This window comes from Dermacentor andersoni, chromosome 6 (genome assembly GCF_023375885.2).
Source record: "Dermacentor andersoni chromosome 6, qqDerAnde1_hic_scaffold, whole genome shotgun sequence".
Taxonomy (NCBI): domain Eukaryota; kingdom Metazoa; phylum Arthropoda; class Arachnida; order Ixodida; family Ixodidae; genus Dermacentor; species Dermacentor andersoni.
The window spans coordinates 6,539,847-7,116,562 of NC_092819.1; the positions used below are offsets into that span (position 1 = coordinate 6,539,847).

At 47.2% G+C, this 576,716-nt stretch overlaps 7 protein-coding genes and 1 long non-coding RNA gene across 23 annotated transcripts; 5 read left to right on the forward strand and 3 right to left on the reverse strand.

Moving 5' to 3' along the window:
• Window positions 1-3,663: 3,663 nt before the first annotated feature.
• On the forward strand, window positions 3,664-99,525 carry LOC126521636 (splicing factor, proline- and glutamine-rich-like). 6 transcript variants are annotated; one of them, XM_055065781.2, is made up of 7 exons: window positions 3,664-4,166; window positions 6,903-7,204; window positions 14,270-14,565; window positions 41,928-41,982; window positions 50,046-50,161; window positions 63,961-64,016; window positions 64,852-65,005. In XM_055065781.2, the coding sequence occupies exons 1-7, from the start codon at window positions 3,786-3,788 to the stop codon at window positions 64,927-64,929; spliced, it is 1,284 nt and encodes a 427-aa protein (XP_054921756.1). In that variant the 5' UTR covers window positions 3,664-3,785; the 3' UTR covers window positions 64,930-65,005. The 6 variants fall into 6 exon arrangements, with proteins under 6 accessions (XP_054921756.1, XP_054921754.1, XP_054921753.1 ...); XM_055065779.2 differs by lacking the exon at window positions 64,852-65,005 and adding an exon at window positions 98,997-99,525 and having other exon boundaries at window positions 3,666-4,166; XM_055065778.2 differs by lacking the exon at window positions 64,852-65,005 and adding an exon at window positions 98,994-99,525 and having other exon boundaries at window positions 3,667-4,166.
• Window positions 99,526-110,901: 11,376 nt separating this feature from the next.
• LOC126521631 (protein DENND6B) lies at window positions 110,902-209,779 on the forward strand. 3 transcript variants are annotated; one of them, XM_055065785.2, is made up of 16 exons: window positions 110,902-111,153; window positions 111,332-111,370; window positions 119,060-119,296; window positions 128,657-128,762; window positions 129,476-129,659; window positions 138,833-138,893; window positions 139,934-140,091; window positions 140,810-140,904; window positions 146,978-147,034; window positions 159,717-159,781; window positions 163,349-163,438; window positions 178,344-178,397; window positions 178,757-178,866; window positions 183,930-184,032; window positions 187,523-187,597; window positions 205,500-207,218. In XM_055065785.2, exons 1-16 carry the CDS (start codon window positions 110,980-110,982, stop codon window positions 205,566-205,568), a joined length of 1,677 nt encoding a protein of 558 aa, XP_054921760.1. In that variant the 5' UTR covers window positions 110,902-110,979; the 3' UTR covers window positions 205,569-207,218. The 3 variants fall into 3 exon arrangements, with proteins under 3 accessions (XP_054921760.1, XP_072144725.1, XP_050026286.1); XM_050170329.3 differs by lacking the exon at window positions 205,500-207,218 and adding an exon at window positions 209,606-209,779 and having other exon boundaries at window positions 110,914-111,153; XM_072288624.1 differs by lacking the exons at window positions 146,978-147,034; window positions 205,500-207,218 and adding an exon at window positions 209,606-209,779 and having other exon boundaries at window positions 110,912-111,153.
• A 192-nt stretch (window positions 209,780-209,971) lies between these two features.
• Window positions 209,972-213,137, reverse strand: nito (RNA-binding protein spenito). Of its 4 annotated transcripts, none has more exons than XM_055065782.1 (2): window positions 213,047-213,137; window positions 209,972-211,996 (listed from the first exon to the last, which is right to left on the reverse strand). In XM_055065782.1, exon 2 carries the CDS (start codon window positions 211,926-211,928, stop codon window positions 210,054-210,056), a length of 1,875 nt encoding a protein of 624 aa, XP_054921757.1. In that variant the 5' UTR covers window positions 211,929-211,996; window positions 213,047-213,137; the 3' UTR covers window positions 209,972-210,053. The 4 variants fall into 4 exon arrangements, with proteins under 4 accessions (XP_054921757.1, XP_050026284.1, XP_050026282.1 ...); XM_050170327.2 differs by lacking the exon at window positions 213,047-213,137 and adding an exon at window positions 212,903-213,040; XM_050170325.2 differs by lacking the exon at window positions 213,047-213,137 and adding an exon at window positions 212,578-213,040.
• A 113-nt stretch (window positions 213,138-213,250) lies between these two features.
• LOC126521517 (protein Wnt-16-like) lies at window positions 213,251-365,799 on the forward strand. Of its 2 annotated transcripts, XM_055065786.1 has the most exons (6): window positions 213,251-213,371; window positions 237,399-237,568; window positions 270,939-271,150; window positions 297,015-297,175; window positions 345,385-345,530; window positions 365,285-365,799. In XM_055065786.1, the coding sequence occupies exons 1-6, from the start codon at window positions 213,291-213,293 to the stop codon at window positions 365,658-365,660; spliced, it is 1,146 nt and encodes a 381-aa protein (XP_054921761.1). In that variant the 5' UTR covers window positions 213,251-213,290; the 3' UTR covers window positions 365,661-365,799. The 2 variants fall into 2 exon arrangements, with proteins under 2 accessions (XP_054921761.1, XP_050026181.1); XM_050170224.2 differs by lacking the exons at window positions 213,251-213,371; window positions 237,399-237,568 and adding an exon at window positions 256,729-256,806.
• LOC129382216 (uncharacterized) lies at window positions 216,921-220,606 on the forward strand. The gene is made up of 3 exons (XR_008610310.1): window positions 216,921-217,238; window positions 218,082-218,193; window positions 218,376-220,606. It is a non-coding gene; the product is annotated as an uncharacterized lncRNA (long non-coding RNA).
• Window positions 365,800-411,308: 45,509 nt separating the features above from the next.
• Sgf29 (SAGA-associated factor 29) lies at window positions 411,309-453,209 on the reverse strand. 3 transcript variants are annotated; one of them, XM_050170360.3, is made up of 5 exons: window positions 453,131-453,209; window positions 452,388-452,557; window positions 450,876-451,104; window positions 423,665-423,846; window positions 411,309-411,841 (listed from the first exon to the last, which is right to left on the reverse strand). In XM_050170360.3, the coding sequence occupies exons 2-5, from the start codon at window positions 452,460-452,462 to the stop codon at window positions 411,431-411,433; spliced, it is 897 nt and encodes a 298-aa protein (XP_050026317.1). In that variant the 5' UTR covers window positions 452,463-452,557; window positions 453,131-453,209; the 3' UTR covers window positions 411,309-411,430. The 3 variants fall into 3 exon arrangements, with proteins under 3 accessions (XP_050026317.1, XP_050026321.1, XP_050026316.1); XM_050170364.3 differs by lacking the exon at window positions 453,131-453,209 and adding an exon at window positions 452,964-453,124 and having other exon boundaries at window positions 423,665-423,813; XM_050170359.3 differs by lacking the exon at window positions 453,131-453,209 and adding an exon at window positions 452,964-453,124.
• Window positions 453,210-453,948: 739 nt separating this feature from the next.
• Window positions 453,949-456,128, forward strand: LOC126521641 (TELO2-interacting protein 2-like). Its single transcript, XM_050170349.3, has one exon. The coding sequence runs from the start codon at window positions 454,251-454,253 to the stop codon at window positions 455,559-455,561; it is 1,311 nt and encodes a 436-aa protein (XP_050026306.1). The 5' UTR covers window positions 453,949-454,250; the 3' UTR covers window positions 455,562-456,128.
• A 24,004-nt stretch (window positions 456,129-480,132) lies between these two features.
• Window positions 480,133-560,922, reverse strand: Alg12 (Alg12 alpha-1,6-mannosyltransferase). 3 transcript variants are annotated; one of them, XM_055065787.2, is made up of 10 exons: window positions 524,437-525,027; window positions 524,234-524,364; window positions 523,959-524,091; window positions 523,621-523,794; window positions 523,335-523,529; window positions 521,214-521,317; window positions 501,124-501,350; window positions 499,601-499,662; window positions 491,582-491,657; window positions 480,133-480,783 (listed from the first exon to the last, which is right to left on the reverse strand). In XM_055065787.2, the coding sequence occupies exons 1-10, from the start codon at window positions 524,453-524,455 to the stop codon at window positions 480,501-480,503; spliced, it is 1,404 nt and encodes a 467-aa protein (XP_054921762.1). In that variant the 5' UTR covers window positions 524,456-525,027; the 3' UTR covers window positions 480,133-480,500. The 3 variants fall into 3 exon arrangements, with proteins under 3 accessions (XP_054921762.1, XP_050026303.1, XP_072144726.1); XM_050170346.3 differs by having other exon boundaries at window positions 499,601-499,770; window positions 524,437-525,022; XM_072288625.1 differs by lacking the exons at window positions 524,234-524,364; window positions 524,437-525,027 and adding an exon at window positions 560,657-560,922 and having other exon boundaries at window positions 499,601-499,770.
• Window positions 560,923-576,716: the final 15,794 nt, after the last annotated feature.

Below are 576,716 nucleotides of genomic sequence, written 5' to 3' on the forward strand. Positions count from 1 at the left end.
CAGGCCGCCATTGGAATATGAACCTGGCAACGTTTAACGCTAGAACGTTATCTAGTGAGGCGAGTCTAGCAGTGCTATTGGAGGAATTAGAGGGCAGTAAGTGGGATATAATAGGGCTCAGTTAAGTTAGGAGGCCAAAAGAAGCATATACACTGCTAAAAAGCGGGCACGTCCTGTGCTACCGGGGCTTAGCGGAGAGACGAGAACTAGGAGTCGGATTCCTGATTAATAAGAATATAGCTGGTAACATACAGGAACTCTATAGCATTAACGAGAGGGTCGCAGGGCTTGTTGTGAAACTTAATAAGAGGTACAAAATGAAGGTTGTACAGGTCTACGCCCCTACATCCAGTCATGATGACCAGCAAGTCGAAAGCTTCTATGAAGACGTGGAATCGGCGATGGGTAAAGTCAAAACAAAATACAGTATACTGATGGGCGATTTCAATGCCAGGGTAGGCAAGAAGCAGGCCGGAGACAAGTCAGTGGGGGAATATGGCATAGGCTCTAGGAATAGCAGAGGAGAGTTATTAGTAGAGTTTGCAGAACAGAATAATATGCGGATAATGAATACCTTTTTCCGCAAGCGGGTTAGCCGAAAGTGGACGTGGAGGAGCCCGAATGGTGAGACTAGAAATGAAATCTACTTCATACTCTGCGCGAACCCTGGCATCATACAAGATGTAGACGTGCTCGGCAAGGTGCGCTGCAGTGACCATGGGATGGTAAGAACTCGAATTAGCCTTGACTTGAGGAGGGAACGGAAGAAACTGGTACATAAGAAGCCAATCAATGAGTTAGCGGTAAGAGGGAAACTAGAGGAATTCCGGATCAAGCTACAGAACAGGTATTCGGCTTTAACCCAGGAAGAGGACCATAGTGTTGAAGCAATGAACGACAATCTTATGGGCATCATTAAGGAGTGCGCAATAGAAGTCGGTGGTAACGCCGTTAAACAGGAAACCAGTAAGCTATCGCAGGAGACGAATGATCTGATCAAGAAACGCCAATGTATGAAAGCCTCTAACCCTACAGCTAGAATAGAACTGCCAGAACTTTCTAAGTTAATCAACAAGCGTAAGACAGCGGACATAAGGAACTATAATATGGATAGAATTGAACAGGCTCTCAGGAACGGAGGAAGCCTAAAAGCAGTGAAGAAGAAACTAGGAATAGGCAAGAATCAGATGTGTGCGTTAAGAGACAAAGCCGGCAATATCGTTACTAATATGGATGAGATAGTTCAAGTGGCTGAAGAGTTTTATAGAGATTTATACAGTACCAGTAACACCCACGACGATAAAGTGAGAGAGAATAGGCTAGAGGAACTTGAAATCCCACAAGTAACACCGGAAGAGGTAAAGAACGCCTTGGGGGCTATGCAAAGGGGGAATTAAGGCAGCTGGGGAGGATCAGGTAACAGCAGATTTGTTGAAGGATATGGTGGGAACACTGTCCTAGAAAGATTGGCCGCCCTATATACACAATGCCTCATGACCTCGAACGTACCGGAATCTTGGAAGAACGCTAACATAATCCTAATCCATAAGAAAGTGGACGCCAAAGACTTGAAAAATTATTGACTGATCAGCTTACTGTCCGTTGCCTACAAAGTATTTACTAAGGTAATCGCAAATAGAATCAGGAATACCTTAGATTTCTGTCAACCAAAGGACCAGGCAGGATTCCGTAAAGGCTACTCAACACTAGACCATATTCACACTATCAATCAGGTGATAGAGAAATGTGCGAAATGTAACCAACCAGTGGCGTAGCAACGGGGGGGGGGGGGGGGGGGGGGGGGGCGAGGGGCCGTGGGCCCCGGGTGCAAGGGGCCAGCGGAGGGGGGCGGGCGGTGTCATATACGTCTGAAGACACCCTTTCCGCCGGCTACACCCGGGGGGGGGGGGGGTGACAGAAGACCTATGGGCCCCGGGTGCCAGACGACCTAGCTACGCCACTGTAACCAACCCTTATATGTAGCCTTCATTGATTACGAAAAAGCATTTGATTCAGTCGAAACCTCAGCAGTCATGAAGGCGCTACGGAATCAGGGTGTAGATGAGCCATATGTAAAGATACTGGAAGATATCTATAGCGGTTCCACAGCCACCGTAATCCTCCACAAAGAAGGCAACAAAATCCCAATAAAGAAAGGCGTCAGACAGGGAGATACGATATCTCCAATGCTATTCACAGCATGTTTACAGGAGGTATTCAGAGACCTGGAGTGGGAAGAATTGGGGATAAAAGTTGATGGAGAATACTTTAGCAACTTGCGATTCGCTGATGATATTGCCTTGCTTAGTAACTCAGGAGACCAATTGCAATGCATGCTCACTGACCTGGAGAATTGAGGACGACGCAGCGAGCTATGGAAAGAAGAATGATAGGTGTAACGTTAAGGGATAAGAAAAGAGCAGATTGGGTGAGGGAACAAACGCGGGTAAATGACATCTTAGTTGAAATCAAGAAAAAGAAATGGGCATGGGCCGGACATATGTAATGAGGAGGTAAGATAACCAATAGTCATTAAGGGTTACGGACTGGATTCCAAGGGAAGGGAAGCGTAGTAGGGGGCGGCAGAAAGTTAGGTGGGCGGATGACATTAAGACGTTTGCAGGGACAACATGGCCACAATTAGTACATGACCGAGGTAGTTGGAGAAGTATGGGAGAGGCACGGGGAGAGGCCTTTGCCCTGCAGTGGGCGTAACTAGGCTGATGATGATGATGACTAGCCTGAATTCGTCTGCTTTTACCCTTACTGCGTCTAGGTTGTCCTGTTTCTTGACCAATTTTACTCGTTCCCTCTTCAAATTGAGGTGAATTCTAGCACTCACTAACCTATGATCACTGCACTTTACGCTACCTCTCACTTCTACATCCTGCTCTATGCTGGGATCATCAGAAAGTATGTAGACAATTACATTTCTTGTTTCACCATTAGGGATTTTCCAGGTCCACTTTCTGTTGCTATGCTTCCTGAAGAAGGTGTTCATTATTCGCAGCTTATTCCTTTCCGCGAATTCTACCAACATCTCTCCTCGAGTGTTCCTATCCACGCCCTTGTTGCCAATTGCGTGTTCACCAGCCTGCTTTTTCCCCAACTTTGCGTTGAAGTCGCCCATGCTCTGGCAATGCTCTGCGTTACAAAACGCATCTTTATTTAATAAACAAGAGGACTGAGAAGAAGCCCTTAATAGCGGCGATCCCCAGGGCTAACCATATATTATAAGGGCTGTCCAAAGGGCCCGCGAACAGGTGGAGGACCGTGGTCTTCCGGCCCCAACGTGGGAGCGGCCCGCGGACCCTAAAAAAGTTTGTTGACTGACTAACTTCCTCATCATCGTGGCTGGATCTTGGAGCGTAGGCTTGTACTACCTTTAATTTGTATGTCTTATTAAGTTTGATTACGACTGCTGCTACCCTCTCATTGTTGCTTTCATTGCTTCGGCCTAATGGCGAAACTAATAATTTTAAAAATACAGTCAAGAATTTAAATTCATGAATGGTGAAAGAATGCAAATGGAGCTAAAGCTTGTCCCCCGTTGCGATCATATTGTCAGCAGTGTATTACGATCGTTTATTTGCTGTGTTTCTTTGCTAGCGCGGAGGGCAAACGCAGAAGGCGCAAAATGTCGCGCGGAGGCCACGTGACCAGCATAGCCGAATCTGGCCGAACCGAGCGCGATTGGTGTCGTTCGCGCCGTGCCGGTTTTGCTTGAGGAAGGCCGCGTCGGCAGGCTTCGCATCGCGCCCTTTGTGCGAACAGTTGAACGCACAATGAACGACAGGATGAACATGGCGCCGGCTCAGTCGGCGATGGCCGATCGTTGGAACGCCAACGCTGCTGCCGCAGAGTCCAGGGGCCTGCCCGCCCGCGACAGTCCACAGCCGCCTAAAGGCCGTTGGGAGCGCCCACGCGGAGCGATGGCCGCGGCGATGGACCCGGTGCTGGAGCAGCTCTCGTACTTGCGCGGCCCCACCAGCGGCCTCGAGACACGCACCGTCGAGCCAAAAAAGTTCACCGGTCGGTGCCGCCTGTTCGTGGGAAACCTGCCCAACAACTTCACTGAGGAACAGTTCCGCAAGCTCTTCGAGAACTATGGCGAAGTCGCTGAGATATTCCTTAACACCGCCAAGGGCTTCGGCTTCGTCAAACTGGTATGTTTAAAAATGGCGTCCAACGGCGTGCTTCGACTTTGTGCCGTCAGAAGGAACGTGTGATTGTGTGCGTTGAGTCGAGCCCGAACTGTACTGCCATGAGGCTGTCTCCACGAAGCGCTGCGGAATGCACAGCTTTCAATGCGCACAACGCTTACTAAGATCGGTATGACCTAACAGTGTGCGGCTGAAGTGACAGTCTTGGCGTGAAACTGACAGGCCACTTGTCGGTTGTGACGGCTACGTTTAAATAGCGCGGTCATATCCTGAAAGGTAGTCGACATTGGAAAAGGACAAGTGCGACGTGATATATGAAAGCGATTTTCATACCTTTGTATGCACAAAACGCTTGCTAAATAAGAAGAAAGTGCTCTAGCAATAATTAATTTCTCTCGTCAACGTAACCTGCGGTGTTGTACTCGGCTAGTTAACTGCGCCTTTCATTACACGCAGTGCATCTCCTAACTATTAACGGCACAGATATGACAATATAGATTACTGCATCAGTGTCTGGTGCTATTTCGTTTATTTGTAAATAGTAAAATGTATCTGGGTGGGCCATAGTGCGCCAAGCCAGCAATACATTTTCGTGCCAAATATATTTCCGAAAGCAAAATTGATGGTCATAATGTACATATGTTCTGGCTAACTATATGTTGGCTAACTATTAATATGTCACATGAATTGGGTTCCTTATGCTCTCTTTTCTGCCTGTGTAATTTCATTGCCAGCTTAAACGATCACTGGTATGACATTTTCACTTCGTCATTTCTCTTGCTTAAAATGTACATTCCAACTCTCTAAACTGAAAACTACCGGAAAAGTGTCAGGATTGTTGTAAATAATTTACTTTAATACTTATTTCTACAAACTGGTTTTGATTTTGGCAACCGGAAAGTATATGCGACAGGATACATTGTCTCACTCTGTTCCTGCAATTGCAGTGTCTGCCACGCAAGCATAACCAGTATAAATGCATGCTGGGCTCTTGTTAAACTTTTTTAAGCAGCATTGCCTTACCTAGGCTCTTTAATGAAATCTACAAGAACTGAAACATGTTTTATTTCTTTGTTTGGTGCCCGTTATACTGTGCATTAATCTTTTGAATGTGTTGATAAATTCGACTCTTATGCCATGAGGTTACAGTGTTGATGGCAAGTCCGGTGCTTTGAGGCCAACTATAGCATAAAATTAAAATTTACCCTAAGCCTCATATTTGCCCATTGTCACCCCTTTCAGTGTGAGAAGTTGCAGTAGAATTTCTACGGCTTTGAAAATGTGTTGATACTCTAACTAGTTTAATTAATTTCATGTCATGATGTATCCCTTCTGCAGGCTTAGTGGTAGTGACCAACTGAAAAAAAAAAAAAAAAAGGACGGACACAAGATGAATTGAGTAATACCCCTGTCACACGGCAAATCTAATGTCATTTCCAACAAATGACATTTGTGCCATTAATGTCATTATCACAGCGCGCTGTCACACGGCGAAAACTAATGTCATTTGAAAATGATGACAATGACGATAGTAAAAAAAAACACACGCCTCAAACCCACTTTTGTCCAATAATTATTTTCCAATATGCTAAATTCCACTAGAATATGTGATCGTTGCTTTCAAATCGTAGCGTTCGATCACTAACTTTTCGACATTGCCAACAAAGTCGAGTCAAGCCAAGCCAAAGCTAAGGCAAGAAGAGAACGAGAGGCGCGTCCGCTACATCTGCTGGAGTAGTACGAGAAGGGCAGTTGCATGTCATCGCCGTTCTGATGTGCATGCGGGATCCTAATATCCTAATTCTTGACGCGTACCACAGGAAAACACGCGCATGCTTTTACGCCAAGTAAATTGAAGCGGCCGCGGCCGATGCTCCGGTGTGAACCAACACAACTGCTGCAGCGAAAGCTAAAGACGGTTGTCTGGTCACTGGACTGAGAGTAATTTTCTGTATTTACGCACGTGATGGACTTCAATGTCGTTAAAGCAATAATTAGGTAATAAAATTTATAGAACAATAGTGATCTTTTGTTAAAACGAAAAAGAAGCATGTACCCTTTGTGAAACACTGGTACTCTCATTGTGTCGAGGATACACATTCGGTTCCAAATGAATGCGAATGAGTTTGGCGAACTCATTCGTTTGTGAATGTCATTTTCGATGAATGTCATTACGTTTTACCGTGTGACAGCAAACAAATGGCATTATCAGCGATTTGTAAATGACATTAGATTTGCCGTGTGACAGGGGTATAACATTGGATGTGAAATGTACTGTGCCAACCTTGCCCACATGTTTTTCTAGCTGTCGCATTGCTGAGGCCATTGGTCAGGTCAAGCTAAGTGTGGCAGTTTTCACCGGATCAGTGATGCTAAGCAGCACTGGGCTTCTATTCTTGGGAGGGAGGCCACCTGGGAATGCTCATCTCTTGTTATGGAATGGTGCCTTGAGCTAGACGATTGCAGTGCTTACTTCAGAAGGTGCCTCTCATTGTCATGGAACTTGCTGCTGATCCTACCTGTGTTCCCATTCTTGTGGAATCAGTCTGTCATGCGCCTTGCTTACGTCCATCTGTTTCTCTTGGTTTTGTTCAGAGCATTGTCATCCCTATGTGCATTCTGGTCCATGCTGCCGTTGAGATGCTATTACCTGCATGATATTCAATGTGAACCAGAGTCTGCACAAGATATACCAGCTCAACTTCATACATTCAACCTTATCTTTTGCACTTCATGCAGGATACGCGGCAGAATGCTGAAGCAGCTAAAGCTGCCTTGGACTTTATGCCAATGCAACAGAAACCACTGCGTGTGCGCTTTGCTACCCATGGGGCTGCCCTCAGAGTGAAGAACTTCAGCCAGTGGGTGACCAACGAGCTTCTGGAGCTTGCCTTCTCAGTCTTTGGAGAGGTAGAAAGAGCTGTGGTCATTGTGGACGATCGTGGTCGCTCAGTGGGCGAGGGCATCGTCGAGTTTTCACGCAAGCAGGCAGCCCAACAGGCACTGAAGCGTTGTTCTGAGGAGTGCTTTATCTTGACAAGGTCAGTGGCCTTCAAAAGAATACTGAATTACTCTCATCGTACTTCACAGATGCACAGTTCTGGGTGCAGTGATAAGAGACATAAGCATTTATTTTGCCCCAGGTCTGGTGCCTTGTGATAATGTGTGATAAGCACGCAATGCTCTGCCACAAACTTCTTGCCACCACACATTGCCACCTCCTGCTATCTGTGCACTCTTGGTGATCGGTTAGCTCACGGGCTTGAAGATTGGGTGGCATGCATGAAAGCATGCGATGGAAATTTCGGAAACTATTCTTGGCTTTTCATTGTTTCATGCGAGTACTGACGCAGGGCTGTAAGTCTTTGATATTGTACTGTGTTTGTTGCTAGATGCTTTATTAACTGGGCTTATTTGCTGCACATTAAAAAAACCTCAACATCCCAAAATGCACCACGGCTGCATCCCTCATAGTCTGTATTGCAAATTTTGCATGTCAAACTCCAGGAATTACTAGCAACTGATGGCAGTGACCATTCTTCCACCAGTTGCGGTTTTTGTTGATTTCTTATTTCTGCCCACTTTGATGCACTACTCAAACTCTGTTACCGAAACACCAAGTACAGTAGACTTCCGGTAATTCGATTTAGGTAATTCTATCTTTAGGTTAATTCGATCCTAACTGAAGGTCCTGGTCGGAACCCATGCCTTTCTATGGGCCCAAACTTACGTTATTTCTAACCGAAAATTGGCCTTCGCCAAAGAATTCGAGCTTGGCCAGTCAGCAGACATGCACCTGACCCCTATGCCACTTCTTTAGCGGCAGTGTACCGTATTTACACGATTGTAATTCCACTCGAATGTTAGTCGACCCCCCCATATCGCGTGACAGGAAAAAAAAAAAAAGGAAAGCATACCTGAGGGTGCATTTGATAGCGTAAATTTATTAGTAGATGACATGGTCACTGGACTACTCGTCTTCACTAGTGCTGCCATCGTCATTGTTGCTACGGTCCCACAGTGCGTCGTCCTCCCGCGGAATTTCACATTTGGCAAACGACCGCACCACGACATCTTGAGGAACAGCAGCCCACGCCGAATGCACCCAACCACACGCAGCCGTCAGAAAAGCTCTTTTGACATGTCCGGTTGGCGTAATTTTGCGGTCTTCTGGCGCCAGTCACTCGTACTCACGGCAGAGCAGGTCCTTAAAAGGCGAAGATCCGGGCTTGTTTCATGACCATGTCGCACCTCAGTGGCAGGGACCGATCACGCATTTCAGCGACGTTCGTCGCAAGCTTGGCCTACAGCTCCAGAAAGCGTCCAGACTTCGGCACGCTGGAAATTCCTCACTTGCCGTCACAGGTGAAAATTTTGCTTCGCTGCAGTCGCCACTCTCACACCACCCGTTCAGAAACATCGAACTTGTGGCCTGCTGCGCAGTGATTTGTTTCTTCGGAGTAAAGGATGGCAGCCCTCTTCAACGCTGCTGTGAACGAGTGCCGAATGATTAGTGGGCCTGGAGCACTCATGACGACTGAGGAAGCATAGAAGTAGCACGTAGCCGGCAGTCAAGAGAAACCCGCGAGCGGTGTCTGCTCTTCCATGAACTACCAATACTCCCTGCAAGTGCCACTGTTCTGAGGGTGCCGCCGCGAATGAACAGCGGCGCTTCCATCAACTATCGACCCCCCCCCATGTGCACTGTAAAACACTAAAAAATGTTAGAAAACCTTTCCGAAAAGCGAACAAACATGCGGGGTAGCGAAAAGCTACGGGTATTGCCATAGAGCAAACATCAAATTGTAACTACATTGTAGCTCCCGTTGATCTCGCTTATTTTGGCAGTGTCATGTTTTGGTTTTGATTGTAAGTCGATCCCACCACTTCAGATTTTCAAATAAAAAAAAATTGATCGACTTACAATTGTGTAAATACGGTATGTGTCGACAGATCGTAGAGACAGTGAATGCGTTGAACAAATATAATCTCTTGTCGAATATACCTATTTTTTGACCTGCCTTGGGAAGATTTTCAAGCAATAACCGTAGCTTGCAATGTATGGTTATGGTATTTACCCGATCCTAATGCGCATCTTTTTTCCTCCATAATTGGGACGAAAGTTGACTGTGCTGTGCAATTGGATATGAAAACAAAACCTCCTAAGCGGCACTTGCATGCTTTACAGCACAACAATAATGTACTGCGTCGTAGCTGACATCACAACAGCAAGAGCGTGGCGAACCTGATTTTAGAAAACCGGCCACTATGTTGCAACACGTCTTTCTAGCCAAAACATCAGGTGTGCATTAGATTTCTACTTTGTTCTGGACGTCTGATGTAATTTCTGCGTTAGTTTTCTACTTTGGACACACAGAAAGTGGGCATAGGTTTGATTCGGGGGTGTGTTCGATTGTGACAAATGCTGCCAATGATTTGATGCTGTGTTATGAAATTTTTTATACATCTTGTTTAATTACACCTGCTGGATAATTAGATAAATTTTGCTGGACCCGTCGGGGTCGAAGTAACAGAAATTGACTGTGTTCTGCTTTTATAGTATAGATTTTCACATTTGACTGCCCCCTCTCCTTTTGAAGGGATTACGGTCACTGACCAAGTCTGATGAATAATCTGACGTTTCGGAACTGCGTACGGGTTCCTTGTTCACTGAGTTGGACAATAAATCGTCGTCACTTATATAGCCAGCACGTGAAGTAATGAATGTGCGTAAACGGCAGGCATAGTCCCTGGTGTCCGGTTCATTGTAGCTGGCGTCGATTGAATGATTAGAGGTTCTAGCAGCCGTCGGGATGACACATTCCTTTCTTTGGCAACAACAGTGGCATTGTCCCAGTCAATCTTGTGATTATGTTCATGCGCATGCTCGGCAATGGCGTTCGTCGTGTGGCTATTATTTCTTACATCACGTTTATGTTCCTTGAGGCGTCTGGAGAACTTCCCTGTTTCACCAATATATGCTCTGTTGCAATCAGCGCATGGTATCTTATACACAACTCCTGGGAATGATTCAACAGGTAACCTGTCTCACATTCATGAGCTGGTTCCGGAGCTTGCTGGTCGGGATGTGGGCAATGTGCAAATCGTATTTCGAAAATACGCGCGACAGTGCCTCGCTGATTCCTTGGACGTAAGGGATGGCTGCACGTGCACGGATTGTTGTTGTTCTCCGAGCTTGGCTCTAATATCCGCTTCTCGGTCCTGCGAATGAAACGACTAGGATAGCCGTTGCGGGTTAGTTCACGGTGGATCGTCCGTAATTCCTTTTTTAGTGCATCGTTGCTTGAGCAGACGCGTACGGCACGTGTTATCAGGGACGACTGCACGTGCACGGATTGTCGTGTTGTTCTCCGAGCTTGGCTATAATATCCGCTTCTCGGTCCTGCGTATGAAACGACTAGGGTAGCCGTTGCGGGTTAGTTCACGGTGGATAATCCGTAATTCCTTTTTTAGTGCATCGTCGGCTGAGCAGGCGTGCACGGCACGTGTTATCTGGGATGACCTTTTATTCTCTGCCTGCACTAAGCATTTGGTTCATTATACATCATTGTATATGCACATATTGCAGGTTCATACGTTATTGTTGCACATTTTTCTTGCTTAGTTCCTTTGTATTCTATTTGGGATTGTTGGGCTTGTGGCATGGAGCGATGGTATACGGCACTCAATACTGCAAAGCATGTATGGCTACGAAAAATTTTGACATTACAGTGTGCATACGCACAGCTTGTTCACAGTGCAGGACAGCTTCATGTTGCCTGACCAGATAATATTCTGACAAGTGTGTTGACTGCTAAGCTTGTAGCTCATACCTCGGTTAAAGGGCCCCTCACAAGGTCTGGCCGTTTTTGAGCTGACAAGCGCAGAGCATATATTGTGTGATAACGATTGTGTCTGCAAAGTATTACATAGCTACAGGCCACGGAAAGATGCGAAATTGCAAACCAAATGCCGTTTTTCCTTCTCCTCCCGGCCGCCGTGCTCCAAGCCGGAGAATGACGTACTTGCGTCCCTGCACCTACGTACTCGAGTCCGCAGTGTGACCTCGCTTGTGGTGACACATGACTTCGAGAACTATTCAAAGCACCATCTGTTATTTGTGTGATCTGTTGCTTGAATTGGCGAAGTGAAGTTTAAAGAAATTATAAAACACACAAACGGAATGTCTGCATGTTTTTTGCTTTACTTCGCACTGAAGCAAGAGAGATGTACTTCCACTTGGTCTGCTTGTTCCCACGGTCGTGTGGTCATGTGCGTAGGTACTAAAACGATGCCATTTTCTCCCGTGTTCCAGCGTGTGATCATGCTCTGCGATCCACTTGTTCTGCCTCGGTATTCGGTTAGCACTGAATTATACCGCTAGTCATGTGTCCTTGTGCACAGCGCACAAGATCATGTGCTGCGCGAAACCATAATGCCGCCAGCGAAAGTGTGCATCGAAAAAAAAGGAAAGGTGAAGGCAGGGCCGATGACGTATGTGTCACGTGATCCTCTACGTCTGGCATGCGAGAACACAGGGAAGGGATTTCGCTTGCAGAAGCTTGACGAAGCGAGTGGAAAGTGTGTCTCGCTATGCAGTGGAGCCTACCTGCTGAAATCATGGGTTCGCTTCATTCAAATACACTAAACTCTCAGTTGTACGAACGTCGGTTTATCAAATATTTCAGAATAACGAACTTTTTAAGAATCCCCGGCAGTTTTCTTATAGATTCTATGCAAAAATGATTCACTTCAATGAATTTTGGAACAGTCAATATTTCAGTTTAACGAACTCGCTCAGAGGACGAAGGCTTGCACTGCACTGCACTGCAGGCGCAACCGATGCCCACCCTCACCAAACCGTCGCACCAGCGGCAATGTAATGTCACTGGCGCTACGGCGCCCCTGGGGCAAAGCGGTGGTGCAGAAAACGAACGGCAATGAGCCATGGCTTCCGAGATCGTCCGCACAAAACGAGCAAGCACATAATCTCGGAGGCCATGAACAAAGTAACATCGCTGGCGCTTACAACGCCGCCAGAGCAAAGCGGTGATCTGTCACACCACAAACCACGTGGTGTCTGTTTTTTTCCGGGCCGGCTAGTCGTGGCATGGTCGTCGTCTCTTTCCAGTCTCGTCTTTTCTGCGTGTGCACACAAACGACCCACGTGATGTGTTTTTCATTGATATGTACAAATTCCATTTCACACATTTCTAACACTATGGATGCCATGTCTTTTGCTCCATGAATTGCACTTCAAACTTATGTTGGTATGTCTTATGTTGGTCTAGTGAATATTCAGTTTAGTGAACTTTCAGTTAAGTGAACTATTTCCTTCGGTCCCTTGAAGTTCACTCAAGTGAGAGTTCACTGTATTTCTCTCGGCTATTAACGAGCCGACATGAAAAATTATTGTGGCAAAATGCTCCCTAGAGGATACATGACAACTTTCAGCGTACAGTCGCCGACTGTTTATTCGGACCTCACGGGGAATGCGGAAATGTCCAAATAAACAGGTGTCCGAAAAAGCAGATTAAGAAAAAAAATAAAATCCTTTATTTCCACGCACTTATTCGGGCTCGGCAGTAGTGTTGAAGAAATCGTGAAAGCGCTGTTGCACGCTGTTCCGTTTACGCGCAATCAGATAAGCCTTGTGGGGTTCTCCTCCGTGCTCTTGGGACAAAGGAACGACAAACACTGTAGTACAAACAATCACAAGGGCATTTATTGCACCTTTCATAGATCAGTGCCTGCTAGCCGAGTTGCTATCCACAAAACATGCCGATGGGCGCGCGACAAATCTAGAAGTACGACTCACCGCGACCGGATAGCGAGCGAATATGTTCGCCCCATGCTAGATCCCAACCCCTGGTTATTCGCGCGAACGGTGGCGCGTTCGAAGGCAGGCCACGCGAGGCGGTCTCGCAGAAGCATGAATCGGCGCACGCACGGCACGTCCGCACTGCTTGCTGTCCTGAACCCAAGAGGAAGTGCCTTGTCTTTCGGCGGCATTAGCAGCGCAACACTCGCGCCATCTCTTGTACTGCGCCTCAACCACTCCAACTGCCGCGGGCGCCAGGACACGCGAGCCGTGCGGGAAAACAACATATCAGGGGACGCGTGAGAGTCGCGCATCCCCACAGCCTGAATCTCGGAGAGGGTTGTACGGTCACTATAGGCGGCTGAAAGTCAAAGCACAGTCACTGCTTGTACTCGCTCCGCATGCGACGGCAACGTAGCACATGGTGCGTAATCTTCCGACTCAGTCATCGTCCGGCGGTGCAGCAGAAACCTGACGAATGATCTCGCCGTCGTTGAGTTCTGCGCATGTCAGTACAGCAGTGTCAGCACATGTGAAACTGTCAAATGAAACGGTGTCCGGAATCGCAATGCAACCACTGCGCAGGTCTTGGCAGAAATTTTCCGCGTCAGTGAGGAGCACATCGGAAGGCAACAAATCTTCAAGTTGAAAGCCAAAGAAAAGCAGCAAGGAAAGGGCTTCAGAAGCAAAAGAGAAAGGCTACAGTAACGTTCACTACAAAAGAGAGAGTAATCCTGGGATGTTTTGATATGTCGAGCATTTTGACATAAATTTTCCTTAGAATGTGATTTTAGGACAATTTTGTGCCTTTTTTCTAATAAACTGCTGGGTGTATGTGAACTAAATTTTGTGAACAATTGAGCTAGTGCCGTGTACAAATGTGTAACTAAAATGATTATCTGCACCCCTTTGGTAGTCTAGTAAACATATAAAAAGCACTTCGTAGTGGCTGCTGCACTGTGTTAAAAAAAAAATCGCTTTAATTATTTTGCGCACCTACATCGCTCTAGTTCCAGTCGTGCGGTGTACCTTTGCCCTTCCTTTTGCAAAATTTGAAAGCCCTGCGACTAATAGTTTCGACAAAATAATACACGTGGGAAAATACAAAAATAACTGACATGCTTTTTTAAACATTTCTGAGTTTTATGGACTGTAGAACTCCCATACCATGTAAAGAATTTAAAAAACACACCCATGTTCAGGACTTCTCCGATTGCGATTCTTCCATATTACCTGTCAAAGTCTCAACCCACCTTAACACTGTCCTTCCTCCCATGGTGGCCAGCACCCCTCGTCCTGTGGTGGTTGAACCGCTGGAGCAGCGTGACGAAGACGATGGCCTGCCAGAGATGAACTTTCAGCCAAACAACAAGCAGTTCCAGAAGGAGCGGGAGGCAGGTCCCCGGCTGGCTGAGGTGGGCTCGTTTGAATACGAGTTTGCTATGCGTTGGAAGAAACTGTACGACGATGAACGGGCACGTCGCGAGCAGCTTGAGCAGGATGTCCTTTCGTGCCGCCGCTCACTTGAGGACCAGATGGAGGCACTTCTCTACGAGCACGAGGCCAACATGTTGCGTGAGAGTGAGTACTGCTTTCAGGTTGCTGCAGCTATGGGGATTTTGAGGGACGGAGGCTGGTGTTTCGCACGATGCAAAACTGATTGGCCTGGCATGCTAACGCACGTGAGCTAACAAGCAGCCATTTCTTTTAGCAAGGCAGGGAGAGGACCAGAAGTGATGGTGCAATAATCATGATGGGAATGCGCATTTAAATAATTCGGTCTATATTTTGATTAGTGTGCTGTTCATGAACACAGTGGGGAAGCACTTGTACACATTGGAGAATGCAAAACTTCGAATGCATACATGTGAATTTTTGTGAACAGGTTACATTTAGGGGCCGAGTTGGAACACTGTGCTTTCATATAGCAGTGGAAATTAATGGGACACCTCTACTTACATGTCCTTGCGCACTTGAGGCAAGACTCTTTTGTTGCTATTTGTTGTGCCCTCCAATCACTATGTGTGAAAAGAGGTTTGGTTGCTAGGCACTGCAATTTGTGATCTTCATTTCATTCTGTTCCCCTTTCCCTACTGCGTACCATCATGGTCCAGTGGGGATAGTGAACATTGAAAGACAGATAGTGCGAAGTTGCTGCAAGAAGCAAAGAATGCTTCACATTAAAAGCAAACGCTCACTGCCATACACTTGTTTGCCATTGTATTAACACTGTCTGCTTTATGTAGTCCGGAAGATTTGGTCATTTCAAGGACAACTCGCAGCACTTTAGGATGTTAAAGGGCCCCTGCATCACTTCTTTTATCCAAGTTGAGAAATGCATTGGAAGGTAAGGGGAGTCATGGGTTCCAAAACCAATTTTGCTAATTTTGGTGTGAATTGGATGATATTGTCACTAGTGTAAAACTATTTACACGATGTATTTACATGACAACCTTGTCGTCTTTTTCTACCATAACACTATTTAACTGTATTGTTCAGTTTTTTTCTGCTGATTGCAGATATCTAATTAGATGTTGTATAAATGCATTACAACAAACATTACCAGGTTTTTAATACGGAAATCCAGTTGATTTTTTATGGGACTTTTCAAAAACTTTTTCAGAGCAATAACAAAGTATACCAGAGAGTAGCTGGGATGTAAATTTTATTGTTCTCAGTGCACTTATAGTGCGAAAAAACAGATGTAAACTTGATTGCAATATTTTTGCTAATTTTCAGTTATAATTAGTGACAATTACAATTTAGCAGACCAATTTAAAAATAAATGGCATCACCAGCTAGATCCATTCGATATGAATATAATGATAGCAAACATTTTGCTCATATTTAGAACATACGAAGATGCTCTCGGTAAGGCAGTGTGCGATGCCTAAAAGAATGAAACTGAGAAAAACGAATCTGACCTTTCAGTTTGCTGCAACTGGCAATATTAATTGCATCATCGTGTAGCCCCGTCCTTCAGCAACATGTTTGATATATATGTGGCCACCGTGCAAAAATACCGTATTTACTCGTATAATGATCGCACTTCTTTGTAAAAAAAAAATTGACGCAAATTCAGGGTGCGATCATTTTTACGCAGATTAAGTTTTCCACGAAAAGAAAAAAAAAATTTTTTTTCCATCTTGGATTTGCTGCGGGATGACAACAGGTCAACAAACAGGCGGCTGCCGCTACTGCCACTGTAACATTGCGGGATACCAAAACAAAAATGGTGGCCGGTGGAGTAAGCCGAACGAGCCCGAACATGATTCTTTTTCTTCTCGTGAGTACGTTACGTGCCATGTCCACTTTGAGGGGACAGAAACAGAGATGGACGCGCTTAGCTGCCAGTGAAATAGTAACACATAGCAGGCATGCTGTGAAAACTGCGGCATTTTTCTTCACTACTATCCTAATACGGCATGTTTCTGCTAAGGTTTGGCAAATATCTTGGCTGTGTTACAAGTGTCGGCGTATGAATAGGGTACACTTCTAACTAACGTATCAGTGTAAACGTTGCTACTATCGTTGCCACTCGCCATTTGTTGCGTGCCCACGACTGCAGACGAGAGGAATCGAAAGGCGCCCTCTGTTATTTTTGACCACAACCATTATAAAGCCTCCAAATAATAAAGCCAAGGCAAGTTTGGGTGTAGCTTTTTTTTTTTTTTTTTTTCATGGAAAGTGATGAAAGGAATGAAATGGGGTATCTGCTTAAGAGGGGGACGTGGCAATGAAAACAGTTTTGTTAATTTATGGGAATAAATTGCTGAAATTCGGCATGCAGGTGTCACTTGTTATGCTGATATCATAACTGAAATTAGTTTTGTGCTATCTATTATAGTTTTCGAGTAACAACAATTGACAGCCTCTAATGGTCATCCCCAAATTCATTAATTACACATCAGTCGGCCAAGATTTTCACATCCGCATGTTCACAAAGGCCCATTCTGTGCAATAAAGCTATAGGTTTATTTTTTAAATGCCAAAATGAGCATGAAAATATTTTTTCAGCTTTCCTTTGCATGTTGTCTTACTAACGACTTTTGAAAAAAAAACACATTATAAATTTTTTTATAAGGTGAAGTTGAAAATGGACAGCTTTATTGCACTCGTCAATGTTTCAGGATCTAAGTGCAAAAGACAGGATGATTTTGTCTTCATTCATTGTAAAATGGCGCTGGGATGACTGAAATCAACTGCACAGAAAATGAAAGCTGAGAAAATGGAGCTCAAAGTTACATTTATTGTAAACATTTAGATCTTTATTTTGAGCACCTAAAACCTGCGTGGGATGTAGTCCTTTGCCTCTGGAGACACACATTCTGATGTAGTCTTTTGTGTTCTTGCAGCAGTTTCGTGCAGCAGTTTCGTGCACCTTAGTTGCCTTTTTTTGGTCATCGTGCATCCATCCATCGTGCAGAGGCAGGTGACAGCGCACTTGCCGTTGCTTGCTGTTGTGCCTTCACCATAGCTCGTGGACGTGGCTTTACCGTCGCTCACGGTCGCGCCTTCACCATCGCTCGCGGTCACTTATGTTGAATTCCAATGGCGGAGTCGGAGCAGCCGACGGACTCCGCGAGCGAGCACTCGACTCTGGCGCAGAGCAACGCCTCCAGATCCGCGAATGGAACACAACCTGCGCCGCCGGAGCAAGGCGGAAGCGGAAGTTCTATCACCGAGTTACCCAGGATACCTTGCGTGTTGTCATTTCCTTCCGCTGTTTGCTCCCAGCACCGCCGCACCGGTCACTTGTCTCTTCAGCACCGTTCACCTGTTGTTTTTTTTAAAGTGCGGAATGGATATCTCGCCAAGCGTGCAGCAGCTTTAGCTTCCTCGCGAGTCGTGACCGGTGGCGCCTCCTAGCAGACAAACGTGGTAAAGGAAATACGTCACGCAAAGTTCCGGTCCACTCCGCCGATTTTGACGGAGCAGCTTTTTCTGCTCCACGGAGTGACTCCCGCTCTGAATCCCCTCCGACTCTCTCATTGGAACACCTTACTCCCGCCCTCACTCTGCCATTGGAACAAACTTGCTCCGAAACGAGCAGAAAAACTTGCGCCGACTCCGCCATTGGAATTCAACATTAGGTGTTCTGTGGTCGCGTCGTCAGCAGCACACGCGGGCGCACTTTCCCAGTCACCGACGTGCGCTGGTCGTGCCTCGTCAACAAGCTCGATGGCATCCACTTCTACGAGTTGTTTTCTCCCTCTTTTCTACGCCTTTCGTGCTCTCCCGTGCACGTGGGCTGTTTAAAATTTCATTTTTTGGGGCTCATCGCAGAAAACGTCTTAAGTTGTCACGATCGTCAGTCATGTTAATAGGAATGCACAGGTCGCTGCTGTGCAAATGCGCGCGAGAGGTTTGTCAGCAGTTTAAATCTACAGCGGCCAATAGGAGCGCACCCTGTGCCCCACGTGACTGCTACACCCAACTGCAATGCCGCATTTGACTTTTTTTTTGCTTGCGTTTGCTGGTTTATTTTTTGGTGGAGAAATGCATCGCTCCGGTTATCTTCAGCTCCAATCTCTCCTCTTTATGATGATACCAAGATGGCGGCGCTGCGTCAACGGATAGCCGGGCAATCTGTGGTGCGATGGGGCCTTCCGAAGCCCGGTTTTTCCGCAATTTTTGATGACAGCACTCTACGAAAGTGCTGTTTTCTCGATTTCTACCACATGTTTTGTTATAGTATTTCACTACGAGGTAAATAAAAATCGTGAATTGTGAAAAGAAAATTTATCAGGAAATCGAAGATTTTGGCGATTCAACCACTACAATTGCCGTGTCCCCCCTTAAGAATCTGTTTGGTGTGTGCAGATCGCTTGGTAGGTCTTGGAAGAGCCGTTTGCGTTGCATTCGACAGCATTCGACGGAGGGTAAGCGCAATCATCATTAGCTAGACTTGGCAATGACACATTGCTGCGGCAAGTTCGGGGTGCGATTATTATGCGGGAAAGAAAAAAAATCTAATTTTGATTACAAAATTCAGGGGTGCGATCATTATGCAAGTAAATACAGTAACACTGAAAAATTTGTTCCAACATCATGCACAGTCGTTAAAAGCAATGCAAGAAAGCCAGCCCCACCTACTTCACATTTCTCTTTTAGATCCTTGTTGAACAGGACGCACACAATTGGCATCTCTGTTAATAAAGTTGCACAGAGCTCATGGCCACAACAAAACATGTCCTTTGCACAAAGTTTATGACCGCAACAAAATATCTGGATCAAATCACAGCAGTGGCAGCCATATTTCGATGGAGGCAAAATGCAAGAAGTTTATATACTTGTGTTGTGCATGCCAGGTGGTCAAAATTAATCCAGAATCATATTGTGGTTCTGGCACGTAAAATCCCAGAATTCAAAGTAACAAGAAATATATTTTGCACATTCAAACAATTGTGCATTCAGCACAGGTCACATATAGACCTATAGTAGCCCAGGACTGCAGGTGGAGTCTGTTGCTGGCTTGTGCCTTTTTGCAAGTTTGCATGTCACAGCATATCTGTTCGTGTGATCCTGCTGAACATGCAAAACCTGTGATGATCGTTTTCAAGTCTTCGGCGCACCATTTGCGCATGCCACAGGTGGAGCACTCCAGCACAAGCTTTACTGATTTTCCCGGGGGAGCAGTAGGGGCCGCAGTATAGGCCGGGCCTGCTCTCCTGGAGCAGTGTCATCGCTCGTGCCACACTTTTCATATGCTTCTCTCTGTGACTTTTCAAAAGCATTTTTTAATGGTCACCTTTGAGTTAGATAAATGTCTTTCTGCAAAAACATGCAAAAATCGGTAGGTGGGAGAAAGGAGCTAGTGAAACAGAAGCAAAGCAGGTCTGTCCTACGTACCTTTAGTTTAGATACAGCATTATTATAATCTCAGGTGCCCTCCTGAAGCAGTACTTGTAAAAAAAAAAAAAATCCAATCGATCATTAGAATGACAGAAGCACCCAGCAACGAGAAAAAGGCACCCTGCGACTTCTACAACACCAGTCAGAACTTTGCCGAGTCTGTACTCCTTGACGGGATCCTTTGAACGCAAGCATCAGTGCTTTCTTGCTGCACCCGAGACGCAGAATGAGTCCAAGGAACTCTTGTATGGCGGATAAATCCACGATTGCAAATTCAATCCTACTGTCCTGGATGTCCTCTTTTGTGCCGACAACCAGCAGCTCGAACTATCACTCCATTGCAGACTGCGACACCAGGCATGTTTCCGTGTTACCAGCGCCCGCTGCGTGCTCGCTACTTTCTTCAGTCAGGAAGAAAACTGTGTCTACATGATCTGTGCCAACAAGCGAGGCGTGGGCAGACGAAATGTTGATGCTAGATCCAGCGGAAACTTGATCTGGCAGAATCTCCAGGCAGACCAGCAACTGGCTACTCCAGGAGTATGACAGGCCTAGCCGCCTTCCGTCGCGCATTCCACGGCCGCTTTTGCTAACACTTGACACGTAGTAGCCTTGAGACTACGATCTCCACCATCCATTCGGGCAGTGAATTGGGCACCTTATCAAATGTTGTCGTGAAGCAAGCGGCTGAACAAACATAGACAGCGGCGTGATGAAACCACCGAGATAGAGGAACAAACATAGCGAAACGCGAAAGCCAGGGGCCTAGCGGGGTGGGGGGGTGCTTATGGGGTTTCAGCCCCCCCCTCCCCAAAATTTGTTCGTGCTGCCATGCTCCGGCGACCAAAACAACCCCCGACACCGGAAATCCTGCTCGGTTTTCTCTAGAATGTCCTTTTGATGCTCGAAAAGACATTTTAGCAGGAACATTGTGAAATCGGTCTTGATTTCATGGCAACGCCCATGCACCGGGAGTCACATCGTAACCGAGGTAAGGCGAGTATATAGTCTGATGTAGCGTGTATGTGCGCGCACATGCTACATCACGTTGGCAAGAACAAGCACGTCTGTAGTTCGAAGTACTGGCGCAGCCAACGTAACCGTACGCGGCCAACGCGGTCTGACGTGCCTGACATCGAGATGGCTCTTGCTCCATCCGCGCCGTGCTGACTGCACCGACCCACAATGCATGGCGCAGAGAGAAAAGGTGCCCGCGCTGCTTCACCGATGGTCGCAGACAGCCGTTCAAAGCGACGCGCGGGTTGGGGATCGTTCTGCACATGCTCCGAAGAGAGCAGCCGGCAGTGCGTGCGTCAAAGTCTACAGGGGACGATCTTTTGGCTAATGCAGCGCAAGCAACGTGTGCCAGTAACATCGGACTATAAACGCACCTTTGCGCCACCGATGCTCGTCGCAGGAACAAGAGCTGCGCTCTAAAATGCACTCTCGAAGTGCCCAACAACCTGCTGCGACTTTTGTCTCCGTTGTACTTTGTAGCTGCACCAGCTGCATGCTGCTGAGTTTTACTGTACGCATGTGTGGCGTCCAAACATTTAGCTCTGCGATGCTTTCCTTTGAGTAATAGCCACGAATATCAAATGCTATGGTTTTTCGTAATGGGAGTGCCAATAAACATCACGGCCACCCTGCTTCAGACATTACATGGTGCCGCTTCTCGGCAGAACAACTTGTAGAGAAAGAGCATAGCTTCCGAGATGTAACAGAAAAAAAAAGAAAGAGAGAGAAGAACATGCGCAGTGCCGCTTCCGCGTTTTTATCTCGAAGGTCTTGAGAGAGAGAGAGAGAGAGAGAGAGAACCAACCTGCAACAGAGGCATTGGCCATGCCTGGCTAGGCGCAATGAGTCTCTCTCCAGTAAGGCACAAGGGGCCGCAGATAGAAAGAGCAAATCTGCGCGGCACACACTAGCACTCTCCGCATCCACGATGGCGTCGAGTTCGAATTATCGGTGACTGTGCGGATTAGAGTGTGAATTAGCGGAATGCGTTACATATTGCTTTCAATACATTGGTGGAAGGTCCGCGGCGTCTACTTCGAATTATCGGGTTGTGAATTAACAAGCTTTGTTATGTATGCACCAAAACCAATTTTAGGGCCCCAATGCATCATAGACACCATACCATCTTTAGATAACAAATATCAATTCAAAGGCCATGTTTTTGCTGGCAGAAAACGAAAATAACGTCATAGGTGTGCCCCTGGCACTTTGGGTGGCCAATCACACCATCAAGCCACTAAGCCAAGCTACCTGAAAAGTCAACATAGCAGCTTGGGCTGGTGCGGAGTGGCAGCTTGCAATGTATGATGCGGGAACGGTCCCACACTTGCGATGCAACAGCGGTGCTCCCAATGCATTGGATCCTATGGGAGCTATGCTGGGACTGGTTGAAAATGACGTAACAGCCAGGAAAATGCAGCTCCCGGGAATGCAACAGCGGGGTTCTACTGCATTCTAAAACAGCCAGAGACTGAGCTTGGCAAGTTTCAGCAACCCTTCTTATCACAACGGCCCAAATACTCCTAGACATTTTGAAATCTGTGGTGTCACAATGACTTACCAATACGACAGTTTCGACACCAAATTCCATAAATTTAAACATTGACCTAAGGTCGACCTTCATTTTCTCTTCTAATAATCAACCTATAGCTCCAAAATTAACAAAAATATTGTTTTGAAGGAATGGTTGATCAGTTTGGACTAATTTATTGTTTCTGTTTAGTGTCCTTGCTCTAAACAGTGATGTGATGATTTACCATTTTTGTAGCTCTTCGGTGCATACATGGTTTCGGGACTAAAATGTCAGCTATGAGGTTGGTTTATTCAAGCAGGTGTTCTCAAATTTTCTACCTTGGGGCAACCCTATCAGCTCCAGAGTGCTGCAAAACCTGTCCCTCCTCTCTTTCCACTAACTTGCCTATACACAGGCTCACTAATAGAGCTCATTAAAGCATACAGAGAGCAGATAATGGAAGGCTCTCACTGTGCACTTAATAGAGTAAGTGCTGAAGTGCTTATCAAAAGGGTGGGATCCGCCAGTCCGTGCGCGAGGCCAAAGTACCACTGCTGATGCAGCTGCGTGTGGCTTCAGTCATTTACGGTTTGACGTGCTATCTATAATTTCTATGGCCATCGCTCTTGAGCAATTCACACTAACACAGTGGAAGCTTGGTAAGTGGAAATGGCATAAACAGAATCGCTGCTTAACGAGATTCTACTCTATAAAAATTTATCTTACCTGCAGATGTTTTACAGGGTCCATTATGAAAGTAATGCGCATTTTCTGGGAAAAATATATTTAATGACCAGATGTGTGCAAATGGTTAAAATTCTTCAAAATACTCTCCCCCTGCATCAGTACACTTGCGGAGATGTCTGCCACACCTGGAAGGCACCCTGAAAGCCCTTGACGGGAATGTCTAAGGAATGCTGTAACACTCTTTTGGATGTTTTCCACAGTCTCCCATTGCTTTCTTTTCAGCACTTTCTGTAGTCGGGGAAACAAAAAAAAGTCACACGGAGCCAAATCGGGCTGTAAGGGGGATGGGGGACCACCGGGGTGTTCCTCCGGGCCAGGCAGTTGGTAATGTTGAAGGACGTGTGGCTAGGGGCATTGTCATCGTGGAGCTTGACCGTGTCTTTGATGTCAGTCCTGACGAGCGTGACCCGGCGTTTTAATCTCTTGAGCACGTTTAGGTAAAAGGCTGAGTTGACAATTTCTCCTTGCAGTACAAACTCGAAATGGACGATTCCTCAGGCATCAAAGACGACAATGAGCATCGCTTTGATGCGAAACTTGCTTATTCGCGCTCTCTTGGGAGGGGGGATGATATTGCGTGCCGCTTACTGCTCTGCCTTTTCGATTCTGGGTCGTACTCAAACATCCAGGATTCGTCTCCGGGCGGGACAGAGTTAAGAAAGTCCGGCTCATTTTGAATCAAATGTATCAATTCTTGACAGCGCGAAACTCGGAAGTTCTTTCTGATCTTCCGTCAACACTTTCGGCACAAGCTTCTTGCAGACCTTGCGCATTTGCAGATCCTCGGTCACTATCCCATGTACTGCAAATGTGGACATGTGTAGGATGGCAGCGATTTGTTGGATGCTCAATCGATGGTCAGAACGCAAAACTTCGCGTACACGATCCACGTTTTCCTCGGTTCTGGTCGTTGTTGGGCGTCCTGAACAGGGTTCGTCAGTGACCTCCTCCCAGCCCTCCTTGAACGCCTTGTGCCACCTCCCAGATTGTGACCTTGAAATGCAGTTGTCCTTGAAGGTCTCTTGAAGCATCTGGAATGTTCCGGTTGCATCCTTTCCAAGCTTCATACAAAACTTGATAGCGTATTGATGTTCAAGCGAATGCTCCATCGCGCCGTGTTATCCGCTCACACTGCTCGGAGTAAACTGGCCACCGACTACGTTGGCAGGGCAGAACCCTCGCCACATTTCCCGATTGGCTTTACCACGCTGCCATTGATAGTTGCGTCATAATAAAATCATGTACATTACTTTCATAGTGGACCCTGTATGATGCACAACTGCTAGGTTTTTGCAAAAATGAAAATGTTGATCCCTGCTCACATGTTACAAATTCACAAGCATGAATTAGAACCGGTCAGTGTGGCCACTGTGGGCCAACAAATCGCACAGTCTTGCACACCACTGCCACATGAGCTTCTCACAGTGGGCGTGTTGTGCACTGTGGGTGTACGTCAAGGGAGCAGGTGCACTCGGCCACACTCTGCCCATTCGCCACGTTGGCGTGATGGGGGTGAAAGAGGAGAGAGAACCAGGCGCCGCCCCTTACGACTTAAGTACACATGCCCACTGGCATCTGTATTCGTATCTCTGTGCAAGAAATTGGAAAGAAATTGCACAGTCTCTGCGGTAATCGCCGAGCTGCCGCCATTTCACGAGGGCTGAACTCCGCCGTAAACATATCGCTTCCATCATTCAAAACTTCATTATACATTTTAGAAATGGGCAGGGTGCTCATGTACTCTCATTTATAAAGAAAACAAAGGGGAGAGGAAGAATAAAATTACCACCCATGCACCCTGTACAGTTGATACACCATCGAAGCTGAAATGTGCGGCCCCGGTGTTTATCACTGGGTCAATTCTGACGGTTAATTAAACTCTTTCTCAATTATTGGTTACGTCTTTGTGTTTCTTAATGAGGTTACGCATACATGTGGCTTGGGTTTATTCTATTGTTTATTTGAAATGCCACACATTGCGCTTCGCATAATCACCATCATGGAGGGATGCAATGAGTGGTTTATTGTGTTAATCCGGCGGATAACCCGCTGGGTTAATCCGCTGGGTTAATCTGCTGGGTTAATCCGGCGGGTCTGTTATGCACTGTAGTTACGAAGTGATACACCAAGGCCAAAGACAGGGACACATTTTTGAACCTATTGCGAAACCTGAAAGAGACTGCATGGACTTAAGCAAAGTATCACTAAACAAAGACAAACGTTGAAATCAGCAGCTTACAGCCACTAAACTACTACTATGCCTACCCAACAAGAAATTTGTCCACCGGCACGTAAGACGAATGCAATGGCTCATACCCCCTCAATAGGGTTTCTGTGGTTGGACCACGCCTAGGCGTATACAGCTTCGCTTTAAAAGAGAAATCATTTCATATATACTTTTATGAAGGTGTCTACCAACCGGAAAAACCAGAATTCTCAAGGATTTTGCATCGTCTGTAAATACTCGGGGAAAACTCAGGGAAATTGTGCTTATATCAAGGAAAATTAGCTGTTATTTTTGTGAAAGGGAACTAAAGTTGCGCTAATGCTGGCTCAAATAACAGAGGAATCGTAATGAATTATCTTTGACGCATTGTTGTTGATTGGAGGAGTTGCCAGTGTACAGTCGATGACCGATTTTCCGGACACCTGATTTTTGGGACATGTCCGATAATTTGGACGGCTTTGCGGCACCACCACGTACCCTAGATTCAATGTATAAGAACTTCTGAAATTTCGGACGCAAGAACTCTTCGTCGTCCGATTTTCTGTACTTTTTGTTGTGACCACAAGTCCGAAACGTTATTAATCAAAACCACCACCTCCGCCATTTCGATTATCTTGCCACCTCGAACCGGTGCTCTCGCATGCAGATTCGTAGCCACCACCGCGGCAATGCTTGCCCGACCTGTTTTGACGTTCACTGTTAAGCTTCTGGCTGTTCGGTGCCGTGTTTTTCATTAAAAGAATTCGCTACTGTCAGCAATGGCACAGACTCTACCTTTGGAATCCTCACGATTGACTTCAAAGCTCGGGAAGCACGGCGCGTTGCTTAAAGGGACACTAAAGGTTAATATTAAGTCAATGTTGACTGTTGAAATACCATCCCTGAAACCTCGAGACGCTTGTTTCATGCGAAGAATAGACTTATTTCAAGAGAAAATGCATTCTGAAGCGTCCGCGTACCTCTAGCGCAGTTCAAATTGCCCGCCTTCCGATCGAGGAGTGGTAACGTCATGGTCTCATAGTGACGTTGCGCCATCGGTGAGTAAAACATTGCCTGCAGACGGCGCTACGGCTTTTCTACGCAAGACGCAAATGCGCGGCCCGAAACTGAGCCAAAACAGAGCCGACACCTGCGTGAAAGTGGAACTATGGTGGCTAGCGGAAGGGAAAGCGCACGACGATAAGCTGGTTCTTTATTTTATGACGCCAACTTTGACGATCGTTTCAATGGACGACCCTGACAATGACACATTGGCTCGCGATGCTGGGCTCGACTTCAGCGATTTAAGCACTGATGAATGTGACCTCATGCTGAGGGCTCGCGCTGCCGGCGTCATTGCATACTACTACGACGGCAATTGTATACCATGGCTGTACATATTCGCACATTTGTAGCTTTTCCTTCGTGAAAACCAAATGCCGCACTCACCGCCCTGTCTTCGACCTGCAGTTCTTGCGCTTTGGACAATGCAGGCAAGACCGACGGAACAGCGCTACGGGAAGGCATTGCTTTGAAAGGTACTCCACACGACTTCAATAAGTCGGCGTTGAGCTCTTAATTCTCTGGACGAAAGTGCAGCGAGCACACTATGCGATTTTCGGCTCTTTGCCAACGTGCTGTGGCAGAGGTACGGCATTTAACCACTTCGAACGGAGAGGTTCACTCGTTGGCACACAGTGATAAGTAACGTTGGATTCGCTGCTGCAACTGCCCTTGGCCAAGTTCCGCGGATCGTTCGCGCATCACACGACATCACATGGACGTGGGATTCTCGCTGCTTATTCCAAATGCAAGTTTCGTGAGCCAGCAGAACCAGCACAGCACGACGTGATAATGAAACAACTGAAATTCCAAAGCGTGCGCGGCGCAGAGTCGAGCGCGCAGAGTAGAGCGGAACCGAAACCTTTCGACCACCCATACTACTGAAGGGTAATGTCAAAATGTTATTTTTTCTTACAATCGAACAGAAGTAGACAAGTAGCATTTTCTGCCGTCTTATAACCTAACATAATTATCTTTTTAATACGAGTAGTTGAGTACTAGTGACATAAATTATGATGAGGAGTGCCTTCGTCATCGGGCTAGTACCGGAATGTCGCTGGGGGGCCTCAAATCGTGTCACGCGCTTACCTCAATTTCTCGGTTACTAAAGTTCTGTTCGCGATTATATTGACGCCTTAGACGTTCTAGAGCATTGCTTTATCACTTTAACTTGACTTCATAGTAACCTTTAGTGTGCCTTTAATGCTGGTTCCCAAAAGTCAGCTTCACCTCAGTACAGATGTTACACAGTGAAGCAAACTGGAAGTACTGTGGTGAAGCTTAACAAGCGGGTCAAGGGGGCAATTGTCAGAGGACACAGTATGCATTCCTTAATAAACGGTTTGTGAAATAGTGAGCACCATCTGGCACACAACAGGCGAAGCTGCAGCGCTCTGCTTGTGAGTGTATGTGGTTAGTAAGCAAGTTTAGTTTCTCGGCTTCTGCGGCGGCAACCGTGTGTGTTCACTGCGGCAAAATAAATTGAAGACGCCGTCACTCCGTTCCAGTTCTTGTACATGACACGGACCTCCATCTTCTCAAAGCGTACCATTCAAACTGATCACGTGTGGCAGTATCTGCTTTCTAAAACTGCCACTATTCGCCAGGCTTATCAAGGCTCGGCACTGAAGGAAGATTACGTTTAAAAAAAGATAAAGATTCCACGCACTGTGAGAATCTATGTAAGCGAAGCTTTCCATGCTGGATGCTTTGTTTGACAATAAGCAGTGATGTTCATGGCTAAAGCTTAATTTCTTCAACGTTTAGGCTAACACGAGAGCGGTGAGATGATGTTAAGCGTTACCTTGCGTGCGCCCCTGCTGTTTGTCTGCCTAGTACGCAGAATACACAGGGAGAGGTGTTTGCTTGAGGCATTGTGCACTATATTTTATAACCTCTGAGAGGGTTGAGCGTTGTCATTGCCTAGGCTAGGCCTACCGGCTCTTGAGTGATCGACGGCTGCTGACAAAGTCAGCGGGCCGAGTGTGATGCTCCACTTAAGATAGTTTACCATATTAATATGGCCCATCTGCAACAAAGCAAAGTTTAACAGAGCTGATTGTCTTATTACAACGGTCCTACTTCGCGTGCGGTAAATACGGAAAAGTCTCAAACGGTGCGTTGTTCTCGCGACTGCATGCACTAACTGCCACTGATGAAGACGGTAAGCCTTGCTCTCTAGCTGTGTGTGTGTCGCCGGTTATGAAGAAGCTTCTGCTAGGAATTGAACGCATAGTCGTTTGTGAACTCCTTAGCACATGCCTGAATATTAAGAGGCTAAATGAAAATACATTTGGATATCTATACACCGTTGGCAGAAAAGAGCAAACCAGCGAATTCTGTCGCACAATGGTCATTGCGCACTGCCCGTTGGCGATACCAACTGCCCTCAGATGGCGTGTGTTTTGATCACTTCAGTGCCTTGTGCTATGCGCTGATTGTCATATGAGGTGCACTTTCAACGTCGCTTTATAATACAGTAAACGACCGATTTTTCGGACCCTCTAGGGAACGTAAAAACGTCCGAAAATTCAGGCAGTCCGAAAAAATGAATGCATGCAAAAAAATGCACCTCTTTTCTTTTTTTCTCGGATCTAGAGGTAAAGGGCGAAGTACCACGCTTCCGAAACCCTGCCAAAGCATCAATGAACGTGCTATAAAAAGAGGCGTTCAATAACTCTGTATGCAGCCGACTGCCGGTTTATTATGTACATGTCCATCGTTGGGCAGCCAGTGTTATTGCTGCAGTGGCTTGAAGAACTTGTTGATTGTTTGGACGGTGTTCCGGTTGCATGCGATCATATTCACCTCGATCTGAGCAAGGGTCATGTCAGCTCTGTACACCGATGAAAGAGTCAACAGTGCTCGCGTCAACTCGGCGCTTGTAGGCGGCGCAGGCATTGGCTCCTCATTTTCAACATCGGAGTCTACTGAATCCCCCACAACCTGACGGACTATTCTCTCGTCAGTCAGTTCTGCGCAGAAGTTGAGCTCGTTGTCAGCGTCAACAAACTGTTCAAAAGTTATTTCCGTGGGTACGGTACTGCTTTCCGCGCTTCGATGCCATCGGCGAGGACGACGAAGACAAAGTGGGGGCCATCGAAGGCAAGCGAAATCCTCAAGTTGCGAACAGTGGAGTTCGCTGACGAGTGTCGAAGCACCTAGGCCTAGCGTCGCAGAGCACACTTGACACAACAGCACAACCACACACCACGCTAGCCAAAATGTGGCCTGCGCAAACAAATGAAATAGCACCACAGAACACCTATATAGCGCCGCTTCGGAAACTCCGCCGGAGGCAGAAGTGCGGCCATTTGCGGCGATGAACATAGCCAGCGTGGCCAGACCAAATAGGTGTGTGACGGCTAGATTCGGCTAGTTGTGGTTCAAAGCGGTGATATGCTTGGGCTGCAAGTCGATTTCCTTCGCAAGGGCGCTGTGCGAGGAGCCAAAAAGTCCGGAAAATTGGACGGCGGGGGGTTCGAGCGTCCGAAACTTCAGATGTCCTTAACATTGATTCTATGGGGCTCGTGGCGGTGCTGCGAAGACGTGCGAAATATCAGGCATGTCCGAAAATTTGGGCGTCCGAAAATTCAGTCGTTGACTGTATTATAATTACATGTCAGCGACAGCTGAGTGACACCTCTGCACTTTCCCAAGCTCTGTTCGTCCTCGTTCATCTTGAGCTTTCCACATTTCCGTCAAAATTCGGCTTCAAAATGAAGCTTGCCGGCTGTAATAACCTTGCGCCGCTGGCATATCACAATTCAGCAGCCGCAAGTAGCGCGATGAGAACCAGATCTGCGAGGAGCGAGCAAGTTGTTTGCTGTGATAGCATCACCGGCTGTCACCTATCCATGCGGCTTTCTTCACCGGATAGCTCTTCTCGGATGGAAACAGAAATAAAGTCGTGCTGCATTTGCCAGTAAAGCAATTTGTGCACAATACTTGTCACAACTAGCCGGTCTTTTCACGAAAATACTGCGATCAAAACCACCATGAACCGGCATCTCAAAGCGCGCTAAGGCTGCATTGGTTGTTTGTCTGCTTCTCGCAGACACAAGTAGAGTCCATGTAGAGTGCGCTTGTGACAGCTGTGTTCGCACATGTGCAACAGTACCTTCACAAACCGTCAGTTATACACCCGTCACCTACAGAGCTTTTTCGGACGTGGTTATGGCAATTTTAAACCTTAAGGGCAGTAAAAAATTAGCATTAATTTTTGTGGATGTTGACATTACAACTGACCAAGAGGATGCTTCAAATGGTCCATGGAGCGAACGCGTGGCAGGAGGAGGACAAGAACAGAAAGAACAGACGTATTGAGAAATGAACGGGAAAGGAAGTGTGCCGCCACTTCTTTTTACGCAGCTTGAGCTCAAAAAACAAAGTGTTGGCTGATACTGAGATGCAGATGTCCCTCATCCAAACCAAAATAAACTCTTTAAAGCAGTGAAATGCAACACTGAGGCATTGTGCTCGGGCTGTGGAGTGTGTCAGGACAGTTGAGGTTGACTTACGAGCTGTTGAGAGAGAATCTCAATTGTGACAATGTTAGGGCCTCATACCACTGAGCTTGCTATCAGTTGATAGAAATAGCTCCTATTCGAAAATATTTGCTTCTGTATGCATCTTCTCTTTATTTGTATGAGAATGACTCGATTTGCAATTTTTTTCGAAGACATTTTATTTGCTGTGCATTTTACTAACCCCTCCCTTCTATTCTCTTTTTGAATAACATAAACACCACTCCTTAGTATTCAAATTGGACTAAGTCGTTTTTTTTTTCGTTTTTTTTTCTTCGTATGCTTACTAGAGAGTGACAGCATCGGGCGATATGGTTTCAGCCTGTCTTGACATAAAAGATAGTTCTGCATCACTCCGGGAATTTCGCAAAGGCACTCGAGGAAAACCTGGAAAACTCGGGGAATTTGGATATGTCAACCTGGTAGACACCCTGACAAGACGTTTTTGTTTGCGTGAGGCAGTAGCATGTGCCACCTTGCCAAATCTGCCTCAGTGGCTGCAGTGTACACACATTTCGCATAAGTGCTTGCGTGGCTGTTGGTGGCTCTTGCGGCCCAGTCTATCGTGGATGTGGCATGCGGTAGCTTTGCTAAATCCAAAATTCATTGCAAGGTTTCTTCTCTAAATTGATTTAATTGTGGAAGTGAACAGCGGAAAAATGGTTTGTGGTCAGGTTTCTTCAGACCGTTTGCAAAAACCTATAAAATGTTGTTCGCAAAACCCTTGAGTTCTACAGAATCCAGTTTGAGAACCCCTGGTTTACAGCATTATCTCTAGTTTTGCAATTTCGTGTATCTGCATGAGCATGTACAGGGATAGCTAAAGCACAGATGAGATTGTGCCTGCAAGAGTAAACATTCATTCTATTGTCTTATGCACAACATTTATTTATTATTTATTTATTTACATAATTAGGAATATAGTGCCAGTCTGAATGCCAGGCTTTAGGTTTTGCAGAAAAACGGATCTTATTTCTATATTGACTGATGCTCATTTAACTGAATGTTCCTCTTACAGCGCCATTGTCTGACTGTGAAAAACTAAAGTTATTTCCAAATAATGTTAATGGCAGTCAGAGGCCCCCAAATAAATATTAATTGCAGCATTAAAATAAAATTTAAACAACGAAAATAATTTCAACTGTATTTGCATCCATTGATATGTCATCATGAGTTAAGATGGTCAACAGTTTGCATCACATCAGGGCCATAGAGCACAACTAGGCAGGATGTCAACATTGCCAGATAGTAGAAAAGGGTGACATCTTCTGGTACTGTGACAAAAAGTGGCATTTTCCTCCCATAATGTTGTGAAAGAAACATGCGAGTTTTAGCCATAAAGCTGTGCTGTTCAGCACCACAAGCGATGCATTTTTTAGTTTTATAAAATATGTTTGTTTAATTAAAATATTCGACGTACGAGTACATTGTGTACCTTTGATTGTGATCTAACTCAACATTATGTGCTGCCAAGGCCCTGCTGTTGATACTTCACATTTGGTACCAGTAATAAGTTAGTGAATTTATTTGATTTCACATGCCTCTAAATTGTCGTGTGTGGTGGCAGACTATTCACATTTTTAGTGAATGTCATTAATTAAGAGTAAAATTGAAATCTCTTTGGCAGGTGCTTTACTAGTTTGCGTAATGCTGATTGACTGTGCTTAGAATTGCAGGAAATTTTCGCACCACCCAAGGTGTGTTGCAGATGCACAACTCCTTCCCTGTGCTGGCAATCTTGGCCACGTTTTATCGGAAGAATGGAAATGGGGGTAGTTCGTCGTTCAGTCATCTAATAACAGCGTGTAAAATGCTGTGCATATCTTTTCTATGTTTGAGCCTCGTTCTATGCATTGGTATTGGGTGGTCATGGTTGTCTTGGTTGTGCTGGGATAAAATGGCATTCTTTTTTGTCTATCATCTATCAACTTGTGAGTACTCGCACCTTTCATTTGGTGGCATGCACTGTAGCCACTACAAACTGACTTGAAAATTTGCGTGGCAGCCTAGTACAACATCACTACCCCTCTAAAAAAATATTTCTTATGCTAGTTTACTTATTTTGTTCCTGTCATTTTCATGCTTCAGGTTGGCAGCCAACAGATATTGAATGCGAGTTGAGCCATTGGTACCAGCCTGCTGCTGTTCCAGAAGTGGGACATCCAAATCGTAATTGCCACTCTGGCTAGGACACCTCATGAGTTAATACTTATTCAAAGGGAACGCAATGGGATACAAGGAAACAATCATTTTTGCATATCCTTCTTTTATATTGAAACTATATTTGCTGCTCTAGCCTTTTCTCTTACTGCATCACGCACTAAACGTACAAGGCCCAATGTTTACGTAATGAAAAGTTTACTGCACTTATACCAACTGCTGGATTAACTAGCCAAGGGTAATTGGTAGGACACTCAGCAACTACTGTACCTTGAATGAAAGCAACTTCCACTGAATATTTTTGGTGGAACATTGCTTATTTCAGGGTGTCTACCAACCGGGAAAACCGGGAAAACCGGGAATTCTCAGGGAATTTGAACAGTCTGGAAAAACTCGGGGAAAACTCAGGGAATTTGTGCTTCTATCAGGGAAAATTAGCTGTAACTTTATTGAAAGGGAACGAAAGTCGTGTTAATGCCGGCTCCAGTAACAGAGGAATCGCAACGAATCGTCATTGACGCCGTGTCATCGGCACGATGTATTGCCAGAGTAGTTAACGACCGATTTTCTAAACGCCCGATTTTTCGGACATGCCCGATAATTTGCACAGTTTTGCGGCACCACCACGTGCTCCATATAGTCAATGTATATTGCCCTGACTGCAGGTCTGAAATTGCATTAATCAAAGCCGCCACCCCCGCTATTTTGATTATCTCGCCGCCTCGAACCGGCACTCTCGCAGGCAGATCCGCTGGCAGCCGTAACCACCACCGCGGCAACGTTAGGCCTAGCTGCTTCTATGTTCGCTATTAAGCTTCTTGCCGCGCGGTGCCGTGTTTTTCATTGAAAGAATTCGCCGATATCACCAATGGCACCGACTCCGCTTTTGTAATCCTCGCGATTGGCTTTGAAGCTCGCAGAGCACAGCGCGTTGCGTAATGTCAGTCCCCGAAAGTTAGCTTCGCCTCAGTACACTGGTGTTAGGCAGTGAAGCATAACAAGCGTGGGAAGGGGGCAATTGTCACGGGACACAGTATGTATTCCTTAATTACACATGCGTGCACCCCGTCTCCTGTCACAGTACAAGCCCTGATATGCCTAATAAGCGTACTGGCAGGCCTTCAGAGCTTTTTCAGACGTGCCTGTGGTAATTTTAGCCCTTAAAGGCAGTTAAAGACATGCATTAATTTTTTTCAGACTGCCCTTTTTTTTTCAAATTTTTTTTGCGGCCCCTCGGAAGTCCGAAAAATGAAATGTTGACTGTACGACTGACCAAGAGGATGCTTCAGATGATCCATGTGGTGAAAGCGGGGTAGAAGGAGGATGAGAACGGAAAGGACCGACGCACTGAGGAATTAACGGGAAAGGAAGGGTGCCGCCGCCTTTTTGAAGGAGCTTGAGCTAAAAAAACTAAGTGTTGGCTGACGCTGAGACACAGGTGTCCCTCATCCAAACCAAAATAAATTGTTTAAGCAGTGAAACCCAACACTGAGATGTTGTGTACGGGCTGAGAATATGTCAGGACAGTTGAGGTTGACTTCCCAGCTGCTGAGAGAGAACCTTAGTTGTGACAAAGTTCAGGACCTTATACAGATGAGCTTGCTATCAGTTGATCGAAATAGCTGATATTAAAAAATATTTACTTATGTATGCATCTCCTTTTCATTCGTATTTGAAAATGTTCGACTCAATTTGGAATGGGCTTTACCATTTCTTTCGCTGTGCATTTTACTAACACCTTCCTTCTGTTTTCTTTTTAAATAAAATAGATATTACTGCTTACTATTCAAACTGGATTAAGTCATTTTTTTGTTTCAGCATGCTTACTAGAGAGTGACTGCATCGGGCAGCGTGGTGTCAGCCTGTCTTGACATAAAACAAAGTTCTGGCTCATTCAGGGAATTTCGCAAAGGTGCTCAGGGAAAACCTGGAAAACTCAGGGAATTTGGAAATGTCAACTTGGTAGACACCCTGTTATTTGTAAAACTTACCGGTGCATGGTTTAGTAAGTCAAGGTCATCAGTACTTGGCAGGCAAAACTGCAAGTGTAGTGCGATCATAGCACTCGTTTTGCAGAAAACTGGCTTTTGATTTGCAACCTCTTCTTCCAATAACCTCTTTATAGATTAGAGCTATAATGTATGGCACTAATGCTGCATCAAATCTCACGTTATTGGTACACCTTTCTTGTGGCCAGTATGTGATGCACCATGTTTTGGTATCGAACACGGATGCTGCACAATAAAATCGTCTCCGTACTTGTTCACTGGTGAATAGGTTAGCTGTATGACGTTTTCTATGTCCTCATACGACCTTTTTGTTCATTACAATGCACATTGCCCTCAGTCCTTTTCAATATTAACTCAAAAGTGATTATGCAAGATATTCATTGCAGATATAAAAAAAGTTGGATGCGTGCAGAACTGTATGGAAGCAGTCTCAGCATACTTTTGTGAAAATTGACACCAATTTGATCCAGATTTTTGTGTTGTCAAAGATGACGAAAAGCACCTATGAAGTGTGTTCTAAACACAGTAAAACCTGCAGCCATAGCGGACATCTTCATCCGATACGTGTCGTCATCAGATACGTGCATTTTACTACCACGTGCACAACCTGATTATTTTTTCGCCTATGAGCTGGTCGGCAACAGAGCGACTTGTCCATTATGATGTAGCTGGCGCTCTTCATCTTCGACAACTTCTGCTGTGTTTGTGACATTGCATGTGCAGCCATTGCAGTGAGTCAAAATGAAATTATCTTGCCCCCTACTGTGGTTGCTATCAATGCAATCATGGATGGCGCAACCATGCATTTCTGAAGGTGCACGACTGACGTGCTCACCGAGTCAGAATGAAGCCAATGTTTGCCATGAATGCTGCAGATGAAACCTTGGTCAATATTGGCTTGACAATGGATGGCAACCTTGCATGTGGCCAACACAGTCAGTGTGGTGTTATGCGGAGGTAAACGCAATAAAGCCTGTAAAGGCACAGATGAGCACGACGAGTTCTTTGTACGATTTCAGCTGATGACTATGGCGATGCGGACTTCGCCACTTTTTCTCTTTTGTGGCACTTGCCGTGCTCCGAGAGTGGCGCGAAATAGCAGATGTGCTACCACATATGACAGAATTAATGAGAGTTTAGTGCCATAAAATAGTACGCCCACCAGAACCAGTGGACGAGTCCAAATTATATGATTTTCCAAATTGCAGAGGGCCAAATTTATGACATTTTACCCTACCGTGAGCTAACATGAAACATACAGCTTGGACATACCAACCTGCTGCACATTGTTTGATCTAATAGTTCTAATGAAAACCACAAGGTGGAGTTGTAACTCACACTGTTACACCTGTATCTCAGCATATAGGCCAAGAAAGATGTTTTTTAAAACTATGAACATGGGAAGAGGGTTACTTCCTCAACATACATGGAGGTGATGCACACTGCATTTAACCAGGGTGTTTGAACAAAAGATTGGTTTCTCACGTTTTTAACTTATGAGATAATTCGGCCATAAAACCTACTACAAAAGGGAACAGTTTCCCTGATCTGTCTGATAAGGATATAATTATTTCTTTGTGTAATCTATAGCTAGAGCTCTGTGCTTCCGAACTTTATTTTTTTCGCAAATATCAGAGTTTATTGAAGCATTTGTGGGCATCTTTGAAGCATTTTTGTGCAGTGTGGGAAAGCTGTCGTTTCCTAAATGTGAATTAATGGTACTAATTGTGCAGAGAGCAAAAAGCATTTTGGCATCTTGCAGCAAGCTTCTGGTTCCTTTCTTTCTGCATTCTATTAGGCTTTCAAAATGACTGCCAAGGCAGTGAACGTGCACTACTCTGAAACATTTCTCATTTCAGTTCTTTTTGTTTGGTCAACACTTTGGTCGTTGACTCACCACAAGGGGTGCTGGTAGGGGAGTTTTGGGTGGCATGCTGTTACGGGAAGCTCACTCTTGTGTTTGTACACGTGTAGACAATCCGCCTTTCTTATGTTCCTGTGCTGCCTTCTGCTGCATGCCGCTGGAAACGTTTTGAAAGTGTACCGGGGCTTTCGCCAGTTTATCTTTGTACCTGTGTCCATGTTGAGTGTGCGTCGGTTGTGCGTTTTGTGGATCACGATTAATTATTAATTGTTTCTCCGGGGCAGCATGTCGCTCCTGGAAGTCTTGTAGCACTCATTAACTACTGGGTGATCAGGCCTGAGTGCGCTGTCATGCTAACAGTGCAGCCGATAAAAGGCACGCCGAGTTTTGCCTAGCGACGTGGCTGCCTTAGAGTTGTCATGCTAACAGTGCAGCCGATAAAAGGCACGCCGAGTTTTGCCTAGCAACGTGGCTGCCTTGGAGTTCAGTGTCGCTGATGTCTGCTCTTGCACCTCGCTTTTTATATTCCTTTTACACAATTATTAGACATTTCACATATTCAAGAAGTCTGAATGCAGCATTCTGTGTCGTACTTGTCGAAGCAGTGCATTTGTTTGCATCAACTTCTACAGCCATAGATGGTTGTTAGCTTCGGATATTGTAGGAATGGTACCTCTCTGAAAGGAAATAATGTCACAACATAGCAAAACATACATATCTGTGCATACGAGTGGCCAAGTCACTTAAACAATGGCAACTGTGACCCAGACACATATATTGTGGGCCGTTATTACTTTTTCGTTTTTATTTGACTTCATAATGCTTACAGTTTATGCGTGCCATAATGTATTATTAGAGAAAACTGTACTCCGCATGAATGCTCACTTAGAGGCCGTGTAGTTCTCTAGCGAAAACGCGGATGCCATCGCTGACACCGTTCATAACTGGGCAAGGTGGTTGTTTATGCTGCTGTATCGAATGCACTGTTTCTTATTTCCCGTTTGACTAAGAGGTAAACAGTTCTTCTCTGGATTAAAAAAAACGGGTAAACTTAACACTTACAGACACACCCATCTACGTAGTGAATGCCACCGGCAGTCTGTGGGAAGGGTGACTTACATGCACATGTTAACGCAACATTGTGTTGCCGCTTGCCGCTTATTGACGCACCGTGCGAAGTGAGCAGTAGTTAATATCTAATCACTATATTGCCACCACTGAACTATAAGAGCAGTTTCCTTCCTCATAACTGCTTATATTCAAGTTTAGGTCCATTGGTAGCGAGTGCACAAACTCGACGAGGCCAGGCCTAACCCAACCTTTGCTAAACAAGATCAGCATTGGCGCAAACTTCATGTGCATGGCTTGAAAGGACTGGAGCTTTGGCATTTCAACTTCAAAGGCATGTTTCTACTCAAGGCGCTGTGGCTTCACATTGTTGATTTGACGGCCAATCGCATGCAATCATGGTCGGCATGCTGATTTTGTCGGCGCTGTCGACAAGAAAGCCTGTCCCACTACAACAACTCTCACCCATCCGTTGCGTCGTTGTTGGCCTATTAGGGTAAAATGGTCTCAGCGGCACACTGTGCAGAATAGTTGGCCTCAGCGTTTTGTCGGTCTCGTATTGACCCAGTGTTACCACGCCTTAAACGAGTACGTGAACTCAGACACGCTGCAGCCACCACCAGCAAGAGAGGGCCGGCCCTGCAAGAAAACTTTGTTAGCAATGTGATGTTTTTAAAGTGTCGCGGAAGTGTAACGCAGGGGCTTATCGATAAATTTGCTAGCCATCAATGCAAGGCCGCAGCTACATGGTTCGTGGTGCAGTCCGGATGAAGCCCTGGCCACTTTCTGTTTTAAAGTGTATGTGCAGTCCATCCTATTGCACTCTTTTGGCACTGCACCGACGGAGAGCTATGTACCAGTGGAGTTCCAATGCGGCACATGGCACAAGTGTTTGCTGCAGTGCACATCCGTGTGCATTTTTTTTTTTCAAAGGACCTTCACTTGATATCAAGCTGTGCGGCCACGCGCATCCCTTCCAAAACATTTTGCGACTAATCCGTTAGGGCAGGGCACATGTGCTATCACGCCATGAGACAGGTGGATTGGGCAACCGATAGCAGTGCATGTGAAGGAGTTTGGTTTCTCTGGCAATGAGCTGCGGCAGCTACTTCGAATGCTTACGAAATTTCTATGTTTGTGTACTGGTAAGAACGGTGGAAGCTTGCATGTGGGCACCAAGCTTAAAAGGTGTGAACTAAGTTTGCAGAGCAGCGCTTGAACTGACAGCGCTCTACGTCACATGCGTGATATCTGCTCTTCACGACGACGCACACCCCGCCGGGCGCTCACAAACTGAAGAGCCAGAGAGCGACAATGCACACGCTTCTCCATCGCCTAAGAAACCCCCGTGTGCCTGCATCATGCTGCTCCGCTTCTTCTTCTCTTTTGCTCATTCCTTTTTGTTAACTTGTCATCTCTCCCTCCTTCGCATTGCCCTCTTCCCTCTCATGAACCGGCACACCTCGTTGAGAAGCGCACTCACTACTGTGCTTGTTTGCAGGATTTTCCTGCGGAAGCCTTATTATAACCGGTAAATTGTATCGTGTACATAGGGTTCTATGAGTGGTTAAACAGGAGTCAGATATAGCCACGTCTACACTCTAGGCGGTCACATTACAAGTTGTCCAAGCAGTACCTGCACTCTCTTAAAAAATGAAATTGTACTTGATACATCTGTGACATAATCAAAGCAATGTGTACTTTGAGCATAAATTTGCCTATCCTTGGTGCACCATTTAAGCAGTATAGCTGTCATAGTGGAAAAGTTGTTAGAATTTGGTGAGCCTTCACTGCCGCTATCGTTAAACCTTTAAGTGCCTTGTGCGAATAAAGCCTTGTCACAAATTCTGCTCAAGCCCTGCCTATCCAGAGATAATTGGCAAATGTGAAACACCTGTGTACTTCTCTCGCTGTCTATCCAAAAGTAGGTTGAACTGAAATTGCATAGCAGCTTTTTTCTTGCAAATGACAAGGGATGAGCAAAAAGAGAACAAGGTGAAAGCAGGAGCCAACGTTTCGACAAGTAGACATATCTTCTTCAAGGCAAGGGAACGTCGTAAAGCTTATCTATTGGCGTTGCTTGCATCCACTCCATGCTCACATGGCTTGCATCTGTTGTTTTCCAGTATATAACAGGCCAGCACGCGAAGCGCATTGCTGTTTTAAATGAAAAACGTCCTGTCAGTACAGTGTATGACAGGACAGTTTTGCTGTCAAATGAAAAAGGTGTTATGAAAATTAATGAAAACAGATTTGAAAGAACACATTATTAGTGTAAATTGACTTAGTTTTTCTTTTGGGTCCCTTTAGTCTCTTGAAGCACTAGCCAGAGGACTTGAGTGTGCTATAAACGCATAGTGTATAGGCTCATGTAAGGCCTGCACTTCCAACTTGGCAGCCCCAATTTCTCTCTTTAAGGTAGGGGGGGGGGAGGCACTAATGGAGAAGCAACCGCATTCGGTGCCCCAATGTTGGCGCGCCATCATTGACGAGTTTTTAAGCGCTGCGTACTTCCATGTGCCGCTACTAGATGGCAAGAACTGTGCGTTGACCTCTGATGCAATGGATACATGCAGGGTGTGCACTAGTTGCTGGTTGCGCTGGCACCATTTCAATCAAATGGCTCTGTTCTGTGTAAAGGCCGCGTCTTGTCAAAATTGTGAAAAAGAAAGTGCTGCCCTTTCACAAGTGTAGACGGTAATTCTTTAGTGTTGCATCTGTTCTTCCACTGGCACCTTTACTAAATGCCTGTGTGTTGTGAGTTAACTTTTTTTTTTTTTATGTGCTTTATAAATAGTTATCCAATTTTCTGGAGTTTGACCAAATGTATTTTTGGTGGTGCGTGAAATATTGGAGATTATCGGCAAAACATTAAATTCAATTAAAGAGTGCTATTTAGTGTAGGCCACTAAAGCTCTTACCTTCTTCTAGCCTGTTGTAATGGATTTGTGATGTACCGAATCTGAATTTACAAATTCAAATGGGACGCTTAAGCAAGAGAAATTATGATTTTGGCGTCATGTGTGATCGTACAGAAGAAAGGTGTCACTGTGTCGCCATCTCTGACTCTGATAACAATGCTTTGCGCATGTTACTTTGAACAAGGGTGAAAAACTTCCAAGAAGCCCATGTGGCTGCATTCACGTGGATGCATAAATTGAAGTTGCTGTCTCTGCAGTACTGACTGTTTGACAGACTGCCATAAGATATGAGGTGGTTCATCTGCCAAGTCCAAATTTGTCAGTGCAATAACATACCAATATAAAGGCATTGTTCTCTGCTTGATGCCCATTTTAGTTTTCTTTAAAGAATGTCCACGAACATCACACAGAGTAGCAAAGGGTGTGGGAATAATTTTAGATGTTTTTACTTTGCACATAATTATGTCTAACTGCAATTAGAATGTTTCTTTTTCTCGGACCAAAAAAATTCAGGCTATAAGCGGTAAATATAGATAGAGCAATATTTTTACTCTCCTTTACTTATAGAAGTTTCATACTCGTACTTCTCCAGTTATTGCACACAAATTTTAAAATATGAGTACATATAGTTTGTGGTATAAAAATTGTATGAAAAATATGTATACTCATTTTATTGGCTATATTTGTTCAATCATTGTATGATCTTACTTTTTGCAGTAACCTAATTATGCAAGTTTATTGTTTATTTGTACAGGATGCCTTGGAAGAAAATATCTGAAGCTTTGTAAAAATCAGTGTCTCCGTTTTCACCAACTTGCTGGACATTGCCGGCATATGCTTTTTGCTGTATTCCAGCCAGGACTGGAGAGGTGGAACCTAATTAACTGTGTCCTAATTAGCTTTGCTGCAGATGTAATGAATACCTGCATAGTGAGTGGGCTGAGTAAAGGTACAGTGTTGTGCAGATGAATGAATGTCACTTGTCTTGTTTCCAGAGCTGCGGAGAATGGAGGAGCAGAGCAGCCTTATGGCCCGGGAGCGAGAGATGAGGTCAGTGCTATTTATGTTGCTGGGCATGCAAGTCTTTGAAGGCCAGTGTCCAAGTTGTTGGCGTCTCGTGTCTTTCGCTTTATAAATGTGTATGGGAAATGCGACTGCTTGGCAGTCGGTGACTAACATATTCTTGGGATGCCGAAGATGTAGACTGGAGCATCAGTGCTGGTGGCACCATATTGTACACTGACATACCCAGAGCACTTGAAATTAATATTAATGCAATGATGCGCTGTATGTTGTTTAGCTGTTGGTGTATTATTAGTGTATATTATGGCTGTACTTAAAGGGACTGCTGTGGTTTGCAGAGGTATGTGGGTGTGTGTGTGTATGCTTTCGTCGGAGTGGATATGGTTGGTGTGTCCTGAGCTCTATAGTGATAGCTGAATGATGTTGTACAATTGGACCTGCTTATAATGATACTGGTTTTAACAATATATCAGGTATAACAATGAGCAGCGGATGGACCATCAAGTTTTGTAATGTGTTCTATGGTAAAATAAACTGCTTACTACAATGCTCCTATGCCGCATTGTTGGTTATAACACCAAAAGGAAAGAGAATGCAAAATCCTTGAAAAAATAGAGTACAAAAAGCGCAGGCAGTTTCACAACACTCGCCTTCGTTGCAGTGCCCTGAAAAAATAAATGCGAGCCACTGGGCCACACTCGTCTTCGTGCTGCGCATGCTGCACGGCAGATGCGCGTTGCCCACCATCGCTGGCTTCACGCGCTTCTCTCATGCCAGAAAGGGGCGATGAAAGGGGCGATGAAGGTGCCATGCAGGGCGCACAGCATAAAAGCGCTGATACCAAATAGCCCGATTTCATTATTATAGCCAATAATGCGGCTTGGGAACATTGTAGTAGCGGTTTATTTAACCACAGGACACACAAGAGTTGAAGGTGCAGCAGCTGCTCATTGTTACATCCGAGTATTAAAGCAAAGCTTTCTTTGCCTCCTCTGTTAACTTTTCCACTGCTGCTGCTGCTGTCGCTGTCTTGCACGTCGCATTGGGTGTGGTTGAGAATGTGGTAACGTACACAGTAGGGACACAGGAGAGGCGTCCGTGAGCCCTATCCAGCGAGAACTTGGGTATCGCTGCAATGCCCCCTGGGCTATCTGGTCAGCACAATGCCCTCTGGACAGCTGTAATTTCGTGTTAGCCCCCCTGCAAGGACATTGGAGAAACTGCAAAGCTTACCTTTGTACTCACATGCAACAGCCCAGAGTGGAGACAGTATGGTAGAAAGGGGACAGAGAATGCGTAAAGCCAACGCCCTATCAAGACAGGCAAATAATAGCCACTCTTCACTTATGGCAGCTTGCATACATGGGAGAATATACATATATATATATATATATATTCACAGCACGCGCACCGCGATGGATGAACCAGGCTAGCTCCAAAATTGAATTTCACTATTCCACTTTCAGTAATCACACATCATTTGCGGCTTCATTCAAAGGCAGACGCGGGCTTTCGGGCTGGTGCTTGTTGTTGCGTTTGGTGCAAGAATATGGCTAGGAGCAGGCACTGCATATGCACATTCCCGAGCAGTATACGCACATCATTTCTCCAGAAGCTGACGCTGAGCACAGGTAGCGCGATGATCTCGTTTGGCTGACACTACGACTTTGTGGCAGCCGAATTCTGAATACTGCATATATGGTGAGGGTAGTTATATGAACTTGTTGATAGGTCATCTTGTAGATTGTTGTAGTGCAGGCAGAACTCGCAGAACTTCCGTGCAGCTTGCCAATCTCGAACCAAAGAGGAAATGCCTTCTCCTTTCCGCGCCCAAGTAATCCCGCCGTGAGGCGGCGTTAACAGGGCAACACTTGCGCTATCTCATACTGTGCTTCAACCACACTGACCGCGGCGGGCCCCAGGCCACGCGGCGAAGCAGGATTACAGGAGATGGGAGCTATGTGGGAAAACAACGTACAGTAAAAGCTCGTTAATTCGGACTTCTAGGGACTGCAAATTATGTCCGAATTAACCGAATGTCTGAATTATCGAGCGGACAACAAAAACAATAAATGCACGACTTTCATCAACAAACCTTTACTGCGCAAAGTAATCGAGGATGCACGTCTGCTTTCGAGCAGAAACCCGCGCGGATACTATTTTACGAAGTCCTTACAGGTGCTTAGAAGCTCGCATGCTGTCTGGAGTGTCCCAACAAAATTCTTCCAACACAGCGAGGGCAGAGGCTGCTCCTCTCGCGGCTCCTCTTCCTCCTCAGAATCTTCGCCATGCAGCACGTCCCTGACAATTTCGTCTTCGGTAAGTGAGCCGGCTGTAACAACGGCGTCATCAATGCCGACGTAATCAGCGAGTGTCACCGCATCCGGCAGAAGTCCTCCAAAATTCTCGCAGTCATCTCCATTGTCATCTAGCGACACTTCGGCCACTGCATCATCGCCAGGCTCACGCACAACGAAGCCACTGTGTCTGAAACAGTTGGTGACGACGTCCGCGGGTGTGTTGTGCTAAACGTAGGCAAGAATGTTGACCGCGCTCAAAAGATTCATGTCGTACTGCTTGCCGACTTCATGGCACAGGAGCATCCGTTCCAGCACGCGCCTCCGGTATTTGGTCTTGACATACTGAATTATGCCTTGGTTCATCGGTTGGAGGGCCGATCTTGTGTTAGGCGGCAAGAAAAGAACTTCTATGTTGTCCAGTCCAGTGACACTTTTATGCACACTACAATTGTCCAGCACCATTAGCACTTTGCGGTTCTTTGTGGAAAACTGTCGGTCTAACTTCTGCATCCAGCCATGAAAAATTTCCGACGTCATCCAGGCCTTTTTATTCGCTCGGTATTCCACCGGAAGAGCAGGCATGTTCTTAAAACACCGTGGCTTTTGTGCCTTTCCAATGACGACAAGCCGCAAGCGCTCTGTTCCTGTCATGTTGGTGGCTAAAAGAATGGTGACGCGTTCCTTGGATCTTTTGCCACCGATGCACGGATCTCCTTTCATGGTCACAGTCTTGTCTGGCAAAGCCTTAAAAAAAAGTGCTGTTTCATCAGCATTAAATATGTCATGTGGATCGTAGGCGGCGATGTGCTCGAGCAGCTGAGCGTTCTTCCAGTTGTTGGCAACGTCTTCGTTGACAGCACCTCTTTCGCTGCACATAGTCTTAAAAACGAGGCCATGTCGCTCTCTGAAGCGCGCACACCACCCTTCCGATGCCTTGAATGCATCGATGTGCATCATCAGTGCAAACCTCTCGGCTTGCGCCATGATGAGGGGTCCACTCAATGGCAGATTTGCATTACGCGAGTCGACCACCCACCGAAGCAAAGCCTCTTCCAACTCTGGGTGTGTTGCTGTTCGCAGACGCTTTCGTGACGCTCGAAACTTCTCGCTTTCGAACGCCTGAAAAATCTGTTCTTCATTTTTCACATACGTGCTCAAAGTACTTCTTTTCACATCGTACTTCTTCATGGCTTCTTGTCGAGAGAGTCCGTCCTTCAGGGCCCGCAAAATTTCCACCTTGGTAGCCAAGTCCTTCGCCTCGTATTTTGGCCGCTTCGCCGGCGTTGCCATCGGTGGAGAATGCAGTGACACGGGCGCACAACAGAAAAGCTCCAATAAAGTTCAATAACTGAGCTGCGCTAAATCCAGCGGTCCTCAGCAAAACAGCGTGCAAGGATGTAGCGCACCAACAGCAACAAAGCGACCAAATGGCCCCGTCGATAACGCTGACACATGCAAAAACAAAGAAAAGCACCCATCCAGCCACAAGTCGAGCCAATTGGATTGGATTGGCCAAGTTTCAGCCACTTGATGTCAATGGCGATGCTGCATTTGGGCAACGAGGCGTTGGTTTGAGTTATCACTTTTGTGCCGCGTTTGCCGTATTTTCGTTTTTGAGCCTCGGTGGCTGCCCGAAATCCTCCGAATTATCCGAGGTGGGCTGGAATCCGTCCGAATTAACGAGAGTTTCGTCCCATAGACTCCTATATATAATTGTAGGGACCAGGCGCGAAGGTCGAATTATCGGATTTTCCGAATTAACGGAAGTTGAATTAACGAGCTTTCACTATATCAGGGGACGCGTGAGAGTTGCGCATCCCCACAACACACACGAGTGCCAGAAACGCGCCCCTATAACGTCCGCCAAAGCCGTCTACAATGGCGTCTGCTATTCGTGGGCGAGGAGGACATCGAGGCACCATGGCTGCCGCCAGGGAACGCCCCTCCTCCCTCACCTCACCCCCCCCCCTGCCTCGTGTGCCACAGGAGACTGCATGCGTTAGCACACGCGAGATTGAACCACGCTCGCCGGCTCACTCTCGCACGCTTTTACTCGTACGGAACCTCACGGTGACGGCTGAAATGCGCCTGGAGTGGCCATATTATTGCGATAGCAATAATATTCTTGCATTTTCAATGCGAAGGACTTGTTCAATATTCCAGCGAATATCGTCGTTCTATGTAAAATACTTGAAATATAATTGAAAACGTTAACCCTAGTGACTAGCCTCAGCATGATGCTGAGGTTGTCTTACGGCTGTCTTATTGTGCGAACTTCGCCTCACTGCATGGCTGGCAAATGATCGTAACTGAAGGTTTACCAAAGGTGCACCCTGCAGATAAGAACTGTGACCTTCAGGACATATAGGATATCTTTAGCTCGGTGCACGGCAGCTTTCAAGTGGCTCCGAAAAAAAAATGAAGAAAGCTGAAGAATGAAGACTGTTCAAAAATCTGACAAGCTGAACTTGTCTTCCGCTTCAGTGCTGCTTCCGAATTCCAAAAATGCATGCAGATGCATCGGAATCTAAAAAAATGCGACATTTCCGAGCATGAGCAGAGCATGACGTCGACATCATCTTGGAAACTAGGAGCACTCATCGCACCAACTGCGCCCCTTCTTCGAACATGCTTTAAAAATGCACATGCGGTGAAAAAAAGAAAACATAAAACCTAGACTGAATAAATAGTTCCTAAATTGCCCAATAAATGACGCTAGCTGTCCTGGAGTGCTTGGGAAGCGTCAAAATACGAAATACAGATTTGCAAACATTGATAGTTGCAAGCATCAACAGTGGGCTATCAATGGGAATAGGTCTGGACAGGAAAGTGCTAGAGCAAAGACCAGTAAAACGAATTTGCTATTACAAAGAAGGAACTTGGGTGTCTCCGATGGTTCATTTGGTGCTTTACTACCAGCTTCCATAGCCACCACTGAACTGTGATGCGCATAGGGAGCCCCTGTCAACACCAAAACGAAGACCGTCTAGGAAGGTTCAGGCCCTGCAGTACCTATAATATCAGTAAACTACAACACCTCCAACCCCTGACTGTGAGCTTATTTGATAAAAAGTGACGACCAACAACATAGTTAAAACCACAAAATTGAGGTGAACACCTGCAGGTGGACTAAATGTTTTTACAACAAGTAGGGGGGGGGGGGGGCAATATGGGAATACAACACTTTGCAGTTGTACCGTACCTTGCATCGTTTTCAAGTATTGCCACAAAGTCTACTGTAGACGACGACGTCAAAGTCAGCTGCAGTTGCATGTTCTGTCGTGAGAAGCGGGCAGACAAAAAATGTTCAAGTTCTTTCACTAAGTATTTTTTATTGCAATAGCAAGTATATGGACACTCCAGGTGCATTTCTGGCATTGGCGTCACCGTGAGGTTCTGTATAAAGTCCAAAGGCAATAAAATCTTCACAGCATGCCGTATGCTGTGTGTTCGAGGGTGAGCCGGCACATGCTGCTAACCCTTGCAAAGAGGGCGGGTGTCATTCTATGGTGGCTGCTGCTTACAGTGTGGCCAAGTGGGTGCCGTATCTTGAAATCGATCTGCAACGTGGCCAAAGTGCACGCTTGTGCAGGCCTCATCTTCAAAGTGACCTTAATGTTTGCAGAGCGCATGTAGTGCCGGTAGCTTCGTGTATGCTATGCTTTCAATGTTCCATTCGGGTTGAAGCGGGAAATGCACGAAGGTCAATTCGCTCGCTGCTGCTACCACGATTCCTCACTTCAGCATTTTGACAGCGAGTTTTCAGTCATCGAGCGAGATGAGTTCATGTTTACTAGTGTGTGCGTGACACTTTGCTTTTAGCTAGTAAGCAAAGGTTATTCGAGTCTGTATGGCTGATAAAACTACTATCCTTACGTATGTAGCTACAGTAAAACTTCAATAATTCAAACTCCATTAATTTGAACTTTTGTTTAATTCAAAGAACTTGAGTGGTCCCTTCACTTTCAATGCAAATTCTACCAGATAATTAGTAGTTTCCAACCCACAGCAATGTGTGACTCCTAGGTTAGGGCGCTACATACAGTCACCAACCAATTTGTCGGACCGTTTGTATACCATATAAATTGTGACGTGGTAGTGATTGTGAAGAAAGCAGCCAAACTGGGAAAGACGAAACTAGCGTTTTATTCGGCTACAAGAACGGCGACAGCGGCGAACACAGTCGGCGATCGGCGAAAATCTGGTCAGCGGATCAAGCGCGTCTTCTTTTATAGATCAGTCGTCAAATGTTCCAGACTAACCGCTGGGACCCGCGTGTCTTCCACAAAGTTCTACACTATTCGCGTCGCGCATACATGCAATCAGATTACACAAATTGCAGTGAAAGACAGCAGATGGAACCATCGATAACATTCCAGAAACTCCTTTTACATGCAGGCGTGTCCTGCGCTCTGCGATAACATTTGTTAGGCGTTGAGAAGTGGTCGCCCGATAAAGATAAAGAAGTACACATGTCAATATTAACATTACCTTTTATGGCTTCGCATAAGAGAGTTTTGACGACATTACAGTGTTAAATACGGTAATACAATCGCAGCATATCTCAGCATGCATCACCACGAGCAAACTTAAGCAAGCCTGCACAGTTTAGTGCTCATAATTATTCGTGGATGGAAGAAAACAGCCTGTGACTTAACATTTTTTTGTTCTGATTACGTATACTTTTTCAAATGTTTCCATTGGTGACATACTGGATGCATAATTTTTATCAACTAGTGTTTTGTGTTTCGCAAGACATAATCGCGCTTCAATCGCGCAACCATAATTGATGTTGCTGCTCATTGATTTGAAACCGCATTTCAGCCTTGCCTTCATGGCCATGTGAACACGGCCTCCAAGACCAGAGAATGGCACTTGCTCAATTTTTGAGAGCGTGCGCCTCCCAATCTTGGAGGCTATAGAGTGGGCAACTGTAAGCCAAGCCAGTGGAAAAAATCCAACTTGGCTGCCTCCAAAAATGTGTAGCATGGCCCGGAAAGAGCGATTTAGTCCGGAAAATTTAACTTTGGGGTCTCATTTCGTCCGAGAAATCAGTCACGAAAATGCTTTAGCTCAACGGGAACCCTGATCGTGCATTTATGAAGTTTGGAATATCCATCAAGTTTGAGTTTTTGGAGTCAGGCACTCGCGCACCCACTTCATCGGCGGTTATCGATTCCGGGAACATTGTCCGCAGCATTGTTGAGTGCAGTGGTGCTGATATTTATATGCTATGTGTTGTGAGCCAGCTGGAGAACGTGGCACATGGGGCAGCGAACTGCCGCGCCAAGCAATTCCCCATCAGTGATTACTTTGAGTAATCTTTCTCCGATATGGAAAATAAAGGTGATTTCTTTTTGAGGGAAATTCTCGCTTGTTTTCTTGTTTTTTCTTAATTTCAGTTAATTCGAAAATGCGCTTAATTCGAAGAACTTTTGTGGTCCGGCGGCCTTCGAATTATTGAGGTTTTACTGTATCGCAATCAGTGCTTCGCGTTTTGGGCGAAGCTGCAACTTTTTGAAGTTATTGTTGAATAAAAGTTTTCTTTTGCTGGGGGGGGGGGGGGGGGACATGCTTTATCTGCTCCACTGAAGTGGCACAGTGTTGGAAGTGACCTGTATAACGAAGGATGTTGGACATCCAAAGTGCTCCGTTGTAAAGGTGTTTGACTGTCATAAGAAATTATGCTATGTGAGGTATAACTTGATTTAACCAGATTTGACTGTATACTCGTAATTGTGACTGCAGAATGCATGCTCAATGTTGCAAAAATTGCATGTGTGTTTGCAGGCGGGAGGAAGAACGCAGGCGTGAAGAAGAGAGGCGTCGCCGTGAAGAGGCACTCTTCCAGCAGCAGCGGCAAGAGGACGAGATGCGCTCCCGACGACGGGAAGAAGAATTTCGAGGTGTGCCCCCACCACCACCACCTCCTGGATTGTTAGCCATGGGTGAGTGGCTCTGGCCACCAACCTAACTTCCACGACAGTAGTGCCTTAGTATCGTCAGAGTTAGCTGTTGTGGAAAATGCAGCTTTGGTCATGTACAGCCTACTCATTGATGTTTGTTACACTAGGCTACAAAAGGATACAAAAGGAGCACCACTATGGAGGGGCGAAAACAGATGCACACATACAAAATAAGGGGGGGGGGCACACAAGTGCTACTGTTAATTGTTCATTGGCAGGAAGGTTCCATATACATGCATATGCATTGTTACGCATACTGACGAATAATGCGCAATCATCGCAATCATTATCAGCGTATTATTATGTCTACTGCAGGACGAAGGCCTTTCCCAGTGATATCCGATTAATTGCCCTTGTCTTGCGCTAGCTGATTCCAACTTCTGCCTGCAAATTCCCTCATTTCATCTTCCCACCTAATTTTCTGCCATCCTTGACTGCACTAGCCTTCCTTTGGCACCCACTCTGTAACTGTAATGATGCACCGGTTATCTGCCCTACGCATTCCATGGCCTTTCCAGCTCCATCTCTTTCTCTTAATGTAAACTAGAGTATCGGCTGCTCCCATTTGCTCTCTGATCCCCACTGCTCTCTTCCGTTCTCTTAAAGGGCCCCTCACCAGGCCCCATAGCTCATTTTTGATTATACGCTGCAAGTTGCTATGTGCCCTCTAAGGAGCATTCAGCCGCAAGAATTTTTCTAATCGGCTCATTAATAGCCAATATAGAAATATTTCAGTGCCAGGAACCCCTGATTTCAGGAGGCCAGCTCCACTGCCAAGCGAGACACTCTCTCCACTCACCCTGTCCAGCCTCCGCAAGCGAAATTCATTTTCTGCGGTCTCCCATACAGGTCCTCAAGGATCTCGTGGTGCACACGTTATGGGCCCCGCCTTTATTTTTTTCCCACCGCTTTTTTGCTTTGCAGCACACTTTCGCTGACGATCTCGTGCGCGAGCTGTTGTGTTTGTCTCGTTTTGCGCAGTACATGTGGACACCTGACTAGCAGTATAAGTTAGTGCTACACAAACGCTGAGGCAGACACAAGCAGATCACAGAGCATAATCACGCGCTGGAACATGGCATGGCATGCAAAATGGCATAGTTTCAGCATCAGCACGCACGACTGCACGACATAGGAACAAGCAGACGAAATGGAAGTACATCTCTTGTTGTGGGGCAAAATAAAACAAATACACGCAGACATTTGGTTTATGTGGTATTATTTCTCTAGACTTTAATTCATCTATCGATGCAACAGATTACACAAATAACAGATGTTGCTTCGAATTAATTTTCCAAGTCGCGAGTCACTGAGAAAAAGGTCACAGCAAAGACATATGTATGTAGGCACACTAGCATGTATACGTCATCCCTCTGGTATGGAGCACGGTGTCCACGAGTAGAAAGGCAAATGGTGTTCGGTTTGAAATTCCAGCTCTGTCTGCGGTGCGTAGCAATGCAATACTTAGCGGACACGATCGTTAGCGCGTTGTATGCGTGGCAGTTGTCAGCTCAAAATGGCCAGACCTGGTGAGAGGCCCTTTGACGTTACGCCTAAAATTTCTTGTTCCGTCGCTCTTCGTATATGCGTTATTCAAGATTAACTCTTCTGTTACCATGAGAAATGCGTTGATTTTCTGTGCTTTTATGTTTAACATTTTATTTCAAAATGTAGTAGTCGCAACGTATACTGGGATACACAAAATAATAGCCTAGTCACTGGTGTTTTGAATGGATGTATAGCAGTAATAGTTGATCAGACAATTCTTGAGAATTCTTATGTGAAACTTCAAAGAAAAGTACCTTGAGGAACATGAATAAAAGTAATAATCTTCTATATTTAGTTGAAGTACTGAGGGTAAAAAAAAAACCTGATATATAAAAAATATGCACTCGGGTTCCTATTTCTCAGTTTTTGTAAGTCCCATCATGCAAAAAAGTTATTGTGAAGATTTCTTGGCATGAATACTAGCCATTGTGATGCCACTGCTATGCAGGAAAGCAGTAGCTTTGTAAATGTGAAAATGGGTAAGTTCCTACTGTACAGAGAGCATTTGTTTTTACTCAGTGCAGTGAGTACTTCGTTCATATTTTACTGCATTCTTTAGGCTTTTGAAGTACTAGTTGTCAGGTAAGGGAGCATGCAGAAGCCTCCTCATAGTTGATTATTGCTATAATCAGCTTTTCTGGTCAAGCAAGTTTAGTGTGCATTCAACTGGCAATGGATGTGCTTTGTTCAGTTCCTGTACAGTGCTGCGCAGTAATATAGTATGTTGCACAATATTGTGCACTAATGACGAAGGGCACTTGGACAGGCAGTGTTCAAAATGTAAAAACTTAGTCAAGCTCCGGTCGAAGGTGGGTCTGTAATTGACTGTGTGCTCTTGTGTGGGTGAAAGCCTTTTACGAGAGGTTGCTCCTAACAATTTGTGCATGCACTGTAGAAGTGCTGATAGATAAAAGCAAACCACGGAGGACAAAATAAAGTTGCACTTGATATTAATAAAACACAATTATAAAAATAATATGCAATTATAAGCACCTACCATTGTTTGAGACATCATTAAGAAGAAGCTTTAGCTTGGGCCCAACTCCAATGCGGCATATTCAAATACATGTAAAATGCAAAAACGTTTTTCTGAAATAACCTCTGGACCGATTTTAATGAAATTTGTTGCATTTGAGAGGAAGTTAAATACTAGTGACTGTTGGAAGCGGAATTTCGATTTAGGGCTTGAATTTTGTTAAAAGAATTTTCAAAAATTCTCAGAAATTTTCAAATTTTCAAATTCATAGCTCTGCATAAAGAACAGATGTCGCGGTTCTGTAAATGGCATCCATTAGATTATTCAAAGCTGATAAGTTCTGCATGTCAATTTATATCTTGCATGAGTTCGTTACATTGTGCACGAGGGTTCTGCAAAAGCTGTATTTCCATATTACAAAACTTTTTGAGATTCATGTCTAACATATCAATTTTGTCTACTTTAGATGTACTACGAGATGCAATTCACAGAATTGGTATCATTTTTTATTGCTGAGATACAGAGTTGCAAGCTTGATAGTTTCGTTCTCTGAAAATTTGCGATTTTTGCCGATTTTTAATAATAAATTGACGACGTAAATAAAAAAATTCGAAACCAACAGTCACTAGATTTTAAGTTTTTCTTTTAAATGCAATAAACCTCGTGAAATTTGGTGCAGTGGTTGCCGAGAAAAATGAATTCTCCTTTTACATGTATTTAGATAGGAGCACCTAAGCTAAAGCTTCCTCTTAAAACAGCCTATACCTTTGGTCAGAAAAATGACAGCTCGAGAGAAGCTTCTGTGTTTTCACTGCTGGTGTCATTTCAAAGTTATTTTGCTGAGTCGACCAGAGTGCAACTTTTTATTTGTTTTATTAAAGAATTCTTAGGAACACCGAAGGCTCCTATGAAATTTAGTGCAACGCATAGAAAAACTAGATTTAATTGATCGATTTCTATAGGCATGGTAATGAAAGAGTTAATTTGTTCTTGAGCTTCGTTAACCTCCCAAGTTTCTGCCTCATACGTTAGCACCAGTTGAATGGAATGATTGTACACTTTCCTTTTCAATAATATAAAATATACAACTAATATACAATCTGTCCATCCTCAGGAAAAAACACTCGGAGTGAACTCGGGGAATTTGTGCTTCAATCAGGGAAAATTAGCTGTAATTTTATTTAAAGGCAGTGAAAGTCGCGGTAATGCTGGCTCTAGTAACATAGAAATCATAACGAATCGTCTTTGACACCATGTTATCGGCTGGAGGAGTTTCCAGTGTACAGGTAACGACCAACTTTCCAGACTCCCAATAATACAGGCGGCTTCACGGCACCACCACGTACTCCATAAAGTTAGTGTACCAGAATGTCAGAAATTTAGGACTCAAGTCGATAGTCAACACATACCTTATATCAGGATGTACTGATTCTTAGGCATAATTATCGATCGTGACCTCTGCTGGAGTTCTCATGTGGCCTATCTAAAGAAGCGCCTGACGGATATTTTTAATGTGTTCAAGTTTCTTGGAGGAAAAGCCCAGGGTACTTCAGTATGTGCAATGATGCAACTATAGAGGTCGCTGTTTCTTGGGTATTTGCGATACAGCTTGCATGTGCTGACCAACGCCTGCAACTAATATCCGTACGCTCAGAAGCATCCAGATCCAGGCACTTAAAGTGTGTCTTGGATTGCTGTGATGCTCATCAACAGCTGAAACAATTGCGATTGCACACGACTACCCAGCCAAGACCTATGTAATCATGGAAGTGCTCAGAGCACACCTAAGACATCTTGCTCGAGCCCCTGCCCATCATCTGGCCTCACTGCCAGAGGATCGACCACATGCCTCCTTTTGTCAGACAATCCTCTCCTATTGTGCATACCTTCCATCAGGTTATACAGCTGCAGCGAGAGTTCTGTTTCGCCCATGGTGCTTGGCTCAAGCAAAAGTTCGACTAATGGTACCAGGAACATGAACAAAAGCACAACTCTTGTCTCCAGCACTCAAGCAGCTTTCACTGCCCTTGCTGTAGGAGACATACCGTAAAAACCGGACTATAGGTCGGACCGGAATATAGGTCGATCCCCCAACTAACGAATCCTCAAAATGAAAAAAAAAAAAATATCCTTTTCAATGGCAAAAGTACCGAAAGACATGACACCCTTACCTTGAAACAAATGCGACTCGGGGGGTTGCACAATGGTGACAGTATTTATTTAAATGCTGCTCGCATGTGCACCCGGCCAAGTTTTTAGCGGTTTCGCGCGATCATCGACACGCGTGCTTGTGAACACCTTATTAATGGCGCTGAGCAGCGAAACAAACGAGATACGCGCATGTGTACACATGCCCTTACTTTCGCAATTTCGCCGCTCCGTGCCGTGATGATAAGGTGCTGACAAACACGCGGGTCGATGGTCGCGCGATACTGTTAAAAGTTCGTCGGGTGTACAGTACACAGAAGGGCACGAAGTGCGCAAGCGCTACTCCGAATCAGAGCAACGCCTTTGATCAGAGTCGGATGACGAGTGCTTCTCGCTGCCCAGTCCATAGGCGCGTGCGATCTCTACCGCTTTCAAACGGATGCATTCGGCAGTCACAGGCAGCGATCTTACACGCAGCTCGCGGACGGACTCCGCAACCTTGCCTTCCAGTTCTGCAGTCCACTGCGATCCGGCACGAAATGACGTTTTCTTTTGGTTGCTGCAAGTTGTAATACGTTGCTTTTGCCTCCGCCACTACCGAATGCTCTTTTCGGATACTTCAAGTTCGCGCTGTGCCGCCAGGTTGCCGTGGGCTTCCGCGTACTCAATCGCCTTTTTCTTGAAGGCGACGGTGAATTGACGTCGGCTTCCGCTCCCGCTCATTTTGAAACAAAATGAAAGTGCAGCCTTTAATTAATATAACTTTGCGACAATGGAAACGCAAAATGCCGGTGTCACAGGTGCCACAGCGTCGCCACGCCGCCATGCTGCTGATGGCGATGGCGAAGGCGGCTGTTTACTTTATCCGCCCATTGTTGCAAGACTTCCGTAGTTTTTCCGCCAATGTCCGGTATATAAGTCGAGGGTCGACTTTTCGCGATGGGTTTTTGAAAAAAAGTTCGACCTATATTCCGGTTTTTACGGTACAACGAACATCACCATCTATCTATATACTGACGCTTCAACCATGGTGAAGGGGCCTGCGGGATCGGTGGTCTTTTTTGCCTATGCTATTCGACTATTTCATTTCACTTTTTCATTTTTATTCCTTAAGGACCCCGTAACGGGGTATTACATCATCGGACTACATCAACTGCTGCAGAACTTGCTGCTATTCGTTGTGCACTTCGCGTAATTTCTGATGAACTGCCCAAGAAATGGAATGTGTTCAGTGACTCCAAGGCTGCTCTTCATTGTTTGGTTTCTGCCTTACGCTGCGGACCCCACAAACAACTAGTTCTAGAAACCGGACTGCTGCGTCACCACCTCATCGAGCAAGGACACAACATCACGTTACAGTGGATCGCAAGCCAATGTGGCATAATGGGCAATGAATATGCCGGTGCAGCAGCGCGACCTGCACGTGAGGAGGGCTTGCAAGACCCCATACCATTCTCAAAAACAGATGCAGCAATGAAAATTCGTGTGCTTGCAAATGAAGGCATAAGATCTTTATAAAACACGCCAAGCTTGAAGCACACGTCTGCACCGACTGGGCCCGTCCCATTTCTTTGACCCCCATCTGGACTCCTTCGACTCGAGACAACAGTACTTTGCCGACTGTGTCTTGGTGTCGCTTTCACAAGATTTTTTGCCTTCCGAGTCGGTATGGACGAGAGCACAGCTTGCAGTCACTGTGGTGGTGAGGAGACTATAGAATATGTACTCTGCCACTGTCCTCAATACAGTGCACACCAGCTGTTGCTAGCGGCCGTGTTGGCACGCCTTGATGACAGGCCACTTTCAGAACAGACAGTCTTGGAATGCTGACATGAACTGTCGTCACACTGAAAGTCGGTCAAGGCTTTGTTGACCTTTGTACGTGGCAGTGGCCTATTAGAAAGACTATAATGATCCCGTCCTTTTTTTTTTTTACTTCTCTTTTTGTCCCCGCTCTTCTTTCCGTCTTTACTTTCCCTTCCCCTAGTGCAGGGTAGCAAACCAGAGGCTTCAACTCTGGTTAACTTCTCTGCCTTTCTCTCATTTGCATCTCTCTCTCTCAGGTGCAAGAACCCTTCGCCATTCGATTTTTTCGGACTTTTTGCCGTGACCGCAGGTCCAAAACGGCATTAATCAAAGCCACCATTGCCACTATTTTGATTACCTCGCTGCCTCAAACTGGCACTCTCGCACGCAGATTCTCTGGCAGCGGTAGCCACCACTGCGCCAACGCTAGGCCTAGCTGCTTCGATGTTCGCAGTGGTGCAGCTGCTGCGCCAATTGCGCTGAACTGCACTGGGAGGTGAACTCTGCTACATCTTGCTACATTTCAGCAATATATGAGAAATCTGTGCCCACCCTGCGCAGAAGGGATTGCTCGGACTTTCAGAAACGGAACTAAGCCCTCAAGCGCCATTTTGTTGCACCCTCTAAAGTGACATGGCATGGGCCAGCAGCTGCATTAGCTTCCGCGGTGGACTGTGTCAGGCCTCTCCTATCGAGCTTGGAATCATACTGCTTGTTTCTTCCACGAGTTGCTGTCTATATTCAATACTTTCCAAAACCCCAATGCGTGCGGGTTGCTTTGGCAACTGGACAACCTCGCTTTTCGCTGGTTTTCGCTTTTCAATGTTACGTAAAAAGTATCAGCGGGCCGCTAAAGTTGGAGGACAGACGGCAAGGATCGCGATCGCTTTGAAACAGTTTGTCGTCTGTTCTTGTTTTTGTTCGCTTTGTCATGCATTGTAGGTGAGTAAAGATGTAATATGCATGAATGGAAACATTTTATGAATATTTTACTTTGAGAATGCTTTATTTGTGTAGCCATATCCACGTTTTAGACGAATCCTCGTACAACACCAGCCAACACGAGCCTCGCAGACACATATACCGTCATTCCCATGACGGCACGATGCCCCTTAAAGGGACACTAAAGGTTACCAGAAAGTGAAGTTAAAGTGATAAACCAATGCTCTAGAACGCGAAGGCGTCAATATAATAGTGAACAGAGCTTTAGTAACCGAGAAATTGAGGTAAATGCACGACATGATTTTAGACCTCCCAGCGACATTCCGGTACTAGCCCGATGACGAAAGCACTCCTCATCATAATTTATGTCACTAGTACTCAACTACTCGTATTAAAAAGATCATTTTATTAGGTTATAAGACGGAAGAAAATGCTACTTGTCTACTTCTATTCGATTCTAAGAAAAAAATAACATTTTGACGTTACCCTTGAGTAGTAAGGGTGATCGAACGGTTTCGTTTTCGCTCGACTTTGCGCCGCGTGCGCTTTGGAGTTTCAGTTGTTTCTTTATCGCGTCTTGCTGCGGTGGTCCTGCTAACTCGCGAAACTTGCATTTGGAACAAGCAGCGAGAATGTCACGTCCATGTGATGTCATGGCATGTGCGAACGGCCCGCGGAACTTGACCAAGGGCAGTTGCAGCGGCAAATCCAATGTTACTTATCACTGTGTGCCAACGAGCGAACCTCTCCGTTCGAAGTGGTTAAGTGCTGTACCTCTGCCACAGCGCGCTGGCAAAGAGCCGAAAAATCACGTAGCGTGCTCGCTGCACTTTCGTCCAGAGGATTACGAGTTCAACGCCGACTTACTGAAGTTGCATGAAGTGCCTTTGAAAGCAGGCCGTCGTCGTAGTAGTACGCGACGCTGGCAGCGTGAGCCCTTAACAGCAGGTCACGTTCATCAGTGCTTAAATCGCTGAACTCGAGCCCAGCATCGCGAGCTAATGTGTCGTTGTTAGGGCCATCCATTGCAACGAGCATCTAAGTTGGCGTCATAAATTAAGAACCAGTTTATCGTCGTGCGCTTTCCCTTCCGCTAGCCACCATAGTTCCGCTTTAGCGCTGCTGTCGGCTCTGTCTTGGCTCTGTTTCTGGCCGCGCGTTTGCGTTTTGTGCAGAAAAGCCGTAGTGCCGTCTGCGGGAGCCGTTTTACTCACTGACGGCGCAACGTCACTATGAGACCATGACGTCAATACTCCTCGATCGCAGGGCGGGTGATTTGAACTGCGCTAGAGGTACGCGGACGCTTCAGAACGCATTTTCTCTTAAAATAAGTCTCTTCTTCGCACGAAACAAGCGTTTCGAGGTTTCTGGGATGGTATTTCAACAGTCCACATTGACTTAATATTAACCTTTAGTGTCCCTTTAAGAAACTCCCATAGATGGTGACGCCAGATTTCCCTCTAGGTGTTATAGTGAGAAACTCTATGGCTCCGACAGTGATGAGCACCGCAGTATTTCAGTAGATGGTTATCCATGAATCACAGCAAAAGTAAGTAAATTTTTCATACTGCTGGGCAGTACCCTTTCTGTATTTCTTTCTTTCTCCCCCTCCCAGAGTGCGTGCTCCATGTTAAAGGATACATTTATAGGAGCGAGATCACACTGAAGGTTTTCAAAAAGCTTTCGAATTCTTGACGTAGCACGTCCAAGTGCTTCCGTACTTCTTTAAGCCACTGGAGTGCTTTTACATCACATCTGCAGACACCACCACTGCGATGAATAGGGGGTCCTCTTTACTGTTTGGATTGAATTTATGAACCAGTGACCACTTAATGCTTTCAGATGCACTGGCCGCTGTAAAAGTGCCATATAATATAGTTTTGAGTCACTTTCATAAGTTCTCTAAAAGACCATTTTACTGCTCTGAAATGGATTTTGGCTTCTCCAAAAGCAGCTCCAAAATGGCATGGGTCAGTAGCATCACTGCGTTCACCATGAAGCTTCTTCCCGTTCTGTGCTGTGCTTTTCATTATTTCATTAAAAGAATTTGCTGCTGTCAGCAATGGCATCGACTCGGCCTTTGTGGTCCTTGTGATTGCCTTCGAAGCTCAGAAAGCATGGCACATTGCATAATGCAAGTTCCCGAAAGTCAGCTTCGTCTCAATACTTCGCCTCATACTTCACCATTTTCGCATATGCGGTGAAGCATATGCAAAAGCGTTGTGAAGCAGAACAAGCATGGGTAAGGGCGTTTGTCACGAAATGCAGTACATATTCCTTAATTGTATACGTGTTCGTTATGCTCTAGCGGTTGTAGACAACCAGGGCAGCACTGTGTCTAAGCAGCAATCTCCTGTATCTCTGTCACAGTGAAAACACCAATATGCCTAATAAGTGTACTTGCAGGCCGTCAGAGCTTCTTCGGATGTGCCTGTGACAATTTGGGCCCTTAAGGCCAGTAAAAGGCATGCATTCAGTTTTTTGAACTGCCCGATTTTTCTGACGTTCTTGCGGCCCCTAGGGAGCCCGAAAAATCGGACATTGATTGTACAACTGACCAAGAATATGCTTCAAATGGTCTTTGGAGCGCACCGCTGTGGAAGGACGACGAGAACAGAAGGAACCTATGCATTGAGAAATGAACGGGAAAGGAAGCATGCCACCACTTCTTTGAAGGAGCTTGAGTTCAAGAAACAGTATTGGCTGACATGTAAATTCAGGGGACCCTCATCCAGACCAAAATAAACTCTTTAGAACAGTGCAACGCAATACTGAGACATTGGGTGCAGGCTGAGAGCATGTCAGGACAGTTGTGGTTCAATTACCAGCTGTTGAGAATCTCGCTTGTGACAAAGTTCAGTTCAGGCCTCATACCAATGAGCTTGCTATCAGTTGATAGAAATAGCTCATATTCAAAAATATTTGCTTCTGTATGCATCTCCTTTTTATTCGTATTTGAGAATGTCAGGCTCGATTTGCAATGGGTTTTACCATTTTTTTTTAAATATATTTTATTCACTGTGCATTTTACCAGCCCCTTCTTTCTATTTTCTTTTTGAATAAAATAAGCACTACTCATTACTATTTAAACTGCATTAAGTCGTTGATTGAAACAAGCCTTTTATTTGTTAAGGAATACATTGTGATCTAGAGGAACCATGGACTCAACCAAGCAGGTTTTGAGTACTTTTCCTGCACCAGAGTGAGGCCTAAGTACGGAAAGTTACTTTCAGATTCGTGAAGCCATGCTGACATATTCATGCTGAAGTATCGATAATGCAGGTTTTTTAAGACACATTTTTTATAAAAGGGATAAGTTCTCTGGCAAGTTGGGCATACTTTGCTGTTAGTAATGGGAGTATGCAAGAAAATTGACAAAAAGTCATTGACTTTTTTATTTTTTATGTGAATTGTTTATTTCAACCTTGGTGAGAACAGTTAAGAAGTACGTTTAGCTTGGGGGCTCCTATTTTGATACATCAGAACGGAGAAATCTGCTTTCTCGGCAACAACTGCACCAAATTTGATGAAATTTGTTGCAGTTAAAAGAAAAATTTTAGATCCTGTGACTGTAGGAAGTGAAATTTCGATTTGAGTTAGCAATATTGTAATAAAATTTGTTTAAAATTGCTAACTTTCAGAAAAGGAAATTATGAAGTTTACTAATCTATCTCTGTAACGATATCACAATTCTGTAAAATATGTCTAATAGTACATCTGAAGTGGACAAAATTGGTGTATTATTGATGACTCTCAAGTACACCACTGATACGTGAGTAGAACTTTTGCAAAACTCCTGTAAACATCGCAAAAAATTCATATAACATATAAATTGATGCATCAAATTTGTCCACTTTAGATTCTCTTACGGATTCAGTCTACAGAACTGTGATATTTGTTTTTGGTGCAGAGCTATGGATTGTTACACTTTATGCTTCTATATCTTTTTAACTTACCAATTTCTGGTAATTCCTGTTTTAGAAAATCGAAGGCTTACATTAAAATTTCACTTACTGCAGTCACTAGATTTTTAGCTCTCTTCCTTAAAGGGACACTAAAGGTTACCAGAAACTCAAGTTAAAGTGGTAGAGCAATGTTCTAGAACGTCTAAGGCGTCAATATAATCGCGAACAGAGCTTTAGTAACCGAGAAATTGAGGTAAATGCATGACACGATTTGAGACCCCCCAGCGACATTCCGGTACTAGCCCGATGACGAAAGCACTCCTCATAATTTGTGTTACTAATACTCAACTACTCGTATTAAAAATATCATTTCATTCGATTAAAAGACGGAAAAAAATGCTACTTGTCTACGTCTATTTGATTCTAAGAAAAAATAACATTTGGACGTTACCCTTCAGTAATATGGGTGTTCGAAAGGTTTCGTTTTCGCTCGACTCTGCGCGCTCGGCTCTGCGCCGCGCACGCTTTGGAGTTTCAGTAGTTTCGTTATCGCGTCGTGCTGTGAGGGTTCTGCTGGCTCGCGAAACTTTCATTTGAAACAAGCAGCGAGAATGCCACGTCCATGTGATGTCGTGGGAAGCCCTCGTTGCGTTCCCGCTCCGGAGAGCCGGTGTCGAGGCTGCCGTCGTAGTACGCAACGACGCCGGCAGTGCGAGCCCTCAGCAGCAGGTCGCGCTCGTCGGTGCTCAAATCGCTGAAGTTGAGCCCACCATCGCGAGCCAATCTGTCGGTGTCAGGGTCCATTGCGACGAGCGTCGAAGTTTGCGTCATAGAATGAAGTACCAGCTTATGGGCGTCTTGCGCTGGAGTTTGAGGTATAGTAGCGGCGCCTGGTGGCGGTGCGGGTAACGACATCTGGGTCGTGCCAGCTTGGGTCGTATTGAGCCCTGGTTGTGGCGAAGCACGTTTCTAGGCCGAGTTTTGTGTCGATTCGCACTTTGTTATGCCCTGTTGCGAGTGCGAAAAGGCTCGTCACTTCTCACAGACCACGCCGACCACGCTGCGAGCTCGCCGCAGCCTATAGTTTAACGAAAACGGACTCTCCGTGCGCCGTGGGACGTAATGTGGGACGTAATTCGTTTCTCCTTCCGGTAGCCACCATACTCGCGCTTTCGCTCTGCTGTCGGCTCTGTCTTGGCTCTGTTTCTGGCCGCGCGTTTGCGTTTTGCGCAGAAAAGCCGTAGCGCCGTCTGCGGACGCCGTTCTACTCACCGATGGCGCAACGTCACTATGAGACTATGATGTCGGTACTCCTCGATCGGAGGGCGGGCGATTTGAACTGCGCTAGAGGTACGCGGACGCTTCAGAACGCATTTTCTCTTAAAATAAGTCCCTCCTTGGCACGAAACAAGCGTTTCGAGGTTTCTGTGATGGTATTTCAACAGTCCACGTTGACTTAATAGTAACCTTTAGTGTCCCTTTAAATGCAACAAATTTCATTCAATTTGGTCTGAGGTTGCCTCATAATAGCATTTCGGCATTTTACATGTATTTGAATAGGCAGCATCGTAGTTGGTCCAGAGCTTAAATGGCAAATTTGGAGGCATTCACAGTTTAGTGCACCATTTTTTTTCTTGCCTTAAACATTGCATCTAATTCAATAAATTCATCAAATTTCATCATTCAATCCAGGCAATATCAAAGCCAAGAGCGAGTGCTGTGACTGCAAACAGGCAGCCCCACTATCGTATTAGACGGAAACATCCTATGACAAGTGCAATGAAGTTTGAAACTATCCCATGGCCTGTCGCGTCAGATAATGATCCTGCATTTTTTCCTTGGTAAGCACCTGCTGCAAGGTGCTGTATCAATCAGTATTTGCCGCAGCATGTCATCATTAAAACTTTTGTCTCACACGTTGTCATAGGACATTTCCGTCTGCCGTAGCTGCGACATGCAGTCAGTATTGTTTGGATTGCGAGTTGAATTTCAATAATGAATACCTACAATTAGGCATGATTTTTAAGGTTTAAAAAATATATAGAGCTGCGTTAAGATGTGACCACCTACAAATTTGCTGTAGAAACAGCTGCCTCTGAGGCTCTAATAAAGAAGTCCATTAACAATTTTTTTTAGTCTGCCTTGCTTTTGAACTTACATTAAAAAAAAATGCCTTGTTCGCAACGCTCATAGCATTTATATACAAAAAATGGTGTAAGAAAAGAAAGCTAATATATATATATAAGAAAGGAGAGTTGGGCATTTAATTTATTCCAATAGTAGTGCCCTTTGGCTACCAAATGGACCAAAGTATGCTTGTGGATTAATGCTGTCTGGTTTGGTGTTTGTTCCCTTAAAGTATTCAAGCCGAGAGAGCGCCCTAAGAAGGAGCGTGCTATTGTCTGATATTGCAGCTGCCTATGAAAGTGGATACCGTGATGGGGCACCACCCGGGGGAAATACAGCTGCGGTGAGTTGATTTTCCTTGCTTGTGCTATGCTGCACAGCTTGAGTGCATGAAATATTTACTCTCCTGCACGTTAACGTTTAATTGCATAGCCTCTGCAGCCAACCATGCTATCCTGCTTGTCATTTTGCATGATAGCTGAGTGGTCAGCTTTCTGTTGAAAAAAAAAAAGAAAAAGCACAACGAAAAGAATGAACATTATTGGACCGAACACTTCTGTAACCTTAGCAAAACCTTGCAAGAAATGCCTTGCAATAGAGTTATTGAATACCCATTTTGTGAAACATATTGAAGTACCAGGCATAATGTGTTAGTAATACACTACTTGCTTTCGAGTTGAATAAAATGCTTGGTCGTTGATTAGCCGTATGTGGCCTGGCACAGTTTAAGTGCCGGGCCAGTTTAAGTGGTGTGCAATACGTAAGACTCGAAGGACCCTTTTTCTAAGGCACCAGCTAAGACATCACTTTGCCCGTCTGTAGCAAATAATTTGAAATGAAACCTTTTAAATTTGTATTTAACTGCCACCTTCAAACGTTCCAAATGCAGTCTGTGATGCTAGTAGCCTTATTGTGGAGAGAAACAGTTGCATACATGTTTCTGTCTCAGTTAAGCATAACAGCAACATTGCTGGCATTTCAGAGAGCGCGAATACTTGCCTGTAAATGGCAGCATAAAATGACTATCTTGTTTGCTGTCATGATCTAGCCGTATATACAGTTTTCCAAAGTTTAGCATAAGGCCACAGTAGCTTTGACACCTATACTAGACCTTTTGCTTTGGGTTGACACATTCACTTTTCTGTGTGTTGCCACTAAAACCGGCTTCACTTTTGCAGACTACTAATGCGGATGGGTATAACTACAGTCTGTATCTTGACGCTTGGTACAAAGCACTAACGACGACTGCAACATGACAGTGGCCATTTTTGACACACATCCTTCCCAGACACTGCTTCCGTAATGAAATAAAGCTTTTTCACTGACATATCATCTCATTGTAAGTGTCTGGTCTTTCTCAGCATGCTGAACTCATTGTGTGCATTTATCTCCTGCAATGTAGCATATACATTGCTTTTATTCTGGCTGTGCATATATATAGAGCAAGATTAGTCTGTATGTTTACAAAACCCAAATGTCATTGGGAAGAAGCAGATGAGCACCTCCAGAAGCATTCCACCACAAAGGTATTCCTCGCAGAGGTGCCAGTGTCACCAAACAATTCAGATTTTACATGAAATAAATAAATCCCTGAAGCCGCTGTTACACCTGTAACATGAAAGTGGACAGTGTGTGCATGCACGTCATGCCTGGCATTATGTTCTGCATGCCTCTTGTGGCGTTTATGTAGATTTCTTTTTTTTTGCAAGTCGACATACTTTTGCTTAGCATGAAAAGCAAAACAGTATTTTTAGTTTGCTTTGAATGTGTGCTTGTCGCTATGCTTTGCTTCATACCTGCTGCATGATCTTGTCCTCTTCATCTTCCTCTTATAAATTGTTTACAAAATAATGTGCCAGGAAATGTTTAAAAATTCAGCTTCCCCACATATGAACAGTCAAATTTTCTTTACCAAGTTATTTGGAGCAGTTTCTTTCCAGTTGCATCAGTGATATTTTCAGTTAAACACTGAAACAATAATTGCTTGCCCAAACCATTATTTTGAAGCAGCAAAATAGGTGTTGTGAACCAACTTAGCTTCCTAAAATCACCACTGTCTGCTACCTTGCTGTGGCAGATGGCCATTCAAGTAATTTTTCATTTCTTGATCCTGGTGCCAAAGCATTGACCAGACATCTAACCAATAATGTCATGGAATGACATGTCGCTGCCACACTTAGTATATTTTTTTTTGTACATTGGTAAGCATTTTACTGTCGGCAATAATATTGCTGGTGCTATGTATTGCATTCTGGCACATTTCGTGCTGCTCAGGCATTCCCTTTAACCTATGCCACCTAAGTGTACTACATAGGGTCGTAAATGGGGGAACTCGTGGATACCGTATATTTTAATCTTTATTACATACCATGAAGGTTCAAGGACATTAAAGGACATGTACAGTGATGTAAGGACATGTAGGGACACACATTTGCTGACTCCCAACTACTGGCTTTTTTGAAATAGGGCAAAATATCTACGCGCATATACCACCCATGCTGCATTGTAGCACGTGTCCACTTTAGTGTCCTTTATTTTGCTTCAATGTTCTTCAGTACATATTGCCAGCAATGTCAACTCATCCTGCTAAACTCTTTGCTGTTCTCCACTCAAATTTTGCACAGAAGTACCATTTTGAATGATCAGTTCAATTTTATGTTTCCGGGCTTTACTTACCAGTCGTGCCCACAACAAATCCTTGATTCCTAAATGGCCATCATCTGCAGCAACACCACTCTTAACATGCTCATTTCACTGCAAGAAAACAATGGCACCATCTGTCATAGCTACAAAGAACGCCACGTTTTCACTATAGCCTTGATGCCCAAAAACATGGCATTACAGTCAAAACTACTTATAACGATTACAGATATAACAATCTATCAAATATAACGACCACGTTTCACTGCATTTGCGATTTTTTGACCCTGCCTATTGAAGCTGCGTCCAGGTATAACAAACATTTTCAAAAACCATGTACTGTTACAACAAGCACTTGAAACCCAGTTGCTGTAAAAGTAGGGCATCCATGAAGTTCCGAAGCACCAAAGCGTGAGCGAACTGGGCGCATTCTTCTGCTCCAATCCAACCATGACAAAGGTTTGACCGCAGAGATTAGCGAGCGCTGCGTGAAGATTTCAGAAGCCGAGAGAAATGTACTATTCCTAGGGGAATCTCCTTCGTCTTCAATCATGCTATGGCAACCATGCTTTTCAAGGCATGCCTCCAGCGTGCTGCGGGAGGAAGCAGTATAGTGTATGGCGGCTGAAGCCTCTGATCTTGGAGGTAACGACGGTGGCGCTAAGTTTTTTTTTTTGTGTGTGTGTGTGTGTGTGTGTGTGTGTGTGTGTGTGTGTGTGTGTGTGTGTGTGTGTGTGTGTGTGTGTGTGTGTGTGTGTGTGTGTGTGTGTGTGTGTGTGTGTGTGTGTGTGTGCGCTCTGTGGCACCGCAGGCTATCTCAGAAGCCACGGCAACGGCACTGTCCTTTTTTGCCCAGCTCTCTGTGCGGCACCGTGTGCTTTACGTTACGTGCACTGTCTGGACAATTTGGACCAATTTGAACTGATGGCTGCTGAAGTGTTGCTGTTGATATTTATGCGGCCCAAGTTGGCACGAACCGTTCATTGCAAAGAGTTGGCACATACGGTTCGTCGACGCTTCGTTTATTTTGTTGCTTATAATGGTTTGCAATGGCGTTCTATCTTTCGAACATCACACATTTTTGGCTAGAGCAACACAAAAGAAAGGTAACTTTGTGGCTCCTGGCACGCGTGTGCGCGATACTTCAGCTGTAACAGCAAGACTTCGCAAAATGCTGGTATGCTGCAGCAGTTCCCGCTTCCAGCTAACTAGAACACTCTGCTGTAATATACAGAATCCACTTGTGTCCCACTGATAGTAACTGTTCACAAGCTCTCAAAGAAAAAGTGTAATTTCCGAAATGGCAGGTCATCGGAACTATCCAGGAACTGTTTCGAAGGGGCAATGGTGCCACATTTCATTCTTTATATTACATTATTTAATGGAAACTTGCAGTTACGTGTGGAAGTGTGGTGGGAACAAGAATGAAGGTACTGAAAATCCTGTTTTTGTACCAAAGTTGTGCTGAATTTTAACTGTCGACGCCACCTACTGTGTCATTAATTCTCATGTATTTTGAAGGGTGAGTCCACATATAATCAACTACTGATACGACTACTTTTTGCAATACTATTTAGTTTGTTATAAATGGGTTTGACTAATGAACATTGTGCAAAATACCTCTGTGCAAAGTCTAAGTGGAGATGAGCTAACGGTTTAGCAGGAAGGATCATGCATACCTGGGTTTTCTATTCATGTGGCACTGTGTACAGCTTGAAATTCTCTCACTAGAGGACCACTGAACTGATTTGATTGAAATTTGTTCATTTTAATCCTTTCAGTGTCGTTTTTTTTTGCAGTTGACACACCCTCACCATCGGTATTTTTTTCTCAGATATTATAAAACGAAAACAAAGGGTTATTTTTGGTTTTGCAGAAATGAAAAAAATGACAGATAATGGCAAATGCTCTCTTGGTGGGGTCCTTGCATTCCTATCTGACAAAAGGGATGTCAAAACGAGCATGGCTTAACAGAAACAAAAATGCACTGGTACGTCAGTGACACAGAAAGGGTGAAGTGAGAAAGCTAAATTCTGTTGACTGCAGGAAGCACAGTCTTAACTAAAAATATCGGGTATACAAACGTTGCCAGGAAATTTTAAATTAAAAAAATATTGAAGCACAAATTTTTACATCTTTGCTACTGTGCACCAGAAAAAGATGTTGCAATTCCTTAAGTGTTCCACTAAAGGGACAATAAAGAAAAATATGTTTGAGTTGTGTTGGTAAATTAACCTTCCACAATACCGAAAAAGCCACTGTTATCGCAAGAAGACTCTTCCTAAGCCGCAAAACAAGACTGGTGCTGATGCTGCCTTGGAAGTTCTCGCACCAGCTTGTCATGGATTTCGAAGGCGTCTGCTCAGGCCTTGTTAAGTTACTTTTGGTAAATATGGACTACATTGTGTGTCAGGAGAGTCAAAGAATTAACCTAGCAAGTTTCAAGAAGCTTTACTGAAGCTCAATGGCCCAATTGTGAAAAAGTACTTGAAATACCCCGGGGTTCCAGCGCAAAATTAAAAAAATTGAACTTTGAAGTTCATCTTCTAAACCTTCCAATGATTAATGTATTACAGTTGCCGACCAATTATTCAGACTATTCGGATAATTCTAACATGCTTGATTGTTCAGACAGCTCCTTGGCACCACCACAGGCCGCATAAATTTAATTTACAAGGACCATTGAATTTTTGGACATTGTACTGTATGTCATACGATAATTGAAACTCCGACTGCATGGCCGTGTGCTAATTTGGCCATCGAGTCAAGCAAAAATGGCAATATTTTCGTTTTCGTATGTCATCGGCTAAACCACTGGCCATGTCGCCGGCGCTTCCTTGAAACTGAAACTAGCGAACGTGATGTCAAAGAACACAGTAGCAATACTGTGAAAGGCAAAACTAGCTTTTATTGGGCGAACCTGTGCCCACAAAGCAGGCCACACTTAAAGCACAACGAGAGCGGCGATCGTCGAAAATCTGACCAGCGGGTCAAGCGCGTTTTATACATCAGTTGTCGAATGTTCCAGAGTAATCGCTGGGACCCGCGTGCCTGCCACAAAGTTCTACATTATTTGCGTCGCACACACATGCAATCGATTACAGAAGGTTCGGTCACAGACAGCGGATGGAAGCATCGATAACATTCCAGAAGCTTCCGACACATGCAGGCGCGTCCTGCGCTGTACGATAACATTTGTTAGGTGGTGAAACATGTCACCTGATAAAGACAAATAAGTACACGTGTCAATACCCCCCTCTTAAAAAGCATCGACCCGATACTGCACACAAACGAAAGTAATAAAGAAGCACTCGTAGCAAAGAAAACAACAAAAATAAGGAAAGTTTGTCAGCGTCCGTAAAAGGGTTTAATATGCACCACGTGGACCACTTCAGATCGTGCGCGGCGCCGCTGTGAATGTGAAATGCCGTCTGGCACGACCTCATAGTCCAGTGCGCCAATACGTCGGATGACCTTGTAGGGTCCGAAATAGCGTCGCAATAGTTTCTCACTCAGTCCTCGTCGGCGTATCGGGGTCCATACCCAAATACGGTCGCCGGGCTGGTACTCGAAGCGTCGTCGGAGGTTGTAGTGTCGGCTGTCGGTACGCTGCTGGTTCTTGATCCGTAGGCGGGCGAGCTGTCGGGCTTCTTCGGCGCGCTGCAGATAGGTAGCGACGTCAAGATTCTCCTCGTCAGTGACGTGCGGCAGCACGGACTGCATGTGTCGTTTGAGTTCTTCAAATGCGTCGGCCTGCGGCGTTTCCCACTTGAACTCAATATCACATTTAGTTAGACGTGTCAACGGCTGAGCGATGCGTGAAAAGTCCTTGACAAAGCGCCTGTAGTAGGCACACATACCAAGGAATCTATGCACTGCCTTCTTGTCGATGGGTTGGGGGAACTGTGCTATGGCAGCTGTCTTTTGCGGGTCTGGACGCACACCAGATTTGCTGATTACGTGGCCTAGGAACAGCAGCTCATCGTAAGCGAAGCGGCATTTTTCCGGTTTCAGAGTAAGCCCCGATGACTTGATGGCCTCTAGTACTGTCGCAAGCCGCCTGAGGTGATAGTCGAAATTTCCGGCGAAGACGACGACGTCATCCAAGTAAACGAGACAGGTCTGCCACTTCAATCCTGCTAAAACCGTGTCCATCATGCGCTGGAACGTTGCAGGCGCCGAGCACAGTCCGAATGGCATAACCTTGAACTCGTAGTGGCCGTCTGGGGTGATGAAGGCAGTCTTTTCGCGATCTCTTTCGTCGACTTCTATTTGGCAATAGCCAGACTTGAGGTCCATCGACGAGAAGTATTTAGCGTTGCAGAGCCGATCCAATGCGTCGTCTATTCGTGGGAGGCGGTATACGTCCTTCTTCGTGATCTTGTTCAGACGACGATAAACGACGCAGAAACGTAGGGTTCCGTCCTTTTTCTTCACCAAGACTACTGGAGATGCCCACCGGCTTTTGGATGGCTGGATGATGTCGTCGCGCAGCATTTCGCCTTATAGCCTCACATTCTCGTTGAGAAACTGGATAAGGGCTCTGGCGGAGTGGTCGAGCACACTCTTCGGTTATTATGCGATGCTTTGCGACTGGCGTTTGTCAAATCCTTGATGACGTCGAAAAGCACTCTCTGTATCGTCGAAGTAAGCTTCTCAGCTGTTGTTGCTTAATCATGGGGAGATTTGGATTTATGTCGAAGTCTGGTTCGGGAACTACGGTGGTCGGGATACATGCGGCAGAATCCAAGAGGACAAACGCATTGCTGGTTTCCAGAATTTCCTCGATGTATGCGATCGTCGTGCCCTTGTTGATGTGCTGGAACTCCTGGCTGAAGTTTGTCAGCAACACTTTCGTGTTTCCTCCGTGCAGTTGGGCGATTCCTCTAGCGACGCAAATTTCACGGTCGAGTAGTAGACGTTGGTCGCCTTCGATGACGCCTTCTACGTCAGTGGGTATTTCTGTGCCGACCGAAATAACAATGCTCGAGCGAGGCGGGATGCTCACTTGATCGTCGAGCACACTCAAGGCGTGGTGACTACGAGAGCTCTCCGGCGGTATCGCTTGATCTTCCGACAGCGTTATCGATTTTGACTTCAGGTCTATGATTACGCCGTGTTGGTTCAGGAAGTCCATGCCAAGAATGACGTCTCGTGAACACTGTTGGAGGATAGAGAAGGTGGCAGGGTAAGTCCGGTCATGAACGGCAATTCTTGCCGTACAGATTTCAGTCGGCGTAATGAGGTGTCCTCCAGCGGTTCGAATTTGAGGGCCTTCCCATGCAGTTTTAACTTTCTTCAACTGGGTGGCGATGTGTCCACTCATTACGAAGTAATCGGCCCCTGTGTCCACTAAGGCGGTAACTGCGTGGCCGCCGAGAAGCACGTCGAGATCGGTGGTTTTTTGTCTGGCGTTGCAGTTAGGTCTCGGCGTTGGATCACGGCTGCGTCGTGTTGAACTGAAGCTGGAACGTCGCGTCGTCAGGCCGTCTTTCGTCATCGTATTCTTTGCTTCCATGTCGTTATGTCGTCGAGGTAGTTTGTTCGGTGTCTTCGTCGGCGGCGGAGGATCTTCGTCAGTTCGACGAACAGCAACCGCACCTCCATCGGTTGCGGCTTTTAGTTTTCCAGATATGGGCTCGCTGACCGGCTCCGGGCTGGGCCAGTGTATGGTCGGCACTGTGGCGACAGGTGGCGGCCAGGTGATGGCGAACGCGACGGTCGTCGAGAGCTCCACTGAGTAGCGGCGAGGTAATCGGTGATATCGCGAGGGCGTTCACCTTGCTGTTGGCGCGGAGCGTTGACGGCGAAGCCTCGCAGTCCCATCTCCCGGTATGGGCATCGTCGGTAGACGTGACCCGCTTCTCCGCAGTGGTAGCAGAGCGGGTGGTGGTCAGGAGCGCCGTCTTCCTCGGGTAGCTGCGCCGACGGGTGGGCATGCTGGCGGCGGCGGTGGTGGTCGACGGAACTGCGGCGTTACGGGGCCCTGGTGCGGTCGTGGAGGGGGACCTTGACGGCAGGCGACGGCGGCGTAGCTCATCGCTTGCGGCTGAGGCTGCGGCGATTCAGGGGCTACTCAGAGTTGTTGTTGGAGCTGCTCACGTACAGTGTCGGCAATCGAAGTCACTTTAGGCTGTGATGATGGGAACAGCTTCTGTAGCTCCTCCCGCACGACCGCTCGGATAGTCTCGCGTAGGTCGTCGGTGGCCAGTGACTGAACTCCGGCGTAGTTTGTCGAGTTCGTGCGGTGGTCGAATTGCCGGTTTCGCATCTCGAGTGTCTTCTCGATGCTGGTGGCCTCGCGAAGAAACTTGCAGTCCTTGCAGCCTGCGGCTACCTCGCTGGTTCTTGGCGATGTTGGTGTTGCGTTCCGCGTGAGGACTTGGGTCACGGCTATGTGGGGGCGTCCGGTACATGAACGCAAAGCACCTCCACCAGATGTCACGTGGTTGTGACGTCAAAGAACACAGTAGCAATACTGTGAAAGGCAAAACTTCTTTTATTGGGCGAACCTGTGCCCACGAAACAGGCTACACTTAAAGCACAACGAGAGCGGCGAACACAGTCAGCGATCGTCGAAAATCTGACTAGCGAGTCAAGCACGTCGGCTTTTACACATCAGTCGTCGAATGTTCCAGAGTAATCGCTGGGACCCGCGTGCCTTCCACAAAGTTCTACATTATTCGCGTCGCGCACACATGGGATCAGATTACAGAAGGTTCGGTCACAGACAGCGGATGGAAGCATCGATAACATTCCAGAAGCTTCCGACATATGCAGGCGCGTCCTGTGCTGTACGATAACATTTGTTAGGCGGTGAAACATGTCACCCGATAAAGACAAATAAGTACACGTGTCGATATTCCTGCTCGAAATCCTATATCAGCTGTTGCAACCCTGGATATTTTTTTTGTTTTTGTTTTTTTTAGAGTTGTAAACCTGATACCTCAGTTCTTTCTTAAATCTTGATCTTCAAGAATTTTAATTTAAAAAATTGTTGGTTTAAGTAGCAAACCTGTTTCCTACAATTATTAGATTTTAACATTTTCTCATTTAAATTGGTGCAGCGGATACCAAGCAAAATAGTTTCTCTGTTCACATGTATTTAGAAAGGAGTCATCGAGAGCTTAAGCTTCCTTTTGAGCACAGACGGTGAATTGACTATGAGCATAGTTGGCATTGTAGTGCTGCTTCTCGCCAATAGACGCACAATGGGAACAGCACCAGTTGGAGCAAGAGTGACTGGAAAATAAAATAAACTCTTTCGGAGTTTTGCCTTAAGCTGATAATGGTGTGAGGTTGTCTATGCAAAGGTTTAAGTATTGTGTGTAGGCATTCGTATTGGTTACATGTGCAGACATATATATACATATTATTTCCCTCTTTGTCAATCAATTTAATGGGATGCAGGTTACGTATATGAATGGGCCACATGCATGATAATGTTGTTACGAATTAGATGGATTTATTTACAAGATGATCGAGGGGGCGTAGAGGCGAGATTGCAGACAGTCAGGCATTGTCTACACCGCGCGCCGTTCTTTCATATTTTCTTCTTTGGCTCTGCCGTGCAGCACAACATCTTCCTCCGGCGTAGACAAAGCTCGTTGAGCTAGTTAGGGCAGCATGCGATTGGTAGTTCTTGATTTGGGAACCCTATGATGGTAGCGCTGTGAAGAAGAAGACGCGCCTCGCGACTCAGACACATCGCTAACGCGCGGCTCGGCTCCGCTCGCGCTGTTGATTACTGTCGCCTTTTTTGGACAGTGCTTCGAGCTGTCTCGCCGTTCCCGGTCGCTGCGCTTTTGCCTTAGGAGCCGCCAATAAACCTCTTCTCAATTGGTGGAGGTGCTGGGACTCAAACCCCGTCGCTTGTAACCCTGGAGCTGCGATCAAGAACGCTATCGCCCGCCATGACCGACAGCTCATCCCAAACGGCGCCGACGCCACAGTCCGTCACTTGCACCGGCGTTGCACGACAACGCGACCCCAAGATCTTCAGCGGTGCAGACGACGAAGACGTAGAAGACTGGTTGGCGTCATATGAACGGGTGAGCGCGCACAACAAGTGGGATGATCCAGCGAAGTTAACCCACGTCATCTTTTATCTGGCTGGTGTTGCCCAACTCTGGTTTCACAACCACGAAAGTGACTTACCCACATGGTCCATCTTCAAGACAACCTTTACGGAAGTGTTCGGCCGACCCGCTGTTCGCAAGCTGCGCGCTGAACAACGCTTGCGCACCCGAGCACAGCAGACGGCAGAAACATTCACGAGCTACATTGAAGACATCGTGGACCTGTGTAAACGAGTCAACGCGGCAATGCCCGAAGCTGAGCGAATTCACCATATACTGAAGGGCATCGATGACGGCGCTTTCCAGATGCTTCTAGCCAGGAATCCGCGCACTGTGTCCGAAGTCGTCAGCCTATGCCAAAGTTATGATGAGTTACGGAAGCAACGCGCTTCGACTCGGCGTGCTCTGGGCAGCGACGACTTGGTGGCAAGCCTTGACAGCATGTACGACCCATGCTCGTTACTTCAGCGGGTCAAGGACTTCGTGCGTGAGGAAGTTGCCCGCCAACTTTCTTTAGTCCCCTTCACTCAGGAGCCCACCTCCCATCTTCCAAACACGCTCCGCACTCTCATTTCCGAAGAGGTCGCCCAAGTTGTCCCTTCTGCACACCATCAGCCGCCTGCTGCCGCGAATCTCAACTCTACGCGAGCAGTGCAGCCTGTCGCCACGCCTCTCACCTATGCGCAGCCAGTCCTGCCTGTGGCCGCGCCTCTTACGTACGCGCAGGCAGTACGCAGGACTCCACAGGCGTCTTTCACGACCCAGTCCCAACCGCTGCCACCGGAAGCCCATGCTACATCTTGGACCGCACCGCGAGCTAATCCTTGGAGGACACCTGACAATCGACCCATCTGTTATTCTTGCTGCACTCCCGGACACGTCTCCCGATATTGCCGCCGTCGCCCTCAAGCGTTCGGCGACGCCTCGCGGCCCTTCCAGTACGGCAGCCAGCCATTTCGCCAATACGCCGCTCCTTCCCCCCAACCGTACGCTCGTGCTGACATCCCAGAATTTCCTTCGCGTCGCTCGCCATCCCCTCGCCGACGCTCGCTCTCCCCAATGCGTCGGCGACCCGCACCAACTGACCAGGAAAACTGAACGTCGCAGTTCAAGAGGCAAGAACTGCGCCCCATTCGAACTCTCAAAGTCCTCGCGCCTCTCCTGCTAATGTGGTCGAAATTTGTGTAGAAGGTGTTCCTGCATTCGCTCTTGTGGATACCGGCGCAGCCGTTTCTGTGATAGCCGCCAAACTGTGCCGTTCGCTGCGCAAGGTAACCACGCCGCTTTCTGGAATGTCGCTTCGTACGGCAAGCGCGCAGCACGTCACTCCGCACGCAGCCTGTACTGTACGTGTGCTTATTCACGGCATTGTTTACATCGTCGAGTGTATTGTTCTTCCCACCTGCTCGCATGACGTCATCCTCGGATGGGACTTCTTATCCAGTCATAAAGCCGTGATCGACTGCGCACGCGCCGAAGTTGAATTTTCTCCTTGTGACGCACCCTTGGACGAAGATTGCGACCGCCCTTCTAAACTTACCGTGCGCGAGGACACAGATATTCCACCTGGCTCCTTCGCCCTCGTACCCGTATCTTGCGATGCCATCGCTGATGCAACGGTCCTCTTCACACCGTCCGGCGTCTTCATAAGCCGTAAATCTTTCCCACTACCCTTCGCGACGCTTGACATGGCTGGCGGCTGCAGCAATATATACTTTTACAATCCCCTCTGTGCGCCTATTACGTTGCTTGTTGGTGAATGCCTTGGCTTCGTGGAACTCCTCGACTCTTCATCTTTGGTTGACGTCCCTGGAGACTCTTTTGATTTCGACCCCGGCCAACCATCTTCGATGTCCGCGCTTGAGGAAACGTCCAGGGATGCGTTCTCGAATGCCATCGCCGATACCCTCACACCTGCCGAACGCGCCGACCTTCTTGATCTCCTGCACAAATTTAGAAGTTCATTCGACGTTTCACAACCTCACCTGGGCCGCACGTCGGAAGTGCAGCACTACATTGACACCGGTTCACATCAGCCGTTACGTCAACGACCGTATCGCGTCTCTGCCGAAGAGCGTCGTGTCATTACCACCCAAGTCGAAGATATGCTGCGCCGTGATGTTATTCAACCTTCGCACAGTCCCTGGGCATCTCCTGTCGTTCTCGTTCGCAAGAAGGACGGGTCTATTCGCTTTTGCGTCGACTACCGTCGGTTAAATAAGGTAACGCGCAAAGACGTCTATCCTTTGCCGCGCATCGATGACGCCCTCGACAGTCTTCAGGGAGCAGAATTCTTCTCGTCCCTTGACTTGCGGTCAGGGTACTGGCAGGTCCCGATGGCTGCGGCCGATCGCCAGAAAACCGCGTTCATTACGCCTGACGGCTTGTATGAATTTAAGGTGATGCCTTTCGGGCTTTGTAACGCCCCTGCCACCTTTGAACGACTCATGGACAACACGCTGCGTGGCCTCAAGTGGTCTATATGTCTGTGTTACCTCGACGATGTCGTAGTTTTCTCGCCTGATTTTCCTACTCACCTGCTCCGCCTCAGACAAGTTTTGACCTGTCTAACGAACGCTGGCCTTCAACTGAACCTCAAGAAGTGCCGCTTCGCCGCGCGAGAGCTCACCATTTTAGGCCACGTTGTGTCCAAGCACGGCGTTCTACCCGATCCTGCAAAGCTTCGAGCAGTCGCTGAGTTTCCGAAGCCTCAGACCATCAAAGAACTTCGAAGCTTCGTGGGCCTATGCTCATATTTCCGGCGCTTTGTTCGAAATTTCGCATCGATCATGGCGCCATTGACTCAGCTTCTACGCGGTGACGCCGCCCTCTCCTGCTGGTCCTCTGCATGTGACTCCGCCTTCGCTACGCTGCGTCGTCTTCTCATCTCCCCACCTATTCTTCGCCATTTCGACCCGTCAGCTGCAACTGAAGTACATACAGATGCCAGCGGGGTCGGTCTCGGCGCCGTACTCGCCCAACGAAAGCCGGGCTACCCCGAATACGTAGTCGCCTATGCGAGTCGCACACTGACGAAGCCTGAGGCCAATTACAGCGTGACCGAAAAAGAGTGCTTGGCCTTAGTATGGGCACTTGGCAAGTTCCGACCATATCTGTACGGGCGCCCATTCGACTTGGTCACAGATCACCACGCGCTTTGTTGGCTCGCCAACTTGAAAGATCCCACTGGCCGCCTAGCCCGTTGGGCACTACGCATCCAGGAGTACGATATTCGCGTCGTATACCGCAGTGGACGCACACACTCCGACGCAGACGCCTTGTCTCGTTCACCTTTACCTCCAGACTCGGCCTGCGCAACAACTTCCGCACATTCCGTGTCATCTCTCGACATGGACTCCTTTGCAACCGCACAACGTCGTGACCCGTGGATCGCTTCTCTTTTCGACTATCTTTCTGGATCGTCGACCATCCCTGTATCCCGAACCCTCCGACGCCAAGCAGTTCATTTTGCCATTCGTGACCAGCTGCTGCACCGACGCAATTACACTCCTGAAGGTCGTCGGTGGCTTCTGGTGGTGCCCCGCAGCTTAAGGTCTCAAATATGTGCCGCTTTCCACAACGATCCGCAGTGTGGCCACGCCGGAGTCTTCAAGACGTACGAACGAATTCGCCACCGCTACTACTGGCGCGGCATGTACAATTTTGTACACAAGTTTGTTGGGTGCTGTCTTGACTGTCAACGCCGCAAATCGCCGCCTTTACGCCCATCTGGTGCCTTGCAGCCGCTCCCGTGCCCTGCCACACCCTTCGATCGCGTCGGCATCGACCTATACGGCCCGCTTCCTATGACGCCGGACGGCAATCGGTGGATTGTAGTTGCTATTGATCATTTGACACGCTACGCCGAAACTGCTGCTTTACCAAGTGCTACAGCGCGGGATGTAGCCTCTTTCGTCCTACATCGCTTCGTGCTTCGACACGGCGCACCTCGGGAACTCCTCAGCGATCGAGGTCGCGCCTTCCTCTCCGAAGTCGTCGAAAGTTTGCTTTCGGAATGCCATATTATTCATCGGACAAGCACGGCATACCATCCACAGACTAACGGGCTCACAGAGCGATTTAACCGCACACTTGGTGACATGCTCTCTATGTACGTGGCATCTGATCATGGTAACTGGGACCGCATCCTTCCATTCGTCACGTTCGCGTACAACACCGCGATCCAGGCCACTACGGGATTTTCACCTTTCTTCCTCCTGTATGGCCGCGAGCCTACGCATACCATCGACACGCTCCTTCCATACCGTCCTGACGCCTCCGAGTGTCTACCTGTTTCCGACGTCGCCCGACAAGCCGAAGAATGCCGCCAGCTAGCGCGCTCCTTTACGGCAGAGCAACAGCAACGCCAAAAAGAAAACCGCACCGACACGCATCCAAACACCACCTACGCTCCAGGCGTTCTTGTGTGGTTGTCGGTCCCTTTCCAGACTCCGGGGCTTTCCTCGAAACTCGTCCCAAAATTCGAAGGGCCTTACCGAGTCTTGGAGCAAACATCTCCGGTGAATTTTCTAATTGAGCCACTGTCACCACCTGAAGACTTGCGCCGGCGTGGACGTGACATTGTCCACGTCTCGCGTCTCAAGCCCTACCACGACCCTCTGCCTCCTGATTTTTAAGGCGCCAGGATGGCTCTTTTTGTCCGGGGGGAGATTGTGAAGAAGAAGACGCGCCTCGCGACTCAGACACATCGCCAACGCGCGGCTCGGCTCCGCTCGCGCTGTTGATTACTGTCGCCTTTTTTGGACAGTGCTTCGAGCTGTCTCGCCGTTCCCGGTCGCTGCGCTTTTGCCTTAGGAGCCGCCAATAAACCTCTTCTCAGCGCTTAAAGGGCCCCTCACCAGGTCTGGCTATTTTGAGCTGACAAGCGCATAGCATACATTGCGTGGTAACAATCATGCCTGCAAAGTATTACATTGGTACGAGCCACGGAAAGATCTGAAATTTTTATCCGAAAGCCGTTTTCTTCTTCATTCGTGGCCGCCGCGCTCCAAGCCGGACGGTGACGTAATCGTGCCGCTGTGCCTACGTAATTGTGCCGCTGCGCCTACGTAATCGTGTCTGCAGGGTGACGTCGCTCGTGGTGACACGTGACTTCGAGAATTATTCAAGACAACATCTGTTATCTGTGCGATCTGCTGCTTGAGAAAGGGGCCAAGGAAATCGATACCAACTTTTTCAAATGGTAAGGTAGGTGGGTTCACTGGTTGCTAAAAGCTTGCAGGAGGTGTCGCTGACTTCATACGACATTGCAAACCTGGGCAACTTGCAATGTACTGTGTTGTGCTCTTCCATAGTTTCGGCCAATAAAAGCCCTGGCGTAATCGATGAAGCGTGCGAGCAAAACCAAGGTGGCCCGATGTGACGTCATCATGCATGGCACGAAGAATAGCAGTACACAGGCATTCGAGAACGACTAGGAGCAAGGAAGCGACCTCGGCAGAGTAATTCTTTTTGTAAAGCAGGCCGTCGCACAGTGTGAACATGTGCGGGCAGCCTCCAATAGGGGTGTGAGTGTAGGATCACGACATTGTTCACATTTAAAGTTGCTGAAGTCTGGAAACTCGGTAATGCTGGCAAGATAAGCGAAGTTGTCATCGTTAGTGGTGGAGTGTGGCAACGGGACACGAGACAAGCAGTCGGCATCGGTATGACGCCAACCGCTCCTCTAGCCGACAGAAAAGGTATATTCTTGAAGGCATAACGCCTAACGTGCCGGCCGCTCAGAAGAATCCCGCAGTCCGACAAGCCAGCAAAAAGAATGGTGATACGTCACTATCTTGAAATGGTGACCGTACAGATATGGCCAAAACTTCTAGATGGTGAAGACTATTCCAATTCTTGGCAGGCATTTCGTGATGGCCAGGCATTCCAATTCAGTGATGGTGCAATTTCGCTCCGCTCTCGTCACTGTCCGACTTGCGTACGCAACAACGTGCTAGCGCCCATGATGAAGTTGAACGAGGACGGCACCAGCGCCCACACCGCTAGCATCAGTGTGTAGCTCAGTCGTGGCCTCGAGATCAAACCGGCGTAAGACAGGCCCATTGGTGGGGTATGCTGGTTCCCTTTTTCAACCTGGAACTCTGTACCCGTCTTGGCCATGCCTGCCGACGCGCCTCAGCAAGGTGCTACCACACCACGGGTGGTCGCCTGCTCCGGAGTACCAAGGCAGCGAGACCGTCATTTTCAACGGCACTGGCAAGCACGACGTCGAGGACTGGCTCATTACGTATGAGTGGGTGAACGCCCACAATAAATAGGATGACGGCAACAAACTCAGCAACGTCAACTTTTACTTGGCGGGCATGGCACAGCTGTAGTTCCACAACCACGAAGCTGATATTGCCAACTGGTCGTCCTTTAAAACGAGCTTCACGGAAGTCTTCGGCTGACCCGCTGTTCGCAAGCTCCGCGCAGAACAGCGCCTAAGCGGTCACACCCAGCGATTCGGCGAGAACATTACGTCCTACATTGAGGACATAATTGCATCGTACATTGAGGACGTCAACCTCTGCTGTCGCATCAACCCTGCTGTGTCCGAATCTGATAAAATCTGACACACCATGAAGGGGATCAATGACGACGCCTTCTAAATGCTCATTGCCTAGAATCCCCAAACTGTCACAGACGTCGTTCACTACTGCCAGAGCTATGACAAGTATCGGAACCAGCGCATTTCTACACGCCTCCTGAGCACTGACACGGCCAACATGTCAGCATTAACTGTCGGCGCTGCTGCTATTGACACCTCAATGTTAATGCAGCTAAATCAGCAGTTTGTCAGAGAAGTGGCACGACAGTTGTCCCTTGTTCCCCATGTTGCGGACTCTGCGCAGGCGCTTGCTCCCATGCTACAACAAGCCATAAAGGAGCAAATTTTTGAGGGACTACCAACTTTCTACCAGCATCCGCCTGTTTCCGCTCCTCTGACCTTAGCTCAAGTCGCATGCTGGCAGCCACCAGCAATGCCGCTCCTCACGGTTCCTGGTTGACCTGCAAATGACTTCTACACTGCACGTGCGCCTGTCCGCCCGAACCCGTCACCTTTTCGCTGTCTTGTACCGTTATCCACTAATCCTTGGCTCACCGGACAACAGGCCTGTTTGCTACTTCTGTTGCCTACCTGGCCATGTCGCTCGTTTCTGTCATCATTGTGACTTCCGTGCTAGCGTGGGCTGAGAAATCACGGCTACTTGCATCCCGAGCCACCGCACCCGATCTTCTCTCAAAGAACGATGGACAACTGCTCACTGCATCGACATGGCTATGGTACATGTCTCTTGCCCTCACCACGTCTCCATTCACTATCCCATATGCTTCGTTGCCCCCCACCCATTTAAACAGAAAACTAGCCATCGCAGTTCCGGAGGCAAGAACCATGCTCATGTCAACTTCAAGGCCTCGATTTCTACCTGTAAACGAAATAACCGTGAATATCGAAGGTATTTCTGTGCAAGCACTCGTTGATACTGGAGCCGCTGTGTCTATTCTTAGTGGAGAACTGTGCCGTAAGTTAAAAAAGATCACGATTCTGCTTTCCGACGTCTCTCTGCATACCGCAACCGCGCACCACATTCAACCTTCAGCGGCATGCACAGTTCACCATGTCATTCAGGACATTTCGTACGTAGTGGAATGTGTCGTTTTGTCACCATGTTTGCACGGCCTTATTTTGGGTTGGGACTTTCTTGCTACTAACCATGCTGTTGTTGACTGTGCTCGTGCTGAACTTGAGTTGTCGCCTACGTGTGACGCCTCATCTGACAAGCCACCTTCTTCTCGAGTGGTCGTCGCCGTGGACACTGACTCACCTCCTTTGTCTTCTGTTCTTGTACCACTTTCTTGCAGCTATGCTCCCTCTTCCACCGCCCTGTTTACACACCCTCCAAAGCCTCCAAGTCTCCAAAACACCCTCCAAGTCTTCCAAAAACTTCCTCCTCCCTTTTGCAGTTCTCGCAGTCAAAAATTCTTGCAGCGCCATTTATGTCACGAATCGGTTTTCTTCCACAGCCACTTTATTCCGTGGCGAATGTATAGGTCAGCTTGACAATATTGATTCCGTCTACTCTACTCAACAGCCTGACGATACGTTGTCTTCTCGACGACAGCCTTACTCCTGTGACCATTGTGAATTCGTCCTCCTCAGAGGCTTCCTTCCGTCAATTGACTCCGAACTTCTGCCTGCCCAGAGTACCCAACTCTTGGAGCTACACCACCACTTTAAGATGTCCTTCGATCATAAGCAATCTTCCTTGGGCCGCACATCCGCCATTGTTCACCACGTTGATACCGGCACTCATGCACCCCTACGCGAGTGTCCACATCAAGTTTCTAGCTTCCATAGCTTCCATAGGATCCAATGTATAAGGAACCCCGCTGTTACGTAGTAGCTGTGAAAACGTTCCCGCATGATACGTCGCAACTTAGCATCCCGCGCAAGCAACGCGCTCCAACCGCCATTTTGGCTTTTGACGAATTTTGGCTGGGCTTGGCTATGGAACTGGCTGCAAGAAGCCGCACGCCAGTTTGAGAGGCTGCCACTAGGTGGCCATTCATGAAAAATGCTCTCACTATCATCACGGTCACCGCATGGTTGTTGGACGGGTCGACTCATGGAGGAAAGAAACCCTTCCTCCGTGGAAACCTATGAGAAGCCCTGACGTCACCCTTTGTGAAGCTAAAGTGAAGCCGGACGTTGGCGTTGCGCATGGCGTTGCTCCGCCTGTCGGGCCAGCTCTCCTCCCTTGTTTACATTTCTCGCGAACCACGCCGCGCTGCGCGCAACCGGGCTGCTTGGACGCGCGCGCTCCGCAGCAATACTAAACAATTGTTAGCACGTTAGCATGATTACGCCAAAGGGGGCAAAATTTCCCCCGGATATTCCTTCGTCCGTTGCCATTGCCGTGGCGCGGTGACAACGAGGAGCACAAGCCGCATGATGCCGGGGAGTTGCCAAATCCTAGCTTTGGAGAAGCCGTCGCGGCTCTGGACCTCCTCTGCAGGTACGCCGCACCTCACAGCGACGCTGACAGCAATGCTGCCTTCCAGGCTATTGAGAAACGTGTGGTGATTTCTAGCAAGCGAAAGAAACGGCAAGCCACCATTCTGGACTTTTTTAAGTCCTTAGCGCACTCTGTGGAAATAAATTGCCTATAGTTGAATTTGCACTTTTTTCATTCATTTTCGGAGTTTTCCTCACTGTTGCGTTTTCCCGGCTGTTACGTTTTTTTTTCCCGGTCCGGTGAAAAACATATGAACAGGGTTCCACTGTATTTTGCTTATATCAGTTTTAATTCAACAAAGAAGGTGTCTGTATTAGCAGCATGAAATGGTAAATCTGCTCACTATCTGATCGCTTGGCATAGGGAGTAAAGCATAAAAGCGCACGCTCGTGCATTGGCAACCTAAGGCAACCACGAAACATCTAAGCGGCAGGCGCTGTCAAATATTTGTGATGCACCGACATCGTTCTCGTGCATTTCAAGTCTAGTAGGCTTCAAGTTACCATATGTCTACGCTAGCCTTCCTGCTTGAGGCCGATGGCGCTGCTCAACACAGCGATCACTGCGGTTGGTGAACCAGCACGATGCATATGTAAGCTGTGCGCTTCGGCATTGCCTTTTTGGCCTGTATACAGCCATAATATATGAGGGATCGCACGAAAAGAATGCGATGCCTATTTTTGAGAAGAAATTTCCGTAATACGTGTGAGTGCGTCGCAGAGAACGGAACGAATACAACCGAAAAAAAAATTTCGGTTATCATCCTCTTTCTCGAAAAAGCAAGAGAAAATGGGCTAACGCCGCAATACGACCTTGAATAGTCACGCCGCACAATGTTTATAAATATATAACCGCTGATGCCGTATGCTTGGACCATGCGGTATAGAGAACAAAAATATCTGTAATCCAGCACCTACCCTTAGGACGCTCACGCAGTTTGTAAACAGTCCCTTTGCTGGACAAGCTTAATTCAGACTGTAAGGTATGCTGCAATTACTTACCAAAACTATTTTATTCAGGGGCGGAAACCTCATCCATCGAACCAAGTAGTCACGCAATGTAACCTGCAGTGAACAGTTTGAACGCTTGTCAAAGTATAACATCGCAGCTCTTATCGTAGCAGAACGGTACCTACGCTAGTATACAATCGTCGCATATGTTTCATGGCTCCTAAACCGCAGCTTAGAAATAGAGGATAATACTTCAATAAGGTTACATTAGTGAATGGAACATTCAGAAATACACAATTGATCTCCGAGGCTGATTGTAGGCTCAAATATGCGCGCACACATCGCGCTGCATGTTCCGTCCACATCAACGCCAGCAGAAATTCCGACCATGACGCCTTAAACCACTTCAGCACGTCTCACAGAACCGTTTACCACGTAGAAGACGCGTGTCATACTAAATAGACCACATGACCGTGAAAACAAGCGCCAGAACCTACCGCCGAGCGTATACCTGCCATGCAAAACACCGCTTTCACCCAAGCCAGTATGGCGCTGCTCATAGGCGGCGCCACTGCGTTCACAATATGACGGCGCCTACAAAAAAACGGTCTATCCGCTGCCCAGAATTGACAACACTCTCGACTGCCTGCAAGGAGCAGAGTTTTCCTCTTTGGACCTTCGATCTGAGAACTGGCAGGTCCCTATGAATCAAGCTGACTGTCCCAAGACTGTGTTTGTAACCCCAGACAATCTATATGAATTTAATGCGATGCCGTTCGGCCTTTGTAATGCGCCTGCCACCTTCGAACTTCTCGTGGACAACATTCTTAGAGGCCTCAAATGGGACACGTGTCTTTGCTACCTGGACGACATTGTTGTCTTTTCGGAGGACTTTGGCTCCCATCTGACCCTGCCTCGCAAGCGTCCTGACTTGCATTTCACATGCTGGACTGCAGCTTAATTTGAAGAAGTGCAACTTTGCTGCCCACCGGCCTACCATCTTAGGCCATGTTGTCAGCAAGGATGGTGTCCTTCCCAACCCTGCAAAGCTTCGCACTGTCGCCGAGTTCCCCAGGCCGTCTATGGTGAAAGAACTTCGTATCTTTATAGGCCTGTGTTTGTACATTTGCCAATTCGTGTGTACCGTATAATGCGGAATATTGGTCGAGGCGGAATATAGGTCGACCCCCTTACATTGAAGCAAAGAAATCAACATAAAAATTATAAGGCACAAAACTTTGTTTTATTTAGTGGTGCCACCAGAGTCGTCACCTGCTCATTCGTCTTAGCTGTCTGAACTCTCGTCCGAAGACAACTGCTTTTCGCTGGCTGCGTCCCACAACATGTCATCATGTCATTCTCGGTGCCGTCCAAGGAGTTGCTAATGCAAGACTTCTTAAATGCCTGCACCACCATATCGTCAGGCAGCGAGCGCCAAGCCTGCGACACCCATGTGGCCACAGTGGCGAGAGGCGGCCTGCTCAGCCGGCCGGTTGGGGTCGTCAGGTTGTCGCCGGCCATCCACTGATTATATTGTTCACGGACACGGTCTTTAAAGGGCTTGTTGAGTACGACGTCCAGTGGCTGAAGTGTGGAGGTCATGCCTCCCGGAATGACGGCGAGTTCCATCCTCCCGTCGCGGAGGGCCTGCTTCACACCTGCGGTCAAGTGCCCACGAAAGGCATCCAAGACGAGCATGCTTGGACACCGCAGGAGTGCGCCGGGTCGCCGATTCCAGATGGTCTTAATCCAATTGAGCATGAGGGCCTCATCCATATAGCCCTTTTCATTCACGCGAATGACAACATCCCGCGGGAAAGCCTCTTTTGGCAGCGTCTTCCTCTTGAATATTATGTACGGGGGCAGCTTTCTGCCGACTGCAGTACACGCGAGCATCACCGTGAAGCGTGAATGCTCGTTCCCCGTAGAAAGAAGCTTGACGACTTTTGCGCCGCATTTGCACACTGTGGTGGGCGACGGCATGTCGAACCACACCGGCATTTCATCAGCGTTGCCGATCTGTCCCAACATGTAGCCATGCTGCTGCTGGAGACGGATAACATAGCGCTGGAATTCGACCAGCTTGTCCTCATATTCTTCTGGCAGCTTCTAGCAGATTGATGTGCACCGTTGAAGTGCAAATCCCTTGCGTCACATGAAGCTACAAACCCAATAAATGGAGCCCTTGAATTGTTCCTTGGGCAGTCCGGATTCTCGGGCGATCTCAATAGCTTTGATGCGGATGAGTTCCTGTCACTTGCAAAGATCTGGCACGATGCTCGCGGACGAAATCTGCCACCTTGTCTTCGAGCTCCGGGTGCAACGCGCGGCGCCCTCGAAAGGACATCTTCCGTGCGTTGCAGGCAGACAGCTTGACTTTCTGTGTTCGCCAGTACCGGACACATTTTTCCGACATGTCAATTGCCGCTGGGCAGACATGTTCCCATGCATTTCAGCATATTCGTGATTCACCGTTATCGACTAAGGCATCAGTATTTAAACCATCAACACAGACACACACTTTGTTTTTGCGCCTGGCGACTGGTGGAGGACTACTTGACCGTCCCGCAACCTCACCTTCATCGGTCGCAACAGCGAGGTGATGGCGAGCAATAATAGCCGGTCGGAGGAGGAGTAAGACTGGTCGGAAGCTGGAGACTCACGCCGGGATGCACATTCACGCGGTTGTCGTCGAAGATGCGAAGCGGTCTGCCACGGCATGCTGTCTTGGCCTTCAGATTGATAATCTGGTATGCCCGAAACTTGCTGCCACGGTCCGCGACAATATGTGGTGATATGTCTACGGATACTGCAGCTAAAGCAAGTAGGTGGCTCGCGGTACACAGGATAGTCGTAAAATGGGGCCTGGGGCTGGCTGTACCGGGGACCAAGGCGTTGGGGTAGTGTGGTCTGACGACCTTCGAAAGCACATGAAGGATGCCGGAACTCCACTGTGTTCATCATGCAAAGGCCGAATTTCACTGTTAGTTTCTAGTTGGCAAATCACCGGCTGTTCAGGACAGCATACGTCAAGTGCACATTGGGGGTACTCCTGTCCTGAGTCTCTTCCTCCACCTTGTGCTTGAAAGTGTGCCAATTATTTAACGTATTGACATACTAACAAGGCGATGTCGTGGGAGGAGGAGACATCCACACTTGCAACCGTGGTCACGTTGTCAAATCTACCCAACTTTGGCAATACCCGATGCGTCTTCAGTGCCTCAAAAGGACGGCAATGACGTCCGAGATCAGACAGAGTCCGCAGGTCTGCCTTTGATATAAGCAAATTGTAGACATCTTCAGCGATGCCCTTCAGAAGATGTGCAACCTTATCTTCATCTGACATGCCCGTGTTCACAATTCTGCACAGTTTCAATACTTCAATGTAAGTTGTGCATGTTTCTCTGGGCAACTGTGCTCTACTCGAAAGCGTGTGCTCAACCTTCTTTCGTATTGAAAATGAGTCTCCGAACAGCTCTTGATTTTGTCAACGAACATTGTCATCGTGCTTTCGTTATTATGGAACCAGGGAAGTGCGGTTCCGGTGAGAAAGAAGACGACGTTAGGAAGTCCCGCCATTGCGTTCCACCCATTGTGACCGCTTACCCTTTGATAATACTTAAGCCAGTCGTCAACATCCTCATCAGCCTTGCTGGAAAAAGTGTGCGGTTGTTTGTGAGTGATCCAGCAGATAATTTGCCTTGGGCGCCCACCATCATCTTGCATGCTTGTGTCATGGCTACTGCCTCCAGCTGCTTGTGGTTCGTTCTTGTCCGTGTCTTCAGGCGATAGTCCGAGCAAGCGCCAACTTTGTTGCAGGATGCTTAGGAGAAGGTTGTCCGGAGCGTTTACCCCGCACCGTCCATCAAAGTTGTTACGGATGGGATGGATTTATTCACAAGATGATCGAGGGGGCATATAGACAAGATTGCGGGCATTCAAGCATTTTCTGCACCGTGTGCAGTTCTTTTATTTCCTCTTCTTCAGCTCTGCCATGCAGCGTAACAATATGGTGGTGTGTGTTAAAAATATCTACAAAAACAGCTTTGAAGAAGCAACGGCATAATGATGGACGAAGAGATGCTTGTGCAATCATCCTTGCATTCTTGCTTTCTTGTCTGCATAGCCATTAAATGCACCATGTCGTCCTCTGCATAATGAGTGAAAAAGCTTTAATGACCTTGAAACAAATGGGGAGAAGTAACTGCAGAGTAGGGTTTTTTTTCCTGTTCCCTGCTTTATGCTCTTGCTTTTGTAGCGCAATTGGGAGGGGGATGAGAAGCTATCTATATTATGCTGGGTACCTGGCTACAGGGGTATAGAAGGCAATGTAGCTGCTGATGAAATGGCTACGTCAGTGAGCTTTAGCAACAAAGATAGAAATATTCCCATCCCTGCCACAGACCTAAAGCCTTTTCTACACCGTAAATTGAGGAATCATTGTCAAGGCGAGTGGGATACACAAGCAATGAATAAGCTTCATGTGATAAAACCAAAACTGGGAAACTGGATAAGTGGGAAAACAGCACGGTACAAGGAAGTACTTCTTTGCCGATTAAGAATAGGCCACACATACGGTACTCACTCTTATCTCTTGACTAGGGGCAATCCTCTGACTTTTAATAAGTGCGGCAATTGTTTGACAGTTCTCCATGTTCTTTCTTATTCAGTGCCTTGCAATAGAAACAGAGAGGAAAAAGTGTTTCCCTTCTGCATATCGCGAGAATATACCCCTTCACCCTGCATTTCTTCTTAGCGATGAACCGCTTTTTAATCTGCAGACAGTCTTAGGTTTTTTAGCCGAAACCGACAACTTGAATATCATTTGGCCATGCATCTTTTAGCACATGACTAACAGCCCTGCATTAAAGGGCTCTCTTGAAACTCTGGTGTCATTATTATGTTTTGTTGCATCATGTCTTAATGAAAGCCCATTGCCATAGCCCACATAACTACCTAGTCAATGTCATTATTTTATCACCTATATATTCTACGCCACTTACAGCAACACGTTTTAGGCCCTTTTACGGCCATGTTACATCTCTCATCTCTCCCTCAAGAGAAAAGTTTATAACAGCTGTGTCTTACCAGCAGTACTCACGTACGGGGCAGAAACCTGGAGGCTTACGAAAAGGGTTCTACTTAAATTGAGGACGACGCAACAAGCTATGGAAAGAAGAATGATAGGTGTAACGTTAAGGGATAAGAAAAGAGCAGATTGGGTGAGGGAACAAACGCGACTTAATGACATCTTAGTTGAAATCAAGAAAAAGAAGTGGGCATGGGCAGGACATGTAATGAGGAGGGAAGATAACCGATGGTCATTTAAGAGTTACGGAATGGATTCCAAGGGAAGGAAAGCGCAGCAGAGGGCGGCAGAAAGTTAGGTGGGTGGATGAGATTAAGAAGTTTGCAGGGACAACATGGCCACAATTAGTACATGACCGGGGTAGTTGGAGAAGTATGGGAGAGGCCTTTGCCCTGCAGTGGGCATAACCAGGCTGATGATGACGATGATACATCTACCATGAGGAATTCATTGTGCACACCATCCACAATACATTGTCAACATTACCACTTGTCATGGCGCTCTTTGGCCAAACCTGGCCCCTGCACCATAAAACACCACACATCATCATCAAGAGAAGCTATCTATAGTTAAAATTGTATGATTTCTAATAAATGTGTGAAATAAAAAAAAGCACACTCACCAGTAAAACTTCTGGGGGCTCTAGTTTATCCAAAAAACTTAGGAACATGTGTTAGTTGTGATCAGCATGCGCTCTCAGTTTTGGAAAGAATTGAGAAGTGAGGCAGCGGGAGGATTGTCACAAAGGCTAGCTCATCATGTAACATTGTACATTGGCCGGGGTACTTGTGAGTTCCGGATTTGACGCAACAATCAACATGTATCATACATTGGAACATTATTAATCGTAACATGTGCGTTTGATGAAAGTGCCTTCGTTCAGTGACTGGTGTTTGTGCATGGCACTATTGCTGCTGCAAAGTTCACACTCTGAAGCTTCAAAGTTCAGCCTTGCTTACGCCCGCTTAAACAACACTGTCATCACAATATCTGCTGCCCACTGCACCACCTTACATGCAATCATGTGTATAAGTTCTCTCATTTTGGGCTGGGAAGAATGTCCATCTTTAGCTAGTTCAAGTGGACCACATCAGTATTTTGGCTATCATGTGGCATCTTTGGCTGGATGCCGCTGTCCTCCGACTCTTAGTCTGGTTGATCCAGCGTTGCTAGAACTCAGTGGCAGAAGAAATTTATGCAAGCTGAAGATATGGCTTTTCAGAGGAAGAAATGCCAGAGGCAGAACCACGTGACTATGACAGAAATCAGATTTCGCATCGTAGCTGTTTCAAAGCCTAGCCGAAGCTCCTGACACTTTCAGTCAAAATGAGGGATGTTCAGATGCAATGAGCGTTCAGTGGGACACCAGAGCCTGAATTACGGTGAACCGTTGTGAACAGCAGCGTTGACACAACGCTGTATTGTAATCATGTGACCAGAATCGTTCTCAGTCCTAATGACTGCTCAGATGACAAGGTTTAGTGTGCCTGAGAGCGCTTTATGCAATAAGAGAGTGATCAAACTGAACCAACCAAATATAGGGTGTACACTCTTTCAAACATAATGCTGCTTGTGAGAGCCGTCTATAGTGCTCCGCAGCGATCAACCAAAGATGCCAATAGGTTATCACCAAAGGCTGCATGCTGCAGTGCATAAACTCGTTGCTAGACGGCACTGCTCAATAAAGGTGCAACTGTGACCATTTTGTTTGTCATGTTAAAGCTGGTAATAGAGTCCCACCTGAAGAACTTATTTTGATGCACTGCAGAAGAGGATTCTGAGAATCTTTTGTTGGAAGTCATCTGAAGAAAACATTGTTAAATTTTAACCCTGAAAATGCAGAACCATGCTTGCAGGAGTGCAGCTTAGGCACTGGTAGTATTTTCTTTGAGCTGTACCACAAATGTGCACAATATAAAGTGAACAGAAATGGAAGGCGGGAATACCTACAGTCTCAAATGGGAATGAAGGTGTATGCTTCATACTGTGTATTACAGCGATGAAGTGCTGCGCCAATTGCGCCAAACTATTGACCTGTGCCAATCTGCGCCAAAACACTAATTTCGAATGAAGTTGCCAAATTTAGCAGGATGTGCATGTCCACTGGCAACCACACAGCCGTAGACATGCATTGGCTAGCACTTAGCCCTGAAATCCTAGCCTAAAGCAATCTGTTTCAGTGTTGGTGTCTTTTCAGTATTTGGTCTGTCTGGTGGCTTGTGCCACCAAACACACCAACACTCCAAGGACTAGGCCACAAGAAAATGGAAACCGTTCTATGCTACACAGTGCATCACAATTTATTATAATAGTGCTGCGCATTTGCGTATATGCAGACCAGCTAAATAGGATTTGAACTGGCGCGGATGGGGCAGTCGGGAAGGAAAGTCACACTGAAATAATAAGGTTGTATATATAGCCTGCTCAGCGTGTAGCTCATCAGTATCGTTATAAATTTTAGCACTTGATTTTGTGCCCTGTTGGTACATCTGCATCGGTTAATGGGTGAACGCCATGCGTGTGTCATTCTAAATCTGTTTCGCACCAGTACCACGTCCGGTTACCAGGTTGATAGTGCAGCACATCAACAAACAACCTGCTTGCTTTCATGAAAATTCTTGGTCACAAATATCCAATGGCAACCACAATCGTCACTCAAATTTGCTCTCGGGCTACATTATATTCTGCCCAGCCACACCACACACAATCAGTCTCTTCCCACCACAGAAAGCAAGCCAAGGATGTAATGTCTCATATTTAGTCAACCTTAGCGGCCAAATTGTGGATATAATTTAACGTTTAGTGAAACTGAAAGCCTCTGAAATTGCGTTCACAGCAACGGTGTTCACGATGCGGACTGGGAAGCCAGTAAACATTTTTATCCCATTATTATTTTTTTTTTAAATTGAGCTTTTTCTCTGCAAGCGATGTGAAATACTGGCAAACATGCAATGACCAACATGTCACTTCACACTTATGCTGCCATATTGTGCTATCTTAACTGAAGGTCGCCAAGAATTAAAAATTATGCGAGGGCACTATGCGAATGGCGTTCACTGTACCTTGATGGTTGTTGTTCATGATGGCGACTGTGAATATTTCTCATTCATTGTGCATGAATACATTTAATTAGCTAAATTTATAAGTTGAACAAATCGATAAGAGGGCCATGACAATGTTGTGGGTGACGTTTACAAATTACTGACATCGGCATTTGAAACAACCTAGGGTTTGCGGAGAAACTGCCATGGTGGCATGGTGGCTTTGGTGTTCCACTGCTGAGCCCAAGGTTGTTGGATCAAAATCCGGCTGTGGCGGCTGCATTTGAATGGGGGTGAAATGCAAATACACACATGTCCTGTGCATTGGGTGCACATTAAAGAACCCCAGGTGGTCAAAATTAACCGAGTCCCCTACTATGGCATGCCTCATAATCATATTGTGGTTTTGGCACGTAAAACCCTGTAGTCTTATTTTAATTTAATTGATTAAGACCTTTCTAATGAAAAAGAAACCCCGTGAAGTAATAATAAAAAGACATGCTGCACACTAAGGATTGCGTCAATCTTTATGCAAACTTCGTCAAGCAGGGGCACCAGGTGCGGGCAGCCACACTTTTTTTCTTATCGCATTAGAGCTGCGTCGGCAGTTTTTGGCTCGCATCTTGGGTCCCTATCAAAAGCGAAGTAACATGATCTTGGTAACAGTTCGCCTTCCGAGCCATTACAAGACCGTGGCCCGGGTTTGCACGTTTTTAGTATACCCAATGCACTGATGACGACATTTATGTCTGAGACCATTTATATTGCTGGTGCGGGGACGCGTTGTCACGTAGATTTTTTTTCTTTAATTGTGTAGGCTTTCTTTGTTTGTTTTTGTCAGAAAAGAAAAAGGATCACAGAAAACCTAGGTTGCTATATAAGCTGTTATCGGTCATTTCTTGACGTAGTCCACAACCTTTGCATTGACACCTTAATGAATAGGTAAGGTAATAAATGTTGGTTCATTAAAATAAATATTAGTTGCTTGTTCACAATTTTTTATTTATTCAGTACCTGCATCGCAAATAAGGCATCACAGCAAGTGGTTTTCATTTGAAATACAATATTTTCTAGAAGGGTATTTTTACAATGAAAAAAAAAAAAGACTAGCTTTAGCACTAGCCTATCAACGTAGAGAGAGCAGTGTTCCTGGAAAGCCCACAGTTACTTTTTTTTCTTAGTTACATTTAGTAGGCATATCCAGTATGTAATTTAATGGTCGTTCTGATAAACTCATATGACCTTCCTTTGTAGCTTCATGCTACAATCAAGTGGTGGACAATTTTTCCTTGTCATGAATTTCGCTCACCTTGTGGGCTTCAGCAGATCTGGTCTGCCATAACCTAATAGTGTTCTGCAAAGTGAAATAGGGGACACCTTTTCTTCATATGCCTGTATTTCACTCATATTGACACATACCAAGCTGCTCCAAAACTTGTATTTACTGCTCCAAAACTGATAATTCATGCTCCAAACCTGCTGTATAGTGCCAAATTTGCTGATGCCAGGGCTGCTCCAGAACTTCCTTGGCTGCTTCTATTCCTGGTAATAAGTGTATGTAAAATATGGCATCTTCTCAGTGCATGTGTGTACATATATGTGGGCTTGTTAAATAAAAAAATAAACCTGCTAGCGCAACATGACAAATACTGAATGTGCAATATGGTCTGCTTGTATCCTTTGTCTTCAGTTTTCGTAGTGTGCCTTCAAAATCAAATTGCGCCACCCTGCTGAATAAGCCAATAAGTTCAATAGCGAAAGCTATGGATGGTTCAGCTTGCCTTGAGCATGGCTTGACTTGAAACGTGGTCATGACTGTAGAAATAAAGCTTCCTTGGAGTTAATGGTACATTCAACTGGTCACACATAACATGCTGAGGGTGTGCTTTACGAATTCATGCACTTGGAACACATTCACCTGGCTCATTCAGAGCACCTGGTCTTCTGCTCAAGAGCGCTTAGAGGCACTGTAGCCTGAACTCCGGTTACGTGGCTCCTGCAAATTCTATTAGTTATGCCTGTGCGCATCTTATGTGTCCGCTGTGTTTGCTAACAACAGAAGAGGTGCTGACCTGTCTCTGCTGGTGGGTTCTGATTGCTCTGGTACGTTCAGCTCGGGCAGGCTTTTCTGGCTCTGATCTCGAGTGAGCTCCACATTGTTGCAATTCAAGTCACAGTACAGTAGGAATCGGTTGAATGTGCCATAAGTCTTTCTTAAGTCTTGGTTCTTTCGTACAGTACTTAATGCATTTATGTTTGCCCACATATATAGCAGTTAAATTTTAAATGTACGATAGAAATGAGTTCATAATGAGCACAGACTTTCTCGTCTTTCCTGTCAGTGGTACTGCACACTCAGCATTACTGTAGCCTTGAGAGACGGTGTTCTTATGCTTTAACAATAAATGGCTATATATAATAACGTAGCAGAAACAGCATTCTGCATACTGTTTGAGTACAGAGTAAACCAGTGTTTGCATTGGTTAATGCGCAGCGCACATTGACCACACCGAATCCTCGTTATTTCATTAACCGCCATTGTTGCCAGAGTGCTGTAGAACTCAGCTGCGATATAAAAAAAATGTAATTAAGATTTTCTACTGCATGGAATGCACAAAAATTTTGCCAGTATGCTGTGGAATGCCCATATATATATGGCTTAACATTGTGGTAGCTGAACATGCAGTGGATAATTCAAGCTAAAAATTTGGTGCCATTGCCTCCTTGAGTTTTCATTCATTTGTGACACCTGCTGTATATAAATTTGCATAACTATTTGTTAATGTACCTTCAGATCAAGCCGAACTTTTAAAGCAGCTCCCTGTGCTTGCATAGTGACGTTTTCACATTTAGGAGCTTATGTGCATCATCTGCTCTATTTGTGATGTCTTCATTTCATTTTTGCATGTGTTTTTTAATTTCCTACATTTTTCTGTTCACTACTGTGAGGTTGTTTCTGTAGCTGACCTTCCTGTGAACTATGACCTTAAGGATACAGCCTACAAATCCAAATATTCTTCCTCCAACAAAATTGTCTCAACATTACTGTAATGCTGCCAGTGTATCAAACTATCTGAAAGGCCTGCTCTTGATTTAGAAATTATGTGAAAAGTATTCACTTTGTGACAGCAGCCCGACCAGCTTTCCGAACCCCATTAATATATATATATATATATATATATATATATATATATATATATATACTTAGTGCATATTGTTTCTGGTACAGTGGAGAGCCGCCAGTAATTATTTCGTTCCTGAAATTTCATTCGACAATTGTAATTATCTAATTCGAGAAGTACTGTGCTAATTGTCAGTGTCAAAGAGTCATTTGTAGGCACCCCCAAATTACATCTGGATGCTGTGTTTTGTGCGACGTACTAATTGCATGCAATTTTTTTCCGACTGGCAAACAAACCTCACGAAATATGAAAAATACCACGCAACTACGCTTCCACCTGCATCATAAAGCAGTGCCCTCAAATAAGCTGTTTGAAAGCAACTGTCTTGCATATCGCAAACCTGAAAAGACAGTGCACCACCTTGATGATGGTGCGGAAGCAGCATCAGCAGCTGGTTTCGTGGCTTTGCAGCTATCCCTTCCTCTCTAGGTCACACTTATCATCCATCTCTCAAGGCCGACTGATCACATTGATAGGCGAAGCGCCACTCTGACCACACACAAAACACGAAAAGCAATGTAATAGGCATAGCATATTTAAAATCCCGGCTTTGCTTGCACCGCATCGACAGCGTGCAGCTATTTTTCATGCCAAAAACCTGCTTCAGACCAAACCAAATTGAAATGACTTTTAGTTTTCATGAGTGTGTACGTGCTGCAAAAAAAAGGTCCATGGCATAACATAAAAGCAGAATAAACAGACCGGAAAGCGACCCGCGTGTTTAGAAAAGACAAAGCCGATGCATTCAAGAAAGTAAATAACCACTCCTAATGTAGCTGAATTCCCAATCGGGATGCCTGCACAAAAAAATAAACAAAAGATACATCAGATTTTAGTAGGCCATTATTATCTATGAATGTGTAAGCGCCGTTTAACACCAGCTGCTGCCTAGAGGACATGTTTGAATAGGTCTCCTTCTGCAGCTGGGCAGTACTGAGTCCACCTTATCACATCTTCAGTGGCTTTCTTGATGACCGACGCTCTAATTTTACGGCAGACATCCGTTATCCTTGTCTCGAGCTAATCTTACGTCTGTCTCGATCATGTAAGCACGGTCTTTCACATAACCCCAAACGGACATGCACGGCCGATTTACAGGCCCGTGCCTTCCCATCTATTGCGCATGAAAAGTCACATCCAGACAGATTCATGCTCGGCGTGCTGCTGTGTGCTGGTGGTCCATCTTGCTGATACCACAAAAGTGGAAGACGTGATATAGCGGGACTTCGCTGAGAAACTCTTCCACCACTCCAGGATTTCGTCCACGTAACGCTGTATAGTCAGTGTGTGATCAAAGAAGATGATTATAGCACCGGCGTAAATTCCGCACCCTACATTGAACCTGGTGCCGATTGCGCAGTCACTCTAGTGGTGTGCATTATGCAAATTTACCTGGGCGTTTCTGTGAAAATTGGCTTCTTCATGTGCACATGATGTTGCTCAAGAAGTCCGGTGACTCATCAGCTTTTGTGGGGATGCAGTTTAAGAAATATAGACAAAGAGGCGCACGATTCGCTACGCCAGTAGTGACATCGTTGCTCTCCGTCGCAACCGAGCGGGTGCACAGCAATTTCTTTCTGGCTCCAAAATGGGTAGGCCACGCGTCATATTTACTCCTGAGGAGCAGGCAGCTTTCAATCAACAACCCCGCGAGTAGAACTGGGAACGAGCTCGTCTATGCCGTCCCGATGCTGCGGCCCGGACATAAGAACAGGTGTGTGCAGCCGATTGCAAGCAGCAGCCGCGTGCCAAGGATCTTGCAGCCTACCAAGCTGTCGTATAAAGTACCGTCGGGATTAACCCTGTCATAAACACCAGGGCCGCAGGTTTCAGCTTCGCTGGTTAACCATCTGTACAGAGTGTTTGAGCAATGATTTTTCTCTGTATTTCCTTCATTTCGTTCTGGCTAATTCAGAAGGAGCCCGTTCGAGGGCGCTGCTTTATGATGCGGGTGGGAGCACAGTCATGTGGTATTCACCATGTTTCTCAGGGCTTAATTATGTCAGAAAAATTTAGTACGCAATTAGTGCGTCGCTGAAAATACTGCAGTTAGATGTCCTTTGGCTGTGCCTCATTGACGCCTTGATAATTATGATAGTATGTCTCGAGTTACATAATTACAATTACCTAATTAAATATCAGTAATGAAAAAATTACTGGCAGCTACTCCACTGTACTGGAAACAATATGCACTAGGTTTTCTTCGAGTAACGCATTGCTTTCTTTAAATCTTGGTTGCATGATAGTTAATTGGGACACCCTGTATGTTTTTATGGCATCTGCATGCAAGTGACGATGTTTCCATCCCTAAGCCATACCTTTAGTTATACATACATTTAGAAATAATTAATTGGCTACCTTCTTCTCTTTAAAAATATAGTAAACTTTGTCCTGTGTATATTGTGTATGTGCATGTTGTTTGCAGTGGAAATTTAAAACAATGTTGGAGTGTGTGGAAATTTAAAACAATGTTGGAGTGAAAAAAGACGGATGAGGCATGCGCTGCTGGTACTTCTAATGCGCTTGTTCTCCTATTGTCAGAATTTTCAGAAATAAAGCAATGTATGAATTAAAATCCGTGCAGGTCCATGCCAAGAATGAGGCAGTAAGCTATAAGCTACAATAAAATTTTAAGTGAAAAGGTCGAGGCAAGTCAAAATAAACCTCAAATGATGTGGGTGAGAAAACTCTGCCCCCCCCCGTACTTGGCGCGCAGTGTCACACAGTGTCAAGAGACATTATCTTTATGTGTGTGCATTAGAAATAGAAATGCTCAGAATGGTTGCTTCACCAGTGCATTTGAGCTGCTGTCCTCTGAAAATGGTTCATAAGGCAAGTGCACACTTCACTGCTTTATGGGGAACCCTTACTCCAGTATCACTTAGTTTGTGAGCCTGTGATGACCTTCTCATTGGCGTGCGCACGCACACACACGCACGCACGCACGCGCACACACACACACACACACACACACACAAAAGCCACTGTGCTGAAAAGCACACAGGCTCACCTGATGAACTGGTGTACTAGCTCGCCACATCCCTTGAAATGTATTTTATTTTGTGTTTATGGCAGCCTTTGACTGCACATAATCATCTGCAGTGCTAACTAGTATCTGTCCTTTATTGCAGCGACACAGTAAGTGCTGTATAGGGCAGCAAAAAGCAACCTAAATAATGCCTCTTGGCTATTGTGGGCTTTCATTTTCTCTCTTTCTGCTTATCTTGTTTCACTTTCATGCTGTTCCTTTCTGCCAAGGTAATCAACAATGTAACTCACTGTCACACATTTATTGTCCACTTGTCTTGTTTGTCTAGCAGCGGCAGTCCCGGTTTGACCAAGGCATAGCCGGGCAAGGGAGCCCTGGTCAGCAGCCACCGCAGCCATCAATGGGGGCAGGTGCTATGAATGGCACCAGAAGTGCACCTGGAGGCCTCAGAGACATGATGATGCGCAGAGATGTTCTGGACCGTGGAGATTATGACATGGAAGCCAAGCGTGCACGCCGATACTAATTAACGAGGGTTTTAGTTTTGGTGTGGCAAACATTCTGCCGCTCTGCCCTGTCTGCTGCTGGCTCTGACAGTCATGTGCTCTCTCTTTCACAAGCTGGTTTACATGACTGTCTGGGCAGTTGTGGAGAAATGCCAATGCACCAAACAGACACCTCCGGTGCATGTCCCTCGAAGCATCCGCACATTTAATCGTGTAAGCATGACAAAGTCATTGTGTTGTCCAATGTCCATGTCTCAAATAAATAGACCTAGTGTCACATTACTTGCCATGCTTCATTTCACTTTGTAACCTCGTAATGTTGGTATGTAATAAAGAGGGTAGTATGGCATAGTAGTATGGTCTTTTAATTGCATTATATCTACTACTACATTATCAGATGCTGCAATATTGCAGACGACACAACAAAACTAGTTGCCTTGACAACTTGTCTATTTGGGTCTTGATCAGTTCTTTAGGGACATGCATTTTGGTTCATGTCAGAGAGGATGTAGTGGGGAAAAGAATGTTGCAGTTTCACCCGAAAGACTAATCAAGTGTCACTGCGATAGCAAATTATTAGACGGCTATATGAAGCAAGGGTAGTAGTTTTATCAGCAGGGCCTCGACTGGTGTTGCAGAAGTCGCGGGGGTGCTTTTTTCATTCCGAGGTGCTTTTTTTGTCGCGGCAACAGATTGAACTTTTTACAAGTACTACTACGGAAGGGCACATATAACAGGCAAACGGAGGACTCGGGACAGCACCTCAGATTATATAAAGCAGGCGGGGCAGCATCTCCAGGGCACCCAAGGGGCAGTGGGGTGATCGAAGCTGAAAGCAGGGTGGTCTGTGGGTTGGGGCCGCCGAGGCCGGAGCATGCCAGGGGGTGTTCGCATACAAATATATGCTAGCTCCAGCTCGTGGACCAGTCCATATGGTTCTAGCTGTGTGTCCTGGAGGAGCCGCCAATAATACAAAATAACGACGCATTGTTACAACATAGTAAAAGGAAATCCTTAATGAAATATTGTCGCGCCCAGCCACTAACTTAGTTACAATGCCAATTTCAGCACTGTATACTGTGCCCCTCGACTTATGCACAAAACCAGTTGGAACCTTGCTGTTTTATCAGCTGTATAAACTTGTGAACATTTGCTTGCTAACTAAATTGCCAAGTATGGTATTATGCGCGCACAAGCAAACATGAACACATCTCGCACAATGACCTCGGACTCTCTCTCTCAAAACGCTGGTGTGAGAAAGAGCAGCGAGCAAATTGCCCTTCGTGCTGCCTCTTGCTTCAACGTGAACTAAGCGGGGAGAGGATAGGGCATACGAAGCGATCAGTATACTCTGCTTGCCTACTCTCTTGTACCTGCCGCAGGTCGCTTTCAAGATAAAGCCTGCATGGCCACGCTAAGCCGCATCATAAGCCCCCGCCACTGCAATAGAACTCTGAAAACTATATTAAGATTTCATGTGGCCCCCGCATATGTGCCTCATTGCAGGAGCCATATACGGTAACACTAAATGTGGTAGAACACTGGTATCTGGCGATCTGGCTGCGCGTTCTGAAGACCTGGCAATAGGCCACTTCGTGAATTGGACACGGGCTCTATTGATGGCTGTTCTCTGGCAGATATTCGAAACCATTGTGGAACTAGAAAATCCACTGACAATTACGATACTCCCTAATGTGAAATTTGAGCGCAGTGCTATACGTGTTCTCATTACGCGATATATTGAGAAAAAGAAGTTGGAGAAACATGTAGGAGAGTCGATGATCATCGAAAATCTGATCTGCGGGTCGTCGACAGTTCCAGTGTAATAGCTGGTGCCGCGTGGCTTCCAGATAGTACTACAGAATTCGCGTCGCGCATGCAATCGGATTACAAAACAATCGCAAACCATGACGATCGAAACAAGGAAACCAAAGGGCTCATTCACACCAACGACTGACAGTGGTCGCGCGACCAAGTTGGTCGCAAATGGTCGCAAACGGTCGCCTTTCTTGAAAAGCGACCATTTTGGGCCAGTCGCTCTCTGCGCGATTTTTCAGTCGCGCGACCGTGGTCGCAAAACTGATAAACCAATCAGCGGCGCACCGGAAGTGATCTTTCGTGTGTCTACATCCGGCCTCCTCCGGCGTCGCGTTCAAATTCCACGTAGATTCCGAGAGCTCTCGCTGAGAACGATAATCTCCGGGATTGCGACTTGCGGGTCGCGCTCAGCCGGGCTTGCCGCTGCCGGTGTGAACATCAGTCGCCTTCGGTCGCTTTTTTGGTCGCGAGTCGCGAATGGTCGCGCGACCTCCTCAAGTCGCCGGTGTGAATGAGCGAGAGCTGACGCGAGTAGACGATAGTACGGAACGAGCGGTCCGGCTGTTACCAGATGTGAGTACGACGTCCGGGCGGGCCCGTGACACCAGTTTCTCGAGCGCACGTCCTCGTAAGTGACGAGACCGTGTGACCAGACGTTCGTTTGAGCGATCGCCAGTCGTTTGTGCGCAGGCGCGATTAAGTGCGGGCGCGAGAGAGAAAATCTCTGGGCTTTTGCTCCTTGAATTTATGACTCTGCCTAGCATAGAGTTACTGCCTAGGCACTACGGAGGAGGTGCTTAGGCAGTACGGAGCAACGTTACTAGACTAGCTAGTCTAGTAACGTTGGTACGGAGGAGGTGCCTGCGCTTGTCCCCTAGACATGCCGGCATTGCGGAGTGCGGTCGAGTTCGTTTACGCTCAGCCGCTGTCTGCCCGTGGCGCGCGGTGAGGTAGTGGGCGCGGACGCCCCGTTTGGTGATCGCTGTGTCTGAAGGGGCAATGTTCTGTCTGGTGTTGTATAAGTCGCGGGTCGCCTTTTTCGTCGCGACGATAGATTGGATTTTTTACAAGCACTGCTCCAGGAGGGCACATGTAACCGGCAAACGGAGGACTCGGGAGAGCACCTGAGGTCATAATAAAGCAGGCGGCGCAGTATCTCCAGGGCACCCAAGGAGTTGCGGGGGGGATCAAAGCTGGAAGCAGGGCGGCCCGTACTTGGGTTGGGGCCGCGGAGGCCGAAGCGTGCCAGGGGGTGTTCGCATAAAAAATTGGCTGTCCGCTATCGCGGACAGCCGATCTTATACATCCCTGGCACGCGCAGGCCTCGGCTAGCCCTAAACAGACCAGTCCGGTTTCTAGGTTTGGTGTACCCGTTGCCACTTTGTTGGCGTCCTGGAGGCGCCGCCAATAATGCTAAATAATGACACGTTGTTACAGTTATGGAAAACATGATTGAATAAATACAATTACGTCCAGCCGCCAACGTGTCACGCTAAGTTCAGCACTACCGCGCCCCGTGACTTCTGCAACACCAGTCAGAACTTTGCCTCTGAAGGTACGTCGGACAGACTTCCTCACGCCTGCGGCGCTGGTGCTGGGTCAGTCATATCGTCACCGGCGGTCTTTCAGCCACTTGCGTTCTACCGCGGTTGCTAAGGCGTTCTGCCTTCTAGATATTCAATATGTGCGGCCCGGGCTCTACTACGGTCGCTACCACAGAAACATCTTTGATGTTATTTACAAGGCACGTCGCCGTATGGCGCGAGAAAGCTATGATCTGCCACGACTGACTTAGCACGAGCACCGCAGGTGCGAGTCGGTCTGTCCGACACAGCGGTCGCCAAATTGGGCGTCAGTGCCCATCTGCTTCACCGATTTTACCGCGCCGGCAGCCAGCGTCCGAGCATAAACAAACTCGACCCCACTCCGTAGTGCCAAAAAAGTTTCATGATAGACCACAGAACACCTTCTAGACGCCAGCGCTCGTTTCTACCCTGGCGGAACGATTTTACCTCCCACGGGTGTACGCGTAATGACCTGTATATAGTGTATGAAGTCCCTTTTGTTATTCTCACCGACGCCTGGCTCGGAGTCTTCGCTACCGACTAGAGAGCTGGCAACGCTCTGTCACGAAACGGGTGACGAGCGTTACGGGACCACGCCAAAGTCGCAACAGTGGATGCTAGCTACGGGATTGACCGGCATCGGCTACCTCGGCGCGGTGAGTGCCTGAAGTTTATCTCAAACACCAGACGTTCTATGACACAGGTTATAGTAGCTTAGGGAAGGATTTGGCGTTGCATTGTGTTAACCTTGTGTGTTTCAAGCCTAGTGAGAGTGTTTCGAAAACCAGGGGATGCTGAGGGGGGTAAACAGGGTAGTGTGTGAAATACTTGCGGATGTCTTACTAGTAGCGTTATAGTAGCATACGGCAGGTATATTCAAAAAGGGTAAACAGCAGGAGGACAGTGTGAACGATGGAGAAGTACAAGGTCAAAGAACTTCTCCAAATTTGTGAGGAGTTGGGCATTGAGTTGGGCTCAACAAAAAGAAAGAATGCGATCCTTCAGGTCCTCAGGACTGGGGACGTAACAGCTGAAGAAGCCAAAGAGGCCTGGGCGGATATCAATGAACGTCGGGAGCGGCAGGCAGAAAAGGAACGTCGCGAGGAGGAAATGGGGGAAAAGAAAGAGAGGGAACGTCGCGAGCACGAGCTTAACATGAAAGAGTTGGAGACCCGAAATAGCTCGCCGGCGCCTAGTCTCACTAGAATTCTAACGGTCCAAGAATACGCGACCAACTTCCACCCTTTGTCGTCGGAGAGGTTATGGCCAAATACCCCGTGAAATTTGAGCACGTGTGCGAACGGAACGGCATTGAGCGATCCCCCTGGGCACAAAATCTGTTAGCCTTACTTCCTGGGGAGGCATCGGACATAACTTGCTTATCGAAAGGGCCGTGTCTGCTGTGCCCGGGGCACAGCAGACACGGCGGCCTATCGAAAGAGGCGTTTGAGAGCTATAGTGATGTGAAAGAAGCGCTACTGCGGAAGTACAAATTGTCGCCCGAAGCTTTCCGGCAGAGGTTCTGTTATGCAAGAAAGGGCAGGGAGCCGAATGTTGACTTCGTGTTTCGTCAAAAAGCCGACCTGGTGGAATGGCTGAAGGGCGAAGAGGTTTACGACGACCGCGACAAAATCGTCGAATGCATCGCGTTGGAGCAGTTCTACCATTGCATTGATGAGGATGTCAGGCTCTGGTTGCAAGATAGGCTAAAGGAGGTTAAGCTAAACAAGGCAGCAGAGTTAGCGGAAGAGTATTACACCCGCCTCAGCTTGCACAGCAAGGCAGTGCGCGTAGAAAAAGCAGATAGGAGAAATGGGTTTTCTGGAAAGCCCGACGAACCGAAGCAAATCATGCGTCGCGAGTTTCGGAAAGACGAGTCCCCTACTAAAGAAACTGTAAGGGAAGGGCAGAATGCATCTCGGAATGCTAACGATGGTCCCAAGCCGCGAAACGATACGACGCGTTTTTTTGAAAAACGCAAGCCGTTAACCTGCTACAATTGCAAAAAGCAAGGGCACATCGCTGCGAACTGCCCAAAGAAGGTTGCTTTTGCAACAGTACAGGAAACTACCAAAAACATACGACTATAGGAGCCATATATGCAGGAAATTAAGGTAAACGGCAAGAAGTGCAGAGCACTTCGGGACTCTGCAGCAACTATGGACGTTGTCCACCCGTCTTTCGTCTCCTCGAGTGACTTTATGGCGGAATGCACTTGGATACGGCAAGTGGCCGAGGAGGAGAGTGTCTGTTTACTGATCGCAACGGTTATCATTGAAAGGGAGTTTGGGAAACTTAACACAGAAGCCGCTGTGTCTGCCTCCCTCCCTGAGCACTTTCCCTACCTCTTCTCAAATAGCTCGGAGCAGCTGCTGAAGGATCAGGGCAAATCATTCTTTGCCAACGCGGTGTACATGGCCCTCACGCGATTTAAAGTGCGCCAGCTGTCGAAGGAACTTGACTTTGCGTCAGTGAGCAAACACCGGTGCAGCACACGCACCGATCAAGGTAACTTGAGTGGCGAGCAGGCATGGGAGAGGCAGAGCTCGGAGGCTGGCCTGGGCGAGCGTGTCCTGGAACTGACTGGGAGTGACACGTGCAGTGCTAGCCGCGATATGGACACGACGCCGCAGTTAGGCGACGCGGGCTCCAAACTTTCGCTCCGGTTTCCGCCAGCTGGCAGGAGCTGGCTGCAGTTGAAAGGGAAACTCTGATTCGCGAGCAACAGGAAGACTGTTTAATAGCCGATCTGATTAAGAGCGTCAAACTGGGAGTGAAAAAAAAGAGGGTTTGATTTTACGAGGAATCTGGCTTTTTGTACTGCCGTTACACAGATGAGCAGGGTCGCAAATATGAGCAGCTTCTGATTCCTCGAAAATATCGCCGGCAGTTACTGGAACTCGCACACGAAAATGCGTGGGCAGGGCATCTTGGCTCAAAAAAAGACCAAGGCTAGAATGGCTCAGGAGTTTTATTGGCCGTATTGTTGGAAGGACGTCGAACAATTCGTGCGCTCTTGCGACACCTGCCAGAGAGTCGGCAATCTACTGACAAGTGGAAGGCACCGATGAAATTGGTGCCAGTCATATCCGAACCTTTTCGGCGACTAGTAATCGATATTGTAGGCCCTCTGCCAGAATCAACGAACGGTTGTAGGTATGTTCTGACCGCCCTGTGTGTCGCGACCAAGTTCCCCGAGGCAGTACCTCTTAAGGAGCTAAATTCCTCCCAGGTCGTGGACGCTCTGCTCTTAATGTTCGCACGCGTCGGGTTCCCTTCCAAGATTCAGTGCGACAATGGCAGCGTCTTCACCAGGTGCCTAACTTCTACTTTTTTTGGAAAGATGCGGCATTAAAGTAGTGCACAGTTCCATCCATCACCCGCAATCTAACCCAGTAGAGCGTATGCACTCTGTGCTGAAGCGAATATTGAGAGCCCTGTGCTTTGAGTGTCACTGTGACTGGGAGGCCTGCATTCCCGCCGCTATGTTCGCCTTGAGATCTGCTCCCCATGAGAGCACAGGCTTTAGCCACGTGGAGGCAGCTCGTCTTCCCGGCGCCTTATCTGATGGCGGGGATGCTGTTGTGCCCGTACAACCAGCCCGGATTCTGAATCTACAAGATGCAGAAATTATTCTGCGAACGCCCTTTGGACAAACCGAAAGGCACAGCGCCCTAACGCTCCCTTGACAAGGCAAGATGCTGCGCCGCCAGGCAGCGGCGTCCTGTGGAGGAGTATCGGCGAGCGACATGTCAAAACGTGCAACAAAGTGCTAGACAGACCGGCGCCGTATTTTCTTTCCCCTGAAGGTCACCGCGCGCGAAATACTTGAAACGGGTGGTCAACGCGGTCGCTGGTTGGTCTTCTCGGACGACCGTCGAGTGATGGCTTTGTATTGGGCCGTTTGAGTGACAATCGTTTCTCGGGGCTTTAGCCCCAACGCCGCCGCCTGGAAAACCGGATCCACCGAACCACCGTGAGCGGAGTGCCGCTCTCGAGTGGAGTGAGATGTGTCACGCGTTGGAGTCTCGCCGGACGTCGCCGTGCGGGAACAGTCGCGTTTGCTGTTACCTCTCGGCCCCAGTGCCGATCCGATCTTGTCCTGTATAAGTGTATAAAGTCCCTTTTGATATTCTCACCGACGCCTGACTCGGAGTCATACCGACTAGAGAGCTGGCAACGTTCTGTCACGAAACGGGTGACGAGTGCTACGGGACCACGCCAAAGTCGCAACAATGCATGTCCGCGCACAATGTAGCAACTACTGTTGCGTGGACGTTATCGGAGCTGTTCAAAGACAATTTCGTTTTAACAAGGGACTCCGCGACGCCTTCGGCAACTGCGATAGGCCGTCCAATATTTTTCTTCTTCTAAATTCTTGGACGTTTCAATATTATTCTAAAGTTGCGTCGCACTGTATACAGTCAGCAAGCGACTTCGCGCTGCTTGTTTTTCGTAATCCAGTGCGTTAATTCATAACACAAACATATGACCATATGCATTGCCTTTATTTAATGTGCTTCTTACCACTTCCTTTCCATTCCAGTGAACTTGCCAGTGTCTAGCATCAACAAGTTCATTGACCAAACCGTCGTGACATTAGCCGGGCACGGAACGCGGGCGAACGTCTCGGTGCGCGTTTTCTGCTACTCACCGAACATCACAGTCCCGGCGCCGTAGCAGAAATATTCCTCGCGTCTGTGCTTGCTGCATACCCGAGTTGTAGCCGATGGCTGTTTGCCGGTTCTAAGTTTCGCGAGCCAAGCTTCACGCAGCTTCTTGTCCTGCGGCTACGTGTGAATAAGGCTGACACCGGGTTCTGTTGCGTACGTCCGGCACGTACTGCGGCACCGAGTAGTAGCCTACAATGCTGCACGCCTCCAAAGGCAGCCGCTACCTATTATAGTCATTTTAAATGTTGTCAAGGCAGGAAAGCCTCACCATTTAATCAGAACCACAGCGCAGGTGGGACTTCAAATTTTCGTTTTCAGCTCGCTTCGGCGTTTCCGAAGCAGCCGACGCGGCCGCTGTGTCCACATGATCCCTCATGCCACGTCACGCCGATGGCGGCGCCAGCTTTTCCAGTGGTGGAGCTTGCCCCCAGTAATAGGTGGCAATCCACCGCCCACAGAACACCCATACAAACTTAGAGAAGGGAAACTGTGGGTACGTTCGATTCGCCTGCACCACTTGAACCAGTTCACGAGGTGCTGCACCCTGCCATTCGTTTCAGCGGTGCAGCAATGGCGGCCGCAGAACCACGACGTTCGTTTCAAAAGGTGCAGGAAAGGTGCAGGGCTGGTTCATGATTTTGCTGCACCCGCTCCACTGTCGGTACCGACTTGGTGCAGGCATACAGGTGCGAAGCAGCGACGCAGCAGACGACGCAGCACACGGGCGCAAGCCCGCTTAAACACGTGTGATGTGTCTACGCAACTGTAGTGTGTATTTACGCCCCAGAAACCGATCATACCTGCAGTTCAGGACCTCTCAAACTTACGCACTCCGTGCACATTAGTCTGACATAGCATAACATCTACACCGCGTCTGCACCTTTGCATTCGTTTCGAGTGTTTCGCTGGGCCTGCACCTCCGGAATCGAGCTGCACAGTTTTTGAACTTCTCGTGAACCGCCGTGAACTGGTTCGCAATGGTGCAGGCGAATCGAACAGACCCTGTACCTTCCACAGTGCTACGGAAATAAGCATAGCGGTGGCGTCGTGAACTAAAGTATGCGACCACAGGTGGCGCTGTACAACAGGAAACGGAAACGGGGTTTTGCACACGCTTTATCAGGTGTTCTGTGGCTTTACTGGGTTTCTGGCTGCTGCGCCTCGATCGTGCTCCCGCCAGTTTAGTTGCTGTGTAGCAAACGTAGCGCCTACATATTTATGTAGGCGCTACGTTTGCCACACAGCAACCAAACTGGCGGGAGCACGATCGAGGCGCAGCAGAATACATGTAGCGCTGAGTCATATCGAGTTAAGGCACACTCTAAACTGACTTTTAAGGGCATCCCGAGCGGTTTTATCGTTTATTACGCCGCCGTTACCCTGAGTCACGGAGTAAGACATATAGGAGGTGAAACTCCCGTCAGCGCGAGCGAGCGCGGGCGACCAGATAAAGTCACAATTGTTGCATGCGCCGACGCTACCCTATGCAGTGGCGGCACCATGCGGCGCGTCGTAGAAGCCGCAGCGGAAAAAAAAAAAAAAAACAGCAGCGCCCGACAGGCGGCTCGGCGGCTCCGGCAGCTCCGGCGCTCACTCCGGCGGCGCCCGCTCAAAGCAGACGACAAGCAGACGACACGGGTGTTTGCTTCAGCGGGCACGCCGTAATCGAACTGCGTAGGTGCGCGCACTCAAGAAAACTGTTTTGTTGTGTGTCCATCAAAAAAAGCAACACGTGTGGCAAACTTCCGCTAATCTTCCTCTTATCGCCAAGCAGCTAGGGCAACTAGTTTTCGCGAGTCTTAAAAAAAATAAAAGGAACGGAAACACATGCACGGCGGCATCCTTCCTAAGCGCACCCCTGTGAGCACTAGAGCGAGAAACAAGCGGTCGCCCTTTGAGCGATTAGGAACGAGATAGCCATCAGTTTCGCAAGCGCAAAAAGCCGAAAACCGCCCGCCACGGAGCAAGATAGCCCTTTCTACAACCAGAAGCTACGTATCATCTTATAGCTGTCATGGAAAACGCGTTTTATTTTTTACTGTGCTCAAATGGCTGAAGCGTAGCAGCAGTTGCTCTTCGGGCTACAAGCGGTAAACAAGCGCGCGAGAGTGCCCTCAGTAGAAGTCAGGCGCGCGCGGCCGAACGGGAGCAACACGCTCGACCGGTTGCCCTGGCAACCGAAACGGCGGTAATTTCTTCCCATGCCGCCAGGTGCCGCCAGCATGAAAATATATCCGCGGGCTTGTGACCTTTTCTGGTCGCCGCAAACAGCGGAGTTTCCACTCCTATATTTCTTGCTCCGTGCCCTGAGTTAAATTGTGCCGCCGCGCTCCAGCTGTTGCATTTCGTGTAGGGCTACTGACAGAATGCGGTTTCCAGGTGGCACGATGGCCTCGACTGGAATAAACGCACACGACACCAAAGATTGAGTAAGCCTGAAAATATTTTATTTGCATTTTACAAGTACAACAAAAAGCACACGTCTATACGCATCCACACAAACGCGGTTACATAGTCAAGAACATAGTCAAGAAATGGCTCATTAATAAGGGTAGCACAAACGCACAAGAAAGAAGACCTAAGCTACAAAACGTACGGTCGGCTGCTAAGTATAATAATTTCCCTGTCACCGCGTGTCACTTTTATACAGCATCTTTACAGCACTACCAGGCCGGGTAGTTTGGCGGAAAGAACGCAACAGCTTATACGGCCGTCAGCTGCCTCTTCCTTACGGGTGTCATAATTATCCTAATCTCCGCATCAACGTCGTGCAAGTTCGCATACAGGTATCTGTATCTGAACCACATGTGCCAGCTTAATACACGTGTAGTGAAATTATGATAACCACTGCGTCTTATCAAACGTATTGGTTTTGCAAATGCGCATTACAGCTGACGGAACGACATACTGTAAGTGAAGCACAAGAGAGCAAGGACAAAAGGAGGATACAACACTTGAAGAAATGAAGAATTAGTAGGCACACAGCAAACAAGCGATGACGGAGAACACACAATGATGCATCGGGTGTTCTGTGACATCGGTTTGCGTACTTGCGGTGTTATGGAGATCAACGGCATAAAAACGTACCTTCAAGCGTACTCCCTCAACCTCCGCCGCATTCATTATGATAATCAACGCCTAAACAAAATGAAGCACTATTCTTTGCCAAGAGTAGACCCTTTTACAGCAAGTCTATGTAATGACTCGCAGACGAAACCAGCATGCTTTCGAAAATGTTTTACCGCCGTAGTATTCGAACGCCAACGGCCAGGAAACACATCGATACCAATAGGCTGTCGGCTGTCGGTGGTTAATCAAGCACAAAAACCTTGACGCTATGATTAAAAAGCAGCTTCAACAATCAAATTTTTAAAAAATCAACTGCCTATTTGCCTGAGGTAAAAAAGCATCCTTAGACACCTCGATTGTTCATGTCAATGGTTTGTGTAAATTAAAAAATTCAGCATGTTCAGCGCCCCTAGCAGAGAAAGCACAAATTAAAGTATTCGACCAAATTACAGTAGCTCCACTTGCGCGCTTACGCTGAAACGCGCCTCGATTGATTTTTCGCCCTCTGTGGCCATTTGTTGAACTTGAGAGTGTGCGGGGCCTGCCACCGCCCCGTTCCAAAGGGGACGCTCATAGCATCCACCCATCCATCTTGACCACATCGTCTGCTTTGATCTGCTTCCTTATGTCTGCTTCGTTTGGCGGAATCATGCGTCGCGTCGGTCAACGCTGATGTAGTTGCCATGGTGGGGAAGATGGCGGAAGATGTTAAGGAAGCGGGAGCAGCTCCAAGTAGCTCGTCGAATCGAGATGACAGTTCAGCACTTCCGCGACTTCTTACGTGCGAGAATCTCTCGAGCTGGATTCACTGCATATGTGTTGTTGCCTTTGATTTGGAGTTGGGCCAAGCGATGGAGGTAGCGTCTCTCCGCGGCTCGCTCCGGATTGCCGGAGTAACCACTGATGCGTCTGCTTTTTCATGTTCTCTTTATTCCTCTCATTTGGCCGTCATAAGGATCGCGAAGTTGTGCTCCATTCTTCTGAGCTCGCGGCATTGTGCTGGTGGTGATGAATGTGATGTGCGCTTGATTTCAGATGGTGCTTCCGAGCGATGCGCAACTTTCCGAAAAAGAGGTAAGGCAGTCGGAATCTAATTAAACAAGATCAAAAACATTAAAAAAAACAGTAGTATGGCGAAATGCGTTTACAATTTACGGTATATGTTCTGCCGCAACTCAGTTATAAGTTGTCACATCGCAATCTGCGTGACAAGTGCCACATGTTAATTGACGTTTCATCCTTGGCTTTTGGAGAAATCTCCTTTCTGGACATGTCTGGCTCATTTTTCGAGTTTTGTTGTTTTTTGTGGCACACGTGTGTATGTTTGTGTGCGTGCGTGCGCGCGCGCTCACGTGCATGGCTATATGTATTTCTCTCGTCTGCGGTTTACGTATCAAGTCATACCGCCTTACTTGTGACATAGTAAGCTGTGGAGAACACGCCTAAAAGCATCGCACAAGATTAATCCAAGTTATCCCGTGCGATGAAGTTCGGAGATTACGATGTGAGTGTGGTAGACAACTGGCTTCAAGTTCACGTGGCTTAGGTGCTGGTCAGGTCAACGTGCGAATGTTAGTTGTAATTTCTAATAAGTAGATTTGGGGTGAAAGATTGTAACTCAGGCTTGGCCTTATAAAGAAGGCGTTCTTATTCATATCTAGGTTTAACTCATACCTGCAGAAACAAATTTTGCGATACAAATATTACAAGCAGAAGACGTGTGTTTACCCCTTGTTCTAGTGTATAGAGAGCAATAAGGTTGGTTTTATTTGATTACTTGACTCATGCAGAAGCGTGCAACCTCATGCAGTGTATACGTTTATCCATCACAAAGATCAAAACATAACTTTCATGCACTTTTATGTTTATGCAATGCGCCCCTCTCACGCTGCACTGAAATGCAAACACCAGACCAGGCGGATACAAAGTGTGCGACTCTATGCAGCGATTGCTACGAGGACAGAGGCAGTGCGTGATGCTTGTTGAATGAAGAATGGTGGCTAGAGCTACGGTTAAGGATTCTGTGCCTCTTGTGCCACAGAGGCACATAGCCACTCGTCAGTCTCTGTCAACCGTATCCCTTCCAGTCCGGCTACTGGTGCACTGTGCACGACCTCAAGACCATTGGCGCAGGGAAGACAATTGTCCGATTTGTTTTTATTGTGGCCAAGCTGGACACGTGGCGCGTCACTGTCGCCTGCTTACACCGAACGTCCCCAACAATGTGTGTCCATATGCGCCACGTTTCCAACAATGCCGCGACTATTCATACACCTTTGAATCTCCTCCTGCCATCGAGACCGCATTCTCCGCCGCTCGCCGTTCACCTTCTCCTCACCGCCACTCCCTTTCCCCCATGCACCGGCGGCGGAGCCCTTTGCGCCAGGAAAACTAAAAATCGCAGTTCAGGAGGCGAGAACTGCGCTGTCAGCGAAATGTATAAGGCCTCACACTTCCCCGAAGAACGTTATTGAAGTCGCAATAGAAGGAACATTGACGCTAGCACTTGTCAACACCAGCGCTGCACTTTCAACGATAGATGCCCGTATTTTCCGCAAGATAGGAAAAGTGATGACGCCTCTTTCTGGACTGTCCCTTCAGACTGCCAACGTGCACCACGTCGAGCCATCTGGCGCCTGCACCGCTCGTGTCGTCATTCAGGAGGTCCTTTATATCATAGAATTCATTGTGTTGCCATCATGTTCACATGACGTCATATTAGGTTGGGACTGTCTCTCCACACATCATGCGATCATTGACTGTGCCCGCACCGAAATCGAGCTGTTTCAGTTTTCGACCGATATTATCACTGACCACAAGGACCGTTGTCGCAAAATCGCTGTTTCAGAAGACACCGTTATACCTGCCTGGTCTTCCACTCTTGTCAGTATCTCTTGTGACTGTAGATGATGGCACAGTACACTTCGCTCTGTCTGAACTCTTCGTTCGCCGCCGTTCACTACCACTGCCGTTCACCATCCTCGAGTTCAAAGCTGGTGCCTCTCTCATGTGTGTCTCAAACCCATTGACTGAACCAATTACTTTACGTCGCCGGAAAGCCTTGGCAGAGCAGAGCCACTGACCTCATCTTAAATATTTGACACGATGGATGACTCCACTTATCTTGCCGCTTTCGAGGCATCGCCTCCTCTGTCACTGCCACATTCATTTACGTCAGCTATTGCTAGGGACCTTACAACGACACAACGCGACGAACTTCTTCGCTTGCTCCAAGGCTTCTCTTCCTCTTTTGACTGTCGAGCAACATCACTCAGTCGCACGACTGTTTCGCACACTATCGACACTAGGAGCCATGCACCAATTCGACAGCGTCCCTCTGAAAGACGCGTTATCAATGACCAGGTGAACGATATGCTCAATCGCAGTGTCATCAAGCCTTCTAGTAGTCCCTGGGCATCACCAGTCATCCTAGTTAAAAAAAAAGACTGCACCATATGATTTTGTGTCGATTATCGATGGCTTAACAAGATTACCCGAAAGGATCTATACCCGTTGCCACATATTGGCGACGCACTTGACTGTTTGCAAGGAGCGGACTTTTTTTTCTCCTTAGATCACCACTCTGACTACTGGCAGATGCCCATGGCTGACGCCGACTGTTCTAAAATTGAATTTGTAACACCAGACAGCTTGTATGAATTCACTGTAATGCCGTTCGGTCTGAGCAACGTGCCTGCCACCTTTGAACAAATGATGGACGGCATCCTACGTGGCCTGAAGTGGCATACTTGTCTTTGCTACCTCAACGACATTGTCGTCTTTTCCCCTGATTTTCCAACCCATCTGTGGCGTTTACATCAAGTTTTGCCCTGTCTCCGGAATGCTGGTCTCCAGCTTAACTTAAGAAAGTGCCGATTTGGAGCTTGAAAACTGACTTTATTAGGCCACATTGTCTCCAAAGAAGGCATTCTTCCAGATCCTGCTAAACTTCGCGCTGTATCTGAATTTCCGAAGCCCACTAACTTGAAAGCACTACGCAGCTTAATTGGCCTCTGCTCCTATTTTCGACGTTTCATTTGCAATTTCGCTACTGTGATCGCACCACTAAACCAACTTCTCCAAGGCGACAATGAACTTTCTGCTTGGTTGGAAGCCTCTGATGATGCCTTTACAACTCTTCATTGCCTACTCACATCTTCGCCAATCTAGCGCCATTTTGATCCAAGCGTACCTACAGAACTTCACATTGACACCAGTGGTGTTGGCCTTGGTGCCGTGCTTACACAACGCAAGAACACTAATGCCGAATACGTAGTCGCTTATGCCAGTCGTGCCCACACGAAACCGAAGGCCAATTATTCAGTAACAGAAAAAGAGTGCCTGGCTATCGTATGGGCTCTTCAAAAATTTTGACCATATCTCTACGGTCGATGCTTTGACGTGGTGATGGATCATCATGCTCTTTGCTGGTTGTCTAACTTAAAAGACCTGTTGGGCCGCCTCGCTCGGTGGGCCCTCCGAATCCAGGAATATGATATCTGTGTCGTCTATCGCTCTGGATGTGAACACTCTGATGCCGATGCGCTCTTGCGCTTCCCAGTTACTTCAGACAGCAGTAATTCCACCTACAGACATGACATCTCACCACTTGACATCCTGGGCATGGCCTCGGAGCAACGAAAAGACCCATGGATCGTCATGATATTCGATTTTTTGTCAAATCCTCTGGCATGTTCGGCACCTCGAGCGTTACGCCGACAGGCGCAGCATTTCACAATCCGCGACAAACATTTATACCGCCACAACTACCACAATGACTGCCGCAAATGGCTCTTAGTAGTACCCTGCCACCTCCAACAAGATTTATGCTCCACTTTTCACTCTGACCTGCAGTGTGGTCACGGCGGAGTGTCGAAAACCTACACACGGCTTCGCCTACGATGTTATTGTTGGCAAGAGATGTACACCTTCGTCCACAAATAAGTACGCTCCTGCATTGCCTGCGAGCGACGGAAATGTGTCCTGCATCTCTCCACCGCACCTTTCCAGCCACTTCCCTGCCCAGCTCAGCCATTTGACCGTGTCGGCATTGATATACACGGGCCTCTTCCATCTACTGGCGCTGGCACCCGATGGATTGTTGTCGCCGTAGATCATTTGACACGGTATGCTGAAACTGCCGCCTTGCCTACCACATCGGCAAAAGACGTCGCCTCGTTCATTCTAAACAACTTCGTTCTCCGCCATGGCACGCCTCATGAACTGTTGAGTGGTCGGGGCCGCATATTCCTCTCGGACGTCCTGCAGTCACTCCTATCTGAATGCCAAATTATTCGCCACACTACTACTGCTTATCATCCACAGACCAATGGCTTAACAGAACGATTCAACAGAACTCTTGGTGACATACTCTCAATGTATGTTGCATCTGACCACTCCAACTGGGATCTTGTACTTCCATTCATCACTTACGCATATAACACTGCCTCTCAAGCCACCACCGGATTCTCACCATTATTTCTTCTTTACGGCCGCCATCCCTCCAGCACCATTGATACGGTTCTCCCGTACCGGCTGAACCCTGCTGAATGCTCACCTGTTTCTGCGATCACTCAGCACACCGAGAAATGCCGACAACTGGCCCGGTCTTAGATGTCTGCTCAACACTGCCGCCAAAAAGAGCGTCATGACCTCAGTCCTCCCCCTCACCCCTTCCCTATAGATTCACTCTTGTGGCTTTGGGTCCCGCCTGTTGCTGCTCCTGGCCTTTCGTCCAAGCTCCTCCCGAAGTACCACGGGCCCTACTGCGTGGTTGCGCAAACATTACCAGTTAATTACGTGATTGAACCCGTATCGCCATCTCCCGATCTGCGTCGTTGGGGGCGAGAGACTGTGCACATTGACCGGCTGAAGCAGTATTACGATCCGCCCACCTGTTCCTAGGTCGCCAGGATGGCTACTCTTCGATTCCGGGGGTGATTGTGACGAAGCAGATCGGCAGGCTGAAAAGCCCCGTTGCCATCGCGTGGCTTGTACCCAGTTCGTTCGCTGGCTGCGCCCTACCTGCTGGTGCTGAGTTTGTCGCTGCTGCTCTACGAGCCAAATAAACCCCCTTACAGTAAATACAAGACCTCATAGTAGGAGGCAATTCAATTTCACAGCCTGAGTCCTTTCGGCGGTGAAATATTCCTTCGTGTAATTGTCACATACTTGGCTATCACTAATACTGTTTCGCCTTTCAGGCAAAAATGCAGCCTCCCTCCCCCCTCCTCTCTCTCTCTTAGTGAGTCCAAGTATAAGCACTGCTGCACATGACTGCTGTTGATTCCGATTTCGAGTGAATCTTGCTTGGCCTCATTTAGGTTGCTGAGTGAATTACGCAGTGTTCCCCAATTATCATGCACCAAGACAAAAAAAAAAAAGAGCAATTGCGTTACTCGAAGAAAACCTAGTGCAAATTGTTGCTGCCTACAAAGTATTTACTAAGGTAATTGCAAATAGTATCAGGAACACCTTAGACTTCCATCAACCAAAGGACCAGGCAGGATTCCATAAAGGCTACTCAACTATAAACCGTATTCACACTATCAATCAGGTGATAGAGAAATGTGTGGAATATAACCAACCCTTATATATAGCTTTCATTAATTACGAGAAAGCGTTTGATTAAGTCAAAACCTCAGCAGTCATGGAGGCATTACGGAATCAGGGTGTAGACGAACCGTATGTAAAAATACTGAAAGATAACTATAGCGGCTCCACAGCCACCGTAGTCCACCATAAAGAAGGCAACAAAATCCCAATAAAGAAAGGCATCAGGCAGGGCGATAAGATCTCTCCAATGCTATTCACAGCGTGTTTACAGAAGGTATTCACAGACCTGGATTGGGAAGAATTGGGGATAAGAGTTAATGGAGAATACCTTAGTAACTTGCGATTCGCTGATGATATTGCCTTGCTTAGTAACTCAAGGGACCAACTGCAAAGCATGCTCACTGACCTGGAGAGGCAAAGCAGAAGGGTAGGTCTAAAAACTAATCCGCAGAAAACTAATGTTTAACAGTCTCGGAAGAGAACAGCAGTTTACGATAGGTAGTGAGGCACTGGAAGTGGTAAGGGAATACATTTACTTAGGACAGGTAGTGACTGCGGATCCAGATCATGAGACTGAAATAATCAGAAGAATAAGAATGGGCTGGGGTGTGTTTGGCAGACATTATCAGATCATGAACAGCAGGTTGCCAATATCCCTCAAGAGAAAAGTATATAACAGCTGTGTCTTACCAGTACTCACATACGGGGCAGAAACCTGGAGGCTTACTAAAAGGATTCTACTTAAATTGAGGACGACGCAACGAGCTATGGAAAGAAGACTGATAGGTGTAACTTAAGGGATAAGAAAAGAGCAGATTGGGTGAGGGAACAAACGCGAGTTACTGATATCTTAGTTGAAATCAAGAAAAAGAAATGGACATGGGCTGGACATGTAATGAGGAAGGAAGATTACCGATGGTCATCAAGGGTTACGGATTGGATTCCAAGGGAAGGGAAGCGTAGCAGAGGGCGGCAGAAAGTTAGGTGGGCGGATGAGATTAAGAAGTCTGCAGGGACAACATGGCCACAATTAGTACATGACCGGGGTAGTTGGAGAAGTATGGGAGAGGCCTTTGCCCTGCAGTGGGCGTAATCAGGCTGATGCTGCTGCTGCTGCTGCTGCTGCTGCTGCTGCTGATGATGATATTGTTTCCAGTACAGTGGAGTAGCTGCCAGTAATTCTTTCAATATTGAGATTTAATTCAGTAATTGCAATCAATTATTCAACTCAAGAAGTGGGGGGAGGGAGGAGGCTTTTGCATTGCCCCAGGGGGGGGGGTCAGCCCCCCTCCCCCCTGGGAACCGTTGAAAGGGGTTCGGCCCAGGAGCTCCTCCTTAGTCGGCGCCTATGCCAAAGTAGCCATTCAATATCGTAGGGTGTTACATTAAGATGTATGCATGCTTTAGATACCCGTGAGTCAATATATAAAGGTACAGGTTTTATGTTTTGTTATTTGTTGTTTGATTACACAGAACAGGGGTGTAAAGGTTATAGACAGGGAGAAGGTGCCTCATAAAGGCTGGCCAATGTTTCAATAGAAGGACTTATCCTTGTCAAAGGTGGCCTCGTCATCCTCGGCATGTTAGTTTTAAAGGGTTAGTAGAGTGACGTCACGTGCGGTTGTCGGTGGGCGGCTGGTAGTAAAGGGAGAGGCTTAAAGAGAATGAGCGCTATTACCTGAAATCTGTAAGCTTGGTTACTAAGACGAGGGGACAAGAGGGGGAGAGTAGGAAGGTAGAGAGAAAAGAAACGAAAGAAAATGAGAGAAAAGAAAGAGGAAACAAAAAAAGAAGAGAAATGACACCAAGAGGGAAAAAAGAACAAGAAAAAAAATAGAAGGGCATGGGAGTGTGTTGGGGAAGCGAGAGGTTAGGAAGCATTGAGGGGTGTCATTGGCGGAGTGTTTTTGTGGCTTTAGAAGAGCCGCTCAGGCGGTCAGTGTGCATGCAGCAATATCTAAGTGCAGCACTTGCTGCCCCAATTATCCTTTATAATTTGAACACCCCACGTGCACATTATGGAAACTTAATTTTCTTGCTAAACCTCAGTCACCCTTTGTGTGCTGAGTTTTATCTAAATATTTTAATTCTGTGGAGTTTGCTGTAGTGTTGACATTTTTCAGTATCTGTGTCATCCTTTCTAGAGCATGCACATCCTTTCTTACTTTATTGGCCATGCGATGTGCAGCTCGGGTGAATTTCTTGCAGAAGAGCAGCATCTGCTACCTGGCCTTTCCGGATTCCAACTCAGGTTGCATGGGGGACACCCAGTTCCATTTCCGCATCAGGCAGTGTGCACTGCCCCAGAGGCCACTCTGCCCTGCCCTGGTGGCATACAATGCCGCAGTCGCACCTGCTCTGCAGGCTGATCCTGCCTATTTCCACGGATTTGTGTACTTTCGTCAGGTCAAGGACCCCAATGTGCGCAGGGGATATTTTCAGAAGGCAAGCCATGTCTCTGTGTTTGCATGCTTTGTCTCGCCAACAGTGCAGCCAAAAGCTGTGGTCAGCGGGGCTGATGCATAGCAAAGACACAGCAAACAGACTATAGCATGTGCATAGACCAGGAAAGTGCTGCATTCCAAACACTGACAGATAAAAGCTGGGTTCCTACACATCACCTGGCTATACAGAAAGAAACTAGTAAAACATATGTTAAACAGAAACTTGTACGATTTGAATTGAACAATGAAGCCAAGGAAAGCATAGGGGAAATTAACTCTGTTTTTTAATTTGAATGCAGAATTAATTTAAAAAGAATGGAAATTGCTTCGAGTGGGAGCCAAACCCATAACTTCTGCATGACGCATGCAGAAGTTGTGGGCCTACCGATTAAGATTTAGTAGCATATATCGCCCTCCATCCTTTTTCTTGGGTATTTATGTATGTTATGTACTAAGCCTAGTCCCTAGAGTGTTGTTAATCAGTACAACTGATGGCCTGGAGCTAGATGTGGAACATACTTTCGCTGGTGTGTTGGCTTCACATGGTTGTTGCTAATAAAAAATTAAGCGTGGTTTTTGTGATTCTCCTTGCTCATTGCATAGCTAGTGTATTTACTCTAGCATTCCTTGCATCCTTCAATGCCACTGTAAATGTAAACATGCAAATGCTGGCTGCCACCGCTAGGTTTAGCACATGCACACCAAGAAAGTGGAGGAGGGCTACAGCTACTGCCACAGCTCAATTGGTAGAGCATTATATGCATTATCTGGTTGTTGTGGGTTTGGCTCCCATTGGTGATAAATTGTCTTTTCTTCCATTTTCATTTCTCTTTTACTCATGAATTTTGATCTCATGAAAATCAAGTGAAGTGGTCACAAACTGCTGAGAGTAGGAGGAGGAAGAAGATTTATTGGAAAATGAAACACAAAAGAAAAGAAAAAGACAAGCAGGTGTCTTTCTGCTTGTGTGGGGAGGCATCCTCAGTCCAGGGCTCCTGTGGCTTTTGCTGTCTCCCGGGCCTGCCGCACCAGTTGCAGCTAGTCATGAGGGTCCAGGCTAGTCAGCACGGCCTCCCTCTGCTCGGGTGTGGGGTCGGTTATTTGCGGGGCTGCCTTTATGTTGGGGCATGCCCATGTGATGTGATATAGGGAGGTGTAGTTGTTGCAAAGGGGACATGTACGAGTATAGTGTCGGATTTATTGCGTGTAGTTTGCCTAAATGGGGGTATGTGTTGGTTTGCAGTTGTCGCCATGCTATGGTGTCTTTGCATGAAAGGGTCTTGTGTGGAGGTAGGTATTGTCTTCTGTTCAGTCTGTGGTGTTGTAGTATGGCATTGTATTGTAAAGGTACGGACTGCATAGATGCGACTGTATCCCTTCCTTGTGATGCCTGGGAGGCATGAGCTTGGGCTAGAGCGTGTGCACGCTGATTTCCACGGAGGAACTCGTGTCCCAGAGTTCATACTATTTCATCGTCCAGGAATCGGGAGGCTTGTCAGCGGGCGATGGAAGATATTCTGCCTCTCGCGTAGCTACGGCAAGCTGCCTGGGAGTCAGTAGTAATTGTGACATGCTTATTTGTTAGACTAGAGGTAATGGCCAAGGCGATGGCTGTCTCCTCCGATTCGAGGTCGTTGGCACTGCGGACCGTCATCAAAGCCGCCTCTTGAAGGTTATGGTTGACAATGCTGGCCGTCATGGTTGCTTTTTGGGGGTACTGTGCAGCATCTGTGTTTAGCGGGGTGGGGAGGCTGCCATGTCTTCTCTGGAGAGTCTTTGCGTGAGCTTGGCGACAACCAGCACTGCTGAAACACACGCCGTTCACTGTGGTTCTACGGTCACAAGCCACACAATTACTGTGCCTCGCTCAAAGCTGGATGCACGCTGCATAGACCATTCGTTTGTCTTTCACTCAATGCTTCTCCACTTGGTATCATAAGCTGGGCCCTGTTGCGACTTTGAGGTGGTCCAGTAGCGCTCGTCACCCGTTTCGTGACAGAGCGTGGCCGGCTCTCTAGTTGGTAGCGAAGACCCTGAGTCAGGCGTCTGTGAGAATAACAAAAGGGACTTTATACACTATATACAGGTCATTATACAGGACATGATTGGATCGGCACGGAGGCCGAGAGCTAACAGCAAATGCGACTGTTCCCGCATGGCGATGTCCGGCGAGACTTCAATGCGTAACACATCTCACTCCACTCGAGAGCGGCGCTTGGTTCACGGTGGTTCGGTGGATCCAGTTTTCCAGGCGGCGTTGGGGCTTATAAATCCCCGAGAAACGATTATCACTCAAACGGCCCAATACAAAGCCAGCGCTCGACGGTCGTCCGAGAGGTCCAACCAGCAACTGCGCTGGCCACACGCTTCAATAATGCTGCGCGCGGTGACCTTGAGGGGAAAGAAAATACAGCGCCGGGCTGTCTAGCACTTTGTTGCACATTCGCACATGTCGCTCGCCAACCCTCCTCCATAGGACGCTGCTGCCTGGCGGCGCAGCATCTTGACTTGTCAAGGGAGTGTTAGGGTAGGTTAAGGTAGGTTAGACAACCCGGGGGCTGCGCCTTTCGGCGCAGCCCCCGGGTTGTCCAAAGGGTGTTTGCAGGATAAATTCTGCATATTGTAGATTTGGAATCCGGGCTGGTTGTACAGGCACAACAGCATCCCCGCCATCAGGTAAGGCGCCGGGAAGACGAGCTGCCTCCACGTGGCTCGGATGCCAGGCGCGCACGTTCGTCAGGCTCGCCCCACTTCATGTGCCCAGGTCCCACTTGCCGGGACAGGAGCTCTGCTCACAGCGTTGTTGCCAAGGCACCTCGACCAGCTCCGCTCGGGTCGTTCCAATGACCTTGATTCTCGCCCCTGGTTCTGGTTGGTCGTTCTGCAGCTTGCAAAACCGACCGGCAAAAGGCAACACCCAACACGAGCAAGTGCCCTCTGTCTCCCGTCAAACACCCGACAAGGCCATAATCCAAATCAACCTAACTGAATTGCTATTCCCCTTTTTGCTCCCAGTGCAACAAGAGGCAGGTGTACGATCTGGTACACAAGGCTCAAACAACCATTTTTCAACTTAACAATACACCAAAATATCAGGAACAATTAATAATCAGCAATAATAATGAAAAATAGAAGGGTCCCCCTGAAATCACTTGGACCGAAAACACACTACTGAGGAAGCAAAAGAGGTCATTCATTTTTTTCCCCGATCTCCCTGCGAACATGACAGGTTGTCGCGAAGCAAGAGAAGGTAAGTAACGAGTAGGTCACTAAAAGAAGCGAGGCCTAGAATGCACGACTTAGAGCATCTGCGTTCGCGTTCAACCTTCCTCTACGGACAACGAGGCTGTGCTGCTGGAGGGTCTACAATATCGATTACTAGTCGCCAAAAAGGTTCGGATATGAGGGGCACCAACTTCATCGGTGCCTTCCACTTGTCAGTGGATTTGCCGACTCTCTGGCAGGTGTCGCAAGAGCGCACGAATTGTTCGACATCCTTCCAACAATACGGCCAATAAAACTCCTGAGCCATTCTAGCCTTGGGTCTTTTTTTGAGCCAAGATGCCCTGCCCACGCATTTTCGTGTGCGAGTTCCAGTAACTGCCGGCGATATTTTCGAGGAATCAGAAGCTGCTCATATTTGCGACCCTGCTCATCTGTGTAACGGCAGTACAAAAAGCCAGATTCCTCGTAAAATCAAAGCCTCTTTTTTTTCACTCCCAGTTTGACGCTCTTAATCAGATCGGCTATTAAACAGTCTTCCTGTTGCTCGCGAATCAGAGTTTCCCTTTCAACTGCAGCCAGCTCCTGCCAGCTGGCGGAAACCGGAGCGAAAGTTTGGAGCCCGCGTCGCCTAACTGCGGCGTCGTGTCCATATCGCGGCTAGCACTGCACGTGTCACTCCCAGTCAGTTCCAGGACATGCTCGCCCAGGCCAGCCTCCGAGCTCTGCCTCTCCCATGCCTGCTCGCCACTCAAGTTACCTTGATCGGTCCGTGTGCTGCACCGGTGTTTGCTCACTGACGCAAAGTCAAGTTCCTTCGACAGCTGGCGCACTTTAAATCGCGTGAGGACCTCTTCGCCGTTCAGCCATTCCACCAGGTCGGCTTTTAGACGGAACACGAAGTCAACATTCGACTCCCTGCCCTTTCTTGCATACCAGAACCTCTGCCGGAAAGCTTCGGGCGACAATTTGTACTTCCGCAGTAGCGCTTCTTTCACATCACTATAGCTCTCAAACGCCTCTTTCGATAAGCAAGTTATTACCTCTGATGCCTCCCCAGGAAGCAAGGCTAACGGATTCTGTGCGCAGAGGGATCGCTCAATGCCATTCCGTTCGCACACATGCTCAAACTTCACGAGGTATTTGGCCATATCCTCTCCGACAACAAAGGGTGGAAGTTGGTCGCGTATTCTTGGACCGTTAGAATTCTAGTGAGACTAGGCGCCGGCGAGCTATTTCGGGTCTCCAACTCTTTCATTTTAAGCTCGTACTTGCGACGTTCCCTCTCTTTCTTTTCCCCTATTTCCTCCTCGCGATGTTCCTTTTCTGCCTGCCGCTCCCAACGTTCATTGATATTGGCCCAGGCCTCTTTGGCTTCTTCAGCTGTTACGTCCCCAGTCCTGATGACCTGAAGGATCGCATTCTTTCTTTTTGTTGAGCCCAACTCAATGCCCAACTCCTCACAAATTTGGAGAAGTTCTTTGACCTTGTACTTCTCCATCGTTCACACTGTCCTCCTGCTGTTTACCCTTTTTGAATATACCTGCCGTATGCTACTATAACGCTACTAGTAAGACATCTGCAAGTATTTCACACACTGCCCTGTTTACCCCCCTCAGCATCTCGTGGTTTTCAATACACTCTCACTAGGCTTGAAACACACAAGGTTTACACAATGCAACACCAAATCCTTCCCTAAGCTACTATAACCTGTGTCATAGAAAGTCTGGTGTTTGAGATAAACTTCAGGCACTCACCGCGCTGAGGTAGCCGATGCTGGTCAATCCCGTAGCTGCCATCCACTGTTGCGACATTGGCGTGGTCCCGTAGCGCTCGTCACCCTTTTTGTGACAGAGTGTTGCCAGCTCTCTAGTCGGTAGCGAAGACTCCGAGTCAGGCGTCGGTGAGAATAACAAAAGGTACTCTATACACTATATACAGGTCATTATACAGGACCTGATCGGATTGGCACGGAGGTCGAGAGCTAACAGCAAACGCGACTGTTCCCGCACGACGACGTCTGGCGAGACTCCAACATGTAACACATCTCACACCACTCAAGAGCGGCACTCGGCTCCCGGTGGTTCGGTGGATCCGGTTTTCCAGGCGGCGGCATTGGGGCTTAGAAAGCCCCGAGAAACGATTGTCACTCAAACGGCCCATTGCAAAGCCAGCACTCGACGGTCATCCGAGAGGTCCAACCAGCGACCGCGCTGGCCACCCGCTTTGATTTTGTCGTGCGCGGTGACCCCCAGGGGAAAGGAAATACGGCACCAGGCTGTCTAGCACTTTGTTGCACGTTTTGACATGTCGCTCGCCGATGCTCCTCCACAGGACGCCACGGCCTGGCGGCGCAGCATCTTGACTTGTCAAGGGAGCGTTAGGGTGCTGTGCCTTTTGGCGCAGCCCCGGGTTTGTCCAAAGGGCGTTCGCAGGATAAATTCTACATCTTGTAGATTCGGAATCCGGGCTGGTTGTATGGGCACAACAGCCTCCTGCGGTTGTCCTTTGAACTTGTGGCTCATATCCAAGTTGGAGAATTGGCTGTCATTTCATTTTTTCTTTTTCTTTATTTTTGGTAGGGTAGGGGGATTTGACTCAAGGCATATCCTCTAGTGCTTCTGTGAGTTGTTGTTGACCTGAGCAGTCATGGCGCATACCCGCAGTTAGGAATACCCGCAGAATACCCGCAGGTGGTTAAATGGAACGGATAAGGACAAAGGGAATCAATAACTTGAAAGTTGACATTTATAAAAGAAAATTCTTGGGTGGAGAAAAGAAAAGTAACATAAAAATAGAATGACAAATTAGAATGGACAAGGCCTTTCATCCTTCTGTCCCGTGTTATTCCATATTCTAAAGTTTTAACAAGGCAATCACAGTGCGACTTGGACTACTGCACCGACCCCCACATCAGTGTTACTACAAGACACTACCCCCAAATTTCATGATGTACCGAGATGATGTAAGTGAACTCTATGCCAATAAATTTAGTGCACTTTTTAAATTTCCTAGATTAAAAGATGTCATAATTCATGATTTGTTGCACATTTGAGGAATTGAGGCATCATATCTTGATTAGTGTTGGCAGCTGTTTAACAGAGCACAAGAAGCTAGAAAAGAAATTTGGTGTCGGTTGACCTTTTATTGTTTGTTTGCTTCATATAGTTATCGATAGCAATCTATCGAGCCCCTCGGTTACCCAGTTGTCCTTGCTAGAAAGAATAAAGTTCACTCTTGCAGCCTGGTATTCTCTCCCTCTTTATTCAGCGTTGGAGCTGTAGGCAAGCAGTAAATTGCGAATTCAAGTTTGAAAACTTGCGCTTTAATATCAGGGCATTGTTTATGACATTGTTATTAAAGAATGGTTATTGATAAGAAACTGTTGAGCTCCTCGGTTATCCAGCTGTCCTTGCTAGAAAGAATAAGTTCACTCTTACAGCCTGGTGTTCTCTCCCTCTCTCGAAAGGACATCGAGCTCTGTCATTTTGAAATATGTCCAGGTGTAGCAGTAAACATGTGCAAATTAAAAAATACAGGACTGATGTACTTATACAAGCAATAGCTGTTTTTATGGAAAAATTCTAATTGATTGCACATGTGAAGGCTCTGGGCAGGTTTTCTTCTGCATTTATTTTATTGCTATTATCTACTGCCATTTGAGATTTGAATTGTAATGCTGTGCCATAGCAGTCATTGGCTGCTATTTCTGTGGCCAACAGTTTGTTCCCGGCATTGATGAACTAGTTTAACAGTGAAGTCTCTTCATTCTGCTTCAGAGCTGTTGGTGAACAGTGAATTTGGAATTCAAGTTTTACGGGCATTTTCTAAGAATGTATTGTGGTGAGAAATATAGAACCGAATGTAAAAATAAGCAGAAGGTAGCACTCAAAGCTAGGCAAATAATGTATACTAGAAGGAAGCAGCGCAACAAAACAGCAGTGATGATATCCATGCAGGGAAAATATGTGTGGAGCGAATAAGGGAAGCATTCTAGCATAAGAAAAAGAAATGAGAAATTCTGAGGCTGTTTATTTTCTTGTGATTGTAACTTTGCGTGAAAGAACAAAAACTTGATTTCATTTTTGTGGTGGATCTTGTGCTCTAGTTAAAAAGTAGTTTTGCAAATGTACATACAAAAGCATGCACACTGACCCTAATCTTTAGTGGGCTGTTGTTGCTGCTGTTGCCGTGCTTCTGATCTGAAAACAGAAGTGGCAAGTTTTGCTGCTGACAGACACGAGGTTGCGGGATCAAATCCACTATGGGAAAACATGCGTGTTCTTAGATTTAGATCCACGTTAAAGAACCGCAGGTGGTCCTAATTTCCAGAGTCCCCCACTACAGCGTGCCTCATGATCAGATCGTAATTTTGGCGCATAAAACCCCATAATTTAATTTAATTGCTGCTGACAGACAGTGATGCGAGTTTCTTCCTGTAGGCAAACTACTGATGGCCATATGATTACAGAGCAGCCGTTCCTAATTTTTGCCAAACAACCATTGAAATAAAATACCTTATTAAAATGACAGACAATGAACTATGACATGTGTAGAATGTGTGTACCAATGAAACCACATTATGTTCATATATTTAACAAGCAAAATGAAGTTATTGTGTGCAAATATGGTCACATAGTGCAGCCTTTACACGAAATGGCCAAAAAATAAATTCACACTGGACAAAGCTCTTTTTTCAAATGGTATGCAGTATGTGTTTCAGAAATAATGTTCAACTTTCAAGCACCCTGTGAATCTTCTTTGGGCAGGAAATTGTGCTTGCGTGACAGTGTCTGGTGCCATTGAGGCCTGCAGTTCCCTTGTTTTAACGCGACAGCGTTAAGGAGCTCGTGTCGCAGAAAAGCCGGTGTCGTCGGCGTCGGCGGCGCTGGCCGTGAGCGGTAAATCCCAGCAGGCACTTCATGAATAAAAAACAACTTGCCAGATGGGCTGGGTGGGAATCGAACCAGGGTCTCTGGAGTGTGAGACGGAGACGTTACCACTGAGCCACGGGTTCGATGCTTCAAAGCGGTACAAAAGCGCCTCTAGTGAACACGGTGTTGCCTTAGAAACGAGGTGTTTCTAAGGCTCAGGCGTGCGTCGCTTGCTCAGGCGCACATTTCGTTGTCGCGCCGAACGCTGCGTTGCTCGACGCTCACCGCGTCCGATGCGGGGCGCGTAGTCGCTGTGCCGTAGCGTGTCTTACACCCCTTGGCGGGTCGACGGGAACGCTGTTGCGTTCCACTCTTGAAGGCGAAGCTTAAGCGTCCTCCAATTTTTTTCAGTCCGTGCCCAAAATTTGTGTCTCTAAGGTTTGCAACGCCTCATAGAAAAGGGGTTTCCATTAACGGTTCCCACAGCATCCAAAGCGTTTCTGCTTGAGCTGTGAATGCGCTTTCAAAATGGTGGTCATGAGAGCTTCCAATTTTTCCAGGGCATTGCCAGGACAAGTAAAAATGTATATCCTTGCTTTTTTTACCATGCTGATATGGCTAAAATTTTGCTAGCACATTCTTGAATAATTGAGGAACCTGGAACTGCAAGCAATTGGAAATGCATTTTTTGGCCAAAAATTTTTATTCCCTGCACCGTGTCCCCCTCTTGACAGGAAGAAGGCAGTGTGGATTTGAGAGCGAGTGCAAGTAGGTGATTGTCTAGTTGAGATAAAGAAGCAGCAGTTGAGTAGAGCAAGTAATGTAACATGCAGAAAAGATAACCAGGTGCCTGTTATAGTATGAAAAGGAGGGGACGATGGGGGTAGCTATATAGGCTTGTTGGTAGGTCAGCTTCTAAATCGCTCTAGTGCAGGCAAAATGACATGGACTGGAACGCACACGAGACAGCGTCCTAACATTGCTATTTTCTAACAACTCATTTATTTGCAGTTTTCAAAGCCATACTTAGACCACTCAAAAACATGAAAAGACGTGTGTAGTACATAGCTAGGTGAGCACAAAGAAAACCACAGAAACCACAAGCAGGCACTTTTGAGGCCACACGATGCACTGGGTTTGGTGGTACAAGGAGGTTAGGAAATTTGCACGAAGAGAAGTGATTGCTGCGGTGGACACGAGAGATGTGGTCTGCATGCTGTGTTTAACAGGATGCCCCCCCCCCCCCCCCCTTTCCCCTTGTGCAGTCCCTTGTGGTGCTCACACGGCTGCCACTGGTTGGTCTCTTCAGCCGTGTGCTCTCCCTCGTAGCTCAGGAATACTTTCGCACGAGTCTGCCCAGTCTCGAAGCAGGTGCGTATAATCCTCTTTCGTCTTTGCAGAGCTCACTTGTGTCAGGCAGTAGGAACACCTGACTGTTGCAAGTAGGGCATCCTACTCTGGCCACATATGTTTGCATGCACTGGCTGTCTGTGCATGTGCATATCTCATAATTTTTTGAGTGGCCACGAGATTTTTCATGGCTTCTTGAGAGTGTGGAATTCCGCTCTTGCAACAGTGGAGCCATAGTCTTGAAGGCTGCACTTTTGGCGTACTGCAATGCTGCCGCTAATTGGTCTCCAGAGAAATAGAATCTGTTTAAATGCATGAAAAAAATCTGAGTTCAAACAGATGCACATAGTGTGCCTTGAGGTCTCAATGTCTTATAGCATCTGCCTGCTGCTGTTGGTCTGGCCCCATTGTGCAAAAACAATTTCAGTGCTGCTTGTATTTGATATCAGTGAAGCAATGCTTTTTACAGCACTGCAGCAGCTCTCTACATTGAGATTTTGCTTTCAAGAGTCACTGTTTTGCTTCCAACCAGAACTAAGGTATGACCGTTAGGGCTCTAGTATTACTCTTATGACCGTTAGGACTTTAGTATTACTCTTTCAGAGTAGTTTTTTTCCTATGTAAAAATTATTGAATTTTGAGGGATTTGAAATTCAACCTGAAGCAATCTTTTGCATCGGCACACATAAATGCACAATGTTTAGGTCGGCCTTTCTGTGCCCCCCACATCGCAGCCCTGCGGAACCTGGAGAGTTGGCCTGCCCCTATGCCAGGCCGTGCCCTCAGCCTGCCACTGCATGGAGTGTCCCTGGAGGCTCGAATCCCACCTCTGCAAGGCTTGTGCCGTACCCTAGGCCCACCTCCGGTCCAGCCAGGCCTGGATCCAGTGCCCTCTGTGCATGAAGTGGACCTGTTTCGGTGTGCCTTGCTTGCTCCCTGTGCTGTGTTCTGCTGACTGGTGTACTTATGCTTAACCCTTTTAGGGTTAAGCCATATGCAACCGCCCAGGGTTGATTTTCTTTATTGCAGATTCCAATTCTTCTGAGGGACCTATTTCGAAAAACATTTAGCGTAATTTTTCTAGGGTGACCGTAAAATGAGAAAAAAAAAATTTGCAGTGGTATATATGTACTGTTTATTTAAGAATAACAACAATGAAAAAAGGAAATAAACTTATAAAAATAAAAAATTTGATGCATTGTTATACACATAGTTTAAGGCTTAGAATATGTGCACACGAGAATATTTCGCAAGTCTCAAACGTTCCTTCTCTTACACTAAGATTTACATACATGGCTTAATCGAACTGCATAGATGAGCGTACCCAAGAAAACTGTGGTCGTGTGCATGTCAAAAAAGCAAAACATATGACAAACTTCCACTAATCTTCATCTTATCTAATCTTCATCTTATGGTGTTGCGACACCACGTACCCGAGCACACGAGGGTTGGACCCTCCCGCGTGTAGCCGTGCGCGGCTTAGCCGTGTCCGGGGAAAGGGGGATCCTGGGGGTTGAGCCGATGCCGGGTGTTTGGACCTTTAAGGCCCCCCGGCGGAGGCAACACACCTCTTTGGCCTCTGCTTCACGTAGACGGCACCCCCGGACTGACCCACCCGGGGGAAATCGGCAGTTGCCTTTTCCTGTCTCTCTCTCCCTCCAACCTTCGTCTTTCTCTCACTTTCCATCTTTCCTGTCTTCTCCTCGCTTCTCTTTACTTCCAATTCTTCCTGGCAGCGAGGGTTAACCTTGTGTGGGTGGCCAACCTTGGGTACTCCAGATTGGGTTATAGTAGCACCGTACAACTGGCGAGGGCTTGTCTTACTCGTAAGGCTTGCTCCGTCCCCATGTTGGGCTCGGTGGTGGGCGGTTGGCGCTGCTGCCGAACTCGACTTCTATATGGCTTCTAGCAAACCACTTTCCCTTGATCGCCCTCTAAAAAGAGGGCGCACCGATGCAACGTTTCAATTCTTTTTGAAGAACAATCAAGAACACTTCCCTAAGTACCAAGTAATCCACAGTGAAGGCAACAAGAGCGTGCGTAAATTCTCCCCCTTCTTGGTGGCGAAATGCCTCGCAAACACTATAGGATCTGGCTACAAAGCTACAAAGATGTCGAATGGAGACCTGCTCCTTGAATTGAAGGATAAAACACAACACGATAAAATTAATGACTTGAAATGCATTGGCGATGTAGCAGTCACTGTGTCAGCACATCGAACCATGAACACCAGCCGTGGAGTAATCTCTGAAGACGACTTCTTAGACCTTAGTAACGAAGAGCTGCTTGAAGGTTTCCAGGGCCAAAATGTGATCAAAGTAGAAAGAATCCTAATCCGCAGGAACAATGAACAACTTCCAACAAAGCACATAGTATTAACCTTTGGTACCAGTCTACTGCCTAGTACATTGGATGCAGGCTATATCAAAGTACGTGTTAGGCCGTACATCCCAAATCCTCGACGGTGCTTTAAGTGCCAGAGGTATGGACATGGATCCCAGACATGCCGAGGAAGGCAAACTTGCGCGAAATGCAGCTCAAATGAACATCAATCAGATACTTGCGACTCATCTCCACATTGTGTGAACTGTGAAGGAAGCCATCCAGCCTACTCCAGGACATGCCCTAAATGGAAGAAAGAAAAAGAAATTATTGCACTAAAGGTCAAAGAAAATATTACATTTCACGAAGCAAGGAAACGTCTTTCGTACTTAGATCACACAAGCTTTTCCGAGGTGGCGCGACGGGGGGCAGCGTCACAAATCCCTCGGGAGTCTACCGCGGTCACTGAGAGTGGCCCGGTAATCACTCCGCCTGCCCCCCTGGTGGCTGCAGCAAGTGCTGCTCCATCAACATCGAAGGTGGAGCTGCCGACTCCGGTCCCGCAGGTCCCAAAACTAATCCGAACTCCACGGCCTGGGACGCGAGTTTCAGCGCCTAGTTCACGATCCTCCAGTGCCTCCGGGAAGGCTATGGAGGTCGATCAGAAATCACCGGCGTCATCGACGCCGAAAGATCAGCGCTCTCAAGAGCGCGCTAGAAGAGATAAAATACCTATAACTCCTCAAAGGAAGGGACCGGTAACCTAAACGGTTACCGTCCTTGTATACATATTACCTATTTTTAACATTTCCTCTTGAACACAGACAACAAAAACCTTCCTTAATATGGCTACACAAATAATTCAGTGGAATGCCAGGGGCCTATTTCGCAATCTAGATGATATCAAAGACCTACTTGCGGAATATCAGCCACGACTGTTCTGTGTTCAAGAAACACATTTAAACTCTACACACCAGAACTTCTTAAAACAGTACACAGTTTTCCGTAAAGATAGAAATAATGGTAATTCTTCTTCAGGTGGTGTGGCAATCATAGTCCAAAAATCAGTAGCATGCCAGCATGTATCACTCCAGAGTTCATTTGAAGCAGTGGCTGTTCGGGCTATACTGTTCAATCATCTTATAACGATTTGCTCCATATATATATCGCCTAATGAACGGTTTGACACAACAGAATTTGAAAAACTGATTGACCAACTTCCCGAACCCTATGTAGTAATCGGAGACTTCAATGCTCACAGCACGTTCTGGGGTGACTCAAGATGTGATGCGAGAGGACGGGCAATAGAAAACTTCCTTCTTTCTTCTGGAGCCTGTATATTTAACAAGGCAGATCCAACCTTTTACAGTTCCACACACAACACATATTCATGCATAGATTTAGCAATAGGGTCAGCGTCACTTCTGCCATACCTGGAATGGAGAGTTATCAGTAATCCATACGGGAGCGATCATTTCCCTACACTCCTAGAAACAACAAAGTGGCACGATGGACCAGCGTACCCCAAAAAGTGGAAACTTCACAGTGCAGACTGGTCGAAATTCAGAAACATATGCAAACTGTGCCTGGAAGATGTGGACCACCTAGGTGTAGAGGAACTGGCCAGCTACATCACTGAACATATTCTCTGTTCTGCTGAAAACTGCATCCCTCAGTCCTGTACATATAAGATCAATCCAAAGCCGTGGTGGAACAAAGACTGCGAAACTGCAAAGAAACGCCAGAACAAAGCATGGAGTAGATTTTCACGCTACCCAACCGCAGAAAATCTAATAGAATTTAAGCGGTGCAAGGCAAATGGCCGCCGTATTCGCCGAGTATCGAAAAGAGAAAGCTGGACACGCTACGTATCCTCCATAAGCTCATACACGGATGTTAGCAAGGTATATAACAGGGTACGTAAACTAAAAGGACAACGTCCAAATCCTTTTCCTCTCGTCAATGGCTCTGGTGAGTCAATAGATGACCAAGCAAACACTCTTGGCGAGCACTTTGAGAGAGTATCAAGTTCGGAAAATTATTCCGAAATTTTCTTAAAGCATAAAAGAATAGCTGAAAATATTCCTCTAAATCCAAAAAAGTCATCAGAAGGGTACAATAGACCATTAACGTTCCATGAACTCAAGCTTGCCCTAGGCTCTTGTGGTAGCTCGGCTCCAGGTTCTGACACAATAACATATGAAATAATCAAGAATCTGCCTTATGAGACCCTAAACTGCATCTTAGGTCTTTACAATAAGATTTTTGCAACTGGTCATATACCTTCATCTTGGAAAGAAGCAATAGTCCTACCAATACTCAAACACGGCAAAGACCCTTCCTTAGTTAATAGCTATAGACCAATTGCACTGACCAGCTGTCTACTTAAGGTATTTGAAAAAATTATTAACCGTCGCCTTGTGTTCTTTTTCGAATATAACGGTATATTTGACCCTCACCAATCTGGCTTCCGAAGAGCGAGGTCGACAACCGATAATCTTGTTCTGCTTGAGTCATATATACGTGACGCATTTGTACACAGCCAATACTGTCTATCTGTATTCTTTGATCTTGAAAAGGCATATGATACTGCCTGGCGATATGGTATTCTGCAAGACCTGTCGTCCTATGGAATTTGTGGTAGTATGCTGAACATTTTGCAAGATTACTTATCTCAAAGGAAGTTCCGCGTAAGAATTGGCAATGTATTATCGCGCACTTTTATTCAAGAAAACGGTGTTCCACAGGGAGGTGTGCTAAGTTGCACACTTTTTATAATCAAAATGAACTCTCTCCGCTCTGTTATACCACCAATGGTGTCTTATTCTGTCTATGTGGACGACATCCAAATCAGCTTTAAATCCTGCAACCTGTCCATATGTGAACGCCAGATCCAGTTGACTGTTAATCGGCTCACGAAATGGGCCGACGAAAACGGGTTTAGATTCAGTGCAGAAAAGACCTCCTGTGTGCTGTTTTCCAGACGTAGAGGGGTATATCCTGACCCTTGTATTACGATGCATGGGAAAAACCTGATAAATAGAAAAGAACAAAAGTTTCTAGGCGTAATCTTCGATAGTAAGCTAACCTTCATACAGCATATAAAACAGTTGAAACTGAAATGTCTTCAAACCATGAACCTTTTAAAGATTTTATCTCATCAGTCGTGGGGAACAGATAGGTATTGCCTCCTGTCTCTTTTTAAAAGCCTTGTGTTGTCCCGCATAGACTATGGATGTATTGTATACCAGTCGGCTTCAAAGACAACACTTAGAGTACTCGATCCTGTATATCACTTAGGTATCCGTCTAGCGCTTGGTGCCTTTCGGACGAGCCCCGTCCAAAGTCTATATGCAGAATCGGATCAGTGGCCACTGGATTATCAACGAACATATCTGGGAATCACCTATGCAATAAGAATCACGTCACTAAAACAACATCCATGCAAAGCACTCATAAGTGATCAGTCCACAAATCAGTTGTACTTAAACAGGCCTTCACACGCCCCGCCGTTCCCGTTGGCAGTAAAATCTGTTGCGGAAAAACTTGCAATAGCTTTCACAGATCTGCAGGAAAGTGACTCTGCTGAACCCATCCCACCTTGGGAGCAATATCCTGTCACTTGTGACTTGTCCTTTAGAGAGCTTAAGAAAAAGAGTTGTCCAAGTGCCCTCATCCAGCAACATTTCATGGCTCTTGAAGACAAGTACAGATCTACTGCATTCTTCACTGATGCTTCAAAGTCTGCAAATTCAGTATCATGTGCAGCCCATGGCCCAAACTTCTCCAGCACTAAAACCTTGCATAAACATAGCAGCATTTTTACAGCGGAAGCGTACGGTATTCTGATCACTATTGACTATATAGTACAACACAAAATAGAAAAGTCTATAATATACACAGATTCCTTAAGCGTTGTCACAGCCCTCTCCTGTGGCAAGGCAAGCCGAAACCCTGTTATTAACCAGCTCCTTAAACAGATCCACGTAGCGCATAAACAAAACCTTGCTCTTGTTTTATGCTGGGTGCCAGGCCACTCTGGTATCGCAGGCAATGAAATAGCGGACAAAAATGCTGGGGAAGTGGCTCATCGGGACACAATTGATGTAAGCTGGGTACCTGGTGTAGATATGAAGCCTGCGGTACGAAAGGCGCTCCATAATCATTGGCAAGCTGAGTGGGACAAGGAAGTTGAAAATAAGCTGCACCTGCTTAAACCGCAATTAACGAAACCTTTCCCATTGAAGCTTGATAGACACACCGAAGTTACCCTGGCACGACTCAGAATAGGTCACACTTATGGCACACACAAATACCTCTTGACTGCAACTGACCCACCGACGTGCACACGCTGTGGTGAGAACCTAACCGTCCTACATGTCCTCATTCAATGTCCTGAACTTCACCGACACCGATTGGCCCATTTTAGAGAACTATACTCACACCATATACCCCCCCATCCCTCGATGTTTTTATCAGAGGATGCAATATTTAACTATAAAAGAGTGCTTAATTATCTTGCGCAAGTTAACTTTCTCGACATCATCTCATACCATCCTAACCTTCAGGTTGCGCCTCACAGGTGAGGCACAGTCTGATGCACAAAAGTAGGTCTGAGCTCTTGCACTTCTTGCGTAGGCAAGAATTGTACAGCAAGGGACTCGGGCAATCCGCAATAATTTACCATGTGTGGCCATAACCAATGCATTTAAGACTTTATATTTATCTTCGTGGTTATTTTAGAATTCATTCACTAGTATTTAAAGATATATCTTACGTGTATGCCTCTATACAGCCTTTATTTTAAATCATTGTCCTAATCTCACAATTTTACTAATCCATAACACATGTCCTGGCGCTCTTTGGCCTTAGATGCCCTTGCGCCATTAAACATTAATCACCACCATCTTATCGCCAACCAGAGGCAATTAGTTTTCGTGAGTGTCAAAAAAAAAAAGCACCAAATACGCGTGCACGGCTGCATCCTTTCTATGCGCACCCCTGAGAGCACTAAACGAGTGAGAAACAGGCGGTCATCCTTTGAGCGATTAGTAACGAGATAGCCATCAGTTTTGTGAGCGCAAGAAGCCGAAACCGCCCGCGGAGCGAAACCCAAACCGCCGCCCACCCGTGCGCACGCCAATGCGGGAGCGGTACTATGTGAATGCGCCAGAGCAAACTAGCTCTAAAGCAAACCATGCAAGGAAAACCGAGAGAGGGAGGCGCTAGAAAAAAATTCCCTCTATTCCCATATAGTGGCAGCACATACCAGGAAAGAAAAGGTTAGGAAATTGGCGTGCTTTTTAAACGTACAGACGGCGCTGTAAATATACGGCATCAATCATTTTGGACTTGTTCGCGGCGCCCTATATTTACTTCATTGACCTTGAAAGGGTTAAAGCTTTAATCACTTGCACTGTCTTGCTAGTACAGAAACCTTGTCAAAAGACTTTATCTTGCCACATGTTCTGAATGAGAGTCAATTTTGCGTTGGTCACCCACCTTGGAGGCATGAGAAACTGCAGTTCACAAAAACTACTCTTGGTCAGTGGTGGTGGCCGGTCTCCCCCCTGTTTGCCTTGTGGAGAACGTTTGGGCTGGAGCATGTTATTTATTGAAAGGAGTGCCACATGTGGGAATAATTTTTCTAGCTGAAGCTTCCCACTTGCTTCGGGTTGTTTAGATGGGCAGCACAGCTTAGCCAACATTGTTTTGAGATTCTTAAACACTTGCCACCCTAGGTTTCAGTGGCTACCATGGCAAGCTTGGTCTTTTGAAAATGAAATTAGACTTTTGTGCTGGCTTCTGCCTGTTTTATTTACTCTAGCTGTTCTAGCTCTAACACACTGTAGTTGATAATCATGTGCCATGATTAAGTTGCTTTATTAAAGGGACACTAAAGGCAAATACTGAGTCAAGCTAAAGTGATAGATTAGTGCTTGAGAATCTCTAAGGCGTCAATATTATCGCGAACAGACGCTTAATAATCAAGAAATTGAGGCAAATGCAGTACGTGATTAGAGACTCCCCCGGTACATTCAAGCACTTGCCAGATTACGACAGCACTCCTCAGTTAAATTCTGTCGCTAGTGCTCAATTACTCGTTGCAAGAAACATTCTTTTATTGTATTATAAGATGAAATAAAATGCTACTTGCCCAATTCTATTTCATTTTTAGAAAAAAGAACTCGTTGAAATTGTCGTTGACAATGACGCGCACAGTCGAATGGTTCGTTTGCGCTCAACTGTGCGCCGCCCACGCTTTCATGTTTCAGCACTTTCCTGGTTGCGTTGTGCTGCACTGGTTTTGCTCGCTTGCAAAACTCGCAAAAACTGAAAGTAGCAGAGAATTCAACTTCTCTGTGATGTTGTAAGGTACCCGAACACCCCACACCGCCTGACCAAAAAGCAGCTGCAGCAGAGAATCCACCGCTCTGTCTTGACTCGGTACCGTCATCTGTCGGGCGGCGTTTTACTCACCGACGGCAGGCAGCAAAGGGTGGTGATGGCGTGTGCAATGTCACCACTCCGCGGGAGATTTAAACTTCGTAAAAGGCATTCGGACCCTTCAGATGCAATTTTCTCGTAAACTAAGTCTTTTCTTGGCATGAAACAAGCGTTGCGAGGTTTCTGGGAGGGTCTTTAAGCAGTCCACACCGACTTTGTATTAGCCTTTAGTGTCCCTTTAAAGGGCCCCTAAACCACTGTGAGTTTGAAGATGTGTCGCGAAGTCACAGCTGTGTACTAGTTTACAGTGCAGATACAGTTGCAAGAAAATTTTGAAATGATGCCACAATAGCACAGTTAAAGGCGCCTGATGAGCGCCTATATAGCCACAACATTTTCTCGCTCATCTTCGGTACCCTCCCCAGTGGCGGTCTCTCCTCCTCGTCATATACTCTGACCAAGTATATACGGTGTAGCGAAAGCTGTGGGTCGCATCCACGCCGTAAGAAAGATTCCTCCATTGTCTGCCCCTAATCGCCCTCCGTGCATGCCGACTGGAAAGAAACTTCGTAAAAAGTTCAGTGGCACACAATTGGCAACCCCGCCCTCCATTCTCAGAAGACGCAGCGGGCTCTCCTCGTGTTGGCATTGTCATCCCTTGTCGGCCGACCATTCGATAGCTTTCACTCAGGTGACATCACATTTAGCCACCCTGCTGGTGTCACAATATGCGAATGAGGGACTGGAAAAGCTTGGAAAGGGGCATGGAATTGTTAAAGAATTGTGGCTCATCCGTGGCATATAGAGCTGGCATGTTCGCGAAAGATGATCATCACATTTTGCTGTACACTATGCACATGTTTATTCAACATGTTTAAAAAAATGTTAGAGCCGTTTCAGGCCCTTTGGGCGTTGCGTTTAGTAGAAAAATGTTTCAGTTTCTGGGCATGAGAATGCGAGACTTGGATTTTTGTTCATGCAAAAATGTAGCTTTTGCTGTGTGCCCTTTTGACAAAACGTCAAGCCTGGTGGAAGAGCATGAAATTGCACTTAACCTTGTGTAGCTCTGTGCAACAGCTTAAAAATTGCCATACCGGTGTGGTGTTGTGTCAGCAGTGCACCATGAAAGCAATAAGTGTGGTGTCAGAAACCGTGCCATTGGTAGGAAATGAACTCTATCCAAATGCTTGCAGTAGGGGTTTTATTGAAAGTGTGATCACCAAGCAAGTTTTCTACTTCTGTGAACAGCCCTGTTTAACACACCTCTTGCGGACTTCACTTTCTTAGAGCTAGCATTGACTAGGAATCACCTGTCAGTGCAGGTGCCTGATGCCTTTGCTGTCTCATGTACAGCTTCTGTGGGAATTGGTGCTGGTCTCAGAGGTAAGTTTCATGTTCATTGACATTTTGTTGCAATCAGTACACCTCCCATGAGCAGTCAGTGGTACTTACGGTCATGTGTCGGAAGGCTAGCACCATATGCGTGCTGGTTCTAATAGAAACTGCAAAATGTAATGCTGAGATTTAGTGAGGTGTTGACCTTGGCTAGTTTATTAGGTTTTATACTGAAGACAGTGCAAAAGATGCGTAACCTAATTAGCACTAGTTGGCACATTTCTGAGCTTTTCTCTGGTGCATTTTTATTGCGCTGTTTTCAGTGCACAGTCATGCCGAGATGCGTTGGTCTGTGGGCAATATAACTACAGCACAACTACATTCAAACGTCTGAATCAGAGTGCTAATTACATTTTTGGTGCGACCTGGCCAATTCGCAGGGCCCTTCCGAGATATCCCTTTATCACTTCATGCTTGCCTGCTCTAGACATGTAACTTATAATTTACTGATGTTTCATGCCACTTGGCAACAAATGCTTGTGGGAACCATAAGGAACCATTATTGCACAGCATGCCATGTTGGGCAAAATTTTTCCTCTTCGGGCAGGTGCCTTGCAGCAGCTCTGGCTGCTGCAAGGAAAACAGTGCCAGCAAGGAACATCTGCAGGGATTGCTGTGCTGTGCAGATGCTGCGGTTTCCAAGATGGCATTAGACTTAGCGAGATGGCGAGACAGGCAGAGGCCACCTTAGAGTTGGAGTTGGTGTTTACAGCATCAATGTGCATGCAGCACATATGAAGACTTACCAGCCTCCAAAATCCATTTTCTGATTAGCTGTTTGATATGACTGTTGTCATTCCATTGTACATATTAGCTTTTTGTTATCAGGTAGTCTTTCTTTCTCTGAATGAGATTTACAGTAGTTGCTTCCCATGCATAACGATGAGACAATATCATGCTAAGCTCTAGGAATCTTGCATTATGTGGTGGATGATAGAAAAAGTGCTTGTTTCAGATTTACGTATCTACATTATTGAATTTTGCTGTTAGCGTGGTACAGCCACACTCAGTTGTTGTTTTTCTTGCAGCCCATAGTTGTGATGGCTTCATCGCCTGCCGTGTGCTCAGAGACTGTGCTTGCATTAGTAGGGCTAGTGTGGCCCCTGCGGTATTGTGCGGACTACCGGCCTTTCTTCACAATCCATGACAGCGAGTTCAAGGAATACACTGCGGGTTCACACTGCCTGTGAGTAAATGCTAGCAACTGCTTGTTAAACTGCCCACGCCTGCTAAGGACGACAGAAGGTGCTCCTAGAGGCTCAATATATTCAGAAAAGCTATGTGCATTCACTGCACATAGCAGATGACTGCAGATACTGTGTGTCTGCCCTTTATGATGTATTTTTTATCAAAAGCACATGTTTGCTGAATAACAGACTGCAACCTTACAGCACATATGTAAGACACGTGCAGTAGATTTATCTTGTTTTAACATTCCAGTCATGTGTTGAGGAACATAAACTCGCCACACTGTGTTTGTGGATGCGGCCATCTGCAGTACATAATCCAAACTACACTGCTATGGCATTGCTATGAGGCGGCTATTGGTGTCTCTCTGCTGTGCCCTGATGTGGTAGCACCACCATGCTTATGCAGTTAGGTGTCATTTGTAGCACCTTCTTCTATGGCCAGCAGACTACAAACAAGGATACGAAGTGGGTGAGCACAGTGCCGAACTACAACTTAATTGCAGTGATGCATGCAAATATATGCCAGAAAAATAGCAGTCTGATGGTTGGCATCTTCTTTGTTGGTGTTGGCTTTCTCTGCAGCTTTTTATATATAAAAGGCAGCCTCCTTTACAGGAAACAATCAGTTTGGTAGGGGGATTTATAAGTTGACCATTTTAATATCAAGCAAGCATGGATTGCATTGAACAGCCTATGCTTGCTTGTGCATTGCAGGCCCTCTGTGATTCTGGGCGTCACCAACCCCTTCTTTGCCAAAACACTCCAGCACTGGCCTCATGTGCTGCGACTTGGGGACGATCCTCTACCTGGTGCGTGCCAGTGCTTTGCCAAGCATGTAGCGCCCTGATCAGTGGAGGTTCTCTGGCATGAGTGTTTGGGAAACGTCCGCAGAGTTGCTAAAACAGAATGCAGGAGAGGCTTGCCACCAACTGCTCACTATTCAACACTAAGGAAGTAGACGTGCTCAACATTGCACTCTTTACTAGTTACTGCCCATAGGGGGACATGTGGCGCCAATGTCTGGGGGCTTTCTTGCAGTGGTATTTCATCCACAAAAGCAGTGATGAGAGGCCACGTGTGTATTTGGCATGGCTTGGTTTGTAGCCTGCAATGTCACCACCAACTATGTAAATGCCTTTTGTGAAAGCAAAACTGCCGAAGCATTTTGGTAAAATGTTATTCTTTTTTTTTTTATTTTGTGCTCTCTCTGCATGGAAACTTCGGGACAGCTGTTATGCCGCAGGCTGCAGGTTAGATGAAATTCTCTGACAGAGTAATGGGTTTTCAATGTTCCAGAGCAACACATGCGCCATGAGAGGAAATAACTATAGGAGGTACTGACATAGGAATGCGTAAGCAATTGCTTTCAAGGCACAGTCATATTCACTCACGTTCACACAGCAGTTCAAATAATTTTTCAAAGGAAACTTGTGAAATAAAAAAAAGAGAAATTCATTCCATAAATTTTGACACTATTAGCAAAACTGAACGGTGGGTTGTGAATTTAATAGACAGATCATAGAATATTCGGAAGTGGGTCAAGCCAGTGCGCATTTAATTTTTTAAAACAGCTGTAAGATGGATCGATTCTTGAGGGCACAGATACACAGCACTAGAACACGTCCTCTTTTGTTAAGTTCTGTCTCAGCAGTGTTTTATAAAATGGCCACTCATAAATTTGGCACTGCACAATCAATTACTTAACACTATTAAGTGTGCCTACATTCACCATTGACACATCAATTAAATAAAACTTAAGAGTGGCTCAATCTTATTGTGGATAAAATAATTGCTAAGCATATGATAAAAGCTTGCAAATACATATGTATCAGTGGTTTATCACAAGCACAAACTGGAATGTAAACAGAAATAAGTTAGATTACTTCCCTGTGCAATGCAGCATTGCTGTGTGGCTGGTTGGTGAATAGACTATGGTTCAAAAGCTTTACATCTGTGCACATTTGAAGCCAAGGTGAAGCAAGCAAGTGAATGTAGAAGTACAAAGAGGACTTTATTGTGACATGTGTCACTTTGTGTCGATAGCGGGATCATCAAATTTCTGGTGAGAAATATGGTGCTGGTTGATGTTAAAGGGGCTCCGCAGTACCTCTTGTGACATTAGCTGTTTCTCTATTTCTGTGGACACGGCACATAGGCAGCAATAGCAATAGAAGCCACAAAACAGTAGAACCTCATTGATATGCTCCCGTGTCGTATGATTTCATGGTGCCAACATTCGCAATAAAGAAAAAAAATTAAACTATACACTTGCGCTTCTTTTTTTGCCGGCTAATACGTTCCTGGAAAACACGATCATTCAGCACTAGTGTTCAGTACATTGCCAAACTGGGATCGTTCACACATGTTTTGGGGTTGCTAGATCCCGTGTAAACAAGAAAAGGCGCGAAGCAAGTATGATCGAGAGCAGTAGGCCCCCACCATTGCAGCTTCCCCGGCGTACTTGCCTGCCCGTATTACGTGGAAATGCCAGCACGTAGCCAGTTTTCTCTTCTGGTACTAGCAAATCTGGGTTATCGCATGTTGCGTCCACAGCTGTCGCCGCCAACCCTATTGCGCCAAGCGTCTTCATTTATCTAACTGTTTGATCGTGTTTGTGGCATCCAGCTGCTGGAAGTGTGCTGCATGCTTTTAGTAGGCGATAACCCAAACACAATGCTGTTTCCTGCTGCAAACAGTGCAAAGTGAGCGTCATGTTTTGCTCTGGCAGAATCGTACTCTGGCTTTGCCTGGCAGCTCCATTTTGTTTTGGTTTCCTTTTGCAGTCTTAAAACACTCCATAATAAAAAAAATGACAAAGTGCACCTCAGGCTTCTCGGTCCCTACCAGGTTGATACGCGCCACTGTCTCTCGCTGAGCCAAGACTTGCTGCTGGAATGCCCCGCCTGAAGAGACTGTTGACCCAGGCTGAACTTGACGAGTGCAAACATAAGCTTGCCGAATCCGTAAAAACAACAATGTGCATCTCCAGTCGCGTAGGCCCCATCAACTCAGCGTGTGTCGCCGTCTGTTGCTGCAATGCTTCGCACTACATAAATGTTGACTGCAGTTGAGTCTGCCAAATTAGTGACTTCGGATCGTACGTTTTCCCAGTTAGTATGTTCTTTCTCACATTTTTTTACAAAACGTATGAACAGGGTTTTACTGTAGTTTATGTAGTTAACCCAATAAAGCATGCTGGCTTTTGTGGTGCCTGAAACATTGTCACAAAGGCAAAGCATGCAAGAGACAGTCAGCCAAAGAAATGCTGTGCTGTGGTGTCTGTCGTGAAAGACTCCAACTACCGTGAAGTCTTCCATTCTTGAGTTTGGGCGTACTAGAAATGGCGTTGAAATGGTGTATTGGCATGCCTTGTGGCTTGAGGAGCAACAGAATTTCACCCTTCTCCACAATTGCTCGAACCCACCAAAGATGGCTTTCACCTTGATTGATGGCATAGAACACATCACAGTAGCACAAAGAACCCATGGCATTGCACTTATTAAAGCCAAATAATAGGAAAACAGGAGCGCCGACTTGCCTGATAGGGCATTCCAACTTGTGTCCCAGCGAGTCAGCTGCTTTGTGGTATGCAAATCACAGATGGCAGGAAAACATGCCACTAACACCAAGGGCTGCATCGCCTGCTGCGGCCGAAGTGCAGTGTGACATGTAGTGAGGCACAGTGGCCTTTCTGTTTGTTGACAAATTCATTTTTTGTTGAGATATGCGCGCATTTTCTCTGTTGCCCACATGGCACTGCCAAGTGGCGCTTGTCGCTCGCCAAAGTTCGCGGGGACTTGATCGCTTTTAAAGTGTGTAGAAATTAACAAGTGGCTGTTAAACAATCTGATCTTCTATGTTGGCATGCTTTTACTGAAGTTGCACTTGTTAATAAAAAATTGGAATGGAAAGCTCTAAAGTGCTTCACCTCTTGGTGCATCACTGAGAGAAAATATGATGTATAACTTTGATTACTTCAGCATGTTTCCTTATCTTGTCTGTGTTCACAAACTTATTATTTACGGCATGTTTTGACCTCCGTCGTGGCATACTTCAGCAGGCATGCTATACATGTGCTACACATATGCTATGCTACACATATGCTACACATGCTACACATGTGCTACACATATGCTATGCATCATACAAGTTCTGCGACCATGCTTACATCTCTAGCTACAACTAAAGCTTTCAGGTGTGTTTACCACGTACTACACCACCTAATTTGGCGACTGGTGTTAGCAGTGCCTGTAAATTAGTAAGGGCACATAGTACACCCTCAGGAACATCAGCAGATCTTGGTTTTATGCTTAAACTTTGCTTATTAAAACAACTACAATTTTATTCAAGTGACTGTCGTGAATGTAGTAGCAGCCTGACACCCACGGAGGGCACAAAGCATTTCGTATTGTTTTCAACTTAAGTTTAGCGTGCCCGCAAGCACCATCACGAGCCAATATGCTGCTACTACTTCTCTGCTCAAACAGCGTGCTGTCATCGTCTTTACTTCCGCTGGTATAACATCGATGGGTAACTTCGGCAACGCAATATTTTTCACTCTTGGAAATCAGCTGATTGTATCATTAATCATTGCAGTTGCAATTGAAAAACGCACTTCAAAGATGTACGACTTCAAGTAGTAATAACAGCTAAAGTTACCATCCAGTCACTTAATATTTTGATAGCTGAAAGGGTTCTTGACACATTGTTTCTCGACTTGACTGCTGCACGGCATGCATATTTGGCGCCAACAGCTAGGGAAAGAACAAAGGGAGCAGAGTACCTTGGAAAGCCATGAACAAGAGAGGTGAGTGGAAGCAGAAAGCACATTGCAATAATGGGTGCCTGTTATCACTGGGACATCAGTTGGCCGCGTCAAATGCATTGCCAGATAGGCGAGTGAGCGCTCCTGTATATTTTACTGCGTGGAACAGGCAAACAAGCGTGTTAAAATACTTTTTTAAAGGTGTACTGACACAGCATTTTTGTTTGCACATGTATTGCTTTGTATTGTACAGCTGCTGACTCTATAATAATGGTATAAGGCCTTGATTTCTGGAACACACAACAACTAATTCTTTATACTGCAGTTAAACCTCAGTATAATGAAGGCTCTAAAATCAGCAATTTGCTTCATTATATTGAAAATTTTTTATATTGAAATTCGACCTTTTATGCAAAAAGTGCAATCGCTTATTAATTTTTCTTACACAGAAGGGGTGGCAAAATTTACAGGATTATCAGAAAAGGCAAATTTTAAGGAGAAAAGAAATTCGTTTTGTTGAATTTGAGAGCCAGTGACTAAAGATACGGTTTCATGCCATGTCGACTATATCTTCATGTCGGCGGTACCGAGCGAAGCCAGCCATGCTTTCACGTTCACTCTGCCCTCATGACTAATAGCGTCGCCTGCAACGGGATGACGCTATCATGACAAGCACTGGTAGCAGGATATGAATGCTTTGCCTCTTGCTTCAACGCATCTCCAAAACTTGAGATTACGCAACCTCCAGTACTAAACATGCCATCTTGGCACATCTGCTGTTTGCCCTAAGGCAGCTTGCACGGGCTGCGTGTGTGCTTAGCTGTGCCGACAGCTATGCGCAGCGACAGCCACACTGGAAAAGGAGACAGGTGCCAACCTGCCCCCCCCACCATGCCCCAACGCCCTTGCACGTGCTTGATCATGTTACCGCAAGCTCGCTCCCCTCCCCCTTTTCCCTTGCTCGTGCGGGAGGACGGTGTTTATCAAGCTACCTTCCTTCTCGGCTCACCCTCGCACGCTTTCCCTTACCTGAAACATACAGCGCGGGGCGCAGTAGGATCTTATCGCAATCGAACTTTACATAGAACATGACGCTGCTCCATTTCGACGTTTTGCCACATGCCACGGTATTAGAGAGGTGCATTCGTAAGCAGCCTTCTGTAAATCAACCATTTGACCATTTGCGTCCGCAGAAGTTTCCATTTATTGTCTCAGTATTCCCTTGCGGCGGCAGTGAAATTTCGTGACATTGAAATTGTGTACAAACACTTCGTTATATTGAGGTTCTAAATACATGGCGTTCTATGAACAACAAGTTATAGAAAGTGAAATATATCGTTATATTGCGAAGTTTGTTATGTTGAAATTCGTAATATCGAGGTTTGACTGTATTTCTTAATGGGACAATTTGCACCAATTTGAGCACTTGTGTGTTGGGCAGGACTTGTCTACACTTGTCTGCACATCATGGAAATTGGAGGTGGTGGCCACATGGTCTGCCACATGTTGATGTGTGGTTTGGTCAAAGTAGTGCAGTGGTCACAAGATACACCTTGGTCATCTTGTCATAAGCTGAGCGCATTGGGCACCAGGCAGAGGACATGCCATGCTGTGTGCACACAGAGAGTGGCTGATGCGGCCTGCGCCCAACTTCTGGTGACCTGGTGTGGTCTGTAACCGGGCCAACTGATGTGTGCATCGGGGGTTTGTGATACCATGTGATCCCTGCCTCCTATTCTTGTGATGCATTGATAAGTTCTGCTCAACACACTGTATGCCGCAAAGCACTTTGAATTTGTCGCACTGAAAGATAATATAGTTTAGTGATTTAGTTTGCATTTGAGGAATTGAGGCATGTTATACTAGCTATGCAGTCAGCAGCCATCCGGCAAAGGAAGAAAATGAGATGCAAATTTTTTATGTGTGTACTTTTGATGGCAAAACTTGCTCTTGGCTGCCTCCTCCTAACAAGTGGTGTAGCACCCACCTGATGCTCACCTTTCTTGAATGAAAAATGCAAGTGCTGAAGCACTTCTCTGTAGTTGTGCATACTGATTTGTAATCAGCTTGTTTGTATCTTGTGGTGGCATCTAAGAAAACATCAAAATTTTCCACAGATTCTCCTCAGAAGCTCAAGAAAGCAGGTCAGCTACGGACGCTAGACAGCAAACCAGGTATGGTGACGTGCTGTGGCTACATTTAGCATATTTGTTAAATGCTTTAGACATTTAGGGAGGAACAAAACTATGCATGAAAGGAGAGCAAAATGAAAGTGTTTAGGGAAAAGCCCTGACTAAATCGAGTCCTAACAAGAAAACCTATAAGTGTAGGAAATAAGTAATGCCTTAAGAGAAAGTGTTAGTTTGGAGGCTCCTATCTAAATCCATAGAAACAAATGAATTGTTTTTCTCAGCAACCACTGCACCAGCTTTGATTAGGTTTGTTGTATTTAAAGGGTCCCTGAAATGGTTCGGACAAATTTTGTAGATGCGTAGGGTATAGCTAGAGTAAAACATATGCACCACAATTTAAATGAAGCGTCTCATATTACTACAGCTACAGATGATTACAATTTACTCTCTTCCCTAGCGATGCTTTTTCTCCTCAACTTATTTGCTGAGTGATTAGGGCTGAGCTGTGCCTTCGCTGCCTCTGTGCCATGATGTGACATCGTGTCGTCTACTTCCGTTGTCTTGGAGCCAGCGCGCAAAGTCTTTCCAACCTCTCCACTAGTCTCTTAGCCTTCGATTCCCCACGAGAGCTATCCAAGTAGTGTATGTTGTGAGTGTTCAGTTGCAGCGCCGAGCGTGTCCGCTATCCTGGTAGCCGCAGGCAAGCTGCTTGTTTTGACAGATGGGCAGAGGCCTAAACTAAAGCCCTTGCACACTGCTGCTGCTGTGAGTGGCCCGAGTGGCCTGCACGGCACAGCCACCTGGTGGTGCAGGGCTTAACCAGCCAAACAAAGAGCTACTATTGCTGTAAGCAAGTGTAAAATGTGTTCACGATTATGCTCCTGCTAAACATTTTCACCAGCAGCAAGGTGGAATACACTTGGTTACTGCTATATTAGCTCTGTGTTTATCTGATTGAGCTCCATGCCACCAGGTGGCTGCACCGTGCGGGTCGTTTACGTTTGCGCCTCTGCTCATTAGGAAAAACACCCAGGCCCAGTCTGCTTGCGCTTTTGTTTATCCAAATACTGGACACGCTAAACTCTATATTGTGGTAGTAATCCTCCGACGTAAAGTGATGGCCGCAAACGCGTAGATGCTGGCGCCGACCGAGTACCGACAGCCCGATGTGCTGCAGCCACACCGCTCGCATGTTGCCATGCAGAGGGACATTTGCTGATTTCTAGATTTGCAGCCCAGAATGCAACAACAACGACTCATGGTGCCAGTGAAAAGAAAGCTCAAGACCAGTACTGACAGTACAGCTCACATCAACACAGAAAATGTTTTAACACAAGCAGACGATGCTTGCTATGTGCTGGCAGTGCTTGAGTGTAGTAATAAATTGTCTTTGTGCATTCTCTTTCTGTTACATTTTTTTTATTAAAACAAATTAACCAACATTCCAATTATTATGAACAACATTTGTTCATCCTAAAGTTGGAAAAATTATCGATGGCATGACCTGGGTAGCCAATCAGATAGCTCGCCCAACTGATGCCAATTGGGATAACTACTTCAATTGGGAGGGGGCGGCTTAAAACACAGGGGAGGGGCACCACTTTGATTGGTAGCAATGTACATTTTTACAACCTTATAAGAATTATACGCTTTACCCAGAGCGCTTAAATGCATCACTTAATGGTCAGGACCTACCCTAAGGACTTGGTGCATTTTTATAAAATTTTCAAGTTCATTTCAATGTCCCTTTAAAAGAAAAAGTGAAAATCTAGTGACTGTAGGAAGTGAAATATTGACTGAAGCCATTTATGTTTGTATAAATATAGTAAAAATTCCAATAATTCAAGAAATGAAACTATCGAGTTTACAATTCTGTAACTTAGCAGTGAAAGATGATATCACAATTCTGTAAACTGCACCTAATAAATTGAAAGTGGACAAAATTGATATATTGTAAACCTCTCTGAAATACACCACTACTATGTGGGTAACACTTTTGCAAAGCCTTTCTTAGCATTGTAACAAATTCAGATAAGCTCTATATTCATATAACAAATTTGCTTGTTTGTGATGCTCTAACAGATGCAGTTTACAGAATTGCTATATTTTATTTTGTGAAACTTCTTCCCGTTTATAAATCTTTGTGGTCGGTGTCCATTTTAACTTTTGTCATGTATATTCCCGACCAGATGGGCTTCTGTCCAATTCTTGATTTAATCCACTTGCGCTGGGCATGCAGCCAACCTGCCATCACTCAACATTGTGAACAAGGCTCCCATGCATGAGTCGAAATGTCTTCCCTTTCATAAACTTTCGAGGTCGGTGTCCATTTCTAACTGTTTTATTTTTTAGAGGTTAAAATGTTCAACAATTCTTGTAAAGCCCCAAAGCAAGACTTTGCTTTCTACAGTCACAAGAATTCAACTTTCTTTCCCAAATGCAATAAACTTCATTCAAATCGGTCCAGGGTTTTCCCCATAAAAGCATTTCTTTGTTTAGATGTAGTATTTGAACAGGCGGCATCGTAGTTGGCCCCGAACTAAAGCTTCCTCTTAGAGAGTTACTTGTGTTTGCTTATTTTATAAATATGTGCTTCTTTAGTGGTTTCTCTGTGGCATTTCTTGAACTGAAATTTGCTCTATTGGTTTCGAACATAATTTGTTCGCAATTGTAGGTTGATAACCTAAGTTGGAAAGAAAAAACACGTTGGATTAGAAAAATTATTTACGGCAGGTTTATTGGCGCTTTTAGAGGTTAGGGTGGCTTTTAACATGCAAAACCTTTTGCACAAGGTTCAATGGAGCATCAGAGCCCAAGATTGTCAGCTGTACCTTCTTCTGAATTAAAGCTAGTAATTGCTCGAGCCTTTGCGGGCACCTGCTGAATTGTCATCATCCTTTGTGCTTTACACTGCATTGGAGCACTTCTGCTTGTGCTCAGACTGTAGTGACAAGTGTAGTCTGTCCTTCATCTCTGTTGAATGTAATTTATGTGTTTTTGATTTGCCAAGTTGTTTTTGTTCCCAACTGCAGGTGCAAAGTTGATCACACACCCATAGCATTTGGCGAATAACGTACGACATCCCCTCCCCCTTCACACTCCACTTTAATTCTGAGCAATAACTAAAAAACAAAATTAATGACAGTAATACTAAAACTTAATTTACATTAAAATAAATATGCTGCTTGAGCTTTTTTTCTTGTTATGCTGTGACCAGGGCTGATGGGGCTTCAGGGTGCATGGTTGAGCTGACGATGGTAGCTCAGTATTGTGCACGCAAGGGAGAAAAGCAGGGCAGAAGCACTCCGCCTTCCGTTGCATGCGATGCATCAGGGGGAGTGGAGGGAGGGGGGGTGGTGTTAAGAACGGCCAGCTGCAGTGCAAGTTTGCCACCCGCTTGCGACTATGGCGGCAGAATCCCGGCGCTGTTAGGAACGGCGAGCTGCAGTACAAGATTGCCACCCACTTGCGACTGTGGCGGCAGCATTCCGGGAGCGTCACCGCCAACTTCTAGCCACAGCATGACTAAATCGACTTTGTGACGGAATGAGTTCGGCGGGCCAACTATTGTTCCCAAACTTCCCAACGCGCTACCCGGAACGGCTCCGAGTTCTACGGGGCCCCTCTGACGTCGGTTCCGGACCTTCGAACGTGTGTGCTTTTGTGCGTATAGACCGTCCTGCGGAGAGGCGGCTAGTTTGCGATCACCAAACGAATGTTCGCGTCGCCTTGTATCGCGGGAGGACCGAGTGTTTAAAAACTGCTGTTGTGCGGATGCTCGACACACTTCTCTTAAGCAGTCATGTTGGACTGAGACTCTCTCTCAAGCAGTCATGTTAGACTGATGTACTTTCTCAAACAGTCATGTTAGACTGATATAAATACTGTAAATAAACCCATATTCCTCGTTCTCTATGAAAAGCAGTTCTTCCCTTCATCAATGTCCTCAGCGTGGATAAGTTGGACGACGGCATGGGCCAGCTACCTTCGAATTCATGCCGGACTCCAATCTTGACAGCGGATCACGAGCGATGGGATTGAGCCCCTAATCCTGACAACTGGCTGACAGCGGTATGGACTTTGCGACGTGGTGCTGTGACTGCGGTGAGTGCTTGGTTCTTGCTTTGACTCTCTAGGCTTCATTTTGTGGTTGTTCTGTTAGAACAGTAGGGAAGCTAGATTGTTGAGTGTTAGCTAGGTTGTGTTTTCCTAGCTAGATTTAGAGAGCAGGATCAAGGCAATAAAGCAGCAATCATGGAGTTAAGGACACTGCTGAGAGACGAGTTGTTGATTGTTGGTGAGGAACTGGGCCTAGATGTACGCAAGGAAATGCTAAAATCAGAATTATTGGAGCTAATTTCCAATCAGGCCAATGAGGAAGAAATTGAAATGGGATTGGAACTTCTCAAAGAGAGAGAGAAACGGGAAAGAGAAAGAGAAGAACGGGACAGAGAAGAACGGGAAAGAGAGAGAGAGGAACGCGATAAAGATCGCGAGTTAAGAAAAATGCAACTTGAACTTGAAAGCAAACGTTTGGAGTTGTCTCAAGGAAGTGAAGGCGCTCTGGGACGATCAAGTGAGGCAGAATCGTACCGCATGGACAGGCTATTAAAGCCATTTGAGGTCGGGACCGACATAGGCTTGTTCTTATGCAATTTTGAAAGGACTTGCAAGAAGATGAACTTCGGCCCGAGTACATGGCCACAGCGGTTGCTGTCTATGTTGCCGTGTGAGGCGGCGGAAGTAATCGCCAGACTGAGTGCACAGGATGCATATGATTATGCAAAAGTTAAGGCTAGTCTATTGAAGAAATACCGCCTTTCAGCCGAAGCTTTCCGGCAAAGGTTTAGGAGCACAGGCAAGAAAGATAGCGAGGGATATCCGGAGTTTGCATGTAGCTTAAAGGCCAACCTAGTCGAGTGGCTTAAAAGCGTGGAAGCGTACGACAGCAGAGACATGATCATTGAATGCATGTGTCTAGAGCAGTTTTACAAAACCATCCCCCAAGCTGTGAAACTGGGTGCAAGACAGAGGGAATGTAAACACTGTGGAAAGGGCGGCTGAATTAGCCGAAGAGTACGCAACCCGTGGAAAGTTGAACGCCGAGGACGGAAACTTGGACGGTCGAAATGGACCGCGGAAACCATTTCCGTTCAAAAGGGGTGTGCAGACTATACGATCAGAGCCTGTGGACATGGCGGAAAAGCCCGCAGAAAAGAGCGAGGAGAAATTTAACAGAGAAACCGCACAAAAAGAACAGAAAAGAAAATTCGAATCTTTTAGACCAATTCGCTGTTACAAATGCCACAAACTGGGACATATAGCTGTAAACTGCGGGAAGCCTGGCGTAGTTTTCTCCTACGTGGAGGAAAAAGACGAGAATATGGAACTTTTAAGTCCATATCTTCACGACCTGCAAGTTAATGGCAAACCATGCCGAGTGCTAAGAGACAGTGCCACCACGATGGACATTGTCCATCCGTCTTACGTGACAGTAGATGACTTCACCGGAGAAGTAGCATGGATAAAACAGGTTGTAGAAGAACACAGCATGTGTCTGCCCAATGCCTCCTTTACTAGATGCCCGCCGCGTTGCTCGCTTTCCCATTGTAGCGGCGGTTCCCTTAGTTGAAGTTAGTTCTGCATAAATTCTGTGAGGCGGCGCTCGTTGCCTTTTCAACTTCCGGCGGATGTGGCAGCGGCGGCTGAATGCATCCGCCGGCGCGTTATATGCACGGCCGTCTGTTAGCGGGCGTTATCACGGGCCTCCGAGACGGTGACAGATGCCATGTTAATCTCAGAGGCCGCAGCACGTGATTGCAAGTTGCAGGCGTTCGCCATGAGAGGGGCTCGGTGCCTTTTCGCGGAGGAGAGAAAAGGGAGAGGGCCCGGAACCGAGCTACCGGACAACGCGGCAGGCATCTAGTAAAGGAGGCATTGGTCTGCCCATGGCCAAAGTCAAAATCAGTGGACCATTCGGGGAGCTAGAGACTGAGGCTGCAGTTTCCAAATTTTTGTCACTGCAGTACCCTTACATCTTTTTGAATCGTTCGAATCAGTTACTGCGTGACAAAGGGCTCAAACTGGGAGAGGGCATAGTACAGGCATTGACCCGAGGCCAAGCTCGTAAGATCGCGGCGCTTTCGGCTGAAAATGCACAAGCTCCTCCAGCGGAAGCAGAAAAGGGGATAACTTCAATACCTGAATCCGAGCTAGGCCCGAGGGATAAAAGAACAGTTGAGGAGAGCCTGCCACCTGACCAGCTCAATGAGAGCGTAGCACTAGAGTGTCAAAGTTCTAGCCTGCAGGAAGCGCAAGCTGACGCACTCACAAGCGAGACAGGGTCGTTATTATCACCGGCCTCAAAGAACTTTGATCAGCTCTTACGTGTGGATAGAGAGTCACTGGCAGCCGAGCAAAAGAATGATGAGAGCTTAGCTAAATTACATGACACAGCTAAAGAAGGCATTGCTAGGCGCAACGTGACGATACATGAGAGAGGAGGATTGTTGTATCGGCACTACAGAGATCGAAAGGGTAGGATTTTAGATCAGTTAGTCGTACCTACTAAGTACAGGGAGGACCTTTTGAGTCTCTGTCATGGAAATGGGTGGTCCGGCCACCTAGGCATAAACAAATCAAAGGAAAGATTGCTTATGGAATACTACTGGCCTGGCTCTTTCAAAGACGTAGAAAACTTTGTAAGATCATGCGACGCCTGCCAGCGTTCTGGTAAACCAGGAGAGACATGGAAAGCTCCACTGAAGGTAGTGCCCTTAATAACAGAGCCTTTCAGACGACTTGTAATAGACGTGGTAGGGCCTCTTCCAAAAACAAAATCGAGCTACAGGTACTTGTTTACCATGCTGTGTCCGGCTACCAAGTTTCCAGAAGCAATCCCTGTGAAAGAGCTCGGTTCCACCGAAGTAGTAGACGCGCTTTTGACAGTGTTTGCACGAGTTGGGTTTCCAGCTGAAATTCAGGCAGATCAAGGGTCAGTATTCACGAGCGCACTGACTTCCACATTCTTGCAAAAGTGCGGGGTAAAGTTAATACACAGTTCTGTCTATCACCCTCAGTCAAACAGTGCAGAGAGGTGGCATTCGGTGCTTAAGCGAGTTTTGCGTGCGCTATGTTACGAGCACAAGGAGGACTGGGAGAACTGTCTGCCGGCAACTTTGTTTGCTTTGCGCACAGTTCCACATGAAGCGACAGGGTTCTCACCAGCAGAACTAGTGTATGGGAGGACACTCCGTTCTCCACTGAGAATGTTAAGAGAGATGTGGGAGGAAAGAGGGGAGAGTCCAACAGTGGTTGAATACATGCTAAAATTGCTGGAACGGCTAAGCGCAACCCAAGAACTAGTCGGAAAGAACATGGGAGTAGCTCAAAAGAACGCCAAATTCTATTACGACAAGAATGCGAGGCTTCGAATGTTTAACGCCGGAGACCAGGTAATGATCCTCAAACCTTCAAGAAAGAACGAGCTTGAAGTTCACTGGGACGGGCCCATTAAAGTGTTGCACAACCTTTCAGATACTAACTATGCTCTGAAAATGCCCGGTCGCAGGAAGGAAGTGAAGATATATCACTGTAATTTGATGAAGCCGTATGTAGAGCGGAGCGGAGTCGTTAACTATACCATCAAAGAGCAGGATGGCACTAGTACCAAGTTTAAGGAGTATAGGGCGACCTCCAACTCTGAAATCGGCCTAGAAGAAGTAGTAGAACACTCGGTAAGCTCGCACGCTCTAAGACCCGAGCAGCTAGATGAGCTAAAAGAGGTGTTAGGGGATTATCTCGACAGATCGATTCAGCGATCGGCCGGGTAGAACCGAACTAATAACGCATGAAATTGAGCTGACATCAACCGAACCAGTAAGATCAAAGCCTTACAGGGTGTCTCCAAGACAGAGAGAGATTATGGAGGCAGAGATACAGCGCATGCTAGAGTTGGGAGTTATTGAGCCTGCTGAGAGTGACTACACGTCACCACTAATACTGGTAGAAACCCCTAACAAGGACCCTCGTCCGTGCGTTACTACAGGAAATTAAATGTCATCACTAGGGATCAGCTGTACCTGATACCCAACATTGAGGAACGAATTGAAAGAGTTAGCTCTGCTAAATACATTTCAACTATAGATCTCGTGCGGGGGTACTGGCAAGTTCCCCTTTCAGCAAGTGCCAGCCGCTATGCCGCATTCATCTCACCTGTAGGCACTTTTCGCCCTCTCGCACTCAGCTTCGGGCTGAAGAACGCTCCGTTTAGCTTCTCTAAGTTAATGGATATTGTCCTAAAAGACAGGAGTTCGCCTTGCCATATCTTGATGATGTAGCAATTTTTTCGGACAGCTGGGAACAACACGTATCGCACCTCAAACAGGTGTTCTCACGGTTGAGGGAAGCCGGCTTAACGATGAAAGCGGAAAAGTGTAGGTTTGGTTGTTCGCAGGTTACTTATCTGGGCCGTGTTGTCGGTCAGGGCATGAAACGGCCGGCCGAGCTGAAAATAGCTACGATTGGAGAATTTTCTCAGCCGCGCACGAAAACAGACCTTCGTTCATTTTTGGGACTTGTGGGGTACTATCAACGGTACATTCCGAATTACTCGCAAATGGCAAGTCCATTAACGGACGCCCTCCGAAGGGGAGCACCGAGTAACGTACACTGGGATAAGGACAAAGAGAACGCTTTCCAAAGTTTGAAAACACTATTGGTTTCTCGTCCTGTGCTTCGCGCGCCAGACTACACAAAGGAATTCATAGTTCAATGCTACGCAAGCGACAGAGGTATGGGCGCGCGGTACTTAGTCAGGTCGGCGACGATAACGAGGAGCATCCTATCCTCTATGCCAGCCGTAAACTAAATGTAAGAGAGGAAGCCTACAGCGCTTCCGAGAAGGAATGCGCTTGTTTAGGTTGGGCCGCCCAGAAGTTGTCGTGTTACTTGTACGGAGCGAAGTTCATCTTTGAGACCGACCACTGTCCTCTGACGTGGCTCAATCAAAGGTCACACAAAAATGGCTGCTTGCTCCGATGGAGCCTCACTCTCCAAGAGTACAACTTCTCCGTTAGATATAAGAAGGGAAAGTTGCATAGCAATGCTGATGGTTTGAGCAGGCTAATTTGAATTCTGCGTTTGAGGGTCCCGCCTAAATTTTAGGGTTACTAGTGTTAATTTTTTTAAGCCAAGAACATCCCCTCTCATTTAGCAGGATTCCCTCCATGATTGCTGAATTTGTCAGCACGAAATTGCTTCAGAAATTGGCATAGCGAAATGCAGCAATTTTTTTTTTCTGCACTTATGTTGTTTTGTTTTTGAAGCCTAGCGGGTCTAAGGTGAGAGCCATTGTACGTCATCTCGGCACAGAGCCGTGTTGTGGGGTTCATCTTGCAGTTGCCTGTCCTTGTTGGATGTTTTGGGGCAGTGACATCAATACACAAGCGGTCGCTGCGAGCCAAGGCATCAATCACCCCCTGACCACCAGCCGTTCTCTTCCTGCCCAGCGGTTGTCAGCGCTAGACAGTCGAGATTTTTCGGGCCATGGAGGTGCTGTTAAGAACGGCCAGCTGCAGTGCAAGTTTGCCACCCGCTTCCAACTATGGCGGCAGAGTCCCGGCGCTGTTAGGAACGGCGAGCTGCAGTACAAGATTGCCACCCACTTGCGACTGTGGCGGCAGCATCCCGGCGCTGTTAAGAGCGGCGAGCTGCAGTGGAAGATTGCCACCCACTTGCGACTGTGACGGCAGCATTCCGGGAGCGTCACCGCCAACTTCTAGCCACAGCGTGACTAAATCGTCTTTGTGACGGAATGAGTTCGGCGGGCCAACTATTGTTCCCAAACTCCCCAACACGCTACCCGGAACGGCTCCGAGTTCTACGCGGTCCCTCTGACGTCGGTTTCGGACCTTCGAACGTGTGTGCTTTTGTGCGTGTAGACCGTCCTGCGGAGAGGCGGCTAGTTTGCGATCACCAAACGAACGTTCGCGTCGCCTTGTATCGCGGGAGGACCGAATGTTTAAAAACTGCTGTTGTGCGGATGCTCGACACACTTCTCTTAAGCAGTCATGTTGGACTGAGACTCTCTCTCAAGCAGTCATGTTAGACTGATGTACTTTCTCAAACAGTCATGTTAGACTGATATAAATACTGTAAATAAACCCATATTCCTCGTTCTCGATGAGAAGCAGTTCTTCCCTTCATCAACGTCCTCAGCGTGGATAAGTTGGACGACGGCATAGGCCAGCTACCTTCGAATTCATGCCGGACTCCAATCTTGACAGCGGATCACGAGTGATGGGATTGAGCCCCCAATCCTGACAGGGGCCCTTAGGATTCTGTTATCTGTGAATCTGTGATTGCGCAACATGTTTATTTGCCTTGTTTGACGCATTATATACAGTGACTTTTTCTTAGATACGTACATTTATTGGAGACTTATACGTGTCTTTGTATATCTTGTTGGGAGGTTTTGTATATACGTGCAGTGAACTTTGTTTCCTGTGACATTTATTTGCCCTTTATCAAGCTGTATCTTTGCAATTGTATATTCCATCATATTTTCGCATTTCTAATCTACGAGGGCGAGTCAACTGAAAGTCAGTCAACTCACCCCGCACAATAATGGTTCGGATCATTTTCTGTGAGGCGTGCGCGTAGCACCTAGGCATCTCTCATTTGCAAAAGTGACACGCAGGTGTGAGGATAAATGTTCTTTCATGCTCTCATACACAGGGTTGAACAGGGTTGCGTGATATAATGGACGCTTCAAAAGTTCAACAGCATGGTGTCGTGAGGGTTTTGACAGCTGAAGGAGTTTCCCAAAACGAAATGGCTGCCGTGTATGTTGAACATTGCATTTCATTGGCCACTGTGAAGTGTTGGAGCAAACGGTTCAAAGAAGGACATGAAAGTTGCAAAGGCGATCCAAGACCGGGCCAAAGCCACCATGCAATCACCCCCAACACAATTGCAAAGAACGGTTAGACAAGAACGGAGGATAAGCATCGATGAATTGGCAGGGCGTGTGAACATTAGTCACGGTTCGGGTCACACCATAATTCATGCACGTCTCGGTTATTGGCCGTTGTGTGCACAATGGTTGCCCTAGATGTTGAACTGCCGCCAGAAGACGGAGAGGTTTGGCGCTGCCTTGACTCATCTAATCTGGTATCACGATAAGGGTGAGGACTTTTTGTCTGCAATTGTGATCGGGGACGAATCATGGTGTCACTGCTACGAGTCTGAAACACGACGGTAACACTTACGGTGGAAATATTTGAATTCACCACCCAAAGAAAAGCAAAGGTTGTCATTTCTGCCGGAAAGGTGTTGACTTTTTTTTCGATCGTCAGGGGCCATTACTGAGAGAACTTGCAGAACCTGGAGAAGCTATTAATCGTTTCTGATGTTGTGAAATGCTGGATCGGCTGCGTGGTGCAATCAAGAACAAACAATGTGGAAAATTGACCAATGGGGTCATCTCACTCACGACAATGCCCATCCTCACGTTGCTGATGTGGCTAATAAACAACTGGCAAAGTTCAAGTGGAAAACGCTAGAACATCAGCCATACAACCCATACCTGTCACCTTGCGACTTCCACATTTTGGGGCAACTGAAAAAACAGCTCAAGGGAACCAGATTCGTGTCGGACAATGACGTGAAATAGTGAGTTATAGACTTTTTGAGGCAGCAACTCAAGGAGTTTTGTGAGATGGGAATCACTCTACTCATTAGTCTGTGGGACAAATGTCTAAATGCTCATGGAGACTACTTTTAAATAAAGTACCCCGTTTGTCACATATTCGCATTGGCTCACTTTCACTTGACTCCCTTCGTATATTTTGCAGAACTCCTGCTTTTTATATGTGCTCGTTGTTGCGACTATATAATTTCAGTGCAATTACTCACAATATGCGACTGGTGATAGCTGCGCCTGCGCATTACATTGGGACAAAGGACAGCATCATTAAGTTTTTCCTCTGGCCGTTGCATATGTACAAAAATGTAAACAAGGCTCTTTAATGACAAAGTTTCGTTAAAATATTTGTCCTCAACTTGTTCATTTCATGCCGTTTACATTCTTCATATCAGCGGTATGCACTGCGTTGCTGGTTTTGAACTGATATTGTCCTAAAATTTGTGCGATATTTTCTTTACTTATTAAATCGACAAAACTACATGGAAGCATTGATATCAGCTATCTTGGGCAAAATTTTTGCGACATACGAGTATATTCTTTTGTGAAAAAACACATATTTTACTCGTCTTGACAGTGCGTAGCGTTCGAGAATTCGTTTGCAGCATCTTTGGCAATGGAAATCCATTTATTATTTATGTATATGATCCCTTGACAAATTATATAAGGAGGAGGCGGAGCTGCAACGTGAGGTCCCCCACCCCCCACCCCGAACGAAATTTCTGGCTACGCCACTGGCTGTGACTGCTGTTCAAATTTTCTCCTTTCTCTGTGGCACTTCTGGTCCCCATGGCTGCTGAAGAATGTCTGTGATTTTGTGTTTTGTCAAGTGTAGTCGAGAAGCACTTCTCGTCTTTTGTGCCCTTGTTTCTCACATCCAATGTATTGCAGTTCTGCTTAGGTTCAAAACATTCTATCCATGCTTGTACAAACTGTTCTGACTGCAGATGTCAAGTGTTTTATTGTTGCTACTGTGCAGAGATAGAATTGTAGAGGCACTGTTATATCTGGTCACTGCAGGCCTGTACACCCAGCACAAACCATTGCTGCAAAAAGACAAGGTGCTTCTCAAGAAGCTGTCAAAGGTGAGCGACCATAGCTTGACAAGTGTACACACTACACTAGTCTGCTGTTGTGGATCCTAGACTGGAACACCCAGTAGAATGCACACTTCAGGGAAGTGTTAAGCAGTCAGAAAAATTGTTCTTTTTTGTTTATTGTAATAGTAGTGCTTAACAAGTGATGCATGCATCTACTCATGTGTGTGCACCTTAGGATTGTTTTCAGGTATAAATACAGAGATCAAAGTGACCATCATTTGGCATTTGTTAAAAATTAGCAAACATATAGCAAAGCCTCAATTTTCATGACAAAACACACATGCATGCTTATGGTTGTGAAAAAGAAAAGTTTTATCTGGCATCAATTTTTTTAAAAAGGAGAGTAGGGAGCCACAGGCATCGGACTGGGACATCGGGACTACAGAGGAAGACCAAACCTCAGAGCCATATTCTGTGAACCTGAAAAGATTAGCGAGATTTGCTTTGTATACTTGTGTAACAGATGCCAAAGGCTATGTTTGTTACATTTATTGGTTTTCAAGAGTAATGAATAAATGCTGGTGGCGAGCCTGTGCTTGCACATCTTCCCTTTGCTTGTCTACGTCCCCTGCACTTGTGGGTCAATTCTCACTGATGTTTTGCAGTAACTCTGCAGTCACTGTATGCATCATGTCTCTTGTGATGCTAGGTTTGCCAGACTACAGATCAGTGCCTGTTGCTCCATGCATGAGTTACACACAACAACTATGGGAATACCTATTGACTCAACAGCACTGCCACTTGGCAGCCCATTAAAATAACTTGTGGATGGGGTTCGAGATCTCAAGGCACTGAAAGGTGCTGTACGCTGAACTAAATGCAATTTTAGCTACATGGGGATCTTGAGTGCTTGACAGTCCCTTCTCATACACAGATCACTGTTACCTGTGGTTGCCATAAATGCACAGTTGTGAGCAGTGTGAGAGGGAACACTGAATATTTTAGAGCAATGATTACTCATAATCTATGTACTCCAACCTGACATGTTAATGTGTAACAACTAGCTTCACCATCAAAAATTTAGTCTCATGGAAGATATTTATGTGAGGCATGTTTGTTTAGCTACAATGGTAGCTTGCATGCAGTTTAGGTGTTCTCTTTCATATAGCTAGAAGGTGTACATGTGTACGGTGTCGACGGTGCATAATTTTTTTGCTGCATTCAGGCTGGGTGATATTTTAAAGGCATAGAGCCTGCCAAATTTCTTGTCGCGAGTTTCCATATTTCAATACGTGGCAACAACTTCTGCCACATTTCATCCTTTGTTTGCTTTCAAGGTCTTTGGAATGCATGCAGTGGTTTTGATGTGGCCAAATGTACTGGCTGCTCTTCTCAGGAATCATAAAAACCTGGATATCCTTTATCACTCACTGCTGGACAACATCTGCTGGGCTCTCTTTATGGCCAAGCACACAGCTGCCTAGAGTAAAGCTTCGCTGTAATGAAGTTGAAAGTGGAGCCAAAATTACCCTTCTATAATAACTGTTTTGTTGTACGCCTGCATGAAAAAACAGTGCAGCTGCCTCATACCACTAAAGGGGAGCTGCCACTGGCAAAGCACCACATACTACTGCAGTAGTCTGTCATGCAGCTGCTCATCTTTACTGTTGTTGTGCTTACAGAAGTAGCAGCGCAACAGGTCTGCTACACCCAGCACTTGTGCAGCCGTCTTGTGGCAACTGCTGTGCTGCGACCATTACAAATTGCTGTACATGTGCAGCAAAGTTGCAGGGTTTACATTCTCTTCTCATGCCCTTGGTGGTCATTTGGCTTTGTCAGCATTCCCTGAACATGCCGGTGAAGGATACTAAAGAGAAACACTAAATCAGTTTAGACTTCCATTGAGTTTGTGATAACAAGTTGATTATTAGAAGATAAAATAATCAAAGTATCATTATTTGAATTTTGTCGTTGTGACATAATGGATGTCAAAGTATTTATTGTATTTGGTCCATGTTGGTTTAGTATATGTTTCCAAAACTAGCCCTGTTCAGTCCTTTTCCCCTTTGGAACACAGTGCAGTCTGTTTTTACCAATAAGCAATTAACACTGCCCCAGCAGATGCCGTCAAAATCCACGACGAGCTGATCACCAATCGTCTTTCCTTCTTGCATCTATTCTGGTTTACTAAGCTCCTTCTAATAGTTTAGTAATTTACTGACACAGGTGAGATCAATTTTCTTTTTAGTGTCCCTTTAAGAGGGCTTCAAGTACCTCCTGTACCACTGCCTTCATGTCCGGCATGAGTAATATGGAATATGACAAGTCTACTGAACACAGCATCAGCTATCATGAGCCTAGAAAGCCACGTGCTTATCATCTGCATCAACACACTTGTGTGGCATGCCTGTCCTCTTCTGTGAACTTCTTCCCATCCTCGGTGGAGGGCTGCCAGACTGGTGTTCAATCTTTCTTCATTTCATCTCTCCTTATGCCTTGATTCTTTCGATGTTGTGACATGGTGTGAGGGCTTGAAAAAATGTTGGAGATCACTGCTCAAGATGACGCAACATACTCCCTACGAAGAGGGCATGCTATTTTTGGCACAGTGGTTCTGATTTTTGAAGCTAATGAACACTCAACAGCACTGGGATAGTAAGAGTAGAAATTCCAAGGGGTGCGCATCAGTGGCCAAAGCATGCACAGAAATACACATGCTGTAGCTTGGCAACTAGTGGAAATGCGCAGGGATACGTCTCCTGCCTTGAAGGCCATGCATATATATGGGTGCATGTTGATGAAACTTGCATTGCCTATGTATTTTGACATGCTGATTTCAAATATGTAATTAATTTTTATGTGTCACAAGTAGTTTTTAATACATTAAGGCACTTCTGTACTTTGTGTGTAGTAGTTGAGGTGAGCTCTCTGTTAAATGCTGGATGTTATAGAGGAGGATGGCATATCGTAATGTTGAATGATCAGAGTTTGCTGTGCTACAAGAATGAATGCTCTAGACTGATTCAGGCCAGAATTATAGCATGTGAAACTTTTTAGAGCGAAAACCTACATTAGCACCCAACAGAAAAATTTACTTTTTGAAAATTTCTGTAATAAGATTTGTTAGGCCTACTGCACTCGCTAACTGTACAACTTTCTGACAAAAAAAATATTGCAGTAGGATAAGTAGAACCAGAGATATCATCACTCCGAAACTGCGACGCCATCAGAAATTCTGTTTTGGGAAAACGAGAAAGACCATTTCATGACATGTTCATGGTCATTATGGCAAAGACTAATACAGGGGTCCAATAAAGCAAAAATAAATGCTGTACACCAACCTGGAGGAAAGGAATGCGAAAACATATTTGAGCTAATTTTTGGCTCCAAAGAGCAGTGTCTCTTTTTGGCTTTAAGAAACTGAAACCACTTAGTGGGAGAAATCTTGGTGACAAAGTGACTTCAGTGGTCGGGCGCAATCACATTTCTGTCATCCTGAGTGAAAAAAAAAGGGGGGGGGGGGTCAACGCTGACACATGGTTGGGCTGGTGATGGCATTGCTACTCTTGCACTGGTGCAGAAATAGTGTATGCTGACCTCCTCTCCCTACAGGGGGTGCAGACCAGGCGTCCGAGTGAAGTTCAGAGTGCCCTGCTCAAGCGTTACCTCCTTGAGCTCACGCAGAGCTTCATGATTCCCTTGGTAAGATGCACACTAGTTGCACCTTGCATAGTGTCTGCTATTCCCACTGTTGGTGTGAGCACATCGCAGCTTGAATACTTCAGTGACAAATCTTGTCCATATACAAGAACTAGCCAAAGCATCTGGTATTCAGCTTCAGTTATTACAGTGTGCAATTGGAAAAAGTTTCTGCTCAAAGGATCTCTCCAGCTTCACACCTGGTTATGTGGTGTCACCTTCTTTTGTTTTTGACTCTGTCATTCTTCACTTATTTTTGCCAGTGAAATATTAGAGCAGAACCAAGTGGCAGAAACGTTATCGCTGCCGTTTTTGAGGGCTTTACTTTGGAAAAACGCTGATAATTGAAAAGTTCCTGCCATTGAGTCAATACGTAGCAATATCCTGTTTGCTGCTGTTCAGAGAGTCTGAAACAAGTTATGAAATGGAAAAAATTTTGGATTGTTTCAGCTATGTGTGTCAGCTAATATAAAACTTAGTTTTCATTCAGAAAATGTCCTTATTGACATCCCAGCATTTTCGTGATGGCATTACCCCGTTGACCTGCGGCTAAAGTGCTACTCTAATGAAGCAGTGAGTGGTGTCGGAGATAATTGCAGCATGGTTGCAGTACAAACCTAGCTGCAGTTCATCTCAATGTCAACGAAAGCAAGACATCCACCTGTCTTTACAGTTAAAATGCAAGATCTTTCTCCAGAATTGCTACCTAAATAAATCACCTTGCTTTATTTTCACAGCCATGACCCAAATAGAACTAAAACAAATACGTATATTTTAAAACATAATTTATGCTTTGAAATATGGCGAGCTCAGCCACCACACGATAAAGGTTTGCGTGAGAGCTAGTCATTTAGCGAGAGAAGGTGCAGGTTTTGAATAATGTGTGCACAGCTTGAGGTGAAAGGGAGTGCAAAGGGCTCCAACAACACTGGGGAATTTCGTGTAGTGAATTTAGGCCCACTGGCCTGCTGTATCAGATTGATGTACCTGCGTGCAGCCTGATCTGCACAAATGCAGCTGCTATGCACAGCTGTTGGAAAGTTTGGCATAGTGAAATCAGGAGGTCTCCTGTTGTTGTGCGTGCCTTTATGGGCCCTGACACGAAGACTAGTCCCCTTGTCGAGCCTTGTTCGACCACTCTTCGTCATACATAGCTGATCACATGCATCATGCCATCATGCTATCATGTTGTGCTAAAACACTAATGGCTGCATCGTTAGGTAACTTCATAATCACAACATTATTTTTACAATCTTCTGAGTGGTAAAATACAACCCCTTCCCTCCATTTTTTAATATTTATTAAAATATGGTAGATATGCTCCTTATAATTTTTGGCTGTTTCACTGCTGCACTAACAGCACTAAAGTGCACCATTTCGAATTTTCCGTCATCCTGACAAAAAATAAAGAACAATTTTTAATGCATCCCTTTAGCACTTGAACTTGTTTACTATGACAGCAGATAATGCTAAGGACTCCTATGCAAATATTGCTAAATTTTTCCAATCTCTTACAATTTCCTCGAGTGCTGTGCAAATTTTCCTGCGTGCCCTGCTTAAGCTCCAGCATCTTCAGCATTGGTTCGTACCTTGCGAGGAGGTGCCATGACGTATACAGAAGAGTAAACAAAGGTATCTAGACTATGCAGCGTACATATCACATCCCTTGACCTGTGGCATGGTACGTTGCTGTTGATGATTTTCATATTGATATGACAGTGATGATGGTTTATTAGCATCCCCTTCAAAATGGGGTCGTGACAAATAGTCACCTAGCTTGGCTTGAATGAACCAGGTATAGCTACATGCCACATGCAACTGCTATATGCAAATGCTACATGTTGGGACACCTGGTGTAAGATAACGCAACGGAAATGTAAAGTTTCCACGTATAAGCACTACGTGGTTTGCATGTCACATGCGCGAAAAATGGCACGGTACGATGCTAATGATAATGATTACATCAAATGACATTTCTTTTGAAATGGAATGGTGACAAACAGTCACCTTGTGCAACTACCTATGCAACTGCTACATGGTGTGCCACAGAGTGAGTGTAATAATATGCAACTGCAATACAAAGTCTGCATGTAACAACACTACACGGCGAGCATCTCGCATCGCGTGACAAGTGGGCACGCTACAATACTAATGAAGAAAAAGAAGAAGACGACAGTGATGATGAGGATTTATTGGCATCCCCTTTGAAACAATGTGGTGAGAAACAGTCGCCTATCCTGCTTGAATTAATCAGGTCCGCTGTACATGCTTTTCATTACAGCAATATTTATACATCTCCATAATATTTTTCTTCAAGTCTCCTCTATCTACCTTGTACTGCTAGCTATGCAACTGCTACATGGCGTGCCATCTGGTGTAATAATATTGTTACGGGGATGTTGGGAGTATAGACAGACTGTATTTACAATGTATATACAAGCAGAGTCAACGGGGTTAAGATGGCAGACTAGCAACAACACACAGCAGCCAGCATCTCGTGATCTTCTTCCTCTCTCTTCTTTTATCTCTCCATAACAGTATGCAACTGCAATGTAAAGGGCACATGCATAAACGCTACGCAGCGTGCATCTCCCATTGCAAGACAAGTGGCACGATACGTTGCTAATGATGGTGATGACGATTAATTGGCATCAACTTTGAAATGCAGTGGTGACATAGTCACCTAGCCAGCTTGATTTAATCAGGCACAAAACGTATATGTTCTCTAGCAGTTTTTTTATATATCCTTAAACCTCTTTTTCTTCTTCAAATCTTCTCTAAGTACCATGTACTGCTACCTGTGCATCTGCTACATGGCGTGCCTCCTGGCGTAATAATATGTAACTGCAATGCAAAGGTGCACATGTCGACGCTATGTGGTGCACATGTCACATTGCATGTCCCCTCACATGCTAGGATGCGTTTATAGGGCATTTTACCGCTGCACGCTAACAAGCACTGGTGTGGCTCAGTGGTAGAGTAGCTGACTTCCACGTTCGATCCCGGCGGGAACTGGTTCTTTTTTTTTTCTCATTCGCGGCAATAGCTTTGACGGACACCAGCGGCGGGAGCAGCAGATGCCATTGGCAACCAAAATGGCTGTTGGAATGAGCCCATAACAGCTTATGCTGTAAAAAAGCCACAGTGCCCGCCAAGATTGGCACTCCAGATCCAGAGATTGCCAGTTGAAGTTTCTATCTCTAAGCCACTGATGCCGCAACAAAGAATACTGCACCTGTACAATACTGTGCTTGGTCTCTTCAGTGCTCTACCTACTGCAGCCCTGAGGGGAAACAATATAAACTATTCCAGTCACAAGAAGTGACAGGCTGGATGTGAAAAAAGCATGTCTTTCCACTTCGCCACCACTGGCAAGCACCACCTTGTAGAAGTCATTATCTTGTCCCCCCTTTTTTTTTCTTAATGGTGGTGCCAACAGCACTATGCCTCGGCTCACTACAGTTGGCGCTCGACTGTTTGTCAATCGCAATGCGGTTCAAGCCTGAGGAAACAATCGATGACAACCACGTGTCGACTCGGAAAGCATTTATTGCACTTATTGCACTTGCAACTAACACTTTGAGCAGGCAACCTAGTCTACATCACTGAGGATTCCTTTGGGAAAAATACACTATGTAAAGAGGGGCTTCTGTCTTATTTATTTATTTATTTATTTATTATACCCTCAGGGCCAAAGGCATTACAGAGAGGAGTGGGTAATATAGTTTACAAAGACAATCATTACAATACAGTGAATTTTGTTAGAACATTATTTCAACATTCTCCCAAATAAGCAAAGGTTGTTAGTGCATCGCGAAATTGTTGGTTATTTTCAGTGGCTGCAATATCGGGAGGGAGGTGGTTCCATTCAACAGATGTCTGGGGAAGGTGTGACGGAAAAAAAGCTTTAGTGTTGCATTTTTTTATGCCAACCTTGTGCCGATGATCAATGCGATGGGAGATGTATTCCGGGGGTGAAATAAAATCGTTGTGTAGCGTGACGTGATGATATACCTTGTGGAATAGAATGAGGCGACTGATTTTCCGGCGAGATTTTAAAGGTAGGAGAGAAGGTTAGGTTTCATGGCTGTGATACTTGTGGTACGGTTGTAATTTGAAACAACGAAGCGAATGGAGTTATTTTGGATAAGTTCGAGAGAAGATACAAGATTTTCATGCCCAGGGTTCTGTATAGAAGACGCGTATTCAAGTTTAGGTCATATTAGTGGTTTATATAGTAGGAGTTTTAAGGATGATGGAGCAGCAGAGAAGTTGCGATGTAAATACTCCAACATGTGATTAGCATTATTAGTAACGCATTCAGTATGGGCATTCCATGTTAAGTTTCGTGATATATATATGCCTAGATATTTATATGATGTGACGGACTCAAGAGAAATGCCATTAAGACAATAAGAAGGGGATGTGATGGATGAGCGAGAAATGCGCATAAACTTAGATTTGTTAATATTTAATTCCATTTTCCACATTTTACACCAGTTAGAGACCAAATTAAGATGGATCTGGAGATTATTAATGTCGTTGAGGTTACGTGTTTCTCGGAAAATTACACAGTCAGCAAAAAGGTGGATGGCAGAAGATAGGGTGGAGGGAAGGTAATTAATATTGTTACGGAAGGATGAACGAAGAGAGGAAGAAGACGATCACGAGACGCTGGCTGCTGCCAGTTGTTGGTGATCAGCCACCTTAACTACTCAGACTGATTTTGTATGTATATTGTAAATATCATCTTTTATACTCCCAACATCCCCGTTACATATTGGTGAGAGGTGCGGGGTACCACGGCTGAAAACAGAGTTCCACATTGGACTTCGCATCACTGTCCTCGCCATGAACGACGATGAGCACTCGGGACTAATGTCGTTGCCGCCTCCTACGTCACCATCGCATGCTATGTCGCTGTCACCTTCAGCTGTCGTTGTGCAACCCAAGGATCCTGGAACTCTCTGCGGGGCCGATGGCGCCGAGGTTGAAGAGTGGGTGGCCACGTATGAACGCATGAGTAGAATCAACAGATGGGACCCTACGCTTATGCTAGCTAACCTGTTGTTCTACCTAAGAGGCAGGGCAAAGGTGTGGTACAAAAACAACGAAGAGGAGCTAAACAGTTGGGACCAATGCAAAGAGAAATTGACAGAGTTGTTTGGCAAACCAGCCGGCCGTAAAATTGCCGCAAAACAGGAACTGGCCTCCCGTGCCCAATCCCTCATGGAGTCCTATGTCTCGTACATCCAGGACATGCTGGCACTTTGTCGTAAGGCCGATAACAACATGACAGAAGCTGAGAAGGTCGGGCACGTGCTTAAGGGCATTGCTGACAACATGTTTAATCTGCTCATGTGTAAAAGCTGCTCTACAGTTGATGCAATCATTAAAGAGTGCCGACAATTCGAGCAGGCCGAAAGCCGACGTGTCTTGCAACCATTCGCCCGACTTCCCATTACTGCCGCAATGTCGATGCGTGAAGATCAACCCGCATAGCAGCATGCATTGCCATCAGAGGACGTGGTGCGAATCGTTAGACGTGAACTGGATGCGGTGGCACCCACAGCTTTCTGTTCGTGTAACCCTGATGCTACCACATTTTCAGTTCCCCTCGTACAAGCCATCGTTCGCCAGGAACTTGAAAACTTTGGCCTACATTCTGTCTGCGCTGTCACCAACCCCAGAGCGAACGAATGCCCTTCTTCTATTTTTGCTCCACCCCGACGCTTCTCTCCCCGTTATCGCAACCCGACTGAGTGGAGAACCGCGGACAACCAGCCGATATGTTTCACCTGTCGCCGCATTGGTCATGCCGCCCGATACTGTCACAACTCGTGGCCCTCAACACCTCGCATGCCGACCAACCTGAGCCGTTTTGACGGAAATACCCGCAATGTTCTGCCCACCGCTGAGTCGAACAGTGCCGACAACTCTGCTAGGAACGTGTGGTACAGCCACTCACCATCGGCGCGCGGACACCAGTCTCGTTCACCGCGAACATGTTGCCCATCTTCCCGTTCGTTGCAGCCACGTCGCCTTTCATCCCCTGTGGGTTTTGGCTGCACCCTTTCAGAAAACTAGGAAATGCAGCCCTCGGAGGTGGTGCTGCATTGCCGACTACTGCAGCAAATCCTCTGTCTGTGCCCACAAGGAGAAGTGTAATTGACGTTAAAATAGACGGTGTACCTGTCCAAGCACTCGTTGACACTGGAGCCCACGTATCTGTGATGAGTGTTAGCCTACGTAGACCTTTAAAAAACGTCCTCACCCGAGCTCACCCCGCCGCCGTCGCCCAAGTGCTTTGTGTGGCCGACGGCGGCGTGCTGGTTCTTGGAATGTGTACTGTGCGTTTAAGTATAGCCGACCGCCCTACTTCTGTTCTCTTTGCTGTGATCGGCAACTGCCCTCACGATGTTATCCTTGGACTGGACTTTTTATCCATCCATTCTGCTCTCATCTACTGGGCAACTGGTGTTCTTCAGTTAGAACTGCCTCAACTCGCCGATGCTCCGAGCACAGCCCTACCGCACTTGCGCTCGCTTCACGATCTGCGTCTGTCACCCGAGGCAGTTACTTACGTCACTTTGACCGCCCAGCCACAGGTTCCTGATGGTGAATATGTGCTTCGCCCCATCATCGACATGCTTTTGAACCGGTACGTTGCTGTTTCGCATACGCTGGTCACGGTTACTAATAACGACGTCGTTCTACCGCTTCTGAATTTCAGCCTGTGCCCTCAAGTGATGCCGGCTGGCATGTTCCTGGCCAATGTTTCTAGTGGTTCCGAATTTGACATTGAGGGTCTGAATGCCGAGAGTGCTTTATTAGTGCCAATTGCAACTCACAGCTCTGGTTCCTTAACAGATGACTTCGCGAAAATGATTGCACCTGACCTCACCTCTGCACAGGCCACGGACATACGTCGCCTGCTTGAATCGTACTGTGACATCTTTGATTTCAGCGACAGGGCTTTAGGCCAAACATCTGTTGTTCAGCACCGTATAAACACTGGAGACACAAATCCTATTTGTCAGCGTCCCTATAGTGTATCGCATGCTGAACGTCAAGTCATCCAATCCGAAGTGGACAAAATGCTCCGCAAAGGGGTCATCGAGCCATCAGCCAGTCCTTGGGCTTTGCCTGTCGTCCTTGTGAAAAAGAAAGATGGTACCTGGCGTTTTTGCGTCGACTATCACCACTTAAGCAAGATCACGCGAAAAGATGTCTACCCACTTTCTTGCATCAATGACGCTTTGGACTGCTTCATCATCATCATCATCATCATCATCATCATCATCATCATCACCACCACCACCACCACCACCACCACCACCACCACCACCACCACCATCATCATCATCAGCCAGGTTACACCCACTCCAGGGTAAAGGCCTCTCCCATACTTCTCCAACTACCCAGGTCATGTACTAATTGTGGCCATGTTGTCCCTGCAAACTTCTTAATCTCATCCGACCACCTAACTTTCTGCCGCCCCCTGCTACGCTTCCCTTCCCTTGGAATCCAGTCTGTAACCCTTAATGACCATCGGTTATCTTCCCTCCTCATTACATGTCCTGCCCAGGCCCATTTCTTTTTCTTGATTTCAACTAAGCTGTCATTAACCCGCGTTTGTTCCCTCACCCAATCTGCTCTTTTCTTATCCCTTAACGTTACACCTATCATTCTTCTTTCCATAGCTCGTTGCGTCGTCCTCAATTTAAGTAGAACCCTTTTCATAAGCCTCCAGGTTTCTGCCCCGTACGTGAGTACTGGTAAGACACAGCTGTTATACACTTTTCTCTTGAGGGATAATGGCAACCTGCTGTTCATGATCTGAGAATGCCTGCCAAACGCACCCCAGCCCATTCTTATTCTTCTGGTTATTTCAGTCTCATGATCCGGATCCGCGGTCACTGCCTGCCCTAAGTAGATGTATTCCCTTACCACTTCCAGTGCCTCGCTGCCTATCGTAAACTGCTGTTCTCTTCCGAGACTGTTAAACATTGCTTTAGTTTTCTGCAGATTAATTTTTAGACCCACCCTTCCGCTTTGCTTCTCCAGGTCAGTGAGCATGCATTGCAGTTGGTCCCCTGAGTTACTAAGCAAGGCAATATCATCAGCGAATTGCAAGTTACTAAGGTATTCTCCATTACCTCTTATCCCCAATTCTCCCCAATCCAGGTCTCTGAATACCTCCTGTAAACACGCTGTGAATAGCATGGGAGAGATCGTACCTTCCTGCCTGACACCTTTCTTTATTGGGATTTTGTTGCTTTCTTTATGGAGGACTACGGTGGCTGTGGAGCCGCTATAGATATCTTTCAGTATTTTTAGATACGGCTCGTCTACACCCTGATTCCGTAATGCCTCCATGACTGCTGAAGTTTCGATTGAATCAAATGCTTTCTTGTAATCAATGAAAGCTATATATAACGGTTGGTTATATTCTGCTTGATAGTGTGAATATGGTCTATTGTTGAGTAGCCTTTACAGAATCCTGCCTGGTCCTTTGGTTGATGGAAGTCTAAGGTGTTCCTGATTCTATTTGCAATTACCTTAGTAAATACTTTGTAGACAACGGACAATAAGCTGATCGGTCTATAATTTTTCAAGTCATTGGCGTCCCCTTTCTGATGGATTAGGATTATGTTAGCGTTTTGGATTGCTTGCACGAAGCTAAATACTTCTCATCCATCGATCTTCAATCCGGTTACTAGCAGATTTCAGTTGATGAAATGGACGGCGAGAAGATGGCCTTCATCACGCCGGATGGCTTATATCAGGTCAAAGTCATGCCCTTTGGCATATGCAATGTGCCTGCAACATTTGAACGTATGATGGACTCTCTTCTGCGAGGCTACAAAAGAACCACCTGTCTCTGTTAGCTTGACGACGTTATTGTTTTTTCTCCCACGTTTGGCAGCCACGTTACCCGACTCGCTGCCATTCTTGCGGTCTTCCGAAAAGCCGGCCTCCACCTGAACTCCACGAAGTGTCAATTCGGGCGCAGTCAGATTACCGTTGGGACACCTCGTTGACGCATCCGGTGCCCAACCAGATTCATAAAAAGTTTGCACCGTACGCAGTTTTCCTGTGCCATGTTCTGCTTCTGACGTGCGCTGCTTCATCGGCCTGTGTTCTTACTTTCACCGTTTCGTCAAAAACTTACCCGATGTTGCTTAGCCCTTGACAGATCTTCTAAAGAAGAACACGCCATTCTCATGGGGCCCGGAGCAGGCTTACGGATTCGCCGCTCTCATCGGATTTCTGACGACCCCTCCCATACTTGCCCACTTTGATCCATCTGCAACGACCGAAGTCCACACTGATGCAAGCGGCCATGGCATCGGCGCTGTTCTCGCCCAACAACAGAATGGTACCGAGTGCGTGATAGCTTACGCCAGCTGCCTCCTGTCACCTGCTGAGAGAAATTGCGCCATCACCGAGCAGGAGCTTGGCTTTAGTTTGGGCTGTCGCCAAGTTCCGGCCGTGTTTGTATGGCTGCACGTTTTTGGTCGTTACAGACCACCACGCACTCTGCTGGCTGTCTTCCCTCCGGGACCCGACAGGACGTCTTGGTCGCTCGGCTTTGCATCTCCAGGAATTTTTGTTTGTTGTCAACTATAAGTCTGGACATCTGCACAAGGATGCTGACTGCCTCTCTCGTCACCCCGTGGATCCCCCTGATCCTCCTGTGCATGATCGTTCACAATTCTTCGCCCATCATGCGCTGAGACGGTGCTTCAGCAACCGGGAGACCTATTACGGAAGGATGAACGAAGAGAGGAAGAAGAAGATCGCAAGATGCTGGCTGCTGCTGGCTGTTGGTGGTCAGCGATCTTAATTACTCAGGCTCATTTTGTATATATATTGTATATATAATCTTCTATACTCCCAACATCCCCCCCAGAACAATATAAATTAAAAATAGAAGTGGTCTGAGAATGGATCCTTGTGGTACACCAGATAGCACGTTAGTAGGCAACGAGGTTGTGCCGTTAGTGAAAACAAACTGCCAGCGGTTAAGAAGGAAAGATTGAATCCATCTAAAGACATGTGGATCAAGATTAAGATGACTTAATTTATAAAGCAACAATTGATGGTACACTTTATCAAAAGCTTTCGAGAAGTCTAAAAAGATGCAATCGGTGCAAGATGACTTCTCAAGAATGCAATGTGATTTATCGGTGAATGACAGTAACTGCGTTTCGCAGGAATATGTTTGATGGAAGCCATGTTGAGCAGAAGAAAAAAAAAGATTTATCATCAAGAAAGGTGGCAATGTTTTTAAAAATTATATGTCCTAGTAATTTGAAGCGTGTGCTAGTGAGTGAAATGGGGCGACAATTTTGAGGCAAGTGCTTATTACTGGATTTGTGAAGTGGGACCACGTTCCCAATTTTCCGTTCACTATGGAGGCTTGATGAATCGAGCGACTGCTGAAAAAGTTTTGTTAGTATAATTCTTGTTAGAAATTTAGAAGTAATTTCATCACACTACAGAGTTGAATCGTATTTTAAAGGCTCGATTAATTTAGCAACGCCAAAAGTATCAATAGTTATTGGTGACATAATGGAAAATCCGTGGTGCGGCATATCTGGAAGATCAACTGTTGGGCTCAAAGAAAAGCTTTCAATGAATGTTCTATTCAGTACGGTAGCACAAAGATATTTTGGGATTATGTTGCCGGAGGTATCTTGCAATGTAATTGAAGGGTCGTGTGCAGGGTGTATAATGCGCCAGAACTTTTTAACATTTGTTTTCAAAATATGTGGTAAAGTAGAAAACAAAAAGTTGTTCTTTGCAAGTTTCAGGGTTCTCAGGTGTGTATCGAAAGCAGTCTTGTATGTCGACCATCGCGCAATAAAAGGTGAAAGTTTGGCAAGATGGAATAAACGTTTCTTTTTGTTAGATAGTCGCCTGATGTATGAATTGTACCAGGGTGTTTGAGGGTTTGAGGTGACGACGCGCTTAGGAATATATTTGTTTGATAGTTAGTGTACCTTCGTTTTGAACAGTAGCTAATTTTCTTCGACAGAGCGAGTATCGAAATTAACAAGAAATTGACCAATAAATGCAGATAGTTCATTATTAATATCGGCCAAGTTAGCCCGTTTGTAATCTAGAATGTTTTTAAAATTTTATTCGCTTTAGAATGTGGCGTATTAATGACAAAATTGAGCAGAAGATGATCACTGATACCTGGCAGATATGTTAGATCTGTAGCTAGCTCTGGATTAGTGGTTAGGATTAAATCTAGAGTATTTGAAGTACTTGTAACAGTACTAGTGGCTTGTGTTACTAAGTGAGTTAGCGAAAACAATGTACATAGGTCTAAGAATTCTTTAGCTTGTGACAGAGGCGGCGATGAATAAGGTGGTTGAGCAGTCCACAAGATAGTTAGAAAGTTAAAGTCTCCGAGTATAACAAGCAGTGATGTAGGATAGCATGTGCGAACCAAGTTTATAGCATCATGGGGTTCTTTAGTTAATGTGGACGAATAGGATGGAGGGCGGTAGCAGACACCAATAATTATTTTCAGATGATCGATGACTACCGAAGCGAAAACTAGTTCCAACTCGCTGCATATTTGAATGCATAAAGAGGGAATATCTTTTGAAATGGCAAGCAGAATACCACCGCCACGTCTTGCCATCCTATCGCAACGATACATAGAGTAACGATGAGTGTCGTGAAATCTTTCAAAATCAGACATGTGCGTTGGGAGCCAGGTTTCTGCTAGTGCAACAATGTGAGGTGTCCATGTATCAATGGCACAAGATAAGTTGGGATATTTATTAAGAATGCTTCTGACGGTAAAAAGGACAGACACAGGAGATAACTTCCCACTTCCCCTCGCGATTCCCTACGATACAACTTCCGATACAGAATCGATATCTAGTCCACTGGCTTCGCCACATGTGACAATCTCATTGGCAGTGTCAGTGGTCACTGTCCCCTGCACACCATGTTTGCCACGTGTCACGACCTCGTCGACAGTGCCAGTGATTGCGTTGTACATAAAGCATCGGTTATTGAAGCATAGCTTGTTGTATTGTAGTTTAAAAGAGTGTGGGCCAGCGTAGGTGGTACCGAATTCAAACAGTTTTTTTCAAGCCAAGTGTGTTGCAAGCGAGAAACCTTCACTGATAGTGATGCCTTTCAACTTGAATTCATTATACAAGGAGAATATCTTGTCTTTCATTTTTGAGTCGGTAAATTTGACTATGACAGGACAACACTTATCATGTGAAAAAATGCCCAGGTGGTGTGCACGCTGGATAAAAGTACCAGAGCATAAGTCAACAACCTCAGTCAGTGCTTCCAATAGTCTAGATACGCTATCTGCCCAAGACTCTTTAGCATCTGATATACCCCTAAATATTAAGTTCTCACATCGCGATGTATCTTTAGCTTCGTCAAGACGAGACTGCAGAAAATCATTTTGATTACGTTGCTCATCCATAAATTTCTTTTTAAGTATGAAAGTTCTTGACTAATGTTGTCAAATTTCATGGCCTTTTCCTCGAGTTCATCAAGCCTCTTGTGCATGTCAGCTAACTTTGATTCAATGTTCTTTTGACTATTTTTAATGCCTTTTATGTCCGCAGTTATTTCAGCCTGACCTTTTGAGCTTTGTAGCATACGAGAGTGCACTTCTTTCAGGAGCTGAAACATAACCTTCATTTGATCAGATGGATCGTCTGGTAGGCTATCCATATCTAGGAGGGGCTTGGAGTGAGTTGTAGTACCCGGGTTCAACTCAATGTGACCCGAGCACAATAGCAGGAGAACGAGCGAAAAACAATCACAAGCAATCAATACCACAGCAAACCCGTGGGCATTGGAACAGTAGCAAACAGCGATCGTCGCTCCTTTTTGCGTGCAAAGAATACTGCGTATACACCTGCACGGTAAAAGAACGAAGCATTGGAGCCATGCCGTTGCCACTGCTCCCATGCCCACTGAAGGGGAAGCAGGCCCGTCGGCTTCCTAAATGCGGTGCGGGTGGTGATGGCATTGTTGACGACGCTGGACGGCTGTGGACGAGCCACTCTGTGAGCAGAAAACCACGGCCGGATGTGCAGAAGCTGTTGGTGTAGAAAATTCCGGGAAGTTACTTACTCACTTAAGTTACTTACCAGCTGGGTTAAGGGTGGCCGTGGCATCTGCCATGGCAGAAATGTGGTTGGTGAACCATGTGCAGGACAATGCAGGAGCGGTGACAGAAACTTTCATGTTTGGTTGCTGGCACGCTCGGTTGCTCGAGACCAAACAAAACTCTAGCAATGTCGGCGCAATGTCACGGGACATGCCCGGTGGTGCTGATAGCTCTTGCGATTCGTGTGCGCTGCCTGTAGGAGGAAGGTTTCCCGCCACTCCCCAAATCTGCTGACACGCATGCGCCTGACGCAGTGTCTGCCGGCGTGTGACTGTCATGTGACACAAAGATTCCCAAATCCTAGACGAATGATGTTGACTTGAACTAGAATCATCCCTGACTAAAGTGTTCTTCTTTTTGAAAGGAGATTGTTCTTATGTATTTACGTATGTTTACTCTAACCAATATGGCACAAAACGGTACAAGGCTTAGTGTGCGTTATATTGCACTAGTTAACATGTCACTGCTTCGCATAATAGGTAAAGCTGCAACTTCTTTACATACAGGTATGATCTTCCCATTTGACTGTTACCATTAAAGGGAAGGAAAAGGGGTTCAAGAGAGGGGGTGAAGTTAAAAAGTACATCAGCAGCGGCGATTCTTGGAAAGATAAAACACCACAGACCATAGAGTGCCAACAGCACAGCCACACCTCTTCATATGGAAACTCTGCATGTGCCGAATTTAACTGTGGCAACTTCATTTTCGATAAGGGTGGCACAGCTTCAAGAAAGCAAGTTAACTGGAAGCCAAATATTTTTACAGAATTGCCTGTTTAGTTGGGCTAATTAACTATGAGGTTAATGATAACTACAATAAAGAAAATAATTATGCAGAAACCATCAATGATGATTGTCGATGTATGCGAATAGCCAAACACTTCCAGAAAGCTATTCACTTTATTGAAGGAATAATGCACTCGAACACGTTTATTTGGTGCAGTGAGGACGTTTAGGTAGCATTTGTTATTTCATTGCATAATTCTTTAGAGAGCTGGGGTACTAACCAGTACATCTGTACAGTGCTGGAGCCCGCTTCCGCAGCTGCCACAGGGGAGAGGGTGACAGGAGAAGGCGAGGCCAATCATTTCCAGTCGCTCCACCACAGCATCTAAACTTTCAGACACCCTCTTGTGCAACAGTACGTGGTGAAAGACCCGGCTGTTTGCTCACATGCACAACGTCACGAAGGCACACCTTCAACAGAGCCAAGTTGTACCTTTGCATTGTCGCCCATAGCCTGTCTTCACAAACTCCAAAATAGCTGTGGACGTTTTATGAAATTTGACGAAATATTTGCCATACCTAGAACTCGTAAGTTCGTGAGAACTACGTTTGCAGCAACTGTTTCTTTAATCTGATATGTTGACTGCTGGCAGCGAACGTGCCCTGCAACTTGGAGAATGCGCCCATTGAATCGGCAGTAAGACTCCAGTTGCCAAACCAACCACAAAATGCTTTCAATGAAACCAAAACTATGCAAAGAGCATGTCAGTAATTCAACATGTGAACTAATCTAAATATGCCTATGCTAGACTTCATTGGCACATTCTGAGCAAGGACCCGCTCTGAGGGTGTGCGCTTATGTTTATGCCTGGAACAACATTATTGTTTTTCTTAAGCTGAATGCGGAAGACAAATGAACTTTTCTAGGAATGTGCTGCTGTGGCTGTTCCCTGTGCAACTTGTTTATCCATACATTGCACAGTGAGAAGTGATCGAACTGCATTTCTTCCTGCAGGAACGCTACATGGCCAGTCTGATGCCGCTCCAGCGGAACATCTCCCCATACAAGGTACCGCGTGTTTCGCGCATGGTGGGCTTGCCTGCACAGCTGAACCGAAAGAGCCATGGTTTACAGTGAGGGCACATAGTCTGCAAAGAGTTTGTGTGCAATCTCCATGGGTGTCTTGAATTTTCAACCCTTAACAAATTCTGCAGTCACTGTGGATTTTATTTCAAGTTTTTTACCATCTTTTTCTTATATTGATAGACTCCTAGTGAGTTTCTTACACAGGCGCACCCCAAGGGCCTGTTCTTTGCTTTTGTTTTCAATGTATGTGAACAACGATTTTGATGCTCCAGAAGCATGTGGATAGCATGCAGAATGTTATGTGCTTCCGTAGATGACAACAAGGCTATGACATATTCCAGGGCACACCATCACTGAAACCCTTCAACCAAGATGATTTTCTTCGTAGTCTTGACACAGCTGGTCCTCAGCTGACAACTGGCATTAGGGGTGACTGGGCAGCACTTTACAGGCAAGTACATCAATGACTGCACTCATGTATTGCAGTTTGTTCACTTGTGCCGGCTTTTTAGTTTTTACCTGCAGAAAGATGAAGCAGAGTTTTATTGCTGCTGTCATTTTGTAGGGCATTATGTGAAGCTTCTAAATTCATTTGCAGTGCTTTAGAAGCTATACATTAGCGTAGTTGTCAAAATGTATCAATGCATGTCATCTTATTTATTTTATTTTTATTTATTTACAAATACTGCTGTCTTAGATCTGAGGCATAGCAGGAGTGGGTAAGGACATTAATACAACATACAATCAACATGTTACATGTAAAGTAACTTCCCTTACAAAACACTCATGTGGTATGTCTCGGAGATAAGTATGTAGGTTATTCCACAAATCAATGGGAAATAGTAAGAAAGAAAATCTGAAACAACATTCAAAAGATCAGCTCTTCGAGTTCTATACGCTGAAGAGCTAACTAATGTGACAGGTACGTTGACGAAAACAGAAGCATTTACAATTTTCTGCAACTTTATAATACTTTTACACGTGCGTCTATCTGCCAAAGGCTCAAGTGATAACAGGCCATCATGCAGAAGTACATGTTGCGGGGCTAGTCAGTTCATATTGCTGAGTATGCAAAGAAGGGAAGAAATTGCTATCATATTGATTACAAATAAATTTTAGGCTTCTACTGCACTGCACCTGACCGGGGTTGTTGGAGAAGTATGGGAGAGGTCTTTGCCCTGCAGTGGACGTAACCGGGCTGATGATGATGATGACTTCACAGCCTCAAGCCTTGGTATGTCAGATGAACAGTCAGGTGACCAGACAGCAGATTCATATTCTAGAGTAGGCCTCAGAAGGTATTTATAATCTGTTAGTTTGCATTCCTTGGTTGCTGTTTTTAGTGTTCTTTTTAAATACTCGAGTCGCTTTAGTGCCTGGAACAAATTAAGTCGACATGTTTGTGCCATTTTAAGTTGAAAGAATACGTTACTCCAAGACACTTGAACTCATTGACATAAGTCAAAATCTTCTCCTGATCAGGGTAGGCAAATTTCAGGGGTTGTTTTTTGTTCTAAAAGGTCATAGATACAATTTTATTGAAGTTAATTTATGCCAGCTCTTACTCCAGTTGTACAAGAAATTGACCAGCATCTCCTGTTCATCGACACTTGTAATGTCAGAATATGAAACATAGTCGTCTGTATACAAATGGAGCTTAACAGCCATGTTAGTAACAACGTTCATCATTCATCATCATCATCATTAGCCTGGTTACGCCCACTGCAAGGCAAAGGCCTCTCCCATACTTCTCCAACTACCCCGGTCATGTACTAATTGTGGCCATGTTGTCCCTGCAAACTTCATTAATCTCATCCGCCCACCTAACTTTCTGCTGCCCCCTGCTACACTTCCCTTTCCTTGGAATCCAGTCCGTAACCCTTAATGACCATCGGTTATCTTCCCTCCTCATTACATGTCCTGCCCATGCCCATTTCTTTTTCTTGATTTCAACTCACCCTCACCCAATCTGCTCTTTTCTTATCCCTTAACGTTACACCCATCATTCTTCTTTCCATAGTTCGTTGCGTCGTCCTCAATTTAAGTAGAACCCTTTTCATAAGCCTCCAGGTTTCTGCCCAGTACGTGAGTACTGGTAAGACACGGGTGTTATACACTTTTCTCTTGAGGGATAATGGCAACCTGCTGTTCATGATCTGAGAATGCCTGCCAAACGCACCGCAGCCCCTTCTTATTCTTCTGATTATTTCAGTCTGATGATCCGGATCCGCGGTCACTACCTGCCCTAAGTAGATGTATTCCCTTACCACTTCCAGTGCCTCGCTGCCTATCGTAAACTGCTGTTCTCTTCCGAGACTGTTAAACATTGCTTTAGTTTTCTGCAGATTAATTTTTAGACCCACCCTTCCGCTTTGCTTCTCCAGGTCAGTGAGCATGCATTGCAGTTGGTCCCCTGAGTTACTAAGCAAGGCAATATCATCAGCGAATTTGCAAGTTACTAAGGTATTCTCCTTACCTCTTATCCCCAATTCTCCCCAATCCAGGTCTCTGAATACCTCCTGTAAACACGCTGTGAATAGCATGGGAGAGATCGTATCTCCCTGCCTGACGCCTTTCTTTATTGGGATTTTGTTGCTTTCTTTATGGAGGGCTATGGTGGCTGTGGAGCCGCTGTAGATGTCTTTCAGTATTTTTACTTACGGCCCGTTTGCACCCTGATTCCGTAATGCCTCCATGACTGCTGAGGTTTCGACTCAATCAAACGCTTTCTCGTAATCAATGAAAGCTATATATAAGGGTTGGTAAAATTCCACACATTTCTCTATCACCTGCGTGATAATGTGGATATGGTCTATTGTTGAGTAGCCTTTACGGAATCCTGTCTGGTCCTTTGGTTGACGGAAGCCTAAGGTATTCCTGATTCTATTTGCAATTACCTTAGTAAATAATTTGTAGGCAACGGACAGTAAGCTGATCGGTCTATAATTTTTCAAGTCTTTGGCGTCCCCTTTCTTATGGATTAGGATTATGTTAGCGTTCTTCCAAGATTTCGGTACGCTCGAGGTCATGAGGCATTGCGTATACAGGGTGGCCAGTTTTTCTAGAACAATCTGCCAACCATCCCTCAACAAATCTGCTCTTACCTGATGCTCCCCAGCTGCCTTCCTCCTTTGCATAGCTCCCAAGGCTTTCTTTACTTCCGGCGATACAGGTGGGATTTCAAATGCCTCTAGACTATTCTCTCTTCCATTATCGTCGTGGGTGCCACTGGCACTGTATAAATCTCTATAGAGCTCCTCAGCCACTTGTACTATCTCATCCATATTAGTAAGGATATTGCCGGCTTCGTCTTTTAACGCCTACATCTGATTCTTGCCTATGCCTAGTGTCATCTTCACTGCTTTTAGGCTTGCTCCGTTCCTGAGAGCATGTTCAATTCTATCCATATTATACTTCCTTATGTCAGCTGTCTTACGCTTGTTGATTAACTTGGAGAGTTCTGCCAGTTCTATTCTAGCTGTAGGGTTAGAGGCGTTCATACATTGGCGTTTCTTGATCAGATCTTTCGTCTCTTGCGATAACTTACTGGCATCATGTCTAACGGAGTTACCACCGACTTCTATTGCACACTCCTTAATGATGCCTATAAGATTGTCTTACATATCTTCAACACTAAGGTCATCTTTCTGAGTTAAAGCTGAACATCTGTTTTGTAGCTTGATCCGGAATTCTTCTATTTTCCCTCTTACCGCTAACTCATTGATCAGCTTCTTATGTACCAGTTTCTTCCGTTCCCTCCTCAAGTCTAGGCTAATTCGAGTTCTTACCATCCTATGGTCACTGCAGCGCACCTTGCCGAGCACGTCCACATCTTGTATGATGCCATGGTTAGTGCAGAGTATAAAGTCTATTTCATTTCTAGTCTTGCCATTCGGGCTCCTCCACGTCCACTTTTGGCTATCTCGCTTGCGGAAGAAGGTATTCATTATCCGCATATTATTCTGTTCTGCAAACTCTACTAATAACTCTCCCCTGCTATTCCTTGAGCCTATGCTATATTCCCCCATTGACTTGTCTCCAGTCTGCTTCTTGCCTACCCTGGCATTGAAGTCACCCATCAGTATAGTATATTTTGTTTTGACTTTACCCATTGCCGATTCCACGTCTTCATAGAAGCTTTCGACTTCCTGTTAATCATGACTGGATGTAACAACGTTCACAACATCATTATTGTAAATAATGAATAAAAGTGATCCTAATGCATCTTTTGTGTTCAAGTGGTGAAGACTTCTGTCACTTGTGTCATGCTGTTTGTTCAATACTTTTCACAGGCATTTGTTGTCATTTCTTCGTCTACAGGCCAGTGCAAGCCAAATTTTGGTCACATGAGGTCTCAGTGGATGTCTTGAAAGCATAATAAATCTTCAAATTGCTGGGAAACGGCTCAAAGCAGGCACATGTATCCAGAGTTCGACACCTTAGCCAAGGACGTCTAGCTCGCATCACCTTTAGTTGCCAAAGCTGTGCAGCTTGATGGGCCTCACTGCAATCTCTGTGTTCAGATGACATTGCCAATGCATTTTTATTGCAGGCAATGTGCCATTATCTTAATTGAGCTCACCACACCTGTTCTGTCTTCTCAGGTGCAGTGAAGGCTTCGTGACAGCAGTACATTCACCAACAGCGCACTTGCCTCAGCAGTGACGGCCCATATGCAGCTGTGAAATTGGCATCAAGTTTATTTAGTGACCAGCTTATGTGCATTTGAGATTGTAATGTGGAGGATGCCAAATGGCAGTCTATTTCTGGTCCTAATTACATTATAACGGTAGTTTTCTGTATTATATTGTAATTTGATATCCGATATGTAATGGCATCTTTATTGATTGCTGTTTTAACTCTGTGACGTTAACATGAAGTAAAATTATGTATTGTGTTCAGATTTTTGCATATTGACTACATTCCAAGTCCTGAAAAAGTTGGCAAAGTTGGTCAAAGAGCAAGGCAAGATGTGTGCATGTCATACAAGAACGCAAAAATGTTTGGGTGAATATATAAACTTTCACATTGATTGAAGAATGGCACTGAACTGCTATGGTATTGCAACAACACTTTTAGCAGAAAACAAGAATTTGCATGCAAATAAGTACTATTCAGCCAATGGAGGGTGAGCTAGCTGGATCATCAAGCATTTGTTGACGTATGTGGCTTGCAACACAGGAGGCATTGTATGTCAGTGATGCATTTGAGGCACTGCTGTACAGGCGTAAATATCCTATCAAGAAGCCAGACACTCATCAAGTCTACTACATCTCATTTGGCATTGCATTTCCATACATGAGGAAAGGGTTGAAACGAAACAAGACAGGCAGGCACCATGTGTGTTTGTCATGAATGTGAACATCTCTTGGGCACCCACACTCATCACAAGCTCTGTGTGGCTTTTATTTCCTTTGTGTGTTGTGCTGGTTGTGATAAAAAGCCCTTTATCTTTTATTAAAGCCTTGACCAAGTGGGGTTTTGATCCTTGCCATTGATAAATGTCTTGTGCAGGAGATTTTTCAAAAGCAGCAACTTTATAGGATGGTACCAGGGACGCCGGAAAGAAGCCTCTCAGAAACTGCAGGCATTGCACGCTGAAGCCATTTCAGATGCTGTGAGTAGTCAAAGCATGCCTTGATACCATTTGTGAAGCCCAAATACTGCGTAGATGTAGGCATGACTGATTTCAGTGTATTATGCTTGTACACTGCAGGTGATCTGTATACTTCAAAAGAATGGTCTTCTTATTTGAAAATAGCTGGGGGGGAAATAACTTCTCGGGGGCATACGCACCATGTTGCGACTGTCCTCGGTGACACATCGTTGCATGGAACCCACAGTTGCGATGATAGCCAGAATATAATGGTTTATTGGACTTTCCCGCTACCATATATTGTTATTATATACATAAAATGATCACAGAAAGAAGAAAGAAAGAGCTGGCAGCTGCCACCAGCTCTAGAAGGGAAAGGTGCATAGGGAAACGATAGTGGGAAAGCTCATCAAGCAGTACTTAACGCCTGGTAAATAAATGGTCCTTGGCACAAAATTAGACATAAGAGAGCAGAATGTTTAGACTAGTGTAAATGTGTCACCTTCAAAAATGACAAGGGCTCGGTGAGCTTGGCCATGTTCAGATGCACAATCAGCAGGAAATATGTCGTCCAGTGAGCCATAGTCTCTGTAAAGTGCAGCCCGCTCTGTTCTGTAGAAGGGAGAGCCCAAGATTGAGCGAGTGTTTCTGCTGCACCGTAGAAATCACAGGGTGCACCGAGTGCCCACTGTTATTGGCGCAACCATTCATCCACCATGACACACCTCACACAAAGCTTTAGTTAAATGGCCTCTAAGGGCAACAAAATAAAGCACACCCACAAACATGTCGAGGAAATAATCATGTATCTGAAGCTTGCTGATCAGGGTGTTGTCCGAGAAGGTAGTGGTGGATCAGCAGGCATCTTCAAGTCGGTAGGAAACTTCTGGAGCCGTATTCTGAAACGCTTGCCTTCCGCGAAACTATCGCCTTGACCACGCCTCCACCAACGACACAAACGGATTGTCTGTTTTAGCGAAACCAGAAACCAAACAGCACCATCTAGTTACAGGCTACGTCATTTTAACGTCATGGTGTTGATGGGTGCTCTCGACATATATTGTGTAAACGAACACGTCTTTTGGCGTTCGGTTGGTGACGGGGTGTATTAGAGATAAGAGAGGTGGTAGTGTATAGTAGTCTTCTTGGTGGCATCTTACACACATTGTTTTGCGGCAATATTTGTTGATTCATTTAAAGTAAAACATGTCACACTTCCCTTTTCAATTTATTTTACTTAAAGTGGCCGTACCCGTACTGCGGCCACTACACTCGAAAACAACACACCCGAGCCGCTCTGCAGTCGCACAGTGCGCTCTCTTGTGCGATATGAAGTGTTTGAGAATAAAGGGGAAAATCAGACATCCACCCGTTTGTAGCAAATGCTACTAAAGAAACCCATACGGGTTCCTCGAAAGAAAAGCCTCACAGTTGAAGAAAAAACTGCGAGGCTTTTGCGAGGCTCAACTGTGAGGCTTTTCTTTCGAGGAACCCATGTGGGTTTCCTTTGTAGCATTGGCTACGAACGGGTGGATGTCTGATTTCCCTTTATTAATTACTTCTCTCCACCTTGCGGGTTTCCGCAGAACTATTACGTCAAGTGTTTGAGAGCGCATGTTGGTAGCCTTTGTAGCATTGGCTACGAACGGGTGGATGTCTGATTTCCCTTTATTAATTACTTCTCTCCACCTTGCGGGTTTCCGCAGAACTATTACGTCAAGTGTTTGAGAGCGCATGTTGGTAGTGGATGCTGACGTCACGGGTAAGCAGTCGCTTGATTTATGGAACGTGACTATCGTGGCGGCGAAACTATCGCGGAAGACGTACATTTCAGAATATGGCCCCTGGATGAATGCCTCACTCCTTTGTCCAAGAAGCCAATTCGTTCACCTCATCATTTGCATACCTCCCGGGAACACTTTGAGAAACCACGCACTGTGTTCGCTGAGCCATCACATCTTGAACTGTCCCATTCACAACATCTTCCTCTCACATCTGGCGAATTCTACATCTCTGCATGACATTGGAATTGCACCATACTGAGCAGAAGAAACACTTCAGGTGTGTAATGACAGGTTCTTGGGAAATTTTGTGGATGCAAGGGCAACCTTGGTGTGAATAATGGACAGAGCCATTTGTACACTAAATTCAATCTTTTCGCGCTAAACTTGCACAAAAGGGAATAACCTATATATACAACACAGGAGCACTTGGATGAAAGCATCGTTACAGCATGTAGGAACAAATCAGCAGAATGTGATCAAAGTTATAGAATAGGTCTAAGTATTGTAAAGTTCTGCCTGTCAACGACGCAGAAAGTAATAAAGTCACGGTGATTGTGTACACACGGATTCACCCGGGGAGTTGTGTCGGCCCAGATGATGGGGTGGTTGCCTAGGACGCGGTGGAGGATGAACTGTAGAACCCCTTGTCAACGATATCTGCCATGCCAGGCTAAGTTGTCGTGACCAGCACAGTCAACAAATGGGTTGGAGCTGCATTCTCCGGGAGATGCGATAGAGCCGGGCGCAGATCAGTGTTCAGCAATGGTCGGCGGAGCCCAGGTTGTGGGTCAGGCCAGGGTCCTCTTGCCTGATCGGCCAGTCCACCCCGTCAACCAAGCACAGCTCAACCGTGGACTGTCGTCCGTGAACGTCCCTGGAAGAGCCTGGTTCTTTGGAACAGCAGGGATGCCTCCTGGCTCTGTCTAGGGATGCACTGCCACCGCTTCATAAACTGCCACCGCCTCCTTGTTGTCAGCCTTCTGAGCCCCATTGCCCACACTGTCTTCCAGCACTTTCCTCCTCCTTTACATCTCCTTTTTCAGTTTGCTGCCCCCTGTTTTTTTTTTTTTTTTTGCTCGGGTGTTGCATCTTCCTTCGCAAGTTTGTGTTCCAGTCGTCAAGCACATCTCACAACACAAGTACGACATTGCGCGCAAATACACAACAAGGTGTTTCTTCTATTGCGTGGAGAGCAAACACATTGTATGTCATGGTGTTGTGACGTGGCTGCCTCTTCCACCGCCAAAAAGAACAAACCAAACTTTCTCAATTTTCTGGCTGCTGAGGACAGGGAGCTTGAAAAGCAACTTGAGGCCAGTGTAGTTGGAGAATTCCTGGGTTGGCTGCATCCTGCAGGTTAAGCCAGCAGTGACACCTCTGCCAGTTGCATGCGTATCGTCTTGCTTCATTTTCTGGCTGAGTCTGTTCTCAGTGACATTATTTTAGAACAGTGCCTTGGCTGTTCTCTAACAATCCCTTCTTGTGAAAGGTAGTCATCACTATGTTAGAGCATTTATGTGTATCACACTTGCTATTCATAACCTCTGAAAAAAGAGAAAGAGGGAAATGTTTCTAGTTCACAGTTGTTCTTGCAAAATCAGTCATTGAATGGCTTGCGCAATAAAACATCCAAAGATTAAGATACCCAAAAGCTAATTGTTGGGCATTCTGTTCTTGCAATGAAAATAAGTAAATAGGGCCTAAGTATTGCACTTTTTCCTTCCCAGGATTTGCTTCTCTGGACAAGGGACAAGGAGGAAGTGGAAGTTGTTGACCTGGTCCTCAGGCTAAAAGACAAGCTGGTAAGTGCATGAGTAGAGCGATTGCGAATTGACATGACTCTAAAAAAGAAGTTATTATTTCTGGATCTGGTTTACTGCCCTCACTGAGTGCTAATTAAGTTGTAGGTGTTGTGTGCTTATTTTTTTTTATTTACTACCATTTAATCTTTACTTTTATTTATTTATTTTAGAGCAAGGATTTGCATTCCTGAGTATAAGCTGATCATTTGAAAGCCTGTGTTAAACAGGCTTTATGACTTGAACACACATACGTACATATAAAATCAGGGTGTCTACCAACCGGGAAAACAGGGAATTCTCAGGGATTTTGAGTAGTCTGGAAAAACTCAGGGAAAGCTCAGGGAATTTGTGCTTCTATCAGGGAAAATTAGCTGTAATTTTATTGAAAGAGTCAAAAGTCGAGGTAATGCTGGCTTGAGTAACAGACAGGAATCATAATGAATCGTCTTTGACACCCTGTCGTTGGCTGGAGGAATTTCCAGTGTACAGTCAACGACCAACTTCCCGGATTCCCGATAATTTGCACGTCGTCGCGGCACCATCACTTACCCCATTGAATCAATGTATCAGAACATCTGAAATTTTGGACGCAAGAACTCTTCGCTGTCCGATTTTCTGGAGGTTTTGCTGTGACCGCAGGTCCGAAATGGCATTAAACAAAGCCACCACTGCTGCCATTTTGATTACCTTGCCGCCTTGAACCGGCGCTTTCGCACGCAGATCCACTGGCAGCTGTAGCCACCACTGCGGCAACGCTAGGCCTAGCTGCTTCGACGTTCGCTATGAAGCTTCTTGCCGTTCACTCTTAAGCAAAAGTACACCCTTTTGCCACACAACAATAATTGTCACCTGTCTTCTCCGCATTGCCTTTCTTTAACGCGGCGAGCCCGGTACTTTCCAGTAATGAACTGCATGCACGTTATCAGCGTGACATAGCATTGTCGACAGGAAAGCATTGGGTGTGGCGTTTTCAAGAAAGGAAACGCAAGCAAGGCAGATGACGATTATTGTTGTGTGGCAGAGATACACCCCAAAAGGTGTAACTTTGCCTAAGAGTGTTGGGTGCCACGTTCTTTATTTAAAGAATTCGCTGTTGTCAGCAATGGCACAGACTGCGCCTTTGTGGTCCTCGTGATTGGCTTAGAAGCTTGGAAAGCATGGTGCGTTGCATAATGCCAGTTCCTGAAAGTCAGCTTCGCCTCTGTACAGAAATGTTACTTGATAAAGCATACACAAAAGTATTGCAGTGAAGCATAACAAGCATGGGAAGCGGCTACTGTCATGGGACACAGTATGTATTCCTTAATTATACACGCGTGCGCCCGGTATTTTCTGTCACAGTACAAGCACCGATATGCCTAATACATGTACCGACAGGCCTTCAGAGCATTTTCGAATGTGCCTGTAGTATTTTTTCCAAGTGGTCGATTTTTCTGACGTTTTCGTGGCTCCTAGGGAGTTCTAAAAATCGAACGTGGACTGTGCAACTGACCAAGAAGATGTTTCAAATGGTCTGTGGGGCGAACGAGTGGCCAAAGGAGGACAAGAACAGAAAGAACCTACGCATTGAGGAATGAATGGGAAAGGAAGTGTGCTGCCGCAGTTTTGAAGGAGCTTGAGCTCAAAAAACAAAGTACTGGCTGATGCCGAGATGCAGGTGTCCTTCATCCAAATCAAAATAAACTCTTTAAAGCAGTGAAACACAACACTGAGGCATCATGCGCGAGCTGAGAGTATGTCAGGGCAGTTGAGGTTGACTTATGAGCTGTTGAGAGAGAATCTCGATTGGGACGTTTGGGCCTCACACCACTGAGCTTGCTATCAGTTGATAGAAATAGCTCATATTCGAAAATGCTTGCTTCTGTGTGCATCTCCTTTTTATTCGTACAGTATTTGAGAATGTTTGAGTCGATTTGCTATTTTTTTCGAAGACATTTTATTTGCAGTGCATATTACTAACCCCTCCCTTCTATTCTCATTTCAAATAACATAAACACTACTTCTTAGTATTCAAATTGGATGAAGTCGTTTTTTTTTTTAATTTTTTCATATGCTTACTAGAGAGTGACTGCATCGGGTGATATGGTTTCAGCCCGTCGTGGCATAAAACATCGTTCTGCATTACTCAGGAAATTTTGCAAGGGCACTCAGGAAAAACCTGGAAAACTCAAGGAATTTGGAAATGTCAACTTGGTAGACACCCTGAAAATATGTTGTCGAGGCACATTTTGACAAGCACTGAAACTAAACTGTTGGAATTCACCAAATAGTCGAGCATGTGCTCATTGTTAAAATGGCACTATTGACATGACATTTCTCTGAAACCCTGGAAGATATATCTAAATGGCATGTGCTATGAAAATGTGTTCTTGCTACTGGTCCACTAAGGTACTTCAATTGTAAGGCGAGGTTGGCGGTGATTGTGTAGCAGCCAACATAAATTTCAGACATTGCACCTAACTGTTTCATTGCTTTTGAGGAATACTTTTGTCATGCAATAGCAGTAGCTATAGCTCCAGGGTACACTTCAACTCTTTCGCTACCATGGGGAAAATAGGGGTTTTTGTAAGCTACACACATCTTTATTTCTGAAAGAACTGTTGCACTCAATATTTTATGTAATACATCAACAAAAACCAGAATGGATGTGCTTTTCATGCATAAAAGTTTCGTTAGCGAGATGCCTGTCAAAAAATTGCCGACGATTATGTTACTTCCTAATGTGAAATTTGAGCGCAGCTCTTCAGCTGTTTCGGCTAAACCATCTGTGAGCCTCGGACAATCCGTCTCGTGCGGAACATTTTGCACCAGCCACTGTAAACGGAGCATAGCTTAGCGCAACTGCCTCGCTTATCGGAAGGTTGCGGGAGGCAGCGCTTAGGCGTGTAGGAATGTTGCACGGCGATGAGGTGGTAGCAACTGACTGATGCCGCTGATGCTGCTAGCTAGTCAACTGAAAGTGGCTCTGCGGTTCGGTTTGGGAAGTGCGCACCATCATCCGCTGGTACTAAGCCGGCGCGTCAGCAACCGCAGAACACCATGCGCGCTTGCGCGGTCACGGCCATGGAGAGTGAGGGCACTCGCAGTGGCCAACGACGGCGTCTATGCGTTTCGGCATGGGGAGCAGCACATCATCGAGATCAGCCGCAACCGAGCCGGCGCTCTGATTGCCGCCGCCGCACAGAGGTGCCATGGCATAGGAGGAGCAAAGAGAGCAAGGCTCGCGTCGTGTGCAAGAGATGGTGCCAGGTGTGCATGCATCTAGAGCAGTGCACTGGCCCCGGCGAGGCTCAACGGCGACGTGAAATGCAGGAACGGGCGACAAAGCGCTGCACTCTAAAAAGATATAAATTGACAGAATCAAGATTATGGGGTAAAATCGAACAAAGTTTATAAAGACACGCTTGTATCTATTAAGAAAAAAATGTAACCAAAAATTATGAGATGTACAAAATGTACTGCCATCTAATTCGAACTATCTCCGAAAATATCAAAATTTTTCATTGAACAGGAAAAAAGTATTCCAAATTTTGGGCATCTTTAATGCAAAGCATTTCATACCAGGCAATTCATAGTAAGTTGATAAGTTTCGTTCTTGCCTCAATTGAGGTCTCTACAGCAAAATGAAATTTACATGTCCGATGTTGGCATCAAACGAAGATCTTCCAGTACGAAAGCTCTACTCATTAAGCCACACACGCATGCTTACTCCTCTCATGCCAATGCCAAGAAGCACTGTGAGGCGATTGGCGTTTGCCTAATGTCGTGTAGCAACAGTTTGCATAAAAAATTGAGAGCAGGTGCGTGTGCACCAGTTTTCAATAGGCTACAGATGCAGGAATGGAACACATGAATAATTGTCAACCTTACCACTGACCTTCGTGTGCCTCCTCTCACATAGCAACAAAATTGCTAACAAAAGCAAGAGCATGCCAATTTTCACATCATTGCACTGCCTTCAGTATTGGCGCAGGTTGTAACCGAACAAGTGGTAACATGTCTTTGCCAGAAGAGTAATAAATAATTTCATGCCATCGCCATTGCTTTGTTGCTGTCGTTACACACATACTTGCGCCGCACACGTAGCTGTTCACCTTGCACATACAAGTTGGCCCGTCTGGTAGTGCTTTTCAGAACCCCGAACGACACGGGATAGCTAGCTAGCTGCAAGGGGATGGGGGGGGGGGGGGGGGAACACAAGAAGAAAAAAATAATTCATCTACACTGGTCCAGACAAACTTCCTTTTCATTGATACAAATGTTTGTGCGATGTGTCTCATGTTGGTGGAAAATAGTTTGTTGGGACTTCGAATTTATGAGTCTGTTTCCTTATGAAGCTGGGCCAGTTATTGTTCAATGTGATTAATACAGGATGTTGTGCCAGGTTATTCCTGTAGACACTTAAACACCGTGGTAATGTGTTTGAGCATACGTTTGGTTATGGAAGGGTGCGACACTTTTCGAATTTGGTACTTTGGTACCTACCTTGAGGCGCACACAGATTTGGCATGGGACATGTCACAGACAGACTTGCAGATGATAGATGGACAACAGACGGAGAAACAGAAGAACTTGATTTATATAACACTTCAGAAACAGTACAGTAACACGCACACAGAAGTAACAAAACCTTTCAATTCAGCTACCAAAGCTGACACAACACTTAACACTTGAGCTCAACGCTCACACTTCACGACTTCCCATAAGCTGGGGTTGTCTACTGCGCTGCTCAAAGCCTGACCTAAAAACCAAATACAGTAACGACATGCAGCATGCCGAGCATGCTCTTATATAACATAGCCTGAAAATTCTAGCAACGGGCGCCAGTGCTGAGAAAGGGAGTACGCATTGCGGCACACGCTAGGTTGCTTCTCTCTCACCCTTGTCTCCTTCAAAGCGCTTGAGCCTTCTTGAACCGTCTGTCCACGCTCATGTGCCTTCGAGTTCTAGCATTACCCATAGCGGCCTTACAGGTCGCTTCCAGTGACAATGTTGGCATACCTTTCAGTGAGCATAACAGGAGTGACATCCATCATTCATGGAACGTGCAGCCGTCGCTTGTCGAGTCTGGAGTTTTAATGGCCACGTTGGTTTCGGATGTCGATGATGCACTCAATTTTCTGTCCCGCGGTGGTTGCGATTCCAACAATTGGCAGCTGGTTTCAATTCAATTGCTTTAGTTAACATATATTCTCGGAATCCCAAGCGGAAGAAGAATAAGCGCCGGAACTGCTGTGTAACAGGCTGCCACGCCACAGTGGCGAAGGAGACCCAGGAAAGAAATAACGGTTTCCCATCGAGACCGTGGGAAAAATCTCACCGGAATGTATCGATGATAAGCTGTCTGAGCACGCTTCACAGACTGGTGGGTCCCCCTTCCTTAAGAGATGGCTGTCGGTTGTGTGTGGCCAATTCCCAGACGGCACAAGACTACCTCGTAGAACCGTTCCCGGTGACTGGCACTCCACCATTAATTCAAGATGAGTTTAATGCTGTGGAGTTTATTATGGAGCTCAGAGTCCCAATCATTTTGCTGTAAACATTTCATTTATATTCGTTAGGATGATGCGTAACCTCTGCCGGACTTATTTTTAAAGGTAAGTTCATAGTTGATGTTTCGAGCAAAGAGTTGATTCAGGTGTTCGGGAAGGGTTCGAAGTCTTAGAAGAAAATGTGCACGAATGAAACACCTGCACTTATCAAGTGGCCATTCATTTGACTGTGCATAGAGACTTGGAACAGTAGACGTTTGGAGAGCTGCCATTGCTAGTCGGAATCCCTGACGGTGAACTGGATCTAAAACTCTTGGTGTTGTAATCCTTCTCCTTTGTTGGTGCGAGACAGATCTATGTAGCTGCGGCAATTTAAGGCTGTGCTTTTCTTTAAACTTTTAGGCAACTATAGTTCTTCAGTAGATTTCTCCAAAACCGTACAAAAGAAGACACGATGCCTTTTGAACCCAACGCTAATCATGGGAGTGGGGGGGGGGGGGGGACACAGCCTACCACAAAAATTTCGGGATGGGGGGGAGGATGCTCGATTCTTCCAGCCCTCGACATAGTCGGCACCTATGCTGGGATTCATCTTTGTTTTCATGCCAGACATATTGTCACGTAATAGTGACGGTGAAGAAAGCAGCAAAACTGGGAATGATGAAATTAGCGTATTATTGGGAGAACTTAGGCCCTTAAAAACAGGCTACACTCAAAGAATAGCGACAGCGGCAAACACAGTCGGTGATCGTCAAAAATCTGCTCAGCGGGTCAAGTGCGTCGGCTTTTATACATCAGTCATCGAAGGTTCCAGAGTAATCGCTAGTGCCCGTGTGTCTTCCAGAAAGTTCTACACCATTCGCGTCGCGCATACATGAAATTAGATTACACAAGGTTCGGTGACTACAGACAGCGGATAGAACCATTGATGACATTCGAGAAACTTCCGATACATGCAGGCACATCCCACGCTGTGCCTAAACATTTGTTAGACGGCGAAAAGCGGTCACACAGAAAAGGTAAAGAACACGTGTCAATGCCCCCTCTCAAAAAGCATCGTCCTGATGCTACATAAAGGAGAACTAAAAACAAAAAGGACACTTATTAAAGAAAAGTAACAAAACAACAAAGAAGCCGAGTCGAAAAAAGAAAAGAGAGTCCGAAGTTCAGCTATGCAAAGTCGCAAATTTCGTTAGCGCTGGTGGAATGGCTCCAGTCGCACAACACGGACTACAGTCGAAACTGGCTATATCGAACTTGTAAAAAAATGCCTATCAGTTCGATATAGGGCATAATTTGATATAAGCCTGCTAAAGAATTGGGACATCATAAAAACACGTACCATTTATAAAATCACTTTATTGATGAAAGTAGCTTAGTTTCGCATGAAATAGTCCTTTACTTTCTTCTGCTTAGGCTATTTCGCTACCTACGACGCACGCACTTCTCCACATTGTCTAAAGAGTCGGAGCAGCTGAGGCCCCAACCTTCCACATTCGCGCAGAAGCATCGAACTAGTGCGAGTGCACCAATCACCTCGGAGGATGTGAGCAAAGGACCAGCGTTGCTTTCCTCATTGTGCCTACTTTCACTTGTGCTTGGTACCATGTCGGCAATGTAGTCTTTGTTTTCTGGCTCTCCCGTGGTTGCGACACCATCATCTGCACTCCTGGACTTGTCGACCATTGACTCGTCAACGGCTTCCAGAAATTCTGACAGCTCACTCCAAACTTCGGCTACACCGGCAACGGCGTCGTCGTATTCATCAGAATTTACAGTCATCACTGGGCATATGCGGAAGCCGGCACGTCTGAGGCAATTTCGGATAAACCACTTGTACATGGCCGTGTGTACGCGTTGGGTGCCACAGGCACTGGGTCACGAGTTTGTCCGCTTTAGCCCTAATCTACCCCTTATTCTTCAAGATTGTGATGAGAGTGCTCCTCGGAATCTTGCATGATGTGGGGTCATCTGCCTTCTCACTGCATTCGACACAATTTATGATTTCAAGCTTCACGGCGAAAAGTAAATTCTGCCAGTTCTTCACAGCAACACTGCGGGAGAAGGCCCGCAAGGTGCAAACACAATGAACCAGAAAAGCAGCGAGACAACTAGCACTTGCGCCATCTTGCACGACGAAGGCACGAGAGCCTCTGATTGGCTGTCTGAGCAAGCGCTGCGGGCGGGCCAGGATTATATTTTGCAGGGGGGTGTAGACAGCTCGCCCGACGTAGCGCGGTCACGGTAGGGAGATCAGTTGGATGGAGCCGCGCCGCCAGGCTCCTTAGCTCTGGGTCCACTCGCTGCTGCTCGGCAAAGTCGTCTTTGCTCATTGTTGCTAAAAAGGCGGCGGGTCCATGGGAGCGCAAGACAGGCAGTCGGTATCAGTGTTTTCGTCCGGACTTGTAAATTACAGTAATGTCATATTCTTGCAATCTGAGGCTCTACTGTGATAGGCGTCCTGATGGGTCCTTTAAGGTCACTAGCCAACACAAGGCGTGATGGTCACTTAGGACTTTGAACGGTCTGCCATATAAGTAAGGGCAGAATTTTTCTGTAGCCCATATGATGGCAAGGCATTTCTTTTCAGCATGTAGAATAATTGCCTTCCGCTTTTGACAGTGACCGGCTAGCATAAGCTATCACCCATTCAAGTCCATCTTTCCTCTGGACTAGGACGGGGCTGAGACCTAGGCTACTGGCGTCAGTGTGCATTTCCGTATCGGCATCTTCGTCGAAGTGTGCAAGTACCGGTGGCGACTGCATGCGTCATTTGAGTTCTTGAAATGTGTCGGCCTGCGGCGTTTCCCACTTGAACTCGACGTCAAATTTAGTTAGATATGTCAGCGACACAGCGATATGTGAAAAGTCTTTGACAAAGCACCTGCAGTAGGCGCATATGCCAAGGAATCTATGCACTGCCTTCTTGTTGACGGGCTGCTGGAACTTCGCGATGGCAGCCATCTTCAGCAGGTCGGGGTGTACTCCAGACTTGCTGATAACGTGTCCCAGAAACAGCAGCTCTTCGTATGTAAAGTGACACTTTTCCGGTTTCAAAGTCAGTCCAAAAGACTTGATTGCCTTCAGTACTGTTTCAAGGTGTCTCAAGTGGTCGTCGAAACTTACAGAAAAAACGACGTCATCCAAGTAAACAAGACAGGTCTGCCGCTTCAACCCTGCTAACACCGTGTCCATCACGCACTGGAACGTTGCAGGCGCCGAGCACAATCCGAATGGCATGGCCTTGAACTCATAGAGGCCTTCTGGCGTGACGAAGGCAGTCTTATCGCGATCCCACTCGTCGACTTCTATTTGCCAGTAGCCAGTCTTGAGATCCATCGACGAGAAGTATTTAGCATTGCAGAGCCGATCCAATGCGTCATCTATCCGTGGAAGGGGGTATATGTCCTTCTTCGTGATCTTTTGATAATCGACGCAGAAACGTAGGGTTCTGTCCTTTTTCTTTACCAAGACTACAGGAGACGGCCATGGGCTTTTCGATAATGTTGTTTTGGATAATGTTGTCCCGAAGCATTTCGTTGACTTGTTCCCTTATAGCTTCACATTCTCGCGTCGAAACTTGGTATGGGCTCTGGCAGAGTGGTCGAGCACACTCTTGGTTATTACTTGATGCTTTGCAACTGGTGTTTGTTGAATCCTCGATGACGTCGAAAAGCAGTCTTTGTGTCGTCGGAGAACACTTCTGAGCTGTTGCTGCTTACTCATGGGGAGACGTGGATTTATGTCAGTCTGATTTGGGAACTATGGTCGTCGAGGTAAATGCCGCAGAATCCAAGAGGACAAACGCGTTGCTGGTTTCTAGAATTTCCTCGATGTATGCGATTGTCATGCCCTTGTTGACATGCTTGAACTCTTGGCTGAAGTTGGTCAGTATCACTTTCGCCTTTCCTCCATGCAGTCGAGCGATCCCTCTTGCGACGCAAATTTCACTATTGAGCAGCAGACTTTGATCGCCCTCGATGACGCCTTCTATGTCTGCGGGTGTTTCTGTGCCAATGGAAATAACAATGCTGGAGCAAGGCAGGATGCTCACTTGATCTTCGAGCACACTCAAGGCGTGGCGACTACGAAAGCTGTCCGGCGGTATCGCTTGATCTTCCGACAGCATTATCGACTTTGAAAGGTACTGGGATTGTTACCCAGGCCTTCCACCACATGTCATGCAGTAGTGATGGTGAAGAAAGCAAGAAAACTGGGAATGATGAAACTAGTGTTTTATTGGGCGAACTTGTGCCCTCAAAAACAGGCTACACTCAAAGAATGTGAACACTGTCGGCGATCGTCGAAAATTTGCTCAGTGGGTGAAGTGCGTCGGCTTTTAGACATAAATTATCAAAGGTTCCAGAGTAATCGCTGGTGCCCGCGTGTCTTCTAGAAAGTTCTACACCATTCACATTGCGCATACATGAAATCAGATTACGCAAGGTTCGATGACAACAGACAGCAAATAGAACCATCAATAACATTCGAGTAAGTTCTGATACATGCAGGCGCGTCCTGCTCTGTGCGATAACATTTGTTTGGCGGTGAGAAGTGGTCACCGGGAAAGATAAAGAACACGCATCAATATTTGTGGATAATACATAGACAGCTTGGACCGTATGTGGCCGAATAGACAACTTGCTGATAGCAGCTGTCTGGCTTGGTCACTTGAGTCACTAGGTGTGTGGCCCAGACAAACAGACAATTTTGTCCATGGGAATGTGGAACTGAGTGGTGTGTGCTTTGCGCTAGTCAGCTGGGCAACATTCCAAAATAAACACTGTAGCAACAGGATCAATGAAAGACAAAACAACTCAGGTGCTGCTGCACCCGTAGGTGCGGCTGCGGGAGGTGCATGGTTTGGTCCCAACCGTCAGACACCCAACGTTTTATGAGATGGTTACAAGGCAGTCCCCAGGCCAGGAGTGCGTTGCTTGGGAGAGGCTTGCACAGACTACTATGCTTGCTGTGCAAGAACCAAGGCAAACAAAACACAACTCAAAACAATTGCTGCCACTTCCATTCTAGCAATGTCCTATCATGTTTGTCCTTCCCAAGCATTGAGCTCCCTTGTACTGGCTGAGCAGTGGGCCGCAAGCCTGCTTACACCTATTTTACTGGCAGGTGCCTGACTGCAGCACCACTCTGCCTCCCATAGCAGTGGTGGATGCTCAATGTCAAGGTGTAGATATTTTTACCGTAGTAGGTTCTGGAACGCGGTCAATACAGACCGATTTAAGAAAGAAAACACAAAGTGTATACGCTCTGTCGCAGACACACACAAACATGTTTATATCAATTCAACGACATATAATTTGTAACAAACATTACTATGGAACACTTCTAAGTATGGAGTCTCTGACTAGTCTGCACACTACAAAATTAGGCCATTGAAGTTTGCACTTCACCATATGATGGAGTGTGGGATGTCGGAGGAGGTCCCGGCCGGAATAATACAGGTGTCGAGAGGGCTGCTACTGAGGTACCCAGCTGGAGCCGATTTAAGCTGGAGGTAAGGGGTCAGCCGATTTTTCCAACATCCGTTTTAGTGTCTGCACTGTACCTTAGGCTGCTCCATTTGACTGCTGGTACCTGGGACTGGACGTGACGTGATGGAAGCCATAAAAGTGTAGAAGCGCTGCTTGCTGGGCCAGTTGGTTCATGGCGACACTTGAAAAAACCAGCGAGAAATTGAGACGCAGACACGACAGAAAGAAGAGACACCACAACGGTGGACTAGCAACTGACATATATTTGAAACACTGATCACCTTTGAACATCAAACCGCCAACGCATGCGCAACGCTCTTAGCAAGGTACAAAATGTTTAAATTGATGAGCAAACCATTTTGTCCTAGCTCATCTTTAAATTCAGCCTTTTAGAAAAGCTTTCTCTTTATCGCTTAGAGAGATAGCCATAACTTGTCGCAAAAACTGCAAATTCAGCAGACATGAATTGCGACTGTTGTCTGTCACAACAAGTTCTAGAATCCTGTGTCTAGCAAACATACTAATGATTTGTACAATAACTGCCGCAGAGCTCGTGAACGATAACAGGGCGAGCTCTGGATAACACAAAATAGCAGTCGGCAAGTTCGTGCAGGGCCATCACAAAGTTATCCGCACTTTCTCTGGGGTTCTTGCTTTCGGCGATGGAAGTTTGCACTTTCGTAGACTGTATTCTTCATGGCCACAAAATGGGCTTCAAACTTTTTTTTCACTATCGCGTAGCCTGGAGACTCCTCTTAGGTAAGGCTGACTGTCTTTAAAAATTTTTCTGGTCTGCCTGCCTATGGTGTACGAAATGTTCTCACCTGGGTTTCTTCCATTCTGTCGTTGAGCCTTGACACATAGCGGTAGTCATTGAATGACATAATCTGTTCTGGCCATACGGAAGTCTGGTCGAAGTTGAGTGGCGTTGGTGGCCAGGGGGGCTGCCACTGGTGGGGCCGTCATCACACAACCAAATGCAGGGTGGGCGCCGCATTGGCAACTAGGCAAGGGAGGTCGATCCTACTTCTGACACTATGTCGTGTCTGCTCTTGCAGAGTGGTGACACGAGCAAAAGACTGATGCCACTCCCGTGTAGCCATGTACCCATAAAAGCCTTGTGTTTATTAGACAGCCGCTTTTTATCCCTTTAGGGACAGTCACAGGGCATGTGCACACTCGTGCTTGGCCGGAAACGAGATAACCGATAATACTACAGTTCTCTCACTTGCCGCACACCTGGTGGCACATACTCGGGGACTCAAGTTGGCAAGAGGTTCATCGAAGAGTGGCACACGCTTGGTGCATTCATGGTGCAGCTTGCTAAAATGTTGTTGGAAAAACGGCATTAAAGCGTCAAGTTGCTGTCCTTGAGGAACCCTTGTGACGTTGGTTCGATTTTGCTCAGCATTGGAGAAATTTAAAGAATCTTTTTTGTCATTGTAGAGCAGCACATACCTTGTTACATAAGTTAGTGTCAAAGACGTTCGTTGAAGAGTGGCACACACCTACTGGTGTGTACACAGTGACCCAAGTTGGCATCAAAGGAGGTTCATTGAAGACCAGCAGAGACTGAGTTGCACATTGCCCAGTACTCCAAGTTGGCGTCAAAGAGTTTCATTGAACAGCGGTACCTACCCAGTCCCACATCTAGAGACCCATGTCAGTGTGAAAGAGGTTCATTGAAAAGAGGCATGTACGTACATATTCACACATACTCAATGGCCCAAGTTGATCTTATGGTTGGTTCTGAACTGTTCCCTCAGCACAGCAGCCTGATTTGCAGCCTACGCATTCAACCACGGTCAATCCATTGACCCAGGTGGGCAGAAAAACGGTTGGAGACATACATACTATAGCAGCCTTCGTCCTCTTTCCCGGCCGCCTTTTATATATGGAATGCTCCGGCGCGCGTCTCATGCCTCGTGCTGCGTGGCTAGAAAAAAGGGAAGAATAAAAAAAGAGCTTCTGCTCCTGCCATCCGACCGAACGGTTCTCAGGCTTTTCGCTTGCTGACTCACACATTGTTGTAGTGGGTGTAATCTTGGTCCCTATAATGAATGTATATAGTTAGTCCCCGAAAATGCATGAAGTACCACAAGAATGCGAACACATTAAGACCGGTGGATTCTCGGTGGCACTTGGATTCGAGTAACTCCCTCATACGAGGCGCATGCTCGACCATTTCGCTACTGCTGCAGTTACTTTCTGGCTTAGTAGACGAATTCGGCCATAGGTAAGTGAAACTGAGTATGTGCTTTGTGGTCTTGTTGGTTAAGCAAGATTCCGAGATAAATAGTGCAGTGACAGGATCAATGAAAGAAGAAACAGCACAGGTGCTGTGTCTGTATTATTTTTAAGCTGTGATGTTGCTGCTGCACCAATTGCGCAGAGGTGGATCCTAAGCACATCCTGCTGCATTTTAGCTAAATGTGACAAATGTGTGCCCACTCAATGACAAAAAGGTTCGTCGGGCTTTCAGAAATGGAACAACATCCTCAAGTGCCATTTCTCCGCATTATTGAAAGCGACATATTGTAGACCAGTGGCTGCGTTGGTGATGGGTGGACTGAGCCAAGTCATGAGATCTTGTGTTCACAGCGTGATTCCTTCATTATTTTTTACCTTGCTGCATTGGGTTGCCTAGACATTGGGGCAGCATTGCTTCTGGTCACTTTTCACGTGGCAGCAAACAGTCGTGCTGCACCAAACAAGACCCTATACTCTCCCACATCGCAATTGCTTGCCTGCTTGTTCACTGCTGCTTTATTGTGGCATCGTGTTAGAGTGGTGGGTACTTGCACACTGCCTTTCTAGTTTCCCCTATAATGTCCTAATGTTTTAAATTTTACAATTAAAGAACTTGGATAATCTTATCCAAAGACAATTCCTGTATCTCTCTTATTGTATTTCTACTGCGAAGTTTTTTTCTTTCATTTCATACATGAAGTAAGCAGTAGATTAACTATAATTTTTCAATGCCTTCTTAACTGGAGCAATCTCTCCTGCTCTGTCAACAGCCCCTTAAATTTTTTGCAGTCATGTTAACATTGCCATTTTGCCAAAGCTTTGACTAAGGCTTTCCTGCTTGTAACATCACTGCACACTATGTGGGGCTTAAATTTTGGGGAGTATTTGTTCCATAACTAAAGTAAAAACTTGGTAATACGTACCCGCTTAATAAGTAATTTCGGTTTATATATAGTCGGGATGAATCCCCCGCCTTGTCTCCATAGAGCTTAAATGAATTGGCTGACCACCTAAACCGTAGGCGCTTAGTGCATGCCAAACGGTTAGTGCATAGTATTTACTTCATTTTTCACTGCGTACAAGCGTGGAATCGGCTAAATGTCGTGCGCACAGACCATAGATAGGGAAATTGTGTTGCACGGACCTTTCCCGAACGGCAGTCGTCACTGATATTGATGTCAAAACGTGGTAGCCATGACGTGCTCCCATAGCTTGTAGCATTTCAACATCGTTGTGATGGATGACAGCATGGATGATGGCCCTTCCATATCTGACCAGGCTAGTGCATTGACCTTCGTGAGGGAGTTCTCAGAGAAGTGGGACCTGATAGAGAAACTAGCTTGCAGTCTTGCCGGGTTTGAGGATGCCGTCGTCGCTGCAAGGCCACCGCGGCGGCAAGTGAAAATTTATTATTTTTTCCTGCTTGCTCGCAAATAGAACTTGTCAGCGTGTGTGTTTGAGGGAAAATTAAAGCTTTTTTTTTTTTTTTGCCTGGTAAGTCTATAGCCGCTCATCTGCCATTGTCAGTTTTTTAAGACATCACTTAGTGCGTACTTGATCCTTGTTCCCCGCCAACTACGTATTAACAAGGTTTTACTGTATTTAATAGGGCCTGCATGCAAGCACAATTTACACACAAGTACCAACAGCAAAATTCACGCCACAAAAACAGGAGAACAATAACATTTTCCAGCCAATGAGCATATTTGTCTTGGGGCAGATTTTTTTGTGGCATGCTGCCGATTGAGGAGCCCAGTCATTGAGAAGCAGCTGATTCACTCATGTGGGCAAGTGGGGCGAGAAACTACTGCCCTCTCTCAACCTTGCAAAGATCATTGCTGATCCCAGCTGTGATGACTGCAGCGAAGAGCAAAGCTGTCATGTGACTGCCACTGTGGAGATGCCAACATTGTCATGTCTGGTTGCAAACCACCTTCTGCTAACGCAGCCATACCTTTACAGGCCAGATGAGGCCTGCGGGCTGCTTGTTCAAGATCTTTACTCACCAAATGGAACATGTTTTCCTAGTTCATTGAGGTTAGATTTAAAGAGGTGTTGGCTTTCTGTACAGTAAGTATTGTTAATAGCGGTGCCGTTTCTTTTGTTTGTCTTTGTGTCAGCTGCCTCCTTAAAAGCAGCTTTGACCAACGGCATCCTTACTCACACTACTTGTGAAATGCAGCATATGACATGGTTGTATTAAAGTTCATTTCTACAAAGGTCTTTGGACATGACCAGTGCAAACATAGATGTCCTGCTATAATATGAATGGTCCACCATCAAAGTCCACTGGGTGCAGAGTTAAGTTCACGACCAACAAGATCACCACTCACTCTACTTGCACTAAATGTCCACCCACATTCGTTGGACCCTTGTTCCATCTCTGTAGCTTGAAACTGTCCTCCCCGACAGAACACATGCTCTTAATCCATCCATGTGTCTGCTCCATTTCTCCAATAATGTGCTAACTTAGGCCTGTTGGTACATCTCTAGAGGATACGAGTAACAATGCAAACAATGGGACGTGGCTCGGATAAAGAGCTGACTTCCAACCAATGTACGAGGGCCGTTTTTTTTTTCAACCTCCGATCGCTCCGTGCAGGCGCTACGCGGGCAGCAGAAAGCGGACATGCGCTGTAGGCAACTGCGCAGCTCTCGCACTACACACTCCGCCATTGTTGACATTCAGGCGTCAGTCGGCATTGTGCTACAGCCACGTAAACATGGCTGCCATTATTGTTGCTCCCGCCAAGTGTGAATTGCGAAGTGTTATTCGTTTTCTACAGGCTGAAGGCCATGGTGCTGCCGAAATCCATCGGAGAATGAGTCGAGTGTATGGGGAAAACTTCATGAGTGATGGTGTTGTGCGTGAATGGTGTCGAAATTTTAAAGATGGACGTAATGATGTGCATGATGAAGGGGGCCAAGGACGCAAATCTGTCGTTTCAGATGACCTGGTTCAACGAGTTCACAGAATGGTTAAAGAAAACCGCAGATTCACCATTACTGCTTTATCTATTCACCATTACTGCTTTATCTACGGAATTTCCAGAAGTTTCAAGGTCTGTTTTGTACTCTATTGTTACTGAACGGTTACGCTACAAAAAACTTTGTGCACGTTGGGTCCCAAAAATGTTGACGGATGGCCACAAAACTCGGCGAATGGCGTCAGCTTTGGAGTTCCTTGAGCGTTATCAGGATGAAGGAGACAACCTTTTGAAATCAATCGTGACTGGGGATGAAACCTGGATTCAATACGACACACCGGAAACAAGACGACAATCACAACAATGGATGCATTCAATTTCACCAAACAAACCAAAGAAATTCAAAAAAACCTTCAACGACAGAAAGACCATGGCTACTGTGTTTTGGGATCAACAAGGTGTGTTGCTTGTGGAGGTTATGGAGCCCGGAACCACAATCACTGCAGCTGTTTATTGTGAAACTTTACGACGCTTGCGTAGAGCCATTCAGAACAAACGAAGAGGAAAGCTGACCGCTGGAGTTGTTCTGATCCATGACAATGCCCGTCCACACACTGCTGGAGCAACTCAACGGCTTCTCGAACAATTTGGATGGGACATTTTCGATCATCCGCCATACAGTCCAGACTTAGCACCCTGTGACTTTCATCTTTTCCCTGGACTGAAGACGTGGCTTGGTGGGAAGCGCTTTCAAACCAATGGCGACCTTCAAACCAACGTCAAGGACTACTTGAATTCATTGGCGGCAACTTTTTTTGAAGAGGGTATTGCAAAGCTTGTCCACAGATATGACAAATGCCTCAATCTCTTCGGTGATTATGTCGAAAAGTAACCGTAACTGTACTAATCTTTTGGTAATAAAATTATTGTTTTAGATGAACTTGTCTTTTATTTATAGCCTATCGGAGGTTGAAAAAAAAAACGGCCCTCGTATTATTGCATACACAGCAATATATACAGGAGCTTGAATAGGAGAAAATAACAAAGTAAGAATACATTGTCGGGAAGATAGCCACGATGAAGAATATAAAAAGAGCACAACTAAATGGCTGCAATCATTCACATGCAAGATATGAGCGTTCCTTGGTGAGGAGTGATATCGAAGGCATACTCACATGCATTTGGCTCCTTTTGTCAGTGCAGAAAGCCTCCTATATCTCACGTGCACGCTGGTGACCGTAATGCCTTAGTATTTTCCATTGAGTAAATAATGCACGACAACCAGAACGGGAGCTATGCGTGGCTAGGTGTCTGCTAAAGCACCCCTTCATTACGTTGAAACGTTCTCCGAGGCGGTCATTTACACAGCGGCCAGTTTGGCCGATGTAGGATCAATGCTATCGCTCCTCGCCAAGAAAATCACATATTTTGCACGTGGAAGATAGCAGCCATTTAGTTGTCCTCTATTTATATTCATCGTGATGTTCCTGACAATGTGTTTATACTTTGGCATGTTCTTCTCTCCCTCCTGCCTATTCAAGCTTCTGTGTATATTGCTGTGTATGCAATAAAATATTGGCTGAAAGTCGGTGCTTAGTCTGTCTCATTGATGTCCTGTTACCTGTGCTGTTACTTGTTTTCCTCCATTTCTCATAATCACATAGCACCCTCAACAAAGTGCACTGGTGTGGCTTGTTGATTTGTCGAAGATGCCATAACTTGAGCAGAGGTTTTTCTCCAGGGGCTGCTGGGGTGGCCCTTATACCTCCCAAAACTTGGGCTCGGAGTGCAGCACCCGAGGAGCCTGTGAAGCATTTCCAAAGTGCTCAAGCCCCGCATCTGCAGTGGTTGCTCACCATCAGCTGCGATTTGTCCAGGGACAAAAGGGACAATGTTCTCAGAGGTGCAGGGATACAGGCACACCGGCTCACATCATGCGCAGCGCAATTTCTTCACAAAAAAGGACTGCATGCATTCATTTAACAATATGCCATATGGCAGCCCATGCAGTAAAAAGATAATTGAGCTTATTGGAGAGATTTCTTTGTTATAGCAGTGGTGAAACAAAACAAATGCTACAAGGTGTGCACACTACTTTGCTTTGGCATTTTTGTTTGTGCTTAGAAAATGCATGAAGGCTGATTAAAGAAGTGTAGGCCAACTTTTCTTGTCTGTGCTAGATAGCGACATAATCTCAGATATTGGTTCATGCATTCATATAGGGGAATAATCTACTCCAGGTTGTTTTACAAATATGGAAACTGGCCAGAGGAGTATTTGCATGTAGTTAAGCTTGCTTTTTGCTTTTAACTACAAGCTTGTCATTTTTTATATATGGTGAGCACTTCAGTGGACAATTGGCATATAAAGCCCGTTTGTCAGGCAAGATGTTTTGACCAGCGACAACCAGTATCGCCAATCTAAACTAGTCAATTGCAGCTTATGCGACAAAAAATTGACGTTTGATCGCTTTGGTGCTGGCCACCAGTTTACGTGTGCAGCACTGCACTTTAACCCTGGGGAGGTATTCTCTATCACTTTTTCACAGGACTTAGCATAGGCTGCATAGGTGTCTACTGTCAACAACAGCGTTCCCAGTGCTGTGCTAAAAGGACAGCATGCTTGTCATTGTGCAGGAATGCTCTACCTGCATAAGTGAATGATTCACTTCCTATATGCAGCAGTAGTTTGTAAGGTAACCAGTGTTTTTACTATAACTAAATTAAAGAAATATATTGATAACTTGCTGCTGGTTAGTTCATGCTCAAACATATTGCAGCAATGTTGCAGTTCTGAGTTGCATTTTTTAATAAAAGCATACTTGTCTGTTCTTATCTGGATCATTCAGAAAATATTAATAATGACAGTTGTATGCCCACTGCCATCGAAGGAGCAAACTGCTACGGAACTCTGCAAAGTCCTTTATACCTCATTTGCACAGGGCACTTATGATCATGATCAAATTACTCCATCATGATTGCCTCCTTTGCAAAAGCTATAGTTGAGAAATCAGACTCTAATTGGATGCAACTACAACTAAGAACTTTCTTTGGGATTGACATATTGTTAAAGGATGCAGGTTAAATATTCCATCTAGTTGCAAAGTTCAATGACAAGGTTGTAAACACAAAAATTTGCTTGTATGTTGTTAGAATGGTGCTCCACTAGACCACATAACAGCCATCAAAAGTATGCAGTGCATCCCATCATTTGGGAAATGTACTACCAGAATAAACTACGCAAACAAGCTCCACACGCGTTATTTCTTGCACATTCCGAATAAAGCACAATTAACATACATTTGCAAATATAGTAGTGTGCTTCTTTTCAGAGTTTACGATATTACCATTGCTTTTTGTTATCTTCTCATTGTTTTTAACTGGTTTTGCAAGGAAGAAATTGACAATCTTTTTTTGTAATTAAATTCAAAATGTTGCACATTAAAAAATGCTCATTTACATTCTTAAGTTGTATGTTGAGGCACACACAGCACAGATACATAAAACCAGTTCCTGAAAGTGCCTGACTGTGCTGCGACAGCAAGAAGAAGAATAACTTTATTCAAAGGTCCGGTGAGTTATTCGGGGATTGAAAGAAGATACGACACCATTTTTTTTTACTGCATGGCCATACTGCACATTATAATATAATTAAATGCATGCAGCCCAGCCCTTCTTCCTCAATGAGCTGCATAAGTGGTGTGGTCTGTAGAACTTATTGTTCATAATTAACCATTTATAGCCTGTTGGCTAGTATGCCTGTATCCCTGCACCTCCTCCAAGAACTTTCTCTCGTGTCCCCGGACAGCCACACCAGATGGCAAGCATCCGCTGTAGACAAGGGACCAGAGCACTTTGGGCACTTCACAAGGTCTTCGGCTGGCAGTGGATCCCAGGTTACAGGAGGTGCAAGGGCTAGCCAAGCCCAAAGTCTTTGGAGCAGGTCTTTGTCCTATGAAGTCTGCTGGGTTCAGGGTCATAGCTGCTGGAACAATATAGCTGATAAGATCACCCACCCCCATTGCTGCCTGAAAACTTCTTCGATAGGACACACAGACACATTCACCTGAAATTGTGGCCTCCCACCGATAGCCATTTTGGCATGGCTCGTGCAAAGTTGACATGTGCAGGCCGCTGCAGTGTCTCCAGCTCTTAAACGTTCAGACTACATGCGCGCAGTGGCAATATTCTTCTTGCACTTTGCACCCATGGTACAGCAGTGGAATTGCCTTTGCATTGTGCCTGCAATTCTTTCACTAGTGCACTAAAAATGGCACAAACCAGCGCCCATCTTGGGGCTCATGCATTACCGTGCATATTAGCCATGCAGAACGCACCTCATTTTGTCACCGGTCAGTGTTGTCAGACCACTGTATTGTTCAATTTCGGTATAAACATTTTCAAATATCTATGTTCCGCTGCAACAAGTTTGCTTAAATCTTTTCCGTTTGGTGTGGGACGCTCACGGTTCAACATGCATGTATAAAGTAAGGCGAAAAAGTTTGATGTCATGGCCCTTTTAATAAAAAACAATGCCCTTAAACACATTCCAGGTTAAGAGGAGTCTTTAGCTTGGGGCCAACTCCAATTTTCCTATTCAAATACATGTAGAATGCAGAAAACCACTAGATAGATTTGAATGAAGTTTGTAGCATTTCAGAGAAAAGTTTAAATTCCAGCGACTTTAGGAAGCAGAGTTTTGATTTCGGGTCTGGAATTGAAGCACAATGTTTACAAATCCACAACTGCACCAAAAACAGCTTTGCAGCGCCATAAGCTGCATCTGTTAGATCATCTAAAGGGGACAAACTTCATGTATAGATTTACGGGTTGTACAAAATTGTTACAATGTTTACAAGGGTTCTGCAAAAGTCCTACTCAGATTAGTGGTACACTTCAGAGCAGTATATAATCATTTTGTCTGCTTTAGGTGTATAAGTAGATGCAGCTTACAGAACCGTAATATAATTTTTCATTGCTTAGCTAGAATTGTAAACTGAACAGCAGAGTTTAAAATTTTTTTCTCAAAAGTTCATGGCCAAAATAAAGACTCGCTAGTCACAATATCATAACTTTTTCTTTTAAATGTTACAAACTTCATCAAAATCAATGCAATAATAGCCCCGAAAAATGATTTCGCCAATGTATATAGATAGCAGCCCCCGAGCTAAGGCCTCAAAAGCTTGTTATAGCAAATTCTTTAAGACGCCTTAAGCTGAACATCCAGTGACAACCAGAACATCTCTTGCAGCAACCAGTTCCAGATTCTGGTCAAGCATTAGAGCCAACTTGTGATGCCAAATTATCTCGCTATTCAGGGAATGAACTTGGTAGCCCTGGGCATGTTGGAAGACCTAGCAGTAACGGTGAATAACAGTGCAAGACCTAAGTGGTCTACTGACAATACTTGGTGGCACTGCACACCAAAAGTGTACGTACAGAGGTTTCAGTTTATGGTGAACCCTGAACGATGAAGTTGTTGGTCAAATGTGAAAGTAAGAATTCAACTGGGCAACTTTACAATGGGAAACTGCACTATACATGCAAGATATGCAATGAGCATACTAAAAAATTGAGAACATCAGCAAGACGGGGGAAGAAAATAGCAAGCACTTAAATAAAGGTCAAAGTCCAAAATGTATACAAACTGCGATGAAACGAATGAGCTGTCCAAATAAATGAAACATCGTAGGCAACCAAAAGGCGTTGTGCACTTAAAGGGGTCTTCCGATTTTCTTGCTCACACTTGGCATGCTGTGCTATAGTCTAAAGCCCACAAAAAGCGTTGATTTTTGTCATTACATGCACGCATCATGCAAAAACTAACACAAACATGCATTTGCCGCAGGTGTCTGGCGAGAAGGGCAGCCTGCCTGTAACGCCACAAACCATGGCCAAGCTGCGGCAGCATGTACAAGCCATTGTCTCTGGACTTCCTGAAGACTTGCAGCAAGTGCTCGCATCAAGTCGGTGACACTGTCCTTGTAAATAAAGTAAAAAAAAAAAGCCACCATCACCACCAGCACCGTGTCACGCACACTTATTGGAGCTACTTACGTGCTTCATCACTGTCACACAACACAGGCTCACTGCATGCAAAGCCCCGTTGAAGAAATAACCTGTGCCACAGAAGTGTTGAATGGCATCTTCAGCGGTGGCGGAATGGGCACCACACACTCAAGAGCCAGCAGGGCCAAGTGCACAGAGAACACACTTCCACCACAAATGGGAGCGTTTATTTTATATATTCAGCAGAGAAAAAAATGGGTGACTGGGGGAGGGGAGGGGGGGAGGCCCTACTTGTCGGGGTTTGGTGCGGCAACCACCAAGATGTGGTCCTCGTCCAAGAGCTTTATGTTTGGGCAAGCAGTGTGCAACACCTTGAGGGCAAAGTCACACGGTGGAAAGGCGTACACGATGCCCTTGGGCACAGTTATGACGCCTGCTGCATTCTTCTGCTTGAGGTAGCTCACCAGGTTCTGGAGCACTGGCTGACTGGCTTCTTGGCTTCCACTGTCACGACCCAGAGCCACCAGGATGGAACACAGGCCTTGCGCTAACCGCCGCTCCACTTCCGCCAGCTTGCCAGCATCTAGTCGCAGCCGTTGGGTAATCCGGAGCGTCTGGTCGCTGCCCAGCATGGTTATGGTTGGCTCTGGAGTGCAAAGGACCATGCGTGCAGGAAAAGCATTGCTCTTGAGCACCAGCAGCCCCTGCCATACTGTGCGCCCACATGCCAGTTCCTGCAAGGTTGTGGCACTCTGGGCTGTGCCATTCTCGCGCTTTGCTGATGCAGAGGGGCTCGGCGGGCTGCGGGGCCGCCAGCTGCCCGGAGGCGGGGGCACGGACACGTAGGACGCTTCCCAGCGCCGGTCGTCGTATCTGCCTGGCCAGCTGGGGTCTGCATAATCTGCCGGCGCCCGGAAGGGCTCCGCGGCACCGGGGTAGGCCGCGTACGCAGTGGGGTCGGGGTGAGCGAAGTCCACCCGCAGCCTCTTGTCGTGTCCTCCCAGGGGTGCACCACGCATCTGCTGACAGGCAGACGTTGCGGCGTCGATGCTGTCAAACTGAATGTAGGCGTGCGAGTCGCCCTTCACGTACTCAATCTTACGGATGAGGCCGAATCGATCAAACTCTCGCTCGAGCAGCGACATGGAGGTCCAAGAACCCAGGCCACCCACCCAAATGCGCGTCGACGGTGTGGCTTTACCGTAGCCGATTTTGCATTGGAACTTGCCGATATATTGGCCTGACATCTCCACTTTGGCGCGGTGCGCCATGTCCAGGTTGACGAACTTGATGAAGGCGTACGCGTTGCCCTGTCCTGGCGGCGGGCGCTTGATGTCGATGTCCTCGACCACGCCGTAGCGCGCGAAGATGCGGCGCAGGTCGGGCTCCGTGATGGGCACTTCGAGGTTGCCCACAAACAGCGTGCGCGTTGCCTTGTCGTCGTCCTCCGGGGGCACGTGGTGCAGGTAGTTCGGGAATTTCTCCTTCTTAGTCTCGTCGCGACGGAAGCGAGGTGGGAAGGGCCGCTCGATGGGCCGCTCGATAGGCCGCATGTCCAGCGGGGGCTGCACAGGCGGAGGCGGCAGCGGCGGCGGCGGCGGTGGCGGCGGCTGCAGGCGGTGGTGGTGCTCGAGCCGCACCCCGCGGCGCGGCCCCACGGGCGGCGACGGGTGGTGGTGGTGGTGGTAATCGGGCGGCGGGCTCTGGCTGCGCTGCCGGTTCCGCGGGAGGGGCTCCAGTTGGATGGGCCGTTCGGCGCACGTGGCACGCTGCTTGGTGTGCAGCGCAGACTTGGCATCCTCGTACGACTGGAAGTAGATGTAGGCGACGCGCTCAGAGCCCTCGTGACACAGCTTGACCAGGATATCGCCGTAGCGCCGGAATAATTCCAGCAGGTTGTCGCGCATCTGCGCGTCGCTGCACTTGTTGTTGAGGTTTGTGGCCAGCAGTGCCCTGTACTGGAAACCGCGGCCACCACGGTAGTCTTCGTACGGCGGCAGCCGGTCGGCCGACGTGTCGCGGCCCCGGCGCCGATGCTCCGGCGGCGACTTGTTGGACCGTCGGTCCCGCCGATCGTGATTGCCTCGAGGGCTGTCGTCGTAGCGCGCCATGGACCGCTTGCTGCTTCTGCCGGGAGATTCCCTGCCTTCTTGCGTTTTCATCCCTCACGCACACACACCACGGCCGCTGCGATCACTTCACCCCGTGTCTCAGCAGGAGCGGCAAGACACTGCACAAAATCAACACACAACAAAACACCGCCATCTTGGTTGACCGATTCAACAATGGCGGACACTGCGGCACGGCCGACATCCACCCAAACTCCAATGACCAAGCGGCACTGACTGAGTACACCGGGCTCTAGGACACGAAGCACTGTTAGTACTGCGGCACATTCCAAGTAACGTGCACATGCCAGGAAGAAGACGCGGCCTTAGGGGCCGTTGACGAGGCGTAGGCCTAGCAGTACAGTTGAAACGCGACGACCACCACTGCATTGAACGATCGTGGGCTGTAGGACGCGCGGTGCGATCACCAATTACGACATCTGCAACACATCGCGAACGATTAAATGGTGCCAGGCAGTGCGTCATCTATCGCGCAAGCACTTCAGGCGCGCGCACACGATGCCGGAAGCAGCCTCAAATTTTCCCAAGGACGAGGCACATTTTTCCGAGTTACACACGCGCGCACTCACAAAACCATTCTAACGAGAACAAACAGTAGTGACCACTGAACGCACTCGGAACTACAGTGTTAAAAGCATATCACTTAAACAAAGTAGAAACAAAACAGCACGAAACACACTACCACTGCGCTTCCTGATCGTCGAGTCGTCGCAGTGCCCGTTGCGAAATCTGGACGCACACGATGGTACGAAGCCTTTGGGTTTTACCCCCCACCCCGTGTTCTTGAAGCGGCGAGGCGATCTAACAATCTGGCCGACACCGGTTAGGCTTAATGGCGCCAAACCTGCAAGAGAAACGTCGGGACAACGGCGGAGGTCAGAATGGCGGCGTAGCAGCAGAATGACTGGCGCGGAGCAACCGTATTTCCCTGGCGCTGAGCCGAAATTTCCCTAGGTTCAGATGAACGCGTAGTTTGCAGGGCGGCGACAGGGTCACAGACTACATGCCTTGGTAACGATGACGACTCACGGCACTACTCCGTACACCTTTCTGTACACACCGTTGCACGCGCCGTATGAGGCCGTGCATCAAAGTCGATGAAACAACCACAGTGCAAACCAACTGAGCCTCCGCAGAACAAACAACCCTACCGGCGCATCCTCTTGACAAACCCTCCACTGACTATTGACTCGTTAGCTGGCAACCCTCTCCCACGCTGCCTGAACAGATGGCGCTGGCCACATAGACATCAAATTTATTTAGAAAACTTTCTTGATCAATTATGTGTAATTTACATTATTTTTGCACGCTTGGAATAGGCTGTGCCAATCGCTGTGCCGACGCATGACGTCATAATTGCTCTCTTGACAGCTGCTCGACAGCAAGGGAACGGTTATGGCAAGGAGAGCAGCGCCTACAAGGAGCAACCTAGGGGCACCTAAAGGACTCATCATCCTGACTACTTGCGGTAGTCAAGTAAGTCAAAGAAATGCTGCATTGGTTAAGCGTTCTTCAACTTTATAATACTGCGACAAAAGTCTTAGTGTGGTTAAAACTTTGGGGCCTTCGAGATTGATGTTTCAAAACATGGCGTTTCTGAAGTAAAATTTCTTCCACATGTAATTAGAAAACGCATGGCCTTCGAGATTGCCTTTTGTTGCCCAAAGGCACGATATGATGACGTGAGCCATCGCTTGGTTGCGATTAGTACGGTAGCTAGGGCGTGGATTACAACATTGCCTTTGCTGCTTGCAACTGATTTTGTCGCACTCTGATGTCACCGCACAGCGACGACTAATAATACCTGTGCCACGACTATGGCCACGACCTAATGAACTCCACACCTACACAGATCTCCCTGCTTCTGCACGCTTGGTCTAGTTCGCCCCCTTTTGCCGCTAGGGACAGAACGTACGAGTAGGGTGGCGCTAGTTATAACCTGTGCGCTGTCGTCTGCTTTTGCAATCTGTTCAGCACTCGTGCGGCCATTTCAGCAGGCACAAAGCGCTTGTATTGGCGGTAAATGAATAAATTCACAAATATAAAAAGAAAACAGAAATTTGCGAATGCTTTGCGTTTGAATAGTGAAACTAGAAGAGGAGGAGCGGTACAAGAAATGTAAACAACGAGCATAGGTGGCAGCTGCAATGCTAGATCAACGGCAAGAAATTTCCCTTTCCTAGCCTCCGTGAGAGACTGGAAAAATTGTTTTAAAAGATTCATAGGATAATCTAGCTTTTTTGAGTTGATAACAGATAGCCTAATGTTGTAGATGACATTAGGATTTACTGCTGTGTGCCGTAGTGAAAGGCAGATGATCTGGTAAAAGTATTCACGAGTAAGTCCTCCGCCCGATATGTGCAATAGATTGATCGATTCTGTTTCAAGGAAAGGTGAGCATATCTTGTTTTTAATGTCGTTGGATGTCTAGCTCAGTAGAAAGTTTGCAAAAGCGATCCCAATGCTTTAAAGGAGCCCTGAACCACTTTTCATCTAAGTGTAGAAAAACATTTGCAGTCAAGATAGGCTATTTCAGAACCACTTTGCCGCAAAAAGTACTTCAATGCGTTCAGCAGAAGCGGAGTTATCGGCAATTAAAGACGGCATCCAGCTGTGCTCCCCTTCCTCCTTCTATGCCTTGCACTGCGAAGGCTACGCCGGAGACGTCACCGTAGCGCGCAGTTCAAATTTCCGATTTGGTGCCTATAAATATATATACATGCCGCGCCAAACGTAAGCCAAACGCGGCTATCCTCAGAGAGCCGCAGTGCGCTTAGCCACTAGACTCGTGGCGGCAGCTCGCGGCGGCCGCGGTGTAGCCGAGCGCAGCGACCAATAGCAGCCGCGTGTTGGAGTATGCTTTATGACGAAATAAAGCACACAGAAAAGAGCGAGGAGCATGGGGTTTTTGAAACGAGAGCGTTTGAGTGGAAGGTGACTTCGCGCTCCGCTAGGGGTAGCACACTCTCAAGTTCAACAAATGGCCACAGAGGGCGAAAAAATCGACCACGCGCCGCTGCTAACAAAGCCGACGTAGTAGCATCACCTCGGGATGCGTTTGTTAGTTCCAACATTTCCCGGTAGAGGCGTCGTAATAAGCGCAATTTTATCTTACAAACTTTCTCTTACAATTACCGAAGCATTTTCTTTTACATAAAAACAAGGCAAAATTATCATTGCTAATTAGATATTGTACTCTTTGTTGGTGAGTTTATTGTTTCTTCGCCATTATAAACGCAAATAGCGTTCAGCATCATCGATCTTTCACGTGACCTCTGGCCTGTATTTAAAATTTTTACCGTCATGGCCGCGTCACAGTAACGCCACAGAACACCTATACAAACTTAGAGAAGGGAAACTGTACCTTCCACAGTGCTACGGAAATAAGCGTAGCGGTGGCGTCGTGAACTAAAGTATGTGACCACAAGTGGCGCTGTACAACAGGAAACGGAAACGGGGTTTTGCACACGCTTCACCAGGTTTGCACACCCTTTACCAGGTGTTCTGTGGCTTTACTGGGTTTCTGGCTGCTGCGCCTCGATCGTGCTCCCGCCAGTTTAGTTGCTGTGTAGCAAACGTAGCGCCTACATATTTATGTAGGCGCTACGTTTGCCACACAGCAACCAAACTGGCGGGAGCACGATCGAGGCGCAGCAGAATACATGTAGCGATGAGTCATATCGAGTTAAGGCACACTCTGAACTGACTTTTAAGGGCATCCCGAGTAGTGCCGCCGCGCTCCAGCTGTTGCATTTCGTGTAGGGCTACTGACAGAATGCGGTTTCCAGATGGCACGATGGCCTCGACTGGAATAAATGCACACGACACCAAAGATTGAGTAAGCCTGAAAATATTTTATTTGGATTTTACAAGTACAACAAAAAGCACACGTCTCCGCATTCACACAAACGCGGTTACATAGTCAAGAACATAGTCAAGAGATGGCTCATTAATAAGGGTAGCACAAACGCACAAGAAAGAAGACCTAAGCTACAAAACGTACGGTCGGCTGCTAAGTATAATAATTTCCCTGTCACCGCGTGTCACTTTTATACAGCATCTTTACAGCACTACCAGGCCGGGTAGTTTGGCGGAAAGAACGCAACAGCTTATACGGCCGTCAGCTGCCTTTTCCTTACGGGTGTCATAATTATCCTAATCTCCGCATCAACGTCGTGCAAGTTCGCATACAGGTATCTGTATCTGAACCATATGTGCCAGCTTAATACACGTGTAGTGAAATTATGATAACCACTGCGTCTTATCAAACGTATTGGTTTTGCAAATGCGCATTACAGCTGACGGAACGACATACTGTAAGTGAAGCACAAGAGAACAAGGACAAAATGAGGATACAACACTTGAAGAAATGAAGAATTAGCAGGCATACAGCAAACAAGCGATGACGGAGAACACACAATGATGCATCGGGTGTTCTGCGACATCGGTTTGCGTACTTACGGTGTTATGGAGATCAACGGCATAAAAACGTACCTTCAAGCGTACTCGCTCAACCTCCGCCGCATTCATTATGATAGTCAACGCCTAAACAAAATGAAGCACTATTCTTTGCCAAGAGTAGACCTTCTTACAACAAGTCTATGCAATGACTCGCAGACGAAACCAGCATGCTTTCGAAAATGTTTTACCGCCGTAGTATTCGAACGCCAACGGCCAGGAAACACATCGATACCAATAGGCTGTTGGCTGTCGGTGGTTAATCGAGCACAAAAACGCTGACGCTATGACTAAAAAGCAGCTTCAACAATTAAATTAAAAGAAAATCAACTGCCTATTTGCCTGAGGTAAAAAAGCATCCTTAGACACCTCGATTGTTCATGTCAATGGTTTGTGTAAATTAAAAAATTCAGCATGTTCAGCGCCCCTAGCAGAGAAAGCACAAATTAAACTATTCGACCAAATTACAGTAGCTCCACTTGCGCGGTTACGCTGAAACGCGCCTCGATTGATTTTTCGCCCTCTGTGGCCATTTGCTGAACTTGAGAGTGTGCGGGGCCTGGTAACGCCTCCCTAACAGGGGAAGGCTAACCGTTCTGCAGGCGTTCACAGCAAAGTTTCCTCACTCACTCACTCACTCACCGGTATTTCCGAGTGCACGGCGGCAAGGATTCATTCGTTTGTACACTCAAGACTGGTTACTTCTTTGTTTCTAAAACTACTTTCTTGCGCTTCGATGTCTCGCGTTATTTAACTTGGGGTGAAGTTACGTGTTTGCAAGCGGACATGTAAGCCCGGCAGTTGGGTTTCGGTCGTGAGCCATTCGGAACAGGTCTGCATCGAAACGGGAGCTGGATTTTGCTGCGGCTGACAACGGCAACAACGGTGAGTCGTTTAACACCGCTGCTTGAATCGTTATATAATATCCGTGTCATTACCTTCCAGGCGGGCACAAGTTAACGAACTAGATCCTGCATTACATATGGGCAGTGAGGATCTCAGTTGCTGTTTCCTAAATAAACCTTTACTTGCGAGGCTGTCGTTTGGTTTACACACACAACCAGGAAAGAAAGAGCGATATCGGAACGCGCGTCTCATTTTTCATGTTATTGTAGCCGTGGTTGTAGGTGACTGAGTAGCCTTATCAATATACATATTAGACTTTTTTTTCGAGTCGACCGGCAACGTCTTTCGTCGACAAAACCGAATAATCCTTTGGTAAAATGAAGTGAAAGTACAGAATTTAATGTATTAAACAGTTGCAAGCATGATAATTCACCCATATTTCGTACTTGTTGGTTCCAAATGTTCTTGCTGTTCAGATTGGTTTACCGTAGGGCATTTATTTTTGCAGTAGTGAAGCGGTGCATCACGTTCGTGCAGAAAAATAATGCATCAGTTCTAATAGCTTCATGACTTTCATGCATTTGCTTGTGGAACTAGCAGTGTGATCACTTCTAGTGTATAAATGAACCCACAAATGTTCTCATTTGTGATCTTAATAGTACTTGCGCTGTTGACATGCATTGTAGTTAGGCAGACATCAATTTTATGGACAATAGCAATATTTATTTAACATGCTGCTTAAGCACCCTAGAACAGACAGTGTACATTTGCATGTGTTCTGTAGTTGCAAATCATTACAGCATATATGTCACACCTTTTTGCATTTCATATTGCAAAAATTTGCTTTTTCAATTTCTGATTCAGTCAAAATTTCTGTTCCAGACATGCAGTAATGAGGACGGCACCAGTATAAAGCAACACACTCCACGCACTAAACAGAAGCTGCTGCCTGCTACAACAAGGTCATTGTGTGGACATTGGCTACTACTACAAGGTAAACAACACATGGTTCAGAAATAAATATGTTTGATATATGCTGTATTGGCTTGCTGTTTGCAGCAGATATGAATGTTTGTTCATATTTATGGTTCAGTATAGTTGGTTCGAACATATAAAACACTCATAAATTTGGCTAATCTGTGCTTTATCTCATGTGTCACCGTTTTGCCCCAACAGAGTCTATGCCAAGCACATCTTGGTCATCACAGGAGCTCCTATCTGCGCCAACAGGAAGGGGCTGGAGCCTAATTTGCAAGGCTTTTACACCAAGAACAAAGAAGCACATGCAGAAGAATATGAATGAGATATCAAGTCTGCAGAGGACTGTGTCAAGACTGAAAAGAGCTTCAGCCACCATTCCACCAGCACGGACATTTGGCTGAGTCATCCAGGTAACTCAAGAAGGACTTTCTAGAAATTCTTCATCTTCAGATGCACCTGCAACATCTGACCAAGCACGGACGACGCTGGCCAAAAGATTGAGTTCCATCAGTTTGCCCTTAATCAGCTTCCTAGCCATGTTAATTCCGTTTGTGCCAATTGTAATTTTCTTCTATAAATGCAAGCTTTCTCATTGCCCATTTTTGTTAGAGGTCATTCATCCTCATCCAAATATAAAGGTCAACCGATTCTTCGCTGATACTTAATACCAGTCACTGTCTTGCAGCCTAACATATCTGTAGCAGTATCTTCTAGTGTATGTTGTCATGCGCAATTCCTCTCCTGAAATAGCTGATGCAGCATCGGCATGCGTCTTGCATTAACCTATGCACATGTGCTATGCACCATTTTACTTTTCTTGATGTTTTTAGCCTTCAATGCTTGCAGAGCAGAGTGGCTTCTCTCTTGAATGCAAGCTTTCTCATTTTCCATATTCCTAGTCTCGATGATTGCTCCTCTTCCTTGATAGCCTGGGTCTTTGTGCAAGCTACAGTGAAGTGATTGATTGCAGAATCTGGTTTTGCTGCCACACTTGGTTGTGGTAACTGTGTTACGTTTCTCAGATGTGGGGGCCTGGTCAATTGCATTGGTAAGCAGTCCCTCGAGGTAAGCATTTGCTCCTGCAGTCCGCAAAGCGACATAGACTCCCAGTATACACACACCGTGACTGGTGCGCCCCGTTCGTTCTGGCCTGCTGCAGCCATGGGCAAATTGTGCTTGTGGCCTACTTCGGCCATGATTTGCTCAAAACGGAGAACAGCATATGTGCTTACATGGTTCGAAGTGTATGAAGTTGATAGCCGTATGGGGGGAAAGGCCCGCAAGAATGGCTGCCGAAGGTGATGCCCACAAAAGCGACTTGTCCACATTGCGACAAAGTGTGAGCCACACATAGCGGCCCCCGAAAGAAAATAAATGTGCAGGTTGGAAAGGAGTTAACGCTAAAATGCCGGGTAGTCCATGTCGCTGTGTTGGTTGCGGCAGCAGATGCCTGCGTCACCTGATTGCTTCGCAATGGAAGTTGCTCATCTTCAACGGCAACTGTTGATTCAAACAGGTGCGAGGTTCTGTCCAATCTGTTTGTACCGCAGGTTGTCGCTCGTTACCAGACCACCACATGTGACAAAGGCAAGCATTATGCCTGTAAGATGGTTCGTAGCCAATGTATAATGTATTGTCTGAACCTCATGCGGTGACTGATTGCTGTTTAATTTTGCTGTTATGTCACTTGGTTACGGTCGCAGTTTTATGTTTTTCGAATATTGCGGCCTGGTCGGTTGCACTGGGAAGCAGTCTCGAAGTAAGCATTCGCTCCTGCAGCCTGCACAGCGACATAGACTCCCAATTTTCATGCATCGTGATTCGTGCTCCGCGTTCGCGCTTTCCTGCTGCAGCAATGGGCATATTGTGCCTCTGGCCTTTCTCGGCCGCGATTAGGCATGAACGGAGACCAGCATACGTGCTTACATAGTCCGATGCGTATGAAGTTGATAGCCAGATGGTTGGAAAGGCCCGCAAAAGTAGCTGATGGAGGCGATGCCCACGAAAGCGACTTGTCCATAGTGAGACAATGTGAGACGCCAAGTGTGAGCCACACATTAGCGGCCCCCGAAAGAAAAGAAACGTGCAGGTTGGAAAGGAGTGAACGGCTAAAATCTGGGGTAGCTCATGTCGCTGTGTAGGCTGCGGCAGCAGATGCCTGCGTCTCCCGATAGCTTCACAATGCAATTTGGGCATTTTTTACGGCGACTGTCGCTGCAAACAAGTGGAACACTCTGTCCAATATGTTTCCGCTGCTGGTTGTTGCTCGTTAACCTGACCACCACGTGCGACGACGACGGTGAGCCGTTTAAGAGCTCGCGTCAATGATTCCAGCGTATCTCGACATGCAAATTTTATTTCTGCTATTGCACGAGAATGTACACTGCTTGTCTTCTGCCAATAAAGTCGCGCGTTCTGTCCACTCACTTGTGGCTTGTTTGTATGGGCGTCAGTAGAGGCTCTTGGCAATTAGAACGCACCAGCTACGCGGCAGCGAAGGCATTGAGGCATGCCGCATAGCCTGCAGGGCAAGCACGGCGCGTACCAGCGTACGCGACCGGCAAAAAACGGCCATATTGAATTTTGCTCTAAAAAAAAAATTGCACTTCCGCTTTCGGATTGAGCAACGTCATCTGGCGTCCGCCAAAGTAAGTTCCATGCGCTGCCGCTGCTTATTTTCGAACCACGGTGGAAGGTACAGTTTCCCTTCTCTAAGTTTGTTCTTTATTCTATGCTCCGCTTGCGAGCTCCGCGGACCGCGTACGACAGCAGAACTTGGCTGAGATGTTCACAACAGCGTATGCTACCCGCGGACTATGTTATTTCACCAAGCCCGAGGGGTGGTTCAGGGCCCCTTTAGAACGTGCTGCACTGCAGGCCTTAAATCGTGTCACGGAACTCCCTTCAAACTGTAAAGCTAGCTTTTCTGCGTGGTACGGCGGCAGCACGACAGTGGTGCTTAAGATACGTATGCAGTGAAGCTGTGTGCGTAAGTCCAGCCCACTTATAACAGTCGCAGATATAACGAACGCTCGCTTAGTACGAACGAGGGCGGTGCTACCGTCAAAATATATATTGGGGCAATGGCACATTGTCTCACATAGAACGAACTGCTGTGGCCTCAACACTCGGTTAGAGCGAACGCGAAGCTGTCGGGCCCCTGTAGTTGACCGAGCCGGCGGTGTTTGGTGCGGTTTCGCTGGACTGCGAACCCGCGGCAGGCGAATTTCGCGCACTTTGTGTTCCCCTGACACGACGCGAACACAGAGCGCACAAAGCGTCCCCCGGCGCTGTTTTGCGGGTAAAATAAAGTAAAAAAAGAAAAAGCGCTTCCGCTTTATGGCGGGTTTTATGGGCCCAGGCACAGAGGACGCCATAGACCACCCACCGGAAGGCCGGTCGCACGAGAACTTGTGGCAACGCGTCGTTGACACGCAGCTGGCCGGACCTGACGTTACCTGGGACGATTTCGTTTCAGCTGAGGACGACGCCGACATTGCGGAGCCATGCACTGACGAAGCTATTGTGCGTGAAGTGCGAGCCCTTCCTGACTGCCCAGAGACCGACAAGGACGGTGACGAGGATGCTGCTCTACCGCCGGTTGCTGTGAACGCCTCAACCGCGATCGGTTACATCGCGTCGCTTAAGGAACTCGTGTGCAGCAGAGGCCTTGGCGATGAACATATTACCGCGCTGGAAAAATTAGAAACGGCAGTGATGCGATCAGCTTTGAAGAAGCAGACATGCATCACGGACTTTTTTCAAAAATAAAGTGAACTTTCGTCTCGCTTGCTCTTTTTTCCCGTATTATAGGTGGTCCACTTAGTACGAACTTTGGATAGAACGAACAAATGCCACGTGACGATCAAGTTCGTTATATGTGGGCTGGACTTAATTCTATTTTTGAACTCACGACGCATTCACGGACAACTTTTAAGAGTTAGAATGAGTGGTAATCGTTCTGTCGTCGAACATTACGGTGGTTTCAAGTTACTAAAGAGCGCAGAAGCGAATTTTACAACGTATACAATGAAACTGTTGTGTACGTTACGAACTCTCTAAACAATGTGACTTATAATAATCTGCCCGAAAAATACAATAGGGGCGGCTATTTAACGCTATTTTAGAGAGCAGCGGACTACACGCTCCGACATTCTTTAGGTTCGGCCAGTCAATTTTTGGAGCCAAGTGACCGATCAAAGCCTTGTGACATCACTTTCACTGTGTTAGCGAAAATCATCAACTAGACAAGCAGTTCGTCACAACACAACAGCCGCCGTACTAATTACAACGCCGCACCGGTCAACCGTAGAGTAGCAGACGATAGGTGGATGGATGTTATGAGCGTCCCCTTTGGAACGGGGCGGTGGGCTGCGCCACCAAGCTCTTGCTATTATACTCTCTAATGTCCTACCATGCTTAAACAATAATAATAAAAAAACACTATTAACTGCCACAACCAAATTTTCTGATCCCCTATTGCGCTGTGCTTTTGTGCGTCTCCGTTTCTTGTCGTTTCCCTACTTTTATTCCACCAATCCTCCAATCGCCTCTTACTAATCCCTATGTACAGTGGCTGGAATCCCTATGCCCTATGGGCACGTTGCAAGTGCTAGGCGGCGCCCTGTCTTTCGGACCCCTAGCGCCATCTGACGAATAGTTGCTCGAATGCGGTAAGCAGCTCGCGCTGCGTGGTGTATTCCGCAAACGAAAAATAACGCACCAGCGAGATGCGTGAAGCTCAGCGTAAGTTACTTCGTTACCTACGGTGCGGGCGCATGAAATTATAGGCGTCATTGATTCTTGAAGATCGGCGATAGCGGACAAATCCTAGCAGGGAGCTGCGATTGCCGTGCTGGCATCGCAGGGAAGTGCAAGCACGCCGCGGTAGTTTCCCTGTACATGCATACAGGACGGCAAATGCGAATCCAACACATCTCATCCAAGAACGTGGGGCGTACGAACGGCTCGTAAGGCCTACCCGAGGTATACTATTGTTGCTCTCCCCAAGCACAAATAAAGGTGAGGAACTTACCAGTTGTGTTAGACTACGCTGGGAAAACATTTCCGCCCAAGTTACTGGGAGTTCGATACTTTTGTGTTGTTGCGATTTTTCAGTGCGTGGAAAGGAGGTTCCAATAAACCACGTCGTCAAATATTTTGGTGATCTCAACTGCCCCTTAGTTGATATGCTGGGCGCAGAAGGGTGTGTGCCAGCTGAGCCAGCTGCAACCCCTCCTCGTAGCTCTCAGCAAGCACTGGCGCTGTTTGAATGGGAGAGGATTGAGAAAGAGTTCCCCAGCTTTGCTGCAGTACAGTGAGGAAACAAACTACTTTGTTTGCTACATATCCTGGTACGCACTGCAGGTGTCCCGTTGCGTCCATCATTGCTGTAAAATCAACGAATTCAGCGTTAACGCACTTGGCATAACGCCGGAACATAAAACAGCCGTCGGACGAGCGCGATCCAGTGTTGACGCTGTTCTGCTTCATACGTTCGGCTCGGAAACCTGTAAATTTTGTTCCTCGTGAGTTGGTGTACGTGCTGTTGCAGCTCACTACGCAACAGCTCGGGTTACACTTCGGCATTGCTCAGAAAAGGCTATAGCTACGCGCGAAACAGTGCACAGACAGGCTTTCCGAACGCAAGCGGGCCGGTCGTATCCTGCCGAGTGCGCGCTCGCCGCCGCGAGGTGCCTGTTGCGGACATGTTTACTTTTCCATTGCTCTCGCTAAACCCAAGGGCTTCAAGGATGGTGCCTGAATCTACCGCTGGGTAGACGTCTTCATATTCTAATGAAACATGCTCCATAGTTTCCCTAACTTTATCGCAGCAAGCACATGCTTCTTCTTCTTTCTTATATCTCGCTTTATAGGTGCGTGTTCTAATTAAGGCATCCCGATCTCGCTTCGAAAAGTAATGAGCTTCCCTTCGAGTTAACATAAATTGTTTCCTTCCTGATTTCGTTTTTTCCTCTTAAGTAGTTACTCATGGCAGGTTTATTTTCCATTGCCGCCACCCATGAGATTATTTCGGCCTCTCTGACTTTCCGCTTGACGTTCCGTTGCTGTGTTGCCCACCCTACAGGCCGCATACTTGCTGGTAAGCTTCCTATAGTTCTTTTCCTCCACTGTGAATCAATGTTTTGCCTGTACAGATACCTGAACACTCTCCCAGCCCATTTACTTTCTTCCATATTCCTCATCCGTTCTTCATACTCAATTTTACTGCGAGCGTCCCTCCCTTCAAAACTAGTCCAGCCCATATCACCCTGCACAGCTTCATTTGTAGTGTTCCCGTGAGTAAGTCCTGGAACCATTACGAAGAGAAAGAAAGACATCTAAACGGATGGATGCTATGAGCGTCCCCTTTGGAACGAGCCGGTATAAAAGCGACACCAACGGCCAATGGTTGAACGAGAGTGGGCGCAAGTGGCTAACCGGATATACGTGCTGGTCTGGAGTTCCAGTAAGTCGTGCTCTACGCCACGGTGAGAGGTAGCCAGCTCAAACGACGCTCCAAGTGTTTCGAGTCAACGGTCTTCTTGTTCAGAACATCACGCTATAGCTCTGTGATGCATCACAATCGTTTGAGAAGTGTCACAGTAGAGCATTTTTTTTTACATGCGGAGCGGTGTTTGTATTTGCAGGTTTCCCTTCAGTAGGGAATTGCTGTACAGGTGGTCTAGCGCACCGGAATTGTACTGGCAAATCTACAAGCAAGTCATAGAATCTGTTTAATTGTTGCACTTTGAACAATCATGCTTTTACAAAGGCCACAGCAGAAAAACAGCCTGATGCCGAGTATTTCTGTGCCAGAAAGCAATGAAGAGGCAAGTGCCTAATACAGACGAAATCGAGTGCATGAATCCACATTAATAGCGTAGGCGTTTTATAAACTGTGCAATATTTGTATGCCATTTCATGTGACATATCTTTTCTGGCCACAAATGTGTGCAGCGAATCTATTTCCATGATTGACTCTGGGCCTGTGGTTCACGTGCACTTGATGCTGAGTCTTATACATGTATCCATAAACAGCAGATATGCACATCAGATCCCTACGAGCATTTTCATAATTAGGGGCCGAATCTTATAACGATTTGGAATACGAACCGTTCGCTTCGCCGCTTACGTCACTAGATGTGCCACTCTCAAGCCGGCGGTGGAAGAAGGGGAGGACGCGACCAATAGATGAGAGGGTGCCACCTCTGAAGTGTATGTCATTATATGACGAGCTAATCGAGGAATTGCAGAATGTTTCTGCTTGCTAAATAAATGTAAAATATAATTTAAATATTATACGCCAAGTCCTGAAGTATAAACGTGTGGTGCCGGGCGTTTACGCAATGCAGAAGTAATTTATTAATGTCATTCTTTTTTATTCTCAGCCCACAGGTGGTATCGCAAGCGTAAATGAGTTAAAGCTATGTCGTCTGCTACCAGGAGCTCGCACGATGCACGCAACAGGAACGCACTGCCGGCACTTCTCAAGTAGCGAGCGCGACAAAACCGTGAACTGGTTCTTAGGGACACCTTTACTAGCCGACTATATCAATTTTCCATCTTTTTTCGCCCTTCGTCATCGGCTCGAACATGACTCGCTCGCCGCCGCGCTGCCGCTGTCCCTGCGATAAGCCCTACGGCGCGTCGCGTGATAAAAGCAATGGAACTTGAAATCGAACATTACGATACACGGGCCCTACATTGCCTGCGCGAAGTCAAATCGAAGAGTGTGGTGCTGACGGTGCGCGCTGTGCCGTAAAATTGAGTAACTAAGTGCGGCACTCCCGAACCAGAGAAAAAGAAGGCGGCCTAATAAGAGATCTCCACAATATCTTCCCGTCCTGACTGTATAGTTTTATCAGCCGAACGAAGGAAGTGTTGAACCAGCCTAGGTTGAACCCTTCTGACTGCTGAACGGCGATCTGCGAGCTATTCACGCTGGCGATAGCACTGAGAATTCGATCTCACCATGCAAATATCTCCTTGGCAATGGCTTTGAAGCTGAGGTCACGGGAAAGCTGACCCAGCCCTTCAACCGGCCAACACAGTAATTGCGAGAGCAACTTTGTGGACAGTGTCGGCAGCAGAGATCTAGGTCATTCCGATGAATGCTTCACGTCCGACCGACCTCTGGGAGCTGCAGGTCGGTGGCGATGAACCGCAGCGCGCAATATTCCTTCCTCTGCGTGGAATGGCCACTCGTACGCTTGCACCCAAGTCCCCTCCATCCTGGCCCAAGTCCACTCCTAGCCTGCAAAAGGTTTACTTAGAAAGCCAGTAAGGGCGGTGCAACTCATTATCCGTCACTTCTTCGAACGCGTATCGCGCTTCCAGCCGTGGACGACACCGAAAGAGGAACGCCAAGCAGGCGACGAAGGCAAGTAATAGCCTCCGAAGCAACCAACGCACGCGCGCGCGACGCCCGCGTGTCTCCGGGGTCGCGCGACCGGCGCGCGCGGCCAGGGTCACAAGCCAAAGCCAAGCCACAGCAACGGAACCCAAAGCGGACTACCCCTTCGCCGGTTCCTACGACCGGTTCGCTTTGAAGATGATTGACACATGCGTGACGTATTCAAAAATTGCGATACCGCCCCGCTGTCTCTGACGACCTGTGACGTTTCAAAATTTCGGCCAATCAGGTGAGGCCAAAGGAACGGTTCCCCAACCGAACCGTTATAAGATTCGGCCCTAGGGCGCTATTCTGGACATTCCGCCATTTTCTTCGGTGCGTGACGTAGGCGCGACGCAAGCAAAATGGCGCTGGTGGCCCAGTTTTGCTTACGTAACGTGACGCCAGCTTGACGCTTCGCCTAACAAACTGAAATGAAGGCACTGAATGTAGCGTTATCAGTAAAAGCAAAACAGTTTTCCTCCGCTGTAAAAATAAAGCAGCTATCTCAAAGCATATGATTATCCCGTCGAAAACGCTTCTCACTTCCGTCGTCTGCTGCGTACAAGCCGTCGTCTGCTTCAATAGCTAGGTTGCGTGTCCCCGGAAAATGGAATGAGTCATCGCATGTTGGCGCCAACGCGCTTGTTTTCTTGCTTGAGACAACATACGCGACTTACCAGTGGTGATGCGCGCACGTTCTAGGCCACGTTATTGCTATCTCGTGAAACGCAAGTGACTCAGCCCGACTCGGCTGGCTGAGAAACGGCCGAATATCACCGATAGCGTTGCGCGCGCCATAGATATCCACTAGCGCGACGCAAGCGCCGGCGCTGCCATCTCTTGTTCGTTTCGCTGGTGCGGGAGGAAACTTCAAGGCGCCGCCTTGCGTACATTTCTTTTTATAAATTAGAAAGAGGCCGTTGTCATAACTTTTCATTGTGCGAAAAGGCATTAATCTTGATTACAATACAAATGTAGCAGGGAAAAGTGAACAACGTTGCCGAAAGTTTGCTATGTTTAACCAATATTATTTCGTATAAACGCGTTCTTTTAAAAAATGATGGCCCCAAACACAAATGCCAACACTACCCGAGAGCGATGCAAATACAATGAGCACGCGTTATGAAGAAAAGATTTTCATGGCGCCAAACGGCGGGGAAAATGTGGCGATACGCATTCCTCTCGGCTGTCATTGCATATGGCTGCTCATAAGCATAATTCGCGCGGCTCGTCGCAGCAAAAATTATGGCGGAAAATCTCAGCAATGGCGGCCCAGCGCAACGTCACGCATCGTCAAAATGACGTTTACGAAACAGCCCTTCCTGTGACGCTCCTCACGAGATATTCCTTCAGCCAATCAGCAAGCTGGCATGGCGCATATCTTGGATCGCCACCACATATTCGCGCAATTGCAGATGCATTGCACTGGCTTCTGCACGCTACCGCTCACATTCTTTTTGAAGCGCTAACATCACAATATATCTGCCAAGGACCAAAAAAATGTATTAGTCCATAAAATTTGCAGCTCCACGTCACGTTTCGTCATCTTGATGAAAACGCAAAATGACATTTCGCAAAACTTCCGTTTCCCGGCACAAATTTCAAGGCACGTGAGCTCGCCACAGCCAATCAGAGAGTCAACATGGCGGATAATGGCGGCCGTGCAGCCGCCATGCGTGTCGAGAATAGCACCCCTGGCAGAGCACGGTGCAGGTAACACAGCGCAACAAGACACGGTGACTAACGCAAACCCGCCCACTCAGCGCCTTTGCCACGGCCCGAAACCTACCAGAGCAACACGTGTGAGCGCTCAAAACCATAACAACGCCGCCATTGTGGCCCAAAAGGCGTGGCCATACAAAAATAAAAATAAAAAAGCAGCAAAAAAATGAGAACCTACTACGTCATTTCCGCCACACTTTTCTCCTAGCGCGCGGAGCGGGTAGGGCCTCTCCTTAGTTTCCTTCCTCCGTGGTGTCGAGAATAGCACCCTTATAGCGTCCTCGATCACCCGCACCGGGGCGCCTTGGTGCGCACTTTCATCCTCGATCAACCGCACCGGTGCGCACCGACCATCCTCGATCACCGGAAGCCACGGAGGAAGGAAACTAAGGAGAGGCCCTGACGTCACTCTTTGTGAAGCAAAAGTGAAGCCGGAATTTGGCGTTGCTCATGGCGATGCTCCGCCTTTTGGGCCACCCTCCTCTCTTGTTTACATCTTTCGCGAAACCACGCCGCGCTGCGCGTGGTGTCGCGCGCGGAGCGCGCGCGCTCGCGCAACATCTGGCAGAGCACGGTGCAGGTAACACAGCGCAACAAGACACGGTGACTAACGCAAACCCGCCCACTCAGTGCCTTTGCCACGGCCCGAAACCTACACTCTAAGAACAGTTTACACCCTTTGGCTTGCCCCTTCTGCCACACAAAAATAATCGTCATCTGCCTTGATGCGTTTCCTTTCTTTATCGCTGCGAGCCCGGAACTTTCCAGTAACGAACGGCACGCGCGTTATCAGCATAGAACAGTTTACACCCTTTGGAGTGCCCCTTCTGATAACGCGCGTGCCGTTCGTCACTGGAAAGTTCCGGGCTTGCAGCGATAAAGAAAGGAAACGCATCAAGGCAGATGACGATTATTTTTGTGTGGCAGAAGGGGCAAGCCAAAGGGTGTAAACTGTTCTTAGAGTGTACCAGAGCAACACGTGTGAGCGCTCAAAACCATAACAACACCGCCATTGTGGCCCAAAAGGCGTGGCCATACAACAAAAAAATAAAAGAGCAGCAAAAAAAATGAGAACCTACTACGTCATTTCCGCCACACTTTTCTCCTAGCGCGCGGAGGGGGTACACTCTTAGGCAAAGTTACACCCTTTGGCTTGCCCCTTCTGCCACACAACAATAATCGTTATCTGCCTTGATGCGTTTCCTTTCTTTAACGCTGCAAGCCCGGAACTTTCCAGTAACGAACGGCACGCGCGTTATCAGAAGGGGCACTCTAAAGGGTGTAAACTGTTCTATGCTGATAACGCGCGTGCCGTTCGTTACTGGAAAGTACCGGGCTCGCAGCGTTAAAGAAAGGAAACGCATCAAGGCAGATAACGATTATTGTTGTGTGGCAGAAGGGGCAAGCCAAAGGGTGTAACTTTGCCTAAGAGTGTAGGGCCTCTCCTTAGTTTCCTTCCTCCGTGCCGGAAGCGCACCCTGTTGGAGCGGTTTTTTGTTGCCCCGTCTCGCACCGAGAAAATCGGCGGTGCGCCGGGGTGCAATCCCAGCAAGCACTGCGAAACGTGCGACGCGCACGCGCACTGCCGACTGCAGAACCGCGGACGCTCTGGCCCGATAGCTGCGCAAGCTGCGATTGCAACGAAGTTGACGGAGTTAGCTAGTGGAGATGTCCGCAATGAGAAAGGAAGCGCTCCTAGTTGCTGCAATCGATGAGCTTTTTTCAAGTTCGTCTGACAGCGAAGACGACATGCTGATCGACCTCGTCCAGAAACAATGCAGTGAAGAGCGGCCGAAAGTGGACAGGTTCGTTGAACGGGTCGTCAGGATTAATTATAAAATCCATTGGTGTTTGCTTGCAACCAGGTATGTCGGAGCACGCAGTTTGACAAGGTTCGAGCGGTTGGCGCAGATGCTCAGCACCTGCAAACAATAATATGTGCGCGCGCGCGTGTTCGCGCACGTTTTTCGCGCCAGGGGCAACGTAGCGCTGCAGGCAAGCACGCTGCACGGGGTGCAGTTTTGTCCTCGATGTTGACCCTCCGCAGTGCGCCACCACGGTGGTGCAAAGCGCACCATTCTGGTTTCAGGGCAACTCCGGGGCAAGGTGATCGAGGACGCTATTAGACAACATGCACATATGCAATACTGACATAATCTCAAATGCCACTAATCACCTGGGACATATTTTTGTTGAGTATACTCGCAAGTAAAATACAATTTTTGTCGGTAAAGTTTCGAGACTGATTTATTTTCTTCTCTAGAAATGATTCCTCAAAACAAATGTTGGTGCGTATGTGTAGCGCCATCTTTGCGGGCTAACCTGGGCTATTTATGTTAGTTGCTGTGGCAGCCGCTAGATGGCACTACAAGTAAAAAATACGCATCTTTGGTTATCGGGTACAATGAGTGGGAAAGAAACTTGGCTGGGCGTTACGTATTTGTGGACCGGAAAAAATTGCACCGAGAAGAATGAAGAGTTAGTGGAATGTATAAGCGCTGATATTGAGGGTTTCGGGAGTGGTGCTGAAATTGTCCTATTAGGTGACATGAATGCCCACATACAGGATTTAGATGGCTATAGACCGTTTTTTCGTAGGCGCCGCCATATTGTGAGCGCAGTGGCGCCGCCTATGAGCAGCGCCATACTGGCTTGGGTGAAAACGGTCGTTTGCATGGCAGGTATACGCTCGGCGGTAGGTTCTGGCGTTTGTTTTCGCGGTCGTGCGGTCTCTTTAGTATGACGTGCGTGTTCTACGTGGTAAACGGTTCTGTGAGACGTGCTGAAGTAGTTTAAGGCGTCATGGCCGGAATTTCTGCTGGCGTTGGGGTGGACGGAACACGCAGCACGATGCGTGCGCGCATATTCTAGTCTACAATCGGCCTCGGAGATCAATTGTGCATTTCTGAATGTTCCAATCACTAATGTGACCTTATTGCAGTATTATCCTCTATTTCTAAGCTGCGGTTTAGGAGCTATGAAACCTAGGCGACGATCGTAATAGCGTGAGCGTGGGTACCGTTATGCTGCGATAGGAGCTGTGATGTTATACTTTGACAAGCATTCAAGCTGTTCGCTGCAGGTTACATTGCGTGACTACTTGGTTCGATGGATGCGGTTTCTGCCCCTGAATAAAATAGTTTTGGCAAGTAATAACAGCATACCTTACAGTCTGAATTAAGCTCGTCCAGCAAAGGGACTGTTTACGAACTGCGCGAGCGCCCTATGCAGTGGTAGGTGCTGGATTACATATATATTTGTTCTTTATACTGCAAGGTCCAAGCATACGGCATCAGCGGTCATATATTTATAAACAATGTGCGGCGTGACTATGCGAGGCCTTATTGAGGCGTTAGCCCGTTTTCTCTTGCTTTTTCGAGAAAGAGGATGATAACCGAATATTTTTTTCGGTTGTGTTCGTTCCGTTCTCTACCACGCACTCACACGTATTACGGAAATTTTGACCTCAAAAATGGGCATCGCATTTTTTTTTATGCGATCTCTCATATATTATGGCTGTATGCAGGCCAAAAAGGCAATGCCGAAGCGCACAGCTTACATATGTACCTTGCTGGTTCACCAACCGCAGTTATCGCTGTGTTGAGCAGCGCCATCGGCCCCATGCAGGAAGGCTAGAGTAGACATATGGCAATTTGAAGTCTACTAGACTTGAAATGCGCGAGAACGATGCCGGTGCATCACAAATATTTGATAGCGCCTGCCGCTTAGATGTTTCGGGGTTGCCTTAGACTGGCCGTGCACGAGCATTCGCTCTTATGCTTTATGTTTTACTCCCTACGCCAAGCGATCAGATATTGAGCAGATTTACCATTTCATGCTGCTAATACAGAATCGCCGGTTTTCTTTGTTGAATTAAAACGGATATAAGCAAAATAGTTCACAACACATAAACACACCGCGGCTGATAATGTGCGTACACCGCGGCTGATAAAACGCGTCACATTTTTGCGCCCCCAAGAGATATTTCCGCCTACTGTAGTTATAGATGCACCGAAAGGCTGCCCTGACGACCTTATATGAACGGACATGGCGTAAATTTCACAAAGTACGATCTAATGTTGAATTCCAATGGTAGATCGCGAGCGCTCGGCCGGATCACGAACGGAGCGCGTCGCTCCGACTGAGATCGCTCTCATGTGCGCACACCATATCTGCGAAGGGAATGCGTGCGCTCCCGCGGGGGCACTTAGTACACGAAAATCAAGTGAGAGGGCGCTAGGATAAAGAGAGGAACAAGCGCTTGGAAGCGCAACCCACCACCCCATTTCACTGTCCGTGTCAGAAGAATCATCACTCGACTTGGAAATTGTACTGTCTGAGTCGGAGCTGTCTAAAAGCGCGAACAAAATCGCACGGCGCGAAGCTGCGTCCACGTTTCCCATGTCGTCCATAGCTGCCCGCGACCGGAAACAGGCGACCGTGACAGGAAGCAGAGGCGGGTGAAGGAATTACGTCACGAGGACTTCCGGTCAAATCTGCCGATTTCGGTGGAGCAAATATTTTTGCTCCACGGAGCAATCCGGGATCAGCGGCTGGTCCCAATCTGCCATTGGAACACACAGCTCACGCTCCCACTCTGCCATTGGAATAGGATTGCTCCATACAGAGCAGAAAAACTTGATCTGGATCTGCCATTGGAATTCAACATAAAACATCTCTAAATCGTTCCGCAGCACGCAACAGCAATACTTTCAAGCAGCGCCGCGCCGGATCGCCCAAGCCAGAGAGGACGAAAGGCTCTCCGCGCGCCCTATCCTCCTCGCCCGATGAAACGGTCTATAGCACGGACGTCGTCGCTCGAGCAGTGGCTGCTGTTGCCATTGCTACGCGGTCCTTTCAAGCATAGAGTTTCTCACTATAACACCTAGAGGGTAATCTGGCGCCACCGTCTATGGCAGTTTTTTTAGGGGGCACCGTGCCGTCATGGGAATGACGGTATATGTGTCTGCGAGGCTCGTGTTGGCTGGTGTTGCAAGAGGCTTCGTCTAAAACGTAGATATGGTTACGCAAATAACGCGTTCTCAAAGTAAAATCTTCATAAAATGTTTCCATTCACGCATATTACATCTTTACTCACCCACAATGCATGACCAAGTGAAGAAAAGCAAGAACAGACGACCAACTGTTTCAAAGCGAGCGCGAACCTTGTCGTCTGTCCTCCAACTTTAGCGGCCCGCTGATACTTTTTACGTAACATGTAGTCGTACACACAATAACAAGTTCTCATAGTTAAACAAAACATGTTTTCGCGTAATAATACACCTAAAACAGCTTTTCACGAGCTGTTCTAGTAGAAAATGAATCATTGTGACTGACGGAACGGTACTTGCCAAGCGCGTCTTCAAAGTGTCCTGTCTCTACAAGAACGATGCCAATCCGAATCCATAATATACCGGCATTCCCATGCATACCACAGCGCAGCAGCGCCAGATATCCCTCTAGGTAATGTAGTGAGAAACTGAATGCTTTCAAGCATTACACCGGCCGTTGTCAGCATGTACTCACAAGGACATAAAAGTCGTATTTCACGTACTGAAGAAAGAAGAGAAGCCGACCAGTGCGGATGTGCGATTTTCGGCTCCCGCTTCTGTACGTTTTCGAATTGATTTTTGTGATTCCTAGCAACGAAATGTGCACTATTCGACGCAGTTTCTTCTAAGGAACACACCGATGTCCGATTTTTTCCGGTCAGTGAACTCTTTTTCAATTTTCGAGACTTTTTAGTTCGGGCCACGCCGCGGCACAGCTGGCCCTACCCGACTAGGCTTATCGTCGGCGGCGAGGAGCGAGCTGGCCCAGGCCTCGCTCGTACGTGTGCGCGGCTGCATGCCCGCTATGGAGACAGTCGTGGAGGGAGAGGACATCTCCCTAGAAGAAGCGAATCGTCCAGGCTGGACGACGGCCGAAACAAGAAGGCCAAACCGGGACCGACCGTTCCGGACCGAGGCAACGAGGAACGAGCAGAGACGAAGGGCGGCCCGCAGAGCGTGGTCAAGCCCCTCGTCGCCGCATCGAGGCTCCCCCGGCTACCGAGGGACCACATTCGCACCATAGTGCAGCCGAGAGACGGCATCGACGTGAACAAAGTGAGTCAAATTCGCCTGGCGCAAGCGCTAGCAATGGCGGCCTTGCTCACGCCGAACAAGACCGAGGAAGACATCGTTTGCCCGAACGCAACCCAGAGCATTCTCGTCGTGTCCACGCCGACCGAGAAGAACGCGAACGCATACGCCGGAGTTCACAAGCTTCACCTAAGAGAAGGCGGATTCAAAGTGGCCGCATACATTGCGGCGGCGGAAAACACGTGCAAGGAGGTCATCAGAGGAGTGGACCCCGAAATCAATGAGGCCCAGCTTCAGGCCATGATCGTGAACCAAAGAAATCCCAAGGCCTTGGAAACCAAGCGGGTCAAAAACACTTCGACGGTGGTAGTGCTCTTCGACGGCATGAAAGTGCCGAACTATGTCATGTGTGGCGTAAGCCTAATACGCTGCACGCTATGCAGGCGGCAGAACGACCTGTGCTACGGGTGCGGTGACTTGGGCCACGGAGTCGACGTCTGTCCAAATCCTGACAAGAAGAGGTGCCGCGGCTGGGGAGTCAACGACCCGGCTGAAGACCACCAGTGCTCGCCAAAGTGCGCCCTCTGCGGGGGAGCACTTGGGCGACGAGGGCCAACACCTGACGGCGGACGGCAAGTGCAAGCAACGATACCAAATCCCTTACGTCGTGCGGGCAGGAGGCGCCGACGCAGAAACGCGAAGAAATCGCAGCTGCAAAGCCAGCCGCAACAGCTGGAGCAGATCACGCGATGGATGGATGGATGGATGGATGGATGGAAGGAAGGTAGGGGCGTCCCCTTTGTAACGGGGTGATGGCAGTTGCCACCATGCTCAGATTTTTTTATTTTTGTTTAACTGTGTTGTAAGTTATTAAAATTCGCCATTTTTTTTAAATACGTCTTCCTACACTTTTAACCTTATGTCACCGCTCTGCTTTTGAGCCACCAATCCCCCAATCGCTTTTTGCTCATTTCCACCGTATATTTATTTACATGACTATTGTTATCTCTGAACCCTAGGCCTCAGGAAGCGTGACTGTGTCCGCATCGACATCGGGATGGATACCATCACATTTTGGTATGAGGTGTTCTATTGTTTCTGCAGATTTACCACACACAGTACATGTGTCTTCTTCTTCGTTAAATTTCTTTTTATAGCTCCGCGTTCTAAGACATCCTGACCTAGCATCAAAGAGGAGGACACTGCCTCTTGAGTTATCATAAAACGCTTCCTACCTGATCTGGTGTTTCCAGTTTCGATATAGTTCAACACTATGCTTCTTTTCCATTGAATTTATCCAATTTTTATCTTCCGCGTTTTTAACCTGTCGTTTAATGCTCTGTCTTTCTCCGTCCGCGTGTCTGGCATACTTACTGGTTAGCTTCCTAGTTCTATTGCGCCATTATGAGTCAACGCTCTTTCTGTATAGGTATACTTAGCTGCCCACCTGTTATCGTCCAATTTTCTCAGGCGTTTTTCGTATAGAATTTTACTCTGAGCTTCCCGTGCTTCGAACGATGCCCAGCCCATATCCCCCTGTACTGCTTCGTTTGTAGTTTTCCCGTGCGCACCTAGTGCTAATCTTCCAACAGGTATCTGATTTACTTCTAGTCTCGACTGAACTTCTGCCTTTAAGCACAGGACCGCATTCCCGAAAGTAAGCCCCGGCATCATTACTCCCTTCCAAATACCTCTCAGTACCTCATACCTGTTGTACCCCCACAATGCCCTGTGTTTCATTATCCCGGCACCTCTTCGCCCTTTTGCTATGAGAGACTGTTCGTGCTTTTCCGTGTACATCTGCCCTTTGTTTATCCATAACCCGAGATATTTGTATTCGGCCACTTGGGGAATTTCATAGCCTTGTATTGTAAGCTTCTGATCAGTTGTATCGTTGAAAAACATCACACCGGACTTAGCTGCACTAAAACTGAAACCTAGACTGTCTCCTTCGTCTCCACATTAATTAACCAGAGTTTGCAAATCTTCCTGGCTATCTGCTAACAATACAATATCGTCCACATACATTAAACCCGGTAGTCGTAGCTCAACAACCTTTCCACCTAATCTGTACGACAGATTATACCCTATATTGCTTCCTTGTAACCTTCTTTCCATACTTATCATATAAAGCATGAACAACAGTGGTGATAGAGGACACCCTTGCCTTAATCGTTTGTGTACCTCGACAGTTGTACTCTGAATTTCTTCCCATGTTATTTGAACATTATTTTCTGGAGATATTTCCTGTAGAAAACAAATTACCTCATGGCCGATACCTTCATCTTTTAATATGTTCCACAGGAGTTCCACGTTCACGTTGTCGTATTCACGTTGTCGCATGCACCGCTTATGTCCAGGAAGGCTAAATACAGAGGTCTATTTTTCGCCTTAGCTATTTCTATGCACTGGGTAAGCACGAACAGGCCATCATCTAAGCGCCTACCACTTCTGAACCCGTTCGGAAGTTCTCCGAGTATTCTATTACTTTCTACCCATGACTGCATTTTTAATTTCGCCGCCTGCATCGCCAGCCTATATATAACTGATGTTATCGTAATTGGCCGGAATTATTTTATATTCGTGTTATCGCATTTCCCTTTATAAATCAAATTCATTTTATTCTGTTTCCAGCTGCCCGGAATATGATTATTTGTTATGACTGCCTCCAATGCTTTTATCAGCGTTTCCTTGCTTCTTGGGCCAAGTTAATTAATCAACTTGATTGGAATTTCGTCTATCCCTGAGGACGTACACTTTGGAACATTTGCTTCCGCCTTTTCCTAGTTAAGATCGGTCAGTTCTAAGCTGTTTTCTATTGTGCTATCCTGTGTTGCTCCCTCATTTGGGGCGACTACCCTATCGTCTTTCCCAAATGACTCAGCCTGAACCAATGTAGTTCACAGCGTCATCTCCCTCTAAACAATTTCCCTCGACATCGTGAATCTGTTCCTGCTTTCTGTGATTCGCTTTACCCAGCCAGCTTGTACGATTTATATTGGGTTACGATTCCAGCGTGGCAAGCGCCTCCAGAAGGGGACGTTCGACAACGCCGACACGTCGACAGCGCAGCCGATCGAGGGGCCGCTCGCGCTCCAGGGGGCGCTCCCGCTCCCAAGTGCGGATTCAAGAGGGGGCCTACCTGGGCGGACCGGGCCAAGCCAAAGCCGAAACCACAATCAAAGGTAACGCAGGTAGCATTGCCAAAGCATAACAAGGAAGACCCTATAATAGCTCAGCTAGCGGAAGAAAACGCGCTCCTCAAAGCGGAGATTGTGCAAATGAGGGCGGATTTCGAATCGTTTCGGAAACAAGGTTACACTCCCCAGCTAGTCGAACAACAGCAGCAGCAGGTGCCGCAAAGTACACCGACCCCGCAAGGAGAGCAGTCGGTTCTCTCGGTCAAACGCAGGGCCCCTCCCCTGACGGAGGAGGGAAACCTGGCGAAACACGAGTCCAGTAACATCCTTTTGGGCATTCAACAGTCGATTAGCTCTTTGCAGCTAATGGTCCAGCAACTAGCGGAAAGCATAATAGCGCTCGCGGCAAGAGTGACGCGTATCGAAGCACACATGGCGCCTGCAGGTACTAATCAAATCCAAGGTATCAATCATGGCGAACAACTCAACCAGAGAGCTGGTCGTGTGGCAGTGGAATTGCGCTAGTTTCAAAAAGCGCAAGGCTCCGCCGTTACAGTTCGTTGTCTCACAGGCGGACAAACCGCACGTCATAATCTTGCAAGAAACTTTGGGTAGCGAGGCGACCCTGCCCGGCTACCGGGTTTCCTCGTCGAATTTCGAACAGGGTAACGCGGAGTGGCGACCCTCGTCGCGAATAAATACTCTTTCCAGGAACGAGATTTGAAATTAGGCAACGCAAAAGCGGAGGTAACCGCGATCGAAATCATACCGAACGGTTCGCTGAAAAACCGCGTATTCGTAGTGAGCGTGTACAGCCCGCCCTCTGACCACAGACAGTCGTTCGCATCGATAATAGCGAAGGCGACCTGAATGGCCAGGGGGTCCCCGCTAATAGTGGCGGGAGATTTTAACGCACCTCACGAAGTCTTGGGTTGCGCAAGACCAATGACTAAGGGAGAGCGGCTATTGGAGGAAGTCACTAAGTGCTGGTGACGGAACCCCGTTATCCGACTCGACTAGGCACGTCGGCGGCGCGGGACACGACGCCCGACCTGACCTTCGTCAAAAACGTGCGAGGGGCCGAGTGGCGCAACCTGCACGAGAACCTCGGCAGCGACCACTACATACTGGCGGTGACGATCCCAATCAGGGCGGCACCACGGAGAGAATTTAAGGTCACCGACTGGGACACCTTCCGCAAACTAAGGAAGGAAGACACAAGCGAATACGCGTACCTAGGCAGCCTCTTTAGAAGGCTCAAAGAGCACGTTAGCACCGCGACGAGGGTCGTCCAAACCGAACTGAAGGTGGAAAGGATGGACGCGAGATTTGCACACCTATTAGAGGCAAAGAATTCCATCACGGCCAGGTGGAAAACGCAAAGACTAAATCGCAGGCTGCGAAAGAAAGTAGCGGCACTAAAGCGGGAAATCGAAGCGCACTCGATCGAGCTTTCCAAGCAACAGTGGAACGAGGTGTGCGCGTCGGTGGACGGACAAATGAGAGCCGGAGGCAAATGGAACCTCCTAAAGAAACTGTTAGACGACAGGCAATTCAAAGGCAATCAGAGATTGGCAATCGATAGGATTTTACACAAGCAAAACGAGCAGAGCAGAACGGAGAGCGAGCTCCTAAAAGAACTGGCGGAGACGTATCTGCCACTGGGCCCGTCAGGTGACGGCGACTATCCACAATATGCCGGCGCAGAGGTCGAAGAACTCGACGTGTCCTTCACGGAATCGAAAATGTGGGATGCCTTACAAGGCCTCAACGGACGCTCGGTGACGGGCCCGGACGGTGTCTCGAACAAACTGTGGAGAAATCTAGACGGAAAGTCGGTCAAGAAGCTCACCGAAGAAATCAACAGAGCGTGGGAAACGGGACGAGTACCAGAGGTCTGAAAAGAGGCCTCGGTCATACTAATACCGAAACCCGGTAAACCACTTGCGGCGGAGAACATGCGGCCGATATCGCTAACCTCGTGCGTTGGCAAGATGGCGGAACATGCCATGCATAACCGAGTATCGCGGTACATAGAGAGAGAGGGCCTGTTCCCACATAACATGGCGGGCTTCAGACCAGGCCTCTCCACACAGGATGTAATGTTACTACTCAAGAAGCATATAATCAACGGCATGACCAGAGACACCAGGGGAATACTGGCCTTGGACCTAATGAAAGCGTTCGACACGGTCAAACACAGATTTCTAATGGAAATGATCTCGGTGATGGGGCTCGGCCGGAAATTCCACTCTTACATAGGCTCCTTCCTCAGAGACAGGAAGGCCACGATCAAAATAGGACATGCCACGTCCGATTAGTACACGCTGGGCGCGAGGGGCACCCCAAAAGGTGCGGTGCTCTCCCCACTATTATTCAATCTAGCAATGAAAGGGCTCTCCGACCGGCTGACGAGAGTGACCAACGTCAATCACGCCCTGTACGCAGAAGACATTAAGGTTTGGTGCCCGGGAGGGTCCGATGCAGAAGTAGAGCGGGCTCTTCCAGAGGCGCTGGACACAACGGAAGAGTACCTGAAGGAAACGGGACTCCGCCTGTCAGCCAGAAAATCGGAACTGTTGCTGTACAGGCCCTCGAAACAAGGCATGAGGAATTTGACGCCGATCGATCAAATACCGATCAAATTACACACGAGCGACGGCCAGCTGATCCCCAGAGTGGACACTCTATAAGAATCCTGGGGCTGCTAATTGAGGCTAAAGGCGGTAACACGTAAACGGTCATGAAACTCACGTCCAAAATGGAGAGCATGCTCCGGCTGATCCTCAGGGGGACCAACCGCAGAGGAGGGCTCAACGAGAGCAATCTCATCAGACTTTACCACGCCTTCCTCATTAGTCACGTAAATTACCTAGCCTCCGCGCTAAAATGGACCAAGAAAGACGCGGCCAAGATAGAGACACTGATGCGCAAGAGCATCAAAAGGGTGCTAGGTCTTCCGATCACTACAAGCACGGAGCGGCTTGATCGGTTAGGGGTCCACAATTCGCTAGCAGAAATAATCGAAGCGCAGACCAAGGCACAGGTTGTGCGGCTGTCGGCCAGCAGGGCCGGCAGACGCATCCTAGAAGAAGCAGGCATATATGCAGAGGCAGAGTGCAATGCACGCAAGGTCGCGCTCAGCGCGGCAGTCAGGGGCACTTTCAAGGTAGAACCGCTTCCGAGAAACGACCACTCGCAATTCAACGAGGGGCGCCGAAAGGCGAGGGCCCGAGCACTGTTGAAATCGACCGCCAACTGCCCGGGACTGGTGGCATTTGTAGACGCGGCCCAGTACGGGCGCAGCGACCGGTACGCGGCCGTCTCGATACGCTGGGATGGGACGATCATTACCGCGGCATCGGTCAAGGGGGTAACGTCCGAAGTGGCCGAACAGGTGGCAATAGCCATGGCAATGAGGGACCCCGAACGTCCTTACGTGTACACAGATTCGCGATCGGCGGCCAGAGCATATTCGCCTATAGGGTTCGATATCGCGGGAAGCGGTGGCCGTCCTCGGCAACGAGGGAGCCGCGGGTCATCACATCGTCAAATGGTTTCCGGCAAACATGGGGGCCGACGTACACCCCAACTTTCCCAACGCCAACGGGCTGGCGCACGGCCGCGGCGATCGTGGCGAGCGAAGTGGCGGGGAGGAAGGGGAGCACCGAGACCCGCTGCTCACCTTCAACGAAATAACAACACACTATCAGCTGTCGAGGAGGACCTTCCCACTCCCCCACGCTAAACTCCCTAGACCACAGTCATCGATATTCAGAATGCTTCAGACAGGGTCGTTCCCCTCGAGAGGCAGACAGCCTTCATTCACCAGAGGTAGAGCCGCAATGTCCGAATTGCGGCGAATTGTACTGCTCGCTAGCGCACATACTCTGGCAATGCTCCGCTTTAAGTGACACCGTGTTCAGTAAAGAAGAAGACTGGGTGGACGCCCTGCGCAGCGACGGCCACCAGACCTAGCTCCGGGTCGTCCTGAGGGCTCACGAAAGGGCGGGGGCTCACGGGCTTCCCGTCCCCAACGTGGGTGCGGCCTGCGACCCCTGCCAACCATTAAAGCAAGAGTGGGTGGGGAGGGGTTCCTCAGAACTCAAAAATGTTATTTCCTCCTCCTCACGTACTGAAGAACACAGGCCACGGTCGCGCAGCGCGGAAACACAGTCAGGACCTGAGACGTCATCACGAGTCAGTGAGCAGCTTCGAGGTATACCTAAGCCTTCTTCCGCACTTGAAAACGTTGCTCTTGCATTTATCGTTGTCAGCAAAGTGATCAGACCTAACGTACTTGAAGCTGCGATACAGTGAGCTTCAGGCACGCCTATAACACTTTCTAGAAGGAAATACGGGAAACAAATTGACGAAACGCTGTCACGGAACGACACTTCACAGATGTAAGCAAACCGTCAGCCATGAGCACTGCCGACTCCGCCGAACGCGGCCGGTCGCTGCCGCGGCTCACAGCCTCATGGGAAGCGCCACGTGGTCAACCTGTTTCGGCAGAGGGGAGTTTCTTAAATTAGGAAGGAACAGCGCCAATACTATGATCACGAGAGGGAGAACGTCACAGGACAAGCGCCAACTCCATCTATCTTTATTCACCGAAAAATCAGCAAATACAAGGAAAACAGACGACTAAGTGAAGGGTGACGATAACACCAGGAGGGAGGCCATCGCGTCTTCATGTGGAAATTAAAAGGGCGAGGAGTAACAGCTTAGAGTGGTCTTTGTTGGGGATTCAAACATGCGTATGGCGGAAACGGTGATGAGAGAAGGTCTATTCGGTTCAATTAAATTTATCTCATGCACCAATTCACGGTGCGCTGAACACAGGCCCTCAATTCTCCGAAGGCGCCCCCTGCACCCCCGTCCTCGACTCACCTGGGTGAGTTCAAGATAAGGTGCAATAAGGTGCCGCAGCGGTGCAGTGCACCCTTGAACTTAGCAGCGGAAAAGTGGGTGTGCCTGGACCGCCTGCACCTTTTCGTACATGGTGCCGTGCACTTTTTCTGAATCGAACAAACCTAGGGAATAAGTGCAGACGAGCGAGAGCAGATTAGCGGCGCTTCCGGGGAAACCGGCCAGCGAAGGGGAAAGTCTCTCCTGCCGAGATAAAAGTGCTGCGTAATTTCATTGTATGTGGTCGGTTGATCTCTGTTCTCCACCATTGCGGGCCGGCGTTGAAGTTCTCCATAGTCGCGGAAAGCGAGACCTCGCGCCTTGGAGTGGGCCAGCTCGTTGAGGTTTGTGGGGCCTCCCATGATGGATCCCATGTGAGCGGGGAACCACGCGAGTGTGGGTGGCGATGCTTTTGCCGTCGTGGATGCGACAGGCTTCCTTACACACCGCGCCAACGCTGAAGGCGCGGATGGCTGCCCTGGAGTCGCTGAAGAGAGAGAGAGTAAAAGATCTTTATTATTATTATTTGAACCGCGAGAGCAGTATGGGAGGAACCCTCAGTCCAGGGTCCCTAAGATGATTCCGGCGATGTTTCGAGCCCGTTGTATCACAGCTCGGAGGACCTCGGGAAGTCCGCCGTGGAGGGCATCGTCCCACAGCTCTTTGTTGCGTAGGGGGTAAAGGAGAGTTGGCAAGGGAGGAAAAAGGTATTGGCATGTTTGTCTTCCAGGAGGGCCAAGGCAATGACCACTTGTTCGGCCGCACGCGACGACGTGCTTCGTACCGAAGCGGCGTTAACGGTCGAACCCTTGTGGTTGATTGACATTACCGTGAAATTGTTGCTGTTGCCATACTGGGCCGCGTCAACGAAGCAGCTGCCGCCAGGGAGTTCTGTCGCGCGGCGTGGGAGCGCCACCACCCTGGCCTTCCTTCTTTCTACGTTGCGCTGAGGATGCATATTGGGCGGGGCGGGCGATATGATGATGTCTTTCTGCTCTTTCGGAAGGCCCTGGCAGGCGTCTTCTACAGTGGCCGGGGGGACGCCCATCTCTATTAGGAATCGTCTGCCCACCCTGGTGCCGGAGAGTCTGAGAATCTGTGCCCTTTCTTGTGCTTCTGCAATTTCTTCCAGGGTATTATGAATACCCAACTGCAGGAGTCGGTCGGTGCGTGTGTAGTTTGGTAGCCCGAGCGCGCTCTTGATCCCCCTCCTTATCATGGCATTTAGCTTGTATCGCTCGGCCCTCTTCCAGACGTGCATGGCCGCTACTTACGTGAAATTGCATAACAAGAAGGCGTGGACTAGCATTATCAGATTCTCTTCGCTCAGGCCTCTCCTTCTGTTAGCTACCCGCTTGATTAGGCCGATGACGCTATCCGTCTTCATTGCTAGTTTGTGAATGGTGATGCTATTTGTGCCCGCCCCTTCGAGTGTCATTCCCAAGATACGAATGGACGCGACTTTCGGAATCGGATCTCCGCGCTTGGTGTAGAGATTAATGTCGATTTCAGTGGGGCGTTTCCAGTTCTGTGGCTTGCGGCCCTTTCTAGTTGGGCTGTAGAGAAGGAGCTTCGATTTCGTTGGGGAGCATCGGAGTCCCGTGTCTGTTAGAAAGCGCTCTGTAGTGTCGACGGCTTCCTGGAGAGCGGCTTCGACTTGTCCGTCACTGCCACCCGCGCACACCCGCGCACCAGGCAGTGATGTCGTCCGCGTAGATCGTGTGACCGATGCCCTGGACCTTGCCTAGGTATCTTGAGAGGTCGACCATTGCGACGTTGAAGAGGAGCGGTGACATGACTGACCCCAGGGGGGTGCCTCTTCTGCTCAGCTCCATTTTCTCCGATTCCAAATCTCCAGCCTTGAGGATGGCGCATCGTTTGCTCAAGAAAGACTTGACGAAGGCATGGAAGGACGAGCCTAGGTCGAGTTTGGAGATGGCGTCGAGAACGAACTCGTGACGGATGTTATCAAAAGCCTTCTCCAGGTCCAAACCAAGGATGGCTCTCGTGTCCCGAGTGCAGCGTTCCAGGATTTGGATCTTGATAAGTTTCATGGCGTCCTGAGTGGAGGGGCCTGGCCTGAAACCTATCACGTTGTGAGGGAAAAGGTCGTTGGTCTCGATATACTCGGCAGTTCTGTTATGGATGGCCTGCTCGGCCACCTTCCCTACACATGACGTCAGTGAGATGGGGCGGAGGTTGTCCAAGCTCGACGGTTTACTAGGCTTTGGGATGAGTATGACCTTCGCCAACTTCCATTGTTCCGGTACAATTCCCTCCTCCCAAGTCCGATTTATCTGATCTGTGAGAAACTCGATCGATGCGTCCTCTAGGTTTCTGAGACCCTTGTTGTTAATGTGATCCGGGCCGGGTGCGGACCTACCATTGAGGTCTTGCAGGGCGCGGCGGATTTCACTGACTTTGAAAGGATCGTCCAGCGCGGAGCTCGGGTTCCCTTTGTATACTGGGTATGCCGCCTCATCGGCCACACTGTTGAGCGGCAGGTACTTCTTAGCTAGCATCTCCAGCACGTCCTTTTCCGAAGACTTCTTGGCTTCGTAGAGCGCTTTAGCGAGGACACTTCTCTGGTTTGACTTGGTGCCAGAGTTGTCAAGCATGTGTTTGAGAAGATTCCACTTACCTCCCGTGCGCATGTGCCCGTCGATTGAATTACCAATTTTGTCCCATTTCTGCGTATACAGGGCATGGCAGTGCTCGTCTATGTGCTTGTTGATCTCGGCTATCTTTTTTCTGAGCTTGCGATTCAAGCGTTGGCTTTTCCACCTCTCGAGAAGTGATTGCTTGGCCTCAAGAAGGTGTGCTAGCCTGCTATCCATTTTGTCTGTATGTAGATCCGTCTCTATGGATGAATTGAAATTAGAGAGTATTAGTCGATGTTGGCATGGTCGTTGGCCGTGCAGGTGTCAGTTGTGCAACCGAAGGATGATCCTGTTAATGTTTCCGGCAGTATGCGGTTTTCAGCAGTCACGCACTGTTTGCTGTTGCAAGTGTGACTCAACGAGGTTATGAGTTAAGAGCTCGAAGCTGTGGTCGGCAGATTCTCGTTGGCGTACCGTAATTTTCCTCGCACGGGCGGCGCATGTGGCAGAAGCCGTGGGGCGCTTTTTTCGTTGCGGGGTGCTTTTCTCGTCGCGACGATATATATATATATATTTACAAGTAGTGATCTAGCAGGAGGGCACATGTAACCGACAAATGGAGGTCTCAGGAGAGCATCTGAGATTATAATAAAGCAGGCGGCGCCGGATCTCCAGGGCATCCAAGGGGTAGTGGGGGGGATCAGGGCTCGAATCAGGGCGGTCCGTAGGTTGGGGCCGCCGTGGCCAGTGCGTGCACGCACGGACAGTTCCCCTGGCACGCGCAGCGGTGTCTCGCCGGGTCGAGATACTTTAAAGGCACCTGCGCCCATGACCTTTCTTTTCTAGGTGCACCGAGCACGATTAACTAGAAGAATATGGAGGGCACCGCGTGCAGTCGGGAATGCGAGTCATGGTATATGTACTCGCGTCGCCGGGCGTATGTAGTAATACCAGTTAATTGTATCAACTGTATGCATAATACGCTTTCTACAGCACCTTAAAGAAATGGGTCTAGAGGACCTTGTAGGTACGTTTGTTCGTGCCTCGTCCAATGCTATCGCCTCCCCCCCCCCCAAACACACACTCGCCTTTTCTTTTATTCTATATGTATACACATCTCTTCCCATGACAGATTCACCAGTTCAAGTTGTCAACTTGCCAATAACTGTCAAAGGAATTGCTGTAGTAAGCACAATTCCACGATGAGATTGCTTACTTTTTTAATTGTATTACTGAGAACTCTACGTAAAACCTCATATTGTATTTGTCAGAGAAGCATAGGCCTTTTGCACATGTGGATATCACAAGCTTAATCCAGTGTGCAATACACAAAGCAGCTGCTACAACATGAGCTGCAGCATTGAGGGCCACACAGCACATCATAATTAAAGGTAAAAAAACATAGAGGGAAGCTTCAAAATATGCTCTGTAGTGCTGCAAAGTGTAGCATGTATGTGTAGACTAAATGTTCAAAAAAGCAATGCATCAATGTCCCATTTGCCTTCAAGTTTATTATTAAGTTCAAGTTTATTATGAGCATATGTACAAAAGGAATCTGCTGACACACCCGCATTCAAGGTGCCTGTTTGAGGTGTGCTGGCCGCCTCGGCGTAAAAAAAGAAAGAAATTGGGTGAATGTCAACACCAGTGCCATTGCTTCTTGCCTCTGGCCTGCACATGCCTCCACAGCATCTTTGTTGCTGGAGTCTGCACAAGTGGGCATGCGTGGCGAGGTGTAGGAGTCACCTTAGAGAAAGGGTCTCGTTTAAATGGAGAAGTGGCTGTTCACATTGCCGGTCGCTTTCCCTCAAATGCTTCCTTGGCGACATGGGGGACACACCCACAGTCAAGGTGGCTGTTCAAAGTGTGCTGGCTGCCTAAAGGTAAGAAAAAGAAATAAATTGGATTAGCGTCAATACCAGTGCCATTGCTTCTTGCCTCTCACCTACATGTGCTTCCACGGCGTCTTGGCTTGCAGAGTCTACATAAGGGAGCTGCTGTCTAAACAAAAAGAAAAGGCCCTTCAACTGGGGAATCATGGAAATAAATGCAGTTCATATGTCTGCTTCTTGCACTGTTCTTGCCTAAAAGTTTTCAAAGACAGTGTCCAGAATACACCAGCACTTTCACTGCTTTTGTTTTCTACCTGCAGATGTTGCTGTGAGATCCTTAGTATGGCTGCGTGCAGCATTGTAACACTTGGTGGAGGCATTTGATGTGGTATCCAAAAATATAAAGAATGATCCTTGTCAGCATGAATGCTTTCAATTTCTAAATGCAGTGGTAACTATCACTATTGGTGCAAGGCCCCCCACATTTATGCGGCAAGTGCCATAGCTCGAAACTTAATTTTTCCTTAGTGTTTCACAAGGTGTTTGGTATATCCACATTAGATGTGATCCGTTTCTTTTTATTTATCCGAGTGTGGAGAGAGCATCATTAAATTGTCTTTTTTTATTTTTGCGTGGCTTGTTTTTTGGTTTGTTTCTTAATTTAAGCAGCAGTCTCATGATGCTAAGGTGACTCATGTAATGACAATCATCAGCTTTCGTTTTGCAGAAAAACACCTTTCCTGACCCATTGTTTGCTACCCCATTATTCGCATACTTTCGCAGAGTAGTCTACCTATATTGACTTGCTTGACCTCCACTAAAGAGTCTTGCATTTTCAAATACCATTCTTTCCTTAAAATGCTTTGACACTTCTCATAATTTCTGTACCTCGGGCTTCTGATACTATACATTCACCATTCTCGCTTGTTGTTTCTGACTAGAAATGTCTTATTTAATTTAGAGCTTAACTTTTACCTTTGGAATACACAGAGGGCTTGCCATTGCATATCAGCACAACAGGGAAACATGTCTCATTGAAAATTAGCAAAATCCAATAGAAGATTGATGAATGCAGCTTGCAGCGTGATTTGATTGAATGAGCAATAAAGGTAACTCATCTCACTTGGTAAATTAAAGCACAAATTAGTGTGATGTCCAACATATGTTACACTAATGTCGTGGCTTTTCTTGCTTATACAGGAAAATAATCAGTGCCCGAGAAAAAAGTTATTTTTGCGTACCCCTTGTACACACTGATTTAAGGAAAATGAGCTGGAGCTGTCCACACGATCTACTTACAACTTTTGTCCGTAACGTTCCGAGACTGAATCCATTAAAAGAAATGCGTTTAACATTGAAATCATTTGTGCAGCACCCCTTCAAAATAGTCTCCCTTGCAGTCTATACACAGCTTCCAACGCTTCTTGAGGTCTTGAAAACAGTTGCAAAACGCTTCTTTGGGCAGGGCTGTCAGCTTTGTCGCGGCGTTTTGAACGGGCTTCACGCTCCCCATCCAGCGACCTTTTAGGGCTCTCTTCACACGAGGAAACAGGAAAAAATAGCATGGGGAGAGATCAGGCAAGATGGAGATTCTTGTTGGAAAAGGAGGAAAAATTGGGGTGAAGTGCAGCGCAGTAACTGTCTCTCCGGAGAGGACACCTCAACCTCACTGCACAGGCGGGAAATGGGAGTGAAGAGAGGGGTGAAAGAAAGAGGGAAGGAGCAGCAGCGACCGAAACCGTCGTAGGCGTGGGGAGGCGGCTCAGAGGCGATCAGCGAGGGCGATGTCCTCGGCGAAAGGCCAGAGGATCGCGCGGAAAAGGCGCTTCTGGTTCGAGATGCAGCCGGAGAGGTGCAGTAGATTTTCCACCATTGCGCAGGGAAGGTTGGGCGCACGGTGGACTGTTGCGAGGGCCGCGCGCGCGTTCGATTTTATGTTTACACACTCTTCGAGCACGTCCATCGCTCCACATTCACTCACAGTAGAATCGTAGAATCATGGTAGAATGCACAAACAATAAGCGACGTATGGGTGGATGGATGGATAGGATGGATATTATGAGTGTCCCCTTTCGAACGGGGCGGTGGGTTGCGCCACCAAGCTCTTGCTACTGTACTGCCTAATATCCTACCTAGGTTAAACAATGAAAAAAGAAAAAGAACACTCTGAACTACCACGCCCAAGTTTTTTGATCCCCTATTGCGAACTGTGCTTTTTTACGTCTCCGTCTTTTGTCGTTTCCCTACTTTTCTTCCACCAATCCTCCAGTCGCCTCTTACTAATGTCTATTGCGGACCTGTTTGCTTTACCACTGCTCCCGCCGAACCCAAGGGCTTCAAGGAGGCCAGTGGTGCCTAAATCGACCGCTGGGTAGACGTCTTCACATTCTAATAAAATATGCTCCGTCGTTTCCCTAGCTTTACCGCAGCAAGCACATGCTTCTTCCTTCTTATATCTCGCTTTATAGGTGCGTGTTCTAAGGCATTCCGATCTCGCTTTGAAAAGTAATGAGCTTCCCTTTGAGTTATCATAAATGGTTTCTTTCCCGATTTCGTTTTTTCCTCTTAAGTAGTTACTCATGGCAGGTTTCTTTTCCATTGCCGCCACCCATGAGATTAATTCAGCCTCTCTGACTTTCCGCTTGACCTTCTTTGTTGCTGTGTTGTCCACCCTACAGGCCGCATACTTGCTGGTAAGCTTCCTAGTTCTTTTCCTCCACTGTGAATCAATATTTTTCCTGTATAGATATCTGGACACTCTCCCAGCCCATTCACTTTCTTCCATATTCATCAGCCGTTCTTCATACTCAATTTTACTGCGAGCTCCCCTCACTTCAAAATTAGTCCAGCCCATAGTAAGTCCTGGAACCATTACACCTTTCCACATACCTCGGAGGACCTCGTACCTATTGTATCCCCATAGCGCTCTGTGCTTCATTATGGCTGCATTTCTCTTCCCCTTTACTGTTATGGTTTTTTCCTGTGTTTCCATATATCCATTGCCTTCGTTTATCCATATACCAAGGTATTTATATTCTGCTACCCGAGGTATTTCTTGGCCCTGTATCTCCACTGTCTGTTCACTGTTTTCATTGAATACCATAACACATGATTTTCTAACATTAAATTTCAAACCTAAATTGTTGCCTTCCTGTCCACAGATACTAGCCAGACGTTGCAAATCACTTTGCTTGTTAGCTAGCAACACAAATGTCGTCCGCATAAAATAAACCTGGGAGTTGCTGCTCTATTACTGTACCCGCCTGTTTGTATGAGAGTTTAAACTCGATATTACTTCCTTCTAGCGCCCTCTCCATCCTCACCATGTACATCATAAACAGCAGAGGGGATAAAGGGCACCCCTGCCTCAGTCCCTTGTTGATATGAACTTTCTCCTCGTTCCTCATCCCTTCCCATTCAACGCAAACGGTATTTTCTAGGTAAATCTCTCTCAAAAGCTGTAGACAATCGTTACCTAAGCCTTCCCCTTCCAGAATATCCCACAAAATGTTACGGTCTACGTTGCCGTAGGCTCCTGTAATCTCCAAAAAGGCCAGATACAACGGTCTGCTTTCTGCCTTTGATATTTCAATACACTAAGTAAGAACAAACAAGTTATCATCCAAACGCCTACCTATTCTAAAGCCATTCTGAAGCTCTCCCAAAATGCCATTATTCTCTGCCCATGCTTGAAGCATTAATTTGATTGCCTGCATTGCTAGCCTGTATATTACCGATGTAATGGCCAACGGTCTATACGAGTGAATTCTGTCTTTCTCCCCCTTACCTTTATAAATTAAATTCATTCTACTTTGTCGCCAACTGTCTGGTATTCGTCTATCCTTTAAAGTTTTTTCCACTGCTTTCACTAGAGCTTCCTTACTTTTTGGTCCTAGTTCATTTATCAGCCTAACGGGAACCTCGTCTAGCCCTGTGGCTGTGCGCTTAGGAATTTTCTCTTCCGCTTTCTTCCAGTTTAAATTTGTCAGCACCAGCTCCTTTACCACTTGGGTCTCTGATGCTCTTTTTTTCATCAAGTACAACCTCGTCATTGCCTTGGAAAGATTCGGCTGTTGCTTTTCGGATGTTATTTATCGCCGCTTCTCCTTCCAGTCTGTTTTCATCTTCGTCTAGGGTATGTTGTTGTATTGTTGTTGACTTCCTGCCTAATAATTTTATGTGGTTCCAAAATATTCTAGGTGCGGCCTTCTTTTTCTCACGTATTTCTGACAACCAACGTTCACTTTCACCTTTTAATTTTGCTTGCATCAGTATTTGAACCATAGACTTTTTCTCCCGGTATATATCCCATTTACTGGTTACTTCATCCTGTGGCAACTGCGCCTTTTTTACCTGCCTGTGCTCTCGAGATGCTTTCTGTCGTTCGGCGATCGCTTCTCGTATCTCCTTGTTCCACCAGCTTTTCGGTTTATTTTTTTCCTTTCCAACGAACAAGTTGTTTCTCTTTCCGTATTTCTGTCGTTATTACACTTAGAAGCTCACCATATTCCCACTCTTTACTTGGCCATTTGCCAAGTTACTTCCTCAACTCCAGTGAATGCATTTGCTATTTGTTCAGCGTTCAAATTTGGACTGGCCATTTTGCTCTCCTTGCTCTCTTTCCCAACTACATATACCATTTTCAAAATGATGCGTTTAGGGTCACTCCCTATGCTGTTAAACCCTTCCTCATCGATGACCATTTCTCTCAACTTATCATGAATTCCTTCTGTCATCAGACAGTAATCATTGGTCGATTGCCGGTTTCCCACTTCCCACGTGATCTGTCCTTCACACTTAGGCCCTGTATTCACGATCACGAGGTTATGTTGCTCACAAAGGTCCAGCATTGACTTCCCGTTATTGTCGGTATAGACCTTTTCATCGGGCGAGGAGGATAGGGCGCGCGGAGAGCCTTTCCTCCTCTCTGGCTTGGGCGATCCGGCGCGGCGCTGCTTGAAAGTATTGCTGTTGCGTGCTGCGGAACGATTTAGAGATGTTTTAGATCGTACTTTGTGAAATTTACGCCATGTCCGTTCATATAAGGTCGTCAGGGCAGCCTTTCGGTGCATCTATAACTACAGTAGGCGGAAATATCTCTTGGGGGCGCAAAAATGTGACGCGTTTTATCAGCCGCGGTGTACGCACATTATCAGCCGCGGTGTGTTTATGTGTTGTGAACTATTTTGCTTATATCCGTTTTAATTCAACAAAGAAAACCGGCGATTCTGTATTAGCAGCATGAAATGGTAAATCTGCTCAATATCTGATCGCTTGGCGTAGGGAGTAAAACATAAAGCATAAGAGCGAATGCTCGTGCACGGCCAGTCTAAGGCAACCCCGAAACATCTAAGCGGCAGGCGCTATCAAATATTTGTGATGCACCGGCATCGTTCTCGCGCATTTCAAGTCTAGTAGACTTCAAATTGCCATATGTCTACTCTAGCCTTCCTGCATGGGGCCGATGGCGCTGCTCAACACAGCGATAACTGCGGTTGGTGAACCAGCAAGGTACATATGTAAGCTGTGCGCTTCGGCATTGCCTTTTTGGCCTGCATACAGCCATAATATATGAGAGATCGCATAAAAAAAAATGCGATGCCCATTTTTGAGGACAAAATTTCTGTAATACGTGTGAGTGCGTCGTAGAGAACGGAACGAAAACAACCGAAAAGAAAATTTCGGTTATCATCCTCTTTCTCGAAAAAGCAAGAGAAAACGGGCTAACGCCGCAATACTACCTCGCCTAGTCACGCCGCACAGCGTTTATGAATATATAACCGCTGATGCTGTATGCTTGGACCATGTGGTATATAGTACAAAGATATCTGTAATCCAGCACCTACCACTGCTTAGGACGCTCGCGCAGTTCGTAAACAGCCCCTTTGCTGCACAAGCTTAATTCAGACTGTAAGGCATGCTGCTATTACTTGCCAAGACTATTTTATACAGGGGCGGAAACCTCATCTATCGAACCAAGTAGTCACGCAATGTAACCTGCAGCGAACGGTTTGAACGCTTGTCAAAGTATAACATCACAGCTCCTATCAGCAGAATGGGACCCACGCTGTTACGACCGTTGATTATGTCTCATGGCTTCTAAACCGCAGCTTAGAAATAGAGGATAATACTGCAATAAGGTCACATTAGTGATTGGAACATTCAGAAATACACAATTGATCTCCGAGGCTGATCGTAGGCTCAAATATGCGCGCGCACATCGCGCAGCGTGTTCCGTCCACCCCAACGCCAGCAAAAATTCCGGCAATGACGCCTTAAACCACTTCAGCACGTCTCACAGAACTGTTTACCACGTAGAAGACGCACGTCATACTAAACAGACCGCGCGACCACGAAAACAAACGCCACCTGCCATGCAAAAGACCGCTTTCACCCAAGCCAGTATGGCGCTGCTCATAGGCGGCGCCACTGCGTTCACAATATGGCGGCGCCTACGAAAAAAACAGTTTCTTAGAGCGTGTTGTACACTGTAAACGGAAGTAACTCCCAGGTGGGAGTATAATGCTTGTCCTCTAGCGACCCCCTGGTTGGGAGTTTGTTATGCTCCGTATGATCGAAGTAGAATCTGTACTCCGTGCTAGCGGAATTATTGCGTGGAACCATGGGAGTCTTTTTCTGTCTTTTTTTTTAATTTTGAATGGACGAAGTTTTTTCGAGGTGCAACAGGAGTATAAAGGAAGGCACCGCGTTAGTTGGCGTGAAGATATTTATATGCAGAGGCTACACTCTAAAACAAAATTTACACCCTTTGGGTCGTATCTTGCCACACAACGATAATCGTCATCTGCCTTGCCCGCGTTTCCTTTCTTTAACGCTGCGAGCCCGCTACTTCCCAGACACGAACGGCATGCGCGTTATCAGTGTGACGCAGCATTCTCGACAGGAAAGTTGCGAGCGCCGAGTTTTCAAGAAAGGAAACGCAAGCAAGGCAGATGACGACTATCGTTCTGGGACAAATCAACACCCCAAAGGGTGTAACCGTTTTAAGAGTGCAATAAACGTCACCTATCTTGTCTGCATTTCCTTAAACGCTGCGAGCCCGGTACTTTCCAGTAATGAACGGCATGCGCGTTATCAGCATGACATAGCATTCCCGATCGGAAAGTAGCGGGTGCGGCGTTTTCAAGAAAGGAAACGCAAGCAATGCAGATGAGGATTACTGTTGTGTGGCAGATATACACCCCTAAGGGTGTAACTTTGCCTAAGAGTGTATATATAGCCGCGATATGTGTGCCTCGAAACCGCCTAGGGAGCAGCTGTGCTGTTCTCAGAATTACCACTTACATGCTCGTTCATGCGAGATCTGCCTCTCTTAAATAAGCAGAATACCTTAATCAACCCAAAACTGCTAATTCAGAATAGTGAGAGAAAAAGTTAATGGAGTAACTTTTCAAAATTAGCATGCCATTCTGTGAGGGCTGAAGGGACTTCGCACACTGCCGGCGTTCGCGGCCAAAAAGTAGTGCGTTAGTTATAGTATAAGCAAGAAAAATGTAAGTACGTGTGCTTCATAGCAGAATTAAAATTTTACGATATAGTGGTAGCGTAGCAAGAAATTATTACGTGTGAGCTTGACCCGCAGCAGCCGACGTAACACCGAAAAAGTGAGCAGTCATACATCTTCTAGACCGCACTACTTGCTCAACGCCCAAGCAATCTCTCGCGGTTGTCAAAAGGAGCTACATTGCTGATCTGTCGAGTGAATCCTCAAACTTTGAGCCAGCAGGCATGCTTCTAAATCAGTGTCTGGGGTAGAGCATAATGTTAATGCAATATCGGAAGTAACGACGTGACCAAAACCTAAATTCGCGATAACAATTCGATTCACATCGCTCAGTAAGAAGCTTTATTTACAGCACGCGTACTTATGTCCTACCGTTTTTCTTGGGCGAGGATATCCGTACACAGATACATAAAAACAGTTGCTTGCACTGCGGCCTTTCTCAGTGGCAACACAGCACCGCAACGAACTTGAGGTACGCCATTCATGTGTGTCAAGGAGCAAAAGTCCCCACATTTCCTCTCTCGCACCAGCTCTTACTCGCGCATGCGTGCAAACGTCAAGCGTCTCCGCAAGTGCCAGGCCTCGCAATACGCCGCCCGCGTCGCCAGAGTAGAACCTCCCCCCCCCTTTCCTGCCCTTCCCTCAGAGTGTAGTGAGCGACGGAAGACTGCGCTCTTCCTCCCCGCTTTCCTCCGTAGCGTGCGCGAGATTGAGCCGTGATCGCCGGCTCGCCCTCGCACGCTTTCATTCGCACATACAGCGTCCGGCGCGTGGCGACGATTTTATCGCCCTTGATCTTTACACGGACCCTCACGGCGATGGCAGAAATGGGCCTGGAGCTTTCGCAATATTAAATTTAGACTATTCGTTTAATCTAAGACCTCTAGGAACTAAATGCAGATAAAAGCAAGGCAGACACATCGCCTTGGCGCACTGCTGCAACTGCGCCGAGAGCACAGGTCCGCTTTCTTCGGCGTCACTCGACGTAGGACGTAGTGACGTAGGATAAAGGGAGCGACACCGAAGTGAAGAACGACCTTCACAGCGGCACAATCGGTCACCCACGAGGTCGAAGTTACCTGAGCCATGACCTCCGAGATTGCGAGCGCTCGCAGGTTTTGTTCCGGTCGCCCCATTGGCGCTCCCCAACAAAAAGAATGTAATGCGGCGCGCACACCCGGCCGCAACTTTCACGGCACCAGAAAATATTTTGAAATTCGTGACGTCACACTGACGGTACGTAAAGGCCGATCCACACGACGGACCAAATTGCTCTTTTGGAGCGCGGTCCGCGCATCACGTGATAGGACGTCACCAGTTCGTGCGTACCGCTGTTGGCCCGCGCAAGACCGCGGCCCTCGCGGTCCAAAAGATCGCCGAGGCTTTTCCCGCTTCAGTTTTGGCGGCGGACCGCATGCAAACCGCAGCGATATTGGCGTAGCCAACGAGTGTTGTCCGGCAACAGAGTGTCTTAAGCCAAATCCAATCTAGTTTTCGGCTCAGAAAAAGCCAGTCAAGCCAGTCGTTTCATGTCCGCCGTTCCGCCTACACGTGCATGCAGCAGATATATTTTTTAAACACCGTGTCCTCTTGGAGTGACGAGGAGGTTTTTTTTATTTTGTATCCCTCGTTGAGCAGTTCCCGGCTTTGTGGGTCTGGAGCCGTAATGATAACAATGATAACATTGTGGCCGAAAGTGTAGCTGGTTGGTCTGCTCCGCCGTCTGCTATGGCGGTTTGCCGTGTGGATATGCTCTGCGCCGGGCCGGACCGCGGCGGGCCGTGACGTCGCATCACGTGACCGATCGGCCCGCAGACTTGGTCCGTCGTCTGGATCGGCCTTAATGGCGACTAGCCTTACGCGCGAAATTCGAAAAATTTAGCTTTTGTCTTCGTTTTCCCTTATCGTAATCAACGCGACATTAACGAAAATGGAGCTTTGAAAGAAGACCTTATTAATATGAACTAAGTTAACGTTTCTCTTTGTATTCAGGCGAAGCAACTACCGCCTCAGATTTCCAGCATAAACCAGGAATGGTACAAACAAACGCGAGTTGGCAAGTTGTCTTGACATGTCATAGAATGCGTATGGCTCCTTTTAGATCCTCGCGGTCAGGGCCACTGTAGGCAATGGGCGTGACGACGATTGCGGCTCCTCTCCTGATGGGGACATTGCCGCGCACGCGACGCTGCCTTTCAACGGCCGTTAGCCCGCGCAATGTGGGTCGAAGAGAAACGACCAATGGGCAGGCTCGTTTCGAAGGCGGCGCCGCCTCGTTCGCCCGCCCGCCGACACGAAACGGCCGCCGCCGCCGCGACGACGCGCTATCGACGGCTCGGCTACGATGGGACCACAGCACCTCTCGGCGGCCGCGGTGCTGCTGCTGCTCGCTCGACTGGCGTCGGCCAACTGGATGTGAGGCTCGTATTTCACTTCTTCATCTATTTACAGAAGGCACCGAGACTCTGAAACGAGTATTTAGGACGTCATTATAAGGAAAGCACAGCGGTTTCGTTCGATAAATAGCGATCTTCTATACGCACACTGACGAGTAGACAAGATCAACTAGTCTCACTAACACGAGTTCCGTGGTTGCCTAACAACAAAACTTGTGCCTTTCACAAGTGCTTGAGCAAGAACAGTGAAGGCAGGGGAAAAATTAACGTTTTGCCAGGGAGGGCGAAGCTTGCTTACGTGCGGAAAGTCCCGTAAGACGCCGTGCCCCGGCCGGGCGTGTCCGGACTGAACCCATTGTAGACATCATGCAGTAGTGGAGCATGCGAATAAAGTGATCAAACGAAGCACTTCACAGTACCGGCCGCGTGACTGGCAGGCAACATAGGCGCAGCTTTAGAAGCACGATAGATGCTAGGCACGCGCTCCTCGTTTGTGGGCGCTCCTCCATCAACTCTTTCGAACAAGAAACTAATTCTTATTTACGGGCAACTAATCTAACTTCGTATACATACTGTGAGTGAGTCACCGTAGCCTTGGCAGCGGCAATCGCCAACGAGAAGTTTCGTGAACAAGGGCGCTGTCCTGGGCAATATTCAAGTACAGTTTAAAGATGTCTTTCCTTTTGGTGTTTTTAATTTGACATGGTTTTGTCCCCGTATATTGTCGGATGGTGAACAAAAGAATTTCAGTCGTACGTACAGCACCCGCAACGTTCATATCGTTTCACCTTTTTCATAGCCTCACTGCATTTTTCACGTTGAAAGCTAGAATTTCACCTCGACAGTGATGTGTTTCTGAGAGTCGGGTAATTAAAAAAAGATACGTTCGTGCAAGTGACAGAAATTTACCGCACAGTGAATTGCCTAGTTTCATTCGTCTGAATTGTGACTCCTTTGGCACTTGATGATTTACCGAGTCGTCACTTGAGCGAAAATTTTTACCTTGTGTAATTTCACCCACGAGCAAAGTGCTTGGTGCAAGCTGATAAAGGGACACTAAATGTAAATACTAAGTGGGTGTGGGCTGTTAATATTCCATTCCACAATCCTCGCAGCGCTTGTTTCGTGCCAAGACAGTTTACGAGAAAACTGCGCCTGACAGAGCCTCATAGCTATAGCACAATTCAAATCGCCCGTCCCCGCGCAGGCAGTGGTGACGTTGGATACGCCATCAACGCCCGTTGCTGCCGCCGGTGAGTAAAACGGCGCCCTACAGCCAGCGCTACGGTTTTCTGCGCAAAACGCATGGAGGAAGGGGCCTTGACGTCACTCTTTGTGAAGCTAAGTGAAGCCGGAAGTTGCCGTTGCTCCGCCATCATGTCGGGCCAGTTCTCTCTCGTTTACATTTCTCGCGAAACCACGCCGCGCTGAGCGCAACCGGGCTGCTCGGACGCAGCAAATAGGATGTAATCGCGATGTCTCATCGGATTACTGTTGCCGAAGTCACGTTGAAAGACGTTCACAATGAAAATTGGGCTGTGAGGTCGAATCGGCTGCTTTTACCAGCTTTTATGAAAATAAACATGCTTTATCAGCCCAGCCAACTGAACTGTCCTCATCAACCGCAGGTACCGGCCGTCGCCCACTTCTTGCGTGTTCTTAAATAACGTCGCGTTTATCGCTGCCTTCTACTTGCTTTTCTCTGCTTGGGCTTCCTGGGGCTTTCAGACGGACTTGCGAGCTAGACGTCTGTAGATACGATAAAAATGTACGCATTCTCATTGCACCCCCGAGGTATTCCCCGGGACAGCTATTTCTGCCGCGCTTGATCAGGAGGTATTCAGATTTTTCCGGTGAGCACGTCAGGCCCCTTGACTCCGTATAAGCTTGTACGATGTCGATGCCGCATTGCATCATCTCTTGAAGAGCTTGTGGATAAACCGCCGCTGCCCATAACGTCACGTCGTCAGCGTAGAGGCTGTGGGGAAGCCCGGGGATAGAGCACAGCAGGTTCGGGAGCCCACGCATCGCCGCGTTAAAGAGAAAAGGGAAGACGACTGATCCCTGCGGCGTGCCTCGCCTCCCCAGATCTATAATGTCAGTTTCATGTTCGCCGACTTTGATCCGGCACTTCCAGTCGGTGAGAAAGTTTCGGACGTATTGGTATGCTCGGTTTCCGACCCCCAGTTGGGTCAGGCCCTCGAGCACCGCTGCATGGGCGACATTGTCGAAGGCCGTCTTCAGGTCGAGGCCCAGTAGGCAACGGAATCGGCGAGCGTCCGCCGGACTTTCGGGTTGCATCACCTGCCTTTTTAACTGAAGGAGTACATCTTGGGTGGACAGGTGTGGCCTGAAACCAAACATGGAGTGGGGGAACTCGTCCCCGTCTTCTACGTGTTCATTGAGACGGTTCAGGACCACGTGCTTCATCAGTTTGCCGGCGCATTATGTGAGTGAAATCGGCCTGAGGTTGTACGCATTGAGTGGTTTGCCTGGTTTGGGTATAAAGACGATCGTGGACGTCTTCCACTCTTCCGCGATGGCGCCCGTCTTCCAACATTCGCTCATGAGCTCGGTGAGCTGCTCCATTGCGGCCTCATCCAGGATGCGCAGGATCTTGTTGGTCACACGGTCTGGACCCGGCGCCGAGTTCGTCCGCAGCTTGAAGGCGGCGGCCGACACCTCAGCGAACGTAAAGACTGCGTCTACGTGCGCGTTGGGCCGGCCGCAGGTAGCGGTGTCTTGAGTTGCGGGCCGACGTACTTGTCTGGCATCTCGGTCAGGAACGCCCCCGGGTCCTGAGCATGCCTGTGGATTAACTTGGCCATGTTTCTTCTGCCTTCGGCCCTGGTGGTGTCCGGGTCCAGGAGGTGGCGTAGGAGGTGCCACGTCCGGGCTGCGCTGAGGCGTCCCCTCATGCGATCACATATTTGGTACCATTGCTGCCGGGTGACCTCAGTCGTGTGATCGGAGATCGCTGCGTCGAATCGAGTGATTCTTTCCTTGAGGGCTTGGTTATCTTTCCCCTGCTGCTGCCAACGCCGGAGCATGCTCGATCTTGCCTGCCACATGTGGAGCAGCCTGCTGTCGACGTTGGAGGTTTCCGGGGCGTCCTCCGGGTCAAGATGTTCCGTATGCTCTTCCACGTCGCCCAGGAGTTGGCTCGTCCAGGATGAGATGTTGGCGACGGATCCCTCACTGGCTCACATTCTTCTGGATTCGCGGAATTTGTCCCAGTTTGTAACCGAGAGCGATGCTTCCGGCGACGCTTGCCGCGTGAACAGATTTCCGTGTGAAGGATGCAGTGGTCGTTTCCCAGAGTTTCGCCGGTGTTTGTCTAGGCGTAGTCTTGCGAGTGGACGACGAACGTCAGGTCCGGGTTGGTGTCTACCTGACCTCGGCTGACGATTCTGGTGCGGACGGTGGTATCGTCGATTAGCGTGAGGCCCAACCCTTGCGCGGCTTCTGCTAGATGTCTACTCTTGCGGCTGTCGCCCAGGTATTCCCACAGAGTATGACCGGCCTTAAAGTCCCCAACGATGAGCAGGGGGCAGTCGCAGCTGTCTTTGAGGGCCGAGTGAAAAAGCGCATCGAGTTTCGGGTCTTCATACGGAGCGACGTATACGCTGAGGACGAATAGGCTGGGATCTGACGTGCGCGTCGGGATGATTTCCAGGAAAACGTGGGGGATGCCCGAGAGGGGGGGGGGGGGGGGAGAAGTTTCGATGTCGTGGATCGCCGTCACCTGTTCTCGGTGAACGAGCGTAGTGACTTTCTTGGAGTTGTTACGGCAGTGGAAAGCCCAGTAAAAGGAGAGGCCGACTTCCATGTCGACTTCTTGTAGCGCTATGATATCAGGTTTGTAGGATTCTTGCCGTGCCGTGTTGTTAACATGCTGGTGAAGGTTGGCCTTCTTCTTTTTGAATCCGCGGCAGTTCCACTGCCAAACGTTACAGACGTGTGTGGACGGCCAGGTCCAGGCGGGAAAGGCGGAGGACCGCCGCTGCGCTGACGGGTGCCGCCTTAAGGACGACCGCGGGGTGAGGGAGAGTCTGTTCCGGCTGGACGGGCGCTAATTTTGGGATGTATTGTGCGATTTGGGCGACTTGTGCGGCTAGCCTGTTTTGGTTTTGTTCTAGTGCCGTCATGCGGTTCTCTAACTGTTAGAAGCGTTCAAAAATCGCAGGGAGGATGGCGTCCATAGCCGCCTTGACCACGCGTTCAACGTGTTGCTCTACGCGTTTCAATTGGAGCTGGAATGGGAGTCCTGTGAATGAAGCTGGCTGTGCGTTTGTTCGGTGGACCCTGGGCGTCCATATCGGACTCTTCACTTTTTGTAGTTGTTGGTATGCTAATAAGCGCGGATGTCAGTGATGGAACTGATAGGGCGCTGGTTACCGTGCTAGGGTGTCGGTTCCTGTCCATTGGTTGTGGGAAGCGACCGCTCTCGTAGGCGCGGATCTTTGTATCCTGTTGTGCGATCTTTGTCTGCATGTTTTGGATGGCTTGCTGGGGCGCGATCGGAGATATTCTGTTCGAGTATACGCGTTCTGTTCAGTTGCTGCAACGTCACAAAGTTGCAGTATGCAAAATTTGTGACAGCGGGGCGGAGAGAGCAGCCAATAAGGAAGCGGTGACCTCCCCGGAAGTTTACTTCCGTCGTTTGTCGTCTGCTTGCAAGCGGTATACTACAAAACCAAATGTTTCTCGTCTTCCAAATGAAATAAATCTTTATCTAAAAAAATGTATTTTTTCTTCTCAAGCCCAAACACGTTTTCAAATAGTAGTACGTGTGACTACTGCAATTTATAACTATTAGGTTCTTTGCGTCGTCCCTAGGTGGTGTCGCGCACAGCGAGAAGAAAAAAGAAAAGGAAAACTACGGGAGGAGTGGCGCACTTTTCAAGGGGCAGCGACAACATTCCAGTGGCTCGCTGGCACTAATGATGTTGTCGATTTCTCTGTACAACCAACGAATTATTTGTTTCGAGAAACAAAAACGACGCCGGAATTCACTTTCTGCCATTTCTTCAAACGCGTTTCGCACCGCCACCCGCTCTCCTCCGTCCTCTAGAAACGCCAGTGCAACAACCTAAGTTCCCAACGGAAGCGCCATTTTCTCGAATTAAACTATGGATTGGATTCAAACGTGCTATTCCGCAGCCGAAAAGGCCGCCTGTTGGATCCAATCCAATCCACCAGACGCGCCATGCGAAGCCGTATGATCGCTCCAAACTTCTCAACTCCCGTCGCGTTCGGACGAAATGCTCGGTGGGCGGATGATTGACAGGAGCGTGTCGTCATTTTGACGTCACCAAAAACGGGGCGGCGCCCCGCGGCTGGCGACGTTGGCGCGGAGTAGGCCAATCGCGCGCGCCGGTAACCGAACGAACGCGCCGAACAAGCATCTCCGATCGCACCCCTGTAGACTCTTAACTGTGTCAAGTGTAACTTTTCCGGGAAGCATCTTGAATAACGCACGTTCTACGTGCCGAAAATGCACCATGCGCTGTCAAAAGCAGGAATCACTGTCCTGCAAGGCGTTCATTGCGCAGATTATGAAACGCATCGGTTTCGGCCTGCGATGGCACGTTAGCATGATTCCGCCCACGAGGCCAAAATTTCCCGCTGATATTCCTTCATTCGTTGCCATTGCCGTGGCGTGGTACATTGCGTACAACGTTGCATGCGCGTTCATTTCACGAGCTTTAGTTCCTCCTGTCCCACCTTGTCACAGCAACATCCGGGAGAGCACGATACAGATAACACAGCGCAACAAAACACGGAGACTAGCGCAAACCTTCCCACAAGACGCCTTTGCCACGGTACGAAACCTAGGGAACAACACGTGCGCGCGCATGGAACCATAAGGAAGCCGCCATTGTGGCCCGAGAACATGGCCGCTACAGCAAAAGAAAGAAAAAAGAAGAGCAAGAAAGAGAGACGCTACCACATTACTTCCTCCACAATTTTCTCCTAGCGCGCGAAGGGGGTAGAGCCTCTACTCAGTTGTTCCTTCCTCCATGGCAAAACGCAAACGCGCGGTCATTAAAGGGAAGCTGAAACACTTTTCGAAAGAAATGAGTTCCCTGCGGCATTCTACAGTTTTGAGTCCACTGAACACGAATATCTCGTTTAAAAAGGGCGGAAACAAACGCTAGCGGCTGTTTTTTTGCAAGAAAACGCGCACCAACGCCTCAGGGCATCGCGTGAACGCCGCTGTTGCCCGTGATTGGTCGGGACCGCTTTGACGTCATTCACGGGGGTCGCTGGTCGGCGCCGCCGTTTCAGAGCGTAGCACGCTGTTCTGGCTTCACAGCTGAGTTGTAAGCATTGGGCTTCTTCGATTTTCCACTTCTGGCTGCCCGCGGGCTGCCAGAGCCAGCCAGAGCGCCTTCGTTTTTCTAGGGTTGCTCCGCCCACCGCGCGACGCACTTCCGCGGGGCGTTCGTTTTGCTCGGGCTGGACGGTTCTGGCTACCCGTGGGCTGCCAGAACCTGCCAGGACGATTTTGGTCTGGCTGCTCTCTAAAAGAGGCGATGGGCGCTCGCCGCCATCTTTGCTGGGACTTCACGGATTGCAACGCGGGCGCTTGAGGACTTACATTTACCTCGCTCAGCCAACTGTCTACGGTCATCGTCGGATTTCCTTACTTCTAGCGTTATCTTTTTAGGTGATAACGCTCCGTTCCGCATCGAAGCGGTGTGATACGAGCCGTGGTGAACCGTTTGAAGCTTTTGTGTGTGGGTGTATATGTGTGTGTGTCCCCTCATTGCTTCTTCGCGGCGGCGAGCCGAGCGCCGCGCTCTCATGCATGCATGTTAACTGCATCGTGTTCCACGCAAGTTGTAGACGCTCATTCATACATTGCGGTATATTTTGGGTTCGTCTTTCACTGGTGGCGTTCCTTTTCACATATCTCGCGTATGTATATCTCTCCTTTCTCTGCAGTTAGCGAAGGCTTTGCAGCTAGCCCGTGTTCGTTCCGTCTCTCCGTCGTATGCTTAGGTGGCAGCTCGAAACCGATATGTGTTCGAACTGCAGGCCGTTGATATAAGAATACACTGATTGCACTCGGTACATTAGACACACGTACATTGGCTTATTGCTCTCATGATTGCGACCAATGTTTTTCGTGTGAAACGTTTCGCTGGTCACAGGCGACGTGCATTTTCATGCGCCAGCCGGGTCCCCAGCTCCTTAGGGTCAAAATGAGAAGCACCATCATCCACAACAAACTTTCTGAAATCGAAGCCCAAGCAGGTCGGCGTGAAATTTTATGCGTATGAGACGTACCCGATAACCTGCTTTTTTCATGTCTTGTGATGATACAGCGCCAACTCATCAATGTGATCGCTGCGAACAGGGATCCTCCAGCTATCGCTTTCGAGTATACAATCACGATTTCGCGTCTTGTCATCCGCCGCGTCGGAGGCCATCTGTTGCGCTGCGCAAGGCGAGCTTGGTCCAGTATGCGTCCTGCGCCGAGTCGCGCGAAATCGCACGAAAGTGATCGTATTCCTGAATGCAACTATATATTTTCAAGCTGGTAACGCATAAATGGGCCGACTACGCCGGGCGCGCGCCGGCCTCGCCGGGCGCTGCCATGCTGGTAGCATGTTTACATTTGGCCAGCTGTACCGGCGTTCGATTTTGCAAACTTCGGGCAGGTTCGGGTTGTCTTGGGATCCCAGCCCACGTGACTTCCTGTCACAACCGGAACTAGCTGGCTGCCATCTGGCTGCCAGAACTCCGAAAATCGAAGAGGCCCATTATGGAACGTTCTCGCTGTCTCGGAGAGCTTGTATTTTCGCCGTACATGTTCGAACCGACAGTCGATACAGAAAACGATGGCGGCAACGGGGGCAACGACGATGTTGAGTGTGCCAACAGCGAGAGCGATGTGTGCACCTCCTCGCGCGTTGGGAATCTTAGCTGGTACATATGTCTTTTCATGTAGCTACACGTTCCAATGACGGGAGAAAAAACGCGCTAAAGTGTCACTGAGAACTTGCTGCTGGAAGAATGCCGAAGCAGTAACATCTCATTAGATTGTAAACACGGGTGCAGTTCCGCGATGTCATGCACCTTGCCGCTGCTTGTCTAAAGTTCCGTGGTTTTTTGCGTGTTGATACACGATCGCGAACATAAGTTCCACGTTTGGCTACTTCAAACTCTTCAACATTATCTGCCTGTGTCACACTGGCTGCTTCAAACTCTTCGATTGGTGATGGTAGTGGAACAGGTTCATCAGGGGCTCGGTTCTCAAGGTGCTCTGCTATAACCTGAAAGAGTGCAAGGCATGGATGTCATGGATTTCAGCATATCATGCATATCAGCAAACATGACAACCCTTGGATTACTTACAGTAATTGAAATACTTTTTCAGTAATTTATGTGATGGATTAGTTGTCTAGTGATTTAGTAATGTGAATTATTTGGTGTCTGTAATTTCATGGCTAAAGTAATTTATTAATTGCGTTAAATATGCACCAGTAAGCTGTGTACGGCGCCAGAACGTTGGTAGTGTCGTGAGGTGTCGTGGATGCACATTGGGGGGGGGGGGGGGGGGGAGGGTATGAAATGTTGGCAAGCGTATGTTCTTGAAGAAAGGTTGGCGTCCCTTCATTCTTTGCTTTTTGCTTCTTGTTTGCAAGAAAACTTTTTTGAAGCAATCGTAAAGTAATACAATTATATTTTTGAAAGCGGTAATTGGCAATGTAATTCAAATCAATAAGAAAGTGATGAGTAATGTCTTATATTTACTTTCAAATAATAATTTTGCCATGCGTGATGCACAGCTAGTTAAAGGCAAGAAAACATTTTTTTGTCCAGCAGCGATGCCTGTACACTCTTAGGCAAAGTTACACCCTTTGGCTTGCCCCTTCTGCCACACAACAATAATCGTTATCTGCCTTGATGCGTTTCCTTTCTTTAACGCTGCGAGCCCTGAACTTTCCAGTAACGATCCGCACGCGCGTTATCAGAAGGGGCATTCCAAATGGTGTAAACTGTTCTATGCTGATAACGCGCGTGCCGTTCGTCACTGGAAAGTACCGGGCTCGCAGCGTTAAAGAAAGGAAACGCATCAAGGCAGATAACGATTATTGTTGTGTGGCAAAAGGGGCAAGCTAAGAGTGTACACTCTTAAGCAAAGTTACACCCTTTGGCTTGCTCCTTCTGCCACACCACAATAATCGTTATCTGCCTTGATGCGTTTCCTTTCTTTAACGCTGCGAGCCCGGAACTTTCCAATAACGAACGGCACGCGTGTTATCAGAAGGGGCACTCCAAACGGTGTAAACTGTTCTATGCTGATAACACGCGTGCCGTTCGTTACTGGAAAGTACTGGGCTCGCAGCGTTAAAGAAAGGGAACGCATCAAGGCAGATAACGATTATTGTTGTGTGGCAGAAGGGGCAAGCCAAAGGGTGTAACTTTGCCTAAGAGTGTATGGGGCTCTTGCATTGCCCAGGGGGCGCTGCGAAAATGGTGCTAAAAAGCACCCTCTGTCCTCAACTGGGTAGTACCAAGCTCGGTCGTCTGCTTCGGAAAGCACGTTTACAATATGGACCCACCACTTTAGGTTTTTTTGTACCGCGGCTTGCAGCGAATATCGGGCGCCGAAGATTTTCTTCAGGGGTGGCACGCTGCGTAAAGGCAATAGCTTATGCAACGCCGAATACGTGTACGCCGTTCAAGAAATAAGCGTAAGGTTTGCACGCTGCTAGATTCAGGCGCACAAACGTGAGGAAATGCTTGCTATAAATGAATTCACAGCAGCGATAAGCCGGCATCATGTGTACGGAACTGCTAGAGCGCACGACGGTACGCGCGGCGACGGCAGTGGTCTTTCGACACCCCGCGAAACGGCGGGCCTCTTGCAATATTTGTTGACTGCATGCCGCTAGACAAGTAGTTATGCCTGCCGCACTGTAGTAGCGGCCATCTGTCCCCTTAGCAATTGATAAATAACTGATGCAATGCTATGAGCTCGCAGTAACGTACGGGCGAATGGCGCGAGCTCGTGCGCTGCTCGCTTGATGTAGCTTTTAATGACAGCGCTCGAACATCGATGTGCTGCAATCAATACTACCTTGCTGCGCTGCCTCAACGTGCTGGCTTGAGGTCAAGGATAAGCACATTACCCTCTCTAACCTGTGCTGTTCGTAGTGGGGTAGTGAATTGTCACCGAATCAGCCCGACCATTTGTGGTCATTTGCACGCACCACTTCACACGAGTCGAATTGTTAATTGTCGCTGTGGCTGGGTCTCGAATCGTGAATCACCAGCCATGCCTGCTGCTATGTCGGTCTGCCGTCGGGACTGTAGGTGCAAAAGTCCGAATTTTAGAACGCAGATAAGCAAGGTTCAAGACAGGCGAAGCACTCAGCATGGCGCGAAGTTTCGCATACCCAGCGCGACGAACTGCAGCTAACCAGCGCGCCCGACGCTCCGCTTCGTGAGGCCTTGAAGGAAAACGGTAGAATCTGATGTTGGGATTCAGGCCTTCTTGTTCATGGCAGCCGACGACGCAGAAGTAACGACAGTGACGCTATTTGGAGGCTGAGCTAGGTCTCTCCGGATCGGCGTCGCCGATTCCTTCTGCTTCCAGCATTACGTCTCACGGAGAGTCCGTTTTCGTTAAACTATAGACTGCGACGAGCTCGCAGCGTGGTCGGCTTGGTCTATGAGAAGTGACGAGCCTTTTCGCACTCGCAACAGGGCAGACAAAAGTGCGAATCGACGCAAAACTCGGCCTAGAAACGTGCTTCGCCACAGCCAGGGCTCAATACGACCCAAGCTGGTACGACCCAGATGTCGTTTCCCGCGCCGCCACCAGGCGCCGCTACTGCACCTCAAACTCCAGCGCAAGACGCCCATTGGGCTAGACCACGTCGAACGCTGACAAGTTCAATACCTCACAATGTTACTTCATTATTTGAGCCCGTTCGCCTTGCCACGGGCGCGGCTGTGCCTTGCCACGGGCGCGGCTGTGCCTACGCTCGTTTTTGCGGCACTTCGCTGCTGGTAGCAAGCTGTGAGTGCGAAATCTACGGAACGAAGTTTTTACACGCCGAGTTCAACTACTCTAACGCGAGCATGAAAATATTACCGTAACGCCTTATGCCGTGCGATTTGAACAGGAATGCTGAACAGCTAAACCAGCGGGCACCGCGTGGTAGGACGAATAGCAAATATCACTGAATGCGCAAGCGTACCCCCGGCCAGTTATTTCACCGCACCAAAACAGCGCCGAACAAACAGCCGTAGAACAGTGTTCCGTGACAAAGCGGAGTGGAAAAACAGGATGAAAACGGCAAGCACTTTGCATGCATGTGCATATTCCCGGCTGTGCCTCCACCTCGCTTCGTCATAGGCCGCTGTAAGGCCGTTTGTTCGACACTCAGGTGATCATCCGTTTAAAAAATTGCCCGTGTGCACATTAAAACCCTTACCTCACCCTTTCTCCTCTTGGCGAAGGCCGCTCTTGGAAGTGGCGAGGTGTTTCTCTTGTGGGAGAATATAGACGGAACAACGCCGGCCTTCAGTCACGCCGATTTAATTGGAATACCGATTGCCCGCATCGTTGTCAAGCTCCGATGACAATCACTGTAGCGGAAATGGTCCGAACACCGCACAGTTGATTTCGTCGGCAAGAAATTCTCTCCTCAGCGCACGGACCCATTGCGCTGCAAGTTTCTTGTCCTTCGGGAACATGTGAAACACCACATCGTCTCGCCCGCCTGTGTTCGCACAGCCGAATGCTGCACAGAACGAGGGCATGTTGGGCGCCCTTGGCTTTAGACACTCACGCAGCACAGAAAGGAAGCACAGTTCACGAAAATCGCAAAAGAAAACAAACGTGAGCGGCGGCAGATCTCTCGTAGCGTGGTTTAGTAAAGCGCAGGACGGAAAGAAACATGCCAGCACGCCGGTCCGCCAGTATGCTCCACGGGAATGACGTCACTCTCGCCGCTTCTCTCCTCCGGCTGCCTCCTCACCCTGCGCTCCGGGAAGCGACGGGGGCGTGTCCACGGGGGGGGGGGGGGGGGATTTATAACGCGATTTCTGCCCCTTGTATTGACAATACAAAGAAAAAAATTTCAGAACCGTAAATTAATAGGTCTGTTCTTCCCAACCCCAGCAATTCATGAAAATTGAAAACCGTTTCGCTTCCCTTTAAGAAACCGAGCCAATACAGAGCGTCGGATTCGCCGTTGGAGATGCTCTTGGCTAAGTGGATGGCGTGGACCTTTGGGGAATCCCGCGATATCACCTGGACGTGACATTCTCTGCTATTTGCAGTTTGCGTGTGTTTCGCGAGCCAGCAAAACCAGTGCAGCACTACGCGATAGCGAAACTACTAAAATGCGAAAGCGCGTACGGCGCATGGTGGAGATAACACAACCTTTGGACCACCCGCGTCGTTGTCAAGGGTAACATGAATGAGTTTCATTTTTTTTTCTAAAAAGCAAATATAACTAGACAAGGATAATTTTCTTTCGTCTTATAATGCAATACAATGACCTTTTAATACGAGTGCTTGAGTTCTATATTGACATAATTATGATGAGGAGTGGTTTAATTATCGGGCTATAGTAGGATACAACTTAAAAAAAAAACAGCAGCTGGCAACCAAGGCACACGGACCACGCTGGGTTGTGTTACTCCGCCAGCCAATCACAGAAGCAAAGGAAGTAGTCGACATGCGACGTTTTCAAAATGGCGTCGTACTTGATACCTCCGGAGCGTCTGCTTTTTTTGAAGGGTCTTTTCATCGGCGGAAGCGATGAGGTATGCGACAGACATGGACAAAGTGTATGGAGCCTGAGCATATCGTACTTCAAAGGTCCGCGGTACAGTTCATTTCACTGTTGAGCCCGTTTTACTCACGAAACTTCAATGTCAACTGAAGCGAAACTTGACAGTAAATAGTTGCAGCGAAGCAATCGTATTATTTTGGTTCAATAAGGAATTAGGCTTTCACCGTTCCACTATAATAGACGAGTGAAACTGTATAAAATTACGCGCTTTTAATTTTATTTTTGTGCTTACCGCCTTATTTAGGTAGGAAAAATTTGAAGTACGAACTATTCGGAGCGTCGCGCAGGAACAGTGGCTGGCGGTTATGAGGGCGGGGCTTCACTGCAGCCCTAAGTTGTATCCGACTATAGTACTTGAATGTTCCGGGGGACTCTAATCTCGTCCTGGATTTAATTACCTCAATTTGTCGATTACTAAAGCTCTGGCTGCGTTAATACTGACGCCTTAGACGTTCTATAGCTCTAATTTATCACTTTAGCTTGACTTAATATTTGCGTTTATAGTGTGTCTTTAAGCACAATTTGTCCAATATTGTGAGAGAGGAGGTACGAGCTTATTACTAATTTCATGATGCCCACATATTTTACTAATTCCTCAAGCTTTTCAATGGAGTAACATAGAATGGTATTTCTTTTTTTCATGTATATCATGTTTGATAATTAAGCCAGTTCGATTGGATCACTGGATGCATTCTTGAAAACTGTGCAGTTGAAGATGAGACAAGCGTAAGAAATTTCAAATGGACGGGCGTTGTCCATACTTGTGATGTCTGGAGTCTCATGGTGCCTTCTCCTTATTTGTCACTTAGAAAACCCTGCCTATTCGCCGTCTGGGTGTCGTGTACCTCAGATTGTTGTGAACCCTGAAATATTGTTGTTCTCATTCATCATTTCTATTCTAATTTAGTCCTTCTGTTCCAAAGCTTCAATCATATTTGCTCGTGAGCCTTAATTTCTCCTGGCAAGCTTCGTAGTTGGCCTATGCTCCTTCTTGGCTAATTTCGCTCTTTCTCTCTTCAAATTGAGAGCATGTCCTGAATCTCGAATAATTTTGAATACACGTTCTGGAATGGCCGCAGGGACGAACGACAGAGAGGAAACATTGAGACAAATGAAAAAAAGTAAGACAAGGAAAAGAAAAGCACTGGTTGAGCCTGCAACGTATGATATGCGAAGCTAGTTTTAGAAATATATATAATGAGGACTTTTGTCGAAAGAAAATATAGGGAGGAAATTATTTTCATTTATTTATCAGATGCTGTCGGCTTTTGGCAGCCACCACACGAGCAGATAAACGAGCGTACAGAGGACTGAGCGCGCGCAGGTACCTGGGCACCCTGGGCGGCCGCGCGGACACGGTGTGCGATTCGGCGCCGCTCCAAGGGCGCGTCCAGCGGCAGCTGTGCCGCCAACAGCCGGGCACCGTGGCAGCTGTGGCGGTGGGCGCACGGCTGGCTCTCGCCCACTGCCAGCGGCTGTTCCGCCACGAGCCGTGGAACTGCTCGCAGCACAGCTTCGCACACACGCTGCGCCGAGGTGAGCACGCTCCGGCCGGCGATTTCCACTTCTATTGCGAGCCGTCCAGGCTTTTTTGGAAGAGACAGTGCGTGCGGCTGGCAGCTGCTAAATCGTATCCGTCATCGGATCGGCAAAATTTGCCTCAAGGAGAGGGATACACAGCAACCTCCTCCAGGAAGCCATGGGCTCAGTTACTGCACGGAGCAGTTCATGGCGCCACAACGGCCTCGCAGTGATAGCGATGACGGCACGATGACGAATGCTTGTTTACTAATAAGCGGGACATTTTGACAGCCGGACGACGAGAACAATTTGAATTCCGTGTACAGCGTTATAAGGTGCGGCCAAACGCGCCCCGTACACGTGTGCATGTCGCGTGCGAGCTTCACGAGAATAGCGGGAACGCACGCATGAGTCACGACTGCACTATTTCTATCGTGCACGAGTGTGCTAAACTAGGCTGGTTGGTACACCATTAGGACGGGAACAAACAGAGCTTAAACGAGCACGACAGACAAGACGCTAGTCTGTCGTGCACGAAAATAAACACACCTGGGAGTTTTTAACAGGTGATGTGCCCTAAGACCTCCCCATCCTCGAATATTTACTCCGATGTATGGGAGCAATACAGCGACATTCCCTCGTTTCACTCCGTTGGCTAGCTGCGGGAGGATTAAGGCGGTATGACGCGATTTTACTACTATCAAAATTTTGTTCTCCGACAGGAAGTTTTAAAAAACTCCCCTCTGCCGATACAGGTTGGTCCCGTGGCGCTTCCCATACGGATGTGCGCCGCGGCAGCGACCGGCCGCGTTCGGCGGAGTCGGCAGTGCTCACGGCTGACGGTTTGTTTATACTTATGAAGTGTCGTTCCGTGACAGCGTTTCGTCAATTTGTTTCCCGTATTTTCTTCCATAAAGTGTTGTAGGCGTGTATGAATCTCACTGTATCCCAGCTTCAAGTACGTTAGCTGTGATCACTTTGCTGACAACGATGAATGCAAGAGTTTCCGCACTTTTCAAGTGCGGAAAGAAGATTAGGTATACCTCGAAGCTGCTCATCGACTCGTGATGTCGGCGCAGCTTTCTGACTGTGTTTTCATGCGGCGTGACCGTGGCTTGTGTTCTTCAGTACGTGCAATGTGACTTGTATGTCTTTGTGGGTACGTGCTGACAACAACCGGTGAAATGTTTGAAAGGATCGCGTAGCAATGGCAACAGCGGTCACTGTTCGAGCGATGACGTCCGTGCTAGTCGCACATGAATGTCGTACCCCAAGTTCGTTGCGGTGCTGTGTTGCCAGTGAGAGAGACCGGAGGGCCAGCAACCCTTTTTGTGTATCTGTGTACGGATATCATCGCCCAAGAAAAACGGTAGGACATAAGTATGCGTACTGTAAATAAAGCTTCTTACTGAGCGACGTGAATCGAATTGTTATCGCGAATTTAGGTTTTGGTCACGTCGTTGCTTCCGATATTGCATTAACATTATGCTCCATGCTCTATCCCAGAACCTGATTTAGAAGCATGCTTTCTGGCTCCGAGTGTGAGGATTCACTTGACAGATCAGCAATGTAGCTGCTTTTCACAACCGAAAAAGATCGCTTGGACGCTGAGCAAGTAGTGCGGTCTAGAAAACGCATGACTACGCACTTTTCGGTGTTACGTCGGATGCTGCGGGTTATGCTTACACGTAATAAAATATTACTACTTTACCACTATATCGAAGAAAGTTAATTTTGTCATGAAGCACAGACACATTTTTCTTGCTTACTGCAACTAACGGACTACTTTTTGGCCGCGAACGCCGGCAGCGTGCGAAGTCGCTCCAACACTCACAGAATGGCATGCTAATTTTGAAAAATTGCGCCATTAACTTTTTAGAGCGCAGCTCTTTGGCGTCCGTTCCTGGGTTTCGCGTCGTCGTCGGCGTTGTCGTCGGCCTCGTAACCAGCTCCGCCCCCCTTTCATCCCCCCAGCGCTAGCAGCGACCGACTGATACCGCTGGATGCCGCTGACGCCGCTAGAGAGTCAAGATAACGTGACTGCATAGAACACCGTCGCCGCCATGCAGAAAGAAAAGGAAAGGGTCCCCCCCCCCCCCTGTTCTTGTGTGGCGGATAGGGTGCTCTTCAGTTGCCGACGCGCCGGTTATTTCACGTAGGCCCCGGCACGTCGACGAATACGTGACCACCTTCCCACGGCTAGACCTGGTTCTTAGCGCTGCGGAAGCGAGGGTATCATATTGTTTGTGTCGGCATCGGCGGCGTTGTCCCTGAAACCAACTCCGCAGCTGGGGTTGACTCACTATCGGCGTCAGCGGCATCAGTCAGTCGCTGCTATCTCTTCCCTCCTCCCTTTATCGTGTTGTCCGCTTGCTGCGCGCGCTTCTGCCCCCATCGTTTGCCGCTGGGTGTACACGCCGCCCCCCTCCCCCCTCTTCCTGCGAGTCTCCGGTTGTCAAAGCGCCTGCTCGAACTTAATTCCTTTCTTCGCTCCTCCTCCAATGCAACCCCTGTGCGGTGGCAATCAGAGAGCCAGATCGGTGGCGGCGGATCTGTATATGTGCACCGCCCGAGCCGAAATTGCCGCTGCCGTTCGCCCTGTGCGGTGGCAATCAGAGAGCCAGATCGGTGGCGGCGGATCTGTATATGTGCACCGCCCGAGCCGAAATTGCCGCTGCCGTTCGCCACTGCGAAATTATCTGCCAGTTCTTTCTGAGCCATGAGCGAGACGACCGATGGAAGTCCTCCGTCTGCTGCTGCTGCTGCTGCTGCTGCTAAACGAGCTGCCAGAGCAGAGGCCCAGCGCCGTCGCCGTCAGAATCCAGAGGTGCGTGCCGCCGAAGCAGAAGCTTACCGTCGCCGCCGTCGAGATGATCCAGGAGTACGCGTCGCCGAAGCAGAGGCTAAGCGCCGCCGCCGAGAAGACCCTGCCGTTCGCGCCGCCGAAGCGGAGGCTCATCGCCGCCGTCGAGAGCAACCAGCAGTAAGCGAGGCTGAAGCAGAAGCACAAAGCTTCCTTCATGACTGTCAAGAACTGTTAGTGGAGTCTTTGTTAAAGGAATACGTGTGAAAAATAAAAAAAAAAATTCTGTGATAGCGCATACATGTGTTGCTCGATTTCTTTGCCTCAATGTATCGAAAAGGTGAAACAGCTTATTTTCTGCGCTCAAATTTCGCATTAGGAAGTAACGTAATCGTCGGTAATTTTTTTTTTCTGACTATTGTGAATTAACAGCTTAGTGTTGATTAAGGTCTTCTGTTAATTTCAGGGAGGCAGATATCGTATGAGCGAGCATGTGAGTCGCAATTCTGAAAACAGCACAGCTGCTCTGCGGTTTCGAGCCACACATTATCGTGGCTATATATACTGGCAGCGTTGCTTCTTGTGTGTCGCGTTTACGCTGGATGCCTTTCAAAGTTCTGCATTGGGTGTTTCTCAAAGGTTTATGTGTCATGTTTATGTGCCTTCATTGACTTGCTACGTTGAATTTGACGCTGTCTTGTGCGTATACTCCGAAATTTGAGCAGTAGCCTCCGCGTATAAAAGATATTCACGCAGACTAACGCGATACCTTTTTTTTATGCTCCCGTTGCACCTCGAAAGAACTCCGTCCAGTGCAAAGTAAAAAAAAAAAAAGACAGAAAAAAGAACTTCCATGGTTCCACGCAAAAATTCCGCTCGCACCGAGTAAAAATTCTACTCCGATCATACGGAGCATAAAAAACTCCCAAACGGGGGGTCGCTCTATAGAGGACAAGCATTATACTCCCACCTGGGAGTTATTTCCGTTTACAGTGTGCTCTCGTCTTGAGCCCCGTCTTTATTTCGATCGTATTTAACTGTATCATTTTGTACCGCAATAACCGTTTCGATGTCCGCCTGTACTGCGGGTGTCCGTCGTCGGAATCCAGAGTGCTGCTTTGTCAATATTTTATTTAAAGAAAAGTTGCAGTGCTCTGCGTGCATTCCAACTCCGAACCCACAGAGGACGTATCACCCGCCTATCAGCCCATTTTCATAGCATGCATGGGGAAGGCTAGCTGAAGTTTCCGTCCGCTACAACAGCGCCGTTTGGCAACCTTGCGGAGAGATTTGGGAACAGACGATCGCGTCTTGTATCGCGAGAGCGGCAGCGCGGATGCTTGCGTTAACGCGGGCTGCTGGTATTAGTTGACTTTTCACGATGGAAATTATGACCCCGTCATCACCTAAACCGCGTGCACTGTATTGCTTTGTCACTCGTTGACAGAACAGCCTCGAGGACGTGATAAATCCGAGCGTGAAATTGTAGATTTCCAAGCAAAGGACCAACAAGCGCGAAACTATCAGGGGAGTCCAATCGCGTATTCTACAGCGAACGTGCTAGCTTTATAGTTGGTCGGGATCTTTCGCGGCGTCGTCCGCATGGAAAAAAAAAAAAGAAAGACAGAAAAGAAGCCCTTCAGAGAGTGAAGCGAGAAGTGCATACAGACTTTGGTATCACGCATACAACATGCAGCACAGCATTCGTATCAATAAAGAACAAGCGCAAAACAAGCATCCAAACCACGCTGCAGAAGTTTGGGCTAGTTGGTAATCCGGGGATGAAGTTTAAAACGCGAACGAATACGGAACGACGAGAAACGCGTGCTTACTTCCATCTGGATTTAATACGAAAAAAGACCCCGATGATTTTATACATGTTGCCAGAAAGCAGTATTACGGGATAAGGGAGAAAAGCGCCACGTGTGGGAACAAACCCTTCACCAACCGTTGGGCGTCAACGACTAATCAGAGCGCCTATCGCACCAGCCGTCACATTCCATGAAATTCAGTTTCTTTTCTGATAATGACACAGAAAGTTTACTGATGCATGCGCACTTCTCCCGTTTCATTTGTTCGACTATAACCCGAGTGCGAACATCGTTGTGCTTGTAAATTGTCGTGGTGTCTCCAAACACTGGTGTACTGTGCCACAACTACTACAATGTAAAGTCAGAAAACCGTCTTTTCTGTTCCGTACGTTGTAGGCATGTTACCGAAGCCGGTCGTGCAGGCACCAGCCAGTTTGACCGAAATAGCATGCACCACAATGCAAAGGTATCCTGTAGACCACCTCGTTCTCGCAAACCACGTATCATTTTCGGTGATTGATCTTGCACCCATCCTTCTGCCTTTTGACGGGACTGCTTCTTTTCTCTAGTACAGCCAACTTATGCGCAACAGAAAGCACCAAACGAACCCCGACATGCTGTCCGATCTTTTAAGTCAGTGAGACACTTGGTGTTTGAGCGGGATTACTGCTACTTTGTCTCGTCCTTCCGAGTTATCTCGGACACCGTTGCCTGCTGTGCTGTCACTGGCCTTCTTTTCTCTGCAGATTTTCTCTGCAACAGAGACTAGAAACGCCTCCGGGCAGGAGGGGCTTATAAGGCTTCAGAAAAGTTCTCGTGCTGTCATGCACCGCTGACCAAAACAACCCCCGGAGACTGAAATCATTCTGGATTTTGTGTCTTTCGTACGGAAAAAGACATTTCGCCGCGAACATTGCGAACTCGGGCTGGATTTCGTGGCAGCGCCCATGCACTTTGATTCGCATAACGCAAGGAGCCCCAACCGAGCACAAAGTTTCGAGGGCTTTTGATGGCGAGCCGGCTCGTCGCAGCACCTCGCCGAGGCCGTGGAATCTCCGGAGCGCATGGATTACAATTCCGAATGGAATTCCAATTATGGGCATAAAGTTCTTAAACTTTTGATGAGAAAGGTGCACTGACATTTCCAAAGTCGTGCTTTAGAGTTTCCACTCCGGAACTTTGTGGGTTTAATGTTGTTATACATATTTGACGCCAAAGGTCCTTTGACTTTTCTAAAATCGTAAATCGGACCATACAACGAGACAAGCCAAATCAACACACTATCATACAAGTTGACAAAGCACGCAGCGAGGTCCGATGAGACGAAGCGTTGTGGTGGTTCATTTGTGCCATCACGTCACGGAAAAGGAGAGTTACTACACTGACTCTAGAGGACAAGCTACCCATACGGCCCATGCATTGAAATTGGGAACCGCAAGAGCGCCGCCATGTTGCTTCGCGCGGAGGTTGCCAGCTCCTGAGACGCTTGCTAGGCTTGGTGACAGTAGTCAGTTTTAATCTGGCAACCGTAGCAGCGTAGCAGCATGGCGTCTCGCTTGTAGTGTAGTGATGAGGTGAGCGTGAAGCCGTGTGTTTGGGCTTTATAAGTTAGTTCTTTATTCTATGTTGCGGGATGGTGTGGGTGTGGTCGACGTTGGCCGTGCAGGTGGCAGTTATGCAACCGAAGGATGACGTTGTTGAAGTTTCCGGTTGTATGCGGTTTTCAGCGGTCACGCCTGTTGCAGGAGTGTCACTCGACGAGGTTACGAGTTAGGAGCTCGAAGCTACGGTCAGATTCCTAGTTGGCGTTCCGCAATTCTCTTCGCACGGGCGCGGTATGTTGCAGAAGCCGCTGGGCGCTTTTTTCGTTGCCGGGTGCTTTTCTCGTCGCAACGATAGATCGTTTTTTTTACAAGCACTGATCCTGCTGTAGAGCACATGTAACCGACAAACGGAAGTCTCAGGAGAGCACCTCAGATTATAATAATTTAGGCGGCGCAGGAACTCCAGGGCACCCAAGGGACAGTGGGGGGATCAAAGCTCGAAGCAGAACGGTACGTAGGTTGGGGCCGCCGAGGCAGGTGTGTACCAGGGAGTGTTCGCACGGACAGCTCCTCTGGCACGCGCAGCGGTGCCTCGCAAGGTCGAGATACTTTAAAGGCACCTGAGCCCATGATTGTTCTTTTGCCTCGGGGCAGTGAGCATGATTAACCAGAATAATATGGAGGGCATCCGTTGCAGTCGCGAATGAGAGTAATGGCATATGTAGCTGGCGTCACCAGGCGTATGTAGTAATAACAGAGTTAGTTGTATGAACTTTATGCATAATACCCTTTGTTACGGTACCTAAAAGGAATGGGTCTAGAGGACGGTGGTGGTACGTTTTTTCCTACAAACGCACACACATGCCCCTTCTTTTTCTATATGTATACTCACAATTCCTTCCCATGACGGATTGACCACTTCAATTTGTCAACTTGTCAATAACTGTCATAGGAATCGCAGTAATAAACGCAATTCCACGATGGGATTGTTTACTTTCATTTTTTATTATAACACTGAAAACTACATAGAACCTTATTTTGTATATGTGAGAGAAGTATAGGCCTTTTGCACATGTGGATATCACAAGCTTAATCAAATGTGCAATACACAGACAAAGCAGCTGCTACAACATGAACTTCATTGAGGGCCACACAACACATACGTAATTAAAGGTGAAAAATATAGAGGGAAGCTTCAAAATACGCTCTGTAGCACTGTAAAGTATAACATGTATTGTATATGTGTACACTAAATATTAAAAAAGAACAATGCATCAATGTCCCATTTGCCTTCAAGTTTATTGTCAAGTTCAAGTTTACTGAAGTTTATTATGAGCATATGTACAACAGGAATCTGCTGACACACCCGCAGTCAAGGTGGCTCTTCGAGGTGTGCTGGCTGCCTCAGCGTAAGAAAAAGAAAGAAATTGGGTGAATGCTCACACCAGCGCCACTGCTTCTTGCCTCTGACCTACATGTGCCTCCACGGCATCTTTGTTGGTGGAGTGTGCACAGGTGAGCTGGCATGGCGAGGCGTAGGAGTCATCCGAGAGGAACAGTATCATTTACACGGAGAAGCGGCTGTTCACATTGCCTGTCGCTTACCCTCAAGTGCTTCCTTGGTGACTAGGGTCACACACCCGCGGTCAAGGTGCTGTTCGAGGTGTGCTGGCTGCCTTAACATAAGAAAAAGAAAGAAATTAGATGAATGTCAATACCAGTGCTATTGCTTCTTGCCTCTTACCTGCATTTGCCTCCACAGCCTCTTGGCTTGCGGAGTCTTCAGGAGGGAGCTGCTGTGGCAAGGCGTAGGCATTCTCTAAGCAAAAAGAAAAGGGCCATTCAAATGGGGAATTATGGAAATAAATGCAGTTCTTACGTCTGCTTCTTGCACTGTTCTTGCCTAAAAGTTTTCAAAGACAGTGTCCAGAATACACCAGCACTTTGACTGCTTTTGCTTTTTACCTGCAAGTGTTGCTGTGAGATCCTTAGTATGGCGGCGTGCAACATTGTAACACTTAGTGGAGGCATTTGAAGTGGTAGCATAAAATATAAAGAATCATCCTTGTCTGCATGAATGCTTTCAATTTCTAGATGCAGTGGTAACTATCACTATTGGTGCAAGCCCCCCTCCCCCCCACATCTATGCGGCAAGTGCCATAGCTCGAAACTGAATTTTTCCTTTAGTGTTTCACAAGGTGTCTGATATGTTCACATTAGACGTGATCCGTTTCTTTTTATTTATACCAGTGTGAAGAGAGCATCATTAAATCGTTTTTTTATTTTCGAATGGCTTGTTTTTTGGTTTGTTTCTGAATTTATCAAACAGCACTCTCATGATGCTAAAGTGACTCATGATATGACAGCCATCAGCTTTAGTTTTTCAGAAAAACAACTCATTTCCTGACCCATTGTGTGCTATCCCATTACTCGCATAATTTATCAGAGTATTCTACCTATATTGAATTGCTTGATTTCCACTAAAGAATCTTGCATCTTCAAATACCATTCTTTCCTTAAAATCATTCGACACTTCTCATAATTTCTGTACCTTGGGCTTCTGACACTATGCATTTACCATTTTTGCTTGTTGTTTCTGGCTAGAAATGTCTTCTTTAATTTAGAGCTTAAATTTTACCTTTGGAACACACAGAGGGCTTGCCATTGCATATCAGCATAACAGGGAAACATGTTTCATTGAACATTTGCAAAATCCCATAGAAGATTGATGAATGCAGCTTGCAGTGTGATTTGACTGAACGAGCCATAAAGGTAACTCATCTCACTTGGTAAATTAAAGCACAAATTAGTGTGATGTCCAACATATGTTACACTAATGTGGTGGCTTCTCTTGCTTATACAGGAAAATAATCAGTGCCCGAGAAAAAAAATATTTTTGCATACCTTACCTGCATTTTACCTGCGAGTATACTCAACAAAAATGTGTCCCAGCTGCTTAGTGGCAGTTCAGTTTATGTCAGTATTGCATATGTGCGTGTTGTCTAAAATAACTGAATTTTGAAAATGCTCGTAGGTATCTGATGTATACATATCTGCAGTTTATAGATACATGTAAAAGACTCAGCATCAAGTGCACGTGAACGGTCCCACAGGCCCGGAGTCGATCATGCAAATAGGTTCGCTGCACACATTTGTGACCAGAAAAGATATTTCACATGAAATGGCATGCAAGGAAGTGTTGAAACTATTGCACAGTTAATAAAACGCCTACGCTATTAATATGTGAGTTCATGCACTCGATTTCGTCCGTATTAGGCACTCGCCTCTTGATTGCTTCGTGGCACAGAAATACTCGGCATCAGGCTGTTTTTCTGCTGTGGCCTTTGTAGAAGCATGATTGTTCAAATTGCAACAATTAAAGAGATTCTATGACTTGCTTGTGGATTCGCCAGTACAATTCCGGTGCGCTGGTCCGCCTGTCCAGCAATCTCCTACTGAAGGAGGAAGGAAGGAAAGCATTATTTGGTCCTGCAAGTAGCGAGAAATAATCACTAAGCGGGCCGCTCCCACGTCGGGACCGGAAGGCCAAGCCTCACGGCCACGTCGTGAGCCTGCTGGACAGCCCAGAATTGTTCATTCAGGTCCAGGCTGCGAAGTGCAGCCTCCCACCTGGACGCATCCTTGATCGCCGAGTCTTCAATTCTTTCGCAAGACCAGAGCATATGACCACATTGACAAGTAGCAACAGGGCGGCGGTCCAGCGATTCCCCCTTTTTCGGGCCAGCGTTTCCTCTAGAGTTGGTTATATTAACTATATGCGGAAACGAATATCAACATATTTTTCACCTGCGCAAAAGCACCCGTGTCAGGACACTGAAGCCGACAAATGTAACTACGTTCTTATTTATTTGTTCTACTTTGACTTTTATTCGCGAGAACACATTGAGCTTCTTTAATTTTCCTGTTCTCTCTACCCGCGGGCTGCCAGAGCCAGCCAGAGCGCACGCGCGGCGCACTTCGGTGAGCGTTCGTTTTTCTCTGGCCGAGTGGATTTTGGTCTGTCAGGGTTTTGGACGCTTTCTGGCTGGCGGACGAGAAAAAGAAACTATTGTCGCTTGCCGCCATCACTGTGGGGACTCGACGGATTGCAACGCGTTATGCCTGTTTCGCATGATGCGATTTTCGTCGCACCGGAAGGGCGATTTCCGTCGTTTGCGACGAAAATAGCAGTCGCACTGCTGACGCCACGATTTTCGGCTGCGGCCAACCGGTTGGTCGCACAGTCGCACCGTCGCTTCGATCGCTGCGATTTTCCGTCGAAATTGCGTGGAGAGCTATTTCTCCGGTTTCTTTTGGGAAATGGCGTCTCGCTCAAGAAGTGCAATGCGCGGAGACGTGTATTACCGAATTTGGTACGTACGCGAAGGTAGAATAAAAAAACTTCTACCGCACATTCCATTATCCCATTTCTACGCGTTCGGTGACACGTTACGCATCAAATGAAGTGCATTTTCACGTTTGCTTCGTACATCTTTGCGAGTTACCACGAGACGACATGGCCTTTTGGGGTCTTCACAATTTTCTTTTATTAAATAGCATACAAATGTCGCGCGTACGGAGCAGCCTAAATATATTCAACCTCGGCAAGGTCAAATGACAAGACAGCAAAGTACACGAAGTTTCAACGTTGTGCCGAACGCGGTACCGTTCAGTTGCATCTTCTTGTCGGCTTTCAAGCTTGAATTTCGCGATGCATCTTGAAAGGTTATCTTACCTCACTTATTAAATTTGACAGAGCAGAAGTGTAGGCTATCGTAATGAATTTTTTACGATAGCATTAAATCCGTGGTTTGAATAAACAGCGTCGTTAACTTGTTTTCGAATATTACATGCAGGTTAAGCTGCACCTCTTCTCTGGAGAATTTTTTTTCCTTGAACAGATACGAATAAACATTGAATATGTTGCGGACTTTGTATCCTTACTGCACCTGTATTAACATTTTCTTTGAAAGGTAATTAATACTACAGCTAGTAAATCAAGTAAATTATTCGCTTGGTATAGTGGCACAGTGACAACGTACCCTCGTGCACCGTCATGTAAAACTCGTGCAATAGTGCGAAAAGCAGGCACACAGCCTGTTCTTGGGGGGATAAAACAGTAGAAAACGACACGTTAAAGAAAAGTAAATCAAAACAGCGGAGTGAAGTCAGCCAGTTGCATCCCTTCCTGTGAAACTTTCAATCTTTTAAGTACAAGCAGTCCTTGCACATTCACAGTTGATCAAGTGTGCAGAAACATTCATGCCTTATATGTTTCTAATAACAGTTTCTAATCACATATATTAGTGTGTAAACTAATATAACGATATCCACTGTGATTACTATCTTTATCTTTACACACACACACACACACACACACACACACACACACACACACACACACACACACACACACACACACACACACACACACACACACACACACACACACACACACACACACACACACACACACACACACACACACACACACACGCACACACACACACACACACACACACACGCACGCACGCACGCACGCACGCACACACACACACACACACACACACACACACACACACACACACACACACACACACACACACACACACACGCACGCACGCACGCACGCGCGCACACACACACACACGTACACACGCACACGCGCACACACACACACGCGCACACACACACACACGCACACACGCACACACACACACACGCACACACACACGCGCACACGCGCACACACACACACGCACGCACGCACAAATGTTGCAGGGGTGCATATCACGAAGCAGTATCAACAGGATGACACTAGAGATCGATGACGACTAACTTTCAACTGAGGTTCATCGTAAAAATGTGGCGAGTTATACAAGTTACCAGAAAAAAATACATCTTTGAAGGCTAGATAAAAATTGGTGCTTGATGCCGCCAGACATAAATGAAAATGCTACAGAAAGAAAATAATAAAAAATTCCAAGTGCAGAAAAAATCATTACGATTGCCAATCCTGCATGCCAGCACCTTTCAAGAAACACTATTCTTTTTTCAATAGACAGACTGACAGCTTGCTTATGTGAGCACACTCTTCCAGTTTCATGCCATTGGTAATAAAAAACGAATTTCTTGAAAGGTAGCCACATGCGCACTTGGAGATCACAATTTCTTTCCCTAGACATGTACTTTTACATGTATTTTCTCCCTTTCCCGTTTTTATGTTTGGTTTAATAAAGTACTAGATTTAGCAGCTTTTATTGCTGTACTACTTTCTGCTAACCTTTATAAATCACTGCATTTTCACAATAAACATTTTAATTAGAAGTTAGCGTACCCTGTACTTGGTGCTTCACACTATACCTTCTTGCTACATTGGCCAAATAAAATATTTTATAAGGTACGCAGGAACATCATAAGGGCCATTAAAATGACTTGTTGCAGTCTAAAAAATAAAGAATAGCCTGGCTGCAAACGGCACAAGAGAACACATAGGAGGAACAAGATAACCGAGATAATATAACAACCAAAAGTTTAATGTACACACCGAGTAAGTACTGGCTGACAAGCAATAAACCGAACATACACAAAAAGGAGAAGCAAAAATTAATGTGTGTTTCCTGACAGGGAATGCATCCATTTCTAATGGAGACCATGCTGACAAGATTCAGGCAGCGTTTTTAGATCTACAGCTTCCGTAATTTCTCTAGGCAGCCGATCTGCACAGAATGCTAGCTTCTTCCTCTACAACGCATGCTCAGATGTCGAGAGTGCATTGTAGAGGAAGAAGCTAGCATTCTGCGGAGATCGGCTGCCTAGAGAAATTATGGAAGCTGTAGATGCAAAGACACTGGGAGAATCTTGTGTCAGCATGGCTTCTGTTACACTTTCAGAGATGGATGGGTTTCCTATTGGGATCTGTATGGACACACATCAGTTCTTGCTGCTGCTTTTTGTGTAATTTTGATTTATTGCTTGTCAACCAGTATTTACTCGGCATGTTCAATAAACTTGTTGGGTAGACATAGAAATGCACATGTATTTAAAAGATATATTGCGAGACAGCTGTTAAGCCTCAACGTTTTATTTTAGCAGGTTGCGCGCTGAAGCTGATGACGCTGGCCATGATGATGAACATATACAGATGAAGGAGACGATGAGTTTGACAGAATAGTTCTGCGGAAACCGGCAAGGTGGAGAGAAGTAAGTAATAAAGGGAAAATCAGACATCCACCCGTTCGTAGAAATTGCTACAAAGGAAACCCATACGGGTTCCTCGAAAGAAAAGATTAATTACTTCTCTCTACCTTGTGAGTTTCCGCAGAACTATTCTGTCAAACTCTTGCCTTTGCTTCGAGTTGTTGACAAATTCGACTTCGCACTACCATCTGCTAGCCGCCTGGTTAGCTCAGATGGTAGAGCGGCTGCCCCGGAAAGGCGGTGGTTCCGGGTTTGAGTCCCGGACCATGACGAATTTTTCTTCAACTGTGAGGCTTTTCTTTCGAGGAATCCGTATGGGTTTCCTTTGTAGCAATTGCTACGAACGGGATGATGTCTGATCTTCCCTTTATTAATTAGATGAAGAAGATGAAGCGGTAATATAATGCTCACACAATTTCCCCCGCGCGTGGAAGCGGCCAACCTGGCCGCTGGTTATGGCGGCAAGCGCCGTCTGAAAGGCTTTAAATGCGAAACATGGACAATCTCTGTGGCACGGCAGCGGCCGTCCAAAGGCGGAACAACTGGAGTGACACGATAGTTAACTGGCGAAGTCTGTTCCCGAACAATGTAGGGTCCGATAAAACGGGACTGAAATTTCTCGCACAAGCGAGGAGCGCGAACTGGGGTCCACAGTAACACTTTGCCGCCAGGGTGGAAGGAAACGACTCGGTGAGATGCATCATAGCGAGTTTTGCGGTCTTGTTGACTGGCGTCGGTGTTGAGGCGGGCACGTTGGTGACACCGGGCAATGCGCGAAACGAATTGCTCACACATTGATGTGGACGAGGGCACGGGGACACCGAAGAAGGAAAGGTCGAGGATATTGATCGGTTGGCGACCATACACAAGGAAAAATGGCGAGTACCCCGTAGTGCGTTGGACGGCCATGTTGTATGCGAAAGTGACGAATGGTTGAATGACATGCCAAGTGGTGTGGTCAGGATTGATGTACATTGACATCATGTCGGACAGCGTGCGATGAAAGCGTTCTGTGAGACCATTAGTTTGAGGGTGGTAGCTGGAAGTCATTTTATGGATGGTATTGGACGCACGGAGAACATCGTCGAGAAGTTAGGCAGAAATGTCCTGCCGTGGTCACTCAGGAGAACACATGGGGCTTCGTGCCGCAAAAGATGGCTTCCAAGAAAAAGGCTGCAGTCTCCTCTGCGGATCCCGAAGATAGTGCGGCTCCTTCAGCGTACCGTGTCAAGTGGTCTACAGCTGTGACGATCAATCGTTTACCGCCAGTGGTTAAGGGTAGCGGACCGTAGAGGTCGATACCAACGACTGCCAAAGGAGCTTCAGGACACAGGACAGGTTGGAGCAGTCCAGCCGGAGGTGAAGTCAGTCGTTTGCGGTGTTGGCAGATCGAACAGGAAGCCACGTATTTCGCTACGCTAGTTGCAAGTCCATGCCAAGAGAAGCGGCTGCGAATTCGCTCATAGGTTTTATGGAAACCAAAGTGACCGGCAGTGGGATCGTCGAGAAAGGTCTCCACTATCTGGGCCCTAAGTGATCGGGGAATTACAGAACTAAACGGTGTCCTTCGGTATAAAATACGTAGCGGTATAACATCAACTTTTCGATCTTGAAGTTCTTCAACTGCCGACGGAGCGGAGCATAGGTGGGCGAGATAACCCACGAATACTTTCCATAACGGAGTGGCAGTAGGAGTCATTACGTTGGCAAGAGGCAAACGTGTGAGAATGGCTGGGTGGGAGCCTGTTGAGAGCTGTGAGCGAAGGGAATTCAGGCCACGCGTCCTGCGGTTTTCTCACGGAAGGGGGTAAGCAAGCAGCGTTTGAGGACCGTGATAGAGAACAACGAGAGAGAGCATCGGCACCCTAGTGTTTTTTTCCGGACTTGTAGGTGACGTCGAAGTCGTATTCTTCTAAACAAAGTATCCAACGGCCGAGACGTTCCGTTAAATTCTTTAGCATCGCCAACCAGCACAAGGCGTGGTGATAAGTAACGACCGTAAAGTGGCGGCCGTGCAGATAAGGCCGAAATTTTTGGATGGACCAAACAACGGCGAGACACTCTTGCTAGGTAATCGTATAATTTTTCTCTGCAGCTGTTAGCGTGTGACTTGCGTATGCAACCACACGTTCTTCGGAATTTTGCTGACGTTGCAGAAGAAAAGCGCCGATAGTGTGGCCGCTGGCGTCAGTTTGTAGAAGAGTGGGTGCGGTGTTGTCGAAATGACAAAGCACAGGTTCGAACGTGAGGGCCCGCTTGAGGCCGTGAAAAGCAGTTTGGCATTCGTCCGACCATACGTAGGGAGCTACAGAAGGAAGGATCGAGTTGGTGGAGCAGCGCCACAATGGTGGCAAAGTTACGTGTGAAGCGCCGGAAATACGAAGCTAGGCCAAGGAAGCTGCGCAAGTCTTTGGCGCGTTGAGGCCTGGGGAATCGGAGGACAGCGGCAACCTTGTCGGGTCGAAGGCTCGGACACCTTGCTGACAAGGTGTCCGAGTACTTTAATGGTTTTGCTGGCGATGTGGCACTTTTTTGTATTCAGCTGAAGGCCAGCAGTTGAGAGGCATGTCAGGAATTCGTCGAGGCGCTGCAAGTGCGGATGGAAGGTCGACGAAAATATAATGATGTGGTCAAGGTAGCAGAAACAAGTCTTCCACTTTAAGCCCCGTAGTACTTATTAGTGAGCGTGTGTGTGTGTGTGTGTGTGTGTGTGTGTGCGCGTGTGTGCGTGTGCGTGTGTGTGTGTGTGTGTGTGTGTGTGTGTGTGTGTGTGTGTGTGTGTGTGTGTGTGTGTGTGTGTGTGTGTGTGTGTGTGTGTGTGTGTGTGTGTGTGTGTGTGTGTGTGTGTGTGTGTGTGTACAGCAAGCGCACCGCGATGGACGAACCAGACTATCGCTAAGGTCGCATGTCACAACAATTTCCATTCCACGTTCAGTAATCACACAGGTGATTTGCGGCTTCGTTCAGGGGTAGACGCGGGCTTTCGGGGTGGTGCTTGTTGTTGCGTTTGGTGCAGGAATATGGCTGGGAGCAGGCGCCGCATATAGGCAGTCACGCGCAGTGTACACGTATCATTTCTCCAGAAGCTGACGCCGAGCACGGGTAGCGCGAGGATCTCGTTGGGCTGACACGACGACTTTGTGGCAGCCGAATTCTGCACGTGCGGTGAGGGTAGCCATATGAACTTGTCGATAGGTCATCTTGCAGATTGTTGTAGCGCAGGCTGAACGAAACGGTCACAGAAGGCAGATGAGACAACACACGGCGTTGAGCAACCACAGCTGTGTTTACGTGCGCCGTGTCTCACCGCACTGAACTTGCAAAACCGCCGTTGCGCACTCCAAAACAAATCTTAACTTCAACGCGTTTTTAAATGACAAAACACGCATATTATTTGCTCCTAATCAAGAAAAGTCAGTAATATTATAACGTAAACGTTTTATTCATTACAATAAAATAATTATGCAGCGTGTGCCACAAAAATAGGCAGTAAGCAACCCTGGGCGTCGCACCAGTCGCATTGTTGAAATCGCAATCATGTGAAATGGGCCCTCTAAATATGGGCCCTCTCTCGACGAGTGCGATTGCACCGATTTTCGTCGTTCCAGTCGCATCATGTGAAACAGCCTTTAGTTTGAGCGCTACCTCTCCGGAAAATCTTGTCTCGCCGGTGTAGGATGCCGAGCAGTATGCGTATGGCTCTCTGTGGACCAAGCGTCTCACGTTTTCTTCAAAATTCCTTCAGTAGCCACATTAGGTTCTCAAATGGAACCAAAAATAACCGCGCGGGAATTAGCTGCAGTGAATAGAAGTACGGCGGCAATAGCGGTAGGAGAACAGCGTGAAAGCTGTTTACTCGAGGGCGCCGATTGTCTTCACAAAAGTGCTGCGAATCGCGATTGTGGGGATAAAAAGTGTTATATTCAGCGTATTGTAACCTACTTCAAGCAGAAAGACCTGTGCCTGCTGCAAGCACACAAAGACGACGGCTTGGTTGTTTTGCCTAAAGGCACTTTTAAAGAAAAAGCGGCCATTGCCATTAACAAGAATATCGCCTCCCAAAAAGTCCGGACATCAAGCGTGAGGAAAGATTTTCTTCGTTTGTGCGAAGACAACCTAATGAACCTGCAAAAATTGATAGGAAAAAGCAAAAATGACTCGCTCGCTGCGTTTTTTAGTGCCAAACTGCACAAACCGGATACCCCTTTAAGAAGCTTTAGCTCGGGTGCTTCTATCTAAATACAGGTAAAAAGAGAATTCGTCTTTCTCGGCAACTACTGCACCAAATTTGAAGAAGTTTGTTGCATTTAGAAGAAAAACTTAATATATGCTGACGGTTGGTTTCGAAGTTTTGAGTTAGGTCGTCAATTTTTTATTAAAAATTGGCAAAAATCGAAAACTTTCAAAAAACGAAACTATCAAGTTTACAACTCTGTAACTCAACAGCGAAAAATGATAATACAATTCTGTGAATTGCATCTAATAGTACATCTGAAGCGGACAAAATTGATATGTTGCACATGAATATCCCAAAATTTAATAACATGTAAACACAGATTTTGCAGAACCCTTGTAAACAACACAAGAAATTCACTTAGGATGTAAAAGGACATACCAAATTTGTCCGCTTTGAATGATCTAATGGATGCCGTTTACAGAACGGCGATGTCTGTTCTTGATGCAGAGCTATGAATTTGTAAACTGTCGGCTTCTATTTTTTTCAAACTGTCGAATATTTAAAAACCTTTTTAACAAAACTCAAGCCCTAAATCGAAATTGCGCTTCCAACAGTCACTAGAATTTAACTTTTTCTCTCAAATGCAACAATTTTCATTAAGATCGGTCCAGGGGTTATCTCAGAAAAACGTTTTTGCGTTTTACATGTATTTGAGTAGGCCGCGTCAGAGTTGGGCCTGAGCTAAAGCTTCCTCTTAAGGATCATTGTTAGTGAACGTGGCACTTGGCGACTCGAGGATAGCCGATTTTTGTTGAATTGCCTCAATCAACTCAAAGTCGATGATCCTTTTCTAGTTACTACCTCCAACGATATCATGAATTTTTTTCGTGTCAACCATAACATTGGTTTTGGATTTTCTGTGGATATAGCACAATTATTCCACATAATTCCGCATCGCGAATTGTTTGTTGCCATCAAAGCACGCATCGATGCACGTGGTGAACCGGTATTTCAAAACGCAGTTGGTCTTAGCTCAGACAATTTTCTGGCCTTATTGGAAGGCTATCTCAAAAGTACTTTTATTCTTTTTGGCAACCAACTATACTTATAAAAGAAGGGCATCTGTATTGGTTTGTGCCTAGCGCCTCTGCTATGTGAAATATTCCTTTCCGAAATGGACATAACCCTTTACAACTGTTAACACGCATGTGATAAATGTTTTTAGATATCTAGACGATTTTTTAATCTTTTTGAACGAACAGTGTTCTTCAAGTGACCATGATGAAATCAGCGCAGTTTTTGGCCTTTTTAAACTTCATTTAAATATGACGTTTCTAAAACATGCTTGTTGGTGCTACTTACCACGCGCTAAAAAGCAGCTATTACCGTACGATTCTGCCCACTCGAAAATTATAAAACGAGGGATTGCAACAACCTGCCTGAGGTCCGCGCTTAAAAAATCGTGTGATCGTAGGATCAACTTCGTTTCACGTTCAGCGGCTTTTAAAAGTAAGATCGGTGTTGATGTCAGTGGGGAAACTTTGATCCAAAAGCTGAAAGGCAACAAAAAGCCTAAGAAGGGCGATGAAGTCGAGCGTAACGCTCGAAAAAAGGCACACGTGGTCCCGTACCATCACAAGGTTAGCCACAACATTAAGAAAGGGGTGAACAGTTATGGAGTACCTGTGCTTTTTTCAGTCCCGAACAAGCTGGCCTGTCTCTGCCTCCGATTCACGGGTGGCGCTACGAACGGTTGTACAGTACGAGATATAAAGCGGGATATAAAGCGAGATATAAAGCGAGATATAATAAGGAAGAAGAAGCACGTGCTTGCTGCGGTAAAGCTAGCGACACCATGGAGCATGTTTTATTAGAATGTGAAGACGTCTGCCCAGCGGTCGATTTAGGCACCACTGGCCTCCTTGAAGCCCTTGGGTTCAGCGAGAGCAGTGGAAAAGTAAACATGTCCGAAATAGAGATTAGTAAGAGGTGATTGGAAGATTGTTGGAAGAAAAGTAGGGAAACATCAAAAAACGGAGATGTACAAAAGCAAAGTTCGCAATTGGGGAGGAGGAGGAATAAACTTTATTAGTAGAAATGAGCCGACGGTAAAATTGTCCGAGGTGGGCGGCGTCCCTAGTTCAGGATGCCGTGGGCCTGAGCCGATAGCGTGGCCCTGCTCACCAGGCGATGCTGGTCTTCGGGGCTCGAGCTTGTCAGCTGGGCCTCCCATTGCTCGACGGTTGGTCCGGTGATGGGCGGTGTCGATGGGTTTTGTTGACATTCCCATACCATGTGGTCGAGGGTATTGGGCGTAGAGCAGAAAGCGCATTTATGAGTATAGCTCGTAGGATACATGGCGTGTAGCAGGGTGCCGTGCGGGAATGTGCCGGTCTGTATTTTTCGGAAGATCACCGCCTCTTCTCTTGTGAGCTTGATATGCGGGGGTGGATAGATCCTCCTACCCAGTCTGTAGTGGCTCAGGATATCGGCGTATCTTTTCTGGACGCTATCTTGTTGGTCTACAGGTGCTCGTGAACCCGGTGGGATAGCCCGGAGAATGTAATCTCGGGCAGCGGCATTAGCCGCTACATTATCCGCCAGGGATTCGTGTCCCGGGGCCCAGACAATGTACAGTTCTGGAAAATTGTCTCGTTTTTCGAGGATGCTCAGGGCTTGTTTGGAAATACGGCCCTTTTGATAATTTCTACATGCTGTTTGTGAGTCGGTGATGATTGTGATTTGATCTTCCTCTCGCTGGGCCGTAGTGGCGGCCAGGGCTATCGCCGTTTCTTCCGCGCAGTCGATGTCTGGAGTGCTTACCGAGGCCGCTGCTACCTCTTGTCCTTGGCCGTTGATGACGCTGATAGCGTGGGCCGCTCTGTTCTTGTACTTTGCCGCGTCGGTGTATCGGACTTCTCCTTGTTTTGGTCCTTCGTAGGCCTTACGTAGAGCTTTCACTATCACTCGCCTCCTTTCTCTGTGGTATTCAGGGTGCATATTTCTCGGGATGCTGGCCACCGTGATCTTCTCCCTCATGGGTAGAGGAACCCGCTGTTTTGTGGGCTCATATGCGACTGGGTAGCCCAGTCTTATTAGCGTGTCCCTACCCGTGTTGGTGAGCTTGAGTCGCTCTACCTGGCTCGTCTTGTGGGCCTCTACTATGTCCCTCAAGTATTGTGGATGCCCAGGCTGAGTAGCTTCTCCGTCGACGTCGTCGGTGGAAGCCCCAGTGTCAGCTTGTAGGTCTTTCGTTTAGGGCGTTCAATTTGTCTCTCTCACTGTTCTTGAGACCCAGGTACGGGGTTCCGTAAGTGACTCTGCTGATTATGAGGGCTTGTATTAATCTGATTGTGTCCTGCTCTTTCAGGCCGTGCTTTTTGTTTGTCACTCATCGCACCAAGTGCGCGACTTGGGTAACTGTCGCTTGCAGTTTTTTAATGGCGGCGAGACCGGCACCATCCTTCTGGAAAGTGAGGCCCAGAATACAGTGTGTCCACCTTGGGTATGTTGACTCCATGTAGTGTCAACGTTGGGTCAGGTGTCTCCTGCGGAGGCCGCCCTCTTGTCCTCTTTTTGAGGATCAGGAACTCCGACTTTTCCGGCGCGCATGAAAGACTGCAGCGGTGTAGATAATGCTCGGTCCTGTCGATGGCTTCCTGCAGAGCGTCTTGTTCACCCACCGATCCCGCGCACGTCCACATGGTCAGGTCGTCTGCATACATTGCGTGACGGATACCCCTGATGCTCTCCAAGAGGTTCGGCAATCCCCTCATCTCTATATTGAACAGCAACGGGGAGATTACCGACCCCTGGGGGGTTCGTTTCTGCGGTATTTGGAACTTCTCGGTCCTGAAGTTCCCCAGTCCTATGGTCGCCGTTCTATCCGTCAGGAAGTCCCGGACGTAGTTGTATGTCCGCCGTCCGCAGTTGGTATGTTGTAGGCTGGTTAGCACTGCTTCGTGTGAGACATTGTCGAAGGCTCCCTTCACGTCGAGTGCCAGGATGGCACTCTTGTGGCATGTGCTGAGGCCGTCGATGACTTCTTCTTTAAGCTGAAGTAGAATGTCCTGGGTGGAGAGGTTAGGCCGGAAAGCGAACATAGTGTTCGGCAGGTGCCCACCTTATTCCAGGGAGGGCGAGAGACGATTGTGGACCATGTGCTCGAAGAGTTTTCCCGCGCATGACGTGAGAGAGATCGGACGCATGTTCTGTAGGTTGATGGGCTTGCCGGGTTTCGGGATCATCGTTACGTCCGCGTGCTTCCAGGAAACTGGTATACTGCCGGTCTCCCACCTTTCATTGATATACTTTAGTAAACTCTCCGTCGCCCCGTCGTCCAGGTTACGAAGGGTCTTGTTGTTAATTTTATCCCTGCCGGGCATCGCGTTTCTTGTGAGATTTCTTAAGGCTGCCACGATCTCCGACTTGGTGAAAGGTTGGTCTGAATCCGGATTGGGTTCCCCCTTGTACTCCGGGTGAATGACTGGCTGCGTCTTCCGTTGTTGCTCGTCTCCGATGTATTTCTCAGTGATGGCTTCCAGCACTTCTTCATAGGTTCCCTGGAAGTTGTGTATAAGTCTTTGTATGTGTTGCCCCGTGACAGTTTTTGATTCCGTCTGCGCCAGAAGGGTCTTTACAATGGCCCAGGTCTTTCGGTTGCCGTGGGTTCCCTGTAACTGGTCGCACACTTGATTCCAGATCAGAAAGTTTGGTTGTGGGAGTTCATAGGGTTTCTTTTTCTTTTTTAACCTAGGTAGGACATTAGGAACCATAATAGCAAGAGCTTGGTGGCGCAACCCACCGCCCCGTTCCAAAGGGGACGCTCATAACATACATACATACATACATACATACATACATACATACATACATACATACATACATACATACATACATACATCCACCCACCCACCCACCCATCCCTCCATCCATCCACCCACCCACCCACCCACCCATCCATCCATCCATCCATCCATCCATCCATCCATCCATCCATCCATCCATCCATCCATCCATCCATCCATCCATCCATCCATCCATCCATCCATCCATCCATCCATCCATCCATCCACTACAGCAAGTTAAGCTGTACCTGCATTACTACACTGGAGTGGTTTGTCTGATTCCTCTCAGCTGTGGCAAGTGCTGCGTTGGGCAAACTGGGCGCGGCGTCAACGACCGGATGAGAGAGCACGCAAATATTTTAAAGAAGAATACGACTGCGCACTTCTCTGCGCATTGCTAGTCTTGTCCCGATTGTGAACTACTGTTTTTTAACGTTAGGATCCTAGGCATATATATGGTAGAGGCCTACCATATCCAAACCACTTGTCTAGCTTGCGGGAGTCAAACCTCTTTTACGCTTTATGATTCGGAATTGAGATTGCTAAGCATTAAAAAAAGTGGTAACAATGCCTTCAGCAGGCTGGCGTTCTTTGTGTGTTTTATGAGTTTGCGCATGTGTATGTTTGTGTATATATAGGATGCTCTGTTTTCGGAATAAACAGTTGTAAGTGCAGCGCTTGTTTTTACTTTGCTTTTGCCTCTCACTCTTTTCTTTTTTTCGAGTTTTTGCGCTAAGGATCATCATGTAAAGCATCATGCTAGGTGCCCAAAGGAGGCATTCGATTGTGGCCAACATGCTCTCCTTCGCGTTTTTTTTTTTAATTTCGGTGCCCCCGCCCCACAATAGAAAAAAAAAAGACATTGTTGCCCCTCAGCGAATTGTCGCGTGGTAAAAGTTCGATTTTGTTACCTTATTTGCGGAAGGGAATGGGCCACGGGACGCTTCAGTTGCCGGATACACTTCTTATATTATTGCTATAGCAAATATATGGACACTTCAAGGACATTCCTGCCGTCGCCGTCATGTTGTTTATAAAGTTGAAGGGCGATAACATCGTGACCGCGTGCCGCATGATGTATGTGCGAGTGAAAGCGTATACTGGAGGAGGGGGGGGGGGGGGGTCTTAGGATTCTGTGATCCGTGAATCTGTGATTGTGCAACATTTTTATTTGCCTCGCATGACGCATTATTTACAATGACTTTTTCTTACATACGCAGATTTATTGGATACTTATACATATATTTAAATATCTTGTTGCGAGGTTTTGTGTATGCATGCAGTGAACTTTGTTTCCAGTGACACTTTTTTGCCCTTTGTCAAGCTCTATTTTCGCATTTGTATATTCCCTTGTATCTTCGCATTGCTAATGTACTCATATATTTTGCAGAACTCTTGCTTTTTATATGTGTGTCTGTTACGACCACAATTCCGGTGCAATTATCACAATACACGACCGGTGACAGCTGCTCCTGCGCATTGCATTGGAACAAGAAGGCAGCGTCATTGAGATTTTTCCTTGGCTGCTTTATGTCTACCAGAATGTAAACAAGGTTCTTGAATGACAAAGTTTCATGAAAATATTTGTCCTCAACTTGTTCATTTCGTGGCCCTTACATTTTTTCAAATCAGCAGCATGCACTGCTTTGCTGGCTTCGAATTGATACAGTTCTTAAGTTCGTGTGATATTTCTCTTACTTATTAAATATACAAAAAAAGCATGGAAGCGTTGATATCAGTTATTTCGGGCACAATTTTTGGGACATACGAGTATAATTTTTTACGACAAAATATATATTTTATTTGTCTTGACAGTTCGTGCGTTCAAGAATTCGTTTGCAGCATCTTTGGCAATGACAATGCAGTTATTATTCATGTATTTGATCCCTCGAGAAATGCTATAAGGAAGAAGCCGAGCTGTAACGTGAGACCCCACGGTTGGTGAAGGGTTTGTTTCCACACGTGGCGGTTTTCTCCCTTATCCTGTAATACTGCTTTCTGACAACATGTATAAAATCATCGGTTTATCCGCATTAAACTCAGTTGGAAGTAAGCGCTTGTGTTTTTCACCATTCCGTCTTCGTTCGCGCTTTAAACTTGTTAAATGATAAGGCGCCCCGATAACAATGCGAAGCATGTAGCGCTCTCTGCATACGTTTCCCGGTAAAGATTACTGCCGCGCAAGCTGTCATAGCGGCGGCAGCGACGTGGGGAGTGACGTCACTAGCCTTTCATATATAACAGAACCAGCCTAGCAACTGGTTGTTGCAGCACCGCTATGGTTAGGCAACGTATAGGTAGGACTCCCGAGGAGCAGCATGAATACGAGGAATGACAAAGAGAAAATAAAAGGCAATACGACAAGCGGCGGCGTACTGCCGCTGGTCACAGGGGAAGTCCACACGTCCACATTCTCCCGTGGCCGAATAATGCGCCGGAGGAGGAGTGGAGCGACAAAGCATTGCATGCCTCCCCCCTCAGCAGCTTCGCTGGGCATCCACTCTGGCAGGGTCGGAATAGCGAGTGGATAGCGAGATGCATATACGCTCCAACTACTGTGAAAAGGAGCTTGCTCATACACACACGCGCTGGTTTTCATGGTCAGACAGCACTGGATGGTGGACATACGTAAGACCACGTCGCATGAAAGCAATAATCTTTCTGCATTCTCCGCGTGGCGTACGTGAAGCTCTCGTACCCGGACAGTCTGATGGGGGCTGATAGGTTGGGCTCGCTGATGACGACAAATGGGGACTGATTCATAAACACAAACTGTCGAAAGTCAGACATGCTTGACTAAAGTACTCTGGTCGTCTACTGAAATGTTGACGCGTTCCGAACCTCGTCACAAAACGACGCTACCCCCACCCTACTTGTCCATTCTGGCAAGCCATGATTTCAAATGTAATTTGAGCCCAGTGCTTGCAGCCCTTCGGACGAAACAGCCAAATATTTTAAGCGAAGCTTCGTTTTCAATTTTGGACTCGCAAAATGTGACGAGTCATGTGGCACTCGGCTAAAATAAGGGCGAAATAAGCCGCCTATACTAGCGACCACGTTGCCGACAGGGGCGCGCTACCAAAATACGTCCGAGTGACGCTTTTTGTGCGGGCACAGCCGTTTGTTCCATGCTTACTCGAAAAGTGTGAAGACTGCCGCCTTTCGACCGCCGGTTGCATCGCAGGCACGTGATCGCAAGGCAGACTTCCAGGCTAGCTCAGTTTGTTGCAAAAATCTCAACCAACCAGCAAGTCGCCTCCCAAGGTTTATAGTATATATGCTTAGCGCTAGCTGGTGACTTGGAGACGATGGCTGTATTTTGCTGAGTGTTTGCCCTCGTAGTAGCAAAGTACCTTTTTAAAACGCAATCAGAGAAGTGCGGATGAACTTTCTCGCAGTCATCTTAAGTGCGCATTACGGCGGGCCCAAGGCTTCAGCAAAGTCACGCTTTAGTCTTTTCGAGAGCTGGCACGCGAGTTGCTGCCTTCGCCGTGCAGGCAGCCCCGAGACGGCGTTTCTGTACGCGCTGCACAGCGCCGGCGTGGCACACACGGTGGCCCGTGCCTGCGCCACTGGCCAGCTGAAGGAGTGCGCCTGCGGCTCGACCGCCGCCGCTCGTGGAGCCTGGCGCTGGGGTGGCTGCTCCGACGACGTCCAGGTATGTGCTGTTCCCTTGTGCACTGTTCTATAGCGACTGCGCCTGGAAATCTCTGTGCTATCGAGAACTCCGAGCGCCAGGCAAAGGGACATCTCGACCTATTAGAAAAAGAAGATCACCACCCAAGCACTCCGTACAGATGGTTAACCAACGAAGGTGAAACGGGCGGTCCCGTTGTTTATCACTGGGTTAATCCCGACGGTTCGTTAAACGACGGCTTGGTAGGCTGCCGGATTCTCGGTACGCAGTTGCTGCTTGCGCTCAGCTGCACGATCCCGTTCTCGTGCCCGCGCTGCAGCAACGGCACGGCGTTGACGAGCTCGTTCCCGGTTCTGCTCGCGGCATTGCTTATCGAAAGCTGCCTGCTCCTCAGGAGTACGTATGATGCGTGGCCTACTCATTTCGGAGCCGGAGAGAAACTGCTGCGCCTGCGCTCGGCCAAGGTATATGTAAACTGGCAGCGAAGCTTCCGTAGAAGCCCACACGTCAAGAAAATGGCTGCTCGTCGCAACCGTCGCCATCTACGTATCGAACAGACAACTAATAGCAAGAAAAAAATAAAAAGGGACGTCAGAACTGGAGATGGCAGTGACGTCAAGATCTTATGCTGCTTGGCGCAATTGTTTGAATTTCTTTAGCGTCCGGCATGTTGACCGCTACGCCAACAGTTATTTTTCTTTTGAGGCTGAGGCGAGATTGCGACTCGCCTCAGCTGAAGTGCCAGCGTGTCATTAAGCTATAGGAGAGCAGTATGTCTTAGTGTGAACCTAATTAGGCTGTTATTGACGGCAAATTGATCCAGTAGGTCCCTTAGGAAGCTGAGCGAATAGGATGGAAATAAATGACAGTGCCACGATGTTTCAAAAGCAACTTCACTTTTATTCTTCTAAAATAATGCAACCAATATAATTGACGAAACATAACAAGTTTCAATGGATGAAAATACCATGACCAGCACACACTTGTAATGTATAGCAACATATGCGAAACCTTTTCACAGAATCATTCGCAATTCTGTGCGAACATGTATACTCATATTCAACAGTTATCAGACAATGTTACCCCACATTATCATTTAGAAAACATTCGGCTTACTCATTTTTCTGCCCGCTAGACACTCAGAGTCTGTGTTACGTAGAGTAAACAAACACAGCGCGGCGTTTCTTCGCGGAGCGTTCTGCATTCATCATCACGACGAGACGCAGCGCGGCGGATGCCGCAGCGTGAACTTGCACGATAACAAAAAGTCTACACTCACACCTTTCGCCAATGAATGCCCTTCGCTAGGTCAGGAAAGACTTGAAGTGCAGTGCACGCCACACTTTGAACAAACACGCGAGCAAATAAAAAAAATAACTCTATGAAAACGCCTCGTTCAAGTGAGCAACGTCATTCCACACAACATAATAGCTGCTTTGCACAGTCATGCAAGTCTTGCGCCAGAATCACTGCTTGGTGGGGGTCAGCAAGAACGAACTAATAAATTGTGAAATCTAAAAAAAACATGAACATTTGTTGTTTTAGTTGAGAAAAAAATATTTGAAACAGAATGTTTACTCTAATGACAGTATCTTGAATTAAAATTTTTGAACATTTCTTTTCACATAGGTTTTCTAGATTCAGTGTGGGTTTTCAAGTTAAGTGTTGGGTCATCGGCATCAGCAGTTGTAAAGGTAGAATGTACCGCACAAGAACCCACTACGTGGTAGGCGACTGCTCCCTCGCTGGTGCGTGGGTCGAAAGCTGCGTTAGTGTACACTTGTTCATGGCTTTTATAAATCAGTCATCGAAGTCTCCAGCATATTCGCTGGTGGCCGCGCGCCTTCCAGAAACTACTACACAATTCGCGCCGCGTATGCAATCAGACCCGCCGTGGTTGCTCAGTGGCTATGGTGTTGGGCTGCTGCGCACGAGGTCGCGGGATTGAATCCCGGCCACCGCGGCCGCATTTCGATGAGGGCGAAATGCGAAAACACCCGTGTACTTAGATTTAGGTGCACGTTAAAGAACCCCAGGTGGTCGAAATTTCCGGAGTCCTCCACTACGGCGTGCCTCATAATCAGAAAGTGTTTTTGGCACGTAAAACTCCATAATGTAATTTTTAATTATGCAATGAGATTATACAAGGTTCGTCGACAACAGACAGAACCATCGATAACATTCGCGAAACTTCTGATACATGCAGGCGTGTTCTGCACCGAGCGATAACGTTTAAAATTTGTTAGCCGGTGAAATACGGTCACCGGATGCAGACAAGGAGGTATCCGTGACAATATAATTATGCTTGTTTTTGCATGAAAGAATCGTGAAAGGGTGTTCTAAGAAAATCAGGAGAAAGAATTGAAACACCTGTAGCATCACAAGAGAACATCTAGAATAACTGAAATTTACTGTTTTAGGCTTTTAGCGCAGCTCAGAAAGAGCAATAAAGGAGGGAGGTAGGGGTAATCAAAGAGAACGGAAAACAGAGTGAGCGCTAAAATTTACGTAATTCGTAGCTTGTCTCCTCTCGATTCATGATTGCGACAAACCTTGCCCATGGAGCACGTCATTCATTATTCTAGGTTGTTTTGAAGCATCAGCACCGTATCGGGAGGCCTTCACATGGAGTGAATTGCTAGAACAAAATTACACAGTGTAAAGGCCATGTTCTATTATTGTAACTGGCTTCGCTTCGACATGTCATGTTTGTCTTTCTGGGCATTAATAAAACGACATACCGTCTGATAATACATGCTTGAGAATCGGAGGGTTGTTATAGGTGTCTTTCGTTGCCCTTTGCCAAGTCGTACTATTGAAGCGCTTATTCGAATGTATGGGGGGCAGCTTATTTGCACAATATATATATATATATATATATATATATATATATATATCTGTATGTATGTATGTATGCATGTATGTATGAACAGGTTATTTCCCAATTTATGCATTTCGTCACCGCAAAAAAAACTGTTTATTGTTTTCAGCCTACTATGATGTTTTGACGAAGAAAGACATTCAATTTGTTCTGGGAGGCACACAATAATTGCTGTGGCACGTTATTTAATGCACAACACTGGATACAGTAGCCAACCATTATTAAAACTCAGAAAAAATTATTAGCACAATGCATATGATCAGGCACATAGCATTTTCAGTCAGTCAGTCAGTGTTTTACTTTCACCAAACAAAAACATCTGTGAAAAAGGGGAGATGGCAACTGCATTTTTTTAATTCGTGCTTTTTTTTATTGCACGAAAGCTACTGCACTTAAATAATATACTAGTACATGCTTAAAAAGCACGATTTTATACTACAATAATAATCAATCAATCAAATGTTTATTGCAGTGACCAGGAACAGCTAGAGAGCCTTCGTATTGGTGCACTTAAAGAGCAATATGTGAGACAATATGTACAGAAAACATGAATGTGGTAGACAAAAAAAATGCGAGATAGAGAAATAAATAGGCAAAAAAGAAAACGAGGAAGAGTCAAAGGGAGTTACTCATACATGATTATCTACAGATACACGAAACACAGGAAATGAACTGTGAAGTATGTCAATACAGGTACAGCTCTTATTACATGTGTTTTGGAGTCGAGTCATATAAAACACTGTCTTGCAACAAAGCCATGCAAAGAATGTGAAATGTGAAATGCTGCCTGGTATACTGTTGCGGCACGAACAAATGCATATGATCAACAAGCTTTGGGGAATGCATAACGACATGGACCACCTTATACAGGAACGAAAGGTCTGATTAAATCATTGAGTCTTGAATTTAGAGGTGCGAGTTGAGGTATATTTGAGAAGGCTGTTCTGTGGTCGCCAGAAGGGCAAAAGTGGTGCTTGAAGGTAGGTATCAATTTATTATGTACGTGTCCAATGAGGTCAGAATTAGATTTGTACGTTGCACCCCCTCCTACAGAGACATACTCTAGTAGTGTAATTCACACAGCATAATACAATATCAGAAACACAACAGGTGAGTGGAAATCATGCAATATACGGCATGCAATTCCAAGAGCGTGAAGGGCATGTTGTGTAATTATCTATGTGAAGAGAAGCTTAGCATTTTGTCGAAGTACACACCAAGATCTTTCATTTCACCGACCCTGGGCAGTGGAGCATCCCGTAGGGTGTATGAAAATTGCACATGGTGTTTTCCGCATATAACTTAATGCCACAGTATTGAAAAGACTTAAGAGTACCTCATTGTTTCTGCACGAGTTTGAGAGTGAAAAAATGTCTTTTTGGAGGTCGATGCAGTGGTGAACACTGTTGACAGCCTCAAATAGTTTTAAGTCGTCGCCACACAAAGCCATGCTGTTCATTTATTAAAATGCTCTTAGCACTAACAGAAAGCAAGGAATACAATACCAATTCAACTACTTTTGACGCAATGCAGAGGATAGATCTAGACTAGCAGTTAGTAACCACCCGATTTGTGCACGGACAATGCCCATGCTACCTTCTGAGTGCTATAAAACGTACTAGACTTTAGGGAACTATTGAATGCGCTTGTGAGAACAGGGAACAAGTACGCTTCCATACGTCTTAAGAGGAAGCTTTAGCTCGGGCGCTCCTATCTAAATACATGTAAAAGGAGAATTCGTTTTTCTCGGCAACCACTGTACAAAATTTGACGGGGTTTGGCGCATTTAAAAGAAAAACTTAAATTCTAGTGACTGTTGGTTCCGAATTTTCGATTTAGGTTGTCAATTTTTTATTAAAAATTGGCAAAAATCGCAAATTTTCAGAAAACGAAACTATTAAGTTTACAACTCCGTAACTCAGCAAGAAAAAACGATATCGCAATTCTGTGAATTGTATCTGATAGCACATCTAAAGCGGACAAATTTGACATCTTACACATGAATCTCAAAAAATTTATTAATATATAATTACAACTTTTGCAGAACCCTTGTAAACAACGTAACAAATTCACGTAAGATGCAAAATGCCATATCAAATTTGTCCGCTTTGAATGATCTAACGGATTCCGTTTACAAAACCAGTATACCTTTTTTTGATGCAGAGCTATAAATTTGTAAACTTCGTGCTTCTATTTTTTTCAAACTTCTGAATTTTTGAAATTCTTTTGAACAAAATTCAAGCCCTAAATCAAAATTCCGCTTCCAACAGTCACTAGAATTTAGCTTTCCCTCTCAATTGCAACAAATTTCATTCAGATCGGTCCAGGGGTTATCTCAGATAAACGTTTTTGCGGTTTTACATGTATTTGAATAGGCCGCGTCGGAGTTGGGCCCGAGCTAAAGCTTCCTCTTAATCACTGCGGAAGAATTACCATCAGCACCACGAGAAAGGTAATGTTTGAGACGCTTCATACACTTGAAAACAAGGTTTTCATTGACTGATAGCGTACACACCGTGCCAGACTGAAAAGGAAGGTTACTTGAAGCATATGTCACACCATATAGCGAACTGAAATGTTCTGCAAAGGCACCAGCAATGTTCGAGACAACATCACAATTTTTATCACGAAGACATACATTTTTGGCGCTCTTTTTAGAAGAGTGAGAGACACGAAGCTCCAGAAATATCTTGAATTATGTGTCACGCTGGCGTCAACGAAATCAGTGTGGTCATAGTGATGACGATGATGATGATGATGATGATGATAATAATAATAATATTAATAATAATAATAATAATAATAATAATAATAATAATAATAATAATAATAATAATAATAATAATAATAATCTTAGTTGTGACATGGCCTTCTAGACTAAAAAAAGGCTGATGCCTGTACGCTAGAGTGTCTGATAGCCAGCCACCTGGCAGGAATTTGCAGGGTGCAGAGACACCCCCTTCCCCTCCACGTGCGCGCGCACACGCACGCACACACACACTTGCTCAATCACGCAGCATGGCACACATGGATACAGTCAACGGGTGCACAACACACATGAGTGCCAATTCAGTCCGGTCACAAGGAAGGGGAAGCAAATGGCCAGGGGGTGGAGAGAAAGCTCTGTATGCCAGATATAATCATGGAGTTGTGGTGTCGGGCTATACAAACGTGATGGGGCTCAGGCCGTGCTGACCACTTGTTCAGACGAACTGAAGAAAAAAGATGAGTGCTGTCTAGAGAGCCGTCAAGCACCCTGCAGAATATACAAACTAGAGCGATATTGTGCTGGTATTGCAGTGTGCTACTTGAGGGCTTTGAGTCAATCCTCGTAGGCTGGCATGAGCTCGTATACTGATGAGCAGTACTCAAGCCGTGGCAGTGTGATAAAAGTGTAGAGTGCTCGGAAAACCTCAGGTCACCAGGAAAGGGAGACATGGGACACAAACCCAAGAATGGGCCGATCCTGATACAGTGCTGGTGACATATGCGGAAAAGTTGAGCGAAGAGCTGAATCTTGCACCCAGAATGGAAAGGGCCCGAACAGTCTTTATAGAGGTGCCTCCGAGGAAGTAGGTTGGACACGCAGCAGTTTCGTTGTGGCTGATACGCATGGCAGCACTTTTTTCAGTGCTACTACAAAGTTTGTTGTTGTAGGTCCAGTCGTTCACCTTTACGGAATGTACTTATCTCAAGCAGATATGCTGTGCATCGGCATAATGTTGCTGTAGAAGTGTTAACTTGTTAATCAAACGCATTCTGATTCATTAGGAACTTAATGTTGAGTTTATATTTTTCCTGACTACAGTTTATAGTATCGCAGCAAGAGACATTTTAGTAGAAGCTGAAAAGATTCGGGAAGTTTAAGCTTAGGGACTGCACAAAGCACTGATGGCACCTTTTCACCTTCCCCACTATGCACTCACACCATCTGCACTTTCCATGATCAAAAAATGAGATAAAAAATCAATTACAGTTTCATTGACTCAGTACTTGCTGCTTCTGAAGCGGGCATCGAAGCAATCGTGGTATACGCTGCTACATGCATATGTCTTGCATGATGCAGGTCCTGCTGTGCATTGCACACGGTACATACGCTGCAAATAGTTTTCTTTTTGCAGTGCTCAAGTATAAGGAGACACACTGACTCGAACATGACTGCACTGTGTCACGTATCCTTCTGTGCGTCAGTGTTCTTGAGTGCTGCACGAGCGATTTATCCCCAACTAACCGAAAAGACGCATGCACTTGAAAGAAGTGAGTGAAGAGTACAGTGAACTTGTACTGAACTGGATTCACATGCCGGATAGAAGAGCGCAATGTCAGTTCAAATGGGCGGCATGGCTGACTAAAAGTTATCTTTGCCACTGGAAACAGCGCAGAGCTCGCCCGTTAAACTTTAGGCACCTGAGACCTGGAGGCTTACGAAAAGGGTTCTACTTAAATTGAGGACGACGCAACGAGCTATGGAAAGAAGAATGATGGGTGTAACGTTAAGGGATAAGAAAAGAGCAGATTGGGTGAGGGAACAAACGCGAGTTAATGACATCTTAGTTGAAATCAAGAAAAAGAAATGGGCATGGGCAGGACATGTAATGAGGAGGGAAGATAACCGATGGTCATTAAGGGTTACGGACTGGTTTCCAAGGGAAGGGAAGCGTAGCACCGGGCCGCAGAAAGTTGGGTGGGCGGATGACATTAAGAAGTTTGCAGGGACAACATGGCCACAATTAGTACATGTCCGGGGTAGTTGGAGAAGTATGGGAGAGGCCTTTGCCCTGCATTGGGCGTAACCAAGCTGATGATGATGGTGATGATGATGATAACGCCCTTAGTCAAAGTGAGAGAAAACACTGGGAAACACGAACATTTCCTCAAACAGCTAAAAATTCAAATATTACAAACTCATCAGAAACACTTCATTTGTAAGAACCACTGGACAATACAAGTATTTCCGCAGTAAGGTAACCATACAAACTCTAAAAACATATCACGAACTCTTCACCTTTGAAAAATGTAAATGAACTACCAAACTCGATACAAAACAAAAAGACAAGAACAATACTCAAATCTCAGAGGTTGTAATAACGAAGCGGCAAAATGCAGATTTTATGGGAGAGGATAAATTAAGGTCAGGGGCTGTGACAGCTTGAATAAAGCTGGCGCATTAAACTGTGATGAAGTTCACTGTCCTTTGAACAAAGGCTACCGTAGAATCTAGAATGTGTTTCTATACGCACAGTTGATCTCTGAATAAACTCATCCGCGATATCACTGAGATTTATTTTGCGGGCGAGCTCTCTGTGCCAGTAGAGAACTCCTATGTGATTTAACCGCGCTTGTCCCATTGTTGACCTCAGGTACGTTTTGACGCGACGGAGGCATTAAAGCGATCTCTCAGACGTGCATGACGTGACTGGGATAGTCAAAGCAATTTTTATAAGCTTAGCCACCTCGTGCAAAAGATCTCGTAGCTGCTCAAAGTTATCGACAGCGAAAGCATCTCTACAACATCCTGAAGCGTGTTCAAGAGTGTATTGCGCTGCCATATATATATACATATATATATATATATATATATATATATATATATATATATATATATATATATATATATATATATATATATATATATATATATATATATATATATATATATATATATATATATAGCGAGTAATCCTCGTTTCCAGTACCTCGTAGAACCGCTGACGGCACATGTTGTCGGCCGAAGGAAGTACGTTATGTACGGATCCGTCGTCATGCCGTCGTAGAGCCTTCCTCGGCACAGAAGATTATTTCTCTTCAATGTTCAGTTCCAATTCAGGCGCCGCCGCGTGTGTCTCGTTCCAAAATCGGCAACACCCTTCCTTTCCAAGCCCGCTAAGACTCTACCTGACGGCCTTGAGCATTTTTCTGCTTGATCAAATCTCAGTGCTGCTTTCTGCAACACAGTACTATTTCTAATCCTGAAAACACGAGCGTCAGGAGCTTGAGGATGAAGTACGTGGCGAATTTTGACATCGCTTTCAAAATTACACTGGCTTTCAACCCGGAGTCTTTCCATTCTTCTGATGCTAAGACATGAATAAACGAGATCAGGTGCCTATAATTGTGGACAGTCGCCGGACGAAGACTAAGTGGCCCTTAACGTCCCACTTCGTGGGTAAAAGCTTTCGCAAGTTTACGCTCTCATTTTCTTTCTGAACTGCCTGGAACATATATACCTAGGTGCTTTGGGGACCACGTAACAAAGTTTATAATTTCTGACATCATGCCCGAGAAATCGCCACACATTTCCACTTTCTGACTCGTGTCCTGTAGAAACCAGTTAAGTAGGTGCGCAAGACAGAGTACGTATAGCGCTCGCGGTTCCTGCTGTTGTATGAGGGCTTGCAGCCCACCGGGCTGTTTTTTCATATTTGCAGCGCCATCATAGCGTTGCCCATGGCAATTGTCAATGTTAAGATTAAAACGGTAGAGGAAGTCCTTTAGAAGGGCAAGATGACTGGCCGCGCGGGTGTCCGCGGTGTTATAAAATCCATAGAACAGCTCATATGTTTCGAAGTTCTTTTGGACAACACGAAAACTGATCGACACTTGCTCTTTGGCAGATATGTTCGGTGTCTCATCCATGATCACGGCATAGTACCCCGCTTCACGAACCTCATTTGTGAGTGACCGGAGAACATCACGAGTCAAAATTTCCATTTCCTTTAAAATCTCGTGGAAGAGCCACCTGTACTTGATTTGAGGAAGTCATGATTGCAGTTCTGGAATGTCATTGGCCGCATCCGGAAGTTGTGTTAGATTACTTTCTGCATAATCATGACCACGTACTGCCAATCCCTGGCATTGTAAGTACTGCAGTGAAGATAAAGTCGCTATAAGCGCTTTTCTTGCGTCTTCCATTTTTTTTTTTTTTGCTTTCCACTTACGCAAGCAGTTGCTACATTCACCCCCATTTTCACAGCTGCGGTTCCGCTCTTGGCCGCACGGTGCAGATTCGAGGCCTCGTGACTTTTAAATAATATAAGAGCTTTTGCAATTTTACAGTCCATTTTGCACAAACGTCAAGCCACAGTCATTATCCCTGGAAGTATTTGGAAGAAAAATATTCATCTCACAATTAAGCAGCGTGACAGGTCTGACAGTAGCTTGTTCTCTGACGCGTCATACAGAAGCCATTTGTACGCATGTTTCCAAGCTGGTTGGTAATGTCGGCCCTGTCGTGCTTTAGGGACAGGACCCTCACCAACAATTCGCACGCGTGCAGAGAGGCAGTGGTTACAGTGGCAGATGTTGAGCCTTTGCCGCTACGGCAAACCTCAATAGGTTCAGAAGCTGACGTTCAAGGTCCCATGCCTGGTGGATTGCGTGTCCTTTCGTCATCCTCTTTGGGAGGTCTGTTTTTCTTGATGAGATATCTTTCCATTGCTTTTCACGGTTTACTGAAATACAATACTAGGGAGGTAAGACCACCAAAGAATGAAGCGCTAAAAGCGTGTTCTGGGCTTAAGATGAAAAATTGGGGGCCAATCCACTCTGTGAATGTGGAATGCCTGCGAAGCTCTCGTTGTGCTGCCAAATTAGCCCCCAATCTATGATTCGAACGTGGTTGGACAGCAAATCCAAAAAAGTTACGAAACAAAGCATGACTGACCGCGGCGCAGTTCAAAGGAGCGCACGAAACAAAACACGTTTGTTTTGTTTCCACTTTCTGATTATGAGGCACACCGTAGTGGGGGACTCCGGAAATTTTGACCACCGGGTGTTCTTTAAAGTACACCTAAGTCTAAGTACACGTGTGTTTTCGCATTTCGCCCTCATGGAAATGCGGCCGCCGTGGCCAGGATTCGATCCCGCGACCTCGTGCTTCGCAGCCCAACACCACAGCCTTTAAGCAACCACGGTGGGTGCCCTAGATGTGAGCTTGTCCATGATACCACGTATGTTTGAATCTCGGCGCTGTTCGGTAGCGAGGTGAGCGAAGCAGATAGCAAAAATACAGAAGAAGAACCATAGTTCGCAGGAACATCAGGAGGATTGTCTGGGTGGTGGTACAAGCCGTCGGCATCTTGATGCAAATGGTCGGACTTGTAAGCAACTGTGTACAAGTATTCCTGTAGGCATAGTGCCCAACGACCTCGGCGATCGCTTGGGTCTTTGAGGGACGAAAGCCAGCAGAGCTATGGTGGTCTGTGGCGACTGTGAAGAGACGACCGTATAGGTAAGGGCGAAATTTCACCACTGCCTAGAGAAGTGCAAGCCACTCACTTTCAGTAATGGAATAATTCCGATCAGCTGGAGAAAGCAGACGGCTGGGATAGGTAATGACACGGACGTGGCCTCGCTGACGTTGGCTAAAAGGGGCACCGATTTCATGACCACTGACATGAATGTGGATTTCCGTTGGAGCTGACGGATCGAAGTGCACCAGAATGGGTGGAGATGTTAGGAGAGAGATAAGATTCGAGAAAGCGGTCGCTTGTTCAGGTCTCCAAGAAAATGAAACGTCTGCCTTCAGAAGAGCAGAGGGCAGGCATGTTCCGCAAATTTGTAGATGAAGCGACGGAAGTACGAGCGCCGGCCCACGAAGTTCCCGACATCTTCAGAACATGCTGGCTCGGGAAAGTTCTGTACGGCGCGAACTTTGCCCGGGTATGGGCGCACACCAGATGAATCAACAAGATGACTGATAGTAATTTGACGGCATCTGAAGTGACATTTAGGCGAATAAAGTTGAAGGCCAGCATTGCGAAAAGCAGAAAGAGCGAGAGACACTCCAGGTGCGTGGCAAATGCAGGAGCAAAAACAATGACGTCATCTAAGTAACAAATACACATGGACCACTTGAGGTCATGAAAGAGTCCATGATGCGTCCAAAATAGCTGGAGAATTACATAAGCCGAAAGGCATAAATTTGAACCGGTATAAGCCACCGGGTGTTATAAATGCGGTTGTCTCGCGGTCCATGTCGTCGACGGCAATCTGCCAGTAACCGGAACCAAGGTCGATGGAAGAAAAGTACTTCGCACCGTGGAGGCAGTCGAGGGTGTCATCAACGCGTGGTAGAGGATAAACGTCTTTCTTGGTGATCTTATTGAGGTGCCGGTAATCCACGCAGAAACGCCAGCAGGCGTCATTTTTTACTAGAACGACAGGGGACGCCCAAGGACTAGATGATGGGTCAACGATTCGTCGAGAGAGAATATTCCAGACCTCTGTTTCAATGACTTTTCATTCGTGCAAGGACAGACGGTATGGTCGCATTTGACTGGGGTGCGTCACCGGTGTCAGTACGGTGTGTCGTGAGAAAGCTCTGGCCTAAAGGACGACCCAGGTAAAAGATGTCGCTGAACGCAGCGAGCAGCTGGCCTAACCGGTCGGCGTGGGGAGGCGGAATTTCTGGAGCAATTGCATTTGTGAGTTCAGGAAGGACAGCTGGCAAAGGAGATGAAAAGCCAATGGGAGACGACGTAATATAAGCAGTCAAGGCTGAAAATTGGCAAACTTCGGAGGAGGACAGCGTACCTAAGGCTATGCCTTGCGGTAGGACGTGATCACCGATTCTGAAGTTGACATGAAGGCTGGTAGAGTGATACTTACGAGGGTGTGCGGAAGAGCAACATCATGGGCAAGGAGGACGTCCGCTGGACACAACACACACACCGGGAGGCACAGGTGGCGCTGAATAAAGCAGGACGCTCGTCACGGCTTGTGGGGCGAGTCGAATGTGCTTAGCAGAGCCTGCTGGGAACTTCCTCAGGAAGGTCAGGACCAAGTAAATCAAGCTGAACAAGTCGGAGGAGCAGTCGATAAGGGCGGAGTGAGCGGACAGGAGATCAAGGTCTAGAATAACGTCATGGGGACGCTCTTGAAGAACAGTAAACAAAACAGATGTTTGGCGGCCACCGACATCAACGCGAGTGGCACACATTCATATTGTGGTAAGTGTTCTTCCTTTGGCGACTCGCACGAGACAGGTGAGCCGTCTACGAAGCTGGTCGCTCATCAAAGAGATGTGCGCCTGAATCAAGTAGCGCAGTGACAGGGACACCATCTACGTCACATCAAGTACATTCCCTTCCGCCGGCAAGGTCGGTAGAGCAATTGCAGTCCCGGTCATTCTAGCAGCGTCACCTCTCGGAGTTGCACCCGTCAATTTCCTGTTGAGTGCGAGTACACGGAGGACGGTTGTTGGAAATGTCTGCTTCGGAGCTCGGTCGTGCACAGCAGTGCCCCGCACCTCTACCAAATACGTTGCGGAGGGAAGAAGCAAGACGGGAAGTGTACCTACAGTATCCACAGTAATTTGCAGTAACTGACAAAGACAAGTCTAGAGCAGGCTAGTCACGGAATCACCTTCTTCAGCCGCAGGCTCATGCTCATATTCCTCAGCGTTGTGCAGAGCAGCGTAACCATATATTTGTTCGTAGGATATATATGTAAAACAGCTTGGGAAGGAAGAGAGCAAAGCAAGGGAGAAGGCAGGGACCCTACTCAAAAGGGCGCCTGGTTGGATAAAAATCACTAAATGCTTACTTATAGAATTCTGTAATGTTTAGATTAAATAATTTAGTAGATGGGAATGTCATGTGTGCCAAAAACGTTCAAAGCGCTACGCTACAAGGTGTCTTACAGAGGTCCTGTTCTTCTTTAATTACTCCTAATATAAAGCTGAAATATTACCAAGATATAACTTGACAATCTCAAAAACGAACAGCCTTTGTGCGACCTTACAGAATCCAGCAGAAGTTCCAGTGAAGGTGACTCTGTCGAACAGTTGCAGTAGGAATTTTATTGTTTGTAATATTAACACACATTTAAAACTTGGCGCGCATGTGATTCATGCTCAACCCGCATTTCCTCCACAATGAAAGCCAGTGTCACACCTCGTTCTGCAAAGGCGTCCTAAAATATGAGAATAACACGTATGTAAACCCATAAATAACCAAAACGAATTAAACTTTGCACGCACATCTCACGTAGCCTACGCCATTTCTAAAAGAAATATGATGTAGTTGCCTAGCTGAGCTGACCAAGGACAATGGGGATGCCTTCTATGGGCGTCATGTTACGTATGAAGATTTGGAAAAGCAATATTCACTAATAATCTGCAGAGCTCATAATTAAGCCAGCGAATGTTGAGTTGGTGCTGGGGTGAAGCAACTGGTAATTTCTTTCGTTATCCTGGTGTAATCAGCATTCGTTAGTTGTACTGCTATCGAATCAGTGCGTGATTTAAACTCACAATTAATCAATATTTGAAAAACAAAGGAACATGGCAATAAGAAGAGGAAAGGCGAAAGGTGATAAGTGCTAACCGCCGGATTAAATTTCGGAGTGTTTCGAACTCTTACGAATCCTATTTTCCTTTGTTTAACGGTGACCCAAGCAAATTAAACTTGAATTTTGTTAGCGCGACACCACAGTGTGATAAGGTAATAATTACTCAGCGTTCAGCTGTTCATTGATGATAGTTATCTGTAGAGAAATAAAAGAATGGCTAATATACTAATAGAGTCCTCTCTGACCTTGACGCCGTAACTAATTGGTGTAATGGATGGCTGATGGAAATAAACGCTAACCAATGTAAATTCATGCACGTGTCACGGGTTACTTGAAAATTATTCTATATTCATACATGAACCACAGCGCCATTAAGACATCATCGCGTGCGACAAACATCAACAGTGTTGCGCTGCACCACATCCGCAGGACGTGAATGCCAAGCAACAATATTTCTTCGAAGAAAATAACATTTAAATTGATCAGACCTAGAAGTACAGCATCTAGGAATAACTTCAATAAAGTGCCGGCAGCCGACGGCTTAACGCGTCGTGACGCTGGCCAGGCGTCGACCCGGGGTTATACCCTACTCTGCACTACCCCAGTTGGGCCCGTTTGTAGTGGGTCATGAGGCTTGTGCTTTTCGAGCGCACCCCGGGCCTGCTGGACGGCCCATAGTTGTGAGTCCTTGTCTGCAGACTGCAGTGCACCTTGAAGTTCGGGCGGGTAAGTCCTGGAGGTAGCTGCCGTCGGGAACCTGGCACAGTCCCACATGATGGACTTACTGCGAGGAAACATAATGAGGGACCTTCTGATAAGCATAATTACGTATGATTACAGAAAGTTGAATAAAACAGCATCAGTCGTAACCTGCTTCGTCGTTCAAACCAAGGGATAACACTAAGTTCTTTTTTCATTGCTGTTACACTTACAAAGCAGCCGTATCTTCCCAGAACATACCTTGCCGCGACGGATTGGATTTCTCTAATGAATTAATATGCACACCACAAAACGAATCCTACACAGGGCAACCATATACTACAACACTGGTAAAACGCCTATTTCTTGCGCTACTCCTCACACCCAGGAATTATGGACACATTCTGTGGTTCTTCACAGCAATGCACAAGCGTAAGTAAATCGGCAAAATTAAGAAAATATATACATATTACAAAATATCGGCCAAGTATCAGCAAGTTTCAACTGATCACCCCGAGAAGGCAGCCAACAACATATGCGTTTGTGGCACCTAGTCGGAACAGTGCTGGTGCGTTAAAGAAGTTTTGGTCAGGGATGGGCGGCGAAATCACATTTCAGAAGCAAATTGTTTTGCACCCATCCGACACAGGGAAAATTAGGGCTATTTTTTTTACCTTCACTTAGTGCAGACTCGTGTAGACGAGTGTAGTGCTGGGCAGAGGTTATGGCGTCGTGTGCTGCACTTGGCTCGCTGGGCTGTAGCCAATCACAGCAGTCTGCGCGTCGTCTTCTGCATCAGCATACTAGCCTCGCATCGAGCCTTACTCGTAGCCGCTCGCCATCGCCCCTTGCAGGAGCAGTGATCCCCGCCACACACGCTGGTACCGCGGGCTGACGACGCCGCGGACGAGTGTAGCACTACCCACCTCACGCTACCCGGAAACTAAACGCCAATGTACGGTTTTCCTTTCATCGGCAAATCTAGACAAACTGCAGCTCAATACATCTTCAATGCACGAAGACAGCACGAAGTCGAAAACAGTTCGAACCATACGTGAGTAAGATAATTTTACCTTCTTGGAAGATTAGCTCACCTCCGTCTGTGACACATGGTCACGCAAGGACTTTGCTGCCGTCTTTGCAGCGAATATTCACATCGTCGCTATATATCAGCGCCGACAGTATGAGACAAGATGGCGCCACGCTTTTGCAGCAGCAGCCTGCTCGTTTGATGTCCGCTGCCTGCGCTCATCGAAACCGGGGTACAGAAAGTGTAGTTTTCATGCTACACTACAGCTGTAAAAAATGGCTTCGTGTACGTAGGCGGAGGTAAACATTGCTATGCCAAGTAAAAAAACAAAGGCAACTTCTTACACTAGCTGCACTCGTGTAGTCACTGTAGATAAAAAAAAATAGCCCTATTGACTTCAAGACGAACCAAATTTAAACCGTAAGGGGATCTATTACAGCTGGTGTTGGAATAGTAATTGCAGAGCGAGTGTGGCTCACTCTGCTTGCAAGCGCAGAGTTTTCAGAGGCAGCAGGGAGGGAGTGTATACATGCGTGTGCTCGTCTTGAGTGTGCGTGCGTGTGTACTTGACTTTGTGCGCGCGCGTGCTTGTGTCTCCGTCTTTGAATCTGCATGCGCACGAGCGCGTTTATGCATCTGCGAGAATACGCGCGTTTGTGTATGCGTGCATTTCCGTGTGCGTACGTGGGCACATTTTTCTGCCTGTGAGCATGCGTGGGCGCGTGTAAATGTGCATGGAGGCGAACGTGTGTGTTATCTGTGCGTCTGTATGTGTGAGGGAGAGTGTGCGTGGTGTGTAAGTGTTTGTGTGTGTATGTGTGTGCGAGCGAGCGAGCATTTCCCTACTCTCCGAGGCAAATGGGACACAGACTTTAAAATTATGGAGTTTTTACGTGTCAAATCACAATCTGATTATGAGGCGCGCCGTAGTGGGGGACTGCAGAATAATTTCAACCACCTAGGGCTCTTTAACTTGCACCTAAATGTAAGCAAACAGGTGTTTTCGCATTACGCCCCCCGCTAAATTTGGCCGCCGTGGCCGGGATTTGATCCCGCTACCTCCTGCTTAGCAGACCAACACCGCAGCCACTAAACAACCATGGCGCGGATACAGAATTTAGTTCAACCCTTAGTTATATCCACAGAGACAAGAACGAATGACACTGCCTTTATAGCATTATCGCTTTCTTAAAGCGAAACCGACGCAAAAAGAAAAAAAAAATAGGAGTCATTCCACTCTGTGAAGGTGGATGACCAGCTAAGCTGCAGCACATCTCACAGGATTAGACAAGCGACAAGAAAGGGGGTTAACCGAGGGACCCGATTTTTATTAGTCATAATATGAGAAGCCAACAAACACTGACACCAAGGACAACATAGGGGAAATTACTTGCGCTTAATAAATAGAATGTAGAAACGATAAGTTAATGGAAATTAAAGTGGATAAAAAAACAACTTGCCGCAGGTGGAAACCGAACCCGCAACCTTCGGTTCGGTTCCCACCTGCGGCAAGTTGTTTTTTTATCCACTTTAATTTCCATTAACTTATCGTTTCTACATTCTATTTAATAAGCGCAAGTAATTTCCCCTATGTTGTCCTTGGTGTCAGTGTTTGTTGGCTTCTCATAATAGGATTAGACAAGGGGACATGTATTTTTCACCATCTGGTAATGGTAGCGACGATAGCTTTGAGATTACTGTGATATATACGGATTGGTCCGGTTACAACCTTAGACAGAATCTTGGCCAAAATTGTATCTATACAATACCCATGCACGTACCCAAGGGGAAGCCCGGAGGGGGGGGGGGGGCCCCCCCGCCCCCCGAAATTAAGCGGCATAACCTCCCCCCCCCCCCTATCTGCCCAAGGCACCACTCCTCCCACACATTCCTAAAGCGTCGACAAATCAATCTACCCGGCGGTCAACATTTTGCTGCCTTTTACAGCGAAAGCAGTGTATAACATCCGTAGTATTTTTCGGCTTCCATTGACAGAGAAAATCATCATGTGGGAAGATCCTGGTGATAGTGCAAGAAGGCTCCAAGATCAATGGCACATACCCCTGTGGACTCGGGAACCTATAACGCGCGCTTCGGAATTTTCGGGATCGGCCTACGTATGGGGAGTTCTTAATGCCTGCTTCACCTCCACCGCGGGTGGGCCCGGTGTTGCAATATCTTCAGGATCGCCCTACATATGGGGAGTTCTTAATGCCTGCATCACCTCCGCCGCGGGTGGGCCCGGTATTGCAATATCTTCGGGATCGGCCTACATATGGGGAGTTCTTAATGCCTGCATCACCTCCGCCGCGGGTGGGCCCGGTATTGCAATATCTTCGGGATCGGCCTATATGTGGGGAGTTCTTAATGTCTGCTTCACCTCCGCCCCGGGTGGGCCCGGTATTGCAATATCTTCGGGATCGGCCTATATATGGGGAGTTCTTAATGTCTGCTTCAACTCCGCCCCGGGTGGGCCCGGTATTGCAATATCTTCGGGATCGGCCTATATATGGGGAGTTCTTAATGTCTGCTTCACCTCCGCCGCGGGTGGGCCCGGTATTGCAATATCTTCGGGATCGGCCTATATATGGGGAGTTCTTAATGTCTGCTTCACCTCCGCCCCGGGTGGGCCCGGTATTGCAATATCTTCGGGATCGGCCTATATATGGGGAGTTCTTAATGTCTGCTTCACCTCCGCCCCGGGTGGGCCCGGTATTGCAATATCTTCGGGATCGGCCTATATATGGGGAGTTCTTAATGTCTGCTTCACCTCCGCCCCGGGTGGGCCCGGTATTGCAATATCTTCGGGATCGGCCTATATATGGGGAGTTCTTAATGTCTGCTTCACCTCCGCCGCGGGTGGGCCCGGTATTGCAATATCTTCGGGATCGGCCTATATATGGGGAGTTCTTAATGTCTGCTTCACCTCCGCCCCGGGGGGGCCCGGTATTGCAATATCTTCGGGATCGGCCTATATATGGGGAGTTCTTAATGTCTGCTTCACCTCCGCCCCGGGTGGGCCCGGTATTGCAATATCTTCGGGATCGGCCTATATATGGGGAGTTCTTAATGTCTGCTTCACCTCCGCCCCGGGTGGGCCCGGTATTGCAGTATCTTCGGGATCGGCCTATATATGGGGAGTTCTTAATGTCTGCTTCACCTCCGCCCCCGGTGGGCCCGGTATTGCAATATCTTCGGGATCGGCCTATATATGGGGAGTTCTTAATGTCTGCTTCACCTCCGCCCCGGGTGGGCCCGGTATTGCAGTATCTTCGGGATCGGCCTATATATGGGGAGTTCTTAATGTCTGCTTCACCTCCGCCCCGGGTGGGCCCGGTATTGCAATATCTTCGGGATCGGCCTACATATGGGGAGTTCTTAATGCCTGCATCACCTCCGCCGCGGGTGGGCCCGGTATTGCAATATCTTCGGGATCGGCCTATATATGGGGAGTTCTTAATGTCTGCTTCACCTCCGCCCCGGGTGGGCCCGGTATTGCAATATCTTCGGGATCGGCCTATATATGGGGAGTTCTTAATGTCTGCTTCACCTCCGCCCCGGGTGGGCCCGGTATTGCAATATCTTCAGGATCTCCCTACATATGGGGAGTTCTTAAAGGGACACTAAAGGTTACCAGAAACTCAAGTTAAAGTGGTAGAGCAATGTTCTAGAACGTCTAAGGCGTCAATTTAATCGCGAACAGAGCTTTAGTAACCGAGAAATTGAGGTAAATGCATGACACGATTTGAGACCCCCCAGCGACATTCCGGTACTAGCCCGATGACGAAAGGACTCCTCATAATTTGTGTTACTAATACTCAACTACTCGTATTAAAAATATAATTTCATTCGATTATAAGACGGAAAAAAATGCTACTTGTCTACGTCTATTCGACTCTAAGAAAAAATAACATTTTGACGTTACCCTTCAGTAATATGGGTGTTCGAAAGGTTTCGTTTTCGCTCGACTCTGCGCACTCGACTCTGCGCCGCGCACGCTTTGGAGTTTCAGTACTTTCGTTATCGCGTCGTGCTGTGAGGGTTCTGCTGGCTCGCGACACTTTCATTTGGAACAAGCAGCGAGAATGCCACGTCCATGTGATGTCGTGGGAAGCCCTCGTTGCTTTCCCGCTCCGGAGAGCCGGTGTCGAGGCCGCCGTCGTAGTACGCAACGACGCCGGCAGTGCGAGCCCTCAGCAGCAGGTCGCGCTCGTCGGTGCTCAAATCGCTGAAGTTGAGCCCACCATCGCGAGCCAATCTGTCGGTGTCAGGGTCCATTGCGACGAGCGTCGAAGTTTGCGCCATAGAATGAAGTACTAGCTTATGGGCGTCTTGCGCTGGAGTTTGAGGTATAGTAGCGGCGCCTGGTAGCGGTGCGGGAAACGACATCTGGGTCGCGCCAGCTTGGGTCGTATTGAGCCCTGGCTGTGGCGAAGCACGTTTCTAGGCCGAGTTTTGCGTCGATTCGCACTTTTTTATGCCCTGTTGCGAGTGCGAAAAGGCTCGTCACTTCTCACAGATCACGCCGACCACGCTGCGAGCTCGCCGCAGCCTATAGTTTAACGAAAACGGACTCTCCGTGTGCCATGGGACGTAATGTGGGACGTAATTCGTTTCTCCTTCCGCTAGCCACCATACTCCCGCTTTCGCTCTGCTGTCGGCTCTGTCTTGGCTCTGTTTCTGGCCGCGCGTTTGCGTTTTGCGCAGAAAAGCCGTAGCGCCGTCTGCGGACGCCGTTCTACTCACCGTTGGCGCAACGTCACTATGAGACCATGATGTCAGTACTCCTCGATCGGAGGGCGGGCGATTTGAACTGCGCTAGCGGTACGCGGACGCTTCAGAACGCATTTTCTCTTAAAATAAGTCTCTCCTTGGCACGAAACAAGCGTTTCGAGGTTTCTGTGATGGTATTTCAACAGTCCACGTTGATTAAATAGTAACCTTTAGTGTCCCTTTAATGCCTGCATCACCTCCGCCGCGGGTGGGCCCGGTATTGCAATATCTTCGGGATCGGCCTACATATGGGGAGTTCTTAATGCCTGCATCACCTCCGCCGCGGGTGGGCCCGGTATTGCAATATCTTCGGTATCGGCCTATATATGGGGAGTTCTTAATGTCTGCTTCACCTCCGCCCCGGGTGGGCCCGGTATTGCAATATCTTCGGGATCGGCCTATATATGGGGAGTTCTTAATGTCTACTTCACCTCCGCCCCGGGTGGGCCCGGTATTGCAATATCTTCGGGATCGCCCTATATATGGGGAGTTCTTAATGTCTGCTTCACCTCCGCCGCGGGTGGGCCCGGTATTGCAATATCTTCGGGATCGGCCTATATATGGGGAGTTCTTAATGTCTGCTTCACCTCCGCCCCGGGGGGGGCCCGGTATTGCAATATCTTCGGGATCGGCCTATATATGGGGAGTTCTTAATATCTGCTTCACCTCCGCCCCGGGTGGGCCCGGTATTGCAGTATCTTCGGGATCGGCCTATATATGGGGAGTTCTTAATGTCTGCTTCACCTCCGCCCCCGGTGGGCCCGGTATTGCAATATCTTCGGGATCGGCCTATATATGGGGAGTTCTTAATGTCTGCTTCACCTCCGCCCCGGGTGGGCCCGGTATTGCAATATCTTCGGGATCGGCCTATATATGGGGGGTTCTTAATGCCTGCATCACCTCCGCCGCGGGTGGGCCCGGTATTGCAATATCTTCGGGATCGGCCTATATATGGGGAGTTCTTAATGTCTGCTTCACCTCCGCCCCGGGTGGGCCCGGTATTCCAATACCTTCGGGATCGGCCTATATATGGGGAGTTCTTAATGTCTGCTTCACCTCCGCCCCGGGTGGGCCCGGTATTGCAATATCTTCGGGATCGGCCTATATATGGGGAGTTCTTAATGTCTGCTTCACCTCCGCCTCGGGTGGGCCCGGTATTGCAATATCTTCGGGATCGGCCTATATATGGGGAGTGTAGCGAAGAGATTGTAGAAGAGACGCTAGTGGGTTCAGCGCTACTGGCTCTAAACGCTAGTGGGTCGTGCGCTCCGGCTCAGCAACGGCTCTCGTGCTTGGAAGCTGTGACTGCCCTGCCCGTCGACGTTGCGCTGCTCCCGAGCTCTGCCAAATAAACACCTTTAGAATTGGTGGAGGTGCGGGGTACCCTCAGACGATCATCCTGGAACTCCGGTCCCGTACCCTACCATCTACCATGCCCCAAGACGCCTCCCAGCAAACGCCTCCTCCTGCACCCACTGCGTGTCCCGGGGTGCCTCGTCATCGCGACCCTCCTATCTACACTGGAGCGGACGACACTGACGTGGACGAATGGCTCACGGCGTACGACAGGGTAGGCGACCATAACAAGTGGGATGAAGCAGCCAAATTGAGCCATGTTCTGTTCTACCTCGCTGGAGTGGCCAGCCTGTGGTATAACAACCATCAAGCAGAGTTCCAGACATGGTCGGAATTTAAGACTTCCCTCGCCGATGTATTTGGTCGCCCTGCTGTTCGCAAGCTGCGTGCCGAGCAACGTTTGCGAGAACGAGCTCAACAGCCAGGCGAAACATTCACCAGTTATATCGAAGATGTCCTGGATCTATGCAGGAAAGTCGATTCGACCATGGCGGAGTCTGATCGAATCCGAAACATACTGAAGGGCATAGAAGACGACGCCTTTAACATGTTGCTGGCCAAAAGTCCACGCTCTGTGGCTGAAATTGTCACACTGTGCCAGAGCTATGAAGAACTCCGCAGGCAGCGGTCACTGACCCGTCGATCTCTACCGCGTGACGAACACCTCGCTGGTTTGGCTGCCATGTCCACCCAGGCAGCGTTGCTCGCAGAAATGAAGGCGTTCGTCCGCGAGGAAGTTGCCCGGCAACTCTCGTTGATGGATTTTGCACAGCCGCAGTCGGTACACGCGCCTACGCCAAGTTTTGCGCCTCCGCTTCGCCGCGTCATAGCGCAAGAACTGCACGAGGTTTTGCCTGAGCACCACCAGCGTGTTCCTGCGGCTGCGCCTCACAGCTACACCGAAGTCATGGCCAGGCCCCAACAGATCCCGACGGCTGTGCCACTCAGCTACGCGGAAGTTGTCACCCAGCCTCAACAACTCCCTCAACGGGGACCTCTCACGTACGCCGAAGTCCTCGCTATGCCCCGACAACAGCCTGCTATGCAATCACTTCACCAGGCGCCACGTCCAACGCGTCCTTCCACATGGATGGGACCTGCCGCAACGACTCGGTGGCGTACAGCGGACAATCGACCAATATGTTTTGCGTGCGGCTATGCAGGCCACGTCGCACGCTACTGTAGTCGCGTGCAGTCACCTAGCGCTACACCTTATGGGCCAAGTTCTATGGCGGGTTCTCCGCGCCCTTATTACGACGACGAACCTCGGGCTGCGTCACCACCATTCCGCCGGTCCGCCAACATCCGCCGCTCAACTTCTCCACGCCGACGCTCCCCATCACCGATGCGGCCTCGTCCCGAAGCTCGGGATGAGGAAAACTAATTGTCGCAGTCCATGAGGCAAGGGCTGCGACGCCGTCGAAACGCGGAAGTCCTCAACGTAGCCCGACCAATGTGATAGACGTGTTAGTTGACGGTGTGCGCACATATGCCCTCGTGGATACCGGAGCCGCTGTATCAGTTATGGACGCAAAGCTTTGTCGCTTCCTTCGAAAGGTTACGACGCCCATTGCTGGATTCGCCCTCCGCACAGCATGCGCACAGCGTATTCACCCGATTGCGGCGTGCACCGCTCGTGTTCTCATCGAGGACGTTGTATACGCCGTCGAATTATTGTGATTTCCTCGTGCTCCCACGAAGTTATCCTGGGGTGGGACTTTCTCGCCCGCCATGATGCCGTCATTCATTGCGCACGGGCCGAACTAGAACTGTCGCCGATCTCAGATATGACGCTTGCCGATAATGCTTCTTGTGCAAACAAGCTACTCGTCAGGCACGACACCAACGTTCCTCCCAACTCGTCAGTGATTGTATCAATGCATTGCAGCAGCCTCTCTGACGCCATCGCACTACTTTCTCCATCAGGCCGCTTTTACGCTCGAAAACGTCTGCTGCTGCCTTTTGCGACTGTGAACGTCAAACAGGGCTCTACAGCTATTTTTGTCTGTAACCCCTTCTCATACACTGTGATGCTGCTTCAAGGCGAATGTCTTGGCCACGTGGAAGTGATTGACGCCGTAGAAATTACGGATGTTCCCGAAGACACGTCCTGCGCCAGTTACAACACGCTCGGTTCTCTCTCGACGTCCGACCCTTTGCCCACAGGTGTGTTCGATTCATCTATTGCCGATGGCCTCACCCCACCTCAGCGTTCGCAGCTTCTGCGCATCTTAGAAGAATTTCGTTCTTCTTTTGATGTCGAGCAACCTTCCTTGGGCCGGGCGTCTGCTGTCACGCACCATATTGACACTGGCTCCCAACTGCCATTGCGGCAACGACCATATCGCGTCTCTGCCACGGAACGTCGTGTGATTAATGAGCAAGTGGACGATATGCTTCGCCGCGAAGTGATCCGACCCTCGAACAGTCCATGGGCATCCCCTGTCGTCCTTGTTACGAAAAAAGACGGCTCGGTACGGTTCTATGTAGACTATCGCCGCCTGAACAAGATCACTCGCAAAGATGTATACCCGCTGCCGCGAATTGATGACGCCATCGATAGCCTACAAGGAGCAGAATTCTTTTCATCTCTAGATTTACGCTCCGGCTATTGGCAAGTACCCATGGCTGACGTCGATAGGCCGAAGACAGCCTTTGCCACACCCGACGGCTTATACGAATTTAACGCCATGCCGTTTGGACTTTGTAATGCGCCAGCAACTTTTGAACGCATGATGGACACAGTCCTCCGCGGTTTGAAGTGGCACACGTGCTTATGTTATCTCGACGACGTTGTTGTTTTTGCCTCTGACTTCACCACGCACCTTCAACGCCTACGGCATGTTTTGACTTGCTTAGCGAACGCTGGCCTTCAACTGAACCTAAAGAAGTGCCGATTTGCAGCGCGGCAGCTCATGATACTCGGTTATGTCGTCTCGAAGGATGGAATCCTCCCCGATCCAGCCAAACTTCGTGCCGTAGCTGAATTTCCTAAACCGACGTCCGTCAAAGAACTGCGCAGTTTTGTAGGTTTGTGTTCCTACTTCAGGCGCTTCATTCGCAATTTCGCCGCGGTCATATCACCCCTGACGAAGCTCCTTGGCAGCAACGGACCTCTCCATTCGTGGTCGTCCGAGTGCGACGAGGCGTTCACTAAGCTCCGTCGTTTGCTGACGTCTCCTCCCATATTGCGCCACTACGATCCAACGGCACCTATTGAGGTACACACAGATGCCAGCGGTGTTGGCCTCGGCGCTGTCTTAGCACAGCGCAAAGAAGGGTTTCCTGAATATGTTGTGGCATATGCAAGCCGTATGCTTACTAAAGCCGAGGCCAATTACACCGTCACGGAAAAAGAATGTCTGGCGATCATCTGGGCGCTTACCAAGTTCCGGCCCTATTTGTATGGTCGCCAATTTGATGCCGTCACAGACCACCATGCACTATGCTGGCTGTCGTCATTGAAGGACCCCTCAGGCCGTCTCGCCCGCTGGGCGCTTCGCTTACAGGATTACGATATCCGCGTACTGTACCGCAACGGACGCCAGCATGCTGATGCTGACGCCCTCTCACGTTCTCCCTTGCCAGACGACAATGCCTGCTGCGCAATATCCCAGCTTGACGTTTCTTCCGTCGACATTGGGACCATCGCTTCTGAGCAGCGCAAGGACCCCTGGATTGCCTCCATCATAGACTGCCTTGCTGATCCGTCATCGCAGCCAACCACTCGTGCACTGCGCCGTCAAGCTCGCCATTTCGCCATTCGCGACGACCTGCTTCATCGACGCAATTACACCTCTGACGGCCGCCAGTGGTTATTAGTTGTACCTCGAAGCCTGCGTTCTGAAATCTGCGCATCGTTCCACTCTGATCCACAGTGTGCGCATTCGGGACTTTTCAAAACCTACCAGCGCCTCCGACGACGCTACTACTGGCGAGGAATGTACAACTACATTCAAAAGTTTGTTCGTTCATGCCCCGACTGCCAGCGCCGAAAATCTCCACCCCACCTCTCGCCAGCTGGCCTGCAGCCTCTACCCTGCCCTACCCAACCGTTCGGGCGCGTTGGCATCGATTTGTATGGACCACTTCCCCTGACGTCGGCTGGTAACCGCTGGGCCATTGTGGCAGTAGATCACCTTACACGATACGCTGAAACCGCCGCTCTCCCAGCAGCTACAGCGCGCGATGTTGCATCATTCCTGCTTCGCCGATTCATCCTGCGGCATGGTCCACCCCAAGAATTGCTCAGCGATCGCGGACGCGTCTTCCTGTCGGAAGTAGTTGAAGCGATTCTCAAAGAGTGCCACGTTGTTCATCGTACGACTACGGCGTACCACCCTCAAACGAATGGCCTCACAGAACGCTTCAACCGTACGCTCGGCGACATGCTTTCAATGTACGTTGCCTCCGACCACACGAACTGGGACGCCATTCTGCCATTCGTCACCTACGCGTATAATACCGCTACGCAGAGCACCACTGGATTTTCACCCTATTTCTTGCTGTATGGTCGACACCCTTCGCACACCATCGACACCATTCTTCCGTACCGGCCGGATGCATCCGAGTACGTCCCTATTTCTGACACGGTCCGACATGCAGAAGAGTGCCGCGACCTCGCACGGGCCTTTACTTCCGATGATCACGAGCGCCAGAGGAGCACTCGCGGTGACGCCACTGCCACGGTCACCTTCGATCCGGGAGCGCTCGTGTGGCTCTCAGTCCCTTTAACTGCCCCTGGCCTCTCATCAAAACTGGTCCCTAAGTATGAAGGCCCTTATCGTGTTCTCGAACGCGCATCTCCTGTGAACTATGTCATCGAACCAGTTGAGCCGTCTGAAGACATGCGCCGCCGTGGACGAGACATTGTCCATGTCGACCGTTTAAAGCGTTACTACGACCCGCTCATCGTGACGAGCTGTTAGGTCGCCGGACGGCTCCCTTCTCGCTCCCGGGGGGTGGTTGTAGCGAAGAGATTGTAGAAGAGACGCTAGTGGGTTCAGCGCTACTGGCTCTAAACGCTAGTGGGTCGAGCGCTCCGGCTCAGCAACGGCTCTCGTGCTTGGAAGCTGTGACTGCCCTGCCCGTCGATGTTGCGCTGCTCCCGAGCTCCGCCAAATAAACACTTTTAGAGGAGTTCTTAATGTCTGCTTCACCTCCGCCCCGGGTGGGCCCGGTATTGAAATATCTTCGGGATCGGCCTATATATGGGGAGTTCTTAATGTCTGCTTCACCTCCGCCCCGGGTGGGCCCGGTATTGCAATATCTTTGGGATCGGCCTATATATGGGGAGTTCTTAATGTCTGCTTCACCTCCGCCCCGGGTGGGCTCGGTATTGCAATATCTTCGGGATCGGCCTATATATGGGGAGTTCTTAATGTCTGCTTCACCTCCGCCCCGGGTGGGCCCAGTATTGCAATATCTTCGGGATCGGCCTATATATGGGGAGTTCTTAATGTCTGCTTCACCTCCGCCCCGGGTGGGCCCGGTATTGCAGTATCTTCGGGATCGGCCTATATATGGGGAGTTCTTAATGTCTGCTTCACCTCCGCCCCGGGTGGGCCCGGTATTGCAATATCTTTGGGATCGGCCTATATATGGGGAGTTCTTAATGTCTGCTTCACCTCCGCCCCGGGTGGGCCCGGTATTGCAATATCTTCGGGATCGGCCTATATATGGGGAGTTCTTAATGTCTGCTTCACCTCCGCCCCGGGTGGGCCCGGTATTGCAATATCTTCGGGATCGGCACACGTATGGGGAGTTCTTAACGTCTGCTTCACCTCCGCCGGGTGTCTGCCAGGTTTTGCACTATCTTCAGGCCGACCCGCAGCGGAGGTCAAACACTTTGCTTTTCGTTTGAGAGCTTTGACTGTCGTCAGCTTTCGCTCCATTCCATCTTCACCATTCCATCCCATTCCATCTTCAACCATTCCATCTTCAGAGAATGGAATGGTTGTCAATTTTTTCACTTCTTTTGGATGGTGGTAGTTATCGACTTCTCCTGGGGTGTGGAGGCCAGTTTTCTCATCGATTCCGTGCCCTCGCGATTAACTCAAGATGAATTAATTTGTCACCACCTATTGCAGTAGGCAGGGCGTAGTTTATCGTTTTAATTATCATATCTTATAATATTTATAACGCCCAACACAATTTTTATGTCACCATGTATTCAACAATCCCGCGCATCTCTGTTGCTTCGATAGTTCAACCTTTGTTTAGACTGATCCAGGGGCCAGGCAAGGGATTCGGTTCATAATCGGCTGCTCTGTATGCTCGTGGAACAAGTTGTGGCCGGAGAAAACGCCAGTTGCGTTTAACTTTTCCTTTTGCTTCCTTATTTCCTCCAGTGACGGCTCGCCGCGACGCTGGCAAATCCTCGGAAGCATATACCCACGATATGGGTTAGATAAAGCGAAAAATAAAATAATGCGAAACAGCGTCCATCATCAGACCCTGCAATAACCGTTCAACCCATAAGCAGTGACTGTCACCCGTTACCTCGTCTAGTTTTTCCCTTATTGTGAAGCACTTCTTGTACAAAATTGGCAACTGGAAACAAGAGTCGCAAGGAGATGAGAAATTAAGCTATGTACTAAGGGAGAAAACCAAGGCAACAGCTAAACTGGGAGAAAAAGCGAAAATTGTTAGTGAAAATATTTATGGAGCAACATCCTTTTATTGAAAAGGAAGGAGGTAAAACGCCGCTGCAAGTGGAGAATAATTCCGCGTGGTTTGAATGGCGCTTCTACAGTTATCAGTCGAGCCGCGTGACATAAGCACTTCTATGCTGTGCTTATGTGGGTCTTTTTCTAACCGTCCGCGGTTGGCGCAGTACGTCTAGAACCACAGCGTCGTGCGCTCTACGCGGTTGTACTTGCCGCAGGTGGGAACCGAACCGAAGGTTGCGGGTTCGGTTCCCACCTGCGGCAAGTTGTTTTTTTATCCACTTTAATTTCCATTAACTTATCGTTTCTACATTCTATTTATTAAGCGCAAGTAATTTCCCCTATGTTGTCCTTGGTGTCAGTGTTTGTTGGCTTCTCATATTATGACTAATAAAAATCGGGTCCCTCGGTTAACCCCCTTTCTTGTCGCTTGTCTAATCCTGTGAGATGTGCTGCAGCTTAGCTGGTCATCCACCTTCACAGAGTGGAATGACTCCTATTTTTTTTTTTTTTTTGCGTCGGTTTCGCTTTAAGAAAGCGATAATGCTATAAAGGCAGTGTCATTCGTTCTTGTCTCTGTGGATATAACTAAGGGTTGAACTAAATTCTGTATCCGCGCCATGGTTGTTTAGTGGCTGCGGTGTTGGTCTGCTAAGCAGGAGGTAGCGGGATCAAATCCCGGCCACGGCGGCCAAATTTAGCGGGGGGCGTAATGCGAAAACACCTGTTTGCTTACATTTAGGTGCAAGTTAAAGAGCCCTAGGTGGTTGAAATTATTCTGCAGTCCCCCACTACGGCGCGCCTCATAATCAGATTGTGATTTGACACGTAAAAACTCCATAATTTTAAAGTCTGTGTCCCATTTGCCTCGGAGAGTAGGGAAATGCTCGCTCGCTCGCACACACATACACACACAAACACTTACACACCACGCACACTCTCCCTCACACATACAGACGCACAGATAACACACACGTTCGCCTCCATGCACATTTACACGCGCCCACGCATGCTCACAGGCAGAAAAATGTGCCCACGTACGCACACGGAAATGCACGCATACACAAACGCGCGTATTCTCGCAGATGCATAAACGCGCTCGTGCGCATGCAGATTCAAAGACGGAGACACAAGCACGCGCGCGCACAAAGTCAAGTACACACGCACGCACACTCAAGACGAGCACACGCATGTATACACTCCCTCCCTGCTGCCTCTGAAAACTCTGCGCTTGCAAGCAGAGTGAGCCACACTCGCTCTGCAATTACTATTCCAACACCAGCTGTAATAGATCCCCTTACGGTTTAAATTTGGTTCGTCTTGAAGTCAATAGGGCTATTTTTTTTTATCTACAGTGACTACACGAGTGCAGCTAGTGTAAGAAGTTGCCTTTGTTTTTTTACTTGGCATAGCAATGTTTACCTCCGCCTACGTACACGAAGCCATTTTTTACAGCTGTAGTGTAGCATGAAAACTACACTTTCTGTACCCCGGTTTCGATGAGCGCAGGCAGCGGACATCAAACGAGCAGGCTGCTGCCAACGTTACTAGATTATTTTCAGTTGTCAAACTCCGCCGCGGCACCTGGCCCCTTTCTGTCGCGCCCGCGGGGCGGCGCGCGCGACACTGTCGGCCCGAAGGCGGGCGGTGCGAGCAACGCTTGTGCGGGCGGACAGAGACGCTGATGATGCGTGCAGCAACATGGCACGTTTTGCTCGTGTTTCTTATTTGTGTGTCAGGAAAATGCTGCTTGTCTTGTGAGCAAACATGCCTGCAATGAAACAATGAAACGGCAATGAAACCAGAAAAACCACGAGAAACAAAGTGATAGCTAGGGAGGGTGCAGCGCCCTTCCTAACTATCACTTTGTCAGTTTTTACTCCTGTTTTTTTGTTTGTGTTAATAAAACCTTGCAAGCATTCTACGATGAAATAGTGTACCAGACCACCGCCTTTCAACTTCGTGCGCATTTCCTGAGGGCTATAAACTTGTTAAACTAATCATTTCAGGTCATCAAAGATTTTTTGGAACTGCTAAACTTGACAGAACAGAACGCAGTTCAAAAGAACCTGAACCTTTTTGCATCATAAGAAACGACAGAGTCGCTGCGAGTAACTCTGATGTCGAGTTTAAACATTGTTGATAATCTGCTGCGTCAAGGTTCGCTCTATGTTTTGACAGCCAAGTTAAATCAAGATCCATTGGAGGTACACTGTTCACATTTGTTGCGACTGCATTCACATTACACTGTTTGCTAGGAAATTCACCCACTCATGTTTTTTCAGTGACACTTTGGACTAGTGCGTTCCTTCGGTGGAGGTGAGTCCCATCCAACTATAAACAACTTCACGCAGATATTCCGCCTTCTAAGCCTGTATACACCTGTTAAAAGCTTGTATACACCTGGCGCTACGTGGGAGTCTGGAAGGTGTGCAAGGCTCTGTGCTCGTCGGCGTCAACGACACAATCAAGCAGACCAAAGAAGCCTGCAAGTCAAAACATAGTCTTCGCAATGCCATTGAGGCGACGTTGATAAGTTGCGTGGAGCCAAGCAGCTCACCAGAACGTGCTCGCAATGAGCAAATTTATGCTCGAGGAAACAGAGGACAATGCTGGTTATTATCTGTGTGGATATGTCATTGATAAAGTCAGAAAGGGCACACCATGTGATCTATGCATAGCGGACATAAGCTCTGAAATCCCAGCAGTTGGCTGCGACAGTTACTTGAGTACAGAAGTATCAAGCAAGGTTCCTTAAAGTACGCGACGCCGAAGATGCTGGGCTTTATGATGACAGCTAACAGAAGTGTGTCAGCTTCCCTGGATGAGGCAGGCCTTTACGGAGAGATATTTTGGAAGGTTTTAGACGATCTAGATGGGTGCTACCTCCCTCTTCTTGGTTGTGCAGAGCATATGTCCGCGTTCACGTGCGAAGTACTGAATTTCTTCATTGTTATGCGGATCCATTTTTACTCCAGGGATACAAACTGTCAACTAGAAAGCAGTAGCTGTAGCAACCAAGAAAGCGCATCTTTTGTGAATATCGATGCAGCATGCTTAGATTCATCAATCCGGCGTTGTACCGGTCCTATTCTTTTTTTCATGCGTACATAAAACAACATGCCACAAACGAAAGGCTTCGCTCTCCTCTTCATTCACCTATTAGCTGCTTTTTATAGAGTGCACAATCTAAAAAGGCTATTCTTTGAATATTTAGCGCCACGAAAAGCAGCAAAAGAAAAAAAAAAAACTGGCATTGAGTCGGCGGCGCGCTGCTGCCTTGGGAAGCTTCCGTAGCCAACCGGGCCAACCGTGGCGGCAGCGCCACCTCGCGAGAGGAGACGGCAGAGGGTCACGTTCTCGCGCCGCTCCCAGGCGGAGTTTTATAACTGAAAAGTATCTAGTAGCGGTGGCTGCTGCTGCAAAAGCGTGGCGCCATCTTGTCTCATACTGTCGGCGCTGATATATAGCGACGATGTGAATATTCGCTGCAAAGACGGCAGCAAAGTCCTTGCGTGACCATGTGTCACAGACGGAGGTGAGCTAATCTTCCAAGAAGGTAAAATTATCTTACTCACGTATGGTTCGAACTGTTTTCGACTTCGTGCTGTCTTCGTGCATTGAAGATGTATTGAGCTGCAGTTTGTCTAGATTTGCCGATGAAAGGAAAGCCGTACATTGGGGTTTAGTTTCCGGGTAGCGTGAGGTGGGTAGTGCTACACTCGTCCGCGGCGTCGTCAGCCCGCGGTACCCGCGTGTGTGGCGGGGATCACTGCTCCTGCAAGGGGCGATGGCGAGCGGCTACGAGTAAGGCTCGATGCGACGCTCCCTCGTCGCCGCTAACACTGTAACACGCAGCCGGTAAGTGCGAGGCCTTTCGTCCTTTTCATTATTCATTACTGGCTGAGGACCCCACGTATGATAGGCAGGTTTGTAAAGCACTTTCAGAAACCGCCGGTCGAGTTGTTTCCTTTGCGATATGTATTACGTAGTGCTTTTTTCCGGGTTGCAAAGAGAGCCCGCGAAATATGAAAAAAGCCACGTGACTGAGCGTTTGCGCAATGGTATCGTGCTGCTCTCAAGCGTGAGTTCGGAGAACAAGGTCGGCTGCATCGTGACCGGCGACGGTGAAGCGGCAGGGCGTTCTTTATCGCATCGGCAGGGCTCGGCCAACAGCATGCATTTTCGCCGTCATCCGACGGAAGCCGACCTTGTTTACTGAACGCACGCTTGATAGCAGCACGATACCGCTGCGTAAGCGCTCCATCACGTGGTTTATTTTTTCATATTTCGCGGGCTTTCTTTGCAACCCGGAAAAAAGGACTACGTGATACGTATCGCAAAGGAAACAACTCGACCGGTGGTTTCTGAAAGTGTTCTACAAATCTGCCTATCATACGTGGGGTCCTCAGCTAACAATGAAAAATTTGGGTAAATAAACTTAACTAATTAGTGAGTTATGGGGAAAACAAAAAATTGTTTGAGTTACTATAGGCTATTGCGAATAGCACGCGTTCGATCGAATTCGCTTCCGACGCGACTTTCATTCTTAAATTCTTGGCTCAAGATATGTGAGACACCGTGTGTGCGTGCGTGCGTGTGTGTGTGTGTGCGTGTGTCGAGTGAGCTTCTGAAGAACACATTGCATTGTGGTAAACGTGGTTTGGATCGTGGATCCGGGTCCTCAACGAGGTGCGACGCAATGCCTACGGCATTTCTCTCGCATTTACCACTAAATTACCATTAAATTTTGCCCTCCCCAGATGTAAGATAGCCAGCCGGGCACGTCCATGGTTGACTTTCCTGCCTTTTCTGTTCCATTCTCCCTCCTTTTCTCTGTGATATTGTGTTTTATTTTGTCGGTGACCTGCTTCATCTCTCCAAGGGCGAAGTACGATACGAAAGAATCCTAGCTGGTGTGGCCGCGGGCAGCTGTTTTCGGATTCGTGATACGTCAATATAAAATCCGCAATTCCTATATAAGCCTAAATGACAGCGATATTGGGGCTGGATGGATGGATGTTATGAGCGTCCTCTTTTGAACGGGGTGGTGGGTTGCGCCACAAAGCTCTTGCTATTATACTGTATAATGTCCTACCTAGGTTAAACAAGAAAAAAAAAACACTATGAATTCCCACAACCAAATTTTCTGATCCCTTATTGCGAACTTTGCTTTTGTACGTCTCCGTTTTTTTGTCGTTTCCCTAGTTTTCTTCCACCAATCCTCCATCGTTTCCCTAGTTTTCTTCCACCAATCCTCCATCCGCCTCTTACTAATCCTTATTGCGCACATGTTTACTTTTCGACTGCTCTCACTGAACCCGAGGTCTTCAAGGAGGCCAGTGGTACCTAAATCGACCGCTGGGTGGGCGTCTTCACATTCTAATAAAACATGCTCCATCGTTTCTCTAGCTTTACCGCAACAAGCATATGCTTCTTCTTCCTTCTTATATGTCGCTTTATAGGTGCGTGTTCTAAGGCATCCCGATCTCGCTTCGAAAGGTAATGAGCTACCCTTTGAGTTATCATAAATTGTTTCTTTCCTGATTTCGTTTTTTTTTTACTCCTAAGTAATTACTCATGGCAGGCTTCTTTTCCATTGCCGCCACCCGTGAGATTATTTCAGCCTCTCTGACTTTCCGCTTGACGTTCTTTGTAGCTGTGTCGCCCACCCTTCAAGCCGCGTACTTACTGGTAAGCTTCCGAGTTCTTTTCCTTCACTGTGAATCAATGTTTTTCCTTCACAGATGCCTGAACACTCTCCCAGCCCATTCACTTTCTGCCATATTTCTCAGTCGTTCTTAATACTCAATTTTACTGCGAGCTTCCCTCACTTCAAAACTAGTCCAGCCCATATCACCCTGCACAGCTTCATTTGTAGTCTTCCCTTGAGCGCCCAATGCGAGGCGTCCCACTGACCTCTGGTTCCAATCGAGACCTGATTGTACCCGGATTTAAAGCAAACAACCGCATTTCCAAAAGTAAGTCCTGGAACCATTACCCCTTTCCACATACCTCGGAGCACCTCGTACCTATGGGGCTCTTGCATTGCCCAGGGTGCGCTGCGAAAATGGTGCTAAAAAGCGCCCTCTGTCCTGAACTGGGTAGTACCAAGCTCGGTTGTGTTGTACCACGGCGTGCAGCGAATATCGGGCGCCGAAGATTTTTGCAGGGGTGGCACGCTGCGTAAAGGCAAGAAGTTATGCAACGCCGAATACATGTACGCCGTTCAAGAAATAAGCGGGGAAGGTTTAGCGCGGTGTCAATCGCAAGTGAAGCGAGTTGCGTGCGAAGTTGGACTTCAGGTAAGGTTTGCACGCTGCTAGATGCAGGCGCACAAACGCGAGGAAATGCTTGCTATAAATGAAGTCACAGCAGTGATAAGCAGACATCATGTGTACGGAACTGCTGGAGCGCACGACGGTACGCGCCGCGACAGCAGCGGCCTTTCGACATGCCGCGAAACGGCGGGCCTCCTGCAGTCTTTGTTGACTGCATGCCGCTAGACAAGCAGTTATGCCTGCGCTGTAGTTGCGGCCATCTGTCCCTTTAGCAACTGATAAATAACTGATGCAATGCATATGAGCTCGCAGTAACGTACGCGCGAATCGCGCTGCAGCGCGAGCTCGTGCGCTGCTCGCATGATGTAGCTTTTAATGACAGCGCTCGAACATCGATGTGCTGCAATCAATACTACCTTGCTGCGCTGCCTCAACGTGCTGGCTTGAGATGAAGGATGAGCGCATTTAACTCTCTAACCTGTGCTGTTCGTAGTGGGGTAGTGAATTGTCACCGAATCAGCCCGACCATTTGTGGCCATTTGCACACACCTGGTCACTTCACCATGTGGCACCAGTCGAATTGTTAATTGTCGCTGTGGCCGGGTCTCGAATCATGAATCACCAGCCATGCCTGCTGCTATGTCGGTCTGCCGTCGGAACTGTAGGTGCAAAAGACCGAATTTTAGAACGCAGATAATCAAGCAAGCTTCAAGGTAGGCGAAGCAGTCAGCATGGCGCGAAGTTTCACTTGCCCAGCGCGACGAAGTGCAGTTATCCAGCGTGCCCAACGCTCCGCTTCGTTAGGCCTTGAAGGAAGACGGTAAAATCTGATGTCGGGATTCAGGCCTTCTTGTTCATGGCAGCCCACGACGCAGCAGTAACGACGGTGACGCTTTTTCGAGGCTGAGCTAGGTCTCTCCGGTTCGGCGTCGCCGATTCCTTCTCCTTCCTGCATTACGTCCACGGAGGGTCTGTTTTCGTTAAACTATAGGCTGCGGCTAGCTCGCAGCGTGGTCGGCGTGGTCTGTGAGAAGTGATGAGCCTTTTCGCACTAGCAACAGGGCCGAAAAAAATGCGAATCGACGCAAAACTCGTGCTAGAAACGTGCTTCGCCGCAGCCAGGGCTCAATGCTACCCAAGCTGGTACTACCCAGATGACGTTTCGCGCGCCGCCACCAAGCGCCGCTACTATAGCTCAAACTCCAGCGCAAGACGCCCATTGTATCCCCATAGCGCTCTATGTTTCATTATGGCTGCATTTCTCTTCCCCTTCACTGTTATCGTTTTTTCCTGTGTTTCCGTATGTCTATTGCCTTCGTTTATCCGTATACCAAGGTATTTATATTCTGTTACCCGAGGTATTTCCTGGCCCTGTATCGCCACTGTCTGTTCACTGTTTTCATTGAATACCATAACACCTGATTTTCTAACACTAAATTTCAAACCTAAATTCTTGCCTTTCTGTCCACAGATATTAGCCTGACGTTGCAAATCACTTTGCTTGTTAGCTAGCAACACAATGTCGTCCGCATAAAATAAACCTGGAAGCTGCTGCTCTACTACTGTACCCATCTGTTTGTATGAGAGATTAAACCCGATATTGCTTCCTTCTAGCGCCCTTTCCAACTTCACCATGTACATCATAAACAGCAATGGGGATAAATGCACCCCTGCCTGAGCCCCTTGTTGATACAACCTTTCTCCTCGCTCCTCATCCCTTACCATGCAATGCAAACGATATTTTCTAGGTAAATATCTATCAAAAGCTGTAGACAATCGTCGTCTAAACCTCCCCTTCCAGAAAATTCCACAGAATGTTGCGGTCTACGTTGTCATAGGCTCCTATAATTTCTAATAAGGCCACATATAACGGTCTGCTTTTTACTTTCGATATTTCAATACACTGAGTAAGATCAAATAAGTGATCATCTAAACGCCTACCTATTCTGAAGCAATTCTGAAGTTCTCCTAAAATGTCATTATTCTCTGCCCATGCTTGCAGCTTTAATTTCATTGCCTGCATTGCTAGCCTGTATATTGTCACGTGGTCGTGACGTCAAAGAACACAGTAGGAATACTGTGAAAGGCAAAAACTAGCTTTTATTGGGCGAACCTGTGCCCACAAAACAGGCTACACTTAAAGCACAACGAAGCGGCGAACACAGTCGGCGATCGTCGTAAATCTGATCAGCGGGTCAAGCGCGTCGGCTTTTATAGAGCAGTCGTCGAATGTTCCAGACTAATCGTTCGGACCCGCGTGCCTTCCACAAAGTTCTACACCATTCGCGTCAGGGGATGAAATCAGATAACATAAGGTTCGGCGACAACAGACAGCGGATAGAAGCATCGATAACTTTCCGGAAACTTCGGTTACATGCAGGCGCGTCCAACGATTACATTTGTTAGGCGGCGAAACGTGGTTGTGCGATAAAGATAAGTACACGTGTCAATATTACCGATGTAATGGTCAACGGTCTATACGAGTACTTACGAGGACTTACGGAGTCGCCATCTGTCGGAAACGCCTCCCTTACGTAGTACGAGGGATAACGCGGTGCGCTCCTCGTAGGTTTGGCTTACGGCGCTCAATAAGAACACCACGTGGCAGCCCTCCTGCACATTTCTGTAAGTACTCTCAAAACGAGGGAAGTTTTTTTGCTGTCAAAATATTAATTGAAAGCACAGAACAGTTTACAGACGCTATCTCTTTACCGAATTTGTAGAGTGAACGCCACTGCGCGTGGTCGCCGCGATGCGAACCGGCCCCTTGCGTGAAAGATAAGGAAACGCTGATGGTAACTTAGGTGAAGTATGTTCTTATAGTGGACTGCCTGTATAACCGAATGCAGCATAACACAATTCATCGACCGACTGCGCGTGTGCAGGCATATCCGCGCACAATGTTTTGCTTTCGCTGCGAGCGCATTTTTCCACCGTACCGTGAGCTTTAGGCCGCAGAATATGAACATTTGACGGTATACAAGCAACCGTTGTTGCGTGGACGCTATCAGAGCTGTTCAATAATAATTTCGTTATAGGGACTTCGACGCCGACGGCGACTGTGATGTGGCGTCGCGACGATTCAATGTTCTTCTTTTTTCTTCTAAATTCTTGGACGTTTCAATAGTATTTCTCAAGTTGCGTCGCACTGTATGTTTATCGGTCTTCTCAGCCTGCGATTTCCCGCTGCTTCTTTTTCTTAATCCTGTACATTAATTCATAACACAAACATGACCATGTGCGATGCCTTTTTTGAATTGGCTTCTTATCGCTCTCTTTCCATTCCAGTGAACTTGCCAGTGTCTAGCATCAACAAGTTCATAGACCAAACCGTCGTGACATTAGCCGGGCACGGAGCGCGGGCGAACGTCTCAGTGCGCGTTTTCTGCTACTCACCGAACATCACAGTCCCGGCGCCGTAGCAGAAATATTCCTCGCGTCTGTGCTTGCTGCACACACGATTTGTAGCCGATGGCTGTTTGCCAGTTCTAAGTTTCGCGAGCCAAGCTTCACGCAGCTTCTTGCCCTGTGGCTACACCAAGCTCCGTTGCATACGTCCGGCATGCGGCAGCACCGAGCAGTAGCCTACTATGCTGCACGCCTCCAAAAGCAGCCACCACCTATTATAGTGCCTTCAAATGCTGTCAAGCAGATACTCAAGGCGGGAAATGCTCGCCACTTAATCAGAACCACAGCGTGGGTGAGACTTTCAGCTTTCGTTTTCAGTTCGCTTCGGCGCTTCCGAAGCAGCCGACGCGGCCGCTGTGTCCACGTAATCCCTCATGCCACGTCACGCTGACGGTGGCGCCAGCTTTTCTAGTGGTGGAGTTCGCCCCCAATAGGCGGGGTGAGTTACGGCAGCTCTTGAGTTTAGAATAAAGTCGCTCTTCGCACAGGGCTTTCGTCTTTTGCGTGGTTGTGAACTGGAGTGAAAGGCAGGAGGGTAACACGCCTTCCGAAATATGAAGCATTCGGAATAACCATTTGTTCGACGGGTGGACATATGTCAAGGTCCCGCGATACGAACCACCGTCAAGTCGATATCGATCTTGCATTAGGGAACCTCAGATGGAACGTTTTCAAGTGGATAGAGAGAAGGAGAGAACTAGGAGAGAGGAAAGGGCCAGAGAGGTTAACCAGACGCATGTCTAGCTTGCTACCCTCAAGGGGGGAAGGGTACGGGGATGAAAAGAGAGAGAGAGAGGAGATGGGGATAGTCAAGTTTTGCACACATTGGAAGGATCTCACGGAGACTACAAGCGGCCGCCAAGGCCTGTTGACTTGAGGTACTGCAACAACGCTTTCGTGGCTTTCTGTGCCAAGGACGCGTACGGTCATGGTCCAAGGATCTGCATTTCTTAAAATAGTCTCGAGTCCAGCCGCTTCAATGCTGTCCGGAAAGCTTCGCGCGCGACGCCGTACTGGAGACATAGACATAAAATATGTTCAATCGTTTCTATAGTTCCACAAGAGTCGCACATGGGCATATCCCCTATTCTTATGTGGAATGAGTAGGCCTTTGTAACTGCTGCTCCGAGCCAGATAGGCTTCTAATTATCATAAGGATATTTTTATTGAAATTTTCTTCCCTGCTATCAGGTGAAAGCTAATAAGTATAGAAGTTTTGTTTATTCTTGAGACCTCCTGGTAATGTCAGGGTTGCTGTCTTGTACAACCTCCAGAATAAAAAGGTCAATTGTGAATAGTAAATTATTTCGTTAAAAGCGTTAACGCACACGCCAACAAAAGTCCTAGCCCATATCCCAGTATTCACTCAATGGAAATGTAGCACGTTTATACTTTCACGTTGTAGTGATGTGATGAAAAAGGCACCCAAAGGGTGAGTCTCGAATCCAACTCATTGTTAGGCGAGCTTGCGCTGAAAAAGAAAAACACTCAAAGCACAGCGATGACTACGTGCGAAGTCGTCCTTCGTCGGAATATGATCTGCAGATCGAGGCATCGGTTCATCAGACTTGAATGGTCGTACATTGCGACGCAATCGCGGTCGCTTGAACGTGATCAAGAATGTAGCCCAGTATTCGTTTCACGCGCGAAATCTGATTAGATAACGCGTTTTCTTTAGTGAATCGATAACAACATTCAGGATATTTGAAATACGTGCAGGGGCGTCACGAGCCAAGCGATAACTTTGGCACAGTGGTTAGACGCTAAAGAAAGGTCACTGAAAAAAAAATGCAGAGTTGCTCTACACATTAGCTGAAACATATGGCACGTAGTAAAAGGGGCCTGTGCATGACTGCACAGAGGGGCTGACAAATCCAAACTTTAAAAGAGATAAATACTTCCCGATTACTGGTATTTATTAAACCAGCATTTCATGTGTCAATGTAGCCCTTCGTTCAGGGAACAGTTCCATCACGGTCACTGTGTCGGAGCTTATATTTCACGTGACTGTACGTATGTCAGCATTAGTTATCACAAAGTTACGGAATTCTTTAGGTCTTAACATTAGACAGCCAAAACATACGCCGCAAAGCACTCATCCTAAAACTTCAGTACATTTTGTTGTAATGCACACGTCTGCGCTGCTCCATTTGATGGAATGTACTAAACAATTTATCCATTGCTTTCCGCCAAGCAGCTGTTTTTATTCTTACTGGCGCTAAGAAGCCACGCCTGATGCCACCAACGCTCAGACATCTAGTCGGGAGCGCGCACAATCTTCACGCCCACCTTGTGCTGTATACCGTAGGGCTGAGGTGCTTCTTGTATGATGTCTATAGCAAAATCCATTGTAAAAGCAAAAGTGCACGGTTCGGCACATTCGTTTAATCTCACGAACTTCATTCGCGCAAAAAAAAAAACCTGTCCAAACTATCACACTTGCATTATAACAAGCCTACTGCACCGTCAATACGCTGGATGCTTCAACTGCAGCAAATAAAATTCAATATAAACCTTGGTGGCATCATTTTATCATTCGAGTGTTCAGATTGGTAACCTCTAGATGCTGAGTAAGTTGAGTATTTGTGTGGGTAATTAACGAAGCAACGTTAATTAACTTTGCAATAATTGATATTAGGTGGCTAAAGCAAATGGGTAGCTTGAAGCCCATCCTCGAGATTATATAGTCAAGCGACGAAATATTTATTAAACATGCTTCTGTAAGAGCTATGTGAACAAGTATTTTTAATTTAAACAGCCTCATAAAGCTTAACCGACGCCGAAAAAGAACGTCTGTAAGGTCGATCTGACCGCACCGAGCCGTTTGTGTTTCCATCATTAGTGACATCGCTCGGTGAGCGTTGTGGCCAGTCCGCTCGCGATTTTTGTTGACGTTATTTTTTTCGAAGGCAAGCAGTTTTCGAAAGCTTGCTCGGCCGTAGACACGATGCACGACACAGCGATGGTGCAGATTGAGCGCGTCATTGCCCCCAAGAAATTGCGCTGCCACCGAGGCAAGGAAGATAAAGAAGGTAAACAGCTAGGCGAGCCGTACCCACGGTGATGGAGCCATCGTAACGAAATCTGGGGCGGCATTCTTGACGTCTCAGGTGCTTTTTCTTTTTTTGGTCGCTTTCGCTTTCAGAAAGAGATAATGCAATGTCATTCGTTCTGTCTTGTAGATATAGATATGGGTTTAGAAACGCATCATATTCATCTCCAACACTAGGTGTAAGCAGGGAAATGCTCATATGCACACACGCAGATACGGCACTCGTTCGCCCCCGTACACATTTGCACACGCCCGTCCATGCACACACGCACAAGTACGCGCGCATACACAAACATCCGTAAGCTCGCACACCCACAGACGCTCTCCTGCGTACGCAGCTTCAAATACGGAGACTCAAACATCCGCTCACACGCAAATGCAAGTACACACGCACGCACGCTCAAGACCTCCACATGCACATACGCTCCTTCCTCCTTCCTCTCAAATTTAAGAGACTTAGATGGGCTAGTTGGTTGCTGGCTTGATGGAACATGGTTGTAACGGTGCATTTTAACAGGACGCAGAAAGAATGCACACAACACAGTCCCTGTAGTCTGATCTACAGATCAAGTTATCGGTTCATCAGACTTGAATGCTCGTACATTGCGGCGCAATCCCGGTCGCTCGAACGTGATCGAGAATGTGCGCCAGTATTCGCTTCAGCGCGCAATCTGATTAGATAGCGCGTTTTCTCTATTGAATCGGTAACATCATTCAGGATATTTGAAATACATGCAGGGGCGTCTTGAGCCAAGCGATAACTTTGGCACAGTGGTTAGACGCTAAAGAAAGCTCACTGCAAAAAAGAAAATGTAGAGTTGCTTTACACATTAGCTGACACGTAGTAAAAGGGGCCCCCAAGACTGCACAGAGGTGCTCACACACGGCAAAACTTCAAGAGCTTGCTTCGAGACTGTCCTGTGTGCATTCTTTCTGTGTCCTGTCTTCAAAACGCGCCGTTATAACCATGTTCCAACATACCTCTCAAAAACCTGCGCGTGCAAACAGTCTGAATGACACTCGCTCTGCCGTTGCCGTTCCGATGCCAGCTGCTTTACGGTTTACAGTTGGCGCTTCTTGATGATGATGATTTGTTGGCATCCCCTTTGAAACGGGGCAGTGAGAAATAGTCAAATAGCCTGCTTGATTTAATCAGGTATGCTACATATGTTTTTCATTTTAACATTTTTGTATACATATCCTTAATATTTATTTCTCACACCTTCTCTATCTCGTATCGCTACCTATGCCTGTAACGGATCTGTTCGTATCAATATCTTCCCTGCGTTTTTTCCACGAATACTAAAACGTTTCTTGCTTATCTCGATGGCTGACCAGTTGATGCTTTCGTCCACTTTAAATCCAAGAGTTTCTGGAAGGTGTCTCACTGGGTGAATCCCTTCGCATTCCATAAGGGTGTGCTGTATGGCCTCGGGATTTTGGCTGCAGCATGCACACGCCTCTTGTTGCGAAAACTTGCTCTGGTATGATCTTGTCCCTAAGAAGCCAGCTTGAGCCTCGAAAAACAAGGCACGGCCCTTTGTGTTATCGCACAGGTTTGCCCATCTAATTAATTTCTTCCCACTCTTGTAATTCTGCATAATCTTTTTTATTTTCATTCTTTGCATCCAATTCGCTGTCTCTGTTTCTTCTCCCTTCCTTTCTGATCACTCGTGGTTGTCTATTTGCACTTTCTGTTATCCTGTGTTCGGTCGCTGCCAACTTTCTCGACATCTTCCTCCTTTCTGTGTCCACGCTTTTCAAGTACAGATGCTTGTGCACTTAGGCGCCCACTCATATTGGTCCATATTGCCCTGTCTTCAAAACTAATTTTGCTCAGCTATTCTTTGACTTCGAAAGAGGCCCAACCCATGTCACCCTGCCCTGCCTCATTTGTGGTTTCACCGTGGGCCCCCAAAGCCAACCGACCGACCGATATTTGGTTAACTTTCAGCCCCACAAGATATCTGATTTAAGCACAGAATGGCATGTGCGAACGTTAGCTCTGGCACCATCACCCCTTATCAGATTCCACGCACTGCCTCATAGATGTTGTGGCCCCAAAGTGCTCTATGTTTGATTATTGCTGCATCGAGCTTCCCCTTTATTTTCAGAGAGAGAGAGAAAGGCAAAGGAAAGACAGGGAGGTTAACCAGAGATTATCTCCGGTTGGCTACCCTGTACTGGGGGAGGGGCAAGTGGATGCAATAGGTGAGAAAGAAAGAAGGATAAAAAAAAAGGAAAAAGAAAACCTAAGCACACAGACGCACGTACACATGAAGTATTTCTGTGCACACTGTCACGCAGCCCGCAAAAGCGTTCCTAGTCTTACGCAGTGTCACCGTACAGTCCTACGTCACACAGTGTATAGTCACAATTTGTCGGAAAGTCCCGTGTCTTTCAAGTATCGCAACAGCGCCTTCATAGCGGATCGCGCTGATGTTCGCGTAGGCCAGGTTACAAGGATCTTGTTTTCGGTCATTAGGCGCTTGTCCAGTTTGTCTAAGGTGGCTGAGAGGACTGCTCTTTGTGGGTTAAAACGAGAGCACTGACAAAGAAGATGCTCGATCGTTTCGTTGCACCCGCAGAAGTCACACAGTGGGCTGTTGGCCATTCCGATAAGGAAAGAGTAGGCATTTGAAAATGCTACTCCAAGCCATAGACGGACAAGAAGGGTGCAGTCATGTCGTGGAAACTCGGGCGGAATATGGAGCTGTAAATTAGGGTCCAGGGTATGGAGGCGGGCACTTGTGAAATCGGATGAATTCCATTGGGCTAATGTCAGGTCACGCGCAAGTGTGGAAAGTTTTTTCGCTGCGTCGGCTCTCGAAAGAGGAATGGCAACACAGTTGACGCCGTCATGGGCAGATCGGGCAGCTGCGTCTGCTCGATCATTGCCATGTATGCCACAGTGACTAGGCAACCACTGATATATTATATCGTGTCCTTCGTCAACTAGTCGATGGTGGACTTCTCTAATCTCTGCGACGAGCTGCTCATGTGATCCATGGCGCAGTGCTGAGAGTACACTCTGTAGGGCTGCCTTGGAATCACAGAAGACTGACCATGCGTGGGATGGTTCCTCCTTAATGAAATGAAGAGCCGCACGCAGGGCTACCAGTTCAGCAGCTGTCGTTGATGATACATGTGACGTCTTTAGCTGTATTTTGACGGATCTTCTTGGTATCACTACAGCGGCAACTGCGCTTGCAGATGTGACTGAACCATCGATGTAAACGTGTACGCGGCCACTGTGCATCTCATGTAAATGTTCCAATGTGGCCTGCTTAAGGGCAAACGACGGCATGTTGGCTTTCTTCATGATTCCTGGGATGGTGAAGCGTATGTCAGGTCTGTGCAGGCACCATAAAGGTGAGGATGGTCTTGCTGCAGGCATGTAGTTCGATGGCAACGAGCTACGATTGGCATCAATTATACGACTGAAAGTTGTGTGCGGCCTTTCTGCGGGTAGAGCGGCAAGATGGTGAGAAGGTAATCGGGCAACGTGCCGAATATGCGCCCTGAGAGCGTCGGTTGCCAAGTACGTTGATATTGGATGATCTCGAGCTATGACAATCGTTGCCGCTGTAGACGCACACCTCGGAAGACCGAGACACGTCCTTAGGGCTTTAGCTTGTAGTCCCTGGAGTACACGCAGGTTTGAGGAGATGTATTATTTGAGGAGATGTATTATTGTCAATAATCTCTTCTTCAGGTATGAAACATGCGGGCTCCATGATAGGTCGCGGTCAATAATTACCCCTAAAAAGCGGTGTTTCCGTGCATTTGCTACTGCTGCTTGCCCATTGACCTTTACAGTGTAACTCTTCATTTCCTTCCGAGTGAATGTAACAAGGCAGCATTTCTCTGAAGACAGCTGTAAGTTCTGTTTTCGCAAGTACAGTGATGTTAGCGTAGCTGCCTTTTGTAGCCGTGCTCGTACCTGCAGTCGTGTTACAGCAGACGCCCAAATGCAGATATCGTCGGCATATATTGATACCTGAACTGTGTTGGGCAAGCATCGGACTAGGCCAACGAGCACTAGGTTGAATAGCGTCGGGCTCCAACACTCCGCCTTGCGGTACTCCACGGCACGTTTGGTGTTGATTCGTGGCGCCATCCTCGGTCATCACGAAGAAATTCCTGTCGGTCAAATAACTGCACAGCCACTGAAAAGTGCGGCCACCGATTCCGGCTTCAATCAGAGCATCTATAATGGCATAATGTGCTATATTATCATAGGCGCCTTTTATGTCTAGGAGTAATGCAGCAGTGAGTCGTTTCCGACGTTTTTGATCCTGAACAAACGTAACCAAATCGATGACATTATCTATGGATTAGCGCCCACGCCGGAAGCCAGACATAGCATCTTGGTACACGTTGTAATTTTCCAGGTACCATTCCAGGCGCGTCAAAATCATTCTTTCCATTATTTTCCCTATGCAGCTGGCCAGAGCGATGGGGCGGTACGATGACAAGTTTAACGGTGATTTACCAGGTTTGAGAAGTGGAACCAAGCAGCTGCATTTCCATTCACGTGGAACCAAACCATTGCGCCAAGACTCGTTGTAATGGTTTAGCAGCATGAGTCGTGCTTTCTTCCCAAGATTGGCGAGCGCCGCATAGGTAACCCCGTCCGGGCCAGGTGACGAAGAGCACTTGCAAGTCGCCAGTGCCGCTTCAAGCTCCTCCATCGAAAACATTACATACATGCGGGAATCCTGTTACACAGGAGTGGAACATGGTGTAAGTGCGCGTTGGAGCTGCGAGCTGGCAAGTCTTGAGCAAAATTCTTCAGCAATGTCTATTTCGCTGCGACCTTGATGCAAAGCAAGGGATTTGAGAGGAACACGCTGTTGTGGTGATACGCGAAGCCCACGCACGGTTCTCCATATCTGAGATAATCGCTGACGTGGATCCAACGACTCACAGAAGCGTTTCCATCTTTGAGATTGCAGTGCATCGATGCGACGTTGAATCTCCTTTTGCATCCGCCTTGCCTCTCGGAGATCATGGATGGATTTAGTTCTCCTGTATCTTCTTTCAGCCCGCCGGCGAATCGCTCGTAGTCGCTGCAGTTCTGCTTCAAATTCTTCATATTTCGGGAAAGGCTGGAAACTACGCGTAGCCTCTTGCATGGCTTTTTGAATTTCGTGTTCCAGACTTGAATGGTTCCCTTGCTGACACACTCCCTCCATGTGCGACCGAAATGCCGACCAGTCAATTCGCCGGAGGGTCATGGAGGAACATTTCGATAGTCCCTTGATGTTCAGGTACGTCGGAATATGGTCGCTTCCATGTGATTCGATGTCTGTAAACCATTGCACGCTTCTTTCAAAACGCCGAGAAATCAGGCTCAAGTCTAGGCAGCTGCTGTACGTAGACCCGCGTAAATATGTCGGACTACCATCGTTGTGGCAGTAAAGGTCGTGTTGTGTGGCAAAGGATGCTAGTCGCCTTCCCCTGGAGTCCATCTTCAAGCTCCCCCAAAGCGGATGGTGAGCATTAAAATCTCCTGTGAGAATCGTAGGGCCGGGTGTCGCTGATAGCACGTCGTGCAGTCGTTTAGAGTCGAAGCCACTTGAAGGAGCAATGTACACAGCGACGAGTGTGAACGTATGCTTATTCGTTTTCACGATTAAACAAACGTACTGGTTGTCGTCGTGAGGCGGAACTGGGTGCAACACGTAAGTCAGATCACATCTAATATATACACTTACCTTGCTCACATCATCACAGGTAGAGGACATGAATGCCTCATAGCCAAAAATGCGTATAGCATTCTGCACGTTCGGTTCGCAAATTACGAGGATGGAAAAACGGTTTTCGAAGACAAGATGTCTAAAATCTGAAATTCTTGATTTGAGACCACGAGCATTCCACTGCAGTAAAGGTGCTTTCTTGACTTCCTTGTGGAAGGGCAGCGAGAGGCGGGCCATGGTGCTATGCGATGCTTTCAAGTACTGGAGTCAGCGCGTCCAATACTTGCAGTGCGCTACGAGCAGCCGGAGTGTCCATGTTCGTCAGTAGTAGACGCATGACATTCGTGAGCGATTTGAGCATGGCAATCACTTGTGAGTCCTTGTCTTGCATTTGGTCAACTGTAGTGGCATTAGACTTTAAATGGCGAGTCATTTGCTATGGCTCTGGCGCGTGGCATGTCCTCGGCAGTGCCGGCCACGCTTCACTTGATGAAGCATGAAGAGCATGGCCACTTCTTTCGTTGACATTCGTGCTCTTACTGGAGACAGATGGAACAGGAGGTGGCGTTGCCGGACGAGGCATTTCCCTTGAACCGGAAGAGGATTTCATACACTTTCGTTTCCGGGAGCGATGTCGCCTTATCGCTTCAGAAGCATCTCTGTGTGACGATCCGTCTCTGGCCATTTTTCTCAAGATTTTCTGCTCTTTCTTTAGGCGTGGACAGTCAGGTAACCTTGGTGGGTGCTTGAGTAAATCTTCATTTATATAGGGTGTCCGGCGTAACTTGAGCCAAACAAAATATATGCAATTGCCACGTAGCTGGACAGAATCAAGGTAATGTTGTTTGCCGTCGCTTGTAGATACTCGGGCACATGCTGCTAACAGAGGAAGAAAGTGCATCTTTGCGCAACGCGTTGTAGTACTCTACCACATGCCAGTTTTCAGTGCGAATCAGCGATGCGCTACTTCCTTATTAGCAAATGCACTTTCTTTTACTTCTTGGTAACTTTTATTTCTTACCCCTGTGGCTTGTTCAGAACAAACATGTTTTTCGTGCGCTCCAGTCTTGCGCTCGTGTGATTCGCAGGCGGGCCTCCGCGTGTCGCGTCAGCTCGGCCGAGCGGCGGAGCGTTCCTCGAGGAGCACCGAGCCCCTGCGACAGGCGGCCAACCTGCACAACCTACGCGCTGGCAGGATCGCGCTGGCCTCCAGGGTGCGACTGCGTTGCCGCTGGTGAGTGCTTGCAGCGCCGAGGCGATCTTTGATGGCGCCAAGGAGGGAACGCTGCACGGAGTCACAATTAAATAGAGCACCGAGGACGCTGTCTGCAGTTGACAGAAGAGAAAGTATTTTTGCCCACTGGCACGGGGATAGGCTGAAGGTACCGTGCTCTGCCACAGGCGCCTTCTAGGGTATTTGTTCCGCACCCCTTTGTTATCATACGTGATCTTCTCGTTTACTGTATCGCTTTTGCTCGCAGCGTCGTCTGCCTGGGCTGTGCACACCACGCCCAATAGTGGTTTACCCGCGGCTTGCATGCTGCGTCTAAGACGTCGGAAACATTTCGTCCTCAGCGCACCCAGCCCTAAGTCAAGAAAAGCAAAGCGCCTTCCTTGAACTTGTCAAAAAATTTTATTATGTTTATTAGCCGTGGTGTGTGGTTTCTAAGGTCGGCTTAAGCCGCATTTTAATTATTAAGCCTGCTTTGAATGTTTTACTGCCTCAGGATCAAATAAAGTTCACTCTCCGTCCGTCCGTCCGTCCGTCCGTCCGTCCGTCCGTCCGTCCGTCCGTCCGTCCGTCCGTCCGTCCGTCTGTCTGTCTGTCTGTCTGTCTGTCTGTCTGTCTGTCTGTCTGTCTGTCCGTCCGTCCGTCCGTCCGTCCGTCCGTCCGTCCGTCCGTCCGTCCGTCCGTCCGTCTGTCTGTCTGTCTGTCTGTCTGTCTGTCTGTCTGTCTGTCCGTCCGTCCGTCCGTCCGTCCGTCTGTCTGTCTGTCTGTCTGTCTGTCTGTCTGTCTGTCTGTCTGTCTGTCTGTCTGTCTGTCTGTCTGTCTGTCTGTCTGTCTGTCTGTCTGTCTGTCTGTGTTGGTGTAAGGCGTTTGTGTATTACGCACTGCAACTTGGCATCTGTATTTGCTTGTAAGACTCAATGTTCGTTTATCGATCTGCTATATCTAGGCTGCAGCGATGCAGGTACCTGAAAACCGACCTGCTCTTCATTTTCCTAAATCATTCTTGACAATAATATGCCTTTGGTATCAGGGGCGTAGCCAGGGGGGGGGGGGGGGCTTATGGGGCTGCAGCCGTCCCCCCCCCCCCCCCCGAAATTTTTTCGTGCTGTCAAGGCACCGCCGACCAAAGCAACCTCCGGCGCCGGAAATCATTCTGGATTTTGTCTAGAATATCTTTTTCATGCTCGAAAACACATTTCACCGCGAAAATTGCAAACTCTGGCTGGATTTCGTGGCAACACCCATGCACAGGGAGTCGCATAACGCAAGCAGCCCCATCCGAGCACACAGTTTCAATGGAGTTTTGATGACAAACGGGCTCGCCGCGGCATCTCGCGGAGGCCGCGGCATCTACGGAGCGCATGAATAATTCCGAAACTTTATGGGTATAAATCTCATAAACTTTTGATGCGAAAGGTGCATTGACATTTCCAAAGTAGTGATTTAGATTTTCAATTGCGGAACTTTGTAGGTCTAATGCTGTTATAAACATTTGACGCCAAAGGTGCATTGACTTTTCTAAAGTCTTGCATTGAACAGACAACGGGACAAGCCAAATCAACACACTATTAGACAAGTTGACAAAGCACGCAGCGAGGTCCGATGAGGCGAAGCGTTGTGGTGGTTCATTTGTGCTGTCATGTCACATAAAAAAATATCAAATTTTTTTTTCACCTAAACGCCAAGACATCCATGTTAAGACACTAAATCCAGCCAAGGTAACTACATTCTTTTTTTATTTTTCATACTTTGACTTTTATTCGCGAGGACACATTGAGCGTCTTCAATTTTTTTTTTGGCCTTGCTACCCTACCCCCGGGCTGTCAGAGCCAGCCAGAGCGCATGCGTTTTTCTCGTGTTGCCCTGACCACCGCGCAGCGCACTTCGGTGCGTGTTCGGTTTGCTCTCGCCGAGAGGATTTTTGCTTGGCAGAGTTTTAGACGCTTTCTGGCTAGCAGACGAGAAAAAGAAACAATGGTCGCTTGCCGCCATCACTGTGGGGACTCAACGGATTGCTTCGCGTTCGCTTGAGGGCAACCTCTCCGGAAATTATTCGCTCGCCAGTGTAGGATACCGAGCAGTATGCGTATGGTTCTCTGTGGACCAAACGTCTCAAATTTTTTTCGATATTCCTTCGGTAGCCACATTAGGTGCGCAAAGTAGGCATTCAATTGTGGCCAACATATTGGTGAGGCAGCCCGGACAGCACTCAGTACCAACTTCAAATATGTTCAAGCAACTCGCTTCCAAAAGGAAACAAATGCCACCGGAGTGTTGTCACTACCCGCCCCGCATTTTTATGATCAAAGATGGACCAGTAAAATGCCCTCTTTGTCGATGCTGCCAGATATGACAGTGGGGATAAGTTCGTTGTCTCGGTGGTAGACGCGGGGGGCAACCTGGTCAATGCAGCCTCTGTTTATACGAAGTTTTCCTATGTGGCGGAGGAAGCGGCGATCGCTCTGGCTTTTCACAGCTCAAAAGTTCCCGCTATCGTCTTCTCGGACTCGCGCACGGCGGTTAGATCCTTCTCGTCCGCTATCATATCTGAACAGGCGAATAGTATTATGATTAAAGCACTTCAAAGGACTAGGGAGAACAGCGAAGGAGGATACCAAATCTCGTGGTCCCCAGCCCATCTAGATAGCTCAATTAACCCGCTTGGATGTAATCCTAACCAGCAGGCCAGCCGGAGAGCGCGCGATTTCACGCACTGCGCTGTCGCGGGTATCCAGGCTTGGAATGAGGTCAACATGCAGAAAGATCCATTATGTACTTTCCACGAAATTGCTTCCCATTATCGACTAGGCAGGAGAACATTTCCACCCCCTCACCCCAAATTGAACAAACCTCAGGCTACCACACTCAGACTCCTGCAAACCCGTTCGTATCCCACTCCTCGATCCCTTAACATGATAGATCCTTAACACTCACAGTCGTGCCCCAAATGTGGTCATGACTCATGCTCTTTTGACCACATGCTCTGGCTGTGCCCAGCCCTTAACGCCTCTCCACCCATCACGAAAGAACAATGGCAGGAATCTCAAGAGCAGCAATTTCCACATTCAACTCCAGGCTGTCCAGAGGGCCCACGACATTGCGGCGGGACTTGATCTCCCGGTCCCATCGTGGGCGGAGCCACCGACTTGATCTTCGGGAGCCTTCGGTTTTGGCTCCCCAAGATCTCAGTCCCTCAGGACTCAAATAAAGTTCTTGTCATGTCATGTCGTGCCTGGTCCAAATAGCTTGGGTCACTAGGTATGCGTTGGAGATCGTGATCCCGTCGTGGTCATTGCATCATCCTCATTCCAGCTTTGTCCTCCCGCCGTCGTAGATATGCCGTCGTCGTCACGCTGTCGTTTTATCCTTGTCAGCGTTCACTAACGTCATCCCCTCGTGGACATGCCGTCGTCATACGGCCTTCGTTGTTACATCGCCGTCAATTTTGCTTCGTCATCTTATTGTAATCATACTGTCGTCATTCAGTCGTGATTATGGAGCCCTTCCCATGCCGTCATCGTCAATCCCTATCATGCCTCTATTGTCAGACCGACGTCGTGATGCAGTCGTGGTCGTGCCATCTCATCCCCCCAGCTACGTAGTCCGACTACGTCGACGACGGTCATGCCGTCGTCGTCAAGCCATCTTCGTCATACAGGTTTTGCGATACAGTAATCGTCACGCCATTGTCATCATACGCCCGTCGGCAACCCATTGTCCTCGTGCCATTGGCTTGCCATCTTCATCACTGCATCGTCGTCATGCATTCGCCGTCACGCTGTCACCGTCATCATGTCGATATCACCACGCGGTCGTCGTCACACCACTATCGTCGATCTATCGACGTCATTTCTTTTTTTTTGTCATTCAATCGTGACTATACCGTCGTCGCCATGCCGTATTGGTCATGCGATCGCCGTCATTCTGGCTTCTTCATCCGTTTGTCGTCGTGCAGGTTTCGTCACACCATCGCCATCATCTCATTGTCCTTGTGTTGTCCTCGTCACGTTTTTATCGTTATTCCATCGTCATAATTTAAGAACGACATGTCATTGATATCTTGCCGTCGTCGTTATGTGCCTTTGTCGTTCCATCGGTATCATTCCTACTCCCCCATTCCATCGTCACTGTGTCAGCGTCATGCAGTCGTCGTCATGTCTCCATGCTCAAGGGCTACCTTGGCAAGCGAGTGCCATAGCAAACTGGGACGATATCGCAGTATGTATGGCATATATAGCCAAATCAACGTCTCAGAATACCTACCACACGTGTTAAACAAAAGGCTTAAGGACTATGGTCTGTTGCAGCGCCAGTGCTTGTCTCGTCTCTTCTTTGCGGTTGTCCTGGGTTTCGCGCTCACCTTCACCTTCAAAGTACCGTGTACCAACTAGCCTCCAACCGAAGTTTTATGAAGTTGCTACATTACTCGATTGCTATTTCCATTATCGCCGACAGTCATCGTGAAGATGAGTTGCGTGGTAATTTTTGCAGCGAAGCTGTCTATGGCTAGGATCTGAAAAAAAAAAGAATGTGTCCGAGATGTTGACAAAAATGTTGCCGACGATTACTTTACTTCCTAATGCGAAATTTGATTGCAGCTCTTCAGCTATTTCGGTTTTTCGATATACTGAGGCAAATAATTCGAGCAAGACATGTTTGTACAGTTACAGACAACTTTTTATTCTTCACACATATTCGTTCAAGAAACACTCCGCTCCCAGTTCTTGATTGTCATGAAGGAAGCCTTGTGGTCGGAGAAATAGATGGATATATGCTCGACTTGCTGCACCAATGCTTGGTTCGGCGTAGCGCACCTCTGAATTCTGGCGGCGATGGCACTCGGCCTCTGCTCGGGCAGCTCGTTCGGGAAGAAATCGGCAAAGTGGTTCATCCCTCGCCACCAACACGACCCGAACCTCCCACGTTCTCGTACGCGGATGCTCTTCGTGCTTGCGCGCCGTCGACGGGCCGTTTTTCGCAGCCGCCTGCTGGGATTTCTCGACGCTCCCCAAGTCTGATCCACCGCACGAATCCGCAAGCACCCTTTCATCCTGGTCCGCGCAAATCTACAGTATGGCGCGCCCCCGACAACAGTCCGTTATGCTATCACTGCGGGGAGGCTGGTCACATGTATCGCGATTGCCAGTACCGACGGATTGGTCTGCGGGGATACCATCCGGACGCCCGTTGCCCGCGCTATGGCGAACGCCCGCACGAAATCGAGCAATACTTAGAAAGTAACCGGCTTCCTCCTGCCCAACAGCGAAGACAGTCACGGTCGCCTTCACCTCGTCGGTACGCGTCACCGAACCGTGCTCGACCCGCCTTTGATTCCGCTGGGGTCAACGGTGGAAGCCCGCGCCGGGGAAACTGAAAACGGCGACCTCCGGAGGTGAGGCCGCTGTCATGCGAACCGTCAAATGTCCTCCGCCGACGCCATCCCCTCGCGACGTACCGCTGACGCCTTCATTCGAAACTGCAAAAAGAACTGCTGCTATTACTGCTTCAATCGACGGTTATCCGGTAACTGCACTTGTAGATACGGGAGCTGACTACTCGGTTATGAGTGCCTCACTGGCGACTCGGCTACGCAAGGTGCTGACAGCGTGGGACGGCCCACATCTGATTACGGCTGGAGGACACCTCGTGTCACCCATTGGACGATGCACCGCCAGACTTGCAATTTCTACTTCGACTTTCGTAGCGTCTTTCCTTGTGCTGCCCAAGTGTTCTCGGCTAGTTATACTGGGCATGGATTTTCTCCAGGAATATGGGGCGATCATTAACCTTTGTGACTTGTTCGTGACTTTTTCTAACTATGTTTCGTCGGATTCGAGTGTGGAGGATGAACATCACCGCGCGGCTTTACGCGTGGTCGATGACTGCGTGACGTTACCGCCTCGAAGTAGCATCTTCGTCCTCGTTGAATGCCCCCAAGAACAACTAGGAATAGGCATCGCTGAAGGTAACCTCACCATATGGCTGGATCGCGAAGTTGGCGTCGCACGAGGTCTCGTGGAGCTCCAACATAGGCAAACCACGATTCTAGTTACCAACTTCAGTGGCGAATACAAGCACTTTGCGAGACATACCACCATGGCCTACTTTGAAACGGTGGCCGAGTACAACGCCTGTGCTTCGGTAACGACAATCTCGATTCCGGAACCCAGCGATGTGGACTTGACCAGTCACATCAACGTCAACCCACAGCTAGACCAAAACGAGAAGGAGAGGCTCCTTACTCTGCTATCGTCATATAGCGACTGTTTCGCCACCACGTCGAAGGTCAAACAGACTCCTTTAATCAAACACAGAATCATCACTGAACCGACCGTCCAACCTGTTCGCCAACACGCTTATCGCGTGTCGCAAAGAGAACAGGATGCTATTCGTCGTCAAGTGAACCAAATGCTCAACGATGATGTGATTCAACCATCAACAAGTCCTTGGGCTTCACCTGTTGTATTAGTTAAAAAGAAAGACGGTTCACTAAGATTCTGTGTCGATTATCGCAAACTGAACAAGGTCACGAAAAAAGACGTTTACCCACTTCCTCGAATTGACGACTCCTTGGATCGCCTGCGACATGCCCGTTACTTTTCTTCAATGGATCTGCGTAGTGGGTACTGGCAAATTGAAGTTGACGAACGGAACCAGGAAAAAACGGCGTTTATAACACCCGACGGTCTCTATCAATTTAAGGTCCTCCCTTTTGGATTGTGTTCCGCTCCGGCCACATTTCAACGTATGATGGACACAGTTTTATCTGACCTCAAGTGGAACTCGTGTTTAGTCTACTTAGACGATGTAGTTGTTTTTTCCACCACGTTTGAACAACACATCCAGCGGCTTGAGGCGGTTCTTCAAGCTATCCGCACCGCCGGCCTCTCCCTGAAGCCCGAAAAATGTCACTTTGGCTACGAGGAGCTCAAATTTCTAGGTCATATTGTCAGCAGCACCGGTGTGCGCCCTGACCCTGACAAAGCCCTGGCAGTTGCTCTGTTCCCGATACCGAAGACAAAACACGATGTCCGCCGATTTTTAGGGCTTTGCGCGTGTTACCGCCGTTTTGTACCCAATTTTTGTGAAATTGCCGAACCTTTGCAACGACTCATCAAGAACGACGTCACATTTGTTTGGGGCCCGGCACAATCCGACGCCTTCCACGACCTTCAGCGACGTCTACAGACACCACCGATCCTTGGTCACTTTGACACCGAGGCTGACACAGAAGTGCATACTGATGCTAGTAACGTTGGTCTCGGAGCGACACTCGTACAGTTTCAAGCTGGTGTTGAGCGCGTTATTGCGTATGCCAGCCGAATCTTGTCTGCTGCTGAAAAAAACTACTCAGCAACTGAAAAAGAATGTCTGGCAGTCATATGGGCTATCCAGAAGTTCCGCCCATACCTGTACGGACGCCCCTTCCGTGTCGTCAGCGACCACCACTCTCTCTGCTGGCTGGCGAATCTCAGATCCTTCAGGCCGTCTCGCAAGATGGAGCCTTCGGTTGCAGGAATTTGATGTGACCATCGTCTATAAGTCTGGCCAGAAACACACTGACGCCGACTGTCTCTCCCGCGCCCCCGTCGAACCCGCACCACTAGATATTGACGGCGATTCTGGCTTTCTTTGTAGTCTCCCGTCTTTAAACTTTGCTCAACAGCAACGCCAAGATTCCGAGCTCCAGCCCTTGATTGAATACCTTGAAGGAAGCCACCCACAACCCCCACGGCAGTTCGTGCGTCACTTGTCCTCTTTCTGCCTACGTGGCGACATCCTATACAAGCGGAACTTTCACCCTACGGCAACCGTTTTCCTGCTCGTTGTTCCCGCTACTCTCCGCGACGACGTTCTACGTGCATGCCACGACGAACCAACGTGCGGGCATCTTGGTTTCACGCGTACTCTCGCGAGGATCAAGCAGAAGTACTATTGGCGAAAACTCACAAAAACCGTGAAGCAGTACGTCAGAAGTTGTCGAGATTGCCAGCGCCGCAAAGTTCCACCACTGAAACCAGCCGGTCTGCTTCAGCCTGTCCGACCTCCTTGCTCACCTTTTGAACAAGTCGGGATGGATTTACTCGGCCCATTTCCCAAGTCTTCGGCTGATAACCGCTGGATCGTTGTCGCCACCGATTACCTCACTCGATACTGCGAAACACAAGCCGTTCAGCTAGCTACTGCTTCAGATGTTGCTAACTTCTTTATCAAAAATATCGTCCTTCGACATGGTGCTCCCGCTGTCGTCATCACAGACCGTGGTACGGCCTTCACTGCCCAGTTGGTCCGAGATATTCTGCAGCTGAGCGGAACAACGCACCGTACGGCAACTGCGTATCACCCGCAGACTAACGGTTTAACTGAGCGTCTCAACAAAACGATTGCGGATATGCTTTCCATGTATGTTGCCACGGATCATAAAAATTGGGACGAACTGCTCCCGTATGTGACATTCGCGTACAACACTGCCCTACAAGAAACCACCGGGTTTCCTCCTTTTCGTCTGGTCTACGGATGCGACGTCACCACTATGTTCGACGTGATGCTCCTACCAACTTCGTCTCAACCTACCGCACCAGATACAGACGCCTTTGTTCAGCGTGCCGAAGCGGCGCGGCACCTTGCGCGGCAACGAATTCTATCCCGACAAAGTCAAGATGCTCGTCGATACAACATATGCCATCGAGACGTCACATACAACCCGGGAGATCTTGTATGGGTTTGGACCCCTATACGTCAACGAGGCCGGTCAGAAAAATTATTGCGCCGATACTTTGGACCCTACATAGTTTTGCGTCGTCTAAGTCCTGTCAACTACGAAGTCATTCCAGCCGACACTTCGCACCACTCCGGTAGACCACGTTCCTCTGACATTGTTCACGTTACCAGGATGAAGCCCTACCATTCGCGCTGACTCTCATCCACAAACTTTGTGATGCGGCCCCTGTCGTCACGTCCGTTGTCTTTCTCATTTCTTTTATTTTTTCCTTGTGGCATTTAACATCTCCCCAACTTTATTTATTTATTTATTTATTTTTTCGAGGGAGGGGTAATGGCACGCACTAGTTACGCTAGAAGTCGAGGAAGAAGAAGTGTGCGTGGTAGCGGCTGCAAAAACGAACTGTAAACGGCCGTTCGCTTAGCACTGACTGACTGGCTTTTCCTCTCGTGACAATATGCAGCCGCACAAACACGAAGCTCGCCGCTCCCAGTTAGTCAAACGATAAATAGGCAAAACCGACTACCAGACACTACCTATTATTTTACGGACGCTAGTCACTCGGCGGGTAGATGTCTAACTGCAGTAGTCGGCCCTGACTACAAGCATGTAAACGCACACATATGAGTCCCCGACTCATCCGACGCAGAGGCTCTTGCTATTCTCGAAGCAGTCACCTGGCCTCATCATCCTACCCAACGCATCTTTATTCGCACCGATAGCCAAGATACATGCCGCATATTTCGCGACAACTTGCTACCTGAGCCTATACACAGCCTACTTCAATGTCACTTGGATGCACACCCTTCGCTCTGTGTTATCTTGCAGTGGATACATGGGCACCAAGGCATGGGGGGGAAACTCCCGAGCTCATGAGCTCACCCGCGTAGTCAGTTTTCCGGGTCCGCCGGGCCTATGGCCATCCGAATTTAACCCTAGGGAACACAGAAAGACTTTGCACAAGGAGCGCACATCACTTTTAAAGCAACTTCGCACCAATGCCGTCGCCTTTATTACTCCTCCTGCTAACCTCTCGCGAGAAGACAGCGCTATTCTCCGAAGACTTCAAACAAACTCAATAGTGACTCCTCTTTTCCGTCACTATATTCAAGGCATACCTGGGCCACCGAAATGCCCGAACTGCATGGGATATCTGTCCCTAGAGCATTGTCTATGGCATTGCTCTCACATTCAACCCAAACTGCAGTCAGCCCTCTCCAACATTCCCACTAACATCAAGCCACGGTCGTGGACGGACTGGCTCACTCCACCACCCCATGCAACTAACATTCTCCTGCCGGTGCTTATCCAACACGTCAGAGACGTGTTGGGTGAGGACTGGTAGCTGACCGACCAGGGTTGAGCGCCGGACGCTGGCGTAAAAATAAGAGTTTCTCTCTCTCTCTCTCTCTCTCTCCATCGACGGAGTAGCACAGCGAGCCACGGGTCCATTGCCGGACAAGGACGCTTTTCAACGTCTTTCTCTTCAGTATTGCTCGGCAGAATTCCGACAGCTTCCAATGAAACTGACGTGCAGGCTGTAGTGGCTGCAGGCTGCAGCACTAGCCTAGCCTCGCTTTGGCTCGCTAGGGCACACTCTAGCCTCGCTCACGTGACAGCCATGCTGCACTACTCTCGACACCAAGCGACGGAGTTCTTCCAGAGGAGCCCCCTGGCGAACGATCTTTAATTTTTATTCATAATGTTTGGCACGGTTATACTGAAATCTTGTGGCAGTATAATGAGTCGGTAAGTACACAGATTTATTTGCAATATTTTTTAGCAGAAAGGCGCTCAAAGCGCGAAAGGAAAAAAAAAAAACATCACTAGCACGCCATGCACGTATTGTAGTTTATATCGCCACACTAAGTGCTTCTTCTTTTCCTCTGAATCAACAGCTTATTTAAGCAAAACCTGCACTCGGCATACACGAAAAAAGGAAGGCGTTTTTAGGCGCTTAAAAGTTGATGTAGGCGCAAATTTCGAGATAGGCATTTATAGCCACAATAAATGTTTCATTAAAACGCTTACCTTCTCTTAGTTGGTGCTTATATAGACTCGAAACGTACTCCAGGAATAAATATGCATTTTGCCTTAAGTTCCGGTCTCTAGTAATTATTGTATGAAACTGTGTGGCTCGGGCCATTGCTGAGGATCGTAGTTGTTTGCACAACGAAGCCAGCTGCGGAAGGGGACGACGAACGCGCGAGCTGTGGCACTAGCGCATTTGTGCGGTTGGCGCCGAGAATTTTGTTAACAGCCCTTTATGAAAAAGTAGTACAACACGTTTTTTTTTTTTTTCAGAAACGTCTGCTCTTACCCTTGTGCGTGTGACCTATTTGGGTCCCATGTGTGACGAGGCTAGTTCAAGGGCGCGTTAGAGCTCCCCGACCTCACAGGGGTATGTGCCATTGAGCTTGGACCCTTTCTGCACTATCACCAGGACTGGCCCACATGATGATTTGTTTTTGTCAACATCTCGGGGGGACACATTTTTTTTCCAGATCCTAGCCATAGACAGCTTCGCTGTAAGAAGAAATATGTTACGGCACTGAACAACTTCCTGGCGTAACTATGCACCACTGCATAGCAGCGGCCAGATGGTTCGGTCGCGTCTTAGCTCGCACTTGAAAAGCTGGCGCGAATATTAAACAGAAACGCAAGTGTTACACGTTCGTAAAACGTTAAGGCGAAATCCATAACGTGGCACACTTTTCGTCACGATTAAGACACGTTTATAAAGAATTGTGGCAACTGTCCATCGGAGCGACGATTCTTAGTTCCAATACTTAACTATTGTCACACTGTCTGGGGCACAAGTACGAAGCATTATTTATCTAAGATTATTGTTACTCAGAAATGTGCGATAAGGTTAGTTGCTAACATATACCATGGTATGCCCGCACAGAAAACTATTATTCCGAGTTTAACATCATTCAAGTGCCTAATCTTTATGCCTTCAGGTTAATTCTTATGTACACGAATGCTATTAGAACAAACAACGCAGATATATGTTGACACTATTCAACCTTCAAAGCCATGTGGACAGGTACAATGCATGCCGTTGCACCGCTTCATCAACGCCGTTTTGTCGGACAGTGTACCGATTTCAATCAAGGGCCTATAACCTTCCCTGTTAACTTAATACACTTGAACGGAATAACATCTCACGGGAAGAAATATCGAAAAATAAGTTAATTAGCGTTTTGCCGCTCCTGCACTAATAGAAGGTGTTTCATTCTGTTTTTTGTATGTTGCGTTATTGTTTGTTTCATCACAGAATGTTAACAAATGCACTAATGCTGGTCTCAATTTTGTACGTATACTTTCTTACTGATCCCTACTGTAAGTATTATTGCCCGTGTATGTTCGCAAATTCAGAATATATTCCAATGTTACCAGTATTTATCTGCGTTTGTCATGACTGAACTGTTTCCTCGTCATACTGTCATGTGGTGCTGTTGTAATCGCACCGCTGGCACGAGTTGTTGGGGTCTCGGTGCTGACGCCCGTTATTGCCAATGGGTCGCAAGCCCCAAGGGTAGCGTTGGCCTGGCGGCCTGGGGCACTGGAAGCATCCGAAGGTCCCGGCAAAGCATGAGAAGACTGGTAACAGAACAACTTGTTTATTCTAACATAGCAAAAGAGCGGCCGGTCAGGTCGACCGAAGTGGAGAGACGGGAGAGCACGTAACTCAACAGTACAAATCGGAGCCTCTCTCCTGGCGTCCGGGGGCAGCTGCTCTTATACCCTCGGCGTCGCGGTCCAAAAGAGAAGGTCACGGGATGAAGGTCACGGGACGGCGGAGCATGACCCCACGACGGCGCGAACTGTCGGGCCGAGAGACCTGCTGAACCGAGTGTAGTGACGCATCGCCAACCTTCACCCACACGACGGCGCGAACAGTTGAGCCGAGAGACGTCCAGGCTCCTCATTCGGGGAACTCCGCTCCCCGGCTGCCGCGCTTTGACAAGCGAGGGCACACACACACACACGCACACACGAAGACACGTGGCACTGAAACACGCCTGGACACGCTTGGCGGGTAGGCGTTGCGGCGGCGTTGGACGAACCAAAATGTCCGCCGCTTTGAACAAAGCCCCGGCGTCCGTTGCATCCGCGCCGGCATTACCGCGCGTTGTAGGCGAAACGTAACAGACCGCCCCGTCGGGGGAAGGAGATCCCGAAGGTCAGGGGACTGCATCCGCTGTCCGGAGGGATGTCGCTCGATGATGCTCATAACCGAAGTTGGGCGTCCTTGGGCGTTTCTTGAGCGCAGCGCACAGAGAAGGCCTCGTTCTCACGTTCAGGTGCACACAGGACACTGCAAAGTGACTTCGGGAGAGTTGACATTTTTGTTCTCGTTTCCGGCAAGCGTTAGAACCACGCCAAAAGTCAACCGCTCAGTCAGCAAGCACGGCACAACCCTCACTAAGCCCTGCCAGGCTCTTTCCCCTTTTTTACTGCTGCCTAGTTCCTTACCGTAGTTTAGCAGCACTCAGAACGCGTCCACAAATCGAAAAATTGCACTAGAAAGCACATCATCACTTTGAAACACTACACAAAAGCAATAGGTTAAAAATCCTGCCTCAGGAAGAAAAACATCAGTAACAAGCAATTTTGAGGCTGATTCCCACGTTAGGGGCTTCGACTTAAGCCATCGGCGTTACCGTTGAGACTCCCCTTTTTGTAACGCACCTCAAAGGAATATTGTTGCAAAGCGAGGCTCCAGCGCAGGAGGCGGCCATTTTTGGGAGAGATGGTCTGCAGCCATTGGAGAGGGCAGTGATCCGTTTCAATGATAAACCTCGAGCCGGCTAGGTAACATGACAATTTCTGAACGGCCCACACGATACACGCACACTCTTTCTCGGTGGCGCTATACGCCTGCTCACGACTGGTCAGCTTACGACTAGCATACAGGACGGGGTGTTCTACTTCTCCATTTTCCCGTTGGCACAGTACAACGCCCATGCCTCGCTCACTAGCATCACACTGAACAACGAACCCTTTTGTGTAGTCGGGCGATCGTAGCACAGGCTGGCTTGTTAGGGCGCTCTTTAGGGCGCTAAAAGCTCTTTCCTTTGTCTCATCCCAGACGACTGTTTGCGGCTCTGTCTTTCTTAGAGCATCCGTTAGGGGAGACGCGATATCAGAGTACCTGGGGATGTACCTCTGATAGTAGCCGGCGACACCTAAGAACGACCGAATATCGGTCTTCGTACGCGGTTGCGGGAAGTCTCGAACAGCGGCCACCTTTATTTCAGAGGGGCGGCGTCGACCCCGACCAATCACGTGTCCGAGGTAGACAACCTCGGCCTGTGCTAACTGGCACTTGGGAGCCTTGACTGTCAAGCCCGCATCGCGCAGGCGGGTTAGCACTGCCCGCAAGTGCGCCATATGCTCAGACCAGGATGCGGAGAATATCGCTACGTCGTCTAGATACGGTAAAGCGAATTCTTGCTGTCCCCGCAACACTTTATCCATGAGGCTTGAAAAGCAGTATGGCGCGTTCTTCAAACCAAAACTCAAAACTTTAGGACGGAATGTCCCCATTGGTGAAATGAACGCCGCATACCTACTAGCCTCTTCTGTAAGTGGAACCTGCCAATAACCCCTGACAAGATCTAGGGTGGAAATAAACTGAGCGCTACTCACTCTCTCAAGGCGCTCCTCGATGTTAGGGATCGGATAAATTTGATCCTTAGTGATGGAATTAAGCCTGCGGTAGTCGACGCAAGGACGAGGTTCCTTACCCGGTACCTCAACTAAAATCAAAGGGGAGGTATAATCACTCTCACCCGCTTCAATAACACCGAGCTGTAGCATTTTCTTTACCTCAGCCTCCATAATATCGCTCTGGCGGGGTGACACCCGGTACGCCTTGGATCGTACTGGCTCTGGGGAGGTAAGTTCTATGTCATGAGTAAGGACAGAAGTCCTACCAGGCCTCTCAGAGAACAGACCTTGAAACTCTTGTAAGAGCTGGCGTAGTTCTGTTTTCTGCTCAGGCGACAGCGATGCTTTACTTATTAAGTCACTAATGACTTGATCGGTGTCTTTCCTGTTTGTCACTGAGCCTAGTCCCGGAAGCTCGACCGGAAGCTCTTCTAACTTTCCCGCATCGGGAATTTCCTCTCCAGTATCTGGTGCCTTTAACGCTACAGGCTCAATTTTATCCCGTTCGGGCGTGCTCTGAATACCAGCTTGCTGCGCCTCTGACCCTTTTTCATCGTTCAACAACGTCGGCCCCGCAACTACCGCCTTTGCAGCGAGCTCCCGAACCTTCGATCTGGTTAAGGCCTGAACGCTAGCCTCACCAAACAAAAGCCCCTTCTCGCGCAGGAGGTGATCGGACCTGTTCGAAAATAGGTACGGGTACTGGGGGGGCAGCATAGATGACACTGCGGCCTCCGTCTCAAGTGCTCCGAAAGGTCCTTCAATAAGCACTTTTGCTACCGGCAGACACACGCTATGAGCTTCCACTGCTTGCTTGATCCATGCGCACTCGCCCGTGAACATATCGGGTTCTACGTAAGAGGGGTGAACTACATCCATTGTAGCTGCGGAATCGCGAAGCACTCGGCACTCTTTCCCGTTCACGAGGAGGTCTCGCATGTAAGGCTCGAGAAGCTTCATGTTCTCGTCAGTGCTGCCTAATGAAAAAAACACGACTTTTGGTTTTGTTTCTGGGCACTGCGCCGAAAAGTGTCCCGGCTTCTGGCACGTATAACACACGCGCACTTGCCTCATCTCGAACCGCTTTCCGCGTTCGGCTTCGGCTGCCGCCGTCTCCTCACGTTCGGTCGGACACTGCGCCGAAAAGTGACCCGGCTTCTGGCACGTATAACACACGCGCGCTTGCCTCGTCTCGAACCGCTTTCTCATGGGCGTGAACTTCGGCCTCTCAAACTTAGAGCCAAATTCACCCTTTTGACCGTCCTTAGCTCCACGAGCCCGACGCGTCACAAACTCCTCGGCTAACTCAGCGGCTCTAGCCACCGTACTAACGTCTGGCCTATCCAAGACCCAGTACCGCACGTTCTCAGGTAACCGACTATAAAACTGTTCTAGCCCGAAACACTGCAGAACTTTCTCGTGGTCACCAAACGCTTTCTCTTCTTTGAGCCACTCCTGCATGTTTGACATAAGCCTGTACGCAAACTCTGTATATGACTCACTTCTGCCTTTCTCATTTTCCCGAAACTTCCGACGGAACGCCTCCGCTGACAGCCGGTACTTTTTTAGCAGACTCGATTTCACTTTGTCGAAATCCTCTGCCTCCTCTCTCTCCAAGCGAGCGACTACGTCGGCCGCCTCGCCGGGTAGCAAAGTGAGCAAGCGCTGTGGCCACGTTTCCCGAGAGAACCCCTGCTTCTCGCACGTTCGCTCAAAGTTAACCAGGAACAAACCAATGTCCTCTCCAAGCTTAAACGGCCGCATCAGGTCAGTCATTTTGAACAATACTCGTTCTCCTGCACCGTGTGCCTGACTTCCATTACGAGCGCGTTCCATCTCTACCTCGAGACGCTTCATTTCCAAAGCGTGTTCGCGCTCTTCTTTTTCTTTCTGTTCTTTTCGTTCACGCTCATCTTTCTCTTTCTGTTCTTTAAGTTCACGCTCATCTTTCTCTTTCTGTTCTTTACGTTCGCGCTCATCTTTCTCTTTCTGTTCTTTAAGTTCGCGCTCCTGTTTCTCTTTTTGCTCCTCCCTCTCCTCAATGGTCTCAAGGCATTCCGACAGCTCGTCATCCTCAGCTTCTAACTCAAGAATAGCCCTTAGCAGTTCTGGTTTTCTGAGTTTGTCTGAGACATCCAGACCCAACTCTCTCGCAAGCTCCAGCAATTTCGGTTTGCGCAACGACTTCAAATCCATGGCTGCTCTGAATGCTGCTTTCTCTACTGCCTACTATTGTCTTGCCGCAAACTAACCCGGTAGCAACGACAACCACAATTACCAGCTCTGTTTCTAACACTAACAAAAGCCTGGCAAAACTCAGAAGAAGAAAGTCCCGCACTCACCAAACCTCGCAGCCAAGACTTCCGCGCAGTCGTTCCGCTGCAGGCAACCAGTCATCACACAGGGCTCGTTGCGCTGCTCCCGGATGGTCGTTGTGCTGCTCAGCATACAGTCAACCGCATCTCTTCGCTGCTGGCCTCCGTTGTCGCGATCTCACCGCTGGCAACCAGATATTGGAATCGCACCGCTGGCACGAGTTGTTGGGGTCTCGGTGCTGACGCCCGTTATTGCCAATGGGTCGCAAGCCCCAAGGGTAGCGTTGGCCTGGCGGCCTGGGGCACTGGAAGCATCCGAAGGTCCCGGCAAAGCATGAGAAGACTGGTAACAGAACAACTTGTTTATTCTAACATAGCAAAAGAGCGGCCGGTCAGGTCGACCGAAGTGGAGAGACGGGAGAGCACGTAACTCAACAGTACAAATCGGAGCCTCTCTCCTGGCGTCCGGGGGCAGCTGCTCTTATACCCTCGGCGTCGCGGTCCAAAAGAGAAGGTCACGGGATGAAGGTCACGGGACGGCGGAGCATGACCCCACGACGGCGCGAACTGTCGGGCCGAGAGACCTGCTGAACCGAGTGTAGTGACGCATCGCCAACCTTCACCCACACGACGGCGCGAACAGTTGAGCCGAGAGACGTCCAGGCTCCTCATTCGGGGAACTCCGCTCCCCGGCTGCCGCGCTTTGACAAGCGAGGGCACACACACACACACGCACACACGAAGACACGTGGCACTGAAACACGCCTGGACACGCTTGGCGGGTAGGCGTTGCGGCGGCGTTGGACGAACCAAAATGTCCGCCGCTTTGAACAAAGCCCCGGCGTCCGTTGCATCCGCGCCGGCATTACCGCGCGTTGTAGGCGAAACGTAACAGTGCGTAATGGGGTTTTCTCAAGCCGCTGCATGCGGCTTTTACCCTTGCGTCCGCTCTCATTCTGTATTCTGTGGAAATAGAGGAATAAAGATTATTATTATTATTTGAAAAAAAAAAAGCTCACTGACGATGAGCGGCGTCGGAACAGACGTTTCCGGCCCCCGTGCGGGTCCCTTGATCACAATAAAGACATAAGCACGAGCGCGCGGCTATTTGTGGGTGAGGTGGCGCAGCGTGCGGGTGTATATTTCGGGGAGATTACCCTGCGTCCTGTTTATCGTGCGTCTAGTTGATTGGATGTAAAATGATTCGAAAAGCAAACGGGCCGATGGGTGTTTTTCTTTTGCGATGATGGCTGCCGAGTCCCAGTCAATGATGTGTCCGGTTCGTGATGTTCCGTTAGGGCGTTCGCGGTTGTGTGGCCCTTGGCCACTCATTCATGCGTTGTTTCAAGCGCCGTTTAAAATTTCCGCTCTCGCCGATGTACGACACGTCACACTCCTGGCATGGTATCTTGTAAATCACTCCCGGCTAGTCCGTGTGTTTCAAGGGGTCTTTTGCGCGAACCAGCTGTTGGCCAAGTTTTCCGGAAGGCCCGTGGGCGATTTGCATACCGTAGCCCTTGAAAATTCGTGCAAGGGCTTCGCATTTTCCCACTGTGTAGGGTACCGCCGCGTGCTTCACTGTTTCTTTCGCCGTTTCACGGCTGGGCTTCGCTCATTTGCGCTCCTGCGTTCTGACCAGTTGTCGAGGTTATTCTTGGTGAGTGCAAGTTCTTTTTTTTTGGGGGGGGGGGGGGGGGGCAACAATATGTTCTCTCGCCAGACGAGTTTTCGTCGAACACTTGACGAAGCGCTTCTCTGTGACCACGCGACGTGTGCAATCGGGCGCACTAGGCAATGACGCACACACCATGCAGGCACCTACCCAGGATTGTTTTTCGGGGGGGGGGGGGGGCAACCCAAAGTAACTTTTATATGTAAGTAAGGGGGGGGGGGGTACCTTTACTAGTGAAAATGTAAATAACGCCCGCCATTCGCCATAAATACGCGTAAACCCGCAAAAGAGAAATGAAATAAGGCGTGTCTCACAGGTAGTACGTGTGTGAGATACACCTCCTCTTCACTTGGCAAACAAGGAAGCACATCGAATGGACTCGCGCAGGAAAGCAGCTCAGAAAGAACACTGCCAAGAACAAGTAAACAAACGAAAGTCCGAAATAAAAATTTCTATCATCATCATCAGCCAATTTTTTGTCCACTGCAGGACGAAGGCCTCTCCCTATGTAGATTTCTATAGTAGCATACAACTTAAAAAAAAAAAACAGCAGTTGGCAACCAAGGCACACGGACCGCACGGTGTTGTGTTACTCCGCCAGCCAATCACAGAAGTAACAGAAGGAAATAAAATCGTTATCATTCGGCCTTTTCAAAATGGCGTCATGCTTGATACCTCCGGAGTGCCTGCTCTTCCTGAAGAGTCTTTTCATCGACGGAAGCAATGAGGTGCGCAATAGACATGGATACGTGCCTGAGGCATACCCTTAGCAAGGCAGAGCCGTGGTTTCGGGGAAGCGCGCTCGGTCTCGCACACCGGAGGGCTGCGTTTGATGCCCACCCAGACCGAAATGTACCAAAGTTTCTTTTTTTTTTCAATGCCACTAATTTACTTTGTTTACAGGAACCTGTAAACAAAGAAATGTGACATCAACTCGAGAATTTCTTGACGGGATTTTATACCTTGCGGCGTCGACCATTATCTGTCACGGCGCAGTTTGGCCAAGGGCACCACTAACATAGACACCTAAGGCTTACGCTCTAAAAACTAAGGCTTACGCTCTGTAGCCTTACGCTCTAAAAAAAAGTTTACACCCTTTGGGGTGTTATCTGCCACACAACAATAATCGTCATCTGCGTCGCTTGCGTTTCCTTTCTTTTATTTAAAAGACATTTAAAATTATTTAACAATTCGCTGTGGCAGATTGCACAATTCTAGCCCGCGATACTCGAAGAGGCGGACATGCACAACAAATGGAAGTGCATCATCGACTAACTGACAAAGGTTCGCTAAATGTGTTTTGTAACCGAATCAGCCGTGTTGCAGTTTACAAAGCCCGGCGGGTGAGACTCGTTGTCGGTGTGCGCAGCCACGGCGTGTCGGGCTCGTGCGGCCTGCGGTCGTGCTGGCGCACGCTGGCGCCGCTGGCGTCGGTGGGGCGGCTGCTGCGCGGCCGCTACCGGCGCTCGGTGCGGCTGCGGCGGCCGGGCGACCCGCGGCCGCGTCCCTCGGACCTGGTGCACGTGCGGCCGTCGCCGGACTTCTGCCGGCCGGAGCCCGGCGTGCCCGGCAGCCGGGGCCGGCCCTGCGCCGAGCCGGCCTCGTGCGGCCGCCTCTGCTGCGGCCGCGGCTTCGAGACGCGCACCCTGCGTCGGCTGCAGCGCTGCCGCTGCCGCTTCCACTGGTGCTGCTACGTGACCTGCGACACCTGCGAGACCCGGGTGCAGCTGCACGCGTGCCGCTGACCCTGGCGGCGCTTCTTTCTTAACCCCGCTGTAGGACACTTTCAAGCGGCACAGGCAGACCTGTCACGCCAGCAGGCTGGTTCAATCTGCTTGGAAATTCATTAATAATTTTAAATAGCAAATAAATAATAGGCCGAAACGGGTAGCTGCTTCGTGTGACGCGGTGATGAGACGATGACGTCAGATCCTACACTACCGTAATGTCAACACTCAGAACGCGTGCTAAACACGCAGTGCACGTGGCGCTAACGCCAAAGAAGTGAAGCTGGTGATGTCCGCTGACGACACTGGGAGCTTTTACACATTTTCCCAACTAGACGGCGGTGATTTCAGCGAAAAAGGCGGTGTAGTCTCTGACGTCACAAACACAGGGTGGCCAGTAAGAAGTCACGAGTCGGGAACGCAGCCAATCTTTACAATTCATTTTCGGGAAAACTAAATGACTTGGAGCCAGTTTGTGTGGCATAGATAATCAGAATCCAAAAGAGAACCTATATTCAAAATTTTATTAAGTGGACGTCGAAAAATCGCCGGAGTTGCCCTTTGACGAGTTTTGCAACGCATGTAATTAATAATTTAATGCCCAAAATTAGGAAACCCAGGCAATTTTGTAAACGTGGGTACCTTCTGAACTGTACCACTGCGTTAACGAAAAAAGAAATATTATCCATTACGTGTCTACATTCAAGTCTTAAAAAATACTACTATGAGACTTTTTTAGGCTTGTAGCGAAGCTTAGAACAAGCAAAAAGGAAGGTGGAAGCGGTAATGAAAAGGAACGGAAAACAGGGTGAGCGCTAACTTCCAACTGACGGTTTATTTCGTGACGCAGAGCCATGACATACATAGAAAAGTCATGACATACCAACTCGCCCAAGCTGCTACGCTTTTGTACTGCTATCAGAATCTCTGAATCCTTTATCCGCCGTGGTGATAAACTGTGGCGAAAGGAGCATGCGGTCGCATCAAGTCACGCAGCACCGTTGGGTAAATAATTGTCCATGATTCTCTAGAGCATACAGAATAGCCGATGCTTTGACTTTTTCACTCCAGAATCAAACACCGCTCGGCTGTATCCCAGTGCTTCAACAAAACAACGCCTGTACAGCTTTTACATTTATCTCATTTGGAAAGTAGAGGTCGTCAATGCATTTATGTCCTATTAAACTCAGTGCATCGTGTGACGGCAACAATATATAAAACGTTCTATCAAGCATGTTATTGAAACAATAGTTGTTGCCCTCCGTATAGAAACACCTAGCTTCCATTCCGACCTGTAAATGGCGAGGATAACGTGTTTTTTATCAAAAAAGGGCAAATAAGCTACTAACTATAGTTCCATTAGTGTATTCTCCCAGTTTTCCCTAAAGCATTTGGAAAAGGTACATTTATTGCGATAGCAATTATATGGACACTCCAGACGCATTTCTGCCGTCGCAGTCCCCGTGATGTTTCGTATAAAGTCCAATGGCGATAACGCCGTCTCCGCGCGCCGCATGCTATAGGGGCGATTGAAAGCGCGCGAAGGGAGCCGACGATCGCGGCTGTCTCGTACGTGCAAGGGAGGAAAGCGGAGAGGAAACGCGCCGTCTTCAGTCGCACGCATGGAGCCGGGTGGGAGGGGAGGGATTTGGGGGGGGGGGGGGGGCGTTGCACTTCAGCAGCAACTGTGCATTGCGAGCATTGCGCGGCCGCGCACGCCCTCTTGAAAGTGATCTGCGTAGGGGGGGGAGGGGGGGGACTGTGTTTAGGTGCAACGGCGGCTCACACCTTTGTGCGTGCTGCGTTCTCGCCCCTCACTCTGCGTTGAAGCGATACACAGCACGAAGGTCACTTCGCTCGATGCTGCTGCCGCGCTTCCTTACGCCAGCGTTTTGACAGCGACTAACCGCGGTCATCGAATGTGATGTGTCCATGTTTGTCTCTGCGTGCTGAAGCCATACTTGTTAATATAGATAGTAAGCAAATGTTTGCAAATTTATAAGGCCAATAAAACTACTATCCTTACTTCGTATAGCTAGCTGCGTATACATAATCAGACAAAATATACATTTTGCACTGTTTCGAAGAGAAAGAGGGGTATTTTGACAGACTTTATAACGGCTTTTGATAGGTTAGATCGTATGTTTAGAAACTGAAACTATGTGGGATAAGAGGCAATGCATTAGTGTGATTTAGTCACACCTATCACACAGATAGCCTTATATGAAATCGCAAACTTTAAATCTACATTGCGACGAGATGGTTGTAGAGGTATTCGTGGCAGCATTTCGGGGCCTTTACTATTTTAGAGGAAACTTTAGCTCGGGGGCTTGTATCTAAACACATGGAAAAGGAGAAATAGCTTTCTCGGCATACAATGCACCAAATTTGATGAGATTTAATACATTTAAGAGAAAGACCTGATATCTAGTGACTTTTGGAAGCAGATTTTTTTGTTAGCCGTTGACTGAAAACAAAATTTTGAAAATCGCAAATTTTCAGAAAACGAAACTATCAGTTTAAAACTGCAACTCAGCAATGAAAAATGATATCACAATTATGTAAAGTGTGCCATATAGTATATCTAAAGCGGTTAAGATTGAACTATCATACATGGTTGTTAGAAATACCACTGGTATGTGAATACGACTATTGCAATACCCTTGTAAACGCCGTGACAAGTTCACGCAAGACATACTGTCGGGGACCGAGGGGCGGCAGCGGAGCCCTCGCGACCAAGCGTAGCAGCAGCTGCTTGTAGATGCGCGTGCCCTGATTGCGCATCAAGCGCGCGCCGCCCAACTTCTTTGGCAGCCGGCACCAAGGCACCGGCTGAGAGCGCCGACCGTAAAGCAGGGGACACGCGGCACGACTCGGCGTCCGATCCAAAGTGCGATGCTGCGGCATGCGGCTTACGACGGCTCGGGTCATGTGCATCCGAACGAGCGAGCGACCCGTAAGCTCCGCCCAGAAGACTGCATATCAACGTCGAGAAACGCAATATAAACAACTCTGCACAACACTGCTTCGCCTTACGCGAACACTGTCAATTATGCCCCTGCGAGTGACAGAACACTTTACGACGGCGCATTGTCCACTGACGGCTCCGCTGACAGCCAGCGATGGGGCCGGCAGGCCCAGCCGGACGCCTGGACCGACGGCGCTTGCGATCCAGCTCGAGCTCGTCGAAGAGGGCTTATTTTTGCCAAAACGATTAGCACTGTACATTTAGGTCGCCCGTAATGAGGTACAACTGGTTTACTCGACGCAGTCGTTGCGAAGGGCAAACGTGAAAGCGAAGCGAGCAGCCTCGCTCAGACGGTCGGTGTGTGATGTCTGCCCGCGAAATGCCCCCTAGCATCGCGGCTCCCGATCTCGCCAGTAGCTTAGTACTAGTGTACAAGGCTCTGCTTTGCAGAACAGGCACACGTTCGAGATGATGTTATGGAACTGGGAACTAGAGAGCTTTAGAATAGGCACCCCAACAGTTTGGGGCCCCAAAGAGCTTTGAAGGTGTTAGCGTTGGGGCACGCAGGAGTGAAGAGATTTAGAATAGGGCTTCGCGTTTGCGGATAGCGTCTTGCACTGACAGCAGGAAGTTGAGGGAGGGTTGTAATGAAGAGTCGAGGAACAGCTCCGGGCAGGGATAAGGTAACGGTAAATCTTCTAGCCAACCTCCCCGACCCAGCCTATGAGCAGCTTCTCACTTACTTTAATGCAATCTGGCAAGGTGACACCCCTCTTCCCATTGACTAGAAAACGGCGTTGGTCACCTTCATCCCTAAACCAGGAAAAGCCATAAACACAGACAACCTCCGGCCCATCTCCCTTACCTCTTGTGTGGGAAAGCTGATGGAGTCTATGGTACGGGATAGATTGTCCACCCATCTAGAAACCCAACACATCTTTACAGACACCATGTACGGCTTCCGCCCACACAGGTCCGCGCAGGATATCTTACTACAACTTCATACGGAGATTCTCGAGCCAGTTGAACAATCTAATGACGGTAAGGTAGTCCTTGCGCTAGACCTAAAGGGTGCCTTCGATAACGTCACGCACGAAATCATCCTAACCCACTTATCCCAGGTAGACTGTGGATTCAACACCTTCAACTACATTAAACAATTCCTCACAGATCGCCAAACCTTTATCCGGATACAAGACACGGAACATGGCCCGTACCAGCTCGGTACGCGAGGTACCCCGCAGGGAGCGGTACTCTCACCACTCCTTTTCAATCTGGCCATGATGAAGCTTCCTGCCCTACTGGGTGAGGTCCCAGGCGTGCAGCATGCTCTGTACGTCGATGACATCACATTGTGGGCTACTCACGGATCGGTTGGAGCAATCGAGGCCAACCTGCAGCATGCGGCGGCCATTGTGGACGAATATGCCTGTCGATGCGGCCTGGAATGCTCCCCGACCAAATCGGAATTGGTGCACTTACCACCCTACCCGAGGTGCACCACTAAACTCAACCTATCCCTATGTACAGGCCCCATCCCGGAACGCGACGAGATCCGAGTTTTGGGCATTTGCATACATAAGAACCGCAAAATTGATACCACTCTTCAAAAGCTCCGTAAGGTGGGGGACCAAGTGGGTCGTATGATCCGCAGGGTGTCCAATAAAAAGGGGGGCTTGCGATGCAAAGACGCTTTGCGGCTAGCGAACGCATTCGTAACCAGCCGAATACTCTACTCGGCACCCTATCTCCACCTACGCAAATGCGACGAAAACGCCCTTGAGGTGATTTTACGCAAAATCTATAAGAGAGCCCTCGATCTTCCCATAACTACGTCCAACAAACGTCTCCTCGAATTGGGGATGACGAATAGTTTTGGGGAACTGCGCGAGGCTCATCTTAACAATCAATTCTTGCGGTTGAGCAAAACACCAGCGGGAAGCCGCCTCTTGTCCCGCTTGCACATCCGATATATAACCCACACGGAACCCAGAGTCTCACTGCCAGAGGCATGGCGTCTCACCTTACAGGTAAACCCTCTCCCTTATAACGTGACACGAGATACTCACGAGGGCCGCCGCCAAGCGCACGCTACAAGGATCACCAGAACATATGGAGATCGCCCGGGAGTATTCTATACGGACGCTGCCGGCCCTCACCACGGGGGTTGGTTTACGGCGGCAGTCGTCCATCAAAACACACCCGTTAATGGTCTCACTTTCCGGGCCCCCAATATTACTTACGCGGAGGAGGTGGCCATCGCGCTTGCTGCCGCAGATCCAGCGTCTCGGGTCATCATCACTGATTCGAGGGGTGCTTGCCGCAATATAGAACAAGGCCAAATTCCATATCGTGCCTTCCAAATACTTAAGAAATGTGAGAACCAGGGATTCCAACCCCGGCGCTCCATTATTTGGGCCCCAGCTCATCAGGGAATAGAGGGGAACGAAGTAGCCGACGCTACAGCCCGCGCGCTTCATTTCCGGGCGTCGCCTCTATCACCTGTCGACGAGGTCCCTGAATTCAAACCGGCAATCACCTTTAAAGAAATCATACAGCTGTATCAGCTTAATCACGGCCGATACTTCCCCCCTTGCAAAGGCCTCAATAAGACGGAGGAGCGCTGGCTTCTCCGTCTCTACACAAATACAGTACTGTGCCCGGCGGTGCTGAAACACTTCAACCCGGCATTTTCGGGCGAGTGCCCGCACTGTGGGGAGGTGTTTGCGGACACATACCACATGGTGTGGGCATGCCCCTCCAACCCTGCTTTCCCCCCAAACCCCCACCCTACCCGAGAGGACTGGGAGGCCACCCTGCTCGGCTGCTCAACCCTCCAGGAACAACGTGCCCTGGTGGCCCGAGCCAAAGCCGCTGCAGAAGCCACGGGGGTCCCGGACTAGGGACCGCCCCCTAGACTTTGTAAGGGCTGGGCCCTTAGGGCTCAGCTCACAGCTCTCTTGTAAATAGTAGAAATAAAGTTTGTAACCAACCAACCAACCAGTAGTAGACGCCGTGGTTGTGTCCACTCTGTACGGAACGGCAGGCGAGGAGGATATCGAGGCACCGTAGCAGCCCGGCGTTGAGCAGCCGCCCGCGAAGAACGCCCCCTCCTCCCTCGCCTCACCCCCCTGCCTCGCGCGCCACAGGAGAGGGCACGCATCCGGCCGCGTTCCTCGCTCGCGCACGAGAGATTGAACCGCATTCGCCGGCTCACCCTCACACGCTTTCACTCATGCGGAACCTCACGGCGACGGCGACGCCAGAAATCTCATGTAATTGCTATCGCAGTAAAGATAACCACAGGCTTTCCGTTCACGGGCTTGTCGAGCATTTTTGTTTTTAATGTGAACAAGCAACTAATATTTCACTTTAGGGAACTAACATTTATCACCTTTCTTTTTCGATTAGGTGCGAATACAAAGGCTGTTGTATACGTCGAGAAATGACCGATAACAGCGTATGTTCTGTGTATTGTGTCTTTTGTGTTCTAGGTCAAGTGTGATTCTTTTTTCCGACAAAAATAAAAGGCAAGGAAGAGCCTACAATTTTTTTAACCCACTTGACAACGCGTCCCCGCACCAATAAGTGGTCTCAGCCATAAACGTTATCAGTGCACTGTGTACATTATGAACGTGCAAACCTGGGTCACAAACTTGCAACGGTTCGGAAAGCGAACCCGATAGTGCTACTTCGCGTGTGGTGACGCAACGAGGAAAAAAAAAAGCGCGACCGCTCCTTCCCAGTGCCACTGTCTGACGAGGTTTGCTTAAAGATTGATGCAATTTTTGGTGCGCTGAAGCGTTGTCACAGTCGCAGAGCTTTCTATTTTCGTTCTTTTTCATTTATTTCACGGGCTTTTTTCCTCGTTTAAGATGTCTTCATGAATCCTAGGTAGCTTTGAATGCTGTTAGCGGTCATTTGTCAATGTTATCCACTTTTTCATTGGCATCAAATCGATTGGGTATACTTATAAATTCAGCTAATTAAACGTGTTCGTGCACAATCAACGAGAAATATTCACAGTGGCCACCACGAACAGCGCCCATCAAGGTGCAGTGAACGCCCTCTGGTAATGTTTAATCCTCGGCAACATTCAGTCAGGTTAGCAGAATACCGCAGAATAACTGTAAAGTGATGTGCTAGTCATTCAATACATTTGCCAGTGTTTCACGTCGCTTGCCGAGAAAAAGCTACTTTTGAAAACAAGGAAGTGATAAAAAGAATGTTAACTGGCTTTCCGGTCTGTGTCGTCGACCAATATATTGAATAAGCTCGATTCTTATTCGCGATTCCGCCACAGGCGTCATAAAGCCAGTGTAAAACGGCAACCGCTCGTGCGCCGAAAGATGGCTTATGAAAACTTTTGAACTCGATCTGCGCAAGTCGCGTGGTGAACATCGTTGCCGCGAACGCAACTTCGGAGGCTTGCGGCTTCGCCGAACGTTTAATTACGACATCGATTTGGCCGCTCAGGTTGACGAAATACGCAACATTAAATCCTTGCCTTGCGTTCTGCGGCGGCAACAGCCTGATTTTGTCTGGTGTGGCCGGGCAGAAAGTAGCGTAGCCTGAATGCAAATTTGAGTGCCGATTGGCGTTGCCATTTGCTATCTGTGACCAAGAAGCTTCATCAAAGCAATCAGGTCATTTGTTGGCGTGCCGCACTGTCACCTGGTGCGAAACAGGTTTAGAACGTCACACGCACGGCGTTCGCCCATTAATCGACGCAAATTCGACGCCCATTCATCGGGCCCAAATCGAGTGCTAAACATGTAAAACGAAACGGATGAGCTACATGCTGAGCAGACTGTACGACTTGGTTCATTCAGTACGGTTTCCCTTCCCGATTGCCCCATCAAATGAGCGCCAGTTCAAATCCTATTTAGCTGGTCCGCATATACGCAAATGCGTAACACCTTTGTAAAACATTCGTAATGCATTGTTTAGCACAAACCGGTTTTCACTTTTCTTGTGGCCTAGTTACAGTTATGCCGTCAAACACATCCACACTCCAAAGACACCGAGGCTGGATTGGCCTGGATTGCAGGGCTAAGCGCTAGCCAACGCACGTCTATGGGCTGCGTGCTTGCCACTCACACCCTGTGTAATTTGGCACATTCATTCGAAATTAGTGTTTTGGCGCAAGTTGGCGCAGCTCGATGGTTTGGCGTAATATAGCGCAATTAATTGGCGCAGAACTTCCATCCCTGTATGTAGCAGTTCACGTGGCCATGCGAAACGAACGAGGACCGGGCGTTGTCAGTGGTGGACCCCATAAGCCGCATCGTCACGCTTTCGCAGGTGCGTGAGCCTTGGTGGATTTGGCCTGCTGACGTGTTTGTCTGGTTTTACCCGACTTGCGGTTGGTGTTGCAAGTCGCAGGCTTCTGCGTGCGACATTGCCCGTGTCACGGCTAGGAAGGCGTTGAACGACGCTCGATGGCGGTACTGGTGCGGGTTGGTGAAAAAAGTCGGAGCAGCAGCAGACGATTCGTGCTGCTTGGTGAGCTCCAATGCGGGCCTGACGCGAAGAACAGGATGAGGTGGTGGATGCGAGACACCATCAGGGCTCGCGGGATCGTGGTGTCAGTCTGCCTTTTCCGTGTGGCGCGACGATTGGCCTCCAATGTCTGATTTGTCCGAGCCAGAGGTCGGCCGAAGGAGAGGACGCGGGGCCGCTCTCGCTTAAAGCCTCTCGCTCGCTAGCAGGCGCCGCGGCCGTGTAGCGTGGAACGGTGGGCTGCAGCTTTGCATCACGTGACACAAGGTACGGGAACGCACCGTCGTCGTTCGCGGTGGTGTCGCTGAGCTTCCAGCGAGGCGCATCGTAGCGACGGAAGAAGGCGTCGAGGTTGGGCTAGGCGAGCGGCAGCTAGGACGTGCGGTCGCGTACCGTGCGGTCAACGTCAGGAAGAGGGCAGTAGCGCCGCACAAGTTCAGCACAGCCTGTCGTAGCTCGTCGTAGGGGCGCGTCCCAGGCGATGAAACGCTGTGGTCAAGTGGCAGAATGTAGAGGCTCGTCATTGGCGCGCGCCAATTTTGCGTGTATTGGCGGGCTTCTTTCACACTGAACTCCTGGATCGTGACGTTGTTCAGCGCCGCCTCAAACTGCGCGAAACACTCGCCGACGGGAAGCGTGAGATGAACTGGGGCCTGTTGGCCACGGCAGCCTGTCGCTCGGTCTTTCCGGGCCACCAATGTCGGGTGCCAAGGAGTGTGCAGCCGAGCACTGGCGACCGAGAGGACCAGCGTAGCAGCAGCTGATTCTAGGTGCGCGTGCCGAGCTTGCGCATCGAGCACGCTCCGCCCGTTTGCCTCTTTTGCAGCCGGCTGAGCGCGCGTTGCGGCAGCGGTGGGCGCTGCAATGCACGAGTGCGTGCTGACATATTTGCCCGCTTTCGTTGTTCTAACGCAGGCAGTCTATAGAACTGCTGCAATATCCTGTTCTTGATGTAGAGTTGCGAATTTGTAAACGTCGTGACTCTATATTTTCCTCTCAAGCTCACCAATTTTCGATAATTCTTGTAAAAGACATTCAGGCCCTAAATCAAGATTTCGATTCCAACAGTGACCGAAATTTAATTTTCTTTCTCAAGTGCAACAAATTTCATTAAAATCGGCCCAGTGGTTCTCTCGGAAAAGCATTTCTGCATATTGCATGTTTTAAAAGTATACTTTTAAAACTCTATTGTCATCATTTCATCGGAAGAAGTTCATTATACTAAACGAGAAAATGAAGAATATCAAATTTCCACATTTTGAATTTTGCGTCGAAACCTCAGCGCCGTTACGCCAATGTGACGTCGCGGATCATATTCATGTATTTGGGCCGTTGTGGAGCAGTTCTCGATAACTTGCCAAGAGTAGTCCACCTCTACCGATAAAGGAATTACTAGGCCCAAACAGATGCCGCCGTCGCAGCAGGTACTCAACCAAGAACTAACTCATTCTTTAATGCCCCTTCAACCCGCACACACATAGTTTACACCGAATCCCGTTTCATTCAGTTTATGCAAATGACACTATAGCATATCTACGTCGAGTGAGAACCACTGCGGACTCAGCGTGTCGGGGAAATAGTCTGCTGGCAACGAGGGAATGTTTGTTATATGCGAACCTGCTTGGTAAACCTGACTGAATGAAAGGCAGGCAGTGCTCGCCCTGAGAGTAAATCGTACATTGTGTCGGACCAGTCGACGGACATGTCACGTGCAAGACGGGGACAAAAGCGAGACACGCTCGACCCCGTCTTTCCCCGCTTTGTGACAGTTGCATTGCGCAACTTTACTTAAACCGCGTAGGGCATCGTATTCACAGTTGTATAGGTCTGAGTGCGTCGAAATATTCTTTCGAAACACTGAGTGTGTACTTTTCCGAACATATTCAGTGTGACGATAATTTGGTACAGAACACATCAAAAGATATTGTTTTTTGGGGTCTAGGCCAAACCAGTGCGCACATAAACCGACACCTATTCACACAATTTTAACATAGTTAACACAGCCTACTACGTTTTAGAAAACAGCCACTGCGGCCGCATTTTGATGGGGCCGAAATGCGAAAACACCCGTGTACTTAGATTTACGTGCACGTTAAATAACCCCAGGTGGTCTAAATTTCCGGAGTCCTCCATTACGGCGTGCCTCATAATCAGAAAGTGGTTTTGGCACGCAAAACCCCATAATTTAATTTTCACGTTTTAGAAAACAGTCAGAAGCTGCTTCCCCGAGAAGGTGACGAACCTATGGCGATACTGCAGCAATTTCAGCCATCGATTTCACTGCGGATGAATTATGGTCAGCGTCAAAATTACTCGTTGGTTTCTGTACAAAGCGCGTCCAACAGCTGTGTCCGTGAATATCTTTCGCAGAATAATTATCCCGATCCAACGCACATGTTAGAAGCTATGTGAAGCGCTTCTATAATTTATATGACACAACTAATGTTCGTAATTTACTTGATTACGGTTGTACCTGTGGGGATCCGTACACGATTGATCTCACGGAACAACTTGAAAGAGTGCAGAATAGGGCAGCTAGGTTTATTCTTAATAAATATAGTAGAAAATTAAGTAGGACAGAAAGTAAGGTTAAATTATTGTGGCAAGCATTTTCACGCTGTTTATTATTCTGAAACAGGGATTGAGAGCGATACATTAGGTCGCCCGTGCTTGTACGTCGACGAGACGCGACCATGCACTGCAAGTCCGCGAGTTCCCGGGATGACGCCTTTCGATGTCCTTCTTTTGTTCGGTCTATGAGAGAATGGAAAGCTCTTTCGCCTGACATTGTTGATATTGAAAACAATGATGCATTTTATCGCCCTTTGTATATGTGATCGTATCTTCCTTCACTATGTAACCCCCCTGCTGTAATGCCCGCAAGGGCGATGTAATAAACGAATGCAACCGCTTGTCGTCGAGAGGTGTGGTGTTCGTCGCGGGGTCGCGTGGCTGAACGGCAGGCCCCTGATCGTAGATGAGGGAAAAAGTCGGGAGGGATCGTCGCGCAACGCGATTGAAGAGGCCGGACCTGTGTGCCCAACACGTGACCGCACGTCCAAGTGCGCGGTTGGTTTTAGTGTTCCCGCTCTGCAGGCAGAACCATGGCAGGGCAGGTCCCAACAAGCGCGCACCGAGTAAAAACTACTGGCATAGCTACTGGGAACCAAACGTCTCAGCGAATCTTGATTCTTGCTCCGTGATCTGGACGCAAGAGATCACGCGTTGGGCCGCCGCTGAGCAAACGCTTCACGGAGCGTTCGCTTGGCTGCGTGGTGCAATGCTCTCTCCTAACTTTTTCCTTCCTCCATGCCCATAATGGCACCTGCGCAACCGCCATGTCTGCGATTGCGTATCGCAGTTTTAATGGCGCCAGTGCACCGCCCTGGAAGGAAACTGGAAATCACAAAAGGGGCGGCAGGTTTCTTAATAGCCTTGTATAGATTCGGTCTGGTCAAGTTGGCCAAGGCCGAACAAGACAGTCTGCACTTGTCGCTAAGGGCAATTTGCAACTAAACGTAGCTACTTGGTGTTGGTACAGATGTAACGAAAGGCAAACATGATAATGTTATACACCACGGTAATCGCACTCAAAGTGAAACTTTCAGTGGCACAGTTGCATGTGTTCTATCACTGCATTGACCGTGGTAAACAAGTCTTATGCGCAACCAGCGCTGAAGCTTCGCGTGCCATCAGCAGCGCCGTAACACACAGCCTAGAGAGCAGTAGACACATTTTCCAGAAGCACATGCAGTGATTTCGTGTCAGCAAATTCACCGATCGTCTTGAGACACACTTTTCACGGCTCCCAGCATGACAGGACGTAGCAGCGCATGCGCTCAACGCAACGCGCATGGCGATGGACAGAACTTGGCTGGCCGCATCGGGCTGAGCAAACGTTGACATGTGCCCCCGCGCGTCTGTTATCTTAAATATGCCGCGCTATCTTCGTAGCCTCCCTACCGGACGGTGTCAGCACATTTCAGTTGCACACTAAAACTGTCGTAGCGCCTCCTGGCCAGCGCTGGTTTCCCATACACGAGAGCGCATAGAAGGCTTTGCGTTCACAGCCCCTATCGTCACTTTCCATTACTATCAGTTTTTCTTTACTGCGCGACTTTCGACTCGGTCTGAAGGGACAGTTGTGAATATTCACGCCTGCCTCACTTATTCGCTTGAAACGTTGCTGCATTTGTCACGATATAATGTCCGCACGAAAGCAGTTGTTTCTTGCCGCCTCGCCCTTTCCGCCGAACGACGTCGCGCCGCTCTACGCATATAACCTTTCTTTCACCGAGCTGCGTCGTCCGCCAGGACGCGTTCCACCCCAAAACAACTCCTACGCGTTGTTTTAATCTCTCGAGTACGCTCGGTTGGCTTGCGCTTCTAAGCGCTGCCTCCGGCGCACGTCACGCACAGATACGTGTCACGAAAGCATAAATGTACGGGAAATAACTTCAGGCGAAGAGGAGCAACGTTGAAGGGGGCTGACACACACCTGAGAAACTAATTTTCGCGATCTCTGTATACGATGTTGTGCGCGTCACAAAGAGCAGGGCGGAGCGAAAAGAAAGGACTGGGCGAGCGCGTATTATCCGACGGCCATCCGTCTCAGTCGGCCGGGAGGAGACAGACGATGTCGCGCGCCTGCCGCCACAAGCTGTCGTCTGCTCTCCCCGCCGCCTGCTACGCCTCCTCGAAGCGCGTCGGTCCGTGCTCAGTTGGCAGCTGCCGCCACCCCGCGGCCAGAGCGATGCGTGCGCAGCCATCCGCGTTCTCGGTGAACACGCTCGGATAAGCTCCCCTCTCGAACTCTCGGCGAAGCGTCAAGTCGACCAAGTGTCAGGCGCAAACGTTGCCCGGTGACAAATACGCCGCGGGAGACTACTCCACGCCTCTGTAACCGCTGCCTGCGCTGGATGCCGTCTGGATCCCGATGGTCTCCGTCCTCGAGGAATGCTTCCTTGTCGCGTTGAGCGAGGGTTTTCGTGCGTGTCATGCAGATCCTGGCATTTGACGGAAAGCCGATTTTCGAATACGAGAGCGAAAGAGCTCGGCGTATTCAGCGAGAACGCTCTGTCGCTTCAACTCGGCGTTGCGTGGCAGTAAATGTATGCAGTCGACTCTGAGCGAACAGTTTTCTTCCTTTTGTCTTCAGCTTTGAGCCATAGGCGGAAAGTTTTCATCTTTCCGAGAGGGGTGGTGGGGACCATCTTTCAGAACTCTACCCACATACACACACACACGATATATATATATATATATATATATATATATATATATATATATATATATATATATTGTCTGTCTCCTATATATATTGACATCATAGTAGGAGACAGTTCGACAGTTCAATTTCTGAGTACCCTCGCACCACTACCGCACTGGCTTCACCTCGTATTCGCGCCCGATAACTTTTGCCAACTGACTACCTCGTGTGTGCTATATTGTAAAAGGAGCACTCTCTCTATAAAACTGGCGCCATAGTAGAGAACGGGTCTGATCTATGCGATAGCTCCCCATCTTTTTTTCGTTTAGCAAGACTTATCGCCACGCAACGTTAATGAATTTTCCGAATCGGTTACAAAAGATGCGCAAGGCAGCCGTAAAGAAGCGTGTGCGAACGCGCACATATAATATTATAGCTCAATGTTAGTCAAAGTACCATGGCGATGCACTTTGCATTGCGTCAGGCACGTACCCAGGATTTTTTTTCGGGGGGGGGGGGCACCACCACCACCATCATCATCATCATCATCATCATCATGTTTTATGTCCACTGCAGGACGACGGCCTCTCCCTGCGATCTGTAATTACCCCTGTCCTGCGCCAACCGATTCCAACTAGCTACCGCGAATTTCGTAATTTCATCGCTCCACCTAGTGTTTTGTCGTCCTCGATTGCGTTTTCCTTCTCTTGGTACCCATTCTGTAACCCTAATGGTCCAACGGTTATCTAACCGGCGCATTACATGACCGGCCAAGCTACATTTTTTCCTCTTGATGTCAATTAGAATATCGTCTATACCTGTTCGCTCTCTGATCCAAACCGCTCTCTTTCTCTCTCTTAACGTTATGCCTAGCAATCTTTGTTCGATCGCTCTTTGCGCGGTCCTTAACTTGCGCTCAAGTCTCTGCCTCATATGTCAGCACTGGCAAAATGCACTGATTTCACACCTTAATTTTGAATAATAATGGTAAGCTTCCAGTCAGGAGCTGGCAATGTCTGCCGTATGCGATCCAACCTATTTTTATTCTTCTGGGAATTTCCTTCTCATGATCACGGTTCCCTGTGATTAATTGACCTAGGTAAACGTACTCCTTCACAGAGATCTAGTGGCCAACTGGCGATCCTGATCTCTTGTTCCTTTGTCCGGCTATTTATCATTATCTTTATCTTCTGCATATTAATAGTCAACCCCACTCTTACACTCTCTCTGTCTCCAATCATTTGTTTTAACTCGTCTGCATTGTTGTTGAATAAAACAATGTCATCGGCAAACCGAAGGTTGCTGAGATATTTGCCGTCGATCTTTACTCCTAAGCCTTCCCAGCTTAATAGCTTGAATTCTTCTAAGCACGCAGTGAATAGCTTTGGAGAAATTGTGCCTCCCTGTCTGACCCCTTTCTCTACAGGTATCTCCCTGCTTTTCTTGTGTAGAATTAAGGTAGCTGTAGAACCTCTGTAGATATTCTTACGCGAAGGACGAGTCAGTAAGACGAGAAACTATTTACAGATTATATTTACAACAACGGTTGCAGCGCTGACAGGTTAGATTCACAGCGCGAGCCCAGTTCGTTCTTCCTCCTCTTTTCTGGAGTGATGGCGCCCACGCGCATCGGTCAAACAAACGAATACCAGACGCATGTAGCAATACGTTCCAAGCTTTTTACGTAAGCGTTCTGTACTCCTTGATTACGTAGTGCCTCTATGACTGCTGGTATCTCTACTGAATCAAATGCATTTTCGTAATCTATATAAGCCACATAGAGGGGCTTATTGTACTCTGCAGATTTCGCGATAACCTGATTGATGACATGGATGTGATCCATTGTAAAGTATCTCTTCCTGAAGCCAGCCTGTTCCCTTGGTTGACAAAATCCAGTGTTGCCCTTATTATATTGGATATTATTTTGGTAAATATTTTATATAATACTGGGAGCAAGCTAATGGTCCTATAATTTTTCAATTCTTTAACGTCTCCTTGTGTGTGGATTAGTATAATGTCTGCATTCTTCCAGTTTTCTGGGACCCTTGCAGTCGACAGACACTTCGTATAAATAGCCGCCAGTTTTCCAAGCATTATGTCTCTTCCATCTTTGATTAAATCGACTGTTATTCCACCTTCTCCTCCCGCTCTTCATCGTTTCATGTCTTGCAGGGCCCTTCTGACCTCATCGCTAGTTATAGGAGAGTTTCTGTATCCTGTTCATTACTGTTTCTAAGTGAGGTATCGTGACTCCTCTGGGTACTGTATACAGGTCAGCTTAGAATTTTTCCGCTGCTTTTACTATATCTTCGAGATTGTGATGATATTATCTTTTAGTGCATACATCATGGTTTGTCCTATGCCAGGTTTCTTTTTTACTGATTTCAGGCTGCGTTCATTTTTTACGGCTTCTTCAGTCTTTCGCATGTGTCATATGTAAGTGCCGAGAGTCGCCCCTAGAAGATCGGAGCGGTCGCCAAGCTCCGTGAACGACGAGGAAGACAACGGGTGCACGAGCACGGCAGCACGAGGGCGCGCTCGCAGTGTTCGAACCAGGCGGGCAGCAGCTCCGAGCTCCTGGGCGGAACGAGGCGAGGGCTCCTGCCAGGCGAGCCGTCCGTGGCAAGGTGCGGAGGACCGCGGAGCGTGGACGTCCCAGGGCCCCTGCTGCCAGTGCTCGAGACGCTGGCGGACCCGTGGGCCGCCGGTCCCTGAGCTGTCGCACCTGAGCTGTGCCGAGCAGCGTTTCAGTCTGGCACAGATGCTGCTGTGCTAGACGAGGTCCTCACGTGTGACCGCTGTACGTGGATTTCGAGTGGCGTACGAGCTGGGCACTGAGGTCGTGCTGGACGTGCGACTGTAGCACGTCGGTCGTGAGCGGCGTCCGAGCCGGACATCGAGGACGCGGGGAATAAAGAGTCCCCTGGCTGCTGCCGCTCCTGAGCGCACCGAGTCCGAGAAACGTGCTGAACGGGGCCCGAGCGTGTGGTCGTCGCGGCCAGCTCCAGCACGGGTGACCGCACGGTGCCATGACGACCGAACTGTGAGCCTCGCAACCCGGGACTGTTTCAGCCCGTGGACTGCAGTTACGCTGTCATCAACTCTCTGTATATATTCATATTTTAAAGGTTGCTTTGAGTTTTATAAACGCACATAAATGACTTTCTGTCTTTCTTCCGCATCACTGCGCACTAGCGAAAGTGCCGAACAGTCCTAATCACCACAGCATGTTATAGTTTCGAATATCAGTTATTTGCGCCTTTGATCAGTTTTGACATTTCCGCGAATTGCGTAACGCTGTGCGGCCGCCAGTCCCATACAACCGCGTAGAGCCCAGGACTCTGCGATTCTAGACGTACTGCGCCCACCGCGAAAGGTTAGAAAAACACCCACATAAGCACAGCAGAGAAGTGGCTACGTGAGGCGGTTCGACCGATAACTGTAGAAGCGTCATTCAAAACGAGTAATTGTGCTCTATTTCCGGCGGCGTTTTCTCTACTTCCTGCGGGGGGGGGGGGGGGGGGGGGGCCCCCTGGGTACGTGCCTGCATCGCGTGCTTGTTCACAGCGCTGACTACGACGGTGAACCTCTACCAGTTCTGAACGATCAGTTTCCGGAAGTCAGTCGTCAGCTTGAGCATGCACTCGCTTTGATTTCACAGGTGAGACGAGTGAGGCGCATCCAAAGGGCCTCGACACGATGGTACCACATCGTGGAATCCAGCGAGGAAGTTCTCTACACTTACAATGTTGCGCGCATGAAAAACACAACTGGCACAATAGCACTTCGCTTCGTTCTCATATCGGATTTTCTTCCTGCTCACACGCGAAGACGCCTCCTGCTAGTAAGACATCACTAGACGGAGCAGTGGCGGCGCGAAGCTCAGTTAGGGTACTTGGGGTCCTTGCATGGATCATATGAATAAGCAACGGCGCATGTGCAGAGCTCGAGACTTGAACGTGCGGTAACTCATGAAGCGTGCGTTTCCTCCTTGCTTGTAGTGGCTGCGCTTGGCTGTCCGTGCGCCTGAGGAGTGCTGGTCGCGAGGGTCGCGTGCTTCATTTCGGAGGCAATCTGCGCGGGGTTCAAGCTTGGTCCCCCTTCGCGTACGTTGTCTCCGCGCGCGACTGTGGTGCAATGCATAGGCGCCGACTACGGTGGGTCTCCGGGGCCCGAGCCCCCTCCCACCCACCCCCACACAAACCTAAAGTGCCGTTACCAGAGCTTCGTCCCCCACATCCTTTCAAATTCCTTTTCACTTTCCTCGACCTTTCCATTTGAAATTTCAATGGGGCTAATAGCTTACTGCATCATAGTTGGCGCGGATGTGCACGGCTTTTAATTCATACTTTCTCTTTATTTCTGCAAATCCTAACAAATGAGAACACGCGTATTACAAGCACTAGCGCCGGCTTCCTCATCCGTATTTTCTCACTTCAACTTTGCTTTAAATTTCCACTGCAAACACCATGCACATAACAATACATTTAAATATACCCACAGGACAATGTTTATTATATTTTTGAAAGAGATGGAGATAGCCAATTAAAACTTATTTCTAAAGGTATGGATAGCCTATGCCTAGAGAATGAATATATGTTGCTGTACGTTCACCGCGCTTCAAATTGCTTTGAGTGCTTTTCGACAATAAAAAAAAGACCTATAGACTTCAGTGACCCCTTCGGCAGAGTCTTTTATTAATGGTGGGTGAAATGCACGTGAATGTTGTGTGTCTCAGTATTGCTTCTCTTTCCAGTAAGCAATGCTAACGACTCGTGAAAAAAAGAAAACACATTTCTAATAATTTACACTATTTATTAGCGATGGAAACATAGTCAGTTGCATGCGAAGGACACAAATATATATACAGGAGGGTCTCCCAATTAACTATCATGCGCCAAGATTAAAAAAAAAAAAGCGCAATGCGTTACTCAAAGAAAACCTAGTGCATATTGTTTACAGTACAGTGGAGTAGCTGCCAGTAATTTTTCCCTACTGAAATTTAATTAGGTAATTGTATTTAATTATCGAACTCGAGACGAACTACGCTAATTATCAAAGTATCAATCAGGCATTTGTTGGCACAGTTAAGGGACATCCAACTGCGGTGTTTTCAATGACGTACAAATTGCGTACTATTTTTCCCGACTGATAATTAAACCCTGCGAAATATGGAGAATACCACGTGACTGCGCTCCCACCCGGATCATAAAGTAGCGCCCTGGAACAGGCTCCCTCTGGGTTATCCAGAACGAAATAAAGGAAATAAAGGAAAACATCGTGATCGAGCTAGTGCCTTATCTGTCGCGCCCGGTACGAAGTAACACGTCCCGTTAGGTGTTAGTTGGAAACAAGCTGTGATAGCTGATGTCTTAGCGCAGATAAAGTGCACGGATCTTTTTTTTTTTGTCACAAACACAAAACATACCACCACAAATTGACAAAGTCAGTGCAAAGGTTCGAAGGTGCGTTATATATATATATATATATATATATATATATATATATATATATATATATATATATATATATATATATATATATATATATATATATATATATATAAATTAATTATGGGGTTTTACGTGCCAAAACCACTTTCTGACAATGAGGCACGCCGTAGTGGAGGACTCCAGACATTTCGACCACCTGGGGTTCTTTAACGTGCACCTAAATCTAAGCACACGGGTGTTTTCGCATTTCTCCCCCATCGAAATGCGGCCGCCGTGGCCGGGATTTGATCCTGCGACCTCGTGCTCAGCAGCCCAACACCATAGCCACTGAGCAACCACGGCGGGTTTATATATATATATATATATATATATCATGGAAGTGTGGCGGTATACCACACGCATCGACTATCATCAATCAGAAATTATGCAAACCTGAGACAAACCGGCAGCTTCAAGAGACAGCGGCGGAATCTTTGAGTCCTATATAGCCTACGCACGGATGTTCTCGCATTTATGGCCTCAGACCCTCATGCTAGCGTCATTTCCAAGTCATCAGTTTCATTCTAAATGACGACCTTTCGCCCGTACCAACCTTTACCAGCACCAATGCTTGGAAAATAGGCACTTGTAGAAATGTCGATTTCTCCAACATGTGCGCAGATGAGGCCAATTTTCGCAGAACCGCCAAGGTGAATTTGCATAATGCACACTATTGGAGGGACTCCAATCCACACAGGGTTAAGCGCAATCGGCACCAGGACCAGTGGTCGCTCAGTGTGTGGTTCGGAATTTGCGCTGGTGCTATAATCGGTCTCATGTTCGATTACACACTGAACTAGACAACGTTACGTGAACGAAATCCTTGAAGGAGTAATGGATGGCTTTCTCAGTGAAGTCCCGTTGTCACGTCTTCTACTTGTGTGGCATCAGCAAGATGGGGCTCCAGCACACAGCAGCAGCCGAGCGCGAAACTGGCTGGATACGACTTTTCATACTCAATAGATTGGAAGGCACCGGCCTGTCAATTGGCCGGCTCGGTCACATGACCTCCCTCAACTCGATTTCTTTCTTTGGGGTTATGTGAAATATCGTGCTTACAGGGTCGAGATGGACGCCAGATTAGTTCAAGGCAAGGATAACGGATGTCTGCCGTAGAACTCCGGCGTCGGTCATCAAGAAAGCCACTGAAGATGTGATAAAACGGACACAGTACTGCATAGCTGAAAATAGAGACCTATTCGAACACGTCCTCTAAGCTGGTGTTCAACAGAGCTTAAGAATTCATAGATAAGGGCACACTCAAATCTGATGGGTTTTTTCTTGTGTCTTTGTTCTGTGGCGACGCGTGACTCTCACGCGTCCCCTGATATGTTGTTTTCCCGCATAGCTCTCGTCTCCTGTAATCCGGCTTCGTCGCGTGGCTTGATGCCCACCGCAGTTGGTGTGGTTGAAGCGCATCGCGAGAGATGGCCCGATGGATGGATGGATGGATGGATGGATGGATGGATGGATGGATGGATGGATGGATGGATATTATGAGCGTCCCCTTTGGAACGGGATGGTGGGTTGCGCCACCAAGCTCTTGCTACTATACTGCCTAATATCCTACCTAGGTTAAACAATGAAAAAAGAAAAAAAAAAAGACCTATGAACTACCACGCCCAAATTTTCTGATCCCCTATTGCGAACTGTGCTTTTGTACGTCTCCGTCTTTTGTCGTTTCCCTACTTTGCTTCCACCAGTCCTCCAATCGCCTCTTACTAATGTCTATTGCGGACATGTTTGCTTTACCACTGCTCCCGCTGAACCCAAGGGCTTCAAGGAGGCCAGTGGTGCCTAAATCGACCGCTGGGTAGACGTCTTCACATTCTAATAAAACATGCTCCGTCGTTTCCCTAGCTTTACCGCAGCAAGCACATGCTTCTTCTTCCTTCTTATATCTCGCTTTATAGGCGCGAGTGTGGCTCTGCTAACGCCACCTAACAGCGGGGTTACTTCGGCGCGGAAAGGAGAAGGCTCTTCCTCTTTGGCTGCGATTCGGCAGGTGGCGCGGGCGTTCCGCGTGTGCATGTGTGCGCCGATCCATGCTTCTGCGAGGCCTCGTTCGAACGCGCCACCGCTCGCGTGACCGCGTACGCGCGAACGACCAGGCGTATGTGTCCAGCATGGGGCGAACATATTCGCTCGCTGTCCGGTCGCGGTGAGTCGGACTTCCGCGATTTGTCGCGCGCCCATCGGCATGTTTTGTGGATAGTAACTCGGCTAGCAGGCACTAATCTATGAAGGTGGAATAAATGCCCTTGTCATTGTTTGCACTACTGTGTTGTTCCTTTGTCCCAAGAGCACGGGTGAGGATCCCACAGTTCTTGTGCAGACATCCTGATTGCCGATTCGACTCATTCAGAAGTGGTATGCTTACTTTCTTGAACGCATCGGTTTTGCGTTTTCTCTACACGTTGGTTGCTTCCCGGTCTCTTTAATTCGCTTTTATTTTTTGACACGAACCTGTTTTTGTAGCACGTGTACACTTTCATGAAAAATAAGACGGCCACTTTAATTTCGCTTTGGTCCGATGCAAATTTCTGGCGCGAAATGTAGCTTCGCGCGTACTCTTTCGATGCGGTGCGAGCAAACTCGGGATTTTGAAACATTGTATGCTTTTTGCATTGCTTTTCGCATTTCGTGCGTGGTCAGAGCGGCGCTTCGGCCGCGTTATGAAGGGGCTTTGGTTAGCAGTGTGACCAGCCTGCCTTGAGAGACGGATAATGTGACGTAGAAATGAGCGGAAGGAATAGCTGCGAAGCCGCGAAACCTGCTGTTGGCGCTCCTTTCGTACCAATATCAAGGTGACGCGCTATCTCTTCGTGTTTGCGACAGGCGATGCAGTTGCTTTCAATGAGCTTATTTAAGGGCGCTGCTGTATGATGAGGGTGGGAGCGCACTTACGTGGTATTTGTAATACTTCGCGAAGTTTCTTTGCCAGTCGGATAAAATTGTACGCAATTAGTACGTCGCTGAAAACACTGCCGTTAGATGTCATTTCGGGGTGCTTACAGATGCCTCATTGACACTTTGAAAATTAGGACAGTACTTCTCGAGTAGGATAATTAATTACAATTATGGAATTGAATCTCAGTAACGGAAGAATTACTGGCGGCTACTGTACTGTAAACAATATGCACTAGGCTTTGTTCGAGTAATGCAACTGCTCTTTTTTAAGTCTTGGTGCATGATAGTTGGGGAACACTATAATTCACTCAGTAACCGAAATGAGGCCAAGCTGGATCCACTTGAAGTTGGAATCCACAGCAGTCATAGGCTGCAGCGCTTATAGTCGGACTCACAGAAAAGAGAGAGAGAGAGAGGCTGCAGTTTAGCCAGAAAGGCAAAGCAGTATTAGTGATAGCCAAGTATGCTATAGTTACACCACTGAGAGTACTCGGGCTGTGATTTGAACTGTCTCCTGCTATGAGGTCTTGTATATACTCATACAACGCCGTCACTTCAGCGCTCAATTCTTCGAGGTCAGATATTTTCATGTGCAAGAAAAAAAAAGAATATATATATATATATATATATTCCAATTCTTTTTTTCTTCTTGCACATGAAAATATCTGACCTCGAAGAATATATATATATATATATATATATATATATATATATATATATATATATATATATATATATATATAAACGAGAAGAGCGGGGGTTAACCGAGGGTCCCGATTTTTATTAGTCATATCATAAGAAGCCAACAAACACTGACACCAAGGACAACATAGGGGAAATTACTTGTGCTTAATAAATGAAATAAAGAAACGATAAATTAACGGAAATTGAAGTGGATGAAAAAACAACTTGCCGTAGGTGGGAACCGAACCCACAACCTTCGCATCTATATATATGTATATATATATGTGTGTGTGTGTGTGTGTGTGTGTGTGTGTGTGTGTGTGTGTATGTGTGTGACGCGAGCAGAAGGTTGCGGACGGAGACATGGTCGCCTGAACACTTCCCTTATTCCTCGTCTTCCTCCTTCACCACTATTGCACCGTACCGTACTATTGCGCGGTTCGTCACACGCTTGTGTCAACAATGTCAGTCTGGCAGCCCAGTGACGTCCAGCCGAGCTCAGGTGGCCGAGGCTGGCTGTCACACTCCGGACGACATATGCATGAAGGACGGTCTGGACACACGGCAGCTGTGGGTACTCGGACGTAGTAGGCGTCGGCTTACTCATCGCGTCTTGTGTATACGCGGAGTGTCCCGCCCAAACGTCTTGAGTAGTGGGGGCGAAATCGTGGCTCGTCTGCTGTGCCATGCAAGTGCCCGTTGTCGTGCACAGCGTCGTCGCAGGAATCCTTGTGGTGGGAGCAGTGCTGATAGGTGGCGCTGAAGGTGTACTCGACGATGTATCTTTCTTGCAAAACGTCGTGTTTGTTGAGTCGGCTTTTGGGTTTAGTTGACTTGCGCACTGACGTTTTCCTCGTTGTAACTGTTCTCGATGTTGATGTTGATCTTTGTGATGTTGTTGCGACAGTTGTTGATGTAGCGCCTCTATTGGAATATGCCTTTGACTGCTTGCGCAAATTGACGTGCAGATGAATGGGTAGCTGTCATTTAGCTCCTTTTTGCGAGACTGGTCTGGTGGCGAGGGCAGTGCGCCGGGCTTCTCAAAAGACTCTTCCGAGACTGCTGCGACGTCATTCGGAACGCACGCTTTCGTCATTTGACAGTGTGCGACGCGGCTCGGCGCGTGCGAAGCTTCCGAAGTGGCAGCGGCTTGTTGAGGTGTGAGGCGCAGGAGAAGGCTCGAGAGTCACGGAGCACTTTGATCCCTGTACGTACGTAGCTCCGAATCGTCTTCGCCTTGAAAGTTACAGACGTTGGTGCTGGTACTCGAATTCTGGTTTCGTCTTGGCAGTAAGCAATTTGGCTTCGTTTCGCGAGAAAAATTGGCTGTTGCGCTATTTTCTCGATTCGTGTTGCTGATACAGAAGTTTGTGTCCATGCGGTTTCGAATTCCTGGTGACTGAGTGCTGGAGGATGTCGCAGCGGATGCGGCTCGATCATGTTCCCTCAAAGAAAGGTCGTCTATATGCGAAGCCGTGGCGTCGTGCTCAATCGTGTAAAGCATGCACTGCGGCCTAATGTCCATAGAAGAGTCGTCGCAATCAATCCCCAAGCGCACGCTCCTGAAGTTTACCTGTCGCTCCTTAGGTTAGTTCTCATGCTCAACTATTTCGAATTCGATTCTATTCACTACCTGCAAACTTTCGGCACTGCCATGAAAACACCATTCGCCCCCACGTATGCGAACCTTGAAGCTTGAAGCAGACCTGTTGAAATCCTGCCCTTTAAAACCACACAGCTATCTTCGTTACATTTGCGACATATTTATAATATGGGAACACGGCACAAGCGCGTTAACCAACTTAATAAGCCATTTCAATCGCTTTCACCCGAGTATTAAATTTACTGCTCACCGCTCTCCTAGTCAGATCAACTTCCTGGACACGACGGTCCACATAGAAAACGGAAAACTGAGAACGACACGTTACCGGAAGCCTACGGATAGCCAGCAATATTTAGACTACAACAGTCATCACCCGCGACACTGCAAGCAAGGAATTTTTGTCGGACAAGCGAAACGAATAAGAAGAATCCGCAGCGAAGACCACGATTATATCCACCACGTAAATGACCTCGAAACAAGGCTATCAATAAGGGACTATCCCCAAGTTGCTCTCGATAGAGCTTATGATGTCGCGTCAAGATTGGAGGGACTGTCGGAATTGGCGAAGAAACAGCCCACACCGGAATCTGACAGACCGCCGGCCTTTATAACAAAATATTCTAATGCACTCCCGAACATCCTACGAAAATACTACCCAATATTATCAAGTAACGAGCGTCTAAGAAAAGCGTTCCCGGATGTACCTAGGGTTACCTATCGCCGCAACAGGAACTCTAAAGACATGTTAGTGCACGCAAAAGTCAGCCAACAGCATTCCCCCGTAATAAAAGCATGTCGTCGCCCCAGGTGCAAAACCTGCAGGCACCTTCAAAGTGACATTAAAATTAAAAGCACCGCAAATAGTTATACACACGAAGGCAAATCTAGCTTCACTTGCACGAGTTCGGATGTGATTTATATGCTTGAATGTTCCTTCTGTAAAAAAACAATATATCGGTGAAACAGGACAATCAATGAACGTCAGATTGAACGGACATCGCGCGAACACAGCTAAAGAGCTTCCCAAAGCCGTCGCCAAGCATTTCAACCAACCAGGTCATAACTTTGATGAACTGAAAACTGTAGTCAAATTTCCGTTCTAAACGAGAAAGAAAATAAAGAGAATCATACCTTATCCATAACTTCAAGACATTGCAACTAATAGGCATAAACGTTTCAAACGGAGCTTTAGAATCTATTCGCTATGCTAAATTTCAAGCTATGGGCAACAACAATTAGTTTGGTTTCTTAGCGTTTCCTTTTTCTTTTTTTCTCTTTCTTCCTTCTGCTTTCCGTTTTTCCCCCCTTTATTTATTTATACCATTTCAGAATTTTTCTTTTCTCCTTTTTTTTTCTTTTTTTACAAGCACCGGTTTCTGCCGCTCCTTCTATCATCTCTCTATGAGACACGATAGCCTTCGACCACCAGCGAAACAGTTGATAGAGCGCTGCTGTGCACGCCGGCTGACACGCCGGCTGACACGCGGGCGTTGACACGTGATTGACAGACGGCCGCGTCCCTGGCCTTGTGCACAGCACTCCTTTATTCTCAATTCGACACGCTAACACACCTTCGCTCGTTGCCGCACCCACCCGCCTAACGTCCTCTCCCCTTTAGAAGACGAGGAAAGCGTATGTCGCCTTGAAGAAGACAAGTCCAATTGTCGAAACGTTGGCTCCTGCTTTCACCTTGTTCTCGTTTTGCTCATCGTCTTGAATTTCCATCTCCCGCCTTCCCCGTGTTTTCCATGGAAGAGTCATGTGACTTGAAAGTGAAAGATTTGCCTCTAGGTGTTATAGTGAGAAACCCTATGGGTGCAGCACAACTGAGTTACTGCACTCAACACTCAAACAGCCATGTCGGTCTTACAGGACGCAAGCCTGACTGACCCGCGGACTGCCTTGACACAGTATAGGTCAAGGCATACAACCATGGAGGCCACCAAAGCCATCCGCGGTGCAGCGCGACCACACACTACCGGTTCCGGCTCTGGGTTCCACTGAGCCACTGAGAGCGCCCTGATCTCGATGACCAGAACCAGTAACGCACTCCCTCACCAGAGCAGGATTGGCCACCCTGGTGCAGTACTTGGCCACGACCTCCTATATGAATACAACAATCAAACCCCGGCCCTCAGTCCTCAGCAGTTGCGAAAGAACTGACCACGGCGGCGGTGAGACCTGTGACGCAGCAGAGGGTGCTAAGAATCTCCGGATCCGGACAGGCCGCCATTGGAATCTGAACCTGGCAACGTTTAACGCTAGAACGTTATTTTGTGAGGCGAGTCTAGCAGTGCTATTGCAGGAATTAGCGGGCATTCAATCGGATATAATAGGGCTCAGTGAGGCTACGAGGACAAATGAAGCATATACAGTGCTAAAAAGTGGGCACGTCCTGTGCTACCGGGGCTTAGCGGAGAGACGAGAACTAGGAGTCGGATTCCTGATTAATAAGGATATAGCTGCTAACATACAGGAATTCTATAGCATTAACGAGAGGGTGGCAGGTCTTGTTGTGAAACTTAATAAGAGGTACAAATTGAAGGTCGTACAGGCCTACGCGCCTACATCCAGTCATGATAACCAGCAAGCCGAAAGCTTCTATGAAGACGGGGAATCGGCCATTGGTAAAGTCAAAACAAAATACACTATACTGATGGGCGACTTCAATGTCAGGGTAGGCAAGAAGCAGGCTGGACACAAGTCAGTGAGGGAATATGGCATAGGTTATAGGAATGGCAGGGGAGAGTTATTAGTAGAGTTTGCAGAACGGGATAATTTGCCGATAATGAATACCTTCTTCCGAAAGTGGACGTGGAGGAGCCTGAATGGCAAGCCTGAATGGCAAGCCTGAATGGTCATACTCTGCGCTAACCCTGGCATCATACGAGATGTGGACGTGCTAGGCAAGGTGCGCTGCAGCGACCATAAGATGGTAAGATCTCGAATTAGCCTAGACTTGAGGAGGGAACGGAAGAAACTGGTGCATAAGAAGCCGATCAATGAGTTAGCGGTAAGAGGGAAAATAGAGGAATTCTGGATCAAGCTACAGAACAGATATTAGGCTTTAAATCAGGAAGAGGACCTTAGCGTTGAAGCAATGAATGACAATCTTATGGGCATCATTAAGGAGTGTGCAATATAATTCGGTGGTAACTTCGTTTGGCAGGATACCGGTAAGCTATCGCAGGAGACGAAAGATCTGATTAAGAAACGCCAATGTATGAAAGCCTATAACCCTACAGCTAGAATAGAACTGGCAGAACTTTCCAAGTTAATCAACAAGCGTAATATAGCTGACATAAGGAAGTATAATATGGATAGAATTGAGCATGCTCTCAGGAACGGAGGAAGCCTAAAAGCAGTGAAGAAGAAACTAGGAATAGGCAAGAATCAGCTGTATGCGTTAAGAGACAAAGCCGGCAATACCATTACTAATATGGATAAGATAGTTCAAGTGGCTGAGGAGTTGTATAGAGATTTATACAGTACCAGTGACAACCACGACGATAATGGAAGACAGAATATTCTAGAGGAATTTGACATCCCACAAGTAACGCTGGAAGAAGTAACGAAAGCATTGGGAGCTATGCAAAGGGGGAATGCAGCTGGGGAGGATAAGGCCACAGCAGATTTGTTGAAGGATGGTGGGCAGCTTGTTCTAGAAAAACTGGCCACCCTGTATACGCAATGCCTCATGACCTCGAGCGTGCCGGAATCTTGGAAGAATGCCAACATAATCCTAATCCATAAGAAATGGAACGCCAATGACTTGAAAAATTATAGACTGATCAGCTTACTGTCCGTTGCCTACAGGGTATTTACTAAGGTAATCGCAAATAGAATCAGGAACACTTTAGACTTCTATCAACCAAAGGAACAGGCAGGATTTCGTAAAGGATACTTAACAATAGACTATATTCAGACTATCAGTCAGGTGATAAAGAAATGTGCGGAATATAACCAACCTTTATATATATAGCTTTCATTGATTACGAGAAAGCGTTTGATTCAGTCGAAACATCAGCAGTCATGCAGGCATTACGGAATCAAGGTGTACACGAGCCGTATGTAAATATACTGAAAGATAACTATAGCGGCTCCACAGCCACCGTAATCCTCCACAAAGAAAGCAACAAAATCCCAATAAAGAAAGGCGTCAGACAGGGAGATACGATCTCTCCAATGCTATTCACAGCGTGTTTACAGGAGGTATTCAGAGGCCTGGATTGGGAAGAATTGGGGATAAGAGTTAATGGAGAATACCTTAGTAACTTGCGATTAGCTGATGATATTGCCTAGCTTAGTAACACAGGGGACCAATTGCAATGCATGCTCACTGGCCTGGACAGGCAAAGCAGAAGGATGGGTCTAAAAATTAATCTTCGGAAAACTAAAGTAATGTTTAACAGTCTCGGAAGAGAACAGCAGCTTACGATAGGTAGCGAGGCACTGGAAGTGGTAAATGAATCATCTACTTAGGGCAGGTAGTGACCGCGGATCCGGTTCATGAGGCTCAAATAATCACAAGAATAAAAATGGGCTGGGGTGCGTTTGGCAGGCATTCTCAGATCATGAACAGCAGGTTGCCATTATCCCTAAAGAGAAAAGTGTATAACAACTCACCTACGGGGCAGAAACCTGAAGGCTTACGAAAAGGGTTCTGCTTAAATTGAGGACGACGCAACCAGCTAATGGAAGTAAGAATGATGGCTGTTACGTTAAGGGGTATAAGAAGAGAGCAGATTGGGTGAGGTAACAATTGCGAGTTAGTGACAGCTGAAATCAAGATAAAGAAATGGGCATGGGCAGAGCATGTAATGAAGAGGGAAGATAACCGATGGTCATTAAGGCTTACGGACTGGATTCCAAGAGAAGGGAAGCGTAGCAGGAGGTGGCAGAAATGTAGGTAGGTGGATGAAATTAAGAAGTTTGCAGGGACAACATGGCCACAATTAGCACATGACCAGGGTAGTTGGAGAAGTATGGGAGAGGCATTTGCCCTGCAGTGGGCGTAGCCAGGCTGATGATGATGATGGTGATCCAAAGAAAACCCCGTGGATCGACTGGCACACACGGCCGAATCAAGCGACCTTAGGAGCATTCATCATAACTTAATGGAGTGCCTTCCACCTGACTCATCAAAAATCACGGCATGACGAGCCCACACTTCGAGAAACTTCTTGTCGCCCAAGCGATGCCGCTCCTGGGTGAGATGGAACCAGGCCCGCTTCCGTGCTTTCGCAAGCACTTCGTGAAGGCCCGGCGCCCGTCCCCCGGAAATTGCATCACAGCGTGCCAACCAAACTTGGCATGAGCACTTGGCGAGAAGAAGCACGAACTGGTTGATCGCCTGCTTAGGCAAAGGGCGCGAAAATGGAACCGTCTGATGTGTAACACCTGGGAGCTTAAAGAGACTACCAATCCTTTGGAGAGGAGCTGCAGGAAGCAAACACTGCGTAAAGATATGAACCGAGTCCTCCCGACCGCCACAAAAGGGGCACACTCCACGAGCCGGGACGGCTGTGAAGGGCCTGTAACTCAACGGCAGACACCCTCGCGCCAGGCGGTACATGAACGTAGCCCTAGCGCCAAGGAAAATGGCCGTAATGAGCTTCTAGTTTGGCCTGTGGATGGACAGATCGTACCTTTGGCAATGCGGGGGTAGACCTGGGGTGAGAATATCGACTAGTTCTTGGATTGGAGTTGAAACTACGCCGATGCCGGGTTGAACCTTTGAACCTTGTGGAGGCTTACCAGAGAATTGGCAGCGGCCGCATAAATGGTGGACGGGGAACCTGAGCGAGGCACACTGTGCTCTGCGAAAACAAGCGGAGTCGGGTGCTAAGAAAAAAGGAGGTTAAGCTTCGAGTTAAGAGCATATCCGAGTTAAGAGCGACCTGGGTCCACCTGACGTGGAGTGCAGTAGCCACAATAACCAGGTAGGGAATTCCGAGTCCTCCCTTATCCCTAGGCAACTTGAGCACCTGCCTAGCTACACAACCAGTTGTCCCCTTCCAGAGGAAGCGAAAGAGGACCCTCTCCAAGATAAGCTTGGTTCGGGTTGGAACAGTAGACACACACGCCACATACGTCAGGAAGGAAAATAGAAGTGAGCGAAGGATTGTCGCTCGAGCATCACAACGCGCTGAATTCCTGAATCCTGGTTTCAAGCTTCTCCTTAGCCTGTTGCCATTTTTCAGAAGAGATGCCGTCTGGTTCGAATTGGAAACCTAGAATGCGCAACCGCGTTTTCACGGGGAGACCTTGAGCGGGCTGCGGACTGGACGAAGTGGAGTTCAAGTACATGGCTGCACTTTTCGACCTATTCAACCTTGCACCGCTCGCCTTGCGGTCTCTGTCCATGACCTCCAAGACGCTGCAAGCTTATGCCTCGTCCGGGACGACAATGGACAAGTTATCCGCATAGGCAAAGAGTGCAAGTGGAGGGGAACCTGGTGGGAGTAGGAACCTGCCAATTCTACTGTCACAGGACAACCTCTGCAGAAGCGGTTCAAAAGCGAGTACGTAGGGTGCAGGTAAGAGATGGTCCCCCTGCCGTACACCACGTCCCACAATGAACGCCTCCGAGGCGCGATCCTGTATGAGAACAGCAAAAGTCGGTCGAGAATAGAAAGCTTGGACCATCTGCCGAAAACCCACACTAAAGCCAGCCTCTTCCAGAACATGGAAAAGGTACCTATGACTAATGATATCGAAAGCCTTCTCCTGATCGAATGAGCAAAGAATACCTGGAAGTTTCCTAGTATTTGCCCACAAGAGGAGGTCCCTCACTGCCAGACCGTGAAACTGAGTGGAGCGCCCATGGACACAACATCCCTGGTATGGACCCAAAACAGTGTTGAGTACTGGCGTGAGTCGCGTACACAGGCACTTTGGTATGAGCTTGTAATCGCAGTTCAGAAGTGTGGCTGGACGCCATGCTATCGGATCGGAGCTTCTCGACTCGTACTTACCAAGGAGAGTGTCTAGCCCCTCTTGTTGAGACGCTGACTTCACTGTCCCTTCACTGAGTTGCCTGTTCACCAGTGATGAGAACGGCTTCCCTAACAGTGTCCGAAACTTCGCATAAAATTAGACTGTCAGACCATCGGATCCTGGACTGCGATTATGCTTCATAGACTTCAAAGCCGAAAATAGCTCTTCCTCATCTATGGTTGAGTCACATACTTTCGGTGGCTCAGCTTGTGAAGCAAATGGAAAGACAGCTGGAGAGGCAACTGGAGAGGCATACAAGGTCAGGTAAAACTGCCTCGCCAGTGCAAGAACTCCATCTGGTGAATCGACTATGCTTCCATCACTTGGATCTAGTAGGGAAGAGGGAGTTGCGCTCTTCCTTGAAACTGAGTGGAGCGCCCATGGACACAACATCCCTGGTATGGACCCAAAACAGTGTTGAGTACTGGCGTGAGTCGCGTACACAGGCACTTTGGTATGAGCTTGTAATCGCAGTTCAGAAGTGTGGCTGGACGCCATGCTATCGGATCGGAGCTTCTCGACTCGTACTTACCAAGGAGAGTGTCTAGCCCCTCTTGTTGAGACGCTGACTTCAAGTCCCTTCACTGAGTTGCCTGTTCACCAGTGATGAGAACGGCTTCCCTAACAGTGTCCGAAACTTCGCATAAAATTAGACTGTCAGACCATCGGATCCTGGACTGCGATTATGCTTCATAGACTTCAAAGCCGAAAATAGCTCTTCCTCATCTATGGTTGAGTCACATACTTTCGGTGGCTCAGCTTGTGAAGCAAATGGAAAGACAGCTGGAGAGGCAACTGGAGAGGCATACAAGGTCAGGTAAAACTGCCTCGCCAGTGCAAGAACTCCATCTGGTGAATCGACTATGCTTCCATCACTTGGATCTAGTAGGGAAGAGGGAGTTGCGCTCTTCCTTGAAAGATTCTATATACGTAGTAAATTTCTGCTGCACCACGCTTCCATTTCCCACTGCTCTGCTCGTGTTGTGGTTCTCATGCCATCCCAGTGTCGCTGCAGGAGAATCCGAAGTTCCTTTCGGAGTGAGGACAGCGCTGGAGCAACACCACGCCCGCCGGACAGTGGCCTCGAGAGCAGGAGGATCGCGTCAGAGACGATTTTAATCTCCTCACGCTCCTCGCGCGCTCGACGCTTGCCCCAAGAACTGAACCACTCACGCACTCTGACCTTCACGTCATCCCGTTATGTGCCATCTAGATTCTCTTTGTTGTGCAGCGATCGAAAGAGAATGGGTTTTATCTCTGCGGTTGCCTGTTTGCCCTTTAGGAGACGGGGGTTTAGACGCCACGGTCTCTTCCCTTGCGAGACTTTGTTAGAATCGGCAAACCGCAGAATTAGGAAGCTGTTATCGCTAAGAGCAGAAGGAATCAACCAATAATAATGCATACTGGAAGCTAGTGACGATGAGATGTAAAAAGGATCGATGCGGCTCTGCATGCCCCTTCCTGTCCAAGTCATTCCTGACTGTCCAAGGCGAAGCACGCGCCAAACGTCGACCAGTTCCAGCCCATCGACGAGCTCTCGCAGTACAGCATTTCCACGCATATCTTTCACTTTTGGAGTCCCTCTAGGGCAGACGCGATCAAACTGTTCTAACACACAGTTGAAGTCGCCTACAAGAATAAGCCGAGAGGGACCTACCAAGTAAGATTCTAATGCAGCGAGAAACTCTCTCTGATCTCTAGACTGGCTTGGAGCATAAACATTAACAATTCGAATGCCACAATCAAGATCCACCGACAAGACACGGCCCTCGGCATCCCTGGCATGACGAAGAACAAGGCCGACGAAATTCGGCATCAAAATGATGTCCGTATCTCGGCTGCCAGACTCTACATAACTCGAGAAAGACCTGGTACGAAAAATCCTGTCAAATTGGCTTATCTGGACTAACCTATGGACATAAGTTTCTTGGAGTACGAGAATATCTACCTTTTTGGATTTAGCCAAGTTGACAACCTCTAGCTGTTTGGAAGCTCGGGACAAACCTCTGCAATTGAAAGAAGCTATAGTAAGGTAAGGAGTCATATTGGGGGAGAGAAACTTTAGCGGAAAGCTAATTAAAGCAAAGGAAACAAGAAAAACCTAAAGAAAGAAAGAGTAGGCTAGTATTAAGTGATACTAGCCGCATACGATATATAAGCTAGAACTACTTATGAGAGAGTCTCCGAAATTGGAGACCCCTCATTATTAGAATCATAGTATCTGTCTGACAGTTCGGAGCAGTCACATCGAACCCCTTAACAGTGCACGCAAGCAGTGGAATCCTTCATGTCCGAAGGGATGTCAGTATCCGACTCGCAATCTGAAAGGTCTACGGCAGTGCGCTTGCATTCAGGAGCGCCAGGCTCCGAGCCATGGGATCCACCGTCGTCCGAGCCCGACGCGCGGCCGCGTCCCTGGAAGCACAGCCAGCTCGCTTACTACGCTGTTTATCACGCTTCCTGCTCGACCGAGGAGCACCGTCGGCCGTGTCAGTCAGCGGCTCCGGCCCGCCAGAAGCCGCGGCTGGCGCGAAGCGGGCTGCGCAACACCCACGGGGGCGACCGTCGCTTCGAACCCCTCGCCCACTCCCCCATCGCACGTTGCCGGTCATACGGGAGAGTGTTCGCGGCAGAATCCACGGAAGCATCGCCGCCCTGGACGGTGTCGACCACGCTCAAAGAAGCCCGGCTGTTCTCGTTCTCCGATGCAGCTGCCGTGCTATCTACCGGCGAGGCAACAGCGTCCACTATACTGCAGATTCCTGCTGTTCTGGCCTCGCAGTTACTGACGAGTAGGTGCGGACACCCCACGCCGAGACCGCGTGGTCTCCGCCACACCGTACGCACGCCGCGTCGCAGGCCACATTGCCGAACTGCTCGCAGCGCGCGCACTTCGGCATGTCGCACACGGCCACGTGGTGCCCTGCCAGGTGACAACTACTGCACAATCGAACGACTCCCTCGTACTCACACTGGACGACACGCTCTCCTACACGAAGAAGATTAGGAACGGGCCGCACCATCTCCACCCGAATGCGCCGGTTCCCTGTACCAATAGACCTCAGACTCTGCACAGGCGGCGCTGCGGAAAAACCCGTCACCAGCGCCCCCATCGCAGCCTTGGCACGACCTGAGTAGTGCAAGCGAAGGTGCATAGGCCACAATGGACCCTCGTCTTTCGTTTGTGTTGAAGCACGGTTTCCTAAAGATCAAGGACCTGGAAAGCTTCTTCCGCCCATCCACGCCTCGGAAAGGAAGTTCAGCAGGGCGAAGTACGTGTACAATATAAAAGAAGTCTCAGGTGTTATTTCGGCGTGCTGCAACTCGCAAGTAGAGAGAGCATCAGGTTTGTTTATAGGCATATCAGCATAAAAATCTAAGGATTTCAAATTGGTACATATTGAATATGTCCTGAAAACAAGACTTAAGTATCTCCTATATTTTTATGCATTTTATCATATACAATGTATTTTCTCGCAATTATTTACAGAGAGTAAATCCTTCTATAGCCTTTTTTAGGGCAGCAAACAGAAAACGTATTCGAAGGCAGTAACCAGCGTGCCAACATAACGAAAGTAAGCTTCCTACTATGCCTGCGCACCGCATCTTTCAGTCTTGCAGGATATACAGCATCGCTCAGTACCTTTGAACATTTCGCAGACGCTTCAAGCAACACACGCGCACAAGTAAATGTAAACAAACGCGACGTTTTTTTTTTTTTTACACACGTGCGTTACTTCGCAATTACTCATCCGGTGCTCCTACAGCAACTTTATTGCTCACATTTGAAAAACGCAGTCGAGCAGGCTCAGCACATTGCGAAACGTGCTTGTTGTATCGGCGCAGGACATACAAAATACCGAATCTAGAAATGAGCTCGCGATACAGCGCTGCTCTAAAACATGATTTTGAATTCATAAACGAACAAATGTTTGATTAAATTGACCAGCCAAATCTCTCCGTTCCACTTGTTGAGTCAAGCGGAGGCGGACGGAAAATATCGATGGCACATAAGCAGGATGGTATGTCTCAACGTTGTTTTTTCTGTTGCCAACGAAGTGGCGGCTGCAGATTCTTGAGTTTTCGCTTGGTTGCCACGGTCCTCCGTCGGGGCTACGCAACACAATTACAGCAGAACAACATTATCGCGCTTTCTCATGCGAGCCGCTGTGTTGTGGGGAATGCAAATAGTTTGATTACCCAACACATTGAACGGCCGCCCGTATCCAGCGCTCTCGCCTTTCTTCTTCATACGATCGCGATGGAAATCGGTAAAACTGAACGTTGTTATTCAGTCCATCATGTTCAAGGCAATTTACAACACAAGTGTAGCGTCGATTGCGGCGTTTCTTCGTAGCGCGCGCAGCTATCGAGGATGCCGTCGCTTCCACCATCAGTCTGACGAGTGAACCAGCAAGCGCTTTTTGGCAGTTCGGCCACAGAACACCTATACAAACTTGTTCGACGGCGCGTCCGACTAGCGGAGAAATTCATAGCTCTCTGTCTGGGTGTTAAATGCGCAAAACATTCGCAATATTGACCAAAATCTAGTTAAATCGTTGTTTCGCAGTCGCTAGCTGCATAGGCAACTTAGCAAGGGAGTCGGGCTTCGCACTAACTGCCTCTTCGCACCGGCAGGTGGCGCTACGTGTCTTGCAAAACTCTAGAGTCTGACGTCTGGGGCAGAGAACCCGGGCGCGCACCCTTAGGAGATCCCGTGGACGCTACCAAAGACCTCTAGCTCGGTGGCAAGAGCCTGGTCTAAAGGATCCGCGGGGTAGCCAAAAAAACCTCACCATCTTCACACGAACACCTCGATACTCGAACCGGACCTCGATATCACGAACCTTCAAAGCGGGATCAGCTGAGAAGCGATCAACCGCGGCCTTATTCGTAAACATAACTTCAAAACGACCTGCACCGAAATCCTGCATTGACTTCCAGTCGGACAACGAAAAGCGCTGCACAAGCGCCTTACGAACGTCGACATTGGTCGCGCCTTTCGGAACACGACCAGAGAAGGTGAGCGGACGAAGCCGCGAAGGGGCCACCATCGCGGTGAAAACCACGTGGCGCCCGCGCCTCGCTGAAGTTAAGCTAACACTACACGAGTGTAAGAAGCTAAAAAACTTCAGCTAAACGCAGGGAAAAAGACACGAAAAAGAAAAAAGCCACAAGGGCACCTCACCAAACGGATGGACAGCAGGCTGGAACCCTAAAGAACCCGCGCCGTATCCAGACATTCCGGGAGGGGACCACGTGGAAGGGATCAGCAGCACTCGAACTCGCTCACCACGAACTCTCAACCGCTCGGCTGGCAAACGAGATCGGAATACCGTGTCGCAGAATATCCCGCGTCGAGGCCATGGCCTACGTTGGCGTTCCATGAGCGAAAATTGCCGTTTATATTTATATGCCACTAAAGTTGCTCGTACCTTGTCTAACAAGGTACCAACATACCTTTGCAGAAGATATGCCCTCCTATCGAAACATTGGCCAGCCTTTCTGAGGCACCTTATCCCTGTTTACAAACTTTATACCACATTCTTTACTATGATATTCCTAGGAATTTTGAGAACGACAACCCACAAACAAATGTCATCAAACAAAACACCAACAGCGCATGCCTTTTATTTTGAATCTTCTAAGACTGAAGCAATAAAAGTGCGAAACAATAACAGAACGTCGGCCCACGCTAGAGGCCGCGTTTCTGCCAGAAATATCGCACAGCGTTCGCCGCCAGCGTTTCCCGGTAAGCGTTACATACGCTGCAGTTGCCGGGAAGCGTGTCAAACAGTCGGGGATCTGTGAATGCTAGCCATCGCGTTCCGCTATCAAAGGCGAAGCGTCCTCCAAATTATGTGGGAAAGGATCCGAAAATGACCTTAAGAGGAAGCTTTAGCTCGGGGCCTTCTATCTAAATATGTGGGGAAACAGAAATCATTTTTCTCGACAACCGCTGCACCAAATTTGATGAGGTTTGTTGCATCTAAAAGGAAATGTGTTAAATCTAGTGGCTGTTTGTTGCGATTTTTTTATTTAGGTCGTCAATATTTTAATAAAAATTGACAAAAATCGCAGATTTTCTGAAAATGAAACTATTAAGTTAATCACTTTGGAAACTCAGGAATGAAAATGATATCAAAATTCTGTAAATTGCACCTAACAGTACACATAAAGCTAGCAAAATTGATATACAATGCTCTCAAATAGACCACTAATTTGTGAGTAAAACTTTTGAAAAAACCCTTTTAAGTAATTAACAAATTAACGTAAGATATAAATTGACATAAAATTTGTTCGCTTTGGATGCTCTAATGAATGCAGTTTACAGAACTGCGATATCAGTTCTCGGTGTCGAGCTACAATTTTGTAAACTTAATGTTTCTTTATTTTCAAATTTTCAAACTTAACGATTTTTGAAAATTTAATTTAAACACTTTGAATTGAATTGAATTGACTTTATTTCCATATTGAATGGGGGAAGTCCAAACTAAAAAGTGAAAGTTAATTCACTTGACAGAGCTTCGGACCGCCCTTTACAAGGTATACAGTAAGATAAACAAGTGATACTCCTAACATTTCAAACAATGCGAGCACAAGAAGCATTAAAAACAAAACAGCATATATTTCATTATCAAAATTTCAGGCACCACGGACTACTGTTTCACATACTCTCTGTAGAAGAAGAAAAAGAGGATCGCAGGGTTGCATGCAGGAAATCAAATGCCCATAATGAAATGCGTATTAGTTCTCAGACAAGCACATCCACGTAGAACAGATGATATCATGAATGCGTCATAAAGATCGAGCGCAGTGTGTTTTTGCTGAGAGTTGTGACATCGATCTCTCGTTCATGAAAAAGAAATTTAGAAGCACAGGTATGCTGTGCTGAAGCATTTGTTCTCCATATTTCGTTCGACAAAACGGGACTTTCCAATACTCTTTGATGCGTGTGTTGTATGTAGGTGTCCTAGTCTTCAAATGCGATAACGACGTTATGATTTCTTCCCTAGTATTCATGCTATGTTTACATCGTATGGCCATATTATATGAATATAGATTACGAACAGGTACTACATTAAAACACCTGAAAAGTTGTTCTGTATGTGCATTGAAAGGCACCCCAGCTATGTGGCTAAGGGCTTTTTTCTGACGTACACATAATTGTTGTAAATTGGATGACGTAGTTTTGCCCCATGCAAGAAAACAGTAGTTTAAGTTGGGCAAGAATAACGCGTTGTAAATCAGTAATTTAATATTGGGTGGTAGAAAAAAAACGTAATCTAGCCAAAATGCCGACAGTCCTCGAAAGTTTGGTAATAATGTGTTTAATATGCGTGTCCCAGGACATATGCTTGTGGAAGTATACACCGAGTGTTTTGAAAGAGCCAACAACCTCTAAAGGCATTTGTTCAAGCATAAGATTTTCTGTGAGAACTACTGGCGACTGTTTAGGAGTAAAAAGGATTGCTTTAGTTTTGCTTGTATTGATTTTTAATGAATTTATATTACTCCATGTCAGCAGGCCTTGGAGGAAATCACTGATGTTTAACTGAAGTTTTTTAATGTTGGGACCCGCAAAAATAGAAGAGTCATGTCATCCGCGTAGATTATATAAGTTGGTGTTTTGCTGATGTTAGTGACATCATTAACATATAAATTAAACAAGAGCGGTCGAAGAATGCTTCCTTGTGGAACACCAGCATTTATTGATTTCAGAGGGGACAGGTTGTCATTGATAGAAACGCACTGTTCCCGGTATTTAAAACATGATGTTAAACGTTTTAAAGGTCCTCTTATCCCGCAAAGCTTAAGTTTTACTAATAATGTGGCATGGTTCAAACTGTCGAATGCTTTTGAAAGATCTACACATATTCCAATAAGAAACTGTTTTCCCTCAAATGCTCAAATTTCTTTTTGTGTTAACAGAGCATGCTCCGTCGATCGACCTTTGCAAAAACCAAACTGACATTGACTCATCAAATTGAATTTATCTACGAAAGAAGAAATCCTAGAATGTAACAGTTTCTCCAGACCTTTAGAGAACAGCGGTAAAAGAGAAATTGGTCGGTAATTGGCGAGGTTGCTTTTATCTCCGCTTTTAAAAATTACAATAACTTTTGAAATTTGCATTTCTTGTGGAAAAGTTCTGGTTGAGAGGGTTATCTCGTAGATATGAATGAGTACCGGTGCAATTAAATCGGCTACGTATTTTACAGGTTTTATTTGTTAATTATCTATGTCCAGAGCTGCGCTGTTTCTAGCGAACAAAGTGTTGCGAAAGATTCCGATTCGCTCGTCGGGTTTAGAAAAAGGCTGTTTGGGTATTTTCCAGCCATATTAGTTGCATCAGAATTATTGGAGCTTTTCCCTAGATGGGAGCTTTTCCCGAGGCTGTAAATCGAAAATCCGCTTCCAACAGTCACTAGAATTCATTTTCTTTCTCAAATGCAATAAATTTTATTAAAATCGGCCCAGTGGTTATCTTAGAAAAGCGCTTCTGCGTTTTACATGTATTTGAATAGACGGCATCGGTGTTGGGCCCGAGCTTGCTCTTAAATACTGTCGCGACCGCCGTCTGCTGGTAGCGGGGCTTTTGGGGATCGAGTCGAGAACGTTGGGACCACGCAAACGACGGCCGAACGGCTCCACATTGTTCCGCTTCCGGTTCCTGAATGTTTGCTCGTGGCACGCTCGCACCTCTATGTAGCACGGCGTCGCTTCCGCCTAAAAACTTGAAGCTGGGGCTACGCAATTTCTTAATGGTGGAAGCTGATGGGGTGAGCGAGGGAGGAGCGGTTGGCGGTACTTAACCTTGTCGGTGAAAACGTGCATAGAGGGGCTTCTGTTCCACAGAAAGTTTCTGTGGAGCTCCTGGGGCTGCACCCCTCCGCAATAATCCTGACTGCGGTGCTTCGGTCTTGGTAAGCTCACAGCCGTAGGACAGGCGACGCGAACGCCCATAATAGACTCGCTTCCAAGAATATTTCCTTTTTCTTATTCATAGGCGATGTGCCAGGGATAGAAGGGAGCAACTGGGCGCCGGCTAGGAAATTTTCGGGAAAGGCTCGGTCAGCCCCCTCGCCCTCCCCTGGCTTCGCCAGTGGTAGTATCTAACACACATATACCGAGCCGCTTAAAACATAGATACAGCGTCAAGAGATTCAAAATATTACGACAGAAACCATCCTCGATTATTATCCAATGGCGAATTGGTGAAATCGCACCGGTAAGCACCGGTGCGCCGCTTCGTCCACTCATCGTCGCCCCAGGGCCTTCTTCCCTGCGGCACAAAGCCCGAACGAACTCTCCTCCTCTCGGGAGTTTTGCAAGACGTGTAGCGCCACCTGCCGGTGCGAAGAGGCAGTAATTGAGTAGTGCGAAGCCAGACTCCCTTGCTAAGTTGCCTATGCAGCTAGCGACTGCGAAACAACGATTTAACTATAGATTTTGGTCCATATTGCGAATGTTTTGCGCATTTAACACCCAGACAGAGAGCTATGAATTTCTACGCTAGTCGGACGGGCCGCCGAACTGCCATTAAGCGCTTGCTGGCTCATTCTTCAGACTGATGGCGGGAACGACGGCAACTGCGATAGCTCCGCGCGCTTCGAACAAACGCCGCAATCGACGCTACTGTTGTGTTGTAAATTGCGATGAACGTGGAGGACGGAATAACAACGTTCAGTTTTGCCGATTTCCATCGCGATCGTATGAAGGGGAAATGCGAGAGCGCTGTATACGGGCCGTTCAACCTATTGGGTAATCGGATTACTTGCATTCCCCACAACACAGCGGCTCGCATGAGAAAGTGCGACAATCTTGTTCTGTAATTGTGTTGCGTAGCCCTGATGGAGGACCGTGGTGACCAAGCGAAAACTTAAGAATCTGCAGCCGCCACTTCGTTGGTAACAGAAAAAACAACGTTGCGAACCATCCTGCTTATGTGCCATCGATATCTCCACCTTTTAACAGACGTCCGCCTCCGCTTGACTCAACGAGTGGAACGGAGAGATTTGGCAGGTCAGCTCAACCAAACATTTTGGTTCTTTTATGAATTCAAAATCCTGTTCTAGAGCATCGTTGTATCGCGAGCTCATTTCTGCATTCGGTATTTTGCATGTCCTGCGCCGATACAACAAGCACGCTTCGCAATGTGCTGAGCCTGCTCGACTGCGTTTTTCAAATGTGAGCAATAAAGTTGCTGTACGCGCACTGGATGAGTAATTGCGAAGCAACGAACGTGTGTAAAGAAAAAAAAAATGTCGCGTTTATTACCTTTATTTGTGCGCGCTTGTTGCTCGAAGCGTCTGCGAAAAGTTCAAATTAAGGTACTGAGCGATGCTGTAGCTCCTGCGAGAAAGGAAGATGCAGCGCGTAGGCACTGTAGGAAGTTTACTTTCGTTATGATCACACGCTGTTTGCTGCCTTGGAATAAGTTTTCTGTTTGCTGCCCTGGAAAAGGCTATGAAAGGATTTACTCTCTGTCAATAATTGCGAGAAAATACATTGTATACGATGAAATGAATAAAAATAGAGAGTTTTAGAATAGGGCTTTGCGTTTGCAGGTAGCGTCTTGCGCTGACAGCGCCACTACGGCGTCCAAGAAAAACGATTAAAAATAATTAAATAAAATATCCCATCTTAAGATATGAATAGTAATTTTGACTTGCGTGTATTCGCGTTTAATTACAATTTAGAGGTTATTCTTCAAGCAGCAAACAATTATTTGTGCTTAGTTTGGAGCAACAAAACCAACTTTACGGGCCTTCACCAGCCAAGCTTAGCCGTGTTAGGCCTACGAGCCATAAAATCCACACTCGAATTCGGAATCAGCGGCATCTAATGAATCAATCTTCATAACATACGCTAGTTGAGAGAAAGCGATAACTGCAGTCACTTCTAGCTTGCGAACTTCACGCATTACCGCGAATCGAACCCAGTTTTGTGCTAGGTTAGAGCCGTCGCTTCGATGGGTGCCGCCATGTTTGTTGACGCAAAGCTTTTGGGAACGCTATTTGAGCTCCCGCTAAATCGGTGAAATAGCGTTCCCAACGCAAAACCCAAACGCAGTTTGCGTCTCGCGCATGCGCAGTGGCTTCGACGCTATTTCTTTGGGGCCCCAAAACGTTTGGGGCCCCTATTCTAAAACTTTCTAATATAGGAGATACTTAAGTCTTGTGTTCAAGACATATTCAATATGAGCCAATTTGAAATCCTTAGATTTTTATGCTGATATGCCTAGAGAAAAACCTTATGCTCTCTGTACTTGCGAGTTGCAGCACGCCGAAATAACACTTGAGACTTCATTTTGTATTGTACACGTACTTCGCCCTGCTGAGCTTCCTTTCCGAAGCGTGGACGGGCGGAAGAAGCTTTCCAGGTCCTTGATTTTTAGGAAACCGTGCCTCAACACAAACGAAAGAGAAGGGTCCATTGTGGCCTATGCACCTTCGCTTGCGGACAGCTCTCCTTGCACTACTCAGTTCGCGCCAAGGCTTCGATGAGGGCGCTGGTGACGGGTTTTTCCGCAGCGCCGCCTGGGCAGAGTCTGAGGCACGGAGGAAGGAAACTAAGGAGAGGCCCTACCCCCTCCGCGCGCTAGGAGAAAAGTATGGCGGAAATGACGTAGTAGGTTCTCATTTTTTTTGCTGCTTTTTTATTTTTTTCTGCTGTATGGCCACGCCTTTTGGGCCACAATGGCGGCGTTGTTATGGTTTTGAGCGCTCACACGTGTTGCTCTAGTAGGTTTCGGGCCGTGGCAAAGGCGCTGAGTGGGCGGGTTTGCGTTAGTCACCGTGTCTTGTTGCGCTGTGTTACCTGCATCGTGCTCTGCCAGATGTTGCGCGCGCGCTCCGACGCGCAGCGCGGCGTGGTTTCGCGAAAGATGTAAACAAGCGAGGAGGGTGGCCCAAAAGGCGGAGCATCGCCATGAGCAACGCCAAATTCCGGCTTCACTTTTGCTTCACAAAGAGTGACGTCAGGGCCTCTCCTTAGTTTCCTTCTTCCGTGGTCTGAGGTCTATAGACATTCTAAATAAACACCCTAGAGGGAAATGTGGCGCTAGTATCTACGGGTACTACGGGGGTTCTCATGAGCGTTGCCTCAACCTACATGGGAATGATGCATAGGAATGATGGGAAGTACAGGCTTCGGATTGACTTCGATCTTTAGACTAGTGGCATTTGCTTGCGGCGCAGTAAACGAAGCTATACTTAAATATTATCGCGTAAGATCTCATTTTATTTCTGCACTGTCTTATATAATGCACAAAACGTTACATAAACTTTGTATGACTTTGAGATTGAAGCACGGGTTACTATGGTTTACAACAGGACACACCAGGGTATGCATACTTGTGCAAGTTTGTTCCTGATTAAGCGCCAGAGAATATTTATTTATTTTTACAACAACAATAGCAACCGTGCATGTACTTATATAAAAATACTCATCAAGTATTTATGTAAATAAAGGTTTTGTATTGTGAGAAAAATGTTGCGCCTTTGTGAGGAATGCTACAAGTGTCGTCTGCTACGACGCCTGTTCGCTGCGAACGCGAGACTTTTCTCGCAGACGACAGGCACTCGCGAACTCTCTCACGCTTTCGAAAGGCTGCGTCGGCTGTCACGATTGCTGAACGTCTTCAAGTACTTTTAAGCACACCTGCTGCACTGCTAGCAGGGATGCTTGAGGCCTCCTGCGAGTATGCTTCATTTTATTTTATGTTGACGTACCGCTTCCGAATCGTTACGGCGTGGCTTTGCACTTACCCATTTTGCGACACTAGACTACAGCCAGGAAGCAGCAACCTTTTCTACCACAAGTAAGTTTGTGTTCTCAAAGTCCTAGGACACGCATTTCAATGAGCACAGAAATGAGCAATGCGTAATGAAGCCCTCAATAAAATTTGATTGTCAAGCCACTAGAAGTACAACTGTCTATGTCTTGTATCAGTAGTGCCTTCTTTTTCCTATTCTGAAGTTTCATAAAGCACGTAACGCTACATCATCAACTTAACACAAGTGTGTTAAGTTGGCGGTGAAAACATGTTCTTTGAACGTTTGTGATGCCGTCGCTTTCTCGCTAGACAGCACACCGCGACACAAACATTGTCCCAGCCGATGGCCCAGCACGCTATAGCCACTTCGAGCAACAGAACAAAGGCCGAGAGCTTTGCGTTGCGCTGTCCAACTGCAGGTTATAGCAATTGCGCTTGGAACGAAAACAAAACTGCCAAAAAATACTTGACTAGTTTGCCAATCAATAGAATGCCAATCCGTAGCCTGTACTTCCCATTATTGCCATGATGGTTGAACGATCGCAGCGCCAGATTTCCCTCCAGTTATATTAATATGAAACTCTATCCTCGGGCCCAACTCCGACGCAGCCTGTTCAAATACATGTAAAACGCAAGAACGTTTTTCTGAAATAACCCCTGGACCGATTTTAATGAAATTTGTTACATTTGAGGGCGAAAGTTAAATTCTAGTGACTGTTGGGAGTGAAATTTTGATTTAGGGCCTGAATTAGGGTTTAGGGTGAAATTTTGATTTAGGGCCTGCTGTGTTACACCACCCGATTTTTATTGAACAGGAGAGAAATGATTTCTCCTCACTTGGAAATTGAAAAATTATTGCAATGGAGACTATGTGGACTAGACATTACTCTTTGTTGCAGCCCGAGGCTTCCTTATTGCTATCAACTGCCCAGAACTTGCCATCTTATGCTTCATAACAAAAGTGGCAGGAAGGGGGATATTTGGACACCACCTATTGCAGTTTTAGTTTCACATTGGTTATAATGCAAATGTCATATTTCAGTAAAATTTCCCTGAGAAATGTGTACATTAAAATAAGCTGAATATGGTAAAGCGGATGTGCACAATCATGGCCGCTATTTTGTAGCGTTCCTCTCAATTACATGCCAGTCTTATCATTCACCACCACTCATGGCCAGGCCTCCCTCTCAATTACATGCCAGTCTTATCATTCACCACCACTCATGGCCAGGCCTCCCTCTCAATTACATGCCAGTCTTATCATTCACCACCACTCAGGGCCAGCTGATCTCGATAACGTGGGCGGAGCATTGCTCTGGCAACTGATGAAGTTCAAAAAGTACAAAAGGACATTAGCATCGGAAAAGGCATCAATACAATATAGTGGCCCATGCTGCTACCTCATTCACAGCAGGGAGTGCGAAGGAATTGACAAGTGAGGCAAAACTTCACTCTCCATTGTCAGGTCTAAACCTACTCCGCGGAAAAAAAAGGGGGCAGAACATAAATCATGCCAAATTCTTGTAGTCCCTTGAAACTTTATGCACTCCATCAGTACAGCTTTGCTCCGTCAGTGGAACATACAGCAACCACTGTAGCCATAAGTGCAGCCACTGTGAAGAATGCCAAAAGACTGAGCATTACTTTTTACGCATCTCTTTGCAGCAAATGACATAACGTTGTGCAACTGCAAGAGGAGGTGAATAGCCTTCCGGGTATGATGAATCTTCAAACAGTACGAGGTAGTCATCCTGAGGACCACTAGGAGGCTCATGAACCAGTGCCCGGTAGAAGCAGGTAGTCTGTGGGTACAATGCCATCACGAGTGTTCCCTTGGCAAACAATGCCGAAGGGTCGGTGAGGGGATTTGCTCGCAGGAGCGGTAGGGGAACAACTCTGCGACGGCTCAGTGTGTGTCTCTCCTTCTGCTCTTCATCAATGTCATCCACCTCATACTTGGCGCTGCCATGGCTGTAGTGAAGCACTTCTGCTAAGATCCAGTTCTCATCATCATCAGGACCACGTGCCAAGGCTGCTACCATGTCGCCAACCTGCGAAGACAAGTGGGGAAAAAAAGCAGACCTAATTTTTTTGCTCTGTGATGCTCGAATTGCACGCGTAACGCGAAGACGTGGGATCGTTCCCCACCTGTGGCAAGTTGTTTTTCTATCCACTTTCATTGCCATTAGTTTATCATTTCTTTAATTCAATTAGTAAGTACAAGTAATTTCCCCTATATTTTCCTGAAAATCATGTTTCCTATGTTTCCTGAAAATCAAGTTGTTGAAGTTAGTGCATTGTGGTGTCGTCTCCCTTCTGTCCTTGTTTGCTGGTGCTAAGTATGCTTTCCAATTTTAAATGCACTGATTGAAAAAGTGAGAGCTCCCGACTAGAATAAGTGGGTTTCTTTTAAAAGTTGCACCAGCCCTACATGAACCAATCGACTTTCAGAGAAAAGGAATCAAGGAAACTATTGGACATTAATATGAACAACAGCGTTAGGGGCAAGATATTGCCTACGTACTCAGTATTTACCAAAGTAATCTCTGGGGCTTGTTTGGTAATTTCCTTCAATGTGCCAGCAGGTGAAGTGAAGTTAAAACATATAGTCTAATCGAATGGTATTTGCTATTTAGATCGTATTCGACTTCAGAATTCATTATCAAAAGTTATTGAATAGCCGTTTGCGTTCAAATGTAACGAATAACAGCACTTTTGAAATCTCGAAGCTGAGGGGCTGATGCAAGTGAGGACTGTTATTCCGAATGAGTGTGCTGCTGAGAGTCGTGGCTGTTGCGCAGAGGCGCATCAGTTCGTGAGAGAATTAATGCACAGGTGCTAATCGGTTCTGTCAGAGTCCTCCAATGCTTTTCTGGTCACGAAACTCCACCGTAACGCTATGGGAGAGCTTGCTATGTTGCCGCACCTGCCACGCGGTGGCTCTGGGAGCATGGTGGGGGCTAGACGAAACCTGCACGCTGCATCAGTTGGTTCTTTATTCTATGGCTGGGTGCCCAAGTAGTCCAGTGGCATCGACAGTTGGTTTTCCTCATCTCAAGAGATAATTTGTTGATCTGTACTACGTTGTCACTTTGGCTACAGATGTACGAGCGAAAAGGTATTGTTACTTTGTTTACCTAGTGACGCCGGTGAGCGGGTGAAGTGGAAACATGCAATACCATGACAGGAAGCTGTCGGCTTTACCTTCGACTCTGAACACGTCAGAGTGTGCGAAAATGATTTTGACACCACGGACGTTGTTCGACGCGATAAGTTCATTGTGAAGGAGATGCTGTGTCCGTGCCCGGAATAATTTCGTTCGTTTACACCCCTGGAAAAAAAGCCAGAGGATGCAGCTACTTTTTTCCTTTTCTTGTTTCTTTTTATTTAAACAAATTCTACAGTTGGTGATATGCTTGTGAGGCACTCTGTTCAGTTCTCACCACCTGGGGTTCTTTAACGCGCACCTAAGCAGAATTACATGAGTGTTTTTCTATTTCGTTCCTATCGAATTCTGCGACCTGGTTTGGATCCGTGAGCCATTAAGGGGCTCACATACACAGCTTTCCTGGTTATCCTTCTTCACAGAGTGGAAGGGCACCGAGTTTTGTTGTTGTTAAGCATGGACTGGACAAAAAATTTCACACAGCTTACGGGCCAAAGATTAGCTTATATAATAGCTACCTAGAACTGTTTTCAGCACCCGAGTACCGACCGCAATAAAAGAACCCGTGCCAATTACTCCACGTTCTGTTATGCGAGGAAGACAGAAACATGAATGGAATGTGGCACTGCAGTTTTTTTTTTTCTTTTTCTATACAAATACTTCTTGTAAATCTGAGTACAGGGCGCCGAATGGGGCTGATATGTTTTATTTGCTTGAAGCCACAAGGAGGAAGTTTACAACATTTTTTTCCGTCTGCACTTCGCAAGCTTACTGATGAAAAACTATATGTGCAAAAATACACACGAGAGATACAAACTGCTTGAAGAACAAGAAAAATATTTGTTCTCCAAAGAGAACCGTACAAAAACATAGTAGAATGAAAGTCAACACTGCGGCCGCAATGCACGCGCAGTCACCAAGTGGCATTAAAAATCAATAAAACGAATTAAAGAATAGATACGGGTTTGATTGCGGGTTTCCGCAGAACTACTATGTCAAACACTTGCCTTTGCTTCATGTGATGTCGACAAATTCGACTTCGCCCTGCCATCTGCTAGACGCCTGGTTAGCTCAGATGGTAGAGGGGCTGCCCTGGAAAGGCGGTGGTCCCGGGTTCGAGTCTCGGACCAGGATGAATTTTTTTTCAATTCTGAGGCTTTTCTTTCGAGGAAGCCATATGGGTTTCCTTTGTAGCAATTGCTACGAACGGGTGGATGTCTGATTTTCCCTTTATTAATTACTTCTCTCCACCTTGCGGGTTTCCGCAGAACTACTACGTCAAATATTTTTCATAGTTGCGCGCCTCACCGCAAAGCATCCGCCGCCCCAGCCACTCATCCCAGTGAACCGTATTCTAGTACACTGTACTCTTACTCCATCCACGCATTCGTCGCGCCGACTGGCGTGAAGAAAAAAAAATGACGCAGTTTCGCCCGAAAAGTGAAGCATCGGTTGCAATAGCAAATTAGTAGATAGCTATACGAAGTAAAGGTAGTAGTTTTATCGGCCATATGAACTTGTAAACATTCGCTTACTAACTAAATTAACAAGTACGGTGCCACGAGCGCACAAGTAAACATGAACACATCTCGCTCGATGACCGCGAAAACTCACTGAAAAATGCTGGGGTGAGGAATCGCGGCAGTAGCAGTGAGCTAATTGACCTTTGTACAGCTCTCGCTTCAACACGAACGAAACATAGAAAGAATCCCATACGAAGCTATCGGCACTATGCGCATTCTGCAAACATTGTAGATTGCTTTGAAGATGAGGCCCACACAGGCACGTACTTTGGCCACGCAATAAGTAGGCAGCAGCCGCTGGGGAAGAACCCCCCCCCCTTTCCGCCTTACCTCCGTGCCTCGCCCACGACAGGAGAGGGCATGCATCTGCCCCGCCTTCTTCGCTTGTGCACGCGAGATTGAGCCGTGTTCGCCGGCGCATCTTCACAAGCATTCTCTCGCACATACAGCATGCAGTGCACGGCGACGGCCCTTGAGCTTCGTACAGAACCTCATGGGAGAGAAGCGACCTGTGACAGAGGGGTTAGCCACGCAATGGCCACGCGCAAACGCATATCCAGTCAGGCCTAAACAAAGGGCCGCAGATGAAAAAAAGCAAAGCTGTGCGGACCGCGTGGCGTCGCCAACGTGCTGCCACACACTAGCGCTCTCCCCATCCACGATGGCGCAGAGTTCGAATTATTGGTGGCAGTGCAGATTTCAGAGTGAATTAGCGGGATGTGTTACATACTGCTTTCAATACATTGTTGGACGGACCACAGCTGCTACTTCAAATTATCCTAACTTTCGAATTAACGAGCTGTGAATTAACGAGCTTTTACTATAGCAGAACATAGCGCACAAGTAGCAGCCAGGGCATACTAGACTGATGGGGTGGCTGGTGGTGACTCTCTCTTCTAGAAATGGGCCAGTTCTGTCTTAAATCCCTTTGGTGAATCATCGTCAGCAGGAACGAGGCGGGGCGTGTGCTGACATCACCCGCGTCGCATTCTTCTTTTGTTTCAGCAGTGGTCTTGGTGTGGCGCACCACCAGATCCCTCAGTTCGACCCTAGGGAAGGGGTCAGCAGTTTCGTGAAACTTTGGAGGTTTGTACACATAGTTGGGCAAGTTGGCTGACACAATGATGTCAAGGCTGTCAGTGGATGTTTGAAGCTCAGCACAAGGGCAATTACTTCAGAAGAACGAGGGGGGAGTGCCAGTTGCCTCTATGATAGGCACGCAGTGTGGCAACAGCACAAGCACTCCACATCATACTGGCGCAGAGCAGAGGCGAGAGGAGGCACCACTTCGTATGCCATCTGCTCGACTGAATTTTTGGACCTGCACAAAGAAGCTCGAAAGCTGCCCCTTGGCCCCGTCCCCAGTCTGGTTTAGGACTATTGTTCAAAACCAAGCCTCCCTGCAGTTAATATAAGCTTGGTCAGAAGGGCCCCACGAACAGCTTAACAGATGATGATAGGATGGTAAGCTCTAGATTTAAGTTGTGGACCTTCTTTACTGTCTCTAAACCTCTTCCAAATCCAACGTGAGGTTGCTTTCATGTAAATATATCCAAGGTGCTCTTATGAAGAACAAAGCCATCTTGAAGGACACGCATTGTTTCTTGCATGTTGCATTCTATGTCTGCCTATGAACTTGGGAATGAGCCTGTCTAAAATTTCGCTCCTTCGTTTTCATCCTTCCTTGTTCATACTCACATCTACTCAAACCATCAGGTGCTCATTCACATTCACACTCACGTCTACTCACACTCGATGACGGTCAGTCAGGTTCATGCTTACATCTATATACTGAAACTCATACATAGGTACTCATTTGCATTTATAAGTCCACTCATACTTACCGACACTCACTCCTGTTGATACCCACATCTACTCACACTCACAGATTTATACTCACGTCTACTCACACTCACAGGCATTCACTCAGGTTCACTCTCACTGTCACCATCCCACGTTCAAACTCACAGGTACCCACTCACGTCCATGCACACTCACACCTACTCACTCTCACATGTACTTACGTTCACACTCCCATCCATACAAATTCACCAGCACTAACATTCACACTCACGCTTACTCACACTCACCAGCACTCACTCACATTCAAACCCCCTCACTTTCACGTGTACTCACTGACGTTCACACGCAAATCCACAGACATTCACCAGCACTAACGTTCACACACATGCCTACTCACACTCACCAGGGCTCACATTCACACCTACTCACTCTCACACGTACTTACTCATATTCACACTCCTATCCACACAAATTCACCAGCACTAATGTTCACACACATGCCTTCTGACACTCACTAGCACTCACTCACATTCACACCTACTCACTCTCACATGTACTTACTTACATCCACATGCAATCACCAACACTAACATTCACACGCCTACTCACACTAACCAGCACTCACTCACACTCACACCTACTCTCTCTCTGACATGTACTTACATTCACACTCACATTCACATACATTTTCCAGCACTAATGTTCACATTCATGGCTACTCACACTCACCAGCACTCACTCACATTCACAGCTACTCACTCTCACGTGTACCTACTCACATTCACCAGCACTGTCTCACATGTATTTACGTTCACACTCACATCCACCCACATTCACCAGCATTAATGTTCCAACTCACGCATACTCACACTCACCAGCACTCACTCACATTCACACCTACTCACTCTCACATGTATATAGTCATGTTAAAACTCACACCTATGCACATTCACCAGCACTGACGTTCACACTCACAAAAACTCACTTACATTTACACTCAGGCCTACCCATACTCACAGGTACTCACTCACATTAATAATCAAATCCACTCATACTCAGTGGCATTCACTCATGTTCACACTCACACCTTTGAAGTGAGTGTACTTGTGAGTGAGTGTGCTGCGTGTGCAGATTAGCCATAATTCTGGCAGCATGTGACGCTGCATGCAATTAATCTGAATCAGCAGTTCAGAACTCCTGCTAGCTGTTGGCTACCTGGCAGTGCACCAAATTTGCCATGATGATTTGGCAGTTGCACATGCACTCTATCGCACCTGCCTTGCACTCCACTCCACAGTAGCTCCAGCACTCCCCTGTGCTTTGGTGCATGCAGCATGCTGCACCTTGTATGAAGGAGTGTGAGGCTAGTGGTGCAAAGGTACATTTGCGAGCAAAAATTTGAAGAGTGGACACCATGGCATCAGCAAAAGCTAAATATTTTCTAGCACAACCCCAAAACATAGAATTGCTTCAATACATTGCATTGGTCAAACACAAGCATGTAGGATGTACTACTTGATTTTAGCCAGCGTGCCCAGGCTTAAAAGAAAATAAATTTTTTGCAGAACAATCTGTAACCAAACTTTTGCTCGCCAGTATACATGCAACGCCTCCTCTATTTTTTTCAATGCCAGTGCAATCGCTCGCTCCCCAATGGGAGCCATTCGTGCACCATAGTTCAGTGAGTTGCCGCGGCGCGACGCTACCCAGATGGTACGACTAGTTTAGGTATGCCTGCTTGTGTAACGCGCTGCTGCCGTTACCGGTGAGAAGTGGTAGATGCTCCGTCCCTGCGTCTGCCAGGTGTCAGGTTATCACGCATCTATCAGTCTTTCTTCAACTTCCGCTGTGAGGCGCCACCCAGATGGTACTCTCCCCCATGACCGTAAAGCAGGTGCAAACGCTAGTCGATGGGGGAGAGTGGGAAAGGACAATGGGAGAGTGTGGCGAATGGTTGGGCCGACCGCATCTGGCTGGCATTGAAAAAAATAGAGGAGGCGCTGGTACATATGGTGCATGCAGCACCATCTGACAGTGGCCAAAAGAACTTACTGCCAGCCAATGGGTTACATTCTTTTCGTCTTTCATCAATGGTCCTAACAAAGCCATCCTACCGCTATTGCTGAAACTGGGCACTAGGCACGATGAATGATAAGAATCGAAACTAAAATGGATTGTTACAAATTATGACCACTGCTCACACTCCGTCTGCAAGGCGCACGCAACAGAGCCTCTTCCTCAATGTGTACAGCAGCCTCAAACAACAACATAGGCTTCTACGACTTTTTACCAAAGCGCATCAAATAGCCAGGGGTGCCCCCCTGCTCATCATAGGGGACCTAAACACCCTGCGGTGGCATGGGAATGGACCGCTGAAGGGGAAGACAACTATGGCTTCACGGACAGAATCAAGGTCTTACTCTTGTCACGGATCCAACTTGTCCCACTCGTATGGGAAACAGCATTAGCAGAGACACTACTTCGGACCTGAAATTCGCAAAACGAATTCCACAGGCAGACTGGATCAACACACAAGACAACTTGGGCAGCAACCACTATTTGATCCAAACAACAGTTCGAGCGGGCCCGCAAAAGCCCAAGGGCTGTCAACTCCGCATAACGAATTGGGACGCTTTCTGGCAGGCCAGAGCCCTCCCCTCTTTCACCGGTACCCAACCCCCTTTGGAAGATTGGGTCACATCCTTGCTGCAAGACGCAAGCGAAGCCACGAAATTGGTGCCTGAGGAAGCCAATCTGTAGGAGGCAGATAGCAAGTTACTGCATATGTGGGAAGCCCTTGCCAGTCTGCAATGCAGATAGAGACACAACAAGCTCAACCGAATGCTCAGGAAACGTATTAGCACTCTCACCCTTCACATCGAAGACTATGCACAACAACTTACTCGTCAAAATTGGCATAGCACATGCGACAGCACGAAGTGGCAACCAAACCTGCCTAAAACGTGGAATATCCTCAGTAGCCTCATCGATCCGGCCAACAGCAAGAAAAAACAACAGCACAACTTGCAAAAGATTATTCGCACCCATCCGGGCACGGATGCACAATTTCTTCAAGAGCTGCTAGACCGATACGTAGGTCCTCAACCTACTACACCCGCTCCAGCATACACTGGCACCGCTAACGACCACTTGGACACACCCATACAAACAGAAGTATGTGAAGCCATCCTCGCACTCTGCCCTAACTCGACCCCAGGACCTGATGGCATTACTAATAGAATGCTTCGCAACTTAGATGAGGATTCTGTACTAGCCCTCAGAGCTTATTTTAAAGCGTACTGGGAAACTGGAAACCTCCCCTCACAATGAAAAGAAGCCAAAATCATTATGATTCCCAAACCAGGGAAGCGCCTCCTACTTGAAAACCTCCGCGCCCTATCTCCCTTACTTCATGTGTCGGAAAGGTCCTCGAACACTTCATCCTCACACGTTTACACAGACATATGAACGACAACGACCTATTCCCCAATACCATGGTTGCCTTCTGCCCTAAACTTTCTGCTCAAGATATCATGATTCAGCTCAAGCACCAAATTATCGATGGCGATAAAAGCTCCAGGCTGTACACCAGAGCCATCTTGGAGCTAGACCTAACCAAGGCCTTCGATAACGTCACGCATGAGGCCATACTGAACCAACTGGCACAACTCCAGGTTGGACTTCGAACATATAACTACGTCAAGAATTTCCTTACAGGTCGCACGGCCACCACTACCATAAAAGGGTTGCAGTCGCCAATTATTCACTTCAGCAGCAAAAGCACGCCGCAAGGATCGGTTCTGTCCCCTTTTCTTTTTAACGTGGCCTTGCTCTGACTACCACCTACATTAGCTAGCATCCTCAACTTCAAGCATAGCCTCTACGCAGACAATATCACCCTGTGGGTCACCGGGGGCAGCGACGAGGACATTCAGGACACGCTGCAGCAAGCCATCAACGAGGTCGTTGCATACGAAGAACCACGCGGCCTGGAGTGCTCCCCACAGAAATCGGAGCTCCTTCTGTACAAGCCTAACTGGGGAGGTCGACATCCAGACTCTCATCCCCCCCTCCCCCCCCCCCCCCCCCCCGAGATAGAACTGCACGTGCATCAGCAACGCATACCTACTGTACTTAGCATCCGTATCCTTGGCTTACGCATCCAACAAAACGGCAGAAACACGGAGATACTCAAGCAATTAGATACTTATGTACACCAAAACACTTGCCTCATTGCACGCATCGCAAATCGATATCACGGCATGAAAGAAAACAACCTTATACGCCTGGTAACCACCTACGCCCTGAGCAGGATCACCTACGTCGCCCCATACCTTAGCCTCAATGCAACTGACAAGCTCAAACTCAATACCATGATCAAGAGGACTTATAAACAAGCCCTACATTTTCCATCTCCACCTCTAACGAGAAACTGGATGCCCTCATCATTCACAACATCATAGACGAGCTTATTGAAGCGCAGTGCATTAGCCAATACAAATGACTCGCCAATTCCGTCATGGGCAGGCATATTCTAGGCACCCTAGGCATAACCTACACCACCCAATTCGGACCAAAAGTACCCGTCCCTCCAAACATTCTTGCTCAGCTAGTTATCCCACCCATACCTCGCAATATGCGCCCTGAACATAATCCGGAGCGACGTGCAGAAAGAGCTAAACGACTACAAAAGCGCTACGACCAAGCCGCTGACGTAGCCTACGTGGACACAGCAGAATACCCCAACCAAAATGCCATGGCAGTCATCGCAGTCGCGGGCTCGCAGTACTGAGTCGCCACGGCTGCATCAATACTCACCACGCAATCTAAAGAAGGAGAAGAAACAGCCATCGCTTTGGCGTACGCGGCTACCAATGCATACTGCATCATCAGCGATTAAAAAACGGCCATTCGCAACTACACAAGAGGACTGTATCAGCGCTCCAAGCGCAGAAGATACTCTCTGGCACTCCTCCCTCAAGGCATCACCGCATCCAGATCATCTGGGCCCCTGGTCACTCGGGTCTGGCTGGAAACGATGCTGCCCGAGCTCTCGCACACCGGGCGTATCATCCTTCTCCTGAATCTTCCGATCCTGACCAGCCCTCTGTTCTGCATCGTGGTCACGCTCGGGTTTTCACAACTGGGGATTGAACCCAGCAGGATGCCACACCCTATGCCCAATGTGGCAGCGAGTGCTTTATGTGTTTGTTTGCAGGCACCCGCCCGTGTGCGAATAACAAGCATCACACAAAATCAAGAAGCTTGCAGCATTCAGCTGGCACACTCACAAAACGCTGTAAGGACTGTTGTGCCATTACTTGAGCACACATGATGACAACAAAGATGGATTAGCATTGATCGTTGCATCAGGGAAAGCAATCATCTCGCTGACAATGACGTGTTAAAAACAATCAGTGGGGCACAGTGAGCTTTTGTATACACTTGCACAGGCACAAGGAAGAAGGCGGCAGAAAGAAAAAAAGAAAAAAAAATAATTGCAGTGTCAAGCACACAGTCTCATTCATTCCTTGTGCCAGGGAGTTGTCTATTAGCTGCCATCATCCTGTGGCGCATTGTACATCGGCCAAGCCGGACGATGTGTTAATGAAAGATTGGGAGAATACCAAAGATTAGTTAGGGGAGATTCCCTTGATAACCTCCCAAAACATTGCCGCACGTGTGGCAGAACGTTAAAAAAAAGATCCAATGCAAACCCCTCTCCAACAAAACAACAATCCTATTCAGGCACAGGGACCAACTCGTGCGGGAGCTCATGGAAGCCTTCCATATGCGTATCAACAGAGATAAGTGCATCAGTCAGACTTCCGTCCGCTTCTCTGATTGGGAGTTTCGGTTGTTGGCCAACTCAATCAGGTACATGGGGCAACACGTCATGTCCACAATGATAGCCTTGTTTAGTTCTGTTTCGGTTTTCCTACTTATTCGAGTATGCATTTGGAATAAACTTCAGTTGTGAGTTAGCGCTCGTCCTTGTCTTTTCTCGGCATTGTCCTCATGTCTCCATGCAAACTTTTTCATTATGTACTTCTGTGGAATCCTACAAAGTGGAGTAAGTCTTGATTCATAATGTTAACTGTCACGGTTCCCTTTGCAGCATTGTGCTACATTCAGATGGATGACACTTCTTTCTTCATGACACTTCCTCCACTTTGCAAGATTCTGTGAAACTGATTTGCCATAATGAATTAATGGACAAGAAAATAAATATGGCTTACTATTCAACTTTGTTATAGCAAGGTTGAAATTGAGATCATTGAAAATTAAGCTTGCCACTTCTGAAACTTTAAATTCACTTTTCCAATTTTGAATTTTGTTTAAAGGAGCTTTTGTTATCATACTACACATGGCTTTGTACATGAAAAGTAGAAAGAAAAGCATATCAAATAATTGTGTTCTCTGTGAAACATATACCTATATAGAAAAATAGCGTCACTGTCATCTTGAGAAAAACTTGGGCACAAATTCTCAGGCCATTGTTTACTCTTAAACAGCTTTCGCAAACAAGCATAGTGACTTAATGCTTGCAGCAGCTGTACGTTTTTCTGAAATTAGCCCAGAATAACTGAATCTGGGCTTATTTTCTAACTAATTACTAACTAAATAATTAACTAATTTTCATTAAATTCCAGTGAACAATTAAAAGCTTTATTTTGTTTCATTGTGCCTCACTAAGGAAATGGTGCATTCCACATCTGTAGTAGTGCTGTAAAGGCTCGTCAGCTTGACCTTTGCTGGTTCACAAAGCTGCATCACTATACTCATCCGGTTCTGGCAGATGCGCACATTATCCCGACACAGCAAGCATTTGTTCATTCAAAGGCACTGTATTTGGTCATCCCCGAGCCCAGTCCTAAATGGCGAAGGCCTGCAAATGTGCAACACAACAGCATCACTAGCGTCCAATCACAATGTATTGGTAGAGTATGTACTGTAAGAACCACCACTTGAAAAGGAACAGCAGCAATTGGTTAAAAAACTTTGTGCTCCTTTTTTTTCTTTTTGCATTTTACGCTTGCAAGATTAAACCCAGACAGCAGTTATGGCAAGCAGTTGCTTCTTGTTTTTTCAAAGACCATAGAAAGGTCCTCAAAATCAATGCATAAATTTGTTCATCGCTTGCTTTTTTTTTCTATGCTCCTTATTAATAGTTCACAACAAGAAAAGAAAAAGAAAGAAGAACCAGTGTGACCAGCTTTCTCCTTAGCGACCTATACTTGACCTCATTGACCATTGATAAATTTCAAAGGTGCCAACGAACATGGAATGGTATAGCTCTTAAGCAGATGTTATCATTTATTGAAGGATCGTTAGTAAATCAGTTTTGCAATTTCACAAAACCTAGCTGTCACAGATATTACCTTGGCAACGTAGTTTGGCTCAGCCGGAATGGCCCCGCACAGTGGTGGTGGCTTTTCATCCTCCTTGCCAATGAACAGGGGCAACGTGAGTGCATTCTGCTGGAGCATCTTCATCAGGGCCCCCCGACGCAGAGCTTCCTTGGGGCGTTCTGAAAAAGATGTGCTCCGTCTGCCTACGCTGCCTGGAACACGTGAGGCACAGAGAAGATTACGCCACGGCACTGCCCACACAATGGCATGCAACCGGCCAGGAGGAAAGAGGCCTTGCTCACATGCACACTCGTCAGGAGCGCATGCCCTAGGACGGTCGCTGCAGCAGTAGAGAGGCTGCACTGTGCAAACGTCCAATGCGACACACACTAGTCACTATAAGACGAATAGGGCTACACTAACAATTTTAATGCAAAGCTTTTACAACATATGTAGCGGGTGACTCCATGCTTCAGTATATTAGTCATGCAAAGGCAGGCCTCAGATAATTATTTTCATTGCAAACCATCAGAGCAAAGAGAGAGAGGAAAAATTATTTTCATGAATGCTATGCCTGGACTATTTTCATCAAACAAAACCATAACCCAATGTTCTGAAACTTTTATTAAATACCTTACACCCATACACAAAGTATGACCTACACACGTTGCATTATGTTTGCAACTCTGCCTTCAAAGTGGTGCAAAACACACCATCAACATGGACAAAAGAATGTAGCAGAAAGAAATTAACAGATCTCTGCAATTGGCATATGCCAAGAACAGCATCAGCTTGCAAGAATATTTGCAAATTCAATCTTTAGCTTACGCTGGAGTATTCAGAAACTTCATGAACATTCACAAAATTTACATTAGGACCGTTAATTTACATTAGAAACACTGAGGCTCACCTGGCTGCCATCGTGTTCACTAGCTCTACCAGCGTTAAACATCTAATTTTAGAATTTTACCAGACAATCATTAAAGGAGCCCTGAAACACTCTTCTAACTAATAATAGAATGACGTCACTATTGAACTATGCGCCTCACGAATCTCCTGCCATCAAATTTTTTTTAGTCCTTCAAGCACAAGCATAGTTAGATGTAGTTATCGGAGCGATCAGCAGCTCTTTTTTCACCTTTCATTTCCACTAGCACCCTGGAAGCTACACAGGGAAGCACAGGCAGAAAGTTTGATCTTTCCTGGCAGGCTGGGGCCCAACCAGCTTTCCGAACCTCACCCATGTGTGTATGTATGTATGTATGTATGTATGTATGTATGTATGTATGTATGTATGTATGTATGTATATATTGTGGCCGTTTATAAGCTATTCTTTGTCATCTGTACATGATCATCATCATGTGGGGTTCATATGGGGTTCTTCTTCATCATCGCTTGTGGGGCTGGCTCTCGAGTGTTATCCGTGCTGTGGGCGTGATCGGTTCGCCGCATCTTCAACTCGGAATAAACGTAGTGACAACTGCTACGTCACAAGTGGTGGAGTGTGCTTTTCGGTCCTCCGTCCTCTGACTCCCCGCTCAACCTCCTGGAGCTTCGATCGGGTCGCCGATTGTGCCAGTGTCCACCAGCATGTCGCAGGATGAGCCAACAGGCACTTCTCTACTTCCACCATCTCGGCCTCGGCTACCCCAGCCTCCCCGTATTGGGTTGTCAGTGGACACCAGCATGATCCCCATCTGTTTGCTGGACTTCGCAGGGAAGACTTTGAGGATTGGCTGGACGACTACGACCGAGTGAGTTCGGCTAACCGTTGGGACGATGCGTCCAAGCTACGTCACGTCGCCTTTTATCTGACCAGAGTAGTGAAGACTTGGTTTTTCAACCATGAGGTCGAGTTCACGAACTGGGGCGCTTTCAAACAGCAGCTCCGCCAAATCTTTGGCACACCGGCTGTTCGTTCCGCCCTCGCAAAAAGAAAGCTCGACACTCGCAAGCAACAAACCGGTGAATCTTATACGTCGTACATCGAGGATGTGCTTGCTCTTTGTCGACGCGTGAACACGGCTATGACCGAATCAGACAGGGTTCGCCACATCCTCAAAGGCATCGGAGTTATTGCTTTCAATGCTTTAGCCATCCAGAACACCGCTACCGTCGCTGATATCGTCGCTACTTGCCAGCGCCTTGATGAACTCGAATCAGTACGGTTGCAGCCAGACACTACTGCCGACGACCCTACTTTACGAGCAATGATATACGCAATAATTCGAGAAGAGCTCCAGTATCTTGGCTTAGCCGCAGGGCCTATGCCTTCTCATGCCTCCGATACCAATCTGCGAGACGTTATCAAGGAGGAATTGGCGTCCATGGCTGGTGCAGCGTACACGGTCCCTCTAACCCCTAGGGCCCCATCCACATACGCACAAGTAGCCGCAGCTACTCCAGTCATCGTTCCACCGATGCCTCCAAAACCAACACCAGCCCCCATCGCGTCCATGACTACCAGCGCACCTACCCAAACCAACTATCTGCAGTGGCATCCTCCTTGTCCCATCTGCTACTACTGCAGCTATCGTGGCCACATAGCACGTTTTTACCGCAGGCGCCAGCAAGACGAGCGTCGCGGATATGACGTATACGAACAGGATGACTTTTCGCCCGGAGCTACTTTCCAAAGTCTAGGGAGCTTCCATGACCAACGCCGTCCTTATGGTCTACCGCGCGGACGCTCTCCATCGCCTACTGTAGAATCCGAGACGGCTCAGACGTACCGTCCTGCGAGACGCCGCTCGCCGTCACCCCTTCGCCGCTCTACGTCCCCACTGAGACCTGCTTCTCAATTCGCCGAGCGTCGTCCGGAAAACTAAATTATGCAGCTTTTGGAGGAAAAGCTGCATCAAACAACAGGCCAGAAATTCCTCCATCGCGTCCGTGCAATGTGATATTGGTTGTAATAGAAGGTGTACAAGTAGAAGCTTTAATAGACACTGGTGCTAGTGTTTAAGTCATTCACTGTGAATTGTGTTCATGACTTCGGAAAGTTACGACCCCCTATGATGGACCTACGCTACTCGCTGCTCAAGGGGCTGCTATTCGACCTATCGCCATGCGCACAGCTCGTATTTCCATCAATGGACTTCTGCATTACGTACAATTTGCAGTGCTAAGTTCGTGTGCCCAGCAGCTCATATTGGGATGGGATTTTCTTTCTACGGCCTCCGCCTCCATCTGCTGTGGGCAACGCGTTCTCCACATGACCGACACGACCTATTCACTTCATGCAGATGACGTACCACTTCACTTTCTTGCTGCAGAAGATACCGCGCTACCTCCTTGCCATCAAAGCATTGTGGCTATCACGTCTGATGTGATTGACTGCGGTGACGTGCTCGTATTATCATCTGCACGCTGTCTCGCAAGAGGGATTGCCTTTGCATCAGGGCTGGTTAGGTTTTATCATGGCTCTGCACTTCTCTACGCTACAAACCCGACATCCGAAAAAATTCTTATCCCTAAAGGCACTACATTGGCTTCCGCCACCGAATTGGAATCTATATCTGTTGTTTCCTTTAAACCAGCTTCCTCTGAAGTTCCTTGTACTGGACGGGCTGCATCTCCTTCAGCTCTTGCAGCTGCCGTCAGTTCTGACCTGACACCTTTGCAGTCACAACAATTGCTTGCTTTGCTCCAAAAACATGAAGCTTCGTTTGATGCGCATTCAGCTTCGTTGGGAAAGACTTCGATTACGACGCATCGGATAGAGACAGATGGTACATCCATCGTGCGCCGTAGACCATATTGTGTATCGCTAGCCGAGAGGAAAATCGTTGACGAGAACATCACCGACATGCTCCAACGGAATATAATACGCCCTTCTGCTAGCCCTTGGTCTTCCCCCGTTGTTTTGGTTCGGAAGAAAGACTGCTCAGTTCGATTTTGTGTCAACTACCAAGCACTTAACAAGATCACACGCAAGGATGTATACTCTATGCCGCGAATAGACGATGCCTTGGATTCCCTGTAGGGTGCCGAGTACTTCTCCAGCATCGATCTGCGTTCCGGCTACTGGCAGATACCTATGCATGAGGACGATAAAGAGAAAACAGCGTTTTCAACACCAGATGGGCTCTACAAGTTTAATGTCATGCCATTCGGCCTCTGCAATGCACCCGCAACGTTCGGGCACATGATTGACACCGTTCTTCGTGGCCTGAAGTGAAAGACTTGACTGTGCTATCTGGACAATATTGTTGTTTTCTTGTCAATCTTCTCTCAGCACCTGCAACGTCTGGATGAAGTTCTCACGTGCCTTGCCAAAGCTGGACTTCAGCTAAACACCAAGAAATGCCATTTTGCGAGCAAGACGGTCAAGGTACTAAGTCACATTGTGAGCAAAGATGGCATTCGTCCTGATCCTGACAAGGTTTCGGCAGTTCGGCACTTCCGTCGTTCCGAAAAGACCGAAGATTTGCGCAGTTTCCTAGGCCTCGCCTCCTATTTTCGCCGATTCATACGAGGCTTCGCCTCAATAGCGTCACCTCTGCACAAATTACTGGGTTCTAGTGTTCCCTTTGTGTGGTCTCCCGAATGTGAATCTGCGTTCGCCCATCTGAAGCGCGCTCTCACATCTGAACCAGTACTACGCCATTTTGATGAAGCTGCTCCTACCCTCCTGCATACGGATGCTAGTGGTCACGGCATTGGTGGCATTCTCCTACAGCGAGACGACACTTTAGGGGAGAGGGTCGTCGCATACGCAAGTCGCGTTCTGACAAACGCCGAAAAGAATTACACCACCACGGAGCAGGAATGCCTAGCTATCATTTGGTCTGTACAGAAGTTTCGACCTTATCTTCACGGCCGCCATTTCACCATCGTTACAGACCATCATGCATTATGCTGGCTTTCGACGCTGAAGAACTTGTCTGGACGGCTTGGTCGGTAGATTCTTCGTCTACAAGAATACGACTTTACTATTACCTACAAGTGCGGAAAAGAACACCAGGATGCAGACGCGCTTTCTCGCTGTCCGCTTCCTACGACATCATGCAATGGACCTCCAACTACCATCCGTGACAAGCTTTCGCACGACCCCTCTTCACATGCTTTCTTGTTGGCCACTGTAGACGAGATGCCTAAACACGACAACAGATTCTTCCAATCTCCTCAATTTGCGGACTCTTACTGTCGGCGCACCGTAGACCACCTTCAAGGAGCTTCGCGCCCGCCTAACGCCCGCCTTCGTCGCCAGCTGACGCAATTTAAGATTGACAACCGCGTACTGACTGTGCCGTCATGTCTATCACCCTGACGGTCAACGCTGGGTTCCTGTCCTGCCACGCTCTCTACGTGCTCATGTCCTGCAGGCTTCTCACGACGACATGACTGCTGGTCACCTTGGTTTCCAGAAAACCTATGACCGCATCAAAGGTCGCTTCTACTGGCCGGGATTGTCCGCCAGTGTAGTGAGGTATGTCGCTTCCTGCGCCCTATGTCAGCGTCGAAAGCTCCCTACAATAGCTCCAAGCGGACAACTGCAACCTGGTTCCTTGTCCGTCGCAACCATTTGAAATCGTTGGCATTGACCTGTATGGTCCTCGTCCTGTGACTCTCGCCGGTAAACGATGGATTGTGACAGCTGTTGATCACTTGACATGCTACGCCGAAACAACTTGTGTGAGTTCTGCCTCAGCCTTTGAAGTTGCTGCATTCATACTTCAATCCTTAATACTGCGCCACGGTGCTCCTTGCGTCCTCCTGAGCGACCGTGGAAAAGCATTCCTCTCGCAACTAGTAGACGAAGTACTCAGAGCCTCCGGAACCACCCACAAGACTACCTCCAGTTACCATCCACAAACTAATGGCCTCACAGAGCGATTTTTCGCACTGTCAGACATGCTAGCCATGTACATCAAACCGGATCACAGAAACTGGGACGCAATTTTGCCATTCGTGACTTTTGCGTATAATACCGCCGTTCAATGCACGACCGGTTACTCGCCATTCTACCTTGTCTAGGGTCGTTCGCCCAGTTCCGGTCTTGATGTCTTTCATCGCACCAACTGTCAATCAATGTCCATCCTCCTGTGAAGAATATGTGTCCCGCATTCTGCGTTGTCGCCAGCTCGCCCGCATCAACACCGAAGCACGGCAACAGGACCGCAAGCAGCATTACGACGCCTCTCATCACGTCGTGTGCTTCTGCCCTGGCGACGAAGTGCTACTCTGGACACCAGTTCGTACTCCTGGCTTGTGTGACAAGTTTTAACTTCGGTTCATTGGCCCCTACAAAGTCTTGGAGCAGACTTCTCGGGTAACTATCGCGTGGTACCAGTTATTGTTCCAAATGACCGCCGCTGCCGCGCCGCTGAGGTTGTCCACATTTCCCGTATGAAGCCTTTCACGAGGCGTTCGCCGCCCCTTTGAATTGCGGCCAGAATGGCCGCTCTCGCGTGAGGGGACATTAGTGTGGCCATTTATAAGCTATTCTTTGTCATCTGTACATGATCATCATCATGTGGGGTTCATACGGGATTCTTCTTCATCATCGCTTGTGGGGCTGGCTCTCGAGTGTGATCCGTGTTGCGGGCGTGATCGGTTCGCCGCATCTTCGACTCGGAATAAACGTAGTGACAACTGCTACGTGACAATATATATATATATATACATACATACACATACACACATATACACATATTACCTTTAATAACAGTTGCACTTGAAGGAATAAACTTCGCATGACCTCAAAGAATTGTTCACTGAAGTGACGCTGTAGCGCACTACTACGTGCCACAATGGCACAGTCACAAAAGATGACGAGGACATGCCCAGCATGCTGAAGCAGTGGAACCAGCAGATTCAGGCTCCTACCTGATTGAGTGGGCGCAGCTAAAGCTATAATTTGTGGACACCAGGCAACAGCGTCTGTCTGGTTTTCTACACCCACAAATTCATCAAACGTTTTCACCGCCAACTGAAGGCTTCACTCATGACTTCGACTTTTCCTTTATCATGGAGTTATGCTTGGCATCCGCACTGCCCTTCACAGTGACTCTTCCACCAGCACCACCGAGCTTACGTTAGGCACCACTCTACGAGTCCCTGGCGAATTCTTCGACGACTCACCCACCGAACCTGCTGACGTTTCCGACTGCACCTACCGTCTATGCAGCACTATGCGTACTGTCGTTCCCCCCCCCCCCCCCCCCAACAACGATGTTCTTCCCGGCGTGTGTATGTGAACCCTTGCCTTGAGAACTGCACGCATGTCTTTGTGCGCCACAATGCTGTGCGTCTTCCTTTACGGCCCCCGTATGATGATCGGTTCAAAGTACTCAAGCTTGCACCTAAACACTTTCTATTACATCAATGGCCGGGAAGATACAATCTCCGTTGACTGTCTGAAGCCTGCCTGCTTGAACTGTGATGCCTTAGCCCCTTTTGCTGTCACGTTCCCTTCCGACCAGGCCACTCCTACTCGCCGCGTGCGTTTCACACGACCGCCATCTGTGCTTTGCCATTTGTCCAGCTAATGGCTTCCTTGCTAGAAGGGGGGCCCTGTAGCGCACTACTACGTATCACAATGGTCAGGTCACAAAAGACGACGAGGACACACCCAGCATGCTGATGGTGCACATAGTGGAACTGGTGGAATCAGGCTTCGGCCCGATTGAGCAGGCTTGGCTAAAAATAGAATTTTTGGGCACCAGGCACCAGTGCCTGTCTGCTTTTTCTTCACCCACAACGCCTTATATGAGTAGGAGACAGTTAAATTTCACAGCTTGAGTCCCCTCACACCACCAAGAGACTGGCTTCTCTCGGATGAGTCATGTAACGCCTTGTGAAAGTTTTAATACACAAAGATACAATCATGAAACCTTCCTCTGACAAAAGGTCAGTCAAGAAGGCATATATAAAGTTTACACAATATGTAACAATTACTGAACACAAGTTATGGCTAGCTTTATTAGCATAAAGCAATGTGACTACATAACACAATAATTGAATTACTTGTCAAAGCGAATCTAGTAGCGACGCTCAAAACTACGCCGCACACAAAAATTCATTGTTGAGCGTGCTCGGAATCAGCACACCAAACGCGATTGCTTCTCGGCTGGATTGTTTTCTTTTAATATCGGTTGTCAAGTTGGAGGTGCAGCTCATAGAGGAGTGCAGCCCTCACACAGATTTATATGTTAAGAATCTTCCTTCGTGTAATTGTCTCTTTACTTCGCTATCACTATTACCACTTCACCTTTCCGGAAAAACTGCAGCCTCTCTCTCTCTCTCTGTGAAACCGGCTATATGACGTTTGTCCTCGAGAACGAGAGGGAAGCCGGGCGCTGGAGAAAAAGAAAATTAAATTATGGGGTTTTACGTGCCAAAACCACTTTCTGATTATGAGGCATGCCGTAGTGGAGGACTCCGGAAATTTCGACCACCTGGGGTTCAATAACGTGCACCTAAATCTAAGTACACGGGTGTTTTCGCATTTTGCCCCCATCGAAATGCGGCCGCCGTGGCCGAGATTCTATCCCGCGACCTCGTGCTCAGGGCACTGGAGAAGGAAAGTGCCTAGAGATGGAGAAAACCACGCACGGGGTACCAGGCATCACTCCAGCGAGATCACTGTAGTGTCCGCGACCGCATTCACGCCACTGTCAGTCTGTGCTTCAATGCAGTGGCGTTTTGCTGCACATGTTTGCGGCATCCCTTCTTTGAATGTGTAGCAATATGCACTTTCCCTGTGGCACACCAGGCGTTGCACTGTCGAGATCAATTTAGTATCCGCGACTGAGTTCGTGCCTTTTTCATTCGTGCATCAACGCCACGATGCTCGCTGTGCATGTTCACGGCATCTCTTTGCATGTGTAGCAATCATAGGTCAGTAGTGTGAGAAAATACTCACTCACACTCACTCACCCTAATTTTTGCAGGCCCCGCACTCACTCACGTTCACGCTCACCTCCACTCACACTCACAAGCGCCTACTCACGCTCGCACTCACCTCCACTCACAATCAGTGGCACTCACTTGCACTCACACTCACCTTTGCTCACAATCACTGGCACTCACTACCACTCACACTCAGGTCTGCTCACACACACTTGCACTCACTTGCACTCGCACTCACACTCACTTGCATTCACACTCACCTACACTCACGCTCACTGGCACTCACTCACCTCCACTCAGTCTCACTGGCACTCACTCACACTCACCTCCACTCACGCTCACTGGCACTCACCTCCACTCACATTCACTGGCACTCACTTCCACTCACACTCACTCGCACTCACGCTTTTTAAATGAGTGCGAGTGAATGTGAGTGAGTGCTCACGGGCGAGTGTGCTGCCCTCTCACCACTCACAATTTGTGCATATTTAGACCGAAGCTTCCAATTTAGCACCTATTACATCTGGAGTGCGAGAAGGCAGTGTTTTGGGCCCAGTTTTATATTTAATACACATAAACGATTTGTCTTCCCGATTACATGGTACCATCCATCTATTCATTGACGATTGTTTTTCGTACCACGAAATTAATTGCAATGATGTCACCATATATAACATTCTAGCTTTTCTTGGTGCCAGGAGTGGCAGATGACTCTAAATGCCCAAAGATAAGTAATGCTAACAGCAAGTAGAAACACGGCCGCCTCGATCACGCGCGCACGGCGGGGCTTGCTCCGGCCGTCCCATTCAGCGCGCACCCCATTGGAGAGGTGTAATCGGAGAAGTTTCTTCGCGCGCCGCGGAGCGGCACTGTTCTCCCACCCCTGCCCCTTCCAGTCACCCTTCCTGAGGCCCTAGGGTTCAGAGATAATGATAGTCATGTAAATAAAGGTGCGGTGGAAATTAGCAAAAGGCGATTGGAGGATTGGTGGCTCAAAAGCAGAGAGGTGACATAAGGTTAAAAGGGTAGGAAGACGTATTTAAAGAAAATCGAGAAATTCAATAACACACAACACAGATAAAATAAAAGGCAAAATAAAAATCTGAGCATGGTGGCAACTGCCATCACCCCGTTTCAAAGGGGACGCTCCTACCTTCCATCCATCCATCCATCCATGCCGACGGCGCGGCGGCATGGCATGGCGGCATGGCACATGCTTGGAGACGCGAATACATCGGAGGAGGCACGTGTACAATCTGGCGTCAGCTTCGCTCTAAAATGTGTTGACAGCCAGAGGAAACCGCAAGGAAATCAAGGTACGTCTCTGTATATTCTCAAATCAGGTTTGCACAGTGCACGTTGTTTCTTATAGCATAATAGGACCGAGACGCAGCTAAAGCTGCGTTGATGCATGACTGTTTCATTTTCTAGCATTTGTGAACCACCGAGTTTCGTGGATGACGTCAACAGTTTGTTGGCGCCCTTGAAAGTGATGGCCTGTAAGTAGGCAGACTTAATGTATTGTGCATGCAGTTATAATAGCCTTTCGCGCTTATTACTTTTTCAAGCCAGGATTGGAGCTCCATATTCCTTATTCAGTCCTGATATGAGCACTTAATTTTTTTTGTTCTTACCTTTTCTTTTTCAGTGCAGCGGCCACCTTCAACAGTGGAAACCGCTGCTGTAGCATACGTCGCCGGTTTTGTCGTGAAAGCGATAGAAGAACAAAGAATGTGCAGCGCCTGCCCAAGACTGAATGACTCGGGACCATCAATATCACCAGTGATGGGACTTATTGACCACGGAACTAGAGGGGGTTTGGTGTTCCCAAAGCCCGAGTTTGTAGCTGTTCTTGTAAAAGTAAAGAAGGCCATTGACATCGCAGTGCCACGTATTGGCACAAACGATGTGTGCAAGAAGATCACAGCAATGATTTTGCCGCATCTGGAGAGCTGCCCTCTTCTTATATGCGAGGCAAGAGAGGACCATGCCTCGGTCACATCCTCAATAGTGGTAAAGAAATTGATAAAGCCTCTCCTATCAAACATTGCCGCTCTTGTTACGGACAGAGTGGCCTATCACAAAAAATTAATCACTAAGCCGCTCAGTCGAAAGGTTTTGTGCATTTAAACAGCTCGAGCGCACGCGAGCTGACAACTTTTTATTGTAAATAAATTCCTGCATACACTGACTTTGTTATGCTGGTAATTTTTACCACGAATATAGCCATGATATTCAAGTATACGGACTAATCAGAGCCACAGGACGTTGCCCTCCGCGGCTGTCGACTCTGGTGAGCAGATTCTCTCGTACAGGAGGAACAGTGATGAGCTCGCCTAAGGAATATAAAATTGACAGCTCAGCGTGCAACATCGCCTGCCTATTTTCTTCATAGTACAATTGCCATTTTCCTTCCAGGCTGTTTTTTTTACCGGTAAAGACATTCTGACCGAGCTAGTACGTCATGCACAAACGTTCATGAATTTAAAGGGGAAAAAAATTACTACAGCGTTGCCTCGTGAGACGTGGCACTTCTTTTATAAAGAAGTAATGCCTTTCCATACTTCCATGCTTTCATTGGCCTGCGGCGCCCAAACCCGCAGATATAATTGTTTTCCGGGGAGCACTCGTTTCGCATGGCATCATGACTGCCCGCTTCGGGCAACATGCGGCCGCAGCGTCTGGAGCAAATAAATACCTAGCCGCAGGAGGCATTGGTGTTTTGTGTGACTTTGTATTCATCGCGGTTTTCCGCCACTCTTCATCACGCAATACGTCCAAGGCGCCGCAAATCGCCTCGCGCGAAGCCATAGCAGGGGAGGCGAGGGGTCGGGCACGCGCGCCGCGGTGCGGCGAAAGGAGCGGGCACGCCACTCTCCGCAATTACGCCCTCTCCGTCTGAATGGAACGGCCGGAGCAAGCCCCGCCGTGCGCGCGTGATCGAGGCGGCCGTGGTAGAAAGAAACAGATATCTGATTTTACATACATTATTAATGACACACCTCTCACTTGTATATTTCAGGGTAAATATTTAGGTGTCACTTTAACACGCGCTCTCCCATGGGAAACCCATGTTAACAACATGGGTTTCTTCAAGTGGAAAGCCAGGGGCGTCTGCTACGCACCGTAGTTTTCTTGCATTCAGTTTCTACGCTTTGGAGCCCCTTTCAGTTTCTACGCCTTTCTGCACTTGGACGTTATTTAACTTCAATGGTGTGGTACGGCATGAAACTTACGCATATTTAAGCATTGTCTTAGTGCTGTAGCAGCAAGATAATGCAAAAATCATGTGTTGAATGGCATCAGCGCAGCCTAGTTCAGGTGCTAGAGTTCTGAAACGGTAATATGGGAGCTGTACGTGCATAGAAACGCGCAAAATGAAGTCGCACGCACAAGGAAAGAATGAAAGCAATGTTATTCACATGCATAATTGGCCAAAAGGGTGATGCATGCAATAATTAAGAGTAACGAAAAAAACTAAATTGCTCGCGCAGTCAACTGCAGTACATAGGTGCAGTTACAGCCTCGCTCACCACTACCAGCTTTCCAGTCACAGTTGCCACTGGCTTACAGCCATATCCAAATGTCTTCATTCGACAATTCGTTAGCCTTGACTAGTACTTTATTATCCAAAGAGCACCAAAAGAGAGCTTAAGGGAAACGAGATAAAGAGTTGAGACGGCCGTAGTGCCGTAATCATGTTAGCTTATTTTGCTTCAGAGATAGCGTGCAGAAACAAGCTTCCCCGTGCTTAGACGAAGCTTGTATTAAATGCAGATATTAGAAATAAAAGCAAAACCAGGTAAACTTTTCCACAAGGTTTTACACAAACAGTGTCCAGCAGAAAGAGACTTTACAGATATCCAGATAAAATTAAATTAAAGGCATAGATACCAGCATTCTTGCTGTATAAGTTAAATAACTGCCAAATCAAAATATGGCAAGCAATATACAAACATAAAAGTGTTATTTCAATTACTTGAGAAAATTGTTCCGGAATACAAACCTGCTCTATATAAATAATAAATATAATCAACAAATAGGGATCGTATGTTTGTACCTGTTTGTACATATTGAATATTTGTTGTCTTGTTATATTTTTGTCAGGCAAAGACATACATACAATATATATATATATATATATATATACCAGAAAAAAAAGCACTTCTGGGTCCGGGTAAATATTCACAGTGAAGCAGACGCGCGTATGAAGCGGTTTATTGACGTTTCGGCCGGGGTCCGGCCTTCATCAGAATGCATTGCATGGTGTCAGTACAGTTAATATACATGTGCCTATCAACCAAATGAACATACGCTTACATGAAAAACGAATAAAATGGGCGAACAAAATGCATCCGAATCATTCAAAGGATAGCTGACACGTGTATAGACCGATGGCGATTGCAAACATATCATCTAAAATACAAAGCATAAAAACGCATCGAAATGAATTGTAAAAAACCAATATATATATATATATATATATATATATATATACGAGGGCCGTTTTTTTTTTCAACCTCCGATAGGCTATAAATAAAAGACAAGTTCATCTAAAACAATAATTTTATTACCAAAAGATTAGTACAGTTATGGTTACTTTTCGACATAATCACCGAATAGATTAAGGCATTTGTCATATCTGTGGACAAGCTTTGCAATACCCTCTTCAAAAAAAGTTGCCGCCAATGAATTCAAGTAGTCCTTGACGTTGGTTTGAAGGTCGCTTTTGGTTTGAAAGCGCTTCCCACCAAGCCACGACTTCAGTCCAGGAAAAAGATGAAAGTCACAGGGTGCTAAGTCTGGACTGTATGGCAGATGATCGAAAATGTCCCATCCAAATTGTTCGAGAAGCTGTTTAGTTGCTCCAGCAGTGTGTGGACGGGCATTGTCATGGATCAGAACAACTCCAGTGGTCAGCTTTCCTCTCCGTTTGTTCTGAATGGCTCTACGCAAACGTCGTAAAGTTTCACAATAAACAGCTGCAGTGATTGTGGTTCCGGGCTCCACAAACTCCACAAGCAACACACCTTGTTGATCCTAAAACACAGTAGCCATGGTCTTTCTGTTGTTGAAGGTTTCTTTTAATTTCTTTGGTTTGTTTGGTGAATTTGAATGCATCCATTGTTGTGATTGTCGTTTTGTTTCCGGTGTGTCGTATTGAATCCAGGTTTCATCCCCAGTCACGATTGATTTCAAAAGGTTGTCTCCTTCATCCTGATAACGCTCAAGGAACTCCAAAGCTGACGGCATTCGTCGAGTTTTGTGGTCGTCCGTAAACATTTTTGGGACCCAACGTGCACAAAGTTTTTTGTAGCGTAACCGTTCAGTAACAATAGAGTACAAAACAGACCTTGAAACTTCTGGAAATTCCTAGATAAAGCAGTAATGAATAGATAAAGCAGTAATGGTGAATCTGCGGTTTTCTTTAACCATTCTGTCAACTGGTTGAACCAGGTCATCTGAAACGACAGATTTGCGTCCTTGGCCCCCTTCATCATGCACATCATTACGTCCATCTTTAAAATTTCGACACCATTCACGCACAACACCATCACTCATGAAGTTTTCCCCATACACTCGACTCATTCTCCGATGGATTTCGGCAGCACCATGGCCTTCAGCCTGTAGAAAACGAATAACACTTCGCTATTCACACTTGGCGAGAGCGACAATAATGGCAGCCATGTTTACGTGGCTGTAGCACAATGCCGACTGACGCCTGAATGTCAACAATGGCGGTGTGTGCAGTGCGAGAGCTGCGCAGTTGCCTACAGCGCATGTCCGCTTTCTGCTGCCCGCGTAGCGCCTGCACGGAGCGATCGGAGGTTGAAAAAAAAAAACTGCCCTCGTGTATGTATATATATATATATATATATATATATATATATATATATATATATATAGGTACACTATATACAAACAGGTACAGAGTGGATGTTTCAGAGTATGCTGGGGTCAGTCATGCATCAGCTTTGTGTCTTTCTACAGGGATCACTGTACATCAATAAAAAATATTCATCCTGGGTGCTGAGTTTGCTTCACCATAAAAAGTGCAACAGATGAGAACGTTTTAAACAGATTAAAATAACCCAGTCTTAAGTACGGCAGCTTAACATCACATATTTTGAAGATTCACAGTGGTTAGTGGTCGCGCTTTTCAAAGACTTTGCAAAAAAATGGAGATAAGCGGTTACATAGAAAGCAATAATTTCAGCGACAAGTGAGTTTGCACGAATCAGGCACCCGACCGCAACTCCCGCTTTTTCCCGATTAGTTCAATAACGTCCATGCATCACGCTTTCATGATGAAGCTCCCGAGTACTGAAACACCTTGTGGAAAGGTTCTCAATATCTCTGACAAATCTAAAGAGATGGCCAGACGGGTACAGCAAGCCTCCCTTGTCCCGCAGCTAGACGAGTGTAATCAGCTGCACTCAGCTGACTAACATATTCTTCCTGGGTTCGTAGAATATCACAACAGTGTTCACACTTTGTTTTCAGAACAAACTTCCTAGTCACAGCCGCAAATGTAAAAAATGAGCCTTTCATCACTTTTTTTAGACGCGTTCGACGTGATCCAGTTCTGCACCGGACTGGTTGCCTTCTATCAGTCTTTCGATCAAGCCACATTTTCTGGCTTTGCACCACCTGCATCATCTTGAAATCATCATTGGATCTGAATTGATGCAATGATGCAATGCCTAGCAATACAGTGGAGGCGTGTAACTACTGAATGAGTGAAGAGAGAAAGTAAAGAAACGTCGAGAGCAGTGATGCTATGTGGGGACGACATTACTAAGATTACGCCATATGACTAAAAAGAAGCAGGGGCTTTACGTATGATAGGTCAATGAGAAGAGAGAAAGGAGCGAGGTCTGGCGGTGATATGACGCGGAGATATCTGGTCAACCCACCAGAAGCATTGAATCTTGCATCTGCATCATCTGCGTTTGTCCGGCCCCTCCTTCTTTCAAAAAGTTTTCCATTTACACACAAATTTATTTTTTTCTAGATTGAAATGAATATGTAACTATTACTGGCCCAGCCGTATATGCATTTATTATGTGAAAGTTTAACTGTTACAACAGCCTTGTTATATAATCCGTGAGTCCTCTAAAAAATCATCATGTAACTTGTCTCATGCTATCATATGCAAATGGCCTGCCAGTGGTATAAGCATAATTTATTGCCTAATGTAGGATTGTTACATAAACTAGCAAGTCTTTATTGTGAATGACGATCTTACATGTGTTTGCATTAAATTACCACCCTTGATGCACTGCAAGTACTTCTATTACTTTAAATATCAGTACTGATATTGTGTTGAAACTCATGGGAGCGGACAAGAAGAGAAAGAAGACGGCGAGCTCCAGAGGCGCGCGCGCTACAAGAACCAATAAATAAAGAGAAGAATCTTGATTTCGTTCGCATCGAATGCAGCTGTCTCGTCTCGTTTCTGCGACATGGTGCCGTGACCAGGATTGCGGATACTCCTCTTCCGACTGGCCACAGACTACCAGGACGACGGACTGGCCACAGAAGACGGACGAAGAGGAGGCCCGAAGGCGAACCAACGGCAGCGAGGCGGGACTTAGACAGCAAGGAGCGGCACGGACACAGAGGGCGACCAAGACTCAGATGACAGCTCGCCACTAGAATCTGTAAGCGACCAGCAGTTTCCTCAGTTAGTCAAGATGAACAGAGAAGTGATTTTGAAAAAGAGAAAAACGCTGAGGACACAAATAACCAAGTTAGTGAGTGATGCTGATAAGAAACTGGAAGAAAATCAGGATCCTGCAGCGATGTCGCTGATAGCCAGCCAGATCAAAGGTATTGCAGACTCGCTAAAGAACGCGGACGAGCAGATGGAGCAGTTCATAACACCCGAAACAGCTGACTCGTAGTTTGCGAAAACCACTGAGTACGAGTTAAAGATAATAAGTGCTCGGCACAGCATCAACGCATACCTTTCTCGACAAGAAATACGGGAAACAGCGAGGGAGCAACCAAACTTTAATGACGAAGCTAGACAGTCGCAGCAAACAACAACAGTGAAGCTACCAAAGCTAGAAATGATGAAGTTTAACGGCGATAAAATGAAATGGCAGAAATTTTGGCGGCAATTTGAAACAGCTGTACATGAAAGAACCGACTTGAACGAAAATCAGAAATTTACGTACCTTCTGTCCTCACTAACCAGAAAAGTGGCAGCTGCCGTGGAGGGACTACAGTTTTCCGACAGTAACTATGGGAATGCCATTGATCTACTCAAGCAGAAGTACGGAAAAGATGACATGCTGGTAGAAATGCATATGAAAGAATTAACTAACTTGAATACAGTAGCAAGCTGCAATGACCATGACAGCTTAAGAAAGCTGTCACAAAAGGTGCAAGTGCACATATGTGGATTGGAATCCTTAGGATTGGAAAGCGAGTCCTATGCATCGATGTTGCTTCCCATCCTGAAAAGAGCTTTGCCAGTGGATCTGTACATTGGATTCCAGTTAAAACAAAGGGAAGGGATCAGTAGATCTTCAGCACAAGATCAGAACGTGGCTTTATGTCAAGATATTCTTAGGCGCTTGATGAAATACATAGAAGATCAGGTAGAGTGCAGAGAGGAATTGTCAATAGAAAGGAGAGAAAGCTACGGCAACAGAACGGAGAGTAAGCAGCAGACAAGAACTGTAAATTTTCAAAGTACAGCTGCAAAGTTTTGCATATTTTGTGAGAATACTACTCATTATAGTGATGATTGCAGGAAAACGATGCCTTATGAAGACAAAAAAAATGAAGCTCAAAGAGGCAAACAGATGTTTCCGCTGTACCAGGCCTCGCCATACTGCTAAAATATGTAAAGCAAACATTAGGTGCAAGATATGTCAAAATGGCATGCGACGTCGATGTGCCGAAGCCAAGAACTGACAGCACAGTGCACAGCATCTACTCCTGGTGATATTCAGGAAGAGAAAACATCTACTTGCCAGTCTATGAACCTCTCATCAAGTGTTTTTCTGGAGACTGCAGTTGCATTAGCAGAAGGTAGAAGACAGTCATGTTATTGTCGTGTTCTGCTGGACGTCAAGGCAAGCCTCGAGGAGCAGTACTCTCAGGAGAAAACGGCACTCCTCTCTGAGCAGATGGTACGTACCAAGGAGCTGCTGCGCAAGCATCGGGAAGAAGTGGAGCAGCTAGAGAAAACGGCGGAAGCAAGGCTAGCTGATGAGCGGAGACGCATGACGGAAGAGCTGGACATCCTTTGTTGCAGCCTCTGGGAAAAGGAACAGGCTCTTAGCCAGTATACCAACGAACAGCAGGTGAAGGCTTCTGTTGAAATGGCGGAGCTTATCAACAAACACGGTGAAGAGGTCCAAAAAGTGTCCTCTGCCTTCGAGAAAGAGCAGAAAAAAACAGAGTCACTCCGCTGTGCACTTGATTCCCTCAAGAAAGAAAGGGACGAAATCGTAGAGCTTGCAGAGAGCATCACAAGGGCCATGCTGAACTCGGCGGTTGACCCAAGCACTGCAATTAGACGACTTGCAGAAGAGAATGCGACGTTGCGACGAGAGGCGGAAGCGGCACGCACCGAATATGAGTCTATGCTCTCTGAAGAGAAGTCTAGGCTGAAAGATGAAGTGGAGACTGTTCGTGCCGAGTACAAGTCTACACTGCAGAATCTTGAGGAAAAGCTCCGAGGGACCGAGGTTGACCACAGGAGACATTTGAAGGAACTGCTTGCAAGACAGAAGCAGTACCAGGAAGAAGTGAAGTTGAAAGATGAAAAGCTACTTCTACTGAAGCACGAAGTGGAGCAGTACTCTGACACGCTTGGCTCGCAAAGGCTGGAGTATGACCAGGAGCGGGAAAACATCGAACGGAGTCTGGAGGCCAAGCACGCTGCTGGGATCGAGTCACTCAAGTCAGAGCACGAGGAAAACACTGAGGTGCTGAGAGAGAGTCTACAAGAGAGCTGCTGGTACGCCATATTCATCAACTAACGCTGCATGGAAGAATAAGCGACACATCATCGCAGCTTCAAATTAAGTACTGGATAATACAAGGAAGACAGCTGGTGAAGAAGATAATTGATGGATGTCTAAAGTGCCAACGATTTGACGCCAGACCGCTACACCAAGAAACGGCCCCACTTCCTGCTGGCAGAGTCAGCTTTGTTGCACCATTTACAGTGACAACGCAACGACGTTCAAGAAGGCCAACAGAGACAGCAATCGTATGATTAAAGAACTACAGGAAGAAGTCTCCAAAAGAGCAAGCCAAGGAGATCAAATCAAATGGAAGTACATTGCAGAACAAGCTCCTTGGTGGGGAGGCTTTTATGAAAGGATGGTACGACGCATGAAATCAGCAATGAGGAAAGTTATTGGAAAAAGACTGTTATCAAGAGAACAGATGCAAAGAACAACAACTGAAGTTTAAGCTATCCTTAATACCTGGAAAGCATAGGATTAAAGACATTACCGAGGTTGAACAAAGGTCAGCATAGAAGAAATGTGCAGAAATAGGCAAAACATCCCGAAAGAGTGGTGGAAAAGATGGAACAGGGAATATCTGAAAGAACTGAGAGAACATTGTAACACAAGAAGGCAACAAATGACAGTGAACCAAGGAGATATCGTTTTGATCGGCGCACGCACTCCTAGATCCTTCTGGAACTTCGCTAAGGTCATTGAAGCATATTCTGGAGTCAATGCAAAGCCGCACTCCTGTCTCTTAAAAGCCAAAGGAAGACTCGTTTGGAGACCTGTGCAACATCTCTACACAATTGAAGGCTGCTTCCAATCATGAGAAGAAAACTTTTCACGGCCGGAAGCTGTTGAAACTCATGGAAGCGGACAAGAAGAGAAAGAAGACGGTGGGCTCCAGAGGCGCGCGCGCTACAAGAAGCAATAAAGAAAGAGAAGAATCGATTTCGTTCGTATAGAACACAGCTGTCTCGTCTCGTTACTGCGACATATTGCCTTCAATGGCAGCAAAACGTGAAACGTTTACACCCTTACAAGTTGTCTCTTTTTCATTATGTAATTAGGACTTCATATTAATTGATCAGCAAGCATATTTGCTATGTACGAATCGGCGAGCATACAGAATAAATTGCTAAACTTACTTTTATGTTAAGAAGGAAACAGCAGAGTGCAGGAGGCGTTCTTGTAAAGCAAATCCAATGCATGAAATAAAAGAAAGTAAATGAAAGGTTCAAACCGTTAACATGAGCAACCCGTTTACATCTGCTTCAATCTCCTGGTTATGTCGTCATATTGTGCTTATTCTATTTTGCAGCACGTTTACGTTCGTCATGCGACACTTAAAGGGCCCCATCACCAGGTCTGGCCATTTTGAGCTGACAAGCGCAGAGCATACAATGCGCACCAACGATCACGTCTGTAAAGAATTACATCACTACGCGCCATGGAAAGGTCTGTAATTTCAATCCGAACGCCCTTTTCCTTTCTCCTCGCGTCCACTGCGCTCCAAGCTGGATGGTGACGTACTCAGGCCCCTGCACCTACGTACTCAGGTCCGTAGTGTGACGTCACTCATGGTGACACACGACTTCGAGAATTATTCAAGGCAACATCTGTTATTTGAGTGATCTGTTGCTTGAATTGACGAATTGAAGTTTAGAGAAATAATAAAACACAAAAATGGAATGTCTGCATGTTTTTTGTTTTACTTCGCGCCGAAGCAAGAGAGATGGTACTTCTGCTTCGTCTGTTTGTTCGCGTGGTCGTGCAGTTTCTGGCTGCTTCTTTTTCGTAATCCAGTACATTAGTCCATAACACAAACATATGATGATGTGCAATGGCTTCTTTTAATATGCTTCTTACCGCTCCCTTTCCATTCCAGTGAACTTGCCAGAATCTAGCATCAATAAGTTCATAGACCAAATAAAGCGTCATGACATTAGCCGGGCAGCGGGCAAGCACCTCAGTGTGAGTTTTCTGCTGCTCACCGAACATCACAGTCCCGACGCCGTAGCAAAAATCTTCCTCATGTCTGTGCTTGCTACATACCCGAGTCGTAGCCGATGGTTGTTTGCTGGTTCTAACTTTCACGAGCCAAGCTTCACACAGCTGCTTGTCCTGCGGCTACACGTGAATAAGGCTGACACTGGGCTCCGTAATGCACGTGCTGGAGCGCACGTGCTTGGAGGCATGCAGCCTCATGCTGCACGCCTTTAAGCAGCCACTACCTATTATAGTGCTTTCAAATGCTGTCAAGCAGATACCCAAGGCAGGAAAACCTCACAACTTAATCAGAACCACAGCGCAGGTGGGACCCTTAACTTTCGTTTCCAGCTCGTTTCCGTGATTCCGAAGCAGGCGACACGGCCGCCGTGTCCACGCGATCCCTCATGCCACATCAAGCCGATAGTGGCGCCAGCTTTTCCAGTGGTAGAGCTCGCCCCCAATTACCAAAATTTGCTATGGGGCCTCGTGAGGGGCCCTATAACTAAAAACCTCCACTCAGAAAGAAGTGCACGCTGAATGTGTGCCAGAAACAGCCCCATAAGTGCACACCATTGCGGTGACAAACCTGCAAGGATAGAAGGAAACATACAAAATCCCCGTATTTACAGCATACACACGCATTCTCTGCATGGCGAGTCGCTGCAGTATTATCTTGCAGTTATGTAGTATGCTATAGGAGCTTAATTATCGCAATGTTGGCTAATAGCGACCAAATATCAAGTGCATAGCAGACGCCCGCCGCTTTGGCGCAGCTGCCACAGTGGAGAAAGCCCATGGGTGCTTGCAGGTGCAGCAAAGCAGCGTGGCAGTTCTCTGGAAAAGCTTCGAGCTTCCAGTACTCTAGGTCACCCTAGCATGGTTTGGTCCAATCAGGAACACAGGCGCAAGATCAGACCATAAATGGGCATAACCGTCCCATGCGCACACCTGCAAGCACCCGACACCAACTTGTCGCATCGGCAGACGGGGGGAGAAGGGGCGAGCATCCGAAGGAAGAGTAGGTGCCGCTGGTACATGCGCGCATACACACACATGGCTCGCACGACTTCCAACAGCTGTGTGTCGGCAACTTGTCAGTGTCTCCCTAAAGCCGAGGAGCCTTACGTTCCCGGCCCTTTGGCGCCGTCTACAAGGTCTTCCCATGCCTAATTTTGAATATTTCTGCACTTTGCGCTCACGCTAACAGTTGCCACACAAGCAAAGAGTAACATTAGCTACAGTGGGAATTAAAGTACACTCGCCCACAAGATATTACAGGGCGCGCGAGCGCATGGCAAAGTGGCCCTCCTCCCCTTCTAGCGCTGCACCACTGGTGTCGAGACCGACGCCTGCGCGCATGCGCATCCCTCCGGGACTGCGAGTGTGCATGTTTCTGCGCTTCCTCCTTGTGCACCGGCGATATCCGAATGTATCCACGAGGTGCCCCTCTTGCCATTGGCACTGTGGCGGTTTCGACGGGCAAAACTTCATTTATACAACAGAAATCAAGAGTTCATTTTCATCTTGCCTGTCTCCTTCTATAGAGCGCGCTTTCTGCCACGCTCTTCAGTGGGAGAACGCCCCATTTGTAAAAAGAAATAAACAATGAAGATTGGCCACGAAAAAGTGCAGCACATAAAAAAAAATTTGCTTGTTGCATTCGCCACCTCGTGAGTCAGTGCTCGTGACTCTATAAAAAGCGGCCACAGTGGCACGTGCAAGCTCGCGCTTCTGAACACGTTTCACATAGTTTTGCCCGTCAAAGCCACCACAATGCATATAGCAAGAGGGGCATCTCGCGGCTACATTCGAATATCGCTGGCGCACAAGGAAGCGCGGAAACATGCACGCTTGCAGTCTCGGAGGGACACGCATGCGTGCAGGCATCGCTCTTGACACCAGGGGTTCGCTGATAGAACGGAAGGAGGATCGTTTCGCCATGCGATCACACACCCCCCAATATTTCGTAGGCGAGTGTACATGTTGAAAAGTTTCTGTAAACAATTTTTTTTAAAATCTGTGCCAGAATTTTCATTGAATAATCTGTTCGCATCATCGTACATCCTGTCATTGTATTTTTCGTGATTTTTTTTTTACTCATACTGCTACTAATAACTTCATGTATTAATTCTGCTAGTGTTTTAATGTTTTCCATTGTATAGATTACCTGATCGTGCTTCTTCTGTATATATATATATATATATATATATATATATATATATATATATATATATATATATATATATATATATATATATATATATGCCCTCCCTGCAACAACCTCTTGTGAGATCGACAGTATTCCTAAAAAAATTAATAAATGCTGCTACGCGACTTCCGTTTGCCTGCTTGAGCGCATTCCATGTGCGCTCTTTTCGCTGCAGAAAGGGAAATATTTTTCCACCCTTGGCCCGAACAACGAGGATTCAGCAGAAGAGCCATTCGCACAATAAATGCTGAGAACACAACAAAACTGTATAAACTACAGCAATGTGGTAGGAGCAAGTTTTGCAGGGCTGGAGAAATTGACCTGGCTTCAAAACACTTCCAACAAGCAGTAGACAGCCAACACAATGCGACAAAAGAAAAAGAAAAAATGAAGAAACGCAGATATTCTGCTAAAATGCACTAAAATCACTTGCTTTCAGCAGGTTAACATTGCTCTCTTATTGTGTCTCAAGTACTACACAATATCAAATAGGATAAAAACACATGCACAAACAAGAGAACTTATTATTCAATGTCTCAACTCGTGTAACTATAAGGAAGCTGTTTTATGCCTCCTGAGCAAGCGCTGAAATTGGGAGGGCAAGTGTCAAGTGACAAGAGGAAGCCCGCAAGGCGTTTGGGATGAGGAGATCTGTCTCTACGCTTAGTTTTTTCAGTACTGAAGAGACTAGTTAATTGGAACATTTTGTAGATTTTATTTCCGTTTGCTACCAAAGCAGTTTTGGGCGGAAATATCACAAGCATGCTGAACAGCGCAGAATACTTGTAATCCTTGAATTTATACCAGTAGGCATGACGAATTGAGCATAATAGAATCCGTTAGCTTTTGTGTTTGTGCTATCATTTGAGACTATTCTTGAGGTTCTGCCAAGCGCCATTAGATTTGAAACGTAGCACTGCTAAGCTCGAGGACACAGGTTCGATCCCCGGCTGCAGCGGCCACATTTCAATGGGGGCGAAATGCCAGAACCCCAGGTTTTCAAAGTTAATTCAGAGTCCACCACTGCGGCATGCCTCTTAATCATATCGTAGTTTTGTAAAGTAAAACCCCAGAAATTATAATCTGGGAAGTTTGCTGAATCATGCGTAATGCATACACCATAAAGGCAAAATTTTAAACTCCTCCCCCCCACGGCTAGCCCCATCTCGTTACGCCTACGATCACCGGAAAAGTACTTGTTCGAGTTCCAGTGGCGTGCTCGTCAACCTGAGTCGTGAAGATGGCTATTTGTTTTTGTTTCTCGCGGGGCCACAGAAATTCCGGCGTCGGCGTTGTCAGCGTCTGCTGGCCGTGAGCAAAAATTTCCGATAAAGGCAATAAATAAATAAACGATAACCTGAATATAAAACTGCCAGCTGGGAATTCGACCCCAGGAACTATGGGTTGCGAGACCACCACGTTAACCCATTCAGCCACTGTCAGTCGATGGCGCGCAAGCTCTTAAACAGGGTTTTATACGAAGAAATTCGGATGCGGCACATGCACGTGCCTTCGATGCTGCGTCCACTTCCTCTTCGATAGGGTCCTGCCAACAACCGCCTCCCATGATTTCCGATGAGAAATAGCATGTTTGCGCTATCGCATTCCACTTTTATTTCATTTCATTAAGGGAACCTTAAATGTCTTCAAGCTGTGATATACCCACCCACGTTAATACCCATGTCTACTTACACTCACTCACGAGCACTTACTCACATTCATACCATCACTGACACTCATATTCAGAGCCATCTCAACTCACAAGCACCCACTCACATTCAAACTCACCTGCAATGACACTCAGGTTCACACTCACCTCCACTCACTCACAAACACCACATTCACACTCATTTCCACTCACACTCAAAAGCACTCACTCACGTTCACACTCACCTGCACTTGCACCCACAGGCACTCACTCACGTTCACACTCACCTGCACTTGCACTCACAAGCACTCATGTTCACACTCACTTCCACTCACACTCCCTGGCACTCACTCACACTCGCACTCACTCACTGGCACTCACCTCTGCTCACTCACTGGCACTCATTCACACTCACGCATTTGAAATGAGTGCAAGTGAGTGTGAGTGAGTGCACTTATGAATGAGTGCGCCAACCTATGGTAGCAATATGCATTCACCAAAACAATGCCACCTAGAGGAAAGTGTAAGTGGCGTTGAGCAAAGCGTCACGGAGGAGGGTAGGCAGAGGCACGCTGGGTTGACCTACTCAGGCAGTTGCTATGGGCTCTGTGTGTGCTATGGGCATATCGGGTTCATCTTGTGATCGAGAGGCCGAGTGCCGAGTGAGAAGGACGGAGCAGCTACGCAAGTGGTGGCAGGCCTAGCGCAAGTTGACCGACCCCAAAGTAGCCACCAAGTGCCAGGCACAAGCTGAACAAGTCCGGCAAAAGGCGCAGGCTTGGCATGCCCAGGAGATCCCGAGGAACGTGCTAGGCGGCATGCCACAATGCAAGCATTCCACGCAGAATGCACAAAAAGGGAATAGTACCCATATGCTTGCACGTAACCCGTGCTCACGAAGTGGAACGACACTAACTTTTTTTATTACTTTGAGTCCGAGTATAAGTGCTGCTGCACATGACTGCTATTGATTCTGATTTCGAGTAAACCTGACTTGGCATTATTTCGGTTACTGAGTGAATTATACATATTTATGACCTCTGCGTGCATGTGGTGATGTTTTCATCCCTGGCAAATGTAAATTATTATATGAGTTTTTTTTTCATGAGCCGTAAGCATTGCCTACTGGAAAGAGAAGCAATACTGAGACACACTGAGACAATACTGAGAAATACGCCTGGTTCGGCTCAACAAACCTCTGTTACAGTGACTATCATAGACATAGACGGTGAGTGGGTGGACAATACGAAGCTTTGACTACAGTATCAGAGCACATGTAAGCAACTTCAGAGCTAATGACACGTTGTCCAAATGGCACAAGCAGCGTAGACAGTGCTTGTACTAGAAGCGGGGCTAGATATGTATTCCAAGCTGTCCAAACTTTCCACTTGTGAATTAAAGCAGGATCAGTCTGTCTTGCTCTTCATTCTTTATTTGGCTAAAACTTTGAAGCAGTGGCTTGTCATGTTTATGATTCAGTACAGTTCCTTGGTGCGATCACTACCCGATTGTTCATTTTCTGGCTAATCACTTGCGGGTGTGCTCAACCCGCGATGGATTTGTTCTTGCTGCACACAAGGGCTTGGAGGGTAGATGTTTTGTATTTTGTAATAGCCTGCAGCAAAGCCTTATTATCACTAGTCACTAGCTTACTCTGTAGCCTGTCACGAAACATTCAGTTTTCAACATTCGAGTTTTGTTGGTGTAGTAGCATTCACCCAAACTTCGGCACATTCATTCAACTCTGCGCCTATTCACTTATTCTTGGAAATTTGGCAACAGAGTGTGCGTAAGTTTGCGTCTCAGTTGGGGTGCATGTGTGTCGATAATGAGCGAGAAACTTATGCCAGGAAGCGGCGCTACTCCCTTTGTCACTGGGTAATGAGCCGTATTCACTCTTGGTGACGTTCCGGGATTGAAGTTCTTTATTTGAAGGTTAACCATACAATGCTAGAGGATGTGTGAATTTTTTTATCCACGAGGAAAACCGTGCATCGCAAAGGGCCAGCCACACAAGCAGTCCTTATGCAGCAGTGGTCCGTGGAATCGGTACCAACAATTCACTGTAGTCCTTAATATACCAGTCACTATATTTACAGCCAACTATTGCACACATCTTCCTTCTAACGCTTCACGTTTTGCGGCATGACTGAAGCACAGTGCATGAGCGATCACACAGCCACTTGCATTTCCAACAGCTGATTGCACAGTAGCAGGGCAGAAGCGGTAATGGTAACATATTCGTGCGCTTTCGCCAAGGGAACATGCAGCGTGCCACCAAAAGTGCCATCTCATTGCTCAAGAGCAAACTGCTCCATGAAAAAGGTCTATAAATGTAAATCCAAAGCATTCAGTAACAATTACCGTGGCTGGAGGGGAATGCCCCCCCCCCAATGGGTGATTTTTCTTACAGCAACTAAGCTTGTGTTCTATATAACAGCTTATTTTCCCTTGTGCCCCAGAAACTATTCCCTCTGAGAAAATCTCCAAATGCCCTGAGGAAAGAAGAGATCAAACAGACTGACCATATATTGGTGGCATGCAAAAGTGCCCACCTGAATTCTTGGCTGCAATACGCCTTTCATTGCGGACAGTACGGATCTCAAAAATGATCTCCAGGGCCTTGCGAAGCAGCTCTTCCTCGCTTTCGGCATCCTGCAATGCAGTCTTGTACTGACCTCGCAGCTTGGACTTGTAGTAGGGTGACAGCTTCTGCTCCTGCTGGATGCGTTCATGAGTCTTGGTGATGTTGGTCAGATTATGCTCACTCCGGTTTCGCTCTTCCTATGATTGAAATAGAAGCTAAAATTAATTGTGTTCCAAATTGGACAGCTGCATTACCTGTAAGAATAGCGATCTCACACAAGAATGAAGATTCCAAGACCAAATGTGCCCCTGCTAGAACCTCTAGGTTCATTTTAGCCATCTGGTATTATGTATGCAGCGATGCTATAGTTTATTTAATTTGAACCAGTACTCTAGATCAATGGCATGTACTTTTGGCCTCATTGTGAGAGGACATATTATGACATAATCCATGCATAATAGTATCAAGGAAGAAATTAGAGTTGTGTCACTAAATCTAGGGCATAAAACTGTGATCCAATTACAGTTTTAAAGGTGAAGCTCCAGGTCACAGGAAACAGTTCATAATGAGTAAGTCATCTCTATAAAACAAAATCATGGTTTTGCTTACGATAAATTTGCCATTAAAGATGAAAACTGAACACACTGCATTTGTATGACCAGTTGGGTACTGTAATCATCAGACCACAAAGTGGCAGCTCTATCTTATTCACAACATATTCCAAAGCAAGTTACATCTGTTGACCGACTTCAGTGCATTCAGCTTGCAACGGCGTCCCTTGAGTGCCACTGACCTGCTGCACAGCAAACCACAAGGATATCGCAGGTGGCAACTATCAAGCAACAGGTGCACATGCGGCACTGACAGCTGATATTCTGAAAGAAACCTAGTGCGCTATTAAAGTAATACACTGTTGCAGTACACAGCTCTGGACATTTTCAATCCTGTGCAACAAGCCAGCAGGAATTACTGCATGCTGGAAAAATGGACCCCGCGTGATGAGACTTCCATAACCCCGAACACAGAGAGCAACCACTTTGGGAACATTTGGTGCTTTCAGAGGGCTGCAGTACTCCAAAATACAGTATGAAAAGTAATGCAAGACTACAAGTGCACTTTCAGTGAGTGGCAGCAGTTCTGCTATCTATACATCAGTGTGGACTAGGGTGCACTTCTGTATTTCACATAACTGGATTGCAGAAAACTACTGTCACCATGCTTGGCAAACCAGCAGTAGAATAGAAAAATAAGCCAACAAATATACACCCGACCTGCAAGATAAAAGCTGCATGTTTATATTTGTTGTGATAATGTCATTTGTTACTGTTGTTGATCACCTGTTTACCCAAAACGTTTCCAAATATAGCACTCTCAAATCCCTGTGAGAGAGCCTGATCGTCAAAAATCGGAGCCGATTCTTGTGCTATGTATCCACCCATAAAATGCAACCACTGCCAACACAATAAATTTGTTTTTTCACCTGGCATTGCTGTATAACGTGCGTCAGCTCCCGCATTTTTTCTTGTATGACGGCGTTGTCGGCTTCCTTCTGCATGACAGCTTTTACGTATGCTCAAGGTGCTTCAGAGACACAAAGAGCCCCGTGTAGACAGTGAACACCCACGACACCACCACCAGGCAGGAAACGAGCTGAAACACAAACACAGACTGTGTTGGGCCATCAAACTCTTTATGAACATGAATGTCAAGTGTTGAAGCAAAAAAAAAAAAAGAAGGAGAAAAAAGTTCGTGTAACGTCGCTGCTGAACGCGCGACTTAACGCTGGCATACGTGTTTTGGAGCGACGGTGTCAAGCTTGCCTCGCAATATAGGTGTTCTAGTTTATTTCACCCCTTTCAATAAATGCCATACATCGTGATTACCCTGTATTAGATTGGAGTTCGGCGATTTGTTTCGCGTTCCTCGAAGATATAGGAATTAAACACGCTGAAATGCTGACTCGGCGTGCCTACGTGATCGGGTGTAGGATGACCACAACTGCATGACCACAACGCTCGTCTAAACCAGGGGGGGAGATGAGCGAAACCAACCCTACCGCATCAAGAGTACGCTGCACCGTCCTTCGGCTAAGAGTTCCCATAAAACTATTTTGAGGAGCTAACCGCGGCGCACTGGGATATCACTTCATAGAAGGCAGTTATGTACATTATATTGTATCTCTCCTCTTGGAATCACGCTCACAAATAAACAACATTAACCGACCTGACTTGGCATGGGCTTGGTTTGACCAATGGTTTGACCTAGAGTGCCATAGAGTTTCTCACTACATTACCTAGAGGGAAATCTGGCGCTGCTGCGCTGTGGTATGCATGGGAATGCCGGTATATTGTGGATTCGGATTGGCATCGTTCTCGTAGAGACAGGACACCTTGAAGACGCGCTTGGCAACTACCGTTCCGTCTGTCACAACGATTCATTTTCTACTAGAACAGCACGTGAAAAGCTGTTTTAGCTTCATTATTACGCGAAAACATGTTTTGTTTAACTATGAGAACTTGTTATTGTGTGTACAACTGCATGTTACGTAAAGTAAAAGTAAAAGTGTTAAGTAAAATCTTCATAAAATGTTTCCATTCACGCATATTACATCTTTACTCACCCACAATGCATGACCAAGCGAAGAAAAGCAAGAACAGACGACCAACTGCTTCAAAGCGAGCACGAACCTTGTCGTCTGTCCTCCAACTTTAGCGGCCCGCTGATACTTTTTACGTAACATGTAGTCGTACACACAATAACAAGTTCTCATAGTTAAACAAAACATGTTTTCGAGTAATAATAAAGCTAAAACAGCTTTTCACGTGCTGTTCTAGTAGAAAATGAATCATCGTGACAGACGGAACGGTACTTGCCAAGCGCGTCTTCAAGGTGTCCTGTCTCTACGAGAACGATGCCAATCCGAATCCACAATATACCGGCATTCCCATGCATACCACAGCGCAGCAGCGCCAGATTTCCCTCTAGGTAATGTAGTGAGAAACTCTATGGAAACTCCCATAGACGGTGGCGCCAGATTACCCTCTAGGTGTTATAGTGAGAAACTCTATGGGAAACTCTATGGCTCGGACCACCACCTACGCCATATGACGCCATCTCCAACCAACTCGCCCAGCTTGCTGTGTTAATTCATCTCCACCACCGCAGCTAGGAAGTTCGTCCTTTATTCTATGGGATGGCTAGGAGTGGGACAGTTGGGCTGGTTGATTATCGTTCTGTTTGGTTCGGCTACGCAACTATACACGGCGCGCTTGCAGTACAGGAACAGATGAGTGAATATTCGTTACGCACCTGAAGTTTTTGCCAACTTGCCTAAAGCACTAGCATGGAGCTTGCCAGGTCGTTCATGTCTGAGAACTGCCCAGCAAAGAAACTCGTACTGCTTCAAGCACTTCGTGCCACTCTCGAAACGCTACGGCCGGACGACCTTGTCAAGAGCGACAGTGCCACATTTTGCGCGCTCGCCCAGTCGCTGTTGCTCAGCGGCACCCCGAATGATTCGGTCGAAGATAGACAACACGAGAAAAACGATTTTCCTGGCGTTGCTGAGGCTGCTAGCGCAGGAATGATTTGCGCCCACGTCCTCATAAAGAACAACGCATCGGAGTGGACCGAACTACACGACTTCGTGACTCCATTACAAGTTCTCTGTTTCGCGCACAGCAAAGCTGAATTGCCTTGGTGCAGTGAAGAGTCAGTCGCGGCATCGTCAGCACTGTCGTCGCAACTCAAGTGCTTGTTTTCTGTGCCAAAATTACTTATTTCCGTGCTGAAATACATTCAACCAAAACTTGCCAAGGAGACCTGGAAGAAGAATCCTTGCTACAGGCATGTCTACCGGGAAGCGCTCTTCAAGCTTTCTCCGAGTGACATGTCTGATGTGCTCCCGATCGTCATGGCACCAGCGTTGCTACTTGTAGACGACTATATGACACACAATCAAAGACTTGGTCTCTCTTGTGTTCGCTGTATCATTGTCAATGTTCCTCCAAGTGACCTTGATCAGTACGGCCGCCTTGAGGTGCTCTTCGATGCTCTCAAACATTTGCTGTACGTGAAAGAGGCAGACATAATAGTTGAACTCCACACAGGTTTACGAAACCTGATTTTCAGTGACTACTTGGATGCTCTTCGCACATTCCGTGTCAAAGATGACAGGCGGCAAAAAATGGCAGATTACGTGTACTGTGAACTGCTCACGGCAGCTGAGGTGGAGCAGACGTTTGCTCTGCGGAAGGCTTACTCAAGCCAGCTTTCACCATACATTAAATGTCTTGGAATGAACGTTGTGAAGTACATGGATAAGACGTTACGGGTCCTGTTGGAATACATGGAAATGCATGACACAGATGAGCAGATCTGCAGGAGGAATGCCTTATTGTCATTAGCAATGCTTATCAAACAATCGTGGCCAAGAATTCAGTTTCATTTCAGAAGGATTACAGAGAGCATCTTCAAGCTGGCCTATGACCTATGTGAACATGGCAACTCTGCTCTGTGGGACGAGATTGGCAACTGCCTCTATTTGCTGCAACAATCTTGTCCCAAGCAGTACCGAGAATTCCGTGAGGATCTGCTTCTCTTAAAGGAAGATAATGTTCCTGGTATTGCTTCACTGCTTGCACATGTGTCCTAGGAAGATGACATGAGAATTGCTGCAGAAGAAGTACTAGGCAGAGATAAACAATGCAGCTGTTTTATTGGTTTTGTTGACATGTGGCGGCACCCACTAGTGGCCGCTTGCGAATTTGGCAATGAAAGATGTCATCTTTCAGTCTAGAGTTTCTGTGAAAACTGTGTCCTGCTCACATGAAGTTTGTCAAGGTGCACCTCATTGGGCTACAGAATAACCACGCTGCAAAGTGCTTTTGTATGTTTCACTGCCCACAATGCACAAGGGACATTGAGTGGACATTAAAAACATGAGTGGCAATGTTAACATACTACTCAACTATTGATTACATAAACTGTCGTCAAAACTTATTTTGTGGCTAGTGTTAATTGACCACACAATTTGCAACAAAAAATAGTTACCAGCACGTGCAGTAATTATAGTGCAAATTTTTTTTTCTTGCACTACCATGTCCAAGGTCTCTTAGTAAATCACTTGGCTTCTTTTGTTGTAACACAGAGCTCTGTAGTTCACTTGCCTATTCAAAGTATGCACAAATATAAGCCATCAGTACTGCGACCAGGAATACAATTACGCTTGTGCTTAGTTCTGTGGGGTAGTTACAAGCAAGAAGTTTTCATGGAACTGACATCTTTATGAAAACACCACTGTGTTGTGTCATCAAGTACAGATCATGCAGTTAAGCAGTGGCCTGCATGGATGTCTGTTTTGCACTGCAGCTGTCCCATCCACACCTTTTAACCCCTCATCCCCTTGTCCATGAAAAGTAGCATGCAGGCGACATTGCACATGCTGGCAGAAATATCTCTGTTTCATTGAACTTTCTCTCCCTCTCTCTCACCTGACATTATGTAGATGACAAGAACTTTATTGAAGTCCTGAAGAGCTCATGTCCAGGGGGACCCGGGATAAGCTGATGGCTTCACCCATGATGGGACTGGGCAGGTCGAGACCCACCGCAACGTCATGGGCCTTCTGGATGGCCTGGAGTTGTATATGTTCTGGACACTTGAGGGTGGATTCCCAGGAGTCCTTGGTTTGTAGTGAAGAGGCCTTTATGGCTGGGCACAGACAGTACACATCCTCAAAATTACATTTGTATCCACAATTGTGGCATTCCTGTGAGTTTTCCTGATCGATTAAGTGCATTAAGCGAGGAGAAGGGTAAGGTCCAGTCAATAGCATTCTAAGCATAGAGGCCTGGGCCCTGTCAAGCTTGGGGTGTGGCAGGGGGAAGGTTCTATGGCTAAGCTTATTATGAGTGGTAATCTCATGACGTATAGAGCGGGTCTTTTCCTATATCTATGGGAATTTCTGAGGCCCCAGGTTCAGCTGCACGGTTCGCAAAGTCATGCGCAAACTTACGGGCAGCCTCATTTAGGTTAATCCCATTCGGTCCAGTGATGTCCCTTAGTGGGCAGGGAACCACGAAATGTGGTGGTATCCCTGCTCTTCACTTGTGATAGTGAAATCCTGATCCCAAAGGATATTGCTTGTTTGCGCTACCAATCCGTACCAGAAGGAGCGGATGGCCAAGCGTGAGTCCGAGTACATAAAGGCTGGCTTCTTACTTCTGTTAATAGCTAAAGCACTAGCAGCCTCCTCCACTACATGGGTCGTTTTTACCCTTACAGAAGCTGTGTAATTATTTTTCCCTCTACGTCCACTACTGTTATGGAGAATCTCCCCTGTGGGATACTGTGCTGAGTCGACAAAAAGCGCACCTAGCTTGTGTTGACTAAAATTTGTAGATCAACACAAGTTAAAAGCCCCATTACTTAAGGAGGAAACACAAAATTTTGCATACTGCTTACTTTACAAATGGCACTGGTCTATCAACAAAGCTATGGAACTAAAATCACCCCTGCAAATCAAGCTGTTGGTTCTACTATAGTGTTATGGCAGCTGGTGTATATTATCAGGGTGTCTACCAACCGAGAAAACCGGGAATTCTCAGGGATTTTGAGTAGTATGGGAAAACTCGGGGAAAACTTGGGGAATTTGTGCCTCTATCAGGGAAAATTAGCTGTAACTTTATTGAAAGGGTCGAATGCTGGCTCGAGTAACAGACAGGAATTGTAATGAATCGTCTTTGACGCCCTGTTGTCGGCTGGAGGAGTTGCCAGCGTTCAGTCAACGACCAACTTTCCGGATTCCCAATAATTTGGACGGCTTCACGGCACCACCACGTACCGCACAGAGTCAATGTATCAGAACGCCTGAAATTTCGGACGCAAGAACTCTTCGCCGTCCGATTTTTCGGACGTTTTGATGTGACTGCATGTCCGAAACGGCAATAATCAAAGCCACCACCGCTGCCATTTTGATTACCTCGCCGCCTCCATGACCATTGCCACAACCACGGCCGCTTTATCCAGCGGCCGTGTCACGACCTACTGGAACTCCAGACCTGCACAGAAATACGGCTTCTATGGGAGCCGCTTGCGCCCACTCTCGTTCATCCGTTGGCCGTTGGTGTCACTTTTATAACCTGTTGTTTCATGACGTATTGAAAGGTACCCCGGAGGAGGTGGCACAGGCACTAGACCTACAGTGGACAGGGCGGCCTGGGAGCCTTATCGTCTGCTCCATTCCAGAGATATACAGCAGGGGTGGTGAAACACCGGCTGCTGTTGTGCTCGCCAATGCCAAGATAAAGAAGTGGTGCCGGAGGACAGGAAACCGTTTTCTGGACTTAGGGAAGGGGGAGCTGTCGACTGGTTTACACAAAGGCTGCCTACACTATGACGAGGTGACAGCGCGGCAGGTCAGCCGAGTCATTGGCACAGTGGCAGCGCCTTTTTTAGGCCTTGAACATTGAGAAAAGACGACACAGGACTGGAGGGCACACCCTGACAGATGCCAGCCCAACCAGCCATCTGGAACCCCTCATTGGAGCAGGGCACAGAAGGAACCGCACCTGACAAGCCGAGGGGAGCGTTGGCATGGGGGCAGTACAGGTCGAGGTCAGAGAGGTCTAGCCCAGCTCATCGAGGAGGCCCTCGAGAATGTGCTGGCCAAAAAATGGCCCACTCTGTGAAAAACGTCCACAGTGCCAACGGAGGTGCGCGACTCAGCCCACAGCATCCAAATGTCCAATGGCGGAGGCGCAGAACTTGACACCCGAAACCAGGCACAGTATTGGTCGCCTTCCTTAACCTATATGGTGGCCGACGCTTAGCAAAATGGGAAGAGATCTACAGAGAAATGGAGGAAGAGGGCATCACGTTGTATGGAGTGGCGGAGACACATCTACGGGAACTGGAGAGATCCACTTAGGAACTGGGCTGGCTGTAACCGAGAAAGTACATCCCGGAAGGGTGGAGGCGGGGGGTTTCTGTGGCGAGAAGGCAGCATCTGGGCACCGCTCGAGGAGTCCTGTGTGCAACACACCTGGCTGTCCGGCTACATGCACGCAACACCAGTCTTAGCTTGTGTAGTTTACCTCAGTGTTTCTACGAATCAACAACCTGAGAACTTCAACGTCGTACAGTGCATCAAGCATGACATCAAACGCTGGGGCCACAGTCGGGAACTGCTGATCCTAGGCGACTTTAATGGCCACATTCAGGAGCTCGATGCTTACTACAACCACAATGGGAGGCTCATGCTCGAGCTGGCCCAGGAGCTTTCCCTTGAAATTGCAAACCTTCGGGCTGTCTGCGAGGGCACGTTTACATGGTGTGCGCGGGGCCAGAGCTTGTGCATCGATTATGCCCTCGTGTCGCTGAACCTCGGCAAAACCCTCCAGGATGTCCACATTGTTTAAGAAGGCCGGTACAGTTTGGGGAGCGACCACAACCGCCTCAGGCTGCGCTTTAAGGCATCCCCTTGGCGCCTACAGTCGAAGAAACGTGAACCTGCAGTGCGGTTTCTCCCTGAAGCGGCATATGAAGAAGTGGCCAACGAATTTGAACTAAGTCCCAGCCGTGAAGAAGCGGAGACCTACGAGCAGTACATTGACCAGCTCCGCCGGATCATGCGGAAACACGAGAAGATTGTCAATGCGGATCAAGGGGTTAGAAGGAAGAGCTGGTGGGACGGGGAAGTCCAGGCAGCACTGAAGGCTCGCCGAGCTGCCAACCGGAACCATCGCCACGCGGTTAAGAGTCCTCACAGCGAGGATGTCCAGGGGACATGGCAGGAATATCTCCACCGAAAACGGGAGATGCAGGCTATCACGCAACGGAAGATAGCAGCAGCCAACCACAAGACGCTCCAGGCAATCAAATCTGCAGGCACAGGAGCAGCAGTCAAATTCTGGACATGTGTGTCCCGCCTTGATGGCAAAGCTGCACAGCCTGAAGTTCGCACAGAGTCAACGGGGGCCAAAGAAAATGATCTCCACCGAGCCTTAGCTGACCATATCCGCCAACTATATGTGCCGCCACCACAGGGTTCACCCGCTGTGCCCCTCCCTGCCCCAGAGCGCTCAGGCTTGGCGGGTACCGACCATCAGACGTGGACAGTGTCTCGGAGTGCTGTTGACAGGGCAATCACGAGAATAGGTGCGCGCACTGCTCGAGGCCTTGACGGTATCCCGGTCAGACTTGTGACATGTCTCGGTACTAAATCACGATCACAGCTGGCTGATTTCTTCAGCAAAATTGTGGACGGTGGACCAATACCTATAGGCTGACTACGCGGCAAGGTGATCCTGCTCCCCAAAAGGGGTGGCGACTCTGGCCTTCTACGTGACTAGCGGCCACTTATAATCACTAACGTAGTGTATCGCGTGTTTGCCCAAGTGATAAAGGCTTGGATGACTGCGTGGGCTGAAGAAGGCGGGCACCTCACTGGATTGAAGAATGGTTTTCGGCCCGACCAACGGCTTGAGGACAACTTGCTTGTCCTGAGCCAATGTATAGAGGTCGCACGAAAGGAGGAACGTGGGTTGATTAGCTGCTTTCTTGGTGTGACGAAGGCCTATGACAGTGTCCCACACGAGCCATTGCTACGGCCTCTTGAGGCGATGGGGATGACGCCAACATGGACTGGCTTATCAGACGCCTCTATGCAGACAGCACAGTTGTAGCTACCCTGAACGGCGCCTACTCGAGTGAGGTAGTGGTGGGCAAGGGTTTAAAACAGGGTTGCCCACTCTTGCCCTTACTCTATATGCTGTATACCGCATGTGTAGAGCGCACGCTATTGGTCTCCAGGGTAGGCTTTGTGGTGGAGAGAACAAGCGATGGGCTCAGGGAGCAGCAAGTGTTGCCGGGGCTGGTATTTGCAGATGACATAGTGCTGCTGGCGGGGAACACTGGCGATCTGCAGACCGTCATCACCACCTGTGCCGAAGCCTTGGCGCCACTGGGACTGCAGTATAACACAAAGAAGTCGGCAGTGATTGCCTTCTCTGGCCCTGAGGCACCCGGCTCACTGACACTACCATATGGAGGACTACTGCCCCAGGCAACTGAGTATCAATACCTTGGTGTGAGCTTCAGCGCGCAACAAGATTATACGGCAAGCCATGAAAAGCGCCTGAGGGGAACATGCCAGCGGGCCAGCCAAATACTCCGCAGGAAGTGCCTGTGGGGATTCAATCGCTTCATTATGGTGCGAGAGCTGTGAAAAACAGTACACGTGCCTGCACTGACTTTTGCCAATATTGTATGCCCCACAGCGCAGACCTGAGAATGGCTGTAACGCAGCCAGCGCGCTGTAGGGAGACTGGCTATGGGCTGCCATGGCAATATGGGCAAATGAGGCAATCTAGGGTGACCTCGGTTGGTCCCGGTTTGAAGCGCGCGAGGCACGCAGCAAGCTGACGTACACCCATGAGCAAAAGTATGCGGACCACAGGGACGCCGAAGAAACGGAATTTCTTTCTAATTGCCAGGCATAAACGGAAACCGACTAGTGCACTAGAAAATCTGCAACGCCGAGTTTGGACTGCAGTCCTTAATATTATGTTGCACTCACTGGCAAAGGCTAAAATCAGTTTTATCGCGCAATCCCTGGTCCGTATACTTTTGCTCATGGGTGTACAAGGGCAGGTTGCGCCTGATGCAGCCACATCGCTGGGCATGGCACATGTTTGATTACATACACCGCAATGGCATCCGCACCAGGTGGACGAAAAGGCAGCAGCAGCTGTCCAAGAAATACGGCTTCTTCTTGAGCCCTGTACAGGAGGAGACCAAGAGAAAGTAAGCCAAAGCACTCGAGACCCTGTTGCGACAGACGGGGGCGGACACTTGGTGGCGAGAAATGGAGGGTAAGCCCACACTGAAACTCTATAGGGCATACAAACAAGAGATCCACGTGGATCCCCTCTACAACAACAGTGTAGCCAGCAGCCTCCTCTTCGAGGCACGAGCCAGCGCTCTCAGAACTCTGGTTTACCGCCGGCGCTTTGACGACAACGTGGAAAGCGCTATGTGCAGTGTGTGTGCTGCGGACGAAGAGACAATTGAACATTTGGTCCTGCACTGCACGTGCCTCACACAAGCACCTACAGATGGCGCCACACTATCGCTAGCGCTTGGCTTCTCCCCAGCGTTCCATCTAGCGGTGGTGACCAAGTGGCTACAACCAAGAATCGCCTCAATGAGTGGTGGGCCATAGTGCGCGCACATTAACGGCCAAACATTGATATTGATCGACATTGATAGTGTGTGTGAATGCATGTGTGACTGTGCTTATGTGTGCATGTACGTGATTGTTACCTACCAAGGCCAGGGCATCGCTACTTTTTCATATGGCGACGCCCACCCGTTACAAAGGGCGAGGCCACTAAATACAATCCAATCCAATCCGTTTATAACCTGTTAAGGGGGGAGAAAGAATTCACTCGTATAGACGGTTGACCATTACATCGGTAATATACAGGCTAGCAATGCAGGCAATCAAATTAAAGCTTCAAGCATGGGCAGAGAATAATGGCATTTTGGGAGAACTTCCGAATGGCTTCAGAATAAGCAGGCATTTAAGTGATAACTTATTTGTTCTTATTCAGTGTATTGAAATATCAAAAGTAGAAAGCAGACCGTTATATGTGGCCTTTTTAGACATTACAGGAGCCTATGACAACGTAGACTGCAACATTTTGTGGGATATTCTGGAAGGGGAAGGCTTGGGTGCTGATTGTCTACAGTTCTTGAGAGAGATTTACCTAGAAAATACCGTTTGCATTGAATGGGAAGGGATGAAGAGCGAGCAGAAAGTTCATATCAACAAGGGGCTGAGGCAGGGGTGCCCTTTATCCCCACTGCTGTTTATGATGTACATGGTGAGGATGGAGAGGGCGCTAGAAGGAAGTAATATCGGTTTTAATCTCCCGTGTTTGTTATTGAAAGAATTCGCTGCTGTCAGCGATGGCCCGGACTCCGCCTTTGTGGTCTAGAAGCTTGGAAAGCATGGTGTGTTGCATAATGCCGGTTCCCGAAAGTCAGCTTCGCCTCTGTACAAAAATCTTGGTGAAGCCAGTGCCTCCTCTAGTGAAGCATACGCAAAAGTATTGCAGTGAAGCATAACAGGCCTTCAGAGCGTTTTTGAATGTGCCTGTGGCGGTTTGAGCCTTTAAGGGCAGTAAATGACATGCATTTATTTTTTCCAGCTGGCCGATTTTTCGACGTTTTCGTTGCCCCTAGGGAGTTCGAATAATCAGACGTGGACTGTGCAACTGACCAAGAAGATGCTTCAAATGGTCTGTGGGGTGAACGAGTGGTGGAAGGAGGACAAGAACAGAAAGGACCTATGCATTGAGGAATGAACGGGAAAGGAAGCGCGCTGCCGCTGTTTTGAAGGAGCTTGAGCTCAAAAAACGAAGTGTTGGCTGATGCCGAGATGCAGGTGTCCCTCATCCAAACCAAAATAAACTCTTTAAAGCAGTAAAACACAACACTGAGGCATCGTGCGCGGGCTGAGAGTATGTCAGGACAGTTGAGGTTGACATACGAGCTGTTGAGAGAGAATCTCAATTGTGACAAAGTTTCTATCGGTTGATAGAAATGTCATATTCAAAAATATTTGCTTCTGTATGCATCTCCTTTTTATTTGTATTTGAGAATATCCAACTCGATTTGCAATTTTTTCAAAGACATTTTATTTGCTGTGCATTTTACTAACCCCTCCCTTCTATTCTCTTTTTGAATAACATAAACACTACTGCTTAGTATTCAAATTGGACGAAGTCGTTTTTTTAAATGATTTTTTTCATATGCTTACTAGAGTGACAGCATCGGGCGATATGGTTTCAGCCCGCGGTCTTGACATAAAACATAGTTCTGCGTCGCTCAGGGAATTTTGCAGAGGCACTCAGGGAAAACCTGGAAAACTCTGGGAATTTGGAAATGTCAATTTGGTAGACACCCTGATTATGTGCAGCAAGATTCCTGGAGTGACGGGCCAATAATCTAAGTTACTGTTCGGCTGAAGTCTGGCTTTGTATGCAGCTGAAATGTCTGATGTGAAGGTACTTTGGCATAGGCATAGCGTAAGACAAAGGACAGCCAAGACCTGCAAGCCAGGCTGGGTTTGCTAGTTTGCCTAAGCACAAGCAAATGTGTGCAGAGGCTTGGCGTGTGTGCGAAACCGCACTGCCATTGTGCAGCAGCATGCCTCTTCATTTCCATTCCCCCCCATACAACATTGCAAGATCATTGCAAAAACATCACAAAATTGCTGCTAAACGTGCTCTGGTGATGTTTGTTAAGATAGCTCAGAAAAATGTGGCAAGTGTGAATAAATCTAAGGTTACGCATCATTATAAAATTACTCATCATTTATCAAGGCTATAACCGGCTTGGATTTGCCCAAAAGTCTGCAGTAACATTACTTATGAGCAAAGCAAACACAAGAGTCATCTGGGCTTATTAACCCAACTTGAAGCCATTAAAGGGGTGTATATAAAGTTCACTGGGAAATATTCATGTGGCAGCTTATAATAAGTGCAAGTAAAGAAGACGTTTTGCGACAGTATGGCTGCAAATTATAGGTGGTGTATAAAACAGACCATTAATGTCCTGATTAGCCAATGCCAGTGGGTGTTTCGAAGTCGGCTGTTGACTATCCTTGCCTTTGGTATTCTAAATTTTATGAAGTAGAACAATTTCTGCTTTTTCAATGCATTTGAGCTCACGCATAGCGTGCTTTGCTTTATAAAGGCAAGTAGCTATATTGTTGTGTATCAAAGCATTGTCTTTGAGATTATGCAAAAATGGAATGCTGAAATCTCAGATGCTATACAAAATGCGATGCACAGCGAGAATTTTGCCACAGTAGTATGAAATTGTGCAGTGTTTAACAATTGTGTAATGCTTTCATATATCACCTCCTGACCTGCTTCACTACTGCACGCAAGCCCTGGCACCTATGTAAAGCCCTTTCTACATTTATTCCCCCCTTTTTTTTTGTGCTAGCTCTCATTGGTTTCCATTACTCTGAGTAAGTCATCACAGAGAATCGCGATGTTGGCACTACAAGAAATCGCAAGTGTAGTGGTTTCTGTGCTTTGAATAGACAAGGAGACGCATCTCTTTTATTCAAACAAATTTGTAGCACGCTAAAGGTTTTCAAGGCCGTGTGGTTGCAGTATTTGCCTGGCATCTGACTCTTATTATACCTTGAATGTAGACACATTTTCAGTCATGTTGCTGTCTTCAATACTTCCAGCATAGTAACCAAGATTAGTCGAAATAAGCAGTGAAATACAGTAGAACCTCGTTTGTACGTTTTAGAATAAAAGGCGAGGAATATGCACTAACCGGGAAAACATACGATCCGATGCAACTAAAAGATTTGATGGACTCAACTGCACTTGACATCTAGGTAATGCGAACCGTTGAATCACGCAGCACAAGACGCCGATGCGCGTCGAGCTGATGGGGCTCCGTTGACCAGAGATGTGTTTTGTTTTCCTATTGTGTAGTGTTTTGAGATGGCGATCGGAAACGAAACAAAATCGAGCTGGTGGGTGCCACCGGAATAAAACGTGGTGCTAAAAGCGTGCAGTACGCTTCCAATGGCACTACGCCCCACGCGCTGTAAAACAGATGGATGAAGATGTTTATCACAATAGGGTTGGCGGCGATAGCTGTGAATGCGGCGTGCGACGACTCGCGAAGAAATTTGCTGATACTGGAATAAGAAACGGAGTGCGCGCCGCCGTTTTCACGTGAGACAGGCGGGCAAGTGCATATATTGCAGTGCAGCTTCCACGGCGGTGGGCAGCTACTATACTAGATCGTGTGCAGCTCGTGCATTTGCTTGTTTACGTGGGATTTAGTGGCTGGAAAACGTATTATACAATCGCAGTTGGGCGATGTAGTGAACGTTGGTGCGAAAAAATAGTGTTTTCTGGGAACATATGAACAGGTAAAATATATGCGTAACTCTCCTGGGTCTCTTTTTTTTTTGTTATCGCAAACGTTGGCGCTGGGAAATTGTACGCAATGGGATCGTATCAATGAGGTTCTACAGTATTTATTAAAAATCTTTGCACAGTGGAACAAGGCTGCATGGGTGAATTATTGTTCATCAAAGTAAATGAAATATGAGGGTCGTTTGATAAGTATGAAAAATACAAGAGATGGCGCTACAAATCTGTTTTCTTCAAGGTGGCGCACGAGAAGCACCCTTTATATGATGGCAGAACTTGTTTACGCTGGTAGCGACAGTTATTTATTCTATGGTAAGCTACTGACAGCCTTGGGCACTGAGCTGTGTGGTGATTCCTGCCAAAATCGAAAAAGGTGAATTTCGAGCAGTGATCAAACATTTTTATTTAAAACACTGGATGGCTGCCCAAATTAAAGTCGATTTGAAGGAAGTTCATGGAGACTCTGCACCATCGCTGAAGACCATTTACTAATGGATAAATAAATTCAAACGTGGCTGAACTTCGACGTAAGATCAAGTACATCCTGGGTGTCCAGTGGACGTCACCACGCCAGACATATGGTATCGAAAATTCATGGAATTGTCATGGAAGACTGCCAAGTGAAGGTACATGAGATAGCTGAAATTGTAGGCATCTCGGCAGAGAGTTCACAATATTCTTCATGAGAAATTGCAGATGTAGAAGGTCTGTGCACGTTAATTGGGTACCGCGACTGCTGACGATTGACCAAAGGCGCATGAGGGCAGACATCTCGAAGCAGTGTTTAAAGGCGCTTGATTGCAATCTGCATAACTTTTGGTGTCGATTTGTGGCAGTTGACGAGATGCGGATACATCGTTACACTCCAGAGTCTCAACAGCAGTCAAAGCAATAGACTGGGCCTGAAGAAGGTGCTCCAAGAAAGGCAAACACCGTTTGTTCATCCGGAAAGGTGATGGCGACTGTCTTTTGGGATCCACACCTTTGCAAACTACTTACAAAATAGCAAAATGATAACAAGACCATATTATGCAACATTCCCAGATCAATTGAAAAAATAATTGCGCACTAAACTATCTGGGTTAGCATGGAAACAACTCCTTTTTCACCAAGACAATGCTCTGTCCCACAGATCGCTTGTTGAAATGGCCATATTACACGAGTTTGGCTTCGAGGTTGTGCCTCATCCACCCTATTCTCCGGATTTGGCCCCACACAACCTTTTTCCTTTTTCCAAACATGAAGACTTGGCTGGGTGGAAAGAAATTTTCTTCAGATGAAGAGGTTATCTCAGTGGTAAATGTCTTATTCAAGGGCCTCGAGCCGCTCTTTCTTTCTGGAAGGGAACTATGTTGAAAAATATTGTTTTCTGCAAACATGGTATCTTTAATTGCTTTTTACCACACTTATCAAACGACTCTCGCTGAAAAATTTCACGTCAGAACTGCAATATATCTATCTTGATTCAAAGCTTGTACTTGTGCATTTGCAGGTTTTCTGATACAAATTACTCATCAATAATAATAGTTTTGCTTTTCATAAATTTTAGGAACTTGTCAGTGCAATATAAAACTTTTTTCTTGCCAAACATAATGGTGAAAACACAGGAACAAGCAGATTGTGGCAAGTATGTAGCAACCAATGAGTGCCATCTTGGGCTGTGGTGTGGATCCTCTCTTAACCCCTCAAGCTGTCCAAAACAGCTTTTTTTTAGCTGGTCATCTATAGCACTGCTTTGTTGCTGTTTGCTGCAAATTCAAATTCATACCAAGAATGCCTTTAACTGTGGACTGACACCGAGTATTTGCACCTATTTTGTTACACTTCATGCGTAAATACCACATGCTATAAATATGAGTCTGACATTGTGGACCAAGACTCAAACAACTTTTTCTTCTCTAATCAACACGGATTCAGAAAATATTTTTCTTGCGACACACAATTATGGGAATTTACCACCGACTTACACTTCAGCATGGATGCCAATAAACAAACTGATTGCATGTTCCTTGATTTTTCTAAAGCTTTCGATCGCATAGCTCATGGTCGACTAATATCCAAATTATCAGCCCTTAGACTAGACTCGCTTACATTAACTTGGATCCGGAATTTCCTTTTTCACCATCAACAGTTCACAGAGGTTAATAACTTCTCCTCTCCCCGTTGCCATGTATCTTCCGGTGTTCCTCAGGGAAGTGTTCTAGGGCCTCTTTTATTTTTGATCTATATTAATGACCTACCGCTTAATATATCATCATGCATGCGCTTATTTGCAGATGATTGTACCATATATCGTACAATTACGGATCTCGAAGACCACGTCGCTGTGCAAAATGACCTTAACATTATTTCTGATTGGTGCAAAATCTGGCTTATGTCCCTTAACCTATCCAAATGCAGGCTCATAACCTCCAGTCGCAAACGCAATAATTCTAACTTTACATATGTCTTGGATACTATACCTGTATCCCAAGTTCCATCATATAAGTACCTAGGCGTGCATCTAACACATGATCTTTCCTGGGCCTTACACATTACCACCATTTGCACCAAGGCTTCCAGAACTTTGGGTTACTTACGTCGTAATTTACGAAACTGCCCGACCAATGTCTGTAAACTTGCCTACCTAACATACGTCCATCCTCAACTAGAGTTCGCATCATCAATCTGGTCTCCTCATCAAAAATATCTAATTTCTATGATAGAAGCGATACAAAACCGTGCTGCTCGTTTCATCTCTCAAAAATACAGCCATCATCTCAGCATAACTCAAATAAAAACTGATAATACTCTCGAATCCTTAGGCACCCGTCGTTCTGTTGCTATCGTTTGTTTGCTACACAAGTATACAAATCTTTACCCCTAGAATCCCCCGTGTGCATGTCCAATCGATTGAACAACCATCGCTCTTTCAAGCGCATCTACGGCCACACGCAAGCATTCAACTCATCGACAATGCCCAGAGCAATAACATTATGGAATGATCTTCCCAACGAAATTGTTTCAGTAACCGATCACGCATCGTTCCGCAACCAAGTGTACCAACTTTATACATCTTAAATACTGTAACCATGTTTCGTTGTGATTACGTGGGGGTGTATTGTCGCCATTTTTCTTTTCTTTTTTAGCGTACCAGTTGTTGTTGTGCACTTATCGCCTGCCCATTGAACAGGCTGTCTCCCCCTTGTGTATCTTACATTCTTGCCTTATCGCGCCTTTGCAAACAATAACCTTTTTTGTAACTATAGTGTACTTGTGTCATGTTACCCTTTCTTTTATTTATTTGTACTATGTAACCATATTGTATTGTTTGATCTGCGTTGCTTCTGTTAAACTTGTGTTTGATTCAATCGCCCCCCTTACTCAATGTTCCTGATGGAACCTGTAAGGAAACCTGAATAAAAAAAAAATAAGATTCAAGCTTGAACTAGTTGACATTGAGATCCTAATGCTGAGTGAAAAACATGGAACTTCACTTTGTTTGCTTACATGTGTACATGTTACATGTATACACACACACTGCCAGGAATGCTCTTATGGTGCATAGGGGAAAATGGTCACTGTCACAATTAAAGGCTAGAGGTAGTTGGCGGTAGTGGTGGTGGAAAACATTTATTAAAACTTGAGCCTTATATGCAACCTACGAATGGGTTGGTTCTAGATCTCGTAGTGTGGCTGTGAGCTTGTGAACCTCGGAGACTCTCAAAGTCCAGCCCACCAGCTACTTTTGTGCAGCCAGGTCGGAGCTGGACACTGAAATCTACCATTTCTCTAGGTCTGTTAATTACCAATCGGATGGTGGTTGGAACTTGGAGCAAATGTGGAGAATATAATGGAAGCCTCCTCTGGGGGCACTGCATAGGGTGCATTCCGGTGAATATAGGCCTGGGTGTACTAGAGCTAAGTGAGCTGGGGATGCGCAGGATTAGAGCTGCCTCCAGGTCACTTGTTCTAGAGGAGCACATGTCTAACATGCACAAGGCAGTGAAAGGGCATTCAGAAATTCGAATGTGAGCCACTTTTTCGAACCACAGAAGTAATGCACAAGACATGCTTTTTGCCGCAAGTTAACACACACAAAAGGAAGACACATAAAGACAACATGGGCGGCACTTCCAACTGGTTTACAGCCACTCGTGTTGCCTTTGTGTGTCTTCCTTTTGTGTGTGTCAACTTGCGGCAAAAAACATATGTCTTTCAGCAAGCACCAACTAGGCCAACAAGCAGTTCTAATGCACAAGAGTAGAGAAGTCGCACAGCTCTTTGTTTAAGCCAGAATTATGTTATTGGATGACAAGTTTGTAAGCACACTGTCCAGGGCTGTCTCCAATAAAGAATGCCCCTTCATGGACAAAGATAATCCAGGCTCCAGTGGCGGCTTGAACAATATAATTTCATATTCTGCCCATATTGTCATGCTTTTTACTGCCTTTTCAGTTTATTTACGCTGTGGCATGTGTGTGTGTGCATGTGTTATGTAGCTAGATATATATATTGACCCTATTCGCAGAGTGGTTTGCCCTAGAGAAACGAGATGGCGCTTCCGGCACCGTGCCGTCCATTGCCTTAGCGAAAGCATATGAACACGAAACCATTACTTTGTCTGCCCTACTACTGTACAATCAGCTGACGGAAATGCAACTGGGTGTTCGTTAACGCACTGTGCTCCATTCATGCTGCAAAATGTGGAATGGTAGAGGGAAGGTGTGTGCAGTGGTTGGCTGCGAAAATAGTGACTGCAATGTTACAAAATGGAATTAATACGTGATTAAGTCCATGGACAGCTGCTACATAAGGAATGCCTGTGTTGCCAGCCACCATTCATGATACATGGCTTTCCTTGCGAATAAAAAAATTCACACTTCTGCCAGTGTTGTATAGTAAACCTTTAAAGAAAGGACTTCAACCACAGAACATTGGCAAGAATGAGTGTCGCTTGTTATGCAGTGACAGAGAGAGTGGCACCGCTTCCTGGCATAGTACATTTCTCGCACTCTTATCTACATGCATCCAATCCAACGCATGTAAAGTTACGGCCACCATATCGCCCACGTATCAAGAAAAAACGAATGGGCTCACTGTTAAATCAATGCTCTGAAGCCTGGCTGACAGCGACTTACACAGACTACACACGAATGTTCAAAGCAGAATGTTTCATGACAGTCTGCACGGTAAGCAAGTGACTAGCGATATTGTTACGTAGGAAGACGCAGACGAAAAGCTATGTACAAGTATATTTACAAGAAAATGCGCTGCGTTTGGCCAAGAGGCAACAGCCCGCGCTAGCTTCTAATTGTCGTCGTCGTCTTCTTACTGCTCAGCTCTTCGTCATTGGAAATACTATCCCGTAGCACTACCCCCGGCGGCAAAAGCGCCGTCCCGGAGCGACTAAAGGCCGGAGTCTGAAGCAGTGTAGTAGGTCCTGAGCCTACTGACGTGCACGACATCACTAGATGCCAGAGTAGATGACGAGGTTGAGCTCACAGGAGCAATTTCGTACGTCACAGGCGTCACCTGGCGCAGCACACGGTAGGGCCCTGTGTATCGCGAAAGGAGCTTTTGCGAAAGTCCGACGTGACGAGAGGGCGACCACAGGAGCACGAGTGCATCAGGCGAAAACAGCACATCACAGTGGCGGGCGTTGTAGTGACGCTGCTGCGTGGTTTGCGAGTCCGTCAGTCGAGCACGGGCAAGCTGGCATGCATGGTCGGCGAGGGCGATGGCGTCGCGCGCATACTCGGTTGTTGAGATTGCAGCAGAAGGAAGTACTGTGTCAAGGGGCAAGGTCGGTTCGCAACCGTAAAGTAGATAAAATGGAGAAAATCCCGCGGTGTCGTGCCGGGAAGAATTATAAGCAAATGTGATGTAAGGTAGGGCAACGTCCCAGTCGTGGTGGTCCTTCGAAACGTACTTGGACAGCATGTCGATAAGAGTACGGTTTAACCGCTCTGTCAGGCCATTGGTTTGAGGATGGTATGAGGTAGTCAGTTTGTGTTGAATAGAGCAGGAACGCACAATGTCGGCAATAACTTTCGAGAGGAAGTTACGACCACAGTCAGTAAGCAGCTGTCGCGGGGCGCCATGCACTAAGATAATGTGATGCAAGAGAAAGTCCGCAACGTCAGTGGCGCAACTGGTAGGGAGAGCCCGCGTGATAGCGTATCGGGTGGCGTAATCAGTTGCAACGGCTACCCATTTGTTCCTAGAGGATGACGTGGGAAATGGACCAAGGAGGTCTAATCCAATACGAAAGAACGGTTCCACAGGGACGGTGATCGGCTGGAGATGACCGGAAGGTAGCACCTGAGGTGTTTTCCGACGCTGGCAGGGATCACAGGCAGCAACATAGCGTCGGACGGAGCGAGCAAGACCAGGCCAATAGAAGCGGCGACGGACGCGGTCGTACGTGCGGGTTACCCCAAGATGTCCTGCAGTGGGTGCGTCATGCATCTCAAAGAGCACAGTCTGTCGTAGATGTTTTGACACGACAAGAAGAAGATCAGGGCCATCAGGGAGGAAGTTCCTTCGGTACAGAATGCCGCCTTGGAGGAAATATCGGCGAACGGATGCGTCGGTAGGTGTAGAGCGCAGACGCTCGATGAGTACTCGCAGCGATAGGTCTCGGTACTGCTCATCGGTGATGTTAGCGAAGGCAGCCACAGAGAAAGTGCCATCGCCGGTACTACTGTCGGCGGCGTCAGGCTCGTCTACCGGGTAGCGAGACAGGCAGTCAGCGTCCTTGTGCAGTCGGCCAGATTTGTAGGTGACAGAGAACGAATATTCTTGGAGGGGTAAGGCCCAGCAACCAAGTCTTCCTGTAGGGTCTTTCAATGAGTATAACCAGCAAAGCGCGTGATGGTCCGTGACAACGGAAAAGGGTCGGCCATATAAGTATGGGCGGAACTTCGCAACCGCCCAAACTAGGGCCAGACACTCACGCTCAGTGATGGAATAGTTGCGCTCCGCAGGCGAGAGGAGCCTGCTGGCATAAGCGATAACACGGTCGTGGCCACGCTGGCGTTGTGCCAGTACTGCGCAAATTCCATGACCGCTGGCATCAGTACGGACTTCGGTAGGCGCAGAAGGATCGAAATGGGCCAGAACGGGAGGCGTTGTGAGAAGGTCGATTAGAAGCGAGAATGCAGAGGCCTCGTTATCGCCCCACTGGAAAGTGGCGTCTTTTTTCAAAAGCTCGGTTAGTGGTCGTGCTATGGCCGCGAAATTTCTCACAAAACGGCGGAAGTACGAGCCAAAGCCGATGAAGCTGCGCGCATCCTTGACACACTTTGGAACAGGGAAGTGCGTAACAGCATGAATGTTGCCTGGGTCCGGTTGCACTCCGTTCGCGTCAACGAGATGTCCAACGACGCTGGCGACGGCCAAATTGGCACTTCGATGCGTTGAGTTGCAGACCGGCTCGCCGAAAAACGTCCAGGACTGCTGAGAGGCGCTCGAGGTGCGTAGCGAATGTTAGGGAGAATACGATAACGTCGTCCAAGTAGCACAGGCACGTGGACCATTTGAAACCGTGAAGAAGGGAGTCCATCATGCGTTCAAAAGTGGCAGGAGCGTTACATAGACCGAACGGCATCACTTTGAATTGATAAAGACCGTCGGGTGTTACAAAGGCAGTCTTCTCGCAGTCGAGATCGTCCACGGCAATCTGCCAATAGCCGGAGCGAAGCTCAATAGAGGAGAAATAGCGAGCACCGTGGAGGCAGTCAAGGGCGTCATCAATCCGAGGTAGGGGATACACGTCCTTTTTGGTAACCCTGTTAAGGTGCCGATAATCCACGCAAAAGCGCCATGAGCCATCCTTCTTTTTTACCAGCACAACAGGTGACGCCCATGGACTACATGACGGTTCAATAATGTTCTTGGCAAACATTTTGCGAACTTCGGTGTGAATAACTTGACGCTCAGCCGGTGATACTCGATACGGGCGGCGATGAATAGGAGGGGCATCGCCGGTATTAATGCGATGTTTGACAGCTGTTGTTTGGGCCAAAGGATGATCGTTAAAGTAACAAATATGTTGGTAGGAAAACAGAACGCGGTAGAGCGCACGAGCATGCTCGAAAGGCATGTCGGGTGCAATCATTTTCTGTAAGTCGGCGATGGTACAAGTTGTCGACTGAGATGGTAGAGGAGGATCGGCTGAATTGTCGTCTACCTCAATAGATGCTACAGAGTGATCCTCGAATGAGCAAAGTTCGGCCAGAGACATCCCGCGTGGCAGCACTTGTGTCGTCAAGCCAAAATTGACCACTGGCAGGCAGACGCAATTCGCCGTAACAGATAAAACTGTGTGAGGTACTGTGATCCCGTGTGTAAGGAGGACGTCTTGCATAGGAGCCGCGATGTAGTGACCGTCGGGGACTGGTGGGGATGACACGAAGTCAACGTAAGTCAGTGCCGAAGGTGGCAAGCGAACGAAGTCGACGGAACTGAGGCGAGTAGGGTGTTGTTCAGCGGGATCCAGAACAGGCAGGTCGAGGCGGAGAGTACTGGCGGAGCAATCGATGAGAGCAGAATGTGCGGAGAGGAAGTCTAAGCCGAGGATGATGTCGTGGGGACAGTGAGCGATGACTGTGAATAGCACGATTGTTGAGCGATCGGCGAAGGAGACGCGGGCGGTACACATACCTATTACGGGGGCTGTTCCGCCATCGGCGACACGGACAACAGGCGTCGTGGCGGGCGTGATAATTTTCTTGAGCCGGTTACGAAGGTCAGCGCTAATTACGGACAAATACGCCCCAGTGTCTATGAGTGCAGACACAGAAACACCGTCGACTTGCACGTCAAGAAGGTTCAGATGAGTGGGCAACGTCAGTAGAGGATTTGGCGGCGTATGGAGCAATGCAGTGTCACCTCGAGGCGCTGCATTGTCTAGTTTTCTGGCTGGGAGCGGCGTCCGAAGGGAGTCGGCGAATAGGAGCGACGGGGCTGAGGAAAGCGAGATTGTCGTCGTTGGGGCGAAGGCGAACGAGAATAGGAGCGGTTCGGTGCAGGAGAATCAGCGGTGGCGTTATCGGAGCGTGCGGCATAGGGACGAGAAGAGCCACCTAGAGGGCGAGAGTAGGCAGTATAAGTAGGCTGGGTCGGGGAACTGCAGCGACTGCGACAATGCCAAGCAATGTGCCCGATTTGATGGCAGTGGAAACAAATGGGCTTGTCGTCAGTAGTGTGCCATTCAGATGGGTTGCGGAAACGTGGTGGGTAAGAAGATGCGGGACGAGGCGGAATCGAAGAAGCTGGGCTGGTATCAGGACGAGGGGCCGAGCAGATGGTGTGAAGACCCATGTTTTCGAACTCTTGGCGGACAACTGCCTGGATCAGTGAGATCGTGACTGCAGATGTGTTGGTGGGACTGGAGTCGAAGGCAGCCGGATAGGCAGCCTCGATCTCACGTCGGACGATCCTGGTAACATTGGCAGTGTTGTTGGGACGAGGAGTGTCGTCACAGGAAGATGTCGTTGGGGTGTTGGGCAGACGGGCAAAATGCTGGTCAATACGTCGGCTTTTAGCGAGTTCCAGGCGGCGGCACTCTTTTATAACAGAATCCACCGTCGCTACGTTGTTGCAAACGAGCAAGTTGAAGGCGTCATCAGCAATGCCTTTGAGGATGTGGGCAACCTTGTCGGACTCAGTCATGTGGGTGTCAACTTTGCGGCACAGAGCCAGGACGTCCTGAATGTACGTGACGTAGGGCTCTGTTGACGTCTGCACACGGCCGGAAAGCGCCTTCTGCGCGGCAAGTTGGTGACCGTAAGGGTTGCCGAACAAGTCTCGAAGCTGTCTCTTAAGTGAATCCCAACTGGTGAGCTCATCTTCGTGCGTGCGATACCAAACTCTAGGTGTGCCACCGAGGTAAAAGACCACGTTGGCGAGCATAATAGTAGGGTCCCACCGGTTATTGCGGCTGACGTGTTCATACAGGCTGATCCATTCATCGACGTCTTCCCCATCTTTGCCCGAGAATACGCCAGGATCACGGGGAGCGGGGAGAGTGATGTAGGTCGTCGAGGTGGCAGCAGGTGTCGGAGCCGGTGGAGTCGGGTTGTCGTCGCCGGGAGCCATGAAGGAAGGCTCGACGTACCATCCACTGCGAAGCTCCGTGACGAGGTACATTGAACGTCCACCTCCACCAGATATGTTATGTAGGAAGACGCAGACGAAAAGCTATGTACAAGTATATTTACAAGAAAATACGCTGCGCTTGGCCAAGAGGCAACAGCCCGCTATTTTCTAATCGTCGTCGTCGTCTTCTTGCTGCTCGGCTCTTCGTCATTGGAAATACCATCCCGTAGCAATATGACATGCTTGCTACAAAGCTGTTACAAAGTACGGATCATCTATGTCTCTATGTTTCAAGCCTTTGTGCACAGCAAGGAAAAATCTTTCGGTATTGAGCACACCCACGAGCGATTATACAGAAAATAAACAATCAAATAGTGACCGCACTGAATAGCTTTATGGAGTTCAACAAAACAGACTGGTGGGCTAGTTTGTATTGCATGTTAATAGTTTTTAGCGCAAAGAAATGCGCTAATGGCACACAGGACACAGTGCTGTGTCCTGTGTGCCATTAGCTATTAACTACTAATTTTACTGTTACTATTAGCTTTACGGAGTCAGCTGGAAACATGACAAGCTGCTGCTTCAAAGTGATTGCCAAATAAAGAATGAAGAGCAAGCCCACTGATGCTGATTTAATTCAAAAGCAGAAAGTCGGGACAGCTTGGAATACATTTCTAGCCTCGCTTTTAGTACAAGCACTATATATGCTGCTTGCGCTGTTTACACAAGGTGTAAAGAGCACCGAAAGTGCTTACCTGTACATGTCCTCTGAAGCTGAGGCCAAAGCTTTGTGTCGTCCACCCAATCACCATCTACAACATCCGCAGTAACAGAGATTGCTGAGCTGCACCAGGGTATCATACTAATCCATTGTAAACAGATGCAACGAAGGCAGCCAAGGCAAGCAATGGACGTACCACTACGTGATCAAACATGGCGGTGCCCATGAGAGCTCCGTGAAAACAGTCAATACACATATGCGTATGAGCAAATAAAGTGAAGTTGTTAGTCAGCGGCTGTGTGTGTCTTACGTGCTCCTTCCATCCATAATTTTTTGCACTACTCTACCATTCTTAATACGATCATGGCTGTGTTCCCAGTCCTAATAATATAGCAAGTGTGCTAAAGCCTGTGCATTTATACAGATTCCTCGTGTAGCGATTTGGCAAAATGTTGTGTCATCTAATTTGTTGTGCCACATGCACAATACCTTCTTTAATGTAGAGGCTCATGCATTATACCGCAGCCTTTACTGGCAGCTCCCTGAGCAAATGCAACTTAGCCAGTGCATTTTTAGAAATAAAATTATGCTTTCCCAATCTTCGCTGCTGCACGTGGCAATGGCCACTTCCACCAGTTCAAGTCAGTCATGTATTGCATCATCAGTTGTCTTCACAACTGTGTAAACATGTACAAATTTGATGACAGTTTCAATCACAGCATCACGAACTATCAGCACTAAGATACACTGATTCACTTCATCTGTTGTTTGTAGTCGTGAGCTTGTGTACCATCCTTGTTTTGATTATCTGCATAATTTCTCAACAAATAAATTCTCCACTTGTATAAAGCAGACTTTAAATGTAAATTCTCTCGCCAAATAATAAATTACATCCTACTTTGCAAACAATAAAAAAAGGCATCTTAAAGTTATATTTTGAGGTTACCCCTTTTAGTACTGTACACTGTTTCTCATGGGAAAGTATTGTATCGAGTGCATGTGTTGAAGATAGCATACACACTCAGCTAATCTACAATGAAGTTTATGTTCACTTACAGTGTAATGGTGGGTTCACTCCATATTTCAAGAAGAAATGTTTTCTTCAAGAACAGAAAATAACAGTGACATGTTTACAAGGGTTGCACACAAGGCTATTTTCACCAAAGATATTGAAATGTTTAGCCAGTTCAATATGTACAGCAATGAAAGATTGTAAAGATGCATGTGGGTTTCTAAAGGAGCGGCAAAGATAGCTGTACGCAGTGGTCCTCAACACTCAGTCATTACAAGGACAGTAAGGTACCAGCTTGGGTCATGTTCCATACTGAAAACAGTGCAAAAGACATGAGTGACAATGACATGGGTAACATGACAACACAGTTTCTCAGTCGTCTGTGCCTTTTGCACTGTTTCAGTAGTGATTACTGGGGCAACTGAGATTTTTCACGTACAAGCACTCCACATCATTACATACAAATGAATGGCCAGCAGTGCTGACTTGTACTCTCATACAGTTTGACAAATTTTAATTTAGGGTGGTGAGCATTGTTTGTGAAACAACTTGCACAAAATGATAGCACCTCTCTGTTCTTGGAATTGTGAATGCTGTAAATATGCCATTTTTCATAAATGAGCATTCCGTCACCTCAGCTAAACACTTATTTAGTTCAACTCGCAGCTCACGAAACACTGAGAGGTGAGCATGGGGAAATGCTGTGAACAGCCATGCCATCTGCTAGCGCAACAATTCAGGTTTTGCAACACTACCATCAACAGTGTTGCTAATAACAGTGCCTGTGGCAGTGGAAAATGGCTTTACTGTTCTGTAGAACATCACCTCCTCCTTGCAGAAACCATGAAGGCGAGCAATATTCAGGTTTAATGGCAAACCACCTCTCAAGCTTGGTGATAAGTCAAGCTGAGAGACATTCTAAGCATATTCAACTGCTTTTCCTGTTGCCTTGCTTGGCCAAGAATATGGGAAAAAGAAAGTCAACGTACGCAGACGGGAAATAGTAAATGACGTAAGTTTCACCATAATCTGTCATAATGATTGTCCTTAGAACATCACTGGCCTGGAAGCCTTTTGCAGTTGTGAAATGGAGTCCACTGGGCTAGCGCAGTAAAGTGTGCACTATTAGAGATCAATATATAAGCGGCATTCTTTGGTGCAAAATTGAAGCTCCGTTTTCTCTGCTCACACCATGCACAAATAAAAGAGTAGGCAAAACATGCAACAAACATTTCCCTGCACATGTGTAGCCTGAATAAAGCATAGAGAATGCATGATTCACGATTGTAATCCCTAACTACTTACTATAGCTTTGTGACTGGGGTCCCTCTCAAATCTTGGGACGATAAAATGTGATTCTGATACTTTGAGGATCTTGTCATTCCCTCCTCAGCCTGCAGATGGCAAAGGCTAGTGTGTTACTAGCATGCACTTGATATTGGCATCTGGAGCACAAACATCACAAGCCACATGCTGCAGCACACAAGGCTGGGCTGAGACCCACACAAATGTAATGTGAGCACTGCACATTAAAAGAATAAGCGCTGCCCTGTGTTTCAAATCATCTGAGCGATAAGAGTGAGAGCTGGCCTAGTTGGTTCTGGTCGAGACCATAGGTTGAAACAAACAAACTATCAGTTGTAAGTGTAACATTCGTATTCCCTTTGCTCATCCTTGTTACAACAAAGTTTAGCTGACCTGGCTAAGTCACCATTACCTTAGCAACGTGTGCTGCAGTTGGTGAAAAGGACACTTGACAGAGGGCACAGCAATACCATAGCCAATGCTGTGCTGCAGTTCTTCCAATCTTCTTTGTCCCTTTTCTGTAAACACATTTGTTCAAAGTATTCTTTTCACCAAGAAAAAGCCAGCAGCCCAACTGAGCACAAAGCTGAAGTTGCAAGATGTGCAGCAAGTGATGCTTTGAGTTGTCAATTGAAGATTGTGCAGCTGTGTGCACTACTGTGTGTCAAGTGTCCACTTTGTGTTGCTCTTGACTGATGGCAAGAAATCCATCTCTCGAAAATAATCTATAATTTCTTATGCAGCACAACACTTTGCATTGCATACACTGACATCTGACAAGCATGCAAGGACTAGTACATTCTGTTCTCCACTGTGTAAGCATGTCATTCGCAACAAGCACCATTAAGCAGACCCCTTTTTGATTGTTTCAAAGAAATTATCAGATTACTCTGAATCTTCACATCACTACATATGCACAAGTTAACTGTAAAGCATGTCTAGACAATGATGTACAGCAACATATCTTTGGTCAGCTCACTAAGCCCCTGACTTCTAGGGCTGCTCACTTACTCTTTAACACGATGCAGGTTTCTTCATTTGTTTTACAAACTGCTGGCATAATGGGAGCTTCCAGTTCAGGCTTATATGCATAAGAATAATGAAACATGGAGCACAACACTCAAAATAAATATTTCAAATAAATTTACTCAATGAATTCCATCTCAAACACTGCAATGTAAAGCTTCGAGAGATAGTAATTTCACACGATAACAATTTTACCTTGTGTCTTAGACAGACAGAAAAAAAAGACCAAAGCTGCAGCACAAAACGCATTAGTGAAAATAATGTACCTGAAATAAGAAGCTCAATGCATGTCCATTGTCCATTCTATTGGCCCTGCTCTTAACACCATCTTCCACATTTATAGACTTGTAAGCCTTGCACTGAGCGAACCAAAAGGGCCGGCACAAACCTAGACATTACACAACTATCAGAAGAGAGGTCAAACAAAACACTGGCAACGAGGCACCAGGAAACAAGCAAGACCTATGGTCACACTTGTGCTGATCGCTTGTGCTGGAGATCGAGGATGACCTGCGTGGGGGACACCTTGCGCCTGAGGATGAGCACTCGGGGTCGAGTCCGCACGTGCACAAGAGGCAAGGTGGCGTAGTTGAGACGCACATGGCTGTAACCGTCTACTGTGGCCAGGAGCTCGTGGGTGTCTCGGTAAGGCACCACTGAGCTACTGTGCATGGACTTGCCCTCCAGGATGAGGTGCGTGAAGCTTTGCATCTCCAGGCCACCAGGAACAAGGTTTTCAGTCTTGTTGTACCTTGATGCACACAGCAATATGAACAAGGTAAAGTTAGCTAAACACACAGGCACGCATTCTCTGCCATCTGTTCCATTTGGCTTTGCTTTCTGAAACACTCACCACTGCCTGCAACAGCCCAGCACTAGGCTGTAGTAGTACTATTCTGTGTGAGCAAAATTAACTTAAATGGGCACTGAAGAGCAAGAGTGAAGACGCTTCGACTGATAAATATTCTTTCATGCCTATCTGACAGAGCAAGTAGAACCAATAATCATTCAATCCCTCTCAAAGTTTATTCATCGCCACTTTTCAAGGTTCCATTTGCATTTATTATTTTATGGAAAGAGGTTGAAAGGAACAAGCTTTCCCTTTCAGAATCTTACACCTAAAGTGCAGTGTCAATGTGGTATCACAAATTTTTAAAAAGTTTCCGTTGCTTGGCTGTATTTCTACATAAAAAGTTACCTAACTTAAATTGTGTTTTGAACGCTTTTCATTTCATTGTAATCCTTCTTTACTAAACAACAGCTAGCTCACCTTGAACAGACTATAAAAAAATCTATGATGTCATTGACAACTTTAAGGTGGCATCACCCTCCTGACTTTTATTTTTGCATCTTTTTGGCTTACCAACACTCAGCTCATGATAAGACAGATGTTTTCCGTATTCCATTAGTTTAATTTACCAATTCAGGTTGACCTAATACATGCATTTCACTGCAGTGTCACTGCAAGGCTGTCTCATGGTAACCACTGAATATTGAGAAACTGCTACACACCAAGCTAAATTAATATGAAATGCGATGTTCAAATGCTTAGCTGGCTCTACCACAGATCTATCTGTACATTTACTGTGCTGACCTTAAAGCCGAAGACTTCAGGCTGGCTAACCACGTCTGCAGTGAGCTCTGGATGGATACCATGACATTGACAAAACATGCTCAATAGTTTCTGGACCATTTTCAAGTGAATCATTATCAACAGCAAGTTTGCACCTCATAATTTCGTGCCCATAGGCAGCCTGGTCTGGCATAAAATTGTAGAGTACATACTCCATTTTAAATTAAGGTTAAGTATCTCCTTTCTGATTGAATTCTTTACTTTTTGATACATTTTTACAACTGGCTTGCTTTTCATCATGCCTATTCCGTACACTGCCTCTGTGCCTCTGCTTTTACATTTAAACTTTTCTCTGCCACTGCCTGCAATTTTTGTTGATACTCACTGGTTAATTTCCTAGTTAATTCTTTCACTTTAAAATAGTCAATTTTGAACAGGAAAGCAACATTCTTTCTCCATAGGAACAGTAGGGCCTCAACATAGCAACTCCTGATAGAGTAAATTTCTAGTCATAATAAACGATGAAGTCAGCCCTATGCATATTCTGAGGATTCCTAACCAAAAAATAACAAATGAAAAACAACACTGTAAACTAATTAAATTCTGGGGTCTTATATGTGTCCAAACCATAATATGATTGTAAGGCACACTGTAGTGAGGAGCACCGGATTAATTTTGACCACCTGGGGTTCTTTAACCTGCACCCAATGCACGGTACATGGGTGTTTTTGGCCCCATAAAAATGCAGCCATTGTGGCCAGGATTCGATCCCACATCCTTGGGTTTAGCAGCACAATGCCAAAGCTGCTATGCTACCATGGCAGGCACAGTTAATTGCAAAACCGGCAAAATGCGTCGCTACAGGAAACACCACTGGCCATGAGTGACCTACTTGACTGCCACAACACGCCGCCCTCTCGGAGCTATCGCTGGGCTAAAAAATCTACCCTGCATGCGTGAACTCCCGATATACTGTGGTGGATGAAGAGATCTGGTGGATGAGGTTTGCACCAGATGTCTGGCAAATCTTTGCATGGTTTACTATGGCAACCTGCTGTTTCCAGTAAAGATTGTTGATCAACATCCCAAAACAACACACAGGGTTAAGAGACACTGTAATGGGGCATCTCCAGATTAATTTTTACCATCTGGGGTTCCTCAATGTGCATGCAAAGCATGGTAAACAAGCTGTTTTGAAGTCTGCCCACATCTAACCTTAGCTGCCTTGGCAAGAATGTGGTGGATTTACCAAGCGTCTAGAATAATCTTCCCTATGCAGTAAAGATCCCACTATACACAGTAAGCATTTTGACTAGTCCAGGTTAGCGAAAACAGGCTACATACTTATGTACCCTAGGAGCCCATTTATTTTGTTCTTATACCTCGGTCATTTCTTCAAACATAATTGCTTTCTGCCTCCTAAACTTCTATGAATGCCAGCCTATGTCTCCCTGTAATCCTTCTTTTCTCTGCTGCTTTTTTCAACAGCCCTTTGATTCACCTCAAGTTCTGATTGCACCTTACATTTTAACCACATCAATCTATAATCAAAAATAAGCCCTGCAACAATTACACCCTCTCTATGCACCTTGTACTAGTACCTCATAGTTGCTTTGCCCCAGGAGAAGTCTGTGTTTCTGTTGCCTTTCGGATTGTCTACATGTTCATATTTTTCATGTAAATATTTATCTCTCTGATCAGTTTCTAGGTTATTGCACAAATGTAACTGTAGTACTTTAAATTCCCAGTATTGCGACTACCTGATCACGCACACCATTAAAAACCAAGCAGTCTGATTGATTTACTCAAAACTATTCTATATTCGATTTGATATTCGGCTTTCCTTTGTTTTGTTTTGATTCAATATTTGCTTCAAACACTACTGTTCAGTGTTCACACACCCCTAATAAAAAGGTATCTTGTTAAAAAATTAAGTGGACCAACACTGCACATTTACTGCAAGTTTGATGACGCATATTTCGAAAACGGTATCATTCACAGAATTATTTTCAAGTGGATATGTTTTGCAGTCTCGCCTGACAAAATTTTTCAATTGTACTATCTGCCATAATAAGATAGTTAGAAACTTAATTAGTGATTTTTGTTCATTAGCCGAGTATGCATTTCAATTAGGAATTTTAAAGAAGTGCTTAAAGTCTTTGCAAAGACAACACACACACACACGCACGCACGCACACACAGAGTTGACTCTTGTTACAACGGACCCTGATGATCAGACAAAAAACGTCCGTTTATGCAAAGTCCGTAATATCCGAAACGTTCGTCGCGATGTCTAACAACTTTATTGCAAAGAGTGAGTGACAAACGTCCAAAGTAAAAAACAAAACAAAAAAAAAGTTGTGGTTTTACCCGAAAGGTGAAGTATCTATTGCGATAGCAAGTTAAGCAAGATATAAGCGTGGCAGCAGCAGCGAGCGAATTGACCTTGGTGCTGTCCCTCACTTCAACGCGAACTAAACGTCAAAAGCACGGTGCATACGAAGCCACCGGCACTGGACGTACTTTGCCTACATTGCAGATCGCTTTGAGGATGAGGCCCACGCGGGCGCACTTCGTCTTTATCGCAGATACGGCGGCCGCGCCGTGAGCAGCAGCCACCAGAGTAGAGCCCCCCTTTCTCTCTCAACCCGTCCCCCCTCCCCACTGTGGCTCGCGCGTGACACAAGACGGTGCGATTCCGCCCGGCCATCCTCCCTTGCGCGCTCGATATTGAGCCGCGATCGTCGGCTGACCCTCGCAAATCAGTTAGTCAGTTGTTAGCGCGTGTCGACACGGCAAAAGCATGTTTTATACGCCCAATTTCGAAAAAATTACCGCCAATTTTGTCCACTGTAGCCGATAGTCCATTGTAGCGCAGTCCATTAAAAGCGAACTTCGTTGCATTAATAAAATAGGTAGGACAAACTAAGGCTGAAATATGGTCTATTATATCTGAGAGTCTGTTGTACGCGAATCCGTTGTAATGAGTGTACGCAGTACATACATACATAGGAGAAGGAAGAAATAGAGAGAGAAGGCAAGGATGTTAGCCAGTAATTCGCCTGGTTGGCCACCCTACATACATACATATATAAGAAGCCAACAAGGACACTAAGGACAGCATAGGGGAAATTACTTATACTTAGTAATCGAATTAAGGAAATAATAAATTAATGGAAATGAAAATGGATGAAAAAAAAAAAACAACTGGCTGCAGGTGGGGCATTAAACAATATCTTCGCTTTAGGTGTGCCAATTACTAATTGGTTCTTACCAATTGCGCTACCGCAGTGCTGCTTTCTACTACAACTAACCTTGGGAGTGCTAGCCAGTGCCACCAATCACAAGCCTTGGTGGTGGATGTGGAATAACCATTCTGCCGCAGGCATCACGTGTAGGTGAACTTTTTTGGTGAAGGCAACTGTTCAATAAACCCATACATGCTACCTGAAGGCATCAACATTGCCAGATTTGAGACCCTCGCTATGTAATGAACGAGAATAAAGGAAACTGACGGGCCCGATTTTCATTAGTCGCGTCATAAGAAGGGCTAATTCTAGTACATAAACCTAAATACCCCAGAAAGTGGATGAGAAAATGGTGCCACATTAGCTCAATGGATAAGAGCATTGCACAAGCAATACGAAGACGTGAGTTCGTGCCCCAGCTTCCTTGTTGTTTCTTCATCCATTTTCCTTTCCATTAATTCTTTTTTTCAATTAATAAGTACACGTAATTTTCCCTATGATGTCCTTGGTGTCCTTGTTTGTTTGCTTCTTATGACATGACTAATAAAAATCAGGCCCCTCGGTTTCCTTTCTTGTTGATATATACATATATATTGCCATAAAAACGAATGACAAAAGGTCAGCCTTATATAGCCTTAATGGTGCATGGCCAGTTCCTCTACCACCTCATGTTCTGTCCACTGCTTTAATACCAACACCAGGTGACATTAGCCCACCCATTTTACAAGAATCGACTTCGACTTGATGCTTGCCAAAAATATACACAGATACACACACCTGCTTAGACAAAAGGAACAAGAGATCATGGATGTCCCCAGAAAGAAAGAGGGAGAGGAAAGAAAACGAACATAGCATAAACATACAGGCACACATATCAAAATATGCAAAACCATAAGAGAAACACAAGATAATTAAACTGTCCCACTATCACACGCACACCGAGTATCATGAATGCACGCACGCTACTGTGTGAAGTACGGCTTCAAGCATATGACATGCACAGTTATGGTTCAAGGTGGTCATTGCAGACAAGACACGTACTGTCCAGAAAAACCTTGTATGTGGCACCAAGGGGCATCTCAAAAACTTGTGCGGTCAGAAATAGTGGCTTAGGAGCTTCCCGCACAAGCCTGGGCGTCAGATAGGGGTCTGAACCCACACTCAGTCGTCGGGGTGATAGGCGAGGTCTCGACGGTGGAGGTTGTAACGTCGTGGATCTGCATCTTGCTGGTGACAGATGTGCATGCAGGCCAGCAGATGGACTTCTTCAGTGCACTGAGTGTATTGCACAACATCTGGAGCAAGGTCGTCATCGTTGTTGCACAGTAGCGCAGCATCGAGCATGGTTTGCACATTGCACCCGTAGACCAGGTGGAATGGCATAAACCCCATTGTTTCCTGCATTGCACTGTTGTATGCAAACGTGACGTACAGAAAGATCTCACCCTAGGTTTTGTGTTGGACATCCACATACATTGATACCATGTCTGCAGTGGTTTTATTTAACCTCTGTCAGCCCATTTGTTTGCGAATGGCAGGCAGTTACCTTGCGGCAGCTCGTACAACTCAGCTTGAAAATGTCTTCTATCATCAGTGGTGTAAATGCTGCTTGCTCCATTATCTGCGACTACATGTGACAGGGCACCTTGTCGTAGAACGATGTGGTGCATGAAGTGCTGGGCTACTTCGGTAGCAGTGCCACGAGGCAAGGCCTTGGTCTCAGCATTACAAGTCAAATATTCTGCTGTCACTAGAATTCATTTGCTTGCCGTGGATGACAAACGGAAGGGTTTGAGAATGTGCATGCCCATGAGGTCAAGCTCACGAGGTGTCCTGGCTCAATCGGTTGAAGTAACCCTGCAGGCTTGATAAGTGGTGACTTGTGGTGCTGAACCTCATGACACCCTTTAATGTAGCAGTGCACATTAACTGATAGCCATGGCCAGTAGCACTGCTGGCAAACTCAGGCGAGAGTTCACAAGAAGCCCAAGTGCCCCGACAAGTGCCCCGAAAAAGGATGTCATCGTGGAAGTCAGTAGGCAAGACGAAAAGATGGGCTTTGTTGCTGCCACAGGCATGTTTCCTGTAAAGGACAGCTCTCCCGTGACAAAAGGAGGACAGTTTGCGAGTAATGTGGCATCTTCATGCTTGCGCCCAGACTTGTACATAGTCATCATGTTAAATTCTTAAAATCATGATGTGTACAGATTCCAATAAGCTGGACTCAAGTGCAGATTCCGATAAGCTAGATGGCCAGAAGGATCTTTGAGATTGGCCAGCCAGCACAGCGAGTGGTGAGCAGTCAGCACTCTGAAGGACCGTCCATATGGGTAAGGTCGGAAAGGCACTCTTTTACTGAAATAGAATAGTTGAACTCAGCTCGTGAGAGAGTATGACTGGAATAGGCTATGACGTTCTCTACACTGCCGTGTTGCCATACACGAACAGCACCCATTCTGACGTTGCTAGTATCTGTGTGGACCTTGGTAGCTCATCGAAGTGGGCAAGACAGGTGCTGTCTGCAGGCATTTGTGTAGCTCTTTGAAAGCAGTTTGTGGTCCAGAAGAAGGAAAAGTTGGCAGTGAATCGACAATAATAAGGCACACAAGTGACGGAAACGTCGCACTGCTCTTTTGTCTGATGAAACAGGATAAGGGGCAATGACAGTAGTCTTGTCGGGGTCGGGTCAAACTCCATCAGCACTTATACGTTCCAGAAACTTCAGCTCCTCATGGTTGAAATGGCACTTTGGAGGCTTCAGCATGAGGTCAGCTGAGTGCATGGCTTCAAAGACAATTCTTAGGCACTTCAGATGAAACTCTTCGAGAAGGTGACCACATCATCGAGGTATAGAAGACAGCTTTGCCACTTCAAGCCAGCAATAACGGTATCCATAATTTATTGGAAAGAGGCTGGAGCAGAACAGAGGCCATCCAGGGTTACAAATGCAGTCTTTTCACGGTCTCACTCATTGACCTACATATGGAAATAGTCACTTTTTAGGTCAATGGATGAAAAATACTTAGCATGCTGCAAACTGTCTAAAGAGTCGTTGAGACGTGGAAGCAGGCGAATGTCCTTTCTTGTGGTGTTGTTTAGCTTCCTGTAATCGACATAAAAGTGGAGTGTTCTGTTTTTTTAGCTAGAACGACTAGCAAGGACCCCGTACTGCAGGATGGTTGGATGACACCGTCGTCAAGCATTTTCTTTACTTCTGGCTGGATAGCCTCGCATTCTTTAGCTGAAATGCGGTCAGGCTGTTGTCGAGGAGGGTGAGTTTCATCGTCGGTAATAACTGGATGTTTGGTGAGAGGCATTTGGCAGACTTTAGAGGAAGAGGCAAAGCATGAATTAAATTCCGTTAGAAGGTCGTGAACTGCAGCCTTCCGTTTAACCAAAAGCTTTGAGTTCACATTGATGTGGCCGAAAGAACTGTCACCAGTGAGCATTTCATCAGATGTGAAGCAATCGGTTATGTCAGCTACGAGATCTCCGTAGCCCATAGCAGTGCAGCGAAAAAGGTGCCGGTATTCATAGCTGAAATTTGTAACAAGTATCCACGACTGCCCATCACGAACCTGCACAAAGCTTTGTGCCGCACGTACAACTTGCAGCAATAAAAGCGAGACATTGCGTTCAGCAACTGCATCAGTGTCTTGCAGTCCTTCGCACGTGACCTCAACCAGCACTGTTGCTCTGGGAGGCAACAACACGCTATCATCAGAAATATGCAGCACTGCTTTACACTCACTCTGTGGCACGTTCTGCTGAGAAGGTGATGATGTGCTCACAGAGATTTATAATTGCATCGTACCCACAAGGAAAGTCTATGCTGAGAATAAGCTGACGAGAAAAGTCATGGAGAATGAGGCCAGGTGACTCTAAATGTCAAAGCACGAATTTTACAACAGCCCAGCAGGATAACAATGTGCCGGCCAGCTGGGCGAATGTGTGTTCCATTCCAAGGCACCATAACTTTATTAAGAAACATCGCCAGTTTCCCACGTATAATAGAATAATCTGCACCTGTATCTATTAAAGCACTGACATGAAGACAGTCTATCAGCACAGATATGTCAAGCAAGACCCGGTCACCAAGTTCAGATATGATCACCGGCGATTCTTTGTCACTGCACACAAGCAGGGATGTGTTGTGTTCCTTAGTGTAGGTCCTGCTGTCTTCAGTGAATCTTTGTCATTTTGTGCACGCACCAATGGGATGTCTGTCGCATGTTGAATTTCAGTGACCTTGCCCCTGAAGGCCACTGCCTTCAGTATTCCCTATCAGGGCTTCCGTTGTGCTGAAATGGGAGCGAATGGTAAAAGATCAACTTGGAGAAGGTGATCGTCACTGATGTCATGAAAATGGTACACATTGCTGCATGAAATAATCTTCAATTTCCCTTGTCCTGTAGCCAACTTCGGGTTGAGGCTAGCCAAAGTTATCGGTATGGACACTCATAGTAGATGTGACCAGCCTCACTGCAGTGGCATCAAAGTGGTTGTCTGTCTGAAGTGCACCAGAAATACTTTTGCAGAATGCACAGCAGCTGTTGAAACCTAAACCGGCGTGGGCTGATTGGATTGCGATTGGAGGTAAGCTGTGGTGCAGGCATGGAGTCTCGCGAGACGGCTTCCGCATATGTCAGGCGCTAAACAGCTAAGAGCACAGGTGCCAGTGTCACTTTACTGGGCAAAGAGGTCTCGGGTGCTTGCTGAAACTCATCACGGATAACACTGGCAATGGAACTAACCACAGGCTGGCTCAATCAGTAGATCGAGTGAACCCAGTCGGTGCTGCTGCTGCTGAAGGCTGTGAGCATGTCAGGAGTTGATGCAATGTTCACTTGTTGACCGAATAAGGCACACCACTGATGAAGCCCTTTCTACATCATGACGGCTTCAGCAAGGAACTGTGCCACATGGCATGTTCAATTCACCTGCGCTACCTGAACCAGTTCATGAAGTGCTGCACCCTGCCATACATTTCAGTGGTACAGCAATGGCGCCTTCTGAACCATGCCGTTCATTTCAAAAGGTGCAGAAAACGTGCAGGGCTAGTTCATGATCTTGCAGCACGCTCTCTACTGTCGGTGCGACTTGGTGCAGACAGACAGGTGCGAAGCAGCAGCGCAGTAGATGACACAGCACAAATGCACAAGCACCATTAAAAGCTCGCTTCCGTGTGCCTGCCATGTCTATGTAAGTGCAGGTGCACTTGTGCCTCAGCAGCCGTTCATACCAGCACTTCAGGACCTCTAAAACTTACACACTCTGTGTACATTAGTCGGGAAAAAAACATAACACCTGCATCATGTCTGCACCTTGGCATTAATCTCGATTGTCACGCTGTGCCTTCACTGCAGAAATCAAGCTGCACAATTTCTGCACTTCTCGTGAAATGCCGTGAACTGGTCCACACTGGTGCAGGTGAATTGAGTGAACCTACAGTGTTTGTGGCGCTCCGCACCATGGTTTTCTCACCAGGAGCTACTCCTTCACACCACGCATAAAGTGGAGCAGCTTTTTCTTCTCTGGCATCCACTTGCTTAAAGGGAAGCTGAAGAGTCTGTCGAATTCAATAAGACGCTCATATACGGATGCGGGAACCTTATAAACCATGTAGGTAAAATTAGACGTACATCATAACGGTCTCATTTAGCAGCTGAATACAGCACTGGAATGCATATTCAGCTTGTTCTCAGCAATCGGTGCCTTTGTAACACTCGAGGAGCTGGAATTCATGCCAAGATGCCTTCCTTATTTTGGAACCAGGTGGGGCCTTTCATGGCGGTTTGAGTTGATGTCATAGTCGCTTTCTCGGCCGAGAGTTAGGTACAATTCTAATGGCAGGCCTTTTCCTTCAGCTTGCACGATGCACTGCGGTGTTCACGAGCGTAGGGCTTGTGTTCTGGTTGCTAGAAGGCGTCTGGTGAATGGAGTATGTAGGTGTACCCAGCAACTCCACCAATTTGTCATGCAGATGAATGACAAAAGATCAGCCTTGGGTTTTACTCGTTGCCCAGATCTGGCGATGGTGTGTGGACCAGTTCATCTGCAATCTCATCTTCTATATGCCACTTTAAAACCAACCCTAGGCGGCAATATGTGTGTGTGTTTGTGTGTGTACACACATGCGTGCATGTGCATGTATGTAATAGCAGGTGACAGATTACACATAGCAAAACAATGGGTAAGTCACTGAAGTGAATTGCCACTGTGTGTTTGTACATATGAGTATAAGCTTCACAAATTTATTGTCAAGCATCTATTGGACCTATTGGGGACAATGGGTGCCAATTGGAAATTGCAATATCTTATTGGACTGGGCTACTTGCTGTCAACAAGCAAACAGATATTGGTTCTCCGTCTATGAACCTATTAGGCTAATACGCTATTAGTTGTCAGTAAGCTTACAAGCTACTAGATTTTCTATTAGAATTTCACTAGGGAGGAAATCCATATAGGTTACTTGAAAAGAAAACTTTGAAATTAGGAGAAATCAAGAAAATGTGGGTTTCCTCTGATTTTTATGCCCAAATCTGGTGGATGTCAACTTTCCATTTTACCAGAACTAGTTGTGCTGCTATGGCTCCAAAACAAGGCACACCATGCATACAAGCCGCTAAAAAGTGGCTACTTCATTTAGATACTACCATATACATTGAAATCGATTGTAAGGTGAGCTCTTCCAATATTTGAAAGAAGCAACTGCAAAGTGTCCTTACCTCCAATGAGGATTCAACTCTCCAAATCTGGAAACCCCGGTCTGAGCAGCAAACACATCGATGTGGATATTGGCAACTAAAATAAACAAGCACAAAGAAGTGAACTGCAGTTTTTGTTCGTGAAAATGACTGTAAATATTGTAGCAACAGAGAACTCTAAGTGTAGAACTTCGGGCAAATGCTAACAATTCATTTCGACAGTGTGCACTATGCACACATAGTAAAGAAAATAAGGATTAGGCGGTAAGTAAGAAATTATGCAGATCCCACGCACCGTGGGAATCTATGTAAATGAAGCTTTCTGTGCTGTTTGTGTTGACTGACGATATTTGGCAGCAATGTTGACAGCATATGACAGTTGTGTTATGATGTTAAATATTACGTTGCTTGCACCACTTGTGTTTGTCTATGTAATACACATAACACACAGCGTGATGTGTTTGCTCAAGGCATTGTTGTGCACCATTGTTCGTAGCCTGTGAGAACGTTGGCACTGTCATTCCCTCACACGGTGCATTGCATCATGACTGAGAGAGAGAGAGAAATTTTTTATTGAAGCCTTAGGAGAAATAGCTGCTGCCACGTTTCACGCCCAATGGACCAGTGCCTATTGGCCCCCCAGGATTCTATCATGCAGCATGGCCTCCCAGTGTTGCAGAGTTGTGACATCGTGGCTGCAGTGTTGATTTGCTGGACGGTCGCTTGCATATTGTCGCAACGTCAAAACAGAGGTAGTAGAGCAGGAGGCACAGCAGCAGGTCGCCGTTTTAATCATGAGCGCAACCGCAACTTCTTCACTGCACTTTTACAAAGACGCTCATGCACACTCGCGTTCTCCTCTTCTGCAACGGAGTACAGGCGCGGCAATATTGTAATTTTACATTGCGGTATTTTAATGCAGCTTCGCATGTGCACACCCTACGCCAGTTGTCAGCATGGGCAAACTTGCATGGCGTTTATTTTTCAGACATAGCAGAAATATGCCACTGCACAGTACCTTGAACAAATTTTTTTTTTAGTTTCTTCACAACTGTTGCCCAGTCTTGGAGTAGCGTTTCTTTTAATGAAGAGACCCCAAACGAAACATGCTTTCTGACGGCACCTTTCCCTTTTCCTGCGATTCTCCCATGTATGCAAGCTGCCAAGACCGAAGAGTGGCAAGGCTGTTTTGTCACAGCGTTGGCTTTACGCATTCTCTGTCTCCTCTTCCCACCATTCGATCTCCACTGTGGGCTGTTGCATGTGGGTACAAAGGTAAGTGCTGCAGCTTCTGCAATGCTTTTGTGCGGACTCACGTGTAATTAGAGCCATCCAGAGGGCATTGTGTCGACGACCAGGGTGTTCTAGAAGGCGTTATGGCGATGGCCACGAAGTTCGTTGGAAATGCAACAGTTGACAGGTAGTGCTCTTCCTGCCTCATTCCTCTGTGCGTTGTTAATCTGCACTCCTCTCTTAACCCTTTGAGGGTCGAATTATGTTGAAAAAAACTTTCCCAGGTGGTCAAATTACTTTATTGCGGATCTTGAATGTACAAAATGTATAAAGTCGAGAATAAATAGTAAAAAGAAATTAGGAACAGTATTTTGGTGTCGGCATCACTCAGAACTGCAAAATGTTCAATAGTATTTCAGAGTGTGGTTCTCCTTGAAACACGGTTCTACGCACAGTGCCTTATCGCAGTCTGCACACCTAAAATGCGTGTCTGTTCTCCTCTTGGAGCGACGAGTTGTGTTGGCACACACATGACATCTTCTCTGCATGAGGCTGCCTTGGGCAGAGGTCTGAGGCACCCTCTCGTGTAAGCGCATTGCCACGGAGAGTGAGAATACCTCGTGAGCGGTGGTGATAAACAAGCTAAGAGCAGCGCCAATCAAGATAGAAATCAACTTCTGCCACCCCTGCAAGAGAGTGCTGACAAAGAGAAAAATGACGTTTCGCGTGCCTCCGTTGCGATCACGCAGCGAAACCGAAACCACAAAAGGGGTGTTGTCGCAATCTGTGCAATGCACTGAAGCTAGACTTCTGTTTATCTCCCCAAGGAGGTAGCGCAAATTTCAAACGCTTCTTATAAGGCCTAAGAGGTGGCAGCACCTCCCAGTGAGCACGCATCGTCATTATGGCGCAAAATTTCAAACGGAAGGTCGAAACCGTACCCGTACAGCAAAGACCTTCAAAGGGTTAATAGCTATGCATCACCAACTAGCCCAACAAGGAGTGCTCCTTCGTTGGAAAAGCCTCATAAATACCTCTCCTGCCCCTCTGCCATGCACATTATACACATTTTCAACCACTCCTTGATGTGACGTGCAAGACAACAACAGCAACAGCAGTGCAAGAGCCAAACGAATAGGCAAGAAAAGCTTTGCTTAAAAGTGCTGACTTACAATTATCCACCTGTTTTCATTGAGTCTGTGTGCTGCGAACACCATCAAAAAGAGAGCAAGCTGATGGCCAGTAGTATAAGCAATAAAATGTCACTGCAGCACATGTTTGCATTCTTCGGGCTTGTTGGCAAGTTCATGAAAACAGGGGCAGGGGGGTGGGTGGGGGGCTCCAACCAATTGTAAGGTGAGTGCTGGTGTTTCTTTAATTTTAACACATCTGACGGATGAAATTTTGTATCACAAAGCTGTGCATAGGGCTATGAGAGATGCTGTAATTGATATCTCCAGAATAATTTTGACCACACCCGGTGTTCACATTGGACAAGCAGTGCCAAGGCAGATGAGGAGTAAGTGAGGTACACGCATGACCACTGTGGGTACCACCGGGCACATGCGCTCTCAGTCTGAGTCATCAATCCAAGTACAGCTAAGGTGGCAATTTATATGTTCAAATACAGTATATAATGTGCCAATTTACATAAAGAAGGGGTGACTTCTTGTCTCAAGAATAAATGCATATACATATGCCACCATGACCACAGCACAACTTAATTGAAGCTGCATATAGCAGAAGAGCCCACAGCCAGAAGCCCATAAAAATTAACATGGCATGCTGAAGTTGTAAACAGCACATCCACAATCTGCTAACTCATTTCAAGCTCTGTTGCTCACTACACATGACCAAACAATAAATTGAGACTTCTTGCTAAACTCACCTAGCTCCTGCCACCACGCCAACCTAAGCAATATGTACTATTTTCAATTGAGCTGTAGCACCCACTGACGCCACTATGCATGGACACTAAAGGTCAGCGCTCTCGGTCGGCAATGCAAAAAGATGACAAAAATAAAGTTGGACAGCGCATGTTTGCGGCGCAAGCACGGCACGCGTTAGTCCATTCTAAGAGCCTGCTACTCTGGTTCTGGTGCTCCGCTGCAACCTCTCGGTGCGCGACATTGGTGACTCCGGACTACGAGATTACCGACCCTTGGAACCTACTACCCTCAGGCAACCTTCCGCCTGACGCTGCCTCGCGCCCACAGGACGTCGCAGCTCTACAGCTTCACCTGCCCACATTCTGGCGCAGGGACCCACAGATTTGGTTCACCCAAGTCAAAGCCTCCTTCGATCTACACCACATCACCTCGGAGACTTCTCGGTATCACCACTTACTTGCCAACCAGTCTCCTAATATTGCTCACAAGGTGGCAGACATAATCGTTCTAACTTAGAGTTCACCTTTGGGTGATGACCCATACCAGAAACTGAATAAGAGTATTTTGGACCACACCACGGCATCTAAGAGCGTTTGCCTCTAGCTCCTGCTTAACTCCAAAGAGCTTGGAGATTGCTGCCCTTTCCAGCTGGCTTCTGGGCTCAAGCAACGTCGATGCAAATGGTGCGCTGTTGAAGGAGCTCTTCCTGCAGCATTTGCCGCAGTCCATCCGCATTGTCTTGGCCGCTGCAGGAAACTTGACCCTCGACTGCATCGCCCAGCTCGCTGATAGAGTCTACGATGTGATTTTTCCTTCTTTCGCTGCTCTCTCTTAAACACCATAGTCCTCTATCATGGCTTGCTTAGAGGCCCGGATCAACCAGCTCACCGTCTCCATCGACGCCCTTCGGACGTCCTCTCATGACCAGTGTGGCTCCTCATCACTCCCCAGCCACCGTTCCTCTACCCCAAGCAGTCCCCGCTCGCACAGTCCTCAAAGCTTGTCTATTTGCTGGTACCATCACACTTTCAAGCACCGCGTCCACCAGTGCAAGTTCCCATGCCAGCAGTCAGGAAATGCACAGCGAGAATACTGACGGCGGCCTGTGACCTCACCTTACAACCCCGCTGCCTTTTCATCGTTATTGATTGCACTTCCCACCTGCGCTTCGTTGTAGACAAGAGTGCAGAGGTCAGCGTCCTCCAAGCTTGACCGCACTTCTAAGTCACCTGGCCCTTCGCTCCTAGCGGCGAACGCTACCTCCATCGCCACATATGGTCTGTGGTCCCTCACTCTCGACCTTGGCCTGCGGCGCATGTTCCAGTGAGTCTTCATCGTTGCCGATGTCAATCAGCCTATCCTCGGCTCCGACTTCCTGACCCATTTTGACCTCGACCCCAGCATGCGCCACCGTCGCCTGATTGAAAGCAAGATGCAACTCTCCATCCCTATCCCTGGAGTTCTGTCAGCTGTCGCTCCCACTGGAATCCGCATGCTGATTCCACCATGCCCGTACGCTTGCATCCTCTAAGATTTTCCTGAGATGACGAGGCCCTGCAATTTAAATCAACCACCCAAGGACAGCGTAACTTGCCACATTGTCACGCATGGTCCACCCGTCGCAACTTGTCTGCGCTGTTTCTTCGGTGAGTGTCTGGCCATTGCTAAATGGGAATTCGATCACATGCTCCAGCTGGGTATTATTCACCCTTCGTCCAGCAGTTGGGCCTGTCCACTTCATTTGGTGCCCAAGAAAGAACTGGGTGACTAGTGTCTGTGTGGCAACTACCGGGCACTCAATGCTAACATGGTCCACGATAGCTCCCACTTCATCTGGTGTCCAAGAAATAACCAGGTGACTGGCGTCCGTGTGGTGACTACCGGGCGGTAAACGCTAACACAGTCCATGATAGCTATCCCCATCCACACATTCAAGATTTCACAGGCCACTTGGAAGGATGCAAAATCTTTAGTAAAGTGAACCTTGTCAAGGCCTATTACCAAATCCCCGTTGAGCCTGCCAATATACAGAAGACAGCCATTATTACACCCTTTGGCCTGTTTGAGTATGTGCGTATGTCCTTTGGGCTATGCAACACAGCTCAAATGTTCCAAAGATTCATTGCTGAGGTAATGCACGGACTCCTGGCTGTATTTGCCTACATCGACGACATCCTTGTCGCGAGTCCCAATCCACAAGATCATGAGTGTCACCTCCGGGAACTCTTTCAACGCCTTCAACAATTTGACCTGGTTATCCACCCCCCGAAATGCATCTTTGGGTGTTCTGAGCTCGAGTTCCTAGGTCACCACATCTCGGCACTGGGAATTCATCCGTTGCCCTCCCATGTCCACGCCATGCAAGACTTCACAGAGCTCAGTACCCTACACCAGCTGCGCGAGTTCCTGCGCCTTGTGAATTTCTTCCGGTGCTTTATTCTGCACTGCACTGAGCGTCTGCATCCATTGACTGACCTTCTTCGCATGCCCAAGGGCTTCTCATCCGTAATTTCCTGGTCGCTCGAAGCTCAAGCTGCTTTCAGGGCTGCTAAACAAGCTGTCGCCAATTCGGGGCTTCTCATCCGCCCAAGAACTAATGTGCCTACTCGCATCATGGTGGGTGCTTCCAGTGTGGTCATCAGCACTGTTCTCCAGCAGCAAACTGACTTCAAGTGGCGTCCACTGAGCTTCTTCTTCTGCCGGAAGCTCCAGCCTGCCGAGACTTGCTACAGTATTTTTGGCTGTGAACTGCTCGCTATCTACTCCACCATCCAGCACTTCCGGGACTTCTTGGAGGGCCAGCCATTTTATGTTCTAAGGAATCATAAGTCTCTGGTGTATGTCTTCCATACAAACTCTTCCAAATACCTTGCACGTGAACTTCGTCAACTGGCCTATATATCGTGGTTCGCTACGGATATCCAGCACATCAAAGGCACTGAAAATGAGGCAGCTGATGCACTCTCCCGCATCACCTCCCTCAGCACTTCTACATCAACTGTGGATTGGGAATGTCTGGCTTGGGCACAGCCGGAAGACCCTGAGCTGCAAGCGCTGTGTGACCATCCCTGTTTCCTCTGTCTACAACTCGTTCCTCACCCGTTTGTGCTTGGCTCACTCTGGCATGACATGTCAGTGGCTGCTCCTCGCTCCTTCATTCCAGTTGCCTTCTGTCGTGTGGTGTTCCAATCCCTTCATGATATCTGCCATCCTAGCACCTGAGCCACACAGCGCCTTGTTACACAGCGCTACATCTGGCCAAGCATTAACACTGATCTTCACCAGTGGGCAAATTCGTGCCTTGCGCACCAGACTGCCAAAGTAGCCCACCACACAAAGACTCCCATGCAGTCTTTCTTGCCACCTGGCTGTCACTTTGACCATGTCCAGCTTGATTTGGTTGAACCACTTCCTCTCTCTCACGACTGCAGGTACATTCTAACAATGATTGACTGCTTCACCCATTGGCCCGAAGTCGTGCCCGTTATGGACAGCACTGCGGAAACAGTCGCCAAAACCTTCATTTCAGGATGGGTTTCTCGCTTCAGCTGCCCCAGGATCGTGACCACTGATCGCAGCCAGCAATTTGACTGTACCCTCTTCATTTCCCTCAACTGCCTGTTTGGCACTAAACACTGTCGTACCACTGCATATCATCCCTGTGACAACGGCATGGTTGAGCGGATCCACCGCCAGTTCAAGGCTGCCCTCGCTGCACTCCTGGATCGGGAGCACTGGGCTGACCACCTTCCTATGGTGCTTCTCGTCCTAAGCGCTGTCCTTCGTCGCAACCCTGGCTGCTCTCTGGCCGAACTCATCTATGGTGCACCCCCACGACTTCATGGAGACTTGTTTGTTCCTTTGGACTCCTTGCCCCAGCCACTGCCGTACCTTCAAAGCCTACAGGACTGCACTCAGCAACTGCGCCCACAGCATCTTCGGACCACAGCATCTTTATGCATCTGGACCCTGCGTCGCTGACCCATGTTTTTCTCAGACGAGATGCTGTAAAGGCACCACTTACAAGTTCCTACAATGGGCCGTACTGTATCCTCCACAAGACACTGAAGTGTGCCACCATCCTATTGAAGGGTCGTGAATAGGTAGTCTTATTAGACCGCCTCAAACTGGCCAACATAGAGACACCTCTGACGGAGCCCCATGGATATCACTGGCGCATCTGCAGAGCTGTACGTAACCCAGACAGCACTATCTCCACTCCGTCGATGAGTACATTTTGCCGTTCTGTCTGGGCAGGGGTCCTGTAGTGCCCACCGATGCTGCTACACGCGGATGCTAAAGATCGGCACTCTCAGTCAGCAATGCAAAAAGATGACGAAAATAAAGTTGGGCAGCGCATGCTAACGACGTAAGCACGGCACGCACTAGTCCATTCTAAGAGCCTGTGACGCTAGTTTTCTGGTCCTGGTGCTCCGCTGCAACCTCTCGTTTCGTGACAGTGCTATACAATCAGACCATAATTACGCCAGCAGTATTAGCAGGGCTGCGAGCAGTCTGCAGCGACAGTTTCTAAATAGCAGTGGGACTTATATGCCATGCTTGGGTGCTTTCTAGGCAATTATGGCAACTCTACTAATTATTTGTGCTCATTCTATTCGTCACATCTCATTTCTCAGCCCAACTTCTGTCTGGCCACACTATAAAATATACCTATTTCAGCTCCCTACTCCAATTTTTCTACATGTAGCAATTGCTTTACATCACTCAACAACTTGTGGAGACCACACATGGAATGGATACAGATGCTGACACTACGTATCAAACAATAGCTATGGTGCATACATCACATTAACTGCCGACACCGTAGAACCTGGATGCAGTTTTGAGAAGAACTCAAGTGGCAGCCATCACACTGCATACAATTAACAAAATGATAATGTTCTTATACTATGCTTACCTGGCAAGCCTGCCTCAATTTCGTGGAGCTTCTTAAGTGCATAGCCACCAGGGTAGTTATGGCTGGAGATGTAAAGCAAAAGGCCAGTCGCAAAAAGGTTAGCGACAAGATGGAAGCAGATGCCCAGTGTGCAGACAACATGCCATGAGGACTTGAGTCTGCTGTTCCAGCTGCATTTAACAGAACAAGAAGAGCCTTTGCTGAACAGCAGCAACAGCTTCTTTAAAAAAGCACAGGCAATACAGAAGCATACATGTGCGTTTTACATGCAGTGACAGTGAGTTCCCACTGTTCATGAGAAAGTTGTAATTTGTGGATAATGTAGCCATGAATAAAGGAAGATAAACATAGGTGTGCTATACTTGCGGCCAACATTGTGTGGCGATGAAGGGATAGCTACGGAGGCAAAGTGCGTACAAGTAAGGGTACTCCTGAAAAACGTTCTGCATTATAATCTGCTTAAGTTTAGTGTGGGGAAGAGCAAACATACACATCTTATTTACAATAGTGAAATAAGGGAAAATACACAAATGAATGTTTAATCCGAACTATTTTTCTGCTTTTCTGTTCCATGCTTCAGCAAATGCAAAACTGCTGCATGTGGAAGCTATGCCAATTCAGTACTATCTGCTCCAAGAAATCAAAAACAGCCAAACTCTGCTGGGCTACTTGGTGCAGTAACACATGTGGAGAACCACGCACGCTGGCTATGGAAACATCATGCAGAAATACCACAAGCTGCACATTAGGGCTTCCAAAGACAAAACAACACCCAGCAACAATGGTCAAGCCTGTGCCCCACTGCTGACCCACAGGGACTTCGTTTGTGGGGCAGGGACTGACTGCCATTTATAATATATTCCTTTTCCCCTATTATTTACCCTGCTATGCTATATAGGCCTTCTAGCCACACTTTTCTGCAATAAAGACGACCCACACATGCACACACACAAGGGATCTTTCAAGTAACTTTAACCAGCTTTTTAAAAAGAATGGTATACCTTAGGCTAATTCAACCAAAGGCGTACTTTCTTCATTGTTGACTTCTAATTAACTAAGTTCAATTCAGAAACATTTAAGTATTCCTATTAGGGGATAAGTTTGATTGTGAAAGATGTTGAGTGGGCTCAGAAAGACCCAATGAAATTGTTCCCATGACATTATCTTCTATATGGTTCATTTTTCCAGGCTCTGTAGAAAGTGCATGACCTATGAAAAATATAATGTCAATGTGCTCTTGCACATTTAATTTGCAGCTCTCTCAGCTGTGTTCCATAAGAATGAAGTCCACATGCCCAATGCAAATAAAGTTAATGAGCATGTTTCAATCTGCTTTCAGTGCAAGCCTATGACTTAACATTTTGGCCCCTAGATTTTATCTTCTCGATGACATTGTGCTGATTACAGGATTACGGGTCCTTGGATTACAGGACCAATCACCTATGTGAGGCAGCTGAGCTCGTAGCGGGTTCATGGCTCATGTGGCTTTGTAGTTTGAAAGTGTGCTCTACAACTGCACTCACAAGTACAAGCAGGCCCTTGCAGCGGCCACATTGAGGAGGGGGAGAATGTAGATGATGAAACGCAGCTCCTTATGGGGCAGGAAGGAGTAGAGCAGCACATATCCCACTGCAGGCAGCAGCAGCATCTTGACCCTCCGGTCTACCCACACCCCAATGGGGATTAGGAGCAAGGAGCTGCCCAGTGCTCGGGGAATGGCCGAATACAGGTACCACGACCAGGGTGAAGTCTGCCGTGGCTGTCAAGGGTACACCAAATTAAAGATACTGACATATACACTGTGCCACAGGTACGGCCACATCTAGGTGGGTTGAGGGGGAGTACATAGCACCGACCGGCCACAGATTGCAGTAGTGGTGTTCCTTGAAAACTCCACATCGCTACGGTGGCCCTATTGAGAAAATACAATCGTTATGACGGGCACAGCAAAAGATGGGCAAGCCCTGCTTATTCCCTTGGGATGTGGCCATGGTTGGTCCCATGTTTCTCTTCAACCCTCCCATCAGAGAAGGCCACTGTTACAACACTAAGATGGAAACAAGTAAGAAAGATGTCACCTGGAAATCACTGGTCAGGCTTAAATAAAGCATTCCCCAGATACCTGGCATGTAATCCATAGAAACTGAAAGTAGACAAATGCTACACAGCTTACAGTAAAGAAATACTAAGGTATATATTATCAACATTGCTATACGAGTTGGCAAAATACTGCAGAGATTTGTAATTGACCTCTCTGAAAGAGCTGCTTGGTACACATGTATAGCCTTGCCATTATGTTTTCTCTTGGTGACTACCGTATGTTTTCTTGGTCCTAAAAATTAAATTAAATTATGGGTTTTTATCCGTCAAAACCATGATCTGATTATGAGGCATACTGTAGTGGGGGACTCTGGAATGATTTGGACCACCTGGGATTATTTAACGTGCACCTATATGTAAGTATACAGGTGTTTTTGCATTTCACCCCGATCGAAATGCAGCTGCCGTGGCTGGAATTCGATCCCGCTATCTCGTGCTTAGCAGCCCAACACCAGAACCACTAAGCAACCATGACAAGTTTCCTTGGTCCTCCGACACTACTGCACATTTTTAGTCTGTTTGTTACTTTTACAAATTTAAACTTGCAGCGCAAACACCTAAGACGGACCAGAAAAGGAAGATACGACACACACTGGCACTGCAAGGCACACACAGCACCAGTGTGTGTCGTATCTTCCTTTTGTGGTTTGTCTTAGGTGTTCACGCTGCAAGTTTAAATTGAGAATTATGTACCAACTAGGCCCAACTGGAGTTTTAGTGACTTTTGTGTTTTTCTCTTCCATGCACATATGCATATATATTATTTATATCTTGAATTTTTTGTGGCTATGCAGTTTCTGTGCATTTCATTTTTTTTTTGTAATATCCTAAACCTCCTTATTTAATCCACACAGGGAACATGAACAAGACATTTAATGTGGTTAACCTAGAGTGTATGTAGAGCAGCTTAAATGACACTGTATGCCATGCTCCAGGACCTGTACATAGTCAAGCCTTCTTAAGTCTTTCTGTCTGTGCTCCATACATCAGATGGATGCTGAATAATGTTTAATTGAATTCTGTACAACATATGGTCCTGTCTTGCAGAAACAAAATTGTGCCTTATAGGTGCTATTTTAGAGTTTGCAGAGAAGACAATTACAAGGCGATTCTTGTACTGAGCACCACTTCCAGTTTCTGCTGTTTTTGGGTTTATCCATGCATAAACTAGGAGTCTAATAGGGACCCACTTCCCCCTGCAACGTCAAGCACAACCACAGTAAAGAAGCAGAGTAGCCACTCGAGTGAGGGAACTGGCTAGCAATGATGACACATTTTATGACCAAACTCCCACCGGTCACGAGCCGAAAGGTAAAGTTAAGAATGCTCAAGGCCTCTCACTCCAAGTATGTCAACCACAGTAACAGCTAAAAGGCCCTCAGCACAGGGTGTGCTTTAGAGCATTGATGTCGCCGTACGTGGCAGTGACATAGCCACTCCGATCAAGCTGGTGAAGATCATGCTGTCCCATTGCTGATACATTACAAAGGTATATATGTATTTATATATATATGTATTTTCCCAACATATTAACGAGTAGTTAATGTGCGAGTGTATAAAAGCGTAATATGGAGAGACAAGTGTAGCAGGGTTAAAGAATTGGCGGGCTCTGATCAGTAACCGAATGCCGCAAGCAATTTTGTTTCTAATATTGGAGACATGATAATGAAACTTGAGGTTAAAGTATAGTTCTACTCCCAAGAATGAGCAATGAGTGCTAGAAGGGATTAAATGGGAACCAAGATTCAGCAATGGAACTGTAAAAATGGTTTTCTGGGGGGAATTGAACACAATAAACTTGCTTTTTGAGGGATTAATAACAAGATTATTATTTATACACCAGTTTGTAACCTTAGCTAAGTCAGTATTGAGTTTAGTAACCAAGGACGAAATATTTTTATTGCAGTTAATAATGGTTGTGTCGTCGGCGTACAGTACACAGTGTGAGGATGTTAGACAGTCAGGCAAATCGTTAATGTAAATTAAATAAAGGTCCGAGAAAAGAACACTGCGGTACCCCTAGGTTAGTAACCTTAGCTTCGGAAAAAACATTGTTATGTCTATCCTGCAGATAGGTTCGTAGTAACATTAGTGCTGGCCCAGTTATGCCTATAGCTTCCAATATTAAAAAGAAAATGTGATGGTTAATAGTGTCAACAGCTTTCGTAAGATCAATAAAAACTTAACCGGCAAAATACCCTTTATCAGCTTCCTTTAAGCGATCCGTTAGGGAGATAAGAGCAAGGTCGGTCGAATAGCCAGGACGAAAACCATACTGAGAATTGCAAAGAACATTAAATTTAGTCAGGTAATTGGATAATCTAGTAACAGTCAACTTTTCAATCACTTTACTAAAAAGTGGCAGTATACATATTAGGTGGTAATTTGTTAGTAAAGAATGATCACCTCTCTTAAAAACTGGAATTACTTTTGCTCGTTTCAGCTCAGATGGAAAAATGCCGGGCCTGAATATTAAATTGATAATAAACCATAAAACATCACATATGAGATGAGCAAGTAGTTTGTGGTACTAGGATGAACATCATCAAGACCGGCACAGGTTGCTTTCAGCGTGCGAATGACATCAAGAACCTCATGGGGAGCTGTAGGATAAAGAAAAACTTAATGAGGCATACATTTCGGTGACAAAGAACGGCTACTGATAACTGATTTGTCCGGGAAAAAGGCATCACTGAACGAACGCTCTTGCTATCTCAAATGGTTGATCATATGTAATGTGATCATTTGTGATGGTATTGATAAATGAGGTGTTCATTTCTGCGCAAAAAGGAACTTAAGACTCGCCACTTTTGTCTTGAGTTGCTGCCAGACTGACCAAGCTTGTGCTCATAGTAGCTCTTCCTTGCATTCTTTATTTTTCTGTTGAGTGCACTGCAAAATTTTTTGCATCGTGCAGAGAGGGCGACGTTAAAAGGTTGCTTTTAAGTTTTTTTATAGAGGTTGTCATGTTTCCGCACTTTGGCTAGTATGCTGGCATTCAACCAAGTGTTTTGAGGAAGGGAGAGGATTTTCTTGCATTTTTTCTTTACGGTATGTGCATCGATTAATGATAACAAAATTGTGGATAACTGGGAAAGGCTTCTAGCGGATCATTATTTTCAAGGACGGCAGACCAGTCAGCTTTAGTCACAAATTCTAAAAAGGCATCTTTGTTCAGTACGTAACTGAAGTATGAAATAGTGGGTGACTGCGGCTCCGAGTTGAAGAAAACAAAAATAGGGTAATCATCTGTTTTGTCGACATTAAGGATACCAGCCTCTGGCGGTGACGTCATGTTGCTTAGCGCATGATCTAGTAGTGTGCCCTCATTTAGCTTACTACAATGAGTAGGTAGCGTAACCAAACTTTCAAAACCGTAACTCTGAAAGCAGTTGCTATAAAGGGAGGAGGTAGGTGAAGTTTCATCCACAAGGTTTATATTAATATCGCCCATAATAACCACATTCTTGTTTTCAAATGATAGTTTCTTTAGGGATTGATCGAGAGCGGAACAAAAGTCAATGTAAGATGAAGACGGTCATCTGTAAATGCAACCAAAAATAAAGTTTCTGTTATCAGCCTGAAGAAAAGGATGACTGAATTCCAACCAAACAGATTCACCGCTTGTTAGCTTGAAGTTGAGGTCATGACGACGTTTATAGCTAAGATGTGATGATACATAAACGGCCACACCACCATGACTACTAGTTTGTCTATGACAGTATTCGGCTGAGTAGGAAGGGAAGGAAAATCAGTTTTTGTCGTCATCGCACAGCCAAGTCTCAGTAAAGCTAATGATGGTAAATCGGAACAAGAGCGTAGACAGAAGGGAATTAATGTCGTCATAGTGTTTGCGCAAACTTCGTGCATTAAAATGAACGGCCGAGCATGAACTAATATTTTTTAGTTTATTTAACTGGCTAGTTGAAAAAATACGCAGACATGTTTGCTTTTGTTATTAGCGAGGGTTTCTGAAAAGTTTCCTAAGCTACCGTGCTGTATTAAGTATATACAGCTAAGTCAGATTCGTCAGCAATGTGAAACAACTTACTGCCGATGCTCTTGCGAGCTTTAATCTGGCAGCTATCTGTCCAGAGGAACTTCCATTTCTTAGCCTTTTTTTAATGACAGGGCCTTAGATAATAGCGCTTTGTTCTGCCGTGTCAAGTGATCATTGACATACACTTTAGTGTCCTGAACTGGTACAGAGATGCCGATGTCACCGAGGCAAAGCTTCGCTTTACGTGCCTTGCTTGAAGTCTGCTTTCTTTGTTCAAGAGTAGAACTGGGTGATGACGTTTTTGTTGTTTTCATCTTTGGTTGGAATGCAGTGAACCACTTCCAGATCGATAGGCGAGACGGGACAGCCAATTTTATCTCCGACTGTCTGAATTATTAGGTTGTAATCTTCACTTTGGGTGCATGGAATCCCTTTAATCTACACGTTGTTTACCCTTGAATACCGCTGTAGATCAGACAGCTTGCAAGAGAGAGAGTAATGTTTTCTAACTTGATTTCTTGGCATTCAGTAGTGAGTGAGGTGTTTTGCAGTTTTAGCTCTTTCTTTTCATTAGCAAGTGAGCAGTTTTTCAACCATGTCGTTGAGAAATGCAATGCTCGACGCCAGGTTAGTGATCTGCTCTTTCATTCCACCAAGATCTATGCCAGTAGCCTTAAATTTTACCATTAGCTTGTCAAATATGTCTTCTTCAAATTTACTAATCCCATTTCCTAATTTTTATTTAAGTTCCTCAATTCCTTTAGCGAGCTCAGCACAAGTGGGCATAGTGAAAACTTAGCTTGGAAACACACATGCAAGGAAACAGAACCTTCGTAAAACTACACTGTACATAAGGCACGGAATATATGTGGCAGCAGCGACAGCAAAGCAACAGAATTACTAATCTGCACAAGCAGGTGTCCACTGTGCCGTCGCTGGTGCCAATGATGCCGCCTGTCGAAGCTTCCACGCTTAAGTAGAGACGAACTCTGGTGCCTGCCTCAGCCGCTAAGGTTGCAGCACAGGTATCTTGATGACTCAGATGCAACGTTTCTGTTCTTGCACGTGTCGTGACGTCAGGCGGCCAGCGTCAAAAGCTGCACAAGCAGTGAAGCGTGTTAAATCAGTGTCCACTGTGCTGTCGCTGCTGCCAATGACGCCACCTGTCGGAGCTTCCACGCTTAAGTAGAGACAAACTCTGGTGTCCGCCTCAGCCACTAGGGTTACAGCACAGGAATCTTGATGACTCTGGTGCAATGTTGCTGTTCTTGCACGTGTCATGATGTCAGGCGACAAGCGTCAAAAGCTGCACAAGCAGTGAAATGTGTTAAAACAGTGTCCACTGTGCTGTCGCTGCTGCCAATGATGCCGCCTGTCGAAGCTTCCACGCCTAAGTAGAGACAAACTCTGGTGTCCGCCTCAGCCGCTAGGGTTGCAGCACAGGTATCTTGATGACCAGGTATCTTGATGACTCTGGTGCAACGTTGCTGTTCTTGCACGTGTCATGATGTCAGGCGACAAGCGTCAAAAGCTGCACAAGCAGAGAAACATGTTAAATCAGTATACAATGTGCTGTCGCTGCTGCCAATTATGATTATATATTATAAGACCCCTTTGAAGGAATGCCCACAAATGCAGAGAAAACAGATGGCTATAACAAGCATGGTGAGAGACAACTCATTACACAGGAAGGCTAAGAGGCACAGAAACATTCTTACTGGCAAAAACTAGTGAAAAAGTTCATTGCTGCCAAAGGTAGGTGCAGGCGCCTCATCCATCTGCAGACATCTTGCCACTCCCACCTAGAGGCCCACAACTATCTATAGGCCCAAATTCATGCCTCAAACAATGAGTGGCCGGCACTTGAGAACAATACCTACACCAATGCCATGTGGTGTGTTTCATGAGCCCTGCTTCCACTACTGATGGCAAACAACAGCATAAGCAAGTAGTTGCAGCAGTCTTATACACCCTATTTTTTTATTGAGTCTAGCCACAACTGTTACCATCAGCACATTAGAAGTGGATAGTGGACATTTTATATCTGGTACCAATAAGCCTTAGTAATCAGGAAAATAGCTCAACCAGTGCTTTTCTTCCGCAAAAAAGCGAGGGAAGCGTCTGTTTTCAAATGGCCTCTGATCCCACAGTTCATAACTTTGTCCCAGCTGGGACACTTTGTCCCAACGTGTCCCAGCTAACATTAGTCAATCTGCTAAAAAAGATTTAAAAAACACAATGCAAGCTATAATTATAAGACCTACAGTGTTCAGACATCAGAGGTGCGGCAACCGAACAATGTAGGTCATAAAGTTGTATATTGCACCATCTGTCTTTGTTTCCATTGTGCAGCTTGGCTAACATTAGCTGGGACAGCCTATACAAGGTTTGTCCGTGAAGTAATGAGACTGGGTCTGGTAAAAAAAAATTTATTGATCCGATCGGTACATATTGTCACGTACGAGTTTGTGTCGCTGTGGACAAAATGACATTGGCAGATGAAGAGGAGATTGAAGTGACTCAAAGATCGGTTGATGGTGTTACCCTGGTCACTGAGCTACACCCTTATAACTGTATATATTGTAAATACATATATTTTCTCCCCATAACATTTTGGTGGAGGTGCAGGGTAATCTCGCCACAAGCCGGCCCTGGATCTTTGCAGCGGGCGTCACATCGGTTCCACTGTTATGGCTACTGACGCTGCCTCCGTCGCTCAGACACCAGCGGAAGTAGTGCTAACCCCAGCTATGTCACCCGGGAATCTTTATCGGCACTGGCAAGGTCGACGTCGAAGAGTGGCTGACATCGTATGAGTGCGTCGGTAAGCACAACAAGTGGGATGCCACACTTTTGCTGGCCAACGTGATATTTTACTTGGGAGGAGACGCAATGGTACGGTTCGAGATGCATGAAGCCGGCATTAGAACCTGGGACTCCTGCAAGAAAAAGCATCACAATCTTTTTGGAAGACCTGTGGGACGTCAAATGGAGGCCAAGCAAGAGCTAGCATCTCGTGCCCAGACATCAACCGAATCCTATGTCGCGTATATCCAAGACGTTCTGGCTCTCTGCCGTAAAGCGGACGTGGACAATCTGGAGGTCGATAAGGTCGGACACATCTTGAAGTGCATCGCGTATGGTGTGTTCAACCTCCTGCTTTGCAGGAACTGCTCAACCGTTGAGTCCATCATTAAGGAACGCCAGAATTTTGAGCAAGCAAAGAGCAAACACACCGTACAATGCTTCAACAGACTTCCGAATATGGCTGCCACTTTCTCCTGCAACGACCCTCCGGCATTACATCCGCCTACAACACGAAGTTTGACACAGGTCATCCATCGCGAACTTGAGGCTATGGCTACAAGTTCCTACTGCCCCCTGCGCATGACAACAGGACCATCTTGCTCATTCAAGCTGTTGTCCGCCAAGAAATTTCAAACATGGACATCCAGTCTGCCGTCCGCCCACGTCCCACCCCTACTGCTCCTGTCATTGCCTCTGCTGCCCCTTGACTGTAGTTCCCGAATTGATATCAGAACCCCTCTGAGTGGCGAACACCGGATGACAGGCCAATATTTGTGTTGCTTGCTCCCGGGTCGGTCACATTTCCCGCCACTGCCGTAGTAGCCGCTGGTACTCCTCGCCTCGACCATATGCTGATCACCGCTTCGACCGAGACCCTCGGCCTCTGTTGCCCCTCTCTGAACCATACCATGCCGGCCTTCCCTCTCGGGGAAGCACCCCTAGCCACTCGCCCTCACCGCAACGCCGTCAATCCCGTTCCCCTACACCTCGATGTCCCTAGTCTCCGTCCTACATGGGCCGCTGCTCGGGAAACTAAACGATGCAGCCCCCACAGGTAAAGCTACATTGACGACTTGGACTGCAAAATCTTTGCTGACCCCTGCTGCTCGACCGAACCTTATTGAAGTTTTTGTTGATGATGTACTTGCTGAAGCCCTCATCGATACTGGCGGTCAGGTGTCGGTTATGCGATCAGATCTTTGTAGCCATCTTCGTAAAGTCCTGAAACCTGCCCAGTCGCCTGCCGTCCGAGTAGCTAATGGCAGTACAACAGCCGTGATGGGAATGTGCGCCGTCCGTGTTACCATTGCCAGCCGTCTAGTGTTAGTCCTGTTCACTGTACTGGCCGAGTGTCCACATTAAGTGATTCTTGGAATTGATTTTTTGACTGCCCATTCAGCACTTATTGACTGTGCAACTGGCACCCTTCACCTTGAACTGCCCCATTACTTTGCCAACCCGACCGACGACCACAATTCCTGACTTCGTTCTACTGAATTTGTTCGACTACAACCTGATGCTGCGACTTACGTCCTCATGTCGCTTTCTCCACCACTTCGAGATGGTCCTTATGTGGTGTCCCCACTTTGCGACATCCTCCTGCCACATCAAATAGCACTACCAAGCTCAATTGTAACTCTTGCCAACAATCGAGCATGGCTTCCTCTTCTGAACTTTAGTATGTGTATGCAAGTGCTTCCTGCGGGTGTATCTCTTGCTGTGCTATCCCCTTTGGAAGATTGTGGAGTAGCTGCTCTTACGATCGACCCACGATTCTACACTGCTGCAGCTTCTGCCCCTCCTACTTCACGTAACGACAAGTTTACACCAATGATCGCTACTGATCTACGACCTGCTTACGCCGATGCCCTTCACCGCATTCTGATGTCCTATGAAGACCTCTTTGATTTTGGCAATCGCCCGCTAGGTCGAACCCTTGTCGTCACCCATCCAATCCACACTGGTGACGCTCCTCCTATACACCGGAGGCCCTACCATGTGCCAGGTCATCCAAACGGAGGTGGACAAGATGCTTTCCAAAGATATTATCGAGCCTTCCTGCAGTCCGTGAGCGTCACCTGCCGTTCTGGTTAAAAAGACGGACAACACCTGGACATTTTGTATAGATTACGTCACCTTAATAAGATTACCAAAAAAGACATGTACCCGCTTCCCCGTATTGATGACACGCTGGACTGCTTACACGGTACCAGTTATTTTTCGTCGATTGATTTGCGCTCTGGCTACTGGAAAATTGCAGTGGATGAATGAGGTCGTGAAAAGATCACCTTCATCACCCCAGATGGTCTCTACCAAATTAAAGTGATGCCTTTCGGACTGTGCAATGTCCCTGCTACCTTCGAGCACATGATTGACTCTCTTCTGTGCAGATTCAAGTGGACCACATGCCTCTACTACCTTGATGACGTCATTGTTTTTTCACCGACGTTTAAGAGCCACCTCCACCGACTCTCAGCTATCCTTGCTGTTTTATGAGCTGGCCTACAACTCAGTTCTGCAAAATGCCATTTCGGCGACCGCCAAATACGATTACTTGATCACTTGGTTGACGCTGCTGGTGTCTAGCCTGATCCCGATACACAGAAAAGCATTTTGTTGATAAATGTGAAGCTGAGTATGAGAACCACAGTGACGAGAGGTCGCATAGTGGAACTTACAAGCGCAGCTCCCATGTTATGAAATCCGCTCAAATAAGAGCGGAGCTTGTTTGCTCACCACGCTCTTTTCTGCATTACGCAGCCCTTTCTGGCTTGATGCCCTTTGTCGACGTCCAGATCAAGGACCGCGGAAAGTTCGGGCCATTGGTGAGTTTCCACTTGCGCGTTCTTATACCGATGTCCAAAGTTTCCTAGGGCTGTGTTCCTATATTCGGTGATTTCTCCAGAACTTTGCCGAAACCGCTCGTCCTGTCACAGACCTCCTCAAAAAGGACGCCACTTTCCGTTGGGGACCCGACCAGGCTGCAGCATTTTCCACGCTTATCAGTCACCTTATCAATCCATCCGTGTTGGGTCATATTGATCCGCATGCCTACACTGAAGTTCGCACTGATGCAAGCGGCCATGGCATTGGCGCTATCTTGTCCCAACGACAGCAGAACACGCGTGATCACGTATGCTAGCCTATTCTTTCAGCACCAGAACGCAACTACTCCATAACAGAATGTGAATGTTTGGCCCTTGTTTGATCCATTGCTAAGTTCCGCCCTTACCTATTCGGTTGACATTTCACCGTCATGACAGATCACCATGCCTTATGTTGGCTATCCTCACTCAGAGACCCGACAGGCCGTCTTGGCTGCTGGGCTTTACACCTGCAAGAGTACACCTTTTCAGTGTCCTGCAAATCTGGGCGGCTACATAAGGACGCCGACTAATTCTCGCTATCCTGTCGACCCACTCGATAGCACTGAAACCGATACCTGTGTTTTGTCGATCTCCGACTTCTCATGCATCGCCGACAAGCAGCGTCGTGACTTATATTGGCGATTCATCATCGAACACTTTACCTCAGAGCAACAGGACAATTCTTTCCGTATGTTTGATCTCCAGGACGGGACATTATACCGATGCAATATGCATGTGGATATGCATGTGGATATATTGCATGTGGATGCATGTGGATGCATTTTGCAATATTGCAATATGCATCCACAGGTTTGCTGTTGCTCCTGAATGTGGTGTCATGCCAGCTGCCGTGCCTATTCAGCTCTTTGTATGAAGTCACTGATATCATGGTTATTTTTGTCTACAGGTAGCATTGCATCTAAGGGTGTGGTGACGGTCCGGCCAAAAATGAGTTTGAAAGGTGTCATTCAAGTCATCTCTTGCACACTGGTATTGTATGTGAATGTTGTGCGCGGTAGTATCCTGTCCCATGTTCAGTGTTCCACGTCCAAGTTTATTGACAACATATCAGTCAGCATTCTGTTGAGTTGTTCAGTCAGTTCATTTGGCTGCGGATGATATGCGGTGGTTTTTCTGTGACTGGTGAGCGTCAATTTCATAATGGACTGTGTCAAATGGGCAGTGAATATGGTTCCTTTGTTCATTACAAGAGCTTTAGGAGTGCCATGCCGTAGTACTGTGCTAGTGACAAAAAAATCTGCTACTTCACTGGCCGTTCCCTTGTCAAGAGACCCTGTCTCAGCATATAGAGTCAGGTATTCGGTTGCAACTACAATCTATCACTTTCCTGACAACGATGTAGGAAAGGGGCCAAGTAAGTCCTTCCCACTTGTGTGAATGGAGTTTCCGGTGGCTGTGTGGGTTGTAGGAGACCTGCTGGCTTCAATAGTGGTGTTTTACATCTTTGGCAATCCCAGCAGGTTCTCATGTAGTGTTGCACAGAATTCAACAACTTTGGCCAGTAATACTTCATGCGGATATGTTCGAACGTTCTGCTGACTCCTACATGTCCTGCTGATAAATCATCATGGCACACTTCCAATATCTTGAGTCGTAACTTTGAAAGTACGCCAAGCAGAAATGTCTCTGCACTATTCTCAAAATTTCTTTTGTACAGGAAATTATTTCTCAGGATGAATGACGACAAGCTGGGGACAGAAGCTTGTGGAATGTGAACAAGGTGACCCTCTAGGTAATCAATGAGCAGGCGGAACTTCACGTCAGACTGCTGATGCTGCGACATTTGTGATGTTGTCACAGCTCCTAGGAACAGGCAATCCTGTCCATTTTCCGCAGGTGTAGATCCCGTGCATTCAACTGGTGCACGTGACAAGCAATCAGGATCACTGTACTTGTGAACGGGCTTGTATACGACCATTATATCATGTTCGTGCAGCCGCAGGTTTCATTTTGCAAGCCGTCCAGATGGGTCTTTGAGATTCGCCAGCCAGCACAACGAATGATGGTTGCCGATAGCTCGAAATGGTCCGCCATATAAGTATGGTCTAAACTTGCTGATGGCCCATATCACCACAAGGCATTCTTTTTTTGTCACTGAGTAGTTCACCTCAGCTTTCAAACGTGTTCGACTAGCATATGCAATGACTCATTCCTCTGCATTTTCCCACTGAATGAGGATGGCCCTGAGGCCTAAATTGCTTGCGTCTGTCTGAATATCAGTTTCAGCTTTTCTTGTCAAAATGAGCAAGAACTCGGTGGTTCCGAAGAAGCTTTTGGCAGCTCATTGAAAGCATTCTCCTGCTCACTCAACCAGACGAAAGGCATGTCTTTTGTTATCCGTGTTAGTGGTTCGGCGATCCTTGAAAAATTTTTGATGAAACGTCTGTAGTAGGCACAGAGCCCTAAGAATCGCGTAATGGCCTTTTTGTGGGTGGGTTTTGGAAATTTTTCAACTGCCGCAGTCTTCTCAGGGTCAGGGCGAATGCCTTCTGAACTGACGACATGGCCGAGAAAAAGAAGCTCGCGAAAGTCGAAATGACATTTCTGTGGTTTTATCGTCAAACCTACTGATCTAATAGCTTTCATCACTGCCCACAGTCGTTCTACATGCTGCTCAAAGGTAGCAGGAAAAACCACGACATTGTCAAGATAAACGAGGCAGGTTTGCTATTTCAGACTGGTGAGCAGTGTCCGACATCCGCTGAAATGTTGCAGGTGCAGAAAAAAGGCTGAACGGAAGCACTTTGAACTCGTATAGTCCGTCAGGAATCACAAATGCCATATTTTTGCAATATCATTGTGGGTTTAGGAAATTTTTCAACTGCCGCAGTCTTCTCAGGGTCAGGGCGAATGCCTTCTGAACTGACGACATGGCCGAGAAAAAGAAGCTCGCGAAAGTCGAAATGACATTTCTGTGGTTTTATCGTCAAACCTACTGATCTAATAGCTTTCATCACTGCCCACAGTCGTTCTACATGCTGCTCAAAGGTAGCAGGAAAAACCACGACATTGTCAAGATAAACGAGGCAGGTTTGCTATTTCAGACTGGTGAGCAGTGTCCGACATCCGCTGAAATGTTGCAGGTGCAGAAAAAAGGCTGAACGGAAGCACTTTGAACTCGTATAGTCCGTCAGGAATCACAAATGCCATATTTTTGCAATATCATTGTGGGTTTTGGAAATTTTTCAACTGCCGCAGTCTTCTCAGGGTCAGGGCGAATGCCTTCTGAACTGACGACATGGCCGAGAAAAAGAAGCTCGCGAAAGTCGAAATGACATTTCTGTGGTTTTATCGTCAAACCTACTGATCTAATAGCTTTCATCACTGCCCACAGTCGTTCTACATGCTGCTCAAAGGTAGCAGGAAAAACCACGACATTGTCAAGATAAACGAGGCAGGTTTGCTATTTCAGACTGGTGAGCAGTGTCCGACATCCGCTGAAATGTTGCAGGTGCAGAAAAAAGGCTGAACGGAAGCACTTTGAACTCGTATAGTCCGTCAGGAATCACAAATGCCATATTTTTGCAATATCATTGTCCGCTTCTATATGCCAGTACCCCCTTTCGAGGTCCAGGAAAGAAAAGAATTTGGTGTCTCGTAGTCTATGTAGAGTGCCATCGATTCTTGGAAGTAAGTAAACATCCCGCTTTGTGACGGCGTTCAGCTTTCGGTAATCAATGCAGAAGTGCAAAGTCTGGTCCTTTTTCTTTACAAGTACCACAGACAATGCGATGCCTACAGAATTGCTGATGGCTGAATTACGTTGTTTTCAAGCATTTCCTTAACTTTACTTCTGATGGCTTCTCTCTCTTTTGGCAGCACTTGGTAGCAGTGGCGTAGCTAGGTCGTCTGGCACCCGGGGCCCTTAGCTCTTCTGTCACCCCCCCCCCTCCCCGGGTGTAGTCGAGGAAGGCGAGGATATCGACAAATTTCGGGTGTCTTCAGACGTATATGACACCCCCCCCCCCCCTTTTGGCCCCGTGCACCCGGGGCCCACGGCCCCCCGGCCCCCCCTGTTGCTACGCCACTGCTTGGTAGGGATGCTGGCAAATAGGCCTCACTGATTCGTCGACAATTATCCGATGTTAGGCGATAGATGTACGTTGGACTTTGGATGACATTGAAAAACATGTGGCAAATTCTCTTACAAGGTTCTCTATTTGCTTTTTTTTGTCTGGGCGATAGACCTGGTTCGATGTCAGTGAATGCAAGGACAGAATCCACACCTTAGAAATTTGATGGTGTGATCTTGGGAATGCTCAGGTCCGTAACTTGGACAAAGTTGTTAAGGCTGGAAATAACGGTTTACTTCGCGACATGTTGCACCTCATTTCCGAAATTAGTAAGGAATACATTGGCATATCCGCCACGTAGCTGAACAAGGCCTCTTGCCATGCAGATCCCTTTTTTGAGTAGGAGACTGATGTTGCTGTCTGCAATTCCTTCATAGTCACTGAACGCGTCACTCCTTACTGCGACAGCTACACTAGATCTCGGAGGAAGCATCGCGTCGTCATCAGCAGTGCAAAGGGCATCAAATTTTTTCTCAGTGTTGAATGTTGCGACAGTGTTGAATGTTGAAAATTCGCTGGTTGAATGGTGAAAAAGAAACACATGATTCCCACAAGTCGATTACAGCACCATTTTCCTGCAAGAAGTCCATACCAATAATCAACTCTCGAGCACTCAGAAAGCACAATAAAGCTAGCGATGTATGTGAAGCCTCGTATTCCAATTCTAGCCATGGACTTGCCCGTCAGGTCGATGGGGTGTCCTCCGGCAGTGCAACCTTGTGACCCTTTCCGAGGAGTCAGCACTTTCTTCAGTACTATTTATTACAAGTAATCTGCACCTGTATCCACTAATGCATTCACTTCACAACTGTTGACAAACACGTAAATTGGAAGCAACGTCACTCTTACGACACTGGTTTTCAAGTCCCTCATCACCATTCAGAGTCATCGATGGAGGTTCTTCTGTTTTTGCGCTGGCAGCAGCCTTACCTCCCAAGGATGCTGACTCTAGTTTGTCTGATGTGGGCTCTGAATGGCGTCTTGGGGAGCTCAAGGATGGACAGGGGCTCGGTGACAAATACCTCAATGGCGCTGTTGATCGAGGTTGGTGTTGCTGATAGGCATATGGGAAGCTTTGACGAGTAAACAGGTATTCTTTGTTTTTAAATGGATGCTCACCATTTCGAGGTCAAGGTGCGTTCACCAAAAAACCACGAAGTCCTGCCTGATGATAATGGCACATTCTGTAGAGGTGGCCAGCCTCACCACAGTGGTAGCAAAGAGGTATTCGGTCGGGAGTGTGCCATACATCAGCCTTCCTAAATCTTCTCTCGGGTGGCGGCAGTGTATTTCGAGGTATTGGGCTGTTTATAGAGGCAGTGGCTGCGATGTCAGCATGCCCAGGAGGTTGCCACAGCACATCAGCATATGAGACGCTCCGCTGGCGCAGTAGTGGCGCTTGGGGCTGCACACTGAGCTGTGGTTCCCGGACTGCCTGTGTGAGCTGAGCTCTTCGTGAACCACGTCTGCCAGTGAAGAGGGTGCTGGGGTGTTCTGGTCAAGCTGTAGCCTCTGAAGCTCTTCTCCCACTACAGATCACACGAGCTCCCGTATGACCTCCACACTGTTTCCAAAGACGGCTGGAACTGCGTCTACAGAGATGGTGTTAATTTACCAGTTGTAAATCCTTGATCCCTGTTGTAATGTGCTTTCCATTATTGTCGCCTCAGAACAAAACTCAGCTATGATGCGCAGCGGGCTCTGAACCAACCCTGAGAACAGTTCCTATTTTACATCCTGCATTGGACAGCGAAGGTTCTTGTCCTCGCTCATGTTCGGATCAGCTCGGTGGAATAGACGGGACATGTCTTCTACATATGTGGCCATGCTTTCATTGTTCCACTGGTTTCTTGCTTGGAGGGCAGCTTCGGCACTCTCCCTGCGGTCTGTACTCGGGTAAGTTGCAAGCAACTCCCGTTGGAAAGCATCCCACGACACAAATGTCGCTTTGTGGTTTTCAAACCATTTTCGTGCACTGTCCTCTAACCCGAAGTAAACGTTTCGTAGTTCGCACTCTCCGTTCCATCACTTGAACTCCGTGACGTGCTCAAAGTGATCCACCCAGTCCTCTGCGTCTTCAAATGTGTCGGCATTGAAAGGCTCTGGCGACATCGGTGGGCTCACTACGATGTGAGCTGGTGAGACCTGAGTTGTCATCTCGGTAACATTTCCATTAGCAGCTGTTGATGCTCTGATAGAATCCGGCAAAGGGAGAAGCTTGGGGGGCTCACCATGTAGGCGACGACTTCTGCGTTGGTGAACAAGGGTCAGTTCAATGGGTCCAAGTTGCCGTGGGTCCAGGCTTCTTTCTCCGACTCAAGAAGGGCTTGAAATCATACCTCGCTCCACCACCAGAATTGTAACAATAGGGATTCATCCCAGAGGTACAAATTCTTTGTGGACCACCCCACGCTTGTAAAAAAATACAATAAATGTTGTCTTTACCTTGGAGTTCGACATTCTTGATTTCTTGGGGCACAGGGAGTTCGCGGCGTGCCACTGCGAACTTTGGCACTTGGTTTCAGGGTTGTACTTGAACACCCATAATTCATTGCCAGTTATTGGGCCGTCTAAAAAGTCCAATTCCCTTTCTATCTGCACCAACATGTCACGGGAAACGTTAACTCGTCAATGTTTTTGTTCATCACTCAACACTTTTGGCAACAATTTCGAACTAACCTTTTCAAGTTTTCAAGTTTGGCCACATTTTCTCCCAACCACTTGTTGAAGGGCATCCAGATCGCACCATGTCTTCAACGGTCTCCAGTCTGTTCTTAAACTCACTAAACCTCCGGAAAACCTGGGCTCTTGACAGGGCGTCGTCTTTGTAAGCCTCCTTAACCAAAGAGAGCGCCTCGCAAGCGGTTTTGCCTATGTAAAAGCAGAAATGTAATCATGCACCAGTGCTCCAGCGAATGCTCCATTTTTGACGTTTTCTGCCGTGACAAAAACTTGAAAATGGCTCTTGCGCCACTTCAGATCCTCACTGCATCAGAGCGCGGGCACGACTGCCGCCCAGTGCGTTACTTTGCTTAGAAACACCCCCACAATTCCCACCTCCAGAAAGTGCGCTACTGGCGACTACAACGCTGCACGGTAGGCAGTCTCATTACTTTGTGGACAAACCTTGTATACAAAAACAGACTTCCCATTATGATATTGTTACGGGGTCAAAAACAGTTAGATGTATATTTACAGGATATTTACAAAAATCGTAGCGGCTGACAAGATGGTAGACAGCGTGCGAAGTCCAGAGCGTCGTCTTCTTCCGACCAAGCTGACAACATCTTCTTCGTCAGCGTGCCACATGACCCCCGGTGGCGGATGCACCGGCTCGGTGCTGGTTAGGAGGCGGGCGAGTAATACGACTTAAGACACCCGACATGGACCATGTCGGAGCGATGCTGAGCCACGGTTGGCTCAAGAGGGGCGATTTCGTATGTGACGTCAGTTACTTTACGCAAGACACGGTAAGGGCCAGAGTAGTGTGAAAGTAACTTCTCCGAGAGGCCAACGTGTCTCTTTGGAGAGGTTCAAAGCAAGCGACAAGAAGGAGAGTAATGAGTGGGGAGAGAATGCACAGTTGCAAAGGAAGAGGAGGGTAAAGTGCGAGGGGGACGCATGCCTGCTACAAGCACCTGATCTGCAACCGACACCACAACAGCTGGGAACTGCCGCTTGATGAACAGCCATTGCAACGAAGTTCCAGCCAGGCTACTACAGATACTGGGAGTTACTACAAAGTTTCCACTCCAGTGCTATGATTACGCCAATATATACTGTATTGTGGTAATGCTTGGCATTGTAGTTGGCAGCAAGATTGCCACTGTGTGTGTCTGTTGATGTGCCCATAAGTTTTCGTGGTGCAGGTATGGCATGGGGATATGCAGCAGGTTAAACAACAAAGTTATTTATGACTTTTACAATAATCTTTGATGGTTTCTGCCGCATTTTTTTAAAATGTCACGGCTCGATGAGAAAGGCATAATCTTTTTGTGAAGAAAGCAAGTCTCAGGTTTCTTAATGTAAAAACCACTTTTCTTTACTTAAACACAGAAATGAAAGTAACACTGTGGAGGTAGGATGGCATTTTGATACATCCTGCATTTTCATGTCAACTTGCAATATCTCACGAAAATATTATGATCACACATTTTTATTCAAAATTATACATGGCCAGGCCTCATCTGAGAACTTGACATTGACACTTGTGTTTTCCATGCCACAACCAGGCTTGTGGAACCCTAACATTTTTTATGTCCACGATTCAAGAAACCTGAGCACCATGAAACAAGCTCTAACTCAGCAGGGTGTTATACGTCTTGATGTTGATATTTTTTGCCCACCTGTACTTTACCTAATTCTTTATCCCTTATTTGAGTTTATGCAGAAAGTTCTACTTTTGGTTTGTTATATTCAATTTTGTTCATTGCACCATTACTAAGGCACCTTTGCTGTTTATAGGCACCTTAGAAATGAATAGAAGAATGAAAAGAATATGCCTAAACAACTTCCCTACACTTCAGTATGCATCCAACTTTATATCTAGGAATCGAACATTTACTAATTGCTTCCGAGATAATTTTCAAAAGGATTAAAGGGTCCCTCACCAGACCCCATAGCAAATTTTGGTTATACACTGAAAGTTGTTACGTGTCGTCTAGGGAGCATTCTGCCGCAAGAATTTTTCAAATTGGCTCATTAATAGTTGAGATAGGAATATTTCAGTGCCCCAAACACGTTTAAGAAGGCGAGCTTCACTGCATAGCGAGACACTCTCTCCACTCGCCTCGTCTAGCCTCCTCAAGTGAAATTCCTTCTCTGCGTTCTCTCATACAGGACTTCAAGGATCACGTGACACATACATCACAGGCCCCGCTTTCATTTTTTTTCTCCTTGCTTTTTTTTTATTTTCGCCGCTGCATACTTCCGCTGATGGCACTGCGCACGAGCTGTTGTGATGTCTCATTTCACGCAGCGCACGATTTTGTGTGCTGTGCACAAGGACACACGACTAGCGGTTTAATTCAGTGCTACACGAATACTGAGGCAGAACAAGTGGATCACAGAGCATGATCACGCGCTGGAACACGGTAGAAAATGGCATAGTTTCGGTACCTGCTCACATGACTGCATGACCGTGGGAACAAGCATACGAAGCGGAAGTACATCTCTCTTGCTTCAGTGCGAAGTAAAACAAAAAACACGCAGTCATTCTGTTTGTGTTTTACTATTTCTGCAAACTTCAAGCCGTCAATTCAAGCAACAGATCGCACAGACAACAGATGTTCCCTTGAATAATTCTCGAAGAGTGAAGTCATACTGCGGACACGAGTACGTCACCGTCTGGCTTCGAGCGCGGTCGCCGCGAAGGAAAGAAAAAACGGCGTTCGGATTGAAATGTCAGACCTTTCCATGGCGCGCAGCGACGTAATTCTTTGCAAACACGATCATTAGTGCGTATTGTATGCTCTGCGCTTGTCAGCTCAATATGGCCAGACCTGGTGAGGGGCCCTTTAAAAGCAGTGTATGCTATAATGTACAAGGGGTCAGACAAGGATGTAGAGCATTACTAAATTTTTCCAAAGTTATGACTCGATTTCAAGAAACATGAAGCTATCCTGGAAAGCTTCATTACCCATCAGGAGAGCTGTGTAAAAACATATAGCTCCACAGTAACAACAACAAAATGTCAGTTGAAAGAACGTATTTTCACTAAGTTATGGCATATGCCAAAAGGATACACCCCATTCAGAGCTCTTATTCAACACCACATTGAACCAGAGCACTTCACCTTCCGGCCACAGCCATCGCTGCCAGAAGTAGGAGTCAATAGCAATGGTGGTTCCTGCAGCAAAAACAAGAACAGCGATATGTAGCTTACCACGGCAGCCATGTGGCAAAGCCAAGTGTAAACATAGTTTACAAGCAAATTCTGACAAGTTTTAACTGGGGTAACAGCATGTGTTACATGCTGTAAAATTTCTTTAGAGTTGTCTAACTCAGACCACTTGAAGAACACAGGCAACACATTTCAATAAAATCGTAAATTAGTTTTCCTTTCATGCATACCTCAGTGTCTTTTATGAAACTTCATGCATGAAAGATGCTCTAAAGCTATTTGACTAATCACTTCTACATTGAATCCACTTAAAACACTAACACTTAAGTTAGAAGAAAGGGGATTAACCGAGGGGCCCGATTAGGTAAAGATTTACCGACGAGGTAAAGATGAAAGAGAAGTGATAAACAAAGTAAAGAAACGATAATTTGATGGAAATCAAAGTGGATGAAAAAATGACTTGCCCACAACCTTCGCAGCATGTGAAGGTAGTGGGATCGTTCCCCACCTGCGGCAAGTTCTCTTTTCATCCCCTTTGATTTCCATCAATTCATCGTTTCTTTACTTCATTTATTAAGCACAAGTAATTTGCCCTTTGTTGTTCTTGGTGTCAGTGTTTGTTGGCTTCTTATGATATAACACCTATGTTGCAATTTGATATATTACACCATATAGTTGGGGTCCCTTGCTTTTGGGAAAACCCTGATAATTATTGATTTTTTAACCCTGAACAAGGTTTATTAAAATTGGTTTATGCCTGGTTCTACCCAAACTTTGTCCTTTTCTAAATTTGGAAAGGTTAAGAATAAATTCTGGTGTTACAAAATTAATGTTGCTGCCTACGTTGTATAAGTGCTCAAGATAAACATTTTCAATGTTATTCACATATGAATACGATATATGCTTCCTTCTCGCTCAACACTAAAGCAAAAACTGGCATATAGTATAGTGCACTCAGCACCTGCCAGCATTGACTGAAAGAAAGCGTGTTGCTTTTTTAGTAGCCTCGTTATATGAATATGCCAATGGTGCATTGCATCACATTTCCTGCACTTCGCCTTCATGTAAATGGCAGTAATGCACTAGGAAATGAACTTGCAGGCAACTGATATTGCTCTGCATTGCAAATGGTAGCTGTAACATTGAGGAGACATTCTTCCCAGCTGAGTCAGAAGGGTAGCAGATTGGGCTACTTGGTAATTTACTAATATTGTAGCAACGATGCATAGTGAGATACAGCAAAACAGGGCGGCAACACACACACAGGCAAGAAAACGGACAGGATGGATGCAGAAATGCTCAAAATGCATATGATAATGCATGTCAACAAGAGCTTGTAAGAGCATCACACCTATTGCGCAGCATGCACAGTGCTCAGTGATTCAAATGTGATAATTGGCCAGGATGGCAGCCGGTGATCGAGTGCCACTGGTGAGCGCTGGGTAGCCACTGGGGCACTAAATGCAGTCACAATGCATCACACGCTTTCACATTATACTACAGTGCATCAGTTCTGTGCAGCCAGCACCTGCCAGTGGCACAAAAAGTGGCGTCCGTCATGCGGGTCAATAATTCTGCTTGAATTGCTGAGCACTGTAGACTACTATTTCTACTTTCTTGTTTAAAAAGAAGTGCAGAGAACGAGGTAAATGAGAGATCGCCAAACATTCCTCTATTTGTTGTTTTCAAGTGAAAAGCTTTCTTTAGCTCTTTCGGCTGTTTTCGTAGTTGGTGGTCGTTGGTCAGACTTGGCAAGGAACATGTCTCTCTCACTGGTTCATTTGGGCAATTTGCTTACATTGGCAATCATTGTCAATGGTTACTGCAAAATTTTTTTGTTTATGTATTTCTCATGAGAGTATACATAATGTCTTCCAACAAATATTTGTACAGATGAGTTTGTCATGCAGCTGTTTTTATTACCACCTTTGCTATGAGCAGTGGTTAATTGGCTGTGAGAGTTTTGTGGATTTATCTAAAGCTTACACTGTAACAATTAAAACTTATGAATATTTATACTTACCAAGCAATGCTAGTGCAATGGGTATTCCCCACTTGAAAACATTGAGTATGCTCAGACGGCCAGAAAAGATCTCCATCAGAATGATGATGCCCAGGAGGGATGCCAGCTCAGCACGAAAAATAAGAACAGCCACTCCACTTGTGACAATGAGTGGGAAATGGCGCTGTTCTAGCCAGTAGCAATATGCAAGAAACACTGGGCAGAAAATACATGAGAGGTGCAAGACTCCAGTCAAAGCAAATAAAGAAAAGTGCAGTTACAATGGTGGCCTGCTGTCGATACTTACCGAAAATCAAAGCGAAGGTGTTGGGAAGTGGTCGCGACATATAGAACACAAAATGGAACTGTGATACTGTCAGCAATGTAAGCCAGTTGGTCATGGCAGATCCAAATTCTTTTTGGAGGGCCCTGCTGAACTCGCGGTATGCACATGCCACCATCGTCCCAAGGACAGCCCTCACTGTAAAAGAAAAATGCGTGCACTGACAATGTGATTAAACATGACATAATATGGTAAGATCGTAAAAATATCTGATTACACACACGTGTCATTGCTCGGGATCGATGCGCCACGTCAAAGCAATTCAAGGTTGATGGTTCCAAATCGGTCTCACAAAAACTTACCTACGAACTGCGCAACTATCCTTTCCAAGCCCATTAGTGTGCTCACAGCAACCCATGGTCCGGCAAAGAGAGCAACCATAAGGGGGCCCACAAACGACCTTGGCACAACACCAGGAAATTCCAGGTGATCGTACTGCGCCAAAATGTTTTGCGTTAAAAAGCATGCGCAATGTTTTGCGGCCAGTCAGCATAAAATGCAGGAAAATTGGGTCTAGTTGCACAACCATGCACGATGCTGCAGTAAAGCTTACAGTAAAGTCAACCTATTAACTTACATTCGAAATGTTTGTTCTATGGTAAATAATGTCGTGTATAGCTTGCAGGTTAAAGCTCTCCTCAACTTTCGTGAACGGGCAAACGACGAGATGCACGGCGCAGGCTAGGAGCAGCAACCACTCCACAGAATCTATGGAAGAAAAATCATCACAAGTCAACAGGTGGCTTCGTTCTGAAAGTAATATGAGTAATTCGACTTCACCTTGGTTTTTTTCCACCATGGTGACGTCGGAAGAATGGTACACACGCAGAGTAATTCAACTTGCAAGCTCTGGGCAGCAGTAGTGATCCGACGTCGATTACCGAATCACAACGGAAGCATGCTCCCAATGATGTTTTCACATGGATATCACACTTTGTGCTTGGAAATGTTAGCGGTAAGCTTCGTTTCAAGAGATCACACGTCGAAAGAAATTGCTGGCCTGTGCATCTGTAGCCGTCGATGCTCAGTATCGCTCAAGCGCCTGCAGTAACAAAAGCTGGGAGAAAGGAACACGCTGCACAACAGCCATTGAACAGGTTCTCCAACAGAACACGGACGGAACAACTAACGGCGGTGGGTATTTTGGTTACTGCAACACCGCTGACACAGCTGCAAAGGCGGTCAACAAGCAGAACGCACCGAAACCAAATAACCTACTGGGCTGAATAGTGGATAGGCTTGGTTTCGTTCAGTTTCGCTTTGGCGTTGTTGAGCAGCATGCATAGATGTCAATGCAACCCTATAAACATAGAGTTTCTAAATAAGTACCGTAGAGGGAAATGTGGCGTTAGTGTCTACGGGAGTTCTCATGAGCGTTGCCTCAACCTACATGGGAATGATGGGAAGTACAGGCTTCGGATTGACTTCAATCTTTAGAATAGGGGCGTTTGCTTTCGGCGCAGTAAACAAAGCTATACTCAAGTATTATCGCGTGAAATCTAATTTTATTTCTTTAGTAGGTTATATAATGCACAACACGCTACCTAAACTTTGCATGGCTTTGAGATGGAAGCATGGTTTACTTTGGTTACAGTGTACTAGATATTCTAGTACTATAGTGCCTAGAATGTACTGGCTAGTGTGCCGTGCACCCGCTCTTTTCAATGGAGGAGCGTGGCGCCGCCTGCAATGAATGCCCACGGTGGCCGACAGAGGTCGCTGCCACACGGGTGGGTGCAGACTGCGCGTGTCGTCTGCTTCGCATATCAGTTTCGCAGCTGTTGCGTCGGTTTCTATGTTGGCGTTTTCAGTGTTATTACAGCGTTGCGTGTTTGTTCTTGGTGTTGTCAAAGAGTGAGTGCGTTGCTGCTGTGTTCGTGTGCCTGTAATTACGAGAACTATTCGGCGGCGATGAAAAAATGCCGAAGAGACAGTGCAAGGAGAGGACCTGCTTTGTGCCGTTGTGTCGAAGCGGTTACCACTCGAACAAATGGCGTGTATCCTTGTTCACTCCACCACTAATACGAAGCGGCAGCAGAATGGGCAAGAATGGTCAGGAGAGCGGACAGAAGGCCGGCACCAACTGCTGTGGTTTGTAAAAAACATTTCGAAAACAGCTTAGTCGAGCGCGCGTTCTCTATCACCGTGAACGGCGTTGTCCACGAGATTCCCCGCGATAAACCACGCCTGAAACCCTACGCTATACCCACGATGTTTCCTGAGTATCCTAAGCATGCACCTTACTTTTCGTGAGTACCAGGGGGAAAAAACAAGAAAAAAAGGAGCAGTAGTGCTTTGATCTACTATACTGTTATGTTGCAAAAAAGATCACTGCCCAAAATTTTTGACCACAGTGTGCAGGCTTCCTTTGCGTAAGTAAAGCTGAAGCTAGTGCCGACGCTGCTTCGCTATCGCACTACGCATTTTGACAATGGAGGCCTTGTCTATCTTAGTCAGACCTTGTCAACCGCTGTGAAGGCCGTGGAAGATGCTTTTACTGTGTTCTTTAGCAAAAACAAGTTACATGTAGCGAGTCTAGCTGATTTTTCAGGTCAGCTGCAGACACTGGCCTTTCCCCAACTAGGGTGCCCAGAGCATGAAAAACCAGCTTTGACAAGAAGTTCTACGTTTTCTTGAGGTTTCGGTTTTTTTGTAAAAGGCATCAACAAAGAGAGGGAAGCGCAAAGGCAACGGCAGAAGCTCTTTAAACTGCGTCACTGCCACTAGATCTATCTTCTTCAGGTATGTGTGCATTATCTCATCTAGGGCTGTCTTATATGCCCGCGTTTGACTGTTGTTAGGCGAGAATAAAATATTTGTTACGCTTAAATGAAAGATCTGTTTCCCATTTTCGTTCACTTATATCAGACATAAAAGGAAATCTGCACGTGTTTACCAGGTATTAAAAAATGTATAGTACACAGAACACCGCATGCAGTCCATTTTACAGGCAAAATTTTTTACTTATTATCCTATCCTTGTGGCCCAATGGGCATTATGAGGAGATGGGTACATGGTTTACAAACAATAAAAAACATTCACACCTATGAGGACGACAATACGATAATAGGCAGAAATAGCAGCAAATAAAAAGAGAGGACAGCGATCGAAATTCAAGTCATTTCAATGGATGATCGGTTACAGCGGTTTTCAATGGTTATGCATTAATATAACATCAATAGAACAGTAACGTAACCTTAGAATTCGTTTACTTTATTAGAATGAAAAATGTAACCTAAAACTTACCCTTAAAAGAATTACGCTGCCATCATGGCTAGAATAAAAAACAAGTATCCTTAGCTACCGCCGAAGAGACACGTACGAAGGCGAACGCCTTGTAAAGCCTACTATAATTCACCTTAATGCACCCTAGTCCTCCTTCATCCACCTTAATCCACCTTAATTAATACACCTTAATCCCCCTAATTCAACCTAGCTAATACCCCTTAATCCAATCACTATAATCAATAATTAAATTTGCTAATAATTTAGCATCTCTTATACACGGCTGGACATGCTTTGGTTCGTTTCTGACCTTCCTTAGATCGTGTGATGTGTTCTGTACCTCGCAAAACGGCCTTGGAACATGGAGATCTAAGGCATTTGCCTTAAAAATTACGTTTTCTCTTCGCCAGCATAGAAACACATCAGGTTCCCCGCTCGAAGCTGAGCTGAGATAGCACACGCTTTTCACACAAGCGACAAGCGCTAGAGAAGCCTGTTGTTCTTAAAACAAACCACGCTTTATAAATCAGCTGCCCTCATTTGAACTGTGCTGCTGCTACAGCTTAATAAAAACAAAAAGCGCAACAGCCCGCTTGCCGATGCGGTGGGAACACGGCGGTCCACGATGACCGGATGGTGCCGCGGCACCCACCTGCATTGCAGCGCTCCTAGCGGCAGCCGCCGGCATTCATTGCATCCGGTGCCACCCGGGAGGCCGCGGACGGCACACTAGCCAGTATATTCTAGGCACTATACTAGTACACTGTACTTTGTATGGATAGATGGATGGATGATTGAGGCTGAGCCCTTTGAATCGGGCGGCGGCGGCGCGCGCCTCCTAGCCTTTAATGGTTCTATATGCATGCATACCTATGTATTTACTCCTTTACTTTTGCGTTGATATTAGCCACCAATCAGATAGTCTCCGTTTAGTTATTTCTACCTGATCAAAGTCTATTCTACTTTAAAACCCAAAGCTTTGAATAGTTCCCCGTTAGATTCAACTGCAGGGTGAAGTTGTTTACAAGCAAGTATCAGGTGTTCAGCCGTTTCCTCCTCCTCTCCACACGCCTCGCACACCAAATCTATCTCCTGGTATCTGGCTCGGTACGTTTTAGTCCGCAGTACACCTGTCCTGGCTTCAAACAACAATGAGCTTCCCTTAGAGTTATCGTAAATATTTTCTTTGGCTATTTCTTGCTTAAAGGTCCTGTATGTCTCCAATGCCGATTTGGTTTGCATCTCTGTACTCCACATACCCCTCTCTGTCTCCTTAACCTTTTTCTTGACAGATGATTCCTTACTTGTCCCCCCGCTACTGCCCAAGTATTTGCTTGTTAATTTTCTAGATCGCTTCCTCCACCTCGTGTCAACATTCCTCGTGTATAAGTAACTGAAAACCTTCCTAGCCCACCGAATTTCCCCCATTTTTCTCAATCGCTCCTCAAATGCTATCTTGCTACTACACTCTTAGGCAAAGTTACACTCTTTGGCTTGCCCCTTCTGCCACACAACAATAATCGTTATCTGCCTTGATGCGTTTCCGTTCTTTAACGCTGCGAGCCCGGAACTTTCCAGTAACGCGTTATCAGAAGGGGCACTCCAAACGGTGTAAACTGTTCTATGCTGGACTACACAACAGGTAAGTCAACATGAGTAATAAGGTTTCATCCGAACTACGTGCACGATTTCGGGCACAGCTACGCTTACGGTGGGAGCGCCATGAAGAGTCTGCTGGGATCACTCGTAGCTGACATCGTATAGGCGTTGCAAAACTACGTATGGGCCAAAGTTGCGGCGCAGGGGTTCTTCAGAGCGGCCTCGTTGGCGTGTGGGGCTCCACACCCAAACGTGATCGCCAGGGCTGTACGCGACCTCTCTGTGTCGAAGGTTGCAACGGTGGGCATCGTAGGTTTGCTTACACTGAGTACGCAGTCGCGCAAGCGGACGAGCTTCCCGTTCGGCGAATGAGTCCCCATCCGGCAGAGCAGTGGTGCATGTGTCAAGCAATAGCATTGCGTCCAACGTGGTGGTAACTTCGCGTCCGTAGAGTAAGCGAAAAGGGCTGAATCCTGTGGTTTCCTGAAGTGCAGTATAATAAGCGAATGTTATGTATAGCAGCACACCATCCCAGTTCTTGTGGTCATCGGCGACGTGCATGTCGGCAATTGTCTTAAACGCTCGGTTAGGCCATTGGTTTGCGGACGGTACGCAATAGCTCTTCGGTGTGCAGTGCCACTTGCTGGCATGACTTCCTGCACAAGCTGTGCTCTAAAGGCTGTGTCGCGGTCCATGATGACTACGGCTGGCGCACCATGGCGGAGGACGATGTTGTGAACGAAGAATAGCGCAACATCGGAGGCGGTGGCTCGCTGAACTGCCTTGGTTTCGCAGTACCGGGTAAGATAGTCGTTGGCAACCACAATTCATCGGTTGGCAGCAGAAGACGGCGGAAACGGACTGAGTAATACCATACCGACCTGTTCAAAGAGAATCTTTGGTGGATTAACAAGTTTGAGAAAACCGACTGGTCACATAGGTGGAATCTGGCGGCCTTGACAGTCCCGGCACGTCTTCACATAGCGCTTGCTTCACAGTATTCGGTAATTTAGTACAATAGTACTTCTGCGTGTGCGTGTAAAGTGCGCGTAAAGCACAAGTGGCCAGAAGAGCGTTCGTCGTGTTCTCCTCGCGTAGCCCTGAGGGGACGACAAGGAGGTAGCTGGAGACATTTGGCTGGGAATTGTACTTGCAAAGCACGCAATTCCGGAGGCAGAACGATGACACGTGACCCCCCCCGCCTCCGACCTTAAGCAATGGTTAAAGCACGACAGATTTCCGTATCTTCCACGCCGAGATGGCACAGAGCAGTATATGAAATACCGCCAGGCGCACAAGAGTCTCGAAGGAGCAAGTGCATGCGTCCAATACGGGTATCGTGAAAAGATCGATACGAGCATGCCTAGAAGGTGGTGCGCGCCTCGATCCAATGTTGTAATGATCTTACAGAAGTTTTTGGCGACCTCGTCAGAGAGTGGTGAAGTGCTATAACATGGAAAGAAAGCTTGTGGTCGAGGATCAGATGTGAAGCACGAAGTCATCGCGGAATGGTGAGGCGCACCACACTGGAGATGAAGGTCCCGCTGCTGGTGTATGTCCTGATGGAATATAGTATTGACGAGCGGCGATAACTTCTGAAAATGTAGCTAGAATTCTTTGTGAGGGCGATAGGACCAAGCGGGGATCTATGAAGAATGTGCGCCCTGAGACGATCAGGATGCTAACAGGGATAATATGAGTAAGGGTTCAAGCGATTACACATGCTGTCTAGGCTATCTTCACCCATTTAAAGCTAAAACCCAATTTCTTTTGATCAATGCTGAATTATTGAAGCACACAGCTGGTAGGCAGCGCGATGCCCTGTTCAACAAAATGTAAAACGAACCATTGATTCAAGTACTCACAGGAAACGGAACGACTGCGCGCTCGATCTGCTGTATTTCAGCAGATACTAACTAAGCTTATTTTCGTAGTCATATTCATCATATCAAATAATAGGACGTTGTGGTTAATAAAAGCAAATTAGGTTACGGTCACTTCACTGCACATAAAGGAACAAACGACGGAAAGTAGATCCCCAATAAAAGAACACGACAAGACTTTACGAGCGTCCTCGTCACACATTTAGGTGTGTATATACACAACACCAGAACCGGTAATGCACTCCCTCACCAGAGCAGGATTGGCCACCCTGGTGCAGTACTTGGCCACAACCAATATGAATACAACAATCAAACCCCCGCCCTCAGTCCCCAGCAGCTGCGAAGCAACTGACCACGGCGGCGGTCAGACCTGTGACGCCGCAGAAGGTGCTAAGAATCTCTGGGTCCGGACAGGCCGCCATTGGAATCTGAACCTGACAATGTTTAACGCTAGAACGTTATCTAGTGAGGCGAGTCTAGAAGTGCTATTGGAGGAATTAGCGGGCAGTAAATGATACATAATAGGGCTCAGTGAGGTTAGGAGGACAAAAGAAGCATATACAGCGCTAAAAAGCGGGACCGTCCTGTGCTACCGGGGGCTTAGCGGAGAGACGAGAACTAGGAGTCGGATTCCTGATTAATAAGGATATAGGTGGTAACATACAGGAATTCTATAGCATTAACGAGAGGGTGGCAAGTCTTGTGAAACTTAAGAGGTACAAATTGAAGGTCGTACACGCCTACGCCCCTACATCCAGTCATGATGACCAGAAAGTCGAAAGCTTCCATGAAGACGTGCAATCAACGATGGGTAAAGTCAAAACAAAATACACTATACTGATGGGCGACTTCAACGCCAGGGTAAGGCAAGAAGCAGGCTGGAAACAAGTCAGTGGGGGAATATGGCATAGGTTCTAGGAATAACAGGGGAGTTATTAGTAGAGGTTGCAGAACAGAATAATATGCGGATAATGAATACCGTCTTCCGCAAGCGGGATAGCCGCAAGTGAACGCGGAGGAGCCCAAATGAGGAGACTAGAAATGAAATAGACTTCATACTCTGCGCTAACCCTGGCATCATACAATATGTGGACGTGCTCGGCAAGGTGCGCTGCAGTGACCATAGGATGGTAAGAACTCGAATTAGCCTAGACTTGAGGAGGGAACGGAAGAAACTGGTACATAAGAAGTCGATCAATGAACTAGCGGTAAGAGGGAAAATAGAGGAATTCCAGATCAAGCTACAGAACAGGTATTCGGCCTTAACTCAGGAAGAGGACCTTAGTGTTCAAGATATGAACGACAATCTTATGGGGATCATTAAGGAATGTGCAATAGAAGTCGGTGGTAACTCCGTTAGACAGGATGCCAGTAAGCTATCGCAGGAGACGAAAGATCTGATCAAGAAACGACAATGTATGAAAGCCTCTAACCCTACAGCTAGAATAGAACTGGCGGAACTTTCCAAGTTAATCAACAAGCGTAAGACAGCTGATATAACGAAATATAATATGGATAGAATTCAACATGCTCTCAGGAACGGAGGAAGCCTAAAAGCAGTGAAGAAGAAACTAGGAATAGGCAAGAACCAGATGTATGCGTTAAGAGACAAAGCCGGCAATATCATTACTAATAGGGATGAGATCGTTCAAGTGGCCGATGAGTTGTAGACAGATTTATACAGTACCAGTGGCACCCACGACGATAATGGAAGAGAGAACAGTCTAGCGGAATTTGACACCGCACAAGTAACGCCGGAAGAAGTAAAGAAAGCTTTGGGAGCTATGCAAAAGGGAAGGCAGCTGGGGAGGATAAGGTAACAGCAGATTTGTTGAAGGATGGTGGGCAGATTGTTCTAGAAAAACTGGCCACCCAGTATATGCAATGCCTCATGACTTCGAGCGTACCGGAATCCTGAAAAAACGCCAACATAATCCTAATCCATAAGAAAGAGGATGCCAAAGACTTGAAAATTCTAGACCGATCAGCTTACTGTCTGTTGCCTGCAAAGTATTTACTAAGGTAATCACAAATAGAATCAGGAACACCTTAGACGTCTGTCAACCAAAGGACCAAGCAGGATTTCGTAAAGGCTACTCAACAATAGACCATATTCACACTATCAATCTGGTGATAGAGAAATGTGCGGAATATAACCAACCCTTATATATAGCTTTCATTGATTACGAGAAAGCCTTTGATTCAGTGGAAACCTCGGCAGTCATGGAGGCATTACGGAATCAGGGTGTAGACGAGCCGTAAGTAAAAATATTGAAAGATATCTATAGCGGTTCCACAGCCACCGTAGTCCTCCATAAAGAAAGCAACAAAATCCCAATAAAGAAAGGCGTCAGACAGGGACATACGCTCTCTCCAATGCTATTCACAGCGTGTTTAGAGGGGGCATATTCAGAAACCTGGATTGGGAAGAATTGGGGATAAGAGTTAATGGAGAGTACCCTAGTAACTTGCGATTCGCTGATGATATCGCCTTGCTTAGTAACTCAGGGGACCAATTGCAATGCATGCTCACTGACCTGGAGAGACAAAGCAGAAGGGTGGGCGCAAAAATTAACCTGCAGAAAACTAATTTTTAACAGTCTCGGGAAAGAACAGCAGTTTACGATAGGTAGCGAGGCACTGGAAGTGGTAAGGGAATACGTCTACTTAGGGCAGGTAGTGACCGCGTATCCGGATCATGAGACTGAAATAATCAGAAGAATAAGAATAGGCTGGGGTGCGTTTGGCTGGCATTCTTAGATCATGGACAGCAGGTTGCCATTATCCCTGAAGAGAAAAGTGTATAACAGCTGTGCCTTACCAGTACTCACGTACGGGGCGGAAACCTGGAGGCTTACGAAAAGGGCTCTACTTAAAGTAAGGACGACGCAACGAGCAATGGAAAGAAGAATGATGGGTGTAACGTTAAGGGATAAGAAAAGAGCAGATTGGGTGAGGGACAAACGCGAGTTAATGAGATCTTATTTGAAATTAAGCAAAAGAAATGACAGGACATGGACAGGACATGCAATGAGGAGGGAAGATAAGCGATGGTCATTAAGGGTTACGGAGTGGATTTCAAGTGAGGGTAAGCGTAGCAGGGATCAGGCAGAAACTTAGGTATGCGGATGAGATTAAGAAGTTTGCAGGGACAACATGACCACAATTAGCACATGACCGGGGTAGTTGGAGATGTATGGGAGATTCCTTTGCCCTGCAGTGGGCGTAACCAGGCTGATGATGATGATGATGATACACAACATGTAGTTGTATAAACTCACAAAATTAGGAACTTAAAATTTTTAACTCACTTTCTGCACAAACGCGCACCCCAGGTAGCACCGAACTAACATAATGAAGGAAACTGCAATTAACCTATATGTTGCAAGATAGCAGTCATCACGCAGCACACGTATAGACATAGGTCGGCACAATGCTAGAATACTCACTCACCATAATTTTTTCCGCTCACGCTCGTGCTCACCTCCACACATACGCACAGCACTCACTCACGTTCACACTCACATCCACTCAAACAAACTCAATGGCACTCACTCGCACTCACCTCCACTCACACTCAATGGCAGTCACTCGCACTCACCTCCGCTAACACTCACTGGCACTCACTTCCACTCGCACTCGCTTCTACTCACCTCCGCTCACACTCACTGGCACTCATTCGCACTCACCTCCACTCACACTCAGTGGCGCTCACTCTCACTCCCCTCTAGTCACTCACTGGCACTCGCACTCACTGCCCTCACTCGCACTCACCTCCACTTACACTCAGTGGCGCTCACCCGCACTCATTTCCAATCACGCTTACTGGCACTCACTCACACTCAGTGGCTCTCACTCGCACTCACCTCCGTTCACACTCAGTGGCCCTCACTCGCACTCACTCCCACTCAATCCCGCTCACACTCACTGGCGCTCATTCGCACTCTCCTCTACTCACACTCACCTCCACTCACATTCAGCGGCACTCACTCGCACTCACTGGCACTGACTTGCACTCGCACTCAGTGGCGCTCACTCTCACTCGCGCTCATCTTCACTCACACTCACTGGCACTCACCTCCACTCACACTCACTGGCGCTCATTCGCACTCACCTCCGCTCACACTCACTGGCACTCACTCCCACTCACCTCCACTAACGCTCTCTGGAACTCACTCGCACTCACCTCCACTCACGGGCACTCACTCGCACTCACCTCAACTTACACTCACTGGCACTCACTCGCACTCAGTGGCGCTCACTCGCACTCACCTCCACTCACACTCAATGGCACTCACTCGCATTCGCACTCACGCCTTTGAAATCAGTACGAGCGAGTGCTAGTGAGTTCACTCATGAGTGAGTGTGCCGACTTATGCCATTCACAATTCGTGTATACGCATAACGAAGCTTCCAATTTAACATCTGTTACATCAGAAGTGCGCCAAGGCAGTCTTTCGGACCCAGTTTTATTTTTAATATATGTAAACGATTTGCCTTCCTTATTACATTAAATTAAATTATGGGGTTCTACGTGCCAAAACCACTTTCTGATAATGAGGCACGCCGTAGTGGAGGACTCCGGAAATTTCGACCCCCTGGGGTTCTTTAATGTGCACCTAAATCTAAGCACACGGGTGCTTTCGCATTTCGCCCCCATCGAAATGCGGCCGCCGTGGCCGGGATTCGATCCCGCGACCTCGGGCTCAGCAGCCCAACACCATAGCCACTGAGCAACCACGGCGGGTCCTTATTACATGGTAACATCCGTCCATTCGCTGACGATTGTATTTTGTACCACGAAATTATTTCACCATACACAAAATTCTGCCTTTTCTTGGTGTCAGGAGTGACAGATGACTAAATGCCCGAAAATATGTAACGCTAGCAGTAAGTTGAAAGAAACAGATACCTGATTTTACGTACATTATTAATGACACACCTTTCCCTTGTGCATTTCAGCGTAAATATTTATGTGTTACCAACACACGCTCTCCGATGGGAAACCCATGTTTAGAATGACCGATTATTTATGTTCGTCATACACTCTTGTCATACTATGCCAATTTTGTTACATACCAAGTTAACGAAACGACCATGAGAGCATCAAGACGTAGGCCGCTGTTTCATGACCTATATGACGTGCATGTCATGACAGTCACATCATGACCTATCATTTATGTTCGTCAGAAACTCTTGTCATACAGTGCCAGTTGTGGGAGGGGATCCTACTCGTACCTCTTGCAAATCCACATGGCCAAGTGACATAAAAAAAGAACTATGCGGAACTAGAAGAGGAAGCAATCGAACGAAAACGGCCGCTCACAGCGGTTCTCGAAGCGGGACGAACGTAAGTGCACCACCCCGTCGGAACACTGTATGCGAGGAAAAGCGAACGCTTAAAGTCCATCGCAGGCGCCTGCTATCCGGTGGGAGCGGCCGGCAGCTGCGGCCTTGCTCCAAATCGTGCGCCTTCGCGCACCGGCTGGAACGCAAGGCCGAACACGCAAGGGGTACGTTTTCTTTATAATTCTTATTTTTTTGCCGATGCTGCTCTTGCTGCGGTGTCTGAATGCGTCGACTTGTGGTCAAGCGCAATTGCTGTAGAGCCGGTCGACTGCGCCGGGTGCTGCGGCTAAATAAGGTCCCTGTAGATAAAGCTTTTTTATCTAGGTACCTTACGGTTAAACGGAGGCCACCACTGCTGGAGAACGCCGAGAGCACTGATAACCGTTTGGTTAGAGCGCCTGTAGCGCGCTCCCGGCGGGACTGCTTTGGCTCATAGCTACGGCGAGATGCTCAATTCACAGACGCAAATGCTTGTATATTACAGCGAAGCTGTTTATGCTTGAGTTCCGTGCATTTTTCGTGTCCGTATGCAAATCTGCGTGAGCAAGAAATGAGGGCACTTAACACTAGTGGTGCAAGACTCGGTCACAGCGGAGCTGGTTCCGGCTTTTGCTAAGTATTGCTAGGTTTTTCTAAGTTTTGCGTGGTTACACATGGCTCGGGTAGGTTCGTACTATAAGTGTTGCTAGATGTTGCGAAGTTTCTCGAGGTTATGCATGGCTTGGCTAGGCTCACACTAAGTGTTGCTAGGTTTTCCTGTCTTACGAGGTTATGCATGGCTTAACTATGCTCGTACTAAAGTGTCGCCCAGTTTTGCTAAGTTTCGCTAAGTTTTTTCGAGGTCATACACGGCCAGGCTGGTAAGCCATACAAGCCCCAGCAAGTCACACGCATATAAGCCACAGTACATGCATCACAATTTCTTATGCACAGTGCTTCAGTAGCAGTCGTGATCATCGTCGATCCAGTCCTCGTCCTCGACGTCCGGCACTTGCAAGGCAGAGCTCTTCTGCTCAAAGTTCCACAGCTGTTATACACTTTAACAGCTGTGTCTTACCAGTACTCACCTACGGGGCAGAAACCTGGAGGCTTATGAAAAGGGTTCTCCTTAAATTGAGGACGACGCAACGAGCTATGGAAAGAGGAATGATAGGTGTAACGTTAAGGGATAAGAAAAGAGCAGATTGGGTGAGGGAACAAACGCGAGTTAATGACATCTTAGTTCAAATCAAGAAAATGAAATGGGCATGGGCAGGACTTGTAATGAGGAGGAATGATAACCGATGGTCATTAAGGGTTACGGACTGGATTCCAAGGGAAGGGAAGCGTAGTAGGGGGCGGCAGAAAGTTAGGTGGGCGGATGACATTAAGACGTTTGCAGGGACAACATGGCCACAATTAGTACATGACCGGGGTAGTTGGAGAAGTATGGGAGAAAGGCCTTTGCCCTGCAGTGGGCGTAACTAGTCTGATGATGACGATGATGATGATTTCCTCGAACGGCCAAAGTCTACAGGAGAACTTTCACGAACCAGCAACGCGCAAAGGAGACGGACAAACGTCTACAATTCCAGGAGGGGGGACGGCCTCCTTGCTGCAGGGTTTCTGTGCCGGTCACGTGACGTCGACGGAAGCAAGAGCCCTCCTCCTTGCAGCAGGCTTTGGGTCCCTCTAAAGTCGCACGCACGCACGCACGCACACACGCACACACGCACACACGCACACACGCACGCACGCACACACGCACACACGCACACACGCACGCACGCACGCACACACGCACACACACGCAAAAGAGGCTTGTAAACACTGCGGGGCTTCCGGCAGACACTCGAAATGGTCATGGCGAATTAGGAAGTCACGTTTCATTTCGACGAGGCCTGGTGTGCGAAGGTCGGGTGAGAGAAATTCCTTTCTGCACTTGGTGCGGGACGCAAACCGTAGCAGGAGCAGTCACGCCTCATTTCGACGAGGCATGGTGAGAGAAGGTCGGGTGAAATCCCTTTCTGCACGTGGTGCCAGACGACAATCATAACAGCATCTCCGGCGGGGGAGGAAGAAACCGACGCGTAGGGGCCAGCAGCCGCTGTGCGATGGATCGGCGTTTCAGTAGCAGAATTCCCTTTAGAGGTGACGAACCTGTAGTTCGTAGCTGGTAGATTCCTGGGAGTTGTCATCAGTCCTCGTGGCGCTCTTGCGACTTTTTTCCCTGGTCCGGTCCGGTGAAATTGGTCTTGCAAGCAGGTGTCATAACTTTTCGTCTCCTGAGGGCAAGTAATCACCCCAGAACAGTGCCGGACCCACAACCACAAAACAGCGAGCACAAGAGCACCCTCCTCCAAGATACACCAGGCTTTTCAAAAAAGATAACCCGCTACACCTTTCCCCATTCCTTACGTGCGTCCTCCCCCCCTCCCCCCCCCTCCCCCTGAACAAACAAACAGCCATTTCTTGAAAACCTTAAGACGTGGTTACTAAAATCAGCTAACAATCGACTACACTTCGGAAAAAACGGAAGAACGAACGTAAAAATGCCACGGAAACCCGGATGAGCATGGGGCTTTCGTTACTCTAGGGACAACGACTCAAACCCTCGGCATTGCCGTTAAGCTTACCCTTCTTGTAGCGAATATCGAAGCTGTACTGTTGAAGAGCCAAGCTCCAGCGCAAAAGACGACCGTTTTTCGTAGCCATGGACTGCAGCCATGTGAGGGGACAGTGGTCAGTCTCTATGGTGAACCTTGAACCAGTGATATAGCAAGCTAGCTTCTGCACCGTCCATACTACGCAGGCGCATTCCTTTTCTGATGCACTGTATGCTTCCTCACGAACTGAAAGCTTTCTACTGGCGTACAGTACAGGGTGTTCGTTCTCGTCATCTCTCTTTTGACAGAGCACCACCCCCGTACCCCTGTCGCTGGCATCACACTGAAGAATGAATGGCTTAGAGTAGTCGGGCGCGTTCAACACTGGCCGACTCGTTAGTGCTTTCTTCGGCATACTAAAAGCCTTTTCTTTTGAGTCATCCCCCTTTATCGTTTGTGGTTCTGTTTTTCTGAGAGCATCCGTTAAAGAACTCGCAATCTCGGAATACGGCGGGATATATCTTTGGTAATAACCCGCCAAGCCCAGGAATGATCTGATGTCCCGCTTGGTGCGTGGTTGCGGGAAGTTGTGTATTGCGGTCAGTTTAACCTCGGAAGGCCGAAGATGACCTTGCCCTATTATATGACCTAGATAAGCTACCTCCGCTCGCCCTAATTGGCATTTGGGAGCCTAACAGTTAAGTTGGCCTCTCGTAGACGACACAGCACGGTTCGCAGGCATTGCATATTGTCGGCCCATGCTGAAGAAAAGATTTCTATGTCATCGAGATACGGAAGTGCAAAGTCCTCCATTCCTCGTAGTACCTGGTCCATAAGGCTAGAGAAGCAATATGGCGCATTCTTCAATCCAAAGCTCAGGACTTTCAGACGAAAGGGTTCCCATCGGGGAAATAAACGCCGCAAGCCTGCTTGCCTTCTCGGTCAACGGAATCTGCCAGTACCCTCTGACTAAATCGAGCGTAGAGATGAAATTAGCACTGCTCACTTTCTCAAGCTTTTCCGCGATATGCGGTATTGGATAAGTCTGGTTCTTCGTGATTGAATTGAGCCTACGGTAGACGATACACGGTCGCGGCTCCTTTCCTGGGACCTCAACTAAGATAAGAGGCGAGGTATAATCACTCTCTCCTGGCTCGATTACACCTAGGTCTAACATCTTCTTTATTTCAGCGGTCATGACTTCACGTTGACGAGGCGAAACGCGATAAGCTTTCGAACGAACTGGGTCCGACGAGGTTAACTCGATATCGTAAGCGATCGCAGTGGTCCTGCCCAGTGTGTCTGAAAATACGTCTTTAAATTCAAACACGATTTCCCGCAGTTCGGCCCTTTGATTGGGAATCAACTCCGCCTGTTCTACTAATTTGTCAATGGTTTCGTGAATGTCTTTTTCCTCCGTCACTGCTGTTAACTATGGAAAGTCGACAGGCATCTCCTCAGGTTGGTTATTCAACGAGGGTTTCAGGATCATTACCTTTTCCCCAAATTCAAAGCGTCGCGTGCGAGCCGTCCTGTCATATATAGTAATGCTCAGCATTGCTTTGTGCCTTACACATTTCCTGATCAGCGATCATTGTGGCAGGGCTTATGTTCAAGAACTTTCTGCATTCTGCCTCGCGAGACATTTCAGGCTCCGGCGCTTGCCTGACCTCTTGCTTAGCTGGTGCACTTTCCGCATTATCCCCTATAGGGCTGTCCTGTTTAGTGCTGGTTGACGAATCCTCCGTCAAACCGGTTTCCTCCGCCACTGGATATTTGTACACTGCCTTGGCCGCGAGCTCCCTTGCCTTGGAACGAGTTAGGGCTTGCACTGTTCCCTCACTGAACCCGATTCCCTTGCGTCGTAGCAAATCCTCTGATTTGTTAGAAAAAAAATACGGATACTGCGGCGGGAGATGTGCCGAGACGGCTGCTTCAGTGTCCAGTACTCCAAAAGGTCCTTTGATATGAATCTTGGCCACAGGGAGACAAACACTGGAGGCCTCTAGGCTTGCCTTATCGAAGCACATTCTCCCGTGAATTGGCCTTCCTCTACGTACGACGGATGCACTACATCCATTGTGGCTGCCGAGTCGCGAAGCGCTCTGCACGGTTTGCCGTTTACCACGAGGTCTCGAATGTATGGTTCTAGCAAGTTCAGATTTTCCGCGTTACTACTTAGTGACATCGATACTAGTTCGGGATTTTTGCATCCCACGGAGATATGCCCTGTTTGCTGGCAGTTGTAGCAAACTATTGGTTTTTTGGCCTCGAAAGCTTTTTGCTTTTGCCTTTCCTCGTCGCTAGTTTTCACCGAATCTGACCTTTCCATTGTTTTATACCGACTCGACTTTGATCAACGCTTTGGCTTGTCGGGTCTGTATTTATTCATCTCCTTAGGAGTTTCGTTGCCTTCGTCCGCACGGCGAGTTACGTACTCCTCAGCGAGATCGGCCGCTCTCGTAACAGTGTCTACGCTTGGTCTATTCTGAACCCAATATTTGGTGTTTATTGGCAGCCGGCGGTAGAACTGTTCTAAAGCAACGCACTGCATTGTCATTTCGGCGTCGCCGAGTGCACCCTCTTCTCCGAGCCATTCTTTCAGGTTTACCTCCAAGGTGTATGCAAAATCTGAGTATGACTCACTTTTGGTCTTCTCGACTTCCATGAATTTTCGCCTGAATGCTTCTGCTTATAATCTATACTTTCTTTAAGCAGGTTCGCTTTGACTTCATCGAAGTCCTCTGCTTCTTTTCCCATGCGGGCGATGATATCAGCTACCTCACGTGGCAGTAACGGAAGCAAGCGTTGCGGCCCCGTGTTTCTCGCGAATTTTGCGTACTCACACGTGTGCTCAAACTGTACCAGAAAAAGACCTATGTTCCCTCCTACTGCGTAGGGTGCCATCAAATCTGTCATTCTGCGCTCGCTTTCACGTGCCTCTGGGCTAGGTCTTTCAGAATTTTGAGCTTTCAAGAGCTCAATTTCGAGGTCGCGCTCTTCTTTGGCCTCACGTGCTGCCCGCTCGCGCTCTGCTTTTTCCTCGAGGCGCTGACGCTCTTCTTTTTCCTCTTTCTCTAGGCGCTTACGCTCCTCCTCTTTCTCTGCCATGCTCTAGGCATTCCTTCAGTTGATCGTCGTCTGCGTCGATCGCTTCGATCGCCTCTATGATCTCCGGCTTTCTCATTGATTCGGCGATTTGGAGGCCCAACTCCTTGGCCAGGCTCAACAATTCCGGCTTCTTTAGTGCCTTCAAGTTCATGGCTGCCCTTAGTGCTGCTATCTCTTCACTCTATAACAGCCTTGACGTACTCAAAACTTCGGTCAACGGTTAAAGAAAAATTCACTGCACTGTACTTTCCAAAAAATACGTAAAGCCAAGTGATATCTTAGTGAAGAAAAGCCGTGCACTCACCATATGCAGTCATGAATCCAGACACCTTCCTTCCGAACGTTGTTACCAGGACGAAGAGGCTACGATCTCGTAGCTGTCGTCCAAGTTGGGGTCTCCTGGGTTGCGTATCCAAATCGCTGCCAGTCAGTTTGTTGCGTACTCCAAGGTAGCGTATCGTATTGCTGCCGAGTTGTAGCGGCGCCTGCCTATCAAGCTCGACCGACGTTACTCATTGGGTGGCGTGGCGTAGTCGGCGGGCTGCAGGCATCCGGTAGACCATGGCGACCAAGCGAGGACGAGACGATTGCTAGTGCGACACTTGCACGATTTATTTAAAGGTTGATGAAATATGAAGAGAAGAGAATGAAGTGATCTAAAAAAGTACATTTCGGAGCCCCTTAAATAGGCTCTCTACAATCGTGGGAGGGATCTTGCTTCCGTCAACGTCACGTGACCGGCACAGAAAGCCGGCTGTAAGGAGGGCTCTTGCTTTCGTCGACGTCACGTGACCGGCACAGAAACCCTGCTGCAAGAAGGAGGCCGTCCCACCTCCTGGAATTGTAGACGCTTGTCCGTCTCCTTTGCGCGTTGCTGGTTCGGGGAAGTTCTCCTGTAGACTTTGGCCGTTCGAGGGAAGGTCGCACACACACACAAGAGGCCTGTAAACACTGCGGGGCTTCCGCCAGACCGGCAGACACTTGAAATGGTCATAGCGAATTAGGAAGTCACGCTTCATTTCGACGAGGCCTGGTGTGTGAAGGTCGGGTGAGAGAAATTCCATTCTGCACGTGGTGCGGGACGCCAACCGTAGCAGGAGCAGTCACTCTTCATTTCGACGAGGCATAGTGAGAGAAAGTCGGGTGAAATCCCTTTCTGTACGTGGTGCCAGACGCCAACCATAACACCGTAAAGCAGCTTGAACGTCGTGATCTGCGTTGTTTTTCGCACTGTCGTGTTGCACGCGAAAGTTATAAACGTACAGAAGGACGGTATCCCACTTCTTGTGTTCGACGTCGACTGTCATGATCAACCTATCAAGCGTGAGAGACATTCAGGTGTACGCTCCCATGACAAGATGATTTGCCTTGTCCCATAAAAGGCTGTTACGGTAAACCTGGACATCGACCTGCCAAATGTGAGAAGCGTTCAAGCGGGCGTCCCCATGTCGACATCCCTTTCATTCCTCGCGCTGACACAAAGGGAAGGACGAAGAAAAGAAGACCTAAAGGGCAGGAAGTCATCGACGGAAGAACCTGACGAAAGCACTAATACTTCCACAGGCTCCCCAAGAAGACGTCGTCGACCACAAGACCGCAAGGGGTTATTTAAGGCCGTCCTGGCCCCCGTGGTAATCAGAACCGCTCAACACTCGGAGAAGAGTCACAACCATGTACCAATGAAGTGAATACAATGGTTTCTACTTTTTTTAATCATCACGATGCCCGGCTTCGTGGTCACTTCCTGATTCTTGCAAAGAAAACCCACCTCACTCGATCGAGATCGTATCCCGACGTACATTGCTAATATGTCGGCGAGCGTTTTGTTCAGGCGTTACGTTAGACCATTCGTCGGGGGGTGGTAGGCGCGGTTGTCCTATTGTGACTTGTCTGGCTACACTGCAGTATGGCTTGAGTAAGCTCGGCTGTAAAAGCCGTTCCTATGGTGGTATGACGACTTCTGACCATGCCGCAGCAGGATGTTCTCGACGAAAAATTTTGCTACTGCTGCCGCACTACCTCTGCGTATGGCTTTCGTTTAGGTGAACGGGTGAGTAGTCGGTGGTCACAAACATCAACTTGTTTCCGGATGTTGACGTCAGAAACGGCTGCCTGGTGTATCGGCGGGGCAGGATCGACTTTGGTTTCAAGGCGTCTTGCTGCACGCAGCGCACACATTGCTCGCTCTCTTCCCCGTCGCTGTGTAGGGTAGCAAACTGGACGCTTGTTTGGTCGACCTCCCTGCCTTTCTCTCTCTGTGGTAGCTCAAATTATGGCAAGGAATTCCCATTCCGTCGTTGAATAATTGGATTCCACTTTCGACAGCGATTGGCTAGCGTAAGGACGGCGCCGTGGCCTGCGCTGCTTACGTCGGGGCGGATTTCAGTATCGGTGTCTTCATCGAATTAAGTGGGCGAGTACTGGTGGTGACTGCAGGCATCGTTTTAATTCCTCAAATATGCCTTGTTCTTTTTTTTCTTTTTCTGAAGTCACGCTTTTGACAATATACTGTGCCGTGATACCATTCGGCATCTTGTTTGGCGTAAGATTACTATATCCGGTGTGGTGACGTGTCCACGAGTTCTTATGATTTAGATATGGCATGGGGATATGCAGCAGTTTACACAACAAAACTGTAACTGACTTTGAAAATAATGTTCGATGGCTTCTGCCCCATTCTTTTTATTCTTAAACTTCGCAAAGTAATAGTTGTTCTGGGCTCGTGACTGCAGGTTACGGTGTCGTCATCTACCGGAAAACATTGTGAACCTCAGCAAATTATACTTGTGCAAAATGGCTACTCTTACCAGAAGAAAAGTTTCACCGCGACGTCATGCCTTTTTACAGCGTCAACTCGAGTCTAGTCAATAAAGCAGAGGAAGACTACAATAATTGCACCCAGAAGAACCAACCGTTTGCAAGCTTTTTTAGATTGGTATTCTGCTATTAAACGGCCAAAACAGAAAGAAATGAGTACTTTGATATTCTTGACGTCACACTGACGTATAGTTATACCGCGAAATGAACGAAAATATAGATCTTAAGGGACACCAGCCTAAGCTAAGTTATAGCTGTCTCGCAATTTAAAATAAAACCGCAGTGGTTTGGCAATGGAACCACACCAAGCTTATAGATCCGTACATGTACCATCGGCGTCAAATGAAACGCGAACAGCGGAGCGCGTGGCCGAAGCATAACTGATAGTGCGCGCCGTCCCGTCGTCACCATTGACAGGCGCGCACATCCGGTTTGACCGCACTGCCCGGTGATGCCTCCCCTGTACTGCGATATTTCCGTTTCTGTTCTGGTTCCCTTTTATTTCAAACTGAGAAAGCTGACGACGCGGTAATAATGACAGCTCAAACTGTACCACGTGCACCGCTGTTCGCGTTTCACTTGGCGCCGATAGCAGCACGTACTCGGTTTCGCCGCAATGTGCGATAATACTAGCCCTGATGTACGACCATATTTTAGCTTCTGTTTTCTTTGACTTTTATCGCTTCGAAATAAGAGGATACCAGAACAGAAATGGAAATATCGCAGTACTTGGGTCACTATCACCGGATAGTGTGGTCCAGCCTGATGTGCGCGCCTGTCAATGGTGACGACTGGAGGGCCATTTATGCTCCCGCCAGGCGCTCCGTTGTTCGCGTTTCACTTGACGCCGGTAGTACCGTAAGTTCCGGAGAAGAACGAGTAACTTTTGAAAGTAGTGCTGCTATAGGAGGCTGTCTTTAAAAGTGAAGCTTTTCTTTGCGAACCTCGCCGGGTTGCGTGATCGTGGGTGTTGCGGCTTGGTTGTTCTCTTGCGGAATAGCTCAAACAATCTCAACGAACTACGAGCGCAGCGACCCCCGTTGGGTTCCTTGCACTACCACCAGATGGCGCTAGCATCCGCGCAAGCGCGTTTGATAGAAAAGTGAGAGCGTGGCCGCGTGGTTGAGCGCGTGCGAGAGCGTGTCATACCTTCGGTCTCCGCGACATTGTTTATTTTTGAAACAGTGGTGACAGTTGCTTTGCGGCACTTTGAGGATTTGGATCCTGTGCGTATCGTTTTTTTCTAAAAGGCACGTGCTCTGCATTGATATAGTATAAAGTGTTTGCAAAAAGCCGTGCAATACATGGCGAGAAAGCCGGTAAAGCAGGCAGTACGGTGGTGTTCCCTCAAGACAGATGAGGAGACGGGTGAGAATGGAGAGGGCGTCGAAACAACCGGCACACAATGTGATGTCGATACTAGGCTGCAGAAAATGGAGGCTTTCCAGGAAGAGCTTCTCAAACAGGTGCAAGAGCTCAAAAATGAGCTAAACAGTGAGCGTGAAGCACGGAAGGTAGTTGAAAAAAGGCTTGAAGCAGCCGAGGAAAAGCTGAACAGGGCCGCCATTGTGAACGACAATGTGCGTGACAATGGAACGCAGACCCCCGACACGACACGCGAGGGAGGGTCAGAGAAATACGACGAACGCAGGCAGGGTGATGAAGGGTTAGCTGCAAAGAGCAGCACCTACCTTGAGGCCGCTACGCGGAAAAAGCAGGAGCCCAGGGGACAATCCCCCTTGTCGAGTCCGAATCACGCGGAAAATGACAAAGGGAAGGAGGGAGAGGTAGGAGAAATTGAAATGGTCATTATCGCTGGTGATTCAAACCTGGCTGGGTGCTCAAAAGCAATTGTGGAGAGGGTGAAAGGCGACAGAAGAGTGGCGGTAGGGACATTTCCAGGGCGCACACTTGGTTCTATCATGGAGCGAGCAAAAGAAAAGCTCGCGGAAAATGCACACGTGCGCAACCTCGTCATAGTAGCAGGTGGGCTAAATGACGTCCTAAACAGGAAAGGGCCAGGACTAGCCCAGCGCTTGGCGAAGGGGGTGGACGACTTGCGTGAGCTGCCCCCTCAGGTGCAGATCGTGGTGTGCACGGTACCGGAGGTGCCTGTGCGTGACAGTCACGTACAAAGAGCCGTAGTGGCTGCTAATGAGGCAATCTGGAAAATGAGCCGAGAGAAAGGCTTCGAGGTTGTCGAAGTAAACAGGGAAGTGAGAAGTTGTGGTGGTTTTAAACGAGACGGGATCCACTTCAATTACAGGTTAGCACGAGAAGTGGGCTGGCGACTTGGTGGTCGCGCTGTTGCTTTTTTAGGGGGCCCGCAGGCGCTCAGGAGGTCAGAGTAGATAGTAATGAAGAAGGTCCCCTAGGGGAACATCAGAAGAGCATCGCCGTCGATAATAGAAAAAGGAGGAAAACAAGAAAGAGAGCTCGCCATGCAATAGGCTACAAAAACATGCAGGGCGGCAGAAGAAAGAAAAAGTGGGCAGAGATTGAGGAGCAGTTACACAGGGAACAAATAGGGGTGTATGTGGTTACAGAAACGCACCTTAGAGACTCAGAAGAGCCGCCAGTTATTGAGAATTATGTTTGGGAAGGGTGCAACAGAACTAAGTCGGAAAGAAAGGGAGGGGGAGTCGGAACGCTCATCCATCAGGGAGCCAAATGGAAAAGAGTAAATTCACAATGTCAAGAGCTTCTTTGGTTATCAGGTACAATGAGTGGGAAAGAAACTTGGCTGGGTGTTACGTATTTGTGGATCAGAAAAAATTGCACAGAGAAGAATAGAGAGTTAGTGGAATGCATAAGCGCTGATATTAAGGGTTTCGGGAGTGGTGCTGAAATTGTCCTATTAGGTGACATGAATGCCCACATACAAGATTTAGATGGCTATACCGATAATAACGGGAAGTCAATGCTGGACCTTTGTGAGCAACATAACCTCGTGATCGTGAATACAGGGCCTAAGTGTGAAGGACAGGTCACGTGGGCAGTGGAAAACCGGCAATCAACCATTGATTACTGTCTGATGACAGAAGGAATTCATGATAAGTTGAGAGAAATGGTCATCGATGAGGAAGGGTTTAACAGCATAGGGAGTGACCATAAACGCATCATATTGAAAATGGGATATGTAGTTAGGAAAGAGAGAAAGGAGAGCAAAATGGCCAGTCCAAATGTGAACGCTGAACAAATAGCAAATACAATCACTAGAGTTGAGGAAGAACTTCGCAAATGGTCAAGTAAAGAGTGGGAATATGGTGAGCTTCTAAGTGTAATAACGACAGAAATACGGAAAGAGAAACAACATGTTCGTTGGAAAGGAAAAAAGAAACCAAAAAGCTGGTGGTACAAGGAGATACGAGAAGCGATCGCCGAACGACAGAAAGCATCTCGAGAGCACAGGCAGGCAAAGAAGGCGCAATTGTTACAGGATGAAGTAACTAGTAAATGGGAAATATACCGGGAGAAAAAGTCTATGGTTCAAATACTGGTGCAAGCAAAATTAAAAGGTGAAAGTGAACGTTGGTTGTCAGAAATACGTGAGAAAAAGAAGGCCGCACCTAGAATATTTTGGAACCACATAAAATTATTAGGCAGGAAGTCAACAACAATACAACAACATATCCTAAACGAAGATGGAAACAGACTAGAAGGAGAAGCGGCAATAAATTACATCCGAAAAATAACAGCCGAATCTTTCGAAGGCAATGACGAGGTTGTATTTGAAGAAAAAAAGAGCATGAAAGAGACCCAGGTGGAAAAGAAGCTGGTGCTGACAAATTTCAACTGGAAGGAAGCCGAAGAGAAAATTCCTAACCGCACAGCCACAGGGCTAGACGATCGAGGTTCCCGTTAGGCTGATTAATTAACTAGGACCAAAAAGTAAGGAAGCTCTGGTGAAATCAGTGGGAAAAACTTTAAAAGGTAGACGAATACCAGACAGTTGGCGGCAAAGTAGAATGAATTTAATTCATAAAGGTAAGGGGGAGAAAGAAAGAATTCTCTCGTATAGACCGTTGACCATTACATCGGTAATATACAGGCTAGCAATGCAGGCAATCAAATTAAAGCTTCAAGCATGGACAGAGAATAATGGCATTTTGGGAGAGCTTCAGAATGGCTTCAGAATAGGTAGGCGTTTGGACGATAACTTCTTTCTTCTTACTCAGTGTATTGAAATATCAAAAGCAGAAAGCAGACCATTGTATGTGGCCTTTTTAGACATTACAGGAGCCTACGACAACGTAGACCGCAACATTTTGTGGGATATTCTGGAAGGGGAAGGCTTAGGTAACGATTGTATGCAGCTTTTGAGAGAGATTTACCTAGAAAATACCGTTTGCGTTGAATGGGAATGGATGAGGAGCGCGGAGAAAATTCACATCAACAAGGGACTGAGGCAAGGGTGCCCTTTAGCCCCGCTGCTGTTTATGATGTACATGGTGAGGATGGAGAGGGCGCTGGAAGGAAGTAATATCGGGTTTAATCTCTCGTACAAACCGGCAGGTACAGTAATAGAGCAGCAACTCCCAGGTTTATTTTATGCGGACGACATTGTGTTGCTCGCTAACAAGCAAAGCGATTTGCAACGTCTGGCTAATATCTGTGGACAGGAAGGCAACAATTTAGGTTTGAAATTTAGTGTTAGAAAATCAGGTGTTATGGTATTCAATGAAAACAGTGAACAGACAGTGAAGATACAGGGCCAAGAAATACCTCGGGTAACAGAATATAAATACCTTGGTATATGGATAAACGAAGGCAATGGATATATGGAAACACAGGAAAAAACCATAACAGTCAAGGGGAAGAGAAATGCAGCCATAATGAAGCACAGAGCGCTATGGCGATACAATAGGTACGAGGTCCTCCGAGGTATGTGGAAAGGGGTAATGGTTCCAGGGCTTACTTTTGGAAATGCGGTTGTTTGCTTTAAATCAGGGGTACAATCAGGACTCGACGGGAACCAAAGGTCAGTGGGTCGCCTCGCATTGGGCGCTCACGGGAAGACTACAAATGAAGCTGTGCAGGGGGATATGGGCTGGACTAGTTTTGAAGTGAGGGAAGCGCGCAGTAAAATTGAGTATGAAGAACGGCTGAGGAATATGGAAGAAAGTAAATAGGCTGGGAGAGTGTTCAGGTATCTGTACAGGCAAAACATTGATTCACAGTGGAGGAAAAGAACTAGGAAGCTTACCAGCAAGTATGCGGCCTGTGGGGTGGGCAACACAGCTACAAGGAAGGTCAAGCGGAAAGTCAGAGAGGCTGAATTAATCTCATGGGTGGCGGCAATGGAAAAGAAACCTGCCATGAGTAACTACTTAAGAGGAAAAAACGAAATCAGGAAAGAAACCATTTATGATAACTCAAAGGGAAGCTCATTACTTTTCGAAGAGAAATTTGGATGCCTTAGAACACGCACCTATAAAGCGAGATATAAGAAGGAAGAAGAAGCATGTGCTTGCTGCGGTAAAGCTAGGGAAACGACGGAGCATATTTTATTAGAATGTGAAGACGTCTACCCAACGGTCGATTTAGGCACCACTGGCCTCCTTGAAGCCCTTGGGTTCAGCGGGAGCAGTGGTAAAGCAAACAGGTCCGCAATAGACATTAGTAAGAGGCGATTGGAGGATTGGTGGAAGAAAAGTAGGGAAACAGCAAAAGACGGAGACGTACAAAAGCACAATTCGCAATAGGGGATCAGAAAGTTTGGACGCGGTAGTTCATAGTGTTTTTTTTTCTTTAGTAGCAAGAGCTTGGTGGCGCAACCCACCGCCCCGTTCCAAAGGGGACGCTCATAACATAGATCCATCCATCCAGCGCGTAGAGGCGGGCGTAGGCGCATTGACTCACAGTGGATGAAAAGAACTAGGAAGCTTAACCAGCAAGTGTGCGACCGGGGACCAGTTCCTCCCATTTCTTCCTTCTCATTAGCTCTGGTGTAAGCGCTGTCCAAAGCTATAGAAAGGCCGAAGACACCTCGGAACTGACGAGGTCGTCTGCTTTGCACCAGGCTCAGAATCGTAACGTTCTGGCGGCCTGTCCTGCCACTCTTAGTTTTTACCCGGGGGCGCTAGTTTTGGTAGCTATACAAACGAAGACAAGAGGCAGGAAGACACGACGATAAGATCGGCGGCTCGGGCCTTCTCAGTAAGCGCTGAAAACTTTCCTTTTTCTTACTTTTTTTTTAGCTGTTCAAATTCGCCGAAAGTATATCGTGTACCTAGGCGCGTTCAAGGCCGCATGCGTGTGAGAGATTCGGGAACCACGATGTCAAGACCACTGAGAATTGACACTATATCGTGCAACCTATGACGATCAGCAAAACCCGCAGAGGGCATATAAATCAACGCATCTCTTAGGCATGTAGGACCCTCTGGGCTGTACTATTCGGCAATCAGGAAGCCTCGCCGCATACGGGAATATCTGAGCTATGTCGGGTGCTCGGTTGCCATAGTCGGGAGTTCGAATCCTTCTATTTTTTTATCTCACGATGGTGAGCTTGAATATCACCTCCTCCAGTGCACTACATCTGCAGGCTTGGAGTGACGCCTGACACCGGCAAAAGATGTCGAGAGCAAGTGGAGCTAGACTAATCCAGGTACAACCAAATTAGGAAGGCCCGCTAAGCTTCAACAATGGCACTCCCTCACCAGAACAGAAACTGGCCTCCCTGGTGCAGTATTCGGCCAATCCTCCCCTCACGATTCCTACAAGTAACCCATGGCCCTCAGTCCCCAGCAGCTGCGGAACACCTGACCAAGGCGGCGGTCAGACTGGTAACGCAGCAGAGGGTGCTAAGAACCTCTGGACCGGGACAGGCCGCCAATGGAAACTGACCCTGGCAGCCTTTAACATCCCAACTTTGTAGATTAAGGCTAGCTTAGCAGGACTCTTTGAGGAACTATCAGGCATTGTTTGGGATATAATTGGCTTTAGTGAGATTAGAGCTGGTGAGGCTTAAACAGTGCTGACTAACGGCCATGTCCTCTGCTGTAGAGGTCTCACAGATAAGCAATATGGGGTAGGATTCTTAATCCATAAGGACATAGTGGGCAACATTGACGAATTCTACAGCATAAATGGGAAGGTAGCAGTAGTCGTAATCAAACTTAATTAGATTAAAGGTAGTACAAGACTACGCTCCAACCTCCAGTCACGATGACGAAGAAATAGAACAGTTATATGAAGATGTTGAGTTTGCGATTCGAAAAGTGCAAACTCAGTATACTGTAGTAATGGGCGACTTCAATGCAAAAGTGTGTGTGTGGGGGGGGGGGGGGGGGGCGGCTGGCGAACAAGCAATTGGCAAATACGGTGTCGATTCTAGGAACGCTAGAGGAGAGATGCTGGTAGAATTCGCAGAAAGGAATAAGCTGCGAATTATGAACACCTTTTTCAGGAAGCGTAGCAACAGAATATGGACTCGGAAAAGCCCTAATGATGAAACAAGAAATGGAATTGATTTCATAGTTTCTGCCGACGTCAGCATAGCGTAGGATGTAGAAGTGTTAGATAGGGTAAAGGGGGTGCAGTGATCATAGGTTAGTGAAGGCTAGGATCCACCTCAATTTGAACAGAGAAAGAGTAAAACTGGTCAAGAAGAAACAGGTCAACTTAGAGACAGTAAGAGTAAAAGCAGACAAATTTAGTCTGGTACTTACAAACAAATATGCAGCCTTAGAACAGAGAAAGAAACCGTAACGAGGCTGGCTTCAGTGGCAGCACTTGAAGTGGGAAGCAAGGCGCCAAGGCAACCAGCAGGCGAGCTCTCCCAAGTAACAAAGTACCTAATAAAGAAACGACAAAAAATGAAAGTGTCTAACTCAAGAGATAAGATAGAATTCGCGGAACTGTGAAAAATTAACAAGGCGAAAATAAGTGATATTCGAAACTATACTGTGAGAAAGACTGAAGAAGCCGTAAAAAATGGACGCAGCCTGAAATCAGTGAGAAGGAAACTTGGAATAGGACAAACCAAGATGTATGCACTGAAAGGTAACCGCGGTAAGATCATCAGCAATCTCGAAGGTATATAACAGTAGCGGAAGAATTCTATACTGACTTGTACAGTACCCAGAGGAGTCAGGATGCCTTCATTCGAAGCAGTAATGAACAGGATACAGAAACTGCTCATATAACTAGCGATGAGGTAAGAAGGGCCTTGCAAGACATGAAACGGGGAAGAGCGACAGGAGAGTACGAAATAACGGTCCATTTAATCAAAGATGGAGGAGACATCATGCTTGCAAAACTGGCGTCTGTCTATACGAAGTGTATTGACTGCAAGGGTACCAGAAAACTAGAAGAATGCAAACATGAAACTAATCCACAAAAAGGGAGACGTTAAAGAATTGAAAAATTCTAAGCCCATTAGCTTATTCCCAGTATTATATAAAATATTCACCAAGATAATTTGCAATATAATAATAGAAACACTGCACTTTAGTCAACAAAGGGAACAGGCTGGCTTCAGGAAGGGATACTCTAAGGTGGATCACATTCATGCCATTAATCAGGTGATCGAGAAATCCACAGATTGCTATCAGTTTCTCTATAAGGCTTTCATAGATTACGAAAAGGCATTTGATTCCGTAGAGATACCAGCAGTCATAGAGGCATTACGTAATCAGGAAGTACAAACCGCTTACATAAATATCTTGGAAGATATCTACAGAGCTTCCACAGCTAAGATACCTATAAAGAAAGGGGTCGGACAAGGAGACATAATCCCTCCAATGCCATTCATTGCGTGCTTGGAAGAAGTTTTAGTTTGAGTTTCAGTTTATTTTTCTTGCAAGATAAATAGTTGGTTGTTAATAGTATACAGGCGAGGGTCCTAAAGTCATACGACTGCAGCGGGACCCTCAATTAACAGGAAGATTGGTACAAAATGATTAATTGATACACCAGTGCAAAATTATGCAATATATAAGTAAATAAAAAGTGAACGAAGTAGTGAAAAGGAATACATTTGATTTTTTATACAAGGTTGAAGACTGGGCGTGTTGGTATAGCACATTAGAGGTTGGATTGCGCAACATTTTGACGAGACACACAGAAGAGAAACACACAAGCGCTCTGTGGTGTGTTTCGCAACTGTATGTCATCAGAACGTTGCGCAATCCAAACTTTATACAAGGAGTCCTACATGTAAAATAAGAAGAAAAAGAATTTGCACATTGCCAATCTAAATTGTTATAACCTATTTAACAAATGAAGTATACACTTTATATAATAAGTAAATTAATCAGGACAACTAATTATACAAAGTGACATTTTTAAGTAGATATTTGAATGCATACACGGATGATGAGTTAAGATCCCATGGGGTAAGTCATTCCACATCTGAATCGCTGAGAAGGAGGAATATCATAAGAAGCCAACAAACAAAGACACCAAGGACAACACAGGGGAAATTACGTGTGCTTAATAACTGAAATAAAGAAATGATAAATTAGTGGAAATTAAAGTGGATGAAAAAACAACTTGCCGCTGGCGGGGAACGATCCCACGTCTTCCGCATTACGCGTGCGATGCTCTGCCAATTGAGATTCCGCGGCGCCGTTTGTGGATTGGAAAGAAGTGGATCAGATGAAAGAAAGTGGATCAAAAAATGGCGCCGCGGTAGCTCAATTGATAGAGCATCGCACGCGTAATGCGAAAGACGTGGGATCGTTCCCCACCTGCAGCAAGTTGTTTTTTCATCCACTTTAATTTCCACTAATTTGTCATTTCTTTATTTCAGTTATTAAGCACACGTAATTTCCCGTGTTGTCCTTGGTGTCTTTGTTTGTTGGGATCTGAGAAGGAGGAAGTCATTTTGCCACAATTTGTGTTGCATTTAGGTAATAGAAACTTGTGATTATTAGCAAACCTAGTGCTATTGGTATTTGTGAGCAACCTAGAGTCTATTAATTGAAAGGCGAGCTGTTTGAAGTAATTTAAATAGAGCGATAAGTAAATGAAATTTAAACAAGCCAGATATAGGAAGAATGAAGTTAGCCTGAAGGAGCGGAGCAGCATTATAATAAAATGAATTGTTGGTAATAATGCGAATGGCCTATTTCTGAATGCGCTGTATTGACAAAAGGTGACAGTTATATGTACGTCTCCACGAAGTAATGTCATATGTAAAGCGACTATGTATGAGGGCAAAGTATAAAGACAACAAAGCGTCAATAGAAAAAAATGTACGGCATTTAATGAGAGCTCCTATATCAAAAGCAGTTCATTGCTTAACATAACCAATAGTATTATTAAACTTCAAGTTAGGGTCTAACTTTATGCCAAGGAAAGTTACACAATCGGCCGCTGGTATAAATGATGGCCTATGGATACTTGCGGTAGATAAGGGAGAACTTTGATATGATTTAAAAATCATGAACTGAGTTTTAAGCGGATTCAGAATTACATTGTTTAAAGAACACCATTGAATACCTTTGGTCAATTCGTTGTTCGTTTTAGTAATTAGCATTGTTAACGAATTGTGTCACATGGAAATGGTGGTATCATCAGTGTAAAGGACAACGTTAGCCAGATTAAGACATTCAGGTAAATCCTTAATTTACATACAAAACAATAAAGGCCCAAGTATTCAGCCCTGCGGTACCCCTTGATTAATGAATGACGTTAACATTTGAGTAAACGCCACCTATGCAGACTGATTGTTCGCGATCAAGTAAGCAAATAAAAAAACGTTAAAGGTGGACCAGTTATAACCAATGATTCTAGTTTAGCAAATAAAATATTAACAGTGTCAAAGGCTTTAGTAAAATCATGAAATACAGAACCGACGAAGTCACCATTGTCGATTGAAGACTAAGAAATCGAATAATGATAGTAAAGCTAAATTGGTTGAACTAGCTTGCACGAAAACCAAATTGGCAAGGCTTTAGCAACCTAAATTTGTCTAGGTACTTGTTGATACGTTTCAGAATTTTTCAATAATTTTGCTAATTGAGGACAGAATAGAGATAGGGCGATAATTTAGGACCTATCTAATATCACCTTTATGATTCACTGGGATTAAGTTGGCCTTCTTAAGTGAGCGCGGAAAGGTCCCACATTTAAATATGAGAATAATTATATTGCTTAATACTTGAGCAATATATGAAGCAACGAACTTTAAGTGACAAGCAGAAATATTATCTAGCCCAACGCTAGAGTTTTTTAGATTCAATATTGAAGAACACACTTCATCAGGGGTGACAGGAAAGAAAAAAATGTATCGTTGCAACATGCAAGAGGATACGATGAAGCTACTGGCCTGTCATTGTATATCTCACAGAAGTGATCACTAAACGAGTTAGCAATGATGGATGCCTCAGTGTGGATTTGTTGTTTAATTTATTTTATCAATTATTCTACTAACCTGTGGTCTATTGAAAAAGTAATTGAAAAGCTTCCATTATGTCTCGCGGTTATTTTTTGTGGTGTAAAATTATTTTTCATAATAAAGTTGCTTAGATTTTTGAGAAGGTTATTCAACAAATTTCTATATTTTTATACCTAAGTTTTACGCTCACATTGAATGGATGTTTTTTAGTTTTCCTATATAGATTATCTTTCTTTCGCAAGCTAGTTAGCAAAGCTTTTGATAACCAGGGATTACGCGGAAATGTAAATATTTTCTTGCATTTGACAGTTATAGCGTTTTCATACACAGCTTTAAGAAACAAGAAGCAGAAATTCTGTAGTGCTCTTTCAGGATCACGCAAATTCCCAATGGAACACCAGTCAGTATCACGAATTGTATTGATAAAGTGGTCCCGATTTCCCCTAGAAGTAAAATGGCACGTGTTATAGTGAGGTAGTTTTGCGGCGAAAGTGACAAGTACGGGAAGATGATTAGTGACAAGCACATCAATGCCGCCTGCACGTGGTGCGATGTTGCTTAGTGCGCGGTCAAGAAGAGCACCATTTCCATTGCGTGAAAATCGCGTAGAGGATGAACTTAGGGACTCAAGCCCGAAACTAAAAAAGCAATCACTATATGCTATTGTGCTGTTATACACCGTTTTTTTCGTAGGCGCCGCCATATTGTGAACGCAGTGGCGCCGCCTATGAGCTGCGCCATACTGGCTTGGGTGAAAGCGGTGTTTTGCATGGCAGGTATACGCTCAGCGGTAGGCTCTGGAGTTTGTTTTCGTGGTCGTCCGGTCTGTTTAGTATGCCGTGCGTCTTCTACGTGGTAAATGGTTCTGTGAGAAGTGCTGAAGTGGTTTAAGACGTCATGGCCGGAGTTTCTGCTGGCGTTGAGGTGGACAGAACACGCAGCGCCATGTGCGCGCGCATATTTGAGCCTACAATCAGCCTCGGAGATTAATTGTGTATTTCTGGATGTTCCATTGACTAATGTGACCTTATTGCGGTATTATCCTCTATTTCTAAGCTGCGGTTTAGGAGCCATGAAACATACGCGATGATCGTAACAACGTGGGTACCGTTCTGCTATGATAGGCGCTGTGCTGTTATACTTTTACAAGCGTTCAAACTGTTCGCTGCAGGTTACATTGCGTGACTACTTGGTTCGATGGATGAGGTTTCCGCCCCTGAATAAAATAGTTTTTGCAAGTAATAGCAGCATACCTTACAGTCTGAATTAAGCTTGTCCAGCAAAGGGACTGTTTACGAACTGCGCGAGCGTCCTAAGCAGTGGTACGTGCTGGATTAGAGATATCTTTGTTCTCTATACCGCATGGTCCAAGCATACGGCATCGGCGGTTATATATCTATAAACGTTGTGCGGCGTGACTATGCGAGGTCGTATTGCGGCGTTAGCCCGTTTTCTGTTGCTTTTTCGAGAAAGAGGATGATAACCGAATATTTTTTTTGGTTGTGTTCGTTCCGTTCTCTACGGCGCACTCACACGTATTACGAAAATTTTGTCCTCAAAAAATAGGCATCGCATTCTTTTTATGTGATCCCTCTAATATATTATGGTTGTATACAGGCCAAAAAGGCAATGCCGAAGCGCACAGCTTACATATGCATCGTGCTGGTTCACCAGCCGCAGTGATCGCTGTGTTGAGCAGCGCCATCGGCTCATGCAGGAAGGCTTGCGTAGACTTAGTAATTTCAAGCCTACTAGACTTGAAATGCGCGTGAACGATGCAGGTGCATCACAAATATTTGATAGCGCCTGCCGCTTAGATGTTTCGTGGTTGCCTTAGGTTGGTCTTGCACGAGCATGCGCTCTTATCTTTTTACTCCCTACGCCAAGCGATCAGACAGTCGGCTGATTTATCATTTAACGCTGGTAATACAGAGACACCGGTTTTCTTTGTTGAATTAAAACCGACATAAGCAAAATAGTTCACAACACATACACACCGCGACTGATAATGTGCGTACACCGCGGCTGATAAAGCGCGTCAAATTTTTGCGCGCCCAGACATATTTCCGCCTACTGTAGTTACCGATGCACCGAAAGGCTTCCCCGACGACCTTATATGAATGGACATCCCGTAAATTTCACAAGTACGATCTGAAACATCTCGAAATCGTTCCGCAGCACGCGGCAGCAATACTTTCAAGCAGCGCCGCACCGGATCGCCCAAGCCAGAGAGAAGGAAAGGCTCGCCGCGCGCCCTGTCCTTCTCGCCCGATGAAGCGGTCTATATGTGTACAATAAGTTGATATCACCAACCAGCACAACTTTCTTGCTTGTTTTCAGCAGAAATTATATTGAGTACTGCAGCAAAATTGCGTAGAAAATCCGGGACGGTGGTAGATGGGGAGCAGCATTACCCGCCGCGGTTGCTCAGTGGCTACGGTGTCGGGCTGCTGAGCACGTGGTCGCGGCATCAAATCCCGGCCACGGCGGCCGCATTTCGGTGGGGGCGAAATGCGAAAACACCCATGTATTTAGATTTAGCTGCACGTTAAAGAACCCCAAGTGGACAAAATTTCCGGAGCCCTCCACTACGGTGTGCCTCATAATCAGAAAGTGGTTTTGGCACGTAAAACCCCATAATTTAAGGGGGAATGACACACGCATGCAATGATCAAATTGTTAAACTTGCAAGAAGGGGAAACATTAAGTTCAATACACACGGATTGACAGTTCAAAACATTGAAAGAGAAGTCAAACCTACGCTTGTACTTAATTTCAGAGGATATAAATATAGCCGAGCCGCCGCAGCGACCAGAATGCCGGTGACAATATTCTGAATTCTACGAGCGAAAACTATACAGATTTCCATCGCAAGAGCCTAACCACGTTTCAGTAATACACAGAAATGAAAAAGAATGACAGAGCGAATCAGAGAAGGCGGCCATGCTGTCATGGTTTTTCGCACAAACTACGCGCGTCGATGTGCAGTCACAAACAGGCAGAATTAGAGAGCAACGACTCAGGTGAAAGCAGTGCCATGATGATATAAAACAGATTCGAAACTAATATATAAAATGAAACTTCTCGGAATACCCCTACAGATCATGAACTGGGTAAATTCATACCTGACTGGTCGTAGCAGTATGTGGAAATAAATGGATCATGCTCCCGGTTTTTGGGGGTAACTTCAGGCGTACCTCAGGGATCGGTGCTGGGTCCAGTACTGTTTAATATTTATATTAATGACCTAGTTAAAATTGTGGAATCACCTGTTCGCGTCAAATTGTTTGCAGATGATTGTATTATATTTAGCAACATTCGAACTGTCTCTGATCAGCTTATTCTGGAAGAAACCTTGGATAGGTTGGCAGAATGGTGCAATGAATGGGATATGGTTATTAATTATGACAAAACAGTGAATATGTGTATTACAAATAAGTTAAGAAAGCTAGAATACTTGTACAAAATAAAGGATAATAAGATTAGGAAAGTAGAAAGCTGCAAATACTCGGGGATAACTTTAACTTCACGTCTATCCTGGGTGCCTCACATAGACATAACCTGTGCAGCCCGAAAAAGATTAGGATTTCTAAAGTTTAAATTAGGTGACTCCACATCCTCATTAAAATTAAACGCCTATAAAACGTACGTTAGACCTCTCATAGAATATTCGAGTATCGTTTGGGATCCTCACACAGTGGTAGGTATTGAAAAACTAGAAAGGATTCAAAGGTTAGCCGCGCGCTTCATTTATAAGCGCTTCGAACGACGAGATTCTCCAAAGAGTATGCTGGAAGCCGCAAACTTGGAACCACTAACTGATCGAAGAAAAACTGCCAGATTAAATTTCTTTCGCCAGCTTTATTACTGGAAACTAGGAATACAACCGCGTGACTATATTATTAAGGACACATCTCGAATTTCCCGCCACAAACACAGCCAGTATTTAAAACCTATTTTTGCACGAACAAAACTTTTCAAAAACTCATTTTTTCCGAAAACAATCAATGATTGGAATGCCCTACCTGGAAATTCCCACTGGTTACAGCCACCCACTTGATGAATCTTGTTGACTGTAACCCTTGTATATGTTTGTATGTTTGCTTATTTTTGTATCTGCTCACGTGGCCCCCTCCTGCTTGGACAGATGTCCGCAGTATTGTGAAAATAAATAAATAAATAAATAAATAAATAAATAAATAAACAAACAAACAAACAAACAAACAAATAAACAAATAAACAAATAAATAAATAAAACAGGAAAAGTAAACTGCATAAATCAGCGTCAAGTGAAAACGCGATGATCACATTCTGTATTTATCCAATAGACCTTGTTGTCATCAGACTTACGGGCCTCGATATGACAATTCTGTCCAGAGGAACCACCATTTCTCCCTTTTTAAGAGCAAGCGCTTTGCTAACCAGCTTCTTGTTGGTCATAGTAAGAGGTTCATTGAAAAAAACAGGCCTACTTCCAGACATCCCGATCTGGGGCGTACGCAAACGCGCTTTGCCTTCCTTGTTCCTTTCGTGTGAACAGAAACGCGCGATGCTTTTTTTAGCGTTCTTACTGGCCACACGGTGAACTGCGTCAATGTCAGTCGGTAAAACAAGGCATTCAATTACTTCTTCAATGGTTTTCAATATAACTGCGCAATCATCGCCTTGTGTACAAGAGACGCCTTTGATTTCGACGTTATTATGCCTGCTGTATTGCTCCATATCTGCAATCCTCTTGGATAACTGCTCGTTTTCGGCTCTCAGCGTTTTATTTGAATTGATCAGTTCATCAACAGACGAGCTTACTGAATCGAATTGGTCACTCATAAAACGCGCACTGTCAACAAGTGAACCAAGATTACCAAGACCCTGATCTTCTAGCTTCTTAGAAATTTTAGGACACAAGCTCATCAAGAAGGTTATCGAGTTTAGCATGAAGCAGGGACTCAAGGTGCTCAATTTTCTTGGCCAGTGCAGTATTAGTAGGCATATTGCTCAGCAAGCCAAACCACAAGGCAACATTTATGGGCAGCAGCCGCAGGTGAGTACACAACGTAGACGAAAATGATAGTATCAAAACAAACCTGTAGCGGAGAGAACAGATTCTTAGTAGGCGTTCAGTTCCTACGACCACTGCCCAAAAATTGTCCGGATCCGTTGATGGCTCCCTTATATTCCCTCCGACTCGGCTGGCTGTCCTAGGGCAAAAATGCAGCCCGTGCGAGCAACACAAGGCTAAAGGCCGCCCAAGGCGACGAGTGCGATGCCAGTCTACCGGTGGCCACGTAGCGCAGCTGGGCAGCGGAGATAGGCGTAGCATGGTGGCACGTGCAGGCCCGAAGTAGCAGCTTCGCACGGTAGAATGCTGCACGGCTAGAGCTGTATCAGCATGGCCCCATGTTTGCGGTGGCCAGAGCACGAGTGCCCGGGATTTATTGAGCAGTTATTTTATGCAGTAAAATGGGGCAACGCCCCTCAGATGGTCATGCGACGATATACAGAGAAGTGGGACTACGCCCCCTCAGCTTATCATGCATAGCACACGTGTCGGATGCGATACGATGCATCCTCTTTCGTTACGAGAAAGAAAATAAAATAAACAGCGCAATTATTTACAGATGTGGTGTAGCGATGATTCTGAGGTTACACATTTGTAACGAAAGTATATAAATATTGAGACAGCGTGCTTAGGAAATCTGTTCGAGGTTCTGATCATACTGCAGTAGTCGGGGTAATCTTGCCTCAGGAACCTCCTCGGTGCTGGTGTAGGCGGCGACCGGTCCGATATGTCTGCAGCTGCTGTAACACTGGCTGGCGTTGGCGGCGCGCTGTGGGACATGTCCGCGGCTGTCGTAACACCATTAGTCGGCGCTGCGTCGTCGGTGCGATGAGCAGATGTCGAGCACTCGGGTTCCGCGTCACTACCGTTGGGAATTAAGTCACGCTGAAAGGTCTACTCGGTCGGTAGTAAGTGTTTGCGACTGCGCCGAAAGGACCACCCTTCCGGCGTGATGACATAGTACGACCTGAGGTACGTCGACGGTTTCAGAACCTGTGCTCTCGTGGCCCACGTGCCGGTCTGGACTCGCACGACATCGCCTTCGTGGAGCGGTGCTAGTGGCTGCGCGGAGGTTTGAAGCTGACGGTGCTTGACAACTTGGTGGGCTGGTCCACATTCGAAGGCAGGCAGCAGTGTTCGTAGTTGGCGGCCTTGGAGGATCTCTGCTGGCGACCGGCCACACTCCAAGGGAGAAGTCCTGTAAGCCAAAGGTGCCAACCAGAAATCCTGTTTAGCTTCGGTCGTTTTCTTTAGGAGTCTCTTCACCACCTGTACCCCCTTTTCCGATAACCGATTGGAACGTGGGAATCCCGGACTTGAGGTAATGTGTTTGAAGTCGTAAGTGCGCGAAAACATGGCAAATTCTCTGCTAGAAAATTGGGGACCATTGTCCGAAAGAACCTCCATTGGAATGCCATAACGAGCAAATATAGCACTAGTCGCTTCAATGACGGTCCTGGCTGTAGTGTCTCGGAGGCATTCTACTTCTGGGAAGCTAGACAAGGCGTCATAGACGCATAGGTAGGACTTGCCGCCGTAGTGGAATATGTCGGTTCCTACGCGATACCAAGGCTGGTCCGGAACAGGACGCATCATAAGTGGCTCCTTCGGCTGGTTATACGCATACTTTTTGCATGCAGCGCACCTCTGAGCGAACACCTAGATTTACGAGTTCATGCCAGGCCAGAAGACGAGAACGAGCCCTAGCTTTACATTTGCCGATTCCTAGATGACCCTCGTAAATGCTGTGCAAAGTCCCTCGCCTCATACTGCTTGGAATTACTGCCTTGCACTCCTTGAATAGGACACTTTTAATATGATATAGCTCAGATGAAAATGGTTCCAACGGACCGTCTATTGGCTCATTCGTTATTAGGTTTTGCAGTACCATTTTCAGATAACTATCCTTCGCTGTTTCTGCTGCGAGGCGCTTCCATGTTTCGTCGCTGATGAGTGAATGATGATGATGATATGTGGTTTTTAATGGCGCAAGGGCCAGTTATGGCCAAAGAGCGCCATGTCCGGGTTAATGAGTTTGCAGTGAAATCATGAGTTCGATGAGGTTGGTGTGACGTGGCTGTAGAGGGGCCTTAAAAATGTTCGCGCTAAAGTGCGCAAAATCTGTACAATAAGATTATGGCGATGTCTTATGACGTGTACTATGAACATTTAAGGTGCATTTAAAAAGAATGATACGATGTGTAAAAATATATATGGTTAAAAGATATGCTAGAGCACTGCTGCCTCCTTAGAGCCCTTGAAGAACAAGGGCCTGGATGCATGTGCTATGCAAAACTGTTATCGCAGTGGCATCCTCTGGAGCGAGGATGCTCTACGAATTTAATGGGCATATAACGTGTAGTACGACATCATTTAAATAGCTGATGATTGCCTTGGTGTCAAAAAGCGGTTCCTTGCCGAGAAACATAGCCGGGTGTAGAGGGATGTTATAATAGTAAGCAAGCGGAAAATGTTTCTTTCTCTCCGTTTCGGCTTCCCGACACTCCAGGAGCAAGTGGAGGACGGTAAGCCTCTCACCGCATCTGCCACAGGTTGGAGGTTCACTTTCAGTAAGCAGGTAACTATGAGTGCCAAATGTGTGTCCTATTCTGAGGCGACAGAATAGGACATCTGTTCGCCGAGATTTTGTTGGGGAGGGCCAAAAACCTAACTGGGGCTTTATAACGTGCAGTTTGTTATTTGTTTGCGCGTCCCACGTGCACTGCCAGTGATGTCGCAGTTTATTTCGTAAGAAAGGCCTCAGATCTGTGACAGGCACATCAGCAGTAGGGTTAGCAGCTTGCGATGTGATTGACGTGGCCATCTCGTCCGCGAGAACATTACCTTCGATTCCCCTATGGCCAGGGACCCAGCATATTATGATGTTCTGGTTAGATTAGTACGCTTTACACAATACCGAATACAGTTCATTGAATACGGGATTTTTATGTTTGTAGAGTGACATTAGGGCCTTCAGGACGCTTAGAGAGTCTGTATAGATCGCTGCTTTTGGAAGTTTTGATCTTCTTATATGCTTCACAGCAGAGAGTAATGCGTAGGCCTCGGCCGTAAAGATGCTTGTTTCCGGATGCAGTACATCGGATTCCGAGAAGGATGGGCCGACGGCTGCATAGGATACCCCGGCATTTGACTTCGAAGCGTCTGTGTAGAACGCTGCGCAGGAGTGTTTGTACTGCAGTTCTTGGAAATGCATTCTAATTTCGGCCTCAGGAGCGTGCTTTGTAACTTTTATAAAGGATATGTCACATTGTATCACCTGCCACTCCCAAGGAGGTAAGAGCTTGGTTAGGTGCATTAAGCGATGCTCGAGGAGTGGGACACGCATATCATCGCTAATCTCCTTCACACGCAGCGAGAAAGGCTGTCTTATGGAGGGGCGATTGCTGAAAAGTGTAGCGCACGTCATATCGGTAACGGTATGAAAACATGGATGTTCAGGATTGGAGCGTACTTTAAGGAAATATGTAAAGCTAATGTATGATCTCTGAAGGTGGAGAGACCATTCATTCGATTCGGCATATAAGCTTTGAATCGGGCTTGTTCTGAAAGCGCCCGTGGCTAAGCGGATACCTAGATGGTGAACAGGGTCTAGCATCTTTAGCGCGCTCGGGGCGGCAGAGTGATAAATCACGGCGCCATAGTCTAGTCGTGATCGAATGAGGCTTTTATAGAGATTCATTAAGCACTTCCTGTCACTACCCCATGTAGTCTGGGATAGAAGTTTGATTATGTTCATTGTTTTCAGACATTTTTCTTTAAGATGTTTAATGTGGGGGACGAAAGTGAGTCTGTAGCCAAGTATGGCACCTAGAAATTTGTGTTTTGTTTACAGGTATCTGTTGTCCACGCAGTTTTATGCAAGGATCTGGGATAAGTCCTCTGTTTCTTGTAAAAAGAACACAAGAGCTTTTGTTAGGATTGATCTTAAATCCATTCCTGTCTGCCCACACTGACACTTTGTTCAGGCCATGCTGTACCTGTCTCTCGCAATGGCAACACCACCCGATGATGCGACAGCATCATCGCGGTCTTTGCGAAAAGTAACGTGTTGTCGAAGAAAATTTGTGTGTTTTGGTTTTAAGTGTGTTTCCTGTAAACACAGCACTTTTGGATTGTGTTGGTGGATGAGTTCTTGTAGATCATCGAGATTCCTAAGAAGACCTCTGACATTCCATTGAATGATTTGTGTATCCATATTGAAGAAAAATTTGGTGCTGTGTTTACGGAAACGGAGGTGACGCCTGAGGTTACAGAGCTCTTTCGAGGCCCTGTAACGGGGGTTCTACCCTTTCTGGAGCGTTCGAGGGAGCCTCGCCGCTCCTTAGGCGCTTGGTGCGCCTTGAGAATAGGTGTAGTGTCCATTGCCTCTTGTAAGGCGCTGGACACGTGCTCTTGCGAGCGAGATGTTTCCCGAGAGTGTCCCGCCTTGGAGGGCAGGACCCCTGCGCCCACCAGCCCGGAGGTCGATGGGGCTCCCTGAGGGATTTGGCTGCGCCGGCTGTTGCCAGCGCTGGAAGGGGCCGGGGAGGTTGGGGCAGTCTCGGCTGCGCCCACCTTCGGGGTTGGTAGTCTGGTGGAGCAGCGCAAGCTGCGACCACCGTGGGGGCAGATGGCGTGACTGCCGACTCACTTTTGTGGGTCGGACAGTTGCCGGAGGCCGTTGTGGCGCTGCCCCCTGACGCGCCACTTCGGCAAAGCTTTTCTTTGGCAGGTATGCTAACCACCTTCGTGCCTCTTTGAACGATATGTTCTTTTTTACTTTTATGGTTACAATTTCTTTTTCCTTCTTCCAGGAGGGGCACGACCGCGAGTACGCGGCGTGATCCCCGTCACAGTTTACACAGTGAAAAGAGTCATTACAAGCTTCAGTGGCGTGTTCAAGGGCACTACATTTCGCACATGTTTGGCGGCCCCGGCAGCTCTGCGAACTGTGGCCGAAACGCTGGCATTTGAAACATCTTAGGGGATTCGGCACATATGGTCTGACACGGAGCTTGACGTACCCCGCCTCTACAGACTCGGGCAGAATACTTGAACCAAATGTGAGTATTAGGTGCTTTGTTTGAATTTCTTTTCCATCTCTTCTCATCTTAATTCTTCTCACATTGACGACATTCTGATCACTGAAGCCCTCCAGGAGCTCAGCCTCTGTCAGCTGGAGCAAATCGTCATCCGAGACAACGCCGCGGGTGGTGTTGAGAGTGCGGTGTGGAGTTACTGTTAGTGGAACATCTCCAAATGATACTAGACTGGGCAACTTTTCGTACTGTTTCTGATCATGGAGCTCTAACAAGAGATCACCACTTGCCAGCCTTGATACCTTGTAGCCTGGGCCAAGGACATCAGTTAAGGACCTGGAAACTAGAAAAGGGGAAATGTTTCGTACTTGTTTGTCGGATTTTTCTGAGTGGATGACATGGTAACGTGGGGAGTGTGGTCTTTGACGTCCAAGGAACTGGAAAACTTCATCGGTGCGCCCTCTTTTGTGAGGGCGATCAGGAAGCGGAGGGAAAGAGGTTGCCATAAAGGGATTGAATTTTCGGCAATAACGCCAGCCACCCACTGTGGAGTCCTACAAGGGGACGCTACAGGTACTGTAAGAACAGGTCCTGCAAACGCCAGCTGTACGTCATCACTATAACCAAATATGAGATAACCTAGGTTGGTTATTCACACAAGGTTAACCCTTGCTGCCTGGAAAATTGGAAGTAAACGGAAGCTAGGAGGAGACAGGAAAGATGAAAAAGTAAGAGAAAGACGAAGATTAGAGGAAGAGAGAGACAGGAAGAGGCAACTACCGATTTCCCCCGGGTGGGTCAGTCCGGGGGTGACGTGAAGCCGAGGCCAAAGGGGTGTGTTGCCGCCGCCGAGGGGCCGTAAAGGTCCAAACACCCGGCATTGGCTCAACCCCCAGGATCCCCTTTTCCCCGTACACGGCTAAACCGCGCACGGCTACACGCGGGAGGGTCCAACCCTCGTGTGCTCGGGTCCGTGGTGTCGCAACACACCAAACGCCTGCTGACGCAGACGCCCCTGCGGGGGCTGATGAGTGAAGATACCGTACTCACGGCGTGCACTTCTACGTCAGCGGCGCCAACCGCATCCGTGTCTCAATTGCTGGGTGCTCGAGACAGCATGTCCGCGAGCACGAGCTGTTTTCCTGGAACTAATTGCAGGTCGAAGTCATATCTGAGCAATCGCATAAAGAAACGTTGTAGCCGGAGTGGCATGTCACCGATTGCTTTCTTACAGGTAACAATCAAAGGGCGATGGTCGGTCTCAATGACGACCTTTAGGCCGTACACAAAGTGGTCGAATTTTTCGCAGCCGTATGTAATGGCCAGCGTTTCTTTTTCTATTCGCGAATAGCGTCTTTCCGCTTCCGAGAGTGTTCTGGATCCATACGCGACTGGTTTCCAAGTGCCGTTTTAGCTCTGCAAGAGTGCGGCGCCTATGCCACTGCGTGATGCGCCACACGAGAGTTTTGTTTCTTTTGCCGAGTCGAACACCGACAACAGCGGTTGTCTACTTAAAGTGTGGCATATCTGACGCCATTCTTCCGCGTGGTTCGGCGTCCAATCAAACACCGCGTCTTTCTTGATTATGCTGCGCGAAAGCTTCGTCCTTTCTGCCAGCGTTAGAATAAACTTGCCGAAATAATTTACAACTCCGAGCATTCTCTGCGCGGCTTGTTTGTCACGCGGCTCTGGGATTTGGAGCATAGACTGAACGAGAGAAGAACTCGGCCTTATTCCTTCTGCAGAAATTACGTCCCCTAGGAACTCTATTTCGTTGACTCCAACAACGCATTTGTCAGGGTTGAATGTTAGCCCTGCTTTTTCTGCAGTCGTTAGCACCAACCTCAGTCGTTCACCATGCTCTTGCCTTGATGAGCCCCAAACTAATATGTCATCGACATATACCTTTGTTCCTGGTACAGTCTCAAAAATGTCGCTTAAGGCCTTTTGGAACACTTCCGATGCTGACGATATGCCGAAAGGCAATCGGAGAAAACGGTAGCGACCGAAAGGCGTCGCGAAAGTGCAGATTCTCCACGTTTCGTCGTGAAGCGGAATCTGGTAGAAACCGGAATTCGCATCTAGGCGAGTGAACACTTTAGCTCCTGCGAGCTCAGATTCAATGTCCTCTCGCCTAGGCATTTCGAAGTGTTCGCGTTTAATGGCCTCGTATATTTTATGCGGGTCCATGCACACGCGCATTTTACCGTTTTTCTTGCGCACAATGACAAGATGGCTCACCCATTCAGTAGGCTTCGTGATTATGCCTTCCCGCTCCATGCGCTCCAGCTCGTCTCGAAGATGCTCTGCCAGTGGTACTCGCCGGCTGGACGACTGGGAGTGCTCCGTCGCGCAGGACCATGTGATAGTGGCGCTGCCTATGCCAGAAAAAAGGTGGCGAAATTCAGTCAACTTTTTTCTGAGCTGCTTTGCGACACGCTGTGTACTCGTCGGAATACTAGCCCCAGGGCCTCGCACGCCTGCCGACCGAGAATTGCGTGGGCTCCGTTGCGGACAACGAAAAAATCCTGAGTGAAAGTGCGGTCGCGCAGCGTCACTTCTTGCCTTACGGTTCCCAAATGCTTCATTTCGCTTCCCCCGTAGGATCGTAACACCGCACTGCAGGGCTTTAACTGTGGCTTCGGGTTTATCTGTGTGTACAGCGCTAAAGGTAGCAGGTTGGCCTGTGATCCAGTATCTTTATTAAAATCAATCAGTTTACTTCCCACCTTCGCTTTCACCATCCAGTCTGCTCGGCTGGTCTTATTACCGATAGCGAGAATTTGAAAATTATATTCACTACCTTGCAATTCAGCTACTTGCAGTTTTGCTTTGCAACATATAGCGAAGTGGTTTTTTCCTTCGCATGCACGACATCTTCGTCCGTAAGCTGGGCATTTTCGTGGTGCATGCGCCCTTGCACACCTTTGACATTTAACTTTTGCGCTGCTTTACTTCTGAAGCAGGACTTTTATTGTGCATTGCGTCGACTTGCTTTTGTTCTCGCACCCAAACTGCCTGGTTCGCTACTGCTGCTTCAGGTGCCTTGCACTGTTCTGCCTTTTGCAGCGTCACCTGGTTGTTAGAAAGAAGCTTCTCTCGAATCCTTGCGTCGTTTGTGCCAAAAACAATTTGGTCTCTGATCATTGACTCTGCTAGCCCACCAAAGTTACACGCTCGTGCTTTCGTCTTCAGATCTCGTAAGAAATGCTCGAAAGGCTCACCGGGCTCTTGCATTCGGCTACGGAACAGGTAGAGCTGATGTACCTCATTGACTTGAGAAGCGAAGTATTCGTCGAACTGTTTTATTACTGCGTTGTAATCGTCCTTTGACTCGTCTTCCGTGAAGCGGAAGGTGTTGTAGACCTCGATGGCTTCCTCTCCGGCGACGCTCAGAAGCAACGCAGTTTTTGCCGATGCTTCTCTTTTCTTACGCGCTGGTTCCGTACGGTGCAGTCAGGAATAGTTGAAACCGTTGCTTTAACAGCACCCAGTGCTTGCTTATGTCACCTTCAAACCGCAGCGGCTCCGGTGGCTTTACGAAATCCATGCTGGCAGCCTTCGTTCGGCGACTGCTGCCCTTCAGACTAGCGGATGTGGGCAGGGGCTAAAAACTTCTGGCACCACGTATCAGCATGGCCCCGTGCTTCCGGTTGCCAGAGCACGAGTGCCCGGGACTTATTGAGCAGTTATTTTATACAGTAAAATGGGGCAACGCCCCTTAGATGGTCATGCGACGATATACAGAGAAGTGGGACTACGCCCCCTCAGCTTATCATGCATAGCACACGTGTCAGATGCGATACGATACAAGAACCACTTGCTCGGCAGCACCAGTCTGTAGCGGAGAGAACAGATTCTTGGTAGGCGTCTAGTTCCTACGACCGCTGCCTAAAAAGTGGCGTTCAAGTATTCAACTTGTTAAACTGGGAAGGCTTAGGAATAAGGATGAACGGCGAATATCTGAGCAATCTTCGGTTTGCCGATGACATTGTTAAATTAAATTATGGGGTTTTACGTGCCAAAACCACTTTCTGATTATGAGGCACGCCGTAGTGGAGGGCTCCGAAAATTTCGACCACCTGGGGTTCTTTAACGTGCACCTAAATCTAAGTACACGGGTGTTTTCGCATTTCGCCCCCATCGAAATGCGGCCGCCGTGGCCGGGATTCGGTCCCGCGACCTCGTGCTCAGCAGCTCAACACCATAGCCACTGAGCAACCACGGCGGGTGATGACATTGTTCTATTCAGCAATACTGTAGACGAGTTACAACAAATGAGTGAGGACCTTGACAGAGAGAGTGCAAGAGGGGTTGAAGATTAATATGCAGAAGACAAAGAAAATGATGAATAGCCGGGCAAGGGAACAAAAGTTTACGATCGCCAGTCAGCCTCTAGAGTTTGTGAAAGAGTACGTTTATCTAGGTCAATTAATCACAGCGAACCCTAATCATGAGAATGAAATTCATAGCAGGATAAAAATGGGTTGGATCGCATACGGCAGACATTGTCAGCTCCTGAACGGAAGCTTACCATTATCATTGAAGAGGAAGGTGAACAACCAGCGCATTTTACCGGTGCTCACATATGGGGCAGAGACTTGGAGACTGACAAAGAAGCTTGAGAACAAGTTAAGGACCGCGCAAAGAGCGATGAAACGAAGAATGCTAGGCATAACGTTAAGAGACAGAAAGAGAGTGGTTTGGATAAAAGAGCAAACGGGTATAGCCGACATTCTAATTGACATTAAGAGAAAAAATGAAGCTGGGCAGGTCATGTAATGCTCAGGTTATATAACCGGTGGACGATTAGGGTTACAGAATGGGTGCCAAGAGTAGGGAAGCGCAGTCGAAGACGGCAGAAGACAACACTCTAAAAAAAGTTTGCCCCCTTTGGGGTGTATATCTGCCACACAACGATAATCGCCATCTGCATTGATGCGTTTCCTTTCTTTAACGCTGCGAGCCCGGTATTTTCCAATAATGAACGGCATGCGCGTTATCAGCATGACATAGCATTCCCGACAGGAAAGTAGCGGGCGCGGCGTTTTCAAGAAAGGAAACGTATCGAGGCAGATGACGACTATCGTTGTGTGGCAAAGGTACACTCCAAAGGGTGCCAACATTTTTTAGAGTGAAGGTGGAGCGATGAAATTCCGAAATACGCGGGCGCTAGTTGGAATCGGTTGGCGCAGGATAGGGGTTATTGGAGATCGCAGGAAAAGGCCTTCGTCCTGCAGTATACATAAGATAGTATGATGATGATGATGATGATGAATGACTTTGAAAGCCAAAGTGGGCCAGTAGGTTAGGGCCAGTAGGTGACGCGTTGCCAAGTGGCTTCTGTGCTGACAGACACAGAAAGGAGGCACAAGGATCCGGCGCTTGTTTGCGTGTCCTCTCCCGTCCACGTCCGTGTCTGTCGGTTCAATAACCATTTCGCGGTATGGTTTGAAAGCGCGCGCGTTCCCCGAGAACACACGACGTTGCGTGCGCACGTGGTCAGAGCTTGCCGCGCCGATCGGCCTCCGTCTAACCGGTGGCGTGCAGGTCGGTCACACGCTTGTTCGCGAATCGTCCTCGAACGACGCACTCGCAGAGGCTTTCGAACGCTTCGGCGGACGCGAGTTCCCAGCCACACGCGCGCTGCAAACGGGGCGCCATCAGTGGATCACTGCGCGAGGACGCAGGAGAAAATCGAAATCTGTGCTGGATCTGCACGCTTACGAGCAGCCGCAAACGGCTGTCAAATGCTTGCGCGGAACTTTGCTCGCGTGGAGACCAAATGTTTTTACAGCTTGGCGAAACATCACCGATGTAAGAGTCATTTGATAGTGATCCAGCGTGCGGTCAACGCAAAGGTGTCCAGTGTGCGCTGCCAGATATACGGATAGGCGTGTCCATAGCGGAAGCGAGGAAAATGGAACATCCGTGCACTATCGCTGATATGCGGCTGCCGAGTGACAGAAAAGAAAAAATGTGGTCGCCTGTTTGCATTGAAATTACTGGCCCTATTTCCACGATTTTATCTGCCGTTCTGTGAGAACGTGGAATTCATTTTATTTCGCACTTGTTTCCTTTCAGATGATCGGCACGTATGCCATTGCTGTATAAAAGAGCAAAGTCGGCGTTAGTTGAACTACAGTTGCCGACTTTGGCGCGTTCTGTGAATGTCGCGCTCGGCAGCGGCCCACGTGACTGTCGCACAATTTGCAGCGGCGGGGCGCGCGCACACGTCGCCAATCGAGCACACCGCGGGGCGCTCTCCCTCAGCGACGTGGCCAAACCGCGCCCGAGGTGGCGCGAGCAATCCGAGAACTTCCGGTCGTTTCGTGGGAACCGCAGAGCTGAAGAACAACGGTCTGGCCGGAGAGCATTGATTGCGCGCCCCGGTAGCGAGTGACCAGCGCGCATCCGAGCGGGCCCCTAAGACGTACGATCAAAATTGCGATCGCCAGACCCGCCGCGCCGGTCTCGTTGCGTAACGGGGCCGCCGCTGCCGGGTGGTCGCGGCGGCCTGCGTCACTTCCGGCCACGCGTCCGGGGACAGCGCGCGCCGGAGGTGTCGCTGCCGCGGAAGAAGCCACGCGCTGCGAGTGCTTTACACGACACGCGGAAGGTCAAGCGAAAATGCAATCCCGCGATGCAACGTTTCCTCACGGTTTCCATTGTGGCTGTGCCTTGGTACTCCGGCCGTCGGGCACGATATATGTTTAGACAGCTCAGGCTCGAGCCCAGGTTAAGTTTGCAGACACAATGTTGCAGCGTCCTCCGTGGCTGTGTACCGTTACATAGCTGTATTCCTGCGTGCCTTAGGAACGGCTTCCTTCGTCGAGAAGTAGAAAAGGCGGCAGTGCGTGCCACGACGTTTCAGAACAGTTGCACGTTTTCTTTTGTCGTCTTCTTTCTATTTCGTTTCAGCGAACGAGGGCACGAGAGCCAACCGCCCGTGCGATGCTTGGCGCTTGCCCACTACGGTTGAGTGACCAAGAAGCCGGCGGTTAAAGTTTAAAGGGAAGGAGGAGAAAGAAAACTTCGGTAAAGTAAGTCAGGCTGAGGCAGATTTTAAAAAGAATAACTTAGAGATAGACTTACATAACAGAGGCTGAAATAAAATAATTATACTTCATAAGTACAGCAATTTTGGTCGTGTTATATTAATTTCGAAGACGCTATCATCTATTTCGTGATCTAGATATCCGATTATTGATTGAGAGAATTAACGTGGTAGCGTCCCTGTCACAGATAATCGCAAATGGCCAAGCACATATTCCTGTTTCATAAAAAGCCCCGAAGGATAGAATATTTTGAGCATTTAACGAAATACCCAATTTTAGAAATGAAAGCTAAAATTTATTCCTTTGATTTGTAAATATACGGCACGTTAGTAGAAAAAGGTCAAAATTTTTCAGGTTCCTGGCACGTAGGGCATAGAGGGGACACTGCCAGATCGGACCTATGCAGGTAAAAATTTAATGGTGCGACTATACGGCAGCTTAATTTTGATAGGGAGATTTCTAATTTACGTGTGGGACACCATTTATTGTCCCGTGATATAAGAAAAAGATTAAATTCCGGTGTTGGTATTCTGTAAAATCTTGGAATAGGGAAAACTTTATAAACCTAGCCGCAGTGACGGCCTGACGGACATAACTGGTCCATCCGCGCAAGGGTCGAAAAGTCGATCGGCTCCCCGCGTTCCTCTGGACGCGTGGCTCCCACCCACTGTCGGGGATGGACCGAGATTCGGGTCGGTAAAACTTATTGAATATGAAAAGTACATTTTACTAGCAAATTCAAGAAAACTCACAAATTCAATATGACAGATGCAAAAAAAAGCAGAAATGAACGATGTAGCCTGAGTGTACTAGAAATAATAATCGTAAAGGAAGCGGATGTAACTGGGCAATCACTTGGAATCGGTAATGAATTCCTGGACTGCGCCACGAAGACCCTGGGAGTATGGTTGCTAGTGGACGCTCAAAATGAAAGGACGACGGGAACCAGGCCAATTTCGCAAAAGAGAATTCCGAAGATTGTATTTTGCACTATAGCTTCTAAACATACTTTTCTCAGTATAGTAGTATGTCAATACAGTAAAGTGGCGGCACGGCAAATAGGAGTGATCTATTCCTTCCTCCTCGCAAAACAAAATGCAAAGAGGGGAATGCCTCAAACCAGATATGTGTAGGTAAAAGTTCACAGAGGGAATCTAACAGCGCAATTTGGTGACGGATATTGATTTCGATGTTGGTTTCATTTTTATTTACAATAAACCCATTGCAAACTCTCTTGTATTAACACATTCCCAGCCTGAGGATAGTTGGCATTAGCATTCTAGCAAAGAAATGAGCATATCGCAAACTAAAACGATAAGTTTGCACGAAAATCGCAACACAACCCAAAGCAGACTCAGTCAGAACATAAAAACAATCTCGTTACACTTATACAAGCAGCACATTCATGTAAACTGCACACTGAACACAAAGAGAAACACACGGGAGACGGAAATTCAAGACAATGAGCAAAGAAATGAATAAAAAAATAAGAAACGAGAAAAAGGTGAAAGCAGGAGCCAACATTTCGACAAGTGGACCTGTCTTTTTCAAGCCGACATACGCTCTGTTTGGCACGGTATACAGGGCGTCCAAAAGTAAGCTTTATGTTTTTTTTTTTTTAATTAGGCACTGGGAGGCACCCGAAGATCACCTGTGCAGATAAGTTATGTGGCCATGGGGACACAAAGTGCGATGATAATTGTCGCTGTCAGCAGCCCAATTAGAATAATTAGCTTCTTGTTGACTGCAGTAAGTGGGTCTGTTTCTACTGAAAAGTTAGAGGCAGTCGTGTTTCTACACAGTATCAGTTGGAAGAATTGTTCTAGCGTGTCTGTGCGCCGAGATATGCAACTCCAATTTTTAATTGTCGTTCGCATGATTACGCGTGCAAGAGAGTGAGCATCGGCGCAACGCTCTTCCTGATGTACCGCGGCTGTTGAGCGCGGCGTTTAGTCTGACAACGGGGCGGAGGCGAAGAGGATTACTCTCCCCCTCTCGGCTGGCGAAATAAAGAGTTGAAGAACCCGGAACCGCTGTCGTAAGAAAATTGAGGTCGCATATCTCGGAGCACAGACACGCTAGGACAATTCTTCCAACTGATACTGTGTAGAAACACGACTGCCTCTAACTTTTCAATACAAACATACCCAGTTACTGCAGTCAACCAAAAAGTTAATTATCAAGTTTTAGTTAATGGGGCTGCTGGCAGCGTTAATTATCATCTCACTTTGTGTCCGCCTGGCCACATAACTTATCTGCACAGGTCGTCTTCGGATGCCTCCTGGTACCTAATCTAAAAAAAACAACCATAAAGCCTAGTTTTGAACACCCGGTATATACGTGTGGTTCTTGTAAAGGGGAGAGAGGGTAAGACGGTTGGGCGAGGCAATGACCGAGCGCGTGTTAGCGGCGAGGTTGTAGAATTGAAAATAAAGGCGCGTTGCTGAACGTCGGTGGAGGAATTTGAGGTCGCGCCGTGTGTCAGCCAGTTGACGTGTAGGTTCCTCTTCTCGCGCAAGGAGCCTGGACAAAAGACGCTCGCTGGTCGGGATGTTTGACAGACGGTGATTTAAGAATTTAGACAGCGACTCGGTAGGCGTATTCTCATGCGGCACTACAGGCCTGCCTGCGATTTCTGCTGTAAATATTTATTCTACGGGAACATTATGTATATTTACAAGAAATATTTACAGCAGAAATCCTGGGCAGGCCTATTGTCTCTAATAAGGACATACTTACCGAGTCACTATCTGAAGTCTTAAATCACCATCTGTCAAAAATACCGCCCACCCTAGCATCTTTCATTCGAGATACACGCCGCTTCCTCCGAATTATCGACAAGTTTAACGCCAACCAAATCCTTTCCGATCGCGCTATTCTAGTAACTTTAGATGTTTCTGCTCTTTACACTAACATACTCATGAGTGAAGGAATTGAAGCCCTGTCGAAATCCCTCACACTTAATCCCCCAGCGCGCTGCCGAAGTTTACTTGTGACTTCTTGAGTTAGTTCTCACACTCAACTATGTCGAATTTGGTTCACTATCTACAAACTTTCGGCACAAACGTGGGAACTTCATTCGCGCCCACGTATGCCAAAAATTTCATGGGGCAGCTTGAAACAAACCTGATAAAATGATACCCTTTAAGACCCCACACCTACCTGCGTTACGTTGGCGACATATTCATAATATGGGAACACGGCAAAACGCGCTAACCAACCTAACTGGCCATTTCAACCACTTTCACCCGAGTATTATGTTTACTGCTCACCACTCTCCTAGTCAAATCACTTCCTCGACACGACGGTTTACCTAGAAAATGGAAAACCAAGAACGACACTTTACCGGAAGCCTACGGATAGCCGGCAGTATATAATCCACGCCAGTCATCACCCGAGGCACTGCAAGCGACGAATTTTTTATCGGACAAGCGAAACGAATAAAAAGAATTTGTAGCGAAGACAACGATTATATCCGCCACCTTAATTACCTTCAAGCAACGCTAGCAGAAAGAAACTATCCACAAGTTCCTCTCGACCGGGCTTATGACGTCGCGTCAGGATTAGAGGTAGTCGGAATTAGCTAAGAAACAACCTACACCAGAATCCGGGAGACCGCCAGCCTTTATAACACAATATTATGGTGCCCTCCCAAACATAAACAACGTAGTAAAACACATTGTGGTGCATAGCTTTCAAAAGAGGCAGGAAGCGCCTGTCCCTGTCTTTGTTCCAGTGCGCCGTCACTGTTGGCGCTTCGTCTTTTGAAAGACAAACGACGTCCGACGAAAGTACCATTTTCAAGTAACGTCTGAGAAGAGCGTTCCCGAATGTACTAAGGGTTACCTATCGACGCAACAGAAATCTAAAGACATGTTAGTGAACGCAAAAGTAAGCCAACATCATTGACCCGTAATAAAAGCATGTTGTCGCCACAGGTGCGAAATCTGCAAGCACATTCAAAGTGATGTAAAAACTAAAAGCACCG

Coding starts and splice junctions, on each gene's coding strand:
- LOC126521636 (XM_050170342.3), top strand. CDS start 3,786: ATGAACGACAGGATGAACATGGCGCCGGCTCAGTCGGCGATGGCCGAT. Junction 4,167..6,902: donor GCTTCGGCTTCGTCAAACTG/GTATGTTTAAAA, acceptor CACTTCATGCAG/GATACGCGGCAGAATGCTGA. Junction 50,204..63,960: donor TCCTGGATTGTTAGCCATGG/GTGAGTGGCTCT, acceptor CTGATATTGCAG/CTGCCTATGAAAGTGGATAC.
- LOC126521631 (XM_050170329.3), top strand. CDS start 110,980: ATGGTGGGGAAGATGGCGGAAGATGTTAAGGAAGCGGGAGCAGCTCCA. Junction 111,154..111,331: donor AGTTGGGCCAAGCGATGGAG/GTAGCGTCTCTC, acceptor GCTTGATTTCAG/ATGGTGCTTCCGAGCGATGC. Junction 159,782..163,348: donor TTCTCAAGAAGCTGTCAAAG/GTGAGCGACCAT, acceptor CTCTCCCTACAG/GGGGTGCAGACCAGGCGTCC.
- nito (XM_055065782.1), bottom strand. CDS start 211,928: ATGAAAACGCAAGAAGGCAGGGAATCTCCCGGCAGAAGCAGCAAGCGG.
- LOC126521517 (XM_055065786.1), top strand. CDS start 213,291: ATGGCAAGGAGAGCAGCGCCTACAAGGAGCAACCTAGGGGCACCTAAA. Junction 237,569..270,938: donor AGCCGAAACCACAATCAAAG/GTAACGCAGGTA, acceptor GAGCGCGCGCAG/GTACCTGGGCACCCTGGGCG. Junction 271,151..297,014: donor CGCACACACGCTGCGCCGAG/GTGAGCACGCTC, acceptor TTCGCCGTGCAG/GCAGCCCCGAGACGGCGTTT.
- Sgf29 (XM_050170360.3), bottom strand. CDS start 452,462: ATGCAGAAGGAAGCCGACAACGCCGTCATACAAGAAAAAATGCGGGAG. Junction 451,105..452,387: donor ACGTTATACAGCAATGCCAG/GTGAAAAAACAA, acceptor TTTCAATCATAG/GAAGAGCGAAACCGGAGTGA. Junction 423,847..450,875: donor TATTGCAGCCAAGAATTCAG/GTGGGCACTTTT, acceptor CACGTGTTCCAG/GCAGCGTAGGCAGACGGAGC.
- LOC126521641 (XM_050170349.3), top strand. CDS start 454,251: ATGGAGCTTGCCAGGTCGTTCATGTCTGAGAACTGCCCAGCAAAGAAA.
- Alg12 (XM_050170346.3), bottom strand. Junction 524,092..524,233: donor ATAGAACAAACATTTCGAAT/GTAAGTTAATAG, acceptor ATTTTGGCGCAG/TACGATCACCTGGAATTTCC. Junction 521,318..523,334: donor CATTGCACTAGCATTGCTTG/GTAAGTATAAAT, acceptor TTTTTGCTGCAG/GAACCACCATTGCTATTGAC.